This window comes from Paramisgurnus dabryanus, chromosome 11 (genome assembly GCF_030506205.2).
Source record: "Paramisgurnus dabryanus chromosome 11, PD_genome_1.1, whole genome shotgun sequence".
NCBI lineage: Eukaryota > Metazoa > Chordata > Actinopteri > Cypriniformes > Cobitidae > Paramisgurnus > Paramisgurnus dabryanus.
The window spans coordinates 32,272,210-32,678,485 of NC_133347.1; the positions used below are offsets into that span (position 1 = coordinate 32,272,210).

Genomic DNA, 406,276 nt, shown 5'->3' on the forward strand with positions numbered 1-406,276 from the left:
GGAATGAGTAAAGATGCGTTTTGGTCGAATTGAAAGTCATTTGTATTTATCATGCCTTCATCTAGGCTTCAGATACAGCAAAAGGCAGTTTTTAATGTGGCCCATGTAACATTTCTAAAGGAGTTTCCGACCCAAGTGATGATTTTTTAGATGCATTTTACCAAATGTACCAAATGTTGATATATGTTGTGACAAGCTTACTAAAAAGCAAAATAGCAATACATTCATTCAATGAAATCCTTCAAGTGTTTTAATTCAACTGCATTTAAAGGATAACCTTCAAAATAACAGATTACATACAGGTTTGATATTGTATATGATTTGAACAAAGTTTGCTTACATGAGGCTTTTAAACCAGTACATCGACAAAAGCTTAAAAAAAAATAAAGTGTATGTTAGAGAACATACATATAAAAAAACAGTTTTTTTCATCACAATAAAAGAACTGCAATATACAGAGGCAACAAAGTATTTTAAATTAAAAACGTTTTCAACATATACTGTACATGAGAAATCACAGTGAAATTGCTTAAATAATCAAATAATAAAAAAATGAACAAAAGAAATATAATGAACTCTTAGTCTACAAATGTGCCATCATTTCTGCTAATACTGTTTTACTCTGAAACCACAAAGGCCAAATAAAACCATTATGATATCAAAACTATGACTGAATGTTACATTACAAAAACAAGCCTGCATATAACAAATCCCTGTACTCAAAATCCCATTAGTCCGATTCTGGAAATGTGTATTACTACACACAAACTTCAGGAAATATTCAGGGAATGTAAATAATCCTCATGTCAACGTTAATGCCACTATAAATAAACATTATATTTCACTCTATAATCAAAAGAAAATGAAAACTAGTTTTTGCTTAAAGAAAAAAAGTCAATTTTAGTACTATTAAGATTTCTTTGCATTGTGAGATTTTAACAGTTGAACAGATATCAATCCCAAATTCTCTTTATCGTAATGCAAAAACATTTCATTTCCATTACTGCAATCAATGTGAAGAATAATAAAATATCAAATATTTATTACGCAAGGAGAACATTTGGGAAGAAAATGTAATTAATTATCATGAAAATGTTGAATAAAGAATAATTAGGCAAATATTATGATTTTAATTTTTCACTCTTAAAGGAGTAGTCCACTTTAAAGATCGGTTCCATTGACTTTTCATAGTAGGAAAAAAATACTATGATAAGTCAATGGGCCCCATCTTTAAAGTAGACTACTCCTTTAAGGATTTTGACATGATGACTCGCCTGTGAGGAAATGAAACCCATAACACTACGATTAGGACAATGCGTCTTTAAAAAAAATCCACAGGTCATTACAGACATCCTGTAATATGACAATTTCATAGATGATTTCTGAAAAAAGGGTCCACTAAAATTTCTTTAATGTCTAATTTCCAGGCATGTCCTCTTCTGTAGTGGTTCATATCACGCTTTGTGCAAAAATACACAGACACAGTAAAATAAAACATTTTATAAGTCAAAAGTGCTGCAGTGAGGTTGATGTCAGTATGAGGATGCAGTTCATTAATGAGGTACTGAACCTCACTCATCCATATCCAAACTGTGAATGGCTTACGTGTGTGTGAGATCTGTGACATCACGACATCAGATCAGATTGTGATGTAGTGCTGTCGGAGTTTAGCCACTAAAAACTCATGAGTGAGATTATGTCTGGTGATTATCCCGACAATCTGCAAGACAAAACACAATGAAATCTTTCCTCATTAAAGGTGACAGTAGGTCAGTCAATAAAACTGATTTAAACCCATGTGACTCTTGAGTGGAGGTGAAAGCAGAAATCTGCAGAATATTTAGCTGCTGGTTTCCATACAATAAGAGCAAACAAGATACCCTATGACATCACAAACCCTGAGGAGCTCTTAAATCTCATTGACATCGACCTGAACTCAATGTGTTAAGATGTAAATTCAATGAATCTAAACACAGCAGGCTCCCACCAATCTTCAGACCAATTACAGTGGGCCACGCTCAAAGAGGACATATCATGGAAATCAGACTTTTTCCATGTTTAAATGATATAATTGGGTTTCCAGTGATTCTATCAACCTAGAAAATGTAAAAAAAAAAAAAAACATCCTGGGAACACCAAAGATTTATTTTAAAGGCTTGTGAAATGTCCGCTTTAAATACGCTGAAGTGTTCATGAGATTTCAGTAAATGTGTTAAATTCTGGTCTGTACACAAAGCTATTATGCACAAACAGTGCTGATTATTTACTCCTTTTAGACCTTGACAGCCACTGACTTTATAGTCTGTCCTCACTGTATGGACAACAGCAACCTTCTGCCATTGTGCTTCACAAAAGACTCACATTATCATCACTGAGGTTAAAATGTTTAGGTTATAGCTTTCCAATATTCAGATCAGTGTTACTTATGTCACTCACCTCTCCTACTGCATTGACGACAGGTAAATGTCTGAGACCCATGGTCCTGAAGAGATTAAACACCTGAGAGACGCGCGTGTTCGGAGATACTGTATATGGACTGGGGTTCATGTACGGAGTCACATCCTGTAAAAGAAAGGACTTCTGAATGAAACTAATAAGACAATTCATGCATACACGCACACAGAATTTATTGACTCAATGAGTGACTCTATACAAAGTTGAATGTATAGGTGTGTGAGGTTTACCACAATCATGCGTGGATTGAGAAGGGCCAGGTCAAGATCGTGAATGTCAGGGAATCGTGGGTAGTCTTCTGTCATCTCTGAATAAGAGAGCCGTGGTTGAGAGGCACTCTACAGGAGAGAGAGAGAAAGAGAAAGAGCGAGAGATAAAACTTTAGAGTAATTCGAATTACTGATAACGCTTTAAGGGCCGGTTTCCCGGACAGGGTTTACTGTAAATAAACCCAGGACTAGGTTAAAGTTATATAAGGCCATTAAAGTAGTTTTTACAAACATACCTTACAAAAAAACATTACTGGTGTGCATCTTGAGACAAAACAATGTCACCGATATATGTTAAGATCTGTCGGCATACTGTGTTTTAATATTAAGGCAGCTCAAACATGCATTTTAGTCTGGGACTAGAATAAACCCTGTCCAGGAAACCGTCCCAAAGAGTTCAGATGCAAAACCCTCTAATGCCCCATTTCCACCAAGGCAGTTTTAGTGCTGGTTCAGAGCCAGGGCTTATTTCCAATCAGTTCTTTTTTTTTAACACCCAAAGCACCAGCTCTGAACCAGGAAAAGTGCTTCTTAAAGAGCACCTATGGTCATGAATGGTGATTCATGTAAGTGTGTGTTAGTACATGTTAATGATATGCAAAAGGTACAAACCCCAAAGTAAACCATGACGCGAGTTATCGTCTCTTACGTAAATCTCTTTTCTTGCACTACAACATCTTTTGAAAATGCGGTTCTTTTCATGTTTTGGCCAGTGTGATCTGCCATAAGTGTGAAAAAATACAGTGTGTTTTTTGAACCATAAACAACATTGTATTATACCAAATACACAAAATAACATTGTTTTTAGCAGTGAAATATGTACTCTTTAAATATTAACATAACATTGCTAGTCTGGAATTAAGAACCAATTGCGTCAGGGCCTGGGGGGGAGTTACTGTGACATGATACTAGCAGGGTAGCTATCTTCAAATGCTAACACTGTTCTGTTGTAAATGATTAAATATGTTTTGCCCGTACCATTACTCTCCATTGCAACCTCTGTTTATACAAATGAAGAGTTTGGTTTCAAAACGCAATAAATCCATTTTGATAAATTTCGGTAAAAACGTGTTTTCTATACCAAGAAAGTGACAAGATGAAAAACACTATTTTCTGCTACAAACTTTCACATAGCATCTTTAGGTTATAAAAACATAACAAATTAAAATCCATAACTTGATTTTTCAAAGATTTATAATAAAAACAGGTTTTTTCCACAAAATGCAATAAATCCCTGACAAGTTTTTTTCAAAATGCTATAAATCTATTGAATCATAGCCTATATAAATGTGCATTCATCTTTGCCATTTTATATTCATTTAGTTGAACAGCTGTACACACTGATAAAAAAAATAAACATTAATGTCATTAATCAAAACACTTACTTTGTCATATTAGGAACACTGTCATTGCTGCGCGGTTATACTTGACGTCGTCGCTTAACATTTTTCACAGCGATCAGCTGTAAAATGTTTTGGTCATGCTCGATTTTCGTTGACTTTGAGTAAAATTATGGAAAGTTTTTCATGAGATCCCCTGGGGTCAATGTGTTAGCACGAGAGAAGCTAGATGCTGTCGGGAGAACAAGCGATCGCCTCCAGAGTGCCTCTCCCATAAATTATTAGATTTTGATGGCTTACGTTTCTTCCCCGTTACAGGAAACCATCACAGGTTTATCAATGCCATTAAAGTATTATTTTGTTTTTGTTTGTTTGTTGATCATGAAGTACAAAGTAGATGAGGAAAACTAGGATTCAGTGTGTATTCAAAGCCCCGCCATTGTTTGTTTACAGTGTGTGGAATGGTGCGCTGTAATTTGTGGAGCGGATTTATTGCATTCTGTGGAAAAGGAGGAGTGGCGTTTATCGCATTTTGGGAAAAAAGATGACAGAATAACACGGCGGATATTGGATTTTGCGTAAAATTAAGAATTAACTTTTAAATACTGACCTGATATAATACTGATTCTGGCAGTAACTCATTTTTTTCAAAAAAGGCATTTAGGAACTCTTCACATGATGTCGAGCTTGCACATACACGTTGATTCACCGCATTTGGATGCCAATGTTGGATGTGACCATTAATAATAATGCAACATCTGACATTGTTGATGGTGTGTTTGTGTTTGGCGCTGCTGCTCTAACATTGCTGGGAAAGATGAGATGTATACAGTGACATAAAACTTTGCCCTGCGGTGGCTCTCTAGCGCATGGAAAGGCAAACCGGTTCTTAGAAGGCTTGCCAGTCAAAACAAATTTAAACCAGCAACAGCACTAGCTCTGAACTAGCACCTGGTTCATTCTGGTGGAAAGGGGGTATAAGTGCGTCTGGCATGTTTTCTTGTAAAAAAACATTATTTATCTTTCTCTCATGTTTAGGTTCAGTCATTTTACTTTAATGGCAATGAATTAGTCAGTCATTGAAATGCCTTATTTTCACAAATGTCACTTTAGTCAATTCACTGGTATTTAACAAATTTAACTGTTTTTCACTGCCAAGTTCACTGCTGTTTTTTCACTGCTAAGTACAATAAACAGACATAATAATCACTAAAGATGCAGATAGAAACCTTGTAAATAATGAAAGTCAGAAGCACACACTATAGGAGCTGTGATCTATGTGACTGCCACATTTGGGAAATTTGAATGTGATCCACAGTTGTTTCCCAATCCCAACCTATTCCTTCTCTTCACTGTCCTTTTCTGAATAAAGGTGTAAAACACAAAAAAATTCGGTCAATATCCTTATGCGAACTCTTGCACCCTGTATGCACGCCATCATTTTTCCATTTCTTCTACCTGAAAAACTGAAGTGGCATTTAATGTATTCTGCTAACAATGCTGTAATTCTGAATGGCCTGAGGCCAGAATTAAGCGAATTTGAAGCAAGAGTTTTTTTTATAATACGTGCCGAGAACATTTGGACAATAACATTATCTCATTTTTAAGGAGGTGGTGTTTAGCGACTTTTGCATCTGAGCTCCTCGTATATCATAAAAATGAATTTCCAATAACTAAACTTTAAAAACGTGAAATCTTGAGACACTGCAGGGAGGGAGGGACATCAGTATTAGATCATGAGTGTTAGATTGTGATATTATTGGTTCATGTTCAGAAAGATGAGACAGAAGGTGAATAAAATGAAAGGTGAGAAAGGAATAGCGTTTGAAGAATGACACAGACCGACTGGTTCTCGGCATAGCAGACACCACGGATCAGTAAATTAACCAGCTGTGAGCGCAGGATAAGCCCGTGAAAGGTCAGTGGGCGGAACCTCTCCTCCATGGTCCACTCTTCACTGGGAGACTGGTCAGGGTACAGATTCGGGTAGGGCACATATCTGACAAACACAGAATAAAACTCAAAACCAGGATTTCTCTTGCTCTTGTTAAATACCTCAACGATCATTCAACTAAATATAAGTAACTCGGCAATTACATGTTCACTTTTTTTACTAATACTAACCCCTAATGCTCTACTAATACTCTGAGTATTAGTACAAATGTATTTATAGTATAGACTATCAAATATTCATGTTTAACCAAAAGTTAAAGCAGATAGTTAAGAAAAAGCATACATGAGATCTCCTTTAAAAGTGTTTAAATGTATCCCAGCATGCATCTGTCTGAGAGAAGTGTGATATAGGCTGTAATAAAGAAACTTTATACTTTAAAGAAAGCTAAATATAATGATTGCCATATCACTCTTGTTGTTAACTCGTAGCTTTGAAGATTAATATGTACAGGTACAGATCCGTCTTCTTTAATGTAAGACATACATCAAGATCTATTGTTTTCAGAACGATTGGTCTGACCTTCTCTCCAGCATCTGCTGAAGGATGTCCTGTCCCTCCTCGGCCGGTTCCTCGCTCACCCGCTCATCACAAACGTTACGGAGTTCACTAGATGGGTATGAATTCATCGACTGACACCTCCTCCTCTGCTCGCCCGCCCGGGTCAACACACTGCTTTTCTGAACACAGTACAAGCATCTGTTCCTGACCTTAGGTATGTTTGCAATGTCTGATCCAACAAAAAATAAAGCAGCTTCTGAGCCCTTACACTGTTTTGTGGGTGCCGAGTCAAAATGTCACTGTTATTAATATCATCAGCACTTTTTATTTACTGCATTAGAAACCTAAACTAATCCCTTTAACACAATACCTTAAATACAAGCAATTGGTATTGGTGATGCGACTTCTGCAAATACAAACAGGGGTCTGTTTGCGCCATCTTGTGGTCAGTTCAAAACCTGCACCGTGTGGTGTTGTACCTTGAATTTGATATTGTTGCTTATGAGTATGTTTCCCTTCATGAAGTCCTTCTCATTGTCTCGATTCTCAGTGACGACAGGGAAGGCGTGATAGACCGTTGTCCTCAGGATGCTCACCAGTGACTGAATACGGGTGTGAGGATACACGTACGTCAGGTTGGGCTCCATAATATCACTGGCTGTCAATCTGATAAATGAAACACATAAATCAGTTCAACACATGAACTACAGAAGTACAATCCAACATCAAAGCATTGAGACTCTTCATCATGTGTGAAAACAAAATATCAAACCAAGAACAAAACAATGGATTTGACAGACAGACACAACACTGAATGAATGAATAATACGCAGAAATGTTGTACCTGTCCATCTCCACTTCAGTTTCCCACTCCAGCAGCGGGACTCCTTTCAGGTGAATGTGAATATCATAAATCCCCTTATTGAAGAAATCTCCGGTCCATTTGGCCACCTGACAAAACACAACATCAGATACACATGTGTCTCACATAAACTTCATGATCTGTAAGGCACATAAACTGTTGTTTCATTCCTAATGCAGAAAAAAATACATCATTATATTTATGCATTTGGCAGACGCTATACAGTATAAGTTTTTATCAGTATGCATGTTCCCCTGGGTTTGAACCCATGACCTTTTGCGCTGAAAAACACAATGCTCAACCACTAAGCTACACAGGAACATTTCTCATTAAAGGAAAGTTCCAGGTTCAATGCCAATTCACATCCATTGACAACATTGAATGTAAATAATCATAAAATATCCTTTAGTCTCTGACAATCATGTGCTTACAAAATATATATATATATATATATATATATATATATATATATATATATATATATATATATATATATATATATATATATATATATATATATATAAAATCTACAAGCATGTCACACACTGCAATGTAAAAACAGTCACAATCTTTCTTATACAGTAACAACTTATATGTCCACATTCTTACCATCAGTGTTATCATAATGGGAAGTCCATAAGTGATCTCGTTGGTGGATTCGATCAGAATGACCGTCAGGCTAATTGTCATTCTGACCACGCCTCCTAGGAAAGCAGCTGCTCCAATCAAAGCAAATGTGCCTGAATATATTTGCATATGGAAATTTCTGCAATTAAACACATTTGATTGGCATTAGTATCAGCCTCCATTAGACACAGGACCATAAAACAACATAAACCAATATTAACTACAGGACTTACTAACAGATTGTGCAAACGCAAACAATCTTTTGCAGTTAAAAAAAACTATAGCGAGACACACAGTGAAAAGCATGGACACAGTTGACCTTTTACATGTGTATTTGTAAGAGTTTCCCTTTCAGGCGCAAAATTTATGCAGGGTTCCCACACCTTAGTTAACTTCAAATTCAGAGACCTTTCAAGGACTTTCCAGGTCCAATACCCTCAAATTCAAGGACTAAATGTGGGGACACATTTCAAGTGAGAGCAAGATTACATCGTGTTACCTTTAAAGATACATTGTTACAGTTCCTTTCAAGGGAACTCGCGCTGCGTCACTACAGTGACACTTTGTGGACACCTCCATGGGTAAGTGCGTCTGAATGTGTATATCAAATTCAACCAATGGTGAGGCTTAACGACAAAGACAGGGTGATATATTGCTGGGAGCCAGGAAGTATATAGCTATCTGAAATATTCCCAAGGACTGTGTTACAGAGACGCAGGAAGTATAGCAAGGGAGACACAGCGCCTCGTTCCCTTCTCAGGGGACAACAGTTACATATGTAAAGTGAACATTTTAGCACGTGTGTTTAAAAAATCTAGAATGTTTATGATATTATCCTACACTACACAGGGAATAATATGGATTTTTTATCCAGAAAACTTCTTGCATAAAACAGATTCAAGCACTTTCAATGACCTGTATCCATGTATGTATATTTTCAAAAACTTCCCAGGGCCTTGAATTTTTTCACCTAAATTCACAAACTTTCAAGGATTTCGGAGACCCGTGGGAACCCTGTTTATGGGAGGAGATTATTTAAATGATTAACACAATGCCATTTACTAATGTTTGCACTTGTCGGTTCACAGTTATTATTGAATGCCTAAAACTTTAAACCCTAATGCTTCTTTTGGTAGATTGCTTTGGTCATTTTAACCTGCGCCTTTGTCAGTACATCACCCGCAGAAATGTCCACTTCCATCACCACTTTCTTAAAATTGTTTTTTTTTTATTTGCACTGAAAAGTAAAGCTGGCCCTAAAAGTCCATCGGTGAGCGGTACTGTGTTTAACAATGTTTTAGGGATGCTCCAATCGGCAAGCACATCGGTATTGGTCGATCATCACATTAAATGATTGATCGGTGCACACCAAATTTGCCAATCTCATGAACTGATCTTTCTATTTACTTTCTATTTTAGATGTGAAAGTTTATTTTTGTTAATGCACTTTAATAATTTAATCATCAAAATGAAGATTTTGGGAATATTTTCTAAACGAATTAACTTGGGCTAAGCACGAGCTAAGCAATTCATGTAGTGGAAGTTTGACTAATGTAAACATTTTCTTACAGATAATTACGTCAACACTTTAGTATAAAGATGCTTAAAACATTTGTAAGTGGGTACTTATCTTACATTTTGAGGATGTTGGCCACCAAGCGGCCGAGTGACGCTCCACAGAGAAGAGACGGTACAAACAGACCGCTGGGGACGGACACGCCGTATGTCCAACAGCTCAAGATAAAATACAACACAAAGAAGAGCGAGAGAGTGACCGGACTGAACGTAGCTGTGAACCAAAGCAGACAAAGAGGAAACACATTACATAATGTAAAAATACAATCTACATACAGAAACTATAAACCTATTCAAACAATCCTACTGTATAGACATTTCACGACTGTCGTGATTTACTAAAGACGCGCAGTGGATAATGAGCGCTGAATAGGTGTGGTCTAGATATGATTCATAAGGGCATGCACACATGAAATAGATCAATGATCATGAAACACCCGATGCGTGTGACTGTCTCACCATTCTGATGGAAGAGCTGATGGATGGCCACCTCCTGAGGGTTGAAGAACAGAGTGGCCATGTCATTATATGTGTTGTTATAGCAGAAGAAGCGGCGTATGGTTGAGTTGTCCTCTTCATTTACAGACCCCTACAAAACACAAACACTGAAGTCATTAGACTCTATCGTGTTCAAGATCCTTCAAACGTTATTAACACACAGGCAAATGAATCAAGGTACGCATGCTTGATCGGGGGGAAGCCTGGTCATACTGACGTCCAGGGTATGCTCTGTAAACCTGACTTTTAGTGGGAACTTGGACTGAATTTTATCATATCATTATTATATATTTTTAGTTGTAAAGGGTTCACGGCATTCAATAACAAATGTAACAAAATCACAAGGCAATGCACCAGGGCAAGTTCGTCTCTTCAGCAGTAGAAAAAGTCAGACCAAATAAAATGTGTTGCATTATATGACATTACACAAAAATGAATAATACTGTAATGCATTTGTTAGGCAGGCAAATGCATAAATGTTCAAACCAAGGACAGACATCCCACCCTGCAAAAACTCATTTTAGGGAGGTAGCTCACCCCCCTCCAACCGCAAAAAACCCAACTAAAATGATTTATACATTATATGATGTTAGGTTATATTATAACTTCAATAGGGTAGCTCTGTTAACAGCTAGTCAGCTATGCTAACCAAATATTCCTGTGTTTGGACATTTGTTGGACATTGTAAATAAACTACAGAATACTGAACAGAAGAGAAAGAGAGAAAAATGGGGTCGACAGTAAACTCCCCACAGCTAAACTGATTGGTCTAGTTATTAGAAAGAGCCTCTCTAACTCACACACTCAAGTTACTGATTTTGTGGTCATCAGGGAGCTGCACCCAATATGTGGGAGACTCACTGAACGTCCGGGAGAGGTGGGATGTCTGCATAAACTGTCAATAGATGTCAACAACTGTAACAGCTAAAGCACATAGTATTCATACTATTGCCTCCCATGATGAATCGCTTTATTGTTTTCCCTCCCTGTTAAAAGATGCTTCAGTTAGTTAAAGAAATCTAAAAAAATCTAAATGGCAGTAGTACACCTGTGTTTATGTAAAATGGTCTCAATCTGACCTGTGATGTTGTATTAGTTGTAGTGGAGACTAAATCTCGACACTCCCCGAGAGTCATTGAGGACATGAAGATGACAAGAGTGGTGACCATACAGACCAAGAGACTCTCCAACACCCTGTCAATCACACAAACACCAACACAGACTCATATTTATATGATCAAATACATTTCATACTAAATATTATTTGGCATACTATTTATTCACCTTATTGCTCTTTACCCAGAAGAGGCGGGACAAATAATTTTGCGACATGAATCTGTAAAATCAACCCGATGAATTAAGCGACGTGACTCTGTAAAATCAACCGTCTGAATTTCGCGACGTGAATCTGTAAAATCAACCCACTGAATTTCAAGACGTGAATCTGTAAAATCAACCCGATGAATTTTGCGACGTGAATCTGTAAAATCAACCCGCTGAATTTCGCGACGTGAATCTTTTAAATCAACCCGATGAATTAAGCGACTTGAATCTGTAAAATCAACCCGCTAAATTTCGTGACGTGAATCTTTTAAAATGAACCCGATGAATTTTGCGACGAGAATCTGTAAAATCAACCCGCTGAATTTCGCAACGTGAATCTGTAAAATCAACTCAATGAATTAAAGGCGGAGTCCATGGTCTCCGAAAGCCAATGTTGACATTTGAAACCTAAACAAACACGCCCCTACCCCAATAGAATCTGAACATTCATGTGATAGACCTGCCCCCCACACATAAGCAACCCAGGCAACGATGTGGGTTAGTATACACGCCCCTGACTGCTGATCGGCTACAAGTGTGTTTTGGTAGTCGGCCCAACTCCCTTTACCAAAGTGTTTTTCAAAAATCATGGACCCGGTCTTTAAAGCAACACTAAAGAGTTTTTGCTCTTTGCCCCCCCTACAGGTTGGAAGCGGAATTGTCCATTACCACTGTCATAAATAATTTAGCCTACTGCAGCAAAGCTGGCTCTGATTGGATTGTAGGTCTGCCGTAAAGCAAGTTTTTGTAGTTTTCACTCGAACTACAGGACCACTACCCGACGGTTGGAAACTTCTTTAGTGCGGTTTTGGCCGATAGCGGGCTGCAAAGCGAATGTGAAAGTGCCGTTCACCCTGTTTCGAGTGGATGGACGACTCAAACTTTTTTGGAAACTTTATTTTAAGGTAAAAAAAACTCTTTGGTGTTGCTTTAAGCGTTGTGAACCTGTAAAATCATCCCGATGAATTTGCCGACGTAATTCTGTAAGAACAACCAAAAGAATATCGCGACGTAAATCAACCCGAAGAATATCGCAACGTAAATCTGTAAAATCAACCCAAAGAATATTGCGACTTTAGTCTGTAAAATCAACCCAATGAATTTCGCAACGTGAATCTGTAAAATCAACGCGAAAAATTCTGCGATGTGAATCTAAAAAATCAACCCGATGAATCTTGTGATGGGAATCTATAAAATCAACCTGATGAATCTTGCTTTGGGATGAACATTTCTCATGCGGTATTTTGCAAGGCGTTGGTTGATGCAGTTGAAGAGAGCACCAAGCAGACCTCCAGCCACTCCCATTAGTACAAAAAATGCCAAATCTACTGCCGTCCACAAATGACACGTCTTATCTCCGTCTGGACACTGCAGACAGCAAAGGAAAACATCAACACCAACAGATGAGTTTCTCATAAATTCACTGATAATTTTAATGCATTTGCAACCAAACCAAACCAAAATGTAGAACAGGAGGACAGAGAGATGATGAATAATGTAACAAAGAAATGTATGGTGCAGAATTCTTGACTAAATAAAGTTTGGGTCGAAAAAATGAATCTACAAAATGTGAGCCTCTCCGTTTTTTACCTTAAACTCTCCAAAGTTGAGCAGGCCGGGCAGCTGGAATGAACCCCATTTACTGAAGTTAATCCCAGAACGAAAGAAGTTGAGTGTAAAAGTGGCAGACATGGAGCAAAACAACTAAAACACAGCAAAGAGAAAAATGTGCCTTTATTAACAGACTGTAATAGATGTTTACTGAGTGTAATACTTTATAAGTGCTTGTCCACATACCACTTTCCATGTGAGAGCTTGGTTCCAAAAAGACGATCCCTCCTCCAGACTGAAAAGTGTGCCTCCTATTGGTGCCCCGAAAGCAGCCGCCACCCCGGCCGCCGCCCCTGCCGAGACAAAATCCCTCTTGTCCCTGAAGAATAGAATGGTAAGCGCGTTTTTCTATACACAAGCTGCATGGCATTAGCTTAAAGAATAACAGACACCAAAATGATTGACATGCAATTATTGTACTGTTGGATTTAGGAGCTTATCACATTTATTTCTTCATTAAATGTATTATTTCATGCTCACCGGTCACTGCGGAAGTAAGGAATGTGAAAGCGGATCTTCTTGAAGGTAATGCTCTGAAACTTCAAAGGCATAAAAACACTTTCAGTGGATCACGAATAGATAAATCAAAAAACAGCTAAACTCTAAAGCAAATAATCTTTGAATCTAAAGGCTGTTTGCTATTTAAAAGAAGAAAAAAAATGGACATACCCATCTATACAGTGAAACCCAACTTCTAGTTTTAATAGTAAATTATCAGTAAGTATGTCATATGTGTCATGGGTGTGTACCTGAGGAAGCCCCGCCCCCAGTATCGCTCCACTGTGGATCATTGGTCCCTCTTTACCTACAAACAACCCTAATACACACACGATACAAAATACAAACACAATACATTGATTACTCATAAACTGAAATACATTTATCAAGAAAATCTAACACCAGTTGATCAATGCCATGTGAGAACTGAACTGACATAATGATGTTAGCACACATATTTCATTCAAACATCTGAAGAATAAGTTCAGTGTCGATTAAAGTCAGAATGTAATCTGATGGTAAAGATTGTGTCATTTATACCTCCAGCAACAGCAAACAGCACTCCCGTCACCTTACAAATGAACGTCCGCAACCGCACAATACCTGGAATCTTCACTCCGTTCAGGTAACTTTTAATTTCTGGGATACCAGACCCGGCCGCCACAGGCTGTGACATCACACAAAACAAACACTTCATATGAAAACACTCAACATATCAACATAACTACGTTGATTCAGTCTGCATGTTTGAGTGGCGCCACTATACGGCCATGTTGAAAAATCACAATTCACATTTTCTGATCAATTAAACCTGACATCAACGGTACCATAACTTTTATTTCTAAAGCTGAAAAACACTTTTTGAGGTCGTATCAGCTGCTATGCATGCGCACAACTTGTCAAGCACCTCTCGCGACTCTGTACAGAGCTCCTCCCCATAGACCATCATCAGTCTTTATTGATTGATGATTGGTTCTTTTAACTAGAAGATGGGACTTCTAACCCTTGGGCAGCCATACTGAGCGTTGCATTGTCATAGGAGTGTTCAAGCTCGTTATATCCAATTATTATAATCCTCATCACCTCATTAAGTGAAGCGATATGACTATACTCTTTGAAGTTTAATTTAAGTCCATTTTACCTCAATGAGCACCAGAACGCTGGAGATGAATATGAACACCATATTGAGAGCGAGCAGCTCGATTAAAGACAGAGCCAGACAGCCGTTCTCACTGCACTCCTCCACAGCTGACCAATACGTCAAGGAGCTTCACTTAACAAACAGCAAAAAATAAAACAAAAACTCAAACCATAACACAGGACAGCATTGAGCTGAAAAGATACATCCTCCAACCAAACTGAACTTAATCTGAGTGAAGAGACGCACAAAGAAATCCACAACCAGGCCAGTCTGAAAGCAGAAAAAATATATTTCTCAGATTATTTATAGCAATAATGTATATGATGTATAAAAACTACAAATAAAATAAACATAGAGATAGCTTTAAAGTGCAGATGTACCAGTCCTGTCGATACTCCAATTGCAAAGACTAAAATCCACTTTATGGCTTCATACCTGCCAGCTTTCTGTAAAACAGACATCCAATAAAGTTGGCAGGCAGTCATTTGGGATCATTCAAAAATGTTATAAATCAAAACTAATTTTACCTTATTATCCAACCCCTCCAACACCTCCAAATATGGCTCATTAATACAGCGGTCATAATCCAAACTCTAAAATATGACAAATACAACAGATCATCAGATATTAAGTTTGATTCGGTCTAATCTGTCTTGTTCATTACTCACTGACCTCATAGTCTTTTCTGGGTAAAATCTCCTCATCTTCTTCTCTAGTTTCACCCAGTATCGTCTAACAAAGAAAAATCAGCGGTTAAATCAGGTTAAAACGTGACCAGATGCTTGGGAGAGTGAATATAAGGGGGTTCATATAGTGCCTCTGGGATTTGCCTAAAGTGAACAGATGGTCTGAGATGACAATAGAGTGACTCATGATGAAAACACCACCAGCCTGCACATTTCACATCATTACATAATGACAGATGCACACCAATCCTCTGCAATATCAATACAACTTATTAACCACAATAACGGCTTTATATTAAATCAAATGAATCATCAGGATGTGTTTCAAAAACTAGTGAGCTTTATCTGGACAACAATTTGGGCATTATAATGACACCCAAATAGATTGCGGTCAAAGAGAGCAAAACGTGTTGCACTGGCAAGCTACAGATGACCAGCAAGCTGTCTAGGTAGGGAACTCTCACTAGGCTTTGAGACACAGCCATAGATGATAATGCAGATACACTGTTACATTCAGCACCCTGTTAAGATGAATTCATATCAAAGATTTTGATTTCTCTGCTAACTTGACTTTTAAAACTGATTTCTGAGCTACACATGACTGATCGCATGATGTTTACAGTCAGTATGGGTGGAGAACAAGAGAGAAAGCATCAGACACAGCATGAGAAAGCATGCTCGGTCAAAATAAAATACAATAAGGTGACCTGTATGAGAAACCAGATCATGCAAATAAATAAAAGCATACCAGCTCTTCTGGTGTTCTGGTTTCTCCTTCATTACAACAGCACTGACAACACAAACATCCTCCACAGCACGCCATCTTCAGCAGCACAACACACAGCGCGCGCTGATCACATGACCCGCGAACACGTGATCTGTTCGACATGCCACAAGAACTAACAGGCGGATGACGTCAAAGCACCGCGAGAGCGAGTCGAAATTAGACTTCTTTGTATGGTTTCTCGAATCGCTCTCGCGGTATTTTGACGTCATCCGCCTGTCGTTTCTTGTGGCGCGGCATAACATCGAACAACCTACTGGCTTCAAGCGCAATCTTGCGCATCTTTAACGCATACTCACTGAACGGAAAAATATATTCGCGTATTAACGGAATCAAGATACACGTATTGACCTTAGTTTATATGGCAGGCACTAATATCTCTGACAAAAATGCCATTTTAATATTCGTTTAATATTAGTTAATAGTACGTTTAATATTTAATATTGTCTAACGTTCAGTGTAAAAAGTACACCAACTGTCCCGGATTAGCCGGGATGTCCCGTATTTTAAGCCTAATTTATTTGTCACGTACGGGACGTCCCGTATTTTGACTGCTACGCTTGAGCTAACCAGTGACTGATACAACAGGCTTCGACTTCATGTGGCGCCACAACGACAGGCAGATAACATCAAAATCCCGCGAGAGGGATTCGAGAAATCCTACAGAAGCCACTATCGAAATGCTCTCGCGGTATTTTGATGTCATCCACTGTCAGTCCTTGCGGTGCCACAAACAGCAGTAGTGTTAATCATGAAACATTTTTCCATTCACAGATCCCCAGCACATTCAGTACACGTTTAAGAGGGTCAAATAATACGATTTTATGTTTGCTTTTTTTATATAGTCGGTTACGGCATAGTTACAAAGTTTGGTCTCAAGTCTGAAGAGATCGCTCATCCAGACCTGCCAACGCATCAATCTAAAGGATTTAATCATTTTCAACTTTACTAGAACATTTCGGCGCTTCTGATTCACATACTGTAAGTGTGTTTTAATTTATGTTTTTGATGTTGACCCTGTAAGACCACATCTTATAGAATCTATGTTAGTTTAGTTTGTCACAAGAAGATTAATATGAAGGGGATAACGTTTTATTTACCTTTAGTGCGGGAGTCACAAGTGTTTTGACAAATGGCTTAAATACACTGTATACAAAACGATATACGGACTGCTGAGACAGGCCACATTTTGTCCCGTATTTCAGAGTGAGAAAGTTGGCAACCCTAAACAGGTAAGTACCCAAATAATGCAGGGCAGTTTTAAAATAATAAATATGAATTCAGGAATAAATTGGGGGGAAAGAAAAGAAATTGCTGAAAGGCAGTAAAATCTATTTAGTTTCGTTTTGTAATAGTTATAAGCTAAATAAATAGTAATAGTTATAAGCATAATTATTAGTAAAAGTACAGTTCCATATGTTTACATCATAAGCCATGACAGTCCTTCATCCAATAGGAGGCTCAGATGTATTAAAGTGGCACAGCTTATTTAATAAATCATGAGCGCATATGAAAGAGGATCCATCCAATGGGAGGATCTCTTGCCCTGGCATGGGCGTGTCTTTTTTGAAACGGGGCGTGGCCTTTGATATCGCCTTGCTTCCAGGCACACGCGGCTGTTTAGCGAGGAGAGTTCGTATTCAGGTTCGGTTCGGTTGGGAGGATCGGTAAAGGTTAAAGGTAATGAAGAAATGACACTTTCACTTACGGTCATGGCGGAGCTTCAGAGTGATATTTTCGATTTTATTCTTCGTGCTGTGGCGCGTGCTTTGCGTGCAGACCCTTACTGTCCGGTTACCAGGCAGACACGGCTTTACAACCCACGTGCATTGTACATAGATAAAATTAGGATGTAAATGTAGATGACGTGGAATGCACTTTAAAGCACCAAAAGTCCAGACAGAAGCTAAATAAGTTTAAGAAATGTGTGCGTGAATCTGATGTTTGTTGGGGTGATGTTGTTGAACCAGTGCACAGGAATCATGGTGAACCAGAGATCTGAGGTGGGCTGGCATACATGTGACTCTAGTGGGACCAGTAACAGTGGTGAGAGCTCAAAAGAGAGCTCCAGATGCTCCACACCGGTGCTGGACGCTGACCGCACTGACCGCCTGCGGGAAAAGATGAACCGCAGGATGGAGTCGGGGGACCGCTGGTTCTCCCTGGAGTTCTTTCCTCCTCGCACCACATCTGGAGCTGTCAATCTCATTTCTAGGTGTGCAAGACCACTTCATGCATGATACAAATATCCTGTAGAAATGTCATCACATCATTTTTTTCTTCTGCCTGTGAAATGTGAGCCAGAAACTGAAACGTCTTTTTGTTCACATGCGTCAGATTCGACCGTATGGGATCTGGAGGTCCTCTCTTCATTGACGTTACCTGGCATCCCGCTGGAGATCCGGGCTCAGATAAAGAAACGTCTTCTATGATGATAGCGAGTACGGCTGTGAATTACTGCGGCTTGGAGAGCGTCCTGCATCTGACGTGTTGCAATCAGACCAAAGACAAGATCACAGCCCATCTGAACAAAGCCAAGCGACTGGGCTTAAAGAACATCATGGCTCTGAGAGGAGGTTTGAATACTGGACAACATTTTAGACTTAGTAGTAGATCATCTGGGTATTGCATACAGAACTTCATGCAGATATAGTACTAGTTATGTTGTAGCTTGCTTAGTTTTATCCTGTTGTGCAGATCCTGTTGGAGAAGACTGGGTGGAGGAAGAGGGAGGTTTCAGCTATGCTACAGATCTGGTCAAGCACATTCGCTGCGAATTTGATGACTACTTTGATATCTGTGTTGCTGGTGAGCATTAGATCGAGAGAGAATGATCATTTGTCTTCGTTTCTGTTCTTATGATCTATTTCTAAATGAAAACGTCTGCAACCCTTCACGACTCTTGTGACAGGTTATCCCACTGGTCATCCGGAGGCAGAGAGCTATGAAGAAGACCTCAGACACCTGAAGGAGAAGATCGATGCCGGTGCTGACTTTATCATCACTCAACTCTTCTTCAGAGCAGAAACCTTTCTTAAGTTCGTCAAAGACTGTCGGGCCATTGGCATCACCTGCCCTGTTCTTCCGGGAATCTTCCCTATCCAGGTACATCTGTTAGCCAATCACCGAGTGGATGATGTGGAATCCATCAGGTTCCTTTATCAGCTAAACCTTCACTGCATTCGCTGCTATTATAAATCATACCTGCTGCTGATGTGGCATATAACTGATTTAAAATTATATTAAAATAAGATGAATATCTTGAAGATCTGTGGGTAGACTTGCTACATAGCGGTTCCCTGGCAAGCGCCCACAGCATGCCTGTATCGGGTCATTTTTTTAATGCTTTTTATTTGCAGAATAAAATGTATTCTTTTGGTTGTAAAGAAACAAAGATATGAAAATTTTCTCATAATTTTGGCAGGACAAGGCAAGTTTTTTTTGTATAGCACTGCACATGCATACACAGATGTGATTCAAAGGGCAGTACATGAAAATCAGAAAACAATCTAATCTTTACAATTTACAGTCAACATCGTGCTAATATGTGTTGTTGCAAACCTAGGATGACCATACGTGCTAGGATTTCGAGTGCATCTTCCATAAGTCATATTTTTCGACTGCATGCGTCATCAATTTCAGGTTTTGTTTCAGAAAAGAAATCGTTACATTTCAAGGTAACAATGAAACTTCAATTATTGTATTTGTTTTTAACTGAAATTTGAGAACCTTAATGATGTATGCAGTCGACAAATACGACTTCCGGAAGATGCATCCGAAATCCTGGCAATATGGCACACATTGTCACCCTATTCAAACCTATATGCATGTCTTTGTTCTGCTGACCGTAAATTAAGATATTCTGTGTGACTAAACAGATCAGAGGCACCAATGACTTCCATAGTAGGAGAAAAGAATACTATGAAAGTGAATGGTGCCCCAGATTAACATTTTCTAGAATATCTTTATTCGTGTTCAGCAAAACAAGTTTGGAACAACTTAAGGGGTGTGTAAATGATGACAGAACATTCATTTTTGGGTGTACTGTTTCTTTAAATACTGTCACACATTAAACATGTTGCATTATCGACACAGGGCTACCATTCACTGCGTCAGCTGGTCAAACTCTCCAAACTGGAGGTACCGGAGGAGATCATGCAGGTGATCGAGCCCATCAAAGAAAACGATGCTGCCATCCGCAACTATGGCATCCATCAGGCGGTGGAGATGTGTAAAGTTCTGCTGGCCAGCGGTGAGGTGCCGGGCCTTCATTTCTACACACTCAACAGAGAGGTGGCCACAATCCAAGTTCTCAGACAGCTGGGCTTATGGGCTGAAGATCCACGGTACGTGATCTCGATGGGGTCAGATGGAAACGGTTCTATACCTTTGTGATGATTTAGGATTTATATGCTTACTTATATGGGTAATGATTTGCTCTTTAGGCGACCTCTTCCCTGGGCCATCAGCGCTCATCCAAAGCGCAAGGTAGAAGACGTCAGGCCCATCTTCTGGGCTTCTCGACCCAAGAGCTACATCTACAGAACACAGGACTGGGACGATTTCCCTAACGGAAGATGGTTTGTACATTTAAAAGGTTTATTTTTCAGAAAGGTTTGAGCATAAAGTGACTGTGTTTGTCTCCTCATCAGGGGTAACTCCTCCTCACCGGCGTTTGGAGAGCTGACAGATTACTACCTGTTTTACCTGAAGAGTAAGTCTCCCAAAGAAGCCCTGCTGCAGATGTGGGGTGAGGAACTAACCAGCGAGGAGAGCGTTTATGAAGTCTTCACCAACTACATCACCAGCCAACCCAACCCTAATGGGCACAAGGTAGAGTTACCTCCAGAAGAATTAGGTTTGAAAACTAGATAACTCAGTTTTTAAAATTTTTAAGGCTGAAAACGTTCCATAGGAATTAATGGGAATATATTGGAATTAATAGGAATAAACTGGAAATTTGAACAAATTGCAGAGTTGCTTAACAGGGAACTTATATTTAGTTAAAAAAATTCTTTCTACTGACTTTCTACGCTGAATATTCCTCAGTCACACTGCTTACTAAAGGGGGCCACATTGAGGCCACACCCCCTGCATGTACTTGCATTCATCCATAACATGCACAGATAATGTCTTGAAGCTAGTAAATCTGATATCTAAATGTAAGCCTTGCAGTTAGGGCTGCGTAACAATTAATCGCGATTAATCGTTTGCAGAATAAAAGTTTATGCTTGCATCATGTGTGTTTGTGTACTGTGTATAATAATTATGTACATATAATTACACACATATGCATATATAATTTAAAATATATATATTTATAGATTAAATATTTATATATAATATAAATTACATATAAAAATGTATATACACATATGTAAATATTTCTTAAATATATACGTGTGTATATTTATACACACAAAATTAATATACACAGTTCACACACAAACATGATGTAAACAAAAACTTTTATTCTGCAAATTATTAATTGTGATAAATCGTTATGCAGTCCTACTTGCAGTATTTTATTGAACATTTATGCTCAAACTGTGATACAATTTTTTTCTAAATTCTGCTTATCATACAGAATAACTGTACCACCCAAAAGTTTAGACACAATTTTTTTGAAAGAAGTCTTTCATGGTTATCAAGCCTACATTTATTTGATGAATCATTAATATTACAATGAATTCTGCAGGATTTTTTATCAAATAAATCTAGTCTAGATGAGCGTAAATATCAGTATTCAGATATTACCTTGCATGCATGTCTGCTTATGACCAAAAAACAACATGTTTATTTATGTTTGTATATGATATAGTTTATATACATTTCCAAATAATTCTCGTTAAGTTTCACATTTGGAATATTTCCAAAATTCCTCCGATTAAGTTCATACCCTAGTTGCAACCCTAGCCCTGACAGTTTGCTACTGTACCATTCTCATGATGTTTTGTTTTAGTCATGTTATGTATAAGTTGATGATTGTATGTAAAGCACCCTTCTACTAGATAGTTGGACTTTCGATCTAAACAGTTCTGTTGTTTGTGTTTCCTGTAGGTGATGTGTTTGCCGTGGAATGATGACCCTTTGGCTCCGGAGACGAACCTGCTGAAGGATGAGTTAGAGAAGGTGAACCGCAGAGGAGTTCTCACCATCAACTCTCAGCCCAACATCAATGGCAAAGCCTCCTCTGATCCCATCGTTGGTTGGGGTCCTGCAGGGGGATACGTCTTTCAAAAGGTCAGCAAAACTCTATTTTAAGAGCAGCTCAGACGCAAATCAAAAAATATCTTCTCATTTCAAAACCACAAGATAGTTACTTCATGCAAAAAGTATTCAATATCATGGATGTGCAAGAACTGATGAGGTTTAATGTTCTTGATATTGAAGCTGGTACAACACAACAGAGCTCAGGAGAGCTGTCCTAAAAAACATCATGATGTGATTGTACCTTTCATTCTGTTATTCACATAAAGCAAAATACCCAGTATGCAAATCACACAAAATTGTACTTCACAGAAGTCATCATGATTTAATCACTGAGTAAATGATGAAAGGATTTATGTTTCTGAATACTGCAGTCAAGTTGTATTTTGAGGTAATCAGTTGGTGTGCACTTGCTTATTTATAGAAATGTTGATGAACTTTACACACTTGACATTAATCTGAAATATGAAAGACTATTTTTGATTTGTTGACAGGCGTACCTGGAGTTCTTTACATCAAGTGAAAATGTTACAGCACTTCTGAACGTTCTGAAGAAATATGAACCTCGTGTCAATTATCATATAGTCAATGTGCAGGTAACACACCGCTGTAATCTTCATCTCAAACAGCAGGGCTCGCAAAATTTAAAAATCTTCAATTTTGGGTAGCCTGAAATGAATGCAAGTAGCCCAAATAAAAATGACGTTACTTTTAATGTAGAATATTGAAAATATTCCATGCAATTTTCATGCAAGCCAACTGTTCCTGCTCATCTCCACACTGAGTCTACTCCTAGTTTGGATCATATCATGTATTTTTCAGTCGCAGATTGGATCATTTTCTGATCAGAATAATAGGGGCTACTGTCACTTTAAGAATGAGTTTTGCATGGAACCACATATGCCTAATGCAGGGGCCTCAAACTGGCTTGGGGCTATTTCGGAAAGAAGGCCGCAGAGCTATTTTAACATAAAAAACAATATTTCTGTATATGTACTTCTTTTAAATTTTATTATTTATATAACATCACTTCTTGACAAATGTATGTGGTTTTCAGGGCAGGAATATTACAAATGCACATGAAATGCAGCCCAACGCTGTGACGTGGGGAATATTTCCAGGCCGAGAGATTATTCAACCCACTGTGGTGGATCCGGTCAGCTTCATGTACTGGAAGGTAAAGTGTTCATCTGTATTAACAATATCAAAATATTTCAAACTGGTATTTTCTTAGACTGGTAAATGTATCTGCCACCTTGTCTGAGAGTTTTTTTCTGTATTTGTCTTGGAAAATACATTTGAACACCACCTGCCAAAAGCATTTTATAAAGAAAGTTTAATAATTCCTATTTGCATTGGAATTGTCTTGAGTTTTTATTTTTTTAACACAGTACAAAGCCATACCAGTATTTCCACTATTTTGCATGGTAGTAAAGCAGTTTTACAGTAAATACATGTGTAATACAGGGATTATAGATGTTAGGGGTGTCCCGGACTAAGGATTCACATATTCAAATAAGATTTGTTGAATCTTTCTATAGTCGACCGATAGTTGATTAATCTATGTGTGTGTGCGTGGGTTGGGAGGGGGACCAGACCAGATGGTCAACAAATGGGTTACTTTTATTTTCTTTCACAAGCAGCACACAGAAACAACTTTCTGATTAAGTGACCAAAACTGCCTTTCAAGTGATGAACGAAGACAAACTAAAGATGCATTTTTATCTTTTTTCAAGTTAAAATGAAAGGCAGTATAAACATTCGTTAAATAATTCCTCAAAACGATATACAGAACATAAAACAAAGATTAACAAAAAAAAAAACTTTTTGGTAACCTAACAGAAAAATAACAAATGTGACCCTGCCTGGGAAGTCCTGGCTACAGTTGAGCGATCTTATTTAATTTTGTAAACACGTTAATTTTTTTGTAAATTTTGTTTAATTTGTAACAAGAAAAATACTGAAATTAATAATTTTATAGATTTTATACACTACGGCTACGCTTTATCATTTTGCACAGAAATGCCTGCTTGCTTTGACTTTGACCATTTCTGTATTCACTTTAGGTAGAGATTCTTATATCAATTGTTTAAGGAATCTCTTTTCTATCATTTAAAAGTGAACACCGACCATAATATTAAATAATAAAAGAGACAATCGTGTCATGCATAAATAGGTTCTTAATTTGGTGCAGATATTTTTTGTGTCATCACCGAAAGTTCAGGAACAGCTTACCTGTTTTGTAGCTCAACTTTTGACAAGATAAACACCCTGTTTTAAATACATTTTAAAACGGATACTTGATGAATAAAATCTGTTTTTTGATGTTTGATGAACACCTAAATATGATCTTAAATATAACTTGCAGAGCACAAAGAATGTTCTAGCACGCAACAGCGCAACATCGATACAACGAAAAGTAATCAAAAATGTACAGACTTAAATTAGATCAGAATTTACCTTTATAATAAATGTAAAGAATAAGGTCAAAATCAAGTAACGGTGCAAAAAAAAAATGTTTACAAAAGCCTAAAGCACACGGGAACAAAACACAAGCCACAAATAGTTAAATCAGATAACCCTGAGTGATTTATAAATAAATTAAAAAATTTAAACAACAAAAGTGTAGTCAGAAATGCCAACTTTGTCTTTTAAACTGCAGAAACAAAGACAGCTGCTTCACAATGGTTTATTAACCTGGAAACCTCTTCCCATATGGACGTGTAGCCCTGGCATTGTTGGATTTATTTAAGCACATTAAAAAATGCATATTATTTGCATAGCATTATCATAATAGGCTTTATATTAATATATGGGAGAATAGCCTGGCTAACACCAGACCAGTCTCATAGAGAATAAGACATTTTCTCCAATTTAAGGCGAGAAAATCCTTTTTGGATATGAAATTGTTTAACGCCAAAAGTTGCTCTTTTTTTAAATTAACTTGCGTTCAAAACTACTTAGAACACTATCTAAGGCTGCATTGAAATGTAACTTTGCGTCTGCTGCCGTGTTGGATAAACGAAACTGCTTCAGTGTGTCACATAGACGTCGTCATCGTCCTGCTGCCCCCTCCCCGTTCGGTGATTGGTTCCCTATTTCAGGGGAAAAATTGGTCCATGGTTTCCATGCCAGACTTGCAGCGTGAATAAATTTGCGTGCAAGGCAGCATGGGGAAAGCCAGGCTAATGGGAGAAAGCTGTTATATGTGAAATCAATTATACAACCTTATACAACCAAAATTGAATGATCCTCATTTTATAACACATCTGCGACGATGCGACTGTGAGATTGGTAGTCGAATCAGGCTTTTCCTATCAATGCATCGAATCTTCGACTATTCGGGGTAACGCACTTAATAGACGCATGTTAAAATATATCTGTATTATAATATATAGAACATGGTATTGTTGCAAAAAATATATATACATTAGAAATCCCATATTTGAAAATAGTCTGTAGGTTTGTACCACATGTTCACATGTTATGTTTAGTGACTTTAACCCTTCAGTCTTATTGATTTCCTAAAGATGAGACAGGGTTTTTCCTATTCTCAGACTAATGTTTTACCTGCCTTAATTAAAAACAGCTTGTATTGACATATCTTAATATGCATCAGTGTTATTGATGCACACCAGTAATGTTTTTTTGTAAAAACTACTTAAATGTCCTAACATAACCTAGTACTGGATTAATCTAAACCCTGTCTGAGAAACTGCCTCTAAGGGGTGGTTTCCAGGAGATAGATTAGCTTAAGCTAGGACTAGGCCTTGGTTTAATTATGAAATTTAACTAGTTTAACAAACATGTCTTACTAAAAACATTACTTGTGTGCATTTTGAGGCAAAATTACATATTTTAAGGTATGTCAGTGCAAGATGCGTTCAGTTTGGACAGCTCTTATATTTATTTTAGTCTAGGACTAGTCTAATCCCTCTCTGGGAAACAGCCTCTATAAGTTTAATGGACGAGCATCATCTGTGTGTCATACATTTAGTTTACATTCCTGTGGTTTAGATAACCTTGAGCTGATTTCTATCTCTTTAACAGGACGAGGCCTTCGCGCTGTGGATTGAGCAATGGGCGAAGCTGTACGAGGACGAATCGCCCTCACGTATGATCATTAAGTACATTCATGATAACTACTACCTGGTCAATCTGGTGGACAATGACTTCCCGCTGGACAATTGTCTGTGGCAGGTGATTGAAGACATGTTTCAGCTCTTGGACACCCCTATAGTAGTTCAGGACGAGGACAGCAGACTTTAGCATCACACAACACAGAGACATTTCAACGCACACACAGAGACCTTTACTGTACCCGCAGTATTTGACTCATTTACATTATTTAACTTATAGAGGAAAATATGTTATTACAAAAAGTGTAGCAATATAACTTCAATTCCCGCTAAATGCAAAAAAGCGCCTTAATCTTTGAAGGATGGTGGCTATTTTAAGTGCCATGTCCTTTATTTTTAACATGGTTTTAAACTATTTAAGGAGAGAAGTTTGGATAGTGCATATAATGCGGTCAGTAACACTACAGTACATATGAGTGCGAAAAAACATGATCTTGGTCATATTTGATGTATATTTTTACATAAAGAAAATGAGGCCAAGGGATCATTAAGATTTTTTGCATTGTGAAAATATTTTATGATAATTAAGCCACACAGTTCTCCCTTAAATCTTCATTATTGTAATGTGTCTGCATGTTGTCAGATTAAAATCAGAGTAAATAAATTGCCATAAAACGAGTACCACCATTCACAAGTATACTTCACCATTTAATACAAATACATATATTTTCTTATGAATTACAATAATGGGATTGGGTGAAAACTGGGTGAGCAATAGAAATCATTTCAACGGTCCAAAGTGTATTCATTATTATATTGAATGCAGAATGACTTTTTATTTGATTTTGAGGATTCATATGACAGGGACATGTGCTTAACATGTTATATGACATTCACCTGGACAGACGTTTGCTTTAACAGAACTGATAATGACTGGATGGCTATTTGGCCATTATCATGACATGGAGCAATCAAAGTTTTTGTTTATTTGTCTTTTTTCCATGTGGTTTTTATTTTATTGAACTATTACATCAGTCTGATCATGCTGGCACTATAAAGCTAAATAAACAACAGTGCTCTAATGTTAACATTGATGTTATCTCAGAGAGTATTTTGTTTGCCCGTCATTCACATATTTACAGTTGTATTAGGATTTCACCTATATCTCAAAGTCCAGGTCACTGTTAGACACACCATGGTTGATCATGAAGAGCACGAGGGATTGGATACCCTTACAACAGCAGATGTCATGTCACTTTAATGACTGCACATGCTTGAATCTCTCTGCGTTTTTATCTTCTGCTAAAATGAAACATGAAGCACGCTGGCCAGAAGCCAACAGTAGAGATATTCAACTCATATAGCAACATTTACAACAAGCAGTTTAAGAAATAGCTTATAAAATCATACTTGACAATATTACTTGAAAAGTTTATGGATAAATGTATTTTAAAATGAACAAATAACCTACTAGACATTGTGACACAGACAATTATTGTCACTTATTCTGATACTTTATTTTCTCTTAAATGTTTTTACATTTTCAGATAAAATATGCTTTAATGTAGTCTGTGACCTTATCTATCTATGTTTGTATTATAAATCCTTGTCCATTATGAGAAAACCAGTGAAAGGGTTAGGAAAACTTTATATTATATTTATAAATGCCCTCTTTATGAAAGCAGTTGTTTAAAGAGATGTTTTTTGGTATAGCACTGAGCTCATTCTTCCTCATGGAGCAGTTTTCACAGAGGACTTTGGGAGATGACTGGTATGAGCGTGAGGTGGAGTCTGTGGTCTGTAATCTGACACGACTCAGTCTATAGTCACTATAGGGTGGATTATATAAGTGAACCCTCTGAACTTCCCCCAGCTCTCGTGAAAGTTCTGGGAATGTGACATTATCAACACCTGTCCTGGACACAAATCTGAGAGAGAGAAAGGATAGAGAGTATGTGCATGTGTGTTTCATGATGTAATCTAGATGAGAAAAAACTGTGGCACGTTTCACAAAGGTCCATAAGTAATAGAGAGGTTATTTTAGTCACTGTGTGTTACTAAAGAGAGATGTGCTGTTATGTTTTAAAGGGGACAGATCTTATTTATACCTGCCTGATAAGTAACAGCATGAGAGAGTCATGAGTTAGCTTTGAACCTGACACCCAAAACCTCACGACATTGAGATTTGCATTGTTTTCAGTGAAATTATCTAAAAATTCTTAAATTAAGATGTATTTTCTTGATGAGCAAAATGACCTAGGAAAATAAGTCTAGTTTTTAGACAAAAAATATAATCTTTTAGTTTATTAGTGCTTAAAACAAGCAAAAAAAATTGTCAATGGAATAAGAAAACATTTCTTGAAATAAGTTTACTGTTTTCATAAACACTTAAAGGGACACTCTTAAAGAAAGAAAAAAATCTTAAATAAAGATGTATTATCTTGATGAGCAAAATGACCTAGGGAAATAAGTTGAACACTATGGGGCGGTTTCCCGGACAGGGATTAGACTAGTCCTAGACTAAAACATTTTTAAGAGCTGTCCAAACTGAAAACAACTTGCACTGACATATCTTAAAATACACCAGTGCCCTTTGTGTTGCCTCAAAATGCACACAGGCAATGTTTTAAGTAAGGCGTGTTTGTTAAAACTAGTTATATTTCCTAATTAAACTAAGGCCTAGTCCTGGATTAAGCTAATCACTGTCCGGGAAACCGCCCCTATAAGCTAAAAAAAATAAGAAACTAGTGACCAATAAGCTATTTTTTGCTTAAAACAAGCAAAAAAAAAAACCTGCCAATGCAATAAGAAAAATTGTCTTAAATTAAAGGGGCACTCCACTTTTTTTTTGAAAATATGCTCATTTTCCAGCTCTCCTAGAGTTAAACATTAGATTTTTACCGTTTTGGAATCCATTCAGCTGATCTCCGGGTCTGGCGCCAACGCTTTTAGCATAGCTTAGCACAATCCATTGAATCTGATTAGACCATCAGCATGGCGCTAAAAAAAACAAGTTTTTGCAGGAGGCGCAATGATATTACACAGCAGCTGAAAATAGTCCCCTTAGTACAGGGGTGGGGAAGTACCCCTTAGTACCTGGTCCTGGAGGGCCACTGTCCTGCAGAGTTTTGATCCAACCCTAATTAAACACACCTGAATAATCTAATTCAAGTCTTCAGGATCACTTGGAAATGAAATTCAGGTGTGTTTGATTAGGGTTGGAACAAATCTCTGCAGGACAGTGGCCCTCCAGGACCCAGGGTTCCCCACTCCTGCCTTAGTATCTTTCAATAGGGGACTATTTTCGTGCACTAGGTAATATCAAAGCAAAGTCCTTGATTATTACGCCAGAGTGAGAGTATAGTTCCTAGCCATATCTGCCTAGAAAATCACAACTATTTTACGTCTTTCTTAGTACACGATGTAACGACAGAAGAGTCAAGTTTTAAATAGGAAAAATATCAAAACTCTTTGGTTATTTTTTTGAGCGCGATGCTAATGGTCTAATCAGATTCATGTTTAACTCTAGGAGAGCTGGAAAATTAGCATATTTTCAAAAAAAAAAAGTGGAGTGCCCCTTTAATTTAAGAAAATTTTTCTTATTGCATTGGCAGTTTTTTTTTTGTTTTTTTTTTGCTTGTTTTAAGCAAAAAATTGCTTATTGGTCACTAGTTTCTCATTTTTTTAGCTTATTATAGTGTTCGACTTATTTTCCTAGGTCATTTTGCTCATCAAGATAATACATCTTTATTTAAGATTTTTTTTAGATATTTTAACTAAAAACAAGACAAAAATACTATGTAAGAAAGTCATTTTTTGCAGTGTATTTTCTATGTTTATTAGAAATGGCAGTGAAGATAGTTGTGTAACTGAGATATACAGTAGACTGTGTCCCTGACAGGAGTATTTATGTGTTATGACCACTACACCCAGTTCTCTTGTTTGATGTTCTGCTTTCGACTTCACTAAACCTCAGTAATGATGGATTCTCATCTCTCAGAATGAACTATTAAAGCAGAACATGAGTACTTCCGTCCAAACAGCACATTACACTATGGGTAAATTCACCCCCTCAGGATTAAACACTGTTCAGAAACTTCAGCAAATAAATTTTAAAGCAATATATAGCCTGACCATAAGCATAGTAAATCACATCTCTCTCCCATACACACAAACTCAATATTGCATTATGAAACCAGAATTTGTGACCACTTTCCTGTTTCCTCCTTTTAAATATAATGCTTGGATCTTTCTGGCATCTTTTTCGAGACAAAGTGACATAAAACAGTTTGGCGTACATGACTTAATTCAAACAGCTGTGTTTATCATGAATTTGTTTTTGTACTTTTTACACAAACGTACAAAACTACAGAAAGTTACTACCGAAAGTACAAAAGTTGTCAATGGGGCTGTACATTTTTTAAAAAGTACATTTTTGTACCTAAAAGGTACATACTGGTCTGGTGCCTCAAAGTTATGGTAATGGTACCAAAATGGTTCATATTATGACCTTTTTTAAAGGTTCCCAGTGACAATATTTGTACCTTTAGTTCTGAGAGTGTAGTTAAACCACGGTTCCCACAAAATATTCATAGTTGTGCTACAAAACCCATAAATAGACCATGGTTACTGTAATAAGCCCATGGTTTTGCCAGTTGTAATTAATAAAACAATAAACCTTGGTTACTACAACGATTTGTTGTAAGGGAGCTATTAATATAATTTGTGTATATCAAACTATGACATATTGCTAGAATTGACTCTTTAATCTTTAAAATAATAAAAATGTAAGCATAAATGTAAAAGGGTGAGTACAGAAACAAAACTCACACAGCTGTTATTCAGTGTTTTTTATTTATTACAAACCTAAACCTGACACAAACCTGACATTACACCGTGACCTAAACCTCAAACTCATCAGTTGTTGAGGGTGATTCTGGTCTTTCTAAAGATCACATGTTGGAGGGTGTCCTGACCGAGACTTTAAACAAATGCCTTCAGATGCTTTGACATTGGATAATGTTATTTAATGTTGTGCTCTGTGAAAAATAACCTGCACTTTGATCAGTGAGATCATTCTGCAAACCAGGTACAAACACTGAGATTAACAACAAGTGTTCATTCCAAACTCTTTTTATCTTCTTTAATTTTTTGAGTTTGTGTTTAAGTGAAAATATTAGTGTTCTGTGTTGTTTTAAGAAACACCGATCTTAAATAATGACAACAATGATCTTTGTTAAAACAAGGCCAAATCTCCACAGATTCTTGAAGACCAAGCACTGATCCCAACACAAACTGCAGTCTGATCTTATATTTAAGATTTATAATATGTTTTTAAAAAGAAACCAGGAGTTAAATCAGACTGAATTAACATCAGATGAATTATGTGTTGTGTCTCTGTATAAACATGTTACAGTAACGTCAAATGTTTGCTTCAGTCAGTATGTGTGACATCATTAACTAATAAATGCTATTCACTTTTAATAATGAGGGAAAGTGTGAGTTTATTTCTTGGCTTACAGATTTGAGTATGGGCCAGATAACCGTGACTTATAACTGCTGCTTTAGAGATACCGAGAACATGATAACCCAGTTTATCTTGAACTAACATGGCAAGATGTCAAAGTGTTAGACTGCTAACATAAATCAATAACAAATGTGTCTCCACGTGATCCCTCTTATTGCACCTGAAAATAAAAATATTTATTCATAATGTCAAAATGATTTCTTATTGTAAAGAATGTAATAAAGCACAAAGATGGTAATATAATGGTTCTGTAATGACATGGGGGAGGTTACGCACAATAAATTTAAGTAGTTAGTACTTCAGCTACAGAAGAATAGACAACTTCAGTCAATCTATATGCAAGATAAGCAGGCTTTTGTAAATGTAACTGGGTGTGAAGAATAGGCTCACTTTCATCTGTTTGCCACAAGATGGCACCATGACATTCTGCTTTGCTTCTATTTCTTATTTTATTTAAAAGCTGTACATTTTATAACAAACACATAATAGTCTGTAGTAAATCTCTTTAATGACATTGCTATTTTAGCAGAAATTCCAAGTTGCGTCATTTGTTGTCTGATGTTTATGTTACATTTCAAAATAAAATAAAGAAGTGGGGGGAATTATAAATAAAAATCTCACACATCAGAACCGATGTGTTATGATCCTGTCTTCTTGTCACAGTTTTTTAGCTCTTTGTAATAAGATCATGGCAGGCCCATGTGTTTTGTGTGCTTCCCTGTCTCATCTTCTGACCCTGCCCCCTTATCCTCATTATGTCGTTCTAATGTTTATGGCAGGTAAGACGTTGCACACACACACTTCTTCACAGTCACAGATAACACATAACGCTTTCCTTTTGCACCGGATGGAAGATGGAGCAGAGGATGAAAACTGATCATTCGATGGTGTGGGAGTCTGGTAGGTGAGAGCATAAACTGAGGTCCAAAGACCACCAGACAGGGACTGAGGCCTAGTCCATACGGACACTGGTATTTTTATAACCGAAGTTTATCCTCCTGCGGTTTAAAAAAATCCCCTCCACACATGCTCGGTTTGAAAGAAATCTCCGCCTACATGAACACGCAAAAACATGTGACCACGCATTGTCAAGAGCATGCCACACCAGCAGGCGGTAATATAACTCTAATAGTTAGCCACGTTGGCCAATCAGAAGCCTTAATTAGAAACCAAAACCCTGGTTGTACTGTCTACACAACAACACACCGGCATTTCTGAAAAACCTCAGAAGTGAGGGACAAATGATATTCTTACATGGACCATCTGTGTCAACACACTTCTTACTGCAACATCGTCACCTGTGTTCTGTTGAAAGGATTAAAAATCCTAAATGTATTATCACAGTATACTTGTACACAATAAAATTCCCCAGTTTGTCATTTGTTAAGGGATCCCACTACTTTGAGGCATTTCTACAGACCAGCAGCAGATTGGTGAAAGAACTCTTTCAGGGTTTCTTGCAGATGGCCACTTTTGAACTGATCCATTAATCAACCTATGAAACTCTTGCATTGGTATCACGTTTTTCACAGGTAAGCACTTTCTTCACATAAAAGGTAAGAACATTAAGGGATTTCATTTGAAGGCAGGCAGTGGATTCTTGTGAGTGAAGAGTAGAAGGGATAAAGAAGAGCAGAAGTCCATTAGATCAGACAGTCTGATGAAGCACTCCACAAGCCTCTTAACAAGACTGATAACAGGGCTTCAAAACACCATATGAAAGAAAATGTAATATATTATTTGTTTGAGTTGTATGCCTTTTTTCTAATCTGTTCATATTTTTCACCACAAGTTTGATTCTTAACGTTAAATAGCACCTATTTAGCTTTTAAAATGTTTAACTTTCTTAATATGTAAGATCAGCTTGCTTGTTTGCCTGTGCTGATGTGAGGTCAGTTACGTGTCCCTGTGCTGACGTGAGGTCAGTTGCGTTTCCCTGTGGTGATGTGAAGTTGGCTGTGTGTCCCTGTGCTGACTTGAGGTTGGCTGTGTGTCCCTGTGCTCACAAGAGGTTGGCTGTGTATCCCTGTGCTGACTTGATGTCAGCTGCATGTGCCTGTGCTGACTTGAGGTTGGCTGTGTGTCCCTGTACGGACGTGAGGTCGGCTGTGTATCCCTGTGCTTATGTAAGGTCAGATGTGTGTGCCTGTGCTGACATGAGGTCAGCTGTGTGTCCCTGTGCTCACCAGAGGTCAGATGTGTGTGCCTGTGCTGACATGAGGTCAGCTGTGTGTCCCTGTGCTCACCAGAGGTCAGTTGCGTTTCCCTGTGGTGATGTGAAGTTGGCTGTGTGTCCCTGTGCTGACTTGAGGTTGGCTGTGTGTCCCTGTGCTCACAAGAGGTTGGCTGTGTATCCCTGTGCTGACTTGATGTCAGCTGCATGTGCCTGTGCTGACTTGAGGTTGGCTGTGTGTCCCTGTACGGACGTGAGGTCGGCTGTGTATCCCTGTGCTTATGTAAGGTCAGATGTGTGTGCCTGTGCTGACATGAGGTCAGCTGTGTGTCCCTGTGCTCACCAGAGGTCAGATGTGTGTGCCTGTGCTGACATGAGGTCAGCTGTGTGTCCCTGTGCTCACCAGAGGTCAGTTGCGTTTCCCTGTGCTGATGTGAAGTTGGCTGTGTGTCCCTGTGCTCACAAGAGGTCAGTTGCGTGTCCCTGTGCTGACGTGAGGTTAGTTGCGTTTTCCTGTGCTGATGTGAAGTTGGCTGTGTGTCCCTGTGCTCACAAGAGGTCGGCTGCGTGTGCCTGTGCTGACGTGAGGCCAGCTGCGTGTGTCTGTGCTGACGTGAGGTCAACTGCGTGTGCCTGTGCTGACGTGAGGTTGGCTGTGTGTCCCTGTGCTCACAAGAGGTTGGCTGTGTATCCTTGTGCTGACCTGAGGACAGCAGTGTGTGCCTGTGCTGACGTGAGGTTGGCTGTGTGTCCCTGTGCTTACAAGAGGTTGGCTGGTGTGCCTGGGCTGACGTGAGGGCAGCTGCGTGTGCCTGTGCTGATGTGAGGTTGGCTGCGTGTGCCTGTGCTGACGTGAGGCAAGCTGCGTGTGCCTGTACTGATGTGAGGTTGGCTGGGTGTCCCTGTGCTCACAAGAGGTTGGCTGTGTATCCCTGTGCTGACCTGAGGCAAGATGTGTGTGCTGACCTGTCGTCAGCTGCGTGTGCCTTTGCTGACGTAAGGTTGGCTGTGTGTCCCTGTGCTCACAAGAGGTGCGTGTGCCTGCGCTTACGTGAGGTCAGCTGTGTGTGCCTGTGCTGACCTGAGGCCAGCTGCGTGTGCTGACGTGATGTCAGCTGCATGTGCCTGTGCTGACGTGAGGTTTGCTGTGTGTCCCTGTACAGACGTGAGGTCGGCTGTGTATCCCTGTGCTTATGTAAGGTCAACTGTGTGTGCCTGTGCTGACGTGAAGTCGACTGTGTGTGCCTGTGCTGACATGAGGTCAGCTTTGTGTGCCTGTGATGATGTGAGGTTGGCTGTGTGTCCCTGTGCTGAAATGAGATCAGCTGTGTGTGCCTGTGCTGATGTGAGGTTGGCTGTGTGTCCCTGTGCTTTGCCAGACTAATAGCCACAGGTTTCAGTCTTAGCTCTGGATGAACATTAACAATAAATGAACAAACACACACCAACACACTTACATTTACAGTACACAAAATGTTTAAACCATTCTTCAGTACAAAGTGTTCTACTGCATATCATGTCATACATATACAAAAAAAAATTGTGTAAACACTTTCTTTACACCATAATTTCATTGTTTCATTTATATGCTATTAAATTGATTACTATGAACTGAATACTGCATATTTTGCTTTAATATTCTGTGTCACTAAAACCTGTAGTTAAACATGTTATGACTAATAACACTGGTCTAGACACAGACAGAAAATATAATTTGTCACCCCAGCAAAAGAACCTGAAATAGAAAGAACATCTGGTTCAGACACCTGTGGCCACATTCATCATAACACAGTACAGAACACTGATATCATTCATAATTTTTACAATCTGTAGAAAACAGAAAGCTGTAATCAGTTTAAAATCATAAGGTCAACCAACCATTGTTCTGGTAATTGAACTGAGCTTAATGCAACTGAACGTGTAGTGTTACTCTTCAGAGGTCAGATCTGACTCTGTTGTCTTTATTTCAAAATTTAATCTGGGTCCACTTCAGTTTTACCTCAAACCTAAACAAACGAAATACTGTTTAGTTATTTTTTCATTAAATTAACAATACACAACACAGTTGTTGTGCCAGAGATAGCTGTACATCTGAATGTCTGGGCTATGTCCTGTGAGTCAGGCATTTTTAAAACTAAAGGGTAACTGGTGAATCACAGCGGTCCTGAACCCATCCACGTGAATCCTCTGTACTGTGAATCAAAAGCATCTATGTTGAGTTCATTGTGGAATGAGTTCACCACGTCATCTCTGAGAGTGATGTTTTTCACTTTAGACCTAAACAGCAGAGCCTGTGAGACCATCAAAAACCACTGTGAATCTCTGTTATACAGAAAAGTTGCTGTACAGTTGGGCATTCTTAACATGGGGGTCTATGGAGATTGACTCCCTTTTAGAGCCAGCCTCTAGCAGCCAGTCGATGAATTGCAGTTTAAGTTACTTCCGTATTGGCTTCATCAGAGAGATCGGAAGGTTGCCCCTCTGTTAAAATGTAAAGGTATGCGGTCCACCTCCTTCAAGTCCATTAAATGTGCATCCATCCTTCACAAAAGTAATCTAAATGGCTCCAGAGGGATTAACAAAGGCATTTTGAGGGTAATCCGAGTGGTTTGGTTGTAGAAATATCCATATTTAAAACTTTATAAAGGAAAATAACAAGCTTCCGGTAATGCCACCATCTTAGACGCCTCCCCGCCGGCTTAAAACAGTATGACCAGACTGAAATCTTGGCTAAGCTGGTCAGGCTGGTCTTCCATCCTGGTCAACCTGGTGGGTCAACTGGTTTAAGCTGGTCCCCTCTATGTTTAGCTAAATAGGTGTGGCACAATTATAGTTTTCTGCCACTGGGGTGGTACCCTAAGATTCTTGTAACCCAAAAAGTATACAGCATTTCAATGTGTTGTATAGCCATAAAGGTTTCTCATTTACTTGAAAAGTTGTGTTTTTGTCTTTCAGAGACAACAGAAGCAGGTAAAAAGCCACTGAGGAGAGATGTATTTGCTTTCTAACTTTACTAAAATGACTTGTTGTCTGGCACTGAGCAATGCACGTCTGCAGACATCCACAAGGACCTGAAAAGCTTATGAAAAGCAATTCAACTCGCCTTTGAAACCTGAACTATTCCTTATGGGCTCTATAAGCAATTCTTGCAGAACTATAGCAGGCTGGTTGTCTTTCCTTTGAAAATGCAGATAATGAGGAAGCTGCTATAAAAATATCTCTCAGGGGTCTTTCATTGCACACTGTTGTATTCAGCTGCTCGATCTATGACAACATCTGAGGATTGTATAATGTCTCTCCTGGCATACAGTATATACAGAGACACCCCTGAACACACATCATGTGGTGAAGATCAAAAGTACAACCTGTTTCCTTGTTGAAGAGTGTTTGTTGAAGCCTTGGGTATTCTTGTGTAAAGTTGTACCATTTTTAAGAGATTATGGAGGTTCATCTTTGGTCTCCTCCAGTAACTGACTTTTGTTTGTTGTGAGATCTTACTGTATATCACAGCAGATCTGCTCACTTTTGTTAACCACTAAAAAGCAACATTTATTCATTCAGCCCTGCTAATGCCTGGGTTGATTCTATAGACAGAGATGCAAACATTGCTTGTTTTGGACCTGGTCTGAATGTTGTGGAGAAAGCGGTCAATAAGATGGTTGCTGAGCATGGACAGCCCCGCTTCAAATCACCCCACAGATGTTGAATGATATTCAGGTCTGGGGACTGGGATGGCCATCCCAGAACATATCAGAATGTACTTGTTCTTCTGCATAAATGCCAGAGTAGATTTTAAGCACTGTTTGGGTCATAGTCTTATTGAAATATCCAACCCCAGCTTAAATTCAACTTTGTGACGGATTCCTCAACATTATTCTCAAGAATCTGCTGATATTGAGTGAAATCCATACGACTCTTTACATTAAACAGATTCCCAGTACCAGCACTGGCCACACAGCCCCACAGCATGATGGAACCTCCACCAAATTTTACTCTGGGTAGCACAAGATTTTCTTGGAACGCTGTGTTCTTTTGCCACCATAACGCCCCTTGTTACGACCAAATAACTCAATCTTTGTTTCATCAGTCCACAGCACCTTATTTCAAAATGAAGCTGGCTTTTTTGCGTACCTCAAGCGACTGTTTGTGGTGTGTGTGCAAAAAAAGGCTTCTTTCGCATCAAAGTGCAAAGTGGGCTACATTGTTAAATTATGCACAGTGACACCATCTGCAACAAGTTGATTTTGTAGGTCTTTGGAGGTGGTCTGTGGGCTGTTTGTGTCCGTTCTCACCATCCTTCGCCTCTCCAATATTTTACGTGGCTTGCCATTTCTTCCCCAAAAACCATAATGTTGAACTATGTTTGTATTCAGGTTATTTGAGAGTTGTTTTGAGGCCTCCATGTTGCCACACTTCAGAGGAGAGTCAAAGAGAAAAACAACTTGCAATTGGCCACCTTAAATACCTTTTCTCATGATTGGATGCACCTGTCTGTGAAGTTCAAGGCTTAATGAGCTCACAAAAAGCAATTGTGTGCTCCAATAAATCAGTGCTAATTAGTTACAGGTATTCAAATCAACCAACAAAACGACAAGGGTGCCCAAATTTAGGCACCTGCCTAATTTCGTTTTGATGCATATTGGACATTTTCTGTTAATCCAATAAACCTCATTTCACTACTGATATATTACTGTGTCATTCAGTTATTTGGTGATCAAAATGAAATTGCTGATCCAAACAAGTATTTATAAATGAAAATCATGGAAATTGTCAGGGGTACCTAAACTTGCAGATGACTGTATTAAAATATAGGTTTGATTTTGTTTTTTTTAGTCACAACATAATTCCTATATTTACATTTATGTTTTTCCATGTATATATATATATATATATATATATATATATATATTATCTTAAATAAGTATAAATGAAACAAAGTTTTTTATCACTGTTGATGATTAATTCTTTGAACTTTTTGAAATTGTACAAATTTGTGTCAGTCTACACAACACAGGCCCCAACTGAACACATGTCGTATCATAAGACATCATCCACAGTGAACACAACCTGTTCATACACAAAACATATGAAGCAAATTTTTACTGTGTAGTTGTGTTGCGTATGCATTTCTTGCATTTTATACACACAAATTGTGTCCATCTTATGTCCACACACATTGCAGTATAATGTGGATCTATTGGCCACAACTTGGAATGATGAAAATTCATGGATAATATTTTACTTTCTCTATTATTCACTCACTCACTCTCTCTCTCTCTCTCTCTCTCTCTCTCTCTCTCTCTCATTTGGTCCACACAACATAATAAATACCAGGTACACACACACACACACACCATAGGTTTTTTGGTAAACCCATGGTTTTTCAAATCGTAATGAATATACCAAATAACCATGATTACTGCTCTTTGACTACAATAAAACTATGGATTTTTTGTAAGGGAGATAATAGTAAAATGTAGAATGGTTCCTGTTAGACAGAAGGTAAAGTGTTTGGGACAGTAGGTACAGACAAATGTTCATGCATGATATATAACATGGTGTATCCTTGCGGCATTACAGCAAGTGCAGAAGGACAAAACTCTGACATGCATCCATCATATATATACAGACATATATACAAACACACTCATGCACTCACATGAGTCCCAGGTAGGAGAAACACAGAGTGAATTTACATAGCACATTCAATTTTTACACTCTTATTAACCCCGGGTCCAGTGGACCCGAACACCACATATGTAATATAAACGTGTGTGTGTGTGTGTGTGGGGGGTGTACAGTATAAGTGCTATTTGATAAATTCCACACTTTGCGTAAAACTGTTCCTACGCACACTTAACGCACACTTCTGTTCATACGCACTCTTGATAAATGAGGCCCCTGGTGTATATATGGGTACCACCAGTTCTGGTGGTACCCATATAAACTCCAGCAGTGTAGATTTAACACTGGTGATTTTGCTGTGCACTAAACACCACCTCTGTCAAAAATGAGATAGATTAGATTAAGCCTTTGTTGATAACGATATTGAACAAATGCTCTCGACATGTACTATAGACCCTTTTACAGTTGGTAAACATTGTGACGTATTTGTGTGGGCGGGGCTTAGATGGAGGCAGAAAGAGCCGCAGAGGCTATGTTGACAAGCTTAAACTAGCACGTTTTAGGAGGGATTTATTAAACATGGATGCAGAAGAAGTTTCGGATCTGTCCGAATATGTACAATCACTGATTCTGCGGGACCGTGACAGGTATTTTTGTAAATTAACTCTCGCGATTTTAACCAGGTTTTGGATATTTCCTAGACAACATATGAATTACTTTCGGGTGGTTTCGGGAATTTTGTCAAGGCTTATTCTTATTGTCTAATGTAACCTATCGCTGGGCTAACTATGATTAGCAATGTGGATTTTTTTAAGAGATCATTCAAAGGATGGCACACACATCTATCGCTGTGTATGTTTGTTAAACATTTAAGCTAAACAATAGCGCGGTTGGTGACTTTTCGCCTATAAAACAGAAACTTGCTGATTTGTACTAGATAAAACCAACACACCAGTACATATGCATAGAGTATATTACCTGATATGAAGTGTGCACTGCAAACACAAGCATTATTTATTAGCGTCTCCGTCTAGTCTGTACGCCGTATTGCATTCAACCACAATTGTCTTCTTGATTTCTGTGAAGGAGTGTCTGCTGGGATCCGGTAAAACTTTAGTTTTGAACCAAATGTGCTGTTCCTTCTATTCTGGCAGCCAAAAACACTACAAGATGACATTTTAAAGTCAAAAACTCAAACTTTTAGCGCGCCGGCTATGAGTTCCTATTTATTTTTTGCCTCCAGCTAGAGCAGTGACGTCACAGTGACGTTGGCAATTAAGGAGTCTATACATGAATATCAGCTGATGTCACTCGTTTGTCTTCCGCCATTTTGAGTACCTGAAGTGGTCGCAAAAGAACTAGAAGCTATGCCTTCAATATGCTGTGAGCATCAAAATCGCTATTTTAACAACACTAAGGCGGCTCAACACAACATGATACTTTGCTCGAAGTATCACCTGTGTCTCTACACGTGAACTCGAGCATTGAGAACATTGTTTGTGAACACAGAGTTAAGTGTAAGGTGGTGCCAAACCCTGACAAAAGGTATTTCAAAAGCCAGCAGCAAATGGCTGAATCCACAGGGAACTGCTTCCTAATTCCTGTTGAATTATCATCTGAAACCTCTCTCAAAGAGTTCACATCTACCCCCCAAGAACACTACCCCAAGTTGTGAGACTGAAACCTCTCTCAAAGAAGAGTCACACACCCTACCACACGTTCTCATCCCCCTCTCCTCATGTTCTCAAAGCAAACTGTATATGGAATGCTACATTCTGCAAACACATGTATCTGAAACTGGTCTTGTTTGGTGTTATATGAAGTGTTTTAATGCAAGTGGTACATTTGGGTTTATTAATATGACAACAGGATTCAATGTTAATCTGTGACAATAAACAAGTAAACTTAACCTGATGTTGGGAGACACCTCCTACCTTAGACATGTTGACCAATCACCCACTGTATGTATATTAGGTTACACCCCTGGGCTTACAAGAACCAATCAGTATATCATATCACAATGCTTTGTTCTCTGGATATTTAAGGAAAATGTAAAAAGATTTAGGCGGGACTTTCAATATCGAGAAATGTACCCCCATGATGTTGTCCTGGCACAGCATCATGTATTGTCATTTTACTTTGAGGAATCTGTAACCAGATCTCCATCTCCTTACCAGGTATGCAACGGTTTTTGTTTATTTCGTATTTGAATTGGAATGTAAATTGGCTTCTGAATTATGTTTTACCTACCTGGTTAATAAATTGTTACATTTTATTCATTCTAATCTTCTCTGTATCATTAACTATTCTAATTTACTATAAGTATTACGAGATCCTTTATCACCATAAATCTACGACCGGGGTATAAATTCATGCTAATTGTCTATACCGATGAACTAAGATGTACAGCCATTACTTTACTATATGTGGGCTATCAGATGATAAGTCAGGACCTCTGATCAGTATCTCTACTATAATTATAGTTTCTGAGTTCTGTTTTAAGTTGTATATAGTTGGCTGGGGTTGCGTAAGTATTTTATAATAATAATGAAGGGCACGCCAGCATGGGGCAGTTGCTTCAACCATTTCCTCTGGTTACACGGATAGACTAATTATTTAACCCTAACTAAGTTGTGGATAATTGTGATGATTATTCGAGGGCTATATAAGTCAGGACCTCTGGTGTGGTTGAGTTTATGTTTCAGAATCCGCACAACGGCCGGTGTGGGCTGATATGATATTGGTAATCGAATGAATGAGTTCAATGTTAACATGAGTAAATAGAATGATCAAATGTTTATCCAAATTCTATATTTATATAAATTTGATTCATATTACAATACGTTTTATATCTTTGGAGTCAGATATTAAGTTGCGTAATGTTAAAACCGGAAGCACCGGAAAAGACCGAATGCGCTATAAACCGGCCATGCCGTTTGGATTCCGTCGTTGGGCCAAACGGATGGATGGGGTCATATTTGGACTCCTTACATAAGTAAAAAGAAGGTTTTGAACAACTGACTTTGGATGATTTGGCGTCCGCTCGCCGCCTTCTTCCCAGTCAAGATGTAGCGATCTCCAATTGCGACGTAAGGAGGGAGGAGAGTAAAGATTGATATCTCCTAAAGCATAGTTCCATAAAAATGCACGGATAATTCGTTGTTTTGTCGCAAGTGAAAAACAATATTGACCTTCTAGTTGAAAAAGCAGCCTCATATGAGATTCATTCATTCACATTCGGAAATAGATTATTTACGTCTGGCACAGATGACGAGCGGACATCATTACAGCCAAAGTCAGTTGTACAAAACCTTTATTTTTAGTAAACTCTGTGTTCACAAACAATGTTCTCAATCCTCGCGTTCATGTGTAGAGATCCAGGTGATACTTCGAGCAAAGTTTCATGTTTAAAAAAAGATAAGAAATACGTAAATGGTAGCAAGGTAGCCAATGCTTGTCAATAGCCTACTGGTACTCGGTAGGTCCTCAAGATGACGGCATGACGTAAAAGGTCACATGACTGAAATCCATCTATACATTCATCAAATACTTTCGTGTCTAATCCACTGATTCCAGGCCTTAGATCATTTAGAAATACAGAATTTTAGGCTGAATCCACTACGAGTCTCATAAAAAAAATGCTTATTCACAAGAAAACATATCAGACATGTCAGAGGGTTTTGCATCTTTAATAATAAATCATAAATGAGTTTATAAATGAGCCTGAATTTTTTAACAGTATTGTCTGTATGTATGCATTTTTTAAATTCACATTAACACTGATTTACATGCTATACACTTATGTAAGATGAACAAAATATTTAATTTACATGGTTCCAAACAGGAAAACTAGAAAAAAGCAAAACCTAATTTATTTTTTCACAGATAAAACATCGGTTTTAAAAATCCTTTAAATATTATCTGCCTGACACAGATTTTATGACTGTAAATAAAGTTATGTTAGGCTGCCTGTTTGATTTTCATCTTTTCTTGTAAAGTGACCAATTCATTACAGAAAAATCTCTGTAACTTCTCAGATTTATTACAGTAATTTAACTGTGATAATGTAAGCAGTGAAGTTAAACATTTAGTTTAGTTATAGCAAGAGAGATGTTTAGCCAACAAATCCCTGACTGAAACAAGCATTTACAGAGTGAAATTTACAGATTTTCCAGCCAAATATCAAATTTACACCATGCTTTACTCAAGTAAGCAATCTAAGATACATACCCATCATCTTTAAGACAAATACAATTGGAGTTATTTTAGTAAATGTATTTGCATTTCCAACCCCATAATAGGAGAAAACAGGGATCAGCGAACAACTTCTGACTTTGAAGCCCAAAATAGTGCATACTGAGCGTTGAGTCATTACTGGAAGCTAGTTCTTATAGTTTATAAAGTTTAAAATATGGATATATGTATCTCAGATTGCTTGAGAGAGAGTAACTCATGGTATAATTTTGATATTTGGCTGGCGTATCGCTTTAATATACCAATCTGTTGATTATATAAACAACAAACAACATACACTTTCTATAAATATTACTTTTTTATTTTATTCAAGCATTTACAATTACAATTAGTACAAATATACATTTAACAGTTAATAAAATCAAGTTAAATTAAATGCAGACTTAGAGTAAATCAGTATTTTTTACATATTAAGTACAAAATATACAGCATGTCATTTTCTATTAAATGCAAATATTCATAAGCTGGTCACTGTGAGATTTCTGAAAAGTCTCGATCAAACAGGTCTAGCTGTAGTTTCTCAGATAAACAAGCCTGTGAGGCTGAAACTTCTCTCGACACAGCGGACATTCAGTCTAACAGAGAAACAATAGAGTCCATTAGAGTCATGTTAAACTACACAGATGAATTATAGCACCATACATTGATATGACTGTCTTACCTTAGTATTACACCATTCAGTAATACACTCCCAGCAGAAGAGATGACCACAGGGAGTGCTGGTGGAGTGCCTGCGCTCCTCTAAACACAAAATACAGCGAGAAAGGCGAGACACAGACTCACCCACCTGATGCCTGAAGACAGACAGACAGATGATCAGCAAAATATTTCACTAAAAGAGCATCTGTTAAATAACAATAGGCACACTGTTTGAATCATATGCGTTGTGATGAAACACGGGAGACACGAGAACCTGGAGCCAACGTGTGGCCATTTTACATGTAGATGTGTTACATTCAATGAAATTTCAACCACTAAACATGCTAATTAAAATATTACAATTCACTTTTATATTTTTTTGGACAAACTGTTTGTCGCCTGTGTGTTTACACATCCACCCTGTGATGCTTAAAAATCTGTCCACTCTTTTTGTTTTAATCCCAGTAAATCCTCAACAGTCTCATGAGACACAACCCGTTGACGTTCTCATGGATTAAAGTGAAAAAAATTCTTCTGACTGAAATATTTTTCAGGCCAAGTCATATTCCTTTACCTAACACTTTATGTAGGCGAGACCAATAGCATTTTAAGGGGAGATTTTTTTGCCATAAATTCCACATTGAAGTCTCATGTGACATATAGGTAGCTGTTGTTTGCAGGGCATTTCAGATTAAGGCGAAACAGCTAAATAACTCACTATATAAAAAGAAAACATGAATATCACCACCTTTAATGATTGTTTTATTAATTATTTATTAATTGTAAATGTATTTATTTTAGCATTTACTAATAATTTTTTTAAATCAAAGTTGAAACTGTTAACATTAGTGAATGCACCATGAACTGTAATAGAATTAGATTAATGCTAATATACTCTATTTTTCATTGTTTGTTCATGTTATATAATGCATTTACTAATGTGAATAAATACAACTTTTTCATACCATATTATTCAGTACACATAAACGAATAATCCAGGGTCTGTGTTCTGTTCACACAACAGTTTACAGTCACAGCTCTAATACAGTAATGTTATGTATGAATATAAACCCTGAATGAGCAACTCAAATAAAACTTGTGTACAATTCGTACAGGATGTCTGTAACCATAGTGACAGTTGTAAATTGAATGACTGTACCTTAATCAACAAAATATTATACCATGGTCTGTTTAAATACTCGATTCTGATTGGCTGGAAGGTGTGCATTAAAACCGTTTAATGCACAGGTAGTTCCAGTCAGTTTGATTACAGTTCGAAATTAATCTGCTACTATAAACATTCAGTGTTTCCCATACGTTGATTTATTCGTGGCGCACCGCCACAGAATCAGCGCTGGCCGCCACAAATAGATTTTTCATGATCCCCATTTACATTCATATTTTACTGTTTAAAAACGTCTTAATTCATTGTTGCAAGCACCCAGCGCGCCCTCCCTTTCTATGTTGCATGCAGCGCGCGCCCCTCTCTCTCTCTCTCTCTCTCTCTCTCTCTCTCTCTCTCTCTCACACATGAGCGTGAAAAGGTGGCGGTGTTTCAATGTCCGTTCCTCCGTAAACTTTCTTTTTCGCGTAAACGTCAACAGTCACAGATTTTACTGACAGAGAAGACGGCGATGACTTGACGAAAGGTTAGCATTAGTGTTTCCCCCACACACACACACCCGTTCTCTCCCTCTCTATAATGCGATATGCCTGCGCACGTGTTTTGTAGTAACTTTGTGTAACAGTTACTGTGTATTCTCTCATATTTCTGAATTTGCACCCAATTGTCTGCGCTATACGCGACAATAAAACTCGCATTTAAATAAAAAGAGGCTCATAAAGACATTGATGAGAAGAGCAACAGCAGTAAGACTTCAATGTAAATGTATGGTGATTTATGCAGCTGTAAACATACACGTACGTTTCGTAATTTCCTGTTATTTTGCGTGTTTCTTTCAAATATAAAAGCACTTAAGCATTTACTTGTATTCTAGGAGAAAAAACAAGTCAGTGGCAAATAGGGCTGTTCCGAATACCATTTTTTGAGCTTCGAAGCTCTAGTAGAAATAAAATCGAATATTCGAAGCTTCGGAAGGAGGGGCTGAACATATTTTTCTCTTTAATAAAGGCAGGAATCTCTGTGTGTGTGTGTGTGTGTGTGTGTGTCTGTTTATCTACAGTTTTATTATGTGGCGGATGTGTTGCTGCGGACTCAAGGGAGTGTAGTGCCTTTTTTTCATGCAATACGGACATGTGACACGTTTAGAATAAACTTTAAGAAATAAACTTTAAAAATACTACAGAACAGCGCAAGCTGGAAGCGGCGTGCCTGTCACGCGTCCTGCGAGAACAGCATTAGTGAAACAAAACACAAGAGCAATACTTTTAATAAGGTAGCCTAACATTTTTCTAACAAATAAACATTCCCGTATCAGAAATTAGCAGCACAGTAATTACTGACAACGAAGGGTAGGCTATTTAAATAAAACAACGAAAATAAATGAACGAAGTTCAACAAACTGTAATAAAACGGTAGCATACTTTCAAAATCAAGTTTATTTATAACACTTACACCATCAATATGTTTTTTTCATCAGCAGAACAATAAAGAAGATATTTTGCAGAAACCCCAGTGCTCCGTCATGCAAGTCAACCGATCCGCACCCTTTAAGAGCTAAAGCATATATATCCAATACAAAAGTAATCCCCCATAACTCTGTGTGACATATTGACGTCTTGTGAAGCAAATCAATCAGTTTTTGCAAGAAACTGAACGTTTTTTACAACACTATTAGCGTGAATGCCAAAGCAGGAAGCGCGCTTTCAGTTCGAGGCGATCTCTTCTTCTACTGGTGGAGTTTGATGGCTGTTGGCTATGGATGTTGGTCTCTCTGCGCCACCTACAGAGCGGGAGCGTGAAGCGCACTTCCTGCTTGGCAAAAGCTCTGCATTAACGCTGAAAAATATTTATATATATATATTCGAATCTCAAAACTGAAAATCGAATGTCAACCCACGGAACGAATATTCGAATATTCGAATTTTCTGGTCCAGCCCTAGTGGCAAATAACACGACACAAACTTTAAAAAGTCAAATTCAATTCTCAGAGGCACAGAACTGTTCCTGAAACTGACGTTCTCCCCAAACTGAAATTAAACAGTGTTTCGAGTTTTTCTCATCTGTGTCATGTTGATATCAAGAAGCAACGTGCACATGACGACGAGAGAGGTGACCTGCTGCGCAATCGAGTTACCCCTCCCACTTCTGAATCTACAACCGTAAAAATAATCCCATCCGAATAGGGCTATAGTCTGCTCATTTTATGTCTGACAACAGAACTGATAATATGTAAATAATAGCAATCAGTTGTTTTAAAATGCAATATAACGTGACAGATCAAAGAGTAGAAGTCAAACATATTTCAGGTGCCAACACTCGATCAAACCGGATCAAACGCAAACACGTGATGACGTCACATATATGCTAATTAGAGTGTGACGTCATCACCGCCACAAGTCTATCAAAATCCTGTGGGAAACACTGACATTGGTAACCATAGTAACACAGTTACACTTGCAGAGATAGTAAGCGAGTGAGCGAGACATAAGTGCGTCTCTCTTTAAAGTGTGCAGGTTTTATTTCAGCACTACTTTATTTAAAGCGGATGGAGTGCGAGCCTTAACTTAACCTCGGAAAATGACCGTCAATTTTACCCGTCTGTTAAAAAATTACACTGTAAACATTAATTACAGCTTTAACTTGGCAAATAACCAAGGTATAAGCGGAATAATCCACGGCTAGCCATGCATTAAAGGGTTTTAATGCACTTCGCAGAGACAACCACCCTCCGCTACGCGTCGGGTGGTTCTTCGCCTCTATGTCGTGCATTAAAACCCTTTAATGCATGGCTAGCCGTGGATTTCCCTTACTTATGTTACAATAGAGGCAGCGCTGATGTGCTATTTTATGCGCAATGGTTCTGCTATTTTCTTTCTCCTAAGACCTAAATGGTCGTGTTTATATGAGGATACTTGGATTTTTGATGCATATTTGTATTTAAGGCCAATAAAGTGGCAAAAATACTCACAAGCTCAATGAGAAGCGAATGCGCAGCTTGCGTGCCCCTCTGACACAGAAACAGCGGACGCATTTGGCACTGTTGTTGGTGTTTGAATGGCTTAAAATCACTTGTATTTAAACTGCGGTGCTTAAATATATGTACAAATTAACATTTTTGTGACCACACGCAAATGCAACTGCAAGAACAGAACAGGTGGATGACATCAAAGTACCGCGAGAGCATTTCGGAAGCAGTCTCCTCTTATGATTCCTCGTCAATCGTTCTCACAGGATTTGGATGTCATCTGCCTCCTGGTTCTTGTGGCGCCACATGAAGTTTACCCACGAGTTTAACAAACCCGTTGTATTAGCCACTGGCTAGATCAGCATGGCAGTCAAAAACGGGACGCGGGTGATCACGTACGTGAGAAATCATTTACCGCCAAAATACAGGACCACTAGTCATACTGTGCAAAGACACGCAAGTTACCTGGCTATTTGGATTTCTTAGCCCACGAACTGAAAGGCTTGCCAATCTTCATAATTTCACTAAGCCAAGTCAATCTCCATTGGTTTTTACACCTTTATCGATCTCCAAAACATTGGAGCCTTCCTGCATTATCAGTTTGTCCATGCTAGCTGATATAAAGTTTTACCTCAGCTTAACGTGATACAGTCAGAAAACCCGGAGTGGATCCGGTGCGTAGTGATTACAGAACGCTTACAGTGGAGACAGGAATGTGATTTGGCTCCACTCCAGACTTTGATCACATCCCACTTAATACACGTCGTCTTTATGAAAAGTGAATTTAATAATTTTGCAATTGACGGAAATCCGTCTAGCGACAGAAAACTTTATTTCATGGGTTCTCTGAGCAAACCAGGGGCGTAGGCAGAAATTGTATTTTGGGCGGGCCGGGGCAAAAGTGAGTGGGCCTATAGTTTATCAGAATAAAATTACTTAAATAATAAATAAACCTTAGAGTGGAATAAAAGAATAGACAAACTGCAAAAACAGTGACATCTTTACTTTTCAATTTTTGGCGAAGTCAATAATAAAACACTGTCTAAACATGTTCAACCAACAGAGCTCAATAAAGGTTGGACAAACCAGGCTTATTCAGTTCACCTGAAATAAAGTAGGCTAAAAATAAATTGAAATGACGAAAACTCTCAGCAGAGCACGGTTTGAAATAAATAACAACACACTGCCTAAGTTATGTTAAATCAACCATATACAGTGCAATCAGCCTGTTGGAAATTAAGCTTTTGTGCCAAAACCATGGTTTTGCTCACAGTAATCAATTGACCAAAAAACCATGGTTACCACACTTTTACCACAATAAAACCATGGTAAATTTTCGTAAGGTAAGTTTAAACTATAAGGCTGGCATACATCTATACACAACACACAACTTAGTTAAATCACTTCACGAGCAAAAATAAGGAAATTAGTTAAACAACATGCCTACCTTTGTTGTTTTAATTCTACAAAACAAGACGCAAACGCCTGGGTTTGATGTTGAAAACAGAAATGATCTCATTATAGTCCAAAGAGTCACAGAGTTCTTTTTCAAAAAACAAAAGGTTGTGAGGCGGGTAGTAACTCATGGATGCAAATTGGGTTGTGAAGGTGGTTCATCAATTGCAGCTAGATCGGCGGGTAACCTGTGTCAGACTGACCGGGAGAGAGCACTGGAACTACCGCACGGGAGCAAGCGGCAGCCGGCGCCACCAGCGTCTGAAGAACTGGGCTGGTAAGACTCGGTAGATGGAGGCAGTGGCGTATCTTCTTCATCAAATCTTGCTTTTTTAAATAACACATTAAAGAAACTTTAGCCATTATTGTAGCAATGTTATTATTAGCTAAAAAGGCAGTTAGCAAAGTTAGCTGGCAGACTGCCAGAGCACGCCGGCCGCCGCCCCCCACAGAGTCTATCTATCAGAACTCCTAGCAACCAATTACGTTTCGGAAGCTTTCTACAAATTGCTTCAACAATTCCATTTTATTTAGAAAGCAAATTAAACCAGTCAACAATAAATCCGGTTTATGTTAAAGATGCAGTTTGTATTATTTTCGCCGTTAGATGGTGCCAGATCAAACAATAACAATGATGTTGTTTACTGACGCTCTGAAGCAGCGTGGAATTATGGGATTTGTAGTCTTTAACTCAACCACTGATGGCCATCAATCAGACGCGAACGAGAAATCACGTAAGGTAATCAAGTCTTATAAATGTTGCGTTTGATGACATCGTTTATTTCATCATGTAAGTTTATATGTGATGTTCAAAACGAAATTGTTAGTCATATTGATATTACAGTATTAGTCCAAATTCGATGGTAAACACAGCACAGAATTAAGTTTTCAACTTACAATCTACAATGATTTTTGACATAATGTATTGACAGTACAAATCTTATTGTGAAGTGTCTTAAAATGACCATTTCTATTGCTGTACAATACCTTTGATGTGCATATCGTCCGCGGGAAGACGCGGTGATTACAATCTACACACTAATGTTGTGATCAATATTATAGCATACGTTTTTTGAAGGGTTACGAATCAAAACAACTCACCCATCGCGTAAAACACAAGCAGGATCAGAATCTCGGTCTAGTTAAATGTTGTCGTGAAGCTCTCTCCATCCAGATAATGCAACAACAAATTGATCCTCCCTAGTTTTGTTCCAAACTCTTCTTGGGTCGTTTGGTTGGCCCGTACGCTTACAGGAGCTGACACAACCAGCGGCAGATGGTACAGAGATATCCATAAGTTCATAAGCAAGCGCGTAGCCCGACAGGCGCTATCGCATAGTTCCGCATTTGTCCACAACACTGGCTCGCTGCGTCCGAAAACTCAAGGCAGTGAGGACTTGTTGCCTCGCTGCCTCATGAGGAAATGACTTCGGACTCGGAGGCCTGAAGGCCGCTCAGAGAAAGGCTTTCCGACGCACTTCAAAGGCAGCGTGTTTGAAATATAAACAGAGAGCACCTTTGTGATAACTAATCACATATTTGAAAACTACAATACTAATTTCTCGCTAGAAATGCAATTAAAATGCTTAAAAAGTGAAAATATACGTTTATTTTCACTAAATTTGTGCTCCAGCTGCTTCCTTGGCCGCCATTTTATTTTTTCGAGCTCGACCACTGTTGTCATGTTGTTTACGTCAGATATTAACGTCTTTGAAAGGAGACTGCCCTGCCCCGTGTCAATGTTTTGAATGGAAATTTTTCTCATGATTTACAAGTAGTTGAAAACATTACTGATATTGATAGTAATCAGCTGGACAAAATATATAACACTGGCCTAGTGGTTTTTGGACATTTTACTGCAAATATCTTACAAATGGCACCTTTAATATATTTTATTAAATACATTTGAATATAAAAATAAACTAAAAATCTATTTTGGTTAAACTTGCCTGGGCGGGCCAGGGAGTTATGTGGGCGGGCCAGTGCCGCCCTGGCCCATTACTGGCTACGCCCCTGGAGCAAACTGACATCACTTTGACTGTGACCGTCCGAAAAATGGTCGTTTTCAGCATGATGTATAGGGTATTAGGAGCTGAAACTTCAAAGACACATTCTGGGGACCACTGAGACTAATATTAGATCTTGATAAATTGACATGTTAGGTGACCTTTAATTGTGTTATGTAATATATTAACCCATATTAGTTGAATAAGTTTTTCTGATGATGAATAACTAATTTTAACAAACATGCCTTACTAAAAACATGGTGTGCATTTTGAGGCAAAACAAAGGGCATTGATTAAGGCTGGGATGATTAATCGTGCAAATGCGCGTTTTCTGAATGAATGAATTTTAATGAATAACGGTGAAATGCCGCCACATCCAAAAGCCAGAGGGCGCTCTCATGCAGAAACTCCATTTGTGCCACAGAAGAAGTATCATTACAAACGCTATTCCAGGAAATGTCTATAAGCATATTTACATGGATGTTCTTCAAATTGTTTTAGGTATTTTAATGATAATAAAGAATGTTTTGAATGACTTTGTTTGACAAGTGTTGCTTTTTTAAATGCCAACTCAGACTTGTAATGATTTTAGATTTATATATGGACTTCCTACTGATCAAAGAATTAATTGTGTTATGTAATATATTAACCCATATTAGTTGAATAAGTTTTTCTGATGATGAATAGGCTTTAAACCTGTGGTTACTCAGAACTGACTTCATACTTTCACCATAGTTTTCCTTAAATCGAGCTAGTAAAAAGTTGCAGATGCCACATTTCTGCCATTCATTTCAATAAAAAAACACAAATGTGACTCGAATAAAGTCTGAGTATGTCTCTGTGTATGTGTTAATGAAGGTGTTAAGTGTGCAGCAGACATCTGTACCTGGGGAAGAGGTTTCTGTGTTGTTTCCACTCCTGTCGAGCTCTCTGTCTCTGTCGCAGGTTGTTTAACTGCAGTGTAAGAGTGATGGCCAGCTGAAGGAGAGACAGCGCACCCAACAGACGATAACTGTTACGAATCCTCGAGTCATCCTCAGCCAAAGATTTCACGCTTAACTACAGATACAAACACATTCACACAGTTAGACACAGTTAAAGCCGTTTATACACTTGAGAAAAAGCCATGATAACACCACATTGTCTGACAAGTCACCACAGTGTCTGCACATGTCAATCATTCAGTTCGATAATATATCCTAAATTAAAATGATATTATCCACTGATAAAATCATTTTACTGTCAGTACATCTATAGACTGTTTTGTAATTGATGCTTTATTAGAATTTATAAAGAGCAGAACTACAAACTTACATAACTAACACCTGCAGCTCTTTTACTGATATGGTAATATGTCCCAGTGATGTAGAAGAGAGCCACATGAAGCCGATATGAGAGAGTTATTCCCTGCTGCAGACCAAACACAAGCGGTAGCAAAGACTTCTTCTGATTGTCAGTCAGCATCATCACTGCTCTCTGAATCCAGAACCTCAGGTGTGACATCGGCTTCCAGCAAGTTCGGTTTATCTGCTCTCGCCTCTCGGTTTCCAGCTCATTCTCAATACAGATGAAGACCTTGTCCAGAAGATAAGGCACAAATGTGTGGAAGAAGATGAGGGCTGTTCTGCGTGTTCGGGAGGGAATTCTCCGCCTACTGGGATCCACCTGAATGATGTTGACATACTCCTCTCCAAGTGTCTGATATCCTTAATGAAACAAATAAAAACACGGCTGTGAAACACAGATGCTCTTATATATAAAACATCAGTGCACTATAATTATAACGATCACTAGTCTTACCAGATAATGTTGTTAGGAGATAGTAGGTCAGATCAGACAGCAGTTCGATTTCCTTTCTCCACTGAAGCCAACGTCTGGAACCTTACAAAACCAAACCTCTAAATAAAACCATTCAAACTTACAATGTCATCAATATCATGCTACCATACTGCTATTTCTGCATTGGGCAAAAATAAATAAATAAATAAATATATATATACCAGTGGTGTCCTACATGGTGCCTGTGGGAGTCTATGCCCACACAGAGTCTATGAGTTGCCCGCCAAAGCACATTATATTATTAATAGCTTCAATTTAATGTTTATTTATTACATATTTTTATGTTTTTACCGTGCAAAAGGCTTAGGCCAACATGCCACAATTAGATTTGATGTTTTTGCAATGTTATAGTGATCATATATAATTATTTCTCAGTCTCTTTATTACAATACAACCAGAAAATACAGGAAATGTGAATATAGTATTAAAAACTGTGTAAAAGTATAAGCTGAAGTGGCAGTGTACTTCACATCCAACCCTGGAGAGCCGGTGCCCTTCACAGTTTAGCTCCAACCTTAATCAAATACACCTACCTGTGATTTTCTAGTGATCATGAAGACATTGGTTTGCTTGCTCAGGTGTGTTTGATTAAGGTTGGAGCTAAACTGTGAAGGGCACCGGCTCTCCAGGGTTGGATGTGAAGAACACTGATTTAGAGTAAACTCTTCTTCCACTTGAACAATAGCAGACAGCTGAAGGATCTATTTAAATGAAATCCTAATTTCTAATTTTAATCATATGACTTCAAGACTCCTCAAAAAAGCTCAAGATGTGTTTGGTGTCAAGAGAGGTCACACTAAATACTGACTGATGCCTGAAGAAGACATTTAGTTCTGAAAAGTGTTTTGTTTTTAGGGCGCGCTCATGCAGAAACTCCATTTGTGCCACAGAAGAAGTATCATTACAAACGCTATTCCAGGAAATGTCTATAAGCATAATTACATGGATGTTCTTCAAATTGTTTTAGGTATTTTAATGATAATAAAGAATGTTTTGAATGACTTTGTTTGACAAGTGTTGCTTTTTTAAATGCCAACTCAGACTTGTAATGATTTTAGATTTATATTCCTACTGATCAAAGACCCGTAGTAATTTACACGCACAAGCTGTGCATGAAACACAGAATCGGAGTCTTGCGATTCAGAATCAATTTCAGAACAGTTATTTTTAATGGGAAACGCAATGCATCATCCCAGCCCTAGCACTGATTTATTTTAGGATATGTCCGGATTTTGCAGGTTGTTTTCAGTTTGGACAGCTCTTAAATTTATTTTAGACCAGGACTAGTCTAATCACGGTCTGGGAAACCGCCCCTATGTTTTTTGAAGATGTTTTAAAGGGGACGTTTCACAATTCTTTTGGTGTCTCCAATGTACATATGTCTATTTTAGCTCAAAATACAATATAGATAATTTATTATAGCATGTTAAAATTGCCACTTCGTAGCTGTTTTGGGTGTGTCCTTTTAAATGTAAATAAGTGGATAGTATAGATTAAGGGGCGGTATTATTAAGATCCCCTTTTGACATCACAAGGGGGCTCCCTAAATTACCTAATTTTCCACACGCTTGCAGAGAATGGTTTACTAAAACTAAATTCCTGGGTTGATCTTTTTCACATTTTCTAGGTTGATAGAGGCACTGGGGACCCAATTATAGCACTAAAACATGGAAAAAGTCAGATTTTCATGATATGTCCCCTGTAGTTATGCATGCAGAGATTTCGGAGTTGGCACGTCCATAACAGAGAAATGTTACACAGATAAAGCTGTTTTTCCTCATAAATGCAAAAGAAAATTACAACAAAATAAATATTATTGGTACGGAACAGTCGTCCATTCCTTCTGCATTTATTCAGTGTTATTGATGTTATTCACAGATTTCCTAGTATGTTTTGTGTGTCCTTTTTTGTCACATCCATAACACATTTCCCTCATCTAAAACAGAAAACACAGTGCATAGACTGATATTTTCTGATGTCACTCTGGACTCATTGGAGATTTATGAAAACAGTAACTAGTAAAGTTCGTGCACTGTCACTAACATTGAATAACATGACAGGTGGACATCAGATGGTTAAATATACATATAAAAGTGCAATTACGTAAGTGTTGAATGAGTTAAAGTGTAGGACTGACCAGCATAGGTGTGGAAGAGCTCGTTAGCGCGGTTACTGAGGTTACTATGGTAAAACTCATCCTTCTGACAGCTGCGGATCACCTGAGGCGCGTGCGCGGGGATTAAAGACATCACTTACTGTGATTGAGAACAATAAAGTAAATCTGCATTAACTGCATTAACCAACAAGCGTATTTCATTAAATATATGAGGAAATACAAATTACAAAACCGAACACGCTTCTAACATTTCCGGGTTTAGTCACATGATTCTCACACGGCCTCTCTATTGGCTGGTTCCTCTAGTTCGTTCTACTGATTTGAGATCAGCAGCGGCACAATCTAATATATATATATATATATATATATATATATATATATATATATATATATATATATATATAAAGAGTTGTGTACGAAATAGCACCTTATACGGTACCTCATTCACTATTCCCAATATTAGTCCAATATAAATGGAGTGAATTCGGACACTTGAGCTCGCCGGAAGCGCTGCAGCGATGGCGCCATCTTCCGCCGAGACGCGAGAATTCATTCGGCGTTCGTTCATTCTGACCTCGGAGTTGCGCAGACCGATCGACTATGATATCAAAGTATCGCGAGAGCATATGTTGGCGTAATCTGCTGATCGGTCTGCGTAGCCCGCGTAAAGTCAACACACCTGCAAAGAAGCTTGGGAGGCAGGGTGAGGCGTTTAATTCAACTTCAAGACACATTTTTTGTTATGCTGATTGAAAATCTCTTTACATCCTGATAGCAATCATAAAGTAATGTTGGTCTAAATGTAAATATATATCTTCTGTAAATTAGAATTAAAATGTTCCTACTTGCCTGTCAGACTATGCAAACTTCTCAGTTTCACATAATACATACTTCAAAAACAACACAAGCCAATTAAAATAGAAATGTGTATAAATTACATTAAGTGCCATTTTATTAACTATTTATAGTTTGAGGCAGAATTTTGTTCAAGATAACCGTTTGGTTAACTGCCGTTGGTATATTTAAATAATTGTCAGAAGTTTATTTTACTTTACCTTAATTTATTAAGGTTTAATAATTGCCACATAGATATTATTTCCAAGGTAATTTTAATGATAAAAATGAGAGTATATCACTCATTTATCACTTAACTTATTTTACTTCAGCAAAAGGTTACAACATTAAATCAGGATTTCCTGTAAAGCTGCTTTGAAATAATAGTTTTAAATAACGCAAAAAGCTTCAGGCCCATGCTATTAGAGTATTACTGTAATGAAATAAACCAAATGTTTGTCCCCATGATGTATCTTAGGGCCTTCATCAGCAGGCAATTACAAATGAAATTCATTTTAAAGCTCCTTTTAAATGCATTTTAATCCTCTGTAACCTCTTTCTTCTCACTTGCTCTCTTCTTGGCTTGTTCACAATGGCCGGCTCCTTTTACAAGGTAGTAAAACCAGTTTCTTTGTTACTCGAATGCACTGAGATCAATCACGGCCATTAGAATTCAGAACACACAATAAACATCTTTATTCAGGCTGTTTGTGAGCTCTGCTTCATTCACTGTTTACTCTTCAGCAGGGTTTACTTATTGTGATTCACATGTGACATGTGGCAGTCTGAAGTGAGGTTGTGCTGAGGTTAGCTCTGAAGATCTTCCTCGGTGTGCACGCAGTGAGCAGCAGTACATCCAACTGAGGTAAGAAGAATTATGAGGAAATACATGTGCATGTCAATGACCGATCAGGTTTTTTTGTCAGGAAGGTTGTGGAGGTATCGCAGAGGGCCTGTGTTGGGGGCAGTCGTAGCCTAGTCTAGTGGTTTGAGAGTCATAACTAAAAACATATCACAGCATGGTGGTAAGATTTGTAACCCGAGAGTTGCCAGTTGGAGTCTCATGGCTGGCAGGTTGTGACTGTGGTGCCTTTGAGCAATGCACCTTAACCTCATTTGCTCCACGGGCACTGTAGGGATAGTTGCCCACTGCTTCCGGTGTGTTTTCATGACTTGCAGTGTGTGTGTTTACAACTCACTGGGATGGGTTAGAGCTCCCGTTCTTTCTATGTTTTTGAAGCTTTGATTGTGTTTATAGTGGGCAATATGACGTGTTCATGTTTCATGTGTAAAAAACGTAGTATTTTTCACACAATTTACTTATCTGTATAGCACTGTTTCCACTGTCCTCAAAACGGTCTGATGTCTTCCTTATTCTATGAAGTCCCTCCTTCAGAAATACGTAATGAGTTCTGATTGTGTAGTTTGTTAAGTGTGTTCTGATTCGATAGCAGCTTAGCTTAGCAGAGCCGTTTGAGCCAAAGCTGGCGACTGACGTATTCCTGTGGGCGGAGGTTAGTCAAAAAAAACGTTTTACGCCGCATTCAGACAGCCAGCGATGTTATCGCTGTGTGTCGCCCGTCTCCTTCAATGAGGCGTTTCTAAATCTGCTTGTCATAAACTAATGAGTACCATCCACGCCAGTAAGTGACGAGAGAAGGATGATGAACTCCACTGCTTCGTTCTCATTGGTAGTCGCTCCCGAAATTTGCTCGACATTTGCATAAAGTTAAACTTTTCTTAACTTTCTTGCGTTGCTGGACACGCCCATACGGTCGCCAACGGTCACTTTGCCGCCGGAAGTCGTCCGGTTTCCATTGAAATGAATGAGATCGCGTCGCTCTGCTACTGCTGGTCACTGGCTGTCTGAATGGGGGGTTACTGACATCATTAAAGCAGGAAGTAGAGGACTGTAGTCCAAACTGGCCGTTTGCTGTAACCTTTAAAAGGCGAAATTCTGATAAAGAAAATATAACGCCTGGCAGTGAACTTTGAGCTTTATCACTTTACAGGTATTATTTATGCTATTATTGCAACATTACACACTAACTAGGGTTTAAAAAATGGGACCAGGAAGAACGTGACCTTTAAATGCAGAGGTCACATTTTGAGTTTGCATTGCACACACTTTCACTAATACAACATACAGAAGTTTGGTGCCTAAAACCATAACTACCAACTAAGGGTGTCACGATTTCGATTTTAAATCGAAATTGATCGAAATGAATTCACAACCTCGAACTTCGAATTAAAAAATGGGATCGTCGATGCTGCTACAACCCCACGTCACGTCTGGTCGGCTTGCCAAGCGGGGGAAAAACTCTCAGATATTAATATTTTAAACATGAGTGATGTATTGCTACAACTCCTTGAAATGCATATCATAAATAGGATTACTGATCTGACTTTTGGACAGAGCGCAGCTCTCTGCACATGCGGAAGAGTTAGGCGCCAAGATGCAGCGGATTATATTTTAAACAAAAGGGATAGTTTGCCTCAGCTCGCATGAAGCGCATAAAACTGAACAAATACGTAATGATTACTACTTTAGTTTATGTTCAGACTTCGGACAGATGCAAGAGCGCGTCCACGTGAGACAGAGAGAAGCGCAGCTGCTTGACGTGCTGGATTTATTTCAGATGTTAGGAGTCTAATACACGCGCATTAAATCCATGTTTGTTCAAGCTTGTAGAGAGAAGGAATCCTCTCTCTACAAGCTCTCTCGCGTAAAGTGAAGCCCACAAACCCCGATACGAGGAAAAGCACGCAATGTGCATGTTAATGTGAAACTATAATAATAATAATAATAATAATAATAAATATTAATGTTCTTTCTAAATCTTTTTAAACAATTTAAAATTGAGAATTGAATCGAATTGTGACCTTAGCATCGAAAATGTAATCGAATCGAGGATTTGGAGAATCGTGACACCCCTACTACCAACCCTGCAAGCAAAAACCGAAACAGTGAAATGACGGCTAACTAAAGACCCAATATAGTCCGGCTATGAGTAACCCACTCCTAAATAACCATGAATTTGGTTTCATGCCATTTGTTTGCCAAAATAACTTGGAGATGTACAAAATTCTGTAATGTAAGCAAAGTCAACAGGTGTTTAAAGGGGGTTGCTTTCTTTAACATGCTCTCTAACGCATTGTCTATTCTTGGGCTATGGTTAGACGTCTATTAGACTTTTACTTGCAGCCCAAATTTTGCCTTGTTTTTGCTTGGAAACCTCTATCTGTTGGAGAATACAGTGACACCTGAGTTCAAAACATGGTGAAACATGAAATCATTAATGACAAACACTAGTTTAGCATAATATCTGTAAATGTTATTAGTGAAAGACTGTGATGTTAACAGCTGCATCATAGATGCATTACTAACAAAAGTTATTCGTCTGTTGGTGCGCACACATTATTTGTTATTGATAAATTGTTGTGTAATACAGGATTTTCACAGGATTTTTTGCAGTTCACATATGGGCAGTTTTAACTTGAGCTTCTATGAGGCATAAAAGCTAAACAGCAAACGGTCTCATTTTTACAGTGGGACAATAAAATTATTATTAGCAGTTTATTATAGTCTTCTTTAAAGGACTTTGAACCTTTTTGGCTTAATTTATGAGCAGCAGATGTAGCTGTTAATGGTTCAAGAAACACACAGGATTTCTGCAGAACATAATACTTTAGCTGAATAACACAATACTTCAAAATATATAAGAGAAATTTTTTTACACTAAAACATCAAACAGCATCACACACAAAAACAAAATTAACAACTGGGTAATTCCTAAACTGTGCAAAAGTCTTAGGCCACCATTGCAGAATTAGATTTGTTGTTTTTCCAGTGTTATAGTGATCATATACACTCACCCAAAGGATTATTAGGAACACCATACGAATACTGTGTTTGACCCCCTTTCACCTTTCAGAACTGCCTTAATTCTACGTGGCATTGATTCAACATGGTGCTGAAAGCATTCTTTAGAAATGTTGGCCCATATTGATAGTATAGCATCTTGCAGTTGATGGAGATTTGTGGGATGCATATCCAGGGCACGAAGCTCCCGTTCCACCACATCCCAAAGATGCTCTATTGGGTTGAGATCTGGTGACTGTGGGGGCCATTTTAGTACAGTGAACTCATTGTCATGTTCAAGAAACCAATTTGAAATGATTCTTACTTATTCATACATCTGACGCTTTTATCCAAAGTGACTTACAATTGTTATATATGTCAGAGGTTGCACGCCTCTGCAGCAACTAGGGGTTAAGTGTCTTGCTCAGGGACACAATGGTGTGTCACAGTGGATTCGAACACCAAAGGCGAGTGTCTTATCCACTGCGCTATCACCACCCAATTCGAGCTTTGTGACATGTGACATTATTATCCTGCTGGAAGTAGCCATAGAGGATGGGTACATGGTGGTCATAAAGGGATGGACATGGTCAGAAACAATGCTCAGGTAGGCAGTGGCATTTAAATGATGCCCAATTGGCACTAAGGGGCCTAAAGTATGCCAAGAAAAGATTCCCCACACCATTACACCATTGCATTAATGAGAAATTGGACAGGTGGTCCTTATAATCCTTTAGGTGAGTGTATAATTGTTTCTCAGTCTCTTTAATACTTGAGCAATAGCAGGAAACTGCAGGATCTCTTAAACCTAAATAAAATTAAATCCTCAAGATGTGTTTAGAGCCAAGAGAGGTCACACTAAACACAGACGATGCCTAAAGAAGACATTAAGCCCTGAAAAGTATTATTCTTTTTTTTTAATTGAAGGAGTAAAACAACATACATTAATACAATCAAAGGTATACTTAATTTTCTTCTATTTTATAAAACAACAACGCTCCCACCCACCCAAACCTATCCCTTCCCTAGACAGCTTAACTACAACACAGCATTATGTCTGACATCTTTTCGAGGCATGGACCCATGTATACCACTACATAGTGATGGTGCATATTATTATTACAATAATAGTATTGCGAAGTGAATAGATAAAAGAAAAGGAAATAATAATAATAATAATAATAATAATAATAATATTTCTTTAGCCATTCTGTGAATCATCACACACAAAAATATTAAATAGAAAAAAATGTACAACTGGGTAATTCCTTTACATTTTTAAAATATGACAGAATGGGTTCCTATTTTGAGTCAAACCTGTCCTGAAAATTTTTATTTTTTATTTTTAGATTAAAAAAATAGATTAAAATTAAATATGAAAATTAAATATGGATGGACATTAAAACTTCTAAAACAACAAGTCTGGTGGTGGTGGCCCAAGACTTTTGCACAGTATATATATAACTCTAAGAAACTCTTAACCTAAATGTTGGAAGTGTAACTCATAATACTAAACTATTAAAAAGTTATATTCAAAGTTAAAGGCAGAACGCCAATCTTTGCTTGCTTACATGCGACTTCCTAAACTCTTTTAGCTATCTGCACTCCACCCCGTATACCACCCACCTGTGTAAAGTCTCCTCTGCCCTTACTTGTCCCATAAACGCAGGGAAAAACTGTTGCTTCACACGGGAACACCCACTGTGTACAAAGCTTTGGAATGACAACTTCCTTTACCTGCAGTGTGGAGAGCTGTGCGTCCGACCGGAGTTTTTCTCTTGCTATGAACAAAAACATCTTTCATCTTCAGAAGTGGATCAGGGGTTCAGAGTCAGATTCAATCTGTATCATCTCATACTGCTTCTGTTTTCTTTAACTAAAGGTAATGTGACGCTTTGAAATACTTTCACTTTACCACATTTCAAGATGAGAACGTGTAGCAGTGTTTGTGTTTGAAGGTTCATTGTTTGGCAGATTGTACATGTGAGTTTTGCTTTGTCTTTTCGCTTGGAGACTTTGAAACACTTGCTGCTGTGCTCAGGTAGAAACTTTTATCATTTAAAATGTCACAGTGTAACAGACCTACAAATAGGCTTCATTTGAAGTAAATGATAAAATGACTAAATGTTTGACTGAAACCTGATTTCAACAGTGTCTGTTAACTTGACCTGCACCTCAGGCTAAACGTGAATCATGAGTCATAAATTACATCTGAACTGCTGTACTCAGACAGTGAACACCTCACTAAAAACTTCACTTCAGATGTTTATGTGCAATAATTCACCATTCAGTGATTCACTACATGATATATTTCTAATAGCAGACAGATGACACAGTTTTCTACAGAAATCACAACCAAAACAGCGTAATATAAAAGGTCTATTGTGTCATGATCTCAGTGTAATAGACTGACATAAAACAGCCCGTTCTATCAGCTTGTCGACACACACATTGGCTGTTCGGCGTGTTCGATATCTTCTCTATATTTTAATACAGACGAGAAAAACAGGAAAAGAAAGTGATGCAACTGTAAACCGGTAGAATCGATATCATTGGATTTTCCCGCACAGAAATCTGATATACCGTATGTGTTTGTATGTTTAACTATTTATGCTTATAGACATACTGTATGCTATGTTTTTATTACTTAAGGTTTAGATACTGGATTGTTTTGCTGTAATGTTGTGTGTTTTCTACAGGTCGACAGAGCAGATCTCATGTTACGCTGTGTATTGTCTGCTTTGTGTTGTGTGCCGGTTTGCTCATGGGGATGTTAAGACAAAGCGTGCGTTTTGTTGATCCTTTAAAAAATGCTTCAGCTGCATGTTTGATCAATGAAGTGACAGTCTTGTAGTTTAATGTTGTTGCAGGGCAGAGGATTACAGACAAACATTTGCATGCCGACTGCGTTTGCTGACAGTACACAACTCGAATGGCCTTTGTGTGTCGTTCAGAAGTAGATTTAAATAGGAGCTAAAAATGGCCTCCTATAACACAGGTTTCAGTGTCAGAAATATCAGAAATATCTGACCTGATTAAGTCATCGAGTGTCAGATACTTGTTTGATCGCTTTTATATTGCCATCAGTTTAATATAGGACAGAAGAAAACATTGCATTTGAAACCTGTTTATATATAGTGCCCAAAATAAAAAACAAATATGTAGTGCTGAGCTGAGACAGAGCCAAGACTGTATAGCTAACTGTACTAAAACAACAACAACCAGGCAGAAATAGGTTTCTTTAACATTTTAATAAACATTGTCTATTGCTAAGACAACATTACTGCAAACAGTGAGCATACAAGTGATGCTGCTGCAATGTTAGGCCAAATATCCCAGGTGGTGCTGGGGGTGAAGGTGGGTAATTGATAGAGTCCTTAAAGTGTAATTTGCCATACTGCTTATGACAGAACATTGTCAATTAATGGCAAGAATTGAAGAAAAACTACACATTACAAAGATAAACATTTGTGTTCTGTTTTTTTCCCATAAAACACAACACTTAGGGGGTGTGCACACCAAAGCTTTTAAACGCATCTGAAAACGCCTTGAGGACGCCGAATACCAGCTGTTTTTCAGCTGAGCGCCAGCTTTTTTCAGCTGACGCTTTGGTTGCTATGATACTTCTGTTTTGGTATCAGTTGGTACGATGCACCATTTGGTTGTTGTGATTTTTATCCGACCCCTACTCCACTGTGATTGGACGGCCATGTGAGAGCTGACATTGACGAGCTGAGCTTTTTACCCAAAGTTTAATATTTTTCAACTCTCAGCATTGAGTGTGGAAAAAAACGCTGATCAGCGGCTTTCAGCGCGGAAAAGAAACGCTAGCTGCTGACTTTTTTGAAAAACGCTTCCATTGGAAACAATACGCCAACCACTGGCGTAAAAGCTTTGGTGTGCACGCCCCCTTAGCGCCAGATTTATTAACAGCTTGCGCCATCGCGAATCATCATTTTGGCATTAATGAACAACTGTCAGGATTTACTAAAGATGCTAGTGGATAATTAGCGCTGAAAGGTGGGGTCTAGTTATTTTGTTAATAATGTTTAATTACTAGCGTAATTAACACAAGTAACACGAGTAAAAGCTTGTCTTAAAACATTTTGAGCTTGAAATGGCTGCAATTGTTGCTGATAGGAGAGGCATCACATAGATCAGAGAGAGCATGTATTTAAACATGTTTATTTGTAATGCCAGAGGAACATATTATTCAAAAATATGGTTTGCCAAGCCATGTCATTTTTATTTGCTGGGGGAAATAAAAGAGTAGTCACTAAGAAAAGTCACAAAATACCAAGTGTTTCAAACCTTCCTTTTTGTCCTTTTTGTGGCTTTGTTAGCTGTGAGGTTCGTGGTGCTAAACTCAAGCACATCAGGCGTCAATAGATCACCTGCACCTTATCAGCTCTGCATATTTCGTGACCCTGAACTAATTTGCGCTGCTCTTAGTAGATTGTTGGTCATTATGGCACTGTTGTGCTTGTGTTATTTAATTTGTGCCTTTTTAGTAAATATTTTAGTAAATAACCACTCCCATCTGCACATTTTTGGATTTGCGCTCTCACGCTAATTTGCCCCATTAAGTAAATCTGGCCCTTAATTTCTATTAATGGATTAAGTTACAATGAAAAATCAACGTTTCATGTTTTCCGCCCATACAAACCTGTTGAAAGACAGTTATATGAAATTATGAAATACAGTACACACCTTACTGATGATACATACTGTACTGTTTACAGGCCATCATATGAGCCAAACAATGTGTTAGGTGTTTTCTTTTTTAAACAGCTTTTTAATATAAAGGAAATTCTTAAACTGTATTTGAAACACATTGTTTGACTCGTCTGATGGCCTGTGTATACGCTGTATGTATCATAAATAAGGTGTGTAATGTATTTCATCATTTAATATAACTGTCTTAACACATCAAGTCATGTTAAACAAGTTCTTTCTGATGATTTACTGTGGAAAATGTTTAAAGGGATACTCCAGCCAAATATCAAAATAACCACTTGATTTACACACCCTCAAGCAATCCGAGATACATATGTCCATCATCTTTCAGACGAACACATTTGGAGTTATTTTAGTAAATGTCCTTGCTCTTCCAAGGTTATAATGGGAGAACACAGGGATCAGGGAACAACTTTGGACTTTAAACCTCAACAAAAAAAATGCATCCATCTTCCACACGGCTCCAAGGGGTTAATAAAAATATTTGGTTATCGATGCGATTATGTAATAAAATATATTTTATAAACTATAATAACTAGCTTCCGGTAGTGTCGCCGTTTTTAGGGGAGTGAGCGTTGGTTGCAAGGTTATTATAGTTTTGCTTTTTTTTAAAAGTTTTATTTTAATATCGTTTTCAATTTTGCTTTAAATTTAAGTTTAGTTTTAGTTAGTTTCATTAATGTTTTTTTTAGTTTAGTTTTTATTTTGCAAACACATTTTGCATTTTATTTCAGTTAACGAAAATGTTTTTTAGCTGATAGTTTTAGTCTTAGTTTCAGTTTTCGTTTACGAAAATAGTTTTGGTTGTTTGCCATGTTTATCTTGCGCAGAGTCCAAGATGGCGTCGTTACTGGAAGCTAGTTATTATAGTTTGTAAATTGTAACATATGGCAAATTTTCTTACAGAATTGCATCAATTACTAAAATAACTCCAAATGTGTTCGTCTGAAAGATCTATCTCAGATTGCTTGAGGTGAGTAAATCATGGGATAATTTTGATATTTGACAGACATCCCTTTAACTTAAATATTTGCGTTGTGTTCTGATTCTGGATTTTGACATCCACATGACACAAGCAAGTGTTTGTTAAATTGGCCATATACCATGATACAGCTGCTATGAAAAAGCCTTAGCCATTTTAAACTGCGTCTGTCACTATACTTAATACAATTAATAATAGAATTTAAGATTCACAGCTTTTGAACCTGTTCACCAATGTTACAATGTTAGTCTCATTCAGACTAACCTATTTTGTACCCCTACACCTGTCCCTCACCCCTTGCCTATTGAAAGAGTGAAATTGGAAACGGTTAAAAATATTCCCCTAAGAAATGGGACACCACTTCTACACCATCATATGACATTATACGTCCTACGTCAAAGTAGATGCAATGTTTATCACAAACATAAAATCTGCCACCTTCACCTGTACTCATACATGTTTAGTTACAGTCTAAAAAGTGGCCCTGGAAGCCCAAAAGCAGCCCACCACACACCCCTCTGTTAGCGATTCAGATCTTCTCCCCCTCCGTCTATTCACATTCTGGTTTCCTGCTGTCTGTTCATGATCGCTGCAATCTAGCCCTTCACGTACACGCGCCAAACGGAGGGGTAGGGAAAGTGTAGCGGTAAGGGGTAGAAATGGAATTGAGCCTTAATGTCATTAAATCTGTGACACATTCATGAACGTAAAAGAGCAAAAGTAAAACTCAAGAGCTTGTAGAATTGAATCTAAGAACACAAATACCAGATAGCAGTGCCTGTCAAATTTATATGCACTGCTGCAATGTAATCATTTGAATATTTCAGCATATCTCAGTCTGTAAACAGGGAAACACAACGAACGGGTTCATCACAGACAGACATACACAAACATAACACAATACAATACATTATTTACTCTTATATTTTAATGTAACTCTCAACATTCAGCCTCTTATTTGAGAGGTTTACACATGTAAGTGTAGAAATAGAAACCTCATCAATAGAAAAGAAGATGAGAAAGTTTATTTGTAGCTTCTTAAAGAGGTTTCCAATACAGAAAATCTCCTTTCAAGCTCTCGTATCATCAACACGGTCAGAGATATACCGTAGTCCACATTGTTTGTTGGACTGTTTATTTTAATATCATATGTCACATTTTTCTTCTGAATTAAGACATCTTTTGACATTTAATCTGTGTTCGCACATTGCAGTGCTGACTGTAAGCTCAACAGCATGGCTTCAGTCGGTGTTGGTGGACAGTGGATTATTCTTTCAGATGTTTCTTGTCAATGTTTCAAATCCTCATCACCTCCTGCCTGATGCATTTATATAAACAGGCATCAAGTGCTACTGAACACAGGTCCATGTTTTGTCTACTGAGGAATTCAGTAAATCTTAAACCAGACATGTTTGCTTTAGATGAGGGTCGTGTTTTAGGAAGATGCGACTGCTGGTATTCCCATTATTGTCCTTTTCATCAGCTGGTCTGTTACCTGAGGCCAGGTGTTAGACGACTGACAGGTCCAGTCCTGCAGACTTGGGTATTAACACGTCCTATAGTCAAATCCTGCCATGCAGCACTTTAAGTGAACATTGCAGCCATTGTTCAGATGATAGGCCGTTGACGCGTGTTGTGTCCTGACACAATCTCACCACTGACACAGATGACTGCTTGTTATAAGAGAAGTGTTTCACATCGCTCATGTGCCGTGAAGAACTCAGAGGAAGACTGATGACATCATTTGTTTTGCAGCTGTATAGTACTGTGAAAGTTTCTATTATGAAAGTTTCTTGTCAGTCTTGTGTTACTACTGTAGGTGACATCAAAAGATCGCACAAAACAAGCGAACAAAACAACACAAAAAATACAGAGAAAACTGAGAGCCATGGTTATATAATAGTTATATGGCTATTTAAAGCTCACACGTGAGTCGTCAAAGGTGTTAGTTTACTGCGTATATGTGACTCAGTCTGTGAAAATCTAGCTAAAGTCATTTATTTAATGATTTACTGTTTTCTACATAAAATTATTGTCGGCAAAGTACAGCACATTCTGTAAAAATAATTTAAAATTGACTGAGTAACATCATGAAATAAAACATTGCTGCTCCTAATCTCATCATTAGCAGAGGCGGACACTGCTTAAGTATTTTTACTTTCTACATAAAAGTAAATTTTTAAGGATTTGTATTTTATAAGTGTTTTTCTTTGGAAAACATACATTCAAAGCATATTATCATACTTTTTACTCCACTACATTTCATTATTCAATATTATATTTAGGGATGCACCGATAGGATGTTTTTGGGCCGATACCGATTTAAACAGACAACTTATGACCGATGCCGATACCGATATTAAACACTTGTATACAATACTATACAGTTGGTCTATTTGCTAGTTTATTTCTGCATCAATTTTTTTTTACTGAACATGGATTGGATCTAATTAACATTCAACTGACCAACATAATAAGAGAGGCACAAATTAAGCTAAAACAAATATAATAAGACAGCATGACAACCTTAAAAGGTGGTTTATGCTATTCAGCATTTATTTTATTAACAACATTAACTCATTTTTTTTACATATAATGGATTTCTTTATACAGTTAATTAATAAACAATCGGTATCAGCCTTTCTCGTGCTATTGCCGATATGCAGATGGTTTCAAATTCATCAAAAATCAGCCGATAAATATCGGTGGCCGATACATCGGTGCATCACTAATTATATTTAATATTTAAGTACATTAAACAATTAGTTTTTTTTACTTTTACTTTAGTAAAAAGTACTTTTCTACTTTTACTCAAGAAAAGTAAAAGTACACAATTTTTATGTAATTAATTATTAAATCAATTGTAATATGCTATATAAAATGAATACACAGTATGATTCTATGCTTTGGAGTGTAGTGAAATTTTTTTTAGTAAAGTACATTTTTTCCCAAGACTGAATTTGCATTAAATTATGCAAATCTATGAGTCTGACACCCTATGTGCATTTGTTGCAGCAACTAGTAAATACAATTACTATAGTTAGGTGTTCATAATTGGTTTGTTGCTGGTAACATACATTGTTTTATTAAACTATAAACAATAAGTTTTATCCAGTGTTATCCAGTTAGCATATTTTAAGGATATGAGTGGCATGGCTTTATAAATACTTTATACATCCTTTATATGTTTCTGGTCTTTTATCTAGTTTTCCTGACCTGGGCACGTTCTGTGTAAGACCTTTTTTCGTGTGTCTCTATCTCTCATATCTACATGACCCTGCGCCTTCTCAAGGTTCTGAGTGAAATGTGTTAATTTGTGTTCGACTTCATGCACGAGGTTGCATACATCCGTAGATTAAGTAAGGGCATGGTGAAAAAAAAACGATTGACGCATGCGCATGCAAAGGACTGAAAAAACGGTCGCGCATTTTTGTTGCGGGTGCCGCATACTCACAAGCATGAGTTTTTTCCTAGCTTCCATAGGAATAAATGAAAGCATGTTATTTGCTTTGCGTCAATGCACACGCATCAGCACCAGCGGGCACACTGGCGCGGAGCAGAGCGAGACCTTCAGCCTATGTGCTCAGCCCCGGACGGCCCCAGCCCAATTCAAACCCTTCCAAACTGCATAAAACGTTACAGCTTTTATGTTGAAAGGTTTTGGCTTGTAAACGGCCCCTGAGAGGTTTGATTCTGTAAATATTATCTGTGTGGACTTTGTGCTGCTATAAGACTGATTCTATTGACCTTGATTCATTTGTATTGATATGAAAGTTTATAACTGTTTGTGTAGTTAATGAAGTCTTTATTTGTATTGTGTTAACAGGTGTGCAGACAGCTGCAGGTGTGCTCTTCATACACTGAAGTGATTTCTGGGGATCTTCATCACACCTTCAGTCTGTTATCAAACTCAACTCTATAAATAAACCGAAAAACCAGAAGGACTTTCTTTTTGTCAAGAAGAGCTCCAGTGGATTGCTTTGTCAAGAGTTTTTTGCATCTGAAGGCCATAACATGATCAAATTTCGATAAATCAACCAGCTTTTGAATCCATCTGCATGTACATTTAAGTTTCCTTACTAAATCAAACTAAGAGGAATGGATGCATCATCTCTAAACACATCCCTGTGTTCTGGTGGCACTGCTTCTCCAAATCTGTCCATGAGATCTGCTGTCTTCACCAATGACACAGATTCATTCTGCAGCAGTAAACTATTACACAGCAACAGCTTCTTAGCAGCAAACTACTTCACAGTGGGTGAGTCTGCGGTATCAATATTATTAATACAGCAGATGGGTGTTATGTTTGTATGGATAAATGTTGGGTTGAATTGAGGATATGTTTGGAGTGTGGCTTTCCTACTGTATGAACTATTTAAAATTTGGGATTAAAGTTGTATAGTATTTGCAACTAAAGTTTGGCCATGTGTCAAAGCGTTACAACGACAGTCGCTTTCCTAAAAAAGGCCAACTGTGGGCATTTGCCAGCATTTTTAAGTGCTTTGGTTGTTTTGCTTATCATCATCATTGTACATTTGGTTGGTGTAGTATTTGTCCCGCCCCTCCTCTATTGTGATTGGACAACTGAGTGAAAAGTGAGATTGACGAGCCAAGCTTTTAGTCCAAAGTTGATCATTTTTAGCTTTCTTTTTTTTTTTTAAACGGCACTTCCATAGCAAACAATTGAAAAAAATATGCTGGTACATTTTGGTGGAAAAAGAGAAAATGCATTTTCAGTAGTCTACAAACAATGAAAGTTATGTAAACACAATTTTTATATTAAACTGAGTGAGAAGTTAAAATTTTTCTAGGGCTGCTTGATGTTGAGCAAATATGTGATATGCAATTCTACTGTTGATTGTTGCGATAATGTTATTTCTTACGATATTATATATTTTCCTGAAGAACTGCTATTTTTAATAATTTAATTATATTTATCATACTGAAATAAGTAGATAATACATATTATTTTGTTTTATTTTATATATTTCCAAGTGTTTTTATTGTTTAAATGTACATAACACAAACAAACCAACATACATTCTCTTATGTCATACAAGGCATCCCCATCCACAAACCTCATACTTTGTATACATTATTTCAGATATCCCCTTTCTTCATTTGCATCCAAGGTTCGTACAAGTACTGAGAATGCACACAAAACGCAACAAAAAAAAGGAAAAGGGGAGAAGAGAACCAAATTTTTTTTATCTAAAGATTTAGCGTCAAAAGCATTTTCATAATAATCCAAGAAAGGTTGCCATTAGGGCTGTGCAAAAAATATCGATACAGTTAACTATCGTGATACATTTTTCCACGATAGGGTGCCGATATTTCAATCTCTACTGTCGATATTTTTAAAAACCATCAAATCTCTCTGTGTGTATCAAACAACCTCCTTCACCGCTACTATTGTCGTTGCTGTCCAGTTGTCTGGACAATGTCAATGTCTCAGAAGTAAGTGGGATTGAGAAAATGGCAGAAAATTTAAAAACACCTGCAGCTTTCAAAGTCAAGGTGTGGAAGTACTTTGGCTTAAAAAAAAGGTTAGCTTTATTTTTGCATTATTGATATGAAAAAAGAAAGTATTGCAACATGCAACATATTGTATTGTCTCGTGATTCCTGATACATTGTATCATGACCTATGTATCGCGAGGCCCTTGCCAATACCCAGCCCTAGTTGCCATACTCTGTTGAGTTTTGGACTGTAGTTCTTAACTTTTCAAGACATAGTTTCGCACACCCAACGTTAGTGTTTTGGAGGCGAGAGAGATTTCCTCTTTGTTAAAACATAATATTCTGATGTAATTAATTCAAGCTAAAACAAATCTATTTTTGATGACATATTCATAACTGTGTGTGCATTAGTATTTCTCGATCTCATTTGACATATACACACACAGATGTTATTTCATGAAGGAGTTCACCACCAAATGTCTTTTGAAAGCAAAAGCAAACAATGTGAAGATTTAAATGAATCAGAAATAAGAAAAGAGTTGAAAAAGAAATGACTTTCATAAACATTCCTACCCAACCCTTTTTAGGGTTTATCATAAGATCATCTGTAAGATTTTAAACATATAAAAGCTGTGATTTGTTAAGCGTATCTATAGTTCAACTTGTTAGCACATGTTTTGTGTGAAACGTAATGCTGCTATTTTTCTCTATACTCATTGTTTCCACTTCATTTTACTCTGTACAAAATGTACTGGTACATTTTTTATCTTCATTTTTTTCTGCATGTCTGGATTAAGTTCATTCCTAAACTTTCCGGATGGAAAGTGTACCTTTTTAGATTTCACCGGTAACTTGTCCCAACAGGCCGCTGTCAAAATCCCATTGAAACTACAAGTACAAGAGCAAACCAAACCCCATTTATCTTCATCATCCCATGCTGTCGACACACACACACACACACACATGCGCATGCACACACACACAGTCGATGACACATTCTGTGTAAGCATACACTTTTGTCCTACTTTATGATATTGCCACATACATTTCACATCATCTTATCCAGGTCACACCTTTAATGCACACACACTTTGAATATATACACGTCATGGTTTTCAGTTTCTTTTCATTATACAAGATAAAAGTACAGTGTTTATCTGATCTTTATGATAACATTTTTATTATTTCAATGATCTAATCTTGATATCCAATAGAGGGCAGAATTTGTCCTTTTGTGCTCTTGGGTGAGTCTGTGTATCAAACATCTCATCACGTGATCTTATTCGCTCATTTGATCATACTGCTAGAAAACAGGATTATATAAAAAATAAACATATTAATTCACATATTTATATTTAAGAGAATTTTTGAATCCCACATGCAATGTAAAAATAATAATAAAACATTGTTTAGTGTATATACTGTAATGTTTACAGCTCAGTATACATTATGAACACGGCCGATCTGTACTGTAGAAAAACACATCAACCTGACTGGAACAAATCCATCTCCTCTATACAGCTGAATGTTTCTACACTTGTGATAGTGATTTTAATATTTTTTTTACTTTTATGAAACACACATTAAAGTCTTCACATAATGACTATAGCTCTCAGCAGCAGAAATCTTTCATCTTCTTGATTGACACATGCTGTTGTTTTTCCTTTAGGCCACATTCACAAACACAACTTTACAGTGTTTATATCACAGTGTGTTCATCTGTGGATTCCCATGTGGCACATTCACTCTGAAATTCACTAACAAGCAACTCAAAAGCATTTAATCTGTGGATTAATTTAGAGCAGTATTATACACTACTACAGTATATCACTATTGTATTCAATCCATTTCAGTCTCGAGCTTTGTTCTGCTGTGTTTCTTTACACGAGTCTATGCAAGCAAAGTCGCCCTCGTTGATTAATTCGATGCCCTTCTTGTTTTATCAAGAAAAACGCCTCACGGATGAGGACGAGGACAACAAGGACGTCCCTCAGTATAATCACATACATCTCATTATGTCTGCTTCCCTCTCTCATGCTGTTTGTGTTTAGATGGACCACCTTTATATCGATGGGTCTGATTGCAGAGGAAACAATTTAGTCAGTCTGCTTCCAAAGCCATCATCAAAAAAATCACACAAACTCTTTGATGATTATTTGTGTGTGAATAATCACAGAGGTGATTTTCCTGCTCTCATGTGTCCTCGCTCTTTTCAATGTTGTTCAAATAAAACTGTTGCATCTATTTAAGCATTAAAAGTAAATATAACTGAACAAAGGTGAGCTTCTTCACCTTTTATTCTGTACATGGTTTGTTAATGACTCCCATAACTGTACAGACAGCAAAGAGGTTCACATTTCATTGAACATTAATGTGAGGTCAGATCATCTCAACACACTTCTCTTTTTTTCAGAACGAACACACACAGACGCACAGGCGTGATTTTGATTTTGATATTGGTGGGTAAGGCTGTCATGGTTATTCAATTTGGCCGACGATTAATTGACTAATAAATTGTGACGATTATGATGATTAATTGCCTGTTTTAGGGCTTTGATGGTTATGACCATTAATTGTCTTTTTATTATTTTTTGTTTGTTCATTAAATAAATTTCACACATTGTTGTGATTATTTAAATCTTTTGCAAGGTTTACCTGGCAGTAAATATTAATACACAAATAACACATATTTAAAAGTTATTATTTAATGAATTTGTCCTTTAAAAACTGAAAATTCTTTATAAGAAATAAACACAATAAAGTGTCTAAAAAATAACTTAAAATTAAAGTGCAATCACTAGAACAGGCCTTAAATAGTAGACAATCAAGGTTATAATAGTACTGGACAACATGTCTGTAGTGGCTGGAAAAAAATCTATTCCTTAAGAATAGCATCTTTCTCTAAATTTGGAATTGGGCCATCTGATACAGTCTCGTTTATACAGGCGCTGCAGCTCCCCCTTGTGTTTTTTAGAGAGATGTGCAATCATTGCGGTGATCTGAAATCATTGCGATGAGGTCAAACTATTGCGATGAGACGATTATTTAATCATTGTGATAGCCCTATTGGTGGGGATGTAAATAATGTCTTAATCTTAGGTGTCATATTTATTAAGTCAAAACAACAAATATAGAATAGGCCTATTTTATTTGTATTTTATTTTTTTGTGAGGCCAGTGAAAATTCTGACTGTAAATACTAAACCATTAGATTTCCTCCTAATCTGCTTCAGGAGAAAAAAAACATCACATTACTTATTCAACAGCCATTACATAAAAGCACAAACACAAAGAATCGCTAACTACTGTAGTTAGCAATTATTTTATTGTTGCTGCTTTCTTTTTTATTGCTTTATTTTATTGTTTGTGCTTATTTTAGTTAAACTACATACAGACAGCTCAGTGTGCACTATACCGTTATACGTTTGCAACTCCTCAGGTTAATATGGGATTGCCATGGAAAACAATGTCCCTGAACACAACGTGTCTTGTAATTTGTGCATAAAAACGTTAACATAAGAATGCTTTCTTCCTAGGGGTGGGCGATATGACCAAAATCTTCTATCACGATAGGATTAATTTTATATCATGATAACGATATGTATCACGGTAGAGTTTTTTATGTTTTAATAAGGTTTAAATCTTTAATACCATAGAAATGTTCATAATTCTCACAAAAAACATATACAAGCATAGAAAGAAGATAAAAACAAACAAAACTCAAGCTCTCTGAAGATGCACAGTCAATAAGAATGATAATAAATAATTATGCATGTATGTATAGGCCTATATATATTTTTATTTAAGGTAGAAAAGTGATTTAATCAGGAGCAGTGAGAGATTTTTTTCTCAATGCTGTTTGATTAACACGAGTGACAGACAGGAGCAAAATTAGGTAACTTCCCCTTTAAGACCAAAGTCCGGATCCAATACACTGTTACACATGCGCTTTCTCTTTTTAGCTGTTTACTTTCTCTTAAGACCTTACTGGTCGTGTTTATGATGATGCTTGCAAAGACGGGAATTTTGACGCATATGTGTATTTAAGGCCAATAAAGCGGGAAAAATGCTCACGAGCTTAATAAGCAGAGGTCGCGCGACTTGCGCGCTCCTCACAGACAGAAAGAGCAGCGGTTGCGCGACTTGTTCGCTCCTGACACACAGAAAGAACGCACGCATACAGATCTGTTGTCTGTGTTTCAATGGCTTAAAATAACTTGTTTTAAAACTGCAGTGCTTAAATACGTGTACAAACGTTACGTTTTCGCGACCACACGCACAGGAGCGTGACGTGGGCACGTAACCTCGATAGAAACGATAGTCCAAAATCTCTACCGGTTGACAAATTTCTACCGGTTAATTTTGTCTACCGGTTTATCGCCCACCCCTATTTCTTCCTCACTTACTTAACGGTAGCCAGCCTGCATAATCATGCACATCGCTTCATGTTCAGACTGAGCTTTAACGCTTCTTACAAGCGAGCAGTGTTGCCAGAAAGAGTTGATGGTTTCCAGCCCAAAAACTGTACAAAACCTGCCCAAACACACAAAAAAAAACACCCAAAATATTTAAATCAACATTTTGAGAGATCATATAGGCTTACCTTATGCAGTAAATGCAGAACAATAATAGGCTGTTGTTCGTTAAATTGCAAGGATGCTGAAGAACATGAACATCTGAACTTTTTAAAACTATATACAGTCTGGCTGAAGGTTATGGTGCCAGAATTGACTTAATGACAGCCCAACATTTGGTTCTGTTCACCTGAAATGCTCCGATAATTCATCCACGGCAATAATTGATGTGTGGCAAACAATGTCTCCGTTGCTATCCGGAGTCTGTGTTGCAGAATTTGCAGTGCTATTTTTCGATTTAGATGGCATTATCAGACCCGGGTCTTCTCCCACTTCTTTCTGTAACTTTTTATTTATTATCCCAATTCGACATCTTGATTTCCTGCTGGCTGGCTGCTGTTATTACTTGTGATTGGCTAAACGCAGCCTCATCATTGGCGTGGCGTCAACACAAAAACATGCAGTGTGGAATACATGCACACTTGTGTTTTTATGAATTAGCCTATAAAATGCACGTTTCAAAACTGATCCCAAACAAATTTTGCACGCCTGGCCAAGCCAATTTTTACCCACACAATCAAATTCAAAACCGCCCAACTGGGCGGAAACGGACCCAATCCCAATCTGGCAACCCTGCCAACGAATGCAGTCTACATCGCAAGTTTAGCGAGTACAGAAAAAATCATTCATAAAAGGTAGGCGGGACTCAAGAAAGGCAAATCCAATCATATTAGCCATAAGGTGGGACTTATTGCAGAAAATGAGATGTGAAGAGTTTCGTTGCAAAACGAGATAAATCTCGTTTTTTTTGTTGTACATTCCAATTAATATCAATTCAACTGCAGTTGGTTTGTTTTGATTTAAACCTTCATAACTTAAAAAATACAGCTTAGTATCACCATAAAACAAAATAATAACATGATAACATAATAATAAACATGTTTTGACAAAAATGTTAAAAATGGATTTATCTCGTTTTGCAACGAAACTCTTCATGTGTTAACCGTTTGTGTACCACAAATATCAAAATTTTGCTAAACGACGCTAAATACAGATGTAAACAGCATTTACTTTCTACTTTCTAGCACATTCAGAGGTAGTCGAAAACACATTTGACCATTTTGCTTTTGGTCGAATGTGTTTGAACATCCACAAAAGAAACTTTAATTGCTAAAACTGAAGTTGCTGCTCTCCACATATTACATCTTGTGTTTCATTTTGTGACTTTGTGAAAGTTGCATGAGCTTTTTCATCAATTGCTCTCAAATATCAGAGAAAGCACTAACATATACATGTAAAAAACATTGTGCAGCATCTTTACTAACAACACAAGCAACGGACTCTGACATAATATTATTGTGTGTCAACGTAAACCCATCATTACTCCCGCTTGTGTTTTAACCATCACCTTGAAGTAATCAGGACAGAAGTGGTCAAAAGTGGACAAAAGAGACAGATTAAAACACCACATGAATGTGTCTCTCTCATCGTGATCCGATCTATTAAAACTAATTTTAATACCAGGTGTAAACGGGGCCTAAGATCCGCACCTGGGGTCTCATTTATAAAGCATGCGGTTCCCACGCAAAGTTTGTGATCTATAAAAAATGAACTTGATGGGAGAATGGGCTTGCAGGGTGGGATCTGAGGGTGATTCATATAGGCAGTACGCACACTTGCACGTCATCTGCTATTTATAAAGGGAATATTGCTTTGTTTTATAAGTCTTAATATTTTTTTGGCTTTTGTGCGTACGTAGACTTTTAGTAAGGATCCTACGCACAGTTTTATAAATGAGACCCCTGGTCCGCAGCAAAGTTGGCAGCTCTGGTCTACATCTGCTGTGGATCCGCCCTGGAGTTTATTGTTATCAGGTTAAGGGTAGACTAGTATATCAATGGGAACAAAGTTAACAGACAGTGACAAGAAGCCATTAAAAGACAGGTATATGGTACTGTCTCTAAGGGCCGTCATGCCCCCTGTTTAATTTTTTTAAGGAAGGACAGCACAATTTGTGCACGGACATTAAACAAGTCATTAAACATTAAGACATTAAACAAAAAGGAAATATTGGCAGAAGCTACATTTAAATTGGCATTTATGTTTATTTATAGATAACATGCAGGGTTTCCCGCAGAAAAATTGTTAGTTAAGGAGATAAGGTTGGGCAGGTTCAGGGGGGATGAAAATTAAAATATTTTTATTTAAAACACTCAATAAAACATTATTTTGAAGAAACTATGACAGAAAATGAACACATACTAGATTATTAATGAATTAAATGTTTTAACATCTAATGGGAATAGCTGCGTGATGAAGTAAAATTAAAGGGTTAATAAACAAAACCTAAAGCAGATGTTGTAGAACGATGTTGTACAGAGAAATTGTAAAAACTGATTATTTCCCACTATTAATAACATTATCTTTAAGGAGTGTAACTACTGTAGCATGTAATAATGCACATAAATAAAGTGAGCAAGAGCACTCAACACTTATATCTAATCAACAGACACGTGAAACCTAGCTAGCAGGTTGCTCAAACAACAAAATCACCAGCTAACTTACTTTAAATTTGCAAGAACTATAGGCTTATACAATAACAGGCTTAAATAAACCCAAAACAAAAGTCCACTTACAGTTCTCACAGACACACGTTTTATCAACAGGCTATCCTCCAGACAGACATGACGACCACATCTTTATCTCATTTCGGCCGTGTGGCGCCGGCGCGCGTGCACGCTCACGGCGTCTTCTTAGAGATGCACTTGACTGCCTTTTTTGCAGCGAATTTTTTGTTTGTTTGTCTGTTTTTTTTGAATGACCTAATTAAGGCGGTAGGGTTTCCCAGCTTAGGCGGGCCGCCCGAACTGAAAAGTGCTGCAGGAAACCCTGACATATTTGCACATCGACTGTGTTATCTAATAAATGTATTTCATTTTAAATGCATAAGGATAAAGATTTTGAAAATGACTGAAACAAAGCCGAATCAGAAGTGTTATAAATATAAAAACAGTTGTTACTGCTGAAACCGTCTATAGACTGTACACTGAATCCCTTACTGTACATTGTATCTACATGCTGATGTTTATGATAAATTGAGTGAACTGAGTAAAAATTTTTTGCAACGACAACTCATTTAAACGTTACATTTATGCGCTCAGCAGTCACTTCTGTGATTGGTTGTAATGATCAGCCCTGCAAAAACAATGAATAAAAAGAAATATTTGATGCAACGTAAGCAGATCTAAATGTATCGCTGTAATCGTTTATTTTTCACATTTTATTGTAATTGCATTGAAAAAAAAGCATCCAATGTGCCCAGATGCTGATGGCGTCAGCGCAGTTGTGTCTGAGTTTGTAATACAATTCATTAATAATTCAATGCATCCAGCATGAAGCACACAGTTAAAACAGTGAAAATCGAACAAAAGTGAAGAACGGATCATATTTTGCCTTTAAAACCATGTAACAGATGATCAAGATGCTTGATTTTGGGGTCCACTCAGCTCAAAAATCCGAGAGGCTACGCCCCCCCCCCCCTCAGTTTAAATGGGCATGATGCTTCTGCTGTCTCTTCATCAGTCCAATTCACTCCTAATGCTACACATTAATACAGCACATGAAAGTTGTACAATTATAAAAACAGTTATCTGCAAAGCACATGAATCTTTAAGTTGCTAATCATCTCATCATAACGACATCTTGGGTTTAAAGCCATGCTACTGAAACTGCTAACACATTTTTGAAACCAAGTAAGCGTCCTTAACAGGTTTTAAAAAGATGTTAGCAGAGGGCTAACACATTTCTGAGACTGCAGAAAAGCCCTAATAATTTAATGTAATATTATTTTATACTCTCACGGCTGTCGATATAACAACTTTAGTCTTGTTACAGGAAACGCATCAGGCAGTAAAAACCCTCACTCCTGACAGAAAATCTCTGCATTATCCCTGTGGAGAAAAAACGCTTAGACCAGTTTGAACTTAACTCGATTTAGATGGTTGTTGTTGCAGGCAGAGATGCTTTAGTATAGGTGACCATAAAAAGTCCCTACAAACACTGCTAACCAGCAATAACATTGTATTTAATGTTTTTAATATTTACAATGGTAAGGTTTGAAAAGGTTGGTATGATTTTTATTATAATGTAGTAAATGCTAAAGTATACAGTATTTACTATTCATGTTGCTCTTATCGCTGTATAGTTCAGTGTTTGTGTTTGAAATCATTCAGTTATCTTCTCTCCTGCACTCACAGTTGTGTTGAAGATAAGACCCATAGGCTTCAGTCAGTCACGTCTAGAGTAATAATCAGGGGATGATTCGTGTAAAACAGTCTTTATGTGTAGAAATACACCACTGTAAGACACAGATATGTTGCTTTAATGCTTCGCTAATGTCATGATGTTTTAAGCCATGACACTTGAGTCTCTAATGACTTCAGTTTCTTTCTCCTGACTCTCTAACCACTGCCACAGATTGATGTGTAGACGTCTTTTCTTCCTGTGGAAATGAAGACAGAAAGCAGCGAGTCTAGAAAAACAAGCGCTTTATTAAAAACTATCATTGTCAGAGATAAATGGATGGTGCTTTCAGTTGTCCGTTGTCGCAGTTGATGTAGATCTAATCATGATGTTATTAATGTGAGGAGTTATTTTACTGCTGTGCCTCAAAGTCTAAACAATTCACCTCGGTGTGGGGTGTAAAATGAAGGATCATTTGAAATCATAGAAATGTCGACTGGTAACGATTCTAGTTTTTGTCCATAAAGGTCTTATATTGCCTAAAGCCCAGATTGTGTCCAAAAGCAAAACAGTAACGCTACCATTTATTTTGAAGATGTACAATACAATTTATTTGAAGAGCACCTTTTTTATTGCTAATAAACAACGTTATTTTGTGTATTTGGTATAATTCAGTGTGTTTGCGTGGTTTATGATTAAAAAAACACATTATTTTCCACATACCGTACATTTTTGTAGCTCCAGATTTCACTCTCTCCCTGAAACGCACGGATCTGAAAAGCTTTGTGTCCCTGATTGGCTAGCTAATCTGTACGTTGTGATTGGCCTGGATACCTCTGACATCAGCCGGAAACGTGAAGCTCCTTACCATATTTAAAAGGTTCGGTCACTAGGGCTGTCACTTTTGAGAAAAATCAAATTCGAACGGATTTCGAATATCATGCAATTTATCCGAATATATTCGAATATCTGTAATATTCGAATTTATTTTGTAAACTTGATTCAGAAGTTTACAAAAAAATGATTCAGAACAGTTACAGACAATAACGTGACAACCTGGACAGCAGCAGGAGTAGGAGCCCAAACGGAATTCGCGCCCGCAGATTTCGGCAGAAAACTCCGCGGAATTCTGCGGATTTAATGCCCGTCATTGACAAGTACACATATCCCGCGCTTGAGTGTGTTTGTGAGAAGTAATCTCATTGACAACAAGCACACATACATACATAGCCTATCCTGCGGGTTTGTGAGCCGTCAGTGACAAGTACATTAACCCTGCGCGTGCTGTTTGCTTGCCCGTTTTCAATGATAGAGAGCACAAACCCTTTCAAACTTGAGATGAAATTAAACTTACCGGTAAGTTAAGCAGATCTCACTTGACTCTGTTGTCTATGTGATGCGCGACAGTCAGCACATGATCATTTTAAATCCGTTTACAAGACAAATGCTGTTGTTTAATATAAAGTTTTCATTGCGTTGTAAAAATGATGAAATTATCTTCATACATGCTATTTTCATAATGCGAACGTATTAACGCAAGTTTTTTATTCTGCTATAATGTTTAACACTTATAGCAGTGTTAAATATGTCATTTTATATACAAACTATAATTCTATCTTGACATGCACATTAGGTTCATGTTGGTCTAATTTGATTCCCTCTCTTGCGCACAGTTGCGTCGTCGGTCTCACTCTCAGCCTCCTTCCTATTACGAGGTGTTACTGTAAAAAATGCGCTACACATGGCATTTTAAAAACCGGATGGTTTATTTATAGTTCGAATACGGATATTTCACGTCATGTTCGAATGCATATTCGAACATCGAATAAAAAGTGACAGCCCTATCGGTCACAATGCAATGCTAAGTAAGGAATAATTGATGACGGGCCATTGAATTATAAGAAAATAATGCACACCCAAGGTTACTCCGACCGGAGTCAATTATTCCTCTTATACCACGGTTACCACAAACATTGCTCTGGGGGCCTATTTTTAAGACATTTGACAAGTTAGGTGTGCGGTTATCAGAAATTAATGCATACCCACAGAACATTTCTCAGCCGGTCAGAATACAGCATTCAACAGACCCGTGGTATAACAGGAGTTAACTTACAGGCTGTGAGTCTGAAGCGGGATGAATTATGATAATGTCGGTCTTGTTTACATCACCAATCCCAGGAAGTAAACTGTTGCCTGCAATCTGTGTGTTTGCTGTAGCCCAAGAAAAGAGATTTACATTTGAGACGATAACTCGCGTCATCGTTTACTTTGGGGTTTGTACCTTTTGCATATTGTTAATATGTACTAATACACACTTATACACCAAAGGAAATGCAAAAACGTGAAACCATCAATAGGTGCTCTTCAAGAACCATCAAGAAAGTGAAGGTTTCGTGATTTCATTATATTTACACTACATTTACACTTTGCATTCGTGTCTCCCTTATACGCTTGCCATGGTTGAAATTTAACACCAGTAATACCATGAAAAATTGACTTTTTCCATGTTTAAGTGCTATAATTGGGTGCCCAGTGCTTTCATCAACCTAGAAAACGTGATAAAGATCAACCCAGTAACTTAGGGTGTTTTCACATATACAGTGTTTAGGTCGGCCCAAATGACGTGTCGCTCCGAGTACGGTTCGTTTGGGTCAGTGTGAACACAACAGCCGCACTCGGGTGCGCACTAAACGGCCGCTCCGAGACCGCTCTAAACAGGTGGTCTCGGAGCGGCTGTCGCCGAACTCTGGGGCGACCCACCTGTGGTGTGAACACTGCTGGACCTCGGGCCGAACCAAATACAGGAAGTTCTCCACATGTTTGAGCCACTGGGCTTCCGTCGTGACGTGAGCCGGGTGTTATATTGTGGGTTAACAACAAACAAGCCAATCCTGGTCCGTGGCAGAGATTCGCTGTCTCCTTTACGTTTGAGCTGATGATTTTATAAATGCATAGCTGTCCTCCACACACAAATAGTGACATTACGGGCTTTTTAGCAAACGGCTCCGTGAGAAAAACTTTAATAGAACAGCTATGCAATTTTGCGTTAAAGCAAAGAAACTTCGCAAAGACGTGCATCGTTTATCTCCACATCTTGATAGCTGCGCTCTCCGTCAGGCTGGTTGTCGTGGAAACGTGAGGGTTGTCATGAGACGGTATGAGCTGTCAGAGACCAATGACAGCGCTGACCGTTGTCACATGGTGTATGGTGCGGCATTTCGAGTACAGCAAAAAATATATATGTGAACACGGACCGCACTAACTGAAAAATGATACAATGTATTTTGGTGCGCTCCGAGGCCGTACCACGGTGCGCACCAACATATGTGAAAACAGCCTTAGTTTTTGTAAACCATTCTCCACAAGCATGTGAAAAAATAGGTCATTGAAATTTGGCTCCCCTGGTGATGTCAGAAGGGGATAATACCACCCCTTAATCTGCACTATCCAACTACAGCACTCTCATTTAGTGCAGAAGTCAGCTAATTTGCATGTTAAAGGACACACCCAAAATGGCACATTTTTGCAAACACCTACATGGTGACATTTTTAAAATGCTATAATAAATTATCTATATGATATTTTAAGCTAAAACTTCACATACGTACTGAAGACACCAAAGATTTATTTGACATCTAAACAAAGTGTTGTGAAATGTCCCTTACTGAGCTATACAGTTGATGCTGTAAATCTCACAAACATCAACAGCTAGACTCACCCTAACTCCTGGACATGGTGTACCAGGTGGCCACCCAGATCCAAACTTGCAATTTGGTCAAGTTTTGCTAAATATGCAGTGATGTGATTGGTCCAGGACCAATATGATGCTAATGCGATACATCTCCTGATAGTGAATGCAGCAGTTCACTGTTTTATCTCAGTTACCTCGGGCAGCCCGTGGGCAGTGAGTCTACTGTGACCAAACACAAAATCTCTGTCAAAATCACACACACATTTATATTCACATCACGCTGAAATTTTGACAGGCGTTTACGTTGCTTTGTAAATGTGACAGTTAATGTGTGTTTGTAGTTTGGGAAAAGCTCTTATTTTATGTGCCTAGAGTCTCTTCAGCTGAGATCCGGCGCGAGACCCATTATGAGTTACAGATGATGGATAATAGCAATGAGAATATTACCCATCTTCCTCGAGGAAAGTGATTTAGCTCCGTTTTTGTGTTTTTCCCTCAGTTGTTCGGAAACTCTTTAGTTGCAATTAAAGCTCCTGCCAGGCTATACAAACCTCTTGTGCTGAATGCTGCAGAGTCAGGTAAACGTTTGAGGCTTTTACAAGCGTTTGCCATCTTTCATAACATGAGCTGAGCTGTATTTTGTAGGGTAAAAGCACTCAGCACTCTGTCTCATCCTTAAATGTAACTGAAGCTATGGATTTTGAACACCTGATTTATGCCGAAACTCAACAAATATCTCTGAAGCACACAAGAAATAGATATGAAACGCTATGAAAATTTTACATCACAGTTATAGTGCCCAAAATCATCATGATTATCAATATTATCATGGTTTTGTGAACAATTACTGTACTGTACTGATGCAAACCAAATTTGAAATTGATTTTACATGTAAGTGCACTTTTGTTTGCATAAACATCAAATAAATAACATTAACATAAATCATTGCACATTTGGGGTTGTGATATAAATGTTTATCTAGTTCAAATAAAACACAAGTCAATACACTTTAGATTTTCATATAAACACAGGATAAATCATCAGGTCATTTACTCATTTATTAATTTATGTGTTAATTTTTTGTCATTTATGACAAATTATCTGATTGATGGACAAAAAAGAAGTAATGGCAACACTTTCAATGACCCGACCGCATGAGCACGTCATTAAGGCTAAAATTTCCTGCCTGCCAGGGAGCGGGAACAACTCGCTCGTTGGTTTTAACTTTCTGTGCACTAACAACCTCTCTTGTTCAAGGAAATGTCAGAGCCATGCGTATTACAAGCTCATGTTTGAGGAAGAGTCTGAATCATGTGCATTACAAGTTAAGGTGCTAGAAGGAGGCCATGCGGCACACATTCAGGTCCGTGTAACAGTCCAAGACACGCGCATTAAGTCCAGGTGTGTACGAGAACGAATCTGCGTGGGTTAAAAGCTCTCTCGCGCAAAGTGAAACCCACAAACCCTCTAATGCGAGGAAAAGCATGCATGTGCATGTTAATGTGAAACTATGAAGAAAATAATAAAAACCATCGCCAACTATCGCCATGAAAGTCTGCTATTGGCGATATGTCTGATAATTGTCGATGCACAATACTATCGTCTAGCGCAGGGATGGGCCACTTCGGTCCTGGAGGGCCGCTGTCCTGCAGAGTTTAGCTCCAACTTGCCTCAGCAAACCTACCTAAAAGTTTCTAGTATGCCTTAATTGACTTAATTGGCTGCTTCAGGTGTGTTTAATTATGGTTGGAGCTAAACTCTGCAGGACACCGGCCCTCCAGGACCGAAGTTGCCCATCCCTAGTCTATCCGCACAACCCTAGTAGTAATATCTTAAAGGACAAGTTCTGTATTTTACACTTAAAGCCCTGTTTTCAGATTGTTTTTGATGAAAGTTTTGACTGAAATTTCGACATATGCAGCTGCCCCGAGAATTTTCGGGTGTTTGTTGTTTCACCTCCCACCTCTACAATGGTGCACTGGAACAATCCTTCCTAAAATGCATTAAACTTTCATTTACAAAGACATGAAACTCACTAAGTGGTCAGGGGTGTTCACGGATATGCTCACACAAAAATCGCTGCAAACGTTGCTTTCCAACAGGTGTTTTAGCTTTCGTTGTTAACTTGTGGACCTATTTTTCCAAACGCCTCACACCCATACATTTTTCCGCTGAGAGCTTGAATAATAAACACTCCAGCCCAGTTGGTGGCGATAATCCACCTTTGCCAATTGCAAGAATACAAACAACGTTCCCGGCGGCGGAGTAATAACGTACCTCACAGGACATCTAATACAAGTCAATGGAGTTGGACAAAAACTAGAATAAAACCTGTTGGAAAGCATCTTTTGCAGCGATTTTTGTGTGAGCATATCAGTGAACACCCCTTACCACTCGGTGAGTTTCACGTCTTTGTAAACGTAATCAATGTGACATCACATTGAAAGGAGATCCCCAACAGCCTGTTTTGTGTGACTGTTGCGGTTTAAAGGAAATAACATGAAGAAGAAAATATGGATTTGTATAATGATATGATGTTTCTGCTCACATACAGGTGACTCATTTTCTGAGAAACACATTTAAACGTGCATTTTCTAGGTTATGGGGGGATTTAATATAAATGTTAATGTAGACTGCTGGGTGTAGAAATGAGTATTATACACAATTAGTGACTGTCCTGTCATGAAATCTTTCAATGCTAACAGTATTATACTATCACATAGACCAGATCACAGGATCAATCTTAGTGCACAGTAGACCTGGTATTGAATTTAAAGCTATACTGCAGATCTTAATATCCCTCATCATCATGTCACACATCATTGACCTCCGGTGTACACAGAGAGAAAATCACAAAGCTATCAGCCAATTACATTACAACATTAAAATGATGATGTTGCACAGAATGACAGTCACAGGACACAGAAGTGGTTCTGTGGGGCTTTGACTGCATTGCTGTGTGTTGCTAGGGTCTTTTGGGTGGTTGCTAGGGGCATTACTTCATGGTATCTAGGGTGCTTTGTGTGGCTGCTAGGTGTTTGCTTACTGGTTTTAGTAAAAATACTCACTAGTAAAGTCAAAACAAGACATCAAAACAAAAACGAATGCATAAAGGGAAATATACAGAATAATACAAAAATATTATAAGCAGGGTATAAAACAAAAATCCAAAGGCAACAAAAGTAATTTATCAAAATATCTTCTTTTGTGTTCAACAACAAAAAAAGAGACTCATACAATAGGGTAAGGAATTGATAACAGCATTCACATTTTTGGGTAAATTGTCACTATAAAGAAAATGATGAGGTTAAAAGGGATAATTTTTGATTTAGTAACAATTCTCTAATTTATTGCACGTTTTAATGTGACAAAGACTGATGAGCACCTATCATGTCCACAAACTATACAGGTAATTTACTCTGACATCATCACTGTCACTCATGGTCCAATCAAAATGAACCTGATATTGACTGGAGGCAGTTTGAAGCAAGCACTCATCTTTATAAGATTTAAATGCACCTCTGTGCCTGTGACCCTCATTATACCTGCATATATAATACAGTTTTACATACACATACATATGCAGCGTGTCTCACTCGGCACGCTTCACTGGTGTAAATGTATCTGGATGACCTACTATATTTGTGCAGTGTACTGCAGGGAATACTCTATCCCACAATGCAATGCACTTTCATAACTATGCATCTTTGGTGAACCTCCTGAGGTAACATCAGCAATTTTTCTTAATAAAATCTTTTATACTTTACACATTAATAGTTTTATTTGCTCGCTGATTGAAATGGTAGTATGAATGTAGTTAATTGTTTGAAATGTACAATGTGCAAAATACATAAAATTTTACATATGACGTGTAAGTGATAATCAAGATCTTCCACGAGGAGAACGCGTTTACTTTCGGTTTTCGGTCAATCGATCTAGATTAATCGCATGATTGTCATGAGTTATCTCGTGATTAATTGCAACATTTTTATCTGTACTTTAATTTAACACTTTTCACATTTTTAATACTCTAATCAACATGGCCATGGACAAAGATGGATGATTTATGCAAATGTATGTTTATTATTAGGGAAAGTAAAAAATCCAGTTAAAGATTTAAGGCAGAAACAAGCATCCATACCTTCAAATCACTGGTAAAACTAATAGATCTGGCACGCACAAAGTCACAAACAATATCAATATATGTTAAACATTTTTCTTTCTTTTATTGTTTGATTGACATTGAGACAGACAGCTTTAAGATCTACTGTAATGCAAGGATCTTATATAATGTTACACATCAGATATTTTCCTCAACAGTTAACCAAACATTCACTTAAGACAGTGGTTTTCAAACCCTGGGTCGCGCCCCTTTGGTGGGTCGCGGAAATTAAAAACTGGGTCGCCACTCGCCAGAAAGATTTCAAAAAAAATGTTACTAAAATAATTTATTCAATTTTATTATAAAAACTATAATAATTACAACACACTTGAATAAAAGCACAGTAAAAATACTCCACCACTGTGTCACATGACCCATGTGCGTGCGCAGCTTACTGTATTAAATTCATAGACAGCAGATAAAATTGCGCACGGGGTCACAGCCATTTTTTAAATGATGCAAGGGGAAATAAAAACTCCTAAATAAAAATAAAAATGTGTTTGGTCTGATTTAACAAAATATATATATTTTAATGTAGTTGATTGGTTTGTCGAAAGTGAGCGCGGAAATGTTTAGTTGTTTGCTAAGCAAAGCGCCACCGTTACGACACGGTTGAGTTTTGCAGTAAGACTGACACGTTATGGTTCTGCTGTTATCTTTGAACTATTTTCGCTGCTGAAACCACAAAAACAGTCAACATTGCGTCTAAAATGTAAGTGGCTTAATATTAATTACTTGTTTAGTGAACTGTCATGAAATCTGTCACATTTTCAACCGTGATGTGATGCTGCTTAACTGTATCATGTTATTAAAAACTTCACATTTTTACCGCAGTATGTTTAACCCACTTTGTCAGTGTTAACTCACTTTGTGTTTGCTGCACTTATTTATTTAATTTAGCGTTATTACAATATGCACTTTCGGTTGTCATTGAGACTAAAGGATGCAGAATCATTAGCGTGTTTTGGTGATTGTTATTGGCGTTTTAATCTAACGTTACTTGTCCCTGATAAGCAGACAAGCATTGATGTCGAGCCCTGCGACGTGTTTTTAGACTGCTTCAGTATAAGCTAGGTCCAATCTTTAAGACTCCTCCGTTGTGTTGCGTATGTCAGTTCTTCCTCGTTTTTTGCCCATTTTCATAATTAATGATATTATGAATTGCAGTGAGGGTGTGTGGGTCGCATAATTTTTTATTTTTTTAAATTAGGGTCGCTCCTAAAAAAGTTTGAAAACCACTGACTTAAGACATAACAAACTATATTTGCATGAATTCTTGTAAAAACAAAATATTTTGTCAACTGTAATTTTGTCTATGTATGCAATGCATATATCGGGGTCATGTGTCAGTGAGCGCGAGGAAGATTGTTTTCGAGTATTGTCGCTCTTAATAGGGCTGGGGAAAAAAATTTCAAAAATCGCTTTTTTTAGATTTTTTTTCTCCCCCTCTGCAGTATAGTGCAGTACATACAGTGTTTCCCAAATAGGCTCTACTGGGCGTTTCGCCCAGGTAAATTGCGACCTGCCCAGGAAAAAAATCACTTTACGAATTTCCGTATTTTCTGAACTCGACTGGATGACCCGTGTTTTGTTGAGAGAGCCCGTGAAGATGCACGCGTCATAAACTCATCATCCAGCACGGCAAACTGGATTAACTGCAGCACATACTGAGGTAACTGAGCAGCCAGGGAACTACACTGCCAAAATGGTCGCATTTGCCTATGTGCATATGTGTTTATAGCATCCAAGTTGGCTTCATTTTGCGTGCAAGCACGTTGTGTCTCTCCCGTTGAGTGTGAGTTCACGTTCTCTTTGTTTCTCAATGAATTGGGTGCGACGCGAAGCAAGCTCAGTGTCACATAGTATCCTTTCATGTTTCTGAACTTGAGCAGAGTTTTACCATTAGAGGTCTTTGTTCCCTGAGAGGACCCGTACGGTTCCGGGTTTATATTTGAAATGGTCAGTCTGGTCCGGGTCGGTCCTAGTTTATTACTTTGGGTCCCAAGTATGATTAAAGCTGTTTGTAAAACCAGAGTCGATCGGAGAACGGCCGTGAGCGCTACCTAAAGCTCGAGTGAAGTTTCAGCGTGCCTCCGGTTTCTATGGTGATAACAACTGGCTCTTGTCACGACCACGCGCCGCTTCATTTTCTTTATCCCATTTTTTAATTATCTTACTATTAATAGACCATATCTTTTCTAAAATCTAAAAAGTTTGCACAGAGATTGTAGCAAAAAGCAGTGCTAATGTCAAGCCCATTGCACTGAACGAGTGCTCAAAGCTAAAGCTGACTCAGGATATAAAAACGCAAAGCTGTAATGTAAAGTCTGTCATCGGGACAGCAAGTAGACTTTTAAATCTGAAATAATGAGTGGATTAAGCTTTTTTTAATCGGCAAAAGAGAAATAGAAAGCAGAAGCAGTAAAAGTGCCTATCTCTAGAAATTATTACCAGTATAACATCAGTCACATTTATAATCTATAGACCTGCACTGTCTATTAATATACTGTACATAGTATTGTATTATATTGAGTTTGATAAAAGGGGTCATCAAATTGCTTCATATCAGTGCAAAAACAGTAAGTGTTTTTGTGGTGCTTTGACAAACAGTGTCAGCTTTGTTTATGGCAAAGAAAGTTTGGGGTGGTTATATTAATGAACTATAATGTGAAATTAATATTAATGTTCAATAATTCAAAGTATTGTGTTGTGTCACACATTATTAGTTCTGTGTCACATGTATAGTAGACCATTTTCTGTCGGTGGATTATAATGATTGCCCTTTTCACCAGCTACCACCACCAAGTAAATTTCAGATCTGTGGGAAACACTGACATACATTTTGCATTCGCCAAATCTTCATTCCTTCCCAATTTTTTGTTGATGCATTTTAATTAAATATTATATATTTAAAAAATATATACAGTTTGCAATTATTTTGTTTTAAATGGGGTCGGGGGGAAAAAATTCGAATCGAATCGTAAATCGAGTTTTTTATAAAAAAATCTCAGATTTTTTTAATGGGGACGAATCGCCCAGCCCTAGCTCTTAACTCTTTAAACATCAAGCTAGTTCTACACCTTATTTTCTAAAGTTCTTTTTTGTTTTGTTAAAATTAATTTATGTTAACTCTTACCCCGCCATCCACTAGTTAACTTGTCAACTAAGAGAAAACACTTCCCTGCCAATGACGAGTATTTCCGGCTTTCCGAAATGCCGCTATTTATCCGCAACTTATAAAACCCGGAAGTATCGCCCTAGGGCAAATAGCTGTATGTCCGCGTATGTTTCGATCAGTGCGCTGAATCTGATCTCTATCAAAAGTCCTTCACAAAAATGCAACCATCTCAGCTTTTTGCTCAAAATTTGGTGTTTTTAAAGAAACCTTTATTTGAGAGGTGATAAAAAGGGAACTAATGAAGGTATGATGAAACGTTTTTTTTTTTTTTTAAAGCAGAGGTTCTGTTCTTTCATTTCATATATTGTATGTTAATATATTTAAAGAAGAAAATTTTCTGGAAGGCATTAAACTTTTGTAAAAATCATGAAAAATGCTGGCGTTGGCTGGCGACTTTTTTTTTAAAACGCTGGCGGAGAAAGAGTTAAAGTGTTATTAACTTGTTAAATTTGACAGCCCTAATTTTAAGATAAGATGCTTAAATGTCACAAACACACTATTTTGTTTAATTATTTGTAAACATAATGTTATATATGTTAATAAAATACATATTTTTATTTAATTTTTGTGTAATATTAAACTGTACCTGTCAAAATTATTTGCAGCATTCGAGTTTTACCGTGTGTTATTCGATCGACCACAGACAAGAATGCTCATCTTAAAAACTTCATGAATCATTAAAAAACCCATTTCATGAAGTCTGTCTTATGCAATTCTTTCACTCGAGTTTCATGTCAATAGGTAGAATTATGATGAGAAATCCTGTTCACATTAGATTGCCTAGTGAACATCATGCTAACCACAAAGTGCGATTTAACCATGGATCACTTAATCCCCCCCACACACACACTGGTACCGGTTATATTCATTGGGACCATCCTCATCATAACATCACATTTTAAAACATACCATTCTGGCTATATGCAAAACGATTTTCTCAGCAGGATTGTGTACAGTCGGCTTCTGAACAGTTAATGAGTTTATGTACACATGATCCTTGAGCTGGAAAGCAGCCTGATTCAGTCCTGGTCTGCTTCACACACAAGCGCGCACTGAGATCCGCTGAAGGCTGCAGTCAAGTGTTCAAGCATTGTGCCGACAGGACGGCGACTGCTGTCTTTTGTGCTTGTGTAAGGTCAGATTGAATGGAATAAGAGAGGAAGGCAATTAGCTATACAGAAGTGACTTCTACACCAGCAATGCCGGATCCGTTTGTGTACCATTCAATCCAGAGATACAGAAATAAAAAATCATTTAGCAAAGAATAAATGCAAATTTTATTTTAGGACGTGTACTTCAACAAGACTTTGACTTTTTCTGAATTAAATCTGAGCACTGCATGGCCTTGAAAAGCTTAAGGCTGTCAGGGCATATATACTGTGGTTAGCAGTACTGGTGGTAGTTAACCCGTTGCTGTGCAGTTGTAAAGTCTTAGTGTGACTACTTGCTATATAGTAAATGGTTGTTTTCCCACCTTCTTTCAGTCTATGAAGTCCATGGGGTTTTTCACCTTTGGATTTATTATCTCTCTGGTAGATCTTATTGCTTACAAGAACATGGCAGAGAAGTCAGATTGATAGCATGAGAATAATAGAATACTGTCATCGTCTGGCCGGCCATTTAATATCCTCTCTGGCTTTTTATTGCAATATCTCATCTCATCTATTAGATCAACAGATTTACTGACCCAAAGTCCCATCCATCTGAATTCATTAGCCCTCCTCATTCAGAAAGAAAGATGAATACTTGATTCCCACTGTCTGCCGACACGATTGAGATCAAGGCCGATCTCAGCGAATACATGAATACTGAATGAGTGACGGCATTGAGGGAGCCGGGGAAATAATCCACCGCAGCTTCATTCACAATTCAGCGTGTGTGTTTCTCTTGTGTTATTAACGGCGTGTTACATGAACAGACCTTACGTTCCACTGCATCCTGAAGAGCGTAGAGATAAAACACACAGATCCTGACACAGTAATAACATGAATTGAAAGATGTCCCCAGAGATGTCAGTGGAGCTCCAGGCTCTGAGAAGTTCAGCGGTAGAAAGCTCATATTGTGTAATTGTGAAGCAGTCCTATGGGATGAACATACAGTATGCCTGAGGAGAACGGTGATGTTTATTTACCTGAAAAAATACAGATAATACAAAACTGCTGGACCACAGAACACCACATTGTAGTGTTTTGTTGATGCCCAAAGTCATATTTCACTTCATAATCATCCTGAAACTTCTTGTCTTGGTCTTAAAGCATGCACGTGTCCCTGAAGAATTGTTTTTCCTCATAGACTGTTTAGACAAAATGACTTTGCTCTAAAAAATGAGTGAACTGTAAAAATTGCAAAACAGCTTCCGGCAGTGCTTTAGCATCTAATTGTATATTCATGCTTGTCTATTAGCTAAGCAACAAGCTAACACAGAATATTATCTCGCGAATAAAGTTTCACAATCAGAACCCATGTTTATTTTTCTCAATCTGTCAGTTGTGTTTGTGAGACAGTGAAGCGCAGGGAGAGGATCAAGTTAAGAGCAGAAGGGCTGAATATATTTTGAGTTGCTGCCCCACTTTTAGGGGTCAGTGGTACATTAGCTTATACGGCTGTCGCTATGGAAATGAGACTGGGAAGATTTATTCCCTCCTGATCCTTTGGGGTTGTCAGAAAATCTACTGGAGGTGCTGAGATGAGATGGGCTCAATATTTACTTCACTGTCAGTAGCTGCCCTGCTATAAAAGCAACAGAAACCATCACATAAATTCTATTGGATTTAATGGTTTTAATGGGATTTTCATTGGTTGTAATGGAAACTGTATTGGTGTCTACTGGTATGTGTTGGATTCTATTGGTTGCATTAAATCCTATTGAAATATGTCCCAAAACACACTACAAAAAAGAATTTAGAAATAATTTTAATGGTAAAAGCTAATGGTTACTATTGGTTTTTAAATTAAAACCAGTAGAATTTCTCTGTGATGGTTTCTTTTGTTTATTTCAATAGAGTGGGTTTCCATCCAAATGTGAAGTAAATATTTTCAAAATGTACAAAAAAGAAAACCAAACAAATGTGAATTTAGGTGCACTTCTATCAAGTTATTCAAGCAAAGGATGGTGGTATTAGAACCAAGTAACCAACAGTAAACAAAACAAAGCACGCTTGGAAAATGGAGACAGGACTGCATTTAGTTATGATTGAGTAAGTTATTCATTTACTAGCAGTGCAGCTTGTAATTGCCAAACTGAATGTTGTGCACACAAGAAGGAATGCAGAATTTTTGATGCAGGCGCTAGCAGCAAGGGCATTACGACGACGTCAAGCCCCATATATAGACGGTTTCAGCAGTAACAACATAAACAAGCGGCTTTTGTGGTTCACACATAACTTCCGGTAAACTCTGCTAAGAATAAATAACAAAAAAGTCAAATGTTTGTTATTTTCACCAATGTATTTGTTCAAGAGTTCAGTTTAGCAACTAGTCAGACCATTAAAAAAACTGAAACAGGAAGTAAAGTTCGGACCAGAAATGTATCGCATCACTGCACGTGCGTCAGATGAAACCGTCTATAGTTAAGACAATTAAAGTGGAAACAGCTAGACGTGGGTTTAAATGTCTGCTACGTAAGAATATATTCGGCAAATGCTTTTTTCATCTATGATTATTCTCATTTACTATTCATTGCATTACTCAAAAACCACCTCAAGCGAGCGTAAAAACTTTTTTGCAAATTAAAGGGGGGGGGGGGGTTCAATGGTATTTTATGAATTCTGACTTATTAACACAGTTTAAGAGTTTGTTTCCTCATGCTAAACAAATGCAATGTGTCAAAAAAGCAGTTGGATGGGTTACAGAGACACCGTGTATTTCTGTGCCGAATGCACTTCGCCAGGGTTTCGGAAAAGTTTTTTTATTACGAGTCCAGCGGACGTTTCAGGGGTAAGCTATACAAATCACTTCTATTCATGGACACTTCCCCAAGAAAACCACGCCCACACGTCAATCAACGGGAGATTACGCTAAGTACAGGCATCACTTAATGCGACAGCTTTGTTTAATATCAAGACTCAACAATGGCACAAAAGAAGAAGTGTGTTTTTGGATGTAATGAGAAGAAAGCCAGCATTATGCACTGTAAAAAACAACCTATAGAATTAACTTAATAAAATTGTTGTAACAATTTGCACTCACTTTGTTTGAGTAGATTCTATCCTATATATTTGATTAAAGAGTACATACATTTAACAACTATGACAAACAAAAAAAAATTAGGTAAGGTCTACCTAATATTTCTCATAACTAATTACTTGAGTTATGAGATAACATTAACTCTATTGGTAGTAAGGAACAGATCTACTAAATTATTATTAATAATGATTAGCAATTAAGAAAAATTACATATTACTTCTTCAGAGAGGGTTGAATAAAAATAGTCATGGAAACAATGGCTATAGTTTGTTTATCCAGGGTAGCAGAGGAGTTTTGCGTGTGCGTTTGTTTAAGCTGGATTTCATTAACTCTTTCACCGCCAGCGTTTTTTTAAAAAGTTGCCAGCCAGTGCCAGCGTTTTTCATGATTTTCACAAAAGTTTAATGCCTTCCAGAAAATGTTCTTCTTTCAATATATAAACATACAATATACCAAATGAAAGAACAGACCCTCTGCTTTCAACCAAAAAAAAAAAAAACGTTTCATCCTACCTTCAGTAGTTCTTTTGTAATCAGCTTTTGAATATGGGTAGGTTTCTACAAAAACACCACATTTTGAGCAAAAAGCAGAGATAATTCCATTTTTGTGACGGACTTTTCATAGAGATCCCATTCAGAGCGATCTTTAAAACAGACACGGATGTGCAGCTGCTTGCCATAGGGCAATTCTTTCGGGTTAAAAAAGTTGCGGAATGGTATTGCGGAAACACGGAAAATCTCGTCATTGGCAGGGAAGCTTTTTCTCTTGATTGACGAGATATCTTGTCAATGGCGGGTGAAAGAGTTATAAAGTCCCAAATGGGTCATGAGTTGCATGCGGTACTGTAAGTAAGACTTCTGTGTTGTGTTGAAAATAGGCATGAACATGTAGTGAATCATACTGTAAGTTATCCGGTCAGTGTTGTATAAAGTGTTGACTTGTGGTTTGCTCCTCCCGCAGTTCGTAACTCCTCCTTCCGAATTTTTTCGTACTTTATTGAAAAGAATCGGTAAAGCTGATCTGTTTTAATAAATCTGATAAAACTTAAGACTTATCGGAGATATGGATGTAATACTACTCTCTAGGTACTCCAGATTAACAGATCAGAAATGCTGAAACAGCATGTGCTATGGATGCTTTAACCTCCTAACTGTGGGTTCACACCAGATGCGAGTTCAACGATTTGCGCGAGTAAATTACATATAAAGTCAATGCAAAGAAGCGATCAGACGCGTTCTCACGTGGGGCGATGCGAAAGACGCGATATGGGAGGCGCATTTGCCGTGACAACATGCGCTATTCCCCTCAAACGCGTCTTCGCCCAAATTGAAAATATTCAACTCGAGGGAAAAATTTTAAATCCTGCGAGTAATCTAAAGCGAGTAACGCGATGCTATGCATTTTGTGTGTACGTAACATAAGACCTGAGCTTTGGTTTGTCTTTTTTCAGATTTCTTCCAGCTATTTTGGGTTTAGTAAGAACCAATAAATATAATAACCAAATATTTTTCTTTCAACATGAAGGAGTATAATTGTCCATGTTTGTGTACAACAGGTTCCAGTTACACAGAATTAAGTATTATGGTGCAAACAACAACAAAAATGTGATGTTCACGTATGTGGACATCCAGGTATTAGGAGGTTAAGGGATTTTTTTCAATTTGCCGTTTGGGAAGCCCAGCTATTGTTAGATTGCTGCTTTGTTTCATCCTGACAAAAATATGTCATAAAAACTCAAGCAGGACTCCGCTGGACCCGACGGACAGTATAATGTCAGGATTCTGGAGACGAACAGATTACTCCAGCATCCAACACCAGCAGCTGTCATGTAGAAACCGAGCAAAAGAAAAAATCAGTCTGATACCTCTATATGTTGATCTAATGAAGCCACGTTTTAAGTATAGTAAAACATGAAGCGATGCCCCCTTAACAATTCTGTTTGCTAAAACTAAAGTGAAACTGAATATGAGGTTATTTATCATAAATTGATTGGATTGATGGTTGGAGTGGTGGAGTTTAGTGTAAACGGAAATGGTTTTGGGGACAGAGATATCTATTACATTATGATGAACGATTACAAGCCAGCAATGTGCATTTAGAAAGTACAATTTGAAGCATTAGAAACCATGGATCTTTTAATGATGGATGAGGTGCTTTCAAGGGGCTAAAATACTTACATTACTTTCAGAATATGTGTGATCACAATAACTCCCCCATTTCAATTTTACTATCAGATTACATCATTTTCTCTGCAATATGAAAACTCTCTCTCTCTCTCTCTCTCTCTCTCTCTCTCTCTCTCTCTCTCTCCCTGTGTGTGTCAACCTCTTTCTCTTGATGTCAGCAACCTGTTATAGATTTTACTGCTTATCTGCTTCTCTTTTATGGTTTATGCTTCACATGTCTCTCTCTCTCCCTCTCTCTCTCTCTCTCTCTCTCTTTCTCTCTTTCTATCGCTCTCTCGTAACATCATAACCGTCTTCTTGCACACTATCACACTGTGGGTGTTGCGTTTGAGCGGTCTTTTTCATTCATGCACACGTGAAGAGTGAAGTCTCAGAAGATGATGGAGAACATCGGAGCTCAGCCTGAGAGACACAGTATGTACAGCAGAGTCTTCTTCTTATAATTGCTCGCTTTCAGCTCCTCACATTGGCTCTTTTTCCTCTCATGTCTATGTATTTAATCATTAGTGCACTTCTGATGTGACTCTGAGTCCGGATTGTGTCTGTAAATGAATGCGTGACCTGTAGGGAAGTTTTGTCAGGTTGTGTTATAAATCATCTCTCTCTCTCTCTTTCTCTGCGTGTGGGTACGCTCTCTTCTACTAAACTGCATAATTGGTGTCTGGCAATGTGAAATTTAGTTCACTGACAATCAGCAAATGTTTCATTCCTCACAAACTCTTCTGTTTTAACTCTCTGTTGCATCAAGTTTAGTACAGGGAACACAGCTTTTAAAAGCTGTGTTGATCTGCTGCATTATCTGTTATTGTGCTTATTTTCATTAGAGAGTAGAAAGGTGTAGCTCCTACTAAACTGATCATTTTTGTAAAAAAAATAAAATAAAATTCTTATCTCATGAGTTAGGGATATTTGTATAGTCAGGCTTGGCGTTTATGATGATGGTTGCTTTTAATTGAAGACATATAATTGATGAAAACACGGACAAATCTTTAAAGCATTGATATATTATAGAGAATTGTGAATATATCAGAGGATATTTTATTATCCACACTTGCTGTTGTACAAAATGTTTCACATGTAATTCATGTATAATGTGGGAGTAGTAAAATCTTCTGACAAGACCGCTGAGTGCCTGCTGTTTTTGTGAAACAGGAGAATTGTCTGCACTTCTGTCCTCAGTGGTTACACAACACAACAGTGTTTCAGCTCTAGTTGTCTTTTCAGTGTTTACCTGCGTTTGGATCTGATCACATTGTGCTCATTTTATGCTAGAATTGCCTAAAGTCGAGAAAAGTGCTGTTCATGAATGAACACAGACCCATAACTCTGCTTATTTATAATAATTTGTTGAGCTACAGAAATGTACTCAACAATCAGATTATTCAAATGACAAATGAATGACTAGATAGAAAAGTTCGTCGGAACAAACTTTATGTTGGCTTGAGAAAGCCTAGTCTGAGAGTAGAGTTTGACAACTTAGCATGAAGCTATCATGATTTAAATTAAAGCTAGCATGATTTAACATGAAGCGAACATGATTTAACATGAAGCTAGCATGATTTAGCATGAAGCTAGCATGAAGCTAGCATAATTTAACATGAGGCTAGCATGATGATATCATGATTAGCATAAAGCTAGCATGATGCTAGCATGATTAGCATGAAGCTAGCATGATGCTAGCATGATTAGCATGAAGCTAGCATGATGCTAGCATGATTAGCATGATGCTAACATGATTAGCATGAAGCTAGCATGATTAGCATGAAGCTAGCATGATTAGCATGAAGCTAGCATGATGTTAGCATGATTAGCATGAAGCTAGTATGATTAGCATGAAGCTAGCATGATGCTAGCATGATTAGCATGAAGCTAGCATGAAGCTAGCATGAAGTTAGCATGATTAGCACGAAGCTAGCATGATGCTAGCATGATTAGCATGAAGCTAGCATGAAGCTAACATGATGCTAGCATGATTAGCCTGAAGCTAGCATGATGTTAGCATGATTAGCATGATGTTAGCATGATTAGCATGAAGCTAACATGAAGCTAGCATGATTAGCATGAAGCTAGCATGATGTTAGCATGATGCTAGCATGATTAGCATGAAGCTAGCATGAAGCTAGCATGATTAGCATAAAGCTAGCATGATGTTAGCATGAAGCTAACATGATGTTAGCATGAAGCTAACATGATGTTAGCATGATTAGCATGAAGCTAGTATGATAAGCATGAAGCTAGCATGATGCTAGCATAATTAGCATGAAGCTAGCATGATGTTAGCATGATTAGCATGAAGCTAGCATGATGTTAGCATGATTAGCATGAAGTTAGCATGAAGCTAGCATGATTAGCATGAAGCTAGCATGATTAGCGTGAAGCTAGCATGATTAGCATGAAGCTAGCATGATTAGCATGAAGCTAGCATGATTAGCATGAAGCTAGCATGGTGCTAGCATGATTAGCATGAAGCTAGCATGAAGCTAGCATGATTAGCAGGAAGCTAGCATGATGTTAGCATGAAGCTAGCATGATGTTAGCATGATTAGCATGAAGTTAGCATGATGCTAGCATGATTAGCATGAAGCTAGCATGAAGCTAGCATGATTAGCATGAAGCTAGCATGATGTTAGCATGAAGCTAGCATGAAGCTAGCATGATTAGCAGGAAGCTAGCATGAAGCTAGCATTATTAGCATGAAGCTAGCATGAAGCTAGCATGATGTTAGCATGATTAGCATGAAGCTAGCATGATGTTAGCATGATTAGCATGAAGTTAGCATGATGCTAGCATGATTAGCATGAAGCTAGCATGAAGCTAGCATGATTAGCATGAAGCTAGCATGATGTTAGCATGATTTAGCATGAAGCTAGCATGAAGCTAGCATAATTTAACATGAGGCTAGCATGATGATAGCATGATTAGCATAAAGCTAGCATGATGCTAGCATGATTAGCATGAAGCTAGCATGATGCTAGCATGATTAGCATGATGCTAGCATGATTAACATGAAGCTAGCATGATGCTAGCATGATTAGCATGATGCTAACATGATTAGCATGAAGCTAGCATGATTAGCATGAAGCTAGCATGATTAGCATGAAGCTAGCATGATGTTAGCATGATTAGCATGAAGCTAGTATGATTAGCATGAAGCTAGCATGATACTAGCATGATTAGCATGAAGCTAGCATGAAGTTAGCATGATTAGCATGAAGCTAGCATGATGCTAGCATGATTAGCATGAAGCTAGCATGAAGTTAGCATGATTAGCATGAAGCTAGCATGAAGCTAACATGATTAGCATGAAGCTAGCATGATTAGCAGGAAGCTAGCATGAAGTTAGCATGATTAGCATGAAGTTAGCATGAAGCTAGCATGATGTTAGCATGATTAGCATGAAGCTTGCATGATGTTAGCATGATTAGCATGAAGTTAGCATGATGCTAGCATGATTAGCATGAAGCTAGCATGAAGCTAGCATGATTAGCATGAAGCTAGCATGATGCTAGCATGATTAGCATGAAGCTAGGATGATTAGCAGGAAGCTAGCATGAAGCTAACATTTATTGCGTTGCTAGGGTACTAAGTTTGGTTGCTAGGGAGAAAATTGGCATCCCATAATGATCACCCTTCAAGCCACAAGTAAAACGGTCCAACCCCCGTGTCTCTACAATGTTCTGATGCGGAGATATAAGGCTTTGTTTATTCCGTTGCTAGGGTATTAAGTTTGGTTGCTAGGGAGAAAATTGGCATCCCATAATGATCACACTTCAAGCCACAAGTAAAACGGTCCAACCCCTGTGTCTCTACAATGTTCTGATGCGGAGATATAAGGCTTTGTTTATTATGTTGCTAGGGTCTTCATATTTTGTTGCTAGGGGCGTGGCTTAATACCTCAATAAGAATCCTAAGAGACTGATTGGATGCCTGAGTAAAATGAGCCCACCCCTATGTCTCTATGACACTCTGGTGCAAAGATATCCATCTGGGCTTTTTATAATGGTAGTCTATGGGAGATGTTGCTAGGGTACCCAAAATTGTTGCTAGGGGCGTGGCTTAATAGCTCTGGGGTGATCCTAAGAGACTGATTGGATGCTTGAGTAAAATTAGCCCACCCCCATGTCTCTAAGACACTCTAAAGTGAAGATATTCCATCTGGGACGCTTTTATTCCCTTTTATGGGCATGTTTCCTGCCCCATTATAAGTCAATGGGAAATTTTGGGGGCCCCTTACACCCCAGGGGTACAGCTTACACCCCATTGTGAGGTATGTTCTTACACAGCCTGTCAGCCTCCTTAAATGTGGTAAGCCACAAGTTTCTACAAGTTTCTCACTCGCAGCTATGACCTGTCAAAGTTTGTCTCAATGTTAAGTCAATGGAAATTTTGGGGTGTTTCAGCGCCCCGTTTAGGAATTCGGAAGGTCCCATCAGTTAGAAAAGATATAGCAACTCGAGTCAGATCAGACCGAAGGTATGTCCAAAGTTTGATGGCTGTAGCTTGAAAGCTCTAGGACGAGTTAGAGTTAGAAATTTTAGTCTCAGAAGAAAAAGAATAATAATAATAATAAGTTTAAGTGCAACAACAGTATGTTGGCTTTCTCAAGCCAACATAATGAGTTTGAAATCTGTGCAAAAACAGCTGCTTGACTTTAAGTAATAAGACTCAGATGAGAAATGCTTTATATGATATGTGCTGTCCTGTTTTAATTTGTCCAGACTAAATCTACTCATATCTGACACAATCTTTGTGTGATGCTGTGGTATACTGCAGAGCAGCGAATGTCACATTATGTTCCAGTATAACCATTTTTTTAACCAAATACTCTTCACACACAATGAATGGATATTAAAAAAATAAAGTTATAGTTTAAAAACATGTAGGTTAAGTAAATAAAGACCAACATTTGGGTCTCTTCATAATATGACAGTATTGTTTTGACTTTATTCAGACATATGAAGAACTCTTGGGCATTATTCAGATTTTGCGTTTCACGGACGGAGCTAAACCTGAGGGGAATGTTGATGCTGTAATTTTGAGCTAATATTGTGTGCCAACTTTGCTGTTTTAGGTAAAGAATCCTACATCCATTTATCCTAATACAGAGAGCGTTAGTGTTGACAGTAAGCGTTTAATGTGGAAGTGCTTCATTGTTATTGCACTGGCAAGGATTTGCATTATTAATAATTCACAGCTGCGCAGCCACAGTGTATTGGAGCCCACTGTTATCATCGCCGCTGTTATGAGAGGCTGTAAATACTACAATATCACACATTTCATAAAGTCAAATAGTGTTTTAGATCATTTGTAGACTTTAGATCTACTGAATGTAATGTGGCTGTGGTTCAGCACCGCAGTTTGTGGACAGCTCCACATGACGGCTCCGCCACTTTTAGGACTTCACGTCACCACACTCAATAATACACAATAATGAACTTTCATGCACTGAATTGTGGAGCTCATGTGGGAGAATTTTTTTTCATGTGGGTTTAAATTAAGTTCCTGTCTAATATCTACAGACGTCCTGCTGAGATGAGCCCTAATTCTTTTACTATAGGGGTGTAAATCGGACAGTTCATTATGATACGGTACAGTGTCGATTTTTCTCCCCCCAGCAATGCAATATCTGCAGATACATCAAACACTTCTTTGATGCAATTACGATTTGATGCAATTTGATTAATTTATCAATATTTTTATATTAATATATTAGTTATGTAAGTAAATGTTTAATTACCTGTTGGGGAAAATATCTGATGTGTAACATTATATAAGATCCTTGCATTACAGTAGATCTTAAAGCTGCTATCTCAATGTCAATCAAACTATAAAAGTGTTTTACACAGATGCACACATTAGCTCCTCCGCGAGACAGAACAGTTATAGTTCATAGTTATCCAGCATGATGATAGTTGTGCACTCATCCTTTACGTGACTACTCCAGTGGAAAAAACCTGCGTGTTTCAGATGTCCTATTTGCAAAGTTTACAGTAGTAATAGTGGACTGTATGTGTAGACATTTCCATTTTATTTATTCTAATTTGTGGAAGTGTTTGTAGTAAAAGATGTTTTGCACAGAAATTCATTGCAGCCGGCTTTGTTTTTGATGTTTATTTGTGAGTAGGTATTGTATGAATAACATAAGTCAACATAGCTTTAACCGTACACACACTTTGTACTAAAGGTAAATCCAAAATAGTGATGTCACCGTCTAAGCAGAGGGATGTTGTGAAACCCTATGTAATATAGTCACATGACAAATGAGGTAATAATATTTCAGAATAATTCAAACTCCAATATTGGTGTGTGATTATTTGACTACAAATCTCACCTTATTTCTAGGATAAACCGAGATGCCGCCAAGCTGGCTTCTTAACTGACCAAAAATTAAAAAAATAGCCAAAAGAGATTTAAGGCTCTTTTAAATGAACGGATTGCCAAGATCCAGATCCCCTCAAAGAGCCATAAATCCCATCACTAATAAAAACTGGAACTTTTTTTTCAAACCACACAATGAGGATGAGGAACAGCATAACATTGACATTCACATACAACAACCAACAAGGGAAAGACACGTGAGGACAGAATATAAAGGGGTGATAATCAAACATAACAGGTGTAAGAACTTAACTATAATTAAACACACAGGTGTAACTAATAATGATGAAATGAGATAACAAGGAAATAAACAAGATGATTAACAATAAACAGAACTGAATCAAACACAAAACCCTGACAAAAAGAAGGAAAAATGTTGAACATATATTAATATTGTTTCTGACTTTGTGTGTGCCAAATGTAGTAGTTTGACCAGTGATTTTAATGTTTGTATGCTGTGATTTTGTTTTGATCCTTAAAAAAATCTTTAGCTGACTCTTTCACTAATAATAAACATACATTTGCATAAATCATCCATATTTGTCCATGCCCAGTATTAAAAACTTGAAGTGTTAAATTAAGGTAAATATAGAACAAAGTTAAGTTGCGATTAATCATGAGTTAACTTATGACAATCATGCGATTAATCTAGATTAAATATTTTAAATTGATCAACAGCCCTACAAAAATATTTTTTTAAATAGTATTAATAAATAAATAGGAAAAAAGTCACAAAAAATTACGCTTATGATGACAACAGTCAAAGTCTTTTAGTATTTTGTTCTAGTATTTTCAGTGTAGAAAAAAATCAACTTTGCTCACTTGCTGACACTAGCAGACTAAAATAAACAAAAATGTGGCATCGATGCATTGTATCATTAGAAATTTAATCGATGTATCGATCCACATCAATGTATTTCACAGCCCGATCTTACTGTGGCTCATTCTCAGCGTAAAGACTCGAACTAAAACTTATTCAACTCAAACTCAAATGTGGGTCACTGCTTTCACATTTTTTAGATTTTCACTTGCTGGAAGATGAAACGGGATGTGAGTGATACAGAGAAGAGAAAATCAGAGAGAAGAGCTCTTTTGACCTGGGTCAGTATGTAATCCTTACCATGCCCTAGCAACCACCCGGAGCACCCTAGCAACCGCAGCGCAACATGCTTAAACCCCACTTCTAAGCGACATATCATAGCAACCGCACAGTTTTCGCTTAACAACCTCCCATTTCACTGCTGAGTTTTGCATTGACAAGCAGCACTTATAGTACATTTCTACCTTTGTATAAATCAAGATCAAAGCTCCTGTGCAGACCAGATTCTGTTGAAATGACTTTAACATCTTCTGTTTAAATCTGTGTTTCATCTCTCAATTGTGTTTGGACTTTTCTGCAAATGACACTTTTATATAAAAAATTATAAGCTGGATGCATGACTAAGAAGTGTACTGTATGAGTTTTTCTCAAGCACACGTGCAGTTTAATATAAGCTGTATGCTTCTCGTGTATCTGTTTGAAGATTAAAAAGCTTTGATCTGTTGATGTTTGGGATGAAAAATGTAGATATTTTATTTAGTTTTGTTTGGCTACAGGTATTTATCATCAGCAGAGATTTTAACACGTATATTGTGCCTGTCCACAAACACTGATGCATTACGTCCAGATGGAGAGTCATCTAGCTGTATTCATGCCAAGTTTCCACACAGAAAATGTTTCCTAGACATTCATTTGTCTCTTTCTAGTAAATCCTGGCTATGAGTGAGAAATACACGTGTTTGTGACGTATAAATAAATGTGCCGTGTGTTCAGTATGCAGCTGTTTTACAGCTGAGTCTTGCATGAGTGCACACGCCGCAATATCACATTTCACAACATGCTATCGTTAAAATGTTATCATTTAATAGCACGCTTCTATCTGAGCATGCATCCTATTTATGTTTATGCATTAACACTCATGCATATAATTGGAAAAATTGCTGGTGCAAAGTCTAGCCGTATCCGTCGGTAAGGCGTTTATTAAAAATAGTTTAAAGCTGGCAAGCGTATGTGCCAGAAATGCAGAAGCAATTAAAACAATAAAACTGTTATGCACAGAATTGCTGGGGTGGGCAGGTCTGTCATCATTAATGCTTTGAAGCTGTATAAAACCGTGTTTCTTTCCTCTAAAGATTGGGAGGAAAGTTAAACATGCTGTCAGACACTCTTGCTTTAAAAAGGGTTTTAGTGAATCAGTTTCTCCAGATCACACGGGCAGGGTTCTGTAAGAAACTCAATTTTATAGTGATGAGTTGTTGGGTTTTACAGATGTCTGGAGATAGTTGTAATCCAATGTGTAATTATTATCTCGCACATCATAAACAGAATATTACAAGCAGGTGCTGATGAAATTTATGCAGCTCGAGGACATTTCGGGTGCAGCACTGATAAGATGCTTCATTCTGTGTCTGAAATTGATTGTAGGTTTTAACCTCAAGCATTTAGCAAAATGAGATGAAGGCATGCAAAGAGTTTAGAAACCTCAAGCAAAGTAAAACAAACTATAGCTGAACAACTCATAAGTTCCTATAATCAATATATGAAGATTTCAGATGCAAAATCTGAAAGTGTGTCTGACATGTTATCTTGTTAATAATATTTTTATCTTTTGCATCTGAACTCTTCCTATCTGTTTATATACAATTGCGTTTATTGTGCCCTTTATTTTGTAACATACATTCACCAGTCTATTCCAGTAGTCTGCAGCCATGGGTTGGCTATACAGACAACATCATATTCAATTAAAGCCAGCTAAGATGAGTCAATGCATTTATTTTTCATAAGCTATTTATGAGGCTGTGTCTAATAAGGTTTTAAAGTGCATCTTCGTGGCTTTTGGCCTGTCTGTCGGAGCTGCTTTGGCTCTCAGTGTGCTGATGTTAATCCACACTCAGTGTATGGAAAGGTCAAGGCTTGTTCTACTACAGAAAGGTCAGCAAGCTCTTTGAAGGATAAAGCTTTGAGTTAACATCAGCGAAGACTCGGTTACACGGGACGAGAAGCCACAGAAGTTTGAAAACGGCCAACGGCGACAGAAAACGGAAATATTGATTTGGACGTTTTGTAGATCAAAGACCTAAAACTGGGGTGGGAATTCAGATTAAGTTTGGTTGAGGTCTTTACAGCTGAGACTAAGATGATAAATGTTTCATGAACAGCACATCATAAAGTTTCTAACAGAAATGAATCCTTTACTGCAGTCGTATCTGACTTGCTAAAGACCAGAACTTTACATCTTCTAATGAAAATTTTAATTCAACCTGATCAAAAGAAACCTTTTTACACTAGGATTTCCCATACAAATATGACTTGACTTTTACATCTGTTGACTTTCCAGGCAGTTTTAGCAATGATGCTAAAAGATGAAATATCTCTAACTCTCTGCTTCCGGCAAACAAATCTATTCTTGAATCTGACTTCATTGATATCTGTTCATATTCTCAAAGTTCTTCAGACGTTGTATTTCAAAACTTTTAGCACACATTTAGGGCCAGATTTACAAAATATGGCAAATTAGCATGAGAGTGCAATTCCAAGAAAGCACCGATGGGAGTGGTAATATCTGCGGGTTAGTTACTAACAAGGCGCAAATTAAATAACACAGGCACAACAGCTGATTTCCATAATGATCAACACAATCTACTAGAGCAGCGCAAAGTAGGGCAGGGTTGCAAATAAGCAGAGCCGATGCTAACACCTGATGCGCTTGAGTTCAGCACCACGGACATCACAGCTAAAAAAGCAGGGTGTGAAATCCCACCTAATGAAGCCATAGTTCACCGAAAAGAACTATAGGGCAAAAAGGTTTACAAAAAGTTTTGAAACACTTGATATTGTGTGACATCTCCTAGTGACTTATTTTCTCCAGCAAATAAAAATAAAATGGCTTGGCAAACAATATTTTTGAAAAGTATGTTCCTCTGGCATCCCAAATAAACTGTTACGTGTTAAAAAAATCCTCTGTCTTGTACCACACGCTCTCTGATCTCTGTGAGGCCTCTACTATCAGCAACAATTGAAGCCATTTCAAGCACACAGATTAAAATTCTTTTGCATCTCCGTTAAATAATGGCAAAATAGAAGCCATAACATATGCAAACATTAGTTAATCACTTTGCGCGAATCATTTAAGTAATCTTTTCCCATATTTTTTGTATCTGAAAAGGAAATGCAATAAGGATGTGCAATGCATAAGGGTGATTCTCACGAAATCCAGATTAAGAAGGTGTCCAGCATCAGAATTTTTTTAAAGCCCTTGAAACCTTTTTTTTTTTTGCACATATAAGATTAAGGTCTGAACTTACTATAACCATTATTTTTAGATGATTTGAAAAATATTTTCTATAGAATTATTTACATTTTTTTTAAGATTATCATTTATTAAAAAATATCATTACCGCAACATGATATTACATTAAATATATGCATTTACAAACTTGTGTTACGGTAATGAGAACTAAAAGATGTCTAGGTACTATGACAAACAAAATTTCACCTTTTACCTGGAGAGAAAAAATAAGAACTGCTTGCCTGGTAGCCATCTGAAGTGTCACAGTCAATTATGTCCCTTCCAACATTTAAAAAAAAAAAAAGTTAGTTCCTTAAGTGCTGAAACAATGATTGAAAATTGTTGCGGAGGATGAGAAAGTTGGTCTTGGACACATTTATATTTCTTATTATTGTCTCTACATTTACCAATGATCACCAAATACCACATGTTTCTTTACTGTAAATGTTTATAGTATAACATGCACTGAAGCTTTTTATTTTTTTTGATTTTTTAATTATAAATATTTCCATGTCAAAGAACCAAAATCCAGTCATGGACACGTTGCAATGAAAATTGGTTTGTATGAAATCATTTGAAATCATGTGCAAAATACTGTAGTACATGAACAGATGTTTGTAACTGTATGCTTCTTATTTTGATAGCATTTGCTTTTTTTATCAAAATGTTTTATGACACCTCATAAGTCTAATTTTGCGAGAATCACCAAAATGCAATAAGGTCAGTCGCAAAAAACTAGACCACACCTTTTCACTGCTAATTATTCATTGCCCATCTTTAGTAAATCCAGACAGTTGTTATCTAATGACAAAATTATGATTTGCACTGGCTGTTAGTAAATCTATTGTAAATGATATAGTGTTCAAAACACGACCATCTAAACAGCCCACAATCTCTGTTTAAGGGTCTTGAATATGATTTATAATCGACTGTAAAAGGCGTTCTAATGTTTGATGAAGATATAATAATGTAAGGCCATTTAAAACATACAGAAAATTGCAGAAATTACTCGCACATTTATTTGAAAATATGCATAAACAAAAAGAGGTGAATTCACTAAAGGCGTGAACTGCTTTCATGTGTATTTAATTGGTTGGCATTCGTTTCAGCATAAACCATCCGTTCTGTAAAAAAAATAGGGCATGTCTTATATTATATAGACAGTACACAGAATTACATCTGCAATAATTCCTTACATGAGTGTTAAATAACTGGCATTCATCTAAGCCGTTTCTCAAAACCAAGTACGCCGAACTCGGACTTGTGTCCTTCGTAGTTCGAACTTGCAAGTTCAGACTCGGAAGAACGAACTCCTGACGCGAAATGCATTCTGGGAAACTTCGCTGTCATAAGTCCACACAAGTCTCCTCTGATGCATCCTCGATAAAATGGGCGGATCAAGAACACATCCGGGGATTTTATGTGAACTTGGGCTTGATGCGAACTTTGAATTGGAACAGTACTTGGGCCGCGACTGATGACGTTTCACAAGAACACAAGTACAGACAAGAACGCATATTGAGAAACGGCTCTAGACCAGGGGTTCTCAAAGTCCGGACTCCGGTCCGGATCCGGACCCGACGGCAACTTGACCCGGACCCGCGTCCACTTCATATTACAAGTGCATTAATTTCTATGTGATTGATAAAATGTGTGCATTTGCTATTTTACAAATGCATATTAAACTTGTAAACCATTCGTTTAGTTTTTTTTCTTTTTAGATTTAAGAGTATTCCTGGTCCGAAAATAAAACGAGTTATTTAAAAAATTTCCTGTGACGCTGTAGCCATCACACCCAGATATTATGCACAGCTACTTCATGTACTACGGCTTTGATCAGTAAGTCCTTATCAATCTGAAATCACTGTTAGTTTGAGTCGTTAAAAACATGCATTTGAAAAAGCAACACTCGTCAAACATAATCTTTATACATATTCTTTATTATCATGAAAATACCTGAAAAGGTTTGAAGAACAGTAATATAAATATATCCTTCAGCCATTTCCTGGAGATGCGTGTGTCTAGTTCTTCGTCTGCAGCGCATATTAAGTTTCTGCCCGAGAGCGCCCCCTGGCTTTTGGATGTAGCAGCATTTCACCGTTATTCATTGAGAAGCATAGCAAGCATCATCATCAGCCAATTTATAGGTTCACCCCTAATTTTTGTCAGCATCTCTGCCTACCAACCACACTTTTTTTGCCATGGTTTATACATATGATGGAGAACAAACTGTGCCATTTCTCTAATTAGGTTGCTCTGTATTTTGCACCTGGTTACTTTTGGCATATTTCTTGTGTTTATTTTAAAAAAAAATTTACTTTAAATGCAAAATACACTTATGTTTTTCCCAAACTATTTGTTTGATTTGTTATATAAACAAATGATTTACATAAAGTTCTTCCGGACCTATGAAAATTATGGGAATTCAGATTTGGACCTTTGAATGTAAACTTTGAGAACCCCTGAAGTGTAGTCTAACACGCTTTAAAATGATAAAAGTCTACTTCATCACTTCTTCTGATGTGTTGCTGTGTGTCAGTAGAGCCATGCTGAGACCGTCACTGAATATCATCTGATCATTTCTGATTGGTGTGTAAAGATGTGACTGTTTAAAAGGACTAAACCGAAGAAGTCGACACAAACTAAGCTGAAATGCCATGAGCACTAATGTGTTTCAGTGTCCGCTGTTCCCCAAACAGTCGACAGAGGAGGATGTTCAATGCCCTGACTGTCACGGGTGATAAATTGGCCAAATGTTCTGGTGGTGAAAGACATTTTTTGGATGTTAAATTCTCCCGTTAGATAAGTGCATTAGCTGCTCTCTGAGGATATGAAGATGAATAGGAAAGTCTAATGTTTGTCTGAGGTTTCTCGTGAAACACAAGCACAGAGGTGCTGCTCTCAGACTGAATCTTCTGAAAGCTTCTCTCGCTCATTTATTCTGCTTTGTAGAGAGAAAAAGAGGCAATCCTGCACTGAAACGGATGTGGTTTAACTCCCTGTGGCAACGCTAACAAGTCCTTGAATAAAGGCTGTAATATATTCACTTTACCATGATGAGAGAAATTTATCCAAAATATTGTTTGCTCAATGATTCTTGTCGCCTGGAGTCACAATCTTGTATTTTGCTTACTGATGCATAGCTCGTCTGTGATGGATATTTGCACATAAACTGCAAGTCTTCTTTTCAGTGCTTTTACTGCCATTACTGTAGTTTAGTTTGGGCTTTATGAGGAGTGTTCGTATGACTGAAGTTGTTTGTAGTGGACATCTCTTTAGATGAAAAGCCTAATTCGAATAGCTTTATATTATTAACTCCTTAGCCCATTTATTATCTGTCAATAGTGTTTAAAAGTCTGGACACAGATGAGATGTGAAAATATTGCTGGGAAAATAAATAAATTGTCATTCTTGCTTTGTTGTTGCTTTTTTGAAGTCATTTGACTTGAAAGTAATACAATGCATGCATGTGTGTGTGCGTGCGTGTTTATACATTTCTACACATGTTTATGTTGCATCTTATTCCTGAAACGTTGTGATGCTGAGAGTCATATTTTAAGACGCATTACTTTTCCTGCAGTTATGGCTGTCATACACACTCCTAAAGTTGCATATCTGTAAACAGGACATATATATCTGGACACATATGTAATGTACACTCCCTAGTGTACACTGCTCTCTGTCTCTGTCTCTCTCTGTCTCTCTCTCTCTCTCTCTCTCTCTCTCTCTCTCTCTCTCTCTCTCTCTCTCTCTCTCTCTATATATATATATATATAAAATCTTGCCTGGGTTTGTTTGTCCTCCCTCAGGACAGCGCTTCGAACATTCAGACAGAATTGTGTGTTTTGATTATGTCTGATGAATAAATCACAGCTTCAGCAGATCTTTAGGACTCACATTCAGTATATAGTGGTGAATGCACAGTGGTGTAGATTGTATTTAAACATCATATACAGGAGCGTCGGACTGGGGATAAAACCAGTACTGATTACCGGTCCCCATGGGAAGAAAGGGCCCTTGAAAAGTCTGGAATATATTTTATTTTACCTGGATATTTTCATTTCCTAATTAAATTTCATAATGAATGTCAGATGAAATGTAAAGTTAGTGTATTGGCTGAATAACTGTTTGACTGACTACATTTTGTATAAATCTAAAGTCTCACGGTCCCACCCCTTGCTAATGCGCCAAACGGTTTAGTCCATCTGCACGCGCATTTTGTTTACGTTTTTGAGCGTTTGTTGAAGCGCAAATTTCTGCGGTTCGTTTGCATTGTCTTTCTTAAAGAAAACTTAATCAGGCCACAAAAAGACAGGAAAGACAGGAGAAGGAAAAAACTAAATGAGGGGAAACGATTTATGACTGACTTATTTTCAAAGAAAGGTGAGCACAAACTAGAACACAAAATCTATAGTGCTAAACTGTTTGAATATCCCCCCACGATTATTAACTCTAAAAATGAACTGAGACAACCAATTAAAAAAGCAGAACATACACTTTCAGATGATAATTTGGTTATAGACTACATGCAATTTTAGGTGAAAGGCTAAATAAATAAACTGTATACTAATGCTGTTTGCATAAAACTTCATTATAATAGCCTAATTTGAAACATGTTTATTTTTTAAATGAATAGGCTATAATATCTCAAATTAGCAATAATAGGCTAATGTCATAGGTAGCTTGGTACATATCATGTCAACATTATATTATAAATGCCCATTTACTGGGCAATAAACTTCAGTATAAGCTATACATTTGAGGATGCTATAGCATGTAAGCAATAGCATTTGTTTCGTTTTGCCTTTTTTCTCCAAATAAAAGTGACTAGTGACACAAGTTTTGTTTGTCGTTTATTATAAATGGAGCTTTTTGTTAATGTAAAAAACTGAAATGAAATGGCATATTTAAAGCCTTAAAGTAATAAAGCATAATAAAAATAAATCTACTAAGTAATGTAAAAATGTAATCTCTTGTTCATTCAGCAAAATAAAATATGACTGAATCAAGTCTTGTTTGGTTATCATACAGTTTGTTCATGTAATGATTAGAAAACTTAAATGGAAAAATGGGAGGGGGGCCCATCAGGACTGCCTATGCATAGGGCCCGGGACCTTGTGCTATGCCCTTGATCATATACACACTCAACTCAATGAAGACACACATCATTCAGAGCCACCTGCTAGATTCTTTCTTTCTTTCTTTAATTTCTCTGTCTCCGTTAGCGTCATGTATTGATCTTTATAATTAATATGGTATTAGTTTGTCAGAGGTGCAGCTGCATTCGTAAGAGGTCAATCTGTGTCAGGAGTCTGGTGATATGTCATTTTAGCAGTGCACAATATTAATAATAATCCTGAATAACCTCATGGAAAGGTCAGCCGGTACAGGGATTTAAACACGCCAATAGCTGAACTCCTTTTACTCCTACATGCAGCTTTGGTGATTCATATAAATTCATTATCATACTGGTGTTCATGGATGAATATTCATAAATACATTATTACAGCAGATGCACTGCTCATGCTTTGCTTTATTTTATTGTTGTTTTTCTATTAATTCTGCTGTGGATCCTGAATCTGTCTTTCTGTCCATCAATCTATGCCTTTTATCTTTGATTTTATAGTTTTGTATGATGTATTATCCATAGACTGTAAAAAATATGGACATAGTGTCCGCTTTTTTGAAACCTGCCATCTTAGCAATGCGTCACCAGGCGTCACTCGCAGATATCCGAATATGGATAAAGAGGCAGGACATGGGTCAGGGCTCCAGACTGCCACCAAATGGTGGCATTTTGCCACCAAAATTTAAGAGTGTGCTACTAAATTTTACATCCAGTGGCACATGTGCGACCAGTAAATTTGACCTTTTTTTGTGATGTGACACTGAATTTTAAACAGCACATTGTACTTTCTGCATCTTTCATCAAAGTATTTATTAGTAATACAGTGTATTACTTAGTAGAAATGTGAATATTTGGTTAGCATGTTGATTTATGGTATGTGCACCTAAATTTTCTGGTTGCGCCCCTAAAATTTTCAGTAGGGGGCCACTGTGCTCCTAGTGAAAAAAGTTAGTCTGGAGCCCTGTTGGTGAACCTGTGGCACCCGCCTAGCTCGACGGTAGTAAAAGCAGTGACAGTTCACCAGTCACTCAAGTGGCCACACCCTTTATTATGCAGAAATTTAATGCTTAAAGCTCCTCCGTAGTTGGAGGTCTACGGGCATTGACTCCGTTTTGGACCCTCTCTCTAGCGGCCAGTCCATGAATTACAGTTTAAGTCACTTCTGTATTGGCTTCATTAAAAAGATCGAAAGTTTGCCCCTTGATATTAACCCATTCAATTCAAGTTGTAACTTTTACGTAACATCTCATACCACACAGAACATTAAAGCTCCACTGTGTACTTTTTTGAGTTAATTCTTAGCAAAAACCCATGTTTTCTTTCAAAAGTATGTGCTCATTCATGTTTAGTTACTTCCACCCCACTGATCAAAGTATTCTCGTTAGTGTAGAATCTGCTATTTAAAATGCATACCGTCGAATCGCTCTCTGGCTGAATCCATGTTGTGCCTCCATCTTTGAAATACATTCGCCGACGAGGGACATTCCTGAAATTCAAGCTCCGCCTTTCGCGCTTTCACTCTACACTAGGGCTGTCAAAATGGCTGAACAAGTACATTCGAAATTCGTCCTTGAAAAATAATAAAATTCGAATTATATTCGAATTATAAAGACCTACTTTATCTTGGAGAAAATACTCATAAAAGCCCACAAGAGGGCGCAGCACAAAGCCCCAATAATATAATCATGCACAGCATATTTTTTGTTAAAACGAATGTTATAAACACTACTAATGAAATCAAAATTAACCAGTATAGTTGTGCACCTGTAAATGTACAAAACGAATGCCATACATAGACAATGCATATTAATATAGGGCATTTTATATAAGTAGATAAATGTACGTGTTTCTAATAAAGTATGAAAACGAATTAATCTTTATTTAAGCCAAAATAAGTGGGAAAGATCATTACTCATTTAAATTTTGTCAAGCTTAAACGCTATTCACAACAACTTATATTATATTTTGTGTGTTCCTTGGTTGAAAATATGTAGAAATATATGCGAGTAATAAAGTACAGAACAGAAATGTTTAACTCACGCGCAGAGCGAAGCCGTTAATAAAGCAGACTCTCCGTTATTAACATAGAGTACGTGCTGAAACAGTCGAGTTGGCAGATGATCATCATGTTTATATTTCACGCAGATAATGTTGATGAAAATCTTGCATATCAAATGTCCAGGTGAAAGTCAAGTTTCCAGTCAGTTAAAATAAAGCCACCGCGGCGTTACATTGCAACTCTCTCATATGCGGTGTGGACTCTGTAGATGCACATATGGTTTTAATGTTGCTAAACAAGCAGCAGTATTATGGCAATTTCATGTTGATCAGTTATTTTAAACTTTAAAACTGCATTTAGAAGCAGACGACAATAATTCATCTCAGTTAGTTTCACTTTGCGGTTGAATTCCAGTTGATGCTCCAAAAACCAAAGCAGCATCACACAGCCCTTTTAATATGTATTCTGTCTGACTCGTAATCCCCACTCTCTTTTCTTGCTATTTTTCAAATGAATAACGTTGGCTTGCTCCGCATAGTTGGCTGAGCCGCTAACGCTCTGTATAACAATCCGCGTCAGTTATGCATTATCACGTTGCGTGAGCTTCCTGACACAGGTAAAATTCGAATGCAAAGTTTTACGTTCGAATATGCATATTTTTTTTACATTCGACGAATATTCGAAACTCGAATTAAAATTTGACAGCCCTACTCTACACTCACGCTGGCCGATAGCTGAAGCCTCCGGAGGTTGCATGTGTAGGCGGTATACGTCATCAAGACAGTCTTATTTCAGAATATTAACAATTATTAAGCTGACAATTATTTTAAGTTAATTGTAAATTGTTGTAATATGCTTATGACTTGCGAATGTAATGCTCAGTTAATTTAAATAAACCAGGCTTGATGACGTATGCAGCCTACGACCTGCGTAGCTGAATCCTTCGGATTTTACAACAGCCGCACACCGTGATGAACCTGCGATCTAATGCTTTGATTTGAAAGCCTGTTGAAGACATATTCTCGACGACATTAAAACAAATCGCCAAGGATGCGAAACGGGGATTTTAAACGACAACGCGACAGGAAAAACATCAAGACCAAAGTCAATATTGGAGTTAGTTTTCCAAGATGGGGCTCAAGGGACACTGAAGTTGCACTTTCTATCTTCTCCACAGGTAATTCAGCATATTCGTTTACATCGATACAGTCTATTTTGTAAACTTAAAGTTTTATAGTTCCTTGGCTAACTTTAGCATGATTATGAATAACACTTGTTAGTGTAAACACGCATGTGGTTTAATGTGTTCGACCAGCCACACGCCGTCTCTCCGCCCATTTATGTAATCTGAGGTACTGAGATAAATGTTTTTCATTTTCTCTGACCTCTATCACAAACACACGGTGACAGCCCTATTTTTAGCCTTTCATTGATAAAAGCGTCTGATCTGCGCGTCTTTCGTTTCATTTTACAAGCGTGTGAAAGTTGCGCGATCTTTTTTCACAAATATCAGAGAAAGCTCTTACATATACACGGACATGTAACATGTTTACTTAAAACATAAGCATTGGACTCTGACATAATATTAGTTTGCGTCCATTTAAACCCCTCATTACTCCCGCTCATGATTAAATGAGTGTAAACGTAATGTGTCTCTCTTCTCCACTTGTGATCCAATCGACGAAAACACATCTTAATACCAAGTTTAACAGCCCCTGTGATATTTTTACTCGCGTCGATGAAAAAGGAGTGTCTAAGCTACGTTTATGGTTGCTTTTTGTATGTGATTTTAAGCGGACATGTCATGAAAATCAGACATTTTCCATGTTAAAGATAAATGCAAAGGACATTGCAAATTGTTCATTTTTTTTCATTGCTTTTGCTTTGTAGCTACTGGAAGCCACCGTACAAGTTAAAACGCATTCCGAATGGGGGGGGGGGCTAGAAAGTAATATTCAGTTGGTTGTCATATAGGCTTTCACCGCTAGATGGGAGTAGATCTTACACAGTGGAGCTTTAAGCAGAAGTGTTTACAGAAAGATCTGAAGAAGAATTAAAGGAACTGTGCTGTTTGTATCTTCTGTAATGATACTGTATGTTCATAAACACAGAGAGAGGTCAGGTGTTTAACTGTGCATGTGTGATTGGTGATGAACAGACGCTGTTGTTTCTGCTAATTGCTCTCATTCAGCATAACAGCAGCAGCAGCACACAGTAAATAAGTGTACAGTCCTGACAGATAGATCTTGTCTGTATAAAATCTGTTCTCTCACCACACTGATAATGAGACCTCATTTCTCCATCGGTCATCTGTGTAGTGGTTTTGGCATAACAACCCTAATGTGTTGCTGAATGTCAAGTGTTAGCACTTGCCTGACAAATATTGAGCATGTGTGTATTTACATTCTGAATTGGCTTCAGCTCCTGAACATCTTGAATGTGTCCTACACTTTAAGCATGGATTTTTTCCCATAAAGTTAACTAATAATGTGACTTAGGTTATATTGCATTATAAACTATAGAGTAATAATGTTACTCTTTAAACCATGTCACACTATAAAAACATCCATAGTGATTCTGCTACTGTATATGTAAATGACCTCTGTAATGATTGGCTGTAAAATGAATAATAATGGTTACAGTCTACTGTCAGAATAGCAGAGTTTAAAGTTCTTAGAGAAACATCTACATTAGTTTTCCAATGATCTGTCTATTTTTGTTTAGTTTATTAAACAGTTATTACACTGTAAAAAGTGATTTTTTTGACCTTGTAAATAATGGAAACATTCTTTAAGTATGTTTTACAAGCAAATACTAGTTTGTCTTTTTACTTAAAAATGGCATGTTTAATTCAGTACATTACTTGCAGTTTCTTTGTCATGTATTGTTCTAAAATACATATGTAAATTTAAATACAATCTCCTAAGTAATATTTACTTATTGTTCGCCATCTAATCAAATCACACCAACAAATGAACAACTCAAGTAAAATATACTCAGTACAGCAAGATAATTGATGCGCATGCGTCTTTGACTTTGAGTCTGAAGTGACGAGCACAGAGGAAAGGAAGGGAGACTTCACGACGGCTAATTTGAATTTTACCACGGTAAGTTAAGTTATTAATATGCTTATTAATTAATTGAGGTATGTTTGCTAAAGGTGTAGAGTTATTAAGCTATCTGCAGTCCCAGTGGTTTGTGCCTACCGTTTCCTTTTATCGAGTTACAGTCAGATGCTAACGCTAACAGTATTCATGTTTATGTTTTTGGATAAGATTTTTGGATAACGTTAAAATGTTATCTTAGTTTTGTTTTGTTAAACACATGGAGTTTGGGATTTGCACGCGATCTCTGTAGAAAACAATTGTCTTAAGTTTTATATATAACGTTAATCCTGTCAGACGAATATTTTAAAAACATCCGCGCAAACCTTGCTCGAGGCTTTGCGTGTCGTGTTCGAGCATTCTGTCCCAGAAAAGTTCGAGGTGACGAAATGTAATAATCACCCTGTTTATCCCGTATTAATCACACATGATGATTAACGATAGGGTACTTTTTAAAATGCACGTGTACAAGGCAAATATTACTTTGAACTTCATTTATATTGTTTACCTTATATTGTTTTATATTGTCAACCTTATTTAAGTTGTAAAGCCTGTATTTTATTTCATGATGTTCTTTTACTGACCAACATCCACTTTACACGTGGTTGATATCTACAAGCAGTTGGAGATTCTAATTTGTTAAAAGATATATGGGTGTTACTCTTGAGGAATAAACGTTAGTGTAGTTTCAAATTTTATCATAAATGATTCAAAATGAATGCCATGAATGACACCGGCAAATTATTAATGTTTAATTTACATAACTGCATAACCACAGTCAATGAATTGTAAAGGTAAGTTTAGTTGTAAGCATACCTCATGTCAGTAAGATCAGTATTTACAATTGTTACAAAAATATTTTCTGTCATGAACATTTCTTACATTCTTTTACAGATATTGCACCCACTATTCAAGCTAATGCAAGGTAAGTTGGCAATGCACACATCACAGATATATAGCAATAAGAATGCATTCACATGTGCATCGTTTGTTTACTGTAGGTGCCAAAGCATTAGGGGGTTATGTAAAAAATGCAGCTTTCAGTCAAACCGAAGACTACTGTACAGCTATTAATACACTTAAGTGCATCCAACTCTAATCATCACATGATTGTGTTACATTTTATTTTCTTTGTTTTAGATAAAAAATGAATTCAGAAGAATCACCACAATTTCCTTGGAGTGTACATTCTTGTAAAAGCTGGACTTCTATAACCCAAAACTCCTGGCTTTGTTTGAGATGAAGGGTGGGGTTGCTGGCATAAGAATTAAACATTTGCTGGATTCACTCAGCTAGGTAAAATGTAAATATTTTTTTACAATTGTGAATTACTTGTGTGATGAGATGCTGCTTCCTGACTCTGTAAATATGTAATATGTAGATGTATACACATTTAATGTTCACTGCATTTTCCTTCTGTTTTTAACAGCAAGAAGATAGCCTTGAAGATAGGTGAGATGTTGTGATTCGCTACCTCCTATATTTCCTGGGAGAATCAGCTGAGGAGCTCATTAAAGACCACCAGGTAGTAAAGTTAAATTAAATTCAAATTTATTTATATAGTACTTTTTACTGTGTACAATGTTACAAGGCAGCTTTACAAAAACACAATGTTGAATGATCAATAAATTGAAACAAATCAAAGAAAAAGAAATAATCAATTAATAGTCTAGTGCTGACTTTGTTTGAAGTCCTTGCATGGCCTGGTGTCATCATTGCACAAGTCTTGGATCATCTAATGTCTTACAGGGAGGTGGGGTCCAGATATGGATATACAATAAGTGAAGCAGCTAGCAGTTAGCTGGCTACATACACAGCTACATCCATTTCTATTTTTTCTTTATTTTGGATGTAGACAGTAGTTGTTTGACTGATATATTCTATTTATGTTACGTGTTCTTTTTATTCCTGAGCCATTAAACCACCTACAAGGAAATCTTCCATAATCTTTCTTTTTGCTGGATTTTTCTGCATATTTGAACCCTGTCAAGCACTGACGATGATTTTTTCATTCTGAGGAAAATTTAAAAGCTTATACACCATTGTTACAAAACTTAAAGAACACTCAGTGATGGTTAAGAACGCAGCACCATACATTTAAATGTCAGGTGTATATTAACTTTTGGACAGGATTACCAGTGTAAATTGTTATTTTGTTTATATTTCTTATCTTTCATGTATATATTGTCTTTAGAAACCATTGTGTAATGTTTCCCAAAAGACATTACAATTTACACCAATTACACCCTCCTTACTCTAAATGTATGGTGTTATATTAGTATCACTAAATGTTTCTTTCTACTGTAATAATTGCATATAAGTCTCATTATTGTGTTCAATGTAAAAGTATAGCTTAACATCATACAGTTACTGCTGAATACTGTACAGTATTTTAACCACTTTGCAATGATTTGTGTATTTCACAGGATATCAGCAGAGACATGATTAAGGATACCTTCTTCAGTCATGTCATTAAAATCATCGTACTGAGCAGATCTGTGGAAGAAGATGCCAGTATGTTTGATGTCATCATTGTCATTGAGGGAACTCTGGTGCTGCTGGGATGTAAGAATCTCACAAATGCATGCATTTCACTCACAGGCTGCATTTACTCCCTAAACTTAAGCTGTCCCCCAAAGCTGAGAAACACAAGTGTTTCAGAAAATTTTTCTTGGGTTAGATGCTTTTAAAATTTTTCAAAAGGTTAACTCTGCATAGAAAGCTTCAAATGTAATCTGCTAGTTTGGCACTACTTGCACTTATTGTACTTTTTTTTGTTGTTGTTTGTTTTGTTTTATGCAAGAAAGGTTGTTCACAAACAACTTCAACTACAGTACTATTTAACATAGCCATTCTTATGCATTTTAAGTAATACTATTCTGCTGGAGACCATACAGTTTTATAATTATTTTATTTGATGTCTTTGTTCGCTTAATTGAATCTAATTGAAATTAAAATAAGCTAATGAAAGGCAGCTACTAGTTTGACTATTTGCACGTTTGTTTTTGATATCTGCAATTGACATTGCTGTAATGTTTATGTTTAAATGTTTATTCATTTTAAAAGGACTGTGTGGTTTACTGGAGTAAATTCACTATAGTGAACCATAAAACTGATGGAGTTTTACTATTTGTTTTATTTCATGTTCCCATCTTTAAGGAATCTTATTGAAATAAAAGTATTCAAGTAAAATGTATGTCAGTGTTATTTTATTGAACACCATTTAAATACATAAACAACATCAAGTAATGTTAAAATATATTTAAAGTAAAGGTTACTCAAAATTTTAAATAAAATAACTAGGATCATTGTGTAAAAAAATTTCATTTATAAGCATTACTTAAGTAAAATATATAAACAAACAGTCAATACAATTTACTGGAAAATTCCAAGTAAACTTTACATGAGATTTTCTAATAAAAGCTACAGTTCCTTGTGTTTAGTTTTTACTTGGGAATTCTATTGAAATTACTCACATTTTCTAAGTGAAAAAACTTTCCTAACTTTTTTCAAGTAAATTCTACTCCAAATTTTTTTCAGTGTAGATTAACTTTCCTGCTTTGGTTTCTGGATTATTTTGAATGATTAGTAACCTTTAAGTAGTTTTAGTTAGATTTTTTTGAGTAAGAGTTGCTATATAGCTTTGACAAACAGCCGAGAGATAACCTGTCATGATGTGTGACAGTCCCACATATTTTGTGTGGAAGCATACAGCTATTGTTCATTTTCAGCGTGCTGTGTGTTTCCTTGTCTTGTCTTCAGACCCCGCCCCCTCGTCTGCCCGTTAATTATCTTGTTATTGGTAATTCTCCTTAATTGTTGCCCCCTTATTTAATGCTTTTGTGTCTGCTGTCCTGTGCTCGTTTGTTTTGTACATTTCTTGTGTGTAGTCAACCTTTAATCTAGTTTAGTATTCAGTCAAGTGAAGTCTATTGTCAAGTTTATCTTTAAGTCTAGTCTGTTTAGTGTTTTGGTTTGCCAAGTTGCTGTTTTGCCCCTTTGTCATATAAAGTTAATAATAAACCTTTCATAATAAAGTTTCTGTTGAACTGTCTGCGCCTCGGGTCATATCTGCTATTGATGAAAAATCTGATTCATTTCCACGAACCGGATCTTTTCGGACAGTTCGGCTCATTGAACTGGTTCAAAAGCCGATGCATCGGTTCCCGCTGTCATCAAGAAATGACATCACTACGCATTTATTTTCTAACGACTTGCATCAATGAAACATTCAATCTTTTTTTGAGGGCGCACGATGCAAAGTTCGTCACAACATGTATGTAGCCAGTCATGAGTGTGGTTTGTAATTTCAAAATATGTGTTTGGCGAATTGAGTGAACCTGTGTGTATCACCTGTCTTGTCAAAATAAGTGCCTGCTGCAGACGCGTCTAAAGGGTTTATGATAAAGAGACGCTCGCGTTTACCAGATACTCGCATAATCTCATGCGTAATCAGAGTTTACTGTTAATGTTGCGTTTACACCAGCAGTGGTAGGGGCGGCAAAAACGCGCTATTCGTGCATAGTTGGACGCTTGAACCTTTGAGTTCACTCTTCGAATTCTAGTCATTCGAGAAATTCACACATAAATTCGCACCATGTGAGGGGCTTCTGCGACTCCGCCACTTCGCTCACTTCCTGTAATCACGTCACTATTACAAGGTCCTGATTGGTTAACCCAGCACAGAAAGTGTCCAGTGGCAACGCTCAATTTGCGCGGAATGCGACGCAGGATAATAATCTGCGTGTAATCGCGTCTTTGCATTGACTTAACATGTAAATCACCCGCGCTTGCCGCCTCTACCGCGGCTGGTATAAACGCAGGATTGGGAGTGTCTTGCGTGAGTTTTGTGAACGAGAGTGTCTCTTTTATCATAAACAGTTTTGACGTGTGTGCAAAACACATGATGCACATGGTTCACATGACGCAACAAACACATATTTTGAAAAAAACAAGCAACACTCATGAACACTTATTTTAAAATTTGCACCCTTGGAAGAGCAGTCACCACCAGCTGCTACTGCATTCAAATAAAAGTCGTTTGTGTCAACGCATTGAAACATTCAAATAAAAGTTATTTTTGTGAACGCATAGCTGATTTATTTCCTTTCTTTCACTTAAGTTAATAATGTTTGGGGTCACAGTTTCAATCGTGGATCCTAAATGTCAGATAGACTGACCAGTTTGAATAGATTACAACTTGGATAAGATTCCTAAAAGTTTGGCACCTACAGCACACATTACAGACGCTGATGCAATGTAAGTATAAAGAATGAATTAACTTGTCTTTTAAACTCATTGGTTTTGCTTAAACAACTAAAATATGATTTGCATGCACAATAAATCACCGGCTCAAACAACGATTAATTCAAGAACCGAACATAACTAATATCTGCGTTTCCATTGCGGCCCATTCAACTAATATATCTTAGATCTATTATATTTGTTCTGTAAACGTTAAGCACAATTTTAAAGATTTATTAAACATTGCGTCACGCAGTTATAACTTAAAAAAAATTTTTTTAGACATTGTAGATTAAGATTAGTGTTTGTCTGTGTCAGGGGAGGTGATGGCGCAGTGGATAAGACACCTTTGATGTGAGAGACCCGGGTTCGAATCCACTGTGACACACCATTGTGTCCCTGAGCAAGACACTTAAAGGGATAGTTCGGCCAAAAACGATATTAAACCCATGATTTACTCACCCCCAAGCTGTCCGAGTTGCATATGTCCATCGTTTTTCAGACAAACACATTTTCGGATATTTTAGAAAATATTTTAGATCTTTCTGTTGATTAAATGTAATGTTACGGGGTCCAGCAATAGTCCACGACCTTCAAGTCCAAAAAAGTGCGTCCATCCTTCACAAATTAAATCCAAACGGCTCCAGGATGATAAACAAAGGTCTTCTGTGGGTAATCCGTGCGGTGTTGTTGTAGAAATATCCATATTTAAAATGTTATTAACGTTATAAACTACCTTCCGGTAGCGCCGCCATCTTAGACTCAGGAGAGAGTATTAGCGTAGTGTACGCACTTTTCTTAGTGACGTATGACAAATTCGGAGGGCGGGGGCACAGAGCAGCAGCTGTCACGGATGAGACGAGATGAGGCGAGGTACGGATCCAAGTGCAGTTTATTCCAATATGAAAGTGTAAAAATGACAAAAACAGGAACCAAGGAAACACAAGGGACTAGCGACATCATTTAACAATCCACAAACACAGAATGAACAGGCAGGGTATAAATGCAAGACAAAGACCAATCACAGAGCAGATACAATCAGGGACTAGGACAACACACAAGGGGAGAAGCATGATCACAATGAATATCCATGGTTACAAACAAGGGGGCGGAGACACTAATTAACACCGGGAGATACAACTAGGAACAAGGGTATACATGAACACAGGTAAAACACAGGTACACAGAAACAAAGCATAAACCAAAACCCAACTATAACAAAACACAAGAATGACAAAACACAGGGACACAGGAGGCACTACGTTACATAGCCCCCCCCTCAAAAGGGCGGCTTCCAGACGCCCACCAGAAACAAGAACCCCAAAGTACATAAGTCCAGGTGGGCGGTGGTATGGAGGTGGACCCGGGGGAGGGATGGTGGGTCAAGGCCATCAAAGTCTAAGGGCCAGGGCGGAGCCGCAGGCGGAGGCAGGGACCAAGGCGGAGCCGCAGGCGGAAACAGGGACCAAGGCGGAGCCGCGGGCGGAGACAGGGACCAAGGCGGAGCCGCGGGCGGAGACAGGGACCAAGGCGGAGCCGCGGGCGGAGACAGGGACCAAGGAGGAGCCGCGGGCGGAGACAGGGACCAAGGAGGAGCCGCGGGCGGAGACAGGGACCAAGGAGGAGCCGCGGGCGGAGACAGGGACCAAGGAGGAGCCGCGGGCAAAGACAGGGACCAGGAAGGAGCCGCCGGCAGAGCAGGAACCCAGGGCGGAGCCGGCAGAGCAGGAACCCAGGGCGGAGCCAGCAGAGCAGGAACCCAGGGCGGAGCCGGCAGAGCAGGAACCCAGGGCGGAGCCGGCAGAGCAGGAACCCGGGGCGGAGCCGGCAGAGCAGGAACCCGGGGCGGAGCCGGCAGAGCAGGAACCCGGGGCGGAGCCGGCAGAGCAGGAACCCAGGGCGGAGCCGGCAGAGCAGGAACCCAGGGCGGAGCCGGCAGAGCAGGAACCCAGGGCGGAGCCGGCAGAGCAGGAACCCAGGGCGGAGCCGGCAGAGCAGGAACCCAGGGCGGAGCCGGCAGAACCCAGAGAGGGACTGGATACCAGGGTGGTGCTGGTGGTATCAGGAACCTGGGTACAGGAGAACACAGAGACGCCCTCTGGGCCTGATTAGACAAGGCAGTAAGTTCAAATATAGACATCTCAGACCAGACAGTGAGGGCAAAGAGCTTGGGGACAGTCATCTTGGGACATGCAGAGAGTTCAGCACTGGCCATAGTCTTGGTGACGACAAAGAGTCTCTGGGGCATCGCGGTGGCCACACTAGCTGACCAATGTGGCACAAGGGACTCACTCGGCACAGATGACTCACTCGGCACAGATGACTCACTCGGCACAGATGACTCACTCGGCACAGATAACTCACTCGGCACAGATGACTCAGAAGACTCACTCGGCACAGATGACTCAGAAGACTCACTTGTCTCGGGGGAATCAGAAGACTCACTCGTCTCAGGGGAATCAGAAGACTCACTCGTCTCAGGGGAATCAGAAGACTCACTCGTCTCAGGGGAATCAGAAGACTCACTCGTCTCAGGGGAATCAGAAGACTCACTCGGCTCAGGGGAATCAAAAGACTCACTCGGCTCAGGGGAATCAAAAGACTCACTCGTTTCAGGAGGATCAGAAGACTCGGGGAACTCAGAAGATTCATGGGAATCGGGGAACTCAGAAGATTCACTCGGCTCGGAGAATTCAGAAGATTCACTCGGCTCGGAGGACTCAGGAGATTCACTCGGCTTGGAGGACTCAGGAGATTCACTCGGCTCGGAGGACTCAGGAGATTCACTCGGCTCGGAGGACTCAGGAGATTCACTCGGCTCGGAGGACTCAGGAGATTCACTCGGCTCGGAGGACTCAGGAGATTCACTCGGCTCGGAGGACTCAGGAGATTCACTCGGCTCGGAGGACTCAGGAGATTCACTCGGCTCGGAGGACTCAGGAGATTCACTCGGCTCGGAGGACTCAGGAGATTCACTCGGCTCGGAGGACTCAGGAGATTCACTCGGCTCGGAGGACTCAGGAGATTCACTCGGCTCGGAGGACTCAGGAGATTCACTCGGCTCGGAGGACTCAGGAGATTCACTCGGCTCAGGGGATTCACTCGGCTCAGGGGATTCACTCGGCTCAGGGGATTCAGTCGGCTCAGATGAAAGATCCTCAGACACCACAGAGCTGGAAACCACAGGACGGGACACCCCAGCCACCCGTACAGATGCCAATGGTTTGTCCATCAGACTGGTGACTAAACATTGGAACCGTGGCAGTGCTGGCGAGTTCGACAATGCAGTTTGGTGAAGAGGAGTGGGTGTGGCAGTCATTTTGTGAATGGGTGTAGGTGTTATTACTGCACCTTTAACAACTGGAACGGTGATGATGGTGGCTTTCTGATAAGTCGGAGCTGGTATGGATGTGGCAAACTCGAAAACTGGGGCAGGATTAATAGTAGCGAACTGAGGTATGAAGTGGGATGAAGTGGCGGCCATTTTAAGTACGGGCGCTGACACAGGGGAAACAGAACTCGGGAGAACTGCGTCCGTACTAACAGCGAGGCGCTCTGGCGTGAGTTTCCTCCTCCGCCGATTACGTGTGCAGCGTGCTGGCTTCATGATGACTGGCTCGAGAGGTGTTACAGTCTCCGCGGGTCTCTCGGCGGGGAACTCCCATAAATTCCATCGGCCACGGTTATGCATATATCCCACGAAGCCCCAGAAATCGAGTATTTGCAGCCCGTCGACCTCTTGCTGCGGTACAGGTTCATCGAGACATTCATTAAAATAATTTTTAAGCTCAGAGTCACTAAGGTCCAGGCCAAGCGAAACTGACCAGAACGTTTGGGCGAAACATCGCACAGATTGCCCCTGTTGCCGGAGGGAAGTCAGGTCGGCGAGCGCGTTCCACCATTCTTCCTCCGTGGTGGGGGGTGAAACTTGCACTCGGATACTGCCGACACGGAGCATGATGACACAGAGAACACACCAGGGAACTTGGGAAATCACGGGAACGAAGAATTGCTGCTGGATCCTGAGAGGTGGATTGTTCTGTCACGGATGAGACGAGATGAGGCGAGGTACGGATCCAAGTGCAGTTTATTCCAATATGAAAGTGTAAAAATGACAAAAACAGGAACCAAGGAAACACAAGGGACTTGCGACATCATTTAACAATCCACAAACACAGAATGAACAAGCAGGGTATAAATGCAAGACAAAGACCAATCACAGAGCAGATATAATCAGGGACTAGGACAACACACAAGGGGAGAAGCATGATCACAATGAATATCCATGGTTACAAACAAGGGGGCGGAGACACTAATTAACACTGGGAGATACAACTAGGAACAAGGGTATACATGAACACAGGTAAAACACAGGTACACAGAAACAAAGCATAAACCAAAACCCAAATATAACAAAACACAAGAATGACAAAACACAGGGACACAGGAGGCACTACGTTACAGCAGCAGAGAAACTCTGTACGCTGCGTAAGCTCTCATCCTGAATGCGCATCACTCTAAGATGGCGGCGCTACCGGAAGGTAGTTTATAACGTTAATAACATTTTAAATATGGATATTTCTACAACAACACCGCACGGATTACCCACAGAAGACCTTTGTTTATCATCCTGGAGCCGTTTGGATTTAATTTGTGAGGGATGGACGCACTTTTTTGGACTTGAAGGTCGTGGACTATTGCTGGACCCCGTAACATTACATTTAATCAACAGAAAGATCTAAAATATTTTCTAAAATATCCGAAAATGTGTTTGTCTGAAAAACGATGGACATATGCAACTCGGACAGCTTGGGGGTGAGTAAATCATGGGTTTAATATCGTTTTTGGCCGAACTATCCCTTTAACTCCTAGTTGCTCCAGAGGCGTGCTACCTCTGACATATATAGCAATTGTAAGTCGCTTTGGATAAAAGCGTCAGCTAAATGAATAAGTAAGTAAGTAAGTCATATGCATGAGGAAACCAAACATTTACTGCTTACTGTACTTGCATGAACCGCTTACTGTAAAGTGCTTACTGTTGTTTTAAAGTATCTGAAACAACATTACATTATACACATACATACCTGCATGCGCTCAGTGCATTCAATGTTTTCATATGCACTATGGGTGGGAATCAGCAATGATCCAGCATTAAAATATATTATTATCTGAGTCATGATAGGGCCTTTTTACACCTGTTCACTTCATGTGTTTACAGATCTGATTTATCAAAACGTTTGGCCACATAAATGCATCTCGGCCAAACGGATGTCTATCCGATCTTCTATTCCCATGCAAATGCACTATTCATTACTTCGCAAGGCATTTATGCCGGCGTATGTTTTCAATTGTTTCCAATGGAAGCGTAGCTCTTTTCAAAAACGCCAGCAGCCGGCGGGTTTTGTCCGTGCTTTTTTTTCTGTGCTCAGAGTTGAAAAATTTTCATTCAGCTCTTCAGTGTCACGTCTTAATCGGTTGTCCAATCACAGGGGAGGAGGGACGAAACAAATATCACAAAAAGTTTCAACCGGCACATTTTTCAACAACTGATAAACAAAGCAGAAATATCAAAGCAACCCAAGCGCTCAATGGAAAAAGCTAGCAAGCGCCTAAAGTCGCCACCCGCCTGGCGTTTTGAGCGCTTGGTGTACACGCCCCCTACTGTATGTTGAGCAAGGGTATGAGCTGGAGCCTTACAATACAGAACAGCAGGAGACTGAGACAGTGATTTAGAGGTCTATGACAGGGGTTAAGCACTTAACAAAAAACACTTTCCCAGAGTTTAATTTCTCTGTTTTATATAATCTAGTTTGTCATTGGACTATTTTATTGATTCTAGAACATTTGTTACCCACTGTTGTCTCTCAATAAAGCAACAAGAGCGTCATCTTTGTTTGTTTGCCTCTTTCCCGGCTAACGTGGGGGTGTCATGCTTAAACATGAGTAAAGCGCTGACATATGTGACTTCATCAACCAAATGTATTTACACGTCCAGTTTATTCTGAACTGTGTCCCAAACCACCTCATGAACTGGTGTGAGGGATCAGATTTAAAACGTTTCGAGGGGCATTTACACTTAGCCTTTTTATGATCGGATATCTGTCCGATCAGAGAAAACGCATGACGTGACCAGGTTTAAAAAGGCTGATAGAGAAGCATTAAGTTAATGTGAAACAGACCTCACATTAAAGCAGTCATGTGATTGGTCTGTTAATGAGCCGTACTGATTCTCTCTTCTGGTTTTGCTCACGTGTGTTCAGTCTCCTCGCTGCTTTAGTTTTAATGGTGTCCTCCTCTTCCTCTCCGTCCACCTCTATTTTTACTTTCTCCATCTGTCTTCAGGATAAACAATAATTCCTCTAAATAAGGCTCAGAATTGCAGTGAGCGTGTAATTTTCTGTATTGGTCTTTTTCTCTTGAGACCAGAGCTGCTCAAGGCTACAGGACTGTGAGGAAACAGAGAGGAAACAATAGATGTGGAAACAGCGAGTCGCGCTTTATCTTTATTTCTGCCTTTCTTAGTTTCTACCACAGTCACTTCTCCATGACTATCAACATGAGCTCTGCTCCAAAACCTGCTGAGATTCTTACTCTCTACTCATGATGGATATCCAGACATTACATGGGCAGTTTGGACATTGGTCAATAACATAAGGGTTTCAATCAGCTTCCACCTCACCAATGCAAACTCTGAGGTTAAAGAGCGAAATATCTTGCAAACATGAATCTTGCTAATTTTAAATCAAACGACTAGATTTTCCTCTGAAACAAGAAATGTAGCAGCTTGTCTCTTTGTGACCTCTCTTACAGAATTTGTCACAATAAATTGAATGTAATAATGTTTGTAGAAATGGTTTATGTTTGTTGTTAATTGGAAGCAACACTTACAAACAAACAAACAAACTCACAGGTCACTGATACAAAAAACACACAGCTCAAAGCCTCACACAGATATTGTGTAGTATAGTCCATCTGTAATTATATTGAACTGTGTTTGGTACTGAACGAAGTAGTCAATAGATGTTGTGATTTTTTTGCAATGCTTTCTGAGATTGTCTTCTCTTTGAAGGACACTGTGGTCCAGGGGTAGACATGAGCAGGTTTAGGAGCAGCTAATATTTTATTTCTCCCTGTTTGCAACCCATCAATGAATGTGAGCTTGTGTTAAGATAAATACAGGCAATAAAAGTAAATATGCAGTCCCTAACCTTCCCAAAAATCTAATTTACTGTAAGTCAGCTTTATTGAGGTGTCATATACTGTATGCCTTAGGTATATGAAATCTAATTTAGCCGTTAGTAATGAGTTTTAAATGGTTATATCCATATTCCAGTAATACAGCTGTTTATATGTCACATGAGCGGTGACAATGTCAGACTCTCTGAATCTTCATTTGAATCAGATTTACTGTGCAAAAAACCGTTTGAAGCTGATTTTTTAAGGAATAGTCATGTCATTATTTACTTACACTCGTGTCAGTCTAAACTCATGACTTTCATATGATTTCAATGTATGTTTATGTTGCTCCTACAATGAAAGGGAAGCTGCAAAATTATCATCACAGTTATTCATACAGCTTGTGTCTTACAGAATATTCCAGTCTGACAAGTGAACTTTGACCTTTTATTGAAAATCATCAGAATATTGAATTGGGTTATAACTTTAATAAATAGCTCATGCTAAAATAAAAACAGATTTATAGTTATTGAACTTGTGAAAATAAATAAAGGAAAATAAATGATTTTTTATGATCTTAAAAATAATGATTTAAATGGAAATGTTTAAAGGCACAGTTCACACCCAATTGTTCACAGTATTTTACTCTCTTGGTAACACTTTACCATAAGGCATTTACTAATACATTTATAAAACCCAGTGTTGTAACCAGAAATATTAGTTAATTCACCAACCATGAACTAACATGAATAACTATTGATATTTACAAGAATTAATGCTTGCTGAAAACTATATGATTCATTGTTTTTTCATGTTAGTTAATGCATTTACTAATGTTAACTAATACAACCTTATTCTAAAGTGTTACCACTGCCTTTCATGTACTCAACACAAAGATTTTTGTAAAAATATGGCATCACTTCTAATTCTTACACAGGACTCATGAAGCTCCAAAACGCACAAGCATTCATAACAGTAGATAAAGAAATTTCTTCTGTCTGTTAATTGGTATCAATCTAAACATTTAATTTATTTTCAATTTAAATGGAGGTGGAAAAGTGAGAAAAGCTAAGAAAAAGGAGGTGATACCAATTTAAGTAATTTTTAAGGTTTTTTCACCTTATGAATATTTAAGTTGATGAAGCGTGTTGCCAATTTAAGTGTTGCCAATTGAAGTAATTTTAGATCCAACTTTCACTTTTTACCAATGTATAAATGTTTATTATTTATTATAATTTGAAAATTATTTAGTGAAATATAAATCAAAACAAACAAATATTATCACACAGATTAAATTGTGTGGTGCACCAATTACTTTGAATTAATTGTAAATGAACTGTTATATACACACAGAATATAAATCACAGAAAAAATTATCACAAAACTGGATTCAAGAGATTACTTATGACAAATATTATATTATGTTTTTTTTTTTTTACTTATTTATTCCTATTGGTCCAGGAAGTAAAATCATCTGCATGTTGAACCAGTAAAGGTTTTATTCAGTACATTGCTCAGCAGAACAGTAAAATAATTTTCATCTATAACATGTTCATGGCCTGAACAAAAAAGAATTAACACTATATCCCAAAGTGTATTATTCTCAACTAAATTGAGATAGATAGAAATGAATGGATGATATTTTCAGCTAGTGGTATGGTGTGAAGCGTGCTATATTTAATACTGTTAAAGGTCTCTGCTGCTGTGTGTAATATATCAACGGCTCATTATCAGCTCTGTGTTTAACACATTCTCCTTATTCAACATGACAAACACGAGTCTGTCTCAACAAATCCTTATCTTCAGCCTGGTGTCTTCTGTTTCACAGCATGCAGGATCTCATGCAGTCCAGTGGATAAACTCATTTACTGAAATATACAGTTATACATATAGACCTTTTCTACAAACTTACAATAGATCAGGTATCATTTCACATACAAATCATGAAACCATATACTGTATATATATATATATATATATATATATATATATATATATATATATATATATATATATATATATATATATACATACACTCACCTAAAGGATTATAATGGTCCTGGTCAAGACAATCTCCTGAACTCCAAACTGAATGTCAGAATGGGAAAGAATGGTGATTTAAGCAATTTTGACCGTGGCATGATTGTTGGTGCCAGACGGCCCGGTCTGGGTATTTCACAATCTGCTCAGTTACTGGGATTTTCACGCACAACCATTTCTAGGGTTTACAAAGAATGGTGTGAAAAGGGAAAAAACATCCAGTATGGGGCAGTCCTGTGGGCGAAAATGCCTTGTTGATGCTAGAGGTCAGAGGTGAATGGGCCGACTGATTCAAGCTGATAGAAGAGCAACTTTGACTGAAATAACCACTCGTTACAACCGAGGTATGCAGCAAAGCATTTGTGAAGCTACAACCCGCACAACCTTGAGGCGGATGGGCTACAACAGCAGAAGACCCAACCGGGACCACTCATCTCCACTACAAATAGGAAAAAGAGGCTAAGACTGAGAGTTGAAGACTGGAAAAATGTTGCCTGGTCTGATGAGTCTCGATTTCTGTTGAGACATTTAGGTCAGAATTTGGTGTAAACAGAATAAGAACATGGATCCATCATGCCTTGTTAATACGGTGCAGGCTGATGGTGGTGGTGTAATGGTGTGGGGAATGTTTTCTTGGCACACTTTAGGCCCCTTAGTGCCAATTTGGCATCGTTGAAATGCCACGGCCTACCTGAGCATTGTTTCTGACCATGTCCATCCCTTTATGACCACCATGAACCCATCCTCTGATGGCTACTTCCAGCAGGATAATTCACCATGTCCCAAAGCTCGAATCATTTTAAATTGGTTTCTTGAACATGACAATGAGTTCACTGTACTAAAATGGCCCCCACAGTCACCAGATCTCAACCCAACAGAGCATCTTTGGGATGTTGTGGAACGGGAGCGTTGTGCCCTGGATGTGCATCCCACAAATCTCCATCAACTGCAAGATGCTATCCTATCAATATGGGACAACATTTCTAAAGAATGCTTTCAGCACCTTGTTGAATCAATGCCACGTAGAATTAAGTTCTGAAGGCAAAAGGGGGTCAAACATAGTATTACTATGGTGTTCCTAATAATCCTTTAGGTGAGTGTATATGTATTTTAATGTGTATTTCAAAAGAGATTATCTACAAGTGTCTGCAAGCCCATTGTACTAACTCATCATAAGGGGCTTGCAGACAATTTTATATAATCTCTTTTCATCAGCATACTGCAGCTGTCTGTCTTCAGTTACTCTTAAACTCAGTACAGACTTTAGTCTTTTTTTGTTTTTGTTTTCTGGTGTTTAACCTGGTGATAATGTAAAATCTGTCATTCACTCAAACCAGTAAAAAGAGACAGTCTGTAAGCTATGTATGGAATAAGATTGCTCCATCCTGCTCCCTGACTCCACCCCTATTTTAATTGACTTCATTTATCCAAACCTGTAGCAGGACTGAGCTCCTTATCATAGGAGAGCCAGCCAAACTTTCTTTTATTATTTACATCAAGAAATGTATTCATGAAGAAACATGGGCTGTGTTCAAAAGATATAAAGGCTGTGTTTGAAAGATACAGTCCAAGGTAGGAATGCATTAATGCACTTCTGAATAAAAGTGTTTGGATGAGTTCCTGTCTTCTGAGATACTTTCACCTAAACTTTCAAACACAGCCATGAACTTAAATTGATTTATTTAACCTGCTTGTTGTTATTAGTGTTGATAACAACCATCTGGATGTACATTATTTCACTTATTACACAACTACTGGCCATTAATAAACAAAATATTGACTTGCTACACCATCAGAAAATATGGTAACTAACTTTTTCGGGGGCCGTACCCTTTAAAAAGTTACTAAGATGAACCCTTTAGAGGCAAATAAAGAGTTCATATTAGTACCTCAGAGGAACCAAATGTATACATATCTGTACCTAAATGCCACAAGTGTACTGCTCTAGTTATAGCTTGTGAACATTATTATTTGAGCATTTTTTTAGACAGTGTGCAGTAAGTTGTTAGCTCACTGTAAGGAAAAAGGCGACTTGCTTCACAGCTTTTTGAGTTTACTCAATTTACTGAGTAATGTTACACGCCTCTCAACTTAAACCAACAAGTTGAACAAACCTAAAGTGATTAGGCAATAAGCACATTTCAAAGGATTATGACTGTATACAAACACCATTCCAACATCTATCCTTAAAGATAATCAACACACAAGTTGGGTGAAGGGCAATATCAGCTAACCTGCATGTATTTGGACTGCCGGAGTAAACCCACAACGCCACAGAGAGAGCATGCAAAGTCATCAAAGTCTTGGTCTGACTTGAACCAGAGACCTTTTAGCTGTGAGGCAACAGTGATGCGCAGTAACCCACTGTGCCGCTCTTTACACTGAACACACAGTTTTCAATCATGATAACAATGAACAAACATCATTCTTTCATAAAGAACTCTAATATAACTAACATTAACAACATAACTCCCTAAATAAAGACAGGAAACATTAAAAAAGTCATAGTTTTAATAAATATCAACCAAAGAAGTGAACATGCTGCAATGCATGCTGGGAACTTTTAAACTATTGTTTTTTTATTGTTTGTTCAGATTACTCAGTTTGGCAAGAACTTTTTGGAGTTGGATTTTTTACAGTGTACATTTAAAGTCCAAACAAGACAAACATGCATTTGTTTGAATCTTTTGTAAATATAATCTATTCATTATCTACAGCAGGGGTTTTCAAACTTTTTGTGTGTGTGGACCACTATTTGTAATCAAGAATTTTCGCGGACCACCTCATAATACTTATTATAAAATATGTCTACACAAAGTCCTGAATTAATCTGCACATCTAAATAGTCTTACTAGCACTAAAACTATAACTGGTCATCACATCAGTACAACAGGTTTCTTAACCTTATATCATAATTATTTATATACATATTCTCAGTGTTGGGAAAGTTCACTTTCTACATGAACTAGTTTAGTTCACAGTTCACAAATTTTTAAATGAACTAGTTCAGTTCATAGTTCATATTTGAAAATGTTAAACTAGGTCACAGTTCCAAAAATGAACAAATTTATAGTTATTTTTTCCCATATTATTATTTTTAAATGATTGCCATTATAGCCCATATAGAACCACCACAGACAGCAATTATTTGATCAGTTTTAACACTGAAGCTAAATGCGTCAGATTTCATCTTCATGTCCAACTTTAAATCCTTATCCAACCAGTGTTTACATTAGCATTGACTGTCTTTTAATTTTTGTATTTGCTTTCACATACCTTGAAAGGCTAGCTGGGTGGGGGTCGCACCCCGGGCGAGAAGCGCTGCGAGGCATTGCGTGTATGACAACTCGCAAGTATTGCACACCACACGTGCACGTTAAATAGCGTGAGCTTAGTCAAAGTCTAATTCAAGATCCGGAATATGCGTTAGCAGCCTATGGTAATCGTTAACGATTTAGGACAAATATGGTGTTATTTAATGTTAAACTATTTGAGTTGCGCAGCAGGAATTCCACCAGCGTCTGTGTTGTTGTGATGACGCATGCAGCGTGACTGGTGAACACCGAGTGGTGGCGGTGTTGCCAGATTGGGTGTTTTTTCCGCTACACATTAAGGCCTGTTTACAGTGTGTTTTAGTAGGGTTTTCGCCTGGAAGAATATACAAATCTGGCACCCTATTGAACAACGTTAACTGAGAGAGCGTGCCGTTCACAGGCACCAGAATGAATGAGTTCACAGTAACGTTTATTAGGCAGCAGTACACGTTCGCCTAAAATATGAACGAGTTTGTATATTAAAATATACATATTCTTATTTTGCCTTTTCACGGACCACCTGCAGTACCCTCACGGACCACTAGTGGTCCGCGGACCACAGTTTGGGAATGGCCGATCTACAGTATTGAATTTATTTCTGGAATTAACAAACCAGAGTGTTGCCACTAGCCGATCAGAATCAAGCATTCCAAAACTCTCTGTTATAAAAACATAATATAGTACTAGTTAGTCGTTATAGATCCAGTGTGTAAACATCAAATAAAAAATGAATTTGTAGTGAATACCACTGTGGCTCTTTTATTTCTGTGACTGATGCTTAAATTGATGTGCTGAGATTTGAAAAGTGAGATGAAGATATATGAGGAAATGTGTGAATCTGAATGTGTGCATGTGTGCGTGCGTCTTCGTGTCTTCAGGGACTCTTCAGACACATCTTTAATCTCCTAATGCCATTCTTTTAATTCAAACCATGTGTCAAATCTTTGATTGTATATTCAGATACATACAGTAATACTGTGAAATCCCTAATTGTTCTTTGCAGATACAGCATGTGTGGTGATGATTTTATTGATTCATTTTGCAAACAATTTTTTTCTGCGACACCATTCAATGCATTCAGGGTAGGCATTATTTGTGTATTTACTGTGAATCAAATCCAAGCTTAATAGTGAGGCAATAAACAGTATAAGCATACACACAAGAAAAAAGAGATACGTTTTGATCAGGGCCCGAGCACCGAGGTGCGAGGACCCTATTGTTCTTCAAGGAGTTATTATTTTGGGCTTATAATTTTTTCATTTACACTCCTTTTTCTTATCTGTGACCACAATACATTAGGTGAAATATTTATCCCATACATTTGTCTTAAATTACATCTGAAAAGAAATCACTATACTTCAAAGAATTACCTCAACCAGGACAGCAAATACTTTACCTAATGTTTTCTTAATCAATATTATTGATGATCTAAATTAGAGAAGTAATGAGTCTTAAACAGCACAATCAATCTGAAGATATCAGTTCATCACATGATACGAGACTCACTCGAGCCCGAGGCCGATCCATACACTGGGGATACAGATGTGTGTAAGCTTTGCTGACGCACTCGCTGTGTATGGCATCAGTCTGAAGCAGAGAGAGAGAGAGAGAGAGAGAGAGAGAGAGAGAGAGAGAGAGAGAGAGAGAGAGAGAGAGAGAGAGAGAGAGAGAGAGAGAGAGAGAGAGAGAGAGAGAGAGAGAGAGTAATTACTGTAAACACCTGATGCTGCAAGACAGTCACATTCAAACCCATTTAAACAGTCAGTGACCTCACTGGAAACAACATGGCAGATAAATACCTGTGTGAAGACATTAAAAAGAATGGATCTCCACCCAACATATTCTGTTTATTGATCAAACAATGTTTTCAAATTCCCTAACCTGACATATCGGATTGAAATACGAGATGTAAATGTAGAAAAAATATAGGACGTGACTGTAATTTATATACTTAAAATTAGGTCATGTGAGGTGAGGTGATTGAAAAAGAATTGGCTGGAAAGGCGTGGAGTAAAAATTACAAAGACAATTTTTTTTGATTAACATGCACTGATGAATCTTTTCATTACCAGCAACATGTTTTTTACAGTAAGTAAATAAGGTCAAATAGTTAGTAAAAGGGTACTAATTAATTAATTATTCCTGGTTCTATTCCCCAAATACACCCCATCATCAAACGTGAAAGCCGGTTCTTTACTACAGCATGACTAAATATAATTGCATGTGCTAAATATAATTACAAATTGCAAATTAAGGCCAAATTTATGAACCACGACTCCTACTTTATTTGAAAAAAACATTCATGTCCTCACAGACTTCAGACCATAATACTAAATCCCAGATGAACTGAACAACTTTTATTCCTCTTTAATTGTGGAAACAGAAGCACCCATCAATGATTTCTTTCCACCTGATAACCTGCTACTCACATTTTCCACCAAAAAATGCCTTTCATCCCTTTGTGTTTTGTAAAAAAAAGTCTTAGGGCCAGATTTACTAAACAGGGCAAATTAGCGCATGAGCGCAATTCCAAAAATGCGCTGATGGGAGTGGTGATATCTGCGGGTTATTTACTAAAAAAGCGCTAATTAAATAACACAGGCGCAACAGCTGATTTCCATAATGACCAACCAATCTACTAAGAGCAGCGCAAATTAGCGCATGGTTGCAAATAAGCAGAGATGATGCTCCTGCAGGTGCATGTGATATACAGGCCGATAAATAAAGGCAGAGAGACGCGTGAACTTATCTGGTAAAATGATGGCGGAAAAGACCAAGAAGAGGCAGCAGAGGGAGAAGTTTTCTGCCCAAGAACTGGATGTGTTAGTAGAGGAGTGTAGTAATTATAATAAAATGCTTCAAAATCGCAATGTCCAAACTGCTCGCAAAAAGGACATTTGGAACTGTATTGCGAAAAAGGTAAATGCAATAGGGGGTAAATCGCGTTCCGCTGATGAAATTAAGAAAAGATGGCATGACCTAAGGAGACGTACAAAAGAAAAGGTCGCTTTTAATAAAGCAGCAGTGAAGAAGACCGGTGGTGGTCCTATTGAGGAAATGCCCCTGACGCCTTTAGAGGACTTCAGCACCACGGACAACGCAGGTGAAAATGCGGATTGTGAAATTCCAGCTAACGTAGCCACAGTAGACTGAAAAGAACCGGAGGACAAAAAATGAAGTGTTGCAAGAAGTTTTGAAACACCTGGGATTGCGTGACTCCTTCTAGTTGAGGGCTCCAGATCGTCTTGTATTTCTTCCAGCAAATTTAGAATAACATGGCTTGGCAAACGAAATTTTTGGATAATTTGTTGTTCTGGCATTCCAAATAAATTGATACGTGTGGAAAAAATCCTCTCCCTTCTACCATGCAGTCTCTGATTTCTGCGATGTCTCCTCCTAGCAACAACAATTGCAGCCATTTCGAGCGCAAAATGATTTAAGACATGCTTTTTTTCGGCGTTAAATAGTCGCGCAAATGCCATACATAACACATGCGCAAACATTAGTAAATCGCGTTGCGTGAATCATTTAAATAGTCTCCTCCCAAAATGTTTGCGTCTGAAAGGGAAACTCCTAGAAATGCATATGCAATCAGGTCAGTCGCAAAAAGAACTAGACCACACCTTTTCAGCGCTAATGATCCACTGCGCGTCTTTAGTAAATTCCGACATCGCTATTTACCGCCAAAATGATGGTTTACGCTGGCGCAAGCGCTTAGTAAATCTGGCCCATAATCTTTTCAACTCTATAAGCACTTTTCAACTCCCATATCTTTTTCGGGAAACATATTCAACTGATTCAGCCTCACTTTCTGCTACTGAATCATCAGATTTGGTTCCAAAACCCGATAAACACTATTTAAAAAAAAAATTAGTTACCACAAAAATCAGGATTGTATCTGGTCAGTATTAAAAAGCAAATTTTTCATTTTACGCAAAAACCGATATCCCCTGTGTTATTTTGTCATCTTTTATCCCTTTTTCCTAATTGCGCCAAACGCCAGTCTTCCTTCTCTGCAGAATGCAATAAATCCGTTCAACAAATCACAGCGCACCATTCCACACATTGTAAAGTAAACAACAATGGCGGTGCGTTGAATACACACAGAATCCTAGATTTCCTCATCTACTTTGTACTTCGTGATCAACAAACAAACAACAACAAAATAAGACATTTGATGGCATTGATAAACCTGTGGTGGTTTTCTGTGACGGGGAAAAAATGTAAGACAGAAAACTGTTGGCTGTTGTTTGTTCTCCCGACAGCATCAAGCTTCTGTCATGCTAACACATTGACCCCAGTGGAATCTTATGAAAAACGTAACATTATTTTATTCGAAGTCAACAAAAATCGAGCATGACCAAAACATTTTACAGCTGATCGCTGTCAAAAAAGTTCAGCAATGACATCCAAAGGATGACAGCAGTAATGACATGCTCTTAATATGACAAAGGAAGTGTTTTAATAAATGACATTATAGGCAGAGTGCATGATTTTTGAAAAACACTTTGGAAAAGGGAGTTGGGACGACTAACAAAACACACTGGTAGCTAATCAGCAGTAAGGGACGTGTCTACTTACCGACAATGTTGCCTGGGTTGCGTATGTGTGGTGCGGGTCTATCAAATGAAGGTCTAGATCAGGGGTGTCAAACTCAAGGCCCGCGGGCCAAATCCGGCCCGCCCCCTCATTTCATCTGGCCCGCGAGAGTTTACAAATTATGTTAATTATGTGGCCCGCGAGAGTTTACAGATATTTTTATTGTTATTATAAGTTTTATTTTTGCAGGTTATTTCCTATATAGATTTTTTTAGCAGCCACCAAAACTAATTTTTGTCCCGCCAAAGTCTTTTTGTAATGTAATTATAGTGATAATATTGATGATTGCATGAGAGAGAACGAGCAGTGCCCCGCACGCGCACACTACTAGAGTGGGCGTGTCTTAATGCGAACGCTGCAGCCTCCGTAGGTTGCATTTCCAGGCTGCATGCGTCATCATGACTGTCTTGTTTCAGAATATTAACAATTATAAAGTTAAATATTATTCTTTGTTTATAGTAAATAGTTTTAATATGCGTATGACTTGCGAATGTAATAGTCAGTTAACTTAAATAAACCAGGCTTGATGACGCTGCCTATGCGACCTCCGCATATGGAAACGGACAGTATCTGCTCGTTCTTTCTCTCCCTCTCTCGCGCACGCTCAAGGGGATGTCCAGCTGGTATTAGTTTATTACGCGTCTATTCCCGCTAAATACGCGAACTAATGACTCATCTGAACCGATTACTTTTAATAAACGATTGAAACTATTGATCTGTAGCCTACAACACTGAACTCATGAGACGTCAGTCAATCAGTCAGACACTCAAAGCCATGTAAAAAAATCACAGCTTTTTTGTAAAGAGGGCAAGAAATGGCGAGGGTAGATGTGTTGAATAAATGCATAATTTTGTGGTGGAGAAAAATTATGCTCTCTTTATTAGTATCTAAAATGCCTCTCATTTTCTGACCTGCACAATGAAGGATAACATAACATTTTGAGTGTACTGTACTCACATACAACATGTGTTTTTGTCACCACAATTATTTTAAAAATAATCTGTAGAATAGTTGTACTCTATACACTTTGTCATTATTTGCCTGGGCTTCTACTTTCAAAGCTAGGTATCAATTGAGTTATTAACAAAACCAATAGTAAGCAAATGCAGGGAAAATTATGCAATGTACAGTAATAAAAGAGTTGATACATTCATACAGTCGTTCAAATACAACCGGCCCTTTGAGTTTAACCGGAATGCTGATGTGGCCCGGGATGAAATTGAGTTTGACACCCCTGGTCTAGATTCTATTGGGGTAGGGATGTGTTTGTTTAGGTGATTTCAAATGTCAACATTGGCTTTCAGTGATCATGCACCCCACCTTTAATGTTTATTTTTTCAATCAGTGTACAGTATACCACTAGTCAACTAAATGAATATAACATGGCAAAGATGAATGCACATTTATATATTGATTTAATAGATTTATAGCATTTTGAAAAAATAATAAATTTTATAACAAATCTTCTAAAATGAAATTATGGATTTTTATTGTTAATGTTATTATAACCCTTGGGCCAGTTGTTCAAAGGTAAGCTGATCGGATTTTGGTTATCGGATTGGATCAAATCTTGAAAATGGGTTGTTCAAAAGGGAAAGAAGGAATCTGAAATCAGATCAGATCACATAATCCAATCCTAGTTTAAATCTGGATCAAACCTTCAGTTTGTGTTGTTCAAAACTTGTCAGTAGGATTTGGATAACTTTGATCCAAAAAAACTGGATTATCCTGATCCCAACAGGGGGTAGGATTTAAAGGTGGATTCCAGGAGGGAAATGTAGAAAAACTTTAAAATTGGTCAAATAACACATTTGTTTCATTTAGTGTATATACTTTTATTTATATTTTGAACTTGACTTGTGTAACCGTTGTAACAGTGATAAAGTAGATATAGTAGACATAGGCTACCAATTAAGCTATTCAGTAAAGTAAAAATAATGAAATGTGAAATAATCCCCCAAACAGATTTCAATCACAAACAAAAAAGTTTATGTCATTCATCAATGTATATTAATTTCAAAGAAACAATCATCAGAGATGAGCCTGTCAAAAACAATGTCTAACAATGGCATCCCTTACTATACGTCCACTCAGTCCCTCATTCTGACAGAATGCCAGAGGTTGGTCTGGTTCTTCAAACGGCTCAGGTGCATCATAAACATCATCACAGGGAGGGACATTGCACCTGGTAGCGATGTTGTGCAGGATGTTACACGCTAGTATTATGTTGCATGCTCTCTGTGGTTCCACTCGCAAGTAGTTAAGGCATGCAAAGCGTCTCTTCAGAACTCCTTTTAAAAGCTCAATTGCACATCTTGTTTTGCAATGGAAGTGTTGATGAACAGTGTTGGGAAAGTTACTTCCAAAGTGTAATGCATTATATATTACAAATTACTGTCATTTGAAAGTAATTAGTTACATTACAATATTACTGACTCTGAACTGTAATGAGTTACACTACTTTTGCGTTACTTTTGAGTTACTTTCATCAAAATAACAGAAGTATGACTAGGCATTATGTTAAAATGTAGTTTATTGATGCTTATAAATCTAGAAGTTATGTGTTGGCCCTCGAGCTTTGAATAGGCACAGTGAAGACCTATGGCAAAAAACAGTAACAATGACAGTCAGAGACATAAACATGGACAAATGATCTGGTAAAAGTCTGGTAAATGATGGTAGACATACCAAACACAATAAAGCTAGAGCCCACTATAATGCAACCTATAGACTAATAACATGGCAAGACACGCAACCTCTTTTCATTTCTATTCTTTAATTTACTTTAAATTCAGAATCACAGCACAAACCTGGCATGCACTGGATTGACACAACTTATCAAAAAGTGCTATTGGAGGATCAGGCCTCAAGGAATACAGCTCATTTCAGTACAATATAAGGATTACATGTAGGCTAACATATAAGTGCTTAATAAAACACAGACAAACAGAGGAACACTGCTTTTTGCCAAACAATGAATATAGGCTACCATACAAAGGCTGGTAAACACTTTAAACAGTGATGTTTAAATGTACTATTTAAATAACCATGTTTAAGTCTACACTAATGTTACGTTGTAGTTTAGGTTGCTGTTTGTAATAAAACTGTAGATAGCATAGGAATAGCCTAGCAATCTATTATGTATATGGACTGTAACCATAGCAACGTTAGCTTACCTTGTCATTGCTGGTGTGGTGAAATGGATTTTACTGGCAAGATTTCTAAAAGTCTCTTTACTTCTGAGGTTCAAGCAGCACAGGAGACCGATAGAAACTTTCTGTTGCTTTTACTTAGTGCTCTCATTCGCAGAATTTTGCGCGTGCGGCGCTACCGGACCTGATTGCGAACACTTTAGTAAATGCTTATACAGCCGCGGACTTCCCAGATTCGGCTCTTTAAGAAACGCGTCAAATACAAAATTAAAGTAAAAATAAACATGCTGCATACAGCACCTGGAAACAGACATACGCTACGTCCCAAACCGCCTACTTCCATACTATATAGTAGGCAAAGAGTACGAGAAGTAGTGCTTTTCGCCTACTATATAGTATGGAAGTATGCTGTTTGGGACGCAGCAATTACTATTTTACCCGCAGCTTTTTCCTGTGTGGATGCTGGTCGCGCGCATTGGTCAAAATTTTTGAAATGCATTGTTGTAACGCGCTCGCTACTAAGACTGTAACGAGTAAAATATTACCAAAATTGTATTAGTAATGCGTTATATTACTGCGTTACAGCAAAAACTAATATATTACTGTAATATATTATATTTTGTAATGCGTTACTCCCAACACTGTTGATGAATACACAGATGTGGTTCTGGACCTTATTGGAGGTAAAACTATAAAGCTCTGCATGGGATTCGAGGTGTTGTAGGGGATGGTGAGCCTACGATTGTAAAGGAAAGTGAGGAAACATTCATTCTGGATCTCAGCCCTACTGTATTATTGAAATACAACCTGGACCCTCACTGGTAGAGCCAGCAGTCACAGGAGCTCAGAAAAGACACTTGAAGCGTCCTTTGTGCGTCCACAATGTATTTGTTAATGTATATTTGTTTTTTTTATTTTTGGTGACTCAGATGAGGGTTCATAAAAGAAATTATAAATGGATGTTTATGTTATTTTTGTGTTTCGTCTCAAAATTAAAAACTCTTACAGTGATCCCATATTGATTCTTCTACCTGTTCTTCACATAGCTGGTAGCACATGTTGTGATATGTTGTCCCATTTAGAGCACAGGTAATCTGGATTTGGTAATCTTGAAAACTGTGTATCTGGATCAGGGTGATCCAGTCCAATGTTGCTTTGAAAAACCGGCATAAAAGTAAGACGGATTACCTGATCCTGAATAGGAAAAAATGTGATTTCCAAATCCGGATCATTTTGATCCAGATTAAACTTTTTGAACAACTGGCCCCTAAAGATGCTATGTGAAAGTTTTGTAAGAGAAAATAGTGGTTTTCATCTTGTCATCTTCTTGGTATAGAAAACACATTTTTACCCAAATTGGTCAAAATGGATTTATTGCGTTTTGGAACCAAACTCTTCAAATACTCTTATCTGATATATATCTTTGTACCATCAACTCATTTGCCTGTTTGAGTCTGTCCCTTTCTTGCTTCTTTTTTTTCCAATCGTTTTTCTCTTCAGAGTTGGTGTTTTAAACAGACAAATCTTCTGTCATTTCAACATCTTTTAAATTTTCAATTTCCATGTCAGGTCCAAAAGCACCTTTAATTGGGCGCATCTCAGTTTCTGCCATTATTTCTTCACTATTTTCATTTACAGTCTTTTTCTGACAGGCCCCTTGTTCACTTTGATTATCATCTGTGCTATTTTTAGCTTCAGTCAAACCCTTGTCTTTTTGTTGTTGATTTTCATTTTCCTCTTTTTTTAGTCCCTCATCTGCAGTTTTTGGAGATGTTTCATGTTCTATATCATCTGGACACAGGGGAACAAAATGTCCTGCCTGTCCACATCTAAATCATTTCATTGTCAAAATAATAAATTTAGCACCTGGGTTTCATTGTTTAGTATCATGTACACTTGCGAAAAGAAACAGCATGTTTAAGCTGTTGCTGTTTACACCCCATAGCGATCTTTTTGATCTGCAAGACCACTTTTTCATGTCTTGCCAACTCTCAATTTATCAAAGGGCAGCACATTTGACAACATAATTCTTTTTGCTGGCTTTACCAAAGGCAAAACACAACTCCATTTGCCACAATCTCATTAACTTTATTCACATCATCCACGAACAACACTACTGCACTATTCATTCTTGATGCTGACAAAATACTTTTATAACAAACAGCATGCACGACAGCTATGCTACAGTACACTCTTCTGCTGTCCAGCGTTCCGCGAGGATGACTTTAATGCCATGCCACCGTGTTAGCTTATCCAGTGTCACTTTTTCGGACACCACAATCTCAAGTGACATCGCTCAGTCAGCTCCGCCCACTTACTTCCAGCATGTTCTCAAAAAGAGAGAGATAGAGAGAAATAATTGACAGCACAATTGAGTTTCAATTTCAACAAACCACTGTTATGGTGATCAGTGTTTGCATTTTTATCAGCTCATTTGCATTTTAAAGGACACACCCAAAGATTTTAAATCTCTACTCTTGCTCTTTCACCTCTGAAAAGTGTTGTTGTAATGTCAGTGTCATGTGTTTTGTGTGTGTGTAGTTAAATGTCTGGTCCCTGATCTTCCCCTGGGTTTTAATTATCCATCACTTCAGTGAAAGAGGAATGACCCATGGGTTTAACAAAATGCTGATGAGACAAAAATTGTCTGCAGTGTGCAAACAAATCCTGCCAGTACTGCTAGTATTAACACTCATTACACTACGGGTTTATTTTATACCTGTATAGTCAATAACAGTGAGCTCTTTACACAACTATACTGTCTATTAGTTCAGATAGATTATACATCAATCTGCCATGAGATATTTAAGTGTGTGCATGTGTGTGTGCGTGTGTGTGTGTGTGTGTGTGTGCGTGCGTGCGTGCGTGCGTGTGTGTGTGTGTGTGTGCAGTCACACCTCTGTGGTGTGAGGGTAACAGTGAGGTTGTCAGGTTGAGTTTGAGGGCTGTGCCTCATGAATTTCAACAGCCTTTCTGAATGACATCACATACATGACAATTCACCACTAAAATCCTGCTGATAAACCAGTATATATATTTTAGAGATAACCCAGTACTGACTCTGGAACAGTTGACTTGTGATGATACATGATTAGATTAAGAGTGGATGTTAAACAGCAGTAGGCTACAGATCTATTTAAACATATTTTACATTTTACAGAAGGCAGATATGAGTGCTGCTTGTTCAGGCAAAAATTACTGCGAGACCATTGTGTGTGGTTTTCAAGTTACTTTTCTCTATGGTTGCTAGGGTGTTCTGGTAGGTTGCTAGGTTGTTTTGGGAGGTTTCTGTGGTGCTCTGGTAGGTTGCTAGGGTACTCTGAGAGGTAGCTAGGGTGTTCTGGGAAGTTACTATGGTGTTCTGGTAGGTTGTTAGGTTGTTCTGGAAGGTTGGTATGGTGTTCTGAGTGGTTGCTAGGTTGTTCTAGAAGGTTGGTATGGTGTTCTGAGAGGTTGCTGTGGTGTTCTGGGATGTTGCTGGGGTGTTCTCTAAGATTGCTTGGTTTTTCTGGTAGGTTGCTAGGCTGTTCTAAGGTGTTGCTGGGGTGTTCTGAGTGGTCGCTAGGTTGTGCTCAGTGATTCCTTGATTTTTCTGACAGGTTGCTAGGTTATTCTGGGAGGTTGTTAGGTTGTTCCGGAAGGTTGACAGGGTGCTCTGGGAGGTTGCTGGGGTGTTTTGAGTGGTTTATAGGTTGTGCTCAGTGGTTGCTTGGTTTTTCTGGTAGGTTGCTAGCTTGTTCTGGAAGGTTGGTTGGGTGTTCTGAAAGGTTGCTGTGGTGTTCTGGGATGTTGCTGGCCGTGTTCTGGGTGGTTGCTATGTTGTGCTTTGTGGTTGCTTGGTTTTCTGGTAGGTTGCTAGGTTGTTCTGGGAGGTTGGTAGGGTGTTCTGAGAGGTTGCTGTGGTGTTCTCTGAGGTTCCTTAGTTGTTCTGATAGGGTAACTGGGTGTTCTAGGGGGTTCTAAGTTGTTGCTGGTTTGTTCCGTGAGGTTGCTAGGGTGTTCTTTGAGTTTGCTATGGTGTTCTGAGTGTTTACTAGGTTGTTCTCTATGGTTGCTTGGTTGTTCTGTTAGGTTAACAGGGTGTTCTGGGAGGTTGCTATGGTGTTCTGGGAGGTTGCTATGGTGTTCTGAGAGGTTGCTATGGTGTTCTGAGTGCTTTCTAGGTTGGTCTTTGTGGTTGCTATTAGGGCTGTAACGATTTATTGTTTAAATTCACGTTATAAACGACTCTGACTCATAATGATTTTAGATTGATAAGGACTTCCTACTGACCAAATGCTCTAGTACACGCACAAGCTGTGCATGAAACACAGAATCGCAGCCTTGCGATTCAGAATCGATTTCAGACAGGCATTTGTAATGGCACACAAAATTAATCGTTACAGCCCTAGTTGTTAGGTTGTTCTGGGAGGTTGCTATGTTGTTCTGACTGGTTGCTAGGTTGTTCTTATGGCTGAATTTGGTCTAGTTGGAGCTTCATGTGTCATGTATGTTCTGCAAGAGAAGTTCGACCCCATACCAGCACTCCATCCTTACAAACTTAAGATAAAATCAGTCCTATTGTTCTCCTTTCATGTGTGCTTTCCTCTTTCCTTTATCTCTTATCTTTCCATACCAGAGTCTGTTAACCCATCACTTTTAATCACATACAACATTAGTTCAGACTAAAGTCTATCTGATATTGATTCATACTGCACAGAGAAACTCGAAAGCATTTTTGTCGCTATGCTACAATGTGGCTGTATGATCGCTAAGGTGTTCTGTTTGCCAAGCAGACTCTTTATTGTTTTTATTCTAAAACCTAAACATGAACTCGTTTATCAAAGACTAAACAGTGTTGTATTTAGTTGAGGAACAGAGAGCACATGTTCCTGCTGTCGGTCTCTTCTGACCTACTTTCACTGAAGTATGGGTGATTCCCACAGGCTGCATCTGTCAGGACCACAGACTCTTACTGATCTTCTCTTGGGCTTCACTTTCCATCTTTAGAGTCCAAGCAGCATTCAAGCATTTTAGCTTTGCTTCAAACCAGCAGGAACAAGTAAATGTGTTACTCATCAAAAGAGAGCTCTTTGTTTCATGTTCTAGTTTATTACTTTACATGTAACATAAGGGTTGTGAGCGCACAACACATGGGCTGTTTGACAGACTCATTTTCACTGGTTGTCATGACACGACATAAGGTGCCTGTGCAATTTATTTACTGTTATACCAGATTTCAATAGTTTAAATGGAGATTTTAATATGTAAATTACAATTAGATGTAGGGCCGAGGGGGGGTGAAATACCACCAATGGTGCACAATAGACATTTTAACAAAATCATTTATTTAAAACGTATGCAGTTATATGACTAGAGTTGCACATTAAAATCTGTTGTTGTTAAATTACATTTAATATAGGGATGGCATACAGCATATTTATTTGCATGCTTAAAAATAGCCCTCATGAGGTTAAAGATGCCCCTGATTACAAATTTGATAAAAGCACACTTTAAGACTTGTATTTTCAGAACACTTGATGCCTGAATATATAAACTACACATTGTAACCACTGTTATTCAGTACTGTGCAAAAGTCTTACCGTGGGTTCACACCAGCCACGTTTGAGGCGTCAAAATTGCGTTTACCAAGTCTAGTTTGCAGCTTGAACATTTTGAATGCATTCGCGCATCTAGACCGAAGTAGAAACGCATCAAATGCTTGCTTTTTATAACATTGCAAAAACTACAAATCTAATTCTGGCATGGTGGCCTAAGACTTTTGCACAGTACTGTAAATACAATCTAAGTATGGGTAAAGTAATGTATTCTCTAAAAATGAAACTGTACCCCAGAAACCGGGAATTTTTTTTTTTTTACTTTCTGACACTTAAGGAAAATGCTTTTGACATCTAATGCAATACATGTCTTCTAAATAGTGATTAATGTTTTAAAGCACTTGACAAATGACAAGAAATAGTATTAAATGTCAATTTACCTTCATCTTTTGTGAGAAAGACAAATGGCTGGCAGCATGTGAATGTGTTCTCAGCTTAAATCTGATGTATTATGCAAAAAACTAGAAGTGATTTGTTTTTGGTGGCTTATGTATCGCGCACCATCGCATCAGAAGAGCTTTGGTGTATCAGCTGAAACTGAGTTTTATCTCCATTGTCTGGAAGTTTTTATGCGATGCCTGCAGTTCATGTTTAGCAGACAGAAAGCATCATCATCTCCTCATTTACTGAACCGAATCCATTCTGATGCCAGTCACAGGAGACTTTACAGTTTTTTTTACGTTTTGTGCATATACATTTATGCATTTATGCATCAATTATTTAAAGTGACTTACAGTACATGAGAATGAGAATTGAACCCAGTGCACTGCTAACATGATGCCTGCAGTTCAATTCCCCCCCCCAAAAAAAATGATATTTGTATATTATAATTTGCTTATTAATGTCTTTCTGTCATATTTTAGCTGCTGTTTTGGCATACGGCATGCTATAACCAGCAGTAACATCATGAATAAGACTTATGAGCAAGTTTTACATTTAAGCAAGTTATGCATTAGGCAGACGCGACTTGCAGTGCATTTAAGTTATATAATTTATTTATACGTGTATTCCCTGGGAATCGAACATTTGCTCTTGAGCTATACAGATAGGACAGCGGCGTGTGTCTTTATTACAGTGTCCCGGTTTTAAGGAGAGTAAATAAATAAAGAATATTTTCTCCATCACCTCAATGTCTCCAAAGCTTTCTATTCTGAAGAGACGCACAGCACCGCTGAATAAAACATGAGATGGGAGAAAGACGCTCGGCACACCCCCATCACCTCACGCTGCTTTTTCTCTTTGTCTCTCACTTTTGCGTGATTGAAGTTTTCGGGACCTCCGTTGATCTCATTTGTGACCTCACTTGTGTCCCAGCATCTTTTTTTAAAGTAATAAAGCTTCACTGAAGCAGCCGCACACGTGGCTCTCATCTTGAAGCGAGATCTCCTCGTCCTCTCCACAGCGAGTGGAAGAAAGCTAAACCAGAGGGAGGAGGAGAGAGAGAGAGACAAAAAGAGTGTAAGCGAGAGAGAGAGAGAGAGAGAAGCAAAGAAAGGAATCAGAAGAGAAACAGGATCAGGTGCTTTGGTTCCTGGTCTTAAGGCGCATTCAGGCGTTCTCATCTGAAACAGTTACTCATGGGATTGAGAGCAGCACACATCTCTCCACCTCTCATTAGCACATGGAGGTTCTTCTCACTTTAAATCATGGAGGATTGTAGCAATATAAGGAGTCTCAGTCCAGACAAAGGTAAGCAGTTTTAGATTTCATGCAATAACACAATGATAAATGGCCAATTAAGATGGTGAGCGAGATGAGACGTTGCTGGTTGTTTTCTTGTTCTTCTCAAGGGATTATTTTTCCTACACTCTTATTCTTCTGTATATCTCGGCTCGTCCCTCTGGTCCACACCGTGCAGCTTGTGCTAAATGCTGTAACATTGTGTATATAGACTTTATTTAGACATGACACAGGTAATTATAGCTGTACAAAAAAGTGTAAAAAAAAGTGCAAAACAAGGAGCTATTATACATAAAATTGACTTTTGTGATGCAGACCAGCTGAATGAGTTAGATGAAAGAATAAGGTTTACTTTGCATTTATATTCAGATAAACGCACATCTTTTGGACAGGGTGCGGTAGGGTTTATTTATCGCTCCAGTCAGCGTTACAAGTTGATGTACTGTCCACTCAACTCCTAAAGTTACTTTAAGTGTAATTGAATGTAAGAGGTTTTAGATTGGGTAGAGATATGATATGTGTACTCTTGGGGAGTGTGGGGCGGCAGGGTTAAAAGCTGCAGTATCATTTTAATGACATCACATTAAGTAACTGGATTTATTAGAAGTATGACCACGGGTTTATGAGGCGTCAAAATCGCGTCTACCACACCTAATTTGCCGCTTAAACAGTTCATTCGCGCGTGAAATTCTTGTCATCGAGACATTCACGTGGAAATTTGCGTCATGGGAGGGGCTTCCGCGACTCCGCTCGCTTTCTGTAATCACGTCACTTCTAAAGCAAGCTCCTGATTGTTTTTTCCGCCAAAGTTCACATTTTTCAACTCGCACGTTTGCAACGGTAACGCTCGATTTGCGCCATTCACGAGGACTAGACGTTTGTAACAATGATCAAACATAAAGAAAATTTAAATCATAGTCAAAAATATAATCGTAACTGTACACATAATTGTAAATAAAATAATAATTGTAATATTAAAGGCAGGGTGCACAATTTTTTGAGAAACGTTTTGCAAAAGGGAGTCGGGCCGACTACCAAAACACACTTGTAGCCAATCAGCAGTAAGGGGCGTGTCTACTAACCGACATCGTTTTCTGGGTTGTGTATGTGTGGGACAGGTCTATCAAAAGAAGTTCCAGATTCTATTAGGGGAGGGGCGTAGGGTAGGGGTAGGGTTTGTTAAGGTGATTTCAAAGGTCAACATTGGCTTTCAGAGATCGTACTCCCCGCCTTTAATTTAATATCATAAGGTAGGGCTGTGCAATTAATCACTTTTGAATTTGAATTTTTATTCAAATAATTACAAAAACAAGATTATCAAGGTAAAACAATTATTGTGCGATTAAAATATAAATTGTTTGCTGCTGGATCGATGTGTTTGCTTTGACACGTGTAGCCTATTGCCACACTTTCTAGGTTAAAAGGTTAAATAAATGCATGTTTTCAAAGTCAATGAGTAATTGCGGTAAATAATCATGATAACGATTTTTACCCAAATAATCATGATTTTGATTTTACGCATACACTGTAAAAAATGACTTTCTTACTTTGTATTTTTGTCTTGTTTTCAGTAGAAATATCTAAAAATTCTTAAATCAAAATGTATTTTCTTGATAACCAAAATGACCTAAGAAAATAAGTTTAGTTTTTAGACAAAAAAAAATACAAGTTATGTAAATTTAAACTTAAAACAAGCAAAAAAATATCTGCCAATGGGATGAGAAAAAAAATCTTGAAATAAGAAGTGAATTTCACTTAAATTTGATATTTTTGTCTAAAAACTATCCTTATTTTCTTAGATCAATTTGCTCATTAAGAAAATACATCTTGTGTTATGAATTTTTAGATATTTCTGCTAAAAACAAGACAAAAAAACGAAGTTAGAAAGTCATTTTTGCATTGCATAACTAAAATAATAATCCAAATGCTAATTGGTTTCATACGCGATCACATCACACTGTCAGATGTTCTTCCTGTTGTTTTTACAGTGTTTACAGAGACTCTTTTAACTTATCTACAGCTCAAAAACACACTGCACGCTTTCACTAAACCCATCCAGAATAGAAACGCTCTGACATGTGAGGTTGAAGAAGCCTTCATCTTGTCAACGCATTGCTTCATATCCCACTGTCACGCTACCTGTGGACCTTGCCAACTCCATGTCAGTGGAACAGAAGCTGATTACCCACAATCCCTGAGTCAGGAGAGCGTTAGAAACACTGTGTGCTCGTACTGAGGGATCAAACTCTAATAGTTACTGCATGTTTATAGATGCATTTAACTCTGGAGTTCTCTAACAAACTTTCACACTTTCAACACATTGTATTACCTCACACGTACAGACCATCGACTGTTCACAGAGCACTTCATGGGCAGTCGTGGCCTAATGGTTACAGGGTCGGCCTTGTAACCTGAAGGTTTGAGTCTAACGGCTGGCGGGTTGTGACTGCCCGCTGCGCCATGTGTGTTTATTACTCACTGGTTGGATGGGTTAAATGCAGAGGTCACATTTCATGTATAGGCTATTGCACTCAAAACAACTCAGCGTTTTCTCAAAGCAGCAAGCTTCAATCTGATTGGCTGTCTCAGGTAGAGGTCTTAACGGGTCCACTTAGATCCGAAAACCCGAGGTCAGACTGAGTCTAAAAGTTTCACGTGTGCCTCGGACACGGGTCGGGTATAATATTAGTGGCATCGGGTCTCGGGTAAAATTAATGTGTTTTTGCCGAACGGACCCGAAAACCCGAACTGTCTCGCGTGTGTGCGTCAATGTCCTTTTCAAACCTCTCCTCTGTTTGTCAAGAGCGTTTGTGACATTGTGTGACTGGCGGTAGGTTAATTTTCGTTGAGAAAGACATGTCAGTCAATGTACATTTTAGCGGTTACCTGGGTGTCGTCTTCAAACAAATGGAGCAGCTCGCCAAATTTGTTGCGAGACCAGGGGGGTTACTTTCTGTCTGACTGCTGCATGCGGGGCTGCAGACTGCACACAGGTCGGTGCCGTTTAGATTCGGGTCCAGTTGGGCTAAAAAATGCAACTGGTTCGGGTCTGACTCAAGCCTAATTTTCTCGGGTTTGTTTCGGGTCGGGTCTTTCTTCTAAAAACATATTTATCGGGTTCGGGAATAAAGTGATTTGGGTCATTTCGGGTTGGGTACATTTCTTTGGACCCGAGAAGACCTTTAGTCCCAGGTTGCACAGGTTTTTATATCAGTTTGCCATTAATAACATTCACACTATTTTTGGGGAAGCATAGTTGATGGATTTGTCTTTGTTTGCATGTCTCACTGTGTAAAACCATTGGTTTTGTAGGGCTCCAGACTAACTTTTTTCACTAGTAGCACAGTGGCCCCCAACTGAAAATTTTAGGGGCGCAACCAGAAAATTTAGGGGCACACACCGTAAATCAACATGCTAACCAAATATTCACATTTCTACTAATTTCCACTGTATTACTTAGTGCTGTGTTCAAAATATCGATACGACGATACATCGTCATGGACGCCTGACGATGCACGCATCGATACAGCACCTTCCGTATCGATTCGGATGCACTTTTGAAAGTAACGTGATGAATTGCTGTTCATCCCTGATCCATGTGGAAAGGACGCATGTGTCCCGCGGAGTATGTAGAGTTAAAGGTAGCGGGTTATACTTTCACTTTGCGTGTCTGTCTCGCTGTTGCACGTGTCTGCGACCCGCGTACTCTCTCTCTCTCTCTCTCTCTCTCTCTCTCTCTCTCTCTCTCTCTCTCGCGCATGCGTATTTACAATCGTATGAAAGCGCAGATTTCTTAGCCTATACTACTGCAAAGGGCTTTATTAGCCACTCTCTTATAAAACAGTACTAACGTATTAGAGAAGAAACATGACAAAGATTTGCTTGTGAAAAGTGAATGTCTAGAGAAGAGATACAGAGCTACTTCAAACTATAGCTGTCATATAATCTGATTTCTATTAAATAGTATTAACTCGGACTGCATGTTTATAGATATATTAACGATATAGAATAATAAAATGAGAGACAAATATAATGCCTAGAGTAGGCTAAGACACTATCTTTGTAAAACATAAGTTAAGTACAAACTCTGAGATTTTAAGTATTTCTATGAGTTACCCCAAAAGCTTATAAATGAATGGCAAAAACACAACTGTTACAACACTGCTTATTCAATGTACAATAAACAGATAATTATAATAATAATGTTACTAATTTCTGAACAAAAATGTAATTCAAAATAGTCTTGTATCGTGATGCGCATCGTATCGGGAAATTGTTGGCGATACACAGCCCTAGTATTACTAATAAATACTTTAATGATAGATGCAGAAAGTACAATGTGCTGTTTCAAATTCAGTGTCACATTTTATTGTGCACTTTTGGATAAAAAGGTCAAATTTACTGGTTGCACATGTGCGACTGGATGTAAAATTCAGTGGCACACTCTCAAATTTTAGGGGCAAAATGCCACCATTTGGGGGCAGTCTGGAGCCCTGTTTTGTTAGTGCACACTTAATATGAAGGAAATATGATTCGATTTTTAGTAGCATCTAGAGGTGAGACTTTGTATTGCAACCAATGGCTCAGTCCACCGCTCACCCCTCCCTTTTAAAAGAGCTCCTTTTACATTGCTAAACCAACGTTATTTGTGTGTATTTGCTGTAATACAATGTCTTCACGTGGTTTACGGTTAAAAAAACACATTATTTTCCACATACCGTACATTATTGTTGCTTCTCTATGCCCTGCCTCCCTGAAACGTGTTGATTTTGCAGTGTCCTCTGACTGGCCAGCTAATCTGTATGTTGTGATTTGCCTAAATACTTCTTACGTCAACCGGAAATGTGACGCTCCTTACCATGTTTGAAATATTTGCTCACAATGCAGTGCTATCAGGAGTTAATATCGTCAGTACTACCAGGGTTTCCCGCAGCACTTTTTCAGTCCGGGCGGCCCCCCTAAGCTGGGAAACCCTACCGCCTTAACTAGGTTGTTAAAAAAAACCTAACAAACAAACAAAAAATCGCTGCAAAAAGGCTGTCAAGTGCATCTCGGAGAATAGCGCGGACCCTCTTCACACCGCGAGCGGGCACATGCGGCACTCAGCCGAAATTAGAAAGACATGGTACGAACCGTCACTGTCTGGAGGATAACTAGCCTGTTGATAAAACATCTCGGAGAATGACCGAATGAGAAAGACGTGGTCCGTCATGTATGGAGTATAGCCAGTTGATAAAATGCTTGTCCGTGAGAACTGTAAGTGGACATGTCAACAGGCCAAGGAAGTAAATTGTTGCCTGCAATCCGTGTGTTTGTTGTCATCCAAGAAAAGAGATTTACGTTGGAGACGATTTGGAGGGATTTTACCTTTTGCATATCGTTAACATGTACCAACACAAACTTACACACCAAAGGAAATGTAAAATCATCATTCTGATGATTAGTGCTTTTTAAAACACATAGAGAAGCTATGATAACCACTACAGGACAAATATGTCCTCGTCTGAGACAACGTAGTGACAAAATGCGCTTTGTAGAGCGACGTAGAAACACTACGCCGACTTCCATGTAAGGGGACCTTCGGTGTATGTAAATAAAAACGCCTTATTCTAAGGTAATAAAAACTATACAGTTCATTATGTAAGGTCTTTATACACCACTGATAATATAGTTATGTAGATTATATTGCATTTCTGTCAAGAGATCCTTCTAAAAGTCCCACATTGCACCTTTAAATAACAGTGAGAATAATTCACCCAGCTGAGATGTTAAAGATGGAGGAGTATGACTGTTTTCAGATGACTTTATGTGAAGCGTGACTTCTGCTGTCCTGTGAAAAGATCAAGAGCCCTTCCTGTCTAACATGACACATCTTCATCAGATAGAGAGTAGTGAGGAGGAGAAAACTGAGCAGACTGACAGTCGGCTGTACATCCACCACAGTCAAATATCAACCTCTCGTTATTATAATGGATATTTTCAAACGCATGGCTCTTCTGTTTAGTCGATCCGCAAGCTACCGTCTTTATTAATACAGCAACATTCAGTGTCTGGAGATTTATGTTGCTTCATAAAGCTTTATGTAAATAGAGTATTTGAGCCTTTCACACAATGAAATCTAAATCAAATAAACAGGTATTAAAGTCAACATGAAATGGCATTCACAACCTTTATCACTCATCTAAAGTGATTTACGTATAGGGCTGGATGTGATCTTATAAAGTGGGCGTTTCATAACAGAATGAAGTCTGTTTGCAGTGGATTGTGGGGGATTTACTCCAGCTGCACAAACATCTGAAGAGACCGAAACATAAATGCTGAAGGTCAAGTTTAACTTTCAGTTCATCTCCACACACGCAGTGTCACATGCAGTAATTTTTTTATCATTTACACAAAGGAATAAAACAACACTTCTGTGCAACTTTAAAATGATGTCATCTTTCATAAGACGCGTACCTCTCATTGAGTACTTATTTTTTTATTGCTTTTAAGAGAATTTTTAAGGTATAAGCATTCATACAATTTACCATTCCTAAGGATTGTATGTTAGGAAATCATATTGACACTGGCCAGATTTACTTACAGCTTTCGCCAGCACAAACCATCATTTTTGCATTAAATAATGGCTGTCACAATTAACTAAAGACGTACAGTGGATAATTAGCACTGAAAAGTTTTGGTCGAGTTATTTTTGCGTCTGACCTTATAGCATATATTTCTAGGAGTTTCCCTTTCAGACGCAAAATTTATACGAGGATATTATTTAAATCATTTACGCAACTACTTTCTGATGTTTGCATGTGTGATATTACTGGTATTTGCACCATTATTTAATGCCGAAAAAAGCACATCTTAAATCATTTTGCACTTGAAATGGCTGCAATTATTGCTGCTAGAGGAGGCATCATAGAGATCAGAGAGCGTGTGGTACAAGGCAGGGGATTTTTTTAACACGAGGAACATATCATTCAAAATATAGTTTGCCAAGCCATGCTATTTTATTTGCTGGAGAAAATTAAAGAGGAGTCACAAGGAGAAGTCACACAAGTGTTCCTAGTAAACTTTCATTTTTTTGTCCTCCAGTTATTTTAAGTGTCCTGTGGCTTCATTAGATGGGATTTCAAACCGCGAATTTTCAGCAGCGCTGTCTGTGGTGCTGAACCATTGACTGTAAAAAAAGATGGACTACGCGACGTCGCCTCCCACCATTGTAATGATTGAAGCCAAAAATGTCCGACCACGGTCGCCGCCATGTTACGTAAAATGTCAGTTTGGAGCCAAGGCATGCGCAGAAGGAATCGTCCGTGGAGCCAGAGGCGGAGCTGCGGTATCAAACTTCCGCCCAAACGCTCACGCGACCAATTCGACAACGCCAATCATAACGACACGCCCCGTTTCTATAGCATCAAATTACATGCTAAAATGAAGCTTACCACAATAATGAACACTTGAACATATATCAGCGTGATAACAACTACCTGAAAGGACCAAAACTATCTTAATTTTTTATTTAGAGCAGAGTCCCATTAGTTTGAATGGAGAGGGCGGGGTTTATGACTTGTACTGCAGCCAGCCACCAGGGGGCGATCAAAGAGCCAGAGGCTTCACTTTTCAAGGCTTATGAGGCACACCCGTAGTAGATCACCTGTACCTGCAGGATCATCAGCTTTGCTTATTTGCATCCCTGAACTAATTTGCGCTGCTCTTAGTAGATTGTGTTGGTCATTATCGAAATCAGCTTTTGCACCACCTACGTTATTTATTTTGCACCTTTTTATTAAATAACCCGCAGATATTACCACTCCCATCAGCGCTTTCTTGGAATTGCTCTCTCTAGTTTGCCGTGGTTTAGTCAATCTGGCCGAAAGTCCTTATCAATCTGTATCAATTTTAAAGCCCCCCTAACCTAGAAAATGCACGTTTAAATGTGTTTCTATCAGAAAATGAGTCGCCAGTGTGTGTGCAGAAACATCCCATAATTATACAAATCCAACTATAGACCCTTTTACAGCTCACGTGATCAAATAGCCTGCGCGCGCATTTGGGCAACGGAAGTAGTGTTATTCCCCATTGGTTCTAACGTGGTAGCAACTCAGAACGTTTATTAAAACGGTTTCCCAGCATCAAATTGTCTGGTTGTTGCGTTTGGTTGCACTAATATAATATACTAATATACGTATATATGTATCTGGCAACTTTATTTTTGGCCATCTGCTAACGTCTTCTATCCACTCCACTATAGTACACGAATCTGGTAGCTGTGTTGAAAATGTTCATAAAGTCAACTTTTTAAAAATAACTTACTGTTTGTGTTGCTTCACTGCTGATTCTTACGATACTTCCGTTGCCTAAATGCGCGCGCATACGCTGCCACGTCATCATTGTGTACAAACAGTAAAAGGGTCTATTCTTCTTTGTGTAATCTCCTTTAAACCACAACAGTCAGATAAAACAGGCTGTTGGGGATCCCCTATCAATGTGATGTCACATTGATTACGCCCCACCCATGACCGCCTCACAGACTCCGCCTTATTAGCGTGTAATTCAACCTTCTGCCACAGACACATGTTTTGATGTAGCCCAAAGCATATGTGTGAACGCTACCCTCTACTTTACATACGGGGAGGTGAACAGGAGCTTTCTATGCATTTAAAGAAACACACACAAAAACTGCTCGTTTTTCATTGCAGCCACCAATGGTTCAAGATCGTATAATGAAAGATCTGTGGTGTATTTTGAGCTGAAACTTTACAGACACATTCTGGGAATACCAGAGACTATTTTTATATTGCTGAAAACACCTAGGTTAGCGGCCCTTTAATGTGTGATATGATGCCTAACAATATAATGTTGCTTTTGTTTATGTAGAAAGGCTTTGTTGCAGATTTGTGCTGTACAGCAGAAACAGTGCTGTGCTCGACACAAAGGTGTATGTGGGCTGTGATGTTTTGTGCTGATGACAGTAAAACCTTGTGTTGGTGATTTGTGTTCGTGTGAGCTCCAGTCACAGATAAAAGAAGATCAACCATCATCTCCAGAATCTGTAAATGTTGGACTCATAAAGAAAGGGGGTTATGATTTTTGTTCGACCGGACATATTTTTGTTTGTCTGAACCTTTATTGAATGGTTTATAGAAATGTTGTTAGGATGTTTCTCCAGGAAAGTAATGTACATGATATTATCACAGTTAAAGGGATAGTTCGGCCAAAAATGATATTAAACTCATGATTTACTCACCCCCAAGCTGTCCGAGATGCATATGTCCACACATTTCAGTTATTTTAGAAAATGTCTTTGAACTTTCAGTTAATCAAATGTAAAGTAACAGGGTCCACTCCTTCAAGTCCAAAAAATGTGCATCCATCCTTCACAAAATAAAGCCAAATGGTCCCACGATGATAAACAAAGGGCTTCTGAGGGTAATCCATGCAGTTTTGTTGTAGAAATATCCATATTTAAATGCGGGGGCACAGAGCAGAACCCTTCGTAAACTGCGTAAGCTTTCATCTTTAATGCGGACGCGACTAAGATGGCATCATTACCGGAAGCTAGTTTTTTTAGTTTATAAAGTTTTAAATATAGATATTTCTACAACAAAACAGCGCGGATCATGGCCGCGATATACTTTTTTTCTGCAGCTTTCAAGTATACTCCCTGTGGCTACACGCGGATGGCCGCGTTCGACACTATACGCAATACAAATGATTTCTTATTCAAATTATTAGTCTAACAGGCCGTCAGGGCAGCACTGATTTGGCGACATTTACAGTACATTAAAACATTAGGATAGGTGAAGAAAAGTAACTGATCCACCATTGCAAACACAGTTTAGAACAAACAACAAGACAACAAAGAACAGGAATCAAACATTATAGTAACAAACATGCTCCAGAGCTTTCTGTTCTTGGAAGAAGTAAAAATTAAAGAAGAAAAACGAAAGTGTGTGCAAATGCTGTTTATTTCCTTTGTATAATTGTTTATAGTGGAGTGTCCTGTCGAAATATTTTCACGTGCATGCGCTGTTGTATGCGGACTGTACGCGCACTGCCCGCGCGGTCTCAAATTTTGGGCTGCACGTGGACGGTCCGCACGGCCGGCCGTGGACCCTCCTGATGACAAAAATGACGTCATGCGGACGGCGCGCATACGCGGACGTCCCTAGTATACTTTCGGCTTTACCCTCAGAAGACCTTTGTTTATCATCCTGAAGCTGTTTGGATTTCTTTTGTGAAGGATGGATGCACGTTTTTTGGACTTGAAGGAGTGGACCCCGTTAATTTACATTTGATTAACTGAAAGATCTAAAACATTTTCTAAAATATCTGAAAATGTGTTCTTCTGAAAAATGATGGACATATGCATCTCGGACGGCTTGGGGGTGAGTAAATCGTGGGTTTAATATCATTTTTGGCCGAACTATCCCTTTAACACCAGAATACAGTTGTATAGATCAAATAATAGATGTTTTGCCAATTACTTGTTTGTGTTGTATAAAATAGACTAATAATTTTCCTTGTCTGTTGAGGTCACAGCTCAGGATGGTTACAAGTAAAAGTTTGTGGTTGTACATGATCTTGTGAATGCCATCAGCCAATCATTGTTGTGTATGGTGCACCTGTACGGCTCACGTTCAGAAAAAAAAACATTAATAACAGTTTGTAGAAGTGTTTACCGCTCTGTAGATCTTGCTATATGTGGGATTTACTATGATATATTCCCGATTATTTTCTTATGACATCGTTCTTGATCAATCAACATTCAGATTTTACACAAACAGAAAACAGTATTGAATATGATTTACCTGTGGTTTAAGCTTTCGTTTAGTGTAAGGGAGAAATGATACGAATGTTTGACAGTAAACTGTTGATACAAGAACACACAGTGCTTGGCAAAGTCACAGTCACTCATCAACAGTGCCAAAGAAACACATTCATTTTGGCATATGGATTGATTTACACATACATGAAACACACAAATATATAAAGAAATGAATAAATGTAAGCAGGGTAACAGGACTGTTTCTTCACATTGAATGAGAACAGGATTAGCTAACTAAAGCGTTTGAGCTGCCTTCCCTCCCAAACCTTCACCCGGGGAGAAAGTTTATCAGCAGGGCATCGTATCCTTTCCCCTGTGATGCCATCTGTTCAGTCAGACTCCCATCACTCATCACTGAAGCTGACCCATCCTCATGCTTGTGATCCTACAGTGTGTGTGTGCGTGTGTGTGTGTGTGTGTGTGTGTGTGTGTGTGTGTGTGTGTGTGTGTGTGTGTGTGTGTGTGTGTACCTGGTAATTATCACGTTGTGGGGACCAATTGTCCCCACAAAGATAGGAATACCAGTGTTTTTGTGACCTTGTGGGGACATTTTGATGTCCCCATGAGGAAACAAGCTTATAAATCAAACAAGATGATGTTTATTGAAAATCTAAGGTACAAGAAAGGTTTTTGTGATGGTTGGGGTTAGGGAATGGGGTAGGTAAAGGGAATAGAATATACAGTTTGTATGGTATAAAATGCATTACGTCTATGGAATGTCCCCACAAAACATGGAAACCAGAGTGTGTGTGTGTGTGTGTGTGTGTGTGTGTGTGTGTGTGTGTGTGTACCTGGTAATTTTCAAGTTGTGAGGACCAATTTTACCCACAAAGATAGGAATACCAGTATTTTTGTGACCTTTTGGGGACATTTTGAGGTCCCCGTGAGGAAACAAGCTTATAAATTAAACAGAATGATGTTTCTTGAAAATGTGAAGTAGTAGAAAGTTTTCTGTGATGGTTGGGGTTAGGGTTTGGGGAAGGGAATATAATATACAGTTTGTACAGTATAAAAACCATAACGTCTATGGAATGTCCCCACAAAACACGGAAACCAGAATGTGCGTGTGTTTGTGTGTGTGCATGTGTGTAGTACCCATGGGTTTGCTTTTGGGCTGGGCAGACAGTAAATCCATTACCTGTACATCATACACAGTTGAATTCCTCTAGAGAAAGAGTCTGACACTTAGTCTATTCAATCATACATACTGAATACATCTATCATCTCAATCTGTTCTTCAGTTTAAATCTGATCCAGTCTCAGAGCCATTCTTCAAACTCATTGATGGTTCATTTTGGCCACAAGCAAATCAACAAAGATGTTTTAATTCCAGTATAAGCCTAAACTTGATAGATGACCATTGCGTTTCACTGCTTTACTAAAGGGAATCGTTAGGAAAGTAGGTCTAGCTGAACTAACTAATGAGTTATCCTGAGCAGATGTCCTCTGAGGTCTGTCCTGTATCTGTACGAGCAGATTCGTATGGGAATTAATGACTGTACAGTTCAGTACAGTATAGCTTATTTAAGGACTGCGATTTGAGCTACAGAAGTACAGTTTGATTTATGAATGTGTGTCAGATTTTATTGCCTACGTGAAACATGATCTTGACAAATGGCTTTAGAGACGTCAGTCTTTCTTAAGACTCTACTACTTTATGTGTATGTCATGAGTTTTTGCTGTATAAATCTCATGTTGTTTTGTTTCTTCTACTGGACAGTTTAAGGAAATGTCCCTAATCCTGCTTCAGGCTATTCTCTTTTTCTACCTTGCTATGAGATGACAAAAGTGATTAACGTCAATAACCTGAAGAAAAAAACTTATTTGGCATCTTTCACAGAAATTCCTTTCCATATATCAAATGTTTATTGCATGTAAATGAGTCACTATAGTTTGTGCATATTCAGCTGATGTTGTGCAAGAGTTTGCATTTGTTTCTGGTGTTTTGATTGTTTGGTGTGAGCTGTGGCCATACATCATCCAGAATAGTAACAAACCTTCATAAACCAACACTATACCGCTTGTCCGGCACATTGTGTTATTATACAACAATGAGTGTCAATGATCTAAAGAAAGCTGCTCTAGATAGATTGCAGTTGTCATGCAGTAGGTGGGCTGTAGATGTGTTTCTCAGTTTTGCTCTCAGGATGTCTCACTCCTGCACATTTGAGGAGTTCCATAAAATGGATATTAAAATCATTGAGCCTCTGCTAATGAGCAACTTTGAGAAACTGCTCATGAACATCATGGAAAGGTAACAATGACTTCTAGCCTACTGATATTTACAGTACAATGCAGGGCCTTATTTTAATGATCTGAGCGCACTGTCTAAAGCGCATAGCAGACAGTCTAAAATGGTTGTTCCTATTTTTGTAATAAGTAATGCGTGTGTTTTGGGCGTGATGTGCAATAAACCAATGAGAGTCTCAGCTCTCATCCCCTTTAAAAGCCAGTTGCACCGGTGCTATGCCGATTCCCTATTTAGAAAGCAGAATTTGTAAACTGAAAAACCAAGTGGAGGAAGAAGACCACCAGTTTGTATTTTTGGATTAAAACCTTTAAAAGTCATTTTCTTTCAGTCATTGAAGTAAAAATATCAGGCTTTTAATTGCTGTAAATGTATGGATAGCCTACATGATCAGTGTAATCTCAACGAATAATTTACAAATATACAAGAAAGGGTTTGTACTCTAAAACTACTTAATTTGTAACAAACAGGAGATAAAGAATTTACAAATGTGTGGAGAGCCAAAATGTTTCAGCACTCGGACAGCGCCTTGAGAGTTTTAAAAAAGCATTGCTTAAAAAGCATATTCACAGGTACAAATTCATTATATACAATACATCCGTGGGGGAGCATTGAAAAAAATAGATGCAATATTTGCATTTGTTTAAAGCAAAACATTTATTTACTTACCAGGCTACAGGTGAAGCAGCTCTTTACGCCTTCTGATGTCTCATAATCGATCCTCATTTACGTCCAAGAGACTCAATAATTATCTTTTACATTTTAATTCTTTACTTTTTCATATTTAAAAACGTTTGTGGGGTGCTGCGCATCCATGTGTGTGATAAACAAACACGTGTTGTCATCTTTTTTATAGACACATATTACTAACGTGCTCATTAAATAACAAAAACAATATTGCGCCATTGACTTCAGACTTTAGACCAGGTTTTAGTTGGTCAATGGCATTGTCTATTTTAGTTGCCTCAAAATAGCAATGCTATTAGGAGCTATTAAATTAGTTTTTACACATATTGCATATTATTAGGTAGATATAAAGCTAGGCAGAAAAAACTACTAGTCAGCAAACACAACATCTCATAAACATGTGGATTATGTCGGTTGTCATATGGATAGAGAAAGTTAATAAACAGAATTCCAGATATTTTTTCACACTATATTTTAATTATAAAACGGGCAGTTCTGGTTCTTCATTCTGATGAAACGCGTTATATGCCGTGATAAAATACCCCGGTAAACCCACGGTTCAGACCGTATTACATAAGTATCACTGCGCCACTGTTGCTGCGTACTGATTTATGAAAATAAAAACCACCATCTTGAATCATATTTTCAATTTGTCTACAATTGCACAATTATGGCGATATCCAGATAAAGGTCAATAAATATTGTTGAGTCATCTCATCAATAAAGATAAAACTCTCCCTGAGGAGTTTCTACCTCAAAGTCATATTTCCGCTATCCACTAGGTGGCGATCTTACCCAACTTAAACACTGACGCATTCACTCAACACTAAAAACACAGTGTTAGTTTTGATCATGACTCTGAATCTGATCTCTTACAAAAGTTATTCACATAAATGAAATTATGTCCGCTTTTAGCTGAAAATTTGAGAGTCGATAAGAGAACAAATGAAATGAAGGTAGGAGGAAACATTTTTTTGTTGTTGTTTAAAAGTGGATTTATATGATATTTTATGTTTATTTAAAGAAGATAATTTTTCTGCAAGGCATTAAACTAAAACAGCTGACGGGGAAAGAGTTAAGCATGCTTCCAAGCATATTTGATCATCACTTCAGCAGTTGCACAATATAAATGTTAATGTATAAATTAGATGAATGTTGATTTATAAAATAAACACCACAGTCTTTATATTTTCATTGTGTCTTTGCTGTGTCTGTGTTGCTTGGGAACTGCGCTCTGTTGCAGACACACTTGATTCTGAGGAACTATTTTGTTTGGCGGAAGAGTAATATTTGTACTAACATAATTACAACTTATTTGTGTTTTATTTTATGAAATCCTGCTATGCGTATGAAGTAACCGTTTTATAAAAGCAATAAGCCCCGCAAAGCAGTGGGGTTACAGTGCATTTTATTACAGCTAAGGGTCGTGCCTAACCACGCCCCTTAGCTGTTATAAAATGCACTGGTAACCCACTGCTTTGCGGGGCTTATTGCTTTAATATGTCTGCAGTCCAGTTGTGGTACAACACTGAATGTTTAACCAAATGATCATGCGCTCTTTCTGATGAAGGTGACAGACGTAACTGCTGTGACCTAAGTTGGGGCTTTAAGTGGCACATATTATGTAAAATCCATTTTTACAAGGTGTTTGGACATAAATGTGTGAACACAACAACCCTACAATGAAAAAAATCCACCCTGTCCTTTTTTCTTAATCCCCATTAAACCAAACCAGTCTCACAAGACATGCAGTGTTGATAGCATGACATTTTGGACATGCTATGATAAATGATCTGTGGAGTATTTTGGGCTGAAACTTCAAAGACACATTTTGGGCAAACCTGAGACTTACATCTTGTAAAAATGGGCATAATAGGTGTCATTTAGAGGACAGACTGATGGCTGGATCTCCTGTAGCATCCTTTAACTATAAGAGAGGTGCTGCTGTTACCATTGATGTTGACCTCAGTAATTCAACAACATCTACAGAGACGTTGTGCTACTCTTCTGTTCTTACAGCCTCAGCTGTCTTACAGTTTAATGAAAGCTGTCAGATTATATAGTGTATTAAAGGGATAGTTCACCAAAAATTATAATTCTTTCATCATTTTCTCACTCTCATGTTGTTCTGATAAACACAAAGGAAGATATTTTGAAAAATATTTGTAACCAAAATTAACAGAGGCCCCATTGCCTTCCATAGTAGGAAAAAAGAATACTATGAAAGTCAATGGGGTCTCTGGTCAGTTTTTTTAATAACCATTAAACACCTGGAGGATTTATTCGAGTATAAGCTGTGATCTGCTGCAGGGCTGGAACGACGCGTCGACGTAGTCGATTACGTCGATTACGTAATTACGTCGATTTGCCGGAAATGCGTCGATGCGTCGCATTGTTTACGTTTTCAAATGAAGGCGGCTTCAGCTCCGACCGGATAATACAAGTGTTATACCAAACAGCCAGAACGTGATCAAAAGTGTGGGAATACTTTAAGCAGAGACCAAATAAAACACATACTGTGTAAAACTGAAATGGCATACCACAGCAGCGCAACATCTGTGCATGATCATCTTAAAAGAAAACAACCTGGAGCTCTCCGACCTCAGAATGACGCGACGGCAGCGTAAGTATTTGAATTTTTACAGTAAGTTTTTATACAACAATAGAATCAATGCAGGCATATATGGTGCTTAATACAGCTGTGTTTACATCTTAGTTTAATACGAGCTGCGAGACGCCTGACAGACACGACATTGCATCGCGTCTGGGCAGTATGTTGAAACAGTAAATAAAGAGCGGGACAAGTTTAACTTTTTATATTAAGAAGTTATGAAATAATAAGTTACTGTGTTACACTGAGATAGGCATGTGCCCGCGTGCACTGAAAGCCAGCTGGCAGCGCGGAGTTCCCATAGCTTATTTTTTTGCTATGTGCGCAGATATTATAAAAGCTCGTCTCGTTAGGTATTCCTGACATGCGTTTATTTAAAGTAACAGCAGCGTAAACGCCGTTTATAAAATATTAGAAGATCATGCTAACTAAATTTGTATTTACCCGAGACTTAAGAAAAGTTAAATGTTAAAGTTGATGCTAAATGAGAATGCAGTAACGTTACTACTGATAGTAATAATATTAACAGTAATAATATAATGGTTACATTTTATAATAAGGGTTCATGAATCACAATGAACTTATTTTTACTTCAGTCTGAACTAATGCTGAGTAAATGCATGTACTAATCATAAACGAAGTGAAGAGTCATCATTAAGTACAACATGACATGTTTTTTAGTTAATGTATTAATAAACAATGATTTCATGTGAGTCATTTTGTAGTTAATGATGACTCTTCATTAGTTTATGATTAGCACTAGGGCTGGAACAATAAAGAGCAGGACATGTTTTTATATTAATAAGGAGTTATTATTCAGTTTGATTTATTTTTATTTTACTTCTTTAATATTAATATATTTTATTTGTTTAAGGTGAATAATGCCCCTTTTGCACTGTTTATGTTAGGCTGAATTAATGTTGGACTTGTTTTTATGTGATTTGTTATATTTTCCTTGGCACTGGCACTGTTTGTGTATTTGTTTAATTGAGAAAATGCTTCAATAAAATGTTGGCATTAATAGCAGATGTTACATTTATTATTTGTAAAAAAAAATCTTTATTTAGACTATTCGATTAATCGAAAAAAATAATCGATAGACTAATCGGTTGAAAAAATAGTCGAAATTTGCAGCTCTAATCTGCTGTACTGCAGGACAGTATTTAAGTGTATCAGATCATGTCAGCACACACTGAACGCTGGTCATCATTCACATTAAACTCTTGTCAACTGTTGTGCTTCTGATTGGTAACTCTCATCTCTCAGTGTTTACCAGGCCTGAGACTTAAAGGTTCTCTAAGCGAATCTGCGAGACGTTAGTTATTGTTGACGTTTGAAACTGTTTTCAAACAGACGGAGCGTAGCTAACTCCTCCCCCTCCCTTCCATGCTTTCATGAACGCGCCCAACCCCCACCCCCAAATCCTTTTTGTCGTTTATTGGCTGGAATACTTTGATTTGTTTTGTGATGCTAGGTTTGGCCACTTGTTGTTATTGCCGTTTGTGAAGCCTGGGCTGTCTACAGAGATTGCGTTTTTTTACAGTTTGATCAGCGGACAGGCAGCAAGCAGATAGTGAGGAGATGTTTCCGGTATGTAACAAAAAATGTTTTATGGTCTAAAACGCTTCAATTCGCTTAGAGCGCCTTTAACTACTACACAACAATAACCCTATACTGGCTTGTATTCTCTTTAACACTGAGCATCTGTATAGACTTCACTCGTATCAGCAATAATGCTGTCATGGCCTTTACTACCATTACTTGTTATGTTAAAACTGTGAAAATGTCATCTAGGAATAAAGGATGACTTATGAAAGATGCCGCCAAAATGTAAAATAAGGCATTGCTTTAATGAAGGTGATGTAGTAAGCAGGGGAGCAATGAATTGTTGTGTAATGTAAATGACTAAGATTTATAGCAGTCTAATTGTTTTTGTATTGCTTTTATATTTAGGTCATTATATTTATGATCCAAAATAATGAATCAGTATAACCCATTTTACCTCTGATTAAACAGTAGCTGAAGGTTTTTAATCACCTTACAGTATATTAGTTAAAGAAATGTTTGGGCTATGGGGGCTATACATGGATTTTTTTCTTTTGCTTACATTTTTTCCTCAAGTTAATGTGTTTGAAAGATGTCTAGTGAAACTGTGTTCATTCGTCCTAATGGACTGATACAGAGTCTCTTCTGACCTTATTGTGACTTTCATACAGCACTGCAAAAAATGACTTTCTTAGGGGTTGATCACATAGAACAGATTTATGGCAGTTGCAGGCGCCTTTTTTTGAATGATTTTCTATGGGCAGTGAGTGTTATGCCTGTCAAACGCCTTGCATTTTTTGTCACTGTACACCTTGGGTTTTTTGCTGGCGAATATCGTGCATTTTTTAGCCACTGAACGTCTTGAATTTTTTTTTGCCACAGAACGCCTTGGATTTTTTGCCGCCGAACGCCTTGCATTTCTTGCTGCAAACACCTTGTGTTTTTTTCTGCCAAACGCCTTGCATTTTTTTGTGTCGAACGCCTTGTGTTTTTTTTCTGCCAAACTCCCTGCATTTTTTTTCTGCCGAACCCCTTGCAATTTTTTCTGTCGAACGCCTTTCATTTTTTGCCACCGAACGGCTTGCATTTTTTTTCTGCCAAACTCCTTTAATTTTTTGCCGCTGAACGCCTTGCATGTTTTTTTGCCACCGAACACCTTGCTTTTTTGCCGTCAAACACCTTGCTTTTTTTTGCTGCCAAAGTCCTTGCTGTTTTTGCCGCCGAACGGCTTGCGTTTTTTTTTTTGCTTCCAAACTCCCTGCATTTTTCTTGCGCCGAACGCCTTTCATTTTTTTGCCGGCGAATCCCTTGCGTTTTTTTTTTTTCTGCCAAACTCCTTGCATTTTTTGCCGCAAAATGCCTTGTGTTTTTTGCTGCTGAAAGCCTAGCGTTTTTTGCTGCTGAAAGCCTAGCGTTTTTTGCCCCCAAACTTCTTGCCGCTGAACGCCTTGCTTTTTTTGCCAAAATCCTTGCATTTTTGCCGCCAAAGGCCTTGTGTTTCTTGCTGCCAAATGCCTTGCGGGTTTTTTGCCGCCTGCTGCACCACACGTTTTTGAAGGAGCGCTCAGAGTGAAAAAGCGCACAACGGGTACACATTTTCCATTGTCCAATTGAATGTGGGGAGAGGCAAGCTTGGAACAACTGGACTGCACTTGCTCACTGTCTCCTACATGCATTTTGTTGATTAGCAAAATGGCCAAAGAAAAGTCTAGTTTTTAGACAAAAACAAATTAAGTGAATTTGTGCTTAAGACACAAAAAATCTTCAACATTTTTTAAACACTTTATTCAAGAAAATTTTTGCTTGTTTTAGGTCATTTTGCTCATCAATAATATGCATCTTGATTTAAGAATTTTTAGATATTTGGACTGAAAACAAAAATACTAAGTAAGAAAGTCATTTATTGCAGTGTAAACACAGAATTTAACAGTCAAGTTCACTAAAAGCAGTAACGTATGTTTGTTTACCAACCCAGATAATTTGAGATATCAGTCATGTATGTACAAAAAGCTTAACATATGGTTAGGAGTCTCAGTATCCAATCGTCATTCCTGACTTACAAAGGGAAACATCTGTATGATTTTCTTGCTGTCTGAAATGCTCAGTGTCATGTCTTTGTTTAAATGTCAGACATCAGTGGTTAGGAAACTAATCTTGATTCTTTTTCATTATAAAAATAACAGATTAACCCTCCTCTCTATCTCTCTCTGCCTGTTTGTGCTGTGGTTTAAGCTTTATTAATCCTCTAGACCTGGATTACTGTTGTTGAGGGGATTTAAGTGTCTGTTTGACAGGTGTTGGTCAGTCAATAGGTCAGTGTCTTTACTAGTAGAGCATCTCTCAGTGCATTCCATTAGAGAGTTGAAACTGTTCTGAGGTCTGTCCCATCATCACATGCTCCGCGTTTGGACATACAGGTTTTCTTGGATCTTGGTCTCAGATTTTCTCAGGATCATTGTTGGATGGGGTCGATCTAGACATATTTTCGGTCTAGACATTTATTTGCTAGCGTGAGTGTAAAGATATAAACTCAGTAGTCAAGAAAGACGGTAAGAAGGAGTGAGGGGTGATGTGTGCTGCCGCTGTTCGTGCCGGTCAGGTCGCTGCTGTCGTGGCACCTCCAGCATTAGTGGCTGAAGTGAAGCCCACCCGAGCGGGAAGATCAATGACCCATCAGACCCGAGGGCACAGGCTCACCCTATCACGACTGATGGCAGGTTTCTTCTGGACTTGGGACAGTACTGTATATGGATCCAAATGGAAGCTTGGCTTATTTGGTAAGAATTAATAACCTGGACAAATATTTGTACAGACTTTGTTTAGGGGCTTGAAATGCTTGACTTATGAATCTTTCAAAACATTTTCTATAACACGATAATCACTTTGATTTGTAGATTCATATCACACCTGTTTGATGGTCATACTTTTGTTTTATTTTTAATATATCACATTTTTTCATTATCATTTCTTTAAGTGTTAAAGCGTTTACTTTCATTTTGCTGGAATAAAATGCTGTTTATTTGGCATTTTACCCCAGGACTTACAAGTAAAGCAGCATTGAAGTATTCCTCTGAAGATCTCTATGTATTCTGATATGTGTTTCTTCAGACAGATATACTGTAGTAGGAAAATCGCTTATTACACTACAGGTCAGAGAGTCTGATAGTTATGTGCATTTTGATCATCTTTACTTGATTAACATTTTACATGAATGGCCCTAATAAAGATGTGCATGTCCATAAATGATTAAGAGATCAATCTCTATTGTAGGTTATATTTAATACATGTTGAGCTTTGATGATAATGTAATTCCACCACAGAGGATTGCAAATGACTTTTACTTTAGTTAAACATCTTTTCTTCCGATTCATTTTATTGTCTGATCTTTCTATGTCGAGCAGCCATATCATAGCACAACACTGGTTGCCCACTGAAGCTAAGTAGGGTTGAGCCTGGTCAACACCTGGATGGGAGACCTCCTGGGAAAACTAGGTTGCTGGTGGTAGAGGTGTTAGTGAGACCAGCAGGGGGGTCACCCCGTGGTCTGTGTGGGTCATAGACTGTAAAAATATGGACGTAGTGTCTGTGACGTCACCCATAGGTTTGTGAAGAGCTTTTTTGGAGCCAATGGTTGTTGTTGCCTGTTGTCGCCATCTTAGCATCGCGTCACTGCGCATCACTCACGGTGGGACGTTGGTAAAGTTGAGGTGGCTGATTGCTGAAACCACGCCCGCCTAGTTTGACTCTAGTGACAGCAGTGGCTGTTCAACCGTCACTCAAGTGGCCGCACCCTTAATTATGCAGAACTTTAAGACTTAATATAATTGAATCGGATGAGTTACAAAAAAATTCACCCCCCTCACAGTTGTTATGAAGGGCAAAATTTGCTATATAGACCAAAATCACGTTTTGTAACAGGCTGTAAACATATTAATTTCTGCTGTAAAGTTGGCCATTTTAAATATGGGAACTGACTCCCTTTTGGAGTCAGCCTCTAGCGGCCAGTCCATGAATTGCAGTTTAAGGCTATGTCCACACGAAGCCGGTGCATTCCCTATCCGATCATTTTTTTCCTTGCTCTAAAAAAATTATCCATAAACACGAAACCACTGAAACCGACTGAAAGCGGTGTAGTATATATGCCAGACCAGTATGGGGCGCTGTAATTCTGCCACAGATATACACTATACACGGAGAAGAAGACTTTGAGCATGTGCATAACCAACGTATGGTGTTGTCCATTATCGCTTGTTGGTCACCACAATTGCATAGAAGCAATAGATTTCGCTGTAATAAAGCTAGTAGGCTTTAGTAGCTTCTGTAGCACGAACACAATCACCTAGGGCTGCAACTAACGATTATTTTAATAATCGATTAATCTGCCGATTATTTGTTCGATTAATCGATGAATCGGATAAAAAACAAAAAACAAGAAAAGCATTCATTTCCAACCCCTTATGCAAAACAGAACTAAAAGAGAAGAAATTGCATAAACATGTTGCTCCTTGAACACACCTGAGCTGTTACAATAATAATAAAATAAAATAAAAATGGACCAACACAAAAAAATACACATGTATGCTTTACATCTGCCAAATATATAGACTTTTTTATGATGCATTTCCCATCAAGAAGCCTCTCTTGATGGGATCAAAAAGATAGTGTACGAGTACACTCTCAGAAATAAAAGTACAAAAGTTGTCACTGGACAGTACCCTTTCAAAAAGGTACACCTTTGTACCCAAAAAGTGCATATTATTACTTCAAAAGTACATATTGGCAGTTCAAAGATACATATTTGTACCTAAATGGCACATATTAGGACCTTTTATAAAGGGTACTGCCCCAGTGACAGCTTTGTACCTTATATTTGACTTTATGTGTTTTCTCTGATCAGATACCTATATCTCATTTGTTAAAACTGTTCCATTTACATTTGGCCACATAAATGCGTCTTGTGAAAACGGAAGATGCGTCTTCTACTCCCGCGCAAAATGCAAATACACCATTCATTACTTCACCTTAAAAAATGTAAGACGATGTTTATGCAACAACAGGCGGCACTTACTGTATGATGTACTGTATGTTGGGCCGGGCACGCGCGTCTCCTTGCTCGGCATGAGCTGGAGCGCGCAGTACAGAACAGCAGGAGAGTGACGGCGCGATGATTTAACATACAGGTCCACGACGGGTAAACGCGTTCATACAACTCTCTCTCAACGTTTTATTTTTTTGTTTAATATAATTGGAGTTTTTTTATTCGTTCTAGAAACTTTTTTTACTCGCTGTCGTCGCTCCATAAAGCAAAAGCGTGTCGTCTTTGTTTGTTTACCTCTTTGCCGGCTTCCAGGTGACGCGCTTACGTTTGGGAGGAGTAAAACACTGACATGTGGTTTTCCTCTACCTTTGCTGTTTTTTTATCTTTTCTCCGCCGCCCTGTCTTTTCGCCGCCCTGTCTTTTCTCCGCCCTGTCTATGAAGCGCCGAACTCTGCAAGCAACAGTGCGCGAGAGAGACCGACGCTCCGTCCCAAACCGCATGATTCCATACTATATAGTAGGCGAAAAGCACTACTTCTGGTATTCTTTGCCTACTATATAGTATCGAATTAGGTGGTTTGGGACGCAGTGCGAGTGTGCTCACTCCGCTCCGCGCTTAACTGAAGTTTTTCCTTTTTTTTATTAAACGTCTCTGCGTCACGCGACACAACGAATCGATTATGAAATTCGTTGCCAACACTTTTAGTAATCGATTTTTATCGATTTAATCGAATCACGTAGTCCGCCGTTATTGTTGTTGCTGTTACGTGTGACGCTTCCGACACGTGATGTGATGACGTTTTCGCTTCACAAAATATACGGATTGGTTGTACAGACGAAACCGCAAGGGTGTCGGTTTCAGATTTATCCACTTTAGGACCCGGTTTAAAAAAATAGCGGATTCAGTCTCCCAAACGCCGGATCCGTGTGGATGAAACGCCAATACGATAACAAATTTATACGTATACAGTGATACGTGTCTCCGTGTGGACAGCCCCTGAGTCACTTCCATGTTGGCTTCATCAGAGATATCAGAAAAATTTTTACAAAATTTTTTAAGGTAAGTGCTTGAAATCAATTTATTTAAGCTACATTTAAACAAAAGTTTTTTATTTTATTTCATTTTTCTATTTTTTTTGTTGTTGTTGTTTAAATGTAGCTTAAATACATTGATTGCAACCACTTACCTTAAAAAAATTAAGTAAATTGAATGAATAATTTTTTTAGTGTTGGTCCTAATGCTGCGTTTACACCAACCGCGGTTGAGGCGTCAAATTCACGTCTACCACGCCTAGTTTTCTGCTTGAACATTTTGAATGCATTTGCGCGCCTGGAGCGAAGTAGACGCGTTGAAAAAAGCAAACATTTGACGCGCGTCAGAGGCGAAATCCACTTCTTGTGGGAGGGGCAAGTGCTATGCGGTTGTTTGTTTGCAAGATGACTGATGTTGATCGGCCATTTTTTTCAGAGAGTTACCGGTTTGTATTTGGTCAACTTACTATGGGGGGGAAATAGTTTAAAAAACGGCGGGAATGCCGCGGGTCGATAAACGTCACGTGACTCAAAAGTGAAATGTGTATTTACAACTTACCAGGTTGCCCAAAGTCCTCACTGACACTCTTGCAAGGGAGGTCCTTTTTATTCCTGTCTCTATAGAAATAAGAACTTGTGTCGTATAGTTTCAGATGACTGCTTACGGACAATATCAAGCGTTCCTCTATGTTGAATGAGTGACTCCGGGCGGGGCTGCTGCCACAGCAGCAAGCAGGCTCCTGATTGGTCAATGCGGCGTGAAAATCCACCAAAGTTCACATTTTTCAACTCGGGTGTCAGCCGCAAAACACAAAATGCACAAAAAGCACCATTTGCGCGTACCGTGCCAGATGCTCAATTCGCACCATTAGCGCAAACTAGAAGCACGAATGATATGGAATTGCGTCTGCCGCGCTAAACGCCTCATTTGTGTAGCGAGACCTCCAGACGCGCATCAACGCGTCTTCACATTGACTTAACATTGAAATAACTCGCGCTTGAGGCCTCTACCGCGGCTGGTGTAAAGGCAGCATAACACCCCAGTATAGTGATGGGGACACTATACTGTCAAAGGCACCCTCCCTTGGGGGGCGGGGTTAAACAGAGAAACTCTCTGTGGTCGTTAGAATTCCTAGGATTTAGGGTAGGGGTGTGCCCCGTCATCCTGGCCAAACTTGCCCATCGGCCTACTAATCATCATCTCATATATACTTATTCACTTATCACTCTGTCTCCTATCCACTAATAAGCTGGTGTGTTGTGGGCATTCTGATGCAATATGCATGAGGTGGATGTTGCACAATGGTGATGGTTAAGAAAAATTCCCCATATGTAAAGTGCTTTGCGTGCTTCACAATAATGCATTATATAAATGTAGCGAATTATTATTATTATTATTATTCTCTCAATGTTTCTATGACCACACTTACTGTCAAAACATGAAATAGACAAACGAACTCAGTGTCTACCAAAATATGTTTTTTAATGGTAATATTGATTGTTTTCAATTTGTATCGCATTAGAGAATATGATGATGTTTGGTATAATATGAATAAAAGTGAGGTTTGATAGAGATGTAATGATGGACCTGCTGTAGTTCAGAAGATAAAATAGTCACTCATACTAGAGCAAATATCAGCATACAATGCATACATATGAATCTCAAACTGATTGAATAAAAATGAGAGAATAAATAAAAAGTTAAATGTCATTGCTGTCACACAATATTACATCTTGCTTTCCTTTTTGGTCTGTTTACGAATCCCCACATTGACATTTGGTTTCATAGACGTGTTCAGACATCGGGACGGCCGACTTGGTTTGTGTGCCGTGATTGAACGGCACCTGTGTGTATGAGAGGTGACATATGGTCAATCCCTCTAAGCTTTAATACCCTGAAGTGTGAGAGGTTTACCTTACTCTGACATACATTCACTCTGTCAGGGGTTACATGTATATAGTTCACCTGAATGAATCATGTACTCACCTTCTTGTACTCATCTCAAACCCGTTTGTTTTTTGTCCTGTACAGTGTCATTGATAAGGGCTGAAACGGTGTTCTCGAGTCAGTTGAGTATATAGTAATTATTTAAGCTGCTCAATGAGTAACATCCCAGTGAAGGTGAGGTTTAGCTTTGCTACTCGGATTTCTCAAACGTTTCAGCCCTGAACCTGGTATCCATGGCAACCGTTTCAGACCAACTAAAGGAGCGTATTTGATCAGGCACCATGCGGGAAACTCTTGCGTACGGATGCTTTGCTCAACACGGGATATATTCACTAAACATGTATTTTCGTGCAATCAAAAAGCGCTTCGGCCAAACCCCGCTGTCGAGAATCGGATCAGTTTATTAGACCTCATCTCACCCGGCTGTTTGAGATTCACTGACACTATCTGCCATAACTTCACTGAGAACAGATCCTAAAATGCTCTTTAGGGCAAAAAAATCTTTTCATTTTAAGATAAGATACATCAATTTTTTTTAATCTTTCATTAAAGTTTAATAATATGCAATTTTTATAATTTTATAAGGGGGCATATCTTGAAAATCTGAATTTTTCCATGTCTAAGTGTTATAATTGGGTCCCCAGCAGTGTTGTTTTTGGCAGCCCTTTTAGTTTTAGTCTTTTGGACGAAAATGCTTTTTAGTTTTAGTCACATTTTAGTCACTTATAAACTTGATAGTTTTAGTCAAGTTTTAGTCGACCAAAACACAAAAAGGTTTTAGTCAAGTTTTAATCGACGAAAACGCAAAAAGATTTTAGTCAAGTTTAAGTCAATTTTAGTAAAATGGTTAAAAAGTGCCTTGCCTTGTTATTTAAATACACCACAAAAAGTATTGGAAATGGGCTTAGGTTTGACAAGTAGATACATGTAAAACCTTAAGCTTACCATGAAATGTGTCACAAGGCGAATGTTGAGTAAAATTGAATGTATATGATATGTTAACAGCGTGACTTGTTAGTACCTTTAAAAAAATTTAGCGTGATGAGCCTTCAGGTGCCGCTTGAGGTTGGTGGTATTCTTCCCACCTAGTTTGTGGCCACATTTACCGTTGTCTCCAAATATGCATTCCGTTTTTATTTTTGATGGATTATACTGAGAGAATGTCCATAAATCATCTCGTTGTTTCCATTTATTGGCGTCACCGCCACGGTCCTTCGAACTCACCACAGCCGCAGGTGTGTGTTGTTGTTGTTGTTTGAAATCTGGTGCGCGTGCGCATACTTCCATACTATATAGTAGGCAAAAAGCACTACTTCTCGTACTCTTTGCCTACTATATAAGTAGGCGGTTTGGGACGCAGCGAGAGTTGACCCAAAACAAGGACAGGAAGCGGCAGCATTGCTGATACTTTTTAGCTAAAAACAGACAGATTTCACGCGAAATTGGCAGAAATGATATGAATTGTGAGCGTCAGACTTATAATCATTTTCGTTCCGTCTCGTCTCGTCAACGGAAACTTGAAAGCGTCTCGTCATGTTTTCGTCACCTTTAGAGACATTTTTAGCTAGTCGTCGTCGCGTTAGCGTCATAAAAAATAGATGTGTCAACGAAATCATTTTGTTGTCGTCATAGTTGACGAAAACAACATTGGTCCCCAGTGCTTCTATCAACCTAGAAAATGTGATAAGATCAACCCACTAACTTAGTTTTGGTAAACCATTCTCAGCAAGCATGTGAAAAAATAGGTCAATGAAATTTGTCTCCCCTTATGATGTCAGAAGGGGATAATTACGCCCCTTAATCTGCACTATCCAACCACGGGACTGGATGTAGTACAGAGATCAGCTCATTTGCATTTAAAAGGACACACCCATAATGGAACATTTTTACTCACACCTACAAAGTGGCAATTTTAACATGATATTATAAATTATCTATTATGATATTTTGAGCTAAAACTTCACATACGTACTTTGGGGACACCAAAGATTTATTAGACATCTTAAAATAGTGTTGTAAAATGTCCCTTTTTAAAAAGTAACCTTTTCAACTAACTATCAGATAAACTTACAGTAGATGTACAGGTTAATGTTAACTAACAGTCATTGTTTTAGGCTTCTGTTATTAAAGTATTTTCAGTCTGATATAACTTTACTAAACTAAATTCATATTTACTGTAAACACCAGTACAGAGATGTTTTTCACTACTGAGATCACAGTATATTATACCATCAGTGGTTTTTAATCCTGCACTAGTTTACCATATTAAATCCTGTACTGCCATTTAAAAATAAACTAATGACAGAAGTGAATCAATTACTTAGACCTGGATTAACATGAAGATATAGAGGACAGTAGTGATCTATCAGTAATAAAGAAATGAGCTCGGTACATATAAATACACAGAACAGTAATGTTGGTGTATTGTGTCCTCATCTCTGATTATTATATAATCGTCTCTCTGTTCATCTGGTGTTTATATAACAGCAATCTGTTCTCTGAGGAAACTTCTTCAATGAAGCCAGATCTGCTGTTATCAAATACTGAGCACACTGCAGATCTCAACTCGTTTCCTCTATCACTTTTCCACACTTTCACTTTCTATTACACCGGACCACTTAACAAAATGTATGACAATGGTTATAAGAAGTTGTTTTGGTACTGTACAGTATCATGTTAGTCCTTGGCCATAATAACATGTATAACCATGTTTTTCGAACAATATTAGGTACTTATACCACAGGGCAGTTGAATGCTTTATTCTAATTATCTGAGAAATGTTTTACGGGTATGCAGTATTTTTTGATAACCGCACACCTGACCTGTCAAATGTTTTCAAATAACCACCAGAGCAATGACTGTGGTAACTGTGGTATAAGAGGAATAATTGACTTTGGTCCTTTCCATTATATAAGGAATAATTGACAACAGGCCATTGAATTATTCTAAAATAATGCACACCTAAGGTAGCAATGTTGTACGAAGCGGGTGTGCATTATGTTCAAACAATTCAAAAGACAATTATTCCTTTTATACCACAGTTACCACAAACATTGCTCTTGTGTTTTTTTAGGACATTTGACAGGTCAGATGTGTGTTTATAGAAAAATAATGCATACCCGTAAAACATTTCTCAACTAATCAGAATAAAGCATTAAACATCCCCGTGGTATAAGTAAGGGATAATGTAGAGGCAGCCGGTAGTTATTGGGAAATAAGCCCCTTCAGTGTGATACAAGACCCTCCGCTTCGCGTCGGGTCCTGATCACACTGTCGGGGCTTATTTCCCAATAACTACCGGCTGCCTCTACATTATCCCGCTTATTACACGGCTACTTGCCACAGAAGAAAAAAAACTGGACATGAATATGAATTTGAAACATTTTATTGGCATATTTGTTTTAAATTAACATTTTTATCCTTCCGCGAAACTTTGCACAGATGCATAAAATGATCGTAATACCTTATTAAGATCCTCTGCTTCATACTTGTCTGTCTCCATTTTTTTCTCTTTTAGCCAGTCTTTGAGAAGTTTTAATGCCCATTCTGTATTTTTTTGTGTGTTGGCTTCGTAGCTGTCATGCTCTATTTTGTCAAGTTCAGTCTCAGTAAGCTCTCTGTGTCTTGTCGTGGTTGTCGAGTGTTTGTCACAAGATGGCGCCAAACAGTAATCTTTATTGATCTTTATTGGCGCGGAGCGATTTTACTCGTGCAAGTAGTACCGGCTATGCGTTATTATTTTGGAGCGGTTATTATTTGAAAAGAACGAACCTGCAAATGTCTCAACTGACCAATCAGAATCAAGCATTCCAGAGAGCCGTGGTATAATTGAAAATAATGCACAACCACAGTGTGTTTTCTCGTCGTGCCTTGTTACCACCCATCGCCTCATTACCACGGCCTGTTGTCAATTATTCCTTACATACAGTACTATGGCAGCTCAATGTTACCCACCACAGTAGTGATGCGTGGGTGGTCTCATAACCTGCTGGCCCAGCGGGTAACCCGAGGGTCGGGTTGGGGCAGGTAAAGAAATTGTAACTTTAATGCGGGGCGGGTTGGGGCGGGTCATTAAAAACAAAATAAAAAAAACATATACATGCCATGAATCGATTTTTTTCCAATTTTATTTCAGCAAACATTGAACGTAAGATTAACGTTAATCTTATTATGAGTCTTCTCCACTAGATGTCAACCTTTTTTTGCCTTGCACGATGTTACCAAGGAGCGAGAGGCGAGCCTGTCATTCATTCATTCGGTCTGTATTCTAATATATTCTAATATAATACTGTATAATATTCTATATAATCTATATTCATCGAGTTGAATCGAGACGTGGCAACGTAACTTGCGCAACGTACTGTAACTTGATATCCCCAAACCTTTGGCCTCATGTCACGGAAGCGCCAAGTAGCTCCCGTTGCCAGCCACAACAACAAAACAAACAGAGAAATAAAAGATGGATGATATCTTCTTTGGATACTATCTGACAGTGTCATGTATTTCTAGAAATCATGTTGTAGTATGAAGTAAACTTTACTTGATCGTTTCATTCATTCTGCAGTTTTCTTTACAATGTTGAAAAATCAGTTTGTGTAGATTGTCGATATTAAAACTGTGTGTCCGTTGTGAACTAAACATGCAAATCTATAACAAAGAGTAAAGATTGCAATGAGCATTCACATATCTCAGATTCATGAATGTGTTTTCATAAGAGCTCAATATGTGAATCATTCAATCTTGCCAGGCCGTGTTAAAGGGATGTTTGAGAATGAAACATATTGGATTTCAGTGGGGTTTATAAAGGTCACAGTCAAGATATCCACGTATGTTGAGTCTGTCAGATGTTTTGATGGATGACTGCTCCTCTGAGAGATGCTGAAATACACTCAGATTTGCTGTTCCAGTAATCTTATGTGAAGCAGGAAACTTAACCTCCACTTTCTGAAACCCTAAAAATATACGTGCCTCTCTCTGGGTACGAGCTGGATCTGGTTAGGGTTTTTTATGCACTGCACATATTGTAAACATTTTAAGGGCATAAATTGTGTTGATTTTTTAGGGGTTGTTGTAAAAATCTCTCTCTCTCTCTCTCTCTCTCTCTCTCTCTCTCTCTCTCTCTCTCTCTCTCTCTCTCTCTCAGTGGAGAAATGTATGGGCTGCATGCAGACAGGGACTCAGATGCTGAAATTGCGCGGTGGATCCAAAGGTCTGGTGCGTTTTTTTTACTTGGACGAGCACAAGTCCTGCATTCGCTGGCGGCCCTCCAGAAAGAACGAGAAAGCCAAAAGTAAGTGCCAGGGGTCCACAGTCATTCACGTTCTTTATACTTATCTGTTTTATTCATTACACACTGACCTCAATTTATTCAGACCGAGAGGAAAATATACAGCTGTACACTAAAGTGGGTATATAGCGTAACAAATAACATACAGATTTTAGTTATGAAAGTCCACGCATCCACTTTCATATTGACCATAGAGAGCTGTTTATATATGCATAATCACACACAATAATCACTGTGTATTATAGAAATCTCATCTGAATCTCTGACGGAGATTTGTGTGATCACTGAGGGAAAGATCTAAACCATTATCTGTCATCTCTCAGAAACAATAAAGAAATTAAACGCATCTTAAAAAGATTCACAGAACAAACACATTAATTGATTATGTCTGTTAGATTTGGTTTAATGTAGGCTACTACTGTAAATGTATTTTATTGCTCTAGTGCACACCAAAGCTTTTAAGCGCGGCTGAAAATGCTAGGCGGATGCCGACTGCCAGCTTTGGTTGCTGTGATACTTCTGCTTTGTTTATCAGTTGTTGAACTGTGCACCGGTTGGTTGTTGTGATATTTATCCTTCTCCTCTTCCACTGTGATTGGACGGCCAAGTGAAACGTGATATTGACGAGCTGAGCTTTTTACCAAAGTTGAATATTTTTCAGCACTCAGCGCAGACAAAACTCGCCAGCTGCTGGCTTTTTTTGAAAAGCGCAGCGCTTCCATTGGAAACAATTAAAAACATACGTAAACGCCTTGGTGTGCACGCCTGCTAACACAGTGGTTCTCCTACTTTTTCAGCGGGCGGCCCACTTGTATACGGTGCATCCTTTCACGGCCCCCCAAAGAAAATTTATGACATAAAACATTCTTAAACTTAAAATTTGAATGAAACAAAACATATTAAATTATCTAATTTGGTGCTGTTGGTTATTTTTCTGAGATTTAATTACACAGAATTTATGATTAATTCATTTATTTTATAAAACCGGGGCCCCCCTGGCACCATTACAGGGTCCCTCAGTTTCAGAACCACGGCTCTAATAGACAGTCACAAATGTGATAGTAATAAATGAAACACAGTCCTCCATCACATGAGAATGTGTTTAACTTTCAGAAGTTATTAACTTTACATCTTACCGGTGCAAGATGACTTTAGTGGCACAGATGATGAATCATATCTATCATCATCTAAATGACAGAGGTCACGAGAGGGTTAAAAGTCAGAGCCCTGACATCTCATTGCAACCTGAGGAATTCATCACACGCTTCTTAAGTCAACTCATTGAACTGATTTTATTATAGTCTTTATATCACACATGGGTTGATTTCGTGTGAGATTCATCAGAAGAATTCGACTAGAAATGACACATTTGATGTTGTTTATATTCATGTTTTATATAGATGCACAGATGCAGACAATCAAAAAATCCTAAAAAAACTGTTAGAAAATGTCAGGCTTCTATTTAGAAGTTAAAACTAAAGAGACACATTGACATTACTTTCAGGCAAATGAATCCACCCAACCCCACCAAACAGAATTATTTTGATTATAATGATATATTTTGAAGAATTTACAACTTCCAAAAACAGCTTATACCTCATTATACGTATAACTGCTAAACAACATGTATGTATGTTGATAAATGCTTGATATAATTTTGTAATTGTTAATACATTTCTACAGTAAAGATTGCTTAAAGTTTGGTTTATTTCTGTTTGAAACACATTTTGTCTTATTGTCATAAACAAACATGATTCATTTGAGTTAAACGCATGGATATGAATGAGTATGACATGTGTTATAGCTGTAGATGATTTGTCTAATAGATGAATGAAAGGATGTCAATTGGCAGTAGAGAGTGTTTAATTTGAAGTAGCCATCTGCTCTCACATTTCTAAATCTGTTCTTCAGAGACTTTATTACATGCATCTGTAGATGTAGATTGTTAATGAAGAGCGCTGGATTATAGCCTACAGTAAATGTTTTGCATTTCTTCTCTCAGTCTCAATCGACTCCATCCAGGAAGTGTGTGAGGGAAAGCAGTCTGAGATCTTTCAGAGATATGCAGACGGCAGCTTCGATCCCAACTGCTGCTTCAGCATCTACTACGGCGAGCACATGGAGTCTCTTGACCTGGTGTCAGGTACTGGAGAAGAGGCTCGCACCTGGATCACTGGTCTGAAATATCTAATGGCCGGCATCAGCGATGAAGACAGTCTGGCTAAACGTCAGCGTACTCGTGATCAATATCCTTACGGTCCAAAGACTGATGGTGATGATAATGCTGATGTGTCAGATGCACGTACTGTACAGCACATTTATGTGAAGTTTTTACCATAAGAGTGAAGGGTGTGTTATAGTAAAATCTCTTCGGCGTAGCCCCATTCAGACCACCAGCACGCTGTGTCGCCCGTTTCTTTCATTACGGTCATAAACAAGCTTTAACTGAAATGAATGAGATCATGTCGCTCTGCAACTGCTAGTCGCCTGCGGTCTGAACGGTGCTTAAATGTCCATAAATTATAGATTTATGTTTTAATAACTATTAAACAAATTAATCTTATTATTATTGTTATTTTAAGGATACAGTTAAAATGTTGTTTAAGTATATTGCTCATTGTTTGTTCATGTTAGCCAATGCATTTACTAATGTTAACAAATATAACCTTATTATAGTGGTATCGAAAACTATTATTGACGTTTTCTTAACTTAACACATCAAGGTAACAGTATAAATGTTTAGTTTTAACTTCACTCTTGCTGTACAGTAGGGTTCCAGATATACAATCCCATTCATTCATTTTCTGCCGAGAGAAATGGATGTTTAACAACTGTGCGCAAACGTTGCGAGACAGACCGACTGTGAGCACTGAGGTTAAGCAATGATATATGCTTCTGTGAAAACCTCGAGTCTTTACGATCTAATTTCAAATCCCCAGTGAAAATTTATAACTACCCATAAGCTTGAGAGATTTACACCAATCGGAGAAGTCTTTCTGTAACCATGGAAACATAGAAAGCACAAAAAGCGCTCGCCAGTGATCACTAACATGAACGATTGCCAGTAAAGTCAAATATTTTTTTCTATATATGATATTGTTTATGGATTGATGACTTAATTTGCAATGCCTCATGGGATATTTACTATCTCATAAAAAATGTTTAATATCTTGTTGCTTTAAATCGAAGCTTGTGATGTTGTCATGTGGAGCTTTTTGGTTTGCACTCATTACTGAACAGTCCTGATGGAGAACATTAGTATGAATGTGAGGCTGCATTGTTGTGTGATCTTAACTCCGTTCATCAGATGGTTAAAGCAGACCTTCACAGAGGCTGATAAGAATGGAGATGGCAGTCTCAGCATCAGTGAAGTCCTACAGCTCCTCCACAAACTCAATGTTAACCTGCCCAGGCAGAAGGTCAAGCAGATGTTTAAGGTACGTGACCTCTACAGTACATCATTAACTGAACTGATGGACATTGATATCAGATGTGGTGTGACGAGATGTGTGATGTGATGAGATGCGATGAGACATGACGAGATGAAACGTTATGAGATGAGACCAGACGAGATGTGATAAGATGAGATGTTATGAGATGAGATATGATGAGACAACACAAGATGAGACATGACGAGACATTATGGGACGTGATGAGATGTGATGAGACGTTATGAAATGAGACGTTTTAAGATGAGACCTTACGAGATGTGATGAGATGAGACGTGACAAGATGTGACTTGATGAGATAAGATATTGCTTGAAGAGATGTGACGTTACGAGATGAGATTTGACGTAATGAGATGAGATGAGAGGAGATGTGATGAGACATGACGTGACGTGATGAGATGTGATGAGACGAGACCTTACGAGACATGATGATATGTTATGAAATGAGTTGTGATGAGATGTGATGAGACGAGGTGAGACGTGATGAGATGTGACATAACATGATGTGATGAGACGTGACGAGAGGTGACGGGAAGAGACATAATGATATGTGATGAGATGTTATGAGATGAGACCTTACAATACGTGATGAAATGTTATGAGATCAGATGTGATGAGACGTGAAGGGATGAGACGGGACAAGAAGTAATGAGATGAGAGGTGATGGGATGAGACATGACGTGACAAGACATGATGTGACGTTATGATGAGACGAGACCTTGCGAGACGTGATGAGATGTTATGAGATGAGATGAGATGAGATGTGATGAGACGAGACGTGACGTGATGAGATGTAATGTGACGTGACTAGACATGATGTGACGTTATGATGACATGAGACCTTGCGAGACGTGATGAGATATTATGAGATGTGTTGAGACGAGGCGAGATGTGATGAAACGAGGTGAGATGTGATGGCATGAGGCGAGATGAGATGTGATGTGACGTGATGAGACGAGATGTGATGAAATGTGACGTGACTACACATGATGTGACGTTATGATGAGACGAGACCTTGCGAGATGAGATGTGATGAGACAAGGCAAGATGTGATGTGATGAGATGAGATATGAAGTGATGAGATGGGACAAGATGTGATGTGACGTGATGAGATGTGATGAGACATGATGAGATGTGATGAGATTAGACTTGACGTGACGAGACTAAACGAGATGTGACGTGATGAGAGACAAGATAAACCTTTATTCGTTCCACAATGGGGCAATTTCTTGGAGAATTCATGGAGAATGAAGACACTCACACTAACAGAAACATGTTAAAATGTAATTTGCCGAAAATGTTTACCAGTTTGTAGTTAACCAAAAGATTTTGGACATTGCGTAGGTCTGCGAGTAAACAATGTAAAGTAATTCCTTCAGATTGGCTAAAACTGTTGAGGAACCGAAGGGTGTGCTGACCTTAAATCTGTTTGATTCATTAATGTCATGGTTTATTAGTATCAGGTAGCCAATGCCTTGGCGTATTTATGGTTTGTGTGTGCGTGCGTGTGTGACTTCACTCACCTTAGTTGTTTGTAGGTCTCTAAGCTTCACACTTGATCAGCGTCCACCCCATCTGCTGTAAAGGGACACAGATGGCATTTAGTGTAAGACACAGTAACCACATGAGGGCAATCTGGCTCTGATCTCAAACAACAGTGTGTGATGGGAGAGGATTTCTCATCTGAAACCTTTGGCTCTGACTTCTCCATTTAGTAAACTGTGTGATTCTCTGTGTGATACACTTTCTGCATTTTTTTGCTTTAGTGATATCTAAAATATCAGACATTTCTTAACTCTGAGCAACTATACAGAACAACCTCACCGCATATAGCAACACACAATTCTTCATTTTTTTAATAAAAATTTGAGGTTAAATAAAATAATGAAAATCTTTTAAAATGATGTAATAAACACTGTGCAATTACACTATACTACTTTATGGGAATGTCACTGACTGCTGACTCCATGAGGTGTCCAATATTTCACATTCACATGATGAAGGCAGTAATAAAGCACAATGATGCTTTAGCATAAACACACTAGAAGAGACTTACAGTCATACATGTACACCACGGTGAATTCAGCTATATTAGACACAACACATGCCACCTGATTTCACCTTATTATTATATGCATATTTATGTATTTGTTGTATATGTAAATGTGTGTGTGTTTAATAATAATATGTGATTGTTTGAGTGTGAATGAGAGATGAGGGAATTCGGCTCTTCACGCTGTGAGCATCTCCAGTCTTTCTGACCTGGTTTCACGCTTCTCACCATAAAGCTTCAATCCTCAGCCGTTTAGCACAGGGTTTATTACATCCTAACTGCAGGCCTGCCTGTATAAGCACATTTGACTCAGCATCATCTTTGAGCTGAGATTCAGCGAGCTGAGAAATCAGTTTTCTGTTGTTTCGAGCTGGTGGGAGATATGCAGCTCTGTTGTTTCTGGGGTGTTGAATTCACACAGCCTGGCAGGGGTGTAATTGTGACTGTAGGAATGAGTCGTTTCTCCTGCTTATTAAGAGCTTGTGTTTATCCTCGGCCGTACAATAGCTCATGATCAGTGACTAATAGAGAGAGAGGTTAGAATAAGACGTGAGAAAAGCCGATCAATTTTATTGCACAATCATTTCAAACAGTAGAGGTTTTCTTGTCTGTTGTGGTTATAAAGTAATTGGTCATTAAGCGCACACTTTAGTTGCATTCCAAAATCCTATTACTCTACACCATTTTGTAGTGTATGTATTGAGAATCAGCCAGCAGTTTCAATGGAGGAGACATAATCTGTCCGAGGTGTTGTTTTCAGTACAACTTTGTTCACGCTTTAACATTAAGCGTATATTGTTAACTATACCTATATTAGTGCACATCACTGAAAGATATCAATTGTTATATTATTAATTTGCTTGTGCACTGCAGTACTCGTGCAAATCATTTACCTTGAATGGAATTGACTAGTATTGTAGATTTCCCTTTATAAATACTTTTGCAATTTAATGTGTAAATATGCAGTTCTTGTTGCATTTACAGCAGCTATAACAAGCAGATATCCTAGGCAAGCTTGTTTCACGAATCTCTAAACAGTGTTATTTTAGTTTGTGTAATCTGTCATTATCATGAATCGCCGGAGAACTTTCATTTTTTATCCTCCAGTTCTTTTCAGTGAACTTTGGCTTCGTTAGCTGGGATTACACACCTCAAATTTTGGCTGAGATGTGTGTGGTGCTGAACTCAGGTGCATCAGGTGTTAGTAGATCACCTGCACCTCATCAGCTCAGCTTATTTGCGACCCTGAACTAATTTGTGCTGCTCTTATGGTGCTTTTCCATTGCATAGTACCCCACGGTTTAGTTTAGTTTGGGTCGGGTCAGCTCACCTCACTTTGGCGTGGTTAGCTTTTCCATCGAGTTTAGTATCACTTCGTAGTGGGAGGGAATATAGGCGTGTCGTTATATTTGCGCTGCCTACTGCTGTGACATCATACAAGTGAGATTTATTTCTCAGTCCGCCACAAACTTAAAATTGGCCTCCACAAATAGATGTTTGCACATCGCGTTTATCACTACCTCTGTCTCACATGACAATTTCTGTTCAAACACCCATGGCGTCATTCGACGGCGCTCCGCTGAGCCTCATTGAAGCTTTAAAGCTTATATAATGCTGACGTGCTCGTCGCGAATGTTTTGCCACCAACTGCAAGTCTGGATAAAAACTGTTATGGTGTCCCTGATTCTCAAAATGTGGATGTTTTTCATCACTAAAAGGGTACAGACGACAACATGTTTGCTCGAGACGCTGCTAGGGTCAATTCTGTCAGACCAATCAGTGATCTACATTGTTTTCACATCACGTTTGGTATCAGCTCGGGTCGCTTGGAACCCCAACCGAGGTGGTACTAATGGAAAAGCTCCCAAAAGCAGATATTACCAATCCCTTTTGGATTTGCGTTTAGTAAATCTGGTCCTTAGTGTCTTTTTTAAGAGCAAAATTATGTAAGGGATAATGTAGAGTCAGCCGGTAGTTATCGGGAAATAAGCCCCGACAGTGTGATCAGGACCCGACGCGAAGCGGAGGGTCTTGTATCACACTGAAGGGGCTTATTTCCCGATAACTACCGGCTGACTCTACATTATCCCGCTTATTACACGGCTACTTGTCACATAAGAAAAAAAACTGGACATGAATATGAATTTGAAACATTTTATTGGCATATTTGTTTTAAATTAACATTATTTATCCTTCCGCGAAACTTTGCACAGATGCATAAAATGATCGTATACCTTATTAAGATCCTCTGCTTCATACTTGTCTGTCTCCATTTTTTTCTCTTTTAGCCAGTCTTTGAGAAGTTTTAATGCCCATTCTGTATTTTTTTGTGTGTTGGCTTCGTAGCTGTCATGCTCTATTTTGTCAAGTTCAGTCTCAGTAAGCTCTCTGTGTCTTGTCGTGGTTGTCCAGTGTTTGTCACAAGATGGCGCCAAACAAACAGTAATCTTTATTGGCGCGGAGCGATCTTTCTCGTAAAAGTAGTACCGGCTATGCATTATTATTTTGGAGCGGTTATTATTCGAAAAGAACGAACCTGCAAATGTCTCAACTGACCAATCAGAATCAAGCATTCCAGAGAGCCGTGTAATAAGCTGGTATATTGCGCTTTTCTTGCAGGGCTCCAACCAGCAACCTCTTGAATACCTGTCCTGTGTTTTCACAATCATACAAACAATGGTGTCTACATGATGGTTTATAGTGAAACAGTAATGACATTGTTTTGTGTTGTTGTTATTGTTGTTTCAGCAAAGCTTCTAGTTTACATGTACATGTGTGTGTTTGTGATCTTCAGGAGGCAGACACTGATGATAATCAGGGCACGCTGGGATTCGAGGAGTTTTGTTCGTTTTATAAGATGATGTCAACACGACGAGACTTATACCTGCTGATGCTCACCTACAGCAATCATAAAGACCACCTGGATAACGATGACCTCATTCGCTTCCTGGAGACTGAACAAAAGGTGAGGTAAAACCCAGCATCTACTGAAAGGAATCATCATATCAAGCCTGATGAAAATACCACATGACCTTTCCATGCTAACATGACCACAGGCCATTTCTCCAACACCAGATCTGCACCAAATTCAATGAGGCTTCACTCAGGATAGCTTTATAAGATTTGTGTTCAGCGGTCTGAACACTGAGACAATTACATGGATAAGGATATTTATAAGACCACCTAACCTAATAAACCACTGTATTAACAGACTTAACCACAGAATCAGATTTCAGGAAAATGCTTTGTGATCACTTAGGCTGCAGTGGATAAGTTGTCTGCCCATGAAGAGGTTTTTTCACCTGCTAGAAACCAGTATTGAAATCTTTTTACCAGCATCTAACATTTCCACTGATACACTGCTGTGGGTTTAATAAAGACCTCAACACCTTTATTATTCATTAACAGCAGTAAACCATGTTTGTAGGGAATCATTTAATTCAATTCTTTTATTTTAGATATTTTTAAATTTTAATTTCTAATTCATTTTTATTTTATTGCACACCCAGACAGCAGATGACTCTGCACTGGATCCGTACCAGAGCTGCTTTGGCACGGATTCGGCCAGGAGTCGTCTGCTGTTTGGGTTGCAAATCTAGATATACAGCTTATGTGTACAACATTTTGCCATAAATAAAGTGGGATGGATTAAATTGACTAACTTTGATTGTGCAAATGTGTTTAAAGGTGACATAGAATGATTGAACGGGGTATTTATCCTTGTTCTGTGATGTGACATGTAGACAAAAAAAATTTTTTTGTTTGGGTCTGTAATGCCTTAGAAGCTTCCTAAAAACCTCTCTCAGATAGCTCTATTAGGGTGGGGGATTTTAAACAAGTGGTTTTGCACCTATTTGGCTCCCCCTACTGGCTTAACTTGCAATCTCATTACTGATTGGCTGACTTTGCTGCCACTCAAAAAATTTATTCAATTATTTTAAAGTGGAGGGGCAGTGAGATGCCTGTGATGTCATAAGCATCAGTTTTTCAGATTGGGCCGTTTTCTGGCTGACATTTCTAAAAGAGGAATTTCTATGAGACTGAGATGTTTAGCATGTCTAGCACTTTTTGTATGTTCGTGAATGCAGGTAGACTACCATTATTCAATGGTTTTTCATTCTCTGTCCCCTTTAAAACTGTTACTTAAAATGATTCTACCCCTAACATACAGTACCTTAATAAGTTTGAATGTTTACAATGAAACAGTAATTATTGTTTGTATTCTGTTGCAGTGATGTTCATTAATCTAAGTACTGTAACCTCATTTGCAAAATCACCTCCAGTGGAAAACGTCCTTATTACTTTAAATGGCAAATGAAAACTTCTTATGTTGTTTGATTCAAGTGGTGTTATTCTGAAACAACGTTTCAGGCGTTCATTAAAACCCCATTAGAAAGAGCATGTTCACTGAAACATCAGCACGCAGTTAAAACGTTGAAATTAAAGTCCACTGTGAATTCTCCCATCATAGCTGAGGAAATGAACATCTCAATCTAACGTTGTGCTTCAGAATGACCTTTACACCACTCCAGTCTCATTTATCTCAAGCAGGAAGAAAATGAAGAAGTGGCCTTCAACACACACCTATATTAGTCCTGAGAATAAATGAAAGCGAACCAGTAGCAGCCAACAGAGTTGATGATACAGTAATGACAGCCGACAGTAATCCCAGCATCCACTGCTAGATTATTTTAGTGATTAACACAGATTGGAATCTCATTGACTCGTCAGTCCATTTAACCATCGGTGCTGTTGGCGGTCAGATTTCAGTGTATGATTGGATGTGAATGTTTTAATGTGACGCTATTATGATTACTGTTATCTTGTGTTTCAGATGACCAATGTCACAAAAGAGCACTGCATCGAGATTGTGTCCAAGTTTGAGCCTTGTCCTGAGAACCAGACACTGGGTGTCCTGGGTATAGACGGTATGAGGCTTCTTCAAAGCTTCCTTGATTATCATAGAGGGATTCTTCAGTGCTAGTTTCATTAGATTTATCAGACAAAAGGTAGATTATAGAGGTGTGGAGATCAAAACTCATGCTCTTGTATATAATGATACCTCTGATATTGCACACGGTGATGTTTGAGGAGCAGGACATCTACATAAAAGTATCTGTTTCATTTTTTAATCTCAATGCTGTCTTGGAAAACAGGTGAGATATTAAGTAGATCTACTTTATCATTTCTCTTTCCTATGGGTTTGATTCATCGTAACCCTGTGAAATGTAACAACTAATTGATTTCTAATTCTACTTTGTCCATGAGTCAATCATTTAATCATGATTAAATCTGCATAGCGTTCAGTTTTACATCTTACAGGCATACTACGGTAAACAGAATGAATATATTGAATCACATACTGCAAAAATATTTTATATATATATATATATATATATATATATATATATACAGTACAGGCAAAAAGTTTGGACACACTTGACTATAATGTTAAAGTCGCCATGAAACGGAAATAGCGATTGCCTTATTTTCCCCGTGGTGACGTATATCCGAATGAAACGGCTTTTGAGATGAAATAAGGCAGGGCTGGATTTGAATTTGTCCATCGAGATCTGATTGGATCGTTTGAAGTTGGGTCGTGTTGCTAATTGCTAATCACTGCGATCTTCTCCCGGACCCCGCCCACCTGCCATACTTTTGACCGGAAGTGAAGAGAGATCGTTTTGAGGAGGGGAGGAGATTTGCATTTTTGATTAAAGATTATGAGCACACACGAATTTTTAAAAAATAATGAAGCTCACAGATAAGTCATTTGTTAATAATACCACACTATTAAAAATACATATATAGTTTTTCATTTCAATTTCATTGCGACTTTAACTATGATCTTAAAAATCATTTAATCTGATGATGTATTGTTCATTGCTTGAAATTACATTTGTAGACAAAAATATAGCTGTGCCAAACAGATTACTTTCTGTTATTAAAAAACTAAAATTGTATTTTACAATATTATTTTTGAAATAGATGACTTGAATGTTGAACAATATTAAAGAAAAAGCAGCCAATAAGAGCCCGGATTAAATGTGAAGTCCTTCAATATTCTTTAAAATTCAAAAAGCTACTTTATAAAATGACACAAGTATGGTTTTGCAATTTCTAGCCAAAGGGTGACTGCACTTCAGATAATAAAATATAACAGTGTTTTGATTTATTTTGGATGCTTCTGGTCACCAACATAATTCCCAAAGTTGCATTTGTGTTATTCCATAGTTTAGACGAGTTTATTATTATTCTGTTATCTGGAAAAAAATATAAATAAAGAACGAGTGAGTGTGTCAAAACTTTTGGCCTGTACTGTATATAATATAAATATCATATATATATTTTCAAATAATATTTTAAATATATTATAAAAAATGGGCAAAAATATATGTACTAAAATAACCAATATATTGTTTGACGTTTTTTGTATATTTTGAAATATATAAAAAAATTAATAATGTATTTATATTCATGTTGCATTGGAAGAAAAACAAATCTGTAAACATAACAGGATTGAAAAGATTAAAATTAAATATTTAAATGAATTTCAACTGCAAAAATATACTTATATTTTATCACTTTTTTTACAAACCTATATATTTTGGCCAGGAAAAATATATTTTTGCCATATGTGTTGTAAAATTAGAAATGTATATGTTACCCCTGCACTCTTACAAAAGGATGTGTTAATTTTTTACACATCTTTTGTGTTAAGCTTTTAACACATTATTTGTAATTTTAACGCATTATGTGTCATTTTGTGTAAAAATAAAACACAAGTTGTGTTAAAAGTAACACAAAATGTGTTGTTTCAATAATAACACAGAGATGTGTTGTCCCAGAATCAACACTAATGTGTTGTTTTTAACACATCCGCGTAAAATATATTTTGAAATATATTCTCATATATTTTCAAAATTCAAAAGTATATTAAATTAAGCTTTACTGTCTTCAAAACGTATTTAGCATATATTTAAAACATATTTTTGGCCAGATAAATTTATTTTCTTGCCGTTTGAGAAAATCTAACTCATTTATAACCGCACAGGTTTTACGAATTACATGCGGAGTCCTGCTGGAGACATCTTCAACCCTGAACACTATGAAGTGAACCAGGACATGACACAACCTCTCAATAATTACTTCATTGCTTCGTCTCATAACACATATCTGATGGGTGATCAGCTGATGTCTCAGTCTCGGGTGGATATGTACTCCTGGGTTCTTCAGTCTGGATGTAGATGTGTGGAGGGTGAGATGTGTGACCTGTCTTTAGTATCTGCTGATAAAGAAACTCAATCGATTGTAAGTCAAACATATTTGTTATCGTCCTTTAGTGGACTGCTGGGATGGACCAGATGGAGAACCAATTGTACATCATGGCTACACTTTGACGTCCAAAATCCTTTTTAAAGATGTGATCGAGACCATCAACAAATATGCCTTCATCAAAAACCAGTAAGAGATTAGGGCGAATATAATGGATTTTGTCAAGAAACATTTTACTCGGAAACTAATTCACAAAAGCAGCACCTGCAGGTGTTAAAAGCCGGTGTCATGCATCAGAAATATAGTTTTTACACCTCCAACAGGGAAAGAGAGATATGAGCTGTTATATTATTTACATATTTATGAGCTGAACAAATCTTCAGATGATCATGCTGGGCTCTCCATGTGTCCAGATATCCGGTGATTCTGTCCATTGAGAACCACTGCAGTGTCCCTCAGCAGAAGAAGATGGCTCAGTATCTGACCGAAGTGTTGGGGGATAAACTGGACATCTCCTCCGTCTCTACAGATGCATCTGAACTTCTGCCTTCACCTGAAGAACTTAAAGGAAAAATACTTGTCAAGGTGATCATCATATTTACATCCACACTACTGAATCTGTGCAGCTGTACTGTGATCTATGGTCAGATTTCATTTAAATACACATCAGTTCAGCTGCATGTGACTGGATACCATTTAAAAGTATGAGTTCATCAGAGTTATTTCTATAACACTGACATCTAAAAGTTGTTTGTTTATTGTCCGTGCAAGTCCTCCGCTAGCAACACAGAAATAGCACAAAGCGCAATCGGCTAAACGAGCATTAAATATTAAGATGACGTTGATTTTATTGTTTTTATTTTTATCAATTTATATTCACAAAACTTATCAACAAAACATAGATTAAAATTAAGAGACAAATTATATGAAACGAAATTCATTTTAAAGTAGCAAACGAAACTTAAACTCGAAAATAATGTCTGACCTATTACAATTCTCCCTTCATATTGACCTTTACAACGCCCTATATGGCATTTAAAATTACAGTCTATCTTTCGTAATAAGCTAACTAAATTTAAACAAAACATAAACAACATTACAACAATATTCAAACTCCAACAATACTCCAACATAAATGTAAAACAGACATTATCTATAAGGATACATGTTAAAAACTAATCTGATATAGCGTTTATAATAGCTGGTTGGTAGATGTTTACTATTTTTGGAAAAACCTCTGTTGCAAACCTCCATTTACATGAATAAAAATATTTTTTACTTTGAAAATGATGCGCTGTCACGTTTAAACCAGTTGTTCGTTTACATACGACTACATGTACGTTCATTTACACTACAGTTCAACGTCTGAGTTCTCAAACTAAAACAGGGTCTGCAGCGTTTGCGAACAAATCCATTTATGAGGGTCGGAAATGGTGGTGTAGTGTAAATGAACATAGCAAAAGTAATGCGTTTTAAAGGATAAACGCATTAATGTAAACATAGCCTTAGTCATGCAGTGTGAAAACATCCGTGATCCGACTACTTTGAAAATTGTGCAGTCGGTATAAGAATCAATGCATCTTGTTTTACATGTGAGATTTGGAGGATATATTTTCCTTATCTCAGAGCAGTAGAAGAGCCGAGTTTTAATGACATGAGATGTTTTTGCTGTTGTCCAGCCCCTCTTGTACTTTTAATAAAGCGAATTGAACGGTAGATGGAGCGGCCTGGCAAACGGGCGACTTTGTGTAATAATTGGAAGTCAGACAGACGTTCTAGAGACTGAAGTCTGGGCCAGCCGATGTTATCGACAAACCGATGGGCACAGGCTACAGATCGCAGAAAATACACTGCATCAGCAATGCTCTTTTCTTACCAATGAACAACTGAATACTGATGGATATACAATATACAGTACAGCATACAGTGAAAAACATACATCAGTCAGTAAAGATTATAAACCTGTGTGAAGTACAGACAACTCTATGTTATTATAGTGAGTGCTAATAAAACAGCAGCCAATAATACTAACAGATTATAGAAAGACAAAGATGAGCCTAAACCATGTTAGTCATTTGTTTAATTAGCATACAGATCATTGTCACCAGAATAGGCTTAAAGTCTTCTGATCGATCACCGCTATTGATTTCTCTGGATGTGTCACAGGCTTCTGTCACTGTTTAAGTTCACATTGATGTCGATGTAAAATCAAAGCACGTGAATGTTGTGATCTGTATCTCGTCTGCTTTTCTTTGCAGTCTTTTTAGCTCGATGGATTTTTAAGCAAATTCATGCAGTGAAATATTTGTTTTTATCGTTTGTTTTGCTATCATAGGGTAAAAAACTGCCCCCAAACATCGATGAGAACGCAGAAGAGGGGGACGTGTCTGATGAGGACAGTGCAGATGAGATGGAGGACGATTGTAAGCTCATGAATGGAGATGTAAGTGATGTTTATACGTACCATATAACATATACCCACTTGGCATACTTTACAATTTATATGCCTCATAATGTAACTTCTCTTTTGGTTTTGTGGTGAAATATAACGCAGATGCACTCATGTTTAGTGTATTTTAACTCCGTCATGTTACTGTATTTTAGCTGTGCAGTAAGTTCAGTGTCATCTATTCTGTGTATATGTGAAAGACTCTCATACATTTTGGATAAAGGTCTTTCTCTCCTAAGTGCTTAAAGCAAACATAAAAGAAGCAGACATTTGTCATGAATTTTTCTGCGTGTAAAATCAGGTCAAGGGCTTAAAACCTCAAATGACCCATATATTTTGATGAATGCTTTCCACCTTCGTGTCCTCTGTAAAAAGCTCTGCTATTGCAACACTTATTTAATGAAGTCCGTCTACCCTTGAGATCCAAGCGCCCTTGAGATTGACTTGTCTCTCCGTCTCCAGACGTCTATGAACCGAAAGCAGGCGGAGAATGTTGCCAAGAAGAAATTAGATAACCTGATGAAGGAGTCGAAGATCCGAGACCGAGAGGATCCAGACAGCTTTACCATTACAGGTCTGCCGCCTGCAGCAAATCCTCATGAGAAATCAGCCATGAAGGTACACTTTACACATACTGTACACATACTGTACCTCGCATCACACTACTGCATCTTTTCATACATTTCATGCTGAAATATATGTGGTATTCATCATTTTTTGTGCTTTTTAGCAAATGCATTGAAGAGGTTCATTGCGGCTTTGTACAGATGTGTGTAGCTGGTTATTTCAGGTCTGACCCGTGTGTTTTAAACCAAGGTATCAGATTTTGAAAAATCCTAACTTTAAGCGTCTAGCGCAGAAATCACCATCCCACCATTTAAATCCACATCCAAAGCCACGCCTCCTCAAAACACATGAACACGACCAGAAGCTCATTTATGTCTCATTCACCAGTGAGAAAACTTTGCAGTAAAAAGTGAATAACATTACCAAAATAACAAATCGGAATTAGATCACGTTTTCGGATGTGTAGACGTCGTAGTTTGTTTGTAATTTTGAAACCATAAATATCATTACGCTAATAAAGGTACACACACTACTACATAAGCAACACAATGTTTCATCAAAGTAGACTATCTGAATCCATCAAAGTACAATCATATCACATACCTACCTTTCCAAAAGAAACACTGCAACAACCATTTGAGACCCTTTGCCTTCCATCTCGTGGAAAAGCATGTTAATTCAGTTTTTGTTGTTTTTGCTTCAAAAAAATGTCTTTCATTTGGGGCTCCTGTGCAGGTTGTCAAATCAGCAGGAAAGTTTCTCGCTCTTTCCATTTCTCAATCAAAAGGCTACAGCCTCCCTAAGCCGCATTGTAGGCTGCATACGTCATCAAGATGTATTACAGAATATTAACAATCCTAAAGTTAACTATTATTCTTCGTTAATCGTAAATCGTTGTAATATGCATAAGACTTGTGAATGTAATGCTCAGTTAAATAAAACAGGCCGCGGATGTGAATGCACGGATGACGTGAACAGGGCATGCAAAACACGTTCACAGAAGAGGAGCAAAAATTACATGTGCCCATTATTGCATTCAGTCCGAGTTGTTTGTTGAACATTTTTTGGTCCTACGCCTTTCACAGATGACATACTGTATATTTATACAAATACATTTAAATAACTTAACATAGTGATTGCTATTAGGATGTGAGGAGACTTTCAACTAGCATAACTAAAAAAAATTCTGGATCAAATCAGGTACCCTGCCTTTAGCAGATGCCATTAACAGTCCATGATTAAAGACAAGATCACTTTAAAGGGTCAAAGTCTGCACTTTTATTTCCTCTGAACAGCCAACATCATTTAGTCAATAGCTGGGTTTCCATCACAATGATTCTATGCGCATTTTGAAGAGATTGAATAAATCTCATAATTCGCAAAAAAGTTTTTATGCTTGCTTGAGGTGGTTTTTAATCTAAATGAGACTAATGGAAGATGGAAATGCATTTGTTGAATAAATTCTTACATAGTTAACATTAAACCCACGTGACAGATCATCTAGCTGTATCGGTCATTGTTGGCTTTCCCATATATGGGACTCGATGTGGTGGTCGTAATGCCATTGATTATAGTGCATGCATCAAAAATGCTGCATTCCTTCTTTTGTGCACAACATTCAGTTTGGCAATTACAAGTTGCACTGCTAGTAAATGTATAACTTACCCAAATGGGCAGTCCTGTCTCCATTTTCCAAGCGAGCCTTGTTTTATTTACTGTTGGTTACCACCATCATTCACTCGAACAATTTGATGGAAACGCACCAAATTCGCATTTGTTATTTTATTTTTTGCGCATTTTGTAAAGATTTGCTTCATGTTTAGATTGTAACCAGTCATCATTGAGTTGTTATTATAACCCTTCAGACAGACTTGATTTGCTCATGTCAATGATAGGCTAACATTTGTTATTTCATTAGGACCTGTTGTTGCATCCTGCACAGATTTTCTTGTGGATAAGTGAATGGTCAATACTGTATGTTAATGTTGTGTTGAGATAATATATCATCACACTCCTATGTCAATAGAGCAAGAAAACTATGAATTGGTTTCTACTGCCACCTAGTGAAGGTCTGTTAAAGACTAAATCTCACCCCTCAACAGAGATGTATAAAGTACTAGGGACCCAGACTTGAGTAAAAGTACAAGTGCTCTATCAAAAAAGTGACTTGAGTAGAAGTTGAAGTGCTCTTTAAGCACAGCACTTAAGTGGAAGTACTAAAGTATTAAACATGTTTTGTACTTAAGTATTGCAAGTAGTTTATTTTAAAATATACTACTCAAGTACTGAAAGTAAAAGTACAAGTATTGTGTAATGTAGTTATTAAAGAAAACAGTCAAAAGTTTGAATATAATATTGTTTATATTATTTCAAATGTTTTAGCTAAAGGACACTCACAATTCCTTTGGCTGTAGCAGGAGTACAAAGACAGGACTGTTCAGATAATTTAGATTAATTTAACCAAATAATTAAATATTAGTCGATATAATGGTAATAGGTACAGTAAAGGTACAAGGTGTTTCAATGAACTTAAGTTTCCTTCTTTCACGCACACTCGCCCTTTCTCACGCCATCTCTCTCTCTCTGTCTTTCTCGCGCACTTTGGTTCTCTATTTGCTTCACTTTGTCCACAACCCCGGCTCATATTTGGGAGTGAGAGGGAGGGAGGGGTCCGCCCTTCACTATCTCCGATTGGTTTAGAACACGATCTGTGTGTGTTTCTAATGTGTATCACCGCTCTGGCAGTGATAATGTGGGTTTGGAATGATTCGTAACATTTGAGTGTAACGAGTAACTATGCAGCACATAAAAAATGTATCGGAGTAAAAGTATTAAACTCATCGAAAATATGTACTGAAGTAAAAGTGAAAGTAGGAGAAAAAATATATACTTCAGTAGAGTACAGATACTGTCTTTTAGTACTTAAGTACAGTAGTGAAGTAGTTCTACTTCGTTACTATACATCTCTGCCCCTCAATGGGTTGAGAATGGTGCTCGCAACACTCAAGTCATAGGTTTATTATCATGGGTGTTGTATCAAATGTAAATCCTGAATCAACAGTAAGTCATTTAGGATGAAGTCTTTGCTAAATGGTTTAATAGTGTTGTGTTCATTCCTCATCTACAGTGTGTATCTGTCTTGTGAATTCAGGGTAAAGGTGATGAGAGCGCCGATACTGGAGATGAAGCTAACACTGGTGGAAACAAACGTCTGGCCAGATCATTTATGGGCAATTTCTCCAAACGAAAGGTACTTTTAAACATTAGTTGTATGGATTATTGTGTATATGATGCTGTGTAATATCAATTATTCATACTTGAAAGTGTATTATAAATAAAAGGTATTCATACTTTGCATTAATACATGGAATTTTGAATTACTCGATTCTGATTGGTCAATCAATGCGTCTATGTGAGAGATCATCACAATATAGACCTATTTCTTCGGTCATGAATGTAATAGTGCTATGTGTTTTGACCTGCAGAAAAAGCAGAGTAAAGTGAGGAAATCCTCCAGTTTTGAGGACACAGACACGGATCAGGAGAGCTCAAGTGGAGCATCGAAAGCTGCGGCACATCACAGCAGGTACGCCTCCACTATCTCGTCATGTCAAACTGATTTTCTGATGCACATCTCTATAAGACACCTTAATCTGTTTTAACAGAAAGAAAAAGACAATGAAGCTTTCGCGAGCGCTCTCTGATCTGGTATACACCAAATCTGTGGGAGTGCCTGACTTTGAGACACAAGGTATGAAAAGAAAATCTCATTTATACTGGAATACACTCGCTAATAAATAATAGTTAATAAATAATAAATAAAAAGTATCTATAGCCTGATGTGTTATAGCAATATTTTTTTTAATCTGAATTATTCATCAGTGTGTACCATACTATGTGTGATGTGATTTGTGTTGTGTCGCATGACTGCAGGAAGCTGTAGTTTTCAGGTGTCATCCATGAGTGAGACCAAAGCCCACCAGCTAATGCAACAGAAACCTGCGCCATTCATACGATTTAACCAGCGCCAGCTGACTCGCATCTACCCCTCGCCGTACCGCGTGGACTCCAGCAACTTCAACCCACAGCCCTTCTGGAACGCTGGCTGCCATCTGGGTACAGACAAACATTTGTGTTGACCGCAGAATAAACCCTATGTCTGTAACACAGTGTCAACCAGAAGGCCCACTGCTGTCATGTAGATTCTGTATTAATCTTAAAAAAAAGGAAGTACAGAAATAAAACTATAGATTTCAGGTCTAAAGCCAGGGATACACTGCAGGATTTTTTGCACTCCTATTAGATCACACTTATCACACTGTGCGACATGGATCGTTTAAACTTGTGTAAAGCATGGAGACTGTACGAAGAGGAAACCTATTGAATCGGAGGCTTTGACTGCTGTGACACACGTTAGCACAACATCACCAGTAGGGCTGCGCAATAAATTGCACGTGATTATCATGCGCATCTCGTCAGTAAAGCCGGTTCCTTGATTAGTAGTAAATCGCCATCATCTTCTTTCAGATAGAGCAGCATTAACTACACAAAGCCATAGATCACTGACAGTCAGAGCAATTTGCCTTTAATTATCGCGGATGTATTGCCTGCGACATGTGTATGGCCCAACATGCGGAGCTGCACCAACTGACTGACAACTGGAATTAAAGTATGGTTAGATCAGACTGCTTGTTATGCTTTCGAAAATGCTCTCGCGGCTCAATAATGTCAGTCGCCAGGCAGCGCCACATGAATTTAAGCCCCTAGCTTGAGTACTCTGCGTATAGGGAGGATCGGCTCTAACTATGGAAGTGAGTTTAGGGCTCATGATCAATTTTCATTTTTGGGTGAACTATCCCTTTAAAATAAATAATTACTATGATGTATAAGGCTTATACTTGTCATATGCATTTATGTGAAATAATGTTTTTTTAATGTCTTGTACGCAGTTGCTTTGAACTATCAGTCGGAGGGCAGAGTCCTGCAGCTTAACAGAGCAAAGTTCTCCTGCAACGGCAACTGTGGCTACATTCAAAAACCTGTCAGTATGTGTGAAGGTCAGTACTTCACTTGATTCTTTTTAGTTGTTGGTGGTATAATGTTTATGTATACACAGAGAAATAGATCAAGATGTCAAATGTAACCATTGCTAAACATTAGCAAGCCAAACTATAGCCCTTTTTACACAGAGATAGCAGAATACCCTGATTAGATTTGTCCCAGGATTATCTGATTTTGGTTCATGCACACTGATAGTGATTTTTTTTTAAACGCATCCCGAAAAGATTCCATAAAGACACGTGACATCACGGTGTGATGAGTAATGTAATTGTTATGTACTTTGTGATATTTTTTGAAGTTCCCTAACTTCTGTGATTTTTCCGGAACTAATCCCAGCAATTTTGCTGGGTCCCTATCATAGGATCAATCCCAGGATGAGTTTGAGTTCACACAGATGCAATTCTATGTCATTTTCTGGGATCATCGCTGTGTGTGAAAGCGGATTACGAGTGTCACAATAACGTTGTTGAGATTCCGAAATATTATTCTGGTAAATGTTTCCTGTCCACTCTTCTAACAGGTTCCTTCAATCCTTTTTCGGAGGATCCTTTACCAGGCCTTCTGAAAAAACAACTAGTTCTGAAGATTATCAGTGGCCAACAATTACCCAAACCTAAAGACTCCATGCTGGGCGACCGAGGAGAGGTGACTTCTGCATTTATGATCCTAAACATGTTCATATGCAATCATCTTAAACAACACCTGTTTGCTCAATTCACTTTATTACAAATTTGGCAAGAATTACATTTTTTTGATAACTTGAAAAAACTACAGTCGAAAATTTTGATCTTGTGCTGTTTTAAATCAACATGTCTTCTTTAGATCATTGACCCATTTGTGGAAGTAGAGATCATTGGACTACCGGTTGACTGCTGTAAGCAGCAAACCCGTGTGGTTGATGACAACGGTGAGCGAGTCAAAGCCCACACACACAATTGGTCTTGAAGTATCATTAAACTGTGAGGCTATTACTTGGTGCATTATACTGTATGTGTGTTTGTTTGGATGAGATTAGGGAAATTGATTTATGTATGAAACTCCCAACAGATCTGACATCAAACTGTGTCTCTCTTAGGGCCCTAAATAATTAAATAATTTTATGAACTAGGTTTACATTACAACACTTTCTTAAAGTAGTGACTGTCACGTGCATGTACTTGGACATTTCATTTAGGAGACACTTTATTCAAACAAAACTAAATATTTTGAAAATAGAACCACAAAAACAGCATTGGCCTAAGGATCGAGCCCTGTGGGACCTCAGATGCTGGGATATAGACTGTTAAAAATAATTCCTTTTAAACTGATATGATAGGACTTCTTGTTCAAGAGAACACATATACATCATGTCCATAAAAAATATGAGTGATCAAGAGTAAAGACCATCTGCTAGTTTAAGTTATTCAGTAACAATAAGGAAAGCAACATTTCTGTTTTGTATCAGATAATCTATATCAGATAATACTGAATGAGTGAGAGATGTAACACCCCAAATTCCCTCATTCATTTCATTTATTCTGCAAAAATGTGTCCTTCTAAAATAAAAACAAATTCTCTCTCTGTCTCCCTTTCTCTTTCTAAGGTTTTAACCCTATGTGGGAGGAAACACTTGTCTTTACACTACACATGTCAGAGATTGCCCTTGTACGCTTCCTGGTTTGGGATCATGACCCGATTGGTCAGGATTTTATTGGCCAGAGGACCATCGCCTTTAACAGCATGATTCCTGGTACTATATTTCATTATTTACGCTTTCCTTTATATAAGAAACATTAATCTGAACTTTTATTCACTCTGAACCTTGATGTCATGGATATTCATGACTCAAAAATGTGTTCTGCATAATATGAGGCAGCCTTGCAAAATTTAGCTGAGTGTATCACAAATGTAAATTATATCTCTTTGTGCCTGATTATCTGTCTCACGCTTGTGTTTCAGGTTACCGGCATGTGTATTTGGAAGGCATGGAGGAGGCATCCATCTTTGTTCATGTTGCAGTGAATGACATCACTAGTAAGGTGGGCACATCGTGTAGTCGGTGGATTGAAGAGCTTGTTGGTATTATGTCAGAGAGTATTGAATTAGTATCTAGCATTTAACTTAAACATTCTCAATCTGGTAGATTTGTTAAGTAATTTGAATCTTGATATTCACAAGCACTAATTACTTTTTAAACGTTAAATATTCTTTATAAAGGTAAATAATAGTGCCACAGTGTATGTAATGTATTTTATAAGTCAAAAGAGAAATAGGGCCAGATCTTCTAAACTGGGCAATCTAGTGTGAGCAAATGGGAATGGAAAATCTGCGGGTAATTTACTAAAAAGGGCCGAATTTAATAACACAGGCACAACAGCTCATTTCCATAATGGCTAATGCAGTCTACTAAGAGCAGCTCAAATAAGCACATTTGGGTAAAATCGACATGGTCTCTTTTATTTTTTCAAGAGCTTCCAGGCGATTTGGGAATATTATATGCTTATGCACTATTTTCATCAGTCACTTCAGTAGCACAGACAACGCAGGTGAAAATGCAAAATCCCAGCTAACAAAGCAACGGTAGACTGAAAAGAGTTGCAATAAGGTTAAAACACCTGGTAATGTGTGACTGCTCCTAGTTGGGGGGTCCAAGTCATCTTATATTTCCCACAGCAAATTAAAAATAACATGGCTTAGCCAACAGACATTTTGGATCATTTGTTCTTCTGGCATTTCAATTAAATTAATACTTGTGAAAAAATCCTCTCCCTTTTACATGTCTCCTCCTATCAGCAGCAACATGCAGCCATTTTAAGCGCAAAATGGTTTAGGACATGCTTTTTTGCCTTTTAATAGTGCAGCAAATACCAGTCATTTAAATTATTAAATATATTTAAAGTTTGTGTTTGAAAGGAAGTCGCAAAGGTCAGTCGCAAAAATAACTAGCCCACACCTTTTCAGGGCCAATTATCCACTGCACGTCTTTAGTAAATACAGACAGTTGTTATTTAACAACAAAATGATGTTTGGCTGGTTTGCTGGCACAAGCTGTTAGTAAATCTTAATGTGACTGCCCTTAATGTGATGGTAAGACTTAATGTGCTGATTATTTTCTAAAAAATCCCACACAATAGTGAAAATCATCTTATTTAGTAATTTAAGGAACACAACATTACAATACAATTTTTTTTATTTAATTACCAGCTCCTAAAGCATTGTATTCATTTAATGACTGACATTCATGAATAGTCACTTCAAATAAAAGCGTAAATGTAGCAATGCTGAATTACACCCAGTGTTTATCGAATGAAGTAATATTTGATGTTTTTCAGTTTGGGCTTCTGTATGCTTTCTATGTCATTAATTTTTTTGTGTATGCTTTGCAATAATAGAGTACAAAACTCTAGTTTTCAGGCCTAAAAACCAGATTCAGAGTTTACTTAACAAAAGATGATTTTTAGTTCATCTTTAAACTTCCTTTAGATCAACTTGTAGTTTATTTTGCTAACAACATTAAATGCATGGGTTTGAATCTGAGAGAACACATGGATGAATCATGAGATTACTGTACACACCAAATGCATTGCATTTCAAACTGGATGAACAATTTAGTTTATGCATAAATGTAAAAACCCAAAATTTGTGCCGTATTCATGGAAAGTTGCATACAATTTTGTAAACATGCTCACAGCTAAACTAGATCATGCTTATGTCCATAATTTGTCGCTATACATTAAGGTGTCAATAACAAATGTTATTTGTGTAGTTTGTCTATTTTCACCCTTACTCTATGTATTGCTTCTCTCTCTCTCTCTCTTTCTCTCTCTCTTTCTCTCTGATGTTTGTGATTACAGTGCACTCATCTTAGTCCAAAAGCTGTCTATAGAGGCAGGAAATTGTTAGGATCCTCGTTCAAAACTCAGGTGTAGTGAGAACCAATCAGCACCCTGCACGCTTTTCGCAAACCCTTCCCCCTGTAATCCCGGTGAACGGTTAAACCCAGATTCATTCGCCATGCCAACTCATGCAGAATGAGTTGTGACATACAATGATTGTGAATGCCTATACCTCAACTGCATTCTCATTGACCCCTACAACAGATACAGTGTCAGCGGCCAGGTCACTCCTATTTCACTGAACTCAGGACATTTCAAGTCCATGACAGGATCTCGGCTTCGCTGCCTCGTTCACAGTAACGGAGCACTCGACCCGTAGAGATGTAGAGATTAGGGCTCTTTATTCTGAATGCATGACTGTGAGGTTTAGCAGGTACCTTTAACACGGGTTTTCTTTGAGCTACTGTAAGTCAAATCCCAAATTCATAAGAGTTTACCTGTAAGTACGTAGTAGGGCTGCAACAACTACTCAAAAATAAAATTAGTTATATTTATACGATTATTCGATTAATCAAAAAAAAGAATCGTCTGATTAATTGATTATGAAAATTATTGTTAATTGCTGCCCTAATTATAGAGTATACCGTACTTTCCATACTATAAATCGCTCCAAAGTATAAGTCACATCAGTCAAAAATGCCTTTTGAAGAGGAAAAAACATAAATAAGTCGCACTGGACTATATGTCGCGTTTATTTAGAAAATGATTAAAAAAATCGAAGCCAAAGAACAGACATTTAATCTGGAAATGCATTTTTTTCAACTAAACAATAGCAGAGAATAGCAGGCTAAATAGATGTCCGTAAATGTTAAAGTAACATAAATAGTTATTTACATGATACACAATAGCATACAGAACATATATGGGAGGCTAAATAGGCTAAATTAACACAATAAGCCAAATTAAGTTCAAAAAGGTCCTGAAGTCATTCCACATCACTGAATCCATTGAATTACATAAATACATGAGCAGCATAGAGCGGACTCTCACAGCTGTAGACAGTAATGGTTTCTCTTGGTTCATATGAAATAATTTTGACGTACAAGTTGCACCTAACTATAAGTTCCAAGACCTGCCAAAATATAAAAAAGGGCAACTTATAGTCTGGAAAATATGGTAAGTATTTTCTAAATGCATAAGAAATACAGATAGAAATGCATGAGCTCAGCATGTACCTGATTTTAAAGAGCTTAATTTTTTATTCAATACATCAATAGTCAGCAGATCAGACAGCATTAATCCTAGACGGACGATTTCAAAATAAATAAGGATAAAATTAAAAGATTTTAGCATTAATCAGATCTGATAACGCAGTGTCATTTTATCCAGATAAATGGACGAGAATGTCCTGCTACCTTTCACTTCACATTTTTTCATAATTCACAGTTGTTCACATTACTATCATACATTCCCAACATTGTCTTTATCTTCTAAAGGTCTGTGTTGGTCACATCTGTCTGTAAATTTCAGATGTTGTTATTTGTTGTGCTAACTTATGTTATTAAGTCACTATTTTCCTCTGCTGTCACGTGTAATATCAGATCAGAGTTATTGCATGAGAAGATGTTTAATGTACAGTACAACTGATCAGATTATTGCTTATTATACCACGGGGCTGTTGAATATTTTATTCTGATTGATTAAGAAATGTTACACAGGTTTGCATTATTTTTCAATATATGTCTTAATATATTGCAAATGTCTTAAAACAACCACCAGAGAAATGTCTGTGGTAACCGTGGTATAAGCAGAATAATTGACGACGGGCCATTGAAATATTGGAAAGTAATGCACACTCGCGGTGTAACATTACCCATAATGCATTACCACCTTGGATGTGCATTATTTTTTAATAATGTCCCTCTTTTGGGGTTTCTACCTAGATTACTTAAATGGATAGTTCACAGAAAAAATGAAAATTCTGTTACCATTGTACCAAACCTGCATGTACATTTATTTTTATTGTGAACACAAATGAAGATATTTTGAAAAATGTTAATAACCAAACAGATTAGTGGCACCATTTACCTCCATAGTATATATTTTTTCTACTATGGAAGTGTTGCCCCAGATCTGGTTTGATCAAACAAATAATTTTAATTCTTCAAAATAAATTCACTTGTGTTGTGTAGCATAACAATTATATTTCTACATCATTGTGAACTATCCCTTTAAGCCAGCCCAGCATGATTTAATGTTCTAGATAAGAGGTATTGGTCACTATACAACAGATTTTCAGCCTGAAAGACCAACCAGTTCACCAACAAGATGAACAACATTTTGGCTTAAGCTGGTTTGAACTATTTTTCCATCAAAAGTGAAATTGGGTTGGGGTAATACCCATTAAAGTTTAAGATCAATTACAGCCTGGTTATGACTTTTATTTCTCAAAGACATGCTCGTTTTGGTGATTCTCTGTATCGTCCTATTGCAGGCTCGGGCGGTCAGTGGTATAAAAGGACTGTTTCACAGAAATCCAAAGCAGTCGTCTCTCGACAGCCATGCTGCTGCTCTGCATAGCCGTAAGTCCACCTTTGGTGCTCACCTTCTGCGACGCACAGCCAGCGCGCCAACCAAGGGCCAACCAAAAGTCAAGAGGGGTTTTCCTGAGATCTCTATTGACACAAAAGACTGCAGCTCAGAGGGCGCCAGCGAGGAGCGGGAATCGGAGGAGGGGCCACCCGTCCACCGCAACGGAGACACGGCATCGTGGGGTCACGGCACCAACGGGCAGCTTCACCCTGATGACAGTAAAGGTAAGAGCGCTTTCTTTTATCATGAGCCCCGCGTCAAAGTTTACAAAGGCAGGGGGGCGATGAGTGAACCTCTGAAGAGAGCCAACAGGTTGCGTCTTCACGATCCACTGGATGAGAAGCCAGGCGTGTTTGCACGTGTGGCGATCAACAGCTCCGGACGGGTCGGGATGACTTCCAATTGCATTAAGTGTGTAATTGGCACCAAAGAGAGTCCGGTGTTGGAGAGGAAGGATACAAGCACTGTTTCTTCCAGGCCTGAAAGGCCTTGTCGCTCTCCAACAGCTTCCAGACAGGTTCAACCTGAGCCCAGTCTTAAACCACATGTCTTGGCCCGAACAAACTCTAAGCAAAAAACAGACCTTGAGGATCAAGTCAAACCCGTACCATTACCTAGATCAAATACAGAGGTCCGGCAAACATTAGGTGCTGCATCTTTCTGCCCCTTTGAGGACCCGTCTGCAAGAAATGCTCGCTCGTGTAGCGTTCCACGCCGACTCTTCCGGTCCACCCCACCTCCCCCAATACCAGACAGCAAAACTAGGCTTTGTCGGCAATGCCCCGCCCCACCCGACTATGGTAGCAACTTTATCGTGTCTACGTTTGTGAATGATGTCATCAGCCTGTCTGACAGTGATTCAAGTAGCTGTGACAGTTTGGCCAGTCTTGATCTACCTGCCATATTCCCACCACGGGGAATGGAGAACCGAAGGCGGGCCGCAGGGACACTGCAGCGTGAGATGAATGCCCTGTTTGCCCAGAAAATGGAGGAGATCCGCAGTAAATCACCCTTGTTTTTCACCGGTAAGATGTAGTTTGTAGCTAGATCCCAAATTTCAGAACTAGGGTAGATCTCAATAGGTTGTGGTGTTAAATACCCTTACCCGCTTTGGACTGTGGTGTGGATCATCTTGTCTAATCTCCAAGAAGACTCTGCAGGATCCCCAGGGATAATCTTACTTATTAAAGAATCTCTTTGGATGTTGACTGGTGATCTCCTCTTGACTTCCTGCGTCCATAAATCAATAAAGCACTAATAATGTAAAAGCACACACCTGAAACATTGAGGAATCAAACCGTTTCACTGTGATGTAATCAATTCCTGCAGAAATTGTACAGTGAGGTTTTATCAAAAGTTAAACGGATCATACATCACAGTCATTAGACCTTCTTTGAAACCAGAGAGGTTTTTTATTCCGATTTAAAGGATAGTTACAAACAACATAGCCCATGGAAAAAGACAAATCCCCTCTGTTCCCCCGCACTGAGACTGAGATTTAATGGGCACACATTATGCCCATCTTTACCAGATGTATTTTCGGATATCCGCAAGTGATGCGCCGTGATGCGTGGCCAAGATGGCGACGGCAGGCAACGCCTACTTTAAGCTTAAAAAACGATCTTCATAAACCAATGGGTGAAGTCATGGACACTACAGTCTATGTCCCTTACCAACAGGCAGTGAGCGCTTACAGTTAAAATAGATCTGATTATTAATATTAAGATATTAACAGTAGTATCTTTGGATGCATTGGTGCAACATGATAACAAACACATTTAGAAAAGCTTTTGGGTAAAATTAAGCAGTCAGTGAGTGCCCGTTGGCAGGGTTTTATCAGTGTGACATCACATTAACAAGGGAATCAAAACAGCATGGTTTAATGGGGATTAAGCAACATTGTTGGTTGTGTTCTCACACTGCCAACTTAAATTTATGTTTAAACACCTTGTAAAAGTGTATTTTGCACTGATATGTGTCCTTTATAGGCAGGGTGCGTGATCTCTGAAAGCCAGTGTTGATATTTAAAATCACCTAAACAAACACGCCCCTACCCCAATAGAATCTGGACCTTCTTTTGATAGACCCGCCCCACACATACTCAACCCAGGCAACGATGTCGGTTAGTAGACACGCCCCTTACTGCTTATTGGCTACAAGTGTGTTTTGGTAGTCGGCCTGACTTCCTTTTCCAAAGTGTTTTTCAAAAACCACGCACCACGCCTTTAAGGAAAGGCAAAATGAGAGATTTGCTGTTCATATGAGAAAAACAAAAGTGTCTAATTTGAATGTATTTTTAATGTAAATCCTTAACATTAGTAGAGTATGTGTAGGAACCCTGTTAGTAAAAGTGTAAATGTTTGGTTGTAATGCAGAAAAGTGCTGATGTGAAAGTCACAAGACTTTGGGTTCCTGTCCCACACATTTGTACTAACACAAAGCAGATGGTCGGCTTTCACCACTGGGACAAGTCCAGATATCACGAGTTTTACACACTGGGAATATTCTCTGAATGAGGAGCATTTATGATATCCAGATGTGTATTAGTATTCCTAAAGATGTTATCCACATGATCTAAGCTCTAACACTTTAACAATGGTAAAAGAAAAAAAAATAATGCCATCCTTATACCTTTATCTTTTCAAAACCTGAACTTTCTTCTGCTGAATGTGAGCTTGTTCTTAATTCTGGAAACTAAATGAAATGGGAACTATGTGAATATAAATCTTTTTGTATTTCACAGAAAAAAGTCATACGAGACTGTTCATTTTCTTATGATCAATATCTACAGTATAAGTGTATATTTATATGTTAATCTTTCCATGCCCAGATTCTTTATTGTGTCTAGAAATGTAAAATGTTTTGTCTGTAGATTTTTTCCAGGTTTTCTCCTTCCTCTTTATTCTGTTTTCTCCTCTTTCCTTCTGGATTTCTCTTGTTAAAATGTCTGTTTGTTCCTTCCCGCATGCTTTCTGTCTTTAGTACAGAACTGAAGGGCTGACCATTTACCAGGTAAACAGACTTTTGTGTGCAATATCTGTGTGTCATTCTCCTTCAGAAAATGCATGAAGATGTTGTTTTATTTTAATGTAAGGACCTTAAGCATGTGTCATTTGTATTTGAGTTTGTGAACCGTTTTTTCTGACGCTTCTGTGTTTCTGACACCCTTTTCATCATTTATTATCTTAATAAGATACTTTGCAGTCTTATAGATCACATCTGACACTTATCACTACAATCTTTTATTCACTTTTTGTGTGCCTTGTTTAGTGTGTGTATTTTTTGTGTTATTATTATTACTTTTTTGTTAACTTATTTATCACATGGAGACATTGGGTTTTCTTTCAAGCATGCGTACGCAAAAATTTGTTCGTAAAAAGCTGTTCAGACAGAGCATATTACATATTTGCAACATGTTTAAACAATTTCAGCCAACAATTAATAATCCATTATGTTGCTTTTGTTTTTCCTTATATTTTAACTATAATTTTCATAATCATATCCTAGTACACTTGTGTTTTGTGTATTTACAAATTCCAACATTTCTATGAATTAATGCACATGTGTTGTTATTAGGGCTGTCAGAATTAATGCATTTATAACACGTTAACGTAAATTCATTTAACAACAATAATTTTATTAACATGCAATTTCTTAAGCGAGGCCTAGCCCATTGTTAAAAGAAAAAAATACTTTATATTAATATTGTATTTGACTTTGTGTGTGCCAGATCAGTTTTACCAGTGATTAAGGTATGGATGATCTTATAAAATCTTTAACTGGATTTTTTTATTATTATTTTTGCTGACTCTTTTACTAGTAATAAAGCATCTATATGTGTCCAGACCCATGTTGGTTAGTGTATTAAAAACTTGAAAAGTGTTCAATGAAGGTAAATATAGAACAGATAAAAATGTGCAATTAAGTTGCGATTAATCACGAGTTAATTTATGATAATCATGTGAGTAATCTAGATGAAATATTTTAACCGATTGACAGCCCTAGTGGTTATAGATCAGTAAATCAAAAAGACAGTGCCTAATATGGCGCTTTTCCATTGCATAGTACCCCACGGTTTGGTTTAGTTTGGGTCGGGTCAGCTTACTTTTGGGAGCTTTTCCATTAGGTGCAGTACGTGGTACCCAATACTTTTTTTCGAACCACCTCGGTTGGGGTTCCAAGCGACCCGAGCTGATACCAAACGTGACGCGAAAACACTGTAGATCACTGATTGGTCTGAGAGAATCGTCACTGCAGCGTCATTGCTATAATGTAGATTAGCTTTACCTGTGCTAGGCTAGCTTGCGCTGTCTTAAGCAAAAATGTTGTCATCTGTGCTCTGCTATAAGTTCCCAAACTCACGAACAAACATCCACAGGTTGAGAATCAGGGACACCATAACAGTTTTTTCCAAACTTGCAGTTTGTGGCGGAACATTCGCGACAAGCACGTCAGCATTATATATAATATGATAAACGCGATGTGCAAACATATATTTGTGGTGGCCAATTTTAATATTGTGGCAGAATGAAAAATAAATGACTGTATGGGAATGTACAATAACGCTCTCACTTGTATGATGTCACAGCAGTAGGAAGCGCAAATATAAAGACACGCCTATAATCCCTCCCACTGCGAAGTGATACTAAACTCGATGGAAAAGCTAACCACGCCAAAGTGAGGTGAGCTGACCCGACCCAAACTAAACTAAACCGTGGGGTACTATGCAATGGAAAAGCGCCAATAGTCACATTGAAAACTTCACACTGGTCCTCTTATCAGCATGAACAACTGTTATTTAAAATGAAATCAAAAATACACAAAAAGTGAGCAAAACTAGAAAATCCCATCATAAATCTGTTGCTGTAAGTTTCTTTCAGCCTGGCAGTTCATTTCTGACTGTTCATGCATTTTAAAGCGTCAAAATCTAAACCACAAATCTGTGGATCAGAGAACTAGTCAACGCTGCTCATAGACCTCTCTGATTCATCACTGTATTCAGATCCTCGCTTGTGATTGGTTAGATCCTTTTCAAGTACATACCTGTTAATTCTTCTCTTTTTGTGCCTACAGAAGATTTGGAAGTGCAGAGTCCAACTCCCTCTGTGATCACCTCATATCTGGAATCCATTATTGAGGAATGTCAGGAGAACAACCCTTTGACCTCCACGCACAGTCCTGTGGATACCTCACCACATTGTCGCTCCACTACATCATCTCCATCATCCACTGCAATAACAACTTCTTCCAATGGGGAAAATCGAATCCCAGCAAAAAACAACGAGGCCGTTCTGAAACCATCCGTCCGTTCATATAGTAGCAATGGTGAAGAGTCGGGGAAAAGATACATCAACTCTTCAGTTTCCACAAACTATCTGGACATCGGGTGTGATACGCCCCCTTTGCCGGAGCATGCAGATGCTGAGGTTGTGCGACATACAGTCACCGATCCCAAGGTCTCCGAAATAAACACAAAAGAGACTCTAGGGACAGAAGCCCTAAAGGAAACGGTCAGCATTTCGAGTTCTCAAAGAGTTCAGACATTGAAGACTGTGTTCGATAGAGACTTAGGACGAAGCGTACAAACAGGGCTGAGGACTCCCGTCAGGAGGACCAAAAGTGAAGTACAAGTAAAAGCCGCCAGTAAAGTGAACAGCCCGTCAGCCGTCCCCGAGGTTATCACAGACGCCACTCTAAACGACAGGCTCTGGAGCAAACTCGACCCTGGCAGCCACCGGGACAGCGTGTCATCGTCTTCCAGCATTTCCTCGAATGACACTGTGATCGATTTGTCCTTGCCCAACCTTTCGAGGAAGAGCCTCACCTGCCTAAGCGCTACCCGCGAGTACTCGGACAACAAGGCAACCGTGGCCACCTTGATGGGCCGGCCTCGTCCGTCCGCTGCGGTCACCAAAAGCAAGTCCAACCCCAACCTGCGGGAAGGAGAAATGTGCGAGCCCCATGACGAACTACAACCCAGGCCTCTGGTGACAGAGAAAGAATCCAGCCGACTCATGCAGAGACGCCACACGTGGAGCAGGTTGTACATGGAGGGCTTAAAGCAGTCGTCTGCCCTTGCCGCTGCCGGCTCCAAGAAGTCAACTGCTCCCTTTGCGAAAGATGTCGAAGGTGGCTCCAAATCCAAAAGCCTCGGAGATCTCACCTCAGATGATATCGGCTGTAATTTTCAAAGCAAGTATCGCAGCATCAGCCGCAGTTTTGTCGTGCGACCGAGCCGCCAGCGAGGGAGACCTCCAAGTACCCCACAGAACGACCTGACGGCGCAGCTCAAAAGACTCACCGATGTGGAGCCTCTCACCAGCAAAGACTTTGAACACAAGAGTGACGCAGAAGTGGAACAGGATGAAGAGGAGGTGCCATCTTTGCGCAGGACTTCATCACGGAGCCAGAGCCGGGTGAGATACATCGCCAACCGCGCCAGGCAAGCACAGGAGAGGCAGCGGCTGCAAAACCTGATAAGGTCGTCCGGAAGTCCTATCGAAGAACGTGGAAATCCTGAAGGAGCTTGTAGTGTACCCCACAGTCCCTGCACTAGTCTGGACCTGTTGAGCCAGCTTCCACCAGGACCGCCCCAGCGAAGCCCCCTAAGCCCGAACGATGATGTCTTCTTTACGCTCAGGCTATAAAAGAGTTTGAGTTTTAGATTTTGCTAGCAAACCGACACAAATCCCAACATCGCACCCTCCATCCAAAGACATCCTTACTCATAAGCCGTCAAACATTTCTACATCCATTGCTGAACCTTTCTAACCCTAAATAATCATTCAAAGGGAAAGAGACATTTTGATTGAATGCAACGGTTTGCTAGTTTGTGGAAATGATTAATGTGCATGTGTTTGTTAAAAACAGCCAAAGTTGCAAGAACAAAGGAATATGTTTTGTTTTGCACCTAATCTAGAATCTATAAGACGAAACTCAAGTGTTTTAAAGGATCGGATTATGCCAGCAGCATATTTGGTACTGTAATAAAAATAACCTAGATTGTTTTGTTTGATTTTTATGTAACGTGCAATGATCTACTGCAGCAATAGATAGTGAAATATAAACACTACTGTATTAACAATTCTAATGATTTATATATTTATTAGTCTGCAGCCAAACTCGTATGCATTTTGTCTGTATTGTTTATGGTATGAGAACAAACTTTCTGAACAAGCATGGAATGTATTTGTCAAAATAATTTATGAATTGTTTTTGGTTGTAGTGAATATAATGACTGCTTATTTTCAGTTTTTAGGTTACAGAATAAATCCAGTATGATCTTCCTCCTGATGATGTTTTAAAGAAGTGTAGCTCTAGTAATACTACTGTAATAAAATCACACATTTTCACTTTATGTACAGTAGCTTGCTCTTGGAATTGTATTGTATGTCACTTGATAATATTGTTTCTCTTACTGTCGTCTTTATTTTTATGTTTTAAAGGTTTTATGATTTTTAAAATGTACAGTCTATTAGAGTCTAGTTGTAAAGAGTTATGTAGATGTTATTCGATGTCAATGCCCTCAGTACATTAATACATTTTATTACTTTTTTAATGAATGCTACTCAGTTAATGGGAAATAAATTTTTTTAAGTAGATTTTTCTCTTTTTTATTTCACTGTATGTGCTGGTATCTCTAGTTAACAAACTCTTCTTAAAGGGTACCCTATAAACAAATATTTGGCGTACAAATGTCATAGTTTTAATATAATAAATGCTACAGTGAGGACAACATGGTAAACAAGTCTTCAGCCAATAGATTGTGAAATTATGTGCAACAGAAGATGAGAGTTATGAATGCACACATACAGTAGGTGGCGCTATGTGATCTTGACATCTGCATGCCATTAAAAACACAAGAACATCAACATCATCTGTTCAACCCTTTCAATATAAACCAGAGAGAATAGCATAAATGATGAACAATACAGAAAACAAATGAAAGATGATCAAAATAAAGACCCTCTGAGAGGTAAGAAGGTGAAAGTAAAACATTCTCACATGAAAAACTAGAGTGGATGTCATAGTTTTTACTATAGTAAACTGTTGTAATATTTTGAGACAACCATTACACATCATTAACCCAGAATGCACTATATGTGTGAAACATAATAGCGGCCTCCATAGGTTAAAATAAGTATTACATGTTGGGATTTTTAAATTTAAAGGAATAGTCTACTCATTTTCAATATTAAACTTTGTTATTACCTTAACTAAGAATTGTTGATACATCCCTCTATCATCTGTGTGTGTGCACGTAAGCGCTGGAGCGCGCTGCGACACTTCGATAGCATTTAGCTTAGCCCCATTCATTCAATGGTATCAAACAGAGATAAAGTTAGAAGTGACCAAACACATCAACGTTTTAGCGCTTTTCTAAGCGGATTCAAAAGAGGAACTATATTGTAGGGCGTAATAGCACTTTTGGGAGTACTTCGACTCGGCGCAGTAACACTCTCCCTCTCCCATAATGAGAGGGAGAAGGGGAGCGGATTAGGGTTAGGGTTATATATAGACAGTCGCCTCTCAGATAACACACACATAGATTGGTTTTAAAGTGGCCATGAAAATAAAATAAAAAACTGTCACTTGTTTTGGAATATTGTGGTATTTTTTTACAAATACCCCTGTGTATGAAATATACTATACAAATAAACTTGGCTTGCCTTGCCTTTTCTAGAAGAAAGTCCAGTTTAGACCTCTGCCAGGGGCGAGAACGCCACCATATTTTACAGCGGTGCACCCTTCTGGCCATACAGTCGATTGAACACGTCCCATTAGCCGAGATGTCTTCTTTTTTACAGCCTGTATTTCATCGTTCCCAAGAGGGAAGGGGGGCTGTGCCCCATTTTGGACCTTCGAGTGCTGAACAACTATGTTCACCGCATACTAGTCTGCTGTCAGGACTGATTCGTGGCCATCTACCTGAAGGTAGATCAACGGATCTACTTTCTACGGGTTTTTCTTCAAAGGGAAGAGCGTACGAGTACAAGGTCCTCTCTTTTGGTCTGTCCCTGTCTACCCGTGTCTTTATCAAAGTCACGGAGGGCACTCTAGCTCCCCTTAGGGGGCTGAGCATTTGCATACTGAAGTACATGAATGAGTGGCTGATTCTTGCACACTCGCAGGAGTTAGTTTGCACTAACAGGGTCCTCATGCTACACCACCTAGACTGACTGGGTCTTCGGGTCAACTGGGAAAAGAGCAAGCTCTCCCCTGTGCAGAACATCTCTTTTCTTAGTATGGAACTGGACTCTGTGTCGATGAAGGCGTGTCTTACCCACGGGGGTGCCCAGTTAATGTTGACCTGCCTGAAGATGTTCAGGTACAGGGTAGTGGTCCCTCTCAAGCCCCAAGAGGCTGTTGTTGTACATGGCATTCTCGGCAGTGGTAGTTCCCCTTGGGTTGATACACATGAGGTCCCCGCCTGGAACATTAACTGCCTAGAGTTGCTGGCTGTTCACTAGCGGTGAGGCGCTTTTTTCACATCCTGTAGGACAAACATGTGCTGGTCAATATGGACAGCACTGCTAACATCAATCATCAGGGTGCCATACACTCCCAGCAAATGACGCAACTTTCCTGAAACCTCCTGCTGTGGAGCCAGCCGAGACTCGATTCTCTGTGCGGCACTCACATCCCAGGCAACCTGAATCGTGCAGCCAACGTGTGCTCTTGACAGGTCACAACCCTTAAAAAAGAAGAGACTCCACCCCGGCATGGTCCAGCGCATGTCCGTTTTGGTAATCCCTGACGAAGATCCCCTCAGCACGGATGCCTTTGCGCACAGCTGGCCACGCGATCTGAATAAGTCTGCCTTCCCCCAGTGAGCCTCATTGCTCAGCTACTAACCTAGGTCAGGGAAGAAGAGCATCAGGTTCTGCTAGTTGCACCTCACTGGCCCAACCAGACTTCATTCTCAGAGTTCTCCTCCTAGCGACATCTTCTCCCTGGCCGATTCTTCTGAGGAGGGATCTTCTTTCTCAGAGGCAAGGCAAGTTTTGGCACCCGGGGCTAGACCTTTGGAACTTTCATCTCTGGCTCCTGGGCACCCCAGCTCGCTTATCACCAGCTGTGGCAGATTCCATCGCCCAGGCTAGATGCCTTTCAGCTCTATGCCTTTTAGTGGCACCTTTTTTCTCGTCCTTGTGTTCCTTAGGCAGGAATAACCCTCAGAGGTGTGCCATCACGTCAGTGTTGTCCTTCCTACAAGAGGGATTAAAGAAACCTTTACATTTACCCTCATAATGTATGTGGCCAGGTTTGTTGCCCATTACTTTTTTTGTCTAGGGTAGGTCTCTGGAACAGAACAATCTGATTAATAGATTCCTAACGTGTGCAAGGAGGTTAAATCCACCTAGACCACAGCTCATTCCCTCTTGGGACCTCTCAGTAGTCCTCTCAGGCTCAAAAAGGGGCCCATATGAAGAAGACCTGTTTCTAAAATCATCAACTATATGTAATACACTTAACCAGCAATAGTTAGCCTGCTCGGAACCGAGCTGACTAAAACCACATTACTGTGTGACACTTGCTTTTTATGTGAACGGCCCCTACGCTAATAAGATTTTGTTTCTCTCTCCCTGTCTCGTCCTCAATCCCAAGGACAATAAGACAAACAGATCCAGATCCAGTTCCGGTAAATGTGAAAGTCGGCACACCTCTGATCTACTGGCTGTTCTTCAACGTGATGTCCAGCTGATGCCTGACCAAAGACCACCGGCAGAACCCGCTTAATCTCCGCTTAATCTCCTTCCGTTTCAATGTGTATATATATATATATCTCCCAAGGGTTTTTTCCTCCTAGGACTTTTTTTTACTTCCCCGGCTAAATTCCGGGGTTTTTTTCTCCTAGGGGGTTTTTCAACCCGAGGAGACAGCCTTTTTGGGCTTAACTTCTATACGTTACATTAGTAATACGTTTGCTTATAATGTTGATTTATAGCCGCAGCAAATTTAGCTGCTTGTGCTATCGTGTATTATGTTATGCTATCTGACGATTTTCTGTGCTTTTCACTACATCTATTATGTAAAGCTGCTTTGATACAATTACCAAATTGTGAAAAGCGCTATATAAATAAAATTGAATTGAATTGAATTGAATTGAAAAGACCGTTCTCCTGATGGTGCTCGCCTCCACCAAGAGGAAGTGGGATCTGCAGGTGTTCTCTGTTTCCCATAAGTGCCTAGAGTTTGGGCTGAGAGATTCTCATGTCGTCCAGAGACCTCGGCCTGACCGCATGCCCAAAGTTCCCACCACTCCCTTTCTGAACCAGGTGGGAAACTTGCAAGCGCTCCCCTCCAGGGGGAAGATTCAACCCTATAATTGTTGTGTCTAGTACGCACTCTGCACTTTTACCTAGACTGCACTCAGAACATCAAGAGTCTGACCAACTCTTTGTCTGCTTTGGAGAATTGCAGATGGGGAAGACTGCATCCAAACAGAGGTTGGCGCACTGAATCGTGGATGTCATCTCCATCGTGTACCAATCCCAAGATCTGCCATGCCCATTTAATGTGAGAGCTCACTCCAGCAGAGATGTGGCCTCCTCTTGGGCATTGCCGCAAGGTGCCACTCTAGCAGATATGTGGAGCGGCGGGATGGGTGATGCCCATCACCTTCGCATGATTTTACATCTTATGTTGAGCAAGTGGTGGCCCATGTCCTCCAAGGTAACAACTTATAACACTGGGCGGCTGGCTGGGCGGCTCGGCTTAGGGGTGAGCACGTCGGGACCCCTTCTATCATTTAGCACATTCTGGTGGGTAACTGTGTTCCCTCAGAGGGGTCTGCGCTTCTTCAGTGTCACGGTGGTGACAGTTTGAAATATCCTTGCCTGGAGTGTGAGACCATTCCGCTCCTTCAGTGAGGTATGGTCTCCGTAGTGCCTCTTTTTTCTATGAAAAGAGTGGGCACTTTCCAATGATTATAAAGCGGTATCAAACTTCTAAACATGTTTCTCTTTTTTCCTAGCGTCATTTCTTTTCTTAATTTGACACATTCAAAATATTAACCTGTTAAACTGACTACCAATTCCTTTAGCATTTACTATGTACAAAATAAGGTCCATTGGGGGGATAATGGCAGGGCACAATAATACTGTACTTATTATTAATGATTACTCTTTCTTATAATTAATATGATCAAACTGACCTTAACTGCTAAAGACTAGATTATTTTTTATTATGTCCTGATTTACTGTACTGTATAACCGGGTTAAGCTGAGGGGGTGGCAAAGGTAGGGGTCACTGATTACCACCACACCACCAGGAGATGTTTAAGAATTAATGGGGTGAAATGACTATTAAACCATTGATAGTAACCAGCCGGTCTTGTCAGCTACATGTGTACTAAGCTGGCACTTTGCCTGAATTCCAACCTTGTAGTTGTTGAAATATATCACCTATGACAACAAGCCTAGTTGCCTTTGAATTCCCTTTACATTACTAGCAAAAACAAATACATTACCTAACTAACTAACATTTTGATGATATATCCAGATGTACAGTAATGCCATGCTTAAATAACACATTACAGACATCCCAGAACAACTACTGCAAGTGCCTTTGTATATAGTGTATTTATCTGAAACTAGATTCAGTACTTGTTTAAAGAGAACGCAGATGGGTTTTGTTTGAAGATTTGGCCCCCTGTGTGGTAATAATGGTCCTTTCTGAGAAGACCGGCTTTCATTTGTGTTCGCCCTTTCCAACCTTTTGGTTGTGCACACAGGACTCCCGTTGAGAAAAAATTTAATGGAATACAGCCGTGCCCGACACTTGATGCTCAATTACTTCTCAGACCCAAACATCGCTACTAGGTCTTTTTTTCATTTTATATATATTTTATATTTTTCTTTTTAAAGTGCTAGGTTTTACTGAAAATGGTTTGTGTTGTGCACCAAAATGTTTTCAAGATGTGTCGCCAAGTTTTACCCTTCGATTACCACAAACACATCCTTTGAAATAATAGGAACTATTCTTAGTCATTTCTGACCAAAAAGTACAAAAGCTCTGGAATGCCGAGGGCTACTGTTACCAAGACTACCATGGCTGGTGAGAGGACCATATCCGAATCCTTTTGGGCGACTAAAAACCGCCTTGGGATTTACATGGCTCTTTGAGTGACAGAGATCGTAGGCTGTCTCTGAAACAAAAGTTCACTTCATTAGGATTCGAGAGGCAAAGCCGCACACCATGGTTGTGTATTTATCACGGTTGTTTAGTTTCACTCCAGCTTTCAAGTTGCCTCATACTATTTTAGCTTCTCTGTACTAAAGCCATGGTGCAGAGGTTCAAAAACATCTTATATATCATGCCAGGGTCCATTCTACAGGGTTATAAATTAGGATTAGGCCATTTCACGGAGGCAAAAGAAGTCCACCGATAACTCCCCCCCCCATTCACAGCCTCGCTAGTGGGGTGAAAAGGGTTTGACAATTATAGGGGCCCCCATTACCCAGAGGGCCCCACAAAATCCAGAACCTATCCTATACCGGCCCCCATTGTGTTAATAAAACATAAAATATATTCTCTGTGAACTTATACAACATATAAGTTCTGTGTCTGTGATTTTAATGAAAACAAAAGAAAAATAACATTTCCCAAATATCTTCTCTTCTCCACTTTATTAAAATGGTTTAATCTGATCCAAAAGTTCAACATCACTGTTTTTTTTTGCGCTGTTGTAAACAGAGTTGTTTTGAACAACACAACCAGAAAAGGGACACGACGCATGCCACAGACCTTACAGACCTGCCGGCTGTTGATGCAATTTATTATAGTCAATAAAACATGAATACAACACACTGTTCTTGGTTGGATATATTTATTATCTTTGTTTAGAGATATATTATGCAGTACCATAATCTTCATCCGAAATTAGGACACGGAGTAATTTAAGTGGTTTAATTTTACATTTTTTTAATCAGCTGTTTAATACCAGACTGATAAAGCTATTGGAAAAACTGGAATTATATTGCTGGTCTTTTTAATAAAAATTATGTAACAATTTCTTATCTTTTGCTAAGCTATAATGATTGTATTAGTTACACAATGTTACTTAACAGCCTAATGGCATTGTGATGTATATTTACAGTATATAAATGTTTATCTTTTTAGAGGTTTTGCTCATCAGTGATTTTTTATTGCAATCCATTTTGTTATTTTGTAAGAAATCCTTATTAGGTTGCATGCTGGCCTACATGCTCATATCTTATACAGTATATGGGTGAAGGGTTATGGGGCCCACGTCTAGATTTTTTCAGGGGCACCAAAATTCTTTAGCTATGGCCCTGCCCCCACTTACAGTATATGTTTGCATCTGCAGATATTCAAGTCAGCGTTGTTCTGTGCATTGCACGCCTTTTAAATCCCATGTTTGCAGGATCACATGCTTGGTATTTTTTGTCCAAAGTTCAGTCCCCCTCATCTAAATCCATGTGGATCTCTTGCGGTCAGACATCACCCACTCTTTCGTTCCACTCCTGAACTTCCCCTCTTCTCTTATTGGCTCCTCTCAGTCCCTTGGGTGTATGTGAAGGGTTTATATAGAGAGCAACTTCAAACATTCATCAATAACAAGAGGGTGACCACATTTTAGGGTAAGATGCATTTTTGCTCATATTTCACCTACTTTGAAAATGCTTTCTTAAAATGTTTTATCGTAAAATATTGCATGGAATGTAATTTTTACAAATGCACATAAAATACAACATTATTTGTATAAAATATTAAAAGATATTGGTGCTTAGATATTAGTTCATGTGAAAGACTTGATTGCATATGTGAAATATCAAATAAATCACGCTTTGCAGGTAAAAAAGTAGTATACTTTAGTGTATTAGAAATATGATTGAAGTACATGAAGTATAAAACAAGTATATTGAGAATAATGTGTTTTTTTTGTCATCTCCAGTGTGAATAATAAGAAGTAAAATGGCTTCATACGCACTCATCTTTATCTCATCAGCAGCACTGCTGTCTGTTGTCTGCGCTGCAGGTAAAGTCACAACATAATATCAATGGTAGTAAGATCACTGTCAAGTCAATAACTGTAAGCAATACTGTTTTTATTTATTTATTTGAAGTTCATTTGTGTATTTAAAGCAATCCAAATTGATTAACTTGCCAGGCTCAAGGTTTGTATAAAATATTTTATCACATTTTAATTTACTGCACCTCAGCAGTGAAATGGTTTTCTCTTCATGAAAAGAATTTAGTTTTGTCCTCTGAGAAAGTTATTTATTATTTATTATTGTTCATTTATTATTGAAATGGTTTTAAAAATAGACTTTATTCAACTTTTTTATTTTTAGATTGTTTTTAGAAGTGCAGTTGAAGTATCAACACTTAAATTGCTATGATGCAGTTGGATTGTTTAATGCTAAATGTCATCTGAATAACTTTAGCTGGATTTTAAGCGATAGTTCATTCAAAAATTTTAATTCTTTCATCATTTACTCACCCTCATGTTGTTCCAAACATGGATAAATTTTCATTTTTTGGTGAATTATCTCTTTAAGGAATGTATACTTGTTTCTCCAGTTGCATCAGTTGGACGTAAAAAGTTGGGTGTAGACGGGCTTAGCTAGGTCTGGCTTTGTGAAAAATAATTTATTGGTGCAGTTTCTCATTCTGCATGAAACCGTAAAGTTTACACCGCCTGCGAGAGTGTCAAAAAACACTTTGTCTGTCCTGGAAATGACGCTATAGATCAAGAGTATAGGACCCTTTGATGCTCTAATTCATTCTCAGGGATCCTCTCAAGCGAGGGACTTCTATTGATTTCCACCTTGCAATTGGTTGCCGCCGAACCAAAGCTCATTACCATAAAGTTGAACTCTCCTTGACGCTCACACCGTCCATTGAAAATGAAAGACTTCCAGCCCCTTTGACCCTCTCGCCAGCGGCTGTGTGAACACACAGAAAGCCCACTACTTGCATATCTTGTGTGAATAAGACACACTAATCGTCAATTAAATTATTTCTGTTTTTGCCATAAAAAACACGTTAAGACTTTAAGTATAGTCTCAGATGTGCTCTGGATGGTGCAACAGGTGTAAATTCTACGTAGGACGTAAAAGTAGTTTTATGTTCAGACAACCAGGTGTACTTCCAGCTGGTGCAACTGGCAGATGTTTAAAGGAGAGTTTACATCAAACAAATGTATGTGCACAATCAGAGCTTTGTTTAACTTCATTCATGCATCTTAAAAACACTCTGGACAACTCATTCATACAACAAATGCATGACATTCGCTTTTACATTCAATGTTTTCTATGAAAGCAGTACTTTGTTATCATTCTAAAACAAAATAGGGTCAATTTAAATTAAATTTACCTAATTGAAAATAACATATACACACATTTATAACAGCCCTGTAAACAAGTTTGTTTTATGATGGACTGAAATTGACAGTCCGACAATCAGATTTGACCCGGACATTTCCAGATTCTAAGCATGATGTAGGCAGAGAGTCAATATTGGTCTAAGACGACATGTTGGCATGGATCTGTCTCGCTGGCATTCAGCCTGGCATAGAGCAAGCTGCATTGAAAGCATATAAAACTGCTTTCATTCACTATAATGAGTGTGATTAATCAATTAGCCTCCGCTAAACAAGCAGACATTAATGCGGGGCAGCCAATGACATGACTTCAGTTTGGATGGCATGTATGCTTTTCATGGATTGAATTGAGGATGATGGATGTCAGTGATACGCTGTGATGCTGATGGAGACCTGCTGTGTGTCACAAACAAGACAAACTGTCAGCATTTACCCTTAACCCTGCAACAAACTCATTTATTTAGTTTTAAATAACACATTTATCATTTGTTGTGTCAATGAGAAAATAAAATACATCTGTAAACACAGAAATTTTAAGATGAATTCCCAGTGAAAACTACATTACCCATAATTCTAAAGAGAGATCCCAGGCAAAATAAATAAATAGTAAAAATAAACTTGAATTAAATGTGATTTAAATTTTCCTAAATAAATTGTGAGATGTTTGATATTTCATCATGTAAGTAAGGTCCACAGTAATGAAAATGTGTTTGGTTTTATTTATTTATTTAGCTTTTTTAAGGAATGGTTAGATGCCTATTACATTTTCACTTCAATTGGTTATGCCTAAAAAAAATTTTTTTTTCCAACTTAAATTTTCTCAACTTTTCTAGTTGAAACTGTTTCAATATTTAAAGTGAGAAACATTAAGTTTATAATTAAATTTTTTTAGGTGTACCAATTAAAGTAATTGTTTTAAGTCGAGCAGCTTTTACTTTTTGCCTTGTTTTGGCCTAGACATCTTGACAGTGTTTGGACAGCTATTAGACATCTTTTAAAAAAACAAAATTGCTTGCTGAGATCCCTAGATTTTAAAAAAGCGATAGTTTTTACATATTATCTTTTTTGCTTCAGATCACGTTTTATTTGTTGTGGTTTATCTGCTAAATGCTCATATATAATCCATTTTAAATTATTTTTAATACCAATGCAGTTTTACAGAAATACTAAGGAAAGAAATATGGAAATTATTGTTATTAATTCAAACTCAATTTAAATGCATAAAGAGACAAAGACCTCTTCATGAAAAACCTTCATATTAAGATTATAAACTCTATATTGATGCATGTCTCAGTATGTCTGCTGGTCAATGTGAAAGCACTTGAAAACAACATTATAATAATAAAAGAAACAACTTGTAAAAGAGTCTGCAGTCAGACATGTGGGTCAGTTTCCCATCATTTTGTAAACAGTCTCTTTAGAAAGCTGCTGGAAGTTTCTCAAACTCTCAGCCAATCGGTTCCGCTGCGGGAGGCGTCTCGCTCTCAAAGACCAGCTTTTGTTCATCTCCAGCTATCTGCACTTACGTCTCAATTGGTCAAAGTAAGATTAGTGGTCATGAGGCGACCGTTTCAACACAAGTAAGACATTGTGTACGTCTGCTAAATTTGGGAATATTAGTGGCTGTTGGAAGGAGATCTCAGCATGAAGAAAGCTTCATTAGCAGAGAGGAATGCCGTCTGTGTGCTGTCCGGCCAAATTAAGATGTGCAGTCTTTTCTCCTCTACTCTTGTTTACTAGACTCCTGAGATATTCTTAGACGCGTTTCTCAGGGATGTCTGAACGCTGGTAAAATCAGATTGTTACAATAACAAAATTATTAATACTGTTTGCCGAAGCAGGCGTCAATATTACTACTGGTCAAACTTAAGGTTATTTGAACAAACTACTAAGCCCAGGTATTGTTGGATCAACAGGTCTACAGCTCAAGTACACTAGATTATGTTTCGACAAATCCACGGTTTAGATCCAGTTCATCAGATCTTCTTGCAATAGCTATCACCCAATCACTCTTGGTCAGAAAAGTAAGGCAGGAGACAAAGTGGTGGAGTTTTTTTAGGCTACATTTTAATTCACTAGTCTTTAGTAGTTTTTTGAGCTTTTAATAAACTCACCCATTTGATGTCACAGCGGGTGAGATCTTTAGATGGGCCCTTATGCAATATTCACTCGGTAGTGATAAGATGATTTTATAGTCATTTCTGCAATGTGAGAAAATAAGTAAAACATTTCGATGTAAACTTTCAGTTTCTTCCAATTTCATTTTTTACACATAAAAAATGATAGTGCCTTCTGGTGGCTGTTTTTATTTTGGACATGCCTAGACATGGGGTCAAGAGTCAAACAGCCCTGCTGAGGTTTTTCTATGTGGTCACTGTTATCCTTGCCTAATAGCTGCTTAAAGCAACACTTAGTTGTTTTCCATGTAAGATTGGCTTACGGCACCCCCATGTGGTTGAAAAGCGTAATTGTCTGTTACCAGTCACTCAGACCTTGTTCACACTGTCAGTCCAAATCCGATTTTGGTGCATATCCAATCACATTTAGAATTTGTGAACAGCCAAAAATCAGAAATTCAAAAATTCAGCCTACATCCAGAGGTGGTTTGAAATACGTTTCGAATTCTGGAAATCCATTTCAGTCTGACCGCTCTGATCGCATTTGTGTAGCTTTTCAGTTGCTGTCGCGTCACATAAAAACATCAAGACGTCGAGGCAGATTGTTGTGCCAGCGCAATGTCATTGCCATAAAAACAGTGCAGATAATCCGGAAAATGGCAGAGCGCTACAGGATGCACAGATCGGATCTGAAAAGTTGTAATACACAATATGCACAGTGAGTCTGTCAAATCGTGTGTCTCTTGCGTGTTTGTGCAGCTCTCACCCTCGATCAAGGTCAGAGCAAGTGTCCTTTTTTTAAGTTTCTGCTAATATGACAATTAAAAGCAAAGGAGTGCTCACGCTACAATATTTGATTGACAGGACAGCTGCCCTGGTGGTTGCCGAGTAATATAAAAAAACGCAGTGCACTGCTCTTTTCAGAAGTCACTGAAATAAAGGTAGTGCTGTCCGCCTCACGTTTTCAAGCATTTTAAACGCGTTTGGTGTGATCGGCCACTTAGGTAGCTCACTCCACCAGTAGAGAACAGGTAAAGTGTGCGAGAGTGATTTAGTGCCGCTTTGGGATGGTACAAGAAGTCAACATTCACTTGCAGAATGTAGGCTTTTACAGAGTACATAAGTCTAACTAGTGAGTTAAGGTACAGGGAAGCAGAGCCAGTGGTTGCCTTGAAAGCAAACATCAGACTCTTGCATTTAATTCAAGACGCTTTGCAAACTGATAAAAAGAGGTGTGACGTGCGCACTCTTTGGCTCATTAAAGACCAATCTTGCTGCGGCATTCTGAATTATTTGCAGAGGTCTAACACTGCATCCTGGAAGCCCCGCTTAGAAAGCATTAGAATAGTCTTGACTGAATTATGTAGCACGCACTGATAGGAAGGGTCTGATCTTCCTAATGTTGATAAAGTCAAATCTGCAGGACCGGGCCATTTTAGTAATATGGTTTCTAAAGGTTAAGTGGTCATCAATCACTGCTTCAAGGTTCCTGACTGTCTTGGAAGGAGTGATGGTTGACATACCTATAAAGAAGTAGTGACGAAGTGTTGGATTTGGCTAAGGCCAAAAGCAGTTCAGCATTGCAAGATTGATGTGAAGGTTATGGTCCTTCATCTTTACCAGGCAAGCTGAGATGTAAGCAGATAATGTCTGAGCATATGATTGAAAAAGAATTAAAGTTGTGTTTGATCAACATTGCAGTGATAGGGAAAGCCATATTTACAGATGACAGATCCAACGGACAAGTAGATGGAAAAGAAGAGTGGTCCAAGCACTGAGCCCTGAGGAATCCCAGTAGCGAAATGTTGTGACTTAGAGATCTCACCCCTCTAAGACACACTAAAGGACCTACCTGAGAGATAAGACTTAAACCAATGTGGTGCAATTCAAGAGATGCCTTTTGTCATGAGGGGTTGACTGGAGGATCTGGTGGTTAATTTTGTCAAAATCAGCAGACAGATTTAGCAAGATGAGTATTGAAGATTTGGAGGCTACAAAGAAAGAAGAAAGGAAAATGTTTTGAAAAGCGTGTGAGAGGAACAATAATTGTTCAATTTGTTTTGTAGGGTTTTTTTTGCTTGTGCCACTTGAACACTGGTCACAGAGAACATCAATTAACCAGGGGGCAGATGGGGTATTGCAGGCTGGTTCATTTGATTTATAATGGATATATTTTTGTTGTTTTCAGGACCAAAAACATTAAGGGTGACAACGATCAAGGTGCGTTATATGAATTACACTAACATACAGCTCCTCTCAATAAACTTCTGATCTGTGTATTTGGTTTTTTAATAATATGTAACTGAATAACATATCTCATCATTTTATTCAGGAAGAACCATATGCAATGTCTAAAGGTTCTGAACTGGAGGGCTTCTGCATTGACCTGCTCTCAGCTCTCTCTAAGAAACTGAATTTTAAATATGACATTCAGCTAGTGAAGGATGGCCGGTACGGAATAACAGATGAAAGTGGACACTGGAATGGCATGATTGGAGAGATTGTCAGAGGGGTTAGTGACACAATCTCTGCTAATGTAATCTTTGCTGTGTCCTACCTGCTAAAAAAGAAGATCATTTCACACAAATCTAATGGATTTAATTCCATGATGAACCATCAGCTGTTTACCAATGCATCCCAACAATAGAAACCAACAAATACCAGTAGAGCTCATCAGAGACAAATATAGTTTCCTTTAAAACCAATACAATTCCCATTATAATAGTTAACTCCATTTTAATTTCTGTGATCGCTTATCCTGTTAAGACATGTAAACACATTTTTTGTTTGTTTGGATAGATCCTGCAAAGGAACGAGAAGCCTACAATATGGACTTATCAGCAACATTTAATTGTAGCATTATTATGATTTTACGTCTACATAAAATATTTACAAATCTTTCATATTTTCCTTGAGGCATTTTATCAATAAATGTTACCACCCTACCCTCTAACTGTCAGGATCCTGTCTTGTTATAATTTCTAGCTCCTTGTAACATTATTCTGGCAGTCCCATGTTTTGTGTGAAGGCATGTAATAATTCATCTTTATTTTTACTATGTGTGTGTGTGTGTTGATGCTGTCTCCAGGAAGCAGACATAGCCGTGGCTCCGCTCACTCTTACAGCTAAGCGTGAGGCAGTCGTGGATATGACCAAACCCTTCATGCAGACTGGCCTTAGTTTCATCTTGAGGAAAGATCAGGCCTCCGATGAATCACAGTTTTTCAGTCTTCTCAATCTGTTCTCCACTGAGATGTGGATTGGTGTACTGGTTGCTTACCTGCTGACCTCTCTCTGTATCTTCTTAGTGGCACGGTAAGATGATTATGATTTGGCTAGATTCAGTTCATTTACTCAAAGAAAATTAGCCCATAATGTACATTCTAAATCTATTTCTAGATCAAACCTTTCATAAAAGTGGTCTTAAACCAGTACCCAATACCCGTTCTTGCCTTAGGGCAACTTTGAAGAACTTTTTTGATGCACTTCAAATGTTGACTAGTATAGATGTACTGTATATAGACTTCTTTCTTCAGCTTAATACATCATCATCAGAAAAAACACTCCATTCGACTTTTTCACACGCCTCTGGAACAACTAGGGGTTAAGTGTCTTGTTCAGGGACACAATGGTGTGTCACAGTGGATTCGAACCCGGGTCTCTCATACCAAACGCGTGTGTCTTATCCACTGCGCCATCACCACCCACTTGTTTGTAAAGTCTACTGACTGATGGTAAAATAACTATTTATAAATGCTCTGTGAATCTGTGATGTTTGTTGTGGGGTAATAATGGCAGCTCATGAATGTTTTTCAGGATAAGTCCATGCGAATGGGAGCAACCAGAGAAAGAGCAGAATTCATTCACACTTTCTCACAGTTTCTGGTATACTGTAGGAGCATTGACTCTTCAAGGTGATTTATCCACAAACCCCATCACATACACACTGAAACAATACAGTACTATAGCGTGTTTTACCAGCTGAGCTACAGAAACGCAGGTGTTGACCACACTGAAATGTTATTTGTTTATTTTCTGTGTAAACAACAACATTGCAAACACTATTAGATTCCCTCACTGGAATTACCAAATCTGCATTACATGTCATGGACAATGAAAGTGATGTTTTTTAGGTGCGGGTCCTCACCCCAGGGCTCTTTCAGGACGGATCATTTCCTCCATCTGGTGGCTCTTCTCATTAGTGCTTCTCGTTTCTTACTTTGCCAACCTGAGTTCATGGCTGCATTCAGACAGCCAGCAGCTGTCAATCAAAAGCTTTGAAGACCTTGCCAATCAAAACGTCATTGAGTACGGGACCATTAAAGACTCCTCCTCTTTTGCTTTTTTCAAGGTAACTCACAACTTATTTACACGTTCAACCTTTTACATGATTAAGTTTTGATAGTGTCCTGAAATATCAGTCGTATAAACAATAACAATCTGTCTGTCTGTCCAGACAATTCAAATGTTATTTTGCTACCACACTGTAAAAATTGAAAAGTTGGACCAACTAAAAAAAATTCAACTTCAATCGGTAACCTCTAAAAAAAGTTTTTTTTTTTCAACTTACACAGTACTGTGTAAAAGTCTTAGGCCACCATCACCAGCTTTGTCGTTTTAGCAACATTTTAATGTCCTTCCATATTAATTTTTCATTCTTTTTATTAAGACACAAACAGAAAATACAGGAAATGTATACACAAAATTAAAAACAAAACAACTTTTTGAACTAAATGTCTTCTTCAGGCATCAGTCAGTATTTAGTGCGATTTCTCTTGGCATGAAACACATCTTGAGCGTTTTTGAGGAGAATGAAGTCATTGATTAGAATTAGAAATTAGGATTTAATTTCATTTTCAGTTTAAGAGATCCTGCAGTTGCTCAAGTGGAAGGGGAGTTTACCCTAAATACTTGACACTTCAGCTTATACTTTTATACTGTTTTTAATACTACATGTCCTGTATTTTCTGGTTGTATTCCAATAAAAAGACTGTAGAAATAATTATATATGATCGCTAAAACATTGCAAAAACAACAAATCTACCGTGGCATGCATGGTGCCCTAAGACTTTTGCACAGTGCTGTATGTTTAAGTAAAAAATACTTTGTGAAACATTTAAAAAGTTGAAACAACGAGTCTAAACCCGACTTCTTTTTATAAAGCTTTTAATGAGATCTTCAACCTTTTGTACTTTAAAGCCTCCCTATTAGCACAACATTATTTAAAGACCCATGACTCACAGTTTCCTCCAAATAAAATATTATAAAGCTTGTTTGTTTGTTTGTTTGATGCATGATCTTTATACATATTTTACGAGTTGGCTATTGAATCGTATAAAAACGTACGATTATCATAAAACAATAAAACCCCGCCCTTAAACCCCAAGGCCACAGGGGCGAAAGCAAATTGTACCAAAAATGTACAAATGTCTTTGTATAAATAAATGCGAAATAGCCACCTCTTAAAATATGTACAAACTACCATCAGAGCGCAATGAAAAATAATAACTAACACTAAGAAATGTCGTTTCAGCTTATTTTAATACATGATTTTAAGTCATCTTGATGTGCAGATATATGTAAGATTGCAGAGTGGAGAAGGTCTTCAAGAGCTTTGAAACCAAAGAGACTTCATCAAAAATACTGTATTAGCAAATGTTTATATGTGATATAGTGTGTGTATAATAATGTCTGTTGTCTATATGTGTGCAGAACTCAAACAACCCCACATACCAGAGGATCTACGAGCACATAAAGAATGCTCAGAGTTATTCACTCAATGCCGCAGAAGGTTTCCGTCGAGCTCTGAAAGGAAATTACGCCTTCATCGGCGAGTCTGTGTCCCTCGACCTCGCAGTGGCCAGATACTGTAACCTCACACGAGCTCCTGAAATCATTGGCATGAGGGGCTACAGCATCGCCGCACCTTTAGGTACAGTACTATATTCATCACAACAAATATAACACTAACAATTACATTGACTTGACTTCATTTCACATATGCTTTATCTATCAGTATGTGTGTGTTTTCATCAAACCCATATGGTTGTTAATTGTTTGACTCTGTGGACCCTGTACCGGGTCCAGAATTATCTTATTTTGACTTAATATGACAAATATGTCATGGACCCAGTACCACATATGAGATACTGTTTGAAAGCTTAGACTCTCTACTTTCTGCAGATATACATCCCTTTGAGATATGTTTTACTGTAAGAAAGTTATTTACACTTAATTTACACTATCACCCCCCGACAATTTATTATATGATTTAATATTCACATATTTCATATTTTTCAAATATGACAAACATGGGCAAGTCTTATATCAAATGAAAGCTCTCATTCTCAGGAATAAGGCTACATTGTTATTTTTGTTCTAATATCAACACATATCCAACAATCATCGAATGAATAATAAGGTAAAAATGGTCTTTTGTAAACACATGTGAAACTTGAGTGTGAACTGCCTCAGATAGCACAGATAGCCACAAATGATACACCATCTTTTATTTTAGGTCCTACTCTAAACAATGAGTCCATTCACAGCATTTTCTTTGGTTGTGTGCATAATTAATCCCTTGCTATTTATTATATGTGCAAAACAAAAAATTAATATTTATATGAAAAATGTATTTTCACACCCTTCAGTAAAATAAGAATATCTTTTGAATGCGACATGATAAAGAGTTCATTCCTTTTTTGGGTGTTTACTGTCTGCAGTCTGCTAGACCATCCAGAACCAGAGTTATACACTATCAAAGAAAGTATTTACAACATAAAAAAGAAAATTTGGTGTTTTAGCATATGAAAAACAACATAAATAACAATATTTGTCACAAACAGCAGCTTTTTATGTAACTTCAAAGGGTTTTCTGCAAAATGATATAAAGAAATTGCATTTATTCCACTGTATGTGGTTATGGGAGCACTTCAAATGTTTTTAGGCAGAAATTGTTTACAAAAAGCGTATTATTCCTCCCATCAGTTGGAGTAAAATAACTTTTGCATTTATTATGATAGAGAAAAAATTCCTTTTTTTCTCTGTAAGCTGGCAATTGCTGGAATCAAACAAAACTGTCTGCAGGTTTCGTTACCACTCAGGGCCAGAGTTATACACTTTTAAATACAGACTTTAGAAAAAAACATCAAAAAGCGCCTATTTATGTTTGTGTTTATTAGAGGACTGACAACACATACAACCATGTTGAGCACTTTTAACAGTGTTTTATGTAATTTCAAAGGGTTTCCTGTAAAATGATACCAAACGTTTGTATGTGCACCTCTGCTTGTGGGTATGAGAAGCTTTTGAAATTGGGTAGGCCAAATCCAGGTGGAAATCCCCAAAATATCCTCAGAGTGTAAGTACAAAATTAGCTGTAATTATGCAGCTGGTTGCCAGTAATTTACTGTAGAAGATAAAGACTGAAAATGTTTCATGTTCATTTACCTTAAACAAACTTTTGCCAGTAAATAACATAAATGTAAAATCTACAGTAAGTTACTGGTAACCAGCTGACAGTAAAACAGAATTTTTCTACAGTGTTCCATATGTGCCCCTCTTTGGCATTAATGACACATTATATTCACACTTAAAGTTGAGATTATGCATCTAAATAAATATTTTCCATCATAATGTCAGAAGACTAAATAAACACAAAAAGTTTTGTTCCATGGTTGTGCAAAAACATTAATTTGTGCAAGATCCGTTATTTTAATACTATAGTATTCACATGGTACTACACAGTGTGGTGCGCGAGATGTTTTGACCTCTGCATGTGAATGACTGCTTCCACATGAGGCACTGAGCAGATTAATGCCATATGACATTGAACCAAGAGTACTGCTTTCTTATCACTCTCACGATACTTTGATGATGTACGGTACGCATGAAGTCAAACACACGTATATGTGGTTTCCATCAGCTGGTTGAGTCTGACATCATGCAGCGCTTCAGTGTCCAACCGATCTCAAATGCCATACACTCGAAAAATAGCTCATTGGCTGAACATGATTCAATTTATCTCAACATGAAGTGATCATGTTAGCTCTACTCAATGACTTCATGTCTATAAAACATGACTGAATTATGTTTACTTAGCATGAAAAAACAAATACTTAATGTAGACACAACATAAGTGAATCATGTAAACCCAACACAATTTTTAAATAAAAAACTATTTGTTTTATTCAATCTTTGATAACTTTTATCTAACTTTTTTATACAATGCACACTGACATGAAAGTCAGAATCAAAAGCTGATCATGGCATTTATTAATATAATGCCTTCAGATCAAGCAACATTCAAAATATCTTCAGTCAGTCTGTTCACCACCTAACCAATGCTCTACTCTTCAGCATAATGGTAACCTCCTAAAAAAACACCAACATGACACAAACGAAGTAGCAATCGTCTTATTTTCCCAGTGGCAAAGTGAAACGGCTTCTGAAATGATAAAACGTAGGGCTGAATTTCAAAGTCATTTGTAAAAAAAAAATACCACAATATTCCAACAACAATTTACAGTTTTTCATTTTAATTTCATTGTTACTTTGAATACCAAAAACAACAGAATACTAAACACTAATATGTCTCCTCCTTATTTCATCCTGATTGAAAATGCATAAAATAGCACTTATTTATACATTTGCTGTCATTATTTAGTCCCATTCAAAGCATGCTGGGAACTGGAAATTCCCTGCCTAAATTTGAAAATCACGTTTAATTAACATGTTTAAAATAAGTAAACTTGATATATTCAATTCAATTCAATTTTATTTATATAGCGCATTCACAATTGTTAATTGTTTCAAAGCAGCTTTACATGAATAGATGTAGAGAAAAACACAGAATAATCGATAGATAATATAAGATGTAGAATATAGCGGCTAAGGTTAAACCGCACAAGCGAGCGTATTAATAATGTAACGTATACAGTAAAGTGCTAAGTTAAGCCAATGTTGGCTGACTTTCCCGGGGATGAAAAACCCAGCTAGGAGAAAAACCCTGTGGGAAAACTCCTAGGAGGACAAAAACCCTTGAGAGAGATTAATATATATTTATATATATAAACACGAAACGAAACGGGTAAGCGGATTAAACTGGTTCAGCCGGTGGTCGTTGGTCGCGTATCAGCTGGGCATCACGTTGAAGGACAGCCAGTAGATCAGTGTTTAATGATCAGATATCATGTTCTTTCAAAATAAAAACATCAAGTTAAGCCAAAAAGTTATCAATTTAATTCAGTTCAAAATGATGCAACTTTGAAACAGAAACTGCATCAATCGTGTTACATCAAAATAAATTGTTTAAAGGTGTGTGTAAATTTTTACGACATCTAGTGGTGAGATTGTGATATTGCAACCAACAGCTCACCCCTCAATTTTAAATATCCCGGTCTTTCTGTGTTTTTGAAGCTTTGATTGTGTTTACAGTGCACAATATAACATGTGTTTATGTTTCACATGTAAAAAAAACGTGGTATTTTTCACACAATTTACTTATCTGTGCTGTTTTCACTGTCCTCAAAACAGACTGATGTCTTCCTTGTTCTTTGAAGTCCCTCCTTCAGAAATACATATCGAGTTCTGATGGTTTAGCTTGTTTAGTGTGTTGTGATTCGATAGCAGCTTAGCTGACGACTGACGTATTACTGTGGGCGGAGTTTAGTCAAAAATGAATGCTGTATTCTGATTGGCTGAGAAATGTTCCATGGGTATGCATTAATTTCTGATAACCGCACACCTAACTTGTCAAATGTCTTAAAAATAGGCACCAGAACAATGTTTGTGGTAATCGTGGTATAAGAGGAATAATTGACTCCGGTCCTTTGAATTATTGGAAAATAATGCACACGCCGCTTCTTGTCGTGCCGCATTGCACCTTGGGTGTGCATTATTTTCTTATAATTCAATGGCCTGTCGTCAATTATTCCCTACATATAAACTGGTGTGGCCAAAACACTGAAAAAAATATTATCTTCATATAAAAGACTTTTTACTTCAGTTTCTTATTCAATTTTCTGTCCAATCAAATGCTCTTTAGATTCTAAAGTGTCCCGCTGTTCACATGTTAACAAAATATATAACACTGTGCTAGTAGTTTTTTTTATTTTAAGTAAAAATCTTATGTTTTGTGCCTTTAAGCCTCTGGCATTACAGTTTCTTATAAGCACCAGACTGTGACTGCAATTATAAGGGAATTCAATCAGAAATCAATACACTCATTTCACATGGAGGCTGATCCAGTGGATTTGTCCTCCTGAAGACAAACAAAAATGTGAACATCTGAAAGGCAACGAGCTGTGAAAAGTAAGAGGTCACAAGAAGCAAATGTTAACTGAGGAGAGATGGCACATGAAGGTCTCTAAGTGTTTAGATAAGAGACGATCCCTTGTCTGGTAAAGGGCACACGCTCCTCTCTGTCAAAATCAGACTTGAGTGCTTCTACAGAGGTCAGGTGCAAATGTCCTACACATGGGTGGATCTCAAACATGATATGATGAAAGAGTCTCATAATGCTGTGTGTGTGTTTATGTCCTCAGGCTCTCCTCTCATAAAGAATCTGAGTGTTGGTATTCTCGGTCTCAGTGAGTCTGGCGAGCTGGATTATTTCCGCAGTAAGTGGTGGGCAAGCAGTTGTGTGGCTAAGAGCGATACGAGCGCTCCACTGAAGGCCAGCAGTCTGAAGGGAATCTTCTTATTACTGGCGTTTGGTCTGGGATTGGGACTTCTCATTGCTTTGATGGAACTGGGCGCCAAATCACGCGCCGTCGCTAAATCTGAGCAGGTATGTACTGAGGATATACTGAATCTGTAGGGCAGGGTTCCCCAAATCTTACCTTCTAGGGCCGGAGCACTACAGAGTATAGGTCTAACCCTAATCAAACTTACTCACCTGTGATTTTCTAGTGATCATGAAGACCTTGATTAGCTTGCCCAGGTGTGTTTGATCAGGGTTGAAGCTAAACTCTGCAGTGCTCCGACCCTCCAGGGTAAGATTTGAGGAACCCTGCTGTAGGGTCATCTCTGCTACAGTTTAGATCTTAGAAAAAGGTAATTTACCAAAAACTCATAAATGTAAAGCATAGAGAAAAATGACATCACGAATCTGTGAAAAATCTCTACATCACTAACAAATGAGTGCTTGATACAGTGTTGTAAAAAAGGGTTGGCTCCCCTCCAGATTTCTTATGTTTTTGCATATTTGTCACACTTGAATGTTGCGGATCATCAAACAAATTTAACTATTAGTCAAAGATAACACAAGTGTATATATGAAGGTTTTTTATTATTAAGAGAAAACAAAATCCAAAACTACATGGCCCTGTGTGAAAAAGTGTTTGCCCCCCTGTTCAACATATCTTAACTGTGGTTTATCATACCTAAGATCAGTTTTTCTAGGCACACCCAGGCCTGATTACTGCCACACCAATCAAGAAATCACTTAAATAGTACCTGCCTGACAAAGTAAAGTAGACCTAAAGATCCTCAAAAGCTACACATCATGTTGAGATCAAAAGAAGTTGAGAAACAAATGAGAACGAAAGTAATTGAGATGTATCAGTCTAGAAAATGTTATAAAGCCATTTCTTAAGCTTTGGGACTTCAGGGAACCACAGTGAGAGCCATTATCCACAAATGGCGAAAACATGGATCAGTGGAGAACCTTCCCAGGAGTGTGTCCCATTACGTCTGGTGTAAAAGTAACACAGCATTTCAGAAAAAGAACATCATACCAACAGTAAAATATAGTGGTGGTAGTGTGATGGTCAGGGGCTGTTTTGCTGCTTCAAGACCTGAAAGACTTGCTGTGATAAATGGAACCACAAATTCTGTTTGTGACCTCAAGCTAAAGCGAACTATGGTTCTGCAGCAGGACAATGATCCAAAACGCACCAGCAAGTGAACAACTGAATGGCTGAAGAAAAACAAAATGAAGACTTTGGAGTGGCATTGTCAAAGTCCTTGCCTCAGTCCCATTGAGATGCTGGTATGATCTTAAAAAGGTGGTTCATGCTTGAAAACCCTCAAATGTGGCTGAAATACTACAATTTTGCAAAGATGAGTGGACCAAAACTCTTACACAGCGCTGTAACAGACTCACTGCAAGTTATTGCAAATGATTGATTGTAGTTGTTGCTGCTAAGGGTGGCTCAACCAGTGATTAGGTTTCGGGGGTAAACACTTTTTGTTTTGCAATTTGTTTTCCCTTAATAATAAAAACCTTCATTTAAAACGGCATATTGTGTTCACTTGTGTTGTCTTTGACTAATATTTAAATTAGTTTGGTGATCTGAAACACAAGTGTGACAAATATGCAAGTTGCAGTCATCCAGTACCACCGTATATATGTTATATTACACTAGCACTGAAATCATGTAGATATCATAAAGATGATATTTATGATGCATGTTATAGATTCAGTATGTCATCTGTGTTTGTTAAACTCTTTCTCACAGAAATCCTGCTGCTCTGTTCTGTCCGCTGAGCTCGGTCGACGCTTCAGAGGTGGCGAGATCACATCACCCGAGTCTGTCGAGAAGAACAAAGCTTAAAACTCACAGCACATATTCATTTATATCTCATAGTTATTCATTACTAATCCATCTCTGTGGATGAATCTTAAAAAGCTAATCTGGGTATAAAAATATAATCCATGTTTGTGAGGTTCACCCAGGTCATTGTGTACCATTTTATTAATAGAAAAACTGACAGTATTAATTCTTTAATAAAAATTTCTATAGCGTTTAATTGGTCTATTACATAACACTGATGTTTAATGCATTTAATTGGAGCACATTTAAATTATCCAAATGTCTGATGATGCCAGAACTGAACAAGATGTTATATAAATTCCACATGTCTTTTTTTTCAGGTTTTTAAGCTTAGCCTTTGTGTTATTGTGATAGCAGAACAATGTGTGTCAAGAAGGAAGTTTTAAAATGACTAAAACTATAATATAGCCTACAGTGTGTATTGATTGCAGTTATTTGAATGATGTGTCTGCTATGATGTGCCATGAAACACAGACCTTTCTTTTATTGTGCCATTGTTAAAGAATTTTCTTAACAAAATAAAAAAATATGAAATATGCATTTTGCATATGTACATGTTGCTTGCAGTGTATATTATTTTACTTATGTAGAGCCACTCTTCACATGTTTAACACATTCAAATTATTTATGGTAAGTCTATTGTTCCAGATTGTTGATGTTTCTATCAGGTTTGTGACCCAAATTCTTTTCATTTTTTTTTCTTTAAAATCAACCACCAAATTTTTGTTTTGTAATCTATTAAAACAGGTTCTCTTGCAGACTTTCACAACTTTTTGTATTGTCCCTAAAGAGTAAAAACTTCCCACAGCCTCATGCTTTCAACACAGTCTTTTTGTGTCGGAATCAAGGATCTTATTGTTGTTCGGTGATGCTTTAAAGTTCTGTCCTAGTTTCAACTGACCACAACATCTTTTCCCACATCAAACTGAATGACTGTTATGTACTTTCACAAAGTTCTGTTTTGCTCCAGCTCTTGTGTTGGTGGAGTGGGTCAATCTGTGCTTTACTGAGCTCTCTGGTCTTCAGCAGGTTCTTCAGCCTGAGATCTGAGCTGCGTCCCAATTTACCTCCTTATACTATGCCCTAATAGTATGTACTGCATTTGTCTAGGAGAAGTACCTACTTTTGACTAGTAAACAACACAGTATGCACACACTGGGACATACTAATACAAAACAGAAGTGATGACTATTGCCTGGACGACGCTGTGATCCTTAAGAAATTTAAACATCAGAATACAACTCATCTTTGCATTTAAGCATTACTTGTCATGTAATGTTTACTCTGTAGTTTATTGTTTCAGTGATGCATCGTTTATTTATTTTGTTTATTCTGTGTAGCACAACTAAACTCCGCCCTCTCAAGGTGAGTTGTGTGTAATATTAAGCCGCGGTCACACTAGACTTTGAGAATACAAGTATTTGTCAGACATTGCTGTGGAGAGCAGCTCATCAATATAATCTTTGGCTTCGTCCATTTGTGCTTTTCAGTAAAGAGAAAGATCACAAAGTGACATACCAGTTTTGTACTGGTCACAATGCTCCACATGATACGAATTTTCAATAATGGTCTTCATATGCAGCGTAATGGATTTCTGTTTGAAATATAAACAGAGAGCGCCATATGATATCGAATCACATATTTGTATCACATAAACTACAATACAAATTTTTGTTAGATGCAATGAAAAGGTGTTATATAACTTTAATTACACTAAATTTGTGCTCCAGCCACTTCTTGGCCTCCATTTTATTTTTCCAAACTCAACCAGACTCGACCAATAACATTCCCCGTGCTAGCCCATGCATAGAATAGGGTATATGTCGAACATCAGGTGACCAAACCGGAAAAGTGGGTTGATCGCTTCCGGTTGCCGGTATGTGCTATCGTAGCTTGTTCTTGTTATTATTATTATTCGTAGTATTATTATTTGTGTTATGTTCTTTTTTGTTCTAATATCTGAATGTATGTGAGAAGAAAATTCCTTTGTAAAAAGCTATAAAGTTGTAACGTGCTGTAACATGGGCTGCTTACACAAAGGAATAGAGAGATTAATCCATATGCAAGAAGGTTTAATTGTAAAATCCCCGAAGGGCAGGCAAACAAATCCAAATAGGGCAATCCAAAAAAGTAATCCAAAAAACAGGCACAGGTCGAAATCCAGAATATCCAAAACAGACAGGAACAGGCACAGAAACAGGAATAAGACAAAACTATGATGAATGTTTGGTAATGCAGCAGAAACATACATACAATACTTTGCAGAGTGATATAAGTTTGGGCCAATTTTATAGTAACAAACAGGAAGTGGAATGTAAAGCATGGCATGATATCAAAATAAAAGACTGGAAACAGAACAGGATATCAAAATAAAAGACCTAATAACAAAACACAACAGAAGAAAAAACATTTACAAAAGTACAATTTCTTTTACGGTTTAAGATTTTTACGAGCACATCCACTGGACATCAGTTAATTTCGTCTTTGATGGCTCCTAAAGGCATGTATGAAAACAGCACCATGTCAGCACACGTAGATATGTACACTAGATGTCGCCTTGTCTACGGCAGTTCATTGGACCGAAAACGTAAACTAGAGCCGCCATCTTGAAACAGGGCAGCCCCGCATCAGCGTTATTGTAGGCAATGGTGTAACGGAAATAAAATCACCATAAATCGCCATGAATGCTATTTTCTTGGTTTTCTTTTGGTTCGTTTCAACAGTCAGACATGTATTTAGCATTGAGTCCAGAAAAAAATTCAAGTTTTGATATTATGAAAATTTACTTTTTCTAACTATAATGCATAGTGCTGGTAACCCTAACATCCATACGCAGCACAAAAGTCCGGCATCGTCCATGAATTTGAAGTACAGACAAAGATAGCAGCTTTACCTAGCTACTTCCTATTACAAGACCCCTGTTCCAAGATGGCGGCAGGTTTGACGCATGCTTAGAACCCCAAAGCGACATCTTGTGTATATATCTATGGTCAGCATAGAGCATACAGAACCGGAAGTGATCTACTATGTTTAACAGGAATGCGGAAGTAAGGCAACCTGTAACCCGTAAATCACAACTTCAAAACCACAACTCACGACTCTGAACTGGGAGTACATCGATCTAGGGGTGCGTTCCACTCCAGTTTTAGACACGCACTCGCAAACTTCCCTAAACACTTCCCCTCTGGGGAATCCCAGTTGCCATTTTGAAGTGCGTTCCACTTCGTTAAGTGGACGAGGGAAGTTTGTATGGACAGACCCTCGCTCCCTTGGTCAAAAGGGAACGAGTCTACTTCATATGTACACTTCAGGCAGCTCCATATCCCACAATGCATCACGATTGTGACGTCACTTCAGCAACTTGCGCTTTGCACATGGAGGGGGCGGTCTCCACTTTCCATGTGATCAAGGGCTTAGGGCGATCCATTTGAACCCACTTCAAGTGTTTCAGCAGTAGTGGGCACTCGTACAACGTAAGCAATGAAGTACATTTGAGTGAACAAGACTGAGGGAAGTTAGCGAGGGAAGGTCATAAAAAAACTAACTGGAAGGCAGGGTAATACGAGTTCACGGGTGGGAAGTCACGGGTTTGACTGCCGTTCCAGTGCACTTTCACAGGTAGAAGGTTGTAAAAACACGGGTTACAGGCTGCCTGGAACGCATACTTCCAGTTCAAAGTCGTGGTTTTGAAGTTGTAATTCACATGCTCAAAAACCTACCTGGAATGCAGCATAAGTTGCGCATATACCTTATTGAGGGACAGGACAGTAGCCGTTTCTCAATGTCAAGGAAGGATCCTCAGAAGCCAGAATTTCGAGGATGCTACGTCATCGACGTCCATCGAAGGACTGTTCCAATGTCAAGGATCCTCAAAATTTCAGCCAAGGACTGAGTCCTTCGTTCGAGAAATATCCCATGTTTAGGAAAGGATCCATATGTGTATCCTTCGCGCTCTTCAGGAGCTGAAATCACCCACAATCTTATGCGCCCAGCACCGAAAGCACACCTTGACGCAATGACGTGCACTTGCTAGCCTGTTCCATTTAACGTGTTCTCCGAATGCTTAAGAGGAGCCTTGCCTAGCCTCTGAAGGAAGTAACTTGTAAGGACTAGTCCTGCCAAGGAAGTATCCTTGACATTGAGAAACGACCAGTTAAAGCGTATCGGACATTGGATTTGGACGTGCCTTGATGCTCTCATGCCTTGGAATGCTGTCTGCAAAGGCTGCATTTTAGAGCTTTCGGACGCAGCCCTCGTCGCACGAGCTTGTGTTTCTGGTTTGATATGAATGAAAGTCAATGCAACGAAAATTCTAGTGTGACTGCGCTTTAACTCGTCCATCATATTGGAATGGTATGAAACCCAGTGTTGCCACTGGTTGGCGATTTCCTCTGGAATCTGATTATTTTAAAACTGTTGACATGAATGTTATTCTTGTAGATTAAATGGAGTGGAAAGATTTTGTTCACCTGTTGAAAATATTAGGGTAATATTATTTTATTTATGACAGTAAAGTTTTAATATTTGAAAAAAAACGTAATTGGGATAGTTAGACTTTTACACAAATCTGGCAACACTGCCAAGCCCAAGAGCAAGCAAGTATATTGTGTGCCAACAACCGTACTACTGTATATTTATTAAATACGTGCTGCTGTCTAGACCCAAACATTTTAACTGCTTGCAAAATACACTAAGACAAAGGCCTTACCGCATTTAAAAGTTACTGTATTTTAAAAATGTGCAATACTGAGTAATACAAGATTTGTAATACAAGATTCACAACCAACTAACTACCAAAGGCTAAACAGTAAAAAGCTGTGAGTGACGTCTACATATATGGAGCGGTCAAATGTTGTATTTATCTATGGTTTGAGTGTCCATGGATATACACTTCGAATTTTTAACTAAAACAGTAGACCACCCAGGAACTTAATGGATACTAACATACTATGATTTGGGAAAAACAAATTCTAATTAGTATAGTAGTAATTAGAAATAGTATTTAGGATGGATAGTATGCAAATTTGGACGTAGGGGCTGTTCTAAGAAACATTGCCCATATAAGGATCCCAGGAAATAAAAAAATAAAAAAATCTACAATAAATATAAAAAAATAATAATAATCAATGTATTCTATAATAATAATAAATTACTCTATGTCTCTTATTACTAAATCTCTATAAACACTTTTTCATGCATTGCATATATAATAAAGTATCACAGTAATTAAAGCTAAACTGAATGGAAAACTGTTATATTTTATAAATGTTAACGATTTTTATGTAATAGGATATAATAATGTTTCATAGGCTACAGCATAATTAAACGTGCGTTTATATTTTTCTGTAGAAATACATTAGTGCTTTAGGGATGTGGTGATAACCGGAAGGCGGAAGTCCGGCCTCGTCGTCATTTCCGGTATGTCTGCTGCTTTTTGGTTGGTCATGACTGTGGCTTTGTGCTGCTCTCGCGCTTATGGACACTGTTTTTATCAACAGAAGCGATTGAGAAGTCAACAGGTGACAGATGAGAGTTTATCTGTGAACCTTTAACCTGTAAGTACACGCGCTGTTCAGTGACTTTAAATGATGTTGATCCGTTTGATTATAATAACACAGTTTAATGATGAACGGCCCGTACTGAGGCCGAGCAGACAGTCAGTCAGCTGATCTCATCTGATCATCTTTCATCATTGTGTCTGATTTTTATCTTTGATCTTCTGATCAGTATGTGGTGGTGGGGATGATGTGGTAAAGGTGGCTTTGTGTTTGACAGTTTAAAGCTGAGGTAATTGATGTGAATAGGCTAATAAACTAACAGGATGATATTCCCTTTCTGATCGTGTTATTATTATTGTTATGAACTCATTATTATTATTAACTCATCTACAGTAGACGTGTTATCTAGACGAACATGACATATAAATGATCATATAGGCTACTTGAAACGCATGTAATTATACGATTGACTTTCACTGATTCACTCGCCGCTTTATTAGCAGAGCGGCTAAATGTTAGCACAGACAAAACACATCCAGCCGATCACAGCTGTCATAACGTTACATACACGCATATCAGATCAGTCTGATAATACAGATAAGCAAATAAAAATCTGATCTCTTCGGTTGATTTGTGTGTTTGTAAGCGGTAGGGAAATCGCTTTATTTTGCGGTTATAGGACTGAAAACATGATGGCTGTGTCTGAACATCTAGTGAGCTCCCTACATAGAGCCCTAACTGGGCGTCAGTCACACCGGCAGCTTTAAAAACAAACTGAACCTTACAGTTTTTTCATATTATCACTGAATGTGCTTGAACACACTTGAGGGAACACAAGTGTTTTACTTAAACTGATCCAATGTGATGTCTGACAGACGTTAAACTTCACAATGCGTCTTAAAGGGACAGTTCACCCAATATATCATCTTATTGTTCAAACTCTTCATGGTTTTTTTATTCTTTTGGACTAAAACGCAGATAAATACAGTTTGAAAAGATGGTGAATACCTCAAAATCATCATTAAATAACTCTATTCATTTCAACTTTATTTTATAGCAGTTTGCACATCATAATAACTTCGCACAACTTTTGTCCTAAAGGCATGTTTGTGAACGGGTTTGGTGATAAATTAAAATATTAAAATATAATCCATTGTTTGATGGAAGTGTTTTTTTCTTTGTTCTGAACAACAAAAACCATAGGGCTTTGAACATTACAATGATAAATAACTTAATAATTACAACATTTCCATTTCCACACGAAAACAAGTACAAAAACTGACAGCGTTTGATAAACTGCTTCACAACTTCATTTGAATGTTCTGAATAAAAAAATGATAAGCATTTGCAATTTGCCAAAAAGACTGCCTGTGTTCAAAATGCAAATGTGATAAGCAATAATGTTCATGCAAATCAGATGATAAAGAAGCCATCTGTGCCATGCCCAAAATGCTTGCAAAGCCTCAGTTAAATGACTAATTCATATAAAAGCAATGATGACTTTGTCTGTCAAATCCAGGTTAAAGTCTCATAATCTGATGAAAAGATTTGAATCATCAAAGTTTATTTTCACTCATTGTTTTCAATCTTTGGCAAGACCTGACTCAGTCAATATCAAAGATATCAAGATCATATGAATGAGGCATGTAATAAGCATTGGGAAAGCATCTGTAATGGCCAATTGATGCTCATGTATGAGATAATTGTTTTAGAAATTAGATTATTTAGATTAGTATATATTCAAATATTATTTAAAACATCCTGTTTTGTTGCCAGGTTGAGGGTTCGTAAGACACAAATAATGTTCAGAACTGCAGCATATTAAACTGGATGGACCGGAAACATCCGCTTGATTTACACAGTTTTTTTTATAGTCTCAGTGAGGTTTTATTTGATAATACAAGCCTCTGCTTCATTAAATCGTTGCAGAATCTCTATAATTCATAATTCAGTTTTTCTCATGTCCTGCAGGTCAAGTAGCTTCATAACAGATCAAACATAATTCAGTTGCTTAAATGAATTCATAGAGTAACACTATATTTCTGAATGTAGAATAAACAAATTGTGACTGTTTGTTAAACAGATTTAGTTGCTTTGTAAACATTTCCAATCCTTTTACTTTCACTTTCGGCAGGTTGATGATTGTCCTGGGCATGCTGCATTTTTCTTGCATTTTTTTTTAAAGTCCCCATTAAATTAAAACTGACTATTCTTATTATTATTTTTTTGACTATGGCAGTGTTTTTTAAAAACTTTATTCATGCAGATTATTATTATTATAATTTTTTAATTAATGTGACCTCATTAACCAAGTTCAATGACGGTTTGGGGCGGAAGCATCCGTTAATCCCCCCTCTCCAACTATCAGTCTGCTGTGAATTCCATTTCTAAATGAAACTCATTCTTTTCTATATCCAGTCAATTCACAGTGAAAAACACAAGCCACGCTCACCATTTTCCTTGATATTCAATTTCACGGCACAATATGGATGTAAAGTCGATTGCGTGTAATTTTTACATGTGCATTGAATACTGTTGGGTGATATGCCCCATTGTGAGATCATCCTATTGTCACCCTATGACATTACCGATACACAATATTATCGGAGGGCAGGGCGATAGTTTACTCATTTATTTATTCATTTTTTAATCCACTTGATTGGTGGACAAAAAGAAGCTGATTTATTCTTAAGGGCAACACTGTCATGAACACAACCTTCTTAAAACTGATGCTATTACTCTGAGTGCGTCATTAAAGCTCCTGTGTGCCAGGAACAACTCGCTCGCTGATTTTAAACCCCTGCCTGGCTAACAACAACCTCTTTAGTGTAGGAAGGTGGCAGAGCCACGCGTATTACAAGCTCAGGTGCTAGGAGGAGTCCATGCTGCACGCATTCAGATCCTAGCAAGAGTTTAAGGCGCGCGCATTACAAGTCCAGGTGCGTGCTAGAAGAATTCTGCGCAAAGTGAAGCCCACAAACTCTCTCATACAAGAAAAGGCACCCAATGCGCATGTTAATGTGAAACTGATAATAATAATTACAATCGCCAACTATTGTCATGAAAGCCCACTCTCGGTCATATTTCTGACCTTGTTCAATACCTTGTTCAAAAAGAAATGAAGGCTTTCCCCACCCTAAACTGTAACTCATAGGACTGGAGTATCAGGTCTCATTTGCCACATACAGGTGTAAACAGGCTCCAGAAAGGTTTCGTGAACCTTTGTGATCAACAGATTATCTACTCACCTGTCAATCAGTAATTGCTCACATTTTTCATGTCCATGTTGTTTTACTTTTACATATTCTTATATCTCTTGCATTGAAAGCACATACTAGTGTAATTGCCTGTCTGTTAACATTATATATTATACAGTGAACATAAAAAGGATTTCACACCAAAATAATTGCATTGTATAACATTGATCAAAGCAGCCAGTTTTGCAGAGCAAGTGATGCTATAGTTTTATAGTTAAATCTGCTGTGGAAGTGATTTTTTTTTTAAAATGACACACTGTGTTTTAGAAGAGGAACCACAGGTGTTTTCCTTGAATAGTGTGTTTGTATGTTATTCTAAGCCTTGTGCATTGTTCAAATTCACTACCCTTTCGTGTTGTTTGGGATGAAAACATTCACTAAATTAAACTGCTATAAAAATGTATCGGATACATTTTTTAAATTTTTTTGCATAAATCTGTTAATGATCAAAACTACTAAATGTTTACAAAAATGTCAAGATTTTAACACTTTAATTGCAAATTCATAAATGATGTCACTGATTTAGGGAAAAAAGACACAAAATTGATATTTTTTCCCTTTATCCCTTATGTCAAAGATTAGTAAAAACATTGGCTTTGATGCATTGTTAGTTTTTGTGCAGCATCAGATAAAAAATTTTTCTCCCTCATTTACTGTTCGTGGCTGTTTTTGCCCCATTGACTTCCATTTCTAATGATATTTTTTATTGCAAAGCCGTGCCACCTTATAGGGCTGCACGATTAATCTTATTTTTATCACGATAACGATATGTACGCCCCAAGATTAGTTAAAGACAATCGTCGCGATTAATGTGTAAAGACACAAAAGCACAAAGCAGACGGTCTAGAATCAATCAATGTGTTTGTTTGATATGGGCGGAGTCAGAGTATACGGGGTGGATATTTGCAAGCGCGGTCTGTGTTATGGTAGAATTAAGTTGGCATCACGAGATTTACAGTCATTCATCTTGAATGAATATCATGGCAGAGCAACAAGAAGAAAGTGCAGAAATGCGTATCTTTGTTCCCGAAAAGTGTCATACTCCATTGTTTGGATATTTCGGAATTGAGGAAAGTGATGTTGATTAGGTAAGTTACGAGTCTTCTGCAAACTGTGCTTTTGTTTCGTCCAAACGTGAAATATCAAGATTTTTAAAAGCTGAAGACACAAGCTGCAACCATAAAAACCCCGACCATCCACAACATATATTAGAGCTCTGCATCTCAGCCTTTTTACGCCCCTCTGGTCGGGTTTCGAGCCAATTTTAACATCACAGTTGGTACGCGGGCCAGGCCTCTGGCTTTTTTTAGGCTTCATCTTTTTCTGTTTTTCAATTTAATTAATAGAAACATTGAGCCATTGATGATTGTAAAAGAAAGACGTTTAACCTATCACACGAGTCCGCTACACACGCACACACATGCATTCACAATGCACCTGTTGCAAAGGTGTTTAGCGTCTTGGTCATCATCAAAAACCTTAATTTAACAAACACAAAATGCTCTAAAATGTAAGAAATAAAAGATATTTAATTATTTTGACAGTTAAAACAAAACTAAACTGCTTTAATTGCTGTAAGAGTATCAGCTACAATTCAATCTGTGTAAGGAGTTATTTTTGCTATTTCTGCGGATTTCTTTTGCAAAATCTATGCAGAATTTTGTGGAATGATTTTAAATGTTTTAAAAATAGAATGGGAGCAGTGAATGTTACAAAACAATAAAATTTTATATTATATAAAATATATATAGCCTAATATTATATACATGGCTGTAAAGTGTAACAAAAATACTGAAGTGAATAGAAGTTCTTCACTTAGAGAATGATCGTGATTTCTAATCGTGATCAAAAGTTTGAGCAAAACAATAATGATCATCATTTTTCCTGGAATCGTGCAGCCCTACCACCTTATTATCATGCATTCTTGATTGTTGGTGAATTTCCCTTTGTGAAGAGGTAAAATTTGTCATTTTGCTGTTGATCTCAATGTGACACCATTAACACTTTTGATAGCCTGTGCAAAAACAAAGCTTAGTTTCTGGCTTGTACATGCAGTTATATGGAGTATATACAACGTTATTGTGTGTGAAACATTTCAAAACATTTTCCCAAAATATGTGTCGAGTCGATATAAGATTTGTCACCAAAATCAATCCATTTACTGAAGCAGAGAAAGTAGAGGCCAAATTAAAACTCAAAAGCACCTCATAGTGGATAAAAACGTCCACAATTATACACATGGGTTAAAGGGGCATATTTTGGGGATTTCATTTTTCGCTTTGCACAGACTACAGAGAACAGCCGGTTTGGTCTACAGCCCTCTACTTTCCGTATACATGCCGTTAATATAAGAGTTTTTGACTAACCCACAGGAATATGCCAGTCGCCAGCTAAACTAAGCTATATAATTAGGAAAATAAAACATAAAAAAAGAAATGTTGATTGTTCGGTATTTGGCCTTCGGCTAAGTGTTTCATTTTATTCGGCTTCAGCCAAGAATTTTACTTTCGGTGCATCTCTAAAATGTATATGTATACAATTATATTTGACTTGTGAATTATTATTTTAAATATGTGACACTGACGTCTTTTTCGGTGGGGCTGATGAAAACTTGAACCACTGGCCCTACCAGGCCAGTAAAAAAAAATGTGTTTGAGCTCCAGCACCAGATATTTATGTCCGTTTTTGTTTTGATAATCTGTTTATTTTTGTTATCGACTGTAATGCTTTTGCGTTCTTCATCTCGCAGGTTGCCAGATCTTGTGGAGGGTTTCGTGCTGGTTCATGTACAGAGGAAAAAGGGTGAAACTTGAAGATCAAACTGAAGGTAGTTGGAAAAGGTAGGGCAAGATTTTCCTGATGTTTTCCCCGAATTGTTCGGGACTGTAACTCTAATGGCTATTACCTGCGCTCAGTTTTACAGCTGTCAGAATGACCGCGGTAGATGACATCACAGACAGCACAGAAGTGGTGGAGATGGAGGACGTCCCCTCGCAGTTTTTTGTGGAGAAGCACTCGTGGGATGGCCTGCGCGACATCATTCACGGCAGCCGGAAGTACTCGGGAATGATCATAAATAAAGCGCCGCACGACTTCCAGTTTGTCCAGAAACACGACGACTCTGGACCTCACTCACATCGCCTCTACTATCTTGGTAAAGTTCTCCATGATCCTGCTGTTTTGAACATGTTTGATTTCATTTAACCCTATATAAAGAGTGACACTATCTGAGGTATCTGCTATCTTGTCAATGCATGACATTTTGTATCAGTCAAAGTAAATATAAAACTTCTGGAATGTTTTTTTCCCTCTAGGAATGCCCTATGGAAGCAGAGAAAACTCATTACTGTACTCTGAAATTCCAAAGAAGATCCGTAAAGAAGCTCTGCTGGTGTTGTCCTGGAAACAGATGTTGGATCACTTTCAGGTATCAGTATTGGGACCTGTGCGATGTGTTGATGCGTTTCCTCAATACCTGCAGCTACAGCACGTACTTGATTTGCATTTGTCCCATAGGCGACTCCGCACCACGGCGTTTATTCCCGAGAGGAAGAACTCCTACGTGAGAGGAAGCGTCTCGGGGTCTTTGGCATCACGTCCTACGACTATCACCCACAGAGCGGCCTTTTCCTCTTTCAAGCGAGCAACAGCCTTTTCTATTGCCGTGACGGGGGTAATAACGGCTTCATTGTGAGTCTAGTGACGTTTTACTCTCGCTCTAATGTTTAAGGAAGATGCGTATGATGTGACCTCATGTCTGAAGGTCATTTGATGTTTAGCAGGGTGCCCCAATGAAGCCAGTGGAAATTAAGAGTCAGTGCTCAGGGACACGCATGGACCCTAAGATCTCACCCGGTGACCCCACTTTCGTTGCCTTCATCAATAACAATGACCTGTGGGTGACGAACATCGAAACTGGAGAAGAGCGAAGACTGACTTACTGTCATAAAGGTTTGATTGTCTTGATCTGTTGCCATTGTTTCCAGAACACTCAACTGTATGTAGTAATATGGAGTAATCCTATCTGTTGTACTGAAATCTTTATGAATGATTTATAGTCGGAGACAGTGATGTTGTTTCTAATAAAAGTATTCAGACATCATGATTGGTCAGTTTTGGTTATATGCTGAATAGGTTTTTCTCTCTGTTTTGCTCTATTCCAGGATTGAATAATGTCAAGGACGACCCAAAGTCAGCTGGCGTTGCAACATTTGTGATTCAGGAAGAGTTTGATCGCTTCACGGGGTATTGGTGGTCTCCAGCTGCTCCTGAAGGTTACTTCAATATCTATCAGATCTCTGTTGATATTAACTCATTCCCAGACACTTTTTTTGTTTTTTACAAAAGTTTCACAAAATGACTTCCATTTTCAATGAAAACCCAGCTGGTGTGACCTGAAGGGTCTGTCTTATTGGTCAGCAAGTGTTTATTTGCTGACAACAGAGAGACAATTTGACACGACCACCAAAGACATAAACAGATGTGTAGATGTCTATATGGCTCTGTAAGGTAAAGCATCTCTGTGCATACTCATATGTTTTGTGTTTTGCAGGTGCAGGCGGGGGGAAAACCTTACAGCTGTTGTATGAGGAGGTAGACGAGTCAGATGTTGAGATTATTCATGTGCCGTCTCCAGCGCTGGAGGAGAGGAAAGCAGATGTGTACAGATACCCTCGCACAGGTGTTCAGAGTCAAGATTTAATATTACTATCAAGAACACTTTTCAGCTTGTGACCCACAATGCTCAATATAGTGCTGCCAGATTTACAAATGATAAATTTTTAATTACTTCAATAAATCACTTTACTGAACTGGAACCAGGGTTGGGTCTCATAAAGAAATCTTCCGATTTCGGCTCCAGTTCTGCCCAATGATTCCCGGTTCCGATTCCATTATAATAAGAGAAATATGATAAATTATGCTTAAATGTAATGTGCAATGTCACTATATCATTTATTTCTGTTGAATTACTCCTCGTAAACAGTGGCTCAACGTAATACATGTTCATGAGTTAAGACATGGCTATTTAAAGTGATCGCTCCCAGCGCTTTGCCCGTGCACCGCATCGGAAGCGCTTTTAGAACCGAAATGTAAGAATTACGCACAGTTCCCGTTCCTTTTAAAAAACGGTTTTCAGTTCCAACCCTAAATGTAACTGTAACATGTATTGAGAGGTTTTTGGGATTGTTGGGTTTAAACTATAACAGATGTCCTCATGACCTTCTTTATGTTTTTCAGGGAGTAAAAATCCCCAAATTAGTCTGAAACTAGCAGAGATAAGAACTGACCCCCAGGGCAAGGTGGGTGTCTGCTACCCGAGTTCTCCTTTTGTGTGTTTACTCCTCAAGCAAAGACTTTATCACGATGATGTGTTTCTTTATAGATTGTAAGCACACAAAACAAAGAGCTTGTGCTCCCGTTCACTACGCTCTTCCCTGGAGTCGAATACATCGCCAGAGCCGGATGGACTAAAGACGGCAAATTGTACGGTTTTGTTCATTGACTAATTCATTATGGAATTACTTCATTTGATTTTGTACTGTTTTTTTTTTTTAGAAACTGTATGAGACCTTTGAATTAAAACACAAAACAAAATTTCAGTTGTTATTACATAAAGATAATTGGCTGTCGAATCTGTCCATTGGTACGGTGTGTCTGTTATTATTCAATGTAATTTAAGGTTTTATCTCTCTCTCTCTCCAGTGCTTGGGCAGTGTTTCTGGACCGCAGTCAACAGAAGCTACAGTTAGTCCTGTTACCGTCTGCACTCTTCATCCCTGTGGGCGTGGACGACCCGCAGTGGGCGGAGCATGTGGAAGCCATGCCCGAGGGTGTCCAACCCTTCATCATCTATGAAGAAATCACAGACATCTGGATCAATGTAAGATTCATCATACATTATCTGTTTCCAATATGTGCCAGATCAGAATCCTAATAATATAAAAAACTAATATTGATCCATAAGTAGTATTTTCAATTCTTTTGTGCATGTGACACAAAGAAAACTGCGCACATTACATTGTGGGATACAGTACCTATGCCCAGCGCTTTGTTGCAAATTGACCCTATTGTCAAATTAAACATTTCATCGCGGTGTTACATGAATGCAGATACAAATTCACATACTGTGCTTTTGATATTCTTTGACTGTTTGACTCTCACACTGTTTTCAACAGGTTCATGACATCTTCTATCCCTTCATTCAAACAAATAATGACGAGATCACCTTTCTTTGGGTGAACGAATCAAAAAGCGGCTTCTGCCATTTGTACAGAATAACCAGCGTTCTTCAGGCCGGCTGCCAGCAGTGGTCACCGGATTACAGCCCTTCAGACGGTACAACGTTACTCACGATTCCCCAGAGTTTCCAATGTGCGTGATATCTTTATTTGAACGACTTTTACCGTCTCTGTTTAGATGATTTTAAATGCCCAGTAAAAGAGGAGGTGACCCTTACCAGTGGAGAGTGGGAAGTTTTGGCTAGACATGGCTCAAAGGTTTGCTATGTGTATTATGAAAGTTTAATGATGTCCTTCATACAGAGCGGTTCTTTACATTAAACCTGACTCTTAATTTTGCAGATTTGGGTAAATGAAGATACCAAGCTAGTGTACTTCCAAGGCACAAAAGACACCCCGCTGGAGCATCATCTGTATGTCGTGAGCTACGAGTCTCCTGGAGAAATAGTCAGACTCACTAAAGCGGGCTTCTCTCATAGCTGCTCTGTTAGCCAGGTCTGTGTCTTTGTTCGTGCGTGCGTGCGTGCATGTGTGTATGACAGGATGTCCTCTTCCATATATTTCAGACATTGAAAGTAAATGGGAAATGGACCTCGGTGCTCTCGTTTGGGGCTGCAACTAACGATTATTTTATAATCGATTAATCAGGCATTATTTTTCTGATTAATCGGATGAAAACATAATTATTTACTCAATTCGATTTTTTCTTATTAAAGCTAAATAAGGCACTAAATTATTGTATTCACGTGTAGAAGTGTACTTTTAAAAGTGCAAAAGCCTCACACTACTACATGATTTTGATGCGTTTACACCAGCTGCGGTAGAGGCGGCAAGCGCAGATGATTAACATGTTAAGTCAAGGCAAAGACACGATTAGGCATCCTGCGTTAACCAATTAGGACCTTGCTGTAGTAGTGACGTGATTACAGGAAACGAGCGGAGTCTCAGAAGCCCCTCCCATGATGCAGATTTGCGCGTGAAATTCTAGTCATTCGAGAAATTCACACGCAAATCTGCATCATGGGAGGGGCTTCTGAGAACGAGGTCCCGGCATGTTCAAGCGGCAAACTAGACGCAGTAGATGCGTATTTGCCGCCTCTTCCGCGGCTGGTGTGAACACAACGTAAGATGTAAAATAAATCTTTGGTGTCCCCAGAGCACATATATGAAGTTTTAGTCTTAAAATATATAGATAATTTATTATAGCATGTTAAAACTGCCACTTTGTAGGTGTGCAAAAATGTGGCGTTTTGGGCGTGTCAGGGTTGTGCCGATAGACAATAGTATTGTGTATCGACGATCTTCAGACATATCGCCAATGGCAGGCTTTCATGGTGATAGTCATGACGATAGTTGGTGAATGGTTATTATTATCATCATAGTTTTACATTAACACATTGCATGCTTTTCCTCGGATAAGGGTTTGTGGGCTTCACTTTACGCGGAGAGCTTGTAAATAGAGAATTCCTTCTTGCACGTACCTGCACTTAATGCGCGTGTCTTGGACTCCTTCTAGCACTAAATCCATCGCGTCATGAGCAGCTGCGCTTCTCTCTGTCTCACGTGCCCGCGCTCTCGCATCTGTCCGAAGTCTTAACATAAACTAAAGTAGGAATCCTTATGTTTTTGTTCAGTTTAATGCTTTTCTTGCGAGCTGAAGCAAACTTTACTTTTTGATTAAAATATGACCCGCTGCATTTTGGCGCCTCTCTCACTCTTGCGTACGTGCAGAGAGCTGCGCTCTATCCGAAGTCAGATCACTAGATATTAATCCTGTTTATGATATGCATGTCAAGGAGTTGTGGCAACACGTCCCTCGTGTTTAAAATATGATCGTGTTCAATGTGTTTAAAAAGGCACCTCTGACTGAGAGCACCACTGCTTGACACGAGGAGCAACAGCACTAAACAAATGCATTGAATAGTTTGTATGTGCGCGCACGTGTGTGTGTGTACGCAGATGCATGTTTTTACCGTTTAGTAAGTAATAATGGTTAGGGTTTTAATGACGCGCTCGCATTAATGGCATCAGTTTTAAGAAGGTTGCGGTCATGACAGTGTTGCTCTTGTTCTTTTTTGTCCACCAATCAAGTGACTTGTCATAGTGAGTAAACTACTGCCCCGCCCCCCGATACTATCGTGTATCGCCGATCTCACAAGCTGACGATAGGACGATCTCAAAATGGGGCATATCGCCCAACACTAGGGTGTGTCATTTAAAACTCACAGTAACCGGAAATACGTAATCGTCGTGTAAGCGGAGTTCCTGTCAAGCGTCAACACACTAGAAAAACATAAACCCGGGCAAGTTTAAAATGGATCAAAGAGTCTACACAATTTTGTTAACGGATTTGCCAAATATTACATTTGCTGATGTGACACGACTAATGGAGGAAAACTTTTTCCATGAAGAATTTGTCCATAAATTTCTAGGTAAGTAGAGAGCGAGTTTAACTGTTACTGAACTGTTAACTAAAACGACACATTATAAGTCTCGCCGAATAGCCTGAATCCACTTCTGTCAAACTTCACCATCAACAGGGAATTGATGGAACAGATACGGCTTTTTACATTTCCTTGACTGCGGAGGAAGTAGATTTCCGCGACGATTGCGTATTTCCGGTCATAAATACGGAAGTTGTGAGAAAGGTCTATAGTGCTGTCAATAATTTTTCTCTGACATCATAAGGATAGCTACATTTCAGTGACCTTATTTTTCACTCGCTTGCAGAGAATGGTTTACTAATACTAAGTTACTGGGTTCATCCTTTTCACATTTTCTAGGTTGATTTGAAGAACTGGGAACCCAATTATAGCACTTAAACATGGAAAAGTCTGATTTTCATGCCATGGCCCCTTTAAATAAAAAAGTTTGTGCAGCTTTAAATAATAAAACCTCTTTTAATGTCAAAATAAAAATAAACAAAACGTATTGAATCTACATGGATGTGCTGGTGAGGAAATGTTGCCACAGAATAATAAACAGATTTTAATCTTCAACTTTAGACCTTGATGAGTATTAATATTATTAATTATTTAAAAAAATAAATAAGCCTTATGATATGAAAGCCTACATCAGTGGTTCTCAAACTGAGGGGACCTAAGATGGTGCCAGGGGGCTCCGCTTTTATGACATTTTATAAAATAGATTATCATTTATCATAAATTCTTTGTAATTAAATATGGCTACCAACCAACAGCACTACATTGTTTCATTTCATACATTTTATTTAATTCAGATATTAAGTTTTGGGATGTTTTATGTAATACATTTTCTTTGGTAGGGCCACGTAGGGATGCACCGTTTATTGGGGGGGGGGCTGCACGCCGAAAAAGTTTAAGGACCACTGGCCTACATTGTTGCGTTGTTACAGTAATAAAAACCTAGATTACTCCCTTACCTTAAATCAGATGCTTAGTTTGTGGTTCATTATTTTATGAAGACCCAACAACTATTAAACAAATACAAACTTATATTACTAAATATTACAGGACGATGAAACCGTTATTAACCAACATTCTTTTGTGGTTGCCAGATTTGCCTAACAAAACCTTGGGTACGACAGTTCATTGGACCGAATGCGTCAAATAGAGCCGCCATTCCTAAATATAATCCATATATCAATAAGCAGCACAAAAGTCCGACATTATCCATGAATTCGAAGTACAGGTGGAGATAGCAGCTTTACCTACTGTAGCTACTTCCAATGACAAGACCCCTGTTCCAAGATGGCGGCAGTTTTGACGCATCCTTAGAACCCCAAGGTGACATCTAGTGTAGAAACAGCGCCAAACTTTAATTATAAGCACACAGCTCGCAATGTATGAAGCAGACGTGTGTCCGTGCTGCCTGACGGTGGTGCAGGAACATGTGACATCATAATCGATAATAATGGATAATGAAATCGAATTATTATTGATTCAAGGATTAGTTGTTGCAGCCCTACTCTAGTTGTCCAGATTGTTTGCATTTATCGATCTGTAGAAGAATGTGTATGAGCACAGGTGTTTAATGTTTCTAGGTAACATCGCCATCTACTGGCCTGCGTAATACAGCATTTTTAGATGTTTTTGGGGATTGTCATAAATTGTGTTTTGGCATCTATGTGTTATAAATCATGTGCTCTGTAAGCACTGTTTAATTTACTTGTCTCTTTGTTTCCATTACAGAACTTTGACATGTTTATTAGCCACTACAGTAATGTAAGCACACCGCCGTGTGTTCATGTATACAAACTGACCGGATCTCCCGCTGATCCTCTACACAAAGAGTCTGAATTCTGGGCCAGCATGATGGAAGCTTCAGGTGAGAGATGCCCCACAGATCACAACAACAACAACAACCAGAACATATCTCATCTACTAACAACACGCTTGAATTGGTCCTCTGCAGGTTGCCCAGCCGATTATGTTCCTCCTGAGATATTTAGTTTCCCTGCAAAGTCTGGCTATCAGCTCTACGGGATGTTGTACAAACCACACAACCTAAAAGACGGCAAAAAACATCCCACCATCCTGTTTGTGTACGGGGGTCCGCAGGTCAGTCGGTTTTAAACTTTGCTTTTCAATCAGATTCTTTTGTTTAAAGTTTAAAGACTGATGCACTCCTCTAACACTTTGACTTTTTTTAGGTTCAGTTAGTGAACAACTCTTACAAAGGTGTGAAGTATCTGCGTCTCAACACGTTGGCGTCTCTTGGCTATGCTGTTGTAGTTATAGATGGAAGAGGGTCGTGCCAAAGAGGCCTTAAGTTTGAAGGGGCTCTCAAAAACAAAATGGTAACTAGAATTCACAATCTAGTCTCATGTGGGCAGATATTTCCCCAAGGGCTTTCTTAATACACATGGACCTGCTTTCACAGACTAGGCTTAGCTTAAATGAGGATATTAAAGCCTTTAGAAACATGGTGTGCATCTCGAGACATAACAGTGACACTAGCTGACATATCTTAAGTTATTTTCTGTTAAGACAGCTCAAACATTTGTTATATTAATGTTTTAATACACACATATCTTAAGTATTTAAAGTATGTTTTAAACAGAGATGGTGATAGAGAGGCAAAGTTATAGATTGTAGCTTTATGTTTATTAGGCCTAGAATGACCACATAAATATTCATTTGGCTGATATCTAAAATGATCAGTCATAATTAGTAGTGTTTAAGTTCAGATCTATAGGAAAGCTCATTGTACTGCCAGACATGTGTGCAGTCTGACTCCGGACAGATCCATTCAGATCAGAAGTGATGATGATGTCATATGATTGATTTGTTAACGCCTGAACCCGAGAAGCACATAGTCTCACATTACACACATCAACACAGCTTTAAAAAGTAAACCTGCAGCAAACATGTGCTTTATTTAGACACACACACACACACATCTGATCAGGTTGTGTGAGACTGTGATGAATCATGTAATGTTAATGTGTGAGTGAAAACATTATCCGGCAAGGCTGTCGGATCTCATTTTATAAGTTGAGAAAGAGTTTGACATTTGAACATAATGCAATACTGATCGCAATCTCCTGTTGTTCGCTCGGAAGACGCCACAGCAGATCAGACTCGCCAGGTGGTGGGCTAAAAACCCATATGACAAAAAAAACTATTTGGCCAAAAATCAATTTTAAATATATGCGTAATCCTTTTTGTAAAAGTAAAGCTTAAATATATTTTTTTTATTTAAAAATATATTTAGTTTTTTGTCTTCATATGTTAACATATCAAAAAAATTCAGAGGCAACAAATACATTTCAAATTTTACAGCCAATACAGCAAAAAAATCCTGACCAAAATATAAAAGTATGTATAAAATATAAAATTATTAGTGCTGGGCATAGATTAATCTAGATTAATCTCATACAAAATAAAAGTTTTTTTGCATAATATTTGATTTCGCACTGTGTGTAAATATTATGTAAATTTAAACACACAAACATACAAATATACACATAAGAAATGTTTTATTTATATATCATTTTTAATTTATATATAATATAGAATATATACAAATATAAATAAATATATATACACATGTAAATGTTTCATAAATACATATATACATTATAATTACACACAGCACAAACTCATATATTTAGAAAAAAATACTTTTATTTTGTATGAGATTAATCTAGATTAATCTATGCCAGCACTAAAAATTATGTTATGTTATGCCTATTATGTTTACAGGCTTGTAATATACAAAGTTTTTCTTCCAATGCAAAGTGAATATAAATGCTTTAAATATATTTCAAAAAATACCCAGAAATAAATTTTTGTAAACATATTTCAGCATTACATATTTTTGGCCTTTTTTGTTTATTTTGATATATATTTTAAATTATGTTTGATAATTTTTTTTGCTGTATGGAAATGACTCCAGAACAACTCCCATAAATGAGGAATGGAGCTATATCTAGACAGCAGAATATCAGATAGAGACCCAGATCTCTTCAATTTGATCATAAAGCATCTGTCACCTGTAAACCACATAAAATACATGACAAACATATAGCGTGAGTATTGAATGTGTCTGTTGTCTTTCTCAGGGTCAGGTGGAGATTGAAGATCAGGTGGAAGGACTTCAGTTTGTGGCTGAGAAGTATAAGTTCATTGACTTAAGTCGTGTTGCCATTCACGGCTGGTCTTACGGTGGATTTCTGTCTCTCATGGGTCTCATTCACCGGCCAAACATCTTTAAGGTGAGTTTTACACCTGATCCAGCGCAATGACTTGATTTAAAACCAATATGAGTTTCTTTCTTCTTCTGAACTCTGAAGACTGAATGTTTAAGCTGCTGAACGTACTGTAGGTTCGTATTTTAAAGGATTACTCCACTTTCATAAAAAATCCAGGTAATTTATTTACCTCCCATGCCATCCAAGATTAAGTTTTTTGAGGAAAACATTCCAGGATTTTTCTCCATATAGTAGACTTTATTGGACCTCAACAGTTTACAGTGTCAAAGCAGCTTCAAAGGGCTCTAAACAATCCTAACCGAGACATTAGGGTCTTATCTAGAGAAACCATCATCATTTTCACAAAAAAATTAAAAAGTACTTTTAGCTGTGTGCCAGACGCGACCTTAAGTTTTATGTAATTACGTGGAAAGGTCACGCATATAATAAACTGACACAAAGACATTAATTAGTATCATGACATGTCTGAACGCTCCTCTTTCTCCACACTTGTAAACACTGGAGTGGTAGTTTCCCATACCTCATGCGTGACCTTTCGATGCGATTATGTAATAAGTAAGGTCACGCTGGCACGTCACACGTTTAGTGCAAGACGAGAAGTTGTGGTTTAAAAGTCCTTTTTTTGTATGAAAATGACGACTCTTTTACTAGATGAGACCCTTATGCCTCGGTTGGGATTGTTTAGAGCCATTTGAAGCTGCATTGAAACTGTATACTGTTGAGGTCCACTATATGGAGAAAAATCCTCAAACATTTTCCTCAAAAAAAACGAATTTCTTCTCGACTAAACAAACAGACAAACACATCTTGGATGACCTGGGGATGAAATCAGATTTTTTATGAAAGCAGAGTATTTTTTTTAACACTATGCTTTTATTATACAGACAACAGCAGTATGTTCTTCCACCAGCAGGTGTCGTCTCAGAGCGCTTTTTCATCAGAAATTGGAATCTGTGAACTTTGTCATGACATTTTTAGCCAGGTTAAATAAAGAGACATGAGTTTCTCAGGCTTTTCCACTGATATCAGTGAGACAGGATGGGAATAATCAGTTCTGTATGTTAGTCAAGCAGTGTCATTTGAGCTGTGTGACTATAGATATAGAGATGATCATATGTGATTTAATGTTCTGTACTGTAGGTGGCAATAGCAGGAGCTCCCGTGACCGTCTGGATGGCATATGACACCGGCTACACCGAACGTTACATGGACGTGCCTGAAAATAACCAGCAGGGCTATGAGGCCGGTTCAGTAGCGTTGCACGTGGATAAACTTCCCAATGAGTAAGATACTGAACAATCCTAAACCTCAGAAATGACAAAAACATAACGTAAAGCATCTCTTCACGAGGCTGTAGATTTATAAAACGAATGTGTTTGAGTTGATTGTCATATGAGTTGGTTTCTTGATTCACTGATGGGTTCTTGTGTTGTCGTGTTTGTCTCAGGCCAAACCGATTACTCATTTTACATGGGTTTCTCGATGAAAACGTGCACTTTTTCCACACCAACTTCCTGGTGTCTCAGCTCATCCGTGCGGGAAAGCCATATCAGCTACAGGTATGGAAAACTCTCTTAACTCTATGATCTATTTAGGATTCAAACATTTCAGGATGTACAACCACCACCAATGTTGCAGTTTTAATGAGCATCCATATACATACCGATTAGGATCTCATTTTATTAAGGGTTAAGAGGTCTTTAAGAGGTCACTTTAGCTTAAAATCTTTATGAATGATAATGAATACATATAAATGAAAGGCATGTATGTTCCCTGTAGATTTACCCCAACGAGAGACACAGTATCCGCTGTCCGGAGTCTGGAGAACACTATGAGATCATGCTACTGTACTTTCTCCAGCAACACCTCTGATGCGAGTCTTCAGTCGGCCCTTTGCTCTCTCACGCTCTTTCTGGACGGAGCGCCAGACTCGATCTGAACGCGCGTCCACACACTTTTAACAGAAGGACACATCCGCCAGCGACTCTTTACCCCTCACTAAACACATCTCCTTTGATTTAGTGCACATCTAAGAGATGTTTCATATTGTGCTCCCCTCAAACATTTATGTTGCCAAAATGTGTCTTTCTTTTTTTTAAATGTCTAGTTAGTAGCTGGTGAGAGGACGGAGGCCGCAGACACGCTCTTATCATGCTAACTTCTCCTTTAACTTAAGCTTTTTCAGTTCTATGAATGCAGTCGTGTTTTCAGCGTCTCTTTGTGGACACCTCTCATATAAGGACACCTCGCATTACTACCTGCAGTTCATATTTTAAGTGTGGATTATTAAAGGAACATATTTTTTATGACGCTCTTGTCTTTGGTCATTGTGTTGAATGTAATCCACTGCTGAGTTTAGACACGTAGTACAACACACAAACTGATGATGTATACAACTATATGAAGGCATCTACACGTGTGTACAAACTGAAATACACCTCGGATAAAAGCGTCTACAAATATGCTGATCACCTGATGTACCGAATGTTTTTGCTTTATATGGAAATGCTCTCTTATTTAGAGATGCACCGATTATCTGCGGTAGATTGGTGGTTATTTTAACTTGCATGAACTACATTCGAAAGATTAACATTTCTGATTGTTATTCATTCATATAATGACCATTAAAGGGACACTCCACTTTTTGTGACAATATTCTCATTTTCCAGCTCCCCTAGATTTAAACATTCGATTTTTGCCATTTTGGAATCCATTCAGCCGATCTTTAACATAAGTTAGCATAAAAAAATAGTCCCTTAGTAACTCTCAATACAGCAGGGGACTATTTTTGGGCCACTGCGTAATATCACTACGCCTGCGGCAGCCATGTTACGGCAGCAAAGTCCTAGCTATATCGGCCTAGAAAATTTACTTTTTAACTACAAAAGAGTCAAGTTTTAAATAGGAAAAATATCAAAACTCTTTGGTTATTTTTAAGTGTGATGCTAATGGTCTAATCAGATTCAATGGATTATGCTAAGCTATGCTAAAAGTGGTACCGCCAGACCTGGAAATTGGCTGTATGGATTCAAAAACAGTTTAAACAAATGTTTAACTCTAGGGGAGCTGGAAAATGAGCATACTTTCCAAAAAAGTGGAGTGTCCCTTCAAAGGGGACATATCATTAAAATCTGACTTTTTCCATGTTTAAGTGTTATAATTGGGTCCCTAGTGCTTCTATTAACCTAGAAAATGTGAAAAATAACAACCCAGTAACTTAGTTTTGGTAAATCATTCTCTGCAAGGATGTGAAAAATTGCTCATTGAAATTTGGCTCCCGTTATGATGTCAGAAGGGGATAATACCGCACCTTAATCTGTGCTATACAACTGCCATTTAGTGCAGAGATCAGCTCATTTGCATTTTAAAGGCAGATTTTTGCACACACATACAAAGCGGTAATTTTAGCATTAAAAATGTTATTATTTTAACAATTTTGAGCTTTTAAAACTTCACAGATGTACTTTGGGGACACCAAAGATTTATTCGACATCTGAAAAAAAGTTGTGAAATGTCCCCTGTAATATTAAACATTGAAATAGTGAGCTCAAATTCATTGCATTTTCCTTTTCTCTTATAATTGACAGCACATGACTATTGGCTGTTTCTAAACTATAAAAAGGGCTTTTTTCAGTTTATACCGTTTATTAGCTGATAAATGGGTGCATCTCTACTTGTAACAGGTATTGTCAGTTGGATGTAGACTATGATAAATGAACAGATGCATTGACTGGTCTGACCAAAGTCCAGTAATGCTTGTGATTTTTGAATGTAAGATTTGGCAAGTTGAGTATTTTTCACAAACAATAAGTGCATTTTATGTACACAATATTATATAATGTAACACTTTATTGTTGTTGTTTTTAAAAAGCTGCATGGCATAAAAACAAAAAGTTATACAGTCGTCACATAAGATGCAGACGGCAAGTAAAACGGACCGAACGCTGACAGTATTTAATGCCTGATGAACACAGGACAGATGAACACAGTAAACAAAACTAAAATGAGAAACTTTGAGCAGTGAATACTCATGTACTGGTTTATCATGAAGATCTGGGTATCAATGTTAATGATCCCATCATCAAACTGGCAATGAAAAGTAAATCAAACAACATACATACAGTCAAACTGTGTTGCATTAAATTAAATAATAAAACGTCAAAGTCTCATCAACAGATTAATGTTTCTTTATAGAGATTCATCACATGAACCATAGACATTAAGTGTGAAAAACCTTTTGTCTTTATCTGATCAAAGTCATTTACATACGTTTTGCATGAAAAGAGTGCTTAAACACAAATACTTTGGTCTTTGGTTATCTAATGCAAGCATGTTGAACTGATTAATGCCTGAGTGAATGGTCATTCTTAAGGTTATTTCTAAAGATCAACGGCTGTGTTTTCAAAATGAGATGATTTGTAATTTATGTGCAGATTATAAACTAGATGTGTGTTTATCATCAATAATCTCATTGTTAAATCACGTGGAGCTGTACTGGAGTTAACCACTGACTGTAGTGCTACACAATGAAGAATACATTAATGTGGTTACGTAGTACTTGAATTATAGCACAATACATTAAATATCTGCATAAAAATTGAATATTCTGGGAATACAATATAAATATATATAAACTTGTAAAATAGATATAGTAATCTTTCAGCAAAGCTAGAATATATATGCCAGGTTTGTTTTTAATGTGTTGTTTTTCTAGGACTGGAGGGAAGACTGGACGTCACCTGAATGAAGAACAAACAAAACATTATGTTAAAGTTACAGAAATACATCAGATTACAGAAGTGTACAGGTGGTTGGGTTTGATTCATGGTAACAACATAAAGACGTTCAGCATCTTTTAGTTAAGTGAAACAGATAAATGTGAACACTTACATCCCCTTGTGTCTTTAAGTAGTTCATATGGGCATACAGTAGCACAGCAATGTCATTGTGGGACGCGTCCAGAGCGATTGAGAGGGCATTACTGCCATCCTACAGGAAACAATCAATTTACCCATAATGAATGATATTCAGAATAACTCATTTCTTATTTGTCCGTCTGATCAAATAATGAGACTCAAACACTCTCTCTCCTATCTATTGTGAAGGCCTTCAATGCTGATGTCTTTCTTCTGTATTGTGTGTACGTTGAAAATATTTCTTTCATTATTATATCATGTATATGAGACTCACATTATCCACAACAGAGATATCACAGGACGGTTGCGCCAGTAGCAGCGAGACGACCTCGACCCGTCCGTGTTCGCTGGCACACATAAGAGCGGTTGAACCTTCATCATCTTGTACGTTCACATTGGCACCACAGTCAATGAGAGATCGCACCATCTCCAGACGCCCGTGACTTACTGCCAACATCAGAGCCGTCTGACCCGCCTAACAACACAAACCAGACCATAAAACAAACAATTATAAAAAGCACTCGTGACATTTTCATTAATAAACCATATAAGCTCTATATAAAGTGATATTAATTCATCATAGTATTGTAATGTATGTAATAAAGAATGAAAAAAAAAAAAAAATCCTATGTTGTTGTTTTGAGAGATTTCTGTTGTGACTGATGTCATGCCAATACCTCATAATAATTTCTCATACCAATATCTGGAGAAAATTTACTAAACTTTGTTGTGCTATGAAAAAATTGTGCATATTATTGAATATGTATTAGGATTATTAAGCTCTGTTTAAAAACTGGAATTTTTGTATAAAACATATAAAAAAATAAAAAAGCACCCAATATTAGCATCAGTAAATGTGATTGTGCTGGCAAATGAAGTCGAAATGAGCAAATTTTTAAAAATACGTTATTGATATGACATTCTCTATTTAAAAAAAAACTCCAAACCGATATATGGTTTGTTGAAATCTTAACAAAACATCAGAGTTACACCTGTTTGAAGTTGACCAGAGTCAGCAAAAATCAATTTCAGAGAAATCAAGTTAAAGTTTTTGAAGGTTCAAAAACAAAATTACCACATCTATACCTTAAAATCACTAATAGATTTAACACACAAAGTCAAAAACTGTTTGATTGACATTGAGACAGACAGCTTTAAGATTTATTGTATAATGCAAAGGATCTTATATAATGTTACACATCAGATATTTTTCCCCAACGGTTAACCAAACATTCACTTTAGACATAACAGATTAGATCTGTGTGAATTCTTGTCAAAACATTATTTTTAAAAATGTAGTTCTGTCTATGTGTACAAATATCAGGGTTGCACGCTCGCACGTCTGTGCATGAATCTGATCTGTCAGTGAGCGCGAGGAAGATTGTTTTCAAGTCTTGTCACTCTTAATAACTCTTTTAAAGGAGTCATAGCGTGAAAATCTGACTTTTTCCATTTTTAAGTTCTATAATTGGGTCCCCAGAGCTTTTAGTTTTGGTAAAGCATTCTCTGCAAGCATGTGAAAAAATAGTTCATTGAAATTTCACCCGTTTTGTGACATAGGTAGCAAACCTTATGATAAAAATACTGCCCCTTAATCTGCACTATCCAACCACGGCACTGCCATTTAGGTCAGAGATCAGCTCATTTGCATTTTAAAGGACACACCCAAAAATGTCACATTAGGGTTATTTTAAGTTGCAATTTTAACATGTAATAATAAATTATCTATGGGGTATTTTGAGCTAAAATTTCACATATGTACTCTGAAGATTAATTTGTTTCAAGCAAGTCCACCAACCAATATGTCAGAGGTGCATGTGGATGGAGGCGCATCTTTGTATTAGATTAAGAATTTTGGATGGTACACCTCTCAGAAACTTACAAATAAAGATCATTTTAGATGTTTAATGACTATTTTAGAGCATTGAGATTACTAGACAAGGGCTTAATGTGCTTATATTTATAAAAACCTCATTTTCAACCAAAATCGTCATTTATACTTTCTTTCACCTCTAGCTCAAAATTAGACGGTGCACATTCAGACTCAATTTGCCAGCACGGGTCACATATATGTTTATTTATTGACACTTGTTAAGTTTGTTAAATCACACAATTCTGCTCATACGTTTGGCTCATTTATCTGATTCAACTCTTTACAATAGAAACATGTCGAAGAAATCAAACATATGAATGGTACACAGAGAGTTAATCTGAACAACTCACCTGACTGGCTTTAGCATTGACGTTACCCATGCGGAAGAGTTTGTGGACCACGGACATGTCATTCTCCTCTTTCACCGCTGATAGAGCTGCCAGCATTACCGCCGTATATCCGGCTTTATTCGGCTGATCCACCTTACATACACCTGCGCATTAACACACAAGACTCATATCACTCTTAATAGGGGACATATCATAAAACTTTTGCTAAAATTGGGTCCCCAGTGCTTCTATCAACCTAGAAAATGTGAAAAAGATCAACCCAGTAACTTAGTGGGTAAACCATTCTCTGAAAGCATATAAAAAATAGGTCATTGAAATTTGGTTCCCCTTGTGATGTCAGAAGGGGACCTTATTTAAATAATACCACCCCTTAATCTGCACTAATCGGCACTGCCAAAAATAATTGACAGCACAACTGAGATTCAATTTCAACAAACCGGCATTATGGCGAACAGTGTTTGCATTTCATCTGCTCATTTGCATAAAAAAAATTAAAAGGACACCCAAAAACAGCATCGCAAGTGGCAATGACATGCTATAATAAATGATCTATATGGCACTTGGAGCTAAAACTTCACATTTGTACTCTGCGTACACCAAAGATTTATTTGACATCTTAAATATATCTCATAATATTTATTTTTTTGTTTTGACCACTTCTCTCTGTACACTTCTGATCAGTTTAATCATAAGTTAATCAACCTGTGTCGAGCAGCAGATCCACTACAGTAAAGTTGGAATGAGAGACGCTGTAGTGTAAAGCTGTGTTGCCGTTGCCGTCAGTCATGTTCACGACGTGCTCCAGTAGTACAGATGAAATCTCAGAGAAAGCCATCAGATAATTTGACACGCGGGTCGGCTGAGCGGTCTTTGCGCTGGATACTCTGAACCACTCCAGCTGAACTGTGTGTGTACTGGACAACTTTTAAAACACACACAAATATCTGATTATTCATCTTTCTAATAGACGTAACATCTGTTAAACGTGTCTGTTCTTACCACTTCTTTACTCTTCAGTGTTTTTGATCCATCATTCAGGTGATTCTTTAAAATCAGACACGCCTCACGCATCCTGGCACTTAACTCAAACCTGTAAGATAACATTCATAAAGTTACATTGAGACTCTTTTCCCGCCAGCGTTTAAAAAAAGTTGCCAGCCAGAGGCAGCACTTTTTTATGATTTTCACAAAGTTTAATGCCTTACAGAAAATCTTCTATACATATGTAAACATACAATCTACAGTATCAAAGAAAGAACAAAAAACAAACAAAAAGTTTCATCCTATCTAATATATCAGATTCAGAACAATAATCAAAACATACACAAAAGTTTTTCCTGTTTTTGAATCAGTGGATGCTTTAGTGTTTTATAAGTTGGGTGAGAGCGACACCTAGTTTTGACAGCGAATTATTAATTTACCGTAAAAACTCGTCAGTGAAGCGTCATTGGCAGGGAAGCGTTTTCTCTTAATTGACGAGATAACCCGTCAATGGCGGGGAAAGAGTTAAGTGTCACTTTTGTGTTCAAAAACTTTTAAGGGCCACTGTTTGTACTACAAGGTATCTACATGTACTTACTTTTCCTTCACCTCCTCTGTCTGATGCTTCGCATCTTCAGGCTTGGTTGCTTTTTCAGTATTTTCATCACTGTCAGTTTCATTCACATTTATATTCATCTCTTCATCAGATGTGTCTTGTAAAGCTGCCTCCTCTTCTTCTCCACTGCTCTCTGAACAAACTCCAGCCTCACTGTCATCAGATGAACTCTCTTCATCATCATCTTCACTAGAACTTGACTCATAGCTGAAAACATTCAGAGGATCACACATGAGTGAGAATTATGGTGCTTTTCTAGCTGATTATAAGCATCATACACAAAGCTATGTAACATTTACAACTATTAATGTAAAGCTGGAAGACTTTTTCAGGGATTCAAAGTGCTTTATTAAAGAATCAACTCACCTCCCATTTAAAATACCAACAAACGTCAAGCTCTTTTTGCCACTGCTTGAACCTGCAGTAACACCAGTCCCATCTTTCCTCTTCATGATAGACTTCAGAGGACCTGCAACTTCATTCAAGAACCGTTACTTTAAAAAAAAAGCTCTTCATCAGTAGATAACCTTGAGTCCACTGTGAAGACTTCTAAACATTGCTCACCCTCTGTAGAAGAAGTCTGTTCTTCAGTCTCTTGTATATCACCCAGGCATTCCCACTGGATACCAGTGCTTACCAGTGACACGCAAGTTTCCACAGGATCTGTTTGCACATTTTGGTCTTGTTTCATCTGTGCCAGGTACTCCAGATCAGTCGCATCTGGAAACCCTACCCCCACAGATGTTTGGGAACAAACCACAGGGCACGTTTCCATTTGGGCATCGATTGTCTCTGGTTTTACAAGAGTGTCTTTGTCAGACATCTTCTTGGATGTCCTCTTAATTTCCTCAGCCCTTAATGTTTCAAAGTCTTGGCTGACTTGAGATAGTCGTGTCTCAAGAACCTGCATGGACTCCTGTTGAAGTGTGATAGTATGTTGAAGCGTCTCGATTTCTCGTTCTGCCTCACTTTGTAACCCAAGAAATGACTCTACGACCCATACTTCCACATCTTCTGTACTCACTCCGACCTGAACTCCCTCATCGCGCACCTCACCAGCCTCAGTTTCGACTGCTGCGTGAGAGAGGTCAACTGAAGCTTCGACAGCAGCATCCTTCAGCATCTGTTGATAGCAGACTTTCACTGCCTGAAGTGGAATATTGTCACCTACTGCTATGGATCGTTTTTCTTCCCCTTTAAATTCTTTTTTCCCACTCTGTGATGTTGAAACTGGACCTGGTTCCACTTCTGACTCACTGGATACTTTCAATTTGAGCGTGGCATCAAGCTCTTCTGCTTTTTTCTGAAGTTCCAGGGTCAGCCTTTCCTTTTCAGCACGCAACGCCATCACCTCTCTTTCTAAGGCCGGTATTCCTTTCACACGCTCCTCCATCTCTCTCAGCCGCCTGAGGGCCGAGGCCATCTGTTCTCGCACGGTGTGAAGCTGCCCGGGAGTAAGTGAAGATGTTCCTGAGCTGGAGGCTGGAGTGCTCCTTCCAGACGTTTGTGGACTAGCCTTGGTCCAGCTGCTGGAAAGGGATATCTGTTGCAAGCGGCCATCCTGAGAGAGTTGAGAGGAGGCCGATGAAGAGTCACTTGTGGATCCAGCAACTTTGGGATTGACTTTGGAAAGGTCTGGGAAATTAAAACTTACTCCATTGGAAAAGCGGCTTTGCTCCTGTTGTAGCCGAAGGCTGGTTTCGAGAAGTGTCCGCTCTACCCGAGGGTTACGCGGTGGAGGTGGCGGTGGCACTTTGGAGCAAGTGTGTAGACTGGGAGCAATCACCGGTGATGGGGACAGCGGTTGTGATTTACTGGGTGATGTGATCGGACTCTGGAGGACCGCTGGGTTAGGATGGTTACTCTCACTAGTGGTTGAGGAAAGTGACTCGGTGGAAGTCCATCCGCTGGTTCGGCCACCAATACCTGCATTCCTCTGATTCCCACGGTCACCCCGCGATCCTCTCCGAGGATTGACATTAGACCTACGAACGCTGTGTCCGCTCTCAATTTCTTCTACGTACTTGAGAAAATCGAGGTCAAGGTGGAATCCATAGGGTGTCTGTACGGAATATGAATTACCTTGATCTGTTTCTTCCTCAGCCGAGCAATGAAAAGGGGCACTCAGATCTGTAAAGTAAACATAACAGGTGTGTTCATATACTGAAACACTTGCTCTCTCTCCTGACAACAGAACCACTACTGTACTTACTTGGCAGTTTGGAGGGTACGTGCACAGATTGGGTCATTTTACGGAGCCGTCTAATGCCCCTTGAGAAGATAAGTCAGCACACCTACAAAAAAGACAAATCTGTCAAACAAACATGAGACTTCCCAAAAAGCAATAGCTATCATTTCAACGTCTATGTTAACTATATACCCAATCTTTGTCTGACTACTTGAATTTGGTTACGTGCCATTTTGCCATAAGAACTTAGCGACAGATATATCCCATCGTGTAAGCAAAGTCAACAGTGATTACAAGGTGCTTGCTTTCATTCATTTATTTATTTATTTATGAGTTAAGGTTAGATTTGATATCCATTCAATTTTCACTGACAGCCCAAATTTTGCCTTGTTTTAGTCTAGACATCTAGGCTGTGTTTGGACAGCTTTAAACGCAAAAATGCTTGCTGGGTTATGACACCATTCTCTTGCAATTTATGGCATCTGTGCAGATTTTGAAGATTGACTTATAGACCCCTTAATCGCCTACGTCACTGAGACGTCACAGCTCTAGCTGGAGGCAAAACATAAGGAAGAACTCTTAGCAGGCACGCTAAAAGTTTAAGGTTTTGACTTTAAAATGTCGTCTTCTTTTGTTTTTGGCTGCCAGAATAGATGGAACAGCACTTTTAATTCAAAACTAAAGTTTTACCGGATCCTTCACAGAAATCAAAAAGACAATGCAATACCGCGTACAGACTGGACAGAGTGTAGATGTCTGGGAACTCCACCCTAGACAGCCCTGTCAAGTCTTCATGCCACTCCCGTGACCATATGGCATACGGGTCAGGCAGCCTGCTTTTATCCGTGAGAGTTCATTTACAAATAGCAGTCATGGTGAGTGTACATATTTGGACAGTTCCGAACCTTCGTCTTCATCCATGTTTAATAAATCCCTCCTAAAACGTGCTAGCTTAAGCTTGTCAAGATTGCGTCCGCACCTCTTTTTGCTTCCAGCTAAGCCCCGCCCACCTGGAGACGTTGCAATGTTTACAAACTTTTAAGGGGTCTATTGTTTACTGTTTAAAGTCCAAAATAAAACAATGCAAAACCCGATTAACACAATGAAAGTATCCACAATGCAATTGTTCTCAAACAGTGCCAGGGGGTTGCAAGTTTTAAGACATTTTATAAAGTACATTAATTTATCATAAATGCTGTGTAAGTAAACCTCCGAAAAATAAGGCTACTAACCAACAGCACTACATCGTATAATTGAATATGTCTTGTATAGTTAAAATTCTAAGTTTGAGATTGGTTTACATCATGGAATCTTGGTGGTCTTTGGTGGGGGGCACGAAGGGATGCATGTGTTTGGGTGTTTGTGCATGCCGAAAAGTATGAGAACCACTTCCATAATAAACACAGTCAAAATCCATTTATACATGACATTTAGGTCAGGAGGGCACACTTGGAAAACACTGAACAAAGCAGTTTATGGAAATATGTTAAAGACAGAGGAGGAAAGCATGTCGGATATAACTGTTTTCCCAGCGCCACCGGCACATTCCAGAAGACAAGTCCTGTTTCACAGAGGTTTTTGTTTTTTTAACAACATGTTTATTAACCTTTTTGTGAGTTACAAGTAAGAATGCTGAAACAGAAATAACATCCATTTGTTTTGAAAGAGAATGACATATTCACACTTCAAAACATTCAAACTAAAATCAATTGGATAATGTATACACAATAATATGATAAATATGAGACCAAATGATAGGGGGGTGCTAAGTTAAAATTAAGGGTTTTTGCATTTCACTAGTTCCAGTAATTCTGTATCAGCCGACATGACCATAAACAGTCAGAGTACCGATTTCAGTTTTACACTTAAGACAAGAGATATTAATGGCATGCCTACGATTAGGAGATATGTGTAATGGATGTATTATCTTCAGCTGTAATGCTTGTGTATGATTACAAACTGATATTGATTTAGCATTTTCCCATCCTTTATCCCAAACCTCCTCATCAATTGAAAGTAAAATCTCCCACTCCCATACTTTCCAGACCTTCTGCATGTCTAGGACAGTGTGATCATATAAGTAATAATTAAAGGTGTTTAAAAATGCATTTGTCAATAGAAGAAGTTTTGAAATGATCCTTTAATGTTGTACTGTTTTGGATATAATGGAAGGAAATCTGATTTTGGAAGTTTGTATTTATCCCTAATTTGTTGAAAAGACATTAAGATAGTATCAGTATGTTTCACACATGCAGTGACTAGGCTCGGACATGTCACATCAACACAAAGACTGCACAACGGAAAAAACAGAAGTGCTACGCTGCTTTAAATAGAACATCATGTCTTATTAAAAACACCCCGCATGCCTTCTGATCACATTTAACAGGGGAAAGCAGTTCGGCTGATTCAGCTAAATAACATGCCATGTGCATACAAATTCTTCAATGTGTTTCGCATCGACTGCGGCTGTGCAAGCAGCTGACCAGGATTTTCGTTTCCAAATCTTTGGACCTGAGCGTATCGAGATTTTGAGTTTGCAGGATTTCCCCGTTCATCCAGCTGTTCACTCGCACACATCACAGTGTTTGCCTGCTGGTGAGAGCTTAATTACAGAGCACAGGAGGAAAAACACATTCCTGTCCACCTCCTGCGCCTCTTAACCAACATCACACAAACATACCAGACTCACCAAAACAAAAGCAGTTTCAGTACCAGTCAAAAGATAAGACTGCTGAATATTGCATTTTCCCCACACATTATTTGCTCATTGTTCATTATGATCGTCTCGAGATGTTGTCGAAGCAGTGTGCCTGGCTTCACCATCTGCTCCGAAGCAGCCATTTTATATAGTTCACGTATTCAGTTCTGGTCCAGAACATAAGATCTTTGTGAATAACATTCAGTATGTTGAACAGAGCAGGGAACAAATCATCTTCTGTGCTGTTGTGTGAATGGGAGTCATGTTTTAAAAGTGACCTCATGGATCTCCCTCCCATTTCCCTGCAGAGGAAGCAGAAGGTCTCCGTTCACATTATGTGTTAGGCGAACTCTGACACGTCTTTTTTAAGAAACGGGCATTTCACCAGTGGCCCGTCCCGTATAAAAGCTTTTCCGTGCCTGCCTGACGCCGGCCTGAAAGTACTTTGGAGAGTTTGGGTGCAAGTTCACGATTTAAGGAACAGCTCATCTCTCCCTAAAAAGGCACGTTTTTCTTTATTTTGTGGATCGCAAAATGAGACATTCAGCAGATCATCCCAGCATGTAGTCTTTTGGATATTTAAAGGAAATTGGATGAACTGATGAAATGTAAAACCCGAATCGTTCCTGCATGCATTAACTATTCTCAGTGTTGTGTTGTAAGTCGTTTTGAAGAGATTTGACAAAGCATCATACAGGTTTGAAAGGACAGCATTGACTGTAAGTTAAGTGTATTTCAGTATAGTGTTATGGACACAGCTGCTCTTTCCTGACGGGAAGCGCCGGCTCTGATAAAACACTGGAGTAGCAATTGTTCAACAGGACACTGAGGGACACAAACACAGCAGAAACTCTTTCCTCAAAACACAGGCAAAAAATAAACTATTTCCATGATACTAAAGTCACAACTTAAAATGGCAGTTCAACTGCAGTTGGTTTGTTTTGATTTAAAACAAAATAAAATAATAACATGATAACATGATAATAAACATGTTTTGACAAAAATGTTAAAAACGGAGTTATGTCGTTTTGCAACGAAACTCTTCAAATGAAAATTGTTTTATCAGTTTATTATTTCACTTTCAATATGGGACTTTTTTAAATGTTGAACTTCCTCAAGATTTGTAAATAGCATTGATTAACTGGGTTACATTTTGACTAGTCTCTCGGATGACACAAACACACACAGTCTGTTCACTGACCGTCTGCAGCATGTTGTCCACATAACCGACTGAAATCACCAGTTTGTATTTGACTTTAGCAGTCGGTGTGTTAATGTTGATTTCAGTAGGTGTAAAAGAAGCAGACAGAGGTCATGTGCTGATAAAAACCATCAGCATCCTGCTATTGTTTCCAAAAGTGTCTCAGAGAAAAAAACCCTCATCCTGTTAACCGCTGCTGATTCTCAATGCACCGCTGGATTCATTCACTCAGATTCACTGACTGAGATTTGTACATTTTGTGTTTTAAATCAGTAATATGTCAAATATAATTGTGTTATATTAATAAGGTTAGTTACATAAGATATATGCTGAATGGTCAGTTTAACCCTTGCAAAATCAGGAAAAATAACATTTCTTTGTTTGGTAAGTTTTAATCTATAAGAGACACTCAGTTTTAGTATTAACTATGATCAAACAGTGGATGTATTGTAAGTGCTGTAAGTCAGTCGTTACATTTTATTATACCAGTGTCACTTTAACCACAAAATCCTGAAACCAATGCTTTTCCAACCAAATCCCAAAAACACATGGCTAATTCAAAAACCAGTGGCTAGATTTCAGCACCTTTGACTGGTGGTACGCTGACCCAGAGGTGCACAACACAACCAAATTTACAAAGCAAACCAAACAACACACTGAGTTAAAGTACAACAGAATCACACCACAGCCAAATTAAAACATAATACAGTGGAAATTCCCAAATGATATGGGACAAACTTTCCCCACATATGTTTCCACCAGGAAATGAACTGCTGTCAGTTGGAGTGTTGGGGGTTTATGGTTGTTTAACAAAGCACTTAAAAGCTCAAAATCAAATAGCCATAACATGTGAAAATGTAACGCTGGCAAATATTCCCACAAGAATCAAAAGAGTTAAAGAAACAATTGAATTATCGAGTTTTATTTCCAAATCACCATTCACTCCCATTTAACTTCTCCATCACATCAATCTCTAGCTACATTCATTTTCATCAATAAAATAAATTGCTCATCAGTGGTTGACAAAAACGATCAGACACATGAGTGTTTGTGATGGGTAAACTGCTTTAACATTTTTGGTTCTCTCTGGTTTGTAAACAGTTGAGTATTATCCACATGCCAGCAGATAATGTGATTTAAACACTCTGCTGTGAACACTACCACCTTTATTTGTCTGTAAACAACTTAAACCAAACATCTGCAATGTCTGCTTGACAAAGAACCGTTATCAGTCAAGAGAAAGTCAAACGGATATCAAATTAAAGATGAAAGTTCTTCATATGTTAAATAGTTTAGCAGGACTGTACTAAAGAGAGGAGATATTGTGTGTTTTTTACAGTGCATGAAGATGGGTGGGAGACCCAGACAGAGAAGGACCTGTAAATAACATCATGAGACCTGAAACATGTGATGCTTCAGTGTCTCACATGCAAGTTCAATTATCAAATAAAAGAGATCTTATTAAACAACCACAATATAGCGTTGTTGTTACGTGAAAGCATTATCTACTGAGATCAATCGTTTTGAGACAGTTTTACTAGTATTGTCATCTTTATATTTGTCATTGGTGCTTGATTTACTTACAATTATTTGTAATTAATGTTTGGATATCAGTAATGCGCAACGACTTTGAGTATGCAGTGCGTTTTACAAAAAAGGACTTAACACTTTTAAAAAGTGTCAACTTCGCACCTTCTTTGATTAATATGTTATGTTTATTTTATTTGAATGTTTAATGTTTGCAACCCTCTGGGTATTTTAGCATAAACATATCATGTACATAACAATCATGTAGGCTACATAAACAACATAATGAATAGATAGAAATAAATACCATTGCTGAATAGAAACACAGGGTTGCAGATTTAGCCTGAAATAAAGCTGTCAGTCAAATAATGATTTATTATATATGTACACTGTAAAAAATACTTTGCTGCCTTAAAGATTTTTGTTGAATCAACTCGGATTTACAAGTCATTTCAACTTACTATTATTTATCTTGACAAGAGATCAGTTGTTGTAACTTATAAAATTAAGTTGACTTTTCTCAACTATATTTTATAAGTTGTGACAACTCATCTCTGTTGCATGACAAAATATTTTTAAGGCAGCAAAGTATTTTTTACAGTGTATATGATTTATTATGTTTGTCTATTATATAACCTAAGTTAAAGAGTAAAAAACTATAGGCTAGTATTTTTTTTCTGCAGTCATGCCTTGTCATTGGGCAGTATATGAAGTTTGGTCATTTCTGAGTGTTACATTGTTATGATGTTTCATTGATGTAACGGTGGTAACTAACAGGGTGGAGACTCAAATGCGACATTCCGCTACATGTTGCGCTTTTTTGTAATCATGTTATAAAAATAAAAAAAATTGCTGCATAAAAAGAAAGTATTTTTTCAAAAGAATCCTAAAATTCATATGAACACACGCACGTCAATAATCTTAATTTAGATTTATTCGAGTGTGAATTCATATGAGTTTATTTTTTTATTTTTTGGAGGGATCTGAAATGATTTTTTCTAAAAGACGAATACGCCGCAAAGAAATTAAAATGTTGTGGAAGTGAAATCGCATATCTCTGAAAACAGCGATACAACAATTTACCTTAAACATCAAACTTAGAAGTGAGATTTAAGACTCTACCGACAATAAAGATGATGTTTAATCAAAATATTAAAGCCCCATAAAGTATAAGAAACATAAAGCAAGAACTGATGAAGTTTGTCTTACCTTTCGGGCTGATGTTTGTTTACAGTGTTTCTGCGGTGTAATAATACTGATGATGATGATGATGATAATCCAGGTATGTTGCAGTAGTTTCTAGATGTGTTTGTAGTTTCATTGAATAGACTGTTGTAAGTCTTGAGATCATACAACTCCTCCTGCAGCTCCTCTAGTCTCTGCTCGAGTCTGCTGGCCTCGTGTTCAGTGGGTGGTCCTGCTTTATTCCCACCCATGTGTCGTCATGTTGAAGCCTAAAAACACATATCCAATGTCCAAACGGGAAGTCCCGAGAAGCCCAAACTCACACCCTATATCAGTGCTTCTCAAACTGGGGGCCAGGGACCCCGGTTTTATGACATTTTATAAAATAAATTAATTTATCATAAATTCTGTGTAATTAAATTTCAGTTTCGTTTTGTTTAAATCAAATATTAAATTTTGGAAGGTTTTATGTCAGAAATTTTCTTTGGGGGGCACAAAGGATCCCCTTTTATACAAGGGGGGCCGCATGCCGAAAAAGTTTGAGAACCTCTGCCCTATACAACAGGTAGCTACATTACACAGACATTAGATAGATTATTATGATTATTATGTATACCATTTATTTAGACATTAACATTGTACATTATGTAATTTAATCCAATTAAAATAATTTGATATAATAAAAGAATATTTAATAAAGCTTGCAATTATCTATATTACAAATATAGGAGTTTATATTTGATACAGTTATAATGTATTTCTATATCTAATACCTAATATTTTAGATATCTTACAACATTCAAATCAATGTTTATATGGGTAAAATTGTGTAAATGTTTCACTGGAATGGCCATGTGAATGGAAGGAATAGAAAAGAGGAGTCTGTTTTAACCAGACTGAGGTTTGACCATACAGGGTTTAATAAAACATTGTTTTTGTTAGGTAAACGTAAATCAGATGAATGTCTGGAATGTAAAATCACAGAAAATGCAGAAAATTGTGCATTGCTGAAAATATAGCGAATAAAGGATTATATATTTAAGGGGACATTTTCTTTGGTGTCCCCAGATGTGAAGTTCTAGCTCAAAATAAAAAAATATGCTGTTTTGGGTGTGTCCTTAAATGCAAATGAGCTGATGAAATGCAAACTTAATTGTGCTGTCAATTATTCTCTCTCTCTCTCTCTCTCTCTCTCTCTCTCTCTCTCTCTCTCTCTCTCTCTCTCCAATAAATGGCAATGGTGTGGTTGGATAATGCAGATTAAGGGCTGGTATTATCCCCTTCTGACATCACAAGGGGAGAATTTCAATTACCTAATTTTTTTTACTTGCGTGCAGAGAATAGTTTACCAAAACTAAGCTACTGGGTTGATCTTTTTCACATTTTCTAGGTTGATAGAAGCCAGGGGCGTCAGTTTGTGTTGAAAAGTGGTGGGGACAAAAGATCAGATGAAAAAACATTACAGCAGGACAGAAAAATATTGAATAACGGCGCATCAAAAATGGGCATAGCGTAGGCCGGTCATCAACACAAAAATACTCAGCATAAATCCCTCAACAATGTCGACTGCACATGTAACAGTCCACCAGCTCAACTGAACAGCGCCAATACACTATACTGTAGAAAACAGCAGCATGTTAAGTCAATGATTACAATGAAATTCATAACATATGTAAAAGAAAACACACTATAAGCATACAACGCAACATATGTGACCCTGGACCACAAAAAACAAGTCGTACACTGCAAAAAATTATTTTCAAGAAAAAAAATTCTTAGTATTTTTATTTATTTTCTTATGTCATTTTGCTCATAAAGAAACGCATCTATTTCTTTATGAGCAAAATGACATAAGAAAATAAGTCTAGTTTTTAGACCATAAATACCAAATGTAAGTGATTTTGTGCATAAAACAAGCAAAAAAAATCTGCCAATGGGGTAAGCAAAAAAATCTTGAAATTTTTTCTTAAACACTAAATTCAGGAAAAAATTGCTTACCCCTTTGGCAGATTTTTTGCTTGTTTTATGCAAAAATTACTTACTTTGGTCTAAAAACTAGATTTTTACTCATCAAGAAAAAAGCATCTTAATTTAAGAATTTTTAGATATTTTTACTGAAAACAAGACAAAAATACTAAGAATTTTTTTCTTGAAAATTTGACTTTCTTACTTATTAGTATTTTTGTCCTGTTTTTAGTAGAAATATCTAAAAATTCTTAAATCAACATGTATTTTCTTCATGAGCAAAATTATTTAAGAAAATAAGTCTAGTTTTTAGACAAAAACTGTACAATTTAAGTGAATTTGTGCTTAAAACAAGCAAAAACATCTGCCAATGGGGTGAGAAAATTTTGCTTAAATTAAGTGTTTAAGAAAAAGGAAATCTTATTTTTAGATTTTTTTCTCACCCCATTGGCAGATATTTTTGCTTGTATTAAGTACAGATTCACTTAAATTGTATAGTTTTTGTCTAAAAACTAGACTTATTTTCTTGCGTCATTTTGCTCATCAAGAAAAAGCATCTTGATTTAAGATTTTTTGAGATTTCTACTGAAAACAAGACAAAAATACTAAGTAAGAAAGTCATTTTTGCAGTGTAAGTCGCACATGTATTGCTTGATTTTTCAGAACATTTTAACCAAATGCTTTCAAAAAGTGGTGGGGACATGTCCCCAGCGTCCCCAGTGTAAATGACACCTATGATAGAAGCACTGAGGACCCAAATTTAGCACTTCAGCAAATTCAGATTTTCATGAAATGTCCCCTTTAAAGCAAAAGATCAGTCAGACAGGTAGAAAATAGAACCTTGAAGGTATTTGGGAACAACAGGAAAAGGGATTAAAGATACTCATGATGCTGTTGGAATGTCTGAAGAATATTTGAATGTATTATAGGATTTAGTGTTTTTTACAATTGTTAATTATAAAGTACACTAGTCAACATTCGAAGTGGATCAAAACCTTTAATAAATGTTTACATAAAACCAATCCCTAATACCCATTCTTGTCTTAGGACAACTTTGATAAACTTTTTTGATCCACTTCAAATGTTGACTAGTATAGATAATTTCCATGCTGCATACTCCGATACAGTAGGTGGCGTCATGCACCTGATAAGTCATTGTTGCAATCCGCCAATAACGAAGTAGAAGAACGGGAACATCAGCGGTGTCATTTGCTTCTGCACCGATAGATGGCGCTAATGTCATTTATTCTTTTTCACGTGGCCTGCTGATGAAGTAGAGAAGAAGCAGACTTCCGGTCAGACGACGCTGGAACTGACTCGGGATCAGCTTCGATGTGTTACCTTGCCTTTACGAGCGTTAATGTGATTTAACTGCAGCTGATTCAGTGACAGATTCAGAGTTTCACCTTCAACGCGAATCATGGCGTCGGCCACGAAAATCATCCAGAGACTGAGGAACTTTGTGTCCGGGGTTAGAAACGATGCATTTATTTCCGTGTGATAGAAAACACGCTTTAAATCTCTCTACTGTTTCATCAGCAATAGTCACATACATACTGACATTTAATCTTGTTGTTTGTTACAGCAAGATCTCCAGTCGAAACTACAACTGCGCTACACTGAAATCTCAAAGAGGTGCCGATGTTTGCCTGTCTAAATATTATTATGACGTGCCTATATTTACATTTAATGATTTTCGGATTCATACATGTAACGTTATATTTTATTAAACCTACTGTTTTATTTATTGCTATATGCTCTCCGCTTCATAACTCGCAAGCTTTGCTTGGATGTCATTTATTCAAAAACTGTAAGGCAGTGATCGTGTAGATCTACTGTACTGCATAGTTCAAACACTGCTTAACTAACTCATTAATTAATTAAGACGTGGTTTAGGTTTACTTAAACATGAGTCGAAGTATTTAAACTTAAGTATGCATAAAGGTAGATCTTATGGTGACACCTGCCAGGTCAAATGATGGCCTCCTAGGAGGGTGTTGTCATGCTAACTGCCTATATTATACTGAATTCAGAGTACGATGAATGTAATTACTTCATGATATCTAATGCAGTAAATAAAACATTAAATAATGAGGTTATTTCATTGATGTAGGACTCAACCACCACCCAAACTTCCTGTTGGACCCAGCCATAAATTTGCTAATAACTACTACTGTCAGAGAGATGGACGCAGAGAGTCTGTCCCACCAACCGTGATCATGTCTTCTCAGAAAGCCCTAACAGCCGGAAGGTTGGTTGCTTGATGCTAGTTTGTATATAAAATGATATTGTGTACTGTGTTACAGCAGAGCCACTTACAGTAAATTACACTAATTCTGTTAAAGTAGACATATCATGAAAATCTGAATTTTCCATGTTTAAGTGATATAATTGTGTCCCTTGTGCTTCTATCAATCTAGAAAATTAAAAAAGATCAACCCAGTAACTTAGTTTTGGTAAACCATTCTCTTTACGCAAATGAAAACGCAGGGAATTCAAGTTTGGCTCCCCTTGTGATGTCAGAAGGGGTTCTTCTTATAATATTACCACCCCTTAATCTGCACTGTCCAACCACAGCACTGCCATATAGTGCAGAGATCAGCTCATTTGCATTTTAAAGGACACATTTTTGCTCACACCTACAGATTGGGATTTTTACCAAGTTATAAATTAACTTTGTTATTTGGAGCTAGAACTTCACATATGTACTCTGGGGTCACCAACGATTTATTTTACATCTTTAATAAGTCTTTTGAAATGTCCCCTTTAATAACATTTGCCATGTTAGACACTGAGAATACATGACAGTCCAGTGGTCTCCAACATGTTGCCCATATGGAGTGTGTGAGTTGCCTGCCAAATCACATTTTATTAATAGCCTAAATTTGAATATTTATTTATTACATATTTTAAACAATGATAAAACATATCAAAAAGTAAAATAAATAGGTTTTGAGTAGGCTATATAAAAAAGTGGCTCTCCAGATTGTTTTATCCATTATGGTAGCCCTGACAGTCACTAGAATCTCTATTTATGTAGTCTATAGCACACATTTTGTATTATTTCTGCACTTACACTAAAAATGAGTGAAGTCTACATACAGTATTAGATGATATGATTTCAGTAAACATTTGCCTGGGAGATGTGGAGTATACATTTTTGTCAGTAAATAATTTTTTCTGTTCACAGTGATGCTTCTGGAAAACTGAAAGGTCCGGTTGTGCCTGGACTCAAGCTGAAGGAACTTCCACTGAGTGTTGACTAGATTTAGTGTTTTATCTTGTGTGGAGTCATAAGATGTTGTTAATAGATGAACTGAATTTAAAACTCTTAATAAACAATGTGTGTATATATATAAAAACAATTCTGTGTTTTAATCGTTCCAGTGAAAATAGAGAAATGGTTCTGTGTTCCATGTTCAGTATTTTAAATTGCACTCTCAAATGCTTCATTCTGATTGGCCAGTCTCAACATTCCATAATATGTTTTTCCAAGATAATCGGCTGAAACTAAACACACATGGTAACCTGGATGCTACACAAACAATAAATATAAATGTCTTTTAATAACATATATGACGTTATATTTACAAATGATTAAACCAAATAGTTTGTTCATGACATTTGAAGTAAACAAGTTTTTCACACGGTCACATGTCTGCATTCATTAAAAATGAGCAAATAAAATATTTCAAATCAATATTTAATGTTCTTAACCTTACTGATAAGGTAAATAGTCATGTAATAAGCGTGATAATGTACAGGCAGACGCCTGTTATTGTGGCCCGCGTCGGGCCCTGATCATACTGTCACATTTCTGCAATAACAACCTGCTGCATACATTATCCCTTAACTAGAATCAGTCAAATTCATAAAAGGACGGTTTCCCGGATATGGCGTATCCTAGTCCCAGACTAAAACCATGTTTGAGCTGCTTTAATTTAAAAACACCTTGCACTGACATATTATAACATATATCAGTGCAATGTTTTGTCTCAAGATGCACACCAGTATTGTTTTTTAAGGTTTGATTGTAAAAATATAACTAAGGCCTAGTCCTGGATTAGTCTAAACCCTGTCTGGAAACCGCCCAAAAATGTTTCAACCTGACGCTCACATCAACCTCAATACTGTTGTGAATAATGTTGTCAAGTGCTTTGGTGACTCTTACTAAGGATAAAGTTGGCTTATTGACAATTCTAGACCAATTGCACTGGCTGGTGTGTTATTGAAAGTTCTGGAAAGTATTTTATTACATCATTATGAGGCAATTTCCCGGACGGGGCTTATCCTACACTCGAAAAACAAACAGTGATAAATAGCACTAAAATTGGTTCATTGGCTCGTAATCATAGCGGAACCATTTTAAGTGCTATAAGTGTGTAGAACCAAATTGTGCTATATAGAACCATATCTGGTGCTATAGTGGTACTATATCACCCCCGGATGGTTCTAAAAATGGTTCCCTTATGATTACGAGCTTTTAGGGATATTAGCATCATTTTTTCCAGGCTAAAATGCATGTTTGAGCTGCCTTAAACACCTTGTCTGTTTAATTGTAACATATATCTGTGACACTGTTTTGTCTCAAGATGCACACCAGTATTGTTTTTTTTTTGTGTGTGTCTAAACATGGTACTGACTTGTGTATACATGCATTGAAAGTAGTTGAAATGTGTAGATGTCAAATCTCTTTTGACCAAAAGCTTGGTGTTTAAATGTGACCCTGGACCACAAAACCAGTCATAATGGTCAATATTTTTCACATTGAGATTCATACATCATCTGAAAGCTGAATAAATAAGCTTTTCATTGATGTATGGTTTGTTAGGATAGGACCATATTTTGAAAATCTGGAATCCGAGGGTGCAAAAGAATCTAAATATTGAGAAGATCGCCTTTAAAGTTGTCCAAATGAAGTCCTTAGCAACACATTACTAATGAATACATTTTGATATACAACCCCAAATCAGAAAAAGTTGGGACACTGTAGAAATTGTGAGTAAAAAAAGGATTGGAATAATTTACAAATCTCATAAACTTATATTTTATTTACAATAGAATATAAATAACATATCAAATGTTGAAAGTGAGATATTTTTAAATGTTATGCCAAATATTGGCTCATTTTGGATTTCATGAGAGCTACACATTCCAAAAAAAGTTGGGACAGGAAGCAATAAGAGGCCAGAAAATTTAAATGTACACATAAGGAACAGCTTAAGGACTAATTTGCAACTTATTAGGTTAATTGGCAACATGATTGGGTATAAAAAAGCCTGTCAGAGTGGCAGTGTCTCTCAGAAGTTAAGATGGGCAGAGAATCACCAATTCCACCAATGCTTCGGCGAAAAATAGTTTTCAGAGTTTCTCAGAGAAAAATTGCAAAGAGTTTGAAGTTATCATCATCTACAGTGCATAATATCATCCAAAGATTCAGAGAATCTGGAACAATCTCTGTGCGTAAGGGTCAAGGCTGGAAAACCATACTGGATGCCCGTGATCTTCGGGCCCTTAGACGGCACTGCATCACATACAGGAATGCTACTGTAATGGAAATCACAACATGGGCTCTGGAATACTTCCAGAAAACATTGTCAGTGAACACAATCCACCTTGTCATTAGCTGTTGCCAGCTAAAACTCTATAGGTCAAAAAAAGAAGCCATATCTAAACATGATCCAGAAGCGCAAGCGTTTTCTCTGGGCCAAGGCTCATTTAAAATGGACTTTGGCAACGTGGAAAACTGTTCTGTGGTCAGACGAATCAAAATGTGAAGGTCTTTTTGGAAAACTGGGACGCCATTTCATCCGGACTAAAGAGGACAAGGACATCCCAGGTTGTTATTAGCGCTCAGTTCAGAAACCTGCATCTCTGATGGTTTGGGGTTGCATGAGTGCGTGTGGTATAGTCAGCTTACACATCTGGAAAGGCACCATCAATGCTGAAAGGTTTATCCAAGTTTTAGAGCAACATATGCTCCCATTTAGACGTCGTCTCTTTCAGGGAAGACCTTGCATTTTCCAACATGACAATGGCAGACCACATTCTGCATCAATTACACCGTCAAGACTGCGTAGAAGAAGGATCTAAGTACTGAAATGACCAGCCTGCAGTCCAGATCTTTCACCCAAAGAAAATATTCGGTGCATCATAAAGAGGAAGATGCGACAAAGAAGACCTAAACTAGCCTGTTTTAGACAAGAATGGGACAACATTCCTATTCCTAAACATTGGTCCTCATCCAGCTGTTCCTTTATATGTACATTTAACTTTTCCAGCCTCTTATTGCTACCTGTCCCAACTTTTTTTGGAATGTGTAGCTCTCATGAAATCCAAAATGAGCCAATATTTGGCATGACATTTCAAAATGTCTCACTTTCAACATTTGATATGTTATCTATATTCTATTGTGAATAAAATATAAGTTTATGAGATTTGTAAATTATTCCAATCCTTTTTTTACTCACAATTTCTACAGTGTCCCAACTTTTTCTGATTTGGGGTTGTATTTACAGAATATCTTCATGGAACATGATCTTTACTTAATGATTTTTTGCATTTAAAAAAATCTTTAATTTTGACCCATGCAATGTATTGTTGGCTATTTATACAAATGTACCTGTGCGACTTATCAGGAGTGCAAATGTTACAACCTACCCCATAGCTGAGGTTTATTGTAACAAACAGAGGGTTTGTTACACCTGCTAGAAAATTTAGTTTAAACACAAAGAATTAAAATAAAATCTGTCTATATACTAAAGTTGGATATTGATCTGCCTATAATAGATAGATATCTACACATTTATCCATCCATGATCCTTCATCTTACCATCCTTGTATTATGCAGCAATGCATATAAATAGCTTTTTTTAAAGGGCTGCACAATTAAGACAAAAAAAAAATCATAAATGTGAGTTATTTCCCCATATAATGTATTACAATTCTTCAAAATGATAACTGTTATTTACATTGTTGATCCTTTGCTGAGGCTTAATTGTAACAGTGTGATAACTAACCCTGCTGTGTAAAAACTAGCCGTTAGTTTGTGCCCTGCTCACCTCATCATTTTTAATGTTCAAGAGGCTGTAAAACTGTATGATTGTTATTACCTTAATGAACCACCATATGTATGCAGATTGGGCTTTCTTTATATGTTTTATATTCTGTTGGTATTTAAAGCTCTTCTGTGGCTCTGGGGTTTTGACTCATGGATGTGCTTGTATTGTTTTTCTCAGGGTTTGAGTCTGTGTTCAGATGGTGATCTGTCAGATTGTTGTGAGTGTCACTAGCTTTTTCACAGTGCCTCTTGTTTTTCTGTTTCCTTCCATGTGAAATGTTTCTTCACAAATACAACAGGTGCTGTTTTGGTTGCCCAGTTATTTGACTGTGGTTTGGCTGCTGGAGTTAAGCAGGAACCTCAGTCTGCCAGGCAGGTTTACAGTAGAAAAAGCTCACCCACAAGTCATTATTCACTTATCCTCATGTTTTTTTTAAACCTGTATGTGTTTCTTTAGTCTGCTGAACACAAAAGAAGATTTTTTAATAAATAGTTGTAAGCACGCAGTTGATAGTACACATTGACTTCCATAGTATTTGTTTTTCCTACTATAGAAGTCAATGGGTACCGTCAACTGTGTGTTACCATCATTAATCACTAAACTATCCCTTGAAAGTGCACAGGTTAAAATGGTGCTGATGTTCCCCTTCTTTCTGCCTTCTGGGTACAACTGTGTGCTTGAGGGTTTGAGAAAAGGCTGCCCTGACACAATGTCTGTCATAATCTTTGGGAGACGCTTGAGCCTCTGAACTACTTCACTATTTGGCAGCCCTCACAAATAGGTCAGTTTCTATTCATTTTCATGGCACGCCTCGACTCTGTGGCCTTGGTTGCAACCAGAGTGGTGGTGCGCCTGATGATCATATAGGGGTGTTTCTACAAAAAATACAAAATTAAGTTTAAAGTTTTTCCAAAGGAAAGTACTACTACATGTTTTAAACAAACATTTAATTTCCCAAACATTGCCTTACTGTTGGAGAAAGCAGATTGTTTACTTCAGTCACACCTGAGATGTTCCTGTCTGATGTGATCTACAAGAGTAAATAAACCACATGTGTACTGGAAATAAAAGATTTTAAGCAGTTTAAAGGGGACATATCATGAAAATCTGACTTTTTCCATGTTTAAGTGCTATAATTGGGTCCCCAGTGCTTCTATCAACTTGTGAAATGTGAAAAAGATCAACCCAGTAACTTAGTTTTGGTAAACCATTCTCTGTAAGCATTTGAAAAAATTGATCATTGAAATTTGGCTCCTCTTATGATGTCAGAAGGGGAACTTATTATTATAATACCGCACTTTAATCTGTCTTTCCAACCACAGCACTTCCATTTAGTGCCGATATCAGCTCAATTGCATGTTAAAGGACACACTAAAAGACTTTTTTAAGACTTTACTGTATTTTGCATTCACCAATAATATCTTATAGGTTCAGCCATACCAGCTTTGCCATATTTTGAACTTTGCTTTATTACCTGAATTAAATAGGGACTGATTTTATTTCTTTCCCATTTATCTTTATAAGGAACATTAAGAAACAAAAGCTAAGAATGCTGAGTTACTGAAATAATTAACTTGTTTTCTTTTTTTCTGTTTTGGTTAATTTAAGACGGGTTTAAGCTACAGACACACACAGCTCCTCCTGAGAGTTTCTGCCCGGACAGTTTTGGATAAAAATCTCTTTATGTTACTCTATTACCCCAGATGAGACTGTAGAAATAACATCATTTTACACAAAGGCAGATTTACATGTGTGTGTCAGGTAGAAATCAACGCGATATATATATATCATTTACATGATATTACTATAATCATCGGAGGTTTTTGTCCCTTTGTTGTAGCCGTACACGTGTCCTTTCTGCTTTGCCGTAGTGACGTCACGCGGGCGTTTGTATGAACAGCGTGTGTGTGTGTGTTAGGAAATATTAATAAGTTTACATTTGTGTTGTGTGAATCTTACAGGAATTATGAATGTTCAGCCTTCAAACCCAAATAATCCTATCGTGTTTTTCGACGTCAGTATCGGCGGACAGGTGAGTTAAACCTCACTATTGTTTACATGAGCACATCAGTTAACTGACTACAAAAACCTTTCAGATCAACACGGGACACAGAAAACACCTGTGCCATCAAAAACACCACAATCACTTACCCCTTATATAATAACAATAAACCTATCAAAACTATTGAATAACGCAAATCTAACTATAGGAATTATATGTCGAGACTAAAATGACCAAATAAATCAAAACTGTTTTCCTTTTAGTACAAATACATTATTCTTACCCTGGTGAAAAAGAAGTACACTTCGTTAATGTACTAAAAACTAGTCTTTAGTAGATGTTTTTAGGTTAGATGTTCTTAAGATTGTCTAAGTGTACTTCTTTGTGCTATTTTGAAACACCATGAATACGAACTAAAATGCGGTTTTAACATAACGTTACTATCTCTGTATTTAAAAAATGTAGGTATGATGACAATATTTTCATAAACATATTTGCATAAAATTTTAACAGAAGGTAGATTTTTGTTAGTTCTTTCAAATTAAATCATGAACATTTACTGTTTTAGTCGGAATGGGCATCAAACCCATATACCCATGGTTTTAGAACGACGCCTGCAGTGGACATTCTGACAGGACGTTAACTGTAGTCTATTACCAGATACGTAATATTCATTTCAAATTTCCGCAATTTATTTAAATACAATCTCCTCCATAGATTTAGATTATCATGTTTCAGTACCAAGATAAAATATATATATTTTAGTCCACCTACCTTTTTATTAGTGTCCATAGTTTAGTTTAGTGGAAGCACACTGACCGGTTGAAAGTGACACAAACATCACTCCTCCACCCCATCACCTCACTCTCATCTAGTTTTATTTATCCCAGTTAAAGAGGGGGAGTACTCTGGGTTTGGGCTTAAATTCCAAGCTCTGAGCCCTCTCTTCGGACAGCACACCAAATATGCTTTATCTCATTCCCTTTTGATTACATTTTAATGCGAACTCGTGAAACAGTTGCTGTGAACTAAAAACCTCCGGGTTGAAAGCTCAAAATATCAAATGCTTCCGGTTGGCGGACTTGACATATTTATTGTCGTATTTACTAAAAACATACTACAACCATGCAACGAGGATTGGATGTTACATGAGACGCGTTGTAAAAGTCCCATGCGGGTAGAAACAGATTTTATGCCTAATTTCGATGCGTGTTCCCGCGATGTCAATATTGCTAATGAATAAATTTGTTAACTGGAATGACGTTAAACAAGTGCAATTTAACCACAAGGGACAGCTGTTTGGTATACGTATTTGTATTTGCGTTAACGCTTTTGGACATTTTTTATAAAACTTCTCTTACTACATTGGATAACTCCTCTCCCGGGAATCACGGGATAGCAAGTGTCCATGAAATGAAGACATAAAGACTGAGTAGGTCATCCGGGTACTTTAGTTTCCACCTACTGTTTTCGAATACTATGAATTAGGACATACTACTTGCCTACTGCTTTTCGCCTACTATATAATGTAAAAGTAGCCGGTTTTGAACACAGGTTACGTCTTTGCTGTCACCACATCAAATAATGCTGCACATTTCAAGGCACTTCAGTAGGCTTTTAACAGTTTTTTACTAACCGAAAGTAAAAGCTATTTTCCAGACGAGGGTACATAGAGTCAGTTGCATAGTACAGTGGAAGTCATTTAAAATCAATTTTTACTTAGTTCCTTTAATGTCACTTAGGGATGTGCAATAATTCCTTGATGAAAAGTAAATCGCCATTACCTGCTATTCGAGTGGCATTTACTACACAAAGCCGTAGTTCACTAACAGTCGGGACAATTTTGAATTAATTATTGCGGACATATAGCCTGTGATATGTATGTGATATGGCCCAGCTTGTCAGAAAAACAGTGGAAATGAATGAGACACGAGTGAAACGAGCAAGATAACTCACTAGAAAATGTCTTGTTTTGATGTTGAGTGTCAGAATAGGAATGCCAAAAAAGGATTACCTTCATTTTTATAAAATGCCGTCATCAAAGACACCATTTGAAGATAAACGTAGATATTTATGGTTGCAATAAGCCCAAAATGGACAGTTGGAGTAATTAAATCATCTGGAAATATATACATAATTAGAATAGAAAATAATTAGAGAAGATGTTCGGTGTTCTGTTGAAGTCTGATCCCTCTGTGTGTTTCTTATAGCGTTTTCATCACGTTACGTTTATAATTTATTAAGAAAGAATAAAGATTTGAATGAGTTATACTGAAAAAGAAATAATATCATCATTTATTAAATATGTCATAATTTTTTTCCATTTCCTATTATTTCTTTTTACCTTATATCTCAGCTTGTGTTCTTCCTGTTTGTTCTAAAATTATTATGTTTACATACTTAATAAATATATGACACACACACACGATGTAAAGTGTTATTAATATATAAACAGGCCTGTTAATATTAATTTGTATGTAAACATAATAGTTTTATAATAGTTTTAGAACAAACACGTAGGTTATTAATATAAGGAAGAAAAACCGAACAATGATCAAATATTTAATAAATGATATTATATACAATACATGATTTATTGCTTTTTATATGTCCTTTAGCGATTCATAATGGAAAAAAAATGATTTACCAATAAAGAACAATACATATACATTTCATCCATGCACACATATCAGTAGCCAAGCCATTTAAACCTTTAATGTATCTACAAAATAAATGTAACGTGGTAATAACGCTAAAAGAAATATTACACTAAATGAAACATAAGGAAACAGACTTTGACAGAACACCGGATCCATAAAACCCACCGTTTAATGCTAAAACACTTCACACCGCTATTGCAGAGCTGTCCCTTTCTGCCACCAGTTGGGCTTCGCCCACAAAAAACGTCATCTCTGTTTGCAAACACGCAAAAGGTCTATACATGCAGAATTTGTGATGTTGTGTAAAAAATACACAAGTAATTTCAATTACTAGAAATAAACTAGTTTAACGGATTGTAATCAGACTGTAAAGCAATATTAGTAAATTATAAAACACTAAACCTAATGTCAAATAACAAGTGTGAAAAAAATTAAGAGCACACAAGCTGACAAGTATTTCATATAATAACACAAATGTGTGTTGATGTTAAATACACTAACAACAGTGTGACACTTTGTGGTGCTTTTATAGTTTTATTTTCTCTTTAGCAGCCTTCTGTATTTAGCTGTGAACATATACACACAGAGAGGAAAGGCACGGGGCAAGATTGAAATATACAATTTATTATGTTTAAGTTAAATGTGCAAGCACAGAAATATGGAAATTGGTTCCAAACAAATGAATACTGTGGAGTAATAGTAATAGAAACAATCATCATAGATACTAATAAATTCTAGTTGTACATAATGACAGAATAATAAAAGTATTATTATGTTAATGAAGAATAGAGATGAAACTTTAAAGTTCTGCAGACAGGTCCAGAGTCAGGCCTGGGAAACACTGTTGTCTCATACACAAACACTGAAGTGAGGAAGAGGAGAATTAACATGCTGATATATGAATCACTTACTTAATCTGTCAGAATGACAGGGTTTTATTATGAATAATGATTGTTTGCTAAGAACACAACATCCTGTCAAGATCAATGTTGCCATGAATTTGTTTAATACAAGTAAATAGTTCTGCCCTGCAAGTGTTGAACTTTGAAAGATGTTTACTACTATAACTACTGCATCTATACATCTATACAATAACTACTGAATCTATCTAATCTACTGTATCTGACATCAATACTACTACTAAATCTGTTAAGAAGATAGAAGTGCCCGTACGAGCAAACCCTGTTAACCTTGGTTTTCGTGTCAGGGACTACATTCTTTAGTGGTTTCATTCATTTGTTTAATAAAATTAGATTAGAAGAAAAACAGAAAAACATTAACTCTCTCCACGCCAGCGGTTTTTAAAAAAGTTGCCAGCCCGCACCAGTATTTTTCATTATTTTCAGAAAAGTATAATGCCTTCCAGAAAATGTTCTTCTTTAGATATATAAACATACAATATATCAAATGAAAGAACAAACCCTTTGCTTTCAAACAAAAAATACCCTGTTTCATCCCAACTTCATTAGTTCTCTTGTAATCACTCTCGTACATGGGTAGGTTTCTTCAAAAACACCAAATTTTGAGCGAAAAGCTGAGATAATACCATTGTTGTGAATTATCCATTTTCCACTTTTGATAGAGATCAAATTCAGAGCAATGATCAAAACATACACAGAATTCTTACTGTTTCACGTGAGGCGTGCATAAGTTGCTGAAGAGGCCACCTGGTGGATAATAACGGTATTGCGGAAAACCGGAAATACGCATCATTGGCAGAGAAGTGTTTTCTCTTAATTGATGAGTTAACCCATCGCAGTTAAAAAGTGTTAAAAAGAGAAATCGTTTGTTGCTGGCGTACAGATTGGGATCTTGTACATATGTTTTTTTTCCCTCCAGTAGTTATTCCAGCTGTTTCAATACATCTCTTCTTTTGTACATTTTCTGCAGCACAATATACCAAGTACAAAAAAAACATTTCTTAACACACACAAAAAAGCTGTCCATGTCAGTTCACTAGGTATTGAGCTATAACTTTCGCTCTTTAGATGTTTTGAAAAGGCGGGGTTGACTTGTGCACCATTACGTACGGTTCTTCTAACAGACGAACCGTGTTAACATGCGCTCGTCCTTTGCTCAAATGCCAAAAAACGCTCCACGGACAACTCTCATCTGGGAAAGGTCGGAAAGGTCCATCACTGCCGCTTTGATGCCAGAGGGCAAAGCCAGCTAGTGCACTGTTGGCGCAGGCCATCCACAGGAGATTAACACTGGCATACGCTGGCAACACAAAACCCAACAGTTCACATGACACCAATACAAGCAGGTACGGCATCCAGCTCAGGGCGAAACATAAAGTTAAACTGACAAAGACAGGAGGGCAGTTTTCGTCATTTTCACTTTCCTCATCCTGACTGTAGAAGTCGTCTTGATATTTCTCGAAGATAAAAGCAGAGGATCTGTGCTTTGATATCATTTTTGCCCTTCTTAGCCAGCCAATCAAATTCTTAAAATATAGCAGAAGTACGACAGACACAATGAAAACTAACTCTGTGCAAAAGTGAAACGTGACCGTAGATCCGCGCACCCGGCAAGCTAGGGCTTTCACATCTATGTCTATGTAAATCTCTACGGGTTGTGTGTCTGTGTAGAGATAGGAGCATAGACAGGCTGACGTCCACAAAAGCACAACCGCAACACAGCGACTAACAGCCCTGCAATGAGATCTGTACCCAGCGTTTGGGTACGTAGCGTAGTCGAATGCCCCCGCGATGAGGATGGGTAGAGGCAGAAGGGTGTAGACGCTTGAGCCGTGTGACAGGATGAAGCACATCGAGGTGACCGTGTCTTCTTTAAAGAACCATATGTAGAAGACCGCGCCGACCAGCAGCACATCGACGGCTTGAATAGAGATGCTGCAGATCCCGAGGAATGACTTGCATATACTGCGCCTCCAGAAACACAAAACCAGCGTGTTGAGGATCACTTTAGAGCACAACAGGAAGAGATATTGCAGGGTCTCATCATGGCAGAAATTCTCGCTTGACCTTGTTGTCTGAAGGATAGCCATCATTCTTTTTCAAGATCTGTTCTGCCTCAGAATGTGCTTCAGAGTTACCCAATGAGCGACCAGCTGTTTGAAATGACAACAGAAAGTAAAAAAAGCACAAGGAGTTAAATGCTCAACTACTTCATTCTTCAAATCTCCCACAGGGTTCACTGTGGCCAGGTACCTCTTACAGGGGAACCCCTTAAAATTCTAACAGATACCTTGCATGGTCTCCAACGTTGTTCCTGGTACGCACCTGTCATGTATATTGTAGTTCCTTACTCCAACACTTGCCTCTCATTTTTAGGTAGCCCTGAACAACTTGATTAGCAGGTTCAGGTGTGTTTGATTCGGGTTAGGGTTGAAATCTGCATGACAGGCGCCCTCCAGGAACAGGGTTGGAGACTCATGCCTTAATGCATATTGACTTTATTGTGATAAACAAAAACACATTGTCTCCTGAATCATTTAAATTGTCCTTATATGTTTTTAAAAGGGTTGTTTTATTCAAATTACATTTCGAAAGCTTGATTCTGATTGGCCAGTTGCGACATTTGCAGGTTTGTTATTACCAGATATGAACCGCTCAAAACTAATAACACACGGTAACTCGAATCCAACAAATCATTTTGACAGGTACAGTTTATTAATACAGAGTAGGGCTGTCACTTTTGAGAAAAATCTAATTCGAACGGATTTCGAATATCATGCAATGTATCCGAATATATTCGAATATCTAGCCCCCCCCACGCGTAACAGTGACAGTCATGAACAGGGTTGTCTGGATTACTTTTTTACTTAATGTTTGAAACAGCAGGTTATCAACTTATGAATAACAAACTTATATATATAAAAAAAAGATTCAGAACAGTTACAAACAATAACGTGACAACTTAAATAGCAGCAGGAGTATATAGGCAGATGCAAAAGGAATTTTGCGCTACACATGGCATTTAAAAAACCGGATGGTTTATTTATAGTTCGAATACGGATATTTCACGTCATGTTCGAATGCATATTCGAATATCGAATAAAAAGTGACAGCCCTAATACACAGAATTAAATATGAATGTCTTTTAATAACATATATGACATAATATTTACAAATGATTAAACCAAATAGTGTGATCATGAATAGTTGGTCCCCATTTGTAAATTTCCCCCTTTTAAAGGTGCCACAGAATGCATTGAAATATTTTTAATTCTTTAATTCATCTCGACTTGAGATTGGCCTGTTTTCCAGCGGTCTTTTGCATGCATGAGGTTTACATAAAAAGGAGGAAATAATTGTGTTTGAGGCTCATGATACGTCATGATCATGCAAAGGTTATGTTGAGATTGGTCTGTTTTCCAGCGGTCTTTTGCATGCACAAGGTTTACATGAGGAGGAAACAAACGTGTTTGAGGCTCACAATATGTCATCATCATGTACAGAGCTCATATTATTAATCTATGCCTAGGTAAATACAGTTTTTTATTCTATGGCACCTTTAATAATACAGTGCAGATATATATAATTTATAACACATTATTTCACGGACCCCCTGGCTAAGCATTGAGAACCACCAGGGGTCCCCAGACCCCACTTTGAGATGCCCTGCTCTACATGATGTTTGTTTATATGTGTTTTGAGATGATTATCTGCACCATTGTTGGGGACCTCATTGTGGTATTTATTGGCGTTGCTAGAGATTTCATATCTGGTTGCTTTTATTGGCTTACTTAAAAAGAGTCCACACCCAAGCATCTTTATGTTGTATTAGAATAGAATAGAATACAGGTCAAGTACACTTTAAAACACACACACACATTTTATATATATATATATATATATATATATATATATATATATATATATATATATATATATATATATATATTACAGCTAAGAGCAGTAAATAAGCCATATTTATGTAAAAAACTGTGATTGTTGTGATATAAATTACAGAATAGAATTTTGACTGTGATTAAATCTACAGTAGGTTTGCTGTAAAGCAAACTACAAAAACATACTTGCCAATTACTGCAAGTAGGCTACTATATATTTTACAGTATTCTTTACAGTGCAGTGTATTGCTTATAACCATAAGTTAATATATACAGTAAATACATTGACAATAATGAGGTTTCATACTTAAAGCGTTTTTAAATGCCTCTATTCCTGTCCTAGCGTGTTTAACATGACAGCAATGTTATAAAGTAGTTTAGTTACCGTGAGCGCTTGCAGTTGTCTTGATGTTTCATGCGCTGAACTCCATTAGTATTCGAGTTATTGTCACTGAATCCTGTCGAGTGAGAAACAAGCAAGTCTTACTGCTGTCAGTGCACATTCTTTGACCCACGCCTCTTTACCTGTGCATACTTTGTTTTTCCGCCAATGAACAATAAGTGGGCAGTCCTGACTGCGGGTTCATATTATTTTATATGACTTGTTTTTCCTGTTTTACATCATACCTCCTAGACTTCAGAATCCAGACATGGATAAAGAGTCTTGACTGAGGCTTAAGATGCTGTGGATGATGAAATGAAAGGTGGTAAAGAGAATTGTTTTGGGGATTTCAGCTGATGTAGGATCATCCTGTGTTGTTTTGATTTTATAAAATGGACACCTGCAAGCATAGACCAAAATATATCTAAATGAAGCATTCATTCTCTAAAGATAGATAGATAGATGCTTTCAACATCAATAACAGATATACATACACGTCTCTTATGTGATGAAGCACATCACTGAATTTAACTCCCATCGTCTTTATCGCTATAAAATCTTCAGTGGGTTTCCACAGTTCTGTTGTCTAACACGGCATTGAATGTAAACATTCACTCTTAAAATGGCTGGGTTATTTTTAACCCATAAAGGGTAAATATTAAACAGAACATGAAAATGACCCAATGTTGGGTTGAAAATGACCCAGTGTGGCTAAATTTTAACCCAGCGATGATGTTCTGTCTAATATTTACCCATAAGTGTTTGTGTCCAAACAAACGCCTCTTTTAAAGATCTGCCAGCCCTCCCACGTGAACCAGTGACAGCTCACAAGCCTCGCGCATTATTTTTCTACTGGGTGTGGTGTGCGTTTGAGGTCAATTCAACCATTTGAACTCATTCAATAAGCAAACAACAAATCCTTTGTAACGTGTCCTACATTGTTCATTTCATTATATTTATGCATTTGGGAGACACTTGCATTGAAGACTTACTTGATGATGACATTGTGTGTTTCTTAGGAATCATAACCTTGCGGTTGCTAAGGAATAATATGGTTTTACAGATCAGATTAATAAAAAAAAGTTAAAAGTTAAACGTGAATAAAGAGAAATATGGCATTTACAGAGAAATAAATCCATTTAAAAAGTCAATATAATGACACAAATTCTGCATTGTTGATGATGAGACATTATTAAATGTTTCTTTAGGAAGTGGGCCGAATGAAGATCGAGCTGTTTGCTGACATTGTGCCAAAGACTGCTGAAAATTTTCGGTGAGAAGTCCTCTGTTCTTTCGTGCACGAATGCTGACTGTTATGCCTTTGAAATAAGCAAGACATTTTCAAGTGTTTACTTCATCACTTATATGGCACTTTATGCTCATTCTTTTCATGTCTTTCAGGCAGTTTTGCACTGGAGAGTTTAAGTAAGTGCATCAACTCATTTCTTAAAAATATGTGCTTTTATTCAAGTAAACTGTGTATATGTTTACATGTTAAGTAAAGAAAGAAAGTAAGGAGTGGTTGTTACATACAAATGCACTGATACAGTTCACGCCTGTATTTATCCAATATGTAAGATTTACATTTTTAACACAAAAAATCTGTTTGAGACATAGTTGTAGTTATTTCTTATTCCTTTTAGTTATTTATTATGTTATGTCTTTTGGTCGCTCTTGGCTGTGAATTCAAACACCTCTTCTTCAGCTTGGCACCTCTTGTTTTTTTAAAGGCTTATTTGCATGTGTTTTAATGCAGGAAGGACGGTGTTCCCGTGGGCTATAAAGGCTGCACGTTTCATCGGTAAGAAACTTAACTCAGTTACAACTTAAATTGTTTGCTAGTTATTCAAATGCAGGATGATTAAACAAACCGTATGTTGGAGGAACCAGCCTTATCAAATAACCAGTATATCATTATTGGTAAGCGGGTTTGGTTAAGGCCAATGAGGAAACCGATAGCAACACACTTGCAACATCTACAAGCTTTCACACATAAATCACATTTCCTCCAGAAAAGATATAAAGAAATGTGTTTTACCATTAAGCCATTTAGTGTTTTGGTTTGTCTGAAGTTACACAAATGTTTTGTTGTTTTTAAGCTTTCAGTTAATCAAACCTGCATACATGAGGCTCAGTGTAAACACACGCCACTTTGCATCTCAAAGCAGTCCCAGGCTGTATGTTATCACATGTGCAAATCTATGTTATCTAGACATGTGTCACTGTGTCATCAGATTGTGAGTGTGACAGATAGGAACTAAAGTTGGTCTTACATAATTACTTTTATCCAAGTGACTTGCAAGGTATGCATTTTTATCAGTATGTGTGTTTGAACCAATCACTTTTTACGCTGCTAATGCAGTGCTCTACCACTGAGCTATACGGGAGCACTGTATAGAAGATATATAGCAGATATGCTAATTTGTATTCATTGACACTAATAAAGGTGTCGTATCACAATTTTGCAATTACATATTAAAATTGTAATCATTGCAAGCGTTATAAATAAAACAAGAAACATACAAAACAGAGCAGTAACAGACATTAAGGTAGAATTAAGCTAAGGTGATGGATGAAGTACTGCTGCAAATAAAGTCAAATAAAATACAAGCAGAGGATATTTACTATATAAAATAGACTTTGAAATATAAAAATTTGAAATATGCAAATTTACGGTGGCACACGAGAGGTAGAATAAAAGTACTTTGAGATTTTGTGAAAGTGTTTTTCTCTAAGCTCTTTATATTTACCATATGAAAGGAGAAAGCGTTTGTCTGTCTTGGTTTCAGTAAACACAAATTTGCTCTTTTTTTTTGGGAGTCATGTTTATCTGTGTCTGTCTTTCTCTATTGGCAGACTGTGATCACTGAGTCTGTATTTAGTGAGGATTTGTCTCTGCTTTACATCTCTAACAGTGGAGAGATATTCTGACAGATTGTATTTTCTGTGTAGTGCTCTATAACATTTAGTTTTACTTTCATTATCCCAATGATCCAAATATGAAGTTTGGTTTTCTTTAATGATTTGGTTTATTGTGGTTTGTTTCTGTTCAGTAGTGTTGGTCTGGCGTTGACAGATGGGACTGGTGTTAGGTCTCTTTTAATAAATCTTTGGTGTCCCCAGAGTACATATGTGAAGTTTTACCTCAAAAGATCGTATAGATAATTTATTATAACATGTTAAAATTGACACTTTGTAGGTGTGAGAAAAATGTGCCGTTTTGGGGTGTGTCCTTTAAAATGCAAATGAGCTCAACGGTTAGGCCAGTGGTTCAGGTTTTCACTTGCCCTGCCAAAATTTTACTGGCCCCAATAAAAAAAATGTCTCAAGCTTGCCCCGGGCAACCGGGCAGTCCTTTATTTTGAGCCCTGGAGCTGATCTCTGCTCTAAATGGCAGTGCTGTGGTTGGATAGTGTAGGTTAAGGGGCGGTATTATCCCCTTCTGACATCACAAGGGGAGCCAAATTTCAATGAGCTATTTTTTTATACGCTTGCAGAGAATGGTTTACCACAACTAAGTTACTGGGTTGTACTTTTTCATGTTTTCTAGGTTATAAGCACTGGGGATCCAATTATAGCACAAAACCCAGATTTTTATGATATGTCCCCTTTAAGGGCTTCATACTGAAGTGTGTTGGGGGACTTGAGTTTAAGTGTGACCAGAATTTTTAGATATGTATTATTATTAGTGGATATGTGCTTAATTCAGCCCTGCATGCATTAGTAGGTGTTCATCTCTGAACTCTTAAAATATTTCTACAGAATTCACCATGCAGGCATTCGATTGGATGTTTTTCCCATTTGGACTAATCTGCATTGTGCACTTCAAATCTCACAACAATATGAGCTATGGGCATCAAATATTTTACACCAAACTTTAAGGGGAATGTCTGTTTTTAAATTTAGTAGTGTAATGTGTGTTCCAGTGCAGTGTTTCCCAGAGTAAATGTGTATGTGTTATCCTGTAATATAGCTTTTTTCTTAAAAAGCAAAAATTTAGTTTTTTTTTTTTCAGATTGACCATCAGGGCCAAGTTTTGACCCTTTTCTCCCTAAGAAAATGGCAAAATCATGATAACGTCCAGTAAAAAATGACCCAGATGTTTGAGTTACTGCTTTTATTTGTCAGTCTGTAATATGTATTAAACAGGAAGTGATGTCATGTGTGTGTTCTTTTCTATTGACAGGGTCATTAAGGACTTCATGATTCAGGGAGGAGATTTTGTCAATGTAAGTTTTGCTTTGAGATGGACTTGTGTTGTTTTCAGATGAGGTTTCTTGCGTTTGCTGACTGAGAGTTATGACATCTGTCTCCCTATCACAACAGATGTGTGTAACTTGAAATAATCAATCGATTACATGTTTTCTGCTTAGAAATACTGTAGGAAATCATAAAATAATATTTACTTTTTTATTATTTAATGTTATGAAGAATATGAAAAGTTACTTCCAGGGGTCAAAGCTCTTTGTTTGAATTATTTTGCAACAAATAAAAAACGATGTCACAGCAATATTAGATGAATAATCACTCAATATGTTTTTTAATGACAGCAGATTCTCATTTGTTTGGTTTGTCTGTAGTAGTCTTAGGCTATGTTTACATTAATGCGTTTATCCTTTAAAACGCGTTACTTTTGCTACGTTTACGCCTTTCATCTACACTACATCACCGTTTTTGACCCTCATAAACGGATTCGTTCGCAAACGCTGAAGACCCTGTTTTAGTTTGAGAACTCAGACGTTGCTCTGAGTGTAAATGAACGTAGACGGAGTCTTATGTAAACGAACAGCTGATGTTAACCTGACAACGCATCATTTTCAAAGTAAAAATTATTTTATTCATGTAAATGTTGGTTTGCAACGGAGGTTTTGCCAAAAATAGTAAACATCTACCAACCAGCTATTATAAACGCTATATCGGATTGTTTTAACATGTATCCTTATAGATAATGTCTGTTTTATATTAATGTTTGAGTATTGTTGGGTTTAATGTGTTTATGTTTTGTTTAAATTTAGTTAGCTTACGAAAGATAGACTGTAATTTTAAATGCCATATAGGCGTTGCAAAGGCCAATATGAAGGGAGAATTGTAATGGGTCAGACATTATTTTTGAGTTTAATTTAAGTTTTGTTTGCTACTTTAAAATGAATTTCGTTTCAGATAATTTGTCTCTTAATTTTAATCGATGTTTTGTTGATACGTTTTGTGAATATAAATTAATAAAAACAATAAACTCAACGTCATTAATATATAATGCTCGTTTAGGCGCTTTTAGCTATTCTGTGTTGCTAGCGGAGGACGTGCACGGACCTCGCACACTTTTAAAAATTAATGCAATAAGCATTTCTGGTAGGCTAAAGCAATACTTCACCTCTTACTATGTTTGATTGTTTTAACATGTATTATAGATAATGTCTGTTTTATATTAATGTTTGAGTATTGTTGGGTTTAATGTGTTTATGATTTGTTTAAATTTAGTTAGCTTACGAAAGATAGACTGTAATTTTAAACGCCATATAGGCGTTGTAAAGGCCAATGTGAAGGGAGAATTTGTAATGGGTCAGACATTATTTTTTAGTTTAATTTAAGTTTTGTTTGCTACTTTAAAATGAATTTCGTTTCAGATAATTTGTCTCTTAATTTTAATCGATGTTTTGTTGATAAGTTTTGTGAATATAAATTAATAAAACAATAAACTCAACGTCATTAATATATAATGCTTGTTTAGGCGCTTGCGCTTATAGCTATTGTGTGTTGCTAGCGGAGGACGTGCACGGACCTTGCACACTTTAAATTAATGCAATAAGCATTTCTGGTAGGCTAAAGCAATACTTCACCTCTTACTATGTTTGATTGAAGTTTGCATTTGCTAAAATTTATTTTTGCTTCAAGTTCGCTACTGTTAGTACTGTTCACTTGAATGCTTTCTTTTTAAATCATAAAGACCTTTATGTTTAGTTATAAAATCAAAATTAACCTATTAATCATATTAATATGTTGTAGGGGGGAGATAGAACAGTATAAGACTTTCCCAAACACATTTTTATAGGTTCAAAAATAGTGTCTGTTATAGTTGCCAGCAAAGGACCCAGGTATGACTTTTTGTCAATATCGCACACCCCTAGGCTGCGTAAACGCGCAAAGGTAAGCTATTATTAGAGTAATAAGTTATTTTACACTTTTATGCGCATGCCCAGTTACATGATGGGTCATGTTTCATGGGTTTATGGTGGTGTATAGTGTGGATGAAGATTCTTTTTAAAATGCCAGTATAAACGAGGATCGTTTTCATTTGAAAATGCCGTTTTAAAACGCAAATGCTCTAATGTAAACATGGCCTTAGGATCTTACTGCAATGATATTTATAAACTTAAACCATTTAAACATGAACAAGCTCAGATGATTTTATATGTCTACAGAATGAATAGTCAGAGAGATAAGTGGTTACGGTGTATGTGTTTGTGTGTGTTGAGGATTTAAACGCTGTATTTCTGTATCCTATCAGGGTGATGGCACTGGTATCTGCAGTATTTACAGAGGCCCGTTTGCAGACGAGAACTTCCGAATGAAACATTCAAGTCCTGGACTCTTGTCAATGGTAAAGCTTTCATACACACTGGTGCTATAGAAGTTCATATTGTATGGGAGAAATGGTTTTACATTTTAAAGTGGTTAAAAAGCTGTGCACACCTAAAGTATAAATGCACAATGAATATAGTGATATTAATGCTGGTATCACATTTGATTTTTCTCGTAGAGGATGTGAATTATTTTGCAAACCCAAGTGATCTTGTTGTTCTTGCAGGCAAATAGCGGGCCAGGAACAAATGGCTGTCAGTTTTTTATCACCTGCACAAAGTGTGACTGGCTGGACGGGAAGCACGTAGTATTCGGTAAGTCAGCCAAAATAAACATTGATTCTGTACCTAGATTTGATCTTTGTTCGCATCGCTAACTTGAAATTGTTTTTGCAGGAAAAGTGGTGGATGGTTTGCTTGTCATGAGAAAAATTGAGGTGAGTCAGTGTTGTGCAAAATGTTTCAGGCTTCACAAATCTATCAAAGCAATGTCTTTTTCATTTATGAGGGTCATTGAGTGCGTTTACATGCACAGTCTTACGCCGATTATGCTTAATAAACTGATAACACGTGGGGTCATGTAATTGCGTAAAACGGTTTTCTTTAAACGGGGAAAGCCCATAAACGGCGTAAGCAAAAACCGATCGGCACAGGTAGTTTTTTGCTCATTACGCCGATTTTGCATGGCATGTAAACACCTTAACCGGCTTTCTCACGGTTTTGTCCATGTGCCCATGTCTCCGCGTATGAAAGATAAACGTCACACGCGGAAGTAAGCGCAAGGTAACGCATAAAAGTCTCCGCTCGACTAAAGCAGTTGGCAGAGAAACTGTTAAAATAGAAGCTTATGTTAAATTTACAGGTTCTGCAGACACGAGGAGAGATACAACTGTACAGCTTAAGACAGATATGCCGTCGGCTTTTTGATCGACTATTATGTACTATAGGTGGTGACGTCACTGCCTGAAAGAAAACTGATAATTCTTCAAGTCCCATGTAAACGCAGTTGTCTGCATAGCCGGCTTATTGATTTGCATGTACACGAATGAAAACAGTTTTCTATAATAAGCAGATTTTTAATAGTTATCTGCTTATTCTGTGCATGTAAACGTGCTCATTGTGGCACCTCTCGAGCTCTGTAACATTTAACATTCATATGTTTGTACTAAGGAAATAGTTTTGGTAAAAGTATTACAAGGGATATCGAAAATAAACAGTATTTAACCAATTAAGCAGTGTTTCTAAGAAAAATGTTTTGTTGTATCTTAATTATTTATTAAAGGTGCCATGTAAAACTGTATTTATTTTGGCGTAGATAAATAATAAGAGCTCTGAGCCTCAAACACGATTGTTTCCTCCTCCTTATGCAAACCTTGTGCATGCAAAAGATCGCTGGAAAACAGACCACACAGACCAATTTCAGCAAAACACCAACTGTGACGTTACAGTTGAGATGTACACCCCCAACATTAAATTAAGTACAATGCTGATAAAATGCTAAAAACAAAGTTGTGACTGTTGAGTTAGCGCAGTATGCTAGTAAATGCTATATGCTAGCGTTTAGGCTGAAGTTCTACTATTGACGTTACAGTTACGTTTTGTAGGTCCATAGAGGAAAAAACTAACTTACCACCCAGAAACGTCCATTTTCAATCTCTGAATAATTGATTATTCCTCAAAATCATATCTTCATCTGATAAAGACTGAAACATAAGATATGTTTACACACACACAGAGCTACTGAACTGAGCTGCTCTGAGAAACAGCCAATCAGAGCAGAGCGCATCATTATTATTCATGACGCTTTTAAATAATGTAATAATAGACCATTTAATTCTAAGAGCAAATCCTAGGGTTGTAAATGGACATGTAAAAACGTCTCTGGATATTTTCTGCACTTAATAAAGCCACAAACCTTCTATGTTGATATCAGAGAACAATTCAATATATTATCTCAATGCATTCTTTGGAACATTTAATAAATGTACACTTTCCCATGTTAGACGCTTACGCAAAACAAACAAAGCATGACTGAAATGGCCAAGAAAACGTTTTTATTCTGAATTAGATTTAAAAAATTCATATTTTCTCTTTGTTTTTTTTTTTACACAGAATGTACCAACAGGACCCAACAACAAGCCCAAGCTGCCCATTATCGTTGCTCAGTGTGGGGAAATGTGATTTTCTTTTATCATCAGATTGCTCTGTTTGGCCATTTTGCATCAAAACTATCTGGAACTAAACAATTTGCATTTGTTTGCAAATCTTCACAACCTTATAAAAGACGAACGTGTGTAAACTTTCAATTTAGAAACAGAAGCATGTATTCTTTGTACATTTTGTAAGGCAGCTTACTGAAACTGAAATAATCTGTTTTGTGACCAAGACACCTAAAATAAATGTCACATTTTTTACAAAAAAAAAAAGGAAAACGTTGAAACATTTTTATTCCACTGCCTTAAAACTCCAGACAGAATTGATTTCACATTGGAAAATTGCTTTCAATCATCCAAGTGCCTTCGATTTGTGATACTAAACTTTCATTTTAAAGCCATTACCACTCAATGCAAATTTATTATGAGTGAAGACCCTTTGTCTTCTTATAGCTACTTACACCAAGCCACATCCTAACCCAGAAACCCCTTCCCCCAACTCCTGGATAGAGACACAAAAGCTCTCTTTCAGTTGAAGTGCAGGAAGAGTTTTGGGCTCGGTGGGAGGCATATGGGGTCAATGTTAAAGCCTGTCTTTGTGTGGGACCATTAACAATAAAATCACACTTCAGCCAGGTCTCCTCGACAGTGCCAGAAACATATCTGCATGACAAAAGGAAGGGGGTAGTTTGGGTCTGTCTCATCTACGACCATTGAGTGTTTCCTTTATAATGCTGGGAGGAAAGTCAATGTGATGGAATTTATCCCCCGAAACATCTCATCTCTACATTATACGCTATATCTCTGTTCTTAATTCTTATATCGTTTGTAAACCACACTTGGACAAAATGTTTTCTTATCCGTAAGTCAATTTGGATAAAACTGTCTGCTTACTAAATTCATTTAGATTACAAAGATATCCATAGTACATACTGTAGTTTTGTTTATCAGTGAATATCAGTGCATATAGGGACAAAGACATTGATTTACATACGAGTAAAAATAACATTTTGGAAATAGAAATACACTGAAAAAACATATACATAAATTCTGCTTAATAAGCATTGTCACATGTATTTATAACGTATTGATTAAATATATTTGGAAACATTTTAAATATTTACCAGGATTGTTTATTCAACACAGTAGTGTGTTATGATTTTTACCTTTGTCAATACAAAGGTATTTTTTAATGTTTGACATAAACATTTTTATGCATTGGTAAATATTTTCCTTTTGTTTGGAGTAAATATCTGTTACTATATCAGAGGTTAAGTTGGGTTTGTGTTTTGGGCGGTGCCAATTCTTTAAAAACCAATCACGGGCAGACCAAATGTTCTTTTCCTGTGATCGGCAGTAGCTGTAACCAATAAGCTTCGATAAAATTGATGACGTCAATTGATTGCAAGACGATCGGCCAATTGGAAGGAGAGAGGTGACAGAATATCGTCCGGAATCTTCAACCTGTCCGTCCAGTTCGATCGGCAACGGGAGCGGAGAAAGGAACGCGGAGAGCCCGAAGGCAGCAGCCCCCACCACCGCCGGCCCAGGTTACCATCTAGCACCGGGAAAACACACTAGAGAGCCACCGCCGGCTTTACCAACAGCGAAACACCATGAGCAGCGAGGCCGAGACACAGCAGCAGCCGCCGCAGCCTGCCGCCGACGCGGAGAGCCCGTCCAGCCCGGCGGCCGCAGCTACAGCGGGGGATAAGAAGGTCATCGGTAAGTCCGTTAGGGAAGAGGATCTAACTCTCTACGACCACGAGATTTATAGATGGAAATTCAACTTTACTTATTGGGAACTAGAAACGGGTCGCCGTTTGGCGGCTTTGCGAAATTTACCTCAGGATGTTCAGTCGCGTGGCCTTTTCTGTGTTATGTCTTTATTCAGCCGATCGACTTAATTTAATCATTTTTTTAACCGTTTGTTTATTTTGTGTAAAGTTTGCGTTATTATCTCTGTATTTAAGCCATTTCTCCGGTTAAGTTGTTAAACTCGTTCACCGCGTTCCATCACATCCGCGTGCGTAATGAAAACCCGCCATGATGCGAGTTCGCGGCCTGGCGGGGAACCTGAGGACACAAAACCGATATTTCTGCGTGATGACTTAACTATTCTCCAAAACACGACTATACGAACCACCGTTGCGGTTATTATGTTATATCAGCGTGGGTCGAATAGACCGTCGGATCCTTGAGCTTGGCCTTGATCGTGACGCTACACCGGTCATTATTAGAGCTCACTTTGGGTGAACGTACACGCCCTCGGGTTATACGAGGCCAACGGTCACGTTAAGAGCCACCAGTATTGTTTTCACACGCAATCAAATATTTTGAGTAGGTTTTGCGGGTTTACTATTACAAGCAAAGCAAGGTCCTCCTTTGTTCACTTGGGGCGTTCTGACACGTCGTGTATACGTGCCCTCGTGTGCGTAAACACCGAAGCAGTTACTTGAACACTCCGTCCGCAGAAATAAGACTAATATTGCACATTTAAGACGATCACTGTTTATACACGACCGCGTTGTGTGTTTTATCGGCCTCCCTCGTATAAAATGTCCGCCATGACGCGGTGATGATGGACGCGTCTTTTGTCTAAGCGGGGGCTACAGTCTGATTCCCTTCAGACGATTAACCAAAAACACCAATCACCGATTAACCATCCCCTGTAAACCGAGACACACTGCGTGTCCTGTGATGACGAGGAGGGTGAAGAAGATGATAATGGAGAAGCTGGACTGTTTGGCCTCGATCCAGCCACATGGCTCATGCTAGTCTGCTAACTGTAGCATCCCAACACTGTCACTTCCCACACACATGCGTCAACATAACAGTGACGCTTTGAACTAAAACCAAATTGGAGCCACTTTGAAGTTCACCTCACAAATAGCGTTGTATTGATACATGCATACGTCGTCTTATATATTTATATCTCAAACATTTGGCAAGTCTCGCGAGATTTACCGCTAGCTCTTTGTGTTTTATACCGTCATGCTATATTCTCGACTATATGATTTTGTCTTGATAACTCAGACCTATTTTTTTGTGCTTCATTCATTGATCAACATTTCACGTGACACAAGCAGAAGGTTATATAGACTAACGTTATGTGTTAACCATCAGACCTTTCATGGTTATCATGGAGGCTCTTCTGATAACAGCAGCTGCCCTGCATCAGTCTATTTAAAGCAACATAGTTGGAGGTTATAAATAGATGAGACAGAATGAACCGGAGAAGGATTGCTTTGAGAGAAACAGATGCACCAGCCTGTTAACAACAGGAATAAGCATTCAGGCTCTTTGAATGTGTTTGTGAGAAACCACAGATCTATCTAACACATTGTCATTCTCTGTTTTTAGCAACTAAAGTCCTGGGGACAGTAAAATGGTTCAATGTTAGGAATGGCTACGGTTTCATCAACAGGTAAGTTATTTTAATCCTCTCTGAAGACTTTTTGTTAATATATATAATGTGGGCCAAGTAACATCCGCAATCCTAATGTAACCATTTATTGAAATATTCAAGTTGTTTTTGGACCTTTGATGTTTTTTTCTGCGTCTGTCCTCATATTAACAGTTAAACTCCCCTGAATGTTTTGTAGGAATGACACCAAGGAAGACGTCTTTGTGCACCAGGTAATTCTTATTTGCCTTAATTGGCGATCATATAAAACAGACAATAGTGCCAACAGACGTGTTTGGGGAAAGTTTCTTATCGCTGGTATTCTTGTTTTCAGACCGCCATTAAGAAAAACAACCCAAGGAAATATCTCCGCAGCGTTGGGGATGGAGAGACTGTGGAGTTTGACGTTGTAGAGGGGGAGAAGGTGAGCTTCATGTGAAGTTTGATAAAAAAAATTGTTTAATATTAATGTCTGCATTCTTACACTGTATGAAAATGATCTAAAGACGGTTGAGGCTTTGGCATCACAAAGGATTTGAGTTATGTGAAATTAAATCTATTAGCCATCAATCTTTCACATTGTACTTGACGGTTACACAAAAACAAACATGCAGCACAACTTGTTTAGCCTCGGTGTACAAATGAATCATGTTTGTGTGTGCATACAAGGCATTTCACAAACAATCAATCAAACTGTATGGAAGGGTTAAAATTAGTTTTTTTTGTTTTTGTTATGTGATGGGAGGTCCTTTCCAAGAATTGCAAGAATTATATAAAACTTAATTTTCTTTACATACCTGGTAACCATATGTTATGGTCATATATTTATTAAATTGGCAGCCCACTCACTGTAAGTGTTTACTGAGTGCTTTTAGTCTGCCTTTCCAGACCAGACATGCATTGATTGAATAAAAAGATATGTGAGCGACGCTTTTTAAATCAAATCATTGCTCTGTTAGGGTGCTGAGGCAGCCAATGTTACAGGCCCGGGTGGCGTCCCCGTGCAGGGAAGCAAATATGCAGCTGACAGGAACCGGTACAGACGGTATCCACGCAGAAGGGGTCCCCCTCGCGACTACCAGGAGAACTACCAGAGCGACGGGGAGGGGGAGGTCAGAGAGAAGAGGGAGGAAGAGAGCGCCCCTGAAGGTGACATGCAGCAACAGCAGCGCAGACCCACCTACCCCGGCAGACGACGCTACCCACCGTACTTTGTGCGGAGGCGATTTGGCAGACGTCCCCCCTACAACAACACATCTCAGAGAGGAGAGATGACTGAGGTGAGCACTGTTACATTGAAATGATCAAATCAATCGCTGAGAGGTAAAGTGTACATTGGGTCATGTTTATTCATAAAATGTAGAGATTTTAATTGAAGTGCTGTTATTGTCTTCTAGGGTGGAGAAGGTGATGAGAACCAGGGTGGTACAGACCAGGGCAACAAACCAATGAGGCAGAACTACTACAGAGGCTTCCGACCAAGGTTCAGACAATGGTTTGCATGTTGTGCTCTCAGATATGAGACTGCAGCAGTGCAATGAACTATTTATTCATGATGTATTTGCTTTGATTTTGTTGGTTATGTGAAACATTGTTATTCGCTGAAAGAAAAACGTTCTATAGTATTAGCCGAAATGAAATTATGCTCCGCTTCTAACAAAGCAGCAAAGCACAATCATGACGTCTGTGTGCAAATACTTAAAATGACACACAAGTTCTGTGTGATGCTCTGTGTTTTCATGTCTCTAGCATCAGAGATCACGCTAACTAAAGTTCAAGTCCTCTGAAATGCAACAGGCTGTCAAATATAGTTGTTAATGTTCGTTGGGTTTGTTAGTAACTGAAGTGCAGTTTTCAGTAAAGCTGAACTGGTATGGTTGCAGGTGATGTCAGTGACACCCATTTTAAGCTTATTGACATTGCATGTTGTTTTCATTATTTACATAATTAATCGTAGGGCTGCAGAGTTACTGCATTACTTAACAACTATTTTGCATATTACAGTTTTCTGAAACTTTATTTAGATAAATACATGCATACATATATAATGTAAAGATAAATAGTTTAATGCCGTTTTTGGTTTCTAACCAGATGCATTCAGAATTTTCTATATCGGTTTCCGCTCTAAATTTTCATGTTGGTGCATGACTAGTTATTTGACCATAATTTTTCTTTACAAATACTTGCTAGTCTAATGCCAAAGTCTTTAAAACAATGTTTACATTAATGGTGTCTCTAAGCAACGCTGTTGTTATTTATCAGACATTAGTAAGTATTAATATCAAAACAACGTTCGAAGACTGACTGTTTGCTTTGTTCACATCACTGAAAATAAATCAAACCCTGTCTGATTATCTACATTTTCACTACCTTTGTCTTTGTACACAATGAGTTAACGGTGTCATCCTGTCTATTTCAGCAGGGGTCCCCCACGTCCCCGGCCAGCTCGGGAAGGGGAGGAGGATAAGGAGAACCAGGGCGAGGGAGGGCAGAGCCAAGAGCCACGTCAGCGTCGCTACCGCCGCAACTTCAACTACCGCCGCAGACGACCCCAGAACGGCAAGCCTCAGGACGGCAAGGACAACAAAGCAGCCGACGCATCAGCTGACAAGTCGGCCGCTCCCGAAGCCCAAGAGGGCGGTGCCGATTAACCGTCACCGGCTTCACCATCCGCACCATCTAGCCGGGTCGGTGCTTGTTCGCTTTCTGTATATCACGTGTCATTTGATTAAAGCAATGCTTATAAACCTCCTTCCAAAGGAAAGTTGTTGCGCTTATTTTAGGATCAATCTGAATTTTTTTTGTAAGATTTTCAGTGGTGTTGATATTTATCAATGATTAAAGGTTTGATGATGATGATGCAGTGTGTTTTGCTTCTGAGGAATGCTGGTCTTTACCACCTGCTAACACTTCTCTCTCTCTCTTCCTCTCTGTCTTTGCAGTTTTTTTTAAAGAAGAAACATCCAAGATCTGAGCAATAAGAAACAGATAGACTTGTCGATTGTCTAAGCTTGCAAAAATGCATTTCGACCAGATTACCACCGATTTGCCTGCAGACTCTATGCAGACCTGTTTTCTTTCCATTATTTTTATGTAACAGCTAAAAGTTTTGGGGAAACAGCAGACGTTTTTCTAAATCGGTCTTAAGTTTTTACACCAAATGGTTTTTAAAGTAATTTGATATCTGGTCAGTTTGACATTTTTAAATAACTTTTTATGTATCCAAACATGAATTTTAACAAAAGCAAGCTGAATAAAATCAGAAACATTTCCTGTAGTATGTCTTGTTTCTTCTCGCACACACACGCACGAACATAATTTCCAGTAAAAGTCATTGAACAGGCTGAAAGTCTTCAGACATTGGTCTCTTTTCGGAGACGCTCCATACGTTTGATGTTACACTCCATGGCTGTGCGGTTAGTGATCTGAGAGGCACAGTTAGCAGGAAACCAGCCTCTCTCCCCGTCTCTCATCCGCTCTCCGTGACACCAATCTACAGGAAGAGTCGACATATGATTATACAGGGCTTATGTTAATCAAAGATTAAGCCAAAAACACAGTAAAGGTGTATAAGATTATATGCAGGCTTAAACGTCAGTAACAGATTACCTGATGTTTTGTCTAAAATGTTGCAGCTGTCAGCCACACTGAGCCCAGGTTAAATAGTCTGCTTTAGTTTATAGATTACTAGGGATTGAATTTGAAATCTTCATGCTTACCGTCCACCTCCTGCAGCACAATGACCAACTCGGCCTGCTGTAGACTCAGTTCATCTGGGGTTTTGGGCATGTAGGCTTTAGTAGCTTCACACTGAGGCAAATCTGAAGAAACCGAACAGATAATGCATGCAATTTAATAAATATATATATATATATATATATATATTTCAGAAGACATGATTTTCTTAAGTGAGTCTGGTATGCTATTGACTCACCACCATTATTAGAGATGCGGTTGTTTTGTTTGAGATCACTGAGGGCTGTAATCCAGCGGGCTCGGTCCAGTCTACAAACACATTTCAACAGACAAATCCCATTTAAAACCAGACAATATTAACACATCTATTCAAATAGAAGAAAGGTGGTAACAGTAACACAAAATGCCTAAAACACCCATCTTAGTGTGTAATTTTAACTTGTCCACAAACATTGTGGTCTTGACAGACGTTTAGTTCTAATTCCTGCGTTTATGGACAATCCTATAAGGCCATGTGCACTGCGTTAAGCTTGTGTTTTAAAGAAATCTTCCAGATTCACAAGTGTTATGCACAGTTTCTGTTGGTTGTAGGCATATAAGCAGAGTGCCACCTGCTGGTCTCACCTGCTTTCTGCCACCAGTGTCATGTGATCAGTGCGCCCATCACTGTTAGGACTCATCAGCAGCTTCAGACTGAATTTCGAGTCGCTCATCTCCTCTTCTACACTCACATTCTTCACAGTGGCGTAGTCCAACACAACATAACTCTCCTCACTGAAGAATAAAACACAAACGGACCAAGCTTAATGTTTCCCAGTAAATAAAGTCATGTGATGTCAGGTTTATTAGCCAGGAATCGAGAGAAATGCAGATTCAATGGATTATGCTAAGCTATGCTAAAAGTGCTAGCGCCAGACCCGGAGATCAGCTGAATGGATTTCAAAACGGTAAGAATCAAAATGTTTAACTCAAGGGGAGCTAGACAATGAGCTTATTTTCAAAAAAGTGGAGTGTCCCTTTAAAGAGAAACAAAGTGCACACTGACCTCTTTCGCTTGGTGACGATGAGCACATCATTGAAGAGGAACAGGTAGTAGCTCTTGTAACTGAAGGCCTTTTTGAAGATGCTGAGATCTTCGGTGAACACAGCAAGCTCTCCACTTTTCTTCAGCCAGCGGGACGACGACACCAGCGGGAACGGCTGAAACATTTATACGTGAGGTGTAAGAGACTAAATTTAAAATAATAAAGATGTAGTATAAGAAGTATGCTAGTCGTGTCTAACAGTATTTTACTTCTGGTACAGCAATAAGGCCGCATTCGAGTAATGACCGGCTTTCCTCACATAAACCTCTGATCAAGAAGCGGTGGTTAGGGTTAATGTATCAACAACACATACCTTGATTTTACCAAACTCCATCTGTTTCTGGATGGTGTACATCTGCTCTGTTCTCTCCATCCTCCTGGCTCCATCATTACAGCTCTTCACCAGCTGTCACAACAAAATGTTTACACATTTATCCAAAACGACATACAGTACAGTACATCTACTGTACAGTACAGCTCATGACATGAAAATCGTACTGTACCTTACTGATAGCTTTTAAAGCCAAGCAGCCATCTGTATACGCTGGTGTATCTTTAGGGGTCTTCTGACAGATGGTCTGTGCAAAGACAGGGAAATATCATCACTACAACTGACTATACATTAAATAAAGCATCACAACAGAAACGACACAATGTGATAGCACAGATGCATACTAACAAGAGTTCACCTCAACATTACAGGAATTACTGTGTTTATGTAAAACTACCCACCATCATCTTCCACAGTGACGCATTAGTTACACACCGAATGCTTTGTGTTTATGTCTGAGGTTAGACAGAGTATGAACCCAACCCATGTGTCCATTTCATACTAATCAAAGTCAGAGAATTGAGCTGAACTCCATGTGCTGTTAAAGAGGAGAAATGGGTCTCTTACGTCCATCAGTAGAGGCAGACGGGTCACTCTCTGCATGGGTAAGATGAGGAAAGAGATCATGGGCAGACCGCCACACTCCTCACTGCTTTCAATCCGCTTCAGCGTCTCTCGAAATGCACTGTTACTTATGCTAAAAACACACAAATACACCACATCAGTCAATTTTATGTAACATTTGTGTGTCACACATGCACAGTTACATGCAACCTGCACTGTAAAAAAAGAAAGTTAAAACAACTTGGTTTTGCAAGTCAATTCAACATACAATGTTAAGCTGTGAATAGTTGACATAAAAAAAATGAAGTTAAACAGTTTCAACTTGGTTTTATTAGTTAAGTTAAAGTTGCATAAAAATATATGTTGATTTAACAAAAATGTTGCATTTTTAACAGTGTAGTAAAATGTATATTTGGTAAAATCTATAAAAGTTTTAAGGTGCATTGTGTAACTTTTAGAAGGAAAGGACAGAAATGCAATATAATCTACATAATTATATCTAATCTGTGTTGTATAAAGACCGATTCGATTACTTAGAATGAAATCTACTGATATTGATATACACCTACAGTTTTGCTTTTTATTCATTGTTTCAAATTATGTCATGAAATCCTAGAAGTGCAGAGAGTACAAACTGCAATTCTGATGTCATTGTGACCCAATTCAAAATAATCACACAATATGAGTTTTGATGGATATTTTTGCATCTTTTGATTACCAGGATATAATCTGACCCTATCATCTGCTGTTTTTAAACAATCGGTTGATGACCAATAGTGGGAAAAATGCTTTTATCTGCCGATACTGATTATACAGGGTTCCCACACCTTAGTTAACTTCGAATTCAAGGACCTTTCAAGGACTTTCCAGTTCCAATAACCTCAAATTCAAGGACTAAATGTGGGGACACATTTCAAGTGATAGCAAGGTTTCATCGTGTTACCTTTTAAGATACATTGTTACAGTTCCCTTTCGAGGGAACTCGCGCTGCGTCACTTCGGTGACACTTTGAGGACGCCTCCAGGGGTAAGTGTGTCTGAATGTGTATATCAAATTCAACCAATGGTGAGGCTTAACGACAAAGACAGGGTGACGCGGGAACCAGGAAGTATATCCATATCTAAAATATTGCAAAAGACGGCGTTTCAGGGACGCAGGAAGTATGACAAGGGAGACGCAGCGTCTCGTTCCCTACTCAGGGAACAACAATTACATACGTAACCAGAGACGTTTTCATGTGTCAAACAAAACTATGCAAAAAAGCATTTTGGTATGAATCAACATTCACATACAGAAGATAAAAGCATTTAAAGTGAACATTTTAGCACGTGTGCTTAAACGTCTAGAATTTTTATGATATTATCCTACACTACACAGGGAATAATATGGATTGTTTTTCTTGCATAAAATAGATTCAAGCACTTTCAATTACCCTGTATCTATGTATTTATATTTTCAAAAACTTACCAGGGCCTTGAATTTCTTCCCCCCCAGATTCACAAACCTTCAAGGATTTCAAAGACCCGTGGGAACCCTGATTATAGACCGATATATTGGTGGACCCCTAACAGGTCAATGACAAAACAAGCTCCTAAAAACTGTATTTAAAAAAAGTGTTTTAATAATGGATGCTATGCATATTTTTGAGTCAGGAACAATGTGTTTAAAAAGTTTTGTTTATTGAACATTTCAATACATTTTACAATATTTTTGATATCCTTATTTAAAAAGATGTCAGGTGGTACAACCAATCATTTTCTATTTGCAAGATAAGTTTTAATGCGCTTGAGTAAGTGAGATTGACATTTAAAATACTAATCCTGAAAATAGTTTGAAAGTGTAATAGTTTAAAAAAGTATAATAACATTATAGCTTGTAATTATTAAAACTAAAATGATTTAGTTTAATGCTTTTTATTTCTGGGGCATTCATAGCAGTTGCACCCTTTGACTTTCTGGTTGCACCAACTGACCTCTGCAATGATTTACATTTAACAGACTTCTACTGCGATATATGGTAAATGGACTGCATTTATATAGTGCTTTTAACAGACCTATGGCCATCCAAAGTGCTTTACACGTAAACCCACACTGACACAGGGAGAACATGCTAGCTCCAAACAGAAAGACCTCCTGACCTAGCCAGGGATATATATTTTAAATACAATTAAATTGTGTTTGAGAAAATAGCATTTTTTTGTTACCACCTGACACAAAGAGTGTACCAGCCTATTCATTACATAAAAGTAGCTATTTTTTTTTTATATTTGAGAGGAATCTACAAACTTTTTATTCAGCCATAAAGAGCATCTGGGGTTCACTAGATGATGCGATATAGTGTTTACTAGGGGTGTAACGATACATTGTGCGATTCTGCTTGCTATGCTTCTCAGTGAATTGTGGTGAAATATCCAAAAGCCAGATGACGCTTTTGTGCAGAAACTCAATATGGACCGCAGAAAAAGTACCATTACACAGGCAACTACAAGAAATGTATAGAGGGTATGCACGTGACGTCACCTTCGGCGAAAGTGACTGCGGTTACGCCCACTGAGTGACAAAACACAGAACGGCAGAATTTGTGTACAGTGTGAAATCAGGGAAAAAACTGGGAAAATGCTGTTGTGCGATAAACTGTACAGACAGATTTAACAAGAATTCGGAGCTATCCTTTTACAAACTGCCAAAAACACAGAAAAGAGAAGTAATAGATTGTTCATGACAATGTCCACTGACCACAGTTGGGTTGACAAGTTCCTAGGTGGACACTACTTAAGTATTTTACTTTCTACTTAAAGGTATGTTTACAAGTATTTTTATCAGTGTTTTTCTTTGGGAACAATTCCAAAGCATATTATCATAATTTTTACTCTATTACATTTTATAAATACAAGTTTTTGTTTTACATTTAATATTTAAGTACATTAACATACTTTTACTCAAGTATAAGTAGCCTACACAATTTTAAAGTAACTAGGTATTAAATTAATTTTAATATGCAATATTAAAGAATACACGTATGATTTTGTTGAATGTTTGCCACTCAACAGGGCGTGCTTCGGCATGGTCACATGGAAAAGTGACATCAATGCATCCATTTGCTGTTCTTCAAACACAGCGGCCCCCAACTGAAAATGTTAGGGGCGCAACCAAAAAATTTAGGGGCACACACCGTAAATCAACATGCTAATCAAATAATGACATTTCTACAAATGTCCATTGTATTACTAATAAATACTTTGATGATAGATGCAGAAAATACAATGTGCTGTTTCAAATTCAGTGACACATCACAAAAAAAGGTCAAATTTCCTGGTCGCACATGTGCGACTGGATGTAAAATTCAGTGGCACACTCTCAAATTTTGGTGGCAGTCTGGAGCCCTGTTATTAAAATGATTAGGACTTGATCAAATAGCTATTTTTTTTAGTTTTTGATTTATCCTACCATCCCAACAAATACTGACATTTGTAAAATTTGTTTATAGGAAAGGTTTCGAACATAAAATAATGCTGAAGTATTTTATTTGGAATTTTTTATAATTTAAACACCATTTTGAACAGTTGTCAAAGTAATAATATGTACGGATAGTTGGCATGCAGCATTTTACAAGTTTGAGATACCAAAACAAAAATGAGTATTTATGATTAAAAAAATACTAAAAATGTATTTTGAGCTAAAACTTCAGATACGTACTCTGGGGACACCAAAGATTTATTTTACATCTTAAAAAATGTAAAAAAAAAATGTCTTGTAAAATATGCCCTTTAAGTATTTTGTTTATATATATATATATATATATATATATATATATATATATATATTCACAATTAGAGAGACTGTGGGGTGATACATTAAACATCTAAGCCGTACCGGTCAATGTAACACAGAAGCTTCTCTGCCTATTTTACAGAAAGTTTCTGGGACCAAAGTGCTGTGTGAATGAGGTTAGTGAGTTGTGTGCTAGTCATTTTGATATTAACCAAACATATGGAGATATGTGAATGCAGTGATAGTGATCAGTGTACTCTTACAGGAGTTTCTGGAGGGTTCTCTGCTGAAAGGTCTCATTCGAGCAGTAGACAATATAAGGTCTGAAGTGTTGAATGGCGTGCGACTGCATGATGTCACTGATGTCCTCGATAAAAGGGTGATTGTGGTGACGATTCTCCAGCTCCTCAAAAAATCTAAAACACATTGAAACATGATCCATACGATTAAAAACAAGTTTCCTCCCGTTCTCCTTCTAATTTGAGTACCCTTCTGTTTAAAGCGTAACTAAACCCCTGGTCAGAGCCTGACTCCACCCACTGCAATATTTGAAAAATGCAAGAAAAGTGGGCAGATCCCAACGGAGATAGAGGGGACGAACTAAGCTCGTATCAAGTGTGTGGTGAGATCGTAACAAGGGCGTGGTGAGCTTGAACCTGCTTACGTCACGAGTTATTTCTTGGACCCTCCATCCAATAGGAAAATTCAACTGCAGTAGCCACCGTTCAACCTGAAGAGAGCAGCACTCAGACGTTTTTACACCATATATTGTAGTATTGAAACACTTTATATCCAAATGTCAAAAAACTTACTAAAATCAATGAACAGCACTAATAAAGCATCATTCTTACAGATCATTAACTAAAAAAAGTTGGTTTAGGGTTTAGTTACTCTTTAAAGAGGTTGAAGAAATCAATGCTGAGAGTATATTTGAAGTTATCTTGGATGTTAGTGATTTTTAATAAAAGCTAAAATCATTTTCATGTCCCAGAAAATATTTTTTTATGTATGCACACACCGTAAATTCATTTCTTTACATGTCAAGCATTACAGATGTGTGTTGAATGTAAAGCTGTTTTAGCTGTTGACTAATTTCTCACCAGAAGGGGGCGCACAAACATCACATCATTATCATGAGGTTTTGTTTTTGTTTGTGGTAACTCAATCCAGCTCTATACACTAAAGTATATATTAATATTAAAATGAAGGCGTGTGCGTCTATGGCACCATTTCCTGGCCCAGCACTCGCTCAAAATGGCCCTGCGATGACACACCTGTTTGACTTTAACCAGCACCATCACATGACTTCAACTTCATCTGATTTAAGAAGAACAACTGGTCATTCGTTTGGGTTAGGCTGTAGTCATGTGACTACATTTGTGCTCTTTTTGTAATACATGAAGTTTCATTTTACCTCGAGCTGTATGCATACCATAGTGTTTCTCTTTAATAAAGGGAACATCAAAGGGAACTCCCAAACAGGCTGGATTCACTCCCACAATCCAGCTAATTGTTCCATAAACAAGACTGAACGACGGGACAGTTTCTGAAAAGAGCTTTACTTCAGCACACCGAGTGCTTTTATTATGCAGATGGATATACGTACAGAGTTTCTAGGAATTGGGAGGAAAGTTTCATTGTAAACGTGTGAAAGACCCTGCTGTGAGAAACATGAACCAAAGCACTAGCAACCCGTTGAACCAGTTTAACCAGCGAGTTTAAACACGTCCAGCAATGCCGTAACATGCTGTAAACCTGATCCAGGTCTGATAATAACTCACATTACAGTCATCTCTGAACAAACACATCAACGGTTAATGATACAGAGATGTCACCAATCAAAATGACTTGAAATAATAAACAGACACAACACCGTATAAAGATCATACCAACAATGAGCTGAGAAGATACTGAGATTAAAGAGAAGAAACAAGAGAGACTTTTTCATTTATCTGTACACAAACCTGGACAGTGGGCCTAATATATCGCTTAAAGCCCTCCATACAGTATATAACCCATATATCTCAATACAGAAGAGCTTAAACAAAATGTTTTATACCGTTTGCTGACATCCAGGATGACAGAAATGTTTGAGAAGAGATGATGATGTTCTGTAGCGTTCATGGTCTTCTTGAGCTCTGCGTTGTCTTTAAAATGCCGGACCAGGATGCTGAGACTGTGCTGGTATGAATATTCTGATGTGATGATTTCAAAGATGGCCTGCACAAATACAGAGATAATGACAACAATGAAGAATAAATAAACAGACTGTACTGAAAGTGAACGTGTCTTCCCAGAGTGCAATTATGCACAAACAAGTGCAGGGACATCCAATCCATCATAAGTAATAAAACAGGAGTCTCCATTCAACAGCGTCACCAACACCTCCAATCCTAAAGTTGCTCTGATTCAGATTTAAGCCGATCTTAGATGTTCAGTAACTATGATGATTACATTTTGAACACATTAAAGGGATAGTTCACCCAAACATGACAATTACCTCAATTTACTCACCCTCAAGCCATGTCAATCATCTTTCAGACAAACATATTTGAAGTTATTTTATTAAATGTCCTTCATGTGCACTTCAGGTATACGATACCTCCGAGTTGTCCTAGACGCAAAGCAGCACGGCGATTCGCCGTGCTGCTTTGCGTCTAGGACAACTCGGAGGTATCGTATACCTGAAGTGCACATTAAATAGCACTTAGATAACGTCTACTTCAATGTTAAACTATGTGAGTGGCACGACAGGTATTTGAGTGCCGCCGCCGGTATGCGTACAGTCACAGAAAATAATCTCGTCCCGAGCAGGGATGGGTCTGAAAGTTTCAAGTGTGCCTCGGACACAGGTCAAATATAACAAAAGCGGAATCGGGTCTCAGGTAATTTAAAATGAATGTGTTTTTTTGCAAAACGAACCTAAGACTATTTTTTGAGTCCTTTTCCCCGGGGTTTCTTTCTGTTTGACTGGTGCGTTTGGGGATGCAGACTGCACACACGGTGCCATTACATTTGGGTTCAAAGAAATTGACACTGGTTCGGGTCGGATTTGGGTCTACTTTTGGGTCGGGTCTTTCTTTAAAAAAATGATTTATGCATGTCGGGTTGGGGTATTAAGTGATTCAGGCCATTTCAGGTCAGGTACAATTCTTTGGACCAGAGAATACTTGAAGGTGAATAATCATGGGGTTATTTTCATGTTTGGATGAACTATGCCTTTAAGACCCATTATTGTCAGATCATTTCTTACGACTGAAGATAGGATGTGGTTTCTATAATGTGGTTGCTCTAAGATCATTGGGATATTAGCATTACACACTCAATCCCACAAAGATGAAGGCTTTCACTACTGCGTGACCAGACTTCCATTAATCAAAGTGTTTAAATCCATAATGAACTTCTTCTTCAGATAAACTGGAGCTTGATGGAACTCAGAAATCAATAAAGTGACCTCAAGCACCATCAGCATCTACTGAGAAGCAATGAAGCTCTACAGCACATGGTTACAGATCGTGGCATCTATATGGAATGTACTCTATAGGAAAGATCTACAATACAGCCTGATTTAAATCCTCAGGAGTCGTCAGATGTCTGGGTGTGTCTGTGTGGAGTGTGCACAAGCTGGACTTTAGTATTTACACAGCACTTGATGACAAAACCACTGATAATGACATACATGAAAGAGCTTCACTTTATAACGTCGCTCCTCTAACATATATGAGAAATCCACACACCACCAGAATTAAAGCACTCGATCTAATGAATGATACATTACATAAATACAGTACAGTACATGTGTGATCAGCATTAAGTGTTGTAGTCAATGATTAAAGTACACATCTTGAAACATGACGTCTTTTATGTCTGACCAAGGTTCAATCCAAACTGAAAGCAAAGTTTTACATACACCTGCCAATCACAGATATGTAATATTAGATTATTTATAACTGTGTAATATGATTTAGGAACTTGAAGGAATAGGTAACTAATAAATGAAAATTCTGTCATCATTTTGTTACAAACCTGTATAAATGTCTTTGAGCACAAATGAAGAGATTTTGAAGAATGTTTGTAACAATGCAGATCTGAGGCACCATTGATTTCTACAATAGGAAATGACAACTCTATAGAAGTGAATGGTGCCCCAGCCCCCAGACCAGTTTGGTTGTTAAAGGTGCCGTAGAATGTAAAACTGGATTTACTTTGGCATAGACCAGGCGCGGTAGAGGCGGCAAGCATGGGTGATTTACATGTTAAGTCAATGCAAAGACGCGATTACACGCAGAATATTATCCTGCAGCGTGGTAGGCACGCAAGGCGCGGCCCGTGCGAATTGAGCATTGCGGCGGGAAACGTGCAAGTTGAAAAATCTGAACTTTGGCAGATTTCTGCACCGCGTAAATCAATCAGGACCTTGCTGTAGTAGTGACGTGATTACAGGAAGCAAATGGAGTGGCGGAGTCTCAGTGGAGTCACAGAAGCCCCTCCCATGACGCAAATTTCCACGTGAATTTCTCGAATGACTAAAATTTTACGCGCGAATGAAGCCAGTGAACTCAAATGATCAAGCGTCCAACTACACGCGAATAGCGAGTTTTTGCTGCCTCTACCGTGGCTGGTGTAAACGCAACATAAGAGTTCTGTATATGGTAATGACATATCGTAAACCTCAAACACAATTGTTTCCTCCTTCTTATGTAAACCTTGTGCATGCAAGAGACTGCTGGAAAACAGACCAATCTTAACATAACACCAACTGTGACGTTTAGGGGTGGCACGGTTCACAAAGCCCACGGTTCGGTTCGTATCACGGTTTTCAGTTCTGCACGTTTCTTGTTGTTGTTTTTTCTTTTAATCGTTAACACTCCAGAAATTTACTTCAGCATATGATATACAGCTTAATTATACACAATTTAGGATACAAATTTGACGTGCACACCGCCAAGCCACACACACAGAGCTACTGAAGGAGCTGCTCTGAGAAACAGCCAATCAGAGCAGAGCTCAACATTATTTTTCATGAACATTTCAAATAAGGTAATAATAGACCATTTCATCCTGGGGGAAAATTTTGGCACTTAATAAAGCCAGATACCTTCTATGTAAATATCAGAGAACAATTTAATATATTATTTTAATCTTTGGCACCTTTAATATTTTCCAAAATATCTTTATTTGTGTTCAGAAGCACAAAGAAATGTATACAGGCTGGCTACAGCCTGAGTGTGCGTAAATGATGACAGAATCTATATTTTTGGCTGAATTATTCTTTAAAAAAAAAGGTTTTGGGGCGACTGTAATTCAGACAGGTACAGAAGAAGGACTATACATTAAATGTAAGAAATTAATACTTGACACACTTACTTCTTGTCTTTTGCGTTCCTCAGGGGTAATGATGTCCAAAATGCCCATCTCCTTCACCTGAGGAAAACAGATGAGGATCTGTATAAAACCTAAGCTCACATTCATTCAATGTTGAGTATGGTTTGTGTTTGTATTTCACCACGCTTACAAGACGTCCTTCAGACAGACAGACAGACTCACCGGCTGTAACTGACTCCATGTCATATAAGATGCCCTGTAGTTCTTCACCACAATGCCCTGATCCGGATCTGGAGGTTCAGTCGGAGAAAACTCATCCTCTTCTGTGCTCAGGTTATTGTTCAGACCTCTCTCTTTGATGTCCTGATAGAAGCGTGGGTCTGTGACAACAACAATGACAATGTTCTGCCTATGTTTTATTCAAATAAGAAAGCATTTAATGAAGAGTGAAGAACAAACCGTCTTTAAATGATCCTGTTTGTTTTCTGTTCCTTATCCTGCCCAATGTTCTCTGTGGTAAATGCACACATGTAGTGTTAGAAACTCAACAATGATAACATCTGAGGAAATAACTGAGATCTTAATGGACAGTTTAACATTAGAAGTCTTAGATGTGACACTTGCCTTGCTTACTGATTTTGCTTTGTTTGGTTGTTTTGTGCTGACCACCTTCTCCTCACTAACAGGCGCCAGAAGATCAGGTTTGTCTTCGAACGCATCAAGATTCAGACTGGTGACCGCAGCCCGGTAAGATTGATTTCGGCGGTTTCTTCTCAGCGAGAAGCCGTCACTTCCGTCGCTGTCGTAGTCCTCCCAGGACACGTCTGGGACGGGCAGGGTCACCACAGTGGTGTGATGGCGGTGTTTTGGGCGGCTGGAAACCGCCAGGTTTTTGGGAATGAGCTGCTGCGTGCCCAGCTTACGGGAAGCTTCGCTTTGTGTACTGAGAACCACAGGTTTCCTCTCATCCTCCGGCGAACTCACTCTGGACAGATCGATGTTGGAAGTCGAACGTACGGACGGTTGTTCCAGCTTAAGGGTGGAGGAGAAGCGGCTTTCCGAAAGAAGGAGAGTTTGGTCATCCATGGACTGTCTGTGAGACATGGCACCTGGTTGCTTCTTCAGCTGGTCACTTCAGAAACATCGGCTTGAGGCTCCTAGGAGTCCACTTTCCACAACAGACACAGGTTTATAAACTGTGAGGCTGCGACACAAACATTTACCATCTTTTACAGCTGATCTGATTGAATGAAGGGTTGCCATGTAATATATTCACTACATCTGCATTGTAAATGTTTTTTTCAGAGCTAATAAGGCAATTTCATGGGGATAATCCATGCAATTGACATTATTCTCAATAATAAAGATCCATAATGAGAACACTAACAGTTAAATGATCAAAATAAAAGCACAGCAAATTATATGTATGAATTACTATTTAAAAATTATGCAACTTTTATTTACTGTCTTTATATTAACCATTACAATCATACAGACAATTTTTGACAGGTAGTAATGTTGATGTACGCTTCAAGAAAAATCTCCAATAATACAATGAATTTCATTATACATTTGAAATAAATTATTTTACGGTTAATCACAGTAATAAGACGCAATGTTTTCTGCAAGGGTGGGGATCTTGACTATGACAAAAACAGCATCACAATGCAAAATACTTAATACAACAGACTTCTGTATTTTCTGTTCATTTACCCTGGCCCAACTAATATGAGTTTGTATGTTTGTTATGAATGTGAATCATCTTCAGCACGTCTTATTTCTGTCAGGTATATTTCCAGGAAACAGATCTGCTGGACGTGAGTGTAAATCTACTCATTCATTCACACACCAGCATTATAACTACACCCGACTGAAGTATGACAAAAATCACCCGCACTTGTTAAAGGGTGTTTGTTTAGTATAAGAGGACATTTGTTTGTGTCTAATTAAACAACAATTAAACACTTGACGCGCCTTTCGAAATTTGGTATCAACTGTAACTGTCACTTATATTCACGCTGTAATCTTAACTGTGTAAAACGTCAACCATGATTGTGCCTTAAAGAAGTCGGTCTAAACAAACTCGGTTGTATTCAGGCCGGAGATATTAGCATGTAACTCATTCACTAAACTCACCTTGATAAACAAACTCACGACAATACAGACAAACTTTAAATAAAAAAGAGCATTTAAAGGTCACACATGAAAACTGAAATATCTTACCTGTTTAATATGACATGCAGACAGATGTATAGATGTCAGATCAATCTGTGTCTGTTACTCGACATGTTTTCAGAAGATTTGAGCAGAATATCACATTCCTTCTCAGCGCGGTACGTCACTACAGGTGAGCCACGCCTACCGACCGCTGCACTTCACATTTTCACAAAGTTTCATTTATTTTATATACACACATATTTTTTTCATGTTACAAATGTTTAATCAGAACCATGGACATGTACAATATTTTCTTTTTCTGTTATTTTATGTTCTATGTTGTTTTGATTTCCGGGACATTAGATTGTGGCATACTGCGCCATCTGCTGGTGCAGTACGGTACCTGCATTGACACTTTTGAAGTTCCCTAACGTCCTATATTTAGGTTTAAATAAAACCTAATTGACATTAAAAATCATTTAAGCTTATTGTTTTTTTTGCACCGAGTTTAAATATTATGCAGTAAAGTAAAGTGTAAAGTGTTTAAAATCACAGCAGATTTAATTAAATATATATAATTTTCCACCCTCTCACACTGGTTTTAACTAATAGCAACGATGAAATATATTTTATTTTGTATTATAATTTTTTCCCATATACTGTCATTCTTGTTTTTTAATAATTAATTTATGTAACTTTGTATTTTTTATTAGTATCCCTCATACACTCTGTTCTATCAAATTATTCTACATTGTAATATGATTTGATGTGTAATATAACTTGATGTTATGTGCAATATTCAATAAAAAGTTTAAATATGAATACATTGTTTAATATTGCTGGTATTAATTATATATTTTGTATTTCTCCTTGTTTATTGGTGTACCAACAACCTTTGATTTCAAATGAGTTAAAGGGGACATATCACAAGACTTTTTTAAGATGTCAAATAAATCTTTGGTGTCCCCAAAGTATGTATGTGAAGTTTTAGCTCAAAATATCATATAGATAATTTATTATAGCATGTTAAAATTACCACTTTGTAGGAGTTAGCAAAAAATTAGCTGTTTTTGTGTGTGTCCTTTTAAATGCAAATGAGCTGATCTCTGCACTAAATGGCAGTGCCGTGGTTGGATAGTGCAGATAAAGGAGCTGTATTATATCTGTATAATTTCAACAATGAATCTAATAGCACATATTTTACTATTCAATATGGGTAACATTTTGGAAGATGGACTCATTTTTGGTAACAGGACTGAAAATAACAGGACTTTTAAGCATAAATTTTGCAAATTTATGAAATATAGTTGCACAGTGTATATGTGCTAATAACACTGAGCAAACTGTAGTGATTTACCAAACATTAATATTTTAAAAATAAACAGATAACATCAAAGAAATAATATAGGTAACAAGGCTGTAAATTAGGATTGACTCTCGCAGTTAAATATCACAAAAAATACAAAAAATAAAATAAAATAAGAGAAAATTGTAACACTTTACAATAAGGTTGTATTTGTTTACATTCGTTAACGCAACATGAACTAACATGAATAACTTTATGGACATTAAGTAACAATAACAAGAATACATACACATTGTTTGTTTATGTTAGCTAATGCATTTAGTAATGTTTACTAATACACGCTTATTGTAAAGTGTTACCGCCTTTAGAAGATCCAGATGATGTGACTTCCTGTTGAAAGCGTGACTTAATATTACAAGTTTAACAAGACTAAGTGAAATCCTGAGGTCATGACTAAAATATATATATATTCTAAAATATTACGATTTTTAAATGATAAAAATATTAAAAGATGATATATGGAACTCAAAAAATGAATTTATGCTTTATATTTAATGGTTAAACATAGGGATGGAGAGCGGGGACAGATAACACATGCTTCCTTAAAGCTTAGTATAGTAGTTTAAATTTGCTTTTAAAATAATGTGCAGGACACTTTACTTAATAGTACATTTAAAGGTGCCAAAGAATGCATTCATATACAGTAAATTGTTCTCTGATGTCTACATAGAAGGTATGTGGCTTTATTAAGTGCAAATGGTTTTACGTGTCCATTTACAACCCTAGGATTTGCCCCCAGAATAAAATGGTCTATTATTACCATATTTGAAAGGGTTATGAATAATAATGTTGAGCTCTGCTCTGATTGGCTGTCCTTCAGTAGCTCTCTCTGTGTGTACAGTATATATAGAGACAGAGCGGAGTTATGCAAATTTGAAAAACACGCCCACCGGGGGGAAAACAATCCAACCGTCTCCTTTGACTTTTTATCGCGAGAGGCCGCCTCCTTGTCATTTCTGGCTTGTAACAAAAAACAGAATAATGCCTAAAAGCTTCTGTGTAACAAGATGTACAGCTAACAAGCCAAAGAACCCAGAAATAAGTTTTTATAAGCTGTCGAGCCGTAAAACTCAGCCTTTAAGGAGAAAAAAGTGGATCGCCGACTACGTTTCCCCCTAGTGGACGCGGTTCTACTAATATGAGTACTATGAAAAGTTGCCTGTTTCCATTTTTGTGTCTTTAAACACTCGTTTTTTGAGGTCGACAGCTTTTAAAAACTTATTTCTGGGTTCTTTGGCTTGTTAGATGTACACCTTGTCACACAGCAGCTTTTAAGTATTATTCTGTTTTTAAGTTTAATCTGTAAATAAGTTTTTATAAGCTGTCGACCCCAAAAAACGAGCGTTGAAAGACTCAAAAGTGGAAACAGGCAACTTTTCACAGTACTCATATTAGTAGAACTGCGACCACTAGAGGGAAACATAGTCGGTGATCGACTTTTTTCTCCTTAAAGGCTGAGTTTTACGGCTCGACAGCTTATAAAAACTTATTTCTGGGTTCTTTTGCTTGTTAGCTGTACATATTGTCACACAGCAGCTTTTAGGCATTATTCAGTTTTTTGTTATAAGCCAGAAATGACAAGGAGGCGGCCTCTCGCAATACAAAGTCAATGGAGACGGTTGGATTGTTTTCCCCCCGGTGGGTGTGGTTTTCAGGTTATGACGTGCTGCGCTCTGTCTCTATAGACCTTATGTTTGAGCCTGTAACACTGATTCAGTGGAATGGCTTTTAATTTATTTAGCAAAATAACCTTCATGTAATTTAGGGTTAAAGTAAGTATTTCACAAACACAAAATGTTACTTAAACTTTTATTTAATTAACTTTCCCATTAATGAAACAAAAGTTTACAATGAAAGGCGGGTGGAGTGAAATGAGGAAATACATGTGACCGATCGATCATCATACATTACACAAGACAGTAAAGGTTTAACAGTGCTACTATGTGGAGAAATTATGAAGAGAAAATCTTCTAATGGCAATGACGTCATGTTTTTAATATCATTATGGCATCTGATGAACAAAAGCAGAATGTTCTCAAACTCACAGAGGATCATGCATTTCTCTTATACAAACACTCAAACACATTAACTCTACACATCGCACAGTTTATAACACAGGACAGACACGTAACATGTGTATGCACACTCATCCAGCACTTTCTACTTACTTTAAATATATTAACAGTAGCGCAAAGTCTACAACTGCCAAGCACAGAAAGACAGCATGACAATTTGTGATATATTTTCTGTTGACGGCTTTATTTTGTGGACCAAAACATGGTTGGAGACAAAGACGTCATCACATGACATATTAAACTATTAATATCCTCCCACTGTAAACATCCTGTGGAAATCTGACTAAAGGTCACTGGGCATATGTGTGTGTGTGTGTGTTTTCTGTTCTCAGTTTGTTATCTGGGAAGACTCATGATGGGCAATGACGCCACCTTCTGAAGAATATGGGAAATTCCCATAGATTAGCTATTCATTATTTTAATCTTTATATGATTGTAATGATATCTAAATGTGTTTGGCTTGTTAAATATATGAATGATCTTAAGGGAAGATTGATATAAACTACACACCACCATACAGCTGGCATGAGGAGCAACATCATCTATACTTTCACATGTAAAATGCAGTTAGCAAAAGTGTTTTATATAAGAAATAAAGAAGCGTATGATACATCGTGCCATAACACCTGTTCAGGACTATCATATTTTATAGATTATGACCACATGAAATTACAAAATAAAATGTATATAAGCAAATTTAAAGGTTATATTTTCTTGACATATACTATCTATCTAGACATTAAAATACTACTAAACAGATGAAATGACGTTGAAAAAAACATCTGGGCGACTGAAGGGTTAAACAAGGAGAGCTAAATAATGTACATATGTCTGAATTATGAGGACTGTGAAATATTTACTATACAGACACAATCATACATTAGTTTTTGATTCATTCATTTTCTCTCTTTAACTGTACTACACATCCTCAGAGTTTAATATCATTTGATACTGAGAAGTGACCGCGGTCAATCAAATAAACGCTGAAAGGTAAACCGTCTGTGGTCTACGTCTAAAAAGGTCTGGCAGATTTTTGCAATGTCCTACATTTGAACGTCAGATGTGAATGAAATCAACTAGTATAGTTTGAAGGACTCTACTGTTTCGCTATGTCGCCTTTTCTTAAAATGATCTGCCGTTGCCATGGCGCCAGCTTGGTTTCGTCATAGCCTAGCGTCCGTAGTCGCTCCAATTCCGACTTTTCCTCGTTCTCCTTCTCCATCCGTCGCATTTCCTCTTCTTTTCTGCAGGGGGAAAACACCGACATGTCTTTAGATACGACACGGTTATACAGTAAAAATATCTCATAACCGGTTATCATAACTACACAGTTATTGCTGTTTGTACTGTAGATGTCTTACCTTTTCTGTTCCCTGTCCACCCAGGAGTGAAAAAGAGAAATAAGAGGATGTTATGTATTTGAATTGTTTTGTACATTTAACCTAATTAAACTACAACGGAGAAAAACTAAGCAGCGTAATCAAAAAAATAGTTTTAGCTTCTTATCACAATGCTATGACAAATTAGAAATAATGTAAGTAAAAGACAGAAAAATGCAAAAGCAGATTTTAACAGAAGAAACTGAATCTTAGATGAAATACCTTCATGAGATTGGACATTGGTGACAGAACTGTCAATATCTTTTCTTTTTTACACGACTAAACTGGATATATGACACACTGTACTACATAAAAGCATTCAGAAGTAGAAACCAGAAGAAAGCTTAAGGCAGGCGATAGGACAGAAGCAAGAGCTCTGGCTTCAACTTACTTCTCTTCATCCATCTTCTTCTTCAAAATGTCTCTCCTCCAGGCCGGCAGAGATGCCAGACGCGCCTCCTCTTCCTGCACCTTTCAGATAAACACAAAATCAACCAATGACATCAGCATATAAATAATTCTGTTTCATTATTCCTTACGTTGACAACCTAAAAAAAAGTGAAAATGTAAATAAAAGGCAGAGGCGGCCGGTGACCTCTTTTTTCGAGGGAGCTCGATGTGAAGTTCGTAAAAACATGTATGTAACCCATCATGAGTGTGGTCTGTAAATTCAAAATATGTATTCTGTGCGTCGAGTGATCCTGTGTGCATCACGTGTCTTGTCAAAATAAGTGCCTGCTGCAGACGCATATAACGCCTGGTTTCACACCGCAAGTGTGAGCAGCGCGTATGCGTAGCTTGAGCAGCGCATGAGGAGAGCATTTGCTGCGCATGTCCATTGTGCTTTCACACCGGCTGCGTTTGCAGCGCACACTGTGCAGTTTAATAACAGTATAAAAATCTCAAGTTCACATTACTTTATTTTATATGCATTAATGAGCAAAACCTCTTCAAGATGGTTTTTGACAGTCAGTGTAATTTATAAAACTGTGATTTGTTTAACCCACATTGTTTTCGTGCTTTTCTGGTCAGTGTAATGACAGATATAGACACAATACACAATTATAAACATAAAAAGCCAATGGCACATTATTAAATCTGTTTCTCTAAAGTTTTACGATGAAATAAAAAAATCACTTAGTGATTGACAGCATGAAGCAGTCGATCGTGTTTCCCTTCAACAGTTTAAGCATAAGATTTATAGATGTATCTATTTCTCTGAAGATTATGGATGAGGACTCAATATAGTGCTGGGCAGACAGTGAATGACAGCGCAGTCTTCTGGTGTTTTTAAATATTGATTGCTTTCTTTTAAATTGCTCAAAGTCATGAGTGTATTAAACACACTTGGCGTCACATTCGTGATTTTATTGTAAAATTACACTTTTTCGCGTCAATCCACGACCATTTAAAGCATAAACAATGCACTGTCACTTTAATTGAGCGTGAGCAGCGCAGCAAAAATAGAGCCGACGCCGAAACGATCGCAGTGCTTCAGCGACGCTCCTGCCATGCGAGCATGCGCTGCTAACGCGTGCAGTGTACATGCTTTAACTTGTTAACATGGGCGCCGAAAAAAACACGCGCCGCTTACGCGCTGCTCACGCGTGCGGTGTAAAACCGCCGTAAAGGATTTATGATAAAAGCGAAGTTCGCATTTGCCAGATAATCTTATAATCTCATGCGTAATCAGAGTTTACTGTTAGGGGGGTCTTGCGTGTATTTTGTGAACGTGTGCGTCTCTTTAATCAAAACCGGTTTTGATGCGTGTGCAGCAGGCACTTATTTAGACAAAACAAGTGATGCACATGGTCACATGATGCAACAAACACATATTTTGAATTTGCGCCCCTCGGAAGAGCAGTCACCAGCCATCACTGATAAAAAGACTATAAGAAAATGTACATTAAAATAAACTGGAATTTTAGTTCAAACTAAATTAATGAAGTGATACAAAATATATAACTAAAGACTAGTAAGAGCTTTATTACACTGTAAAAAAAAATGCAGCATGAAGTTAAAATAACTTGGTTTTGAAAGTCAATTCAACCTACTATTTTAAGGTTTGGCTTGTAAAGATTACATAACTTATAAAATCAAGTTGAAATTGTTTAACTTATATTTTTATGTTACTTTAACTTCAAAAATGTGGTTGATTTGACAAAAATGCTTTGTATTTTTACAGTGTACAATTAACATTTTTGTTTGATTTTATTTATTTAAATATAAAAACTACTGTTTAATTCCTGAAAATACAGTCTAGTTCTTGTAGTTATATTTTTATTAGAAGGTTAGTAATTTGTCTATTCACTATTTTCACAATAAAGCCGAACATTTCTGTTTTCTCTCATTTCTTCTCATTTCACCCATCAGTTCTAGCCATCTTCTCATTTTCAGGCTGCTGGATTTAAAATAAGATTAGAAGTGAAAGGTTTGGTGAAGTCAATGATGCCAATGTCCCCAAAAGCACAATGCAGAACCAATTGAATTTTATCATAAAGAAAGACCTGTGGCCAGTTGCCCAAACATAGCCACCAGGTTAAGACTGTGTCTTAAGAACTAATCCAATAAACTAGCAATTTGTTAGGACTAAACAGTCTTATGTTTCAGCTTCATATTAGGTCAATCTACCTTTATTTATAACTGACTTTAAAAAGATATGACTTGTGTCTTAAACGGGACATTTCACAGGACTTTTTTAAGATGTCCAATAAGTCTTTGGTGTCCCCAGAGTATATATGTGAAGTTTTAGCTCAAAATACCCCACAGATCATTTATTCAGCCCAGTCACATGAAATTACGTACCTATAGTTACGTAATTTTTTTTATTCTTTTTTGTGATACTGTCACGAATTTCCAAGTTTTTTCGTGATCGTATCACGAATTTCTGTTTATGTGTCATTGTCATGTATTGTTCAATCAACTGTTTTGTTCTATTTTCTTATCATTTTCGCTTCGGTTTAGGGTTAGATTTACATAAAAAGACATCCTTACCCAAACCCAACTCCAGGCGACAACATTTTAAAATTAAGAATATTTAAAAAAATGAATCAGAAAATATTGTATTAAACCAATACTTAAAGTGACATCCTAATGCAAACACCAAATCTAACCCTAAACACAAGCAAAAATGGTTTGAAAATAGGACAAAGCAGTTGAGTAACCAAGACGTGACAATGACACATAAACAGAAATTCGTGATATGATCACGAAAAACGCGGAAATTTGTGACAGTATCACAGAAAAGAATAAAAAATCATGTGACTATAGGTACGTAATTTCTAGGACTGGGTAGAATTTATTATAGCATGTTAAAAACACTTTGTCAATTTGCAAAAATGTGCTGTTTTGGGGTGTTTCCTTTTAAATGCAAATGAGCTGATCTCTGCACTAACTGGCAGTGCCGTTGTTGGATAGTGAATATTAAAAGGGGGTATTATTATAATAAGATCCCCTTCTGACATCTCAAGGGGAGACATATTTCAATGAGCTATTTTTTTCACATGTTTGAAGAGAATGGTTTACCAAAACTAAGTTACTGGGTTGATCTTATTCACATTTTCTAGATTGATAGAAGCACTGGGGACCCAATTATAGCACTTAAACATGAAAAAAGTCAGATTTTGTGATATTTACGCAAAAAAATTAGATGACTATCTTTGTAGGCTAGGCTAAGCAGTTCATGCAACCGGCCACTGATCAATTCATTCACCGTGATATTAAGCAGACTATCTACTGTATATCACCGTAAATATATTTGCCCCATGTATGTGTTGTCTGAACCCTTTCTCCTCTCAGACAGGTCACTTGTAGAGTGTCACAGGCTGAAATAAGATCTCCTGGCTTTATTCAGATGGTAACTTAAGCCAAGCCGAGGAGGCGGCCATCTTCAGCTTCTCATTTCCCATTTAACACAGATCAATTACATCCACTCCGCTACCAGAAAGACACTTCACTGACACATGCCGGAGTATCTCTGTAAGATAATCTATGTCTTAATATTTCATGATTCCCCTGGGAATTATACGGCAAGAAAAAAAAATAAAAAGTAAGAATGATGGTGAGTTCAGCAGGTGCAAGAATGAATGAGTGTATATGTAGCATCTAATCACATAAAACTTTATTATTAACATCGTTGTTTTTGATGTAAATCTGACTCATCTAATCTGTTCACTTGGATGAAATGTAAAAGATTAATCGTGTATAATCATCATCATATAACTATCATTCACACATCATTACCAAAATACTTGTAAACTCGCTGAGAAAGCGGATGTTACCTCTAAACTGCCGGTCGGCGAGCTCACTGTTAACAATGGTGGGTTATGACATTTGCTTGTTTTCACTTCTGTGGCAAACGCTGATAGTCGCGCAGATGCTTGTGACCAAACAACCTTGTACTAGGTGACTTGCAGTAATGTTTGCACATTAGGCTTCAAAGATGGTGGTGCGAAGAACGTGGGCAATTCGGCAAATAGAATATGGACGTTACGATACGCTCGACTTTTAGCAATGCGCTTATGGAAACGTTCGTAAACATTGCAGTGGTAAACGCGTCATCTGTATGATTGGCTCGAAGCTGTCAGTGCGTTCTGACGTTGTCTGTTCTATATGCCGGCAATCCTTATTCTCCGTTCACACATAGCATCATACCTGTTAACTACTGTACTGTTACAACCTCTTACAAATTTTGCTTTATTTTGTCACTGTTTTGCGCATCTAGGTCCAGAAAGATGTTAAGTATATTCTTAAAGCAGTCATTTCTTTCTTATAAAGCATTGTGTTTCTGGTTTTATGCGTTAAAGTACTGATCAATCAACAGGTTATTTAGTGCTGGAACACATCCTGAAGTTTGACTTCTCAGAGTTTTTCAAAATAAAAGTAAATAGGGTTTAAAGGGATAGTTCGGCCAAAACGATATTAAACCCATGATTTACTCACCCCCAAGGTGTCCGAGTTGCATATGTCCATCGTTTTTCAGACAAACACATTTTCGGATATTTTAGAAAATATTTTAGATCTTTCTGTTGATTAAATGTAATGTTACGGGGTCCAGCAATAGTCCACGACCTTCAAGTCCAAAAAAAGTGCGTCCATCCTTCACAAATTAAATCCAAACGGCTCCAGGATGATAAACAAAGGTCTTCTGAGGGTAATCCACGCGGTGTTATTGTAGAAATATTCATATTTAAAATGTTATTAACTTAATTAACTACCTTCCGGTTTCGCCGCCATCTTAGAGTCATCCGCATTCAGGATGAGCGCTTACGCAGCCTACAGCGGTTTCTCTGTTGCTGCTCTGTCCCCCCGCCCTCCGAATTTGTCATACGTCACTAAGAAAAGTGCGTACACTACGCTAATACTCTCTCCTGAGTCTAAGATGGCGGCGAAACCGGAAGGTAGTTAATTACGTTAATAACATTTTAAATATGGATATTTCTACAACAACACCGCAGGGATTACCCTCAGAAGACCTTTGTTTATCATCCTGGAGCCGTTTGGATTTAATTTGTGAAGGATGGACGCACTTTTTTTGGACTTGAAGGTCGTGGACTATTGCTGGACCCCGTAACATTACATTTAATCAACAGAAAGATCTAAAATATTTTCTAAAATATCCGAAAATGTGTTTGTCTGAAAAACGATGGACATATGCAACTCGGACAGCTTGGGGGTGAGTAAATCATGGGTTTAATATCGTTTTTGGCCGAACTATCCCTTTAAATGTCAGGAGTTCGTGTCGGATGAAAGTAACACTTGTTACTTTTGTCCTGGTGCTAATAATGAAAATGTATATTAATGTAATTTAATTTTCATACTGTTGAATTTTTTTTATTCTCAACAATTCAAGTTTGTACTGTTGGTTGCTTTTGAAACATTTGATAAAACTGAAATTTAAAATGAAAATGTAACTTGATTATTTTTTGCAAAAATAAATGAAAAAATAAGTTTGCAGTTACGTATTAACAATGTCATAGTCGTGTATATTTCATAAAATCAAGTGTAACACAAATATTTATCTTGTTCTGTTGTGTTACTTTTAACCCACCTGTGTGTTATTTTCATCCCTGCTGAAAGGTTAAAAAGTAACAATGTGCTACTTATGTTCAAAGTGAAATTACTCTGAAGTCGTTTTAAAAAAAATTTAAATTTCCACCTGGTATTGATGAACCACACTTGTCAGTTATAGACCACAGCAAAAAAATATCTCTGTCTAAAACATTATCTTTTAAAATTAATTTTTTTCTAAAAAAATAGTACTTTCGCCCCTGCCCTCCCCTACTTGATTTTCAGTACTGGTTGATCATGTCATATCTGTGTGTTGTCAACATTACATAAGTTGTTTTACACAGGCAATATTCTGCAGATGCGTATAAATACCACGAAGTGTGAAAATCGTGCAATACGTACGCCAAATTCCACTTTGGCGTGCATATGATACGCCAGCCCTTCCCATTCACTTAAATGGCGCATCTTTTTTTATTGTTTTATTTGTTGGTTTCTCAATTTTTTTCCTGTTTTTTAAACCATTTTCACTTAGATTTGAGGTTATTTAATATACAGGTTTCTCAATGTTTTTGTCTATATTTAAGCCATGGTTGCTTGGAGTTGGGGTTAGAATTGGGATTTGGGTTAGGATGTCATTTTTATATAACAAAAAGTTTTTCTAACCCTACACCCAAGAGAAATTGGTAAAAAAGCAAAAAATTTAGAAACCAATGAATAAAATGACAAAAAAAGATGTGCCGTTTAAGTGAATGGATAGGACTGGCTTATCATATGCATGCTAAAGTGGAATTTGGTGTATGTATTGCACGATTTTCACACTTCGTGCTATTTATTCGAAACTCCGTGAGACTGGGTTGATATTCTGTGATTTCTCTGAGGCGTATTTCTAATAATCTTAAACAAATTTAAAGAAATAGTTGACCTAAAAAATTGTGTCATCATTTATGCACCTTCATATGTTCCAAACTGGTATACTTTTCTTTGTTCTGCCGAATACAAATGAAGATATTTTGATATATGTTAATAACCAAACAAATCATGGGCACCATTCACTTCCACAGTATTATTTTTCCTACAACTATCAAAGTCAATGGTGTCCCTGATCTGCTTTGTTACAAACAGTTTTCATAAAATATATATTTTTTCATTTGTAGCCCTGATGTTTTCCTCAGTATAAAACTACTTAGGTTAGGTGTGCGGTTTAAAATACTTTCACTTCAAATCTGCTTAACCTTAACATAAATATTCTAAATGAATGAACATTAAGCAGATTTGAAGTGAAAGTATTTTAAACCGCACACTTAACCTTTTAAATGTCTTAAAAATAGGCACAAGAGCAATGTTTGTGGTAACCACTAACCATGGTATAAGAGGAATAACTGACGCTTCACTTCGTGCCACATTACCACCTTAAGTGTGCATTATTTTCTAATAATTCAACGGCCCGTCATCAACTATTCCTTACATAATATGTGTTGAGTCTATTCCGTTAAAGGTGACATAGAATGATTGAACGGGGTATTTATCCTTGTTCTGTGATGTGACATGTAGACAAAAACATTTTTGTTTGGGTCTGTAATGCCTTAGAAGCTTCCTAAAAACCTCTCTCAGATAGCTCTATTAGGGTGGGGGATTTTAAACAAGTGGTTTTGCACCTATTTGGCTCCCCCTACTGGCTTAACTTGCAATCTCATTACTGATTGGCTGACTTTGCTGCCACTCAAAAAATGTAGCCAATTATTTTAAAGTGGAGGGGCAGTGAGATGCCTGTGATGTCATAAGCATCAGTTTTTCAGATTGGGCCGTTTTCTGGCTGACATTTCTAAAAGAGGAATTTCTATGAGACTGAGATGTTTAGCATGTCTAGCACTTTTTGTATGTTTGTGAATGTGGGTAGACTACCATTATTCAACAAAGACAAGGTAAAAATGGTTTTTCATTCTCTGTCCCCTTTAATATAATTTCTGACACAGGTTTAGCGGCTTTTGCATCTGAGCTCCTTAAATACAATCCTATTGTAAGGTGTTTTCATTTAATTTTCAGTGTTGTACTGAGTGAGTACTTAGTATTTTTTTAAACATGTAGTGTGATATGAGGAATGACATTTTTGCCACTTTTAAATTCATTAAAGAAGGTTTAGATGCATTTATTTAATTTCAGGAAAACTACAAACAAACAAACACTTCAAACATGGCTATGAGAAACAACTCAACAGTATGACAGATGAACATCATAAATGTCAATGTTAAGTGTAAAAAAAAAACTGGTATGAACTTTAATGGCAATAAAAACCTTGCTGTTTAACTTCTTACAAAGATATCAATCTACGTCTTAAAATCTCGTACAAGCCACCAGGGGCGTGTCTAAAAGGGGTGGCACGGGGTGGCACCGGCCCCCAACAAAATATGCTTGGCCCCCTTTGTGTCCCCCATAACAGCGCAGACTGATCAGAGTATAACTTTGGTTTAGTTGTGTTATTTAGCCGTGGTGCACCAGCGGCGGCTAGTGACTTCTTTTCCGAGGAGGCACGAATGCCAAACTTGTCAAAACATTGTGATGTGTGAGGCTCTTCATGTCAAAGTATGTGTTCAGTGCGTCATGCGAACCTATGTGCATTGCACGTAAAGTCAAAATATGCGCCTGCTACAGACCCTTTGAAGAGGTTTATGATAAAATATAAGCTCACGTTTTCCAGATACTCGCTTAATCTCATGTGTAAACATGACTTTTCCCATGGCCGCCCCCGAATGGTTCTTGGTCCCCCCGTGCCACCCTATTTAAAAATCCTAGAATCGCCCCTGCAAGGCACATTGCCAAAGAAAAGTTTAAAACAAAGAAACTTTGAAAGGTCAACTTTTCAAAGGCTTAAAAATGGCCAAACATAAGCAAGGCACATTGATTATGTTCACAAATATGTGACAGAATACTGAGCACTAACATTGTACAACTGCTTAAAATGTGCATGTTCCCTCTTATCCTGAGTAACACGTGTAGATGATGCTAAAAATGTGGTGATAATAGTTTGAATTTAATTATCTTGAGTTACTTAAGTTTAAAAGGTGATAATCTCATCTGTAAGTCATTCATAGAGAAGACCAGTTCAAGTAACCCAATTTAAATGGCTCCTGTCTTCTAATCAAAATGCATCTGTTTTGAAACGTATGGGCTGAATTTGTTTAGTAGTTTTCAACATACTACTGCTCACATGTATCAAACTCAAAGTCCTTTATGTTTACACATGTGCTCCACCGAAACTGAGCATTCCCTTACTGTGATGGGATGCCACAAATATGCCCAAACAGAAAAGTGCAACATCAGGATTGAGTTTTGAGATCTAAACTGACTTTTCACATTCCAACTTTGAATGTTTAGGTTAGAAAGAAATCTTTCATATGTCATAGTGTTTTTGCATCTCCTAAACCTTTCATTTGTCTCATTTTAAGTTACTGAGCAAATATGAATAAAAATCCATTCAGTAAGAAGCAATTGTCTATAGCTTCAAAATGCTGAGAGGACTGAGTTGTTGTTTGCATTCAGTTTAGCTCAACATTCGTTTCTTTGACATTCGTGACCTTCTACTGTCTCCCTAACTAAACAAACAATCCTGTTTGCTGATCTGCTTAACGCAAGCATTTTATTCTATCAGCTGCTCATTGTGCTTCATCTATTAAACAGTTTGACTCAGTCAGTCAGATGTCAAACATCTCAGCTTCTTTCTCTTTCCAAAAGGCAAAGCTTCGGTCAATATATCTGATAATCTCCTCATTGCTGAACTCTTTAAGTTCGTATATAAGCTTGATGGAGTCTTCGGTGGGCTCTTCTTTTGTACTTGCTGGACACTGTTCGTTTACAGCTTGAGTGCATGTAGGTTGGTTCTGGGCACTTTCAGTTGTTATTGTAGGGTGGATGTTTGTGTTATCTTGTTGTGGTGTATCTTGTGGTTCATCATGTGGGACCTGAACTTCAGCGTTGATGTTCGGTAAGGCCGTACCATTTGCAATGCCTTCAGTTGGTCTATCTGAAGAGCATTGTTTACTGGCCAGTCTGGAGCCTTCTACTGAAGTTTGTCCTGGGTGCTCACTAGAGATTGTAGAAGGTAAAGTACTGGAGGGGTTTGCTTCAAGTAGTGCCACATGTGACGCATCCATAGGTGCTTGTAGAACATCAGGGAGTAAAGTGAGCTCTGCTGCCTCCAGCAGTCCTCCGCCTTCAACAGAGTCACCAAAATACTTCACTTTGATATCCTCGAATCCATCAGACCAATCAAGTTTCCCTGCCTCAATGCTCTCCATCACTTCCCGGTGAAACTGACGGATCACTTCCCACGGGTGGCTGCCAAGTCGGTCGAACATCTCGTAGCAAAGTAAGTGACGAAATTTCCGTTCCGTCCGGGACATGTTCATCTCAAGCAGTTGGAAGTAACCCAGCATGAAGAGGTCAAGGGTAAGACTTTCGTATTGAACAGGTGACCCATTGATGTGAGGAAGGAAGTGCTCGGGCCAGTACACCATGTGAGCGCGGCTCAGTCTACGGATCTGCCGTGTGGGCACCTGGCTTATGATGGTCCTCCAGTGGCCAAGAAGATTTCCCACCACCTGTCTCTGTTTCATGAAATGTAGCAGCTGGTCATCGTCTGTCTGCACTGTGCCATCTGGATCGGCTAAGTTGTGATAATACAGAGAATGGGAATCATTCGCTTCAACGCTTAGAGTTTTTCCTCTTCCTGCACACTTGTAGGATTCAGTCATGGTATATTTTCTCCAGTGTTCCAGAAACAGAAACACAATCCTCTCCTTTCGCATTTCAATGCACTCCTGAACATAGCTCAGGTCTGTTTGCACCTCTAGACTACGTGTTAGTTGCTTTGAGTTTGGTGCAGGACATGCAGAGAGGTCAAGATGGTCACCGTGTTCTTCCAAGGCTGATGGGTTCCCAGGCTCAGTGTATGTCAAAGTGGCGTGGGACTGTATTATAGGTTCTTCAACAACCAGTGGTAAACTTGAATCTTGCTCTAACATTAGCTCATCTCCCACTTGATAGAGGCTTTCACTTAGAGAGAACAGCAAATCATCCTCCAGAATGGGTTCTGGTGGGCGGCTGCTTTCACTGACCACTGGCAAGGAGCTTGTACGCTTGTATGTGCGGTTTAGTTTGTAATCCTCACACTTTGACTGGTTATGAACTTCATAATTGGCTTTCAGGTTCTTCACTGACACACCACATTGCTTAATCTCCTTTTCCACATCCTCTCGAGTGGAGAATGATTGCGAGCGGCCGATGTTCCCAGAAGATACAGAATTTGAAATCTCCTTTCCGCTCTTCGGACCCTCGTACGTGTATCCTTGAGTAATCATCTCGAGAACGTCGATCTCCTTACCTCCCCCCAGAGTGGCAAGTAGGATGGCCATGCTTTTGAGCAGCGTGGAGATCTTGCTGCACCATGCAGGCAAGTCCTCCGCTTGCCCATGAACCTGTTTGGGGTGTACTGAGAAGTTTCCTTGATTCAAGGCTGCAGACACGGGGAGGAGTTGCTTCAATTCTTGCTCCAGTTGTTCCAGTTCTGTTTCGACCTCCGTCACTTTGTGCATGACCTGCAGGTTTTCCATCTGCCTCTCGATGCGGATGAGGTCATCTTCGGTCATTAGCTCCCCGAATGGGCCCAGTATAGCATTGTGAACGTGTGAATAATGCCAGTCTTGGGCCTGATAGTATCCACTAGTAGCAAACTAAAGTAAGTCAAAGGAGGAGAGGGGACAAAAGGACAAAAACAAAAGAGGGGAGTGTCCTTAAGCCAGTGGGTCCGATGCCTTAAATACACGCTTGTAAAATCTCTTCACCCCATACGTTTCAAAATTTACATGAATTTAGTGGTGCGATGATACCGCTGAGTTGAGTTTACTTGAGGAGGAAACTTCAGCCAAAAAAAAATAAAACTGTAGTTCTGGGTAGCATGGTTTCATATTTGTCTTAAGATCTTAACTGAACCTTGAAATGTCAAGGTTTTTGGTTGAACGCTATTAATTATTTATAAGGAATATTCTGCGCTATTGTCAAGTACCTGTCTGTGGACAACATCTGTTGCAGTCTGTCAGATACTACAGACAGTACATTTGTTGTAAAAATGAATGGGAAGCTTTTTCCATTTGATGGAATTTGCAACAAAGAAATTTGAAAATATTTTTTCAGCTGAAGAAACGTTTAGTTGTGAATTGCCCAATGCAATTTCTGTTGAGGGGCTTAAAAAATAAGGTCTGTACTATTTAACATTATTTAAAATGATTACATTGACATGAGTTTGAAGATAAGCCAGAATATTCCTTCTGAATGTAAAGTGTACTTTATAGTAACTTATATGTAAAACAGCTCACGTCTACAGAGGACTTTCCATTTTTACAAGTGTTCTTAATGAAGTGTTAACAAAAGCTACGTTCACAAGATATGCAAAGGTTTGAGACGTAATGTGTAGATTAAGGAACTTCTGTCGGCAGTCAAAGTGTCAGATGCAGTGTGAAGCGGCTTTGCATCACACCACTTAATCCTCATGTAAATACCATCGCCAGTCAGCCACAGTGAACTAATACATTGTCTTTAAATGTCACGTAGGCTTGTGTTGGCATGGTCACAGCATCCCCAAATAAAACCACTGCATCACTCCATAAAGAACAAGCAAATATCACACTACACAACATGCACTCAAACGTTATGCTCAAAACCTCGTCTCAGTCTTCAGAAATCGCTCAAGCCAACAAAATTATATAATATTGTGATGTACTTTCCAACAGTAAATCAAGAACAAACATGATTTAAGCCATTTAAGAGACTTTAACTGGCCTAGCAGACTTCTAGTCATTGGTATAACTTAATAATAATGCACAATGTACATTGTAATATAAAATAAAAGTACCCAAACAAGGGGCCCTATTTTAACGATCTAAGCACATGGTCTAAAACAGTGTTTCTCAACTCTGTTCCTGGAGGCCCACTGCTCTGCACATTTCCTATGTCTCTCCCATCTGACAGACTCTGTTGAGTTCATAGAGATCTCTACTGATGAGCTGATGATTTGAATCAGGTGTGGTGAATAAGGCAGACATGCAAAATGTGCAGAGCAGTGGGCCTCCAGGAATAAAGTTGAAAACCACTGGTCTAAAAGGTTGTGTCCGAATACATGTTTGCTGGTTTAACGACAGAAAAATGGTCTATGCGCCTGGCACGCAGTCTAAAAGGGTTGTTTCTATTCTCGTAATGAGTAATGGGTGTGTGAGCAATGGCGCCAAGTCGGAGAGAGTGTTTCGAAAAATTTAAAAATGGTTCTCAAATGGTAAGTTACAATACATTACAATAGATTTGTGGGGTAGCATTAAAAAAAAAAATGCAACATTTTGCAAACAAAAAAATGATAACTGCTGAAACTAACTGGGCTGAAACTAACAAAAACACTTGCGTCGCACTTTGAGCTGCATTGCGCCGTGTGTATAACAGGGCCCATAATGACCAAGACTATTATTGTATTTACACAGCACTGCTACACTTACTCAGATCCCATTTCTCATTTATGCAGATGTAAATACCACATTGTTTCACACAAATCACCATGCAGACTTACTGTACACACATTTAAGCTGTCCTCCATGTAGATTCATGAATATTAATAAAATCTGATTGGGTAAATTATACCTTATATCAGTAGAGCCAACACGCTAAAAAATATTGGGCTATTTTTAACCCGGCGCTGGGTCAGAAAGGGACAAACCCAGCCATTGGGTTAAATTAACTCAGAAAATATTTATATTTGACCCAACAATGTGTAGTTTAATTTATAACCCAAGAGGATGGGTTCGTTCCTTTATGACCCGGCACTTTTGGAGCGAATACATTAATCTACAGAAGGACTACATTGACATCATTAGCTGAGAAAATGTTCACCTTACATCCAATCATTCAGTGTAAAGGTTGAATTTATAGACTGTAATATGTTCAATTGTTTTTTTTAAACATCTGCCTTGATTAAATCTACTGTTAAACCATTAGATATAAACTGTAAGATGTTCAGATAGGAACACTTGTACTTGTAATCGGATTGGTAGTATAAACCAGTGGTTTTCAAACTGTGGGCCGGGACCCACTTGTGGGTCACACAGTGGGATAAGGTGGGTCGCACAAAATTACTTTGCTATTGTGGTGCATGACACACAAAAAACAGTTTAGTCCAATTAATGACTAGCAATGACAATGATTTTGATATGATATTCCAAAAATTTGTGTAATATTTCAATGAAACTTTTCAAAAATATAAAAAATACTCAATTATAAAAGAGATAAATGTGTATTTTTCTCATATTTCCATTTAAAAATATGTTGGTGGGTCCCGGGATAGATTATATATATTTGAGAAAACCACTGGTATGAACTGTATGCTGTATATGATCTACAGTTTTAGAAATAGACGTCTCAGCGTAGAGTACACACAGATGCAATCTTCACATGGTTGAAAGGCTTTCATTGGGTTATTTGAGTAAAGTGTCTCTTTTGTTTACATTATAATAAAGATGTCAGGCACACTGTCTCAGCTTATGTTTAAAATATCTGCCTGTAGTATCACCTTTTTCTTGTTCTGCTCCTCCTCCTGCATCTTCACCTGTAGCTTCCTGACCATCACTTGTCTCTTCCACTCCGGGATGGGTCGGCCCTGCTCGTCGTGAGTGGGCACCAGAGTTTCCACGTCCACCGTGTTGGTTTTCTTCTGCTCGGGTGCAGCGTTTCCATTGACGGCGTCTGTGAGCTGCTCGCTGCACTGTGATGTGGACAGCGTGTGTGGTGGCCCACCGCTGGATGTCGGCGTTGGATCGGGTGATGTAGATGGGCTGTTGGGTGCTGGAGACTCTGGCTTTGAGGATTGGGCGTCATTGGGTTGGGGTTTTGGCATAGGCTGTGGCGGAGATGACGGACGTTCGCCCTGGTAAACAAAATTATGGATCAGAATTGGTTACACTTCTTGGCTTATAAAATAAAGTTTTCATAGTACATCCTTGGGTTCACCGAAGATCTTAAAGGATTAGTCAATTTTCTTAAAAAAAATCCAGATAATTTACTCACCACCATGTCATCCAAAATGTTGATGTCTTTCTTTGTTCAGTCGAGAAGAAACTATGTTTTTTAAGGAAAACATTCCAGGATTTTTCTCATTTTAATGGACTTTAATAGAACCCAACACTTAACACTTAACTGAACACTTTACAGTTTTTATCAATGGTGTTTCAAAGGACTCTAAACGATCCCAAACGAGGCATAAGGGTCTTATCAAGCGAAACGATTGTCATTTTTGACAAGAAAAATAAAAAATATGGACTTTTAAAGCACAACTTCTCGTCTATATCCGGTCCTGTGATGTGCCAGCGCGACCTCACGCAATATGTCATCACGTCAAGAGGTCACGGATGATGTATGCGAAACTACGCCTCAGTCTTTACAAGTGTGGAAAAAGAGGACCGTTCCGTTGTTGTATGTGGAATGATATTAATTAATGTCTTTGTGTTTGTTTATTGTTTAAAATGGTGCGCAAATGTGCGTTATATATATATGTAACACGTGACCTTTCGACGCCACAATACAATTACGTGAGGTCACGCTGGCGCTTTCAGGACCGGAGATAGCAGAGAAGTTGTGGTTTAAAAATGCATATTTATTTATTTTTCTTGTCAAAAATTAAAATCGTTTCACTAGATAAGACGCTTATGCCTCGTTTGGGATCATTTAGAGTCCTTTGAAACTCCATTGATAAAAACTGTTAAGTGTTGATTTAAGTGTTAAGTGTTGGGTTGCATTAAAGTCCATTAAAATGAGAAAAATCCTGGAATGTTTTCCTCAAAAAACATAATTTCTTCTCGACTGAACAAAGAAAGACATCAACATTTTGGATGACATGGTGATGAGTAAATTATCTGGAATTTTTTAAAGAAAATTGACTAATCCTTTAACAACCATATTTTGCTGTAAATGTTCCTTAAGTTATTTGTTTTTTTGGAAATTAAAAATCATTTTAATAAGTGGAACAAAAAAAATCACTTTCTGTCATTTCTTCACTGATTTAAGGTAAATAAATTGTGTTGTTGTACTACAGCATTGATCAGTCTGTTACACAAGACCTGCAGAGTTTACTGCCAGCTATTTCCTGAAATATGATTCAGTGTTTTCTGTGCTATATGATGAGTGGAAAAAATATGATTTATATTTATATGTACAGACGTGTACAGTACAGTCAAACGTGGACATCTTTATTATTATAAACTGAAGTCAACAAAAGATCACGATAAGGGAATGAAATTAGCCAACTATTGTCTAGATCACAGCTCTGCACACTTTATCATTCTTATCTAAAATGATTTGAAACATTTTCATATTCGTTATGATCAATCAGGCCCATTTAAAAAAACTAACCAGCAAGCAATTTTTGTTTTTAAGAGACGTCTAATGGCCGTCCAGACATAGCCCAGATGGCTAGGCTAAAACAAGGCATTGTCAGGAAAAATTGAATAGACGTTTGACCAGACCAAATAAATAAATAAATGAAAGCAAACAGCTTGTAATCACAGATGAGTTTGCTTACATGATGATATTGTAGACATGTAACCAAATTCAAGTTTAATTTAGCTAGAAGTGGGTTACTCATAGCTGGACTATATTGGGTCTTTTGTTAACCTAGACAGGGAAATGATGGCTTTTGCTTGCTGGGTTTTTTTTAAACATAATTTTTTTTAAATCAATTTTACCTTTGTAAAACACCTAACACACAGGCACAATTTATATCTGCAAATATTTTCTAATTTCACAAAATACATTTTAAGCATTTATGCTTCAGCCTTTATAAGATAAGAGGAAAAATTTATATACTCAGTTAAGTGTCAAAGCGTTGAGGTAAAAATACAATGAAGATTAATGTCTATTAGTCTCTGTGTATGCCACGTCTGAGTGTGTTAGTTTGTATTCTGTTACTACGGACAATGAAGGTTGTAATGCAAACGCTGTTACATCATAATCCAGTCCTGAAGCGACAGCAGTCACACCTCACTAACAGGTCACAGGATACATTCAAAAGCCCTCATTACATATGACTTTAATCTAAAATGAAATACTTAAAGAAGTAATGTGTAGGTTTATATATGGTTAAATGTGGTTGTGAAAGACGTACGTTGGAGAAGATGGTCGTGTAGCCTTTACTTTGAGGTGTCGGCTTCAAATTCTTCCCAGCTTTAATTTCAGCCAGAAGCTGCGAGTTATCTCCAGTGGGGGACATCATGTTAAAGGATTTATTGCCTGAGATAAAGAAACAGAAACTGAGCTGGGATGAATGCACAAGGGGAAAGAGAGAGAGAGAGACAGAGGGGGAGAGCACTTCTTCACAAAATATTTCATTCAAAGCCCTTAATAACTTGTGTGTTAGTATTACATAACAGTTTATAATGGAATGAGTCCACAACAGAAAAGACTAAACATGAAAAATAAAAAAGATTCAATAAAGAGCCTTTGTTTAAGTTTTCAACATTTCAAGGCAAAATAAAAGGAAGCACAGGGTGCTAAAAAGGATGCAAAAATCCTCTTCTTTTAAATATGGAAATGACCGATTGTTATTCACTGTATACAACCTGACCTAACCTGCCCTGTACTCTAGGTTTTACACTCATACTTCATTGCCATACCAGGATAAACAAAAGACACTAATAACAAATCTTTAACATTTCAAAAAACAAATATTTAACAAATCATAGCTATTCACATGACTCTGCAATATACAGAACAGTAAAAACCATAGATATTATATAAAGAAATGTACATAAAAATAGAAAGAATACTGTTTATTTAAATGTCAAAATTGATTTGTACTGTAAAGACTGTAATCCAGCATCACAGTGCTAAAGTATTAATGCAAATAAATGAATGCTGACAGCTCCAGGTATAAATAGAGCTCAAATCTCTCCTTCTGAAAATCACAAACTGTATCGTGTCTAAATGACAAACTAATGTAAGATCAAACGTTATAACCAATGAAACTATCACAACTCCATCTCTTTACATTTCAAACTTTCTAAACGTAACATAAACCTATTTTTATTCCCAAAGAAAAGTGGAAATAAACGTACATCACCTGCTGTTTATTAAATCAAGTCTCCAGAGCGTCTCTCTAACAGAGTTCTCAATAGTTTTCTCACAGCCAATTGTAGTTATACATTCAGACGTCTGCAGATGGATACGCTCCTGTCCGCCTCTGTGTGTTTGCTCACTGTCGCTCGAGGGATCACTGAACGGATCAGCGGTAATGAACGCTGACAACAGATGGCTGCCAAACCGAAGGTGGATTTGAAGTCTACTCTCAGTGACCCTCCTGCTTTCTCAAACCTTCAGTCAAACATCTTCACACTTAACAGAGGATTAACAGCTGAAGTTTTACACAGTGAGCCACACACAACACTTTCTGTGACACGCAGAATCCAAACACATCTTTCCTGGAAAAACCATAGCTTGTACTTGCCTAAGCTGGCTTGTTGGTCTTAGCAGACGCTCAAATGCTTTAGCTGCTCTCCTAAACTGACTGACAAGTGACTAAAACCCTTGTAAAACCAGTAAACAAGACCTACTGGACACCAACATCTCAATACTGGTTATTAATACAGGATGGTCAATACATCAGCATTACCTCTCAGCTGTATTATACTAAAACATGAATTGACCCTGTGAGGCACACAGCAGAATGAATCTTAAAAACCTTCTGGTTTCACAAATATCTTTGTGTGCTATAAGTTGGTATATTGGTGCAAATAAAAGAAAACAAGTAAAACCACAAAGCACTGATTATTCTTTCCTAGATTTGTATATATATTCTCCCCTTGAAATACAATCACAAGAATGAAACTACATCACACTATCATAAACTAAGGCACATCATCATAGGTTATAACAAACGCAGTAATATTTACCTTCGTCCTTCACTCTGCAAATCTTCATTTTTCAACTTAATGTCAATTGAAATGATCCAACTTAGTTATATAACTTTAACAAAGGCAACAGAGTAAGTAAGGGCTGAATATAAGCAGAATTCAGGCTCAGGATGTTCACAATAGCTGTGCATAGTGAGTTATAATGTGACGTATTTTGAAGGCGTTGTGTTGATGGCTGGGCTCGGTCAATAAGGACGCCCACTGTTTACACACCTTCATATTCATTCATGACATTATGGCTCACTTCATCGCCACAGAAACAGTGTTTTCATTTCATGCAATGTTCTATGGATTCATCAAAACTGTATTTAGTTGAAATCGCACGGCACAGACTTTTAGTTAATCACTTCATTGTAAAGAAACACTTAATTGTTTGTATTCAACAAAGTAATCTTTTATTAATCTGTAACAACTACTGTAAAACTCTGCAACTTTTGACATCACCAAGGCCTCTTATTTCTCGCACATCCATGCCTAATGCCCAAGGCTCTCCTGATTTTGCCAAGTGGTTGATGTCCCCAGGGTAACATTATGTTGACCCTCGGACAACATTTCAATCAACCAATCAGATTTCAGAAATAAGTTTACAGTTTCTCTTAAGTTTAAGCTTACAATCAGGATTAGCTGTTTCTAGACCATTGTTTTTCACTTATCATGTCCCTCTGATTTTAGGGTTTGGTTGTGGTTAGGGTTGGGGTTTAGGTTTTATTTAGAAAAGATGTTGTCCTTGGGCCAACACAATCTGTTGCCCTGAGAACATCAACCATTTTGGCAAAATCAGTTCGAGCTAATGCCCAATCAATCAAAAAATCCTAATTTCATTCAGAAATATGACAGGTAACAAAAGTAAAATAAGCAGCCGTTTGAAATGTTTACTTAAAGGGGACAAAAATCAGACTTTTTCATGTTTAAGTGCTATAATTGGGTCCCCAGTGCTTCTATCAACCAAAAAATGTGTAAAAGATCAACCCAGTAACGTAGTTTTGGTAAACCATTCTCTGCAAGCATGTGAAAAAATAGCTGATTGGAATTTGGCTCCCTTTGTGATGTCAGAGAGGGAACTTATTATTATTATGCCGCCCCTTAATCTGCACTTTCCAACCACGGCACCGTCATTTAGTGCAGATATCAGCTCATTTGCATGTTAATTAGTTATTTTTGCTCACACCTACAAAGGTGCAATCTTAACATGCTATAATAAATGATCTATATGATATTTTGAGCTAATGCTGCGTTCCAGGCAACCTGTAACCCGTAACTCACGACTTCAAAACCACGACTCACGACTCTGAACTGGGAGTACATCGATCTAGTACGAGTTCACGGGTGGGAAGTCACGTGTTTGACTGCCGTTCCAGTGCACTTTCACCGGTAGAAGGTTGTAAAAACACGAGTTACAGGCTGCCTGGAACGCATAGGGTCGTGAGTCGTGGTTTTGAAGTCGTAACTCACGCGTTTAAAAACCTGCCTGGAACGCACCATAAAACTTTACAAACGTACTGAAGACACCAAAGATTTATTTGACATCTTAATAAAGTCTTGTGAAATGTCCCCTTTAAAGTTAACATGAGTCTCACTTACCATACATTCGTAATCGAAACTGCGTCTGAAATTGTGTATTGTGACAATGCGTAGTGAATTAGATGAAGTAACAACTACTTTAAAATACTATGCATACTATGCACTATGTGCATCTGCATACTGCAACATATAATATGACCCGTATGTCCTTTGACCTACGATGTCAGAACAACTGTCACCATAATTAATTAATGGAAAGTGCAATTACATCATGAGCAATACATCGCAGCCGCCCAGTTAATTCATTTCTATTATTTAAATTAATTTAACTTATTTTTTATTTGGTGGCTCCTCAACTGGCATGGCATCATGAGATAGTAAACTGTCTATCAAATGCACACTTCAAAATCTGTTCAGAAGTATGACGTTTTTCGAATACTATGAATACATACTACTGCTTACTTAACTACTCAATATATAACTTTTGTGAATGTAAAGTGGCATCGCCCTCCTCATCTACTCAATGTGTCATTGATGCTTTAATGGATGAGACGCACAGCTAATGTGCCAGATTCTACGAATCTGATTCACGATTACAATCATATATGTAAAGCGAAGGGAAAGGTTATACTGAAACAAACAGATTCACTTTAGACAAAGAGCCAAACAAACAACACACTGAAAAGAGGGTAAAGAGAGACACACAAACACACACACAAACACACACTGTTAGTGTGAGAAATACTTACTCTTCCTCTGACGGAGAGACTCAGGACCAGATGAAGGGGACAGATGCCCTTCTTAAAAAGAAATGATGTGGTGAGAATGAAAAAAGAGAGAAAGAGAGAGCAGTGGACAGTGAGACAGGTGCCGTGAAGGCAGACACAGAGGATAATGGGAGGACAAACAATAGAGAGATAAGATGAACAAACAAAACAAAACGCACACTGACCTGTTAGTAAATGAAACACAATATTGTCTAGAAAATCTGTCTGCAACTACACACAAGCACATCCTTTACAGTTTCTGATACGACGAATGAATAAATATGACAACAAGACAATGAAATTGAAGATCTGAAGAAACAACTACGGTATTGTTGCTGTTTGGCAGGATGTGGCCTTAGCACAAAACCACAAGATTTGAATGATCATTCATGTCCATACAATACAAACAGAATGAGAAATAACACACTTTAACACCAGTCCTATCTTTATCAGCGGTGAAAGAATAAATCAACTCTTAATAAATGAGATGAATGATTTAACACAGTGAAACTCAAATTGATGGACTACAGATGACGAGCCGAGGTTTATTGGTGCATGCAGATGCTTTGGTTAACCTCATGACTCGTGTTTCTCTTACACAAGCCACAACAGCTCTGTCTAATACACGAACGCTGGGACATGGACAGTTAAAAACCACCACAGACATCCAGGAATAGTTGTTTTAAAGTTGACAATATGACAGAATTGTGCAGATTTGGCCCGATCACAGCACACGTCAGGTATCTCTCAGAGGAGAAACAATTAAGTAAATGGTAGAACACTAAACCCAATTTCAAAGTAACAATAGCCCAAACACATTAATTTGTAAATAGTTTGGAGTGAACGAGCAGCCGGGGTTTCACGTTCACAGTTTCAACTTCAAAAGATTTACTTTATGGCTTTTCACATTCACCAGTGAAAATCCAAGCTTACACAGAAACACACCAATGGTTTTAACACAACATCAGATGTGATGCATTTTCATTTCAAATATTTTAATGCTTTACATGTTTTAAAATAATGTTCCAGGGTACATACATACAACATCAAAACAGTGCACAAAAATCCACATTCAGTGGATGTGTATTTGGACACCACTGTATGCTTGACAACTAAACTTAGATAAAAAAAATTCTGCGGTAATCAATACCATGCCATAGATGTCTCATAGCTTATCTGATGCATTTAAGAGTACATTCTGTACTAGAATATTAATGCTGCCAATATATATGCAAAATAAATGTTTTCGGCAGAAGAAATGCATATACACCAAGAACGACATTAGTAAGGAATAATTGACGATGGGCCATTGAATCATTCGAAAATAATGCACACCCATGGTGGTAATGCGGCAAGACGCGAAGCGTAGTCCATTTTAAAAGGCCCCTTGGTATAAAGGTTAATAAATTATGGGTTAATTTTCATTATTCTGTGAACTATTCCTTTCAATAAAGCCTTGCATATACTCAACGCTATCTCACAAAAATTCGTACATATTTTACGAGTTGGCTAATTCATATTAATTCATAAGAACACATTCGTAAGTTTTTGTACGATTTGCTTTGTATGAATTCATACTAATTAGCCAACTCGTAAAATATGTACGAATTCTCGTGAGATCAGGCTGGGATGCTGCCCAATACGGCAAAAAAAAGAAATCTAATATAACTTCAAATACCTTTTCAAAATATACAAATATATATATATATATTTGCTGAAATATATTATGTTTACAAAAAAATATTTTTATAATAAAAGTTGTGCCTACAAGGTGAAATGTAAGGTTTTTTGTAATGTGTTGTAGTAAAAGCAAACAATAACCCTCATCCAGGTCCTCTTAACATGCACAGTTTAATACTTATGAGTTAATACAGTATAAATAAGCATAGTTAATAACATATGAGATTTTATTTACAATTAAATAAATTGAATGTTCATCTTTTGAAAAATAAAGGACATTTTATAGGTTGTAAAATATATATAGCCCTCCATATATTTCAATCCAAGTTTAAAAAATTCACTGGAAGAAAAACTATCAAATTAAAATTATACAATTTTTAATCTATTTGCTTGCCCCTGAAATACATTTTGAAATATTTGTTGATGTGCAGTATGGGGGTTGAAACTAAATATATATTTTAAATGCAAAAATATATTTAATTAAGCTTTACTTTCTACAAAATGTCCTTAGAAAATACATGTCAGAGAAATGTTTTTTTTTTTGCGTATATGGTGCAAAATAATCTCTCGGCTTATCAGACTGTCAGATACCAACAGACTCTGTCTATAATCACTGTAGCACCTTATGTGACTTTTGAAAATGTTTGTAATTGATACAGTGGTTAAATTTGAAGCAGGTTTTACAACACACTTTTTAAAAAAAAAACGAAAGCAAGATTGATCAGGACAATCAAACACGTGATTTTTCATGGTGCAAATAAAACTCTACAAACATTACAAGTGGACCTCCAGAAAAATAAAATGATAAAAATGTGTAATACTGTATATGGAATCAAATACAAGCATTAAGACCTTAAAGAGACAGACTGAATAAGAGAGGACAGGGATGTGTACAGAAAGAGAGAGATAGCTGTCAATACTCACTGTTAGAGGAAGAAGACATCCGGTTTTGGCTGGGAGTCGGTGCAGCTGGGGGCAGTGCAGGGGCTGGGGGCGGATCAGATTTCTCTGATGGGAGGGGTGGAGGTGGGGGCGGAGTCGGGATGGAGGTGCTGGCGGGTGGAGGAGGAGGTGGAGGGGGAACTGGTACATCCTCTGAGGTTCCTGTGCCATTCTCAGGAGCAGGGGCTGTGTCTGCCGGTTCCTCCAACAGCGCAGAACCCTGTCGAGACCAAAAACATTAACCTACAGTCAATATGTCAATCAAATGCTCTATAGAGCCAGAATATCCTCCACTTGCTTTTTACTATACTTTTTACTGTATACTTAAGGCTCCTGCCTATACATAACAAAAATAAGTTGAAACGTCCTGTTTTAATAGTAATTGTGTTAACATGAATCTAAAGCTATTCCTGTTTTTTTTTAAAGTTACAATGAAATCCAAATAAATGTAATTTACTTTGATAATATGTTAATACGTTGCTGGTTAATTGTGAACAATTTACTGGTGAATATTATTCTTAAAATAAAATAAACGTTGTCTTTGCAATACTTCAATAAAATGTAACACTGTGCTGTTTTCTTTTTGGCTGTCATATTCAGATCACTGTTTACAATCAAATTTATAGCCGGATAAAATCCAGTCTTGTCCTAAATTGTTTCTAATAAAAAATTCTGTGCACTTCAGAAATATGTCCTATGGAAGTTAAATAGGTTGTGAATGGATTTGACATGATTTCCAAAGCACCACTTAGAAGGTGTGTCAGAAGGTATTCATATTCAAATTCAAAATAATATTTTAGGCACTCAGATGGTCCTATACTGGATAATGTAGACTAATATATATCCCCTCACCCACCATATGCATTACAGCTGGTGATGAATACACAATTAGTCTCAATGGTTTGCTGGAATGGATGGACATCTGTTGAATCTGAGATTCACAATCCTTCACACTCAATACCTCCAGAGACCCCCGCCCCTTCCCGCCTCACCCCTCCCACTGAACATGAGCCCTGATCTCTCACCCCGCCCCCCTGAGCCCCCTTCTCCCGGACGCGTGCCGCACGCGTCCCCTCCCACATCATCATCTCTATCTCCAGCATATGTCATGTCATGTTGCGTGTAAGCCGCTGTAATGGGTCATTACACACAGGGACATCTGGAGCTCCATCTGCTTCCATCGAGTGACACCCACTGTCAGTTTAACAGGCTCAATGAAGATTAAATCTAGACCAAATGACATTACTCACATTTGACCCAAAAGTTCATAGTGCGGCTCTTCAAACACCTTCATGATTCACTGCCCTTACTACATTTCTTCACTGCTTACAATGTTTATTATTCACTTTGCAGATGTAATTGAGTTCCTCTTAAGATGTTTAGCTTACAGTTCATTAAATGGGACATTTCACAAGACTTTTTAAATATGTCAAATATATCTTTGGTGTCCCCAAAGTATGTATGTTTTAGCTCAAAATACCATATAGATAATTTATTCTAGCTTGTTAAAATTGCCACTTTGAAGTTGTGAGCAAAAATTTGTAGTTTTTGGGTGTGTCCTTTAACATGCAAATGAGCTGGGCCAGGTTTCCCAAAAGCATCGTAAGGCTAGGTAGATCTTAAATACGTTTGTACGAATCATCTTAGAATTACGGGCCGTTTCCCAAAAGCTTCGTAACTTCATCGTAGATCTACGAGTGCTCTGTAGTAATCGTTCATTCATAAGTGCATCGTAAGACAACACAGGTCACCTGCAGGAAAACCAGCAAATTGCACTCCTGCAATATTGATAATGTAATGTTTTAAACGTATATTTATTTATTGGGTTTTCTTTGTTTATTAGTTTAAATTACTTTCATATAATAAATTTAAAATTCAAATGAGAAATCAAATTTAAATGACTAAACATAAATTAATAAAGAAGGAAAAAGTATTTGGTACAATTTTGGTAGAATTTAGTACTAGCAAATTGATAAATGGTTCCTATCAATTGCTGCTATAATTCATCTACAGTAAAAAAAAAAAAGTTTTGAAGGGTATGGCATCTGATTAAAGAAACCAAATAAATATTTATGGTACAATGGAATAATCCATAATAAAAAAAACATAGATAATAAACAACAAATAATAAAAATATAAACTATAATATAAAATGCAGAAGGCATTTCGCAGTGGGACAAGTCCTAACTAAATACAGAAAATAATGTGTCATTATGCACAAATTATTAAAACTAGGGATGTCCCGATCCGATCACGTGGTTTCAGACTCGATCGGAATCGGACGTTACCTCCCGATCAGGGCTGCGTTCCCCGAAACCTTCTTAGCTCTACGTCGTTCTTAAGTTGTACCTTAAGCTGTACCTTATCGTTAATATGTGTTTCCCGAAACGTTCTTACGTATCCCTTCTGTAAGTCATTCGTTCGGAAGATTGGTCTGGAGCACTCTTAGCCATACCTTATCCCACTTGACTCCACTAGGGGCCATGACTGTGATAAAAGTTTGTGTAGATTGCAGTCTATATAACTAAATATCTGTAAAAAAAAGTTGAAGTACACTCCGTGTTAAATTATTTTTAAATTTAAAGAATAAAACATTCACATAATAAGACATCATTAAACTGATGGTTGTTAGATTTTTTTATTACTTTTTTCCAAATAAACATCAGCTGGGGACTATTATTACAGGCTTAAGAAACTATAAAAAAAAAGATTTTGGGTGGAGGAGATGGTGAAACTATGGCAGGCAGCTATACAACGAATCTTACCATTTCATTTGTGCATTTCATATCCGTTAAATCTTTACTTTTAAAACTTTGCTATTTTAGCTGCAATAAAACAAATCAAGTAAAAATCGCATGCCACGGGAGCACATTCATCACGAAATCATAATTGTTGATATTCCTTAATATTATTATTGATGTTAAGTCGACTTTGCATCGAAGTTTTTTAATGTTTTCTAACTTTGAGGCAACTGCATGCCATGTTCTTTATAAACACTCAAAAGAAACTGCTCCACTTGATTATCTACTGCTTGTATAGGTCAACAAATTTTCCACATTAAATCTAATCAAAGCTAAAATCTAAAGCAATCATAATATATATTTATATATCACATAATATATATTTTTATGTTATATTTAAGGTAAAAAGACAGGTGCGGTTCCAGAAATGCGTCGCATTGTAAACGCGCTGCTTGCGCATCCAGTGTCCAAGCACAATAAAAGCGTGAACTAATGAACAACAGTTTGTTTTTAAATATTTTAAGTGTAATGCACAGCCAAGCCAGGTGACTTGCACGACCCACATTTCCCTTGTGCAACGCATTATTGGGAACCCCTAATATAAATCATCCTTTAAAGTAAAAGAATAATGGATGCATTGGAGCAGTTTATGCATGATACTTTTGGACATGACGTTGCGGGTTTTGCACGCGTTTGATATAAAATAAAATATACAAGGTTTATATTTAGTTGTTTGCAGTTTGAAATATTTTTACAAGATATTCCTAATAAATGTAACTTGAACTATTTCAGAAATGTTTATTTAATAAAGAACACCGCTATCTCATAACGCAGCGAAGTCCCTATTACATAAAGTGAATAATTGATTGTCGAGCAATCGATATCAACCTATTCAGCACCATCGCCATGGACAGCACCTGGTAACGTCGTACGTAAGAAAGAATCCCGCTAAGGTTCAGTTCGGGAAACACGCCTAGAAAAGGTATACCTGCAGTTAAGGTTTAACTTAAGAGTCTTCGTAGCGCGCTAAGAGACAACGTTATCGGGAAACGCAGCCCAGGACTCGGATACATATGCAGGGTTTAAAATCCGGCGTCAAGGTCTCACTCTGCTCCGCGCCAGTGTACGTGCTGCGCTAGGGGCCATGACTGTGATAAAAGTTTGTGTAGATTGCAGTCTGCGCTTTAACTAACTGCTGACCAGCTTAGGGAATCTCTATTTTATAAGACATATTGCTGAATCAGTATGTTGTTTTTCTTGTAAAATTAGTCTTTTTGGGAAGCTTATCTTATGCCTAGAATTAGTCAAGGAGGTTGAGTCTTATAACTTCCTTTAAAAGTTTGATCAATTGTGCATAATGACATGTGCAACAAATGCATATAGGGTGTCAGACTCATAGATTTGCATAATTTAAAGTTCAGGTTTTAAAGTGTGGGTCAACCTGTGGCACAGCTTTAAAACTGAAACTTAAAATCATATCAGAGGTACAAAATGTCATTGAAACACACAAGTGGCTTTGCTGTCATCAGGATTAAACATGTTACCCCTCGAACCCTCCCTCCTAACAGAGCATCCCCACAAAACAAATCCCAATTTAACCCTTGTACATATATACTATATATATTCTCATTATTTTTTAACACATCTATAGTTATGTGCTGGCACAGAGTTAGACCCTTTTGACTCCACACAGAAACAGCAACGCGTGCGGCATGACATAAGGAACATCCTAGATCTGTTTTTCGCTCTTCTTTATTCTATTTTTATGTATAATAGAAGTATCGGATCGGGACTCGGTATCGGCAGATACTCAAAATTAAATGACTCGGACTCGGACTCGAGGGCAAAAAAACCTGATCGGGACATCCCTAATTAAAACGTTAAAAAAGTAATTGAACAATAAAATTAGTGCACATCAGCTGAAGATCATTAGCCTAAACAAGCTTCTGCTACAAATTTGAGTCAATCTATTGGTGACATTTCAGCACTTGACAAACGGATAGCGACTCGTAAGTAGCACTTAAAACCCAGCTGCGAGCGATCGTTTTACGTGCATCTTTGGGAAACGCACGTAAATGAACAACGAATGTTCGTTAAGTAGCTCGTAGAAAGCACTCTTAAGTGCTAAGTTCAATTGTTATTGGGAAACCCAGCCCTGATCTCTGCACTAAATGACAGTGCCATCGTTGGATAGGGCTGATTGAGGGGCGGTATTATCCCCTTCTGACATCACAGGGAAAGCCAAATTTCAATTACCTATTTTTTCACATGCTTGCAGAAAATGGTTTACCAAAACTAAAGCACTATTCGGACGGGATTAGTTTTCCAAACAACGTTTGAGTTTCAACGTGTCCCCCAGGACGTCTGTGTTTTTATGTACCGATTCGGACGGGATTAAAATGATGCAGTCTATTCCAGAGATGGGAGTGTCTGTTTCATGCATTTGGGCGTTGCAGAAGAGCACGTGCTCTGGATACGCGTGTTTGTAATGTTTAATATTTTGTTTTAAATGTAAAATTATGACAGAATGTAATTTATTAATTTAATTTTAACAAATCAAAATAAAATATACAAATCCTACTAAAGTTACGTTAGCCTACGTGTTTTATATAACTGTCTGCTTATAATAAACCCAAAGAAATGAAGAAATAATGATTAATAACAATTTATTATCTTTATTTATTAACATTACCATTCCGGAGTTGAACAACTTTGAACGGCGTTTCTTATAACGTTAATGATATTACAGTGGACAGTCTTAACAGTGTTTGATATTCAGATCGTCTTGATTTAATTATTTTATTTTGCCGAATGCGTTAAAACATCCATATCTGAATGAATGGGACTCAGGAAATACAATATACGCGCATTAGTAAGACCTTACGGCAGATCACGTTGGCCAAAACACGAAATGAACCGCGTTTTCAAAAGATATTGCGGGCAAACACAGACATTTGCATCCGGACGGGATTAAATTTCTCAGAGGACCTCTGAGTTCGGCGAAAAACAGTAGGTAAATTGCTCTGGAATTCTTACGGAGGTCGTCAGAGAAAAACACAGACATGGCCGATTCGGACGGGATTAAAAACACAGAGGACCTCTGAGGAGCACGGTTTTCTCAGAGGTCCCCCTGTAAAACTAATCTCGTCCGAAAAGGGCTTAAGACACAGTTTCTAGGTTGATAGAAGCACTGGGGTCCCAATTATAGCACTTAAACATGGAAAAGTGATTTTCATGATATGTCCCCTTTAAGATTTATCAAATTGTACACGGGATTACATATATAGTATAGGGCTGTAAAACTAATGTATATAGCATAAGCAAATACCATAAAACCATAATACTTAATTCTGTGTAACTGGAACCTGTTGTACACAAACGTAAACAATTACACTGCTTCATGTACAAAGATAAATATTTGGTTATTATATTTATTAGTTCTTTAACCCCAAATAACTGTAAGAAATCTGAAATAAAGACCAACCGAAGCTCGGGTATTAGGAGGTTAAAGAAGAATCTGAAGTAGGGCTGTAACAATTAATCGTGCAAATGCGCATTTTCTCAATGAATGAATTTTAACCATTTTACAGTGAAATCCCTGCACATCCCAAAGCCAGGGGACCCTCTCGTGCAGAAACTAAATTTCTGCCACAAAAGAAGTAGCAGTACAAACGCTATTTCAGGAAATATAATGTCTACAGGAATATTTATATCCCTGTTCTTCAAATTGTTTCAGGTATTTTCATGATAATAAAGAATATTTTGAATGATTTTGTTTAATGAGTGTTGCTTTTCAAATGCACGTTATAAACGACTCCGACTCATAATGATTTTAGATTGAGAAGGACTTCCTACTGACCAAAACACCGTAGTACACGCACAGGCTGTGCATGAAACACAGAATCGATTCAAGACAGTCATTTAAGACAGTCATTTTTAATGGGACTCGTGATTAATCGTTGCAGCCCTAATCTGAAGAAAGTGATTTACGCTAAAAAATGTTGGGTTTTCAATCCAGCGCTGGGTAAGAAAAGGCTGAACCCAACCCGCTTTTTTGTAATTTATCCAAACATATTTAATATTACAGAGGGAGGGAGATCGCAACGGTCATTTGGCTGCTCTAGTCCCGCCTTCCTGTAAAAAGAGCCAATCGTCAACCATTAAAGAATGACATGCTCTGGGGGAGGGACTTGCCCATGGCCAGTATATCAGACTGTCTTGCTTTAGCAAAACCCGGGGCCTCTTTTATAAAGCGTGTGTATGCACAATTTGATCGTAAACTGTGCGTACGCAAAAAATCCACGGCAAAGTCGATATTTATAAACTTCTTCTAAAGTCTTTGACTTGGAAATGTGCTTAGCGCCACGTCAGGGTCTGAGCAGACGTACGCAGGTGTTTGGAAAATATGTCTTTCTTGCTGCTTGTAAAGGATTTAAACATTGACATATAAAAAAGCTCCTGTCATCGAAGCCGATGGTGTAGTGGACGGTGCTCCGACACATGGTGCAGACGCACTTCTGGCGACCCGAGTTCGAATCCCGGCACAAGGTCCTCTGCCAATCCCATACCCCTCTCTTCACCCTATACTTTCCTGTCATCTCCTTAATTACTGTCTATCAAATAAAGGCAAAAATGGCCCAAATAACTTAAAAAGCACCTGTCAATGACATAAATTAGGCATCGTTTAAATGCAGAGATTTATAACTTTGTGGCACCGCACAATTTCAAGATCATTTTCGATTCATAGATTGCACATCTATACGCACGTTTTCTGTGCGCACGTTTGTTTTATGAATCACACGTATGCACATTTGAAAAATGATTGTGAGATCAAATATAAAGCCGGTTTCTATGCAGCATTTTATAAATGAGGCCCCTGGAGGCGTTGCAAATTTGGCGGCGCAGTGACGCGACTTATTTTAACCCAACATGCTGAGTTGTTTTAACCCATTCTTGAGTCAAATATAAACATATCCAGGGTTAACTTAACCCATCAGCTGGGTTTTTAAAAACCAACGCTGGGTAAAAAAGAACAGCTTTTTTAGTGTAAACAAAAAAACTCCATTTGCTCTGCATTTAATCCCATATCTCACTATGAGAAACGATGGAAGTGGAAGAGATTACAATTTGTGTTTCCTGCATATCATGCTGCGTTCAAACAATAGGCAAAATCTGTGCCAGTAAATGGGCAGTACATCAGTTCAGTGACACACAATGCTTCAAGGCCTCAGCCGTCAGACTTACATAATACAAAGACATGGCAAACACTCAGCACTGTTTATCCAGTAGCTCAATATGTGTACACTGAAAACTGGAGCTCAGCAGTGCCGGTTCAGGTCTGCCACACCTCACCTGAATTTGTGTTGTAACGTGACAGGTGAGAGAGAGTGAATGAGAGCCAAGACCAAAAGCACAGGAAACAGTAGATGTCAGAAAACCACAGACTGTATGATGGGCACATTTGTCTATGATTTCAATATTAAAAATATTTTGTTAGAAGTCTCGACGACTCCGTTCCCACCACCCAATGGATATCGAGTTTACAGGGTGACAAAGTGAAACAAATACAGTAATTGTGCTAGCGTATGTATGATGCCCAATATCTCATTATATGTAATCCAGGTCAGTAAATCCTATTCTCGGACTGTTGATTCAGCTTAAGTAAGCAAACTGCAGGTCAAACGCTACCCATCATCCATCTCTTCACCTGACAGGTAATGGGAGTGTGGTCAGGTGTGGTTTACCTCCTCATTGGGTGCCATGGCTGTGTTGGGTCGCTGCTCTGTGGTGTCGCTGCCCAGGGTCTTATAGTAGTCCCCAGTACTGGGCTGCTTACTGAAGCTCCGAGACTTTCGATTCGAGTCAACTCTTCGCAGTCTGTCGTGGTTCTCGCCAGGATTCAACTGCTACAGAGAGAAAAAACAGCAGAAGATCAGACATTTTACATGAATTACAAAAGACCGGGGCTAGATGTCATACAGGCAAACTTTTGAAAGATCTCAACTTGCGGCCAATACGATTTTTGTGTCTATACAGATATTTGATTACTTATATGTCATCTGCCGATAACGTTTGAGACCGATACTTTTGTTTTTTAAAGCGTAACTAAACCCCTGGTCAGAGCATGACTCCACCCACTGGCAATATTTGAAAAATGCATGAAAAGTGGGCAGACCCCAACGAAGATAGAGGGGACGAACTAAGCTCGTACCAAGTGTGTGGTGAGATCGTAACAAGGGCATGGTGAGTTTGAACCTGCTTACGTCACAGTATTTTTTGACCCAGCATCCAATAGGAAAATTCAACTGCAGTAGCCACCGTTCAACCTGAAGAGGGCAGCACTCAGACGTTTTTACACCATATATTGTAGTATTGAAACACTTTATATACAAATGTCAAAAAACTTACTAAAATTAATGAACAGCACTAATAAAGCCCCATTCTTACAATCATTAACTAAAAAAAGTTGGTTTAGGGTTTAGTTACTGTTTAACTTTACTATGTTGTAAAATCCTAGAAGTGCAGAGATTACAAACTGCCAGTCAGTTGTCATTGTCATCTAATTAAAAATAACAACACATTATGAGATCCCTTTTGATTGTCGGAATTTAATCTGACCTGATCATCGTTTTTTTTTTAAACAATCAGTCCATGTCCGATAACGGGAAAACCGCTTTATATGCCGATACCGATTACGGGACGACACATAAGACCTTTTCACACAGAAATTATGGAAAATTCACGGAAAATCATCCAGGATTTATCCGGGATCATTTGATTTTTGGTTCATTCACACTGCCAATGATTTTTTGGAATCTTTGTGTGCATTCACACCCATACCGTAAAGATCCCGTTAAGACACATGACTTATTTAAAGTCCTGCACAAGGTAGTTTTTTTCCACAGCAACTGAAGTTTGCTAATTATCCGTGATTTCTCTCTCGAGAAATCAAACGCGTGCATTTTATTTTATGACAAGATCATAAGGTAGGGTGACCATACGTGCCATTCTTCCTGGCCAGGATTTCGGGTTCGTCTTCTGGAAGTCGTATTTGTCGACCGCATACGTAAAAGAGGATTATTATTATTATTATAGAAAAGCAACCGTTACATTTTAAGGTAAGAATGAAACAATGTTTTTAACTGAATGGCGTATGCGGTCAACAAATACTACTTCCGAAAGACGCACCGAAATCCTGCCCAGGTCCGGGAAGAATGGCACGTATGGTCACCCTATGCAACATGTTCTCACAAAGTTCCGTGGGATAGTCACGGAATTTTTTGCTAATTCTTCCATGGCATTCTCACGGATTGGTTTCTCAACTGCTTTTTCCATTTTCAAACCATTGTCGCTTCAGTTTAGGGTTAGATTTGGTGTTTGCTTTAGTATGTCACTATGTCAGCATTGGTTTATACAATTTTTTCTGATGTATTCTTTTTAATTTTCTAAACTTTAACCATTTGTCACCTGGCGTTGGGGTTTGGGTAGGGATTTCATTTTATGTAAATAAACCGAAGCGACAATGGTAAGAAAATGCAGAGATACGTGAGAATGCCATGGAAAAATGAGCAAAAAATAGAATTCGTGAGATCAGGTTGCCCTATCATAAGGAGCGTGTGTTGTGCTGTTCTGTCATGCAGGTAAATAATCTCAACTTCAGCACTGATAATGACGAACCCCCTGATCTCTGCTTCAGTATCGTTTGCCGACATTTCTTGACATAAAAGTTGATCTGCATTTAATTCCCTGTGTCAAAGAGCTGAACCATAACTCCCAGTTGCGATGACACACTTGTCCTCAGTACACCCCTTACGCCATTGTTTTTTTGCATCTTGTTCACACAGAATGCTTTCCGTAAATTTTACGACAATGTTACTAGGTACTCTTTACAGAAGCGATCCAAAAACATTTCCTGGACGTGTTTGTGTTCACACAGAAACCTTTCTGGGACCAAAGTGCTGTGTGATTGAGGTTATACACAGTGCGTCCCTACAGTAAATTGGAAGGGTTTCAATCCAAAGTGTAAAAAGAGCTAAATGTGTGTTTTCTCCAACAATTCTTGGACAAAACACAATTTGAAGATTAAGCCACATAAACTCTTTCAGCTGCTGAGCTAAAGCCTCATGTGACATGAGCAGATTTAACTGAAAACAAAAGACTTTTCATCTGTCGAACTTTAACATGGATCTGAGAAAAGAGAGAGTGACTCCTGTAACTCACTTTCACCTGCTATCACTCACTCTCAGTCACTTTTATGCCTAAACACAAGAGCAATGACATTACAAAGACCTTGAGCTCAGTTTCAGGGCTTCCAGAAATTTCCAACACAAAAAAGCACTGCTTCTGTGTTCCTGTTCTCAAGATTTTCCTAATGCAAAACCATGAAGTTTGCATAGTAAACAACATTGCGCAATGCAATTCTTAAACAAATCCTCTCGCAGCATATGAACTGGTTTATATGCTTTTCATTCAACCATGATGCTTTATATGCTACTCTCATTCAAAATGTCATAACTGATTAGGGTATGTAAATGATAATAAATGTTTACTTACAGAAGAACGATATGATTCATTGTTTTCTTAGATATCATGGATATTTACATACTTTTGGCTAATGCATTTTTTTCAAAGTGACTTTAAGTTTGCATTCAAGTAACTTTTGTGATCAATATATGCGTTTATGAGAATCAAACCTATTTTAAATACCTGCATCACCAAAGTTCTGAAACTTTTACAAAAAGATAAACATGCTTTGCTTTCATTTCTGTAAATTTCTCTAGTTGTTGTTATTTTATAAAGTATAGGAGACTTATTAGTGTAAGTCATAAAACACGTTTGTGATGAATGACATTATTCATGCTCTTTACATTGCAGTCTAAAGGCCTGTAGATTTACTCTCAACGTAACCTGAGCCGGCACAATGCAGATGGTTTGATTATCGTTCCTCAGGGAAATCGCTGTGTGAAAGCTAAGCTGACCTCTATACAATGTGGATGGACTGAAGCCTATTTAAAAGCTGTTGAATATTTCATCACCAGTCAACAATACTTCTCCTTTAGCTTGCTATTTACATTCCAGTAGGATTGAGTTGTTTAACCATCATATATGAAGAAATGAACTTCAGTCATGCTGTTCTTATCCTACATGCGGTGCATCTGAAAGGTCTTACAGCTTATCGCATGACAAACCAAACTAAACCAAACCAAACCAAACCAAACCGATGATGTCTCTGTATCTAACAGAAAGTATTTATAAGATTCAACAATTCTAACAAAACCACCCGTAGCCAATGCAAAGCCTATTATGTGCATTTCACAGAAAGCAAACAAAACAGTCTTAATTCTTTCTGGTACAATCAAGATTTAATCTCTGAGCAAACTAAATGTCAGTCTTACCCGCCGATCCGCCCGTATTTCTTTTTCTCGTTGTCCTATCAGTTAAGTTAAAGTTTTAAAGCCAGAGCCGGTGAATGCACAGGTGTCTCATCACGACAGCTCCATACTGCCGTGTGTCACTCTACCTGCGGCTGCTTTGACTTGCTCCGCCCCTCCGGGTCTTGAATCCCACAATCACGTCCCAGGGCGGTGACATCAGTAGCTCACCTGTTATCCAACCACACAGGTCAAAACGCTCGCGGCCTCTTATGCAAAACGCCGCGGCTGTGGCCGAGCATGGCCGCCCGGGCTCGGCTTTCTCACCGGACTGCATTATGCACACCGGCCACAGACGGGAATCTGATTACAAATAAATGTGGAAATCACCCTGAGGCTACAGCAGTCAACTTACCAAACCTAATGCTGATAACTGGGAACTGTGTGGACGGATAAGGGTCAGGGGTAGAGGGAATTAAAAGCCAAACACCACGTGAACCTGCCGATACAGATTTGTGTGAATTAAAGTTTTAATATTGCATTAAAAACGAAGCACATATATGTAACACTTGCTGTTGCGAGTGGAGCGACTCATAGCCTAATATGGGCCTGTGAGACTAAATGATGTGGTATTCAAATCTGTACAAACAAACAAACCTAGAGTGAGCTGAAATAGACCAAACATAGCCCGGAGCTGTGGACCAGTATACGGTTGCTATGCACGCCTGTGCTGCCAGGTTAGCGAAAGCTTGAGTACACACCCGGTACATACTATTTGTATGAATTCAAGCATTCATGAATTTATGAATCAATGTTCATTTTGCTTGAAATTGACTTGCTTGAAACATTTGATGATAAATTCACTTATGTTGAATGAACAAAGACCCAGATTCACATGCCGCTGTGACCATAAAAGGAAAAGCAGGCAGCATGTAAGCTGTCTGTCTAAAAATATAGCTGTGCCAGACAAATTTGTTTTTATTACACACATGGATGCGCAGGATTAAAATGTTAAAGATTATTATTGAGTCTCTTGGACATAAATGAGAACAGATTACAGGATTTAGGAAGGAGTAAAGAGCTGCTTCACTTGTAACCTGGTAAGCAGATTTTTTTGCTTTTAAAAAGTGCTTATATTGCAATTATTTAGATTTTTATTAAATGCTAACCCATGGATTTATTGTATATGATGACTTTGTACCTTTAAATATGGTGCGATGAAAAACATTTTTAAATAATATTCCCAGTGCTGAAACGGCTTTCACAAATTTGTAAATTTTTTATCTTGAGTGTTTAACAAATAAAGTCTTTTTACTTCTGTAAAACTTTTTGTGCATATTTGAAAACTATTGTTAAAAAAAACGTTTTGAGATTACCCATTGCTCATTACGGAAATAGGAACAACCATTTTACACTGTGTGCCAGGCGGAGAGAACATTTTTCACAGGACCGGGGAAAGATGAGAAGTTGTGGTTTAAAAGTGCATATTTGTATTTTTCTTGTCAAAAATGACAATCGTTTCATTAGATTATGCCTTATGCCTCGTTTGGGATCGCTTAGAGTCCTTTGAAACTCCGTTGAAAAAACTGTTAAGTGTTGAGTTAAGTGTTAAGTGTTGGGGTCCATTAAAGTCCATTAAAATGAGAAAAATCCTGGAATGTTTTCCTCAAAAAACATAATTTCTTTTTGACTGAACAAAGATCAACATTTTGCATATAAATAAAATAAAGCAATATTTACAGTTAAAGGGATAGTTCACCCAAAAACGAAAACTCTATCATTATTTACTCACTCTCATGTTGTTACAAACCTGTATACATTTTTTTTGTTCTGATGAACACAAAGGAAGATATATTGAGAAATGTTTATAACAAAACCGTTCGTGTTAAAATAAAGAATAGGTCTTACACAGATTTATGTAATTTTATTTAAAATGTAGTTGTGGTTGTTTTAAAACAGTGCGTCTTTGAAAGTTTTTCCTTTCATACATCTTTACTTTAAGTGCATTATGTTACAGTAAATCTCATTTATATTTGTTTTTAAACATGCATGAAAATAACCTTTCTCTCCTGAAAAGTGAGTGGACACATAAATGACTGGATTGCGCATAGAACGCTTGACGTAACAGCGTGAGGTGAAGCCAGCACAGAGTTCAAGCGGCCATCTTGCTATGCTCAACCGGCATCGACTTACATTCAAAATCATGATCTAAATTCACCCACTTTATCAGTCACACAAGATTAATTTTTAGGATATGTGTACGTAAATTAATTGTTAATTCTGGTGTTATTTGCAATGTTTATGTTTTAACCAGTCAGGATGAGAGATTTATAAAAACCGTTAAGGTGAGTGTGTCTGCTGCATGTTAGTGACACGGGTATAAATAAAGTTTTTTTGACATTCAGCTACATGGTGACGGTCAGCGTTATTTCTCTAAATAAGTTTAGGTAACTTGAAAAGATAACATAATTACAAAACCAGCAAATTATTGCATGCACATACGGTACAAAGCATGATAATTTATTTAGATTTCAGAATGAGCACGTTTGTCATTAATACTAAACATCCTGCGGTCTGTCTGCTGATCTGATACTGTAATAAAGATGAATGTATAATAACTTACTGTTTAAAAAGCAAAATGTACAACTTTTAGTAAAAATGTTTTGCATTGTAATACAGGGAGACTTCGGATATAAAAACAGAGACTAGAAAACTGATGTTTTTATCATTAAAATCTGATAATGATGTCCATTAATTTAATAGAACGTTTGGGTATACCAACATCGCAGCACGGTGGCTTCACAGTTGTGACGTCATGCGCAATCCAGTCATTTATATAGATCAGTGGTGTGCCCAAATGAAGAAGTATTGATGTCCCTGAGCCACACCACTGATTCATAAGATTAAAGGTTTCCACTGTTATAAACATTTCATGTCATTAGTTAATACAAGATTTAAAAAATATCTTTCCCCTCACAAATATTTCTGGAAAGAGTTGGAAAATAAAAAACATGACAGAGGGGCTTTACAAAGTTCAACCATCAGTACGAGGAATCTCAACTCATCAACTAAATCATATACATCATCTATAGCCTTACTTATTTTTTTCTATTCATCAAAATATTTAGCTATAAACTTCAAACATGCTGTTTTAAGATCAATGTTTATAAGTCAATGGTTTTATGGTAAACAGTGATTGACTGTTGTTTTCTGAAGACTTAGTGTAAGAGATACTGTGTGTGACATAAGAGACAGATCAAGAGACAGAGGTCAACACTGAGGGTCAGAGGTCATGAACAGAGTCATACAATAATAAAGCTGTAATAGACACCACTATATTAACTCAACTACTTACTGCAAATGTCACAAATAAGACCTTGACTAAATTCTTTAAATATGTAAATTTTGAAAATGCATTTCCGCAGTTTATAAGTCTGGGTTATGTCCCTGTCAATGTTATTGTCATAAATATGCAAATGAAAATGTTAACTCGCATTGTAAAAAAAGCAGCATGAAGTTAAAACAACTTGGTTTTGCAAGTCAATTCAACCTACTAAGTTTTGGCTTGTGAAAAGTTGACATAACTTATAAAATCAAGTTGAAATTAGATTTTTAAGATAAAGTTAACGTAAAAATATATGTTGTGTTTTTTACAGTTCAGGGTAAACAAACATAAACCATACAACAGTGTGCAACTTGAAAAGGATAACTCAGGATTAAAAATGACCATAGGTTAATAATTTCAGGTTAAGCAGATATACCTATAAACTCAGTTATAACAGTCAAACAAGGTCTGATGGGTAGAACTGAGTTACAATGTCTAGTAAACTTTAAACGCTAACAAGCAGACAACAAGCGCATTATCTTCTCTTCAGGCCGCTACAGTGCCAATAGTACAACACAGTTGAATTGGAAGTAAGGTTCTTGTTTGTTGGGCTGTACAGGCATATCTGACGGTTTAATTAGATCAATTAACATCAGGGCCATCATGTAAAGCATCAATGGAGCTTTTGGAAGGTCGGCTTGGCTAATGGAAGACCTCATTAACAGAGACACAAAAGCATTGTGTTTGTGTCTATCATGTGTGTGTGTGTGTGTGTGTGTGTGTGTGTGTGTGTGTGTGTGTGTGTGTGTGTATGTGCACCTGCTCTGGGCTTTGTGCATGAACAGGGAGGATTTCTTGTGTTGAGATCAGGCAACAGAAAATACATCTAGCTTTTTAATGGCCACTGTGTGTAATGACTGTAAACTGCTGTGATTAACATCAGTGTCGATTCATTACACCGTACCGTGTTGTTTTACCCTCAAAGCTACTGAAGTGATCTCTTAAACCTACATATGTATTTCATGCCAATTAAAAGCAAGCGTGTGTGTGTTGATCAGAGAGTTTCTGTATAACATCATCAGGGAATTGTTAACAGGGCTGTGCACAGAATGACTACATCTCTATGGACTATTTAGTTTCACAGGACTTAGAGGAGATACAACTAACTTGGTAAGCTGGTTTTGTAATTAAGTGAGTCACACAGTATAGTCATCAGATCACATTACGTTTGAATGATGCACTTATCGTTCACATACGCACTTATTTAAAGAGGCACAAAATATATTTGTGGAAAGCAGAAGAAATCATGCATAAATGATAATAATCTCTTTAATAATAATCTCTCTAATACGCATCATAACTATAGAAAGTTTATCATTTGCATGTGTTTCCAAATCTAGCCATTTTAAGCAATTTGAGAGCAAGAAGATGCTAAAGTGAGTTGTTTCTGTGCGAAAAAGACCATGATGCAGATACATTCTCAAATAGACGCAGACTCATAAGCGCACGCACGGAGACACACGTTTTAAAAAGCACGCAAACACAGAAATTCTCTGTGCTTGAAAGGACAAATAAACACAACATTTTCTTGGCAAGGATTCCCTTGAAAACAGTCAGTTGTGTCTTAAATTGAACGCAAACAGTTCAGAAAGAAACCAGATGTGTGTCAGTATATAGATATGTTCTTATCCGGTCTTAAAGTTGCAGAACCCTTAAAAAAGACCATACTTTACATTTAACTTTGTTCTTTTCTATTTTCATTTGCTTATAATTTTTTGATTTGGTTCTATTTCATTTTCCCAAACCCATTTTTGCCTACCCAGTCTCATAATGATGCATATAAATAGCACGAAGTGTGGAAATCATGCTATGAAAATATGATATGCCAGTCCTTCCCATTCACTTAAACGGAACATCTTTTTTGTCATTTTATTTGTTGGTTTCTCTATTTTTTTAAACCATTTTCGCTTGGGTTTAGGGTTAGATTTTAGATTTGCTTAAGGAGGTTATTTAATATACAGGTTTCCCCATGTTTTTGTCTTTTTTTAAGCCATGGTCGCTTGGAGTTGGGGTTAGAATTGGGGTTTGGGTTAGGATCAGGGCTTGACATTAACTTTTTTGCTCACCAACCAAAGTGGCTAGTTGTTTTCCAAAGTTACTAGCACTCAGCATTTTCACTGGCCACAATTTTGTTGTTAGTAAAATACATTTTATAGACCAATTTAGAGTAGACGTCACAGTTACGTCACCTCAAGCTGCGCGCGCAATGCGGTTGCAGAAAAACAGTGGAAATGAATGAGACACGAGTGAAAAGAGCAAGATAACTCACTAGAAAATGTCTTGTTGTGCTGTTAAGTGTCAGAATAAGAATGCCAAAAAAAGATGGCTTTCATTTTTATAGAATACCATCGTCGAAGACATCATTTGAAGATAAACGTAGGTGTTTATGATAACAATAAGCCCTTAAACGGACAGAATGGAGCGAGGAAATCATCTGGAAATCTTTTAATAATTAGAATAGAAAATAAGTAGAGAAGATGTCCGGTGTTCTGTCGAAGTTTGTTCCCTCCATGTGTTTTTTTATAGCGTTTTTATCACGTTACAATTATAATTTATTCAGAATAAATGTTTTTTTATACTGAAAAAGCAATAATATCACAATTTTAAAAAAATATTTTATAATTTTTTGGTTTTCTATTATTTATTTTTATTTCCTTATATCTTTTAGCTTATGTCTTCTTCCTGTTTTTCTAAATTTATTATGTTTACATACTTAATAAATATATAAATATAGCACACACACACACACACACATGATGTAAAGTGTTATTAATATATAAACAGGCCTTTTTAAAGTATGTTTAAACATAATACTTTTATAATAGTTTTAGAACAAACACGTAAGATAAATATAAGGAAGAAATAATAGAAAACAGGAAAATTATGAAATATTTAATAAACGCTATTATATATAATACATGATAGTATTGCTTTTATATGTACTTTAGCGATTCAGACTGTAAAAATAATTGATTTAGAAAAAAAGAACAATACATATACATCAGTGTTTCCCATACATAGGCTCTACTTGGGCGCTGCGCCCAGGTAAATTGCGACCCGCCCAGGTAAAAAAAATCACTTTACGAATTTCCGTATTTTCTGAACTCGACTGGATGACCCGTGTTTTGGAGAGAGAGAGAGAGAGAGCGCGAGAGAGAGAGCGCGAGAGAGAGAGCGCGAGAGAGAGAGCGCGAGAGAGAGAGCGCGAGAGAGAGGTGGGGGTCGGGTGACCGTGAAGATGATGCACGCGTCATAAACTCATCATCCAGCGCGGCAAACTGGATCAACTGCAGCAGCACATACGGAGCAGCCAGGGAACACACTGCGACCAAAATGGTCGCATATGCTTATGTGCATATGTGTTTATAGCATCTAAGTTGGCTTCATTTTGCGTGCAAGCACGTTGTGTCTCTCCGGTTGAGTGTCCGTTCACGTGCTCTCTGTTTCTCAATGAATTGGGCGCGACGCGAAGCAACCTCAGTGTCACATTGTATCCTTTTTATGTTTCTGAACTTGAGCAGAGTTTTACCATTAGAGGTCTTTCTTCACTGAGGACGCGGGACCCGTACGGTTCCGGGTTTATATTTTAAATGGTCAGATGGGTCCGGGTCGGTCCTAGTTCATTACTTCGGGTCCCAAGTCTGATTAATATTGTGTGTAAAACCCGAGTCGATCGGAGAACGGCCGTGAGCGCTACCGCGCTAAAGCTCGAGTGCTGTTTTAGCGTGCCTCCGGTTTCTATGGCGATAGCAACTGGCTCTTGTCACGACCACGCGCCGCTTCATTTTCTTTATCCCATTTTTTAATAATCTTACTATTAATACTGAATACTGAATGAGCAAAGCTCTAGCTGACTCAGGATATAAAAAACGCAAAGCTGTAATGTAAAGTCTGTCATCGGGACAGCAAGTAGACTTTTAAATCTGAAATAATTAGTGGATTAAGCTTTTTTTAATCGGCAAAAGAGAAATAGAAAGCAGAAGCAGTAAAAGTGCCTATCTTATAGAAGTTATTAACATTATAACATCAGTCACAATTATAATATATAGACCTGCACTGTCTATTAATATACTGTACATAGTATTGTATATAATTGAGTTTGATAAAAGGGGTCATCAAATTGCTTCATATATCAGTGCAAAAACATAAAGTGTTTTCGTGGTGCTTTGACAAACAGTGTCAGCTTTGTTTATGGCAAAAAAAGTTTGGGGTGGTTAGATTAATGAACTATAATGTGAAATTAATATGAATGTTTTATAATTCAAAAAGTATTGTGTTGTGTCACACATTATTAGTTCTTTGTTACATGTATAGTAGACCATTTTTTGTCGGTGGATAATAATGATTGCCCTTTTCACCAGCTACCACCACAAGTAAATTTCAGATCTGTGGGAAACACTGACATATACATTACATACACGCATTTCAGTAGCCAAGCCATTTAAACTTTTTATCTTTCTAAAAAATAAATGTAACGTGATTAAAACGCTATAAGAAACATTGCACTAAAGGGAAACATAGGGGAATCAGACTTCGACAGAACACCGGATCCATAAAAATCACGGTTTAATGCTAAAACACTTCACAACCCTACTGCGGAGCAGTCACTTTCTGCAACCAGTTTGGCTTCGCCCACAAAAAACGTCATCTCTGTTTGCAAACACGAAATTGTTCTATATGATTAAACTTGACTTTGGCTTCCTAAAATGACTTTAATTAAGAGTAGATTTATTTGATTTAGCTAGATTAGATTTTAAATCCTTTCAAATCCTTTCTAAATTAAGACTATATTTATTAGCTGGTATATACCAGGTATATCAGTACAGATCGTATCATATATTTAGCTGCATAGTTAGGCATAAATAGATTAACTTCTAATAAATATAATAAAAGTGCCGCTGGGGTGTAGAAGATTATATGCATTCACTGTTAGGATTGAAATGATGTTCATCTTAGTGTTGGCTATGATAAACATCTTCTGCAGATTTGCATGGGATATATTTAAGATTAAGAGTTACAAACCCCACACATCTATATTCTCCATTAGCTGAATTGTCTGGAAAACAAAAAATGCTTTGTATTTTAAAGTATAATATACTATAATATATCTACATAGCACAGTGTTTAAAAGAAGACCCTGGCTGATCTTCATATTTATTAATTCTGTGTTTTAGAGGATGAGAGTTATACGTGCAGAATAAAGAACGACAAGACAACTGAGCACCTACCTCTTTTCTTCCTCCATCATTATCCACCCGCCGCAGGTTCCTCTTTATCTTCAGGTACTCAGCAGACGCCTCCTCCTCCTCCTCAGGTGGTTTGGGTGGGGGGTAAGCAGGTGGAGGAGGTGGTTTGTGGGAGGAGTTTGATGGAGGCGGAGGTGGGGGGAACCCTGGAGGTGGTGGCAGGTGCGCAGGTGCTGTTGAATTCTGGGAGGCGTCCGTTACGTCAGGATTCAGCATGTCCATATATGCCTGCATGTCTGCACCTGCTGTGATAAAACACATTCACTGATTCAAAGACTCATTCCTTTCATCTCTGTATGTTAGAAAATATTATAGATATAACATTTATATTTCACAAAGTGACTTAAATAAGACGAACATTACAAGCAATTTGTCATCCATAGCTACATACAGATCGGCACAAAGATTTAGTTAAAAGGTAAAAGTATTAATTTATTTATAAAGGTTTATAGATTTTTGAAAGGTATATAAAATGTATATGCACGTCTCATCCATGAAGCAGCGAAAATACTATACACTACTGTGCAAAATATTGAACATTCCTACTCATTCTCTAGTATGATTATTCTTCAAATTTTTTGAATGATAGTTACTGTAAATCATCAAAACTATAGGAACTGACAATAAACAACATATGTGCAGATATGCATATGTTACTCCACAAAAACAATATTAAACATTTAAGTATTAGCTGAAGGGTAATCATCCAAATCAGTTTATTTTGTGCCTGAATGTGTCCACTAGAGGGCATCACTAAGACGCTGACAACAGGTTTCCATGGCAACAGCAGCAGCACTGAATAAGTTGTGCATCAGTGAGCTCAGTTTTTCCCACCATTGTTAAGACAATGTTTCCAGCACTTATTAAACAGGCTGAAACATCTCAAATACAGGCAATTGTGACTCCCCACGAGGAAGCTACATTCAAAACATACTGGAATGATAAAAGAGTAATCTTCATATAAAATAACTAATGTTTCATATTAAGAAAGTTTTTAAGGAAACGTTGTTCTTTGTGAGATGTGTCCCCATGATGGGTACCAAACATAGAGTCACATTACGTTGTGATTTGACAGCATTTTAGTGTGTAAAGTAATAATGTTTCAACCAATTTACACTTATGCATTTTGCAGACATGTTTATCCAAACCGACTTACAGTGCATCACAAGATGTACATTTTTTATCTGTATGTGTCAGGCCCGGCACTACGGTGGGGAAAGGGGGGCATTCCCTTCCCAGAAAGAATTTGTGCCGCCCCTGTTTTCTTAACAGACGTAAATTAAAGCGCTATTGGAGAGCTAAATTCAGTCATATACTTTGAAATAATGATTTCGTATATACACTATAACGTGTATTACTTACTTATTCATTTAACTGATGCTTTTATCCAAAGCGACTTACAATTGCTATATATGTCAGAGGTCGCACGCCTCTGAAGCACTAGGGGTTAAGTGTCTTGCTCAGGGACACAATGGCGTGTCACAGTGGATTCGAACCCAGGTCTCTCACATCAAAGGCGTGTGTCTTATCCTCTGTGCCATCACCACCCCTATATATATATATATGAATTTATCCAATGACTGCAACTAACTAATATCAGGCGAATGGCTTTAGCGCACAAATAAGAACGAGCCTACAGGAATGCATAGTGGAATTCATCAACCTGGGTGGCGTTTCCTTGATGTTTTAGCCTGTGAGGTTCTAGACATTAGTTTCTAGAAAAAGCGAACTGCAAAGATAAATCAGACTTCACTTTATTAATAAAACTGAACATTAGGGCTGCCGTTTGGGGCTAACAACTCCAGGAGGGCAGAGAGACAAGCTCGAGTCAATCCAGTTCGCTATTGGGGAGTCCAGTCAGTACAGGGAACAATCCAAAGTTAAAGGCTCTCTAAGCGAATCTGCGAGACGTTAGTTATTGTTGACGTTTAAAACTGTTTTCAAACAGATGGAGCGTAGCTAACTCCTCCCCCTCCCCCTTCATGAACGCGCCCAACCCCCACCCCCAAATCCTTTTTGTCGTTTATTGGCTGGAACACTTTGTTTTGTTTTGTGATGCTAGGTTTGGCCATTTGTTGATATTGCCGTTTGTGAAGCCTGGGCTGTCTACAAAGATCGCGTTTTTTTACAGTTTGATCAGCGGACAGGCAGCAAGCAGATAGTGAGGAGATGTTTCCGGTATGTAACAAAAAATGTTATGGTCTAAAACGCTTCAATTCGCTTAGAGCACCTTTAAGAGAAGGTAAGAAACCAGACGGGCAGAAATCAAAAAGCCATCCAGGACCATAGATAGTGCAGAGAGAAGCACCCAGTGGCGGATCTAGACCATTTCAACTGGGGGGCCAATCTGGGGCCAGTTGTACTGTTAGAGGGGCCAGTTACATTTAGACCTTATTCTTGTCATATGCATTGCATTGCATTGCACTGCAAAAAATGATTTTCAAGAAAAAAAAATCTTAGTATTTTTAATAAGTAAGAATATCTAAAAATGAAGTCTAGTAATATGTCTAGTTTTTAGACAAAATTTATCAAATGTGAGTGATTTTGTGCATAAAACAAGCAAAAAATCTGCTAATGGGGTAAGAAAAAAAATCTTAATTTTTTTCTTAAACCCTAAATACGTGTTTTATGCATAAAATCACTTAAATTTGATATTTTTGGTCTAAAACCTAGACTTATTTTCTTGGGTCGTTTTGCTCATCAAGAAAAAGCTATTTAATTTAAGAATTTTTTGATATTTTTACTGAAAACAAGACAAAAATACTAAGATTTTTTTTTCTTGAAAATCATTTTTTGCAGTGTGCACTAAAGACATTAACAGGCCAAATACCATGTTTATGCTACTGTCTAATTACGGATGTAAAAAACAACGATCGCAAAAAATTTGTAAAAATAATTTCACACCCCACATTTAGGGGGGCCACAAGGGGGTCCAAGCTTGTTGTCACAGGGGCACTGGCCCCCGCTGGCCCCTCCCTAGAACCGCCACTGGAAGCACCATCAATGCCGAAAGACCAAGTGGATAGCCTACACATAAAATGTACATAAAAAACGATCAAAGATATCAACTTCCCAACATTTACTTACTTTTTTATTTAGCTGACGCTTTTATCCAAAGCGACTTACAATTGTTATATATGTCAGAGGGCGCACGCCTCTGAAGCAACTTGGGGTTAAGTGTCTTGCTCAGGGACACAATGGTGTATCACCCAGGTCTCTCACACCAGAGGCGTGTGTCTTCTCCACTGCGCCATTACTACCCCTACATTTGTTTCATTGTTCTAAAAAAACTGCTTATTAGTGTTCACAAATCAACAACAGTTTCTCTTCTTTTTTATGTGAGACCACTACATAGCATTATAATAACCTCATTATATTTTTCTGCACATTAACACCTCCCATAACAAAAAAGCAGGGCCACAAACATTTGCCCAGCACCATTTTTTTGTGATTTTTACAAATGTTTCACAAAATGCCTTCCAGGAAAATTTTCATCTGTAAATATATAAACATACAAATATATCATATAAAAGAACAGATCCTCTGCCTATCTTCATTCGTTCTCTTTCAGTTTCATTAATAAATTCTCTTTGTCTTCTTTTCCTATTATGATAATTGTAACAATGACCTTACTAGATCGTGTGAGTTGCATTAAAGGAACAAATGTTTAAAATCTTGCAGGCTGAAACATCAATCAAGGAAACACCACTTCTTTCACCAAATTCCACTGCGCCTTATTTTGAGCAGAGAATACGCAGAGAATCACTCACAATAAGGTACAGTGTGGAGCCCCCCCCCCCCCCCAGTTATGCCATCCTGGCGCCAGCCCTGGTATGTGTTTTCCCTGCATCCCTGACCTTTTGCAAGGCTAAACTTTTTAATTTATTTTAAAGAATTACTAAAGAACTAAGTTGCTTAAACAAAAACATAAGCATCAGACAAGGTGTTTCCTGACCTGTAGGCGCTCTGGACGGAGGTGAGCCGCCTCTTTTCTCTCCAGTGCTGGACTGACTGGAGTTTGCCGAGTCGTAATTGGACAGCGAGCTGGAGGGCGAGCAGATGTCGAAGCGGGCCGCAGGAGCGAGGGCGCCGGGCAGGGTGGCGTTCGGGGATGAAAGTCCCGAGTCCGGCTGCTTGTACTCCAGATCCGCTGAAGGGTCCCGGGATAAGACGCGATGCTCCACGCTCTGAGACAAACCACAATCTCAATGCGTCACTATTCTGCTCATTAACAGATCTTTTACACCTAGCTAGTTTGATGGTTGAGGATCTGGATACTCTACCTGAACTGTCTACAAGTATACAGACTACATATGTAGTGTTTAGACTAGGGATGGGCATTTGATTAAATTTTTTTAGTCGATTGTCGGGAGAATTAACGATCGACTATCGATTAATCATTAATATTTTTATAATAAAAAATAATTATTTAACTTTTATAACTCAAAAATGTTGAATACAAAAATACAGCGTGTTTTCCTCCATGAGACCTTTATTACAAGATCAACTTGTGGCAAATAGTTAAACTACATTTAGTTAGACAACCCGAACATATATGTGCTTGAATATGCGGTGCTCTAAAGCAGCGGAACCTGCAGCTGCGAGCCGCATTCTTAAACAGAGACCTCATTTGTTCCAAAAAATCATTACCTCTTCATGATTATTTTTTTGAAATCAAAACGAAAGGTCACAGATAACGGAGTATGGCGTCAAATATTGCACCCTGGTGGTAAAATGTTGAATTGGTGCCACACAGTGAAATTCATTTAATTGCTTCAAGACACACGCTTCGCTAGGCAACGCAACCTACATTAGATTAAAAAAAGTATTCGATTAATCAATAACAAATTAGTGTCATCGACTAAATTCTTAACGATCAATTATCGATCGTCGATTAATCATGCCCATCCCTAGTTTAGACAAAGTGTTAAAACAATAAGGGTTGTTGATGCACAAATGTTACTGCTGTCAAAAACCAGGAAACTTAAAGGACATGCAAGGAAAACAGATTCAGAGAAACAACCCCACCTCATCGCATCTTCATCATCATTTCACTACTCATCATCAATAACAAACAAATCTACTCAACAGTTTACTGCTTACAGTCCTCTACAGTATTATAATATCATCCTATTGATACTGATATGAACTTAAAAAAACATTGCACTACACCTGCAGTTGAAATTAAAGTTTTTTAATAACGATGAATGACAAATGCATTCAACAAATGCGGTCTACTTTGCTTTTTTGAAACACAGTAAAGCTTTGCAGCTTGGACATTTAAAATCAAATGATGTTAATTTACACAGCGCATTACATTTTAAATCATTTGACTTCATAAAGACACAGATCAGAGTTTTACAAATGTGAACTTTGTGATACACCAAAAAAAGCATTCCCAAATGTCTCTCTCACAATGTGCACATGTGTATAATGTGGAGTGAAAGTCTTATGACAGGATATCTCTCATTACACTGAAGATCATTATAGACTCTAACAATGGAGATCATCCCACTTCTCTACACTCGGGACAGACGACCCAATGTTGTTTTAGTGTACAATTAATAAACTCTTTACATGACAGAACTGTAAAACTGTTTGTGTGTGAAGCCAAGGGGCAGTTTCCCGGACAGGGATTAGACTAGTCCTAGACTAAAATAAATGTAAGAGCTGTCCAAACTGAAAACAACTTGCACGGACATTACTTAAAATACATCAGTGCCCTTTGTTTTGCCTAAAAATGCACACAAGTAATGTTTTTAGTAAGGCATGTTTGTTAAAACTAGTTATATTTCCTAAAAAAACTAAGGCCTAGTCCTGGCTTAAGCTAATCCATGTCCGAGAAACCACCCCCGAATGTCTAATAATAAAATGCATGATCACATATCCAATGGTTTCATAAACATACAAATCAAGAAAATTACAAGAAATTACAAATCAATGGACACCCACCATCATAACCAAATGTTTGTGTGTGTTTGGGTCTTACCATGTTTTCAACTGTGCGGAGGTACTTGGCACACTGTTGATGCCCGTTGTACTCGGACAGATCTGCTGCTGAGAATCCATCCTGATCTCGTATTCCCAAATCCACTCCGTTCACCACCAGAATCTGACAGCACTACAGAGAGAAGCACAACTTTACAGCACTATCTATCACCAGATTATTAAATATAATTACTGACATTATTAGGTCAAAATTTCTGAGACACTTGCAGAGGCCCTCGTTTTGACGTGGGCCAATCCCATCCTAACCACTCTGAAAATTTGAGAAACTACATAGCAGTACCCTAGTACTGTTTTAAAGTCATCAAAAAATAGAGAAATATCTCCTTCATATCTAATTCATATCAGTTAACACTGATTTGAGAAAGTATAAATGTCTTTGCTATCCTAATTGTGATCCAGCTCCATTATATCAAAGCTCCAGAGATGCTCGGAGAGATTGCCGTGTGAATATTTCAGCATTTTCACTCGTATGAATATTTATCATCATTGTCAAATCCACATGAAGCTCAGTCTTCAATTCTCAGTCTCATAGAGAATCAGGGCTGAGTCGTAGTGCCAAGACCTCCGGTTTTAACATGTCAAGCCATCACCATGTACATACTAAGATTATTATTTTATTTTAATCAATATTAAACTAAAAATATAAATGCCTAGTTTTTTTATTTACCGGCACTTAGCTGGATGGCTATAAAGTCTGAACCCTGGACATGTGACAGTTTAGTTGTGGTTTGAATTGAATGCAGCACTTTGTCAATGACAGCCGTCATGCGTTGAACCCTCGGGGGAGAGAGACCGAGAGACAATACTGACTTTTTCTCTCTCGACCTTTCATTCAGCACACTGACAAAGATAATGTTACAAAGCAATAAAGGTGCTGCTGGTTCTGTGGAAAGTTATTGGCTTCCTGTGACCGGCAACACAACACCACCACAACACAATACAACACTTCACTTTAGCTTCTGTTCATGTGGAAACAGACAGAAATATTCGTGTTATTCTAATCTCAAGTGAACAACAGACAGTCAGTGTCTTTGATTGTGAAAATTGTATTGTAAAATTGCACTATTATTCTTGTATTGTAAAATACAATAAACAAAACACACATTTCCATGTTTTGTAATGTTTTTTTATACTGTACAAACTGTATAGTTTATTCCCTTCCCCTAACCCCAACCATCACAGAAAACTTTCTGCTACTTCACATTTTCAAGGAACATCATTCTGTTTAATTTTTAAGCTTGTTTCTTCATGAGGCTTCTATGGTTCAAGTCATACCTCTCAGGTAGGTCATTCTTTCAGGGTAGGTGAGGTGACATCTCCGCACCCCAACTTCTTGATACTTCTTGAACTAGTGAGACGCGTTCTACAGGCCTTATCATTAGCATGATGGCACAGAAGACGTTGAGTATTGCACATCATCTTCTTTTTTTAACTTTAGTGGCGCAACAAGGCATTAGTGGGCAATGCTAGTGTAAATAGCGTTTTTCAGCAATGGACACTATTTGCAAGTGTAAAAACACACGTCTTGTGGTAAAAATCTATGTTTGATAACAACATGACAGATATTGAGAGATTTCAGATCAGTACAATAGATTTTATAGCCTGATACCTCCAGCTCGCCATTCTCCGCTGCGTCATGAAGCGGCGTCCCACCCCAGCTGTCCGTCACGATTTCCCCACCATGCAGGAAAAGCCAGCTGAGTACTTTGGCGTGTCCACGGCTGGCAGCGAAGTGCATGGCTGTAGCTCCATCATTATCTCTGTCCGCCAGACTGATCTCTGTGAAACTCATCTGTGCAGAGACAAACCACACCACATACACCTAAAACATGTGAACATTAACAAGCTTGATCTCCAGACATGATGGAAACTAAAAATACACGGATGACCAACATCACAGTCACACACCTGTTTAAATGACTAGATAGTCTCACCTGCACTCAAAAATATAGTTCCTACATGGGTTCTTTCCAGCACTGTCATACAGCAGTAGGAACGCTTGTGAATTTTTCAAGTCAAAGGTTCTTTCTTACATTTCCCACTAAAAAAGACTCTTTGTGCATCACACAGCCTTTCTTAAGCACTAATTCTTGCCAAAGGCCTACTCAAAAAGGGGGCAAGGTCTTGGTCTTGACTTGGTCTCGACCCTTTAAAGTCTTGGTCTTGTCTCGGTCTCAGCCTGTCTTGGTCATGACTTGGTCTCGGTTTAGGTGGTCTTGGCTACAACACTACTGAGCTCCCCGTGCAGTAGTTAAGAAATAACTTCCGCTTTCTCACCGAGTTTACCAGTATTTTGGTGCTGATGTGTGAATGATATCTTACTAGTAAAACAGCACATTTTTGTATTTACTTGTAAAGTCATTCTGGTAAATTGATGATAATTAACGTACTATACATATCAAAATACTTTTGCGTCAAATCTGCTTATTCCCACCTTCAGACCAATTTGTTTTTTAGCCAGAATCCATTACAAGTCTGATAAAAAATGCAAGTGAACAAGAAATCATGCAGGGTTTGCATCTAAGCTCTTCAAATATTAAATGTAGTTCTAAACGTAGGTTCTGGAGGAGCCTAAACATTCAGGCCTGTCAATCTTCATCATGGGCGTATTTAAGGCAGCCTTCAGGCCTCAACGTCCAGCTGCATTTTTTTTTCGGCATCCCTCCTCCTCCCCGTCTCCTCCTTCTCTCTCTATTTCTTCATCTGTGTAGTTTCTGTTGCAGGGGGTAGATCTTGGTGCTCGAGCCTGGGCCTCCGGTTCGCTCTCTCTGAAGGTTCAGAGCTCTTGTGCAGAGCTCCCATTGAGGACAGCAAGCCAAGTTTGTTTGCCATTAATCATTAAGACCTGAATGCACAGGCGAACTAGTGAATGTAGTTTTTAGATGTAGACTCACTGTTTTCACTTTTGTAAGTCTTTGTGCAAATAAAAAATATGTAGTAAGCAACGTTAGTGTAAGGGTTATTTGTTATGTTTAAGCTCTTTTATTTTGAACTTGTATTTTGTAGTCCTGTTTTATGGTCATTGTAGTCTTTTGTGTTACCCATTTTCCATAGTTTTTATTTGTTATTAAACATATGTGCTGTTTATTGTTCATGGCTCATGTTAGCGGATTATTTTTCACCGTTTGGATTAATTATTTGGATTATTTGTTAAGATTAATAAAACCTTAGTTATTTGCACATAGATTCAACTTTCCCTTCTCATGATTGGACAGCATGTAACAACTAGGCTGAAAATCTATACTACTTAATTTAAACCAAAGCCAGAATTGAACCCATTAGAAAACTTTTCATTAAAATCAAATGCAAAAAATGATACAGAAAATATTATAAATGATGTACTCATCTAATAATGCAAATGTTGGTGATAAATGTTCATGTTTTTTATGTCTCACCAGCCAGACGATGACAGTGTTGTGTCCCATCTGAGCGGCAGCGTGCAGTGGAGACATGCCGTCATTGGCTCTGATACTTGGCTCCGCCCCACAGTCCTTCACTAAATACTGAACAACCTCCAGATGTCCCTCCTGACAGGCAAGGTAGAGAGGTGTGGCACCATTCTTGGTTTGAAAATTGACAACTCTAAAAAAAAAAACCGTTCAATGATGTAAAGTCCACATTGTTGTGTTAATAGAATTATATCTCTAACTTTACATAGAAATGTAAACACTTGAAAATGAAACTGCATAAAAAACTTTAGCATTAGGTAAGCTCTTCTTGTGTATCGGAATCAATGTGAAAATCTGGAGGATTATGACATTGAAGCAGGAAAACCAAACTATTCTTTAAATAACAGTGTTAAAACTGATGTGTTTGGAAATTAATTGCTTAATTATGTTATATAACTACTGATGTTTTACTGTGCAGCTGGTCCCAGTGTCATGCACCTGTTTCATTTAAAACATGATCATTTTTTAATGAAGAACTTCTGCATCACAACATCCTTCACATATCAACCTAAAATATGCTTAAAATATTCATAATGAGCAACCATCCTGAAACCTACTGAAAATACTTCAGTAGTCATTATATGAAAAGGAGTTTGTAGGGACTGGAACAGGCACCGGGTCTGCCAGTTCCCAGGGGAAACATCCAGCATTATTATGTCTGTCCCAGATCTTCCCTCAAAGTCACAGCAGGAGTTCTGGCAGAAAACAAGTGTCTCCCTATAAATACAATAAAGCTCAGCTTTATTTGGACATGAACCGAGCAGGCAGCATTGAGTCACTTAAGCGGATTAGTGCTGCTTCACATGAGGCATTGGTGCTGTACAGGAGATGAGCTCTGAGGGGTTATTGGAGGAAAAGCCATTGTTGTTCTCTGTGGATAAGGGCCTCACTCCTAAACCACCTGTCTCTGTTGTGTCTTTTTATGTTGATGATCTCTGACACCACCTTAAGTTTATACTGCAAGCGAGCTGTGTGGTGTGCTGTGACAAATGTATAATCGCTCAATACAAGTGTATAACTTTTTGAGTCTGGACAGTTGATATTAAGGAGAACCACACCTTCAAATGCCACCACTTCATACAACAAAGATTTCTCAGATGATGTCGTCCTCTCTAGTCCACTCAAATCCAAAGTACTTTTGTAGTGACATATAATGAATGTGGGAACACAGAGCAAGGAGCAAAACAACCCTCTGCATTCATCATACGTCACTATGAAAAGTGCGTACATTAAGCTGATACTCTATCCTGAATGCAAATTACTGGAAGCTTGTTATATTTGTTTTAAATATGGATATTTCTCTTACAAAATCACATAGATTACCATCAGAAGGCCTTTATTTATCCCCCTGGAGCCATGTAGATTACTTTTGTGAAGAATGAATGCACATTCTTTGGACATGAAGGAGCTGGACCCTATATTCATCCATTATAAAGATTGGAAGAGCTTGGACATTTTCAAAAATATCTGAATATGTCTTCGTATGAAAAAGTATGGACATATGTAATTCTGATGTCTTGAGGGTGAGTAAATCATGGGGTAATACACATTTTTGCCCAAACTATCACTTGGTATTGGTATTATATCACATAAGTTGGTATTTGTTGGATTATATTTGTTGCCCTCATGATATTCCTTCAAGTCCATGTAAAAAAATCAGGTACAGTTCCCATCAATGACTGACGAATTGGGAACTCGCTAGAGAGAACAATCTGTTTCAAATGTAACTAGAAAAAGCCAATGCATATTGCCATGCGGTAATTGCATCTGCTGGCCATGCCCGGGCGGGGGAGTATAAATAGATGGAAGGTACAATGCATATTCAGCTTTTATTTCCGGTGCCGACCAGTTGTCTGTTCTGCTCCTGCCTCTTAGAGTGTGACTGGAGTTTAATTGTGTGTTGTCGTTAAAGCGTGGCAGCGCCAATACATAAAAGTACATCAGGGGCGGACTTACCCATTAGGCAAAGGTCGGCAATTGCCTTGGGCCCCGAGTTGCCAAGGGGCCCCAAAACGCAGAGGTGTACTTGGTGAGCTGCCATATTATGTTCTTCTCATCATATTATGTTCATTTGAATACAAAGTATTTTAATTTAAAATATATTGTGGATGTAATGTGGCATTAAATGAATATATATTAAAGAAATTCAGTACACCAAGAAAAATAAAAAAGTACATAAATGTTTTACACATCTTTTTACCATGTAGTACTGCCGTTAGTATAAAATCCAATCATATTATTCACACAATATCTATCTATCTATCTATCTATCTATCTATCTATCTATCTATCTATCTATCTATCTATCTATCTATCTATCTATCTATCTATCTATCTATCTTAATCTCAACCTCATTGGGGGCTAAAACGTATGTAACCTTGAGAAATAGCGATGAGAAAAGAGATAGAAAAATACAGTAAAGGGTGCATAGTTAGGGCCCAGACACATGGTTTTTACCTTGAGCCCCCAAATCCCTAAATCCGCCTCTGAAGTACATCCTAACCCAAACCCCAACCTCAAGCGACAATGATTTAAAAACAGGAAAAAAATGAGGAAACAATACATAAAATGACACAAAAAACTATTTATAGAAATTTGTGCGAGTGACACGAAAAAGACATTTGTGTTCAAGGCACAAAAAAGCTGAATTTCGTGCCATGGACGCAAATAAATAAATCAAATTTATTGTGACTATAACATGACTTTCTGTGAGTTCATGATGAATATTTTCGTCCTGTCACAATGTGAGAGAATTTAATGCTTGCATTCAGAGTTTAAAAGAGCACCCTTTAACAAGTAAAACCTTAGCACCCTATAGCCTCCACTGATTTATTTGTCATTGTCAGACAGTATGTTAGATTACTAAAATATCTGTCTCTCATTTTGCCAGAATCATCCACAGGAGGATGTACACGAGAAGAGTCAGGAGACAAGTTAGAAAAATGTAACCCAGCCAACCTTAACAGAAGCTGTTCAAAGGCACAGAGAATATGACAAAAACTCACACAAAGCTAAGAAACTTAATAGGGCAGTTGCCGAATTCATATGCATGGTTCAAGTTCCTGCCTTCACTGTAGAAAAGCATGGATTTCAGCAGATGCTTCAACAGTTCAACCCCAGATACCAGTTACCAAGAAATTTCTTCATGTATACAGAGATTCCCAAACTATACACCAAAACCAGAGACCTAATTTCAAAACATCTCAAACAGAAACCATTTTCCTGCCTGCACAACGGATCTGTGGACAAGCAGACCTGCAGAGATATTGAAGTGCTTTACCATGCAGTACAAAACAAAATCCTGGTAGATGCACTCCTGGTGCTTGGGCTGTAGGGCCTGAAGACTGAGCACACAAGGGAGAGTTTGAAAGAAGCCTTTGAGGAGAAAATTCAGGAAGAATGGAAACTGGACATTAAATAAAATAGCCGGTATTACCACAGACAATGCATCCAATAACCAAAAGGCATTCAAAGATGATTACACATGGATCCCATGTTTCGTTCACAATTTACACCTCATAGTAAATAAAGCAGTTAACATTGACAGGGTATCTTCAGCACTTTCAAGACACACTTCCTGAATGCCCCGTGTCCCAGACCTCTTCGGTGACCTGGTTGGGAGCTTTGCTCAGCATTTCTCAGAGGGCCCCTCCTCTATGTCTGCACCTGCCCAGTATCAGTCGGTTGTGAGAAGGCCGCCCAGCCGCCCACAAATCCCTGTGGTAAACACAAGGGTAAGTGACCCTGAGACGAGTGACCTAGAGATGGTGGGGACTGCTCTTTGGGAGGTGGGGACCAGACCACTCCCTCCCCCAGAGGAAGGCAGTGTGGAGAATATTTTGTTGCATTTCATTTTTGTTCTGCCGCTGGCTTTTCAGGCGCCGGTACCTCAAATTCTCAGCAAAAGGGCAGTTTCCCACATCTCTAGGTCTGAAGAGCAAGGACTGGGCAATGGACAGGGGGTTACCAAGCTCAGGGCACTCTGTGCCCGCTCAGGTTGCAACACTCCACCAGAAGTGTTGTTTCCCTCCTGGGCAATGGACAGTGGTCTACCAAGCTTGGGGCATGTTGTGCCCGCTCAGGTTGCGACTCACTCCACCAGAAGTGTCGTTTTCTCCTGGGTGCTGGAATGTGGCGGATCACTGACAGACATTTGTAGAGCTGCAGGCTGGGTGCCACCTAACATGTTCGCTAGGCTCTATATCTTGCGTGTTGAGCCGGTATCCTCACATTTTCTCACCTTAAACGGGTAGAAGCACCTGCCTCAAGTGTCTGCTTAATGGCGCTAGATCGGTACCAGAAGTGTCATATTGGCACTTCCAACTCTGCCACTCCCTCCAAAGCCTTTCACTTGTTGAATTCTTGAAAACCTTTTGCAAGCTTGGTGTCGATATGTAGCAACCCCTGGGATCCCATATGTATATTTTTCCATGGTATAGCCTTGAGACAGAATGGGTATGCTTTCCAGTGTTATCAAAGTGTCACTAATTGGTTAAGCAAGAACAGTATTGACTGGCCTTCTCTGCGTAAGGCCCTTGCCATGGCTACTCATACAGGGCACTGGAAGGACGCTTTAGTAGGCATTCCCAATTCATCCGTCATTAATGTGATGTCGAAGTGACCAACTAAAAGAGAATGTCTCGGTTACGGATGTAACCCTCGTTCCCTAAAGGTAGGGAACAGAGACGTCACACCCCCACCCCACGGTTACTGTACCAGTGCTGAGCGGCCAGTCCTCTCTGGCTCGGCTCCTCAACAAAAACCTGAAAATGCAGTTCATCAATACTATATCTGCCAATATTCATTGGCTCTTTCTAGTTACACTCAAAGTGGATTGGTCTCTCTAGCGTGTTCCCAATTTGTCATTTCATGTTGTCTGCACACTTGCAGCCTTTCTTTCTTTATTATTCATGCCATTCTGGTATATATGGTTTAATTCATGGTGAAACGGGTTAATCAATAAACAAGTTTATTGATTAACCCGTATAAACAAGAGGAAACTGGAGTACCTGGACAAACTCCACCTATGATGCACAACTTTGATATTGTGTGTTATATCTGTGTAACTTGTGTCACAAAGTGTGCTTACTCCTAGTTTAGGCAATGCGTACACAGATTCCACACTCCACACACAGACAAACACACATTTCGATAAACAAACACATTTATAATAATTAAACTGTTAGCACTATAATGATTTATATTTTGTTGTTAATCTGAAATATCAAAAACCCTTTAAAATCATCATGTGACTTTAGAGGCTTTCAAAGAAAAATGACGAGATGCTGAATATTTCAAACAGGAAAAGGAATTAATCAAGGGATCCGTCATTAGGAAGTGATCAGACATCTGAATGTTTCATGAGTGTAACTCTAACAGACACATGACTCTAAACTGTAGCGTGGGAGGTCCAGAACAACACACACAAACCACACACACACATACAGACACACAAAAGTGCGCGCGCACACACACACCACATACAAACAGACAGACAGAAAAATACACGCACACACATACACCACAGACAGACAGACAGACACACACACACAAATGCACACAAACTATGAAGTGAAATTTTGCATCTAAAATGTATCTCTTGCTTTTATGTTTTGTAATTTTGTAATTTTTATTGTAAAACTTTCTGCATAATTTAATTATGAATTAATTATTTTTACACAAACAATACTAAACGTCTTTACATATCCCAAGCTTTCAGATGTAATTTGTTTAGATGATGGACTTTCTTGCTCTAGGACAAGAGCCAAACTTGCCCAAACATCTTCCAAAATATACAATTTTACAGTTTAGATATAAACTTTACAAAACCGTAACAATCCATCCAAAGAAGTGTCTGTGCTAGGCTGTAAATTGAAAGATGTTGAAGACCTCTGACAATCAATATAAATGAAAGTCCACCCCTCCTTTATTTGACACTGGGGTATTTAGAGACAGTTAGTGTCTCTAATCTGTATTAGCAGGTTGTGTTACTGCCTCTCTCTTTCTTTACATCCATGTTGAGATTTATGACCGCTGCATTCATGTGAAATCTGTCATTAGTTTTATCAGCCGAGGGCCGGGTCTTCAGGATATACATCAATAACACTTCAGTTTGATCTCCTGTCATAAATCCTGTCAGCTTTATCCGTATCTGTCTCTGGACATATTCTTCTTTCACAAAAGACACTGATACGCTAATGAGGACAACACCTCACTCCATTGAGCGCTCAAGCCTGACTGGAGTCGATAATGTCCGATATGACCGGCCAGCCTTAAATAACAATGAGATAACACAAACAGACACAAAACATGTGCTTTACCTGATTCATCCCTGTAAAAAATTAAACTAACTGGCAGAATGCTACAGTGTTGTGGAAGACTGACAGACTCAAGCTATGCATTTACTAGCATGTGTCTGCTTACTAGTTAATGAGCTTTAATAATACTCTGGTCTCTCGCTTGAGCCCATCCTTCAAATGTAAGTCCAAAGCTGAAAAAGTTTTTATCTGTCAGACGAAATTTTCCAACACAATCTCATGGTAATTCGTATTTGTTTTACGAGGTGGCCAATTTGTATCTGTTTTTGCACAATTTGCTTTTGTCCATGTGATGCTGAGGGCGGGTTTTATTATTATTATTGTATTTGAGACAACTCAAACTCATACAAATTCCTTTTGTCCTCAGACCATCTGCTTAGAAAAGTATTGTAACATCACATCATTCCTAAACAGGATTTGATTATTATTCACATCAGCAACTGTGAGCAAATGTGTGTAAATATATAATGCATATAATGACGCAATACGGTGTTAATGTCAGTTCAATCCAATGCTACCACCTTAACATACTCTGACATTATGTCCTACACCGTAATCTCATCTCATCATAATTGAGGTGCCACTGACTCAGTGACTGATTGGTCCAATACTGTTTACTGTATATCAGTGAGCATCACTGTCATAAATGATGACCTAACACAATGCAGTAAACTATGTGATGTATCGATCGGCCTGTCAGTATTCAAAAGAGAAGTCAAATCTGTGTGTGCCCTCCTCTGATAAACGGTTATCTCTCTCCTCCATGAGGAGTCTGCCACCTCTATTCAACAGTATTTGTGTATCCCATTAGTTTATCTCTTGAGTGAGACTGACACCATTACACATAAGCAGTTTCTCTCTTTAATTCAACTTTTTACTCTTTGTCCAAAGTTAAAGTAAGGATTGAATCTGCATAACTCTATTTATCAATGCACACAAATAAAAACATTTGACTCTTTACTCTTCTGTACGATGTTTCTACATATTACAGTTACTGTAGGTATTACAGTTACACCTGTAAAACAATACTGACTGAGGTTATACTTCGACCGCTCATCTCCTACCACCTGCTTTATTCAAGTGTGTATCGTCCCCCACTCTTCTATTTTTTAAGTTGAAACAACTTGAATTTACAAGTCATTTCAGCTTTCTTGAGGAGTTGGTATAAATTAAAAAATAAAGTTGAATGGGCTTAAGCTATATTACAACTTAATTTTTACAACTAGTCAAAGTCTAGTTGAAGTAGTTTTAGTTGAAATGACTTATTAATTCAAGTTGTTTAAACTTAAACATTTAAGTGCAACTAGGAATTGTTACAGTGTAGTAACTACCAATAACACACCAGCAAAGAGTTTAGAATACATCATCACCAAAACCAGCATTTAAACCATTAATTTTACTGTTCTGTATGTACTTAGTGTGTACTGTGTAATAACTCTGGTACTAGCCCCGAGCCTAACCCTAAACCTAACCTAATGTTAAGTGTTTTGTTGCTAAGGTGCACACACACTGTAAAAATAAAGTCAAATATAACAGTAAATCAATAATGCCTGGCTGTGAGTGTGAATGTGTGCGTATGTTCATTTACAAGAACAGAAGCATGACTTCACAGTTATCATCAGTTATATTTTTACTCATTTACTCTTTCTTTGTTGAATCATGTATTATCAGAATCTAATTTCACATGTTAATCTAATGTATGTTATGACACTGTTGTCCTTTTATACTGATGTATAATTTCCTTCACTCATCCCTGTTAATATTGATCATTTATCATTGTTAATCTTTTAAATTAAACCAAATAAAAATAAAAGTAAAAAAATACTATGGTTTTCATTTCTAACTTTTCAGATGTTGTGCGCAAACAGTGGCCAAAACATTAAGGACTTGTGGTGGTTGAGTGAGTGAGTGAGTGAGTGACAGAAATAATGGTATCTTACTGTAGCATGTTAAATATTTCAGCTTGAGAGGTTTTGGAGAAATACTTTACAGTTGTTTCTAGAAAAGTGAATTACTTCAAAGTGTTTAGTTTGTAAATGTACAGTCAAATCCAAATCTGTCTTTATCACAGTCTACACATACATCCTTTACAAACTAATAATCCAACTATTCTGTGACAGGATTTCAAATGAAGCCTGTTCTTACTCAGATTCAGCCATTCAAAACAAAAATACCTGCTGACGGATGTCAAGGAACAACAGACAAACTCAAATGTTTTTCAGCCAGCAAAATCCCCAGTGTTAAATGATCATAGCTGGGTGACTCCATCTTACAGAAAGTTCAAAAGTAACACTGAAGCAGAGTTCAAAGCTGCAGTCTGTATCATTTGCCTCTCTTTTACCATCTCTGTTTGAAACAATTACAACTTGCTTGCAGAGTTATTTTATAATCATGGATGATAAGTTTAACTTCTAAACAACTGCTGTAAATCTGGTGAGAAAAGCAAGTCACCATTGTGATGTTTAGTGTTTCCTTTAGTTGGGCTTTTGGTTCGTAAAGTTTAGTGTTGGTCATCTTCTGTGCATTGTGACAATGTGTTGTGTTTATAAAACACATTTGTTAAAACAGGGGAAGATGTGATCATATGTTATTTACTTAATGATTATAAAATCTTAAGTAATGTTATTCAACCGTCTCATGCAAAAAAATTGAATGTAAGCGTATACTTTAATGTTCTGTCAACCCTGTGATGCTCCCCTGTGGTACTTAAATAGGAAAAACATTGATGTGTTTGATGGCTTCTAAATTCATCCCTGTTTGGATCCTAAGGAATGAATGACGCCAAATGCTAACACATTCACGACGTGCCGTACAAAGATTAAGTGCACGCATTGGGAAAACAAAGGTATGTATGAATTCGTCTAAGCTGAGGTAAGAACATAGTAAAATATTGAAAAACTGTGGTGTTTTCCTTTAAGCACCACTCCTTGAAGAACATTCATGTAGAAATCATACATCACAAAAACCCTGCGGTCTTACTGTGGGCTGTGTTCCAGTAACAGTCGCAGGGAGGGCAAGTCCCCTTTAGCTGCAGCATAGTGAACAGGCAGCGCCCCCGTATCCGTGGCAACAGTAGGATCCCCCTCCCCACTCTTCAGCAACCATTGAATGATGTCGTGATGGCTGAAGCGTGAAGCCAGATGCAGGACAGTGGCCCCTGAGCTGTCTTTATCCTGTAACACAACACAATATCAACTCAGCATATAGACTACTACAGTAATGATAACAGTGTTCCTGTCACATTTTTTTGTGACCTTGCCACGGACTTTTTTTTCCGTGGCATTCTCACGAATTGGTTACTCAACTGTTTTGTCCTATTTTCTTACCATTGTTGCTTCGGTTTAGAGTTAGATTTACTTAAAATGACATCCCTTCCCAAACCCAACTCTAACCCAAACGCCAGGGGACAATTGATTAAAGTTTAGAAAATATAAAAGAATACATCAGAAAAAATAAACCAATACTTAAAGTGACACCAAATCTAACCCTAAACCGAAGCGACAATGGTTTGAAAATAAGAAAAAGCAGTTGAGTAACCAATCCGTGAGAATGCCACGGAAAAGAAAGTCTGTGGCAGGGCCACGGAAAAATGCGAAGATCCATGAGAATGCCACGGAAAAATTAGCAAAAAATTCCGTGACTATCCCACGGAACTTTGTGAGATCATGTTGGTTGCACAGTTGGTAGAGCATTGTTTAAGCAGTGCAACAGGTCATGGGTTCAAGTTCAACTCCCAGGATAAAAATGTATAGCCAGGATGCACTGCAAGTCCCTTTGGATGAGAGTGTCTGACAAATGCATAAAAAGTAAAATATAAACAACTCTCTTTCAGTTTAGTGAAATATTTAAAGGTGCAGTGTGTAAATTTTAGCGGCATCTAGTGGTGAGGTTCCAAATTGCAACCAACAGCTCAGTTCACAGCTCACCCATCGCTTTTAAAATGCATAGAGAAGCTACGGTAGCCACAGGACAAACATGTCATGATTGGAGACAACTTAATAAAAAAGTTTGTCCATTAAGAGCTTCTGTAGAAACATGGTGGCACAAAATGGCGACTTCCATGTAAGGGGACCCTCGGTGTATGTAGATAAAAACGTCTCATTCTAAAGTAATAAAAACATAACGGTTCATTATGAAAGGTCTTTATACACCCCTGATAATATAGTTTTGTATATTATTTTGCATTTCTGTCAAGAGATCCTTCTAAAAATTACACACTGCACCTTTAATGTCATGTAAATCAAGATGTGCATGTAAAAGTGTATTCAAGTTACACTAAATACTAAAACTAATTTATTTTACTAATCATTGCTGTCTGAGGAAAACATGCACTTTTCTCAACTGTTGTTAGTTTTGCCTATATTGTACATAGTAAAAAGATGTTTCAACTTAAAATTACTTAAATTGATGACACCTTAAAAATGTAAGTGTATTTAACTTGAACAAACAGCTTATTAAATTTTTCACCTAAAGTGAAATCTGAAGTTGAAAAATGTAAGTAATTTTTAAAGTTGATCCAACTTTTTACAGTGTACAGTATATGGCATTTCAGATGAGTTTTTGATTTATTTTGTAAGATTGTTTATAAGAAAAAGAGTTGTCCCATGCTCCAGGAGGAAAAGTTATCCTAAAATGAAGTATGACAGCTTTGTGTAATGAACACAGAAATTCAAGTTATTCACCAATAATAATCCTTTTTGGTATTGCTTTCATTCTAAATAAGATAATGTTCAGAGCATTCAGCTTCTTTCGATCCACAGAAAAGCATCAGTCATACAGGTTTGACACATGATGAAAAACTTAAATTTCTTTAAATGAGACTCTTTGCTTTTTAAGCACTTTACTTTGACCCGGGGTCTCTGGTAGATCATGTTGAACTGGCAAAAGATGTTTGTATTGCACTACAGGTATGAAACACAATAATGTAATGTGAAGCCCCACAGTAGACTTGATGGCAGTGATATCTTCCAGCAATGCATGTGCACACAACAACAGAAGGAGCTCTAGTTACTCCTCTGTTATGGCAACCGATAGTTTTTACATTTCAGTGAAGTGACTGAGGTGCACCTCTAGACCTAATACAGGACTAGCACTTGTGATCCGAAGGACACATTTTTTAAATGTCACAGGGACGGTACCTTTAAAAAGTTTCTAATATGAACCATTTACCGGTAGGTAGAAATATGTATGCACTTGGTACCAATGTGTAACCCACTGTACTTGTGCGATACTAACATGCAATACAAAGTTTTTGAAAAGGTACCGTCCCAGTGACAGCTTTTGTACCTTTAATTCTAAGAATGTGTAAGGCCAGTTTCAGAACGGGATTTAAGTATCATATTAACCTAGAAATTCCTTTCCGGTTTAAATTGAAATAGACCAAAAATGATATACATTTACATAAATATGTAAAAATTCTAAAATACATGAAAAATATGCAACAACATAAACTGTACATTAGTATTACTAACTCTACACAACTGCTATAGGATTGTAATTGGACTGTCAAGATCAAAGTGATGTTAACAATATGTGTACATGAAAACAACGTGAATAAACTAACAACACTGGTGAAATATGCTTTTAAAGGTTTTGCTCTAATGTAAACGCTGGCAGTGTGAAAGGACCTAACACTGATATTCGCTCTAGACTTCCTCGCACTTGCCTGTCTGAAGAAATAAAAATCAGAATGAGTTTTATTCGCCGGGTGTGCACAAGCACACAAAGAATTTGTTGTGGTTTTCAGGAGCTCATGGTAAAAGTAGCCAATTGCAGTGTAACTGTAACTAAGGGCTGTCAAAAGATTAATCGCATAGAAAATAAAAGTTTGTGTTTGCAAAATACATTTGTGTGTGTATTGTATGCAATTATTATTTATATAAATTTAAGAAAAATGTTTTCATGTATATATACAAAATAATATATAAGCCTATAGTTCTCTGCAAGAAGCCCCTGCTAACTTCTATAAGGTAATACAAATCTCTGCAAAGAGTCAATGCTCTGGGTGTTTCTGTGCTTCAGATTATAAATTTTACTGATGATACTTCGATCACAATAATGAGATTGTCTACAGAGACGCCTCATCTGTCACTTTTTGCTATTTCGCAGTTTCTGTATACCATAATAAAACATTCAGAATTTATAGTATGAAAATAGCATCATATGCCTAATCCTGACTGACTGCACATCACATTTCAATCATAAATGTACTTTATGATCTGTATTGATGTAAAATTGTAGCTAACAGACACTTTTGACTGCCTTCAGCAGAGTTTGGGTTTAAATAAACAGACTTTAGACATTATACAACCAGGTAAATTCCATAAAATAAACAGAAAACTAGCCCTTAGTGGAACCTTTAAACAAACTTAAATTATCTTCTGCAATCTTAAATGCAACATAACATTAGGTAAGAGTTCTACTAGCTTTAAACCACAAATTCCTAATAAAACTCACATTTAATTTATACCTATACTGTAAAAAAATGATGCATTTTTGTCAAATCAAAACATATTTATGTTACTCTAACTTAGCAAATTAAGTTAAACAATTTCAACTTGTTTTTCTAAGTTATTTTAACTTATCCCAGGTAAAAAATGTAAATAGTATGTTGAATTGACTTGCAAAACTAAGTTGTTTTAACTTCATGCTGATTATTTTAAGACTGTGCATTTAAAACTGTGCATACAGTCCTTCTCAACAGGTAATATGGGCCATAAATATTCATGACAAAACACAAATTCCTTTACCAACATCTGAACATTTTTATGTACGGCCGTGAAATAAATGGCAAACTTAACATTTTGAGACAAAAGGAAACAGTGATGTCTAACCCCGCAGAGATGATGTTACCACCCTTTCCCAAACTTGTTTTAAGACAGATTGGATGAAATCACTAAAGATGCATTTGGCCCTTGTAAATGTGCACGGTCAGCACATCACTGAATACCTGAATGTTAAGCATTTCATGCTGCAGAACACACAGGCTTCATTTCAGAATTACACACTACCAACTCTAAGAGCAGGGTATTAGTCACAGCACGACTCAAGCTGATCAAACAGCCGGACTCAGAATAAGACCTCAGGAACACAGAGGGGTAACTTTTTGATCATGAGACTGAAGGTTAGAAGAATGTTACCAACATACTCTCCTAGGCCTATTAATGACATTCGATTTCTTAGCATCTTAAAGTTGACTGCGTATATTAATTTAATAACATATAATAGATAAATACTTCTGTCATTATTTAAATTACTGTACATTAGTACATTTACTAGGAATTTTATTTGTTTTAACTGTAATAAAACCATGGTTAATTTTTGTAAGGGGTACATTGACAATAGGTTGTAATCTACTTAAGAGTTGAATTAAACTTAATGTTTACACAGACTTTAAAATATTATAATATTTTATAGATTTCAAAACTATATTTACATAGAGTAATATGGTAGTTAATATGTAATAACCGTCTGAAGCGCGAACTGTTATGCCATATCTCTACTATATACATGTTTCTTATTATGAAGATACTCACGGCCGCGCGACATCCTCCCTGCGTCACGAGCCACTGTAAGCAGCTCAGGTGGCCCGTGGCAGCGGCGTCATGCGCGGGGCTCGCGCCGTTGCGCGCCAGGCTCATGGACGGTAATCCCGCTTCCTCCACCAAATAACGTAGACAGGTGAGCTTTCCAGCCCGGGCGGCGTGGTGTACGGGCGTCGCTCCCAGCATGTCCTTCACATCAGCGGTGAGCACTTTCTCCGCTAACTGCACCTTTAGAGTCTGAACGTCCCCCTGCCTCGCGGCCAGCAGCGTCCTCTCCACCACCATGATGAAGATATGATGATGATCTCGCCCCTCAAAACACGCGACTATGAGCGCACCATTGAGAGCCCGCTAACGGTAACACAGGTTTATAAGGCGCACAGCCTGCAGTCACTCTGCTCTGTCCATCCCAACTCTTTATCATCAGATCCAAATGCTGTCGCTCAATAACTATTAAGATGACCGACGAGCATCCACACCTAGGTTTAGTATCTTAAGTAAACGAGAAAACACCTCGATGGCTTAAGAAAGGTCGAGTGATATGTTAAATGCCTTGTGGTCTGTTGTTCACACGCGTAACACATGTCACACCTGTTCTGCAATAAACGCGCGCTCTTCGGGTGAAGCGTTCGGCCCTGTTCTGGTCACACGGCTCGTCCAGAAGTCCTTAGGGACTGAACCTGTGAATAATCCATGAAGGGGAGGAGAAGCGCAACATGTTTAAACCGGCTCAAATGTTAAAGGGACAGCGCGTTAGGCTATGCAGGACCAGGCCAGGCGTCTCTAGTTATAGTCGAGTTTAATCGATCGTGCTATATTTTGATATTCATATTACTAAAAGTTTTTGTGTCGTTACGCGTTTGTATTGTATAAAGAGAGCAGTTTAGTACTGTAAGCCAAAAAAGCTCTTATGGGAAACTCGCCAACGGATGAATAAATAACCATACAACGAAGAAGGACAATAATTACTAAACATTTATACGTACACTATCAAAGTGTTTATTCTGCACCAGAGAGATGCACCTGTTGAGTGTTGTTGAGTACGCTACTACATTACCAATAGATGGCGGAGTGGCGCAATCCATCGGGGTAACAACAGGTGTGTTTCATATGGAGCTGCGCAGAATGATCGACGGCGGATGACATCACAGTACCGCGAGAGCAATTCGAGAGCTGTGCGTCGCTCTCACAGTTTATACAAAATTTATATTTATACAATGTGTATAATGTTTATACTGTGACCCTTGTACTTTGTACTTGTTGTTTCTCAATAAAAAAAAAAAAAAAAAAAAGCTGTGCGTCGCTCTTCAGAGTTTTTCTTTTAATTGTTTGTGGGTGTTTTATTGTCGTTGTTTATTAATCTTGAATAGGCTCTCAGGTCATCGCTGTCTCCGGACATGTAAATATCTAGATAAGGTCTAGTGACTTCAAAGGCATCGTGATTTCGTCTTTTTTTTACCATAAAATGAGCTAAGTAATAATAATGAAATTAATAGCTTAACATGCAGCTCTTAGCAACCAAGCTGAATTAGCAACCAAGTGGAATAAACCTAAGTATTTAGTAGCTTATTTTGTGGAAAGTCTGCTTTGGATGCATTCTTCAGTTATCCAATAGGTGGCGCTATGTGTTTAAACGTAATGGGGATCATAAGGGGTTTTGCAGTTTTCAAGTGTAGATGTTTGGTTGCGCACTTAATATGAATCAGAAGTTTGCTTATATGCAGCAGCTTATATATCACAAGAGCACATGACGCTTTGCACTTGCAGTGCATAGCCTATAAGCTAAAAATTTTATCAGTTTGTGTGTTCCTGCATTAGCCTACGATTTCCCGTGATATCAGGTTGACAGTAGGCCTATGTGTGAATACATTTATAAAAATATAACATTGAAGTTGACTGTTTCACATTCTTAAAAACAGGGGCGACATGCACCATTTTCAGCTCACATAAATTTGTGCATAAACAGACCTTAAAATAAATAGTTTAGGGCGTTCACACTCTTTTCCGTTGCACCGCCACTTACATTTCTAACAATCTAATCCCCCTGCCTTCATGTGATAACCACCAAAATGTAGGCTATGTGACGACTACTTTTATGTCAAATGCTTATATCAATTATTTAATCAGAATAACCATTTGAAATTGCATTTTTTGTTTTCTTTACGTTCTGTTTAATGACTTGATTAGCTGTGCCATTAAGTAATTTGCACAAAAACTGTCATTTTAAATCAATAAAGTATATAGCAAAAAAAATGACATAAACAACAGTCACGTGATTGATTTTAACGTTCAATTCTGCAAAAGCAATCATGTAATCTACACTTTGTTTATTTTCAACTTTTTCTTTTAATTGCAAATACCCAGTTTAAAATTTTTTTTATAGAAAATGATTAGAGGAACGCATGTTTGCACTAAATACACCTCATATGTGAGCATGTGATTCCGCTACCCACCCTCACAAACTCTTGCGTAGAAATTTACTAATATAACGCCGAGACTGTCACATTTTGAACCATACAATTTCTTTACAGGGGAGGGGAGGTTAACTGTACTGCATTACCGTACTGGGGGTTGGAAGTGTTTTGAGCGTTTCTAACTACGTTATAATTCTTTAGACAGCAAAATTGCAGCAGCAAGGAGCCCTCCGTTTGAATAAGCATGACGCCTGTGCTTAAAAATTAAGGTGCTACAAAAGATTCTTCACACCAATGCCAAGAAGAACCATTTTTGGAGCCCTCCAAAGATGCAGACAATGATTCTGAAAATATGCTTTCTAACATTCTGCAGATACATTTTCTTTGAGGAAAAATATAAAGGCAAAAATACCTCAGGGCATCAAGGATAACTTAACGTTAGGCTATATCCTGTTGTGCGTCGTTGTAAATTCGATAGATTTACTCCTTAAAAACAGTTTTAATGTTTAAAATGAATTTTTTAAAGTATATATTATATGTTAAAGCGGTTCAGTTTTGGCACTGATTACGGAGTTTTTTAAACACCTTTCTTAAAAATGAAACACTTGCGTTCAGTGATTCAGGCAATCATTCAGCACTTCTGTAAAAGCCACGGCCTCCAGATGCGCTGAAACAAACACTTTCTACTGGGGAACGATTTATGTTAAGCCCCAACATATGGCGTTAGACCCGTGCCTGGCGCGTGCGGTGCTCATCTATTTAACTCCACGCGGACGCACGCGCCAGGCTTATTAATGAATAATGTCCCAGAGGCGGCGCGCGACACGTCTCACGGGACTGCTTATAGGTTTTGAGTGAGTGTTTTTTTGTGAGCATTGCTATTGCAGATTACACAAGCATACATTTTCAGTTGTTTAAACACTGAAAAATATGATTTTTGTTTTGTTACAAAAGCAAATTGTTGCATTTTCTATTCCAAATGTAGGATTTAATTACATATATATTAATTAATTATTCATCTTCAATTCTAATTATAGGTCTATAATATCTAATTCATATTTACTTACATATTTATGAATTTATTATAAATCCACAATTCTATCAGTTTAAATGTTTTAATCGTGTATCTGTATGCATTGATTTTACTGTATGAATTTAATGTTTTAGCAGCTAGGCCACCGCAATGTATAGAACGATGTGCGATGTATGCTTAATGTATTTTATTTGTACTTTTGATTTTAGTTGTGGAGTTTCAGTTGTTAAGATTCACTTATGGATGTGAATATTATATTTAGGTTAATGACCCTCAACAGCTAAATGACACGTCTCATCTTCCTCTAACAGAAACCGCCAAACCTATCAGAAAAAAAATAAACAGACGATGTAACGGGACAGGGCGCATGGGAAAAGTGGGATATAGTGTAGCCCGAGGGCGTGGGAAAAGCGGAATATAGCTTGCACGCGCCGAACGTGTGACAGTTATTCAAATTTCCCTCCAATTAGGCCAACCGAAAATCTATTGTATCGGCCATCTGCTACCAGTCAGCGCATGCTTTAAACTTCAGGCATAAAGACTGAAGAAGAAAGCTTTAGACATGCACACATTTATCACATTTATAGAAAACAAATATTCCAGATTTTATTCATGTCCATAATTTAAGTTTATTATTTTTATTACTCTGTTGCCTTTAACTTCGCATACATGCACACATTATTTAAATTTGCATTTGGTTGTTTATATGTTTATTTTTTATTATTTATTTGTTTGTTTTATTATGTGTTGTGTTTAGTTTATATTTTTGTTCAAAGTCCCATTTGTTTCACACCATTTCAAGTTTATAAAAAAAAGCTTATTGTCGCATCATATAGTGTAAATTAGGCCTACTTATATTTAAAATATCCTCCAACCTGACCCTTATGGAGTGAGATTGATTTAGTCATACTGTTATAGTGATAGTCTCTAATACATATCGAACTAAATGAAGCCGTTTTTGGGCTACAAATAACCAGCAAATAACACAGTATAGCAGGGCAATAATAACAAAACAAACAAAAACCCAACAAACTCAGACCTAGTTGTTGTTAATAGATTCAATAATAATGACGATTAATAATTGTGTCTGTGAAGCTGATATAAGTTTTGGCGTTGAATTATGAGAAAACGAGCATCATTGTTTAATTTAAATTATTATTGCACTTTGATTTTTATGAAATCTTTGACATTATCTTAGTCAATATTAAAAATAACAGGATTATATTATTACAAAATGTTCTTTAAAGGATAATTTTATGAAGAAAACTGCAGCCTACAGCACAAAAATGACTTTAGGTTTCCGACAGGGTCACAATTTTATTCAAGCCTAGTAATTTTTATTTTTGTTACCAGGCAGCAGGACATCAGAAGATTCATAAGATTTAAAGACAGAAGAAA

The 406,276-nt window shown here is 37.8% G+C and overlaps 13 protein-coding genes and 1 long non-coding RNA gene across 26 annotated transcripts; 8 read left to right on the forward strand and 6 right to left on the reverse strand.

Moving 5' to 3' along the window:
* Positions 1-227: 227 nt before the first annotated feature.
* clcn6 (chloride channel 6) lies at positions 228-16,208 on the reverse strand. Its single transcript, XM_065247799.1, has 23 exons — positions 16,085-16,208; positions 15,323-15,382; positions 15,178-15,243; positions 15,031-15,096; positions 14,854-14,920; positions 14,651-14,757; positions 14,050-14,176; positions 13,761-13,828; positions 13,492-13,550; positions 13,198-13,330; positions 12,991-13,104; positions 12,602-12,768; positions 11,157-11,271; positions 10,039-10,168; positions 9,640-9,793; positions 7,987-8,143; positions 7,360-7,466; positions 6,995-7,181; positions 6,537-6,694; positions 5,906-6,062; positions 2,685-2,792; positions 2,437-2,562; positions 228-1,720 (listed from the first exon to the last, which is right to left on the reverse strand). The coding sequence occupies exons 1-23, from the start codon at positions 16,157-16,159 to the stop codon at positions 1,640-1,642; spliced, it is 2,589 nt and encodes an 862-aa protein (XP_065103871.1). The 5' UTR covers positions 16,160-16,208; the 3' UTR covers positions 228-1,639.
* Positions 16,209-17,659: 1,451 nt separating this feature from the next.
* On the forward strand, positions 17,660-27,503 carry mthfr (methylenetetrahydrofolate reductase (NAD(P)H)). The gene is made up of 12 exons (XM_065247801.1): positions 17,660-17,800; positions 18,091-18,335; positions 18,458-18,696; positions 18,818-18,928; positions 19,032-19,225; positions 20,216-20,466; positions 20,566-20,700; positions 20,773-20,953; positions 22,181-22,363; positions 22,825-22,926; positions 23,388-23,507; positions 26,381-27,503. Exons 2-12 carry the CDS (start codon positions 18,103-18,105, stop codon positions 26,597-26,599), a joined length of 1,968 nt encoding a protein of 655 aa, XP_065103873.1. The 5' UTR covers positions 17,660-17,800; positions 18,091-18,102; the 3' UTR covers positions 26,600-27,503.
* Positions 27,504-43,439: 15,936 nt separating this feature from the next.
* pex10 (peroxisomal biogenesis factor 10) lies at positions 43,440-56,388 on the reverse strand. The gene is made up of 6 exons (XM_065247803.2): positions 56,153-56,388; positions 53,977-54,057; positions 53,491-53,882; positions 53,063-53,235; positions 44,650-44,782; positions 43,440-44,563 (listed from the first exon to the last, which is right to left on the reverse strand). The coding sequence occupies exons 1-6, from the start codon at positions 56,262-56,264 to the stop codon at positions 44,495-44,497; spliced, it is 960 nt and encodes a 319-aa protein (XP_065103875.1). The 5' UTR covers positions 56,265-56,388; the 3' UTR covers positions 43,440-44,494.
* Positions 56,389-57,703: 1,315 nt separating this feature from the next.
* Positions 57,704-218,039, forward strand: plch2a (phospholipase C, eta 2a). 8 transcript variants are annotated; one of them, XM_065247809.2, is made up of 24 exons: positions 62,555-62,709; positions 70,373-70,804; positions 183,034-183,180; positions 185,180-185,423; positions 186,485-186,614; positions 191,474-191,644; positions 193,514-193,607; positions 195,734-195,937; positions 196,023-196,143; positions 196,368-196,539; positions 198,290-198,397; positions 198,866-199,021; positions 202,122-202,220; positions 202,456-202,556; positions 202,636-202,721; positions 202,904-203,086; positions 203,920-204,027; positions 204,552-204,676; positions 204,854-204,938; positions 205,614-205,760; positions 205,970-206,049; positions 210,341-210,662; positions 213,426-213,450; positions 215,512-215,648. In XM_065247809.2, the coding sequence occupies exons 2-23, from the start codon at positions 70,645-70,647 to the stop codon at positions 213,437-213,439; spliced, it is 3,057 nt and encodes a 1,018-aa protein (XP_065103881.1). In that variant the 5' UTR covers positions 62,555-62,709; positions 70,373-70,644; the 3' UTR covers positions 213,440-213,450; positions 215,512-215,648. The 8 variants fall into 8 exon arrangements, with proteins under 8 accessions (XP_065103877.1, XP_065103881.1, XP_065103883.1 ...); XM_065247811.2 differs by having other exon boundaries at positions 213,421-213,450; positions 215,512-215,619; XM_065247812.2 differs by having other exon boundaries at positions 213,421-213,450; positions 215,515-215,585.
* LOC135730155 (uncharacterized) lies at positions 118,859-122,626 on the forward strand. The gene is made up of 5 exons (XR_010525909.1): positions 118,859-119,162; positions 120,054-120,084; positions 120,300-120,455; positions 120,589-120,684; positions 121,586-122,626. It is a non-coding gene; the product is annotated as an uncharacterized lncRNA (long non-coding RNA).
* Positions 218,040-225,002: 6,963 nt separating the features above from the next.
* On the forward strand, positions 225,003-242,016 carry LOC135729915 (probable glutamate receptor). The gene is made up of 10 exons (XM_065247814.1): positions 225,003-225,044; positions 225,359-225,442; positions 231,095-231,126; positions 231,239-231,418; positions 231,995-232,221; positions 232,723-232,820; positions 233,040-233,257; positions 234,619-234,838; positions 239,451-239,695; positions 241,368-242,016. The coding sequence occupies exons 2-10, from the start codon at positions 225,379-225,381 to the stop codon at positions 241,461-241,463; spliced, it is 1,380 nt and encodes a 459-aa protein (XP_065103886.1). The 5' UTR covers positions 225,003-225,044; positions 225,359-225,378; the 3' UTR covers positions 241,464-242,016.
* Positions 242,017-246,862: 4,846 nt separating this feature from the next.
* dpp9 (dipeptidyl-peptidase 9) lies at positions 246,863-265,460 on the forward strand. 2 transcript variants are annotated; one of them, XM_065247817.1, is made up of 21 exons: positions 246,863-247,018; positions 252,968-253,058; positions 253,134-253,372; positions 253,533-253,645; positions 253,735-253,908; positions 253,998-254,169; positions 254,382-254,492; positions 254,771-254,899; positions 255,457-255,518; positions 255,602-255,702; positions 255,922-256,099; positions 256,395-256,554; positions 256,636-256,715; positions 256,800-256,952; positions 260,627-260,762; positions 260,850-260,995; positions 261,088-261,234; positions 263,002-263,154; positions 264,292-264,434; positions 264,599-264,710; positions 264,931-265,460. In XM_065247817.1, exons 2-21 carry the CDS (start codon positions 253,003-253,005, stop codon positions 265,021-265,023), a joined length of 2,658 nt encoding a protein of 885 aa, XP_065103889.1. In that variant the 5' UTR covers positions 246,863-247,018; positions 252,968-253,002; the 3' UTR covers positions 265,024-265,460. The 2 variants fall into 2 exon arrangements, with proteins under 2 accessions (XP_065103889.1, XP_065103890.1); XM_065247818.1 differs by having other exon boundaries at positions 254,001-254,169.
* Positions 265,461-266,982: 1,522 nt separating this feature from the next.
* Positions 266,983-280,898, reverse strand: kank3 (KN motif and ankyrin repeat domains 3). Of its 2 annotated transcripts, none has more exons than XM_065247816.2 (11): positions 280,711-280,898; positions 274,100-274,181; positions 272,452-274,017; positions 272,254-272,356; positions 271,870-272,094; positions 271,290-271,380; positions 270,993-271,212; positions 270,291-270,433; positions 268,342-268,542; positions 268,042-268,140; positions 266,983-267,890 (listed from the first exon to the last, which is right to left on the reverse strand). In XM_065247816.2, exons 2-11 carry the CDS (start codon positions 274,134-274,136, stop codon positions 267,846-267,848), a joined length of 2,730 nt encoding a protein of 909 aa, XP_065103888.1. In that variant the 5' UTR covers positions 274,137-274,181; positions 280,711-280,898; the 3' UTR covers positions 266,983-267,845. The 2 variants fall into 2 exon arrangements, with proteins under 2 accessions (XP_065103888.1, XP_065103887.1); XM_065247815.2 differs by having other exon boundaries at positions 272,254-272,362.
* A 3,036-nt stretch (positions 280,899-283,934) lies between these two features.
* On the forward strand, positions 283,935-286,013 carry ndufa7 (NADH:ubiquinone oxidoreductase subunit A7). The gene is made up of 4 exons (XM_065247820.2): positions 283,935-284,122; positions 284,237-284,286; positions 284,765-284,902; positions 285,842-286,013. Exons 1-4 carry the CDS (start codon positions 284,072-284,074, stop codon positions 285,915-285,917), a joined length of 315 nt encoding a protein of 104 aa, XP_065103892.1. The 5' UTR covers positions 283,935-284,071; the 3' UTR covers positions 285,918-286,013.
* A 5,548-nt stretch (positions 286,014-291,561) lies between these two features.
* On the forward strand, positions 291,562-308,582 carry ppih (peptidylprolyl isomerase H (cyclophilin H)). The gene is made up of 9 exons (XM_065247828.1): positions 291,562-291,744; positions 300,781-300,845; positions 300,974-300,997; positions 301,329-301,373; positions 303,759-303,801; positions 306,078-306,170; positions 306,378-306,465; positions 306,547-306,587; positions 308,263-308,582. Exons 1-9 carry the CDS (start codon positions 291,679-291,681, stop codon positions 308,329-308,331), a joined length of 534 nt encoding a protein of 177 aa, XP_065103900.1. The 5' UTR covers positions 291,562-291,678; the 3' UTR covers positions 308,332-308,582.
* LOC135729920 (probable G-protein coupled receptor 160) lies at positions 294,978-299,720 on the reverse strand. The gene is made up of 2 exons (XM_065247824.2): positions 299,576-299,720; positions 294,978-297,447 (listed from the first exon to the last, which is right to left on the reverse strand). The coding sequence occupies exon 2, from the start codon at positions 297,385-297,387 to the stop codon at positions 296,359-296,361; it is 1,029 nt and encodes a 342-aa protein (XP_065103896.1). The 5' UTR covers positions 297,388-297,447; positions 299,576-299,720; the 3' UTR covers positions 294,978-296,358.
* Positions 308,583-309,766: 1,184 nt separating the features above from the next.
* ybx1 (Y box binding protein 1) lies at positions 309,767-314,979 on the forward strand. 2 transcript variants are annotated; one of them, XM_065247826.2, is made up of 8 exons: positions 309,767-310,028; positions 311,667-311,730; positions 311,909-311,942; positions 312,044-312,133; positions 312,669-312,989; positions 313,107-313,192; positions 314,132-314,396; positions 314,652-314,979. In XM_065247826.2, exons 1-7 carry the CDS (start codon positions 309,920-309,922, stop codon positions 314,358-314,360), a joined length of 933 nt encoding a protein of 310 aa, XP_065103898.1. In that variant the 5' UTR covers positions 309,767-309,919; the 3' UTR covers positions 314,361-314,396; positions 314,652-314,979. The 2 variants fall into 2 exon arrangements, with proteins under 2 accessions (XP_065103898.1, XP_065103897.1); XM_065247825.2 differs by having other exon boundaries at positions 309,768-310,028; positions 314,129-314,396.
* An 83-nt stretch (positions 314,980-315,062) lies between these two features.
* On the reverse strand, positions 315,063-328,832 carry arhgef16 (Rho guanine nucleotide exchange factor (GEF) 16). Of its 3 annotated transcripts, none has more exons than XM_065247821.2 (15): positions 328,704-328,832; positions 327,105-327,684; positions 326,940-326,991; positions 326,703-326,860; positions 326,523-326,579; positions 323,215-323,375; positions 321,419-321,571; positions 317,389-317,518; positions 316,994-317,068; positions 316,804-316,896; positions 316,451-316,605; positions 316,030-316,179; positions 315,644-315,714; positions 315,429-315,539; positions 315,063-315,202 (listed from the first exon to the last, which is right to left on the reverse strand). In XM_065247821.2, exons 2-15 carry the CDS (start codon positions 327,582-327,584, stop codon positions 315,063-315,065), a joined length of 1,986 nt encoding a protein of 661 aa, XP_065103893.1. In that variant the 5' UTR covers positions 327,585-327,684; positions 328,704-328,832. The 3 variants fall into 3 exon arrangements, with proteins under 3 accessions (XP_065103893.1, XP_065103895.1, XP_065103894.1); XM_065247823.2 differs by having other exon boundaries at positions 315,429-315,530; positions 328,704-328,831; XM_065247822.2 differs by having other exon boundaries at positions 327,105-327,648; positions 328,704-328,814.
* A 2,966-nt stretch (positions 328,833-331,798) lies between these two features.
* espn (espin) lies at positions 331,799-402,074 on the reverse strand. The gene is made up of 14 exons (XM_065247829.2): positions 401,423-402,074; positions 396,867-397,060; positions 387,516-387,702; positions 385,730-385,912; positions 384,101-384,232; positions 382,067-382,298; positions 378,094-378,356; positions 365,854-366,015; positions 357,351-357,588; positions 350,655-350,779; positions 348,069-348,422; positions 333,848-333,928; positions 333,440-333,459; positions 331,799-333,322 (listed from the first exon to the last, which is right to left on the reverse strand). The coding sequence occupies exons 1-14, from the start codon at positions 401,714-401,716 to the stop codon at positions 333,175-333,177; spliced, it is 2,613 nt and encodes an 870-aa protein (XP_065103901.1). The 5' UTR covers positions 401,717-402,074; the 3' UTR covers positions 331,799-333,174.
* Positions 402,075-406,276: the final 4,202 nt, after the last annotated feature.

Bases quoted from the DNA above. Each gene is read 5' to 3' on its own strand.
- pex10 (XM_065247803.2), bottom strand. From the start codon at position 56,264: ATGTCTTTAATCCCCGCGCACGCGCCTCAGGTGATCCGCAGCTGTCAG. The intron at 53,236-53,490 runs GTAAGTTTGTAG...TTGTATCTGTAG, and splicing joins GAGCTGCAGGTGTTAGTTAT to TTAAGCGTGAAATCTTTGGC. The intron at 44,783-53,062 runs GTACAGATGTCT...GTCTGTCTTCAG, and splicing joins CACAGAAACCTCTTCCCCAG to GCATCAGGTGGGTGAGTCTG.
- kank3 (XM_065247815.2), bottom strand. From the start codon at position 274,136: ATGACCCAATCTGTGCACGTACCCTCCAAACTGCCAA. The intron at 271,213-271,289 runs GTAAGAACAGAC...GTGTTTTAAAAG, and splicing joins CACTGAAGAGTAAAGAAGTG to TTGTCCAGTACACACACAGT. The intron at 270,434-270,992 runs GTTGATTAACTT...GTTAATGCGCAG, and splicing joins GGATCTGCTGCTCGACACAG to GTGTATGTAAGGTGGATCAG.
- mthfr (XM_065247801.1), top strand. From the start codon at position 18,103: ATGGTGAACCAGAGATCTGAGGTGGGCTGGCATACATGTGACTCTAGT. The intron at 18,697-18,817 runs GTTTGAATACTG...CCTGTTGTGCAG, and splicing joins CATCATGGCTCTGAGAGGAG to ATCCTGTTGGAGAAGACTGG. The intron at 23,508-26,380 runs GTAAAGTGTTCA...TCTCTTTAACAG, and splicing joins TCAGCTTCATGTACTGGAAG to GACGAGGCCTTCGCGCTGTG.
- clcn6 (XM_065247799.1), bottom strand. From the start codon at position 16,159: ATGGCGTGCTGTGGAGGATGTTTGTGTTGTCAGTGCTGTTGTAATGAA. The intron at 12,769-12,990 runs GTAAAAAACGGA...TGCTGTCTGCAG, and splicing joins TCAACTTTGGAGAGTTTAAG to TGTCCAGACGGAGATAAGAC. The intron at 2,563-2,684 runs GTAAACCTCACA...TTTCTTTTACAG, and splicing joins TCAATCCACGCATGATTGTG to GATGTGACTCCGTACATGAA.
- LOC135729920 (XM_065247824.2), bottom strand. From the start codon at position 297,387: ATGATGGCTATCCTTCAGACAACAAGGTCAAGCGAGAATTTCTGCCAT.
- espn (XM_065247829.2), bottom strand. From the start codon at position 401,716: ATGGTGGTGGAGAGGACGCTGCTGGCCGCGAGGCAGGGGGACGTTCAG. The intron at 366,016-378,093 runs GTAGGTGCTCAG...TTCTCTCTGTAG, and splicing joins ATGATGGAGGAAGAAAAGAG to CAGTTGAATCCTGGCGAGAA. The intron at 350,780-357,350 runs GTGAGTATTGAC...TCTTTATCTCAG, and splicing joins GATGTCTTCTTCCTCTAACA to GCAATAAATCCTTTAACATG.
- plch2a (XM_065247805.1), top strand. From the start codon at position 70,645: ATGGATGCATCATCTCTAAACACATCCCTGTGTTCTGGTGGCACTGCT. The intron at 196,144-196,367 runs GTAAGAGATTAG...CCATGTGTCCAG, and splicing joins TATGCCTTCATCAAAAACCA to ATATCCGGTGATTCTGTCCA. The intron at 202,221-202,455 runs GTACTTTTAAAC...TTTGACCTGCAG, and splicing joins GCAATTTCTCCAAACGAAAG to AAAAAGCAGAGTAAAGTGAG.
- ppih (XM_065247828.1), top strand. From the start codon at position 291,679: ATGAATGTTCAGCCTTCAAACCCAAATAATCCTATCGTGTTTTTCGAC. The intron at 306,171-306,377 runs GTAAAGCTTTCA...TTGTTCTTGCAG, and splicing joins GTCCTGGACTCTTGTCAATG to GCAAATAGCGGGCCAGGAAC. The intron at 306,588-308,262 runs GTGAGTCAGTGT...TTTTTTACACAG, and splicing joins TTGTCATGAGAAAAATTGAG to AATGTACCAACAGGACCCAA.
- LOC135729915 (XM_065247814.1), top strand. From the start codon at position 225,379: ATGGCTTCATACGCACTCATCTTTATCTCATCAGCAGCACTGCTGTCT. The intron at 231,127-231,238 runs GTGCGTTATATG...CATTTTATTCAG, and splicing joins TAAGGGTGACAACGATCAAG to GAAGAACCATATGCAATGTC. The intron at 232,222-232,722 runs GTAAGATGATTA...AATGTTTTTCAG, and splicing joins TGTATCTTCTTAGTGGCACG to GATAAGTCCATGCGAATGGG.
- ybx1 (XM_065247825.2), top strand. From the start codon at position 309,920: ATGAGCAGCGAGGCCGAGACACAGCAGCAGCCGCCGCAGCCTGCCGCC. The intron at 312,134-312,668 runs GTGAGCTTCATG...TTGCTCTGTTAG, and splicing joins ACGTTGTAGAGGGGGAGAAG to GGTGCTGAGGCAGCCAATGT. The intron at 313,193-314,128 runs GTTCAGACAATG...TGTCTATTTCAG, and splicing joins TACAGAGGCTTCCGACCAAG to CAGGGGTCCCCCACGTCCCC.
- ndufa7 (XM_065247820.2), top strand. From the start codon at position 284,072: ATGGCGTCGGCCACGAAAATCATCCAGAGACTGAGGAACTTTGTGTCC. The intron at 284,123-284,236 runs GTTAGAAACGAT...TGTTTGTTACAG, and splicing joins TGAGGAACTTTGTGTCCGGG to CAAGATCTCCAGTCGAAACT. The intron at 284,287-284,764 runs GTGCCGATGTTT...TCATTGATGTAG, and splicing joins TACACTGAAATCTCAAAGAG to GACTCAACCACCACCCAAAC.
- dpp9 (XM_065247817.1), top strand. From the start codon at position 253,003: ATGTACAGAGGAAAAAGGGTGAAACTTGAAGATCAAACTGAAGGTAGT. The intron at 253,059-253,133 runs GTAGGGCAAGAT...ACCTGCGCTCAG, and splicing joins ACTGAAGGTAGTTGGAAAAG to TTTTACAGCTGTCAGAATGA. The intron at 264,711-264,930 runs GTATGGAAAACT...TGTTCCCTGTAG, and splicing joins GAAAGCCATATCAGCTACAG to ATTTACCCCAACGAGAGACA.
- arhgef16 (XM_065247821.2), bottom strand. From the start codon at position 327,584: ATGTCTCACAGACAGTCCATGGATGACCAAACTCTCCTTCTTTCGGAA. The intron at 316,606-316,803 runs GTATGTGTTGTT...TAAATGTTTCAG, and splicing joins TGGAGTTTGGTAAAATCAAG to CCGTTCCCGCTGGTGTCGTC. The intron at 315,715-316,029 runs GTGAGACCAGCA...ATGTGTTTGTAG, and splicing joins ACACTGGTGGCAGAAAGCAG to ACTGGACCGAGCCCGCTGGA.